The sequence below is a fragment of the Halichoerus grypus genome, chromosome 8 (assembly GCF_964656455.1).
Source record: "Halichoerus grypus chromosome 8, mHalGry1.hap1.1, whole genome shotgun sequence".
In the NCBI taxonomy this organism is placed as follows: domain Eukaryota; kingdom Metazoa; phylum Chordata; class Mammalia; order Carnivora; family Phocidae; genus Halichoerus; species Halichoerus grypus.
The window spans coordinates 91,889,439-92,466,154 of NC_135719.1; the positions used below are offsets into that span (position 1 = coordinate 91,889,439).

Genomic DNA, 576,716 nt, shown 5'->3' on the forward strand with positions numbered 1-576,716 from the left:
TAAAACTGACCATTTTAACCATTTTATTATTTATTTTAAAGATTTTATTTTAAAGAGAGAGCATGATCCTATGCTGGGGGGGAGGGGCAGAGGGAGAGGAGAGAGAGAACCTCAAGCAGATCCCCGCTGAATATGGAGGCTGGTGTGGAACTTGATTCTATGACCCTGAGAATGTGACCTGAGTCACGACCAAGAGTCTGACACTCAACCGACCGAGCCATCCAAGCACCCATTAACCATTTTAAATTGTACAATTTAGTGGTTTTTAGGAAATTCACAGTGTTGTGCAACCATCACCACTATCTAACTGCACAGCATTTTCATCACCCCAAAAAGAAATCCTGTACCCTATTCACATGGTTGCGACTTGCTTTCTTACTTAATGCATGCCACTGTGTAAGGATATGTCTCATTCTTTGTAATAGCTTTATAGTATTCCATTATAAGTACTATAGTTATTTACCAATCTCAATTAGTGGATAGTTAGGTTATTCTGGAATTAAAAAAATTTTTTTTTATTATGTTAATCACCATACATTACATCATTAGTTTTTGATGTAGTGTTCCATGATTCATTGTTTGCGTATAACACCCAGTGCTCCATTCAATACGTTCCCTCTTTAATACCCATCACCAGGCTAACCCATCCCCCACCCCACTCCCCTCTAGAACCTTCAGTTTGTTTCTCAGAGTCCATAGTCTCTCATGGTTCGTCTCCCCCTCTGATTTTCCCCCCTTCATTTTTCCCTTCCTACTATCTTCTTCTTCTTCTTCTTCTTTTTTTTTTTTAACATACAATGTATTATTTGTTTCAGAGGTACAGGTCTGTGATTCAATAGTCTTACACAATTCACAGCACTCACCATAGCACATACCCTCCCCAATGTCTATCACCCAGCCACCCCATCCCTCCCACCTCCCACCACTCCAGCAACCCTCAGTTTGTTTCCTGAGATTAAGAATTCCTCGTATCAGTGAGATCATATGCTAACATGTCTTTCTCTGATTGACTTATTTCACTCAGCATAATACCCTCCAGTTCCATCCACGTCGTTGCAAATGGCAAGATTTCATTCCTTTTGATGGCTGCATAATATTCCATTATATATATACCACATCATCTTTATCCATTCATCTGTGGATGGACATCTTGCCTCTTTCCATGGTTTGGCTATTGTGGACATTGCTGCTATAAACATCGGGGTGCACGTACCCCTTCGGATCCCTATATTTGTATCTTTGGGGTAAATACCCAGTAGTGCAATTGCTGGGTCATAGGGTAGCTCTATTTTCAACTTTTTGAGGAACCTCCATACTGTTTTCCAGAGTGGCTGCACCAGCTTGCATTCCCACCAACAGTGTAGGAGGGTTCCCCTTTCTCCGCATCCCTGCCAACATCTGTCGTTTCCTGACTTGTTAATTTTAGCCATTCTGACTGGTGTGAGGTGGTATCTCATTGAGGTTTTGATTTGGATTTCCCTGATGTCAAGCGATGTTGAACACTTTTTCATTGTCTGTTGGCCATTTGGATGTCTTCTTTGGAAAAATGTCTGTTCATGTCTTCTGCCCATTTCTTGATTGGATCATTTGTTCTTTGGGTGTTGAGTTTGATAAGTTCTTTCTAGATTTTGGATACTAGCCCTTTATCTGCTATGTCATTTGCAAATATCTTCTCCCATTCTGTCAGTTGTCTTTTCGTTTTGTTGACTGTTTCTTTTGCTGTGCAAAAGCTTTTTATCTTATGAAGTCCCAGTAGTTCATTTTTGCCCTTGCTTCCCTTGCCTTTGGCGATGTTTCTAGGAAGAAGTTGCCGCGGCTGAGGTCCAAGGGGTTGCTGCCTGTGTTCTTCTTTAGGATTTTGATGGACTCCTGTCTCACATTTAGGTCTTTCATCCATTTTGAGTCTATTTTTGTGTGTGGTGTAAGGAAATGATCCAGTTTCATTCTTCTGCATGTGGCTGTCCAATTTTCCCAACACCATTTGTTGAAGAGACTGTCTTTTTTCCATTGGACATTCTGTCCTGCTTTGTCGAAGATTAGTTGACCATAGAGTCGAGGGTCCATTTCTGGGCTCTCTATTGTGTTCCATTGATCTATGTGTCTGTTTTTGTGCCAGTACCATACTGTCTTGATGATGACAGCTTTGTAATAGAGCTTGAAGTCCAGAATTGTGATGCCACGAGCTTTGCTTTTCTTTTTCAACATTCCTCTGGCTATTCGGTGTCTTTTCTGGTTCCATACAAATTTTAGGATTATTTGTTCCATTTCTTTGAAAAAAGTTGATGGTATTTTGATAGGGATTGCATTAAATGTGTAGATTGCTCTAGGTAACATTGACATCTTCACAATATTTGTTCTTCCAATCCATGAGCATGGAATGTTTTTCTATTTCTTTGTGTCTTCCTCAATTTCTTTCATGAGTATTTTATAGTTTCTGAGTACAGATTCTTTGCCTCTTTGGTTAGATTTATTCCTAGGTATCTTATGGTTTTGGGTGCAATTGTAAATGGGATCGACTCTTTAATTTTTCTTTCTTCTGTCTTGGTGGTGGTGTATAGGAATGCCACTGATTTTTGTGCATTGATTTTATATCCTGCCACTTTACTGAATTCCTGTATGAGTTCTAGCAGTTTTGGGGTGGAGTCTTTTGGGTTTTCCACATAAAGTATCATATCATCTGCAAAGAGTGAGAGTTTGACTTCTTCTTTGCCAATTCGGATGCCTTTTATTTCTTTTTGTTGTCTGATTGCTGTGGCTAGGACTTCTAGTACTATGTTGAATAGCAGTGGTGATAGTGGACATCCCTGCCGCATTCCTGACCTTAGGGGGAAAGCTCTCAGTTTTTCCCCATTGAGAATGATATTTGCTGTGGGTTTTTCATAGGCGACTTTTATGATATTGAGGTATGTACCCTCTATCCCTATACTCTGAAGAGTTTTGATCAAGAAAGGATGCTGTACTTTGTCAAATGCTTTTTCTGCATCTATTGAGAGGATCATATGGTTCTTGTTCTTTCTTTTATTAATGTATCACATTGATTGATTTGTGGATGTTGAACCAACCTTGCAGCCCAGGAATAAATCCCACTTGGTTGTGGTGAATAATCCTTTTAATGTACTGTTGGATCCTATTGGCTAGTATTTTGGTGAGAATTTTTGCATCCATATTCATCAAGGATATTGGTCTGTAATTCTCCTTTATGATGGGGTGTTTGTCTGGTTTGGGGATCAAGGTAATGGTGACCTCATAAAATGAGTTTGGAAGTTTTCCTTCCATTTCTATTTTTTGGAACAGTTTCAGAAGAACAGGTATTAATTCTCTTTAAATGTTTGGTCGAATTCCCCTGGGAAGCCATCTGGCCCTGGGCTCTTGTTTGTTGGGAGATTTTTGATTACTGCTTCAATTTCCTTAGCGGTTCTAGGTCTGTTCAGGTTTTCTATTTCTTCCTGGTTCAGTTTTGGTAGTTTATACATCTCTAGGAATGCATCCATTTTTTCCAGATTGTCTAGTTTGTTGGCATATAGTTGCTCCTAATATGTTCTTATAATTGTTCGTATTTCTTTGGTGTTGGTTGTGATCTTTCCCCTTTCATTCATGATTTTATTTATTTAGGTCATTTCTCTTTTCTTTTTGATAAGTCTGGCCAGGGGTTTATCAATCTTATTAATTCTTTCAAAGAACCAGCTCCTAGTTTCGTTGATCTGTTCTACTGTTCTTTTGGTTTCTATTTCATTGATTTCTGCTCTGATCCTTATTATTTCTCTTCTCTTGCTGGGCTTAGGCTTTATTTGCTATTCTTTCTCCAGCTCCTTTAGGTGTAGGGTTAGGTTATGTATTTGGGACCTTTCTTGTTTCTTGAGAAAGGCTTCTGTTGCTATATACTTTCCTCTTAGAACTGCCTTTGCTGCATCCCAAAGATTTTGAACACTTGTGTTTTTATTTTCATTTGTTTCCATGAATTTTTTAAATTCTTCTTTAATTTCCTGGTTGACCCATTCATTCTTTAGTAGGATGCTCTTTAGCCTCCATGTATTTGAGTTCTTTCCGACTTTCCTCTTGTGATTGAGTTCTAGTTTCAAAGGATTGTGGTCAGAAAATAGGCAGGGAATGATCCCAATCTTTTGGTACTGGTTGAGACCTGATTTGTGACCTAGGATGTGATTGATTCTGGAGAATGTTCCATGGGCACTAGAGAAGAATGTGTATTCTGTTGCTTTGGGATGGAATGTTCTGAATGTATCTGTGAAGTCCATTTGGTCCAGTGTGTCATTTAAAGTCTTTATTTCCTTGTTGATCTTTTGCTTAGATGATCTGTCCATTTCAGTGAGGAGGGTGTTAAAATCCCCTACTATTATTGTATTGTTGTTGATGTGTTTCTTTGCTTTTGTTATTAATTGGCTTATATAATTGGCTGCTCCCATGTTAGGGGCATAGATATTTACAATTGTTAGATATTCTTGTTGGATAGACCCTTTAAGTATGATATAGTGTCCTTCCTTATCTCTTATTATAGTCTTTTGCTTAAAATCTAATTTGTCTGATATAAGGATTGCCACCAGCTTTCTTTTGGTGTCGATTAGCATGGTAGATGGAAAACTATTTTTCCACCCCCTCACTTTCAATCTGGAGGTGTCTTTGGGTCTAAAATGAGTCTCTTGCAGACAGCATATTGATGGGTCTTGTTTTTTTTTTATCCAATCTGATACCCTGTATCTTTTGATTGGGGCATTTAGCCCATTTACATTCAGGGTAACTATTGAAAGATATGAATTTAGTGCCATTGTATTGCCTGTAAGGTGACTTACTGTATATTGTCTGTGTTCCTTTCTGGTCTATGTTACGTTTAGGCTCTCTCTTTGCTTAGAGGACCCCTTTCAATATTTCTTGTAGGGCTGGTTTCGTGTTTGCAAACTCCTTTAGTTTTTGTTTGTCCTGGAAGTTTTTTTTATCTCTCCTTCTATTTTCAATGACAACCTAGCTGGATATAGTATTCTTGGCTGCATATTTTTCTCATTTAGTGCTCTGAATATATCCTGCCAGTCCTTTCTGGCCTGCCAGGTCTCTGTGGATAGGTCTGTTGCCAATCTAATGTTTCTACCATTGTAGGTTACAGATCTCTTGTTCCAAGCTGCTTTCAGGATTTTCTCTTTGTCTCTGAGACTCGTAAGTTATACTATTAGATGTTGGGGTGTTGACCTATTTTTACTGATTTTGAGGGGGGTTCTCTGTGCCTCCTGGATTTTGATGCCTGTTTCCTTCCCCAAATTAGGGAAGTTCTCTGCTATAATTTGCTCCAATATACCTTCTGCCCCTCTCTCTTTCTTCTTCTTCTGGGATCCCAATTATTCTAATATTGTTTCGTCTTATGGTATCACTTATCTCTCGAATTCTACCCTCGTGATCCAGTAGTTGTTTATCTCTCTCTTTCTCAGCTTCTTTATTTTCCATCATTTGGTCTTCTCTATCACTAATTCTCTTTTCTGCCTCATTTATCCTAGCAGTTAGAGCCTCCATTTTTTATTGCACCTCATTAATAGTCTTTTTGATTTTGACTTGATTAAATTTTATTTCTCCAGAAAGGGTTTCTCTAATATCTTCCATGCTTTTCTCAAGCCCAGCTAGTATCTTTAAAATTGTCATTCTGAACTCTAGTTCCGACATCTTACTAATATCCATATTGATTAGGTCCCTGGCAGTCGGTACTGCCTCTTGTTCTTTTTTTTGAGGTGATTTTTTTCCGTCTTGTCATTTTGTCCAGAGGAGAATAGATGAATAAGAAAACAAAATGCTGAAAGGGTAACAACGACCCCAGAAAAATATACACTAAACAAATCAGAAGAGACCTGAAACCAGGGGAAAAGAAAGGGAAAGAAAAAAGAAAAAGATTAAAAAAAAGATTATCATCAAATATGATCAGTGCATAGATCAGTGTCACACACTAGATTTTGGGCGCATTTTGGTCTGTTAGAAGAAACTGCCTCCCAAAATTTTAAAGAAAGAAAAGCTTATATATGTACAAAAATAAGGGTAAATATGATGAAGGGATGGAATATGACTAGAACGATGAAAATTATAAAAGATTTTATAAAAGGAATTGATAAGAAGTTGGTTGAAAAAAGAAAGACGAGGAATTAAAAAAAAAAAAGGGAGAGAATGTGATCAGGCAGGAGACTAGAACAAAGCCATACACTAGAGATTTAGGGTATATTTTGGTCTGTTAGAAGAAACTGTATCCCAAAATTTTAAAGAGAGAACAACTTATACATATATACCAAAAATAAGGTTAACTACTATGAAGTGATAGAATATGACTCTAAAAATAAAAAATAAAAAAGATTTTTAAAAAAGGGATTGATAAGATGCTGGTTGAAAAAAGGAAAAGGAAAAATTCAAAAAGAAAAAGAAAAAGAAAATAAAAAAAATTAACTTTGAAAGAGTAAAGAATCATGGCAAAAAAGCCATGAATTCTATGTGCTGTATTCCCCTAGTGCTGGAGTTCTGCCATTCTCATTGATCGGTAAACTTGGTCTTGGCTGGCTGTTCTTGCTGATCTTCTGGGGGAGGGGCCTGTTGCCGTGGTTCCCAAATGTCTTTGCCGGAGGTGGAATTGCCCCGCCCTCGCCGGGTCCTGGCTAAGCAATCTGCTCGTGTTTGCTCTCGGGAGCTTTTGTTCCCTGCAAGCTTTCTGTATAGCTTTGGAGGACGAGTGTGAAAATGGCAGCCTCCCAATTCCGCCCCAGAGGAGCCGAGAACTCGGGGCCCCGCTCCTCAGTGAGCCCCCAGAGAAAAACAGTCAATCAATCCTGTGTCCCCGGTCTCCGGCCGCACTCTGTGCTCACCCGGCCTGTGACCGAGCGTTTCTAGCTCTGGCACACGACCCCGTGTGGAGTCTCCAAACCCAGCAGATCCCTGCAGTGCGCTCCCGCGCCACTCCTCCCAGGGGAGGAAGGGGAGTCTCCCCGGATCTGCCGCTTGTTGGGTCCCTGCTGGAGGAGCAGTGGTCCGACTGTGCCGCGGATCACGGTTTGTGACAACCCCGAGCTGAGAGCCCGCACCTCAGCTCTCTCTTTGCAGCCGGCTTCCCCGCTCCGATCCCTGGGAGCTCTGCAGCACTCAGGTACCCCCGGTCTTTCTGTGACCCTGAGGGTCCTGAGACCACACTGTCCCCTGAGGGTTCCACCCCCCTGCTTAGCCACTGGAGCGACGTGCCTCAGCGGAGCAGACTTCTAAAAGTTCCGATTTTGTGCTCTTGGGCTCTATCACTTGCCAGTAGCGGCTGACGGAGGCCCCCTCCCCCGCCGTCTATCCTCCTGAATATTGTCTCGGATTCACTTCTCCAAACGTCCTGCCTTCCAGAAAGTGGTTGCTTTTCTGTTCAGAGAGTTGCTGCTATTCTTTTCTTCGATCTCCTGTTGAGTTTGTAGGTGTTCAGAATGGTTTGATCCCTACCCAGCTGAATTCCTGAGAGGAGACGAAATCCAGGTCTCCTACTCCTCCGCCATCTTGCTCCTCACTCTGGAATTTTAAAATACTATGAACAGTGCTATACTGAGTACCCTTGAACACTTGTACACTTCTGTGAGACACATTTTTACAAATACAAATGTTGAGGGGCACCTGGGTGGCTCAGTCGGTTAAGCATCTGCCTTCCGCTCAGGTCATGATCCCAGGGTCCTGGGATCCAGCCGTACATTAGGCTCCCTGCTCAGCGGGGAGTCTCCTTGTCCCTCTCCTTCTGCCCCTCCTGCCGGCTTGTGCTCGCTCGCTCTCTCTTTCTCTTTCTCTCTCTTCTCAAGTAAATAAATAAAATCTTTAAAAAAAAAAAAAGGCGACTGATTCTTGGTTTTGGCTTGGGTCATGATCTCACGGTCATGGGATTGAGCCCCGTGTTGCGCTCTGTGCTCAGCATGGAGTCTGCTTCAGATTCTCTCTCCCTCCCCCTCCCACTCACTCTCTCTCTCTTTCTCAAATAAATAAATAAATAATCTTTTTTAAAAAATAGAAATGTTGAGTCAAAGGAGATAACATTAAAAATGTAATCAAGGGGCGCCTGGGTGGCTCAGTCGTTAAACATCTGCCTTCTGCTCAGGTCATGATCCCGGGGTCCTGGGATGGAGCCCTGCATCGGGCTCCCTGCTCCACGGGAAGCCTGCTTCTCCCTCTCCCACTCCCCCTGCTTGTGCTCCCTCTCTCGCTGTGTCTCTCTCTGTCAAATAAATAAAAGCTTTAAAAAAATGTAATCAAAATTTCTGTATTTCCCTCCAAAAGAGTTGTACTAATTAATAATTCCAACAAGAGTATATCCCCATTACACTTTCCTACCCTCTTGCCAACACTGAATATCATCAATCTAACTATTTTCCAATCTGATAGGTAGAAATAATCACATTATTGTTTTAATTTTTGTTTGGTTAATTATAAGGGAAGTTGAGCATCTTTTAATGTTTATGAGCAGTTTTTTTGTGTGCTTGTGACTTGCCTGTTCATGATCTTTGCCCACAGTTCTATTGAGGTGTTTTTCTTACTGATTTTTAGGTAGTTAATAAGAAAGTTTTTTGAAAGAGTTTTTGCTTTCTCATTTTGAGTAAACATTTTTTCCTTCCCTGCCCAGGAAACACATTCTCTGTGTGTCTTTCATCTGTGTTAAGAACTTCCAGGCCATTTGGTTAATGTAACCTTTTCCTGCTGAAGAGAGAGGGCTTGGTCGGTGATCATCAGAAGGATGTTAATATCCTATTTCCGTTTCCTTTAGAGTCACCATCCTCTTTTTCTCTCACACTAATTGCTTTGTGTTCTCTCTGCTTGATGCATTTGACCTTCAGTTTTTCATGTAGTTCTTCTTGCTAATATCCAGCTGCACTATATCAGAGGAAAATTAATTCCTTTGGAGTTTTGAGTACATTATATAAGGAAACTCCATTGCATTAGTATTTCTTTCACGATGTGTCAAATTTTTGTCACAACCAAAAATTACCTCTTATACATTATTCTTCAGAGTCGACCTGTTCTAAATGCTTTTCAGACTCTCAGGGTGAGGTCCTTACCTCAAAGCCACTGATAGCCATTATTTCTTTGTCAAGGTGAGAATGTCTGACTAAATCCCAGGTTAGGGTCATAGGCAGTTTCACTGAGCTCCCCTATAGTGGGATGCTTTTCTGTTTTTTAATTCAAATGGCTATCCTGAGGTCCCTATGTGCTATCATGTAGGGCTTTGCCCGAAAGCAGCGGCAATGACTCCTGGGGCCAGCTTGAGAAACGAATGAAGCTTTGTGGAATCCTTTGCAAAGGAAGAGTTGGCATAAATGGGAGGTGTGTTCTATACGGTTCTCAGGGGAGTGGAAACAAACCAAGGATGAAGAAATGCTGTTGCCTGTGAGCACCGTGAGGGTGGTGTGTTGACAACACACAGACCCCCAGAGGAAACAAGGGGGTGAGATGGTCATGATACCACCAGGCTGCTTTCATGGCAGGGGCATTGATTTTCAGATGACACGTTCACTTGAAGTCCAGCCTGACCACTGTGTGATGTGGGATGGGTTGGTTGTACAAGGCGCATAGCACCTTTATTATCTCTACCACCAAGCATCAGTGTGGGAACAAATCAGGGATTCTCAGTCCTTTTTAGCTCCTAGCTCATAAATAAGCTTTATTTAGAGATGGACTGAAAAGGGCAAGCCAACAAGAATTTTCCCTCCCATGCCTTTGACAGTGAATAGAATGAGGTTTTGTTCTGTTTTGTTTCTATGTGTAAGCATGATATTATTCAGTTACCTTTCTGTACCAGCCCCTCTATTCCAGGGGAGACCCCTGTACTCACCTATGTGGTTTTTACACAGTTGCTTATGCTACTGGTAGCTTTAGAGGCATTTAGTGCCCCCCCTTTATGGCTTCCTGAATGTTACAAAGATCTTTAATCAGTATAATCTGTTTCTAAGGGTCTTACATTTATTTATTTTATAATTAATTTTTCCTTCAATTATATGTATAATATATAGACATATATATAACATACATGTTGCTGATAGAAAATCTGGCAACTGTAGCAAAATATTAAAAAATAGTTAAAATCAACCACATTCTTCTTATTAAAAATTCTTCTTATTAATATCTTGATATATATCCTTCCGTGTTGCATATGCTCATACAGTTTTCATTTTTTGAGGAAATTATGTTCTATAACGTCACTGCAGACAAGGAATTTGTGAATACCGAACAGTGAATACTGAACCAGGAGAGAGAAGTACAGGGTTAGGTTCTTATGAGCCTCTGGGCACAACATTTTCATCAGTTGATCAATACATAACCTTGTTTTTACGTGTGTTTTAGTTTGAAGACAGTTTATTTAATATGTATTGTTAATTTGTGACTATTGAACTCCTGGCCAACAGCACTAAAACTCCTGCCCAAATGCACCTTCTTTAACACATGTATTTTCTCTGTGAGGCACGTCACAGCCTTCTCTGGCCTAGGGATGTTAGACCCCACTTCAGCACTATGTGTGGGGGCATCGAAACAATGAAATTACCAACGAAAAGTACAGAAATGTGAAATACACAGCAGTAAATAGACCATGAAAAGAACCCATGTTTCTGGTACGAGAGCTGAAACAAGGAGGCAGGGTTGCCTTCCTCAGCTGCAGCTGAGGATGCACTTGTCGGGAGACTCACATTTTTTGCCACTTTGTGAAAGTCCACAAGTGACCACAAAAGCATGGAGATATTGATTTGGGGATTACAAATAAATGTTAGAGAATAGATGAATTCACAAATATAGAATCCATGAATAATAAGGATCGATCATGTCTTGTAACATGTTTTTTTTTTTTTTTTTAAGATTTTATTTATTTATTTGACAGAGAGAGATAGTGAGAGAGGGAACACAAGCAGGGGGAGTGGGAGAGGGAGAAGCAGGCTTCCCGCCGAGCAGGGAGCCCGACGTGGGACTTGATCCCAGGACCCTGGGATCATGACCTGAGCCGAAGGCAGACGCTTAATAACTGAGCCACCCAGGCGCCCATTGTAACATGTTTGATTCCCTTAAAAATATCTGGATTTCAATGGATATATAGTAGTCTAAGATATGAATGTACCATGATTTATTTGACCATTTTTCTAGTGTTGGACATTTAGTTTGTTTTCAAAATTTTGCTCTTTTATCCTCATCTTTCAATGTAGATCTTTATTCATATTTGTTATTTACTTGTATATATTTCTGTAAGAGGAATTGTGATTCTAGTCTTTAAAACAGTGATATATGGTTATGTTTTGTATAGCTAATTGAATTTATAGGCCATGTTTTTATGGGTATGTGCAGTAAAGGGTTAACTCAGCAGGCATAGGTGTCTAAATCCTGTATATTCTAATGGTCTTTAGGACTGGCCTTTGACAAGCGCTTGGGAGACAGCCTGTAAGCCCTTGGAGTATCCTGCCTGATAAGGGAATCCGTGGATGGTGAGCATAGACCATGCCAGATAGCTTACGTTAACAATGAGATTTATGGTGAGCACCTGTTTTGGGTCACCTGGGGACCTGGGCCACATGGTATCAGTTAGACCTTTGCGGGTCTAGAGCTTGACTAGCTAAGGTCAGTTATCCAGGTGCTTCATGCCTATGTGATTGAGTCCTTATAAAAACCTTGGACACCAAGGCTCAGGTGAGTTTCCCTGGGTGACCATACTTTGTACGTGTTGTCACACATTGTTGCTGGGAGAAGGAAGCACTGTCTATGTGACTTTGCCCCAAAGAGGACAATCCAGTGCTGCTCTCTGAGAATTTTCCTTTGTAGGAATTAAACCATCACAATTACAGCAGTTTTTCTGAGTTCTGTGAGTCCTAGGGAATCACTGAAACTGAGGGTGGTCTTGGGGACTCCCTCTAATGCAATCCATTATATGTTTATGCATCCATGTAGCATTCTGTCCTTGAAATCATGTACACTGTATTTCATGGGAGGTTTAAGAGGTTTTCAAGGGTAATTGGATATACTATACTTGATTTTTGCCTTACATTCTATTTTTAGAAATCAATCGTTATCAGCTGTAATTCCACTATTGAATATCTTTTCAAATACTTATTGGCCATTTGGATTTCTTCCTCTGTGAATTGTCTGTTCAGATTCTTTTTCTTGGATGAGCCATTCTTGAATTTAGAAAACACAAGCAGGGGGAGTGGGAGAGGGAGAAGCAGGCTTCTCACCAAGCAGGGAGCCCGATGCAGGGCTCGATCCCAGGACCGGGGATCATGACCTGAGCTGAAGGCAGATGCTTAATGACTGAGCCACCCAGGTGCCCTGCAAGTTTAGACTTTTAGACTCTCCTATTTGATTATTATAATAGCCTTCCCATGATTTTAGCAGCTTCTTTCAAATCCATCCTGCAGATGCCAGATTAACTTTCTCAAAGTATGACTTCATTGTACCACCCTCTTGCTCAAAATCTTCCAAGACTTTCTTTAGGTTCTCTTATCAGACCTGGAAACTTCTGGATGTGCTGAGCTCTGCCCACTCGGTTTACTCCTAAAATCAACTTCCAGTAGAAAGGTCCTGCAATAAGACAGAGGTTTGATTTCTGAGTGGTTGGTCTAGACATACTGAGCCAGGAAGATGAGTTGTGACCTAGGAGGTTGAAGTGGTGGGAGATGTCAAAGCTGTTGAGGTGGTTAAAGCACCTTATGCTAAAGCAGTTAGGCTACTTGCTGCTAGAATCAAGCTTGCAGCAGGCTGAGAAGAGTGTGATCCATGAGAACAAGATTGTGTGTAATGGATGTCAGGTCCTAACTGTAGCCTGTTTTTGTTTGCTCTTTGCTTCCAGGGGTCTCACTTCTGTTCTCTATTTTTAGTGTTCACTGTGAATTGGGGTAGACTCTGGATTTCTCCAAGTTCTTTTAAGGGAAGCCTGCCAAAGGAGTAGGAAGATGCAGAAGGCAATACCCCCAGGGATCTACCCATTCCCGTCTGTCTGTATTTCACCTGGGCACACATGTATAGACCCTGAAATGAGTGGAATGTTGTGGAATATGGAGGGTTACTAGGAGAACTAGTGGACCAAGTATGCCCCCATAACCCCAGTCCAGACTGGAGTCTGAACTGTAATGGCTGGGACATAACAATGTTGCTGCTCTAGGAGGCCTTAGTGGCCCATAGAATCATATTGCCACAGAACTGGATGGGGCCACATTCCTGTGACATCTCTGGATGAGGTGATGCAGGTGCTGGGATTCCTGATACTTTGTTTTCTAATCCACTTCTGGAGGAGGACCCATTTGCCTAGCTGACTGCTTCCTTCAGAAAAAGATTTGAGACTGCATCAGACAGGATAACCAGGAGAACAGAGCCAACGGTATCTGTTTTGACTCAGCTTGCAGGAAGCCCACAGCCAGTGGAGATGTCTCAGATGTGATGGGTCCCGGGCTCTCCCGGGTAGTATGAAAGATAGCCATCACTGTAGAAGCTCTTTCACCCGAGTGAGCTGGGCTTAGGGGTTAGACAAAGGGCTGCATGTACAGAAGTATCTTTTAGCTGTAAGAGCATTTGTCTGAAGTAGATTTCTCTTCCCTGGAAATTATAATTGTTGATCTAGGTTTGGGCCCAGGAATCTGAGATTCTTTCTTCAGGGAGCCTTGGAAAGGACTGGCCTTAGGTTCATTTGTTAAAAAATAGCCCTGGCTGAGGTTGGAAGTGTTGGCCTCTTCAAAGAATGGGCATCGTGGGGTTGAAGGAGGTTAGCACTGTAGCATGGGGGAAGTTTCTTTAATTTGCTGAATAACTTAGACTTATCCATCCAGGAACTGAATTAAGCCCTCCTTGAATAGGTTCATCAGCAGGGGAATCACACTGATGAAATGTGGAATGAACCGAAGGAACATCCCTGAGGATTTGGGGAGAGGGATGCCACATTAGGACTGTGGAGATTTTTATTGGGATCAATCATCTGAACTTCTTGGGTTAGGAGACAATAAGCCCTAAGAGCTTGATCTCAATAGGCTCCTATAATCATTTCTTTAAGCGTGCATTCCCAGAAGGAACAACGCTGGGTAGTATCAACCGAGGGTTTTGTATAAGGTCAGATCTGGAGAGTAAATATATCGTCTAGAGGGGACAGGGCATGTGTTTGTATATAAAAAACCAAAAAACCTTCACAAGTAATTTTGATGTTCTGGTTAAAAATTCTTGCTTTAGAGGAATCTGTGGCCTCAATTTAAGATTTATTCTAACCTGGCTACAGACAGCCTTCCCTGGCTGCCCCATAATAATTCTCTAGCTTTATCAGTCCAATTTCCCCAATGCTTTAGCAGTCTGACATCTGAATTGAATAGATTCTCTGACTCATGTCCCTCACCCACTATGACTTGTATGGGTTTTTTTGATATTTCATAATTTTGTCTTGGGTTGGCAGTCCTGCTATGATTTACTCTCAGAAGCAGACTTGTCTAGAGCAGCATCCTAGGTTTTCCCCCGTTCTGTTCAAGTCTCAAGAAGTCAGGTCCTAGGGGGTTAAACTGACATCCAGAGCCTTCACCAGATCCTAATTTACCTTTCTAAGTTTCTCTCCCACCAATCTCTCATGAGAACTCTTGATAGCAATCAGACTGGCTCAGTTATGGTACCCAGACTCTGTTTAGCCCATTTTGCTGTATCAGAGCTATGTCACCCCATAACTTTGCTCAACACATTCCATATACTGGAATGCCCCTTCCCTGTTTCTTAATCTATCTGAACTCCTCTGGTTTTTATAATAACCTTTTTTTCTGTTTGTAAAATTAATACATGTTTACTGCAGATAATTTGAAAAATATGGCAAAGTATTCCACAGAAAAGATAACCTATTATTGTTTCTTCCAACCTCTTTTTTTTCTTATGTGCACAAGTGCTCATGTGGGATCAACAGTTATTGATAATATAAATAGCTTTGTATTTATGTATTCTGTTTTGTACTTAATAGTTCTTTACTTCTTACCCCCTTTCTTTCTCTCTCCAGAATAATAAATCCCTCACTCAATCTAACGTGAGGCATTTTTACCTCTATCTCTAATATCATGGGGGCCTATCTTCTACTTCAAATACTTTGCAAAGAAGGTTTGTATTTTAAAACACTCTGATGCTGGGGTCGGTTGAGCCTCCAGCTCTTGATTTCAGCTTAGGTCATGATCTCAGGGTCATGGGATTGAGCCCCATGTCCTAGGGCTTCCTACTCGGTGGGGAGTCTGCTTGGGATTCTCTCTCTCTTTCTCCCTCTCCCTCTGCTCCTCCTCCCACTCTCTCTCTTTCTCTCTCAAAATAAATAAATCTTAAAAAAAATAAAATTCTGATGCTATCTCTCAAGAGAATCAAACTTTATCTTGTAGTAAGAGTAGAGATAAGAAAAGTGATGCATGTTTTAAAAAATATTTTTGATTATAAAATAATTGCATATTCATTAGGGTCAGTGGTCAATGTTTTAACGTTGGGGGAGAAGAAAAAGAAGGAAAAATCTGTAAATGATCAAAATTTTGAAACTATAGGAAAGTTTATACTATATCTAATCCAAGAATCCAGAAATGTAATGTTCCACAGTCTTTTTTTTTAACATACATTTAAAAAATAGAATTGGAATCTTATCACAATTTGTATCCTTTTTTGTTACTACTGTATCACTAACATTAAGTAATCTTTAAAAATGTAAATGTAATTTATGTATGTATTAAGTACTAAATATAATTTTAAAATTATTTTTAGATTTTTAGTCATATTCAGGTTTGTTAACATACAGTGTATTATTAGTTTCAGGGGTAGAGTTTAGTGATTCATCAGTTGCATATAACACCCAGTGCTCATCACATCATGTGCCCTCCTTAATGCCCATCACCCTGTTACCCCCCCACCCATCTCCCCTCCAGCAACCCTCAGTTTGTTCCCTAGAGTTAAGAGTCTCTTGTGGTTTGTCGAGTACTGCATATAATCAAATCATACTGATCAAAGATGGATTTTTAACAATGTAACAATATCTGAATAAGCCATTTATTCTCTATTCACCTCTCGTTTCTTAACCGTTGATCTCTCCAAGACTGTCTCTACTCCATTCTGTTTTTGATTATGTACATGCTACATTTGTCAAATGTAAGTATGGTTGTATGATATAAAATTGTGATGCTTGATAATTTTTGACTATGGCAACTTCATACACATATGCATATACACAGAGAATTGTTTAGCGTTGATCCTGCGTCTTGCAGCCCCAAAGGTTCTTCAGGGGAAGGATTCTTCATTTGTTACTCAGCCTGTGCCTCATCAGTTATTTTTTTAAGTGATGCCACTGCATGGTTGATGTACACTTTATACCACCTCTCACATGCTGCCCTTCTGGTACTCTCTCTGAGTCCTCATCATGAACTTAGCCTTCATAAGAGGTGGGGGGGGTGGGGAGAAGGAGGAGCGAATGGTGGGGGGAGTTGGATAAACTTCCTGAAGCAGGCAGCCTCTGTACTATGGTCTGCTGTCACTCTGCATTTGCTCACTTGCATTTTCTGATGATAACCCTGACTGGCTTAGAAATGTCTGAGGCAGCTGTGGTTGAATCAAACTACATAGTCAGGCCTCTCTCAATGGCCTCTGTTTCTTGCTTTCCTCTGGGGAGACACACTTTAAATGTGCCTGAATTGCATTTTTTGGCAGATTGTTACAGTAGAATATTGACTCTCTGATCTGAAGCCAGGCTTGTCCCAGGGATTGTCTGCTTTTCTAAGAGCTAATAATGAGAATTGATCAATGGTGCTGGTGGGGGGTGGGGGTGGGGAGGGATTAGAGGTGGAAGGAGGAAGAAGAACAGACCGGGATAACTGTTCAGAGAACACTGAACTCTGAAGCTGTTTGGCAATTTATCTCTATTATTTTGCATTATTTTTTTCCTGTCAGAAATGAAGCAAATTTTTAATAGACATTGTATAACTGAATTAAAGCAAAGTGAAGCAGGCAGAGCAAATCTATATGTTGTCCTTTTCTTTCTGTTAATTCCCCTATCCTTCAGTTCTCATCCCCACCATATCCATATAGGTCAAGTCTGATTACAACTAACCCCAGGGGGAATTACATCATTTTCAATGTAATGGAATTTCATTACTGCAATAGGAAGCCTGGGAAGATAGAGGATCGGTTCGGGTTCACCCCCTTGGGAAAGAAAGATAAATACCTACCCTTCTGATTAATCATTATTCCTCATTCTCAAAACAAATAGCCAAAGGAAATCCATCTGCGTGAGACGGGACAGGGTGGTGGAGATACTAGCCAATAATGATTTCTTTTTTAAGTTGAAACCTCCTTGTTTTTGGTAAGTGATCTCCTTCCTGATAGTTTGGCCAGTTTTACTTTCTTTTGAAGCACTATTTCTCTACTCCCTGTCCAACACCATTTGTTGAAGAGACTGTTGTTTCCCCATTGTATATTCTTGGCTCCTTTGGGTGCTTTCTATGTGCAGGCTCTAAGTGATTTAATCCTCAGAACCATTCTATAAGGTAGGTACTATTATTATCCCCATCTGAAGATGAAGAAACAGAGGCACTCAGAGGTGAAGTCAGTTGCCTACCGTCATACAATTAGTGTGTGAATCCACATGAATCCAGATAGTCTGAGCCTAGAGTCTATGCTTTTGACCTCTCTACTTACTAGGTTGGGTGGTCCAAGAACCAGGGAAAAATACATTGTGCTGACATCAATCATATGGATCAAATCCAGTAGCACAAATAATATTAAAACAAAAATTTCCTTCTTACCACATACTTCATGCTTCAGTTGTTGGCTAATACATTCTGAGCAATTTCAATTACATACTCCTAGTATAGGAAATAGAGTAAAATAGATGTCACTTGGAATTTCCTGTAATGGAATTGGGCTGCATGAATTGCACTGTAATAATGTTTACCAAAAAAGGAGCTTATCTGTACTCTAATAAACTTTTTAAAAGATCTGATTATAGTAAAATTACCTGTACTCTTTTTTTTTTTTTTTAAGTCCGAAGTGTTCAGCATGATGGCATTCATTCTAGGGGATTTCTAAAACCAACTTTTAAGCCTAGACACCTTAAAAATTTGAAAAATGAACAATTATTTTGGACTTAAATTTTAAGAGTTAATCAAAATTTATAGATGATAAAGTGATCCGAGTTTATTAAAATTCCTAACTCATAGTTAAGTGGTAGAAATATCACAGAGAACATTTGGATATATGGCTGAAGATTAAAAGGTACAGGTTAAAGAGCCACATGATAGAGATGGAAGTATACCTCTCAAATATGGCACCATCTGCCTGGTTCCCATCTCCCACCATAATCACTGTTGTTAGTTTCCTCCGAATCTTTCCAGAGTTTCTACATAGAGAAGTAGTTATGAATATGCACTCTTCTTTTTTACACAAAAGATAGCACTACTCTATGCTTAAAAAAAAACCCTTATGTATCCTGCAGACTTTTTCCCACATAAACATATAGAACTTTCTCATTGTTTTTATATATGTGCAAAATATTCTAATATATAGATGTACCATGATTTAGTTAGCTAATTCCCTGTTAATAGACACTTAGAGTGTTTTTCAATCTTTTGTTATTACAATGTTTGAGTGAATAACCTATGCAAGTATATCTGTAAGATAAATTCCCAGCAGTAGATTTGCTAAGTTGAAGGATATACACAGTTGTAATTTGGATAGATATTGCAAATTTCCCTCCATAGGAGTTTTATTAATTTACACTTCTACCAGCAATGTAAGAGAGAGGCTGTTTCCTCACAGCTTTGCCAACAATGTGTATTCTCAAACTTTTGGATTTTTGCCAATTTAATAGCTGAGAAATGATATCTCAGTATAGTTTTAATTTGCATTTCCCTTATAATAAGTGAGGTTAGGTATCTTTTCCCATGTTCAAAAAATGTTTTAATTTCCTTTTCTCTGAACTGTTCCTATCTTTAACTCATTTTACTGTTGAATTGGGTTGATGGTCTTTTTCTTATTTTTGTTTATAGGGACTCCTTCTAGATAAGTGAGATTTGCATTTTATCTGTGGAAAGAATTACAGAATTACAAACATTTTCCTCCAATTTATAATTTTTCTTTCGATATCACATATAGTGGTTGTTCCCTTCCTTCCTTCCTTCCTTCCTTCCTTCCGCCATGCCAAATTAAAAAATATTTTTATGTAATTAAATCCCTGTGTATTTTCTTTAATGACATCTGGCTTTCAAGTCATAGTTAGAAAGATCTTTCCCTACACCAAGGTTATAAAGAAATTCTCCTTTCTTTCCATACTTTTATGGCTGGCCCTTTCTCTCCCCCCCCCCCCCCCCCCTTCTCTCCATTTAGATCTGTGATCTACTTGGAATAATCCTAGTGTATGGTATGAGGTATTGATAATATTTTGTGATATTAATTTGTTTTTATATTGATGCATTTTATTTTTTTACTTCCCCCATTTAAAGTAAATAGCCTGCTCAGGGTCTCTACAGGGCAGAAAGCAGGGGTATTCACGAATTTTTGGCTTTTGTTTCCAAAAGCTTAAGCTCTTTGGAAAATTTAGAGTTTGTGGAGAAGGAACAAGGGAGAAGGAGATTTTCAGGTAGAGGTAGATGTCCTGGAGAAGAAGATAGAAAATGGGACTTCTCCGAAACTCTAGGCACAGGGGATTTAGTGAGTTTTGAGGAAGCTTCCAAGTCTTAAATACAACCATGAGGGAGAAGAGAACCGCTGACACCGGAGGTGCCGTTTAGACGAGACTGTGGAAGACCCGGTGGGAACCTGGGTACGGACGTAACTGATTGCTAGAGACAGTCGTAACCTAATTTGCCCCACCTCAAATGCAAAAGATCAGGATCTTGACACAACTCAGAAGAGGTAAGGGAAAGGCTTTAAAAATAACTAATCTTAATTTTCCTACTAGTCCAGGAGATCAGGGGGCTGAAGTCAGAAATGAGGTGTTTACATAAAATGAAGTGATATTTCTTGTTACCTGAATTTTTTAAATCATACCTACTATATATGCTTTAATTTAGGCATGCATTATTTGTTATCTCTTATAACTCATCACTAAACCTGCCAAAATTTAAAATAGAATTCCAACCTTCAAGAAGTCATGAATTTAGTTCCAGCCTTGTGGAACCATATGTACTAAGGTCTCCTTGAATCCTTGAATGCCACTGGGCCATAAGATTTCTTTTTGTTTTGTTTTGGTTTTGGTAGGGGTTGGTGGCAGCGAGGCTCAGGTGCACAGAATAGAATTAATCAAACTCCCCAGTTCTTGGCACACAATTATTATTCAATGCAAGGTCACTTTCCTGTTCTATTTTGTTACTTTCCTCCTTCATTCCCCATCTTACCCCCCTTTTCTTCAAAGGCACCCAATCCAGAGGCTTTTCCCATGGTCACCCATAATGGTTTGGGATAGTCCAAGTATCTCTTTAAAAAACCAATTCCTAGGGATGCCTGGGTGGCTCAGTCGGTTAAGCGTCTGCCTTCGGCTCAGGTCATGATCCCAGGGTCCTGGGATCGAGTCCCGCATCGGGCTCCCTGCTCCGCGGGGAGCCTGCTTCTCCCTCTGCCTCTGTCTCTCTCTCTCTCTGTCTCTCATGAATAAATAAATAAAATCTTTTAAAAAAATAAATAAAAAACCAATTCCTATTGACTAACCTAGTGGAACAAGCAACAACATTATAACAAGCAAGTTGCAAAAGGAGCATAACTGGATTGGATAATATTCTAGTGGCCTTTCTTCACCTGTAAAAAGGAGGTTAATCATAACCTGCTCCGTGCCTAACATAAAAGTATACAATAAAGAAAAATAAAACATGATCATGGAATGTTTATGCTTTTGAAGAGAAAAGTTATGTATTAGGGACCTTTCAAATATTGAACAAGTGAAATAAAGCAGCAGCAGAAATCTTTGAGTACTAATAGGAAATCTCAGAAGTCTTTATTTATTGGTATGTCAACTACTCTAAGATTGTGAGGGTAACTCACTGACCCGAAAGAAACACCTTTTAAACCGGTGTGAGATGTGGCTAATTGACTAATCAGAGTAAGAAAGACCCAGATGACTTTTTAGAATAATTCAGATCAGAGTGAATATTGACAGGGCAGATGGTGAATGGCACTGAAAGGCAGACTTAATTTATTTACTCTTTGTTTTCTAGTTTCTGTAATTTTAATTAAAGTGAGTAAAAACAAAATCTTGTCTAAGCATTTTTCTTCCCAATATGAAAGGTGTTGACACATCATATCATTGAGTTGGGAAGATAAAGACAAGGGCAAGGATTGGAATTTGGTGTGAATTAACATATCGCAGGGCTCTTGTGTCTGTAGAAGGTGAGGAAACAAACACATGTGTTAATGTAATTCTAACTGTAAAGGAAGGCTGTCAAGGCATGTGTGTGTGCTCGACCAAGTGCTGTTGATTCCAGAAATGTAATTTCATTTGATGGATTTTATTGTAATTAACACAGGGAGTTGCACTAACTCAGAACTCTTAACTATTATCTTGGGAGAAGAACTATGAAATGTGTGCACTTATGAAGTAGGATTCGTATTTTGCAGAGGGTTTATAATGCTAATAGGTCTTGGGAACCTTCTGGGATTATGTCTTCAAACTTGCAATTAGGGTTTCTGTTTTGCAGTCTGAAGTGTGGTTTACCTGGAGCATTTCATCTTAAATGGTATTCAATAGAACTCGGGAGCTCTTCAGGGAAGGGACTTGGATTTTGTTGTTGTTGCCTATTGCAAAGCGCTGAGTTCACTGCTAGAGAAAACTAGCAGTCACTTTTTATGTGTACACTTGATTATTTTAAAAAATCTGGTAGAGATCATTTCTAACATTTCACAAATGCAAAAAGTTTACATGAGTACATTAAATTGTGTAGGGGGGTTGCCATCTATTTTAATAATCAAACAAAAATCTTTGAGACCTGTATGAAGATAAGGTACACAGGATAAACCAAAGGAAAACTAATTCATGGATTTCTTTACATAGTAGATAGGAATAGCTCATTTTCTGAGGTGTCTGGAATAAAATCTTAGTTTTGGAAAGGAACTACCTGGAAATGGTAAAGCTCAAGCTTTAGGATGGGATCTACCTTCAGATCTGAATTCAGCTAACAACTTGGATACTGTCAAAGCAGTCTGCCCTTTCAAACCTCTCTTTGGGAAACTAATTAGCAAATAATAAAAAGGCAAGATCAGCTCTTGTCTTCCTTGTTGGGGATATAAAAAACAGTAGTTCTAATTAGCAATAATTAAAATTTAATTAAGAAGCTCTTTGCAATCCTCCTCCCCCCTCCCTCAACTGCTGCTTGCCAGCTCTTGGTTGTGGAGCTGTTTTTATCCCTGTGGTGCTGAATCACGACTTAATCACAAAGCCTTAGCTCACAGCTTACCCAGCCCTGAGAACTAATCACCACTGCCTTCCAAGAGTGACAAGTACATTTCTAGATTTTGATAACATGAACAATTACTTTCTCCAATTTTATAATTATAAATTATGATTCTTCTTTCCTCTTTATCAACTGATTATAGATGCCATTGCACATTTTTTTTTTTTTTACTTATCTCTATATTTGTTCCTCAGGTTTTACCCCTTGTCAAGACAAGAGGACAACAGGAGCCCTCCAAGAGTACTAAATATTTGACCCAAATTTCAACTTCTATGCTTTAAAGTAAAGCAGAACACTGGCTTACGAACAAAAGGCACATTGGTAAGCCACATGTTTAAAAAACAAAAACATTTGACTATTAAAAAATAAAACCACACACTGCAGGTGAGGATTGAAGAAAGCAAATGCAGTAGTTGATGCTCACCACAAGTTTTATAGAGTCTTCTAAGTATTAGTTTGAATTTAGAATATTTCAAATTATAAAAAGGATCTCCTCTGAATTGTATGCTTCAATATGATTACAATGAATTTTATCTTATGTGAATTTTATCTCAATAGAAAAAAGAACTCAAACTCTGACTTTGTCCTCGTTTTGGGAATGAGTATTAATCACGCAGCTTACAGAGAGGGGAAAAAAAACCCCGAAGATTTGATAGATCATTATGAGCAAAAGAAAAAGGAAATAAGAACAGAGGGAAATTAGTTTTTTAAAAGCCATCAGACGAAGAAATATAACCCCAGTTCTTTAATTATTAAGGGAAGGGTTCTGAATCTGCGCCATTATCTTAATTATGTTTCTGGAGCAAACATTATTTCAATGTGATAAAAGATGACATGACACTAAAGGTAAAGCCAGAGCAGATGTTACATGAGTAACAAGCCAATAGGCCCACATTCTGGTAATTTCTTCCCCACTAGACATGTTCTCATTAATCTGTGATTAATAGGATTTGAGTATAGTAAATGATGATGATCTATTGTCTGTCTTTGTCGAGCACCATGGAGAGAGTAATTTGTCAGCTCAGCTTTTGTGTGACTATTTAATAGCAAAGAGGGAGAGAGAAAAGACGCTAATCTTCTAATTGGCATCTATAGAGAAGGTCTAGGAGAATACTGCCTGTATGGAAATAGCCCAGAATAATTCCTTTGCCTGAGGAAAGCAAATGTGGACTCTATGTATCTTTTATGTAATTGTGCCTTCTATAGAAAAAAGAAGGCGGGGTGGGGATAAAGAAAAAAAAACAGTAATGAAATAATCTTAAGAGATTATAAACTAACATTTACTAACCTATTTATGAGCCCTTGTCAACTATAGTGACTTGCTAAAAAGTGAGCAAAAATTTAAAAAAAAATCACTGTTGGTTAAAAAATAGTTGCCCTCAGGGACCAAAAAAACAATATATAAAATAAAAAGCCACCATCATCATTACCACCATCACCACCACCAACACCAAATACCCTGAAGTTATGATTGTAAAAATATTAATAAATCAATCAGATATTTTGGACTAAAATGGTTTGATGATTAGTCCTATCAAATCTGTTGTGGAACCTTCTTCAAATGCCTACCTTAGTCAGAACAAGGTGTGAAATTGCTCTTTCCCTCCTTCTCTCATCTTCTTTTTTATCTTTAAACACTTTGCACATTTTCCTATATTTTAGGTTTTTCCAGGTATTGTGGTTGCTGAAAATGGATAAGACTAGGTCTCACTAGGAGAAGATATTTACAATGCATAATAGCAACAAATGATGAGTATATGCAGATCACATAAAGAACTACTGATCAACATTTAAGAGAAATTGGCAAAGAAGAAATGCAATATGAGCAATGAACATATGAATAGGTGTTCAATATAAATAGTAATCAAGGAAATTTGACTCCAAACAATAAGATCCCATCCATACCCATCAGATTGGCCAAAGTTAAAATGCATGAGTAGACCAAATGGGGACTCGAACTGTGGTGGGAGTAAAAATCAGGCAACCACTTTAGAAAGCAAATTGTCAATATCTAGTAATTCAATTTCAATTTGTCAATATTTATAGCAATTCTACTCTAGAGCTTTATCCCAAAGAGATGCTTGCACACGTGCACAAAGAGACATGTAGAAGAATATTCACTGCAGCATTGTTTAGAATAGTGAACACAGTAGTAGTTTTGGGGTGTGTGTGTCTATGTGTGTGCATGTGTGTGGCAAAACTACAAAGACTAGATTCCAGCTTTTAAGAACAGTACTAAAAACATTAGACAGGCTTCTTTTCTTTCTAACCTTATTGTTTTCATAGACTTGAGAAATTAATTTCTTTGTGCCTCAGTTTCTTTATGTGTAAAAAAAAAGGGGGGGGGAATCTTTTAAGGTCCCTTCCAGTTCCAAAGTTTAAAGATCCTATTTTTAGGGGTGCCTGGCTGGCTCAGTCAGTGGAGCATGCGAATCTTGATCTCGGGGTTGCAGTTCAAGCCACACATTGGGTGTAGAGATTGCTTAAAAATTAAATCTTTAAAAAATAAAACATAAATATTCTATTTTTACTCTGAAGCACTAATCCTGATTTATATGAAACCAAAACAGATGAACAAGATTTTCTAAGATTTTTCCCCAAGTTAGTAATAAAAGTGCATTTGTTCGTGAAATATCATGGCTGTTATCAAAAGGCAAAGGGAAGATTTCTATCATGAAATTAGAAGAAAACCATTCGTGAGGAGATCTATATATATAAGTATATGTTTTGTGTATAAATATAAATATTTACATATAAATTATATATAAATACATTCTTCAAGGAATGCTTGGAAAAGAGCGTTGGAGAGAGATGAATCAGATTTTAGACAGTAAGGTCGTCAGATATCAGTCTTTGCAATAGGGACTTTTGAGAGAAGTAGAAACATTTTGTCTTATATATTAAATTTCTGAACCTAATAGGATTCTGCATCAAGAGTGATTATTTTCAGATCAGACAATGAGTTGAACTTCTTTGGTCCCACATGCTGAGCTGCAAATACACTAGTGACTTCCTATTTCATAAGTTATTCTGCAAAGTACTCTCCTGCTTTCCTATAATTCTAACCCTGAGTACACCATGAAGGGACCAGAAAGCAAAAATGTAACTGTTTGTTATATAATTATATATATTATGCTCTGTGATAATAATCCATTTGGTAGTAAGTCCTTGATATCCCCCAATCCTGGCTTTGCAGGATGTTCATTCCTGGCTGAAAAATAAATTCTCCTGGAGGACAATGAGTTAGAAAAAGGCAGGGAAACTTCCATTTATATTCCTCTTGCAATCAGTTTCAACAAATCAGACATTAAAGTATAGCACCTCCCAAATCTCTTCAAACTGTATTTGTTTTTGTTTGTCCAGCCTAGAGAAACCTTCCCTTTTTCCTTTATTCCAAAAGCCTTTTCCATTTTGATTGGTGTAGATTATAATGTTAAGAAACATTGTAGAATATAACATTAAGGAACAGACTATGGATTATTTGGGTTTAGTTGGAAGAAGATGCTATTTACCATGCATTTCCTTCCTTTTTTTTCCTTATTGAGGTATAATTGAAATATCACATTATATTAGTTTCAGTGTACAATGTAATGCTTTCGTATTTGTATATACTACAAAAGGATCGCCACAATGAGCCTAGTTAACATCGTGTAGCATATATAGCTCTACAATTTTTTTCTTGTGATGGGAACATTTAAGAGCAACTCTCTTAGCAACTTTCAAATATGGAATATAGTATTATTAACTATAGTCACCGGGCTGTACATTACATCCCCCATGACTTACTTATTTTATAGCTGGAAATTTGTACCTCTTGACCCCCTTCACCCATTGCATTACCCTCCACTTCCCGCCTCTGGCACCTGCCAATCTGTTTGTGTCTCATGAACTTGGCATTTGTTTTAAGACTCTGCATATAAGTGGTTTTTGTCTTTCTCTGTCTGACTTATTTCACTTAGCATGATGCCCTATGGTCCATCCATGTTGTCATAAATGACTAGTTTTCATTCTCTTTTATGATTTAATAATATTCCGTTGTCTATGTATAGCATTTCCTTTTTTAATCTCTTCTTTTTTTGGCTTTCATCTTCACCACCTTACAGAAAATCTTCTAAAATTAACTGCTTCTGGATTGCAAACCATATATTCTGTAAGGGGTTCATATCCAAAATATACAAGGGACTCACACACTTAATAGCAAAAACACCAATAACCCAATTTTAAAATGGGCAAAAGACCCGAACAGACATTTTTCTGAGGTGAGTCGGGGGATGGGGTAACTGGGTGATGGGCATTAAGGAGGGCACATTATGTGATGAGCACTGGAAGTTATACGCAACTAATGAATCATTGAACACTACATCAAAAACTAATGATGTACTATATGTCGGCTAACTGAATTTAAATTTTAAAAAGATACACAAATAGTAAACAGGTGCACGAAAAGGTGCTCAACATCACTCATCATCAGGGAAATGCAAATCAAAACCACAATGAGATACCACCTCACACATGTTAGAATGACTACTATCAAAAAGACAAAAGATAACAAAAGTGAACCCTTGTGCACTGTTGGTGAGAATGTAAATTTGTGCAGCCATTACGGAAAACGGTATGGAGGTTCCTCAAGAAATTAAAAATAGAACTATCATATGAACCAGCAACCCCAGTTCTGGGTAAATATCCAAAGGAAATGAAATCACTATCCCAAAGAGATATCTGTACTCCCATGTTCATAGCAGCATTGTTCACAATAGCCGAGGTATGGAAACAACCTAAATGCCCATCAACAGATGAATTAATTAGGGCGATGTGGTACATACACACCAGAATATTATTCAGCCTAAAAAAAGAAGGAAACTGTCATTTGTAATAACACAGAGGAAACTGGTGGGCATTATGCCAAGTGAAATAAGTCAGAAGATGACAAATATCACATAATATCTATTATTTGTGGAATCTTTAAAAAGAAATTGAACTCATAGAAACAGAGCAGAAAAGTGGTTGCCAGGGATTGAGGATTGGGGGAAATAGGGATAGGGTTGGTAAAAGGGTAAAAACTTACAGTTATAAGATAAATAAGGTCTGAGGATCTAATATATAACATGGTGACTATAGTTGATACCACTGTATTAATTGAAATTTGCTAAGAGTAAAACTGAAATTTCTCACCAGAAAACAAAAAAAAGGTAACTATGTGAGGTGATGGATGTGTTAATTAACTTGATGGTGGGACCCCTTTCACAGTGTATGTATATCAAATTGTCATGTTGTCTCCTTCAAATATCTTAAAATTTAATTTAATTATACCTCAATAAAGCCAGAAATAAATTAGCTGCTCCTGGCTAAACCCCACATGCTTGTGTTCCTTGGCACAGCCTTTATCCCCCCACTCTATTTCAAAATAATTATAGATTCACAGGACTAATAGCAAAAACTAGTAGAAAGAGATCCTGTGTGCCTTTCACCCAGTTTTCCTCCAATAGTCACATCTTATATAATGAAATGTTATATAGTCTTGTATAATGAAATTGAGGTTTCCCCAGTTTTATCTGCAGTGACTTGTGTATGTGTGCATGTGTACGTGTAGGGGTATGCAATTTTATCATGTGTGTAGGTTTGTGTTACAACCACAATCAAGATACAGAACTAATCCATCATCACAAAGATTCTTTGTTATCCCTTTATAGTTATTTCTACTTCCTTCCCTTTCCATAGCCCCTCATAACCTCTAATATGTTCCCCATCTCCATAAATTTATCATTTTGAGAACATAATATAAATGGAATCATAGAAATATGTAACCTTTTGAGATTGGCTTTAGTCACCCAGGATAATTCTCGGAGGTCTCTCCAGGTCATTGCATGTATCACTAGTCATTCTTTTTTACTGCTGAGTAATATTCCATGGCATGAATGTACCATAGCTTGTTTAGCCATTCAGCAGGTGAAGGACATTTGGGTTGTGTCCAGCTCCAGGCTAGTAGGAATAAAGCTGCCATGAGCTTTCATGTACAGGTTTTTTGTGTGATAAATCGTCTTGTAAAATCTTGAATTCTTCTGCTTTTACCATACTATTCTTAAAAACAAAACCAAAAAAGACCCTCATTTGGATGCTTATGTTTGTCCATTGTTTCTCTTTAGTTCTGATGTTCCATGACCTGCACCTGCAGTTCTCCAAGACTTAGCCGTTGGTCCGCATAGGGCCACTAATTTCTTGGAAAATTCATGCGCTCTCATAGTTTCAAATGCCATTTTTTGTGTGTGTCTTATGAGTTCTACATCTGTGGACAACTAGCTGTCCATATTGTATCTCTACTTGTGTATGATACCAGCACCAAAATGTTTCTTGGTCCCAAAATGAATTTTTTTTCTATTGTTTACATCCTGAGAGCCTTCCTAGTCTCACCATTCTTCTGGCTGCCTAGAATTATAGTCCTGAAATCGTTTTTGACTCATCCTTTACCTCAGCCTCCCACATTCAATTGTGTATCAAATTCTGATTATTCTTTCTCTGTATCTCACATTTTATTCTTTTTCCTTATTTTTCAATTCTCAGGCTATCGCTCTCATCCTTTGTCTTATATCTGTGCTATTACAGTAGACTTGGTGGCTTGTCCTTTTGCTTTTTATTGCTCTCTGCTCGAACCCTTCATATACAATCATGATCAGAAGGGTCTATCTTTCCTGGAGCATCATTATGATACTCCCTGTTAAAGAACCTACATTAGCGAAGGCTGGGTGGCTCAGTTGGTTAAGTGTCTGCCTTCAGCTCAGATCATGATCCCAGGGTCCTGGGATCGAGGCCCGCATCTGGCTCTCTGCTCAGCATGGAGCCTGCTTCTCCCGTTGCCTCCTCTGCTAGTGTGCTCTCTCTCTGATAAATAAATAAAATCTTTTTAAAAATTTTATTTTATTTTATTATGTTAATCACCATAATTACATCATTAGTTTTTGATGTAGTGTTCCATGATTCATTGTTTGCGTATAACACCCAGTGCTCCATGCAGTACGTGCCCTCCTTAATACCCATCACTGGGATAACCCATCCCCCCACCCGCTCCCCTCTAGAACCCTCAGTTTGTTTCTCGGAGTCCATAGTCTCTCATGGTTCGTCTCCTCCTCCGATTTCCCCACCTTCGTTTTTCCCTTCCTTCTCCAAATGTCCTCCATGCTATTCCTTATGTTTTGTTTCACTCATTTGTAGATATTAAATAAAATCTTAAAAAAAAAAGAACCTACATTAGTTTGCTAGGTTCTATTACAGATACTTTGCAGTTGTATTGTCCTAGTTCAGTCATGCTGGTCTTTATAGATAATTTTCTTTGTTATCTCTATACTCATACTATATTTCCAGTGGAATTTGTGTGTGTGTGTGTGTGTGTTTACTAGCCAATTTTATGTGTGAAATTGTGCCCCCTAGAGATCATAAGAGCCTTAGTAACACTGAGAAGAATCATGGGGCATCTTGCCAGTCAGATGGTAGGAGCCACTTCCTGAGTCCTCGGTCAACTGCGTGTTTAGCCTTTCTCTCTTACACAGTCTTTTGACGTGGTCTGTTTTCTAAATCTCGCCACATACAATTCCAGAAGAATTCTTCTTCCTATCAGGAAGGCTATGAAGCAGGATAAAATTTCGTAAATTTTCCTCCACTGGACTGTTTTAGAAGTAAACACACAGATTACTTTTTATTTTTCAGTTTTAAAAAATTGTTTAAAACATTTTTTTTCTTTTCTTTCTTTCTTTTTTTTTGTTTCATTTTAAACTGCCAGTAACTTTGCAGAACCAAACAGGAAGCAATAAGAATGCTAACAAACTACATTCCTTTCTCCCAGTCATTTTGGGATAAGTAGAGTTACCAAAAATTTTTGAATAATAGTAACTGTACTTCTTGTTCATTGAGATACAGTTGACTATTGTCTGTTTTCCCAGAGTCAAGCAAGACTTACTTGAATCTCAGAGAAAACCCCACACTCCTCACACTGTTGTTTCTAATTTCAATGTTTTTCCTACCTAATATACAGAAAAACAATCCAAGATATCCCTTGAGAATCAATGTGCAACTCTGGTGTCAGATAGAATAGTTTTATGCATGTATGTATTTACATTTATTTTTTAAAAGTAATCTCTATACCCGGGCGCCTGGGTGGCTCAGTTGGTTAAGCGACTGCCTTCGGCTCAGGTCATGATCCTGGAGTCCCGGGATCGAGTCCCGCATCGGGCTCCCTGCTCGGCAGGGAGTCCGCTTCTCCCTCTCCCACTCCCCCCTCTTGTGCTCTCTCTCTCTCTCACTCTCTCTCTCAAAAAAAAAAAAAAAGTAATCTCTATACCCAACGAGGGGCTCAAACTCACAACACCGAGGTCAAGAGTCACATGCTCCACCAGCTGAGACAGCTGGGTGTCCTGAGCTCTGTTACTTACTAACCGGCTGTCCTTGGGCAATTGACCTGATTTCTACGAGCTTTGGCTTTTCCTCTGTAAAATGTAGATGGCAAAACTTAGCTCCTAAGGTTATTGAAATAATTAAATGAGATATCACAGGTAAAGGACCTAGCCTAGAGCCTGGCACAGAGTAGCCCTCAACAAATATGACTCTACTCTTTCCCTCTCTTTCTTCTTAGAGTACCTTGAATGTTACCCCACATATGGGGACACTTAACTGTTTACTAAGTGAATGTATGAAGATTTTCTTTATTCCCAGATAGAAATGTCCTTTCCTCCCAGTTCTTTTCTTCATTGATGACCTGAATGCAACATAATAAGCCTGATAACTTCCATTAAGACTTTATATTAAATAAACAGTAGTTTGTACATTATTGCATTCCCCTGGAAGATTGGGAAGCCATATTATGAAAAATGATAGAGTAAAAATGATGGAGTAGAATAAACCCAATGTTTATAGTATAGTGAATGAAGCAATGTAAGGGTATGAGATTGGAAGAAACATCATTAAAGTATCCCTAACAAGGGCAGAAAAGTTCGGACTGTTAGAAAATTATTTTAAGTTCAGACAGGCATAAGATTATATGAAGATGGATTTTTAGCTATAGAGAAGTGAAGAGGTTGACAAATCCTCTCCCCCCAAATCAAGTATAAAACTACAAAATTTTCAAAATCAATCATTTTAGGGCTCAGGGAATCTACAGGGCTCAGGCAAACAACAAATTGAAAACCATATATGTTCATTAAAAACTGCTGACGAATAGGAGGCTTCACTAAAAGAGTGAGTGAGTGTCCTTGCTAGGGGCCATCTCCACCTGCTACCCTAGTCTGTGGGGGCTGTTGGCTTATTAGGATGATACTGGCTCTGAAAAGCAGTAGCTGGAGGAGGCTAACCTGATTTGGAGTAGAAGGTAGAAAACCCACATTCAGCAAACAGGAAAAGCCTGCAGCTCTCTTAGCCTTAGGTCTCAGTTGAAGCAAAAGGCGGATAGGAAGACTATCCAGAAATTTAACAGAGAGATCTTAGCAATAAGATAACTCTTTTCAAATCCATTTTTACTGAGATATAATTGACATATGTCACTGTGTAAGTTTAAGGTTATTCATTATGGTGTGAATTACATACATTGTGAAATGATTACAGCAAGAAGTTTAGTTAGCATCCATCACTGATCTAATAAAAAGAAAAAATAAAACAATAAACAAAAAAATTTTCCTTTGTGATGAGAACTCTTAGGATTTACTCTTCTAACAACTTGCCTATAGATCATATAGCAGTGTTAACTAGAGTCATGTTGTCCATTACATCTCTAGTGCTTGTTTATCTTACCCCAGGATGTCTGTACTTTTTGACTTCCTTCCTCTAACTCCTCCTCCCCTGAACCTCTGCCTCTGGTAACCAGAGCTCTGATCTCTTTTTCTATGAGTTTGATTTTTCTTTTTTTATATTCTACATATAAAAGTGAAATCATACAGTACCTATCTTTCTCTGTCAGGATTATTTTACTTAGCATAATGCTCTCATGGTCCATCCATGTTGTTGCAAATGGCAGGATTTCCTCATTTTTCATGACTGAATAATATCCCATTATATATAATATAATGTGTGTGTGTGTGTGTGTGTGTGTATACACATACATGTATATGTATATACCACAACTTCTTTATCCATTCATCTATCAATGGGCACTTAGGTTGTTTCCATGTCTTGGCTATTGCACATAACGGCAATAAGATAAATCTTGATTAAGAATGCCAAACTTCTCTGGCCATCTGGGAGCCTGAAGGCATGTGCTGTGAAGACCAAGAGGGCCCTACAGCAGAAAGTGAAAGTGTGTGCATACTTGAAAACTGCCCAAATTTTAAGTGCATCCCTAAAGCAAGTGCAGACCTATCATCAAAGAATGGAAGTTTTCAGAGTTAGAGGTGTTTGACTATCTCTGACTAATCAGTGCCTCACCACCAAGCTCTACAAGCACAGGGATAATTGCTGGGAAGTCAGGCTAAAGGATGAAAGTGAGAATTAAAAATCCCTGAGTAGTGACATCTGTGGCCACATACATTGGAAGTAACAGATTCTTCAGTTTAACTGCAGGCAAGTTACTTAAAACAACAACAACAATAACAACAATACAAAGCCAGCAACAACAAATCCTAGGAGGAGAAAAGAAAGAAAATCAGAATTGAGAATTGCACAACTTATTACCTAAAATGTCCAGATTTTCTAAAAAAAAATTACAAGGCATGCAAAAAAAAAAAAAAATACAAGGAAGTATGATACATACTCAGGGGGAAAAAGACAGTCAATGGAAACTGCCTCTGAATAGTCCCAGATGTTGGATTTAGCAGACAAAGTCTTCAAAGAAGTTATAAATGTTTTAAAAGAATTATTATATATTATAAATTTGTTCAAAGAGGAAATCATATTTAACCAAATAAAGACCACAATAATGAAGTCAAATTTCTCTCTGACATGATACAATTTTCTTACATATAGCCAAAACACAGTAACCCTTTCCCCAGAAGTCCTTGAGTAATGTTTGATTTTCTCCTTGATATCCTATAACTTAAATGCTATGATGTAAAGTTAACTGTTATTAATACATCTTACGTGTTACATGATAAGGAGATAAGAGAAGGAAGAAAAACATGTTCACTGTGTATATATATATATATGAATATACATATTCGTAACAAAAGAAGGAAGAAATATTCATAACAATTTCAGTCCCCTGCAACGAGTCATGTGGTCATAGCTAGTATTTATGTTAGAAAGTAGGGAGGCGGGAGGGCCGCCTGGGTGGCTCAGTCGGTTAAGTGTCTGCCTTCAGCTCAGGTCATGATCCCAGGATCCCATGATCCCAGCCTCGCATCGGGCTCCCTGCTCTGTGGGGAGTCTGCCTCTCTCTCTCTCTATCTCTCTGTGCACCCCCCCCCACTCCTTCTCTCTCTCTCAAATAAATAAATAATTTTTTAAAAAACATAGGGAGGGGGACTTGTCCTCCATAATGAGAAGGTGCTTTGAGACTGAAAAATGAAGACAGTAACTCCATACAGTTTACACAGTGTTTTATTCAGGATAACTTACTGACAGGGAGGATCGGGTGGATGACCCTTTGAAGCTGTGCAGGTCTTCTCTGCAAAGTCTGGACCTTGGTCTACAGATTTTATAGAGTGAGGGGCTGATGTGCAAGAGGGCATTGTAGTGAGATCTGTGGGTTCACATGCACCTAATTGACAGCTGACATTTAACAGACCTCATGGAGCCATCTATGTGTCTGGAGGGGGAAAGACCATGTTATCTCTATCAAATTCATGGGAGGCTGAAGCAAGCCCCTTCCCCACCCACTCTGGCCTTGGCGGGCATTTCTAAGGTATGTTTATTAATCTCCAAGGGGCTCAGTACACGTAGCCCCAAGAGAGATCATCTAGTGGATATGAACAAGATAGAGGGCCAAAGATGGAGTCAGTATTGTCAGCACTCCCACAATTTATAACTACCTTCTTCCACTATCCGGTCCTTAATCCCTTTACCCTCAGCAAGCACCTCAGCTAGTTGTGGTTCTTTGCCTGGTGGGGTAACTAAACCTTCATTCCCAAAGGGTTGGCCATTGGCAGTCCTGCTTTAAGTGGTTATTGTAGTTTTCCATTGACTTTAATCAAAGGATATGGGAGTGCTAAGAGATGTTCTAAGGGATCTCTCGCATTCCTTATCTCCATTGTGTATTAGCAGCCCAGTTTCCCCTTGGGAATCAGGATCGGTCACCCAAGGCAGTACAGTAAGTCCCTGCTTTGCCTGTTAATTCAAAAACATGGCAAGTCCAGATTGGTCAGGTGGCAGTCTTAACTTCCAGTTCAATGGAATCATTGTAATGGTAATATTGGCTCTACTGGTAATGGTAATATTGGCTATGCTGACTTAGAACATATACAGACTCCTGGAGGACACTGCTCCAGGCTTGCAAGGTATGGCCGCCTAGCAGGCACTGTAACTGAGTTTTTAAAAGTGATTCCACTGTTCTGTCAAGCCAGCTCTTTCAGAATGATGACGTTGGTAGAACTAATGAATTCTGTGAGTATGGGCCCATTGCTGCGCTTCATTTGCTGTGAAGTGAGTTCTTTGATCAGAAACAATCCTGTGTGGAATATTGTGATAGTAAAATAAGGCATTTTATAGTCCATGGATGGTCGTTTGGGCAGCAGCTGTGCATTACAGGAGTGGTAAATCCATATCAAGAGGTCTATTCCATTAAGAATAAAGCACTGCCCCTTCCTTGCTGGAAGCAGTCCAAAGTAATCAGCCTATCACTAGGTAAATGGCTGATCACCCCAGGGAATGGTACCATACTTGAGACCCAGTGTTAGTCTTTGTTGCTGGGAAGTTGGGCACTCAATGGTGGCTATAGCCAGATTTGCTTCCATGAGTGGAAGCCCATGTTGCTCCATTCCTGCTATTATGGACACTTTGTTCATGAGCCCATTGGGTGATGACAGGAGTGGCTGGGGAAGGCGACTGACTGGAATATATAGAATGAGTCATCCTATCCGCCTGATTATGAAAATTCTCCTCAACTGAGTCACTCTTTGGTGAGCATTCACACAGAACACAAATATCTTCACGTTTTTGCCCATTTAAAAGGTCTGTCCACGTACCTCTTCTCCCAAACCTCCTTGTCACCAATTTTTCCAATCATGTTCCTTTCAAGTACCTGACCGTCCAGTCAAAACATTGGCGCTAGCCAATGAATCCATACAGACTCATACCCTTGGCCATTTCTCTTTCCAAGGAAAATGCACAACCAGATGCACTGCTCTATTTTTTTACCCTCTGGGAGGATTTCCCTTCACTACTGCCCTTCAGGGATGTCCCAGAAAGGGGCTGTATTGGGCAGTTGTTTGCTTGTGGTTGGTGTCTGCATATTATACAGCACCATCTGTAAATCAGTTTCTGTTTTCTCTTCTTCTGTCAACTGATTGAAAGGAACTCTCTATGAGGCCAGATGTGCAGGCTGGGAGAGAGAAGGTAATATAGCAGGAATGGGGGTCATGGGAGTTTGGACCACTTCCTCGTGTAACTTACTTATGCATTCACAGCCTGCTTGAGCCTAATCTTGTATATGCCTCTTCCATTTGATGATGGAGTGCTGCTGTGCACACCCAGCTTTATGGGTTGGTGGGTCAGATAACACCCAGTTAATGATGGGCCGTTCAGGTCATATGGTAACTTGATGCAGAAAACAGATGTATCTCTGGGAATGACAGTGTTTTATTAAAACCTTAACCAGGTGATGACTCAAATTGTAGCTGCTGTTTCAGGTGTAATTTCCTTGCTTGAGCAAATGAATACATCCCCTGGTACCTGATATGCAGCTAGTGATCTGGCAAATGCTTTCTTCTTGATACCTGATGGATTTCAATGATGTTTTGGGTCTCCTGGAATTAGTGTTGTTTTTTTTTTTTTCAGAGTTAGTGTCTAGTATTCCCTGAAAAATCTGATTATTTCCCTTTGGGAACAACTGGGGGAAAGATTGATAATATAAATTTTTGGTAGAGCAGCAGTGTCTTTCCTCAAGGAACCCATCTTCCCCTTAATTCAAGAGGTTCTGAGTCTATAAACTGGCTCCTCAAGTATGGGAATTGATTGAGGAATGATGACTCTCTGTTTTAATGATTCAAGTTAGAGCGCTAGAGGATGCTGAGGTTCCCCTTACAAATTTGTCTCTCATAGTCGTGGTGAAAGGCATGTCCTCTAAAGCCTCCTGGGGTGAGTGACCAGGTCTTACACAATAACTCCACTCTAACATTTTAACCTCCCTGAGCCTTTGGGTATCTTTCTCTATAGTATACCAATGCAGTTCTGGAATTTCTACTTCATTTATTGTAGACAACTTATTGGTCTATGTTTTAGCCAACCAACCAAATAAACTATTATAGCTCTTTCTAACCCTTTGAGTTAAAACACTGAATCTAGAATCTCTGTTTAGTGGATCCATATCAATACATTTGACCTGATCGAATTTTATATTCCTTCTACCATTATTAACCCTCTTGATATCCATTCCCACACATACTCTCCATATTTCTGCCTGCATAAATTAGAAGAATTATGCAGTTCTTTTGTATAGTATACCTGCTCATGGGTCATGGTTTGTATCTCACTCTTTGGGGTCTGTTGCCCTTGAATCTAGAACTAGAAACAAAGAGAGGTGGCAGGAGTAGGTCCTGAAGAGACTCAGAGGTCTTTTAAGGCAACTACTTCAAGGGAGGCCATTATAGATTCTTCAGGCAAAGCAGGGTTAGCCTCCTCAGACAGGAATGGAAGGCCTGTTTATACTGGGAAAGAAACTAAGCAGAGTTTAGAGGTTCAATGTTCCCAACTTCATCAGCATCTTCTCATATGTCCCCATTCTAGTTTTCAGGTTATTCTTTATCTACCTAAACATTCTTTAAATTTTACTTTAAAGAATGTAAATTTTATACCTATTGATTTCATTTTAATTAGACAATGTTACAATATTTTGAAACTAGATTAAAATTTATTTTATTTTTTTAAAGATTTTATTTATTTATTTGACAGAGAGAGAGAGATAGTGAGAGACGGAACACAAGCAGGGGGAGTGGGAGAGGGAGAAGCAGGCTTCCCGCGGAGCAGGGAGCCTGATGTGGGGCTTGATCCCAGGACCCCGGGATCATGACCTGAGCTGAAGGCAGACACTTAACGACAGAGCCACCCAGGTACCCCAAAACTATATTGAAATTTAATATGTAAATAATCAAATGTAAAAACATTCCTAGTCCTATGACTTGATAAAAATCTGGCTTAGAATATTAATTTAGACAAAATGGGAATGTGAAGGCTTTTGAGGCTCTTAGTCTATGTAGGCATAGCAAGCCATGATTAAGCCATTCATTCAACATTCAATGAACATTTTAATGAACACTTCCTAAATGCTTGGTTCTGTGTTTTGTACTGAGGATATAAATATAACTAAAACATAATTTCTACACTCAAGAAGTATACAGTCTAATGACATGCAAAGTCTAAGTCAATGCCTACTCTTACCAGGCTCCTTGTTGTATGGTAAGAATCATCTATCAGTAGCAATCAGGACATCACCTGATAATCATCTATGCCCTAAAACATGCTCAGCTTGCCCACTTGAACTCTCTTGAGTGTAAAATGAGGACAGTAATATCTGTATGAAATGGTGGTTGGGAGGCTTGATAAGGTGAAAAGTAGCACAGAGCTAGACACTCTACAAATAATAGCTCTTATGAGTTAATATGAAATACATCCTGACTCAAAATCAAAGAGCAAGTGGTATTTGCACCACTGAACAGTCATAAAGATTTGGGTATCTGAGACTCAAGTCCTCTATATTCTCTTAGGAGAAAAGTTGGTAGAATTAAAATGGGCTTAGTGGAATTCTTCTTTAGTTATGGCATAAAGGAGTACCTCTTCTTCCTTTATATTCCTGTGTTCTCATAGAACACATCTCATTGCTTTTCTTCCTAGCAGTTATCTCAATTTGTAATTAGATATTGATGAGTATGATGACTTGATAATGTCTGTCTTTCCCACTAGACTAAGGGCTTTGTGACTATAGGGACATGTCTGGCTTTGCTTATCATCAGATCTTTAGAGTTTAGTACAATGCCTTGCACATAGTAGACAGCTAATAAGCAGAATAAATGAATCAGTCAATCAAGGATCTGTTAAGGGTAAAACACTGAAAGGATTTCTATTAATGTTATAAATAAGTATTTAGTATTGGTTAATACTATTCTATGAGTTGGAGGTGATACAATTAAACAAGAGAACGAAATAGGAAAAATATGGGAAAGGAGGGGAAGATATCATTATTTACAGATGGTGGTTCTGTATATAATTGTAGCAGGGCACCTGGCAGGCTCAGTTGGTAGAGCATGCCACTCTTGATCTTAGGGTTGTGAGTTCAAGCCCCACGCTGGGTGTGGAACCTACTTAAAAAAAAAATGAAACAAAAGAGACTCTCTCTATATATAACTGTATCAAGTACATCATCTAAAAAATCTATAAAGGATAAGTTTTAGTAATCAGAATATATTAAAAATAAATGTATTAGAATCAAGAGCTTTCTTGTATACCAACAAAAACCAATCAGAAAATATAATGGGAAAAATGTCATTCATAAGGGCAACAAAAGAATGTAAGATACTCAAGGAGAATCTAACAATGTTTTTGGTACTTGTATAAAGAAAACTATAAAACTCTACTGTGGGACATAAAAGAAATCTTAGAATAAACAAAAAGGCAATCTTTAATATAGGAATATTTTATATCATGCAAGTAACATGAATGTCCTGGTGCAACAGATTCAAATAAGACAGAAGAACACAGCAAAAGATAAAATTCCCTCTTTATCAACCCTCAACTCAATTCTCTCCCTAGATGTAGTATGTACAACCTCTAGGCATCTTTCTATGAGTTCACTTACAAGTGTGTGTGTGTGTGTGCGGGCGTGCATGCATGTGTATGTTTTGTTTTTCACAAATAGGGTAGTACCATATGTTTTATTCTGTAACATTTTTTCTAGTGTATTTTCTCTCTCTTCTTCATATTACTTTCCATTGTTCTATCTTCCAGTTCACTGATTCTTTCCTCTGTCTCCTCTGTTCTGTTGTTGAGCCCACCTACTGAGCTTTTATTTCAGAGTTATTGCATTTTCAGTTCTAAAATTTCCATTTGGCTCTTATATTTTCTATTTCTTTGATGAGACTTTCTATATCTTTGCTGAGGCTTCTTTTTTCATTTGTTTCAAGTGAGTTCATAATTGTTCACTGAAGCATTTTTTATCATGGTTGCTTTAAAATTCTTGTGAATAATTCTAATATCTCTATCATATCAGTATTGACCTCTATTGATTATCTTTTTTTTTTCACCCATTTTGAGATCTTCTGGTTCTTGATATGATGAATGTTTTTTGATTGAAACCTGGACATTTTTGTCCTATATTATAAGACTCTAGATCTTATTTAAACCTCTGTTTAAGCTGGCTTTATCTGATACTACTTTAGCCATGGAAGGTGGAGTGGGGGCACTGCCTCATTACTGCCAGGTGAATGTACAAGTCCAAGTTCCCCATTCGGTCTCCACTGACACCTGAAGGGTTGATCCTTGTACTGCAAGTTAGGAGTGGGAGTCCTAGTTCCTTTCAGTCTCCACTGACACTGTGGTGGAGATGGCCTCTTGACTGCTAGGCAATGGTGAAAAACTTGACCCTCCACTAGGCCTCCTCTGATACCACCCTGGAGAAGATATCGTACCACCTTGTTGAACCTTACAGGGAGTGGAGGTCTAGTCTTCTTTCTAGGACTTTTTTTTTTTTTTTGGCATCAGTGGAGGTGGGGATCACAGATTTTATTGCAGTGTTTCGGAGGGGCGGAGTACAGCATTACTGTCTACACGTTTTCTATCTTACTAAGCTGCTGTGTTTCTGGTACCCCAGCTAGAGGGAAGCTTTTGTTGGGGCCTTTTTTGTTTGCACCTGTTGGAATTTCCAGGCTGCCAGCTTCTTCAGCTTCACCTCTGGGATATATGAAGCAAAAGAACATCCAGGGAGCTCGTATTATGTCAAGGTCCCAAATCAGTTTACCTCTCTGTGCCTTTTAGTGTTCTTACATTTGTTTTATATTTAATGTCCAGGGTTTTCAGTTGTACTTAGAAGGAGGGATAGGGATAAGTAGGACTCTTCCACCTTAGCAAAGCAGAGTTCCTGAGACCTGTTTTTAAAAAACTAAATCATGTCTTATCGATTCTTCCATGTAACTGTTAATGATTGTATATGCTATCCTGTAAGTATAGATGAATGCAATTTGTATAACCACTCTTACTGGTAGATATTTAAGTGTTTTCTAGGTTCAGTATTATAGAAGCTAATTCTCCCTAACAATTCAGAACTTCAATGGAATCTGTGTGAGTTGACAAGATGAATTTAATAATGGAAATTTATGTAAAAGGAAAGTGACAAGGGAGTACTTGACTGCCAAATGGTAAACATAAAACTACTATAAAAATTATAGTAGTGTGATTTTGATATAGGTATAGACAGATCAGTAATTGAGAAGAGAAAATCCAGAAATAGATACAGGCATATATGAAAATTTAGTATGTGATATAAGTGGCCTATTTAATAAATGGCCTATGGCAACATTTTCCAAGTTAGCAACTCTGCAAAAATCAATTTGGCTTCTGATTGTTAAAAAATAATAATAATAAACCAAATTCCAGATTGTTAAAGGAGCAAATATTAAAAAGAGACCATAGAGGTCCTACAGAAAAAACTTGGATGAATGTTTTTACAATCTAGGGGTGGGGAAGGCCTTTCTAAGCATGACAGAAAAGTACAGAAGAAATGACTCATAAATTTGATTACATAAAAGTAAAAAATTCTTCTGGGAAGTAAAAAACCATCTTGAACAAGGTTAAAGACACATAAAGAAGATGAAATATCTGCAACACATATAAAAGAAAACCATAAAACACTTCTATAAATTAATAAAAATGAATATACTTATGAAAAAATAGACAAAGCATATAAAGGAAAATAAAAAATGATGAAATTACATAGGCCAAAAACCTATAAAGTTTGTTTAATATCACAACTATCAAAATTCTGCAAATAAAAATAAGATTTTTTCATTTTTCAGAATGGAAAAGATAAAAGTTATTTGGCAAAACCTGACATTGAGAGTGTGGGCCAAATGTGCCCTTAATTACTGTCCATGTGAGTACAGATTGGAGTATTTCAGGAGGGCGCTATGCCTACATATGTCATAATTTTCCATCAGAATACCCTCTGATTCGGTAATACTTTCAGGAATGTATCCTAAATTTTCATCATCGTGTAGTTTATAATAGAAAAATAGAAAATGGATAGCTTAGAAATTCATCAGTAGAAGGTTAGATGAAAAAAAGGGCACATCCATACATTGTGTACTCTCAACAGTTAAAATAGTTAAGGATCTCATGTACTGACATGAAAAAATAAGATCTTGTTGAATAAAAAATGCCAGGTAGCTTTTTTTATGATGCTATTTATAGAAAGCTCTGTGTGTGTGTGTGTGTGTTTGCCCACACGTGTGCTTTGAGAGATTCTAAAAGGAGCAGAGGTTTACTCTAGGGGCTGGGATGGCAGATACATCCTTTGTTCTTTATTGTTTTCCGTACTATTAGAATGGGAGAATGTATCATTTTTAGAACCAGAAAAAAAGCTATTTTCATTTAATCTTAATTGCAGCCATCACTTAAGAACATCTCAAAATTGTTCACGGCATATACTACTCAATACCCAAATTGCGTAAATGCATAAGCAAGGCCCCAACTGATGCCATCTCTTGGTCACCTGAATAATGCACAAGCATTTTGGTGTATGCTGGGGCACTGCTTTGCATGCTACTATAATTTCATGACCAGATGACCCCGGAGTGTTGGCCCGCAGTACTCTGTTGGAGTTTTATTATCGGGAAATGACATGATACAGGAATGTCAGTTCTAGGCCTCTCTGCCTGGAGAATCACAGGCAAGTGAGTTAGCCTCTCTGAATCTCAGCTTCCTCTGTAAAAATATTATCTGCACTTTCTACTTCACAGAATCGTAAGGATCAAGAGATGATGTGTATGAAACATTTTCTAAATACTACCATGCCGGTGTAGTTACGATTCTTATCATCATGTTTATTAAAATAAGGAAAACTGTCATTAACAATGGGGAAGATAGATATTATCAAAATTAAAATGATGAATGATGTCAAGCAGTGAGCTTTGGGAAGAATAAGCCTTCCATCTAGAATTAGAATCAAACTTTAATTCTGACATCCTTCTGCTGAAATTATGGGATCACATTTTGATACTTTGAGCCATAGAAAACACAGAAGCCATTGTGACATGATGATAGGTAAAGGAAAGGACATGTAATTCAATCCACAAGGAGGATTTTTTTATCCAAAATGAAACTGTTTTCTCTCCTAGCTAGTCAGGCAGAAATCTAATTACTCATGTTTGATCTCCTATGGAGAGGCAAACCTGAGAAAATGATAGATTATAGACCATTTTATTGAATGTAATCTTCAAAAGCAACAAATGAAGTTTTTGCACTTGCACACAGCTAATGTTAAAAATAAAATCCAGTCGGGCGCCTGGGTGGCTCAGTTGGTTAAGCGACTGCCTTCGGCTCAGGTCATGATCCCGGAGTCCTGGGATCGAGTCCCACATCGGGCTCCCGGCTCAGCGGGGAGCCTGCTTCTCCCTCTGACCCTATCCCCTCTCATGCTGTTTCTCTCTGTCAAATAAATAAATAAACAAAATCTTAAAAAATAAAAAAAATAAAAGCCAGTCAATAATAATAATTCTTGCTTTACTGCGATCTGTTCTAGTTTCAATTATGGAGTTGGCTATTTCCTTGTCCCTTTCTTTGTGTGAATGCTTTAAAGGTAATCTCTCTCTAGTTGCGGGTTTAGTGCAGAACTGTTTTTCATATCACCTACTGTTTCAGACACAGAACCAGAATAAAGAAAACTTAAAGACAAGCTGTGGGAAGGCTGGAAGCATAAAGAAAGATGAGCTGCAATGAACCTCTTTGCCTTTAAGTCGTGTCCATCCTCACGGCCATTTAAGTAGTTCCAGCCAACGAGGCCTGGGAATGAGAGCAAGCAGAAGTACACAACAGGTGTAAAGCCAAGTACTCTCTCTTCCCCTCCGCTTTCCTGTGCACAGTGCGGGCAGGGGAGGGGGGCGGTGGTTGCGGGGGTGTGTGGTCAGGAGACCTGGGTTCTGGACGCAGATCTGGGCTGTCTGAGCTGAGTGACCGGATGTTGAAGGCTGGCACAGAGAAGAGCTGGGAACTACCATCCGTGATCCTTCACTCCAGGCCTGGTGCTAACCACCTGACATGCACTTTCTGTTTTATCCTCACAACAATTCTGTAAAGTAAGTGGTGCGATCCTTGTTGGACAGTTAAGGGAACTAAACTTTTGAGAGTTAAGCAGCTTGGCTCAGGTTACACAGGAGAGAAATATTTTGACCATCAGATGAAACAATATTTAAGAAAATGCTTTGAGAATGGTAAAATGCGGGGCGCCTGGGTGGCTCAGTCGATGAAGCGTCTGCCTTCGGCTCAGGTCAAGATCCCAGGGTCCTGGGATCGAGTCCTGCGTCAGCCTCCCTGCTCAGCGGGGGTGGGGGGTGAGGGGGGTCTGCTGCTCCCCCAGCTTGTGCGCGCTCGCTCTCTCTCCCTCTCTGTCAAATAAATTAAAAAATGTTTTTTAGAAAAAGAAAATTATAAAATGCTGTACAAATTTTAATTATTGTTATATTAGTCGTCAGCAAGGACGTAAAAATCTGTTCTTTCCTGGTGCTCTTTCCAGACAGGCTTCCACCCATTCTGCATTAATATAGTAACGGTTTCCAGTTCCAGAAAGGGCAGGCTTAGCATTCCAGTGGCCCTCTGTGTTCCGATGGCCCTCCTCGTGCCCCTTGCAGGGATGGTTATTTTGCAAAAATGATGCGGGGGGTGGGGTGGGGTGGGGATGGGGGAGACGCGGGGCGGGGGGGGGGGGAGGAACAAAGGGAAAATCTACTTTCCTCACTACTCTGTGAGTAGTGAATAAAATCCCACCATGGGAGTACAATGGTGAATTTTATCTATGTGTGGGAATGATGGGGCTGATAATGGCCTCGCATCCTAATTGGTCTCTTAGGCCTTTCCCGGCTCGTCTGTGCCCCCCCGCGCCGCGCGCACACAGCCTGTGGCCGGCTCCGCAAGCGCTGGGCTGCGAACAGAATCGCCCTGCGACGATCTCGCTAGCTGGTGTGTCCTGAGAGATAAGGCTGTGGCGCCCCAGCTGCCTCGCTCCTGAATGACCCGCGGCTCCTTCCGAAGAGGCTGCGGCCCTTTCTCTCCAGGGCAAAGGTTATCTAAGCGCCCACCCTCCAACTCTGTTTTCCCCTGTGGTTGTACCTACTGTGACAACAATTCAATGCCTTCGTATGGGACTATCCCACCACACTGTAGGGGAAAGGGGGCAAAACTTTATTCCCACGTTCTGACTAGGATTCGGGGGTCTGTTACATCTTTTCGCAGCCCAGTGTTAATTCGTGATATTTCTAGCCTGTTTTGCTTCTCTGGAGTCAACTCATCAAATACGGCATTTTGTTCATTCTAAGGATCCTGGCGCGTACGATCCGCATTTATTTAGTTGGGAAGACTGAGGGAATTCTCAGGAGGCCAGTTTAGGAAGCGCCAGGAAAAGCCCTGATTACAGGACACTCTCCCTTACTTTTGCATGTCACACCAACGGACCTCGCTTAGGGCCACAGGTTTCTTTCTCCATGATAGAAGAGTTTACCTTTTAGGGATTTAAAGAAGATGAATGAAATAGATCTAAGATTGTATCTGTGATCCATACTGACTCAAAATTGCCCTGCTCCATGAGCATACCAACAGATTTTCTCCTCTGACAACCCTCTTTTTAAACTCTGGGTGTTTGGAAGCAGTGTGGGCGTTGACAACTACTTCTGGGGCTGGCTGGTCTGTTTCTGGGGCCTGGATCTTGCTTACTTTTCACTTTGAAAAACTCGAGAGCGGGGCCTGATGCATTCTCCAAGTCATAGAGCAATTTGGAGGAAGCCCAGATGGGTTTTCAGGGCAGGCTTTCCAGACATGGTTAGTTAACTTTGTCCTATCCATTATAGATTGCAGAACTAATCCTAGCCAGCCCTTTCTTAAATGTGCACTGTCGGTCACATGATGTGTCCTATAAGGAGAGTGAATGAGCTGAGAAATGAGTGGCAAGACATTACTCCTTTGGTCATGTTTTTGTTTTTACCTTTTTAGAGAAACCACTTACTGAGTACAAGAAGGATGGCTTTACATATTTAATCCTCATAACAACTCGGTGAAATATGTACTATTATCCCTATTTTACATATAAGCAAACCAAGAGAGGTCAAGAATCTGTCCAAGGTCAAATAACTTCTGAGGATCAGGACTGGAAATCAGTGGTAGGGTTCTGAGACTCCGAAAGACAGGCCTTTAACTGTTATCCTATATTTTATTCTATGATATAGGCTTATTATTCAAAGTTGTAAGGAAATCATATTTTTATATACCATATAATAACTTAAATTCACCCAAAAACTTGTTTTGTACCAGAATTCTATTGTAAAATCTGTTATAAAGTGAGTATCTCCCCCCAGATTTATCTGAATCCAGATTTTCTTAGACATTAAATTTTCTTACAGTGATAACCATGAGTTTTTTTTTTTTAAAGATTTATTTATTTGAGAGAGAGAGAGAAAGAGAGCACAGGGGTGGGGTGGTGCTAAGGGAAAGGGAGAGAAAGAATCCTAAGTAGGCTCCCCGCTGAGTGTGGAGCCTGATGTGGGGCTCCATCTCATGACCCTGAGATCATGACCTGAGCCGAAACCAAGGGTCAGATGTTCAACCAATTGAGCTACCCAGACACCCTGATAGCCATGAGTTTTTAAAAATTCAGCAAATATTGAGCACCTCCTATGTGCCAGATACTGGGGATAGAATAGTGAGTAAATGTTATATAGTTTTTAACCTCTTGGAACTTGTAAGTGTTGTATGTTGTGTCTAGGATTCTCTGGGAATCCGTATCTGATCATTTCTTTGGGCTTACGTACATCTCTGTGCTTCTGTAATACCCTGCTTTTATTATAATATGCAAGAAATAATAAAAAGTATACACATATGCTAAAAATATCCATGTATCCATCAGTTTAATGAATAGAACATTAACAATGAACTGGGGGCACTTGGCCGGCTCAGTTGGTGGAGCATGTCTCTTGATCTCGGGGTTGTGGGTTTGAGCCCCATGTTGGGTTTAGAGATTACTTAAAATACAATCTTTAAAACAAACAAACAAATGAACCAGTGTAAACCTCTGCCAATTGTATCCTAGTCCCTTCTCTATAGAAAGGAAAGCACTATCCTGAATGACAGCCATTAGCTTTTTTCTTTTCTTTTCTTTTCTTTTTTTATTGTAGTAAAATGTATATAACATAAAAGTTGCTATTTTAACCATTTTTAAGTGTAAAATTCAGTGGCATTAATCACATTCACAATGTTGGGCAACTATCACCACTATCTAGCCCCAAAACTTAATCACCACAGAAACTCTGTAACCATTAAGAAAAAACTCCCCATTTCCCCTCCACCCAGTTCTTAGTAATCTCTAATCTACTTTCTGCCTCTATGAATTTGCCCGTTTTAGACTAACCCCTCACACTGGGTAAAAGTGAATTTTTAATAATAGGGCTGGGTCAAAAAAAATAATAATAGGGCTGAGTCAACTAGATATCATTTGGAAAGGATCATCTTTTTTTTTTTCAGTTTTATTGTGATATGATTGACATTTTACACTGTATTAGTTTAAGGTGTACAATATATATATTTGTTGTGAAATGATTACCACAAGTTAACATCTAACACCTCACAGTTACACATTTTTTTTCTTGTGATGAGAACTTTTAAGATCTATTCTCTTAGCAACTTCCAAGTAATACAAGGCAGTATTGCCACCTCTAGTCCCCATGCTGTACAAGACATCCCCAGAACTTAATTATCTTATAACTGGAAGTTTGTACCTTTGGAACACCTTCACCCATATCCTCTGCCTGCTAACCATCTGGCAACCACAAATCTGATCTCTGTTCCTGTGAGTTGGTTTTTTTAGATTCCATATATAAGTGAGATGATTCAGTGTTTGTCTTTCTTTGTCTGACTTATTTCACTTAGCATAATGCCCCAAGGTCCATTCTTGCTATTGCAAATGGCAGGATTCCCTTCTTTTTTACAGCTGAATAATATTCCATTGTGTATACATACCATGTTTTCTTTCCTTTTTTCCCCAGTTTTATTGAGAAATAAACATACATCACTGTGTTAGTTTAAGGCATACAGCATGATAATTTGATTTACATATATTGTGAAATGATTACCACAATAGGTTCAGCTGACATCCATCATCTCCTACTGATAAAATAAAAAGAAAGAAGAAAAGGAAAAAGGAAAAAATTTTCTCCTAGTGGTAAGAATTCTTAGGATGTACTCTCTTAACAACGTTCCTGTATATGCTACAGCCATCATGTTGTACGTTACACCCCTCGTATTTGTTTATCTTATAACTGGAGTTTGTACCTTTTGACCACCTTCCTCCAATTCCCACTTCCCCGACCCTCCACTTCTGGTAACCACAAGTCTGGTCCCTTTTTCTATGGGTCCCTTTTGTTTCTTTGTTTTCTGTTTCTTAGATTCCACATATAAGTCGGATCATACAGTATTCATCTTTTTCTGTTTGACTTATTACACTTAGCATAATGCCCTCAAAATCCATCCAGTTGTCACAAATGGTAGGATTTTCTCATTTTATCTGGCTGAATACTATTCTATTGTATATGTATACCACAACTTCTTAATCCATTCATCCATTTATGGACACTTAGGTTGTTTCTATATCTTGGCTATTGTAAATAATGCCACAATGAACATTGCGGTACAGATATCTCTTTGAGATAGTGATTTCATTTTCTTTGGATATTTCTTTGGATATTCATATTTCTTTGGATACTTCATGTGATAGTTCTGTTTTTAATTTTTTGAGGAACCTCCATATTTTTTTCCATAGTGGCTGCCCCAATTTACATTCCCACCAGCAGTGCACAAGGGTCGCTTTTTCTACATCCTAGCCAGCAATTATTATCCCTTGTCTTTTTGATGATCCCATTCTAACATGTGTGAGGTGATATCTCATTGTGGTTTTGATTGGCATTTCCCTGATGGTTAGTGATGTTGAGCACCGTTTCAAGTACCTGTTGCTATTTAAATATTTTATATAAGTGGAAGAACACTTTGTCCTTTTGTGTCTGGCTTATTTTTTTTAATTTTTTTTTTAAAGATTTTATTTATTTATTTGACAGAGACACAGCGAGAGAGGGAACACAAGCAGGGGGAGTGGGAGAGGGAGAAGCAGGCTTCCCACTGAGCAGGGAGCCCGATGTGGGGCTCGATGTGGGGCTCGATCCCAGGACCCTGGGATCATGACCTGAGCTGAAGGCAGACGCTTAACGACTGAGCCACCCAGGCGCCCCTGTGTCTGGCTTATTTTACTTAACATAATATTTTCAAGTTTCATCCATGTTGTAGCATGTTTCAGAATTTCATTCCTTAAGGCTAAAAAATATTCCATTGTATGTATTTAACACATTTTGTTTATCCATTCATCTGTTGATGGAACTTAGGTTGTTACCATCTTTTGGCTATTGCGAATAATACTGCAGTCAACATTGGTGTATAAATATCTGTTTCAATTCTTTGGGGTATCTGCCTAGAATGCAATTGCTGGGTCATTTGGTAATTGTATTTTAGCTTTCTGAAGAACTGTCAAACTGTTTTCCATAGCAGCTGCACCATTTACATTCCTACCAGCATGGTGCAAGTGTTCTGAATTTTTCATATCCTTAATAATACATATTTTCCATTAAAGATTATAGCCATCCTACTAGGTGTGAAATGGTATTTCATTGTGGTTTTGATATGCATTTCTCTAATGACTGATGATGTAGAGCATCTTTTCATGTGCTTATTGGCCATTTGTGTATCTTCTTTGGAGAAATATCTCTTCAAGTCTTTTGCCCATTTTTGAATTGTGTTTTCTTTCTGTTGTTGAGTTGTAGGAGTTCTTTATATATTCTGGATAATAAATCCTTATCAGATATATGATTTGCAAATGTTTCTACCATGCTGTGGGTTGTCTTTTCACTTCTTTGATAATGCCCTTTGATGCACAAAAGTTTAAAATTTTAATGAAGTCCTATATATTTTTAAAATTTTGTTGTTCAGGTTTTTGATGTCATTGCCAAATCCAAGATCATGAAAATTTACTCCTGTGTTTTCTTGTTAGAGTTTTATGGTTTTAGCTCTTATACTTATTTTAGGTCATTTATCCACTTTGTGTTAATTTTTGCATATGGTGTAAGATAAAAGGCTGACTTCATTCTTTTGCATGTAGGAATCCAGTTGTCTCAACACCATTTATTGAAATTCCCCCATTGAACAGGCTTGGCAGCCTTGTAATAAATCAGTTGGCCTTAAGTGTATAGGTTTATTTCTGGAGACTCAATTCTATTCCATTGGTCTATGTATCTGTCCTCATGCCAGTATCACACTGTTTTGATTACTGTAGCTTTGTAGTGACTTGAAATTAGGATGTGTGCATCTTTCAATTTTCTTCTTTTTCAAAATTGTTTTGGCTATTCAGGGTTCCTTGCAATTCCACATGAATTTGAAGAGCAGTTTTTCCATATCTGCAAAAAAGGCTGTTGAAATGTTGATAGTGATAACATTAAATCTGTAGATCACTTTGGGTAGTATTGGCATTTTAATAATAATAAGTATTTTTATCCAAGACCATAGGATGTATCTCTCTTTATTTGGATTTTCTTTAATTTTCTTCAGTGCTGTTTTATATTTCTCAGATTTTATATCATCTCATTGGTTAAACTTATTCCTAGGTATTTTATTCTAGTGGATGCTATTAGAAGTATAATTGCTTTCTTAATTTTCTTTTTTGGATTGTTCATTACAGGTGTATAGAAACATAACTGATTTTGGTGTATTGATATCATACCCTGCATATTTGTTGAGTTCTTTTATTAGCTCTAGAAGCTTTCTTGTGGATTCTTTGGAATTTTCTTTATATAGGACCACATTATCTGTAAATGGAGATAGTTTTACTTTTTCCTTTCCAATCTAGATGCCTTTTCTTTTCTTTTCTTTTCTTGTCTAACTGCTTTGGCTAGAACTTCCAGTACAATGTTAAATAACAGTGGTAAAAGTGGCCATCCTTGTCTTTTTCCTGATCTTAAGGAGAAAGCCTTCAGTCTTTTATCACTGAGTATGATGTTAGCCATAGGTTTATCATTAATGTCCTTTATCATGTTGAGGCAATGCCCTTCTATTCTTAGTTTTCTAATTTTTTTTTTATCATGAAAGAGTGTTGGATTTTATCATGAAAGAGTGTTGGATTTTATCATGAAAGGGTGTCAAATGCCTTTTCTGCATCAATTGAGATGATTATGTGTATTTTTTTCCCTTCATCCTATTAAAGTGATTTATTACATTGATTGATTTTCTTATGCAATCACTATTGCATTCCTAGGATAAATCCCACTCGGTCATAATTTATTATTTTAATATGCTGTTGGATTAGGATTCTTTTGTTGAGGATTTTTGCATCCAAATTCATAAGGAATTTTGGTCTGCAATTTCCTTTCTTGTTTATGTCTTTATCTAGCATTGATATCAGGATAATGCTGGCCTCATAGAATAAGTTTGAAAGTGTTCCCTTCTCTTCAGTCTTTTGAAAGAGTTTGAAAAGAACTCTTGGTGTTTAAATGTTTTTGTAACATGCAAAGCCATCTGGTCCTGAACTTGCCTTTGTCTTTGATATATTTGGGGAGTTTTCTGCCACTGTTTCTTCAAATAATCTTTCTGCCCCTTTCTGTCTCTCTTCTCCCCCTGGAACTTCCATAATTTATGTTAGTCCACTTGTTGGTGCCCCACATGTCCCTTAGACTCTGTTCAGTTTTCTCTTTTCCTTTCAGTTCTCAAGCTTGTTGAGTTATTCCATCTTCAAGTTCACTGACTTTTTTCTTTTGTATGCTTAGGTCTGCAATTTGAATACTTCTAGTGAATTTTTCACTTTAGTCATTGTACTTTTCAGATCCAGAATTTATCTTTGGTTCCTTTTTATAATTTCTGTCCCTTTACTGATACTGTCATTTTGTTCATACATTGTTTTCTTGATTTCCTTTAGTTCTTTGCCCATGTTTTCCTTTAGCAATTTGACGTTTAAGATAGTTGCTTAAATAAAGTCTTAGTCTAGGAATCCAGTGTCTAGGCTTCCTCAAGGATGGTTTTGGCCAAGTTATTTTGTTCCATTATATGGGCCATACTTTCCTATATTTTTGTATGACTTGTGATGTTTGTAAAAAACTGGGCATTTGAATATTATAGTGTGGTAACTCTGGAAATCAGATTCTCCCTCTTCTCTAGGGTTTGCTCATTTTATTTTTTGTTTTTGTGGTTGAAGGCTGTAGCAGTCTGTTGTTTAGTGACTCTTCCAAACTATTTTTCAAAGACTGTATATTTTACCATCTGTGGTCCTTGAAGTCTCTATTCCTTTAGAGGTTTCCTTGAAGGCCAGAAGATAAAATAAAATGAAATGAAATAAGATAATTTAAAAATGACATCACTCCCGGGCGCCTGGGTGGCTCAGTCATTAAGCGGCTGCCTTCGGCTCAGGTCATGATCTCAGAGTCCTGGGATCGAGTCCCACATCGGGCTCCCTGCTCAGCGGGAAGCCTGCTTCTCCCTCTCCCACTCCCCCTGCTTGTGTTCCTGCTCTCGCTGTCTCTGTCAAATAAATAAATAAAATTAAAAAAAAAAACTTTAAAAAAATGACATCACTCCCCAATACAAAAGAAAAAAAAAACACACACACACCGAACACCTCTCCCAACTCTGTGCTGGGGCATTCCAACACTTAAACAGGCTCACATTGAGCCCACAGATCAGCCTGAGATGAAATTTATGGTCCTCTCAAGTCTTTCCTGAGCGTATGTCTTGCCTTGTACAAAAAACCCTTGTGTGGTTTTCTAAATTCCTCTGAATATTCCTTATTCCTTGAATGTTCTAATTTCCCAAAGACTCTCCCTCTGGGGACGCCTGGGTGGCTCAGTTGTTGAGCGTCTGCCTTCGGCTCAGGTCATGATCCCAGGATCCTGGGATCGAGCCCCGCATCGGGCTCCTTACTTAGCGGGAAGCCTGCTTCTCCCTCTCCCACTCTCCCTGCTTGTGTTCCTTCTCTCGTCATGTCTCTCTCTGTCAGATAAATAAATAAAATCTTAAAAAAAAAAAAAAAGAATCTCCCTCTGTTTTTCTGCAGTTTCCTGAGCGTTAGGTAGTCTATTTTATGTCTGGACCTTAACCTCTTGTCCAGGCATCTGTGGGTTGTTAGTTTGTTTTGCAGCTTTTTTGAACAACGCATTCAGCTTTGCTGGCCTGAGTTCTGAGTTGGTCCAAACAGACACAAGCACTTGAGTCAGAACTGCAGGTAGCCCCACACAGGGTAGAACAGACATACATGATAATCTGCAAATAAGGTCTGCTCTGCCCCGCCCCGGAGCCAGGGACCAGGGTCCACACTAGGGGCGCTGGCTGTTGTTGCTGTACCACGGCCACCATGCCGGGGTGGAGGGCGCCGGCAAGAGTAAGTAAAAATGCCACAAAGCTTTCCTACCATTTTCAAGTTGCCTTTTTTTTTTTGCTTGGTTGTTTATTTGGTTGCTGTAAACCTGTGTTCTCCAGAGTTCTGACACAGTTGGTTCTGACAATAGCTGCTTGTTTTTCAGAGTTTCTGTCCGGGAACCAGAGCTTGGAACTGTCTACTCCACCATTTTACTGACATCATCTCCATTAGCATTTAACACACTAGAACTTTTATTTACAAAGCACCTCTAATTTCTGTACTGACTCAGTGTTTCTGGAGTAGTTTGAGGCCTACCTATTTGTCCCATTTATTTCTACTCTTAATGAAAGATATTGTTCCCAATTATGACTATAATTTCTACATTCAGGCTCCTCTAAATTTGCAGTTTTCTATCCTGGCTGCACATTACCCTCACCTATGAAGTTGTTTTATTTAAAAAAAAAAAAAAAGAACAAAAAATACAGAGTCCTCCTCAGACTTAGAGAAGCAGAAATTCTGAGGGTGAGTAGCAAAGTGAAAAAATGCGACTAGAGTTCTCTTTAGAGTTCTTTTGTGAAGGGTAAAAACATATATATAGACATTTCAGGATGATAGTATTTATGGAAAAAACCACATACATGTAAAAGTCAATACTAGAAATCTAATTCAGGAACATATGTGTATGAAATGAATAGGTTTTGAACTTGACTTTGAATTTTAAATAATTATAGATCAACAGGAAGTTGTAAAAAAAGATAGTATAGAAAGGTCTCATATACCTATGCTCCCGTTTCTGCCAATGATAACACACTGCATAAGTATAGTTCAGTGTCAAAACAGGAGAGTGACATTGATACAATCCACAGCCTTATTCAGATATCATCAGATATGCACTTGGGTGTGTGTGTGTGTGTATACTTCTGTGCAATTTTATCACATATGCAGATTCATGTAATCACCACCACAATCCAGATAGCGAGCTGCTCCATCATCCACAGATCTCTCATGTTACCCCTTTAAAGTCATACCCAATATGCTCCCCAGACCCCATCCTGAACACCTGGCAACCACTCATCTGTTCTCCATCTCTATAATTTTGTCATTTCTAAAATGTTATATAAATAGCATCAAATAGTATGTAACCCTTTTAAGACTTTTTTTCCACACAGCATAATTCCCTTGAGATCTATTCAAGTTCTTGTTTTGTGTATCCGTAGTTTTTTTTTTTTTAATTCAATTAACATAAAATATATTACTGGTTTCAGAGGTAGAGGTCAGTGATTCATTAGTCTTATATAACACCCAGTGCTCATTACATCACGTGCCCTCCTTAATGTTTGTCACCCAGTTACCTCATCCTCCCACATCCCTCCCCTCTAGCAACCCTCAGTTTGTTTCCTATGATTAAGAGTCTCTTATGGTTTGTCTCCCTCTCTGGTTTCATCTTGTTTTATTTTTTCCTCTCATCCCCTATGATCCTCTGTTTTGTTTCTTAAATCCCACATATGAGTGAGATCATATGATAATTGTTCCTCTGATTGACTTATTTTGCTTAGCATAGTACCCTCTAGTTCTACAGTGCTGCAAATGACAAGATTTCATTGTTTTTAATGGCTGAGTAATATTCCATTGTATATATATACCACATCTTCTTTTTTTTTTTTTTTTTTTAAAGATTTTATTTATTTATTTGACAGAGAGAGAGATAGCAAGAGCAGGAACACAAGCAGGGGGAGTGGGAGAGGGAGAAGCAGGCTTCCCACCGAGCAGGGAGCCCGATGTGGGACTCGATCCCAGGACTCTGGGATCATGACCTGAGCCGAAGGCAGACGCTTAACGACTGAGCCACCCAGGCGCCCTATACCACATCTTCTTTATCCATTCATCCCTTGAGGGACATCTAGGCTCTTTCCATAGTTTGGCTATTGTGGACATTGTTGCTATAAACATTGGGGTGCACGTGCCCCTTCGGATCACTACATTTGTATCTTTGGGGTAATACCCAGTAGTGAAATTGCTGGGTCCTAGGGTAGCTCTATTCTCAACTTTTTGAGGAACCTCCATACTGTTTTCCAGAGTGGCTGCACCAGTTTGCATTCCCACCAACAGTGTAAGAGGGTTACCCTTTCTCTGCATCCCCGTCAACACCTGTCATTTCCTGACTTGTTAATTTTAGCCATTCTGACTAGTGTAAGGTGGCATTTTGTTGTGGTTCTGATTTGTATTTCCCTGATGCTGAGTGATGTGGAGGATTTTTTCATGTGGCTGTTGGCCATTTGTGTGTCTTCTTTGCAGAAATGTTTGTTCATGTGTTCTGCCCGTTTCTTGATTGGATTATTTGTTCTTTGGGTGTTGAGTTTGATAAGTTCTTTCTAGATTTTGGATACTAGCCCTTTATCTGCTATGTCATTTGCAAATATCTTCTCCCATTCTGTAAGTTGTCTTTTGGTTTTGTCGACTGTTGCCTTTGCTGTGAAAAGCTTTTTATCTTGATGAAGTCCCAATAGTTCATTTTTGCCCTTGCTTCCCTTGCCTTTGGCAATGTTTCTAGGAAGAAGTTGCCGCAGCTGAGGTCCAAGAGGTTGCTGCCTGTGTTCTCCTTTAGGATTTTGATGGATTCCTATCTCACATTAAGGTCTTTCATCCATTTTGAGTCTATTTTTGTGTGTGGTGTAAGGAAATGGTCCAGTTTCATTCTTCTGCATGTGGCTGTCCAATTTTCCTAACAACATTTGTTGAGGAGATTGTCTTTTTTCCATTGGACATTCTTTCCTGCTTTGTCGAAGATTAGTTGACCATAGAGTTGAGGGTCCATTTCTGGGGTCTCTGTTCTGTCCACTGATCTATGTGTCTGTGTTTGTGCCAGTACCATACTGTCTTGATGATGACAGCTTTGTAACAGAGCATGAAATCTGGAATTGTGATGCCGCCAGCTTTGCTTTTCTTTTTCAACATTCCTCTGGCTATTTGGGGTCTTTTCTGGTTCCATACAAATTTTAGGATTATTTGTTCCATTTCTTTGAAAAAAGTTGGTGGTATTTTGATAGGGATTGCTTTGAAGGTATAGATTGCTCTAGGTAGCAGACATTTTAACAATATTTGTTCTTCCAATCCATGAACATGGAATGTTTTTCCATTTCTTTGTGTCTTCCTCAATTTCTTTAATGAGTATTCTATAGTTTTCTGAGTACAGATCCTTTGCCTCCTTTGTTAGGTTTATTCCTAGGTATCTTATGGGTTTTGGCACAATTGTAAATGGGATCAACTCCTTAATTTCTCTTTCCTCTGTCTCATTGTTAGTGTGTAGAAATGCAACTGATTTCTATGCATTGATTTTATGTCCTGCCACTTTGCTGAATTCCAGTGTGAGTTCTAACAATTTTGGGGTGGAGTCTTTTGGATTTTCCACAGACTATCATGTCATCTGCGAAGAGTGAGAATTTGACTTCTTCTTTGCCAATTCGGATGCCTTTTATTTCTTTTTGTTCTCTGATTGCTGAGGCTAGGACTTCTAGTACTATGTTAAACAATCAGTGGCGATAGTGGACATCCCTGCCAAGTACCTGACCTTACGGGAAAAGCTCTCTGTTTTTCTCCATTGAGAGTGATATTCACTGTGGGTTTTTCGTATATGGCTTTTATGATATTGAGGTATGTACCCTCTATCCCTATACTCTGAAGAGTTTTGATCAAGAAAGGATGCTGTACTTTGTCAAATGCTTTTTCTGCATCTATTGAGAGGATCATATGGTTCTTGTCCTTTCTTTTATTAATGTAGTGTATCACATTGGTTGATTTGTGGATATTGAACCAACCTTGCAGCCCGGGAGTAAATCCCACTTGGTCGTGGTGAATAATCCTTTTAATGTACTGTTGGATCCGATTGGCTAGTATCTTGGTGAGAATTTTTACATCTGTCCGTGTTTATCAGGGATATTGATCTGTAATTCCTCTTTTTGGAGAATTTTGGTTTTGGGGTCAAGGTAATGCTGGCTTCATAGAAAGAGTTTGGAAGTTTTCCTTCATTTCTATTTTTTGAAACAGCTTCAGAAGAATAGGTATTAATTCTTTTTTTTTTTTTAAGATTTCATTTGTTTATTTGAGAGAGAGAGAGCAAGAGAGTGCATGAACAGTGGGGAGGGGCAGAGGGAGATGGAGAAGCAGACTCCCTGTTGCGCAGAGAGACTGATCCAGGGCTCAATCCCAGGACCCTGGGATTATGACCTGAGCCAAAGGCAGACACTTAACCAACTGAGCCACCTAGGCACCCTGGTATTAAATCTTCTTTAAATGTTTGGTAGAAATCCCCTGGGAAGCTGTCTGGCCCTGGACTCTTGTTTGTTGGGAGATTTTAAATTATTGCTTTAGTTTCCTTGCTGATTTTGGGTCTGTTCAGGTTCTCTATTTCTTCCTGGTTCAGTTTTGGCAGTTTATATGTCTCTAGGAATGCATCCATTTCTTCCAGATTGTCTAATTTGTTGGCATATAGTTGCTCATAATATGTTCTTATAATTGTTTGTATTTCTTTGGTGTTGGTTGTGATCTCTCTTCTTTCATTCATGATTTTATTTATTTGGGTCCTTTCTCTTTTCTTTTTGATAAGTCTGGCCAGGGGTTTATCAATCTTATTAATTCTTTCAAAGAACCAGCTCCTAGTTTCATTGATCTGTTCTACTGTTCTTTTGGTTTCTATTTCATTGATTTCTGCTCTAATCTTTATTAATTCTCTTCTCCTGCTGGATTTAGGCTTTATTTGCTGCTCTTTCTCCAGCTCCTTTAGGTGTAAGGTTAGGTTGTGTATTTGAAACCTTTCTTGTTTCTCCCAATTATTCTAATATTGTTTTGCTTTATAGTATCCCTTATCTCTTGATTTCTTCCCACATGATCCAGTAGTTGTTTATCTCTCTTTTGCTCAGCTTCTTTATTTTCCATCATTTTGTCTTCTCTATCACTAATTTTCTCTTCTACCTCATTTATCCCAGCAGTTAGAGCCTCCATTTTTTATTGCATCTCATTAATAGCCTTTTTGATTTTGACTTGATTAGATTTTAGTTCTTTAATTTCTCCAGAAAGGGATTCTCTAGTGTCTTTTATACTTTTTTCAAGCCCAGCTAGTGTCTTTATAATCATTATTCTGAACTCTAGTTCCAACATCTTATTTTTTAAAAAAGATTTTATTTATTTATATGACAGAGACAGAGAGAGCACAAGCAGGGGGAGTGGCAGGCAGAGGGAGAGGGAGAAGCAGATTCCTTGCTGAGCAGGGAGCCAGACATGGGGCTCAATCTCAGGTCCCTGGGATCATGACCTGAGCCGAAGGCAGATGCTTTACCTACAGAGCCACCCAGGCGCCCCAACACCTTACTGTATCCATACTGATTAGGTCCCTGACAGTACTGCCTCTTGAAGTTTTCCATCCTGTCATTCTGCCCAGAGAAGAATAAATGAACAAGAGAACAAAATACTAAAATGGCAACCCAGAGAAATATACACTAAACAAATCAGAAGAGACCTAAATCTGAAAAAATAAAATAAAAATTAAAAAAAAAGAATATAATCAGACACGTGAATGGAACAGAGTAATATACTGGATCCTATGTGTGTTTTGGTCTGTTTGTTAGAAAACTTGATCCCAAAATTGTAAAGAAAGAAAACATATATATCTACAAAAATAAAATTATATATGCTGAAAGGATAGAATGTAACTGTAAAAATGAAAATTAAAAGACAAAAAAAAAAGGTTATAAACAGACAGGTGAACAGAACAGAGCAATACACTATATCCTGAGTGTATTTTGGCCTGTTTGTTAGAAGAAACTACATCCCAAAATTGTAAAGAAAGAAAAACTTACATATATACAAAAATAAAATTAAATACATTGAAAGGTTAGACTGTAACTGTGAAGATGAAAATTAAAAAAAGATTTTTTAAAAAGGGTTGATTAAGAAATTGGTTGGAAAAGAAAAGAGAAAAAAAATAAAATTGAAAAACTAAGTATCATGGGGAAAAAACCCATGAATTCTATTTCCTATTTTCCCCGAGCACTGGAGTTGTGCAGTTCTGTGTGATTGGTAAACTTGATCTTGGCTGGATGTTCTTGCTGATATTCTGGGGGAGGGGCCTGTTGCATTGATGCTCAAGTGTATTTGCTGGAGGTGGAACTGCACCGCCCTTGCTGGGGGCCAGGCTAAGTAATCTGCTCTGTTTGCTCTCTGTAGCTTTTGTTCCCTGAAGGCTTTCTGTGTAGCGTTAGAGGATGAGAATGAAAATGGTGGCCTCCCAATCTCTGGCCTCGGAGGAGCTGAGAGCTCAGTGCACCCTCAGGGAAAAGTAGTTAATCAGTCCTGTATCCCTGGTCTCTGGCGCACTCTGCTCACCTGGCCTGTGATGGAGCACTTCTGTCTCAGGCCCAGGACCCCATTTGGAGTCTGCAAACCCAGTAAACTGTGGTGCACTCCCGCGCCGCTCCTCCGGGGGAGGAAGGGGAGGGGCTCACAGAGGTTCTGACACTTGCTGGGCCTCTGCTTGGAGAGTAGCAGCCTGACCGTGGCGCGGTTGGCAGTATACCGCAACCCCGAGCTGAGGGCCCGCTCCTGGGCTGTCTGCAGCCGGCTTCCCTGCTCCGATCCCTGGGAGCTCTGCCGCACTCAGGCACCCCCGGTCTTTCTGTGACCCGAGGGTCCTGAGACCACACTGTCCCGCGAGGGTTCCACCCCACTTTGCCACCTGAGTGACTTTTAGGCCGGGCCCTCCCTCAGCAGACTTCTAAAAATTCCGATTTTGTGCTCCGCTGCTCCATCACTTGCCGGAAGCTGCTGACGGAGGCTCCCTCCTCCCACGGTCTATCTTCCCATATATCACCTCGGATTCACTTCTCTGCACCTCCTACCTTGCAGAAAGTGGTTGCTTTTCTATTTGTAGAGTTGCAGCTATTCTTTTCTTCGATCTCCTGTTGAGTTCACAGGTGTTCAGAATGATTTGATAGCTATCTAGCTGCGTTCCTGGGACCAGAAGAAACTAAGGTCTCCTACTTCTCTGCCATCTTGGACTCTCTGATTGGATATAATCTATTTTTTAACATTTAGTAAAGCACTTGAACATCATTATACTAAAGTATAATGTAGCAAAGCTAGTAAAGTAGCTCATTCAGTAATGAAATTAAAATTTACTTATGGAAATTCTAATATTTTTTTTATTATATTTTTTTAAAGATTTCACTTATTTATTTGACAGAGAGATAGAGAGAGAACACAAGTAGGCAGAGAAGCAGGCAGAGGGAGAGGGAAAAGCAGGCTCCCCGCAGAGCAGGGAGCCGGATGTGGGACTCGATCCCAGGACCCTGGGATCATGACCTGAGCCAAAGGCAGCCGCTTAACCGACTGAGCCACCCAGGCGCCCCGGAAATTCTAATACTTTTTAAATTATTTATTTACTTATTTTAGAGAGAGAGTGAGCAGGGGGAGAGGCAGAGGGAGAGAGAGAATCTTGAAGCAGTCTCCCTGCTAAGTGCAGAGCTGGACTTGGACTCGGGCTCAATCCCAGGAGATCATGACAGGAGCCAAAATCAAGAGTCAGTTGCTCAACCAACTGAGCCACCCAGGTGCCCCAAGAAATTCTAACATTTTTAATCTAAGGTATTTTGCTTCAATAAAGGCAGAGGACGCTGTTTAAAGTTAACAGATGATTAACTTTGACAACAACACACCTGAATTAGTTTTTGTAATTGTGTACTTATTATGCATATGCGTGTATATTTCTATACTATACATAATCAGGTAGTTATTCTGAAAAATAGAATCTTTAAAGTGTTTAACATAATGTTTAACTTTTCATTATTATACCTTAATAAGAAAAAAGGAACAATAAAATGTATCTTTAAATATATATTTCCACAACCAGTAGTATTGTGCAAATATTCTTTATGTACATAGACTTAATCTGTTTAGGACTTTTAGCTTCCAGAAAATATCAGTCTAAAGGAAATCATTCATTCCAGAATGATAAAGATTTTTCAGGGAAAAGACACATTAGACCCTACTGAGTCACAAGCTCTCAAACTGTCCCTCAAAACCTTCCTAATACTGCCTCTGCACTAGTATTTTTTTTATTTCTTTGTCGTCTCCCTTTCTAAAGTCAAGAGCTCTTCAGACTCTCCCTCTTTAGTTTACTCTCCAAGGGAAAGGTGTCAACTCATTTATTTAATGACTATTTAGCTTTTCTCTCTTCCACAAAATAGTCTTTTTTTTTTTTCTTAATGACGTGGGCAAAAAGGAGAAAACTTTACACTTGTTTTTCAGCACGGACACATTACTATATTCTCCCTTAAGCCAGAATTTTAAGGAGAAATGTCTCAGAGGATTTTAAGCCAATGTCATAAATGCTTCCTTTAAATAAAAGAAACCCCCTGCAATAATGCTGTCCTCTAGAGGGTCATCTAATAGTTTTGTTCCTATCCTCTTATTTCTATCTTTATATTGTCATTGTGGTGGAAATTATTGGAGAAATCGGTGCTGTACATGGAATCTCTGTAATGGGGTCAGCTTTGCTCAAGCCCACCTCTCATGCCAGGACTCAATCGTATTATTTCTGTGCATTTGTGTTTTAACTTTCTACACTCGATTTATTGTCCCTTTTTATTGGCTGGAGCTCTGATTGGCTTACTATATGACAAATAGTCACTATATTCTTAGAATCTCAAGTCGGTCTCCCTCTTTCTTCACGTTGTTTAGAAGGGCAGGGATCAAAGCACAGAACTGGGACAGTCACTGCTTATGTTTGTGCTTTATCTCCTTAAGTGCTGATCACCAGGAAAGCAAACAGCTTGTCGTGAAATTTGCCTTGCAAACAATATAACAAAGAAATCTTACGAAAAGAGGCTGAACAGAAGGTGTGTTTAATCTGTTGTCATGTAGCTCCAGTTTCAGACTAAGAGCGATGATACTTGGAAAAAAAAAAGCTGGGAGTCTGCCTGCGGGCAGCATTTACCCCGAGGCTGAGATTGCTACAGAAACTTAACCGCTGGAAGTTTGCAACATACAAATCAGGATTTATTAAAGGAATTAATATCTTTGAAGGCTCACAAAGCAATCCTGGTTTCCTGCAAGATGGATGAAAGGCAGAGATTTCAAAACATTTGCTAGAAAACATCAATAGCCAATCCTGCTGATTTAATTTTTTCAGTCCCTCAGGCATCAAAAGAAGTTGTGACTTGTCCACATTTGCTTCAGAAGCAAAGCAATATTGTAAATTAAAAATGGCTGGAGCTTAGCTGGCTGCATTTCATTTTTAATTAGTTGGAGCTTCATAATATTTATCAACATTTCTTAAGCTCAGAAGCTAAGGAACTTCCTTCTCACATTTGTTGTGGAGAGGTTACACAGAGAGTGTTGGGTGACATTCACTTACGCTCCAAGGAAAAAGTTCTTAGAATTAGCCGTCCATTGCAAATACTACCAGAACACAAATATGAAAAGAAATGATATTTAGTCTGCTCCCTCTCTCTTCTCTTTTATTTTTGAGCAAGCAGAGATTTCCTATTCCTTTTAACCAGTTGGGAACTCACAAAATAGAAACTCTTCAGAGATTGGTGCTAAAAAATCAAAACAAATTCTGACAACATGAAACATGCTCATCATAAAAGTATAACAAAAGCAACTGATTTCGCTTGAGGCATTTTGTTGAGGTGAAGTGGTGGTGAACCCATAGGGGGGCAACAGCAATATAGACCAGATTTTGGAATTAGGGTTTCCCTCTGAGAACGAAAATGAAAAATGGTCATGTACTACGTGAGACTAACCATTGATTTTTTCATTCCAAATATATTTATTACTACTCTTTTTATGTCTGGCACTATTTTAAGTACCTGGGATAAAGTGGTGAACAGAAAGACAAGATCCCCAACATCGTAAAGCTCACATTCATTTGTAGAAATATTCAGCCCTAAATACTACACTGTAAATGGGTAGGCGAATTCTGGGAGCACTCAAACTCTATTCAAGGTGATAACAGTATATTTTCAAGGAAATGTGACTGTATTAGTATATCTCAATCTGTAACCTTATCAGTTATATTCAGTCTTACCTAAAGAAGCCTAGAAAAAGGAGGAATCTTACTCTTGATTTCATTGGGCATTGGGCAGGGGACTCTGACCAGCAGCTTTCAGCACCCTTGGCAAGTCTTCCTCCATAGTCGAGACGGACGCAGCAGACTAGCTTGATGCCATTAGTAAAGGTCATCCAGCTAAGTCCACTACTCGATTCCAAGGTGATCAAGCAACTTTCTGTTATAATGTGGCTTCCCATATGGGTTTTCCTACAGGGAGAGAATGCACGCTCTACAGTTCCAAGAACTCCAGTCCGTTTAAAGTTATAGTTCTCACTATAAATAAATCAGTATTCTGGTTTATGTTTAAATATTTTGGGAATTGGGTTGTCATGAATCTGAACATCTTTTGGTGTTCTTACGAAGTTGGATTTCTTGAACTATAAAGCAGAAACACAGACCCTTAAGTAGTGTTTCTCCAAGGGTGGTTTTTAAATTTCTGGCGTGAGAATCACCTACGGGCCTTGTTAACCATACAGATTCCTGGACTCACACTGTATTCATACTGAATCAGAATCTCTGAGGGTGGGGCTTGAGATCTGCATTTACTAAGGTCTCCAAATGATTCTAATACACAATAAAGCTTTCGAGTCAGAGCCTGAGAAGCCCGGATCACAGCCAATAAGGTTCTATTATGGCATTTAGCCAGTTTCCTAGATAACATCTTCATCTTTATAATTGCTACAAAGTATTTTAGCAATTCTTGTCCAGGCTTGGTGGCTTTCACCATGCGGCCTCCTTTCTCTCCCAGTCTCATCGCTCACCTCTCCTCTGAATCATCTGAAGCTTCAACACTCCAAGTGTGCAACTCTCATGCTCTATGCTTGTATATGTCTTGAAAGTTGGGGTTTTGGGGCAGAGGACAATAAATAGCCCCCCAAATCCCTGAGTCCCAAGCCAACTGATAAAGATAAAGGAGGCAGTTTAAGAGCAAAATATCACTTTTATTACTAATGATGGCTAGATTGAAGAACGTGGCTTAGGTGTAGAAAATAAGGGGCTTCTTGATTCTGAACTCTAGAATTAACAACACACTGACCCATCTTGTCCCATGAAGAACAGGATAACTACTTGTCTCTTCTTGCGGGGGCAACCACTATCTTCTAAGCTTACTTGAGGCCAAGGGCAGACCAGGTGGATCAGAAAGAGGAGGGAAGAAGAAGGTGGCTGAGCTAAGCATACCAAGTTCTTGGTCCCTCAGTAATCATGTTAAGTCATTCCTTTTCCCCTGGTGAGGAATGAGTGAAGGAGGGGAGGAAAGGATCCAGGAATGTTACTCCAACAGATGTCCCTTGACATGAAGGGAAACATCGGGAACGGGGGTTGGGGCAGGTGCTCCCCCAACAGCATACACCATTCTTCGTGCCTGAGACACTCTGTGCTCCCCACAGTTCTTTGCACAATTAGACAAAATATGTAAACATGGAGAGAAGGAGAAAAGTAATTTTCTCATAATATACATGCAAATCATTAATTGTAATATAAATATTCTAAAATAATTGACCTTTGACATTTTAAGTTTTATCTGAAATAACTTCTCTATTAGTAGTTTCTACTTTATGGGAGCTTTTATTTAAAAAGGGGTTCTTGGGTCACCTGGATAGCTCAGTCAGTTAAGCAGCTGACTCTTGATTTCGGTTCAGATCATGATCTCAGGGTCCTGGGATAGAGTCCTGCCCCCAGCTCCACGTTCAGCAGGGAGTCTGCTTGAAGATTCTCTCTCTCCCTCTGCCCCTCCCACTGCTAGCCCTCTCTCTCTCTCAAATAAAAAAATAAATCTTAAAAAATAAAAATAAAAGGGATTCTTTATTACCCAGTAGCTTATTTTAATTGTGAGCTGATGCTATTATATTAACTGGAAGAGGATATCTTTTAGGATCAGATTATCAGTCATATGGACCATGATAATAAGATGATGCCAACAGTATTTCAAAGATGGGGTTTGAACAGACAGTATATCTTCCTCTTTTTTTAAGATTGATCAATTTATTTTAGAGGGAGAGCACGCATGAGCTGGAGGGGCAGAGAGGGAGGGGGAGAGAGAATCTCAAGCAGACTCCACGTTGAGCACAGAGCCCAATAAAGGGCTCCATCTCAGAAGCCTGAGATCATGACCTGAGCTGAAACCAAGAGTCAGTCACTTAACCGACTATGCCACCCAGGTGCCCCCAGACGCTATCTTCCTTGATCAGAAGTTAGCAAATTCTTGGAGGACAGAAGAATCCTATAAAGGAAAATAATTGATAGTCTTCATATGGATCTTGGTGCTAATATGCAGACTTAAAAATATGAATTTAAAAATACTCATTGAGAAATGTTTGAGTTTATCATCTTTTTCACAGTCATTCAGCAAAAATTCATTGAACACCTACTATGGAAATACAAAGACCTATAATCCACAGTCCCTGAACTCACAAGGGAAAGAAAACACGTAAGTACCTTACAAGACAAGAACCATAATAAAAGTTGTTCAAAGTCCTACGACAGCATAAAAATGGGAGTGTTCCCCTCGATTCCCTCAAGCTTCACAGAGGAGTTAACATCTGATCCTAGGGTCCTGGGATCGAGGCCCACATCGGGCTCCCTGCTCCGCGGGAAGCCTGCTTCTCCCTCTCCCACTCCCTCTGCTTGTGTTCCCCCTCTCACTGTCTCTCTCTCTGTCAAATAAATTTAAAAAAATCTTTAAAAAAAGAAAACCTGTAATTGTCCCTGTTCTCTTTTTTTTTTAAGATTTTATTTATTTATTTGAAGGAGAGAGAGATAGCAAGAGAGAGCACACACGAGGAGAAGAGGGAGAAGCCGACTCCCCGCTGAGCAGAGCAGGGAGCCGGACAGGACCCGGGGATCATGACCTGAGCCGAAGGCAGGCGCTTAACCGACTGAGCCACCCGGGCGCGCCATGTAATTGTCCCTGTTCTAATCTGGCTTCATCTGAAACTTAGTTTTTGTTTTAGTTATTAGTTGTGGTAAGCCTCCCAAATGATTGGTGAATAGCACTTAGTAAGTGGTAAAATGTGCCGAGCTAGGACAGCACAAGACTAAATCTCTCCCTGCTTTTTAAGAACTAACAGTGCAAAACTAACAGGAGAAAGCTACTCGCAACAGCAGTCCGTGCCGTCCTGCACCGTCCTGGCAAGAGGCATGTTTGCCATTTTCTCTTAAGAGAACAGGGGGGCATGTGGACAATCAAGCCATTTCAAAATAAGTCTCTATTGCCGTTCTATTGCTGCAATCCCAGACGTTCTTTAATTCTATTTCAAACAGGTGTCTGTTCATGTCTTTTCTTCTGTTTAGGACCTTCTGTAAACTTTCAGAATTGAACCGTTTTGTCAATCAGCATCCGCTAAACCCTGGGCCTACATAATATCAGTAAATGTGCTTCTATTTAACTCTCCATTTACAGTCATAAGAGAAATAAACATATAAAATAAATGCATCTCAATGCATAGCTGTGCAGGAGTACAGATGTTTTATTAATGAAAATGAATCCAGCTTTTTGTAAGTCATGGCAGCAATATAACATTTCATTGTTTGGTTCTGTGCTAGACAGTCCCTGCTGTTTCTACATAGAAATTCCTGTAATGCTTAATGGACATCTGGAAGAATTCAGCCAATTAATCGAATTCATGTAGGAGCTAGGCTAATGGCTGTCTGAAAAGCAGATTACATTAAATCAAACTTGCAATATGAATGAAAGCACTTAATCATACATGCAACATTCATTAGATGCGACACAGCAAGTGTTTTGATTACTTTAATAAAAGATCAGGTAAAGTGCATCAGCTGAACAGATTGAAAAGACAGCATGCTTACAAATGTTTGATTATGCTGAATATCAACAGAAACAGTGCCAGTAATTTAGAGCAAAACATATTTGTAGGCGTCTAGAGCTGGTGAACTCAGTGAAATCCGGGGCCTTTGCTCGAAACAATAATTAATATATGATAACACTTTAATCAGATGTCAGGAAAAGAGACAGATTGCTGGAAGTTTAGTAATTTATAGTCATTGGGCATCTTCATGGTTTGAGCGACTTGAAGTCTCCTTGAACCCCAATTTCATTTACTTTGAGGTACACAGTTTTCCCCTGGCTTTAGTGAGGTATAATTGACATATAACACTGTGTGAGTTTGAGGTGCACAATGTGATTGCTAGACGTATAAATTGCGAAATGAATATCACAATAAGGTTAGTAACATCCATCACCTCACAGAGTTACTTTGTGTGTGTGGTGAGAACATTGAATGTCTACTCCAAGGCACATGGTTCTTGAGTGAAGAGGTATTGCTAAACTAAAAACGTTGAATTAAAAGGTCAACTTCATATGTCGGCCTTTAAAATCTCATGCCAGGAATTAAAATGCTATTCTTAATGGTTGTTCCTGCCTTCTAGATTCATGAATACTTACCCCACCTTCTCTTCACTAATTATCTCATTGATTTTTCCCTGATAACCCTGCAAAATGAAACCTTATAAGGGACATTTCCTACATAATATTAATGTAGCAAATGCCACTTGCAGGTTTTTGGATAAAATAAACAAAGATAAAGGATTTTTGGCATATTTCTCTCTCTATATGTACACAAGTATAAAGAATCTCCTCTTGGTAAGTACTTTTAATATTAGACAGGGCAGCCTTTGGAGGTGGTAGAAACCACTTCTTCCTGGCATTTAACAGAAAGGACTAATTGTATCTCTCTAGACTGATGTGTGATCCTGAAAGCAGAAATAGACATAGGACCTTTGAAGTTCTGTATATACATTTTATTCAATTCAAGCCCTTGAATACCTAGCAAGTACTCCACTGTTTTAGATGCTGTGGGTGACATCAAGATGTGAAAGGTGTGGGTCCTCGCAGCCACAAGGAGTTTATAGTATTCAATCCATGAAAAGACACAAAAGCCCCAAAGCAATAGCAATAACAAATGAGAACAACACAATCCAGAATATATTCCAGCAGAAGGTAAAGTATAGATTTATAAATTTTGTAGAAAATCAGAGAAGAGCTAAAATAATGTGGAAGTTTGCATTAGAATTGCCTAATTCACTTGATAAGAGATATAATTTAAGAGAATTAAAATTTCATTATTCCAGAATTAAGCATTACAGAAAAATCTATGAATGCTGTTTTGCTTTTTTATAGAGACTTAAGACAGTGAGTGTATCTCCAAATACTTTTCAAATATCAAATTGCACAACATATTTTTAGGCTAAATGAGTTGATTGTTTTTACAGCAGGCTAGAAATTCTTCCTCTTCTTAATTTTCTCCTGTTGCACACACATTCACAAAAAGGGAGAGAGAACCTAGGTGGCCCAGAATATAATCAGCATTTATACTCTACCAACCAAATAATTATTTTTCTACCTATGACCTCTTGAATTTTAGCAACATACTAAGAATATAACCAGGAGGAAAGCTACATTCAATACTACTGACTTAAGACTTCCAAAAACATTTAGCTCATATCAATTACTTCAAAATGTCCCATCCACATTGCCAGCTACTTAACCTACACGTAATTTAAAGAAATGGCATTGTGTTCTGAACTATGTGCTTTGGCCATTTATTTGTCCAATCTCTTATTATAAGGGGTCGTGTAATCTTAGACTTCCAAGTTGTCAATGCTTCTGTTTGGAAAATGGAATAATTATTTGTATTAGCTCAGGGAGGTTGAAACAAACTAAAAGACTTTGTTTCTCCCCACTGGCAAATCTTCACCTATTTATTTGACTGATCAGGAACTGTCACTTCAAATATGTTTTTAATCTCTTCTGAAGCATTAAGTTTGACATCCGTCACCCTAGAGAACCTTCTATGATGGGATTTCACTAATAATTCCTATCTGTTAGTCTATTACTACCTATCTATCCAGCTATCTATCTGTCTGTATCTTTAATTGTTCTAAAATGTCTTCTGTGACTTTGTTCTTCAGGCAGTTTTGAGGGAAAAAAAGCAGCTACATGATCTACTCCTATTATGATTTGTGGTCATATTTTCCCGACATTTGTGATCATACATTTCTGAGATGCCTGAAAAACTGCATCTAAAATGTACCCTTTAATATTCCTCCAACTAATTTTTTTAAAGATTTATCTATTTATTTTAGAGAAAGAGAGAGAGAGAACAAGAGCGAGGGGAGGGGCAGAGAGAGAGAGGGAGAGAGAATCTCAAGCCTACTCCCCTCCACAGGGCTCGATCTCACGATGCTGAGATCATGACCCCAGCCGAAACCAAGAGTCGGATGCTTAACGCCTAAGCCACCCAGGCTCCCCTCCAATTAATTTTCTTAAAAAGAACGTGGGGTGGGGCACCTAGGTGGCTCAATCGGTTGAGCGACTGACTTTTAATTTCCACTCGGGTCATGATCTCAGGGTTGTGAGATCAGCCCCAAATCGGGCTCCGCACCCAGCGCCAAGCCTGCTTAAGAGTCTCTCTCTCCCTCTGCTCCTCCCCATCCACTTGCACACACACTCTCTCAAAAAAACCCAACAAACCTTGGGGGTGGAGGAGGTAGAGTCACTACGCATCCTTTGAGCTGTGTCTGGGAAATGCCCTTTTCCCCAGCATTCTGGAAGAAAATATTACTCTAATTTAGAGTCCATCCAGTACTTTGCCCTAATTCCTACAAAGAACCTACAGGAATAAGACATGGGAATTCTATAATTAGATCAATTGCTTGCCTCATTGTGTTTCTTCTTTCCTGTTTTATGAAAACTATTTAGATGATCAAAGGACTTGTGATATCTAGAGTCCCCCCTTCTCAGGCAGCAACCCTATGAGAAAATTGGAAAGCATTTTATTCAAACCCAGGGGTTTTATATTCTTGATTTGTAATTCTTCTATCAAAGATTTCATCCTGGGAATGCCTGTGTGGCTCAGTTGGTTAAGCAGTGCACTCTTGGTTTCGGTCCTGGTCATGATCTTGGGGTCATGGGATTGAGCGCCCCCCATCGTCGGGCTCCACGCTCAGTGGGGAGTCCGCTTGAGATTCTCTCTTTCCCTCTGCCTCTGCTCCCCTCACCCCCACATTTGTTCTCTAAAATAAATAAATAAATCTTTTAAAAAAATTGTTTCATCCTCTGAATCCAGCTAAGGGTGGGATGCGACAGAGAGAAAATTGTGATTTCCTGCCTAATCACTGATTTAAAAAAAGTCTTTGTTGTTCATTCTGAAGCCTTCCCTAGGGGTGATTTTCAGGAGTAAGTGTTTCACTGTTACTTTGGTTAAGGTGACTTGCTAGTTGTTCATTTTCATGATTTTCCATGGTATATTTTCTAAAAATAATGATAATGCCATTTATTGAGCCCTTACATTGGGTCAGGCATGTGTTGGTATTATTTACAGTAAAACTGTCATCACAACTCTCCAAGGAAAGTATTATTTTAAGGACGGGGAAACAGGTTCAGAGAGGTTAAGTAAGTCATTCAGTGTAGCCTAGCTAGCAAGTTGCACAGCCAGGACAGGAAATCTGGTCTCCCCAACTTCAAGGCCTCTCTAGCTAACTGATTTACTCAACATCTTCTTTTCATTGTGTACTTTATGTACTCCTTAACTCACTTCTTACTATGTTCTTTCATCATGTGCTTTGATGCATTCTAAGAGTACTTTTATGAAGAAATAGCTGTATAGTAGATAGAAAAGGGGCTCATCTCTTTAAATCCTACAATGGAGTCTTTTATCAGCAGTTCCAAAGAGAAGAGCTCAGTCAGGATTTGGCTTGCAGATACATAAAAAAAAAAACAACATAGATTAACTCCTAGAGCCTTGTCAAGCAGTTCTCTACGTGCAGATTACTTTGAGTTTGGAAATAATGGAGATTAGCACCTCTAGGCTCAGTCCAGTTTGGCTCTAAAGACTTCTGCAGGGCAATTAGCTCAAGAAATATAAAATCTAGTTTTATTTAATTACTTGAAATCACTTCTTGAATACCTACTATGAGCAAAACCCTGTGCTAGGTAATTTGTAGATAGACCCAGTCCCTTCCCTCAAGGGTGTTCACAATGTAATGCGGGAGAGAATACATTCTCTTAGCACAAACACAGGACTTGTGGCTGGAGAGCATGAATGGGAGGTCAGTCACGCCCTCATGAAGACCCAAGTTATGAGCTGGCCCTCGAGAGGGTCCTTAGTTAAGATTAGACCATATACAGGTGCTCAGGCAATAAAGCAGATCATACCTGAGTGAGTTCTGGGTGGGTTCTTGGAAGCAATCTATGATTCTTTACTAGTGAAACCAAAAGAGGTCACAAAGAAGTAGAAGTGGAAGGAAGTTGAAGGTAATCTCAGTAAGCTTCCACATTCACTGGCAAAACAGTATTTCTTCTTAACATCCAAACGGAGAGAAAAAAATAAACAAAAAAGAAAATGGCCATCTTGAAAGGAACTGGGAGAATAGATGGCAATAGAGTTTTTATTTCCATTAGCTCTCATATCTAAGGTTTCTAAAGTGCTTTACAAAATATTATGCCTCACAATACTTTTATGAGAGAGGCAAGTGTTATCTCCATATAAAGGTGGGGGAAAGAGGCACGGGGGTTTGCTTCTTTTATGCCAAGTGAGGCCAAATATTTTGTGGAGTATTTGAAATGAGACTTGAAAACAGAGAAGCAAAGAGAGAGAAGGCTGGAAGAATTTGTAATTGAGGGGCATAATTTCCTACCACATAAGTGTCTAGAGAACGTTAATATAGTGAATCTTCATTTCCAGTGAAGTGGAATGAAAGCCTTGAATTGCTTCAATGCACCACATCGTGCAAATAGCAATTTCAGTTTCAGAAAATCCTCCACTCATAGTAGAGTTGTTCAGTGAGAATGGTCATGATGAGGATTTCACACATAATTGTCCAAAACATGTTCGCAATTGTAAGCTACATATATCTCTGCAGAGTGTATCTATACAAATGTTCTCAGTTGAAAGATTACATATTTATGGGTGTAGGCTCTTAAAGTATACTAAGGGATATCTAGTATGTTTCATCTCCACTCTGTTATTTATACAAATATTGTTTTTCCTTCCCCTCCTCACCTGTATTCTCTTTCATTTTGGAACTTTCTTTAAGGGGATCTGCCCGGGGAAGACAGATGCCATAGCTCAGTAAGAATAAATATTTATTGTCCTATTTTCTTCTTTATAAAAAATATATGAAAGATAAATACATACTGATTCCCTTTGTGGAAAGACATGGAGTCTCAACATTCCCGTGAGGAAAGGGGTGCTTTTAGTTATTTGTTTTTACATTTTTCAGTGGAGTGTTTGAAGTCAAAACGGTTAGAAAGTTAGATTGTCTGTCAATAAGTTTCTGACCAAACGAGGAATAAAACCTATTGATCTTAACACCAAGTTAGGACTTTTCAAGCAGTTAGTGCAAATGAATATACTGTGTGGCTCTTTTTAAAAATTAACTAGCACCCCTATTTCTTATTCCATAAAGGATTTGAGGTAACAATGCTGCTTTCCTTGTTAAGCTAGTTTCAAAGGTTTAATCACAATGAAACTCTTTTGGGGAGCAAATCAATCTCTTTATTCATAATAGATTTGAAATTATTAAAGCTGCTGACATCTGAGTGTCAGCTTGATTTTGAAGTTACAATGTACTATTTAAGGAATTATATTTAAGTAAAGCGGTAAGTCTTTCTTAACTGGTTTAGGGGAGAATTAAGCCCTAATGCCCTAAGGCATCCATTGTATGTAACAAATGAACTTTCCTCCTGCGCATCTAGAATGGCGTTAGTTCTGTACCATCCTTGGGAGAATTGAGAAGATAGTCAAATAATTTACTGTGTACTATAGCTCAGATGAGGAATCTTAGGTGCAAATGTTAAGGTTCTGTGGGTTCAGGCTCTGCATTTCCACCCTCTCTTAACAACCTCCCCTCCCTGGCAAAACATTAACAAGTAAGCCTGCTTTATTGGAAAGCATAACACTCCTTACATATAAGCACAGTAGTTACAATGTACCACGGTAGGTAAAAGTTTTATTAATGACAGGCAACTCTGTTAGACAATAGCAGCCAAGCCAATGTTCTAATTATCTCTATGTACGCTCCCTAGAGGACTATCAAGGAAGTAAAGGAAATGTAGCCAACCTGGAGACAGTCTATCCTATTCTCTCACAATAATACCGTCTTCTTTAATAATCATTTCCAACACACACACACACACACGCACGCACGCACACACACACACGCACACACATGTGCACACAGAGTAATGTTTTCCACTGAACAAGCATGGTTGATATTTAGGCAACAGAAAATAAAAAGCCAAGAGAGATGTTATTATAAGTGATCTCACGAGCCATCATGTCGTTAAGTTAAAAAAAAATAAAATCAACTTACCAGTAAGAACAATGAAGAGTAGAGACTATAATGATATCATGTTAAAAATATTTACTCTAGGGGCGCCTGGATGGCTCAGCTGGTTAAGTGACTGCCTTCGGCTCAGGTCATGATCCTGGAGTCCCAGGATTGAGTCCCACATTGGGCTCCCTGCTCAGCAGGGAGTCTGCTTCTCCCTCTGACCCTCCCCACTCTCATGCTCTCTCTCTCTCATTCTCTCTCTCAAATAAATAAAATCTTTTAAAAAAATAAATATTTACTCTAGTCTTTACACGTTTCTCCTGGATTTTGATCAATTCATTAATAGATAGTGAAATTTTAACTATATTAGTAAAAGAGATACTTTTAGTGAGTAAACAGTGACAATTTTTCTATTTATTCTATCCATGCTGCCTTGTAGTGTCTTCTTCTGAATTACTGTTTCGTGAGCTATGGGGATTTGGTGCTATAAATGCTGAGCAAAATGGCTTCCAAGCAAAAAAAGACTATACCTACATTCTTCCAATGGGTGAATTATTCCCTGGGAGTTATGACTGAATTTTGGAATCTGGGTTTGTTTGTTTGTTTGAAACAAAAGACTGTCCATGTCAGTTCAAGCTAAACTTGGTTGAAATTCAGATGTCGGAACCCCAAAGGGAAGTGGAAGGTTGTTCTTCTCTCCTCATTCTGGAAACCTGCTTTGCAAGCCCATTAAGTATGTTAGCTAGCCCAGTACTTCTTTTGATTGCTCCCAAATTAACGTACAGTTTTAGGTAAGTGTCACTTAATGGAGATGAGCCACAGATTTCGAAGGACATCATATAAATGTGAGCAAGAGGAATAGCATGAATCAATTTATGTTTTATGCAATGGCACAGTAATGAATAGTTTGTTCCTTTATCTTGAAATATAGGATTATCATTTTTCTTAAAGCACAGTGATCCTTCTGCCTTAGTATAACACATAACAACTTTTCCAATGAAATCCTCTCCTATCCATTGTATCTGATTATTAACCTCTGATATAAAACTCAATTTCAACTAAATCTACTTATGTAGCAGGGAATCTGGTGTTATATGTACTCTAAGTACACATGAAGACATTTTTTGTTTTGCTCCATTTCCTATTGATGTAACACAAAATATTACTTATGACATCTAGTGCAATGATTTAGGTAATGTCACCAGTTAAAGCTATGACATGGATATAATACATAGTTTCAGTTAGCCTATCGGACACAAATCTTCAGGAAACTAGGCTTTATTGGTTCAGATACTTGCCTGCTTGCTTTACAGAACACTTTGTTAGGTGAGAGGAAGAATAATGTCTCCAATTGAAAAACAGAGGGAGTTTGGGGCTGGCAGAATGCAATTGCCCAAGTTAGAGTGAACCAAATTGATCTGAAATCATTTAGATAACAATGTGATGGGCAGCGGACAGCATTTGTTTATGAAGACAGATTATGCCAGGCAAATCTGATTTATTTGGCCTTATAAAATTACTCAACAAGTTTGTGGGTAAAGAAAACTCCATGGACAAACAATATATCTAAATGTTTGCAAAAGCTTTCCATGTGGGTCTGCATGAGATTAAGATGATTGAAGTGCTGGGAAGATGTTGTCTGGATAACAGTGCAATGGTGTGGTTATCAGATTTAAAACACAGCAACCATAAAAAATAGATCATAATCTCTAAGTGATATATTTGGCAGAAGACCATAAAAGAGCTAGTATCTTTACAGATCAAGATTGTAGGCAAGTATGAAATGATTTAGTCCACAAAAATTAGTTTACTCCTTCTTCAGTAGGTAACATATCATAAATAAAAATTAGCTCAAAATACTTTCCTGCTTGTCCAAAATGAACTATTACTTTATTTCAGCTTCTGCTGGTATTTACAAAATTGGAATTTGTGGTGTCTGCTAAAAACATTAAAAGGGATGACCATAAGTTTCATAGGTTTCCAGAACACAGTAAAATTCACTGGAAATCTTATGTTGCTTTGTGAATAAATTCCTTTATAGATCTTTAAGAGCTGAGAGAATTTAAAGGAAAATAGCTATTGTAATGGTAATAATTTTGAGAGAAACAGCAACTAATTATAAAGAAAAGTTATGGAAAAAGGATATGGAAGGGAAAAAGAATACAGGATGGGTGTGGTTTTTTTAATTATTATTTTTTTAAGCTTTTATTTTTAAGTAATCTTTACACTCAATGTGGGACTCGAACCTACAAACCCAAGAGACCCACGCTCTACTGAGTGAGCCAGCTGGTCATCCCCAGTATGGTGTGTTTTAAAGTTTTATTATCAAATGGGAAAAATATTTTCAATATATATGCATATGGGTTACATTAAAATATTTAACAGTATTTGTGAAATGGTACTAACCAATCAGAATGGACTTTGGCCATAGGGCTAGAGCAGGGCCCTGAAGACCTCCGGTATGTTAAATATTGACTCTTTACTTGATGAATGATGGGGAGATGGGTGGTGATTGGGAGAGGCTGGAGTGACCAGGGAAATCTAGGGGAGATCATTTGGGAAGGAAGTCGCTATTTGCTAATTGGTTGAAATGAAGATATAGGAAGTCTATAGGCTACTTGTAAGTATATACTTATATAAGTATACTTATCCTTATATAAAATACAAGTATTTTAATATTTTAACAACAGATATAACTTTTCTGAGGGGTGCCAGCTTTATGAGAGCTAAGGATCTAAGAAAAATAAACAAATTTTGAACAGGTTAAATTACAGGAGTGAAATGCAATTTCAGTAAACAGATTACAAGATGTTAAACTTCATTAGGAATTAAAGGAGTACACATTTATTTTAACAAAACCATATTTTTTGGGACACCTGGGTGGCTGTTGGTCAAGCATCTGCCTTGGGCTCAGGTCATGATCTCTGGGTCCTGGGATCGAGCCCCGCATCGGGCTCCCTGCCCAGTGGGAAGTCTGCTTCTCCCTCTCCCTCTGCTGCTCCCCCTGCTCATGCTGTCTCTCCCTCTCTCTCTCTGTCTCTCTCAAATAAATATAAATAAATAATCTTTAAAAAAGAAACCATATTTTTTACTTATCTAATTGGCAAATACCTTTTCTTACAAGTGACAGAACCTAGTCAAGGGAAAATGGAAAATGGCATTTTAAAACCTGTAGGTAGAAGTATAAATAGGCACAAACTTTCTGAAGGACAGTTTCTCAATATTTATCAAAAATATTTAAAATGCTAGTCTGACTTAATGGTTCTGGTAGTGCTAGGCTAAATTAGACAGATTGATCCTCCCAGTGAAAATAACTAAAAGATCTGGGTCTTAAAAATATTCTTAAAGCATAAAAGGATGTAAGAAGGTAGTATGGAATTACCAGACTAACAATGAAAGAAAAAGGGAGTTGAAATACGGAAGCTGTTCTGCCTTGAAGAAATTTGCCAGTTGGTAAAAGTCAGAATCTTCATCTTGATAGACATTCAGTGCAAGGGGGACAGACAGCATAGTATTTGTGAAATGGTACTAACCAATCAGAATGGACTTTGGCCATAGGGCTAGAGTACACAATAAGAAGCCCAGTGGGAGATCCTGCCCCACAAGATCCTGGGACCCCAAAGCCCTTCAGTATTTACTGATTGTATTCAAATTGCCAGGCCCAGTGAATCTCAAAACTTGAACTTAGGTTGCAATCATTCTGGATTGGTGATGCCTCCAGGTGCTTGGCAGAAGCAAAGAATACAAGTCCTCTCTTAAATAAGATACCTTCCTCATAGGTCTAAATCATTTCTATAAATAATTTTTCACATACAATGTTCACATTTTCAAAGAGAATCAGGTACACAAGGAAACTTGATTAAATGAATAAGAATCAGCATAGACAATAAACAACAAAAATCAGACTCATGAAGCCTTTAAATAGTGGAATTGTGAGGCATGGGCTATAAAACAAGACTAAAAAATAATTATGATGACTATGTTTAAAGATGTAAAGGACCAGCTTAACAATATCGGCAGAGAACAAGAAACCACGAAAAGTAACACAGCAAGTCTGAATTTCAAAAAAGAACCAACTAGAATTTTATTGTGATTCAGAATATTTTAAATATTGTGGTTTTATTTTAAATATAATTTATAAATAGAATTTTATAAATATATTTTGTAAATAAATTTGTAAATAAAATTTATAAAAATTGAAAATCCAACAAGATTTTAAGTGTAGATTAGCTATACTTTAAGACTTAGTGAACCTGAAGATATATCCAGAGAAATGTTCCAGAATGCAGCATGGAGAGGCAAAAGGAGAAAAGGTGGGGGAAGGATATATATGAGAGGGTTAAAGACACAGGACATATGGTGAAGCTGTCTAACATAGTTTTACTTATTTGAAGAGTTAACTGCTGAGGAATTTTCAAACTGACAAGAGACTTCAAGGCACTAATTTTAAGAAGTCTTATGAATTGAAAGTACGATAAATGAAAAGAAAACCCTAAGCACATTAAAATAGAACTTCTTAAAACCAAAGGCAAAGAACAAATATAAAAGAGAAAAAGCCAAATTCCTTTTAAAAGAGCAACAATATACTGACAGCTGACTTTTCACTAGTAAAAATGGGAAACAGAAGAGAGAGGAATATTATTTTGAAGGTGCTGAAAGAAAATAATTACCAACCTTGAGTTCTTTAGTAGACAAAAAAACAAAAACAAAAACAAAAACAAAACATTTCAGACACACTGGAGCTAATTTATTTGCTCCTAGCAAATCTACAGTGAAGGAAATTTCAAAGCGTATATTTTGGGAAGGAGGGAAATGATCCCACATGGAAAGTCTGAAATACAAGAAAGAATTAAGAGCAAAGAAAGTGGAAACTGTGGGCAAATCTAATGAATATCGACTGTGTAAAACAATAATAATGTCCTGTGGATTTTTTAAAACACAGAATTAAAGTACACAACAATAACGGCATATGTCAAGAAAGAGTAAATGCATTTAAAGTGCTCTAGCTTCTTGTGGCATCTGGGTGGCTCAGTCGGTTAAGCATCTGCCTTCGGCTCAGGTCATGATATCAGGGTGCTGGGATTGAGCCCCACATCGGGCTCCTTGTTCAGCGGGGAGTCTGCTTCTCCCTTTCCCTCTGCCCCTCCCCACCACTCTGCCCCTCCCCACCACTCATGCGCTCTCTCTCTCTCCCTCTCTGTTTCAAATAAATAAAATCTTTAAAAAAAATAAAGTGCTCTAACTTCCTTATATTATCAAAAGTAACTCTGATAAATTAAAAATATCTGATGTAATTTTAAATTAATAAAAGGATATAAACAAAGTGTATAATTTTAAACTGGTAAAGGGGGAAGTTGATACATAAAAATCAGAACTCTGAAAGAGAGAAAAAGAAATGTAACATCAGACAAATGGAAAACACTTTTTTCTTTTAAAGTAATGTCTACGCCCAATGTGGGGCTCAAACCCATGACCCCAAGATCAACAGTCACATGCTCTACCGACTGAGCCAGCCCAGAGCCCTAGAAAATACTTTCAAAGGTGGTTAGATTTAATTCCAAATATAGTAGCAATTACACAAATGCGAAAGGACTAAATGCTCCAGTTAAAAGTTAAAGATTGGTTAAAAAAAAAACCAAACTATTGTTAACAGGAGACACATTTAAAACAATGATATAGGTTGAAATTAAAAGGAAAATACATACCTTACAAGCGCCAACCAAAATATAGCTGATGTGTGTAGAGAAAATCATCAGACCAAACACTTTCATCAGAAAGCATTACTGTGGATAAAGAGAGATACTTTATACTGATGAGACATTCAATTAACTGAACAGATATTGCTTTTAATTCATATGCACCTATGACCCAGTCTGTAAATACAGAGAATAAAAATTGAAAGACTACAAAAAGAAATAATATAATTCACCACATCTATATTTGGGGGGGCATACTTACATATTGACATCAATATATACATAGTTAATACTTGGTATGTATAACTGCAAAATACACATTCTCTTCAAGCATATGAATGGAATTCATTTATTAAATCTAAATATATAGATACAAAGATTGATAAGGCTTTTCCTCTCCTAGCCACGTAGATGACCTTCATTATTATTCCAGAATGTTCATTTGGAACAGGCATGCACATTATTCTGTATGATGAAAAGCTGGTTGGATAGTCGTCTTTACCCTTATGAGTTTATAAAGCAACACCAAATAGACCTACTGATATTGAGCACTAGTATGAGGCAGTTCTGTAGAGGATATTAGTTTATCTCATTCAATATAATTCTCATTCTATGATGAGGGTATTGTTAAGCCTAATTAAGAGATAAAGAACTGAGACTCATGGGGATTAGGTAAATTTCCTAAGATCACTTCCACAGTAAATGACAGCACTCGAATTCAAATCTACTTTTTTTTTTTTTTTTTTTAAATGAGCAATGAACCAGTCCCAGAAAATAGCTAATGCTTGAGACTGGAAGTAAGGAGGAAAATATTCTTATAGAATCTCTAAAAATTAGGAAGATGATGTCTTGTGTGGCACTGACAAATACTTAAGTGTCTGCAGTATAAGAGAGTTCTATATTGAGCCAAAGAAGTGGCTAATATAGTTTGATGAGAGGGAGTTATCTTAGAAGATGGACAGCGCTAGTGATTAAGAATGTGCAGGAGACCGAGGGAGAAATGCCTAGCATGTGCCCAGCATAACAACAGAAATTAAAATGCGTATCCATTATAGCTTCCTAGGGCACTGAAAAGCCTTTTCCTCTGGCTCAGGTTCACTCTTCCAATTGCTTGCAGTTTCTGAAGTGAATCCCAGTCTCAAAAGGAAGTCTTTTACGACTAAGTGAAAGTCAAGTTCTAAGTTCCCTCCACTTTCAAGTTTCAGAACGTGTAAGTCATCAGTTTCACCGTTTAACATAGGGAGAAGAGCACTCACAGAGATCGCATAGTATAGCTCGTCAATTATTTAAATCTATTCAATATTGGAATAATTTAGGGCCACATCATTTCTTATCAACTATTTTAATATTCTAGCTAATTGTGTGTCCCCTCTACTTAAAAAAAGAAAAAATCCGGCTGAACTCCCTACAGCCGTGTCAGCCCAGCAGTCCTAACGTCCTCCTCCGCGACCCCACTGCAACCCCAGAGCTCGCTTCCAACACAGCCATTAGCGTTATTTTTCCAAAACAAAGACTTGATTATATAATTTAAATGCTTTAGAAAAAAAACCAATGGCTTTCTCTGAATCCTATCCATGCTCAATATCGTGTGGTGCGTAATGTTTGCAATCTGGTCCCAATTTATCTGTGCAGCCTCGGCTCCTCGACTTCCCACCATAGCCCCTTCCCACAAGAAACCACAGACTGATGGCCCATTTGTGGAGAATATTATGTCGTGGTGCCTGTGTGACAAGAAACTGGGGCCAGTGGGGTTAAATAACCCATCCTTGTCCTATAGCGAGTAAGTCGCTGAGCTGCTGTTTTTTTAGGTTGGCCAGGGAAGATCTTTCTGGTATTTTTTGAGTAAAAACCTGAATGAAGTGAAGGAACAAGTCAGGAGCATATCTGAAGAAAGAATACTCTGGCAGAATAAACAGCCTTGAGTGACAGAGTGCTCATCATATTTGAGGAAAATAAGGAGACGAATGTGTATGGAACAGAATGGATGAGGAAGAGTGTGATGGGAGATGTGGTGTAAGAACAGCCAGGGCCCAGTCAGAGCTTTGGATTTTATTCTAAATATGGTGGGAAGTCATTTGAAGACTTTGAGCAAAAGAGTTGAAATGATCAGATTTGTATTCTAATAGGATCCATCTTTAGTGTAGCTGCACCAGGATTTACTCAAGGTAGTTTCTGATTATTTATAATTAATGTTATATAATATAATTAAATAATTATTTATAATTATAAATAATAATATAATATATAATAAAATATATTAAATATATTATATATAATATATATTTATATATAATATATATTTATATATTATATAAAATATATTTATTATAAATAAAATATAATAAAATAATTATAAATTAATTATAATTTATAATCATTTATAATTATAAAGAACATGTGATAACTAGTCTTGTGCATAAATCTTTGTCCTTCTTTTGAATGATTTACTAAAAAAGCAATTGGTGAATTAAAGGGTATACATATTTTTAAAAGCTTTTGATACACATTGCTACACTGATTTCCAGAAAGGTTGTTAGCAAATTATACTTGGGGCGGGGGTATGTGGAGAGGGAGAACTACTGGAACTGTTGGATTTGTTAGAAAATACTTGACATCAATTTTTTTTTTTTTTTAAATAACGCCTTTTATTTTGAACACACAGAGGAGAAATGGCTGTGGGTCTTTATACACTAACCATTCGTTGCCATGCGTGAGAGTGATAACGTAGTACTAACTCAGTGTTATCTAAGTAACAGCCTATGTGCTGGCCAGTGTTCCAGAGTATGCAGGGGAGCAGCTACGTTTGTGCAGTGGAAGTCAGGAAATTCTCCTTTGATGGAGGTTGGATGGTGACTGGATGTTGGGAGAACAGGGGGAAGAGAGAGGAGAGGTGAGAGAAGGCATGCCCGGGAAGTGGGGGGGTAACGCTGCCTCTGGGGGAGGGGGGGCTGTAGGACCACAGCAGCACCCAGACAGTCTGCCCTTCTTTTTTTTTTTTTTTTTTTTTTTAAGATTTTTATTTATTTATTTGACAGAGAGAGACATAGCGAGAGAGGGAACACAAGCAGGGGGAGTAGGGGAGGGAGAAGCAGGCCTCCCCGCGGTGCAGGGAGCCCGATGTGGGGCTCGATCCCAGGACCCTGGGATCACGACCTGAGCCGAAGGCAGACGCTTAATGACTGAGCCACCCAGGCGCCCCAGTCTGCCCTTCTTTACACAGGAATGAGACAGAGCTGATAGGCGACAGCACAGAAGGGAGCCCTTTGGCAACTGGGGTGATGTCGATGTCCTTCAGGTCAACCAGAGATTTCAGGGTAAATTTCTGTAAAATGGTGGTCAGGAATAATAACAGCTCCAGGTGGGCCAGGCCCTCTCCTAGACAGATTTGTTTTCCTGAAAGTAACAGAGGGTAGATACTCCTTGAACACTATGTTTCTGAACTATCACAGAAAGAATACACAGCAGTTGTTTGATGGGTGATTGAATAGACGTATGTACAGTGGAAGACAGGACGGCTGGAAGGATGGATGGATGACACATTTGTTGTCCATCTGATAACTAGCACTATTTATTAAAAAAAACAGGTATTGAATATCAGATCTATGCCAATCGTTTCATTAAGTATTTTCCCATTATAACTGCTCTTTTGACTTTTTAAGTTTCCTTCATTTTGTTTTTTCTAGAAACAGACACACATTCTCGGTTGGAAGGGAAAGGGCTGAGAGATGGAGAGTCTTATATCTATGTTTCCCTTTCTCTGTCTAGCAGAAAGTTTAGCCAAAGATATTTTTCCTCATGCAATTTCAAAAGCAAATGTCATTCCCTCACTTTAAAACTTTAAATGACTCTCAAAAAAAAAAAAAAAAAAAAAGCGGGGGGGACACCTGGGTGGCTCAGTCAGTTAAGCCTTCGACTCTTGATTTCAGCTTGGGTCATGATCTCATGGTCATGGGATTGAGCCCCTCCTCGAGCTCTGTGGGGAGTCTGCTTGAGGATTCTTTCTCTCCTTTCCCTCCCCGTCTGCCCTTCTGAGTGTGCTCTTTCTCTCAAATAAATAAATCTTAAAACAAAAAACAAAAAACAACCTTTAAATGACTCTCTGTGCCTGTCCTATGTTATAAAGTCCAAATTACATGACCTGGTCCTTATATTCCTTTCATAGTCTGATATGCCATAATTTTGCCTCCTCCTTTCTGTGTATGTGTGAAAAATTTTTATTGTAAAATATATACAACAAAAATGTCCCTCTTTGCTTTTTGTTTTTTTAAGATTTTATTTATTCATTTAAGAGAGAGACAGAGCACACAAGCAGGGGGAGAGGCAGAGGGAGAGGGAGAAGCAGGCTCCCCGCTGAGCCAGCCGGAGCCTGATGTGGGGCTCGATCCCAGGGCCTGGAGATCATGACCTGAGCTGAAGGCAGACGCTTAGCCATCTGAGGCACCCAGGTGCCCCCCAAAATTCCCATTTTAACAATTTTTAAGTTTGTAACTCAGTGGCATTGACAGCATTCACAATGTTGTCCATCTATCACCCCTATTTTTTTTTTACCGCTGTTAATAAAACATTTTACCACCCCAAAGTGAAATTCTGTAACCATTTACACTATAAGTTCCCATTTCCCCAACCCCTGATAACCAATAATCTACTGCCTGTCTCTATGAATTTGCCTATTATAGATGTTTCAATATAACTGAAATCTTATATTTGTCTTTTGTGTCTGGCTCATTTCACTTAGCATAATATTTTCAAGACTTATCCATGTTGTATGGATCAGCATTTCATTCCTTTTTTATGGCTGAATAATATCCTGTCATTTGTATATACCCCATTTTGTTTATACATCTATCTGTTGTGGGACACTGGGTTGTTTCCATCTTTGGACTTTCCTGAATAATGCTACGATGGACATTGGTGTACAAGTGTATGTTTCAGTCCCTGTTTTCAATTCTTTTGTGTATTACCTAGATGCACAAATGCTGGGTCATATGGTTGCAATTCTTACAAAGTACTACATACCCCTGAGGAAAAGCCTCTCTTGGAAAGGGGCTATCTTAAAGTATTAAAATCTTACCTAAAATTTGCAACACCACACAATATGTCCAGGCCATTAGGAGAAAAAGAAAGGAAGAGTTGAGAAGAAGTTGAGGTAAAAGTCATACATAAACTGACGTGTCAGAAATGATCAAATTTTGGGAAACTAAATTTATCAACATTATTAAAGGACTCAAATATTTTATGTAGTGATTCAGAATGTTAATTTTGATTATAAAGTATCAAGTTTAATTTTGTATGATTTCATGCTTTGTAATGGGAAACACCATCATGAAGGTATTTTTCAAATTGTGGGTCCTAATCCATTAGTAAGTTATGAAATCAATTTTTTTGCTATCATCAGCATTTTAAAAAAGAAAATATAATTGCACAGAAAATACAAAAATGCATTATACCTAGTTAAACTAAATATTATTTTCTGAAATTTTTGTTTCAGTTCCATGTGTGTGCCATAAAATATACTTCTTATTGTGGGATGTGACCAGAAAAAAAAAGTTTGAAGACACTAATGTGGCGGAAAGAGTCTGAGCTTTGGAATTAGCTAGAACTCAGTTTGAATCTGAGCTCTGGGTGACTTTTGTGAGTTATTTATCTAACTTCTATGGCTCAATCCCCTCATCAAAAAAAGGAGAGTAATAGTATCTCCTTTGTTTGATGTGTATGTGTGAGAAGATTAGAGATTACTTAAGTAGAATGCCTAAAATATTGTTAATGATTAACAAATATATAATTACTTCCAGGTCTTCCCCAGAATAATGCACTCCATATAAAAACACTTCATTCACTTAGAAGGAAGGGGATGTGTATTATTGACGACTACATCTGTTAATACTAGTCTACTTTAAAAACACATTACTAAGTCTTTGTCTCCAGTTTGATCTAGTAAGGAGACTTGAGTTCTTTTCCCTTCCTATTCTCATATTGTATTTTGGACTTTTGGTACTTTATTATACATCTGTCAAATTTTCTAATTATTTCATAGTTCAGCTGGTATTACAAACTTTCAAATATCTTCTAGTGCTTAAAACAGTGCTGGGCACATTACAGAGTGCTGGATGAAAATCTATTAAATCTGGCCCATTGCACACCTTTTGCAAAGTATTCCTTGTATAAGGGGAAGCAGATGTAATCCTGATTCTGCCAGTATTTCTCAATCTACTCCATGCTAAACAGGTCAGTTAGGCACTAAGTCATGTCTCTGGGTAGTACAAGTGGAAGGTGTGAACAGAGAAACCACTTTATCTGAGGACAGTCGAAAATTAGATCCTACTTTCCCCTCCCCACTCCTTTTCCCATCGGGGAGGGGACGTTGATAAGACCTGAGGACCAGGGTCCAGAAGCCGGCTGGCGTCCTGAGCTCCAGAGGCTTGCCAGCACGCACGATCTCCCGCACTGAGAGCCCTTCTTCCCAGATGAATTCTCATAGTATCACAGACGCGCGCAGTGTCGATCGATACTGGATGGCAGACGTGCTCCCACCGTCAAGTGTAGGCACAGGGCGGTGGATTTAGCCGCCCTGCCGCTCCGTCTCAGCTTCTCATCAGCTCAATAAGGGCAGAGGACATTAACCCGTTCCCCAGCGGACACCCACCCAGTTGCCTCCTGGGGCGCGCCGCCCGCGGCCCCTTCCTCTCGCCTTCCTCCCTCTCGGCTTCCATCAGAGTCCCTCGCGTCGGGGCCGCCGCAGGGTCCCAGCCCGCAAAGAAGGCGCCCATCAGTTGCCTCTCCTCATGGCTCCCTGGACAGCCCCCCCCTGGAGGCAGCGGAGCCGGTGAGTGGCGAGCTTCCTCACACTCTGGACCTAACCTTTTTGTATCTTCGTCCGCCCGGTGGGCGGCAGGGGGAGGCGGCACGGGCAGCTCCTAAGCCAGCTGCTGGGGCCCCGCCGAGGCCGCTGCGAGGTGGGGTGGGGGCGCGGGCCGCAGCCGGCTTCTCGTACCCCTGTGAGCCCAGCCAGGCGAAAACCCCGCCCCTGGCGCCCGCTGCCACTCCTGATTGGCCGGTCTAGCCTGAAGGCGACCGGTGGTCCCTCGGCCCCGAGTCTCAGCTATAAAGGCAGCCCACGCATGACGGCTGTGGCGAAGCTCAGGTAGCTGCGGTGCTCGCCAGCTCGCAGCCCCCGCGGCGCCCCCTTTACTCTTTGCCCCTTGAGCACTCCCGACTCCACCATGCCGAGGGGCTTCCTGGTAAAGCGAACTAAACGGACAGGCGGCTCGTATCGAGTGCGCCTAGCTGAGCGGGTTTTCCCCCGGCTGGGGCCCCAGGGGGCGCCGCCCTTTCCCAAGGAGGTTTCCAGTGCCCCCCAGCCCGGTGCGGAGCAGGTGGCAACCCCCACCTTGGAGGAGGCGGCGGCGGCCCGGGAACTGTCGGGGTCGTCCTGTCGGGCGGCTAGGGTGAGCCTGGGGGAGGGCGGGCAGGAAGGTGCTGCGGAGTGGAGGGCGGATGGTAGGGAGGGTCCCGGGCCCAGCCCCAACCCCAGCCCCACGAAGCCGGCGGGCGCGGAGCTGCGCCGGGCATTCCTGGAGCGCTGCCTCAGCTCACCCGTCTCTGCAGAGTCCTTCCCCGGGGGTGCCGCCGCGGTGGCTGCTTTCTCTTGCTCGGCGGCGCCAGCAGCTGCACCGACCTCGGGGGAGCAGTTCCTGCTGCCGCTCCGGGCACCGTTCCCAGAGCCAGAGCTCCATCCAGACCCTGCGCCCCTCTCGGCCACCCTGCACGGCCTGAAGCGGGCCGCTGGCAACGAGCGCCGTGCCAAGGCCCCTCCGGGCTGCACGTCTGGACCCGCGGCCGCCGGAGTCAAGAAGCCAAAGGCCATGAGGAAGTTGAGCTTCGCCGATGAAGTGACCACATCCCCTGTCCTGGGCCTGAAGATCAAGGAGGAGGAGCCCGGAGCACCGTCCCGGGGTTTGGGGGGCAGCCGCACGCCACTGGGGGAGTTTATCTGCCAGCTATGCAAGGAGCAGTACGCAGATCCCTTCGCTCTGGCTCAGCACCGCTGCTCCCGCATCGTACGCGTCGAGTACCGCTGCCCGGAGTGCGACAAGGTCTTCAGCTGCCCTGCGAACCTCGCCTCCCATCGCCGCTGGCACAAACCGCGTCCCTCAGCGGCAAATGCCGCCACAGTCTCTTCAGCCGACGGGAAGCCGCCTCCTTCGTCTTCCTCCACCTCCCCAGACTCTGGGGCTGTTGCATCTTTCTTGGCGGAGGGGAAGGAGAACAGCCGGGAGGAGCGAGCGGCCGATCAGCACCTGCAGGCGAGGGACAGCTCCAGGGCGGAGCACCAGGACAGCGCCCCACACCAGGGTCTCCAGGTGCTGTCCCACCCCGAGCCACCGCTGCCTCAGGTCCCCTTTACGGAGGGGGTGTTGGGGCGCCGGGTGCCTGGGCCAGGTAGTGCCAGTGGTGTCGGGGGATCCGAGATCTTCATGTGCCCATATTGCCACAAAAAGTTCCGTCGCCAAGCCTATCTGCGCAAGCACCTAGGCACTCACGAGGCAGGCTCTGCTCGTGCGCTTGCCCCGGGCTTTGGCTCCGAACACGGTGCCCCACTCGCCTTCGCTTGCCCCCTGTGCGGGGCGCACTTCCCGTCCGCAGACATCAGGGACAAACACCGGCTGTGGCACGCGGTCCGCGAGGAGCTGCTCCTGCCTGCTCTGGCCGGGGCGCCCCCAGAAGCGCCGAGCCCAGGCGGAGCATCCGACGGGAGTGCTCAGCAAATTTTCTCGTGCAAGCACTGCCCGTCCACTTTTTTTAGCTCCCCGGGGCTGACCCGGCACATAAATAAGTGCCACCCCTCAGAAAGTCGGCAGGTACTGCTGCTGCAGATGCCGTTGCGGCCTGGCTGTTGAGGAAAGAGATGAGGAAGATTGTGCGGTTGGCCTTGGAGGAAACAGATCATGGGAATTTCTGTGGGGATTTCTTGAATTTGCAAGTTTACCCTCTTTCCTGCTTATATTTTCCTCTCCTAAAACTCCCAGTAGTCAATGTTCCGCCAGAGAAGCGGACAGCGAAATGTAAAATCCCTCTCTAGAGCAGGTATGTATATGGTATAAACATTCGCGGTCAAGGACTGTCACTTTAAAGCCTTCTTGCTTTCCCCACGAAAATAGGATTTCCCCCCTCACTCTGGAGACCCTAACGAATCCTATATGACTTGTAATTCCTATGGAAAGTCCTAGTGAATGCGTGCATGTCTCAATATCTACAAAGGATTCTAGCTACCGAAAGTGGTAGTCGTTTTGTTTTTCCCCTCTTGCCATCGCAGGCGCCTATGTAGTTTCTGTCTCAATAGGGTCAGATACCTTGCATTGTATATTCTGTGAATTGAAAGTTATGTGATTGGTGCCAAACTTACAAGGGGGGTGGGGAAACACTCAAGACCTATGCCTGTGGGCAGGAAATGTAAGAGGATGTTTGCGCTTTTGGGGGATGTGGGGCTCTCCCTGTAAACGTTCCTTTTCTCAAGTGTTTGTTAGTCCATTCTTCAGTGTTTGGAGGTGGGGAGGGTGCTACTTTACTTGGAGTTGAGACACCCCCAAAATTCTCACCTTTAGCTTTTTTGGTGTGTTTTCAGGAAGAGATATTTTAAAACTTTAAATAACAGCTTTTTGGAAACACAACTCATTTCCAGAAGTTTAACTGTTTTTAGTAGGGTTTCATCCAAATTGTTTAATCCTTCTGTTGTAAATCTCATGCAGTGTTATATATGAAACTATGTTCAGTTTAAGGAAGATGTTAATACCTATAATCCACTATGAAACTGAATGGGGATTCATTCCATATTCATTTTTCAGCAGCAACCTGTTTTTCAATTTTTGTAAACCATATTCAGTGTACACTCTGTACCCATGCTCTAATAGCCAGAGTTTGGGACACTGGCTGAGTATTGCTTGACAGATAGCCCATACTTGTAAGATGCTTACCACCAAATAAATGTACATAGCTGGTACTTTGTTGTGTTCTGTGTTTGTCCTGAGAATTTCATTGAACACAGCCTATTTTTCAAAGTCACATTTCTTATCTCCCCAAAGCCAGTATCCTACTTTAGAATCTTAGTGACCCATTTAGACAGAATACAGACAGGAAAAATTATATTTTGTAAATGAATGTAGTGATGGAGAAATGCAATGGGAAAATTTCCTTTGATGTATGGCTTGCACAAACTGAGCTCCAAAACGCTTTTTAAATCTAAAGATACTTTACTACCTAAAATGTCAATGGAAAATAATATATATTTTCTTAAAAAAAGTAGTTTTATCTAAACATGAAAAAAATCATGTTAACTGTGCTAAGTACAATATTTCCAAGTTGGTATTTTTACTCAATTTTGTTATAAATCATCAATCCATTGGCTGTTCATTTTTAAAAAAATGAAATCACCATAGAAATGTGTAAGCAGTTACTTTGATTTTCCTTTTTTAATTCTTCACCTTGGTTGTGGGAAACTGTCAATATTGTTTAACCTTGTTCTCAGGGACTCCATTTGCTTATCTTCTACATAAGCTTTCATGGGAATTTTATTTTCTACAGTTTCATAGCAATCTATTTTTATTTTTAACAAAAACTTAAGTGCACAGAAGTCTGGAAGGTTATTTTAGAAACTGTCTGCAAAAAGTTTTTTTCCCCCTGAATGTGTATTATAAGACATATTGAAAATTTAAAAATCAAAGAAGCATGAGGCTAAGATTAATTGATGCTTTAACCAAGTGCACTGGGTAAAGTTTCTGGCCAGCCGTTATGAAGGTGTAAGATTGCCTGCATTTTCAGTGACTGTGGTAGAGTCTCTGAGAAGTTGGGGTGTATCCTAACAAGGGAATTCAAATTCCTTTTTCATGATTTGCTAAGATAACCTAGGTTTATGCTTTATATCTCTCCATTAATCCTATAGTTCTGAAAATATATTAAAGAAAGACAAATAGACAAGAAATATAAAAGAAAGACAAATCAACGCTCCTGGACATAAGTGATAAGAATATTTTTATTGTATTATTAAATACCGTATCTTTTTCTTTCACTGTTACAAATTTGTAGATACTACATGAATGATGATACATAATTTATATTTTAGAGTTTGCCCGTATGATGTATTTACACATGCAGTTAGTACTGATGTCATGCTAAATTTCCTTAGGAGATGCCCGTTCAAAACAAAATATGAACAAAATGTGAGCAGCTTATTTACTGTAGGAAAATATTTCTGGAGGGTGGAATGAATACCAACCTGCATCAGCAAGTCCAGTATTAATAATATTAGATTTAATTTAGACTCCTGGGTCATGTTCCCTTTTCTTTTAAATTACACATAATTTAAGCAACACATTTCTATCAGAAAAGTTTTTTCTTTTTTTTTTTTCTTTCTCTCCATCCCCCCAATTACCCTCTTTTTGGTACTCAGGAAAGAACACAGATATACCAGGATCCAGCAGCCAATAATACAGGGCCACAATCTCAAAACAAAAATGGCATTTAACACTGATACCATTTAAAAAGCAAAACATTAGAAAAATATGTGGAAGCTAAACACAAATCAAAGTTCAGCACAGTGATTTTTCTGGTTATGAGCTATGTCATGGCATCCTCCGCTCAGCCGAGAAATGAGGCATTGCTTTGGGAAGAAAATGTTCATGCTCAAATTATGTCAGCTGGAATTTGAGATGCTAAAAGACCATTTATTTTAAGTGTTCTATTTTCATAACATAAATAATCCATACACATCCTGTGTATTAAGATTTGCAACTTTTGCTATAACTTTACAAATGCTTAAATTTAAAAATTTACATTTGTAAAAAAATTATACATTTACTGAGCCATAAAGTTGCAATGGGGCACAATAAATAAAATAATGAGACTATCTGTCCAATTATAGTTTGGTTCAAAGTTAATCATGAAATTAAAAGTGAAACTGCTTAGACATAATTATCCAGGAAGGTAAAGGGTATAGAATAAAACTCCACCCCCCAAAAATATGGCAGCTTAGAGTGTTGGGGGGGAAAAACAACCAACTGAATAAACAACCCAAATCTAAAATATTAACTTACAAATTATTTAAATCCAGTGTTTTCTAAAATAAATGTTCAGGAAGAAACATGCATGTTATGGCAAACACGAAGGCCTGAAAGGGTTAACACTATGTTCATGCTAAGGTGGTTACTGCTGATCACACTGCTGGGCTGCTTGTCTCCTTAGGATTTATTGGCTGAACCAGAGGATCGACGCAGCTTCATGGACATGCGGCTTTTGCTAGTTCGAGGAGACATTGGAGAGGCCAGGTCAGCCCCGTCTACCTGCGTTGCTGTGGGAGTTTCACTGGATAGAATCTCTGGGTAGGAGCCTGTGGGAAATAGCAAGATAGATAACAAGTCGTCCGGCTTCTCATCCCATAAGAAACAATCTTTCTGTTACTGATCTGTAGTATGGATCCCAACCCTTAATGAAGTCTTTTGAGGGGAAAAAGCAAGACCAAAACTTGCCTGTTAGAACAGCCTACTAACATTTTATTTAAACTCCAGTAATCTGGTGGCTCATGTAATCATATTAGGAAGAAAGTACCAATTATTATTTCCAGAGCCAGAACTAACCAGAGAGCTCCTCGGAAAAAGCAATGGGAAGCAAAATCTTTGGGCCAGACAGGACAGGGATCCAAAGCATCATTAGCATGCAGGGAAGGGCTTAAGAAGCAGGTGAGAAGGACAAATTCCTATCTCTGGGGTACAGGGTATAACCAAGAAAAGAGTCTTCATTGCTCAAACTTGAAAATAATAGTACCAAATGGTTCCAAAAAGGAATTCAATACTATGAGACCATCATACATGATGGGTATTTAAATATGCTTCTAGAAAGGAGCAAGATAAATTCCTGGGAGAAGGAATAGGACAAGAACTCTTATCTGAAATTTAATAAAAAAAGACAAATTGACCCCTCAAAATGTCTCCATTTAGAAGAGATAAGCAATGCTTTTGTTTATCCTTAACTTAAATTTTTGCAGTTACTCTATCTAGTCACAGCAAGTAGGTAACTAGAATTAAGATATGAAAATTTAGAAGCAAACACAAATTCAAATTGGAAAATTTTGTGTCATTTACAAAATAGTTCTTTACCTCTGCACTTTATTTCAATGAATTATGATTCTCTAATATACAGTAATGCTACAAAACTTGGCACACTGTAGGCTCTCAAATATGTAGTATAAAAAATTACATTAAAAATAAAAGCCCTTAAAAAAAAAAAACCTGCTAACTTACAATTTAAAAAATTCTGTGTATTTTAAGGCACTTTAATCCAGATTTTCTGGGCCTTATGTATGTGAACATTTTCTGTATGTATGTCACATACACACACATCACACAGGTTGCAGGCTTATTATACATCTCCTCACTCTGCAGGAAAACTTCTGGCATGTTTGTTAGCGAATGCAGCACCTCACAGAAATTTCCAGCATGGAAATAATCATACTAACAAACACTTCCATTTAGTGAGACATTTGTGCCTAAATTGAAGTTATGAATATTGAACAATCAAAACTGTTCAATAAGGGTTACTACAGAGATGTATTATTAAGAATCTATCTTGGTAGAACGCTTCAAAGTGTTTTTAAGGTGAAATGCTATAATCATACTTAAGAACAAACATAATCAAGGAAGAACTATTTTCTCACTACTTAGAATTCAGGTTAATTGCCTTTCTTTTCAAAGTAATTTCTCCAACATTCTTTCTTTTCTAACTGAAATGAGGTTGGCCTTCAAAATACAAGGAGAAGGAAATATATTTCTGTTCACCTTTACTCTTCCTGAAGATCTGAATTGGTTCATACTGGACCCATACTGGAAAACCTAGAGGAGAATATGAATCCATGGCCCTTTTTAGGGAAGCACTGCAGATGGATGGCAGAAGGAAGGTGAAGAGCGGTAGCTCATGCTTTTCTGGTAATGCATATTATTCCCGGCCAATCATGAGAGGCCTTCCCATGGCTGTTTACCTTAAGATGGCCAATGTTTTCTAGCGGAGGTTTTGGGAGGAAGAGAACTATCACTGCATTTCTTTCTTTGTTGTGAATGAAGAAATGGAGTAGCGAGCAGAAGTGAGAAAACAAAAGAAAAGACAGATAACAGATATGAGAGACACAGTGCAGAATTGTACAGGTGTTAACCGAGGAGCAGAGAAGAGAGTAATCAAGTTTTTATTATGAAATTGGGCATGCAATGCACTAGGGTGATGGTGTTTCACAATGGACAGTGCTTTGTAAATTCAAATGTTATACTTACCAACTAACAAGTTCAAATAGGAAAAAGAAGAAAAGAAAAAAAGTCTATGAGAGATTCTATAAACATCACTTTTAACGTGTTCATTGTACTGGAGGCAGTTTATCCTAATCACTAAGTCATAAAATCTCCAGAGCTGTACTGTCCAAGACAGTGGGCATAGCCATATTAAAATTAATTAAAAATTAACATTAAGTAAAAATAAAAATGTGGGTTCTTCGTGTACTAGCCACATTTCAAGTGTTGAGCAGCCACATGTGGTTAGTGGCAACCAAAATGGACCGTGCAGAGACAGGGCATTTCCATCGTCATAGAAAGTTTTACTGGAGAATATTGCTTTAGAGTATGCCCAAATCAAAGAATATTTTCCTCAAAAACAGCAATTTCTCCATGTCTCCCTTACTGCCTGCAGTGTGAAATCCCCCTTCAATGAACTGAGAGTCAAATCAGGCTTTTTAGTGTGTATGGTATATAGCTTATCAGTACCTCCTCACGTTTTGGCAAATGATATTTATGGAATATACTCAGCATATTCAAACTCTATAAATACTTTACAGTGGATAGATCTCAATTTTAGATGTAAAGAATACAGTGATACCTACCCTTCATTTCACACCCTATTCTGCCCAAGTATTGATTTCTATCACATGAGTCATAAAGAATGTTGCTTTATTTAATCACTTCTATTATTAATATATCCTCAGGTGGAAAGTATCTATAGGCTCCTATGTTTGTTCATACTGTATCTCTAACATTCTTACAGTACTCAGTACACACTTTATCTTGATGGTGTAATTGATTCATATATTGTGCACTGGTGTTACAATGAACTATTACAAATAACATGCTGAATATGACTTTGGGAGTCTATACACATTATAAAAGGGAACTCAATGGATTGTTATTTATTGTGGCTTTGTTTGTACTGCTTGCTGACAGGTATGACTGGTTTAAAACTGCTAGTTATTGGTTAAATAATAGCCTTTAAAAAAATATTGTGACTTTGAAAGTAGTTCCAATGAATACTGAACTAAGAGGCTCTGTGATGTGTTAGGAAGAACATGGGCATGGGTTAGACAGGCCCAGGTTAAATGCCAAATCTGGCATGTTACTAGCTGTTGGATCTTGGGCAAACTGATCTAAGAGGTTTTTTGTTTTGTTTTTGTAAAATGGAGACAACAGTAGTTATTTTCCAAAGTTGTGAGGGATGAAATGACTACATATGCAAAGATCCTGGCACACAGTAGCTACACAATAAGTTTAGCTATATAATAAAGCTACTAAACAGAGAAGAGTAAAATTTAATAGACTTTGGATCAGAACAGATGAGGATTAGAAGAGAGAGACAGAAGTTAGAAATGTTTTTGAAGAAAATGACCACTTACAAATATAACCACTGAAATGTGGAGAACAGAATATACTGTTTAGTTTTGAGGACGTTAAAGAACTTATCCACTCTTATGCTGATATTCCTACAAAATATAACCTTACTTATTAAAGTTTATAGACTACCCCAATAATCTTACTGCTTTAATATTGTTAAAGGAGTTGATTAGTGATTAAGATTAGCATGTATGCACCACCACTGGATGTCATAAAGGAAACCATATATAATTTATTTTTTTAAGTAATCTCTATGCCCAACATGGGGCTTGAACTCATGACCCTGAGATCAAGGGTCTACTACTGAACCCTACTGACTGAACCAGCCAGGCACCCCTAAAATTAAATAGTACAGGAATACAGGCAAACAAAGTGGTTTCATTTTGAAAATATTAAAAAACTGCCATTATTGCATACTTAGAACATATTAGTCTGAAGCTTGTCATATTTTATCTCCTTACAAATAGAGAAACTGGGTTTTGTGGATAATAAATAACAGAACTAGGATTTAAATCCAGATCAGTCTGATTCCAAAGCCCATACTTCTCCCATGGCAACCTTAGCTATTAAAAAAAAAAAAAAAAAAGGATTTTTTTTCAGTGGGTGGAAAAATAGAGTCTTTAAGAATCTTTAACAATTTCTAATTTATAAATATGACAGGCTGTAGGGCAATTTCTCTCAACAGCAAGAAGGGACTGAAAATATTTAGATTACATTGGTAATTACACAGGTAATATAATAGTAAATATAATAGTCTGACTCTGAAGTCAGACTCTGGCTTTACCAAGAATCAGGTGACTCTGGGTAAGCTCCCTCGCCCTCCCGCAATAGAACTGCCATGAAGATTAAATGAGAGAATGCATGTATAGTACTTAGCACAGTGCCTAGCACTCAGTAATTGTTCAATTATTCTTTTATTATTTTCATTATAAAAATTTTACATCTGAATGAATGTTCTATGTGGAAACTGAACCTAGTAATTATTGTCACAAAAGGTTAATGGGACTTTAAGACTGATATTATTTGCCTCTTGGACAACAACACATAATAAGCCAAATTTTCAAGTTCAAAATACTGAAAACAGGATACAATTTGGCTGCTTCTAATTTCAGGCTAGCCTAGTGATACATATGAGTAGGAATCTGTTTTAAAAACACAACAAACAAATATATAGCTTCTGTTATATGTTGAAGGAAACCGATTACTGGCACTAACAAATAATATTTAGGATATATATAAAATAACTATCTTCTGAAGAGCTACAACGTGTTCTTTCAGATCATTTCAAAGCCTGGGAAGGGGAGGAAAGTTTAAAATAACTTTTAAAGAGGGACACCAAGTTCAAGAGGTTACCTAAAGCAATGGTTAAATTTTGATGACTTATCCCTTTTGAAGATTCAAAGAGAGAGATCTGACCATCATAATACTATCCCATCTACATGAGGCAATACAGATTTTGTGAATTAGGAGCAAAACTGAAATTAGAAGGAAGATTAGACGCTACTGTAGGTCTTCATCATCATTTTATCTAGATTATCTCTTATTTTGATGGCATAGAAATAGTTGAATCTAACTACTAATTTTCATTATTTATTTAAATAGGAACCTATATGTAACCTAAAGGAACCTAAAGGTAATTGGTCTGTATGTAGAAATATATGTATATTTGTGTGTGTATGTATATATATGCATAATAGAGAAAAACACCAACCAACCCTCTAATATTTAGAGTGCTAAAATTTCTAACTTAATTTGTAGAAAAACAATAAATCCAAAGGGCGGTATCCACTCAATTAAAATAACAAAATATTAGAGGTAATTCTAGATACACTACACAATAAGCATTCAAAAGTATTTGTGGCTAATGACAGTAAAAAAGACATTAATACTGAAAAAATTATGGGTGTATTGTCGGTGTTGACATGGAGGAAGACAATATTTACTGTGTACTTTCAGCAAAATATGATCCTGTTTCTTGTTGCTGGCATTCTAGAATTTCTTTTATTAAAGAAAAAAAAGACTTGAATGTAATGTTAGGGAAAAATATCTAGATTTTGAACTGGTTACCAGTGTAATCTGGCGAAGAAAAGGAGTAATTTCATTTTAAAGTTTAGAGTCAGAGGAGAGATGTTCATGAATATAAAAAAAGTTTAAAAAGGAGGTCACTGTAAAACTTTTGATATTTTCCACACACATGCCTGACAAAGATAAAGGGATTTTTTTCCTGTAATTTTTTTTTAAATAAAGGACAAGAAAAATCTAATAATGGTTTAATGTAGTTATGGGAGATCAACAAAGTGTGACATCACAATATCTCCTTCAATGACCTTAGGGATAAAAATAATTTCCCTTAAGTATCAGTCTACTGTCACAGAGTCCATTTTGAGAAAATACAGTTATGAAATTTATGGATCAACTATGATACACCAAAAATGTTTTTCATACTTATTTAAATAATACTAAAAATTATCCAGAAGAATCCTCTCTTGGATTTCAATTCAAACAGTTGGTACATTAGTGTTAACCAGAAAGCAGGTTTTAGATAATCTTGAACCAAGTTATTAGTAAACTTAAAAAAAAAAAAAAGTATTTTTCCACACTATTCCGCAGAATATAATTATATAATAGGATTGGTTAGAAAGAACAGATTATATTCATTATATGATCATACTGGCATTTCTTTAAAACTTAATTTCAAATTATTGCATTTGTTATCAATTAGTGCTATCTTATATACATGGAGTATGCAAAGGAGAATCTAAAGTTGATTCTCAATTGCAATTATGAATGCATTTCTTCAATGTGACAACTAAATTTTATCATTATGCTAAAAAAGTAAAAATGAACCTAAAAAACTTCACACTATTATGTAATTTTTGCAAACCATAAGTCAGGTTCCTATTGCTATTACGTGGTTATCTCACTTCTTTCTCCCACCTTGACTTATAACTTTAAAGGGAGTTCTATTGTATGGAGTGGTTTATGATAGATAATCAAAATCTGAGATAGGAAGTAAAAGATAATCATTCTTCAGATATCTTAATGTTTTTGCTACTATAGAAGGAGCAAATATTTCACTTTCTTAGTATTGTGTTGAACTGAGAACCACCCTGATAAAAATATTTTATCTTTCCTAAGTATTAAAGTCTGCAAAACAAAACAAAACAAAACAAACCCAGAAAAACCCCAAGAATGTATTCGGTAATACTGGAATAAGTTATTTACAGATAAAAACATCCTTCTAAAACTTAGGGTGCAAGTTTTTATAATGATTCCTAAGGGCAAAGACAACTTAAAAAAATTAACTGAAAATAATCTGTAGCATAGTATTATGTTAAAATTCATATGTTCATTACTATTGAGATAATGAAATTTTAATAAAGTAGTAAAATACATGAAAAATGAAGCCAACAGAACCTTGACTTTGTTGCTGAGTCTCAGAAAGCAAGAATACTACTCCCCATATTACGTATCTGACCAAATGTGCAGGATAATATGCACAATATGAGAACATTAAGAAGAGGAATATGAAGGACTCCAGTTGGTAAACAAGTACAACATGAAAACTGATGGCTTTTATCAATTTAAGGGAGAAGTTAATCTGAATATGGTCCTATTATCAATATTTTTCACTTGTGAAACTTATGATTCGACTATGTGATATATGAAAGTGTTATTCATACCTACTTTAATAATGTCTGGTATTTTTCAGATATTCTCTCTTACTAAAAAATGAAACTTCCAGTTGTACTTAACTAGTTTTTATTTTGTTGTTCATTAATTTACTTTTAGTATTTTTTTTTTAGCATCATTCTTAATGCCAAGCGGACTTATTTTAGATTGTCGATCCACTGAAGTGAATCTAAAGACTTTTTAATCTCTTTCTCTTTCAAAAGATTCAACCTAGTCTACATAATTTTCCTCTTTGCTAGGTCTTTTATATTAATTTGGAAAGGGCTCTAAGTTTTTTGGTAAGATTATTTTTATAATGGCCAATTAAATGAAGACAGGAATGGAAACTTTAATTTTATCAACTAAATCTCAATTGAGAATTAGCCTTTTCTTTCCCCAAAATAAATGAGGCCAGAAAAGGACTATTATGCCTCTTAAACTTATTTAATACAAAGAAAACTTACATATCATAAAAGAGAATTTTAAGGTTTCTTATGATGAACTTCAAATATATTGTATTATTTTTTCTTGTTCCCTTGAACACTATTAAAATAGTCATCTCTGTATTGCAGGTGCCTAGTCTAGTACAAGGCACATCTGATGAGAAGATATGCAATAACAATGCGCAGCACATTACCAAATACAAAGACACACCATTTCAGCTCAGTAGTACTAGTTTTTTTCATGCTGAGAAACAAAAAAAGTCAATACAACAAGATCTAACTAATTTCAACCAAGGGTTGCTTCTAATTATTAGTTATTTTTATCCCAGAACCAGGGTTAGTGTTTCATGCAGACCTGGGTTAGTAAGTATAATTCTGGAAGAAATTTAGTGACAATTTCTGAAATGTTTAGTATAAATGAGGGCAATGTTAAGTTTGCTTATTGAGTTACAAGCTTAGTGCTTGCTAGTTTTTAAAAAAGGAAATGGGGGAAGAACAAAGGGTGTTTTGGTTGACACTTTGTCTTACCTTCAGATAAACAGAACTGATATTTAATGATCTAAAGAGGGAAAATAAAATAAATGAAACAATCATAAGGAGTGCAAAGTATCACAGAAAAGGAAGGCCATGAGTCATTTATTTTCTTACTGATTTTTTCAAAATTAGTTAATTGTAAAAATGCAGTACCCTCTTACAGTCTTTAAGTATCATAAAATAATTTACCATACCAACCACTTCTAAATCTAGACAGTTGTTTAACTTTATTTGTAAAATTAGAGATAAGGCAATATTCTTGGCCATAAAATTTGATCCTCTAAAGGTGAGAGAGAGTACGTGCTCAACTTGTGTTTCTTTTGCAGACACTTCAGTAATGATCCCATGAAACACAACAGTCATGGCCAGTAGCTCAGATAAAATGTGGTGCATGTACTTTTATGAGGATTGTTGACTTCTCAAGGAACTGCATTTAGGTAAAAGAAAGTATAAGTTAAATTTACAGGCCAAATTAACTCTTAAAAAATGAAAAATGTACTTCAATAACTGGAATGTCATTCAAGCAAGTTTTCTATTATTTTAAGAGTTTAGGACAAAAGGGTATTGCATTTCAAGTTCCAGTAGTGACAAGTAACTAATACTCGCTTTTAATCTTACCGGCATCAGATGGTAAATGATGGTAGGGAGCTGGAGAAAAAACCTGTGCTGCAAAATCTTCAAATGTCGTTGGTTCTAAATGGTGCTGGACAATTGTTTGCAGGTAGCGTGCTCTCTCTTCATAGCTGATTCCCTTCAGTTAAGGATGTACTTAAATGCAGCTTACAGTGGAAAAGAACAGATCTTATCAAAAAGGACCACTCAAATTGCTAAGCCATTACTTCTTAATAAATGTACTTAATAAATTCACTACTCTTACATATCATTTAAAAGTATGGCTTTTTAAGGAGCAAAAAAATAGTTTTTAACATAAGTTAAAAGGTGATTTTTCAGGTGATACCACTATACACGGCAGCTTAAGAGGGAGACATTTACTAGAAAACAGTGATACTACTACTAACCTGTTGGAAGAAAGAAAGGTAACCATTTACTTGAGAAAGGATTCAACTGCTATCAGGTCAGCCTAGGCTCATTTTATCTTGTTAAATTGGCTTCAATCTGCAGATTTACTCTGCAAAGCCACACAATAAATATTAGAATGCTGCTTAAAATACTGTCTGTAATTCTATATTTTTCATTTATAAAAAGGCTTATTGTGAGAAATTCCTGCATATCTTCTTCTTTTTCTAAAATCCTTGTATTTTCCCAACAATTGTTCTCATTTTGAATGGAAGACTACTGTTGCTGTAATCCTCGAATAACTCCATGTGGTTAAGATAAATACATAGTTGAATCTGTACGTCAGGAAGAAATATCTAGTCAATTATAACACTGAAACAAGCAGGAATATTTGCAAAGAGTCCACAGGACTCCTAAATACTGTCTAACAAAGCATCTACAGGGCACTGACACTGACAGAAAAATACTGTACTTCCCTTTCACCACGTTTTCTTCTCTGATATTATTGACAAGCAACCAGTACCTTGAAGTGTTGTTGCTTTTGAACAACCCACTCCAGGCTTCCTGTTTCAGCAGGCCTGATTGTGCTGTTAGCACAGAGAGGGCGAGAAAGGGAGAGAATACTTCTGTCGCTCACGAAAGCAGCTATGGAAATGGCTGTCAAAATGCAGAGCAGCAGGCAGCAACATACAATTATCAGGGAAACTCACATGCTGACTTCATGTCGTATCGTTCCTGAACTGAGAAATCAGTTAACCTTCCTTGTACAACTTTTAAAAGTTGCCCTGCTGTATCAGTGTGCTATGTTGACAGGCTTTGCAGAAGACATTTACATAAGTAGGAAGGCTAATAAAAATTTGCCTATGGGTTTTTCTTTCTTCACTGAATTTTTTCCAACACCCATTATAATTTATTTTCCTCAGAACTCTTTATTCTTTTTTTAAAACTGCAATTCAATTACTGTAGCTCTTCATTTCCAGAAATTGTAGACTAAGCCTACAACCAAGAGCAAGAAAAAAAATTGGTAAGGAAGATAATTTAAAGTGATAATTCAATTGGAGCTAACACAGCCATAGTTACATTTACAAAAGGTTATTGATTAAGAAGAGGAAAAAAGCTAAGAGTTAAAGGTAAGACTATATTCATTAGGTACTTAGACTGTGATGTCTTTTGCCCTCTAAATGGCTTGAGTACTCTCTTCTCGAATTACAATTTATTTTATGCATTAAATATTGAAATCTGAATTCCAATTTCTTGCAATCCATTATTTTCAATTATGTACACTGGGATTGAACTTTGAAGAATTCTACTTCTCGGGAGAAGACGCTATATTAAAATGATCAGTGGAAAGGATTTTATGGAAGAAACAGATATTTTTGAATGTTATCTTAGAAAAGTAATATAGCACACTTTAAAAAGGAGGTATATGGTTATAAGTGGAAGAGGATGAAACTGATGGTTCAATCTAAATAATACCACATATCTCACAACTTGTTGGGAAGTACTTTTTTCATTGGGGGAGATTCACAGCTGCCGAATTTTCTGCAGTTAATAGAGTCCTTTGATTCACAGCAGTGCCCCTTGTACAAAAAATACTGGCCTTTGTGTATTACCAGAAACTAATTTTCTATTTGGCTGAAAAGGGAAAAATGGGGTTATTGCTTCTCCCTCCTACAGAGCTTTTCATTATGCCTGATGCACTCAACTTCTAAGCTCTTCTGAGAAAAAAAATAACTGAAGAGGCAAGAGGTAGAAAAATGAGCTTGTTAGCACATTAGAAGTGAAGTATCTTGGTGGGCCCTAGAAATTCCCAGTGGTGTGTTAACTTATCACTCTATGCATGCTGGCACTGATAGTCTCCCAATTGATCACTCTCTTTTCGCACCAAAGGTGCTGCCAGGAAGCAAAGGCTGGAGGCCCACAGGAGAACAGTCTGCTATCAAAACAAGCTGTTTTTAAAAGTCTGCTTGAATGGGTAAAATGCTTCATGAAAAGTAGGGTGGAGACACCTACCTGCTTTTAAAATGCTCTACTTTCAGAGGGCCTATAAATGAAGTATTTTACTTTATCTTATTATATTTAGAGTTGACACAAAAAATTAGGCAGATAGAAAGCAAATGTTAATATTTCTAAAGCCAGAAGGATAGTTCCAGTGTAGTAAAATTTAATAGAGGAATGAATATCTACATAAAAGACATCTGGACTGTAATTCTATTTCACTATTACAAAACTCTGAAGAAACTCAAATATAAAGCTATATAAACTAAAATTACCCAGCTATAATGTATTCATTTTGTATAAAAACACGGGATGTATTTTTTTAATTACAAAAAAATCTTCATTAAGGAAAATGATGCTCTAAAAGATTTTTAAAAGTTCAAGTCTAGGTGGCAGAGTCAGTGAAAACAATCATTAATGGTTGAATTTAAATGAAAAACCGTAGGACTTATCAAAAATTAGGCAGGCTAATGTCTGAAAGTTTCCTTTTTGGGCGGTTGTTTATGGTAACTCACCGTCGAAAAGCTAAATATTCTTTATAAACAACATCGAAACAAACCAACCTAATCTATAGTACTTACATTCCTCCCCCCGCTTCTAGAAAAACATATATTAAAGAGATGTAAGGAACTCTAATTAAACCACAGTTCTGAGTCCATAAACAGGATATTTTGTGATTGAGATGATGATAAAATCAGTCAAAAACAGTGCTGTTAGCATCTGCAATGGTAACCATAATCCAAAGCTATTAATTCCTATATCTCCTCATAATAGATCAGACACTTATTCCTTAAAAGGCAACTCTCTAGGGAAGAGTTATTAGTACCTATAAATTGAGTGGCATACACAAACTTGATCACTAGCAACAACAGGATAGCTCAAGCTATATTCCTACTGTGAGTGCATGTTGCCATTGGCATTGAAATTAAAAAAAACTGAAACGGGTGAGATGATAGATAGGGAATGGTAAAGAAATTCAAAGCAAAATTTAAAGTACAAGTCTATGTTGAATTAAGGTTTTTGTTGTAAATTTAAAACAACCCAAGCCAAAACTAGCTAAGAAAATGCCACTTGATGAGGGAGACTTTCAGCTGGTAGGAATCTTTAATACAGAACTAGCCAATCAAAAGAAATAACACACAGGTGCTGCAATCACAGCAATATAATTATCCACTAATCCTCCTTCCTTCTACTTTGCAAAAGCAGAAAAGGGGGGAAGGAATATTACTATTCTAAAAATAATAAAGGGAACTAAATATTTTTCTAGTATAAATACTTTAAACCTAATCTGTACTTCATTAATATTAACATTATTATTCACTTTAAGTAACTACTTTTGATTTTAAACTTACATATGAAATTATTTATGGCCCTCTGTCACTGTGTCAAGACCAGCTGTCAAGAAACTGGGGTTCAATTTCAGCCTCGTCCTGGAAAGCGATGCATGAATTTTCTGTGCTGCAGTTTATCTATATGTTAAATGGGGATACCACCACCTGCTCCTATTTATGTAAGAGGGATGCTGAAGATAAAGGATATAAATATAGGGTAACCCAAAAGTCTGCCTACATCTGTGCTAAACATAGTTTTTCTGACTTTTGGTTCAAGTTTTTGTAAATAGCAGGTGCTGTCTCCCTGAGGGCAATTTTCAACGCCTGTTTAAGGAATATACCTGTATTCATGTGCAAGAACTCTGATAATATTTGTGGCATGTACAGAGGGACTTTTGACTTATTCTTATGAGAAAATGATTTCTCATGAGAAAAAGACAATATGAAGAAAAGAAGGATAATTAGTACACTTTTCAATTTTACTAACGCATAGGGAGGATATAGAAAAGGTAGATTTGGTTTTAAAGAAGCAACAACCTTTCATTCTCTACGATTTTCTTAATAATCAGAATGTAACTGTGAACTGCTTTTACTTAAAGCAAGAAAGAAAAACCTTCAGTTTTGTGATCACTAATTCCATGGCATGCCCAGTAGGTTTTATACACATTTAGCTCAGCTGTAATTTGTAACTAGTCTCAAAAAAAATTGAAGTGTGTGTGTGTATAATATTGTACATAGCAAGAATGAGTATGAAGTATTTTTCAGAAAATGCAGTTATGAAAATTACAATTTTAAGTATATGTCTGAGACCTATCACTGCTTAATTATAATTTCCTCTTAAGTTCAGATTTAATGCTTTCTTTCCTAAGCAAGAAAAAAATATTGGCTCCTTTTTAAGTAAAGGCAAAGTATGTAGTGTGTTTATATCTGTACTCAATATCATAGCCTCAGAGATTTAATGCCCATTCTGAAATCCCTAAATTAGTAAGCACTTGCCTGCACTCAGATATTTCTGTGGCTTCTTTGCTGTTTTAACACTTAGGAATTTTATCTCCCTTCTCTGTATGGAAGATTCCAAGAACAGTAATTGTAGGAAGAGGGAGGAGAGTTCTGCCTACTGACTTAAAATTTGGAGAGCACTACTTATAATATTCACCAAGTTTGTAAGATGGTTGGTGGGAGTTTTCACATCACAGAACTCAACAAATGCCACAAATGAGGGCCTCCCCCTGCTCTCAGAGCCAGTTGATAAACACCAAGTATGCCTTCTTCTTTGTGCTTATACTCCTAATAAACTAGTGGGGAGACTAATGTCATAGGGGCAGAGACCATGTCCTTTTTATTTTTACATATCCGGCACCTAACACAAGGCCCAGAAGTGCTCCATGACTGTTTATAAATTATAGAAGGAATGAATAAAGCTGGTCTGATAGTTAATAAGGAGACTGTTATGCAGACAGCCTCTTTCCTTTAATCCCAATTTGGCTCTCCAGAAGCAAAACCCTTTTGGTCCAATATAGTTGGGACTTTGCTAAGATTGGATTTAGAGACAGAGTTTGAATTCTCCTGTGAGAGTTTGGTTCCACCCCTACCCTTGATCTTGCTGACCTTCTTTGGAAGAGGAAAAAGTATGTATGTATACATACATAAAGTGTAGTATTAAGAAAAAAGAAAACTAATAACTTCAAAAAAAATCTAATTGCCTAAAAAAGAAATTCTATAAATCTTGAAAGTAATTACAACTCATTACAATTTAGCACTGAAATATTTTGCCCCACTGGTTGTGAAAATTTTTTAAAGAAATCTTTAAAATTTTCATAAATTCTACAGTGGTATGAGGCAAGAAATTTAGTTAATAAACTAATTCTATTCATTTAAGTGGCCATCTGTAAAGAAAGGAGAAAGGGAAGAAATGTCGAGAAAATCTCTAGATAAAAATCAAATGAAGGGTAATTTCAAAAAGTTTAGGCAAATTTCTAAAACTGCTCTGGTACACTATAAGAACAGATGTAACAATAGTCTTGAAAAATAATATTCAGAAATTTAAATATTCAGGTTTTTAAGAAGACTTTGAGAGGGTTTATCCGAGGGCATCATTTATTGAGAATAATTTAGGACAGTCTGAACTAGAGGAAGGATACAACAATCATCTACCAACATTACTTTCAGGAAACTTAGCAAAATCAGCAAAATGTTTATTCGGCAATAAGCCTTGCCTGGATGGAGAATACAAACAGAGATTTGCTTGGAAAAACAAACCTGCTGATCTGTAGAGTTGGCACTAGAACCTTGGTCATTTAATAGTCCAGTGCTCTTTGTATATCCAATCTCAATGATTTCAGTTTTGTGTGGAGAAAAGAAAAGGCATAGAGGCATTTTAGTTAGCTCAAGGATGGCCAACAGAATGACTGTTAGCTTAAATTTGAAGACTGCCATTTTTGAAAAATGTTTGCTTATATACTAGATATCATATATAATACAGGAAAAATCCTTGGCATGGTCTAGTAAAAATGAGAAAATAAACCACATTTGACTTTTTAGTTCTAAAGGGCCTTGAAATTATCTTCAAATATTCTGAAGCAATGTCATTACACAGGGTCTTGGAGAAATAATAAGTTTTACTGAGATATAGGATATATGTAGATATATTTTGTAAGTACATCTCAAAGATCACATGGTTGCTATTAGCAGTAGTAAAAGGTCATATTTTCTTGAAATATACAGGGCAATTAAGTACCCCATGGCCTAGGCACTGCTCATCAATAAGATGAAAGTAAACTATACTTGCTTACATTATAAAGCAAGATCTGGTAAATTAATACTCACTTCTTTCCTACAGTAGCTAATTTCTTCAAGACACATGCAGTGTAGCTCTTATACTGTAAAAATTTCCCCTAAGTAAATGGAATGAATCTTGGTATTGTTTATTTGTATTACCTTAACAGAAATTCTTCCGAAAGTCTGCAACAGGTTGTAACAAATTATTTTGTATGATTTTTATGATGCATTTTACTAATGAAATTCTTTAGTAGTTGCTACTATCTACGCAATGAAGGAAAAGCTGTGATTTGTCAGAGTAGACAAAGCTGGGCTTTAATCCATCCTTTTAACCATACTGCCAAGTCTATATTGTTTTCACTGCGTCTCAATTAGGAGACAGGCAGGACACCTGGTACTTCTTTATCTAAGTCCCATGGGCTGCCAGATGACTCAAAATCCATAACAGGTGCTAAGGCAGTGTGAGGATAGTCCTATTATTGAAAGCTGGAGTTGAATAAAATTTGGACCATATATAATTGCTCATAAATCAGTCAATTACTAAATGAAAACATTAAGTAAAAAGTTGATAAGCCCAATTCTACCAAAGTTCATGTAAATACATTTAAAAAGATTAACCTTAAATAAATAGGATTAAAAATTTAAACCTCCCTAAAGGTTCTGAAAATCCTTCCTGATTTAATAATCCAATAATCACTGGTGGTTTCTAAAAAGCACTAACATGATTATGAAATATGTATATTCCACTTTCATGAAAGTTGTATGAAGTAAAACATCTAAAAGAAAAACTGAGTTACCTAGATTTCAAATTCATTAAATTTAAAATTTTAAAGTTAAAATTTTAGATTCTCATTCTTGGTTAAGATGTACTTGAAAATATTATCATTAAGTAATAACGAGACTTTCACAGTCAATACAGAACTGCTTCAGAATCACAAGTATTAGACTAAGACTTTAAAAAACATTGGGGGATGGTTAGAAACACTTTGTTCCTTTTTGGAACAAAAATTTCAGTACATTATAGTTGAGGAAATGAATGTATGTGTTTGAACTAAACGCTAAACTTGGGATTCTTGTTAGAAGATTGCAAAAAGGAAAAAAGTTAAGTGAAATTTTACAGTGTACAATTACTTACGTGTTATCTCCACCTAAATGTGTACTAACTTAATTAAGATTTTGTTTAAATGCTATAATTATCAGGAGTACAGAAAAAGTGATTTATTATCATGGTAAGTAGTTACAAAGTACAACAAACTGTCATTTAAGACTGTGTCATAGAATCTATGATAAACAGTATATTGGCTTAAACTAATGCACTATATGCCCCTAGGGAATGATGGGCTTAGAGACTGGACTTTAACATCAAAATCTACCCATTAATCTTGACTTAAATATAATCTATTCTGCAGTAAAAGGAAGAATGGGCATTCAATGAATTACTGTTTTTGAAATACTGCACTGGTGCCCATTTACTAAAAGCATTTAAGGGGACATGAGGAGATGGACAACTAGTAAATTTTACAGACTGTTACTATTTCACAAACATGCATTTGATTTTTCACCAACTTAGCAAGAACATCCCATTTAAAAAAATTATAAATTAAAGGACATGTTGCAGAAATTATAATATTGCAATATAATTTAGTCAAGTTCAGCTGAAATCATCACCTATGGAAATATGCTGTAGGGTCAGGATCCTAGGGGCTGAAGTAAGCTGAAGTAGATCATTGTTTCTTTGCATCAGAATCACCAAATGCTTGATTAGACTGACCAGAAAAAAATGGAAAGGCCAGCAGTAGCGTTTATACAAATATCATGGCATACAATGCTTCATAAAAAGGGAAAGAACCCTCAGATTTTTAAATATACCTGAGAAACAGACTTCAAGGAGAGAGAGAGAACCAGAAATGACTGAAATAGTTATCCGCTATTCATTTAAATGATAAATCTGGTATTAACCCTAAGATTTGCTGACTAGTTTATCTACAGTGGATTATTTTAGCACTTGCAATTGTTATGCGTGAGATTAATTTACATTTCTATATTAATGTAGCTTGTAGGTATTCAGATATTTGGGAATTCTAAAAAACACAGTATAAAGGAAATTAAGCCAAATTTGTGTTTAACTTTATCTGATACATGGATTGTGGTTTTAATCCATTTTCCCTTATTTTAAATTAAAAAATTTTTGTGAAGATTAAAAAAATACATTTTCATCTAAACATAAAAAGTATCATAAAGCAAAACTGACTTTGTTATAATCTGGTGGGTTTAAAATAGATAATGGCATGTTAACAAGGAATTACTACAGGTGGTTGCTTAAATATATTTATTTGCTTTCTTTTTATAGTAGGTATGTGCTAAATAAAAGTCAACACTCCTATCAAGAGAGTAAGTAAATGTAGAAACATCAGTTCTACAACAGCTATTTTTGCTCCTTCTCTTTTCTGAACAGCAATTAGTAAAGCAACCCCTTCCCCTCCTCCCTAGTGCTGTCAAGCTGTTCAGAGCAGTTTGCAACTCGACAATGGTACCATTGTGAATGCTCTCTGGGCTTCCTTCCCACAGAGAGTTAAATGGGCAGTTCCTGCTGCCCATGATTGGTGTCCAGTGAAATAATACTCAAGAGCCAGGTTTTATCAGCTTCACGCCAAAGAAGTGAAGCCAGGGAACCCAAGCCTTCATATCATACTGGACCATATGCCAACCCTGATGGCCCCAAAGGTTTATCACTATGAATCAGGATCCATCATGTCCCTTGTGAAATTTCACTTCACATACCTTATGTGAAATGCAAAGCTTCACTAAAAACCAAACCTTCTTTACAATTGGCATGAACAGATGGACGGTAACAGTGGTTTGGCAAGCAAAAGTTAAGATTTAAATAGGCTGTATTCTAGTGTTTGAGAGGAAAAGCAGTTAGAAGAAAATGGGGAGATTTGTGACCCATAGTTTAATTTTAATTCCATTATTGAGTTATTAAAAATTCAATGGCAAAACCCCTTATGTTTAGTAAAAAGGAAAAGAATGGATTAAAAGCACTGCAATTCCTATGTCAAACAAGGTTAAAGACTAATTTCAGCTTTACATCCTTCATTCTTTGCTCTCTGAAATCCATAAATAGCATCTAAATCTGCTGTTTTTATATTTAAACAAAGACTAAAATAAAACTTGTACATTATGTAGTAGGTGTAGTGAACGATAATGTGAGCATACCAGTGCACCTTCATCACTAATATAAAAAACATAAGGGTTTAACAGAAAAAAAAAAAGTCCCTGTTCCATCACAGGTGAGAATCTAATGAAGATGGAAGTAGAGAAACTTCATTTTTTTTTTTTTTTTTTAAGTTTTTATTTATTTGACAGAGACACAGTGAGAGAGGGAACACAAGCAAGGGGAGTGGGAGAGAGAGAAGCAGGCTTCCTGAGGAGCAGGGAGCCCGATGCAGGGCTCGATCCCAGGACCCTGGGATCATGACCTGAGCTGAAGGCAGACGCTTAACGACTGAGCCACCCAGGGGCCCCTTCATTTTGTTAAAGACACCTGATAGAGTTCTCTACCTTCCTTGTATTGTATGCACTATATGATCTAACTGGTAAGATTGGCATATGTGGACCATACTACCACACTGGATTTGACAAAACAGGTAAGATGGTGTAGTGCTTTCTTTTCCTTTGCTCTTTTTGCCATGAAGCCAATGTACTATCAGAATAGGATAAAAAAATACCTCATTTATCAGTAACATAAAAAAGCATAATTGTTTGTAAAAGCACAATAAGGCATAAAAGTACTTTACAGGAAAAGTGTAAAGGCGGCTTGTTATACAAGAATGTGAGTCTATCATAAAACTTAAGATTATGAGTATCTCAAATGCTCTTTTTGAAATGGCAAATATATATAAATATTATCAAACACTTAGAGAACTTCTTAGTCTTATTACTAGCTATTACTGTTCTTAGCCTGGAAATTACTGTATGACTAAGTATAAAAAATACTTTATTTAAATCTATAAACTAATTTTAGAAAGGCTTTACTATAAAAGGAAAATACATTCAAGCTGTGCTCTGCTATTCAAGAAGTAAAAATTATATAAAAGCAAAAGGAACTGTCACCCTTAGACACTGGCTGTTATATTATTGGTAGTAACATTACGAAATCAAGTTTATGTTTTGTTTTGTTTTTCTGCTTGACTGCATTATCTGGTTTGGACCTCATCTGCTATTACTCTTCCCTTTGCTTTATACCACCCAATACTGAGGAACTCCTTGTATTTCTTAGCCACATTACACTTTTATCCCTTCATGCTTCCTTGGTAAAACCATTCCTGGTTTCCTCCTCCCCACTATCCTCTCCCACTGTAATAATCACTTTTACCATCCTACTTTGCAGATATCACTACTGCTGGACTCCTCACCAGAGGGCACTTCATTCATTCACTACTCACTCATTCACCCATCCATCCAGACTGTAAGCCCCTGTACCAGACTGTAAGCTTTGAAAGGAATGACTGTTTTTCTATCCCTAGCTTTTCTCTCACAGTGCCTCCTATATAGTAGGTAGTCAAGAAATACCTGGTGACTAAATGAAAGATCCCAAATTGCTTAGTGACCCTTTTTTGGGGTAAAGAAATATAAACTTTTTTTTTTTTTTTACATGAACAAATTTGGATGCCACTCAACTTCTACTGAGATAGTCACCTTTTTCCCCTTTTATAATGACTTATCTCATAAGATTTTATTCCTTTATTTCCGAGAGGATCTTAAACATACTTATTTTAAAGTCATTTGATGTTGTTCAGTATAGCCTTTTTTAATACTTAAATCATCTCTCACTGGTGCATTAAGTGTTCTTGGTAGAGAATAAAAATTGAAAATATCTGTAGAATTAATATAACGAAATAGAAAACGAAGTTGGTCATATACTGAAGTCATTTTTGTGAGCTCCCATTGTTTAAATACAGGAAAAGTAATTATTGGTCTTTATTAGTATAATCATCTTTGGAGAACATTAAAAGATGCCATTTTCAGACACTGGTTCAATTCTACAAAATAAACTTCACTATTATCAAAAATTTATTACATAGCAGAGAGATTTACATTTATTGCCTTTATATCTTTTTGAAAGGACAAAGGCATATTTGCTAGACCAAAACTAAACATCTTTAAAGGCATGCAATAAAATATTCCCACAATGATTGTAAGGAAACCTCTCAAAATACCAATAACATCAACAGGCATATATTGCCATTTTTTAAAAAGAACAGCTGAACAAAATAAAACTGATATAAGAATATATTAGAATCACAAGAGAAGTGTTGCACATATCCAGGGTCCCTGTTTAAATAATTACTCTGTGTGCATACATAGACTATAAGGTTTAGCAGTAAAATCCAGGACAGGGAGGAGGATGTTTAAACACAAGCTTTTAAAAAAAAACAAAAAAAACCCCTTCAATAGCGATGCCCATCTCTTTAACACAGAAGACTGAAACGCTCCCATTAGAGAGCACATTGTTAAGTAAGTAAGAATGTTTGTCTGCTCTTTGGGCCTACTGCAATGGTTAATATCCAAGGCACAAGGGCTGCAAGCATTTCAAAAGCCACAAAGCCTGGGTCACTTAGCTGGTGAGACATTTTATTTAAAGAATTCTCTTCTTTTGAAGTATGAATGACCACAATCATAAATCTTAGAGTTTGTAACAAATAACCAATTTGTCCATGAAGTTTAAGACTTTCATTTAGAAAATATGTAGAACAAAGGGCACTTAACAAGATACTGAGGGCTCCTAATGGAATCACTGATGTAGGTGGTGCAAACAGGTTCAAGAAGTGAAACTGAAGACATTAGCAGTATGTAGACTCCTATAGCTGCCCCTCCCAGCTCTCCTGTGGCTCCCACCTTCCTTGCCGTTCAGCAGGGAGTGTAAGCCTTCAGGACTATAACCACTGCTGCCTCTGTCCTTGGGGAGTGGGGGTGGGGGAACATTAAATTGTACTCTTCCTAAGACAACATCTGTCACTTCATCAAGACACAAGTGTTTTGGCTCACTTTTCTCTTTGACAGATCCTACCTGCCCCCCTGCCCTCCCGCAAGAAGTGGAGGGGGAAACCTCACTGACTACTGATCTCTGAAAATTATTTCCATTAAACTGTAATGCCCTCTTCTAATAAAAATATAATAATGAATCAGTCAAAATACAGCACCCTTGTGTGTATGCTATTCTGGCTTGTTCATGTATCAGAGGCAGTTTCTACTAGGTTTCCTTTTCTTACCTATCCAGCATGGTCTTACAGTTGTAGCCCAGACTAATACAAACCACCAAATATAACAACAATGAACAACTTTTTTTTAAAAGTACACTGGGAAATGAATAGAAATTTTCTGTTAAAAAGAAAAATTGAACAGTTCATCCATCCACCCATGAATCCATCTACCCTAACCTGTACTATTACAACAAATTGCTGGCCACTTATTGGTGTGCTAGAAGTTAGTGAAACCAGGATTAGTAAGACTTACTTACTAATATGTGCACACACAGTAAGTCCTATAACAAAATGTTATAAGGCAGTATGTTGTTTAGTGAAGGAAACTTTTTTTTTTTTTTTTTACAAAGTTTGGGTCATGCAGAACGACTATATTAGGTGGAAGATAGTAGAGAAGGGCATTCTTGGGACAAAAACATAGAAAAGAGAAGGGCATTCGGGGATGATAAATATGGTCTAGCTAGACACAGGGTGTCCTGGGTGTCAGTGTGGTGGGACATGAGAGTAAGGATGGGGGCGGAGATGGAAGGAGTACAGGTATGTTTGACAAAACTACAGTAAGAGATATGAGGTTGGGAGGGTTAAGCTAATAAGAACTGCTTGCATGTAGTCAAAGAATTCACATAAGAATTTCAATACACAGTCAAGAGCCAGCACAAGTCTTTTCGTATACTTACATTTGTGTTTTAGAGGAGTATTTCTAGTGTAGAGCATAATAGTATCATCAAGTATCAGGTAACTACCATTTTCTGAGCTCTTGCTACATGACAGGCTGCTTAGTGCTTCATGCAGATAATTTAATTTAATCCTTACAACAGTCTTGAGTTTAGTACTCTTTTTACAGATTAAAATAAAACTTAATAAGTGGTTCTGGACTTCGAAACTCAGGCTGATATGCCAATAATCAGCTTCTACATTTTAAAATATAATTTATAAATTAAGGACAGTCCATATTTATGAATATTATCTTCTGAAGAAATAATCTTCAAAAGACAGTGCACATAAAATTATGTAGTTTCTCAATAAACTCACTTTCTTCTAACACGAAATGGCAGCAATATTGATGGGCCTCCCTAAGAGGTTTTATAATGTTCTATCATAATGAATGGCCAACTACATTAGTGGAGCCAATCAATTACATTTCATTTCATTTTGGCTCTCATACTTTTGTAACAAGTTCTTTACATTTGAGTAGTAGAACTGCAAGGGATAACAAACTGTGACTAATTGAAGAATGATCATTGACTTCTGGTAATTTGTCTGATAAACAGAAACCCAATTCTGGCATTTACAAAAAGGTCAAATCTAAACAGATTAGAACAAATCAAATAATATTGGTTTGGTAGGAAAGAATATTAAACCTAGGAAGAATGTGTTTTTTAAAGATGCCATTTAATTGTATGATATCCCCCATACTGTGTATTTCAGAATATCACATATATATTATATACATACATACAAAGCCCCTAAATATAAATTACAAGAACTATAACAGACATGCTGCATTCCATCTACTAAAATCTCACCCTCTGAGGCCCAGATTTTCTTTGCATTCCTCCTTTATTTTCTTACTCCCAAAGTAATAACTTCATCCTTAGAACTCCCAGAGCATTTCATCTATAACCCTACTATGTCACATTTTATCTTCTGTCTTAATTATTAATTTACATATTACTCTCTCCCCTATTAAATTATAAGCTTATTGGAGAAAAAAATTACCATCTACAGCTGCCCCTTCAACAACATGGAGGCTGGGGTGCCAACACCCCTACAGCCCCAAAATCTTTTAACTCCCCCAAAACTTAACTAATAGCTTACTGCTGATCAGAGCCTTAGTGATAAGTTGATTAACACATATTTTGTATGTTATATGCATTTCATACTGTATTCTTAAAATAAGCTAGAAAAAAGAAAATATTAAAGTATTAAAAATATTAAAATCGTAAGGAGGAAAAAATACATTTACATTTTACATTATCAGAAAAAAGCCCACAAATAAGTGGACCTGTGCAGTTCAAACATATGTTGTTCAAGGCTCAACTGTGATTTGTCTCTACATGTTTCTCAAATCTTTACCACTATCATAAAAGTGATCAGGAAGTATTTTTGATAGAAGAATAACAGTACAGTTCTATTTCTTGAGCTGGTGGTAGTTAAACTGTAATTATTCACCATATAGTACATTTAGAATTTATGTACTTTTTTCAAATTATATTTTGCAGTACGAAAGGTTAAAAAGAAAAATTAAGAAAAATGGGACATGTGAGACAGTTAATTTTGTCAACTTGGCTAGGTTATGGTATCCAGTTTTTGGTTAAACACCAGTCTTGGCATTGCTGTGACGGTATTTTTTCAGATGTGATTACCATTTACAATCAAGAGACTTTGAGTAAAGCAGATGATACTCTATAATGCATGTGGGTGGGCCTCAACCAATCAGTTGAAGGTTAAGAGAAAAGACTGAGGTCCCCACGGAAGTAAGGAATTCTACCTCCAGATGCTTTTTGACTCAGATTACAACATCAACTCTACCTAAGAATTCCTGCAGATTTCAGACTTGCCAGTCCCCCACAACTGTGTGAGCTAATTCCTTAAAATTAATCTTTTTCTCTTTATGTATGTATATACCTACATCCTATTGATTCTGTTTCTCTGAGAACCCTAATACAACATGATTATATACCGTAACTTCTGAAAATTTCTTTGTATAATAAATATCATGTTAAAAAAAGAAACAGTACACACAGCATATTTAACATTTGTACATAGTTGAAATGTCTCTAAGATAACAAAAATTGCTTTAAAATTTTTATTTAAGGTATAGAGTAATGATAGCCAAGATCATGAAATTAATACTACGACATTATTCCCACTGCAAAAAAAAAAGCCAAAAAAAATTAAAACAACAACAAAACAACCCAACCCCAACACACACACACACACACACACTCAACAGGTAACTAACAAATGATGGCTAAGATCAACCTGAAATACCCCTCAGGTCCACTGGTTACCCAGAATCTGCCTTTTCTTCCTCCCCAGCACTGCATTTCAATTCTAATTGTATGATCAAACCAACAAACTGAGCTCGAGACAAAAAAAAAAAAAATCAGCTAGCCGACAAAGACCAAGGTTGCAAGAAAATGCTTTTCAAGTACAAGTAATGCAAGAAATGACAAGTGAAGTGAAGGAGAGGTTTCAAAGCTTGAAAGACAGTCATCAATACTGACAGATTACTGTAATTCTGGCTGCCAGCATGATCGATTTGGAGAGCATATGACAATCAATATTGTCCTCATTTAGTGAACAACATTAGATTCATAGTTACTGAAGATGTTCCCAGGATAAAATTTAAACTGTATTTAATGATCATAAATAGCACAATTTATGCTGTGGAATCTTGGTGGGTGTACTTTTATTGGGCATAAAATAACTAACACAGCAGCACAATTATCCAAATATAAGTGAGTTTATTATATATTCTTTTATCCCTTTATTTCTCTTATGAGGATTAAAGGTAGTAACTGGTGGCTTTCAAAGCCTACTTCTATTTCAATTTCTGTCATAATTTCTGTTAAGTTCCATTGATCTGTTTTAGAACACATGGTTTTTTTCCTTAATGGGAACTTATCTGGATTTGTCAAAAACATACATTTTAAAATTTAATATATTTCTGAGATATGTATTTATTATTTAAATTTCAAGACATCTATATTTCAATATCTTAAAAACACCTAGTAGTAACTTAGTATATAAGGTTGAATTTAAAAATCAAGTAATCTACCTGTATGAAATCATTTCCCCTGACATTTAGAATTAATATAGAACTTTGTGAATCCTTGTAAAAGATGACTATATATTCCTCAGATTAGCAAAGGCTAGGAGCATCTTTATTATATCCTTAAATAGTATGGGGAAATAATTTCCACATAGCTTCTAAATTCAAGCTTCCGAGTCAAGAAAAATTTCTTTGATCTGTCTGATTTTATATTTTTATTCTGAGTGTTCCAGAAATGGTTCTGCTGATGGAAATTGCTCATATTTGCTGTGTAAATAAAGTGTTCATGTTTACTCTTTCAATCTGAAATTCTCTCTCTTCATTTTAGAAATTTTCTCCAATGTGGTATCTATTAATGTCTCAGCAAGATGAACTATTTAAAAACTTCAAGAAACAGGCCTGAAAATCCAATCCAATCAATAAACCTACCAACCAACCAAACATAAAAACTCAATTAGGCAATTCCTTGGTGTTGGGTAGAGTTGTTTTAATACTGACTGTAATCTTTACAGATAACAGAATTAATCACTGCACAAAATAATGTACCCTATTTCATTTACTAAGCACATCCAAATTCATTACCTCATTTAATCTTCACAATAATTCTGAGATGGGTATTATCTTTTTTACAGACAAAGAAAGTGAGGTTTAGAAATTCTGTGACTAGACCAAGATCACAAGGCAGAGCTTGAGTTAAAATCAGTTATTTTCTAACTGCAAATCCAGCCACTATACCTCTAGTATAACATGCACATCTGAAATAGTTCTCAAGAGTATGAATTTAGGTGCAGGAAAAAGAAATTAAGCCATAGCCCCAATACTTTTAATTTTGCATTTTTAACTACTTGGTAAGGTGTGCATCTTAAATGTTTGTACCTTGGGTCAGAAATAGTTTGTGTTTGCTCAAAAAATTGAGTTCCTGTTTTATGACACAAGAGGCAAACAGAGTTTTGTATTACAGTCTAATCTCTCTCATCACTTTCCCAAAAGATTTAAGGCATTGTTTCAGTTGTGTCTTAAGTGAAATGGCAGAGGACACTAACCTTAGGATGAACATCAGGATCAGGCAAACTGTAAGGAGGCAAAGGTTAGAAAGAAGACAACCTCAGAGGAGTTGACAATGTGGATAAATTTAGTTTATGGGTAATAATCTGTTTATTCCTTGTAGGATTAGCTACCTTTCTAGAGATATTCAGGAAATAATAAACCAAATCGTTACATTTCACAACAATGACCACTTCAAATCTGAGCTTTCAACTTAAAAGTAAGTGAAGATATAACCGTCACAAATAAGAAATGCTACATAAATGTCATTAAGCTTAATCAATGTGCCATGCCATGATCCACCTATAATTCCATTTCACAGTGTCAGAATACATGAGAAATTACATAGGAATCAGATTGCTTAAGTCAATTTTCATCAAAAGAAGAGAATATATGTGGCAGACTTACAATAAATCCATATTATGTGGAATAGAACATAGGATATTTTAAAAAGCCTTCCCTGTAAAGCTTAACAACTTATTAAGTAAAAGAAAAAGAATTGAAATGTTTTTAATCATATAGAAAAGGTACATGGAAACACAAATTCATTTTAGAAAGGAATATCAGAAGACAATTTAAAATTTAAAACTGTGTACATATTATGTGCCAGGCATTGCTCTAAGGGCTTTATACATATTGAATCATTCAGTTCTCATAACACAATGAGCTAGATGTTATCATTCTCATTTTATAGATATGGAAACTGAGCCTCAGAGAGGTTAAATAATTTGCCCAAGGCTAGATAGCTAAGGAAGTGATGGCCAGCATTTGAGTCCAGAAATCTGGCTCCAGAAGCCATGTTCTTAAACACTCCATGTCCTCTCATACTTCCACATCTTTGTTTATCTTGTTCCCTCTACCTGGAATGCTCTTCTCAATCTCATCCACCCGATTAACTCTTATTCATCATCTTTCAATATTCAATCCTCACATTTCTCATAAGTGTTTCTTGATACCACTACCCCTTCCAGCTGAGAGGCTGCTTGTCATTATACATCCAGAACACTGTATATAACTCTGTTACAACACATGCACTAAAAACAGTATATTTCCTCAACTAGATTGAGTACTTTATGATGACTATTTTGGTTATTTTTATACATCTATAGTGTCAGAGTACCTAGCAGTACTCTAGAGTATTAGAGTACCCCTAATGGGTCCTAATTAATTAATCAAAAGATAAGTACTGATTAGTAGTATGTAAAAGAAAATGTATCACTCAAATATCATAACTGCTCAAACACTGGGGAGGAAGTCTATCATCTATATATCAATAAACAGAAATTCACCTAACACGTAAGAAATACTTACCTTGGAAAGTAGACATGTATTAGAGTAGAAACCGTACTGTTAAAAAGGATACAAGTTTTGATACAATGGAATCAGAGATTTCAGAGCACGGCTTGCATTTATAGCTGTTGCTCGAACCATAATGGGTAGGACCTTTCCATTCACAATAGCACCATCAAAAAGTGGACCAAAGAAGGGAACCTGATTGAGAAATTACAACATAATTTTATACTCATATTGGAGAAAGATTATAAATAAGAACAATCAAGACATTGCACACAAAAATGTTTCTACTTCCTCTTTAGTTCTTCCTTCAGTAGAAATACTATTCAAATTCAATTATTTTCCATGATTAACATCAGAACAATAAACAAAAAATGCCAAAGGTCTACAGGGTTTCCCATTCAAAAAACTGTGCTTCATTTAACTGACTAAATAATTCATATCCCTGACAGTTTTCAAATTTCTGTAGCCTTAATTGTACACAAAAACCCAACACTGGAAAAAAACACAGTGACGATAATACATCCTTATAGGCAGCAAGTTAGTTCTTCATTATTTTTGTGTGATACCAGCTTTACTACAGAACCTAAAAGACTTTTATTACATGGTTTATTAGAAAAAAAAAATCTATGTTTTGGTAATTGTCATTTTTATCAGATGACTGACAGTGTCAAAGTTATTCTGTCTGAATATGGTGGTACAAATGACAGCTGAAGGCAAGGATGTGAGCTGTGGATAATACAGTAAATATGTCAAAAAATATGGCTTTGTGGCCATATGTTGTCCCTGATGTATATTCTTGATTTTAAAAAAATTTTTTTAAAGATTATTTATTTGAGAGAGAGAGAGAGCAGAGCCATCGAGAGAGAACACGAGTGGGAGGGAGGAACAGAGGGAGAGGGAGAAGCAGGCTCCCCGCTGAGCAGGGAGCATGACCACAGGGCTCGATCTCAGGACCCTGGGATCATGACCTGAGCGGAAAGCAGACGCTCAACCGACTGAGCCACCCAGGTGTCCCTCTTCTTTTTTTTTTAAAAAAGAAAAAACCTGGGGAGGAAGGGGACACCGAAAACAAAACAAAAACAAAAAAAGAAAAACCCATTAAAAATGTAAAAACCACTAATAGCTTGCAGGCTGTACAAAAAGAGGAAGTGGGCCATAGTTTGCTGACCTCTGGTTTAGATAAACCCTAAAAAAACCTGGCTGTAAGCTTAAATTCACACCTGGGAAACAGTCCAATTCAAGAAATTCTAAAGATTCATGATCAACTGTGAAAAAATAGGTTTCCTATAAATTAAAAAGTATTCAATTAAAAAAATAAGAAAGACACCAAAACACTACCACACTTTTTAAATTATTTTGAAAGAAAATACTTCTGCAAGTGTATTTCAACCCTACGGTATAAGAGATCCAACTAGAAGTTGTTTTTTTTTGTTTTGTTTTTTGTTTTTTGACGTTGTAGACCTTTCCTTTATTAAGGAACATGACTAAAATAATCATGTAATCCTTAGTAAGATATATTAACTAAAAATACAAGAATGATTACTTCTTATTGTGTCTTTTAGGAAACTATAATCATCCTCTTAATAAAAGGTAATCCTTTTGTGAGCTTGGTAGAAAGCAACTTCCACTCTGGCACTACCTTAGCCTTTTCCCATTTGAACATAGTTTCTTGCTATTTTTCCAGTTTTAGCTCCTTCTGAATCAGACTTAGACAATTCACATAGCTACCAGAGTCTGTGTCTCACTTCCCCGTTTTCACAACCGGATATGCCTAGACTAATTCCTCTGAAAGAAGAAACTCACAAACCCACATAGAGCTCAAAATATATTATTAAAATGTAACATAAGGAGTTCTTACCTCTGGTTTTTTCATTATCTGAATACTGAACATGTGATTTTTCATTGGATATATTACAATAAGGACATCACCGAATTCTGTAGGAATAATTCCTCTCCTGTAGTCTCTAGTATGCTCTGACCAAACAATGTGTACTTCATCATTTCCCAAATGTCTCAACTGGAAAACCAAGAAAATAGTTCATAGTGTTTTAGAAAAAAGCATATAGCTCTTCGTACAGCTACTGACAATATACTATACTATAAAAAGATTAAAAGGTAAAGAAATAAAAAACTATAAATTTCATTTGATCATTTTCACAACACATGAAACACAAACACTCAAAACATTAGGAGACACTGCAAAAGACCAGAAAATTTTCAGCTGTCAACAATGGGAAGCAGAGAATTTAGATGAAAAAAATTCCCATATAGCCCAAATATTCTTCTTAACTAGCAACTATACTAGTTTTTCCACTACCAAGCCTTTTACAGGACTGTTTAAATGTTTTTAAAAAGTGAGCGACATAAGATTCTTCTCCCTTTTTTCTGACCATTCTTTCAAAGGGCTAATGAGCAGTAAAGTTGCCTAAAGAAGGCAACAGGAAGAGAAGGAAAAGAAATAGATTAATTCATAAATTGGGTAAATAATCTATTAAGTAAGAGAAGGTTGACTGTATTTGGTTCAATATTTTTCCAGGGTTTCTTTGCCTATGAAACACTGTATATGAAATTCTTCCAAACAGACTTCTTGAAATGTGTTAGACTCTCAAGATGTTGTTTAAATATTTGTGGTGCTTACAAAGGTGCTTCTGGCAATCAGAGAGTTAACATTATGATGATTAAAATTATAAAAAAGCAGGGCGCCTGGGTGGCTCAGTCGTTAAGCGTCTGCCTTCGGCTCAGGTCATGATCCCAGGGTCCTGGGATCGAGTCCCACATCGGGCTCCCTGCTCGGCAGGAAGCCTGCTTCTCCCTCTCCCACTCCCCCTGCTTGTGTTCCTGCTCTCGCTGTCTCTCTCTCTGTCAAATAAATAAATAAAATCTTTAAAAAAATAAATAAATAAATAAAATTATAAAAAAGCAAAACATCCAAAAGTTGGATTTCTAAGTTATTAGAAAAATGAACTTAATACCCATTAGTCTTGAGTTTTCTTCATAGAGATTATCGTATAATCATATATTTTAATATAAAATTTGGTTATCTTAGATTAATTGATTCTGTTACTGCAAACACCTGAGTCCATTTTTGGTGCATATCTCACATGAGGTTTTCTACTACTTTCAGATAAATGAACATACTGTATGTGTGACACACTCAAGGTTTAGAAGGTTTGGAAGAGAGAACTAGGGTAAGTGCCATCAATATTTTTTGATGAGCTAGCATACAAGCAATTTCTATTTTTGAAATATGCAATCTACTTGGCTTAAAGACCACAGAGCCGGAAAAAAGTTAAATGTGTGATTTCAACAAACAAACAAAAAAGAAGTTAAGTCTAATTAATGAAAGGCTCTCTCTTCTGTTACCCTTAACCCTGGAGTTTTTGTTTTTGTTTTTAAGTAAGCTCTACGCCCGTGGGGCTTGAACTCATTACCCAGAGATCAAGAGTTACACATTACTGAATGAGCCAGCCAGGCACCCCATAACCCTGGAGTTCTTAACCTGGGCTCAAGGAGTCTGTGAATATTTGAAAATTACGTGTAAAATTTTATTTGTGTATTTTTCTGAGGAGAGAGTCTCAAATAGGAGTATGTAACCCAAAAAAGCCAAGAACCAGTGTTCTAATGGTTTTTAAAGTCCCTAACAGCAGTCTATCTAGAAAATCCTAATTACTATGAATGTCATTAAAGTATCTGAAAATACAAGGCAAATCCCTCAACTTTAACGTTTGTATTCCTAAGCAAGAAATGCCCCCTCAGATACTTCGATTGGATTAAAAGACAGTACCCAGGCTAACTCCATAGACCGAAATCTATTATTTAAGAAACATAGTATAAAAATATTTACTTTCTTTTAAGGAGACTTTTAGGCTTAAGTATATTAAATTTTTTTTTTCTTTTTGGAAACCATCATCATACTCTAAATGTATGATGGTAGGCCTAACCATCAAAATACTGTTTAAGTTTTAATTCTCATTATTTACACCACACCACACACATGTGTGGACACACACACCCGTTAAATAATATAAATTTACTACTTGGGCTCTGTGACATTTTTAAAAACCAAACAGATTACACAACTTAGAAAAGCCATGGCTCTATAATTTCATTTTTTAATCAAAATACTTTAAAAATATCCTTCCTATACAGCCATCCCCATGTGTCAGCTTCCCTAATAGGTTTATGTTAACTGAATACAAAAGAAATGTGAAATAAATTTAACCAGGAGGGATGATCCAATCTAATTTTGATACATTAATGTCATATGCTGTACATGTTACAACAGCAGCCAGATCTAATACTAAGCTCCAGGCTATACTGAGATTTCCAAATGGCAGATTGTTCTAAGTGATATCAAGTATAATTGAAGTAATAAACGATAGTAAAAGCTGAGCACACTGTCAGGAAGAATTTAAGTATTTACTTTTTAAAATTAAATGAGTTAGGTTAGGAAAGACAAGACAACTGAAATAATGCAGGTCTCAATTTACAGAAAATTCCTTTTATTTATCTGCTACATTAACCCTTGAACTCTTGCCAAAGCTATCTATAATTTCTAGTGCCCACTTATCTAAAGAAATGAGAGAAAAGGGCAACTAAAGTTTTATCTTATAACCAAAGCTTGTCTTCAAGTATCTACCACAGAGTATTAAAAGTCTGTTATAGAAGTTTAATGGAAAAAAAACAACATATTTTTACAAAGACACTGTAATGAAGATATTTGTGGCAAAGAACCAGGCATATAACAAAGTCATTCTAAACATGTTCAAGCATTCTGAGGGGAAAGCTTCAAGAACATTCTTATCATTTTTTAAAGAGTTGTTGTCCTGATTAGGCATGTTTTTGTATCTTTAGGTCTTTAAAACCTGCAACATAATAAACACAAATTGAGAAATTGCTAACCATTGCTATGTATATCTTATGAATTTTTGGAAGATTACTGAATGAATTTTGAGTATTAACAGTTAATAGAAATTTCAGAAATATGTTTGACATATTTAACACAAATGCTTTATACAATATTTTATGTTTATTCCTTATCTCTTATGGACTTACAAGAAGATTGTGTCCTGTGTATACTCTCCAGGTTTTTCTATACTCTGAGAACTCTTAAAGAGTTCCTACCTACATGTTTACCCAGATACCAATCACTTCTGAAATACAGTACAAGACTTAAGTACATGGGATGAATCTGTTAAAATGATTGGTGACCAAATGATTCTTCCAAATTCACTTCAAATGCTGTTGAAATAATTTTATTTCAGGGTATATAATATAGGCGGCAGATTATCATTATCAATTCAGGAAGATAAAAGTACTTAATGAAATTCAACATGTGTAAAATTGATGTCCTCAATACATTATAGAATATCAGCATTGGAAGAGACCCTAAAGCTCTGATTTCTTACCCAATACAGAACTCCCACTGCAATATCTTTGACAAGTAATCCTGCCTCTGTCTGAATACTTCTAGGGTTGGGAACTTTATACCTTCATTAGTCGGCCAATTCATTTTTAAAGAGCTACAATCATTAGAACATTCTTTTTTTTTTTTTTTTTTTAAAGATTTTATTTATTTATTCATGAGAGAGAGAGAGAGAGAGAGAGAGAGAGAGAGACAGAGGCAGAGGGAGAAGCAGGCTCCCCACGGAGCAGGGAGCCCGATGTGGGACTCGATCCCAGCACCCTGGGATCACGACCTGAGCCGAAGGCAGACGCTTAACCGACTGAGCCACCCAGGCGTCCCAATCATTAGAACATTCTTTATACTGAGCTAAAATTTGCTTCCTGAAGCTAGTTCTTCTAAAATGAGCCTTACCAAATAAATCCAGTCTATATTCTATATATTATCTTTTCAGATATTTGAAGATTGGCCTAACATATATCTCAACTTTTCTTTTCCATGTTAAATGTGTCCTTAGAGTTCCTCCTCTTATAGCTTACAAATCTATTCATTATCTTGGATTATTACCTCAGTTTACTGATGTTTCTATTAAATTGTGATGTCTGGAATTGAACACATTATTAATATATGCTCTAATACAATCAGCTCATAGTGGGACCACTTCCTTTGTTCTATTAACTAAACTATTTTCTGCATTTTTACAAAATTGGCTCAAATGGAAGTTGTAGTCAATTCAAACCCTTAAGTCTTGTTCTTACAAAGTTCTAAGCAGGTAAAACTGCTAGATCTAAAGGGAGAATTTCATATTTATTCTTATCAAATTTTACCTTGCCAGGTTCAGATTATCCTTAAGCCTATCAAAGTCTTTTTTTAGCCTGATTCTGCTTTTCAATGTGTTGGCTCTTACCCAGATTTGGGTTATCCTTAAATTCAATTTCTTGTGTCTTCATTTAGATTTTAGATAAAAATGTCAAGTGGGACAAGTCTGGGTAACAGCCTTATAGCAAGTCATCATAAATGTTCCTCTGGGTTAAAATAATATCCAACATTTATTAAATTCTTACTATTCTAAGTGCTTTGGCATAATTTAGTTTTAACAACATGCTACAAAGTATAATTATTATTACCCCTATTTTTACAGGTGAGGAATTGAAACTTAAAAAGATAAATTAACATGCCTAATGTCACATGACTAGTAAGTGGCAGAGTCAGAACTGAAACCAAGGCAGTCTAATTCCAGAAACCATACTTTAACCACCTCCCTATATGCCTTTCATTAAATAATTTATGTCTCTAGATGTGATTATACAACCAGTCATGAATATACTTACTGAACTATTATTAAGACCACATTTCTTCAACTTGTTCACAACAAACAACTTAGTTAAATGCTTTATACTGTCAATGGCCTTCCCTGATCTAGTAATCCTATTAAAACAAATTAAGTTACTTTGATGTGATCTGTTATGGTGAACTCATGGTGGCTCCTAGTGATCACTACTTCATTACCTAAGTGCTCACAAACCATCTGTTTAATAATCCTGTTTTGTCAGGCATGGACATGGGAGCTCATGAATGTTAATTTTTGTAGTTAGTGGACTGTTCCATGTCCTTTTATGAAAATCAGATGTTTGCCTATCTTAAGACAACAAAATGTTTTCATTTTCCATGATTATCAGAGATTACATTCAATTCTAGATTTCCTCAATGCCATGAAATTTCATCTGGAGCTGGAGACTAGATTTCATGTAAAGTAACTATATCATCTTTCACAAAATCAGCTTACCCTCTGACTTGCCCATTTCTATTAAAAGTCCCTAACAATTATTATAATCACTCAGGGTCGAAATCTGAAAGTCTCCAATTTCTGTTTTCCTTACTGTATGTCTAACAAGCTCTTCATTTTTTTTTTTAAACATTAGATTCCTTTTTTGTACTTTCCTTCCTATTTCATCTACTGTTGTCCTAGGTCATATGTAAGTCATCCTACATACCTGAACTAGTTCATGAGTTCTTAGAGTCTTTTTTTTTTTTTTTTTTTTTTTTAATATTTTATTTATTTATCTGACAGAGAGAGACACAGCAAGAGAGGGAACACAAGCAGGGGGGTGGGAGAGGGAGAAGCAGGGTTCCTGCCGAGCAGGGAGCCTGATGCGGGGCTCGATCCCAGGACCCTGGGACCATGACCTGAGCTGAAGGCAGCCGCTTAACTGACTGAGCCACCCAGGTGCCCCATAGTTCATGAGTTCTTAAAAAGCTTCTCCCCTGCCATCCACTTTTCTTCATACATTAGCAAATACTGAGAGCTGACTAAATGCATTGTGCTGGCTAGCACAGATACAATGGTGAAAAAACAAAAAACAAAACAGACATAGTCTCTGTTTTCACAAAACTTCAAGTCCAGTGAAGGAGATAGAGTAAAAGAATAATTGAATAATTAGTGATATAGATAATCCTCTAACTATACTTCTCTGAATGCAAATAACAAAGAAAACTGATCTATAATGGTACCTGAAGAACACACAGAAGTTAATTAGGTTAGGCAGTTTGGGAGATAGTTGTATACATGTAGAAATTTAAACTGATTAATACTGCCTCAAGCCCTCATTCTTTCCCCAATCTTCCAGACACCCACACAAAGCAAAATAGACACCATCAAATACTCCTCAATCATGTTAAAAACCATACTTTCATACATTTTAGGATCATATATATTTTCATATGTTTACTTGCTGTCTGCATCATTCATTTTTAGTAATTAAGAAAAGCTTCTTGAAACAACAGGCATGGTGTCTAGTATACAATTACCTTAGCAGAGTGGGCACTCAATACATACTGCTGAGTATTAAAAAGACAGTCCTGAAAATGCTTTATTGAAATGTGTGACTTCTGTGTTGAAGATGTGTTTGAAAAGACCACAGCTTGAAAACTGGTTTTTGAAATGTCTCAATAACCAACTGAAAAAAAGGAAAATCCCTATTGGATTTGACTTCTAGTATAACCAGAACCTTGGTGTAAAATTTTCCTTTGAAACATTTTCCATCACGGGGCACCTGGGTGGTTCAGTCGTTAAGCGTCTGCCTTCGGTTCAGGTCATGATCCCAGGGTCCTGGGTTCGAGCCCCGCATCAGGCTCCCTGCTCCGTGGGAAGCCTGCTTCTCCCTCTCCCACTCCCCCTGCTTGTGTTCCCTCTCTTGCTGTGTCTTTCTCTGTCAAATAAATAAATAAAATCTTTAAAAATAAATAAATAAAAAATAAAATATTTTCCATCACAGAAACTCAAGAAAACAAAGCTATTATATTTGGAAATTGCCGGAATCTGAAGTTTCAGAGAAGGAGAAGCAACAGTTGTTAGACATGTTGGGTGACTTCTTTTTTGGTTACATTTGGACAAACACAACCTTCATAGTTCTCGGAAGGACACCAGAGGGTGTTCGAGTCTATATGCCTGTTGTGTTGAAGAAATGGAGAAACACAGATGGGAACGAAAAAGGATGACAGGAGAAAGAGGAGAGACTTGAGAAAGGGCTCAGAGAAAGAAGAACTGGAACAAGGCATGATCAGGTTAAGTCTAGTTATAGTATCACAATACTTATCTAGGTAAATTTTTTGTCATTACATAGCGCACAGCGTAAAAAACAGAATTATTTGCAATTACGGCATTTATTTAAAGATTCCACTTTGATGGTGACAGGAGGCGTAAGTGCTATAAAGAGAATAAAACAGGGTAATGCGATAGTGTTACTGGGTGAAGGGGACTTCTTTAGCTAGGATAGTTTGGAAAGGTCTCTCTGAGAAACTGTCATGTGAATCTGAGAATAGAACAATAAGAATAAGAAAGCCTGGTGATGTGGAGAAAGAGCATTTCAAATGGAAAGAACAGTAAGTGCATACCCTCTGAGATGGGAATGAGCCTGACACGTTGGCAGGTTCATGAGGCCAGATTGCGCTAAATGAAAAGGAAAGTGACAGGAGATGTGATCAGAGAGGTAGGCAGGCAGGTGGCCAGATCATGGGAAATTGAAGGCCATAGTGAAGAATTAGAACTTTATTCTACATGCAGTAAGAAGCCACTGCTATCACATCCAAATTATACCATTCGCAGTGGTGAGATAAATTTACTCTGAACCCTTTATATTTCCTGGTTTCTCTATCCTCTATTCTTTTTTTTTTTTTTTTTAAAGATTTTATTTATTTATTTGAGACAGAGAGAATGAGAGAGAGAGCACATGAGAGGGGGGAGGGTCAGAGGGAGAAGCAGGCTCCCCACTGAGCAGGGAGCCCGATGCGGGACTCGATCCAGGGACTCCAGGATCATGACCTGAGCCGAAGGCAGTCGCTTAACCAACTGAGCCACCCAGGCGCCCTCTCTATCCTCTATTCTTGTCATAAAAAGTATATTTACAGAAATTGGGGTTAAGGGTAGAGTCTAGGATAGTAAAATAGAATTATGTTATGTAAGACTGTTATTTTGGGATTAAAACCATGAGTATAATTCCATACCATTGACTAACTATTATACTAACTATACTTTAACTAAAATAATGAAAATTTTATTATTATTTCTTACATTTCTTTTTGAACTCATTTTCCAGACTATATTTAGCATAAAAGTTCTTTGGAAAGTAAAGTACATTTCAATTTTATTTCTAGACAAAACAAAGAAAAATAGATTTAAAATTACAATCAGGCCATCAGGTCAATAAAGCTGATTTATTTGGGAAACTATCGTGACCAAATTCCAAAACAGAAAATGAGGTGTTGTCCATTACACTAACAGTATTTCAGAGGAAACTGAGTTAAGCACATCTTTCCCCTCTTTTGGGGGGTGCAGGAAATGACAGACTGGAGACTCCAACTAAGTAAATTACAATGATCTCAACTTGATCTTCGTAAAACTTCTAACAGGGTGATTCAGTTACTTATGAAGCAGAATATCACCAAGTGGCCAGAATAAGGAGACCAAGGAAATGAGACAAGCTCCTGTGAACACTTTATACCAATGCTTACAGTACTTTTGATATTTAAGAGTAAACAGAATAAATTCAAATTCAGTTAAGTGATTTTTTCCATCAGTCTTCCTCAAAGATAATTTATAGAACAGATAGCTTTGTCTAGGGTTACATGAGCATTTTTGATATGATAAGATATTTCCAAGAGAGTACTTTGTTCAACTGAATATTTGATTAATCTGTTCAAAAAGTATAGTCTATGTTGTAAAAATTCTGCTGCTACTGTCTTGAGCCTTGAAAATAGAGTACTGCTTCTATTCAGAAGAAATAAAACACTACACTTAAACAGGTTCAAGGATATTTACCTCTCATTCTGAGAAAATAAAATGCTTAAAAATGTCTACAAAATAATCATATGATATTTTAAATAGAAATTGAGAACTAAAATTAGTTTCTATAAAATAGATATAAATGATTTTCTCCTTTCAAGTTTAAAACAAAGAACCAGAGTCATAAATAATTCTAGCTTGCCAGAGGCACGGCTATTTCTTTATACTGACTGTCGACTACCTAATTTAATTAGAGGTATTAAACTCCATGCTGAGGTCAACGAGCCTTACTTCCTCCAATATTACACTTCAACCAGTCCTCATTAATGTGTCTACTGAATGGATTAACACACCTAAAGATATATCTACAGAGGAAAGGGGGACAACCTAATGATATCCAATTGTTCATTTGTAATAGGACACATGTTCTAGGCCTCAACTTATTACCACTAATGTGGAATCTATTAAATTCAGGAGGAAAAAATACCAATACAGAAAGTGATTTTTTATTAAGGAGAACTGGTATAAGACAACTGGTTTCCATGATTAAGTTTAAATATTTAACCTTTTATTAAAAAGAAACTGATACTATAATAGAGCTAAAATATAAGCCTGTTAGAAAAATCTTACATACTAGGATTCTGAAAAGGAGATTAAGGGGAAAGATTCATACTGAATTGGGAAGAAGAAAACTCAGTATATAGAGAAAAATAAATGTTAAGGTGTTTTTTTATTTCTATAAAAAAGGAGGTTTAGAATAGTTATAGTGAATTATGAGACCAGGTATAATTTTCCTTTCTACTGAATTAAGTGAAATGTTGCCTCAATTTAGTCATAACCTGATACAGTTTTTATTTAAACTGATTTAAATTACCTGAGAAGATAAGAGAACTATACCCTTCCAAAATGATGTTGCTTTATTACATATTGTTTGTAATTTTGATGATATGGTAGATGCTATACATGTGAAAGCAGTGACACTGCAACATTTTCTCACTAAAACAAACACTTTAAATTGCTTTAAGTAAAAAAGCCTATCTAATTAGGGTAATTTTCTTCAATAAAGCAGGCATTAAAAAGAAAACCCACAGGTATAATTATTATAACAACTGAAATAATATACATGCTTGCATTATAAAATTGTAAAAAATTACAAACATATGCTTACATTTTAAAAAGTCCCAATACTTCTGGCATCTCAATAATTAAACAACTGAATATTATGCCATGTAACTGCCTGTGTCCTTTCTCCTTACTAAATAATTGGAAAAAATACTAGTGCTTTTCCAGTTGGTAAATCACCAAATAATCTTAAATTTAGAATGAGATAGCTTAAAAAAAAAGTCAAAACTTTTCCTAGGGTGTGATGTCACCAAAATGGTGGCCCAGGAAAGGTCCAAGCTCTTGTTCCTCCATTAAAACACTGAAAAAAACATGATCTTATATACAGAAACCTCTGATTCCACAAAAACACTTAGAGCTAATACACGGATTCAGCAGAGTTGCATGATACAAAATCAACACTTGAAAATCAGTTGCATTTCTATATACTAACAATGAACAAATCAAAAAGGAGACAAAAATAATTCCATTTATAATTGCATTAAAAAGAATAAAACACTTAATGGAGAAGTTTAACTGAGGAGGAAAAAGACTTGTGTACTGAAAACTACAAAACACTGCTGAAAGAATTTTAAAGACTACAGGAGTGAATGGAAAGATATCCCATGTTCATGGAATGGAAAAACTTAATATTGTTAAGATGATGATATTACCCAAAGTGATCCAAAAATTCAATGCAATCTCTATCAAAATCCCAACAAGGTTCTTTGCATAGAAATAGAAAAAGCCATCCTAAAATTCATCTGAAATCTCAAGAGAACTTGAATAGTAAAAATGATACTGGGAAAAAAAAAAAAAAACAGAACAAAGTTGTAGGACTCACATTACTTAATTTCAAAACTTACTACAAAGCTACAGTAATTAAAGCATTTAATTAAAGCAAAAACCCCCTTAGACATTTAGACCAAAGAAAAATAATACAGAGCCCAGAAAAACACTCTTGCATAGAAAGCCAACTAATTTTTGACAAGAGTGCCAAGATCATTCAATGAGAAAAAGTGGTCTTTTTAACAAATAGTGATTGGAAAACTAGATAATCACATGCAAAAGAATGAAGTTAGACCTTTATCTCACAATATATATAAAAATTAACTGAAAATGGATTCAAAAATTAAATGTAAAATTTAAAAATGTAAAAATCTTAGAGGAAAACATACAGGAAAATCTTTATAACATTAGAATTGGCAGTGATTTATTGAACTGACACCAAAAGCAGAGGCAACAAAATAAAAAAAACTGATAAACTGGACTCCATGAAAATTAAAACTTCTGTGCATCAAAAGACACTACTAAGAGTGAAGACAAGCCACAAAATGGGAGAAAATATTTGCAAGTCATATATCAGATAAGGGATTAACATCTAGAAGAACTTTTATAATTCAACAATCAAGATGCAAACAACTTAATTAAAAAATAAGTTAAAGACTGAATAGACATTTCTCCAAAGAAGGTATACAAATGCCAATAAGCAATGGAAAGATGCACATCACTAGTCATTAGGGAAATGCAAATCAAAACCACAATAAAATACCACTATGCATCTATTAGGATAGCTACATTTGTTTTTAATGGAAAATAACAAGTGTTGGTGAGGGTATACAAAAATTGGAACTCTTGTGTATTGCTAGTAGAAATGTAAAAATGGCACAGTCATTGGGGAAAATAGTTTGACAGTTCCTCAGAAAGCTAAACACACAATCTCCATATTACCTAGGAATTTCACTCATAGGTATTTATCTAAAAGAACTGAAAACAGGGATTCAAACAAATACTTACACAACAATGTTCATCGCAGCATTATTTGCAATAGCCAGAAAGTAGAAACAACACAGTGTCTACCAGATGAATAAACAAAATATGGTATATACATATAATGGGATATTATTCAACCACAGAAAGGAGTGAAATTTTGACACCTGATACAACATGGATGAACCCTGAAAAGATTATGTTAAGTGAAATAAGACAGACACAAAAGGACAAATACTGTTGATTCCACTTATATGACGTACCTAGTACTGGCAAATTCACGGAGACAGGAAGTATATTAGAGGTTACCAATGGCTGGTGGCGGAGAATGGAGAGTTATTATTAATGGGTAGAGTCTGTGTTTGGGAAATAAAGTTCTGGGATTTCCAGTTTCCAGTCTGGAACCTAAGAAGCTTAGAAGTTGCCACTCTGTCCTAATAAGTAAAAAGCTAAACAAATTGAAAAATCAAATACTCTTCTTGGGTCAGAGATATGAGGTCACAGGCTAAACCGCTGCCCCCCAAATTGGACAGGCAGGCAAAAATGGAGGATGACAATGAAGCAGAAACCTCTGTAGGAACTTGTAGCAAGGTAGGAAAATGTAAATTGTAATTGTAAATTCCTGGAGATGCAGTGTGGACAGGTCTGAGATGCTGAGGAGTTAGAAATGGCAGGGATGATAGAATTACAACTATGATTAACATGCTAAGGGTTCTAATGGAAAGAGTAGACAACATGCAAGTACACATGGATAACGTAAGCAGAAGATGGAAATTCTCACAAAGAATCAAAAAGAAATGCTAGAGATACAAAACAACATAACTGAAATGAAGAATGCCTTTTATGATCTCACTAGTAAACCAGACATGGCTAAGGAAAGAATCTCTGAGCCTGATGATATAACATCATAAACTTCTAAAACTTGAGATGCAATGAGAAAAAAGACTGGAAGAAAACAAAACAGAATATCCTAGAACTATGGGACAACCACAAAAACTAACATACATAAAAGGAGAAGAAAGAGAGACAGGAACAGAAGCAATATTTGAAGCAATACTGCTTCAGAATTGCCCCCAATTAATGTCAGATACCAAACCACAGATCCAAGAAGCTCAGAGAACACTAAGCAGGACATATGCCCAAAACACCACATTTAGGCAGGGGCGCCTGGGTGGCTCAGTCGTTAAGCGTCTGCCTTCGGCTCAGGTCATGATCCCAGGGTCCTGGGATCGAGCCCCGCATCGGGCTCCCTCCTCCGCGGGAAGCCTGCTTCTCCCTCTCCCACTCCCCCTGCTTGTGTTCCTGCTTTCACTATCTCTCTCTCTGTCAAATAAATAAATAAAATCTTAAAAAAAACAAAACAAAACCAAAAAAACACCACATTTAGGCAAATCATCAAACTTCATAAAATCACAGATAAAGAAAAAATCTTGAGAGAACCCAGAGGAAAAACTACATTTTATTTATAGAGAACCAAAGAAAAGAACAACATTTGACTTCTCCCCTGAAACCATGCAAGCAAGAAGAGAGCGGAATGAAATATTTAAAGTGTTGGGAGGAAAAACTACCAACACTTAGAATTCTGTATTCTGTAAAATTATCCTTCAAAAGTAAAGGATAATAAAGACTTTCTCAAACAAAAATTGAGGGAATTAGTTGCCAGTAAACCTACCTTACAAGAAATTTAAAAGAAGTTCTTCAGAGAAAAGGAAAATGATACAGGTTAGAAATTCAGATCTACATAAAGAAAATAAAAGCACCAAATAATCAAAACTGAAGGGGAAAAAATTTTTATTTTTCTTACTCTTAATTGATCACACAGGTCACAGTTTGTTCAAAGTAATAGCAGCAATAATGCATGTGATTACGTATGGTTAGGTATATATATATATGCTTATCTGTAAGTAAAATGAATGATAGCAATGATACAGGGATAGGAGGGAAAGATTAAATATACTGTGTTATTTATAAGGTACTTGCAGTATCCATGAAGCAGCCTAGTATTATTTGAAAGTGGACTTGGATTAGCTCTAAATGTGTAGTACAAACTCCAGGGCTGTGACTAAAAAAAGTTAAAAAAGAAAAGTACTGTAATTGATATGCTAAGAAAGGAGAAAAAATGGAATCATATAAAATGCTCAATTATAACCACAGAAGGCAGAACAAGTGTGGAATTCAGAAATAGGAACAAAGAACAGGGTAATAAATAGAAAAAAGTAACATATGTGGTAAATATTAATCCAGCTATATCAATGATTACTTTAAATGTCAATGGTCTAACTACACATTAAAGACAAAGATTGTCAGAGTGGATCAAAAAAATAAGACCCACCTATATGTTGCTACAAGAAACCCACTTAAAATATTAAGACACATATAAATTAAAAGTAAAGGGATGGAGAAAGATATACCATGATAACAACAATAAAAAGAAAAGTGGGAGTACCTATATTAATTTCAGACAGAGGAGACTTCAGGGCAAGGAAAGTTAAAGAGAGGCATTACCTAATGATATAGAGGTTGGTACTCCAAGAAGACATAACCAATCCCTAATGTGTATGCACCTAACAACAGAGTGTCAAAATTTGTGAAGCAAAAACTGATAGAACTGCAAGTAGAAGGATCCACTATTATAGCGGGAAACTTTAATACTCCTCTCTCAGAAATGGAGAGATCCAGCAGGCAGAAAATTGGTAAGGATATAGTTGAACTCAACAGCTCCATCAATCAACTGGATATAATTGACATTTATAGACTACTTCCTCCAACAATAGCAGATCACACATTCTTCCCAGATTCACATGGAACATTCACTAGAGACTACATTTGGGCCATAAAGCACATCTTACAAAATTTAAAAGAATAGAGATCACACAATGTCTGTTTTCAGACCACAATGGAATTAAACTAGAAATCAACAACATAAAGATAGCTGGAAAACCCCAAAATACTTGGAGATTAAACAATATACTTCTAAATAACACATGGATCAAAGAATTCTCAAGAGAAAATAAAAAAGATTTTGAACTGGGGCACCTGGGTGGCTCAGTAGTTAAGCATCTGCCTTCGGCTCAGGTCCTGGTCCCAGGGTCCTGGGATCGAGCCCCCCATCCAGCTCCCTGCTTGGCGGGAAACCTGCTTCTCCCTCTCCCACTCCTCCTGCTTATGATCCCTCTCTTGCTGTGACTCTCTCTGTCAAATAAATAAAATCTTAAAGAAAAACTATTTTGAACTAAATGAAAATGTTCTGGAAATAGATACCTGTGATAGTTGTACATTATAAATGTTTATGCCAATGCACATTTAAAAATAGTTAAGATAGGACTTCTGAGAAGATGGTAGAGTCACAGTATCCTTACCTCATCCCACAGACACACTGAGATAACAGCCACATCAGTGAAACTAACACTGAAAATGACTCATGACTTGAAGACTGGCAGAACAGACTTTCCACAGTTAATAGTGCAGAAGAAACCACATCAAAAAGGGTAGAAGGAGCGGAAATATGGCTGGAAACTCCCCCTTCCAGCATTCTCCCCACTCTACATGAGACTAATCATAAACGAGAGGGACACTATATAAGCATGAAGAAGAGCAAGAGGATCAGACCCCACCCCAGGCACAGGGAACCCCATAACACTTTGACTTTTAAAGCCAACGGGCCTTAACTTTGAGAGTTTTTACAATCAACAGGGTTTAACTCTGGGTACTTTAAAACTGAGTTCCCACCCTTAAAAAGCCAGTGTAACAAATAACCCAGGAGAGACACAGCATGGAAGCAGCAGTTTGAAAAGAAACTGGGGTATGAGAAGTGGATTTACTTGCTAATCTCAAAACGTGCATTGGAGGGGCAGGAATCTTTAGGAGAATTCTCCAAGAACAAAAGTGCTGCCTGGCAGACCATTCCTCTCCTGCTTCCCTCGCAGCCTAGAAAGCCAGATATCTGTGGGAAGCAGAGTGAACATTCTCCATCTATCTTGTTAGCATCATGATCCCTACCCCATCCAACCTCCCCTACTCCACATATATCTCTCCAAAGCAGTTCCTGTCCTAAAAACCCTGCAGAAACCTGCACCACTCCAGAGTGACTTGTGCCCTGGGGACAGGAGAAGATAACCACACACACCAGTGTGCTTACAATTCCAGCAGCTGAGTCTTATAGCTGGCACTGCAAAGAGAGTGCCCTGCTGATAAGTGTCCCTGCAGCTCCAATGGGGGCAGGGATCTGGTCTAACTGCTGGCCCCACTCACCAATGAAAACTTGTAGGGGCAGAAGAAGAAGAGAGCCCTGCAGTGCTTGGGCTGAGGGCAGTTATCTGGTCTGACTGCTGACACCACCCAACTCTAAGCCTGTGGTGGCCCCAGAGAGGCCCCTTAACAGCACAGGGACCAAACCCCTGCCCAGTGTGCTCACAATAGGCAAAGTGGGCCACTGTAGTTGACTGGACTGAATGCAAATGCAGCTCAGCCACAACAGTAGGGAACACACAGCCCACAGAGAAGATAATGCTGAAATGCCTGGTTCTAGTAAACAGGGGGCATTGTGCTACAGGGCACCACATGACCTCTTCTTCATAAAGCCACAACTTTCAAGAGCAGGAGACATAGCTGACTCTCCTAATACACAGAAACAAACACAGGGAGTCAGACAAAATGAGGAGACAAAGGAATTAGGTCCCAAATGAAAGAACAGGACAAAGCCACAGCAGAAGAGCTTCATTAAACAGAGATAAGCAATAGGCTGATAATGAATTCAAAGTAATGGTCATGAAGATACTCACTGGATTTGAGAAAAGAGTGGAGGATCTCAGTGAGACCTTCAAGAAGGAGAAAGAAAATATAAAAAAGAACCAGTCAGAGATGAAGAACTCAATAACTGACATAAAAAATACACTAGAGGGAATCAATAGCAGATTAGAGGAGGCAGAAGAATGGATCAGCAATCTGGAAGGCAGGGTAATAAAAAGCAACCAAGCTGAATAGCAAAAATTAAAAAGAATAAGAAAAAATGAGACTAGGTGAAGGGAACTCAGCGACATCATCAAGCATAGTAACATTTGCATTACAGAGATCCCAGAGGGAGGAGAGCAAGAAGTCGACAAGAAAGTTATGTGAAGAAACAAGAGATGAACACGTCCCTAATCTGGGGAAGGTAACAGAAATCCAGATCCAGGAAGCACAGAGACCCCCGACAAAATTAACCCAAGGAAGTTCACACCAAGACATAATCATTAAAATGGCAAAACATAGTGAGAAAGAGGGAATTGTAAAAGCAGCAAGAGAAAATGGTTACATACATGGAAAACCCCATAAGGCTGTCAATTGATTTTTCAGCAGAAACTCTGTAGGCCAGAAGGGAGTGGAATGATATTATTCAAAGTACTGAAAGGAAAAAACCTGCAACCAAGAAGGCTCTACCCAGCAAGATTATCATTCAGCATAGAAAGAGAGGTAAAGAGTTTCCCAGACAAACGAAATCATCACGACTGAACCAGTCTTAAAAGAAACATTAAAGGGAATTCTTTGAGTGGAAAGAAAAGGCCAAAACAGTTGTAAGAAAATTACAAAAGGAAAAAATTTCACTGGTAAATACAAACATATAATAAAAGTAGATTAATCACTTATAAAACCAGTATGAAAGTTAAAACACAAAAGCAGTAAAATCAATTATATCTATAAAAATCAGTCAGAGGATTCACAAAATAAAAGGATGTAAAGTATAACATCATATACATAAAATGTGGGATGAGGAGCGATTCAAATTTAAGTGACCATCAACCTAATATAGACTGCTATACACATAAAATATTATATATGAACCTAATGATAACCACAAATCAAAAACCTGTAATAGTTACACAAAAAATAAAGAGAAAAAAATCCAAGCATACAAGTAAGGACGCCATCAAACCACGAGGTAAGAGAGCAAGAGAAGAACGAACAGGGAAGAGCTACAAAAAGAACTGCAAAACCAGTAACAAAAATGGCAATAAGCACATACCTATCAATAATGAATTTAAATGTAAATGGACTAAATGCTTCAATCAAAATACATAGGATGACTGAATGGATAAAAAAGCAACATTTATAACTTGCCTACAAGAGATTCACTTCAGACCAAAGGACACATGCAGATCGAAAGTGAAGGGATGGAAAAATGTTTACCATGCAAATGGAAGCAAAAAGAAAGCTGGGGTTGCAACACCTATAACAAACAAAATAGACTTTAAAACAAAGACTACCAAGAGACAAAGAAGGACAATAAATAATCATAAAGGGAACAATCCAACAAGAAGTTATAACAATTGAAAATATCTATGTGCTCAAAATGGGAGCTCCCAAATACATAAAGCACCTATTAACAGACATAAAGGAAGAAACTGACAGTAATACAGTAACAGCAGGGGACTTTAACACCCCACGTACATCAGTGGATAGACTATCCATACAGAAAATCAACAAGGAAAAAGTGGTTTTGAATGACACATTAGATCAGATGGACCTAACAGATATATTCAGATGTTCCATCTAAAACACAGTGGAATACAGGGACACCTGGGCGGCTCAGTCGGTTGAATGTCTGACTCTTGATTTCAGTTTGGGTCATTATCTTGGGATGGTGGGGTCAAGCCCTGTGTTGGGCTCTGCACAGAACATGGAACCTGCTTGGGATTCTCTCTCTCCTTCTTCCTCTGCCCCTCTTTTCCCCTTGTGCATGTGTGCATGTGCATGTTCTCTCTTGCAAAACAAAAAACAAAAACAAAAACAAACCAAAAACAGTGGAATACGTATTCTTTTCAAGTGCACATGGAATACTCTCCAGAATAAATCACATTAGGCCAAAAAACAGAGACTAAAATACATGCTACTAAACTAAATGGGTCAACCAAGAAATCAAAGAGGAAATAAAAAATACACGGTGACAAATGAAAATAAAAATACAATGGTCCACAATCTTTGGGATGCTGTAAAAGCTGTTTTTTTTTTTTAGGTTTTTATTTATTTATTTATTGAGAGAGAGAGAGCAAGAAAGAGAGAAAGAGAGCACAGAGGGAGAATGAGGAGAAGCAGACTCCTCGCTGAACAGAGAGCCCGATGAGGGGCTCGATCCCAGGACCCGGGGATCCTGACCTGAGCTGAAGGCAGACACTTAAACAACTGAGCCACCCAGGCACCCCTGTAAAAGCTGTTCTAAGAGGGAAATTTATAGCAATACAGGCCTACCTCAGAAAATAAGAAAAATCTCAAATAAGCTACGTAACCTTACACCTAAAGGAGCCAGAAAAAGAAGAACCAACAAGCCCAAAGCGAGCAGAAGAAATAATAAAGATTAGAGCAGAAATAAATGAAATAGAAACTAAAAAACAATAGAAGAGATGAATAAAACCAGGAGATGGTTGTTTGAAAAGATCAACCAAATTGATAAACCTTTAGCCAGACTCTTCAAAGAAAGAGAACACAAATAAATGCCATCAGAAGTGAAAGAGGAAAAATAACCAACACCACAGATATACAAAGGATTATAAGAGAATATTATGAAAAATTATATGCCCACAAATCAGACAACCTAGAAGAAATGAATAAATTTGCAGAAACATATAAACTTCCAAAATGGAATGAGGAAAAAAATGGAAAATTTGAACAGACCAATTACTAGCAATGAAACGGAATCAGTAATCAAAAAACTCCCAACAAACAAAAGTCCCAAGGGGCGCCTGGGTGGCTCAGTTGGTTAAGCATCTGCCTTCAGCTCAGGTCATGATCCCAGCGTGGAGTCTGCTTCTCCCTCTCCCTCTGCCCCTCCCCTGTTCGTGTGCTCTCTCTCTCTAATAAATAAATAAAATCTTAAACAACAACAACAAAAGTCCAGAACCAGACGGCTTCACAGGTGAATTCTACCAAATATATAAAGAAGAGTTACGACCCATTTTTCTCAAACTACTCCAAAACATAGAAGAGGAAGGAAAGCTTCCAAATTCATTCTACAAGGCTAGCATTACCCTGATACCAAAACCAGAGAAATAAACTACAAAAAAAAAAAAAAAAAAAAAGAGAGAGAGAGAGAGAGAGAAAGAAAACTACAGGCCAGTATCCGACGAAACCAGATGCAAAAATCCACAACAAAATATTAGCAAACCAAATCCAACAATACATTAAAAAAAATCATTCGCCGCAATCAAGTAGGATTTATCCTTGGGATGCAAGGGTGGTTCGATATCCACAAATCACTCAACATAACTGCATTAACAAGAAAAAAGAATAAAAACCACATGATCATTTCAAGAGATGGAGAAAAAGCATTTGACAAAATACAACATCCATTTATGATAAAACCTCTCAAAAAAGTAGGTTTAAAGGGAACATACCTCAACATAATAAAGGCTGTATATAAAAAACCCACAGCTAACATCATATGCAATGGTGAAAAACTGAGAGCTTTTCCTCTAAGATCAGAAACATGACAAAGATGTCCACTCTCATCACTTCTATTCAACATAGTATTAGCCACAGCAATCAGACAATACAAGGCATCCAAATTCATAAGGAAGAAGTAAGCTTGTCACTATTTGCAGTTGACCTTACAGTATACACAGAAAACCCTAAAGACTCCACAAAAAAACTACTAGCACTGATAAATGAATTCAGTAAAGTTGCAAGATACAAAGTCAATATAAAATGAAATAGGCTGAATTTCTCTGTACTGATAATAAAGAAGGAGAAAGAGAAATTAACAAAACAATCCCATTTATAATTGCACTGAAAAGAATAAAATGTCTAGGAATAAACTGCACTCTGAAAACTATAAAACACTGATGAAAGAAGCTGAAGATGACGCAAACAAATTGAAAGATATTCTAGGCTCATGGATTGGAAAAACCAACACTGTTAAGATGTCCATACTGCCCAAAGCAATCTATGAATTCAATGCAATCCCTATCAAAATACCAACAGCAATTTTTACAAAACTAGAACAAATAATCCTAAAATTTGTATGGAACCATGAAAGACCCCAAACAGCCAAAGCAATCTTGAGAAAGAATAAAGCTTGGAGGTATCATAATCCCAGATTTCAAGATACATTACAAAGCTGTAGTAATCAAAACAGTATGGTACTGGCATAAAAATAGACACATAGATCAATGGAACAGTCCAAAGAACCTAGAAATACACCCATGCTTATATGGTCAATTAATCTACAACAAACGAGGGAAAAACATACACTGGGGAAAAGACAGTCTCTTCAACAAATAGTGCTAGGAAAGCTGGACAGCTACATGCAAAAAATAAAACTGGACCACCTTCCTACACCATACACAAAAATAAACTCAAAATGGATTAAAGATCTAAATGTGAGATGTGAAACCATAAAGCTCCTAGAAGAAAACACAGGTAGTAATTTCTTGGACATGAGCTGTAGGAACATTTTTGTAGCTATGCCTCCTCAGGCAAGAGAAACAAAACCAAAATTAAACTATTAGGACTAGAGCAAAATAAAGTTTTAATACAGCAAAGAAAGTCATCAACAAAAGGAAAAGGCAACCTCCTAAATTAGAGAAGACATCCGCAAATGATATATTTGATAAAGTTAATATCTAAAATACATAAAGAATTTATACAACACCAAAATAATAATCTAAAAATGGGCAGAGGACCTGAATAGACATTTTTCCAAAGAAGACATACAGATGGCCAACAGACACATGAAAAGATGTTCAACATCACTAATCATCAGGGAAAGACAAATCAAAGCCACAATGAGATATCACCTTACACCAGTGAGAATGGCTAGAATAAAAAAAACAAAACAAAACAACAAAAACAAACCACCAAGAAATAACAAGTATTGGCGAGGATGTGAAGAAACAGGAACCCTTGTGCACTATCGGTGGAAATGCAAATTGGTGCAGCCATTGTGGAAAACAGTATGGAAAATAGAATTACCATATGATCCACTAATTCCATTACTGTGTATTTACCCAAAGAAAACAAAATACTAATGAAATGACATATGCACCTCTGTGTTTACTGAAGCGTTATTTACAATAGCCAAGATATAGAAGCAACCCAAGTGTCCATCCACAGGTGAATGGATAAAGAAGATGTGATATACATATACAATAGAATATTACTCAGCCATAAAAAAGAATGAGATCTTGCCATCTGTGACATCATGGATGGACCTAGAGGGTATAATGCTAAGTGAAATGTCAGTCCGAGAAAGACAAATACCGTATGATTTCACTTCTGTGTGGAATGTAAGAAACAGAACAAATGAACAAAGAAAAAATGGGGGAAAAGAAAACCAGACTCTTAAATACAGAGGAAAAACTGGTGGTTGCCAGAGGGGAGAAGGGTTGGGGATGGGTGAAACAGATAAAGGGAATTAAGAGTACAATTATCAATAATGATGAGCACTGAGTAATGTATAGAACTGCTCAGTCATTACAATGCACACACCTAAAAGTAATATGACACTATATGTTAATTACACTTCAATGAAAAATAAATTTCCAAACTCTAAAAAAATTAAATAAAAAATTTTTTTAAAAAGTGAAAATGGTAAATTATGTATGTAATTTTTACCACAGTAAAAAAACTTTCTATATGTATAGATGAAACAAACTATTAAGTTCAGGGCGCCTGGGTGGCTCGGTTGTTAGGCGTCTGCCTTTGGCTCAGGTCATGGTCCCAGGGTCCTGGGATCGAGTCCCACATCGGGCTCCCTGCTTGGCGGGAAGCCTGCTTCTCCCTCTCCCACTCCCCCTGCTTGTGTTCCTGCTCTCGCTGTCTCTCTCTCTGTCAAATAAATAAAATCTTTAAAAAACAAAACAAAACTATTAAGTTCAATGCTTACTTCCTCAAAATTCTCTAATAACTCCAATACTTAAAAATTTTACCACTTAACAATATTATTTTAATTAGAACTCAACCATTTAACAATTCTTAAATGGTGTTATCCTCTCCAAAATTAATTTTTTTATGATAATGAATTGTTAAACATCCATTTCAGAAACTTCTTAAGTAATTAAGGACACACCCTCATGACTGTTTGGAAAATAATAAGAAATCCTACTTATCTGACATTTCTACAAAGGTCATAGGAATAAAATTTCAAGTACCATATAATTATCATGTTTAATATAGTGAAGTAAAAATATCCTGGCATAGTTTTCTTTAAAAAACAAAACAAAACAGTTTTTTTAGCAAAAAATGATGTACTTTGTTCTTCTCTTATGTTTGCAATCCAAGATACTATCAATTTTAGATTCTGCTCTGGGGTTTAAAAGTTGTATTCATGGAGCCATGAAAATGATAATGATAAATATGAGTCATGGCCAAGTTCTTAATGATTAAAATTATCTTTTAAAACAATTTTTAATTGTTATTTTATTTATTTATTTTGAGAGGGAAAGAGAGTGTGCATGCAAGTATGAGAGTGAGAACAGGGGAGGGGCAGAGACAGAATCCCAAGCAGGCTCTACCCCCAGCACAGAGCCCCACACGGGGCTCAACCTCATGACACTGAGATTGACCTGAGCCAAAATCAAGAATCGCACACTTAACAGACTGAGCCACCCAGGCGCCCCTAAAATTATCTTTTTGCACTATACTTATAATCGTCTCTAATTCAGGTATGGCTTATTTTCATAGAGGTTTAAAATGAATTGATGGAAAAAAGTGCTTAATTGAAGTTTTAATGAAGTTTTTACTCCAATCCACCTCTTCACCATCTTATCAGTATACATGGATCATTTTCTACTTCTAAAAACTACACAACAAGAAATTCTATAGCAAACCTGTTACTGAATATGCTTTCTTACATTTATCAGTTACCTCCAACTTTACCTCATTCCAATCTAATTAGCATCCATATATTAGTTTTATCAACCATTATGCATTTAATATGCAAGTTCCAACAGTATTTTAAATTGTAAACAAAAGGCATCAAGGGTATTAAATCAATCTTATCAAATATTTGAGAGGAGGTCTGAAGTTCCTTTACAAAAGAGTGTGAGAATACAGTTTTCATAGTTTGTTAATAAAGTATAAAAAGTTTTGATATCAGGCAAAAGAATATTAAGTAAAATGACCAATGATATTAAGTGGGTTATATTGATCAGTTTTGAATAAGTTGAGGAAGGAGGAGAAAGAGAAGGTGAAGAAATGTTGGACAAGGTTTTATTCTTAAAAATATTTCTCCCTAAGAAAACCAAACACGGATTGAATACATACAACTACTCTAAGGTATCTATATAGTCACTAGAACGACTTTTGAATGCCAGTGCCACCTACAGAAAAATGGTGGTGTAGATTTTAAAGGACAAGGGCCATCAAAACCATTCCACCACATCTCTCATAAATTCTAAGGTAGTAAAATTCTTTTTCATTAATTAAGGCTTATTTTATCTGCTCTATTAGTTTTAGTTAAAATTTATGATAAAGCATGTTCTACTTTAAGTGCTTCTTAATAATTAATATAAACTTTTACTCTCCCTCAGTCAATATAAGTATTATATCTATCTGTGTGTGAAAAGACTTGAAATGTAATTTCACTAATTTGAACATATGCAGAAGTTTTTCAATTTGTCATATCCCCATTTTCTTGAAGGCAAATCCTTTGTTAAGATAATAACCTTCAGTGTTATCATTAATGAAAACAGCATTTGCTCTACAACAGTTCTGTTTCTGAAGACAGTATTAGGTGAAGAGTGGAATACTCAAATAGTGCTTGACCAATTAGATTACTTACATAATTTTATGTATTTATTTTCTTAATTACTAGGATTTTAACTCAACATTTTTTCTCAGCACTTACTTTTTTGGTCAAAGAGTCATCAGTATCAGAAGGCATTCTTGTTGATACATGAAATATTACTTCTACTGTAGAGGTAGCAAAATATGGTGTGGTCAATCCAGTGCTTTTGTTTTTCTGTAGACCTCCCATGAAACCACAGTGGTTTGTAAGATTGACCTGAGAGCAATGAAACATAGTATTAATCAACTAAACAAAACTCAAAAACTTACTGGTGAAATAGACTCAAATTTCTCAATTTGCAAAAACATGGAGAAGAAAGTCTTTGGCATGTTATCAACCAATACTTGATCCAGAATTACTAGTTAGAGCTGTTCTGTTCACACTGGTACTTTTTAAGTATTTGTGGATCCCTAATTAGCAAGAGTTAATTAGGAAAGAAATCAACTGCTATACACTATGTATCTTTTGTTAGGCTACTAGGTGTTAATGCTAAATCATAAAGGCTATGGGAGGACCCCAAAGAAGAGAAAAAAAATCAAGTGGCAAAAATCAAGACTGGAAATGATCTGGGGGAAAGTTAAAACAGTAATGTCACTTTGATAAGATGATTAATTAGATGTGTTGTATTTACTCATTGAAACTGGCTTCTAAATTTTGAGTAAATTTCACATAGCTCAGAACAAAAATAAAAAAATGCAGCACTGTACTTCTAATGCATTAAAAAACTACAAATTAATCTGTGCAAAGATTTTTACACATATTTTTTCCTGATTATAAATAAAATACATGCTAATATCAGGGTCACTACATTGGGTGATAGTCCCTGAACTTGTGCAATACACAAAGCAACTTGTCTTCACTGCTGAAAATTAAAGAAAATATTAGAAAGCAAAAAGAAACACAAAAGAAAAAAGAAACTTAAACATCGCTTGCATCTCTCCACGCAGAGAAATCACCTTATACATGTTTTTAAAAAATGAAATCTGAAATATGGATGGACCTAGAGGGTATAATGCTAAGTAAAATAAGTTAGGAAGAGAAAGACAAATACCATATGATTTCACTCAAATATGGAATTTAAGAGACAGAACAAATGAACAAAGAAGAAAAGAAACAAACAAACAAGCATACTCTTAAACACAAAACTGGTGGTTGTCAAAGGGAAGGTAGGTAGGGGTGTGGGTAAAATAGATAAAGGGGATTGAGTACACTTATGATCAGCACAGTGTAGAACTGTTGAATCATACTGTATACCTGAAAGTAATATAACACTGTATGTTAATTATACTTCATTTAAAAATTAAAAAATCTGAATAACTGATAGTGAATTATAAAACCCAATTTTTGCACCATGTGAACTGAACATGTCTCAACTATCAATATCAGTTACAATGATTGAACACATGAATAACAAATTAGTTTTTATGCCATTACTACAAGATTGCCTCAGTAACTTCCAATATTTTTAAATTTGACTCAGTAATACAGTCATATAATTAAAATTTCAAAAGTATACCAAAATTCTTCCTTCCATCTCTCTCATCTTTAGTACTCAGTTCCCCTTCCAGAAAGCAATTTCTTTTTTTTCCTTTTTCTTTAAGATTTTATTTATTTATTAGACAGAGAGAGAGAACACAAGTAGGGGAAGCAGAGGAAGAAGGAGAAGCAGACTCCCCGCTGAGCAGGGAGCCAGACATGGGGCTCAATCGCAGGACCCTGAGATCATGACCTGAGACGAAGGCAGACACTTAACCGACTGAGCCACCCAAGCGCCCCTCTTTTCCTTTTTAAAAATTTATTTAATTTTTTAAAAAATATTTTATTTATTTGTCAAAGAGAGTGAGTGAGCACAAGTAGGGGGGAGCGGCAGATAAAGGGAGAAGCAGGCTCCCCGCTGAACAAGGAGCTCAACCTGGGACCCTGAACCAAAGGCAGACACTTAACTGACTGAGCCATACAGGCGTCCCAAGATTTATTTATTTTAGAGAAAAAGAGAGAATGAGTGTGCAAGCGGAAGAGGGGAAGAGGGAGAGGGAAAGAGAGAATCCTCAAGCAGACTCCCCACTGAGTGCGGAACCCAATGTGGAGCTCAGTCCCAGGAACCTGAGATCATGACCTGAGCTGAAATCAAGAGCCAGCTGCTTAAATGACTGACCCACCCAGGTGCCCTAGAAAGCAATTTCTTAAATATCCTTTCAAAAATGTTCTCTCTATATACAATTAAATTCTTTCATGTATGTGTATACACACACACACACACACACAGCCCACACAATGTTTTACATGTTGCTTTTTTGCACTTAAAATATCTTGAAGAATATTCATTAGTAAGTAAAGAGTTTCCTCATTTGTTCTGTTTTCATGGCTTCACAGAAGTTCATTTTCTTGATGTACAATAATTAACTAGTCCCCTACTTAAAGGATACTTAGGCTGTTTCCAATCTTTCGTTATTATGTCAATGATGCAGTGAAAAACACAGAATACATGCCATGTTGCATTTGTGAAAGTAGATCTATAGGACAAATAGTTAAAAGTGGAACTGTAAGTGAAAGGGCATGTGCACTTCTAATTTTGAAACTCACTAAAATGTCTCTCTATAGATGGCACCAACAGTGTATAAGAGTACATGCTTCCCTCATGACCTCTCAAATATATTATCAAACTTTATGATCTTTTCTTTTCTTTTTTTTTTTTTTAAGATTTTATTTATTTATTTGAGAGAGAGAGAATGAGAGAGAGCACATGAGAGGGGTTAGGGTCAGAGGGAGAAGCAGACTCCCCGCCGAGCAGGGAGCCCAATGCGGGACTCAATCCCGGGACTCCAGGATCATGACCTGAGCCGAAGGCAGTTGCTTAACCAATTGAGCCACCCAGGCGCCCACTTTATGATCTTTTCAAATATGATAGGTGAAAAATGGTATCTAAGTGTAGACCTTTTGTTCTGTTTTGTTTTAGAAAACAGGTTATTTTCAGATCAATTCTCTGATCATGTAATGGAGAAAAAGTCTCATTCTAGTGTTCCTTTGCTCTAAACACTTAGGCAATACTTGATGATTTCCATATTTTTTATTCAATTTTTTAACTGGAGATAACTGTAGATTAATAAGAAGTTTTAAAAAATAATAAAAGGAGATCCTTTGTACCTGTAACCAGATTATCCCAATGCAAAACTGTATTAAAACCAGGATACTGGATGGAGCATTGGGGTGGTTCAGTGGGTTGGGTATCCAAGTCTTGATTTCAGCTCAGGTCATGATCTCAGGGTCGTGAGAATGAGCCTCAGCATGGAGCCTGCTTGAGAATCTCTCCCTCTCCCTCCGCCCCTCCCTGACCCCTGCTGTACTCTTTCTCTCAAAAACAAAAACAAAACAAAACAAAACCGCAGGATACTGGCATTAATATGATTAAGAAACAGAACATTTTCAACACCATAAGGATCCCCCATGTTACCCTGTTACATGAGCATACCCACTTCCCTCTTACCCTACCCCTCAAACCCTGACAATGAGTGATCTGTTTTTCACTACTAAATGGTCATTTCAAGAATGTTGTATAAATAGACCTGATTTGTGACCCAGCATGTGATCTATTCTGAAGAATGTTCCATGTGCACTAGAGAAAAAGGTGTATTCTATTGCTTTAGGATGGAATGTTCTGAATATATCTGTGAAGTCCATCTGGTCCAGCATGTCATTCAAAGCCTTTATTTCCTTTTTTTTTTTTTCCCCCAAAGCCTTTATTTCCTTGCTGATCTTCTGCTTAGATGATCTGTCTATTGCAGTGAGGGGGGTTTTAAAGTCCCCTATTATTGCATTATTATCGATATGTTTCATTGATTTTGTTATTAATTGGCTTACATATTTGGCTGCTCCCATGTTAGGGGCATAAATATTTACAATTGTTAGATCTTCTTGTTGGACAGACCCCTTAATTATGACATAGTGTCCTTCCTCATCTCTTTATTACAGTCTTTGGTTTAAAAATCTAATTTGTCTGATATAAGGATTGCCATGCCAGCTTTCTTTTGATGTCCACTGATATGAGAAATGGTTTTCCACCCCCTCACTTTAAATCTGGAGGTGTATTTGGGTCTAAAATGAGTCTCTTGCAGACAGCATATCCATTGGTCTTGCTTTTTTTTTTTTTTTGAAGATTTTATTTATTCAACAGAGAGACAGCGAGAGAGGGAACACAAGCAGGGGGAGCGGGAGAGGGAAAAGCAGGCTTCCCGCTGAGCAAGAAGCCCGATGCGGGGCTCGATCCCAGGACCCTGGGATCAGGACCTGAGCCGAAGGCAGATGCCTAACGACTGAGCCACCCAGGCGCCCCCATTGGTCTTGCTTTTTTATCCAATCTGATACCCTTTGTCTTTTGATTGGGGCATTTAGCCCATTTACATTCAGAGTAACTACTGAAAGATATGAATTTAGTGCCATTGTATTACCTGTAAAGTGACTGCTACTTCATATTGTCTCTGTCCCTTTCTGGTCTATGTTACTTTTGGGTTCTTTCTTTGCTTAGAGGATCCCTTTTAATATTTCTTGTAGGGTTGGTTTGGTGATCACAAATTCTTTAAGTTTGTTTGTCGTGGAAGCTTTTTATCACTCCTATTTTGAATGACATCCTAGCTGAATAAAGTATTCTTGTCTGCATATTCTTCTTATTTAGCACCCTGAATATATTATGCCAGTCCTTTCTGGCCTGCCAGGTCTCTGTGGATAGGTCTGCTGCCAGTCTAATGTTTCTACCCTTGTAGGTTACAGACCTCTTGTCCCGAGCTGCTTTCAGGATTTTCTCTTTGTCTCTGAGATTTGCAAGTTCCACTATTATACGTCAGGGTGTGGATCTATTTTTATTGATTTTCAGGGGGGTTCTCTGTACCTCCTGAACTTGAATGCCTGTTTCCTTTCCCAGATTAGGGAAGTTTTCCGCTATAATCTGCTCCAATATACCTTCTGCCCCCCCAATTATTCTAATATTATTCCGCTTTATGGTATCACTTATCTCTCAAATTCTCCCCTCGTGATCCAGCAGTTGTTTATCTCTCTTTTGCTTAGCTTCTTCATTCTCCATCATTTTGTCTTCTCTATGACTAATTTTCTCTTCTGCCTCTTTTATCCTAGCAGTTAGAGCCTCCATTTTTTATTGCATCTCATAAATAGCCTTTTTGATTTTTGACTTGGTTAGATTTTAGTTCTTTTATTTATCCAGAAAATGATACTCTAGTGTCTTCTATGCTTTCTTCAAGCTTAGCTAGTATCTTTATAATCGTTATTCTGAATTCCAGTTCTGACATCTTACTTATATACATACTGATTGGGTCCCTAGCAGTCAGTACTGCCTCTTGTTCTCTTTTTTGAGATGAGTTTTTCCATCTTGTCATTCTTGCAGAAAGTGGTCCCTTTTCTATTCGTAGAGTTGCAGCTATTCTTTTCTTAGATCTCCAGTTTAGTTCGCAGGTGTTCAGAATGATTTGAAAGCTATCTAGCTGAATTCTTGGGACCAGACGAAATTAAGGTCTCCTACTCCACCACCATCTTGGACCAATCGTCCTCTCAACCAGTACCAAAATACTGGGATCATTCCCTACGTATTTTCAGACCACAATGCTTTGAAACTGGAACTTAATCAAGGAGGAAATTTGGAAAGAACTCAAATACATGGAGGCTAAAGAGCATCCTACCAAAGAATGAATGGGTCAACCAGGAAATTAAAGAAGAATTAAAAAAATTCACGGAAGCTAATGAAAATGAAAACACAACTCTGCAAAATCTTTGGAATGCATCAAAGGCGGTCCTAAGAGGGAAGTATATAGCAATACAAGCCCTTCTCAAGAAACAAGAAAGGTCTCAAATACACAACCTAACCTTACACCTAAAGGAGCTGGAGAAAGAACAGCAAATAAAGCCTAAACCAAGCAGGAGAAGAGAATTAATAAAGATTAGAGCAGAAATAAATGAAATAGTAATCAAAAGAACAGTAGAACAGATCAACAAAACTAGGAGCTGGTTCTTCGAAAGAATTAATAAGATTGATAAACCCCTGGCCAGACTTATGAAAAAGAAAAGAGAAAGGCCCAAATAAATAAAATCACAAATGAAAGAGGAGACATCACAATCAACACTGAAGAAATACAATTATAAGAACATACTATGAGCAACTATATGACAACAAATTAGGCAATCTGGAAAAAATGGATGTATCCCCAGAGACGTATAAACTACCAAAACTGAAACCGAAAGAAATAGAAAACCTGAACAGACCCATAACCAGCAAGGAAACTGAAAGAGTAATTAAAAATCTCCCAACAAACAAGAGCCCAGGGCCAGATGGCTTCCCAGGGGAATTCGACCAAACATTTAAAGAAGAATTAATGCCTATTCTTCTGAAGCTGTTTCAAAAAATAGAAATGGAAGGAAAACTTCCAAACTCTTTCTACGAAGCCAGCATTACCTTGATCCCAAAACCAGACAAAGACCCCACCAAAAAGGAGAATTACAGACCAATATCCCTGATGAACATGGTTGCAAAAATCCTCACCACGATACTAGCCAATTGGACCCAACAGTACATTAAAAGGATCATTCACCACAACCAAGTGGGATTTATTCCTGGGCTGCAAGGGTGGTTCAATATGAACAAATCAATGAATGTGATACACTACATTAATAAAAGAAAGGACAAGAACCATACGGTCCTCTCAATAGATGCAGACAAAGCACAGCATCCCTTCTTGATTAAAACTCTTCGTAGTGTAGGGGCAGAGGGAACATACCTCAATATCATAAAAGCCATATATGAAAAGCTCATAGTGAGTATCATTTTCAGTGGGGAAAAACTAAGAGCTTTTCCCCTAAGGTCAGGAACATGGCAGGGATGTCCACTATCACCACTGCTGTACATAGTACTATAAGTCCTAGCCTCAGCAATCAGACAACAAGAAATAAAAGGCATCCGAATCAGCAAAGAAGAAGTTAAAGTCTCACTCTTCGCAGATGACATGATACTCTATGTGGAAAACCCAAAAGACTCCACCCCAAAATTGCCAGACCTCATACAGGAGTTCAGCAAAGTGGCAGGATATAAACTCAATGCACAGAACTCAGTTGCATTTCTACACACTAACAACGAGACAGAAGAAAGAGAAATTAAAGAGTCAATCTCATTTACAATTGCACCCAAAACCATAAGATACCTAGGAATAAACCTAACCAAAGAGGCAAAGGATCTGTACTCAGAAAACTATAGAATTCTCATGAAAGAAATTGAGGAAGACACAAAGACATGGAAAAACGTTCCATGTTCATGGATTGGAAGAACAAATATTGTTAAAATGTCTATACCACCTAGAGCAATCTACACATTCAATGCCATCCCTATCAAAATACCATCAACTTTTTTCACAGAGCTGGAACAAATATCCTAAAATTTGTATGGAACCAGAAAAGACCCTGAATAGCCAAAGGAATGTTGAAAAAGAAAAGCAAAGCTCGTGGCATCACAATTCCGGACTTCAAGCTCTATTACAAAGCTGTAATCATCAAGACAGTATGGTGCTGGCACAAAAACAGACACATAGATCAATGGAACAGAACAAAGAACCCAGAAATGGACCCTCAACTCTATGGTCAACTAATCTTCAACAAAGCAAGAAAGAATGTTCAATGGAAAAAAGACAGTCTCTTCAACAAATGGTGTTGGGAAAATTGGGACAGCCACATGCAGAAGGATGAAACTGGACCATTTCCTTACACCATACACAAAAATAGACTCAAAATGGTTGAAAGACCTAAATGTGAGATAGGAATCCATCAAAATCCTAAAGGAGAACACAGGCAGCAACTTCTTCGACCCTGGCCACAGCAACTTCTTGCTAGACATGTCTCCAAAGGCAAGGAAAACAAAGGCAAATTTAACTATTGGGACTTTATCAAGATAAAAAGCTTTTCCACAGCAAAGGCAACAGTCAACAAAACCAAAAGACAACTGACAGAATGGGAGAAGATATTTGCAAATGATATTATCAGATAAAGGGCTAATATCCAAAATCTATAAAGAACTTACCAAACTCAACACCCAAAAAACAAATACTCCAATCAAGAAATGGGCAGAAGACATGAGCAGACATTTCTCCAAAGAAGACATCCAAATGGCCAACAGACACATGAAAAAATGCTCAACATCACTTGGCATCAGGGAAATACTAATCAAAACCACAATGAGATACCACCTCACACCAGTCAGAATGGCTAAAGTTAACAGGTCAGGAAATGACAGATGTTGGCAAGAATGTGGAGAAAGGGTAACCCTCCTACACTGTTGGTGGGAATGCAAGCTGGTGCAGCCACTCTGGAGAACAGTATGGAGGTTCCTCAAAAAGTTGAAAATAGAGCTACCCTAGGACCTAGCAATTGTTCTACTGGGTATTTACCCCACAGATACAAATGCAGTGATCCGAAGGGGCACCTGCACCCTAATGTTTATAGCATCAATGTCCACAAAAGCCAAACTATGGAAAGAGCCCAGATGTCCATCGACAGATGAATGGATAAAGATGTGGTATATATATGAAATGGAATATTATGCAGCCATCAAAAAAATGAAATCTTTCCATTTGCAATGATGTGGATGGAACTAGAGGGTATTATGCTAAGCGAAATAATTCGGTAAGAGAAAGACAATTATCATATGATCTAATATGTGGAATTTAAGAAACAAGGCACAGGATCATAGGGGAAGAGTGGAAAAAATAAAACAAGACAAAACCAGAGAGGAAAACAAACCATAAGAGATTCTTAATCATAGGAAACAAACTGTGGGTTGCTGGAGGGGAGGGGGGTGAGGGGATGGGGTAACTGGGTGACAGACATTAAGGAGGGCATGTAATTTAATGGGCACTAGGTAGTATATAAGACAGATGAATCACAGGCCTGTACCTCTGAAACCAGTAATACATTATATGTTAATTAATTTAAATTTAAAAATGTTAAAAAAAATGTTGTATAAATAGAATTATACAGTGTGTAACCCTGGCAAGAATTTGGAGATTTTCCTGTTATCTTTCTATTAACGATTTCACACTTTATCCCACTGTAGTTAGAGAACATACTGGATGGTTTCAATGTTTTTAGTTTGTTGCAGTGTTTTTTTTATGGCCTAATAGGTCTATCTTGGTATACGTTCCATGGACACTTGAAAAGAATATGTATTCCCATGATGTTGGGTACAGTGTTCTATAAATGTCAGTTAGACCCTGTTGGTTGATGGTATTGTTGAGTTCTTCTATATACTTGCTGATTTTCTGCCTGGCTCTTCTTTTAGTTGTTGTGAAAGAGGTGAAGTCTCCATCCGTAACTATGGATTTGTCTATTTCCTTTTTCAGTTCTATCAGCTTTGCTTCATATATTTTTCAGTTCTGTTGTTGGTTGAGCACACACTATGTCGTCTTGGACTGGCCATTTTATCATTATAATATCCCTGTCTCTGGTAATTCTCTTTGCTCTGAAGTATCCCTTAGCTAATACTAATGTAACCACTCTGGCTTTCCTTTGATTAATGTCTGCATGATAGAACTCTTCCATCCTTTTACTTTTTTTTTTTCCTAAGATTTGTTTATTTTAGAGAGAGAAAAGAGAGGGAAGGAGAGAGAATGTGGAGGGGAGGGGCAGGGGGAAGGGGAAAGAGAGAATCTCAAGCAAACTCCCCACTGAGCATGGAGCCTGATGTGGGGCCCGATCTCACGACCCTGAAATCATGACCCAAGCTGAAATCAAGAGTTGGTTGCTTAACCAACTGGGCTACCTAGGTGCCCCATCCATCCTTTTATTCTCTACCAGCCTATATTGTAATATTTGAAGTGAATATATTTTATATAGCATATAGGAGGGGTCATACCTTTTAATGCACTCTGACAATTTTTAATTGGTATTTTTAGACCATTTATATTTAATGTAATGACTGATACATTAGGGCTTAAGCCTGCCATTTTATTCTTTGTTTCCTGTTCATTTTCTGTTTTTCATTTCTTTATTTTATCTGCCTCCTGTGGATTACTTAAACATTTTCTAGAATTCCATTTTTACTTACCTATCGTTTTTTGAGTATATTTTTTTGTATACTTTTAGTGGTTGCTCTTGGTATAAGACTGTATGTACATAACTTATCACAGTCTACTAATGTTGTCACAGTTTGAGTGAATTATACAAACTCTGCCTCAGTTTGCCCCTTTACCTTCAATTGTTTGTAATATAATTGCCATGAGTATTTTCATCGCATTACATTTAGAAACACATCAGAAATAAATTTTGCATCAACCATCAAACATAATTAAGAAAACTCAAGAGAAGAAGTAATGCCTAATATATTTACCCATTATTTTTTCTTGTCACGCTCTTTCTTTCTAGTGTTCCAAGGTTCTATCGCTTCCTTTCTGTTAATACAACTTTCAGTTGTTCTTTTAGGGTAGATCCGCTGGCAACAAGTTCTCTAAGTTTTCCTTCATCTGAGAATGTTTTGCTTCATTCCTTCATTAGCTAATATCATTCTCGTTTACATTAATTTTTCTTTCAGCACTTGAGAAATATTGCCACTTTCTCTGGCTACTATAGTTTGTTTCTTGTTTGTTTTTGTTTTTTAGTAGGCTCGATGCTCAGCTTGGAACCCAATGTGGGGCTTGAACTCACAACCCTGAGCTGAAGACCTGAGCCGAGACCAAGAGTTGGACGCTTAACTGACTGAGCCACCCAGGCATCCCTGGTTACTATGGTTTCTGGTAAGAAATTCCCTATCATTCAGGGGTGCCTGGGTGGCTCAGTTGGTTAAGCGACTGCCTTCGGTTCAGGTCATGATCCCCAGGTCCTGGGATTGAGCCCCACGTCCAGCTCCCTGCTCAGTGGAGAGCCTGCTTCTCCCTCTCTCTCTGCCTGCTGCTCTACTTGTGCTTTCTCTCTGTGTGTCAAATACATAAAATCATTAAAAAAAAATTCCCTATCATTCTAATTGCTTTCCCCCCATAGATAAAGAACAATTTTTCTCCAGATGCCTTTAAGAATTTTTTGAGACTTCTTATTTTTCAAAAGTTTAATTATTATGTGTCTTGTATGGATTTCTTTCAATTTATCCTGTTTGGTTTCACCCAGCTTCTTTAATTTGTAGCTTTATTAACTTTATTTCTCTTGCCAATTTGGGAAATTTTCAACATTATTTCTTCAAGTAATTTTCAGACCCAACCTATTTCTTCTCTCCTTCTGGGACTCACATAACAGGAATGTTAAATCTTTTGTCATAGTCCCATAGGTCTCTGATGCTCTGTTCACTGTCCTTAAGTCTTTTTTTCCCTCTGCTATTCACATTTTTTACTGTTCTGTCTTCCAGTGTATTCATTCTTCTGTACCCCCATCTCTACCTGACTCTGTTGCTGGCATATCTACTGAGCTTTTTACTTCAGTAATTAAATTTTCAGACTTTCTATTTTTCATTATTTATTTCAACTGTGCTCCTAATTGCTAGTCAAAACATTTCTATTATGGTTACCTCAAAATCTTTGTCATTTGGTGTTATTATGTATTTTCTTCTTCTCATTCATTTGGGGACCTTGCTGGGTCTTGGTATGATTTTTGATCAAAGCTTGGACATTTTCATATTATGTTATAAGACTATGAATCTTATTTAAAACTTTTTTCAGCTGGCTGTTTTGTGACACAGCTCTGTCAAAGAAGCAACGTGGTTACTGCCTCACTATAGCCAGGTGGAGGGTGAAGTATAGGTTCCCCACTTAACCTCAGCTGACAACTGCAGAGGGGAGATCTTCATTACTGTTATGTGGAGGTAGGAGTTCTGGTTTCGTATGTGATGTCCACTGAGGAAAGGTTAGTCATTACTGGCAGGGTTAGTCTCCTTACTGCTGGGTGATGGTAAAAGGCCTACTTCTCTACTAGGCCTCCTCTGATCTACCCCAGTAGAAGAGGTAGGGGCACCTCATTATGCTGGGTGGGGAGAAAATTCCAGGTTTCTCATGTAGTCTCCACTGACATTGTGGTGTGGGGTGTGGATGGGGGACTTGACCAGCTGACAGAGATGAAAATTTTGGCTTTTTGGTTGGCCTTTTCTAACACTATCTGATACTACTCTTGTGTGGTGTTGGGGATGCCTCATTACAGTCTCATGAAGGTGGTAGGCTAGGCCTCCTAACTGACCTTTGTTGTCAGGGGTGGGGATGGGAGTCATAGTATTTTCTTTGGTGTTTGTTTGGAGTAGAGCAGTTATTGTCTAAATGTTTTCTGTCTTTCTAGGTTATTCCTTTCCTGGTCCTTTGGCTAGAAAGAGTGGGCTTCTGTTGGAGTTCTTTTGGTCAGTGCTTGTTGATGTTTCTAGGTTGCTATTTCGGATCCAATTTGGAGATACAGGAGATAAAGAGAAACCCTTGAGAACCCATCATCATGTCGTTCCTTGGTCCTGAGTTGGTCTGTCTTCCTTTTCACCTTTCAGAGTCTTTCTATGTTTGTTTTATATGTAACGTCCAGGGTTTTGTTATACTTAGTGTGAAGAATAAGGAGAGTATGTCTCTTTGATCTTCCTAGAAATGAAAGTTCCCACTGTACAACTTAATGGACTTCAGTACATTCACAGATAAGTGCAATCATCACCACAGTCAATTTTAGAACATTTCATCAAAAAGAAACCCTGTACCCTTTAGCTATCACCCTGATCATCCCTCATCCCTCCAACTAGTCCTAAGCAACCACTAACCTACTTCCTGTGTGTGTGTGGTGTGTGTGTGTGTGTGTGTGTGTGTGTACAGTGGTATTTCATATAAATGGATCATAACACATGTCTTTGTGACTGGTTTCTTTCATCTAACAATGTTTTCAAGGTACGTCCACACTGGAACATGTAAATACTTCATTCCTTTTCATGGCCAAATAATATTCCATTATGTGAATATATCACATTTTATCCATTCACCCATTGATGGACATTTGTGTTGCTTCCACCTTTTGGCTATTATGAATAATGCTCCCATAAACATCCATGTACAAGTTTTTGTCTGGATATACAATTTCATTTCTCTTGGGTATCTATCTACCTAAGAATGGAATTTCTGATCATATGGTAATTCAGTGTTTTAGTATTTCATGAGCTGCCAGATCGTTTTCCATAGCAGTTACACCATTTCACATTCCTACAAGCAATGTAAGAGGGTTCAGACTGTATCAAATCCTAGCCTACAGCTGTTATTATCTGACTTTTTGATTCTAGCCAGCCTAATGGGTATGAAGTAGTATCTCTCTGTGGTTTTGATTTGCATTTCTCTGATAATGATGTCAAGCATCTTTTCATGAGCTTATTGGTTATTTGCATATCTTATTAAGAGAAATGTTCATTCAGGTCCTAATTTTTTAATTCGTTTTCTAATTATTGATTTGTATGAGTTCTTTGTATATTTTAGATTCAAGTCCCTTATCACATGTATGATTTGCAATTATGTTTTCCAATTCTGTAGGTTGTCTTTTCACTTCATTTAGTGTCCTTTGAAGCACCAGAGCTTAAAGTTTGATGAAGTTCAATTTACTTATTTTAAAGATTTTATTTATTTGAGGGAGAGAGTGTGTGAGTGGGAAGGGTAAGAAGGGGAGGGACAGGGAGAAAGAATCTGAAGCAGATTCCACAACTGGGCAGGGAGCCCAACATGAGGCTTTATCTCAAGCCCATGAGATCATGCCCTGAGCTGAAACCAAGAGTTGGATGCTTAATCAACAGAGCCATCCAACCCAGGTGCCCTGAAATCCAATTTATTTAATTTTTCCTTTGCTGTTCATGTTTTTAGTGTCATACGTAAAAATCCCTTTTATTTATTAATTATAGCTCCATAAAGGTGAGGGGAAAAAAACCTTAGCAAAATCCAAGGTCATGAAAATTTACCTCATATTGTCTTTAAGGAGTTTTATACTTTTAGCTCTTACAATTAGGTTTTTTTAATCTATTTTGAGTTAATTTTTGTATATATATAGGGTGAGGTAAGAGTCCAACTTCATTCTTTTGCATGTGGCTATCCAGTTGTTCTGGCACCATTTATTGAAAAGACCATTCTTTCTCCACTGGATGGTCTTGGCACTTGTCAAAAATCAGTTGACCATAGATGTATGGGTTTATTTCTAGAATCTCAATTCTATTCCATTGATCAATATGTCTATCCTTGGTGCAAGTGCCATACTGTTTGATTATTGTTTTGTACTAAGTTTTGAAATACTAAGTGTGAGTACTCCTACTTTGTTCTTTTTCAAATGTCTCTTGCTTTTACTAATACTGTTCTGTTTTTTTTTTAAACGAAAATCTATTTATAATTTTTCTTTATAGTTTCCAAAGCACTTTCACATACCTAATCTCAACTAAACTTCACATATCTGTTGCGTAAAAAAGTATATTACGTTTGACAAATACGCAAATAGAAACAAAGACCCCAAGTAACTCACTTAAAGGGAAATAGCATGTAAGATAAGCCATTAAAAATATATACTGAATGCTAAAGGCTTATGTACTTAATACTGTACAAGGCACTTGGATGTCTTTTAAAATGAAATGAGATAAAAGTGAGATAAAAGTGCCTGCTCTCTAGGAGGGGCTTATAAAGTCTAGCGCAGTGGTCTTCAACAATTTTGCTCATGCACTCTCTACAAGAATTTTAAAAAACCATGTATTAAATTAACAACTATATGAAAATTTTCATCACAAGTTTAAACTGCTGCAAAAGATATAATTTCCAGTGTACTGTATGTTACATGTATATGTGCTTTAAATATATTTTCATCAAATTGTAGAGCTACAGTTTTGCCTGATACAATACATATAAAATGCCTGCTATTAACTTAATGACAAATCAATCAGCCACCATCAAATTCACTTTCTGTTAGAAAACGACACTTCATATGTCGATTTAACTGAACGTATTAACACAAATGTCTATGATAAATACCTCCCTTCTGAGTTACAATTCTTTTTTTTTTAAGATTTTATTTATTTATTCATAAGAGACAGAGAGAGAGAGAGAGGGGCAGAGGGAGAAGCTGAGCAGGGAGCCCAATGCGGGACTCGATCTCAGACCCTGGGATCATGACCTAAGCTGAAGGCAGACGCTTAACCATCTGAGCCACCCAGGCGCCCTGAGTTACAATTGTAAGATTGTATGTTCTTGAATGAACTTTTTTTGGGTGACAAACCTTCTGGGACAATGTAGGATTTGGGTGAGTGTGTGGTATGCCTTTCTTTTACAGAGTTGAAGAATACAAAAGGTGAGTCAAGAGACTGCAAAAGAGTTCTCAGGCACAGATTTAAGTAAAATCCAGGGGATCTGGAAATTAATTTCCTCAAAACTAACCAAGCCAATGTGCCCCCTAAAAACCTTGGTATAGTGAAGATATTCATATCTTAGTTTGAAGACCACTTGTCTACTGGTCACAGCTGTGAGGAAAATCCAGATCTCCTAAACCTAGGAGTTTAGTACTAACAATATACTCACTCATAAAAAAAAGTCAACAATTTTCCTTTCAAAGTCCAAACTGCTTCTGTCTTCACAGATAGGATATAAAGTAGAAACAATAACAAACCTGGCGTTAAGTTGTTGAGTCTCCTAAAGTAATTCTTCTAAAATAAGCTAGAAAGAAATAGAAAACCATTGCTTCCAAATAAAAATACAATGATATTTGGTATTATTTAAGAACAATACCTCCCAACCAAGACCAGCTACAAAATCTTCATATGCTTGACTTCCTCCTGTATTGGTGAGAATGGAATGTTTGTCTTCTTGTCCTTCAGCAACATAAAATACTGCGATCTTGTGGGTCTCTCGACTGTAAAACAAAAGATTACACTGTTCATTTAATCATTAATTTATTCATTCACCCATTAATTAAGTTCAATGTACAAAGTATGTGGCAATAAAAAGATGAAAATGAATTAAATCTTGTAATCTACTAAGAAGATATGTAATTATAAGTAAAAAATTAGAAAAGTTATAAACTTGCCAATAGAACAAAAGAGAGGTGTGATTACTTCTGACTGGAGAAACAGAGAGACACTTAAAGGAGAAAGTTACACTGAGTTGGGTGAAGGCAAGTGAGATCTGACAAATGAAGAGGAGAAAGAGTATCAGGAAAGACATGTGTGAATGCATGAAGCATCTGAGGAGTTACCTGTTGTACAATGTGGCTAAATACCAGAGTTAAATGGACGTGTTTTAGAAATATAAGTAGGAATACAGAGATGACTGAGAAATGATCCATTTCTTCAAAGTGCAGAATAAGAAAAAAGAAATTTATACACAAATATTATAGAACTGTATCGAATAAGTGACAAGCTCAGACATTTTTTTAGATCTCCTTCAAATTAAAAATGTTCATAAAAACAAATTTCTTGTATGACATTTGGCTTTCCAAGCTAACTAGGGCACACTACATTTGGTCTAGTGTGATTTAACAAAGCATGGGCTAATGAACTTTATGACCAGAGGTAATGTTTTCACTACTATAGTTTGTAGAAATTAGAAAGCAAGCAAACAAACCATAGCCAGAGAACTGAAATTATTTTAAAAAGTTAGTCAGACAACCAGATTTTCCTACATATCTTGAGGAAGTTGTAAGGTCATGACTGTGGGTTTCAACATCAGCAACTTAAAATCAGGAACAAAGATATTTTAGCTGCTTTCACTAATGGCAATATTTCACTTTATGGGGTGAACACTTAGGCAACTTTTGGTATATTCAATGTATTGTTAGGATAATCTAACCTAAGTAATAAAATATAATTGGGGGGGAACTTCAGTGGACCCTTTCTCAAGCAAAATAACAATTTAAGTGGTGAAAATGATTTTTAAAAAAATCATTTAAATTCTCTGCATATTGTCCTAAGGGCATATAGCAAATGGACAAACATTCATTCAAGAAAATCTACCAAATCTAGTAAGAACAGAATGAGTCTTTGGCATCCCTTACCCCACCCCTTTACTTCCACATTATAGCTTTATCCTGGGCATTCTATTCAGGCCAATATAAGGGTTCCCTTCTCCCCTCCAGTTCCCAGACTGGGAATATGGTTTCATCCTGGGAAAAATAGGCTTCTGGCTGTGTTTCTCATCTTCCCCAGATCCATGCTGCACAAAATCTATTCCAGGCAGCTGTGACTGAGAACCATGTCTCCCTTAACTCTTCCAGCTCCTTCTCTTACGATGGAAGCTCTAGGTGCAAAAGGCTGAGTTTTCCCAATCTTCCTCACTCTAGCTTACCAGTAGGCTAGAGGTTTCACACCAGTAGGTGAAAGCTAAGAAGATGAAGAACTGCCAATCCTTCCCTAACTGTTCACTTGTAGAGTGAGAGTGTTACTCCAGGAAAAGTTGGTTCTTGACCCCAGCTCAGGTATAGTGGCAGAGTTCTGCCACTACTTGTGTCCTGCTCAAGGTGAAACACAGGTCATAAGGACAAAGAACTCAGCAGCAGCTCTGCCTGAGGGGAATGATTTGATTTTGAAACAAAGCTTGGAGAACTCCATGCCTATGGGTTTGTCAAAAACAAGAAAGAGTGTGGTGGAAAGCCATTAAGAGAAGCTAACACTTCCAGACACAAGTAAAACAGCAGAGCAGCCAGAAGTTTTAACAGAGAGAAGCAGGAAGAGATAGCCAAGAAGGGTTCTCTTGGGAACACAGTCAAGTCTATAGGTGAAGAAACCTGTGCACATGTATTACCTTGCACCCACACAGAAGCAATCAGAGTAAGATGCAGGACAGACATGAAAGCATGCCCCAAGCCACACAGACCTATCAACACAAGGGGAAGCCTCACAAATACTCTACTTGAGCTCAGGGTCAACTCTTAGGAAGCCACAACTTTAAAACAACATCCAGTCAATCCTGGCAGTCTAGACGACTGTGCATATCCAAAGCTGTACTCTATTTGGAGCAACCAGAGAGCGAACCTCCAAGCTACTAGTCTCTAGGTGAACATGGGACAAAAAAACATGAACATTCTGAATATGATAGCAGCCTCCAAGCCACACATACATCCACACTAAACAATAAAAATCTAACTGGCTATGGGGGCCAAAATACAAACTTTGATTAGTAGTAGATTATGTCAACCCAGGGGGGAACCCATGGGTAGCCCTACCAAAAGATAAAAAACATTTTAAAATTTTTGAGCAGGGAGAGCTGAGGCTGCACATGGTGGGGAAATAGACTTTGCAGGATTAGTTCAGCCAAATCACTAGAAAATAAACAAATGATCAAACACTGCACTTTTGATTCAAAGACACAAATAATGTTGAAAGTAAAGTAAACGGAAAAAGACACCATGCAAATAGTAACCAAGAAACCTGGAGTGGCTATATTAATATCAGACTTTAAAATGAAAAATATTAGTGATAAAGAGACATTTCATAATGTTAAAAGGTCAGCCTACTAAATTTCATAATGTTAAAAGGTCAGCCCACTAGGAAGATATGAAAATTAAAAACACACATGCACTCAACAGAGAACTTCAAAACACATGAAGCAAAAACAGAACTGGAGGCAGAAATAGACATTTCTACAATCACAATGGAAGACTTCGATACCCCACTTTTATTTTATTTTTATTTTTTTTAAAGATTTTATTTATTTATTTGAGAGAGAGAGAATGAGAGAGAGCAAGTACATGAGAGAGGGGAGGGTTAGAGGGAGAAGCAGACTCCCTGCCAAGCAGGGAGCCCGATGCGGGACTCGATCCAGGGACTCCAGGATCATGACCTGAGCCGAAGGCAGTCGCTTAACGAACTGAGCCACCCAGGCGCCCGATACCCCACTTTTAATAGTGGACAAAACAATTAAGAGAGTATCAACAAGGAAACGGAAGACTTCAATAATACTGTAAACCAACTAGATCTAAAATACATTTATACAACACCCCACAAAACAGTAGTAGAGCACACATTCTTCTCAAGGATACAGGAACATCCGATAGGGTGGACCATATGGTAGGTCAGAAAACAAGCCTCAATAAATTTGAAAGGATTGAAATTATGCAAAGTGTATTTTCTAATCACAATGGAATGAAATTAGAAATCAATAAAAGATAAAAACTTCAGGAATTTCACATGTATGTAGAAATGAAACAATGTACTCCTAAATAACTGAGAGAATCAATGTCAAGGGAAATAAGAAAATACCTAGAGATGATGAAAATGAAAACATAACATACCAAAATTGATGGCATACAGGCAAAGCAGTGCTCACTCATAAATTTATAGATGTAAATGCCTATATTAAAAAAGATGAAAAGATCTTGCATCAATAACTAAACCTTCCACTTTAAGAAACTAGAAAAAGAGCAACTAAAATCAAAGCAAGAAAAAGGAAATTATAATAAAGACTCGAGTGGAAATAAAATAAAATAGAACAGAAAAACAACAGAAAAATCAATGAAACCAAAACTTGGCTTTTTGAGACGATAAACAAAATTGATAACTTTATAGTTAGACTGAACGAGGAAAAAAAGAGAAGACTCAAATTACTAAAATCAGAATCTAAGGAAGAGACATCAGTACATATGGTACAGAAATAAAAAGAATTGTAAGGGAAAACTCTGAACAACTATATGCCAACAAATTAGATAAAATAGATTAAATGGAAAAATACCTAGAGACACACAAATTACTAAATCCAACTCAAGAGGAAAGAGAACACCTGAACAGATCACTTACAAAGAGACTGAATTAGTAATGTGATTGAAAAGGAAGAAGTAAAACTACCTCCACTTGCAGATGAGATGATTTTGTATATAGAAAACCCTAAAGAATCCACTGCAAAGTTTTTAGAGCTATTAAATGAGTTCAGCAGGGTTCAAGATACAATAACCACATATAAAAATCAATTGTATTTCTATATACCAACAATGAACAATCAAAACAAAACTAAGAAAATTCCTTTTATAATACTATACCATCAAAAATAATAAATTACTTGGGTATGTAAGTACAAAAGTACTTAACAAAAAGTTAAGTATAAAACTTATACTCTGAAAATTACAAAACACTGTCAAAAGAAATTAAAGATCTTAAAAAAAAATCCCATTCATGGACTGAAAGGCTTAATATTGTTAAGATAATATCCCCGAATTGATTTACAATCTTAATGTAATCCCTACCAAAATCCCAGCTCCTGTTTTTGTAGAAATGCACAAGCTCATCCTAAAATTCACAGGAAGATACAAAAGATCCAGAATATCCATAACTATCTTGAAAAAGAAGACAAAGTTGGATTCATAATTTCCAATTTTAAAACTTGCCACAAAGCAGCAGCAATCAATGCACTGTGGTAGTGTCATAAGAAGTGACAAACAGATGTATATGGAACAAAATCTTTGATTTAGAAATAAACCCTTATATTTGTCATCAGTTGCTTTTCTGACAAGGATACCATGACAATTCAATGGGAAAAGAAAAGTCTTTTCAACAAATGGTGCTGGGGCAACTGGGTATGTACAAGCAAAAGAATGAAGGAGGATTCTTACTTTGCAACTTCCTACCTCACACCAAAAACAACAAACAAAAAGGACGTTAGATCTTAATATAAGGTTTAAAACTATAAAGTTATAAAAAAGTTTATAAAACTAGTGTCCATGGCAAAAAAATGTACATGAATGTTCACAGCAGCATTATCCATAATATCCAAAAAATGAAACCAACCCAAATGTCCATCAACTGATGAATGGATAAACAAAATGTAGTATATCCATACAATGGAATATTATTCAGCAATAAAAAGAAATGAAGTGCTGAGAACACACTGCAATACGGATGAACTTTGAAAACACTATGCTAAGAAGCCTGCCACAAAATACCATATATTGTTTGATGCCTTTTATATGAAATGTCCAGTATAGGCACATCTATAGAAATAGAAAGTAGATTAGCATTGTCTACAGCTGGGGAGTGGGAGAAGGGGGTGGTTGGCGGTAATGGGGAGTTACTGGCAATGGGTATGGAATTCCTTTTGAAGTAACTAAAATATTCTAAAATCAGGTTGTTGTGACAGTTGCACAACCCTGTGAATATACTAAAAACATGTATACTTTAAAAATGAGTAAACTGTATGGTATAAGAAGTACATCTCAAAAAAAAAAAAAAGAAGTACATCTCAAGAAAACTGTTAAGAATTTAACTTGGAAGCACAATCCACTATGTGTAAATCCTGATCCTGGGGCAGAAAGGGAACTTCTCCAGTGTTCTTACTTGGTGTTTCTGTGTCACATTTTGGTAATTCTTGCAATATTTCAATTTTTTTCAGGTAAAGGTCTATCAATTAGAACTCATAAATCACAATTTATAAAATAAATAGAAATGTTCACCTAATACTATATAAATCTAAAAGCAGGGAGAAAAATATGTGCCATGCAGGAAAAAATAGAACATAAATCTTTACAATGCAAAAGTAAAAGAGAAATCACCTTTATATTATCTATGACCTTCCTACAATTTGTAAAAACAGAGCTCAGATGCCTTTCATGTCGACTTTTAATCTTTCACCATTCCCTCTTATTTTTCTACTTACCTAACTACTGCTGCTAAAATGTTTGGTATATTGTCATTAGCTTAATATGTACAATAATGAACAACTAGGGAAAGAAACCAGAAAAAACACCCATAAAATTAACGAACTTGCAACTTACATGCAACCATATAAGAATATGTATAGAACTGGCAAAATACTGTGAGCATACTATTGGAAAATTCAAAGTGAAGTCTGCTAAGTTGTAAGCACTTCTGAATCCCTGCATATACACTGCGATAGAAATAATAATACAAATTTTGAGATTTGAAATAAAAAAATCTGGTGGTTGTTCAACCAAGAGGAACAGGAATCAGTTAATCTAGTCAAAGAAAATAAAGGATCTATAAATGGTCTAGGAAGATAAGAGTATAAACAACATCACTTTTCATTTTTCCTCTCTAGTCCATCAGAAAAGTACAAGCCTACCTCAGAGAAATTGCAGGTTTAGTTGTAGGCTACAATAAAGTGAATACAGCAATAAGGTGTATATAAAAGTTACGTTTATACTATACTATACTTTATTAGGTGTGCAACAGCATTATGCCTAAAAAAGCACATACCTTAATTTAAAAAATCACCTTTTTTGCTAAAAAATGCTAACCATCATTTGAGCTTTCAGCAAATCATAACCACTGATAATAGATCACCATAACAAATATAATGAAAAAGTTTGAAATATTGCAAGAATTAACAAAATGTGACAGAGACGCAAAGTGAGCAAATACTGTTGGAAAAATGGTGCTGATAGACTTCATCTCTTGCTCTTTGTAATAGTCTCTTTAAAGTAGTAAGGACATGAATCAAGGGGTTGGGGGCAAGAAAAGCATAGAAGAAGGGATAATAAGAACTGGCGCAATAGTTATGAAAATCTAAGGGCAAGAGAAAGGAAATGGTCAAGTTTGGGTGACTGAAATGATATTTCTAAACATAATCAAGAAAATTATGAGGAGGATCTGATTTGGGAACAAAATGGTGACCTGGGAGGAAGCAGGTAAAAATTTGTAATAGGCAGCTGCAAAATCATGACAAGAGAATTGAGAGACAAGTACATGGAAAGAATGGGGTTAAGAAGATAGGAGAGATATCCCAATGAGGGGAATAACTATATTAGGGGGTTATGAGGTAAAAGATGAGCCAGTGAAGACAAACTTGGAATAATTAGAGAATTAGGAGTTGAATGAGGTAATTGTAGTGCTACAGAAGCCGGGGAGAAGAACATTTTAGAGAATAGACTACAGTATTAAATTAGGGGATATAATACTCAAGGGGTTTTTAGGGCAGTGAAACTATTCTATAGGATACTGTAATGGTGGATACCTGTTAACTACACATTTGTCAAAATGCATACAATGTACAACACAGAGAATGAACTCTAATGTAAACTATGGACTTCAGTTAATATATCAATATTGTTTCATCAATTTTAACAGATGTTATCACACTGATACAAGAGATAGAAAAATTATGTGTAGGGGAAAAGGGTATGTGGGAACTCTCTGTACTTTGCAATCAATTATTTTGTAAATCTAAAACTGCTGTAATCTTTTAAAATGCTAACTAAATTTAGTTAATGAGATAAAATGTTGAAGATTGAGAAAACTCTAGACTTGATGGTCAAGATACTAACCTTCAGAAGGATAGTTTCAGTAGAGCAGTGAGGTCTGGAACACATGTTGAGCAAGAGAGCAAAAGAGTTATGATTCTTGCCCTCAAGGACTTGACCATTTAGTACCAAAGATAAATTATCATGGGGAAGAGTTAGGATATAAGAACTCACAGATTATTTAGAGGGTTATTATAATTGTTTTGGAAAGAAGTAATAAGAATATCTAAGAATAATAATAGTAATAATAATAATAATACACTGTGACAAATGTTATGACAGGGAAGTGTTATAGGGCTCTGTGAGAGCACATGGAAGATCCAAACATAGTCTGGGGAGGAAGGTAAAGAGAGGTAGTTCCTTTCCCTAAAGGATTTCAGAAAACATGATTTTTAAGCTGAGACTAAAAAAATGGACAGGAGTTGTACTCTGAAAAATTTTATAGCCTAAGACCATTTCATTGTTAAAAAATAAAAGTAAGACAAAAACATTCAATTCTAGAAGAAAAAGAACAATATAAAGCTTATAAATAAGAAATAATAGACAAAAATTAATGAGTTAGAAAACAGAATATAATAAACTAAAAACTGTTTCTTTGAAAAGATTAAGTAGATTATTTGCATCAAGAAAAAAAACCCACTGTAATGGTGATGCATAAGTAATTATAACTTTAGTTTAAAAGTTAGAAAATGTTTTTAAAATAATCATAAACATAACAATTTGTTATTGTAGTAACACCAATAATCTAAAATGTGAGGAAGAAGTAAAAGTATAAAGTTTCTATATGCTATCTATCAAGTTGTAATCAGCTTAAAATAAGATGTTATAAATATAACATATTTTATATAAGCCTTGTGGTAACCACAAAGGAAAAAACTTGTAGCAGATAAACAAAAGACTATGACAAAGGATTCAAACATACTAGTACAAAAAGTCTTTAAATCACAAATGAAGACACTAAGAGAGAAAGCAAAAAACAAAGGATCTACAAAACAGAAAACAATGAAGAAATGGCATTAGTAAGTTTTTACCTCTCAACAATTACTTTAAATGTAAATAGATTAAATTCTTCAATCAAAAGACACAGAATGGCTGAATGGACAAAAAAATGAGATCCAAATGATATGCTGCTTACAGGAGACTCATTTTAGCTTTAAGGGTGAACAGAGAATGAGAACTGAAGGGACAGGAAATAATATTTTAAGCAAATGATAAACAAGAGAAAGCAAAGGTAGCTATATTTATATCAGACAAAATAGACTGTGAGTTAAAAATGGTAAAAAAAAAAAAAAAAAAGTTACTATCATAAAGAAAAGGGGTCAATCCATCAAGAAGATATAACAATTATAAATATTTATGCACCCAACATTGGCACACCTAAATATATAAACCAAGTACTAAAAGAAAAGGGAAATACACAGCAATACAATAACAGTTGGGGACATTAATACCCCACTCTCAACAATGGACAGATCATCCAGATAGGAAATCAAATAAGAAAGTGAATTTGAACAATACTATAGACCAAATGGACTTAACAGACATATACGGAATATTCTGTCCAATCGCAGCAAATACACATTCTTCTCAAGTGCACATGGAACATTTTCTACGATAGATCATGTGCTAAAACACACAAGTCTCAACAAATTCAAGAAGACAGAAATTAGTATCACGTATCTTTTCCAACTACAAAGGAATTAAACTAGAAATTAATAAACAGGAGGAAAGCTGGAAAATTCACAAATACAGGGAAACTAAATGACACACTCCTGAACAACCAATGCATCAAAGAAGAAATCAACAGGGAAATTAAAAATATCTTGAGACAAAAAGAAAAGGAAATACAATAAACCATAACTTATGGAATGTAGCAAAAGCAGTTCCAAGAGGGGAGCTTATAGTGATAAATACATACATCAAGAAAGAAAGAACTATCTCAAATAAACAACCTAACTTTATACCTAAAGGAACTAGAAAAAGAAGAATAAACTAAGCCCAAAGTTAACAGAAGAAAGGAAATAATAAAAATTAGAGCATAAATAAATGAAATAAAGAATAGGAAAATAGAAAAGATGAACAAAACCAAGAGCTGGTTCTTTGAAAACATAAACAAGATTAATAAACCTTTTGCTAGACCAACCATAACAAAAAAGGACCCAAATAAATATTACAACAAATGAAAAGGAGATGTTACAACTGATACCACAGAAATGCAAATGATCATAAGAGACTATGATGAACAACTATTTACCAAACAAGTGGACAACCTAAAAGAAATGCATAAATTCCTAGAAATGTACAACCTACCAAGACTTAATTATGAAAACCAGAAAATCTAAACAGACCAATAACATGTAAGCAGATGGAAGCAGTAATCAAAAACTTCCCAACAAAGAAAAGCCCGGTACCAGATGGCTTCACTGTGAATTCTACCCAACACTTAAAGAATTAATACCTACTCTTCTCAAACTCTTCCAGAAAAGTGAAAAGGTGGGAATACTTCCAAACTCATTTTACCAGGAGAGCATTACCTTGATACCAAAGCTAGGTAAGAATACTACAAGAAAAGAAAATTAGAGGCCAACATCTCTGATGAATATAGATGTAAAAATTTTCAACAAAATACTAGCAAATAGAATTCAATAGCACATTAAAGAATCATACAACATGATAAAGTGAGATTCATCCTCTGGATGCAAAGATGGTTCAACATATGCAAACCAATAGATGTTATACATCACCTCAACGGAATAAAAGATAAAAATCATACAATCATCTCAACAGATGCAGCAAAACAATTTGACAAAATTCAATACTCATTCTTGATAAACAGTCTCAACAAACTGGGTATAGAAGGAATGTACCTCAAAATAATTAAGGCCATATCTGATAAGCCCACAACTAACATTCTCTGTGGTGAAAAGCTGAAAGACTTCTTTTTTCTAAGATCAGGAACAAAATCAGAGTGCCCAACCTCATCACTCCTATTCAACACAGTATTGGAAGTCATAGCCAGAGCAATCAAGCAATAAAAAGAAATAGAAAGCATCTGAACTGGGGAGAAAGTAGTATGATTATCTCTTTTTGCACATGACATAATCTTAAACAAAGAAAATACAAAAGATTCCACCAAAAAACTGCCAGAACTAGTAAAGAAATTCAGTAAAGTTGCAGGATATAAAATCAATACACAAAACCAGTCATTTTTCTATACACTAACAATGAATTATTTGAAAAAGAAATAAAGAAAACAATCTCATTTATAATAGCATCCCAAAAAATTGCTTAGGAATAAATTTAGCCAAGATGAAAGATCTTCACAATGAAAACTATGAGACATTGATGAAAGATAGCCTGTGGTTCATGGATTAATATTAAAATGGTCACACCATCTAAAGTAATCCATTGATTCACTGCAATCCCTATCAAAATTCCAATGGCATCTTTTTTTTTTTTTTTTTTTACAGAAATAGAAAAGCTATACTAAAATTCATATGGAACCATAAAAGACACCAAATAGCCAAAGCAATCCTAAAACAGAATAACAAAGCTGGAGGCATCACATTTACTGATTTCAAACTATATTACAAAGCTACAGTTATCAAAACCATACTGGAATAAGGACAGACACAAAGATCAATTGAACAGAACTGTGAACCCAGAAATAAACCCGTGCACGAATAGTCAACTAATATTTGAAAAGGGAGCCAAGAATATCAATGGAGGAAAGATGGTCTCTTCACTACACTAGATATTCATATGCAAAAGAATGAAACTGGACCCCTACCTTATGCCACTCACAAAAATTAACATGAAATGGATTAAAGACTTAATATTGTAAAACTCCTAGAAGAAAAATAGAGGATAAGCTCTTTGACACTGGTCCCGGCAATGCTTTTTCAGATATGAAAGCACAAGCAACAAAACCAAAACATCAAACTAAAAAGCTTCTGCATGGCAAAACAATGATAAACAAAATGAAAAGGCAACCTATGAAGTGGAAGAAAATATTCGCAAACTATATATATGTATCTGATAATGGGTTAGTATCCAAAATATTAAGGAACTCATACAACAGCAATAAAACAAATAATCCAATTAAAATGGACAAAAAGAAAAAAGAAAAGAGGACCTAAAAAAAAAAAATGGGCAAGGACCCAAAGAGACATTTTTCCAAAGAGGATATTCAAATGACCAGCACATACATGAAAAGGTGCCCAGCATCACTAATCACTGGGGAAATGAAAATCAAAACCACAATGAAATATTACCTCACACTTGCTAGAATGGCTATTATCAAAAAGACAAGAGATAACAAGTGTTGGTGAGGATATACAGAAAAGACAACCCTTGTTGTAAACTGTTGGTGGGAATGTAAATTGATGCAGCCTTTATGGGAAACAGTATAGAGGTTCCTCAAAAAATTAAAAACAGAACTACTACATGATCCAGCAATCCCACTTCTGGATATATATCCAAAAAAACCCCAAAATTACTACCTTGAAGAGATATCTGCATCCCCATGTTCACTGCAGCATTGTTTACAATAGCCAAGGTATGAAAACAACCTGTGTTCATCAACAGATGAATGGATCAAGAAAATGTGGTATACATGTACAGTTGACCCTTGAACAAGAGGGGTTTGAACTGCATGGGTCTATTTATAAACAAATTTTTTTTCAGTAAATACAGTACAGTACTGTAAATGTATTTTCTCTTATGATTTTCTCAGTAACATTTTTCTATAGCTTACTTTAAGAATACAATATATAACACATATAAAATATATGTTAATTGACTTTATATTATCAGTAAGGCCTCCAGTCAAGAGTAGGCTATTGGTAGTTAAGTTTTTAGGAAGTCAAAGTTATATGCAGATATTGAACTGCATGGGGATGGGGTGAGGTTGGTGCTCTTGATTCCTGTGTTCTTCAAGGGCCAACTATACAATGAAATTCAGCCATAACAAAAGGAGGAAATCCTGCCATTTGTGACAACTTGGATGAAACCTGAAGGCATTATGCTAAGTGAAATAAGTCAGACAGAGACAGACAAATATTGTATGTTCTTACTTATATGTGGAATCTGAAAAAAATGAACTCACAGAAGCAGAGAACAGACTGGTTTCAGGGGTGGGGGATAGGGAAATGGGCAAAATGGGTGAAGGTGGTCAAAGGGTATAAACTTCCAGCTGTGAGATGAGTAAGTTCTGGGGAAGTAAAGTACAGCATAGTAACTACAGTTAACAGTACTGTATTATGTATTTAAAGGTTGCTAAGAGAGCGGATTTTTAAGGTTCTCATCACACAAAAAATTATAACTATGTGAGGTGATGAATGTGTTAACTAACCTTATTGTAGAAATCATTTTACAATATATATATTTATAAATCATTATGCTTAAACCATAAACTATCACAATGTTGTATGGCTATTATCAAATGCTATTGTCAATGCTATCTCAATAAAGCTAGAGGGAAAAAATTTTGAAGGGATGATATGGGAACACATAAATTAATTTTTTAAAAAGAGCAAAAAAAAAAATCCCACAAAACTAAAATGAGAAAAGGAATATAGCGGAATTATGATGTGTGTGTATGTACTAATCTGTATTAGTATGCATTTTGAAAACCTCAATGAAAAGGAGTTTTGTAAAAAACCAAAAAACACTGAAGTTGACCCAAGAGCTAAAAGAAAACCCAGAGGCTAATAATGATGAAACAAACTGAAAGAATTAGAAATTTTACTAGTTATTCCAAATTTTCAAACAACAGATAATATTCGTTTCATGAAGCCGGCTATAATCTTAACTTTAAACATAGTAAGAACAGATAAAAAATTAAATAAATATAGAATATGCTTAGAAATGGGCTATACCCTAATTCAAAATTAAAGTCTAGTAAATTGAACACAACAGGAAGTCAAATGACCCAGTAGGTTATTCCAAGAATTATTTAATATTAGCAATCTAGTGATACTACATATAATATACATCAGTTAAGAAAGCAAAACTATATGAAAATTTGAATAGATGCTGAAAAAGATTCCAATAACAGGATGTCCACTCTTGCAACAGGTATTTAACCCTGTAGTGCAAGTTCTAGTCAATGCAATAAAATATGATATAAGCAAAAATAGGCATAACTTTTAGAAAAGAGATTATTTGTAAGATAATTACATACCTAAACAGATCTGAATAGACAACTATAAAATGTTTAAAATAAATAAGAGAATTCACTAAAGTATTTGGAGAGCAAAATATAATGGGAAAAAAATTCTATTTAGAATACCATAACAACAATAAAATAACCCTAAAAGTAATGTCTGGGTCTCAGAATAAATGAAAAACACACCATGATTATGAATGGGAAGAATGATGATAGCAAATGTACTTATTCTCTGCATATGAAAGTTTTATTGTAAATCAAAACCAAAATATCAATGGGATTTTTTTTCTGGAAAACAAGAGCGTAATTCTAACACGTATCCAGAAGAAAAAACAGGTGATAATATCAAAGAAAAGAAGAATATGTATGAATAGGGTGAGGAAGAAGACTGGGTCTATCAGATATTAAATTACAAAGCTATAATAATCACTAACATCTGCATAAAACTGATAGACAACTCAACAGAAATGAACAGATAGCTCTGAAATAAACCGGTTAATATTTGATAAAGGAAACATCAAATCAATGAGAAAGTTATGGATTATTCAACAAATTATGGAAATAGACTATTCTCCAATATTCAAGCTAGTTCCATTTTTTATTCCATAAACTAAAATGTATTCCAGAAGAAATAAAGAATTAAATGTAAAATAATTACCATTCCTACCAAGTAATTATGGATCTAGAAGGAAATACAGTAGAACATTTAATTGATTTCAAGACAGAATTCTCTAAGCACAATAAGCAACTGAAAAAAATCCAAAGAAAGAAGACTGAGAAATAAAATTACATAAAAATGAAAAACCTGTATGCTAAACAATATGAAGTTATTGAAAACCGAAAGCCAAACAACTAACTGGGAAAACTCCCACAATAAGTACAAAAGTTAATCCTTAGATACACACATATGTAGAAGAGCTCCTGCAATTAAGAAAAATTTCCTTTTAAATAGAAAAAGGACACTAAGAGGGAATTTGAAAAAAGATTAAAATTTCTTACAAATACATGAAAGATATTAACTTCACTAGTAGTAAAGAACAATAAATTAAAGAGATACCATGATCTGCCTCCCAAGCTAGGAAAGATTTAGAAAATATGACCAATACCTTGTGTTGGCCAGATTGAAGTTATACTAGTGTTCTACATAATGTTGGTACTAATTAGAAATTAGTACTTAGTGAAAAGTAATTCTGTAGTATGTATGGCCTGAAATAAGTTCTTATGCTTTGATGTAATAATTCCATTTCTAGGAACCTATCCTACGGCAAGATATTAAAAACAATGTCAATGTCCAATAATCATAGAACTTGGCACCATAAAAAATTATTTTTGAAAAATATCAAAATGCCTGAGGAAAATGCTCCCAACATGATAAAGTCCTTTTTAAAAGATAACTTACTGTATACATATTACTAGGATTCCAGTTTTTTAAAATAAAAAAATCATATGTATATCAAAAAAGACTGAAAATAAATGTTCAGAATAGTGTTATAAATATATGGTTTATTTTTTTATTGTATATTTTCTATAATAACTAGAGAAACTAGACATTATTTTTAAAAGATTATTCTGAAAAAAGCTAAAAACCACAAAAACCAAAGAAGTGAGTAAAGATATTTTCTCATAAAATTTGGTAGTAAAAGGCATGAAAGGGATAGACTATAGCTTGAAAGGATGGTAACTGAGGACAGTTTTGTTTTCTTTTGTTTAAAGAAATGTAACAACTGTGCTTATGGTAAAGGGGTAAGTAGAAATACAAGATAAAGATGTGGTCACTTTTTGAAGATCCTAGAGCAAGCAGAGAAGGTAGGAGGTAGAAGTATAGACAGAAAAAAAAAAAAAGGTTTTTCTGAAACTGAAGGTGAGCAAGAAAAGATGGCTCAATATAGAAATTTTAAAGAGAAGTTATAAGGCGGAGTTGTTTGATATGGGAAAGGAATGAATAATCTTGTTTATTTTGCATTCCTATAGAATACTGCTGGCATGGTAGTTTGTTTCAAATGAATTCCCCAATTGTCAGAATCACTGGATTTAATTAGAGGTGTGACTAATGTGTGTTAAATATGAATGGGTTGAGGATGAAAGGTTAGGAACTATTGTTCTACCAGACTGTCTTTCACATAGGAGGTCAAACATTTGAATTGAATCCTCAGTGAGGTTAGAGTAGAGATGATCTTTTGACTATAATGAAGGGCTTGAAGAACAAAGAAGTGGTTTATAATAATTACTCTGAGGAACAAAGTAAGAAGTGAACAAGGGATAAGAAATTTGCCAAACAGTAGAGAAGGTATTGCTGAAGTAAAGGAGCATGAATCTACAGTAACTCTCTATATCACACTGGTTTGATCATTTTCTCTAGTAATATACTGCTGCCTAGGAGTAGAGAAAGTAGATGTGAAGAATGATCTGGATCAGGGGCGCCTGCATGGCTCAGTTGGTTAAGCGACAGACTCTTGGGTTTTGGCTCAGGTCATGATCTCACGGTCCTGAGAGATCCAGCCCTGCATCAGGCTCCACGCTCAGTGGGGAGTCTGCTTGAGATTCTCTATCCCTCTGCTCCTCCCCCCCAACTCACATGTGCATGTGCTCTCAATAAAATAAAATCTAAAAAAAAAAAGAATGATTCTGATCAGAGAATTGATTATAGTCATATATATATATATATATATATATATATATATATATATATATATACTTAAGTGGAAGAATAGTTTTGAGGATGTCAGAAATGGCATTTTTATAGCTGACAATGTGCCAGTCTGCTGACAGGACCAATAAAATCAGAGGTGGGTGGCACACTGACTGTGGGAACAGAAAAAGCAAAAAACTGGAAACATAAAAGTACAAAACACCAACTGACTAAGATGTGAGAGAGTGAGAAATGGATATTAAGTAGGTTGTGGATTTGATATCTCAGAAATACAGGTATTCAAAGTATTGCTTTATTAATGTGTTTCTAGTTATACTGCCAAAAAACCCCATCCATAAATTTTATTTAGAGTCTAGACAAGAAAGTAACATATATACATGTCAACCTTACAGAAATTCCAGTTAAGTAATATTTTGCAGTTTCTAGTACTGGTTTCCCAGAAGTCTTGTTCATATACTATACATCAAGAAACTAGATACCATTAAAATAATGATGTAACAAGATTTTACACATCAAAACCCAAATGTAAACAGGTACATATCCAAGAGCTTAATGAGAAATCAGATTTATAGCAATATAATAACCTATATCCATGTTCTTTGCTCCATTAATATTTTTTGTATGTACTAGCTTGTATTTTTTTTTTTTAAGATTTTATTTATTTTTTTGACAGAGAGATAGCGAGAGCAGAAACACAAGTAGGGGGAGTGGGAGAGGGAGAAGCAGGCTTCCCGTGGAGGAGGGAGCCCGACGCGGGGCTCGATCCCAGTACCCTGGGATCATGATCTGAGCCGAAGGCAGACGTTTAACGACTGAGCCACCCAGGCGCCCCATGTACTAGCTTGTATTCACCAGTCATTTCACTTGAGACCTCCAAGACTAATCAAAAAGGGTATATTTGGAACGTCTAACTATGGGAAAACCAAAGGACATTTTATAAGTTCAGTTAGATTTCTGCCATCAAAAGAATTCTGAAATGCATTAAAAAGGTATAAACTATTCAAAGATACCAAACAGTTTAATGTAGTCCTGCATTTTTTTCAAAAAGTTAATTATTTAAAGGTATAGGTAAATCAAATGTTTCTGTTCAGAAAGTCAACAATACAGTATTATTCACACATAAATAGAAATAGCTGACAGTTGCTAGTTATAAATCTGAAGGTTCTCCAACAACTTACCACTGTCTTGAATCCAAGTTCCTAAGTTCTCTAAGTAGTTTCTCATTTTTCTTCAAGAGATGAAAGCTCCTCCTAAATAGAGAGATTTATAAACATTTTCATCACCTTTGCAGTGAATGACATGACAGTCCCAGAAATACTTTCCACTCTACTCATGCAACTTTTAAACACTTTTCTTGCCTTTTCATACTTCTAACACAAAGGAGAACAGACCCTAAAAGAAATGTAAAGAATAAATGTCATTATTTCTACCAAGGCCCTCATAGATTTCTGTCAGTGGATCATTATCTATTGATCACTTCAATTTTTCCTTGCAGATGCTGTGAGCTTCTCAAACTCATATCCAGAAAAATGGCTAAAAGTACTTGCAGGTTCCTTCTCAAGAGTTTCCTAAAAATATTTAAGAAAGTTGCTCCTAATGAGAAATAAAATATTCACAAAATCTAAATCATTATCAAGTAAGCATATGTAATCCAGATGGAATTTGCTTTCTTCCTTATGTTACCTTACAGGTATTTTTTACACTATGAAGCAATGTAGACATTTTACCAAATACATTCTTTATGTGCTAAATACGTACAAATTATATTCATGAAATCAATGCTTGCTGTGGTAAAATACAGCTTCCCACCTTTAATTTTTCTCAAGAGCCAATATATGAACCATCCTACAGCAAGAGAGAGTAGAATGCACTTACATGAGTGGCAATTACCTACATTTGGACATACCATAAGGCAAACTGTATTCCTGACATGTCTTCCCCATAAAGCAGAGAATACTGCCTTCTAATAAATGGAAGTGTTTAAATTAAGTAAGATTATAAACGCTAGTCAAGCAAGTAGAACTCCATTTCAGTGCTTCATCTGCATTTAAATTACTTTAAGATTTATTTGTCCAGTGATACCTGAGTTCCCCTCCTACTACAAATTGAACAAAAACAATACATTAAATAATGTCGTGTCTTCCACATCCCTACAGCTTTTAGTATCACAGAAATTTAAAAAATAAATGTATAATGATGCTTTATACTAGTGTACAACTTGGTATTTTATGTACATTATCTAAATTCTCACCACTATGTGAGGTGGGAGTTATTTCTTCAACTTATAGCCTGAAGCTTAATGGTTAAATGACTCTAACCTGGTTCTTCTGATTTAAATCTAATGCCTTTTCATTTAACTCTTACCCAACTTACATGAATACTTGGTGTTAACTGCAAGCTTTTTGCAACATGTGTAAGAAAACAAAATTTAAAAAAATGAAATACAGATTCTTTTCCTGATTTGATGATAAACCTTGAGTTAACTTCTCTGATACAAACAAGAAAAGATCATATTGTTATTTGTCAAAAAAAACCCGTTAGGCTTATGTGACATAATAAGAAATATGTATTTGGGCTCTGCCCCAGTTCCTGACACAGAGCTCCTAAAACTCTTGTTATTTCCTGAGCAATGAAGGTGACAGGAACATCTTACAGAGTTCCTAAATCTCTTGCAATTTCCCTGGTAATAGGAGAATCTTCTGTTCTGATGAGGTGATGCTTGGTGTGCTCCTGGATAACTTCAGGATGGGGCTTGGTCATCCGAAAGCACAAACCATGATTAGAAGCTTGGAACTTTCAGCCACCCCTATGGGGAGGGGAGACTGGCTGGAGACTGAGTTAATAGTTAATCATGCCTATGTGAAGAGGCCTCTGTAACAATCCCTAAACCATGAGGTTCAAAGAGCTTCCTGGTTAGTCAACTCAAGTCAATGTGCTGGGTCGGTGGCAGACCCCAACTCCACAGGAACAGAAGCTCCTGCACTTGGGAACCTTCCAGACTTCATCCTATGTACTTCATTTGTCTGTTCATCTGTATCCTTTAACCACCTTTTATAATAAACTGCTGAACAGAAGTAAATGTTTTGTGAGCCATTACAGCTAATTATCAAACCTGAGGAGGTAGTTATCTGATTTATAGCTAGTTGGTCAGAAATATGGACTTTCAATTGTGTCTGAAGTGGGGGGCAGTCTTGTGGGTCTGAGCCCTCAATCTGTTTGTGCTAACTCCAGTTAGTGCTGGACCTGCCTGGTGTGGAAAACCCACCTATTTGGTGTCAGAAGTGTTATAAGAAAAAAAAGTTTCTCCTATTAGCTTACGTGAAGGTTGGAAAAATAAGATTTTTTTTTCAATTATATGAGCTGTAATTTCAAAGTCAGAAAGTTCTACAAGTCATTATGAAAATGTTAATAGTTAATTTATTATCTTTTTATTCCCTTGAATCCTGATATAACTCAGTCGTCTCAAAAAAAAAAAAAAAAAAATCTGTCCAAAAGCCAAAGAACTAATTGGTAGATAAAATTTAGTGAGGAAAAGAAGAGAAACTAAAATGCCTGATCAAAAGATGAATAAGACTAATGTTAAAAAAAAAAATTCTCTTTTATTCTTACCTTTTGTCCCAGGAATTCATTCCCAATATACTAAGAAGCAATCTGCAATAATAAAATGCTGACTGAGGCTTTTGAGGTGTTGGTTCATCTTGCTCCACAGCTTTCATGTTTAAGTCATTAAAGTGTTTCTCAACAAATTCTTTTTCCTCTGTATGCTGCTTAAGGATAGCATTAATAACATCATTTTCCTGTTTTTCAGAAATGCACACAGGTTGTGGAGCAGGAATATTAAGTGAGATTCCAGTTCTCTGTAAGCATTCAGGACTAGTTATACCTAAATACTGCAAAAGCTCGTCAAGAACATCTTCTTCATCTCTTATGGTATCCCAAGTTGGTACAGTTTCTCTAAATCCTCTTTTAAACTGGAGGGAAATCCCATCATTTACTGTTATATCTTCTAAGCATTCATTAGATGTAGGAGGCTCTTCTGGCTTCTCTTGGCGAGACAATGAAAGTACGAGCGATGTAGGCTCTGACAAGCCACTCACAGGAGGTGGTCCATACAGAATGGCAGAATCCCATGAATATTTTCCGGAGAGATCACGTACTATGATTCTAACATTTGAATTGGCTGACGCAAGGCCAGCAGATAAACCTCCTCCGGGTATACTCTCTTCTGATCTGATCTGGATACAGGAGACTAAGGTTGTATTGTTCAACACAAAGAACTGGATATTTGGACTCTCAAAGAGTTCAGGAGAAAGTTCAGTACTTTCACTGTAATGATTGTCATGATTTTCACACACCTGACTTGTTAACATAGCAGGACCACCACTCATTGGATAATGGCCCAAGTGATTTACCAGATGTGTAATAACAGTGCGGGCGGCTATCGAGATTAATCCTTGCTGCATTTGAGTTTTCACTAGAAATAAGAAATATAAGTGAGTGGGAATACTGCTGCTTCCTAGGAAGTCATGTTAACAATGAAATTATTAGACAACAAATGGAGATTTCTTCACATTACCAAAATCACATTAAAATATTAGAGTAAATATGAGTATTTCCAATTCAGATTCTGTACTACAGGAATGATGGCAAAGAAGAAAACTCTCTTTGATGAAGTTTTGTTAATTTTATGAAAAAGCCCTTTTTCAAAGTTTTGCTTATGGAGTCATAATTTAAACTTAAGCCTTTATATGTAAATCATATTTAAAAGAAGGATCGCGAGTATTATAAATCACCTGAAATCGCTTAGTATACACATTAGAAAGCCAATGAAATCCAAATGATAAGTTTCTTATGAGTAAATTCAGAGAGACAGCATGCCTTAAATGTCATTTAATTATGGCTTTTATCAATGATATAAAAGTTTCAGAGAAAAGTAATCCTTCACTAAACTTTAGGAGTCAGAATCAATTTAAACAGTGAGTTGGTATAGCCAGTATATGCCACAAAAACTTTATTTTAAGGGAAAGCAAATTTTATGGGCCTGCTTATGTATTATATTTTTATAAGATACTCTTCTGGGTCATTGTGACCTAGTCTGAGCAGTTAAGTTGTATGTAAGAAGCATATTTCCTTCCTTCCTTGAATACCTTAGGGAAAACAAACAGATAAAGAGCATACCCATATGAGTAATTTTTTTAAAAAAAATCATACCAAAGAGTAAAAAAAGAAAGCTCAAAGAATATAGCACTCAGAGGCCTGAAATGTCAGGACCTCAAGGAAGAGGAAAAGGGAAAAAGAAGGCAGAAAACACAGAGAGAGAATAAAGGGCGGAAGGAAGAAGTGGAGATAGACAATAACTTGTCAAAGCCCACTAGCCAAAGACTGCCAGTGTGATCCTAAGTAGGGCTGATGTGGAAGCCAGTTCTGAAATAAGTGGTATCAGGGAGTGGAGACAGTTTGGTTACGATTATCTTGATACTTTTCATCCAGGAGGCAGGGGAAGAGCTGTCATTGGTAAGGAAGTACTCATCATTCATGTTAGGATGTTTAGTTGTGTGTTTGTATGTTTACTGTGTTCTTGTCTTATGTAATTATAGACACGATTACAGAATGACTGTGTCTCCATAATGTTCTACCATAGTCTTAGAGTGATCTTGTCTGAGTATTGTTTATATTCTGAAAGGATTTTAATCATTTGGGAATACTATGGCCTACCTGCCATAATAAGTCTACATTTGATCTAAATCTAAATCTAGATTTGATCCTGATGACCAAAGCATTATCTACATGTAATAAATGCCTTAGTTTTAAGTGTACTTTGTGATGTATTTTGGTAACTGTACAGACCTGTGTAACCACCCAACATAATCTATAGTAAAATTCCCACATAAAAAAGAATAAATTTTATTTTATGTAAATTATATCTCAGTAAACCCTACTTTAAAAGTTTATAAGGATAGGGGCGCCTGAGTGGCTCAGTCGGTTGAATGGCTGCTTTCAGCTTAGGTCATGATCCCAGGGTCCTGGGATCGAGCCCCGCATCGGGCTCCCTGCTTGGCGAGGAGCCTACTTCTCCTTCTCCCTCACTTGTGCTCTCTCGCTCTCTCTCAAATTAATAAATAAAGTCTTAAAAAAAAAGTTTATAAGGACATTAGCTTGTGCACTGCTCATATGATACTTAAAAAGAGGCAAGAGAAAAGAAAAGTGTTACATTTTCAAGGCCACAGCCCTCAAGGTTGGAACCAACACACTGGCTATAGGCAGAGATCAGCAAGAAACCAGCAGCTGTGCCATTAATAGCAAAAACATCTTCTTCCATTATTCCAACTCTAAAAAGAACAGTTTTCTCTGGCCTTTGGTTGATTTTGAAATGTTAAGAGTATCAAAATTTTAATCTTCCATTATCAATCAAGTTTGTGACTATATACATATGTATATGAATATTTTTCAGTTTACTTAAAAAGTTCCAGTTACATTGAGTTTTTCTTCAATTATAAATACGGCTAGTTCTGAAAATCAGCTATTCAACGCTAGATAACACTAAATGATTAACCTTAATTCAATCCTACATTTTTAAGACCATATGCAAGCCAAGTAATAAGATATGTCACTGGATGATGAGAAACAGAGGGGTGGCTTGAATCTAGTGTCTGCTTTCCCTTCCCTCATTATAACAGAATTTAATGAATGTTCACGCTGTTAGGGGCCTTACACACAACCTAGCCAATACCTGTCATTTTGAACATGAGGACAAGTGGGTACACGAGTTAAGGGATTTATCTGCCATAGAAGAACAAGGCTGGTCTTTTGCTTCCCAGTTCAGTGTTATTTCCATCTTTACCACAACTCTAATTTTCATATTTTTCTCTTTTGTTAAAATGTCCCTTTCTTTTGGCAAATCACTGTGACATATGGAAATAATGAATTCAAAATTTGTTTTTTCTTTGTATAGTAACTTCAAAATAGTATTATTTAGTGTAAAGTACCATATAAAAGGGCCAGATCAATTGAAAAGCTCATTTAAATAAGACTAAATCACATTTTAAATGGTAATAAAAATCATAATTAAAGACATTAAAAATTTTTTTGATGTATGAAAAAAATTTTGTTCTTTCTTTTTCCTTCTTCTTTCCTTTTGAGTGATAAACTTAAATAGGTGACTTGTTCTAAGCAGTGAATCTTTTTTGCAGAGCATTTCTGAAGTGAAAGAATGTAATTTAATAGAAGCAGATCACAAAATAGAGACAAATTCCTGACACTGTCTCTGGCCTGAGCTGTGATCATGGACAAATCACATACAACACCTTAAACCCCATTTTTCTCTAAAAATAATACAGATTTCTTATAAAGATGAATTGAAAACTCATATAAAAAATTGGATATAACAGAAGCAATATAAATCATTCAATTTTGAGAGCATTATAAGTAACACAGGTTTTATGAGTTCCTTTTTCAAACTTACTTATAAATAAAACTGCAAGAACAAGCCCCACTCTTTACCTACAACAAACCTCTAAGCCCAGGTACCTGTCCATCCTATACATCCTCTTCTCAAAGGAAGAGATAGTGGGAATGAAGTTCAAATGAGCTTGTTCACAAATCTGTCATAATTATTAACACTGAGAATACTTAAAAAATATATTTAGATTTTAAATGTAGGTAACAGCATTTTCTTTCCTAAGCTGCTTCTCTTCAGGATATATATAAATATGAAAGGATAAAAATATCTCAACTTGTTAACTGGGCAATTTTATTTAGATTTTTTTTTTGAGTTATAAACTATAGAACGTATGTATCTCTCTTCTACATATCTATTTAGATATAAAGAAAATACATGAAATTCTCTAAATATTGAAAATGAAATTCTAAATAAATAGCTTTAGGAGAAAATGCAACATGAAGATATCGATGCTTCTAAGGCTTTGTGTAACTGGCATTCATTTAAATAAGTCTATTCAGGGTTGTCTTTTCAGACTGTTAGATTAAACAAACCCTACAGCATTTGCAGCAAACCCATAATTACAGATTATTATGGCATACAAAAGCAGCAAGACATAAAAAGCTGCAGCAATTCATTGCACTGTAATAGAACATGCAGAGGAAGTTAATTTTGGCAAATGCTTTAAATATTAGCTTTGCATAATATGTATAGGTGAAACTATAATTAGGACAGAATGAATCCTTTGGAGTCTCCTTTCACTCTGACCCTGCAAATGATGACTTTTTGCTAATAAGACTACTGCCATTTGACAAAAAGCCAACTTTACTACCTTGCTTTATTATTTAGTGAATTTAATAATTACAGCCACTCCTGCCAATAGTTCTCAAATCAGACTTGTTCAATCCAATACTGAGCTTATTATGGACACTCTATGTTTAGAAATCTTTGGCCAAAAAAGTACTTGAAGATGATGAAGCATGCCTTAGACAAGGGCACAGTGATTAGTCACTTTGCCACGTTAAAAAAACACAACAACACAGCATGTAGTCACTACAGACCACAGAATCACCTGCTGTTGGCCTACAGCTGTTCCTAAAAGGTTCTGCATTTGTCTGGTCTTTTGTATCTTTAAGAAATTCCAAAGGGTACAACTTAATACATTTAGAGAATAATACTCCAAAGAGTATTTGGTATCAATATAAAGTTCATCTATTTAAATCTTTACTTTTGTATCTTCTCCAGTGACTATTAATGGTATAGATTTTGTCTGAAATACACTAAAACCTCTCTTTACATAAGTAAACTATTTATTTCACTGTTTAACAAGTGCGCTATAATACCCTGAATCAAACTTTATCATTTTACCCTAAAAAAACAACTAATCTTTTCATAAAACTTTGTTTTCACGTAAAATAAACACTCCTTTTTACTATATTAAATCTAAAGAAATAATATGTAAAGTTGCCTATATATCAATTATGGTCTAAATTATTTTCCTATACTATACTTCCCAGTATATCTCTACTATATCTGAGCTAAAATTTATATCTTACATTCTTATTTCACTTGTATATAGCTGACCCTTGAACAATATGGGGGTTAGGGTGCCAACTGCCCCCCATGCAGCTGAAAGTCCATGTTTAACTTTTGACTTCCCAAAACCTTAACTCCCAATAGCTTACTGTTGACAGGAAGCCTTACCAATGGCATAGCAGGTGACTAACACGTATTTGGATTGTTATATGTATTATATACTGTATTCTTACAATGAAGTAAGCTAGAGAAAAGAAAATAAGAGAAAATACATTTATAGTAAAAAAAACAATCAAAAAAACCCAAAACCCATGTGTAAGTGGACCTGCACAGTTCAAGCCTGTGTTGGTCAGGTCAACCGTATCTGTGTTTTGGACAAACTATTAGCAACTTGTGGTCAACCCCAAACCCTAGCCCTATTTCTTTGATGTGTAACTTCCGATCTTCACTTGCATTCTACATCACCAATCCATTATCATGGCCACATCTTAGATGTCTTAATCATTTATAACTATTCCACCTTTAAAAACCAAACTCCTCCTTAACAGCTTACTCTTTGACCACAATCAACTAATCTAGTGATTTTCCCATTCTGTTTTGTAGAGCCCTTGGAGAATGCTTTTGGAGATGGGCAGAAGAGAAGTCAGTAGGATCCCAGGCCTCCACCCTGCTGCAGCTCTACTTCTAGAAGTTTTACAAATTGGGCTTCCTTGTGAAATTTATTTTATGTAAAACTCCTTGTGAAGGGGTTCCACTGCTTAAAAACTCATTTTAAAAACTACTGTCTGTAAGACTGTTGAATCACAGACCTGTACCTCTGAAACAAATAATGCATTATATGTTAAAAAAAAAAAAGAAGATAGTAGGAAGGGAAAAATGAAGGGGGGGAGAATCGGAGGGGGAGATGAACCATGAGAGACTATAGACTCTGTGAAACAAACTGAGGGTTCTAGAGGGGAGGGGGGTGGGGGGATGGGTTAGCCTGGTGATGGGTATTAAAGAGGGCATGTACTGAATGGAGCACTGGGTGTTATACGCAAACAGTGAATCATGGAACACTACATCAAAAACTAATGATGTAATGTATGGTGATTAACATAATAAAAACAAACAAACTGCTGTCTTAACATACTGATGCTCTCCGTGATTATAAACCTCAGCTGCATATTAATCACCTGCAAAGCTTTAAAAACTCCTAGCTATCCCAAATTAAGATATCAAAATCTCTATGGATGGGAACAGAGCAGCAGTAATTTAATATGCAACTAAGGCCGAGAATCACTGTTCTCTCTCTTTTTTTTTTTTGAGTGAGAGAGAGTGTGTGAGAGATGGAGAGAGAGCACAGAGGGAGAGGGAGAAGCAGGCTCCCCACTGAGCAGGGAGCCTGTTGTGGGGCTCGATCCCAGGACCCTGAGATCATGACCTGAGCTGAAGGCAGCCACTTAACCGACTGAGCCACCCAGGTACCCCTTGAGAATCACTGTTCTAACTTCTTATTACCACCAATATCTACTTTATGATTCACTGGATCATTCCATTTTCCTCTAACTTATTAGACATTTCTAAGCATCAGTTTAATCCTCACTAAGCCTAAATTCCATGGCTAAATCATATACTAATACTCTGAAAGTCATAGTTCCCATGTTTTTCCACCACATCCACCTTACTGAATGCTGACTAGTACAACCAAAACTTTGTAGTTTCCATTTTCTGTTGGACTCTCAATAACTTCTGCCAATTCCCTTAATTTACTTCCATTTTCTTCTTCTTTCTGGGTCAGGATAAGGGCTAATATTAGCACCTATACTTTCTAGCTCACTCTTCAGGAACTTCGCCATACTAATGATCCCCTTCTCATCTTCCTTCTCAGCTTATAATTAAAAGTTCAATTCTCTTCATTCTTAGAACTCCCTTACCCCTGAATTATCCTTTAGCTCACCACTGTCTTACCACTTTTCTTTTTTACACAGTCAAGCTTCTATAAAGAGTACTTTTGATAAATGGTTCTATTTCTTTAACTACTCCTTGCTCCTCAACCGACAGCCATCCACTTCTCCCTCCTACTTCTCTGCTGAAATTAAAGCAGACATATTTTTCAGCCTTTCTATATTTGACCTATCACTTAATACCAGTGCCCAGTCTTTTAAATACCTTTTTTATGTTTTTATTTCTGAGAAATTACTCTCTCCCAGTTTTCCTTCCTTTCCAACTTTTCTCAGAACACACACAAACACAAGCATGCAGGCATGTGTGTGCACACGCACACACACACACAAATAAATATTCCTAACAATGACCTCTCTGCTATATTCGACATCTGCATATACAACAAACTGCCTGCTAGTGGTCTTCATATGTATAATCAACAGGCACCCCAAACTAAACCATTTCCAACACTCCTCATTTTCCCTCTCAAACCTCTAACTTTTCTCATATTCTTGGTCTACTTTGGGGGAAATCTAACCAATTTAAGCCTTTAGCAACTCTTGTTTGGCCTACTGCAATAGCCTCATCATTGGTCTCTCTGCTCCTGGGTTAACCTCCCTAAAACCAATCTAACATACCAAAGATCAGCAAATTCTTTCTGTAAGGGGCCAGATAGTAAAAATTTTCAGTTTTATGGACCACATGATCTCCTCCGTAACTGTACAACACTACTGTTGTTGCACAAAAGCAGCCATCATGATATGAAAATGAACAGTACGGATGTAAATAAAACTTTATTTACAGAAACAGGTGGAAGACATGGGCCATAATCTTCTAACTCCTATAAAATACTGTTTTCAAACTGCTCTTAATACTAAATTTATCATGTATATAACCTTCTTAAAAACCCTTCAATAACTACTAGGTTCCTCTGGGCTACCTCCATAATTCTTAAATGTAGTTTTACTTCTATACTCATATTTATTTATTTACATCTTTCCCTGATATCAGAAAGTAAACTCTCTGAATGTAGAAGCAATGTGGCTTAAAAAAAATGTTACTGAGTTCACTACCTATCAAGAACTATGCAAAGGGTTTTACACATCCTATCTTATTCAGTACTCAAAACAACCATGAGGGAATGAATATTATTATCCCCATTTTACAAATAAGGAAACAGAGCCACTCAGCTAGTAAATGAGAGTTAAAATTCAGTAGCACCACTTTTGTTAGGCTCCAAAGCTAAATCTGTTATTCCATTATATAAATTCTATGATGTATAAAATAAAATATCAAAAAGAACTTATCAGAATAACTTAACTAGAAGTATAAATGGAATGTCATCACATATAATCTTAGTAACTATGTTTCTGAAGTTATTTCTTAAAATAAAAATGAACTTTGGTGTAATATACATGATGAGGTAAACAACTACAAAGTAAGATATATCATCTCCATTATTTCTACCTATGCCCTCAAATCATATTTTGAGAGAACCCAAGAAATAATATGGTCCTGAAGTGAATTCATTTTACCTTCTGTCACTGGCTGAAGCTTAGAAGATCGTTCTGAATCCGGAGAGTGCAGAGGTTCAGGCTCTTTCAGACTTTCCAAATGCATAAAAGGATCATAATCTACAGATGCCAAATCAGAGAGGCTCATTGGAAAATACCTTGGATTGCTAAAACACTGAGCTCCATAAACACACCCATGTAATACCTGGAAATATGAGGGAAAAACATAGTTTTCAGTGAAGATAAATAAAAGGGAAAAAATGTCAACTGGTAATATAAGAGCTTGACAAAATTTTTAAGCATTTTAAAACTTAGTTCTTCAATCAAGGTAAATTTAATACTTCTTAAAAAGAAGAATGAATAAAATTTAACTAATGATTCTCACATTCAACAAAGATTTGACTCCTTTCACAAATCTGCAGTGAAACAACTATGTCTTGTAGGAAGAAGTTTTAATTATCTTTAGGTCAAGATAAATCTACATTCTTAGAAAATACCTAGCTCTAAAAAATAAGAATGCAATACTAAGAAATGTGATTTCTTTCAGTTTTAAAAACTGTTGGTTACCAAATAAACAATAAAGCAAACAAGTTGACCTTATAAATACAATTGAGGACAGATTTTTCTATTTTATCATTTTCTGCTCCTGCAGCATGGACTGGTTGGAGCAGTGTCTTTAGAGGTAAGGCCATGATCCAGTCCAGAAGGCACAGAAGTAAGGACACCACCAACTGTAACAACAACAAAAGATAATTATTATTGTAAACTCATAAAATAAGACCTTAATATTATTAACAGAAATTCACCAACTTATTTTTTGTCTTCCAAAATTTATTTCAGGAACTATCAATCCTAATTCTACCATGAATATTTACTTAGATCTAACTGATTCTAAAATATTGTACGAGTATTATTGTGGGTTTCTTCCTTATATTTTAGAGCCAGCACAATGAAACCTTAAACATAATAAAAACAGGACTGCCAAAATTACTTTAAAATTACTATAAAAACACTGAGTTTAGGGGCGCCTGGGTGGCTCAGTTGGTTAAGCGTCTGCCTTTGGCTCAGGTCATGATCCCAGGGTCTTGGGATCAAGCCCCGCGTCGGGCTCCCTGCTCAGCGGAGAGCCTGTTTCTCCCTCTCCTTCTGCCCCTCCCCCTGCTTGCACGCTCTCTCTCTCTCTGTCAAATAAATAAATAAAACCTTAAAAAAAAAACACTGAGCTAAAATGAGGACATCAATTAGTCATCTATTTAAAACTGTTCAAGGAATGCAACACAAATGAAAGGTTTGAGTTTATATATTACAATCACTTCTACATTCCTTTTAAAGAACAAAAAGAACCAATAAAACATCACAAAACCAATATCGTCAGTATAACCAGAAAATAGAACATCTAAACTTCAAATTATCTGTAGGTAGAAAGTACAAAGCAAATCCCAGCAAGCTTTTCCCCACTCCCCCATTACAAACTTCCATGAAGAGCAAGGGCAGTTTGGGAAAAACTGTAAAAGAGAGAAAAGAACTAGGTACAAACCTAAAAATCAAGCCAGAAAGAAAAAGTCACCCTAAGTGTGAGAATACTGAAAAAGTGTACTGGTAGATAGATACTGAGTGGTTAAAAAGGACTTAAAAGTACACACACAGGAAAGGTAATATTTTGGGGGAGAAGAATTTTAAGAGGGAATAGGGAGACATCCTGTGGAAATCATGTAGTAAAAAGAAAAAGCAAAAGAGAAATTTAAGACTTAAATTTTAAAAATTGTGGACATGCGGCACCTGGGTGGCTCAGATGGTTAAGCGTCTGCCTTCAGCTCAGGTCATGATATCTAGGTCCTGGGATCGAGCCCGCTCCCTGCTCTGTGGGAAGTCTGCTTCTCCCTCTCCCTTTGCCTCTCCCCTGCTTGTGCTCTCTCTGTCTCTGTCTCTCTCAAATGAATAAATAAAATCTTGAAAAAAAAAAAGCTTAAAAAAATTGTGGACCTACAACTTTTCCTTAAAAAGCATCATCCAATAAATTGATGGTCCTTTAATTCCTCTCCTTAAAAAGACAATAAACACACTATGCTTTGTTGAACTACCAGAAGAGGGAGCTCTTGAAGTAGGAATCTTGTAAACCATCCCAAGCCACCAATCTTGCCCACAAAAATGAAGCAGTCTTCATCTATATAAAATTATTATAAAAAGAAAACAAAAAATGAGAATCTAAGCAATTCAGCTGATGAAACCCCCACACAAAAAACACAATTATGAAGCAGAAGAAAACTACAACACAACATTCTAATCTAAATTAGAAATTATCAAACAGCATTTAGATATGGGGGACAAAGAAAACCCCATCTTAAATCAGAAATCAAAAACTAGGGACGCCTGGGTGGCTCAGCCATTAAGCGTCTGCCTTTGGCTCAGGTCATGATCCCAGGGTCCTGGGATCAAGCCCCGCATCAGGCTCCCTGCTCCGCGGGAACCCTGCTTCTCCCTCTCCCACTCCCCCTGCTTGTGTTCCCTCTCTCGCTGTGTCTCTCTCTGTCAAATAAATAAATAAAAGAAATCTTTAAAAAAAAAAAAAAAAGAAAGAAATCAAAAACTAAGAAGAAATAGACCAAGAAAGGAAGAATTGTTTCAAGTCAGGAAAAGAAGTAAAAGAACAAAATTTAGAAATGAAGCCTAAATTATAAGGTGCCTAAGGAAGAATAAATTTGGAAAAAAAAATAAAATATAAATAAATAAATATAAATAAAATAATACAGGGCACTGAAGAACAGAGGGGTAACAACTAAAAGAATAAAAATAAGATTTAGAAAAAGATAAAAAGTGTCAGAAAATGATTGAAATAAAAGATAGAAAAAGAATATCCAATTTACATACAATTGGAGTCTCTGAAATATACATGTTAAGAAAGTCCATCAGAAGCCAGGACAAACTGACCTGCAATAATCAACTCTAACACATATCCTGATAAAACTTTAAAAGTAAGACTTCAGACATAAAGAAAAAAATATCCTTAGGGCCTCCTAGAAAAAAGATGAAATAACTTATAAGGGCAAGAGAATAAAACTGGCATCAGACTTCTCAAAAATAATGCACAAAGCAAGGCAACATTAAAAAAAAAAAAAACTTAAGGTAAATGTGAATCTAAGGATTCTATATATAACCAAGATGTTTTTCAAGTATCAGGGTTACAGAAAAAGTTTTAAATATACAAGCATTCAGGGAATTTTGTATTCATGAGACTATCTTGAAGAACAAAGATGAATTTCATCTAACCAAGTAGCAAAAAGAATGGGGAGTGTCTGATATATTTAGTTACAGAGCTAAGATTAAAAAAATAAAGGTAGAGATGAGGGGGGAAGAATCATTTTTAAATGACATATGCTATATGTTATATGTAGAAATAGAGTAAAAATGGAGGCGAAAGAGAGTAAAAATAAAATAAGTTCATTTATTAACGTATAGACAATAGATAGGAGAGAAAGGATACCATTAAATATCACAAACCACATAAAAGGTGTATTAAAAAATAAGAGCTTAATTAAGAAAGCAAGGGAATAAAGACATTTTAAAAAGCTATACACAGAAAAGTAATCAAAAGAACAAAGTATAAAATTTCCTGAATACCAAAAGGAACTTAAAAAATAAAAGAACAAAGGAAATATATCATGTAGAAAAAGAAACACAGAAAATGCAATATGCAAATTACAATTAAACCAAAAAGAATTAATGTTAAAAGTTGCAATTCAAAATGTTCAAAATAAAGATAAAACATTTATGAATATCAATATATCAAATAACATAGTGACTATCTTTACAAAGCAAAAACTACAACAGATGCCAAGGAAATACAGAAACATTAAGGAGACTTTAACACACCACTATCAGCATAAGACAGATCGAGTGGATAAAATACAGGCATACTTCATTTTATTGCGCTTCACTTTACAGGTACTGCATTTTTTATAAATTGAAGGTTTCTAGCAATCCTGTGTTGAGCAACTCTATGAGCACCATTTTCTGACCACATTTGTTCACTTCATGTCTCTGTGTCACATTTTGGTAATTCTCACAATATTTCTAACTTTCCATGATTACTATATTTGTTATGGTGATCTGTGATCTTTGATATTACTGTAATTGTTTGGGGGTGCCACAAACCATGTCCTTATAAGACAGCAAACTTAATCAGCAAACGTGTTCTGACGGCTCCACTGACCAGCCGTTCCCCCATCTCTCTTCCCACTCCCTCAGGCCTCCCTATTCCTTGAGACACAACAATACTGAAATTAGGCCTCTAAGTGTTCCAGTGAAAGGAAGAGTCACATGACTCTCACTTTAATCAAAAGCTAGAAATTAAGTCTAGTGAGGAAGGCATGTCATGTCGAAAGTCAAGACAGGCTGAAAACTAGGTTTCTTGTGCCAAACAGCCAAGCTGTGAATACAGAGAAAAGCTTTGAAGGAAAGTAAAAGTGCTACTCCAATAAACATGAATGTTGAGAAAGCAAAACAGCTGTATTGCTGATACAGAGAAAGTTCTCTGGTCTGGATGGAAGATCAAAACAGCTGTAAAACTCCCTTAAGTCAAAGCCTAATCCACAGGAAGGCCCTAACTCTCTTAAATTCTATGAAGGCTGAGAGAGATGAGGAAGCTACAGAAGAGAAGTCTGAAGCTAGAAGAGATTGATTTGTGAGGTTTAAGGAAAGAAGCCATCTCCATAACATAAAAGTACCAGGTGAAGTAGCAAATGCTGATACAGATCTGGGCTGCAGCAAGTTATCCAGAAGATTAGCTACACTAAACAACAGATTTTCAATGTACACAAAATAGCCTTCCATTCAAAAATGCCATCTAAGACTTTCATAGCTAGAGAGAAGTCAATGCCTGGCTTCAAAGCTTCAACGGACAGGCTGTCTCTTTTGGTAGGAGCTAATGCAGCTAGTGACTTTAGTTGAAGCCAGTGTTCATTTACCATTCCAAAAATCCCAGGGCCCTTAAGAATTATGCTAAATCTATTCTGCCTGTGCTCTATACATGGAACAACAAAGCCTGGATGACAGCACATCTGTTTACAACATGGTTTACTGAATATTTTAAGTCCAAGAGCTTTGATGGAGATGCACAATGAGATTAACGTTGTTTTCATGCCTGCTAACACAACATCCATTCTGCAGCCCATAGATTAGGGAGAAATTTTGATTTCAAGTCTTATTGTTAAAGAAATACATTTCAGAAGGCTACAGCTGCCATAGATAGTGATTTGTCTGAAGAATCTGGTTAAAGTGAATTGAAAACCTTCTGGAAAGGATTCACCACTCTAGATGTCATAAAGAACATTCATGATTCATGGGAAAAGATCAAAAATATCAACATTAATGAGAGTTTGGAAGAAGTAAGTGATTCCAAACCTCATGGATGACTTTGAGGAGTTGAAGATTTCAGTGGAGGAAGTAACTACAGAATTGGTAGAAACAGCAAGACAACTACAACTGGAGCCTGCAGATGTGATTGAATTGCTACAATCTTCATGATCAAACTTTAATGAATAAGGAGTTGCTTCTTATGAATGAGCAAAGAAAAGTGGCTTCTTGAGATGAAATCTACTCCTGGTGAAGATGCTGTAAAGACTGTTGAAATTACAACAAAGGATTTGGAATATTACATAAACATAGTTGATAAAAGTGTTTGAAAGCACTGACTCCAACTCTGAAAGTTCTATACTATGGGTAAAATGCTATCAAACAGCATTGTATGCTACAGAGAAACTGTGGGGAAAAAAGAGAGTCAATCAATGTGGCAAACTTCATTGTCTTATGTTCAGAAATTACCACAACCACCCCAACCTGCAGCAATCACCCTGATCAGCCATCAACACTAAGGCAGGACCCTCCACACTAGCAAAAAAGATTACAATTCACTGAAACCTAAGATGATGGCTAGCATATTTTTAACAATAAAGTATTTTTAAATTAAAGTATATACACTGTTTTGGGGGGACATATTGCTATTGCACACTTAATAGACTATAGTGTAGTTTAAACTAACTTCTATATGCATATGCATTGAGAAACCAAAAAATTCATTTGGCTTGCTTTACTGAGTTATTCACTTTACTGTGGTAGTCTGAAACCAAAACCAAGTACCTCCAAGGTATGCCTATATAATCCATATGAACAGAAGTCATTTGAGATCTTCAATAATACTTAACAGTATTAAAGAGATCTTGTCACCAAGAGAGTCTGAGAACTGATAGTACAGAATCTTAAGAAACAGACCCAAGTAATTTCAGAAATTAACTATTCACTAAAGGGCAAAACAGAACTTTTTAATCTGGTTATTCATTTGGAAAAACAACAAAAATGGTATCTGCGTCTCAAAACATACAGAATAAACTTCAAATGGATGAGGGATAAAAATGTAAAAAATGAAATTATACAAGCACTAGAAGAAAACATGGGTGAATTCCTCTTTACCTAGGTACAGAGAAAGGCTTTCTATGACTGAAAATTCAGACAATGAAAAATAAATCGACTACATAAAAACTAATGTTTTCCATGATCCCCCCATAAGAAACAATAACAAAAGTCCACCATAAACAAAAGCAAAAGACAAATGGGGAGGGAAGAAAAGAAAATATTTGTAACATATATGACAGTTAAGATATCCCTAGTACATAAAATTTGAAGGGAAAACACTAAAACCTGACAGAAAATATAAGAAGATATGAATAGATGGGGCGCCTGGCTTGGCTCAATTGGTAGAGCATGTGACTCTTGATCTTGGGGTTGTGAGTTCAAGCCCCATGTTGGGTGTAGAGATTATACTAAAATAATAAATAAATCTTTAAAAAAGAAAAGGAAGAGGATATGAATAGACAATTCACAAAAATGAAATTAAAAATTAGGCATTAGTAAATAGGATATTCAACTTCACTTATTAAAAGAGAAAGGTAAATGAAAGGTACAGTGAGATGCCCTTGTTCCCCCATCACATTGGCAAAAATTTCCAAATAAGACACACTGTGTGGTTGAGACTCTGGGCAAACACTCTCACAATTTGCTTCTGGGAATGCCAATATTTAACAAAATTACCTATCTGTTTACCTTCTGACCCAGCAATTCCACTTCTAGGAATACACCCTGAAGACACATTCCAATTATGTAAAAATATACAGGCATAAAGGTAGTCACTGCAGCATTCTTTGCAATTACAAAATTCTGAAAAAACACTATACGTCCATACATAGGAGACTGAGTTGAATAAACTACAATACATTCACACAATGGAGTAATAATACTATATAGCTGTAAAAAAGAACAAGGAAGATCTTTATGGATGTATAATTTCCAGGATATCCTGTAAGTAAAAAATCTAAAGTACCAAAGAATATCTAGAATATGACATTTCTTAACAAACAAGGTGGAAAAAAACATAAATGTATCTGCTCATTTGTGCAGAAATAAACAAAGAATAGATAAAGCATAAACTAAAAAAACAAATAAAAACAACAGGGAGAAAACACTAAAATTTAGGAATACAAACTGAAAAAATAACCTGAACTGTATTTCAAATGAATTCTATAACCACACTGAAGTGAGGCTAAGGGGAGGGAGCAGTAACCTAAATAACTTTTAAACACAGCTTTTGAACTATATACTCTCTTGGTAATTATATACAGGCATAAATATATTCTGAAACTGCTTTTATTTTTCTAACACTGCACAAAGTAAATATACTGTGGATAACTGTGGATAATGGGAGCTAGGTTCTCATTATTAGGGCAGGTAGTTACAAATATGTAAAGGGGGAGGGCAGACTGAACCTTGTGGTGCTAGGCTGGAATCAGAGGTGTCAAGGTAAACTCATGGTGTTTTAATACACACAAAGAAATACAGATACGCATATATTACATATATACATAAAATACATATTATATATTTGTGTATATTATTTATTTTTTTGCTCTATCTGGTGAGAGGGCCTAAACACACACACACACACACACACACACACACACACACAACCCAATGACAATGTAAACACCTAGTTCCTAGATCTTTATTTGAGAATACTATTTCCACTCAATGGAACCAGAGTTACTTGGGGAAATGGCTAATTCCAGTACGGGGGCAGGGAAAATACAAGATGAGTCTGAAAAATTCTGTGGTGACAGAATTTAAGGATATACTGAAAGAACAATGAGGAGAACATAACAAAAAGGACAAAGAAGCCAATTTAAAGGGCATTCCCACTGGCTAAATCTGGAACATTTTGAGCTTCGAAATAATGATAGTAAAAAAAACTAAGGATTATAATCCATTGCATAAAATAAGAATCATTATCCCACACTGGTAAGATGGAGAGGGGTAAGAGAAAACTCTTCCTTATCACAGAAAACTAACTAATGAATGTAAAAGTAATGACAGAATTAGGAAATCACCATTTGGAACTATCATAACAACATTTAATTCTGATAAGAGTTATCAATGGCTAGCAAAACTACTTAGTAAAGGTTTAAGGAATAATAGGATATTTATATAGTTTCAAAGTGTCTTCCTACAAGATACTTATTAATTGGAAAAGGTAAAATAGCAGCCTGGTTCAAGCTCTTAGCTGTCCCTCAAACCTCTGTGACTATCCAAGCTGTGTCCTAAAAGGGTGGGAAACGCCAATATACCTATTCACGTTCCTGAAGTACTACTAATTGCCTACCCCTTTGGCTCCCTGATGCGGCTAACTGGAAGGTTTCAGGAACAGCAGGGAAGTTGGGATATTAGCTATGCAGTCTAGCCCCTAACAGAGAAACAGAGCTGGCTATTTTTGCTTACTCATTCTGTGCTAAGCCAGAGGAAACAGTGGCTGGGAGTGCTGGTGCAAATACAACCACCACTGTTTTGTGTGTTTCTAGAGAATTCATGAATGCCAAGTTCTGTCCGCTCCCAGAACTAGGTGATTTGGGAGCTACTCACCTAGTGTTGACAAGTTCCTTCTAGGGAAAAGCTAGAGACCTAGTTTTATTGTTGGAGCCAGATGGAGGGAGAATACAGGGGAAGTGCCCACTGGTTCTAATGGGCTTCCAGGAGGACTGCAGTCAGCACCTAGATGAAGGCTTATTAGAAGCTGGACCCTCAGGCAACAGCTGGGAAAATATGCAGTCAAATTCTTTATAGGGAGAGAATGCCTGTTCCCTCTGTGTTGAACCCGGGGGGAATAGCAATTAGCAGGTGCTCACACTCCTGTTAAACAAGTGTTCCTTTGTTTCCTGTAGTTCTGTGGGACTTGTGAATACAAGCCCTGTTGGCTTTCAGAGCCAGGTGATTTGGAAGCCCATCCCTGGCATGGAAGACTTAAAAGTTGGGGTGCTAGATGTATGGTCTAAACCCTTCTATCCTCAGAGAGACCCTGGCAGTTGGGGGTTCTCTCCTGATTGTGCCAACAGTGGGGTTTATCATGGAATGTTTCCTATGTATTTTGATGTGGGTATTTTCTCAGTTGCCTGATGTGTAGGATCATTCAACTAATTTCTGGATTTCTCTCAGAGAGAATTGCTCCATGTGTAGTTGTATCTTTGGTGCATCCATAGGAGGAAGAAAATTCAGGATCCTCCTATGTCTCTATTTTGGTGACCCGTGCTCTGTTATTTTTCAAGGTGTTCTACTTCGCTAATAACTCTTCTTACTCTGTAACTTCTCTCCTTAAGTGATCATATACATTCCCATAGTTTAATACTACTCATGTGCTGATGATATCAGTAATTTTGTTTCCAGCTTCAAATTTACTACTTTAGGTATGGAGTTGCTTTGCTGGTGGTTTTACTGGGCAATATTCCTTACATGCAACACAATGAAAACTGAAATTCATCTTTCTCCAACAACTCTGCTCTTTTGAGATTTCAACATCATACGATTAAGAGATGGTGACACTGAGATGTGGAGAACAGAATTCAAGATTGGGATGTGAAAATGGAAAGGAATAAAATAATTTTCAGAGGAAATGAACAGAATCTAGAGAAGCCTTGATTAATAGAACTTTGTGCAATGATGGGAATGGTATATATTTGTCCACGTGACTATTAGGCACTTGAAATGTGGTTAGCACAAATAAGAAATTAAGTTTTTAATATAAAGTTTTAATTTTATTTAAATTTAAAGTCACGTGTGGTTAGTAGCTACTATCCTGGGCAGCACAGATCTAGAGTCTCTGTACATAACATGTTATGTACAATGTCTCATATATAATAAAAAACTAACAGACATATGAACAAACAGGAAAATGGAATCCATAAGTCAAAAGGAAAAGATTTCAATAGAAACAGACTCAGCAATAACCCAGATGCTGAATTTAGCAGACGAGGACTTTAAAATAATTATGATAAACATGTTAAAAATCTAAAAGAAAAGATAGATATAACTGATGAAGAAATGCGGATTCAGGAAATCTATGGAAACTATGAAAAGAAACCAAATAGAAACTTTAGACTGACAAATACAATATCTGCAATAGTTAAAGGAGTCTCACAATGAATTTACTGAGGTAAATGCAATCCTGTAGAACTTTTTGTGGCCAGAGGGTATGCCTTCTTCTATGTGCCATAGCTCTATTATACATACTCTCCTTAATGGAAATTTCATTATTTTCTACCAATAACAGTTATATAAAGATGTATGGCTGCCTTCAGAAACGATGAATTCCTCAGAATTACTAATTTTCAGGCATTAACAAGACCATAATTTGGTAGGATAAAGTGAGACAATTATAAATGAACAGAATATCCTCTAAGGTTCCTCACAATCCTGAGATTCAAAGACTTTATCAAATGACTATGATTAACTTGACATTTGAACTAAAATATCATTTAGTTACACTTAAATAATGTAAAGATATATTTCATATTATAGTGATTTTTAAGCACAAGATTAATTAATGTTTACCATATAAATATATGTATCTTTGCAATTTTAAAATATATTTTACTAAACACATTAAATATCAAACAAAATTTAAATTACCCTCTTATCCATTTCATAAGATGAAGCTTCTGTACTTGGCAAAAGATGGGTAATGGTGGCTATTAGAATCTGTCAGCAAAGAAAAAAAAGTTCAAAATATGTTAAATTAATGATGCATCCTAAAACTTAAATGTTAATGGTAAAGTGATATAAAAAATCTATTGATGAAAGTTTATCCTAAGTACATTTTTAAATCCTAAATACATTAACACTGTTACTTCAAAGTAATTTTTAATAGGTAAGCTTTTCAAGTATTCTTAACTATCAATCATTTACAATCCTCATATGTATATAGGAACCAAAATCATATAAACTCTGTCAACTATAAATGGATTTCTTACAAACTCAATTCAGGAATCTATATATATCTATATATATAGAGAGAGAGGGATAGGGAGAGAGAGAGAATGAAACTGGACCTCTATTTTACACCATTGACAAAAATTAACTTGACATGGATCAAGGACCTGAAACCATAAAACCCCTAGAGGAAAGCACAGGGAAAATATTCTTGATATTGGTCTTGGCATTGATTTCTTGGATAAGACACCAAAAGCATAGACACCAAAAGCTAAAATAAACAAGTGGGACCATATCAAACTAAAGAGCATCTGCACAGGAAAGGAAGCAATACATTGAAAAAGGCAACTGATGGAATGGAGAAAATGTTTACAAACCATGTATCTGGATAGGGGTTAATACATAAAATATATGAAGAATTCATACAACTCAATAGCAAAAAAGCAAATAATCCAATTTAAAAATGGGCAAAGGACCTGAATAAACATTTTTCCAAAGAAGACATTCAAATGGCATTTTATTTTATTTTATTTTGGGGCGCCTGGGTGGCTCAGTCGTTAAGCGTCCGCCTTCGGCTCAGGTCATGATCCCAGGGTCCTGGGATCGAGCCCCGCATCGGGCTCCCTGCTCCGCGGGAAGCCTGCTTCTCCCTCACCCACTCCCCCTGCTTGTGTTCCCTCTCTCTCTGTCAAATAAATAAAATCTTTAAAATAAAATAAAAATCTTTAAAATAAAATAAAAATCTTTAAAATAAAATAAAAATCTTTAAAATAAAATAAAAATCTTTAAAATAAAATAAAAATCTTTAAAATAAAATAAAAATCTTTAAAATAAAATAAAATAAGATTTTATTTATTTATTTGACAGAGAGAGAGGGAACACAAGCAGGGGGAGTGGGTGAGGGAGAAGCAGGCTTCCCGCGGAGCAGGGAGCCCGATGCGGGGCTCGATCCCAGGACCCTGGGATCATGACCTGAGCCGAAGGCGGACGCTTAACGACTGAGCCACCCAGGCGCCCCAAAATGGCATTTTAATGGGTATATGAAAAGGTGTTCAACATCACTTATCATGAGGAAAATGCAAATAAAAACCACATCTGTTAGAATGGCTTTTTTCAAAAAGGTAAGAGATAACAGATGTTGGCAAGGAGGTGGAGAAGAGAAAACTGATATACACCGTTGGTGGGAAGGTGAACTGGTACAGCTTTTATGGAAAACAGTATGGAGGTTCCTCAAAATATTAAAATTGGAACTACTATATGATAAAAAAAAAAAAAAAAAAAGAACTACTATAATGATCCAGCAATCCTGCTCCTAGATGTATATCTGAAGGAAATGAAATCAGTATCTCGAAGAGATACCTGCACACCATGTTCACTGCAGCATTACTCACAATAGCAAAGATATGGAAACAATGTAAATGTCCTTCAATGAATAAATGAATTCAAAAAAATGTGTGTGTATATATACACACAATGTAATACTATTACTCAGCCATAAAAAAGGAAATCTTGCCATTTGTGACAACATGGATGAACCTGGAGGGCATTACTGTAAGTGAAATAAGCCAGAGAAAGGCAAATACTGTATGGTACCACTTATATGTGAAATCTTAAAAAAAAAAAAAAAAGAATGCTGATTTCATAGAAACAGAATAGAAATGTGGTGGCCAGGGGCTGGGAGGAGAAGAGGAAAACAGGGAGATGTAGGTCAAAGGGTATAAATTTTCAGTTATAAAAACAGTAAGTTCTGAGGATCTAATGTATAGCACGGTGACTATAGTTAATCATACTGAATATCTGGAAGTTGCTAAGAATAGACCTTAAGCATTCTCACCATAAACAAACAACAGTTAACTATGTGAGGTAATTGATGTGTTAATTATCTTGACCTTGGTAATCATTCCACAATTACCAAATCATGTTCTATATTTTAAATATATACAATGTTTGTCAACTATTTCTCAGTAAAGTTGGAGGGAAAAATATGGAAATCTACTCTCAGGGTGCCTGGCTGGCTCAGCTGGTAAAACATATGACTCTTGACCTCGGGGCTGTGAGTTCAAGCCCCACATTGGGTGTAGAGTTTACTTAAAAAAAAGAGGGAAATAAAAAAAAGAAATCTACTCCTATCTTTCCAGACACTTCTCTCTCTGTGTGTGTAGGTAAATATATGCTTTAAAAAAAAAAAAAGATTACATCACTAGTTTTTGATTAGAAGACAATGAATTGAGTTTTTTACAGTGCTGAAAGAAATAACCAAGAATCTGGAACCCAGGAAAAATATCCTTTAAAAAGGAAGGATTATTTTGAAGCAATTCTGGTGATACTCTTATTAATCTTGGTGTTGGTAACCTGAAAATTCATTTAATTGTACATGCATGTCATTTGCTTTTTGTATGTATGTATACAGAATAAAAGATATGGTAACATAAAAAAAAAAAAGGTATTTTATAATGTGTTTTTTTTTAATTTTATTTATTTATTTCAGAAAGAGAGAAAGCACAGAGGGAGAATAAAAGGGAGAATCAGAGTTCCTGCTGAGCGGAGAGCCCAATGTGAGCCTTGACCCCAGGACCCTGAGATCATGACCTGAGCCTAAGACAGATGCTTAACCAACTGAGCCACTCAGGCACCCCATAAGGTGGCTTTTTAAATTAACATATATTATACTCTGAATAGTATATGAATAAATTTGATACAAAAATATGAAATAATAAAAAAATTAATAAAAGAAGGCAAAATATGCACATACAGTGTTATTTACTCTGGAAATTTCTTAAGCTCATTAAATTTTTTTATGTGCCTGTTAAAAATGTATAGGGATAAATTTATTATATTTAACAGGATCATAAAACATGAGAAATACTTACTTGGATAATTTTCAAGGGAGAATCAGGCTGGTAAATCTGAAGTCTAGGTACGTAATGAACCAGCATGTGAAGCATGTTACAAGCTACATGGGCTACTGTTTTATTAGTAAACTGTAATAACAACAAAATATTCATTAATGCATTAGCTGCTGAAAAACTTGAAATTTCATACATGTTTCTTTTGGTCATTCTATATTTATGTTTATTAAAATATTAAGATGATAAATACACAGCCACAAAATAAAAATTCATAACACATTCTAAAAACACAATTAACTTCATTTTTAATTTTGAATGTTTGTCCCCATTAAAGTTTTATTCCATTTTCTCTTACCTGGATTTCTGCAACAGCCTGTAAACTGCTAATTTCCTTATCAATTATTTCCCCATTCCAATCTACTATACCAACACTTTCAAATTAATCTAAAGAACTGCTCTCATGCTGACATTCTCTATGCTTAAAGTTCTCGGATGACTCCCCACTGGCATAAACTCAAACTTGTTATGTTTAACTCTCTATGACAAATCTCCCCCATTCTTCTGTCTCCTCTTTCCAGAGTCTTCTCTATTACTTAAGTCAAAGTGATCTCGGCTTCCTCTGATCTCAATTAGCATTTCATATGCACCACTCATTTGGTTCTCTCAGCTTTCTGTTTTATAAAATTCTTATTTTAATCCTTTTCAGCCATCATATTATTAAACTCTTGCATCTAGTATTTACGATTATTTTTTATTCTGGTATCCCTCACTCTGACTAGCAAACCACCTCAAACATAGTACATACTCAGAAATATTTGTCCAATAAGTAATATTTGTACCTTTTATGTTTAGAATTCTATATAGATACTATATTACAAGGCTTAAACAAAAATAATATCATGCATACTTTCACAAGCAAAAAATTTACTCAGTTAGATTCTCCAAGTAATTAGGTTATTATTTTTTTAACAAATCTTACTCTGGTTACAAAGAGAGCATTTAACTTGAATAATAAAGCCAAAACACTGAACAGCTCAAGAATTCAGGAAGTATTAAGGATTATAGAGTAGGTTACAAAAATACTGATTAGGAAAAAAACAAACAACCCTATATATGTTGTTAAGTGACATAAAAAGTCGAGATAAAATAGGTTATCACTAGAATATCCTAAATTCAAGAGTAGGACCACTCTGAAGGAAAAAGTCAGGATCAAAGAAATAATGTAATAATAAAGTAATAAAAACATTTATTAAATGTTTATTCTATAAGGACACAATATATAATTAACATTCAGAGAAAAATAGTCCTGCATTCTATATTATATTAATATATTTCACTAAATAGGTTTTTTTACCTTTAAGGAAACACAAATTACATTCAGAGCTTCCTTGATTTGAGGATGATGAGACTCATGGACTAGTTCTTCACAAATCCAAATACCTAAACTGCACAATGCTACACATCTGCAAAAAAGGCAACCAACAATGATATAAACAGAAGTAGATGAGCCTTTAAATGAAATGAAACCACCACCACAACCAAAATACCCACAACCAACCAATCTAGAATGAACATGCACTGTTTAAGTGAATCAATCAATTTGTTACTCTGTACATTAGCTCTTCTTGAGGAAGAGAAAGTAGGAGGAAAGCACATGACCCCAAATTCAACGCCTAATTTTCAAACATTATTTACTGCCAAGCTCATAGATGGGGATAACACACAGGATTTTTTTAACAAACCCATATTAATAAATTGATATTGCCATAAAGCTTCCCAAACAAATATGTAACCTGCTTTCAAAAAAGGAGAGTGTGATTTTATTGACTGACAGCACAGAATGAACTTTAGCAAAAACATGAAGCTGATGGGGTAAGTCAAATATTACTTTCTTTCTTTTCAAAACTTCCTTCTTTTTGAGAGAAGGGGGGAAGGGCAGGGGGAGAGAGAGAGAGGGAATCTTAAGCAGGTTCCATGCCCAGTACAGAGCCTGACAAGGGGCTCAATCTCGCAACCCTGAGATCATGATCTGAGCCAAAATGAAGAGTCGGATACTTAACTGACTGAGCCACCCAGGTGCCCCTAAATATTATTTTCATAACTCTTAAATTTAACACAGCTAGCTACAAATTCTTTTTTTTTTTTTAATTTTTAATTTATTTTTTGACAGAGAGAGACACAGCAAGAGAGGGAACAAAAGCAGGGGGAGTGGGAGAGGGAGAAGCAGGCCTCCTGCGGAGCAAGGAGCCCAATGCAGGGCTCAATCCCAGGACCCTGGGATCATGACCTGAGCCGAAGGCGGACGCTTAACGACTGAGCCACCCAGGCGCCCCTAGTTACAAATTCTTTGTAAAACAAATTGGCAATACAAATAAAATTCATATACTTTATATAAAGGGTTTCCAACAGAAACAGAACTTGTAGAATTTTTTCTATTCCCTAACATCTTGTGAAACTTCATTTCCCTATTTCAACTGAAGTTTCAGATTGAAGGGAGTTATTTGATGATCAGAATCAGTAAAAATTTCATTAGTGTATTCAAGTATAAGCTTCTGATGAAGCACATACTGGTTCCCTCAACTCCTAAAAAAGTCAACTCTTTCTAGTATCCTGGTATAGTTGGCATGTCCTGACACTGACATTCTTAAATTAAATTTTGTAGAATGTTAAATTTCAGAATAATTCAATGCAGAAATATCTTTCTTTCTGAACATAGTGGATCAGAAATTCTTAAGTCTCTTCTTTCAGTTTATCATAGTGTTAATGCTAATAAATTATTTACTATTAAAACTACCAGGGGCGCCTGGGTGGCTCAGTCGGTTAAGCATCTGCCTTCGGTTAAGCATCTGCCTCCGGCTCAGGTCATGATCCCGGGGTCCTGGGTTCAAGCCCCGTGTTGGGCTCCCTGCTCAGTGGGGAGCCTGCTTCTCCCTTTCCTCCCATCTTGTGCTTTCTCTCGCTATCTCTGTCTCTCTCTCTCAAATAAATAAAATCTTAAAAAAAAAAAAAAAGAGTATCTGACCTACCGTGCAGGACCAGACGGCTCATCTCTTGCCGAGCTTAATACAGTTTTGATTATGAGTTCCTAAAATAAAGGGGAAATACCTGTAATGATTAAGATTTCATTCATTCATTCATTCAAGTATTTATTAAATGGCTACTATGGGCCCAAGCACTGTGCCAGGTGCTAGGGATACAACAGTGAAATAAAACAATCTTTGTTCTCACCTGAATACTTTATTAATAGAGTCCAATATTATTCATAAAATTAGCTAAATAAAAAAAACAATAATATGGTCTGAATATTTGTGTCTCCCCTCCAAAAATTCTTATGCTAAAATCCTATCTCCCAAAGATGATGTTAGGTCATGAGGATGGAGACCTTATGAATGAGATTAATGCTCTTATACAAGAGACCACCAAAGAACTCCTTAGTTCCTTCCACTTTGTGAAGACACAGGGAAGGGACCAGCTCTGGAGCAGCGAGAGGGCCCTCGCCAGAATGCCACTCTGCTGGAGCCTTGATCTTGGACTTCCAGCCTCCACAACTGTGACAAATAAATTTCTGCTGTTTATAAGCCTACCCAGTTGGTAGTATTTTTTTTTTTTTTGGTAGTATTTTGTTACAGCAGCACAGACTTAAAATAAATGATTTCTGAAATTTATAACCAAATACATATGTTCAAAAAAAGAATTTTTCCTGATTAAAAGATTAATAAAAAGTTCACTATAAGATAATTAAAACAGATTTACTTGCTCAAAAGTATTGGTATCTTTTCAAAACTTTGAGAAATATTTATTTAAAAGCAAGCCTCCTCTTTTTTGATAATTTGTAAAACATTATAATGTGTGAGTTTGGGGATAAGTGCTAAATAATAGTTAAAATTATGTAAATGAATAAAATATTCAAAAGGGAGAATAAAGAGAAAGTAATTATCTAAAGAGAGGATCTTATAGTAAGTTTATGTTTAGCAGGCAGAGAAAGAACACTGGTTTATTAAGGAGTCCTAGAATATTTAGAGAAACAAGAAGTAAATCAAGATGGATCTGTGCAACATAAGTCAAAGTTGAAAAGATTTAGGAAGGTCAGGAATATCAACATGGGTCAAATACTACAGTGGCTAACTAAGGAGAGGAAAACAAGAATGCCACGAGGCTTGATAATTAAGACTCTATTACTTCCTTTTTTAAAAAATCATTCATTCATTCATATATTCACAAAGCACTTACCAGCTACATAGATTTTAAGCTCCTTAGGAGGAGTACCTTCTACTTATCTTTGTAAACTTAGCATCTAGCCCACGGGCTTGCAATTAATAGATACTTCGAACAAATCTATTGTTTAAGCCCAAGAGCTTTCTATGTAATAGATCCTGTCTTAAATGCTGGAAAGAAATAGATGGTTAAGATGCAGTACCTATCCTCAAGAATTTTACATTCCAGAGAGGGAGACAGACTTGTAAACAATCACAACACAAGAGGACACATAAAAGGTTCCATGTGAACAAACAGGTAAACTCATAGAAGACTTCACAAAACGGTCTTAGGTAAACAGGATTTTGACAAATGATCAAGGTCAAAGACTAAGATTATTTGTGTTTGGGTGATTAAGAGAGACAAAAAGAGGAAAACAGGTCTATATAATGGATGTTTAGGCAGAAAGAAATGCATTTTCAAAAGCACAAAATTGAAAAACAGCATGGTATGTTCCATGTGGCTATGTGGCTGCAGTTTAGAATACACAGAGAGCTAGTTTCAGTGAAAATTAAATATGACCACTATGGCCTGTAATTTTCCCTTAATCTTCAGTTTTCTGACTAAGAATAATCATTATTTTCTTAGGCTTTTTGCTTTCTTATTAGAATTAACTTTTATTTTGGAGATACCCCTTCCCCAAAGTTTGTTTTGATTTTTTAAATCATTTCAGCCATTACTATCTATACAATGGCCAGAGACAATGAGGCCACTCTGAAATGTAGATCATATGTAGTTAGCTAGGCTAATCCCTAGCAAACTCAAAACTGCCTAAGCAAATTAAAACTATTACCTATCCCTCACCTTCAGGATCTTCTGAAAATAGAAGAAACCGAAGATATTACATTTCTGAAGACCAAAGCTCAATTTCTAGTTCTTATTAACTGCCATTGCAAATTTGCATTGACCTACATAATTTTATGTGTAAGCGAAATTCACTTTTTTAACAAATGTTTCTGGAGTACCAGATGCCAAGCAGCATGTTAAGCTCTGAGGATACAGCAGTAAATAAGACTTTATGGTGTTTATTCGTCTGAAGCATAAATCAAACACTAAATAAGTAATTACACGTTATAAATGTCGTAAAGAGAAATATGGGTGGTATGAAAAGTATATGCAGAAATCCAGAAAACTGGATTGAAAAATTTCTTTCAGAGAAGGCAAAAGTTTAAAAAAATATATCAGCATGACTTTTGTAGAGCTATGCTTCAGGTACATAGATTCCCCACCCCAATTCCACAGTTTCCTACAGCAAAACAGAATATTCCATTACATTGTTTGATATATCACATGGGGAAATTAGGAGACAGAGTGTCAAATTTGCAGATTTAGTGCCATCTCAATCTTAGAAGCCTTAGAGGTAGCATAGCATCTGCCTCACAGGATGTTTCAATAAATGTTCTGTGAGTGAATGAAAGAATCCTAAGATACTGATATATGAATGGATTCAGTAATGAGAAAATGTTTCCAAAGTCATCAATACAAAAAAGACTATGCTCCTAATGGACATTCTAGCCTTGTGTCTGAAGGGTATGAATGGTTAATGTTCTTTAACAATTATGTGGATTTCTAAAGGAAAAGAAAGAATACAAATTTTATCATACATTGTTATTATAAAATCATTTAAACACTAAAAATTAGCATCTGATTTCTTACCTTAACATCTGTAAACTGAGACACAGCAATATCAGGAATGTTGGGATGGAGAGCAGGCAGTTCACAATATAAGTTAGGAAAGCAAACCAAAGATCCCAGAAGAACTTGTGCTTCTACTCTTGGTGCCTAGGTATCAGATTTTTTAAATCTTTATGATGTATTTTATTATGTTATTAAATTACCAGAAAAGTTACTTTATGACCTAACCATATTACAAAGAGAAGTGAGAGCAAAAGACAAAATTAAAAAGGAAACTGGAAATACAAAAACATTCAGGTTTTCACCTATACTTTCCACATAAACTACTGTTATTCTCAATAAATAAAATGAACAAACAGCAGAGCTCTCCTTAAGAGCAGCAAGAAAGCAGAAATCAGCCACAGTTGACTGTAAATAATAATATAGTTTAGCTAACAGCATAAAATTACCCTAATTTTGAGAAAAAATATACTTTCATTTTAAAGGCAACTCAACACTTCATAACATATTGTACTAATGAGCAGATGACTCAATGTCACTAGATTATATTTGTTACTATCTAAGGATAGATAAAGTAACTAACGACAAAAACATTAACTGTCTCTTCAAGAAACAGGCACTAGTCTAGATGGTTTTTATGATATTATGCACATGAGAAAAGCACTGCCTATACTACTTACTAAAAACAGAATTTATGCTTGGCCTGCAGGTGAAGGTAACTTTTCATCTTTTCTCCTTAGCTGTATTAAGCCATCTCTGAAGTATCAGCACTGAGCATTTCTTTTTCTTCTTCTACCTTCTTGCATGTCCACCAAACACCAACACCCACCTACTAATATATTTCTTTATTAACTAAAATACCTACAATATTAATTTATATGTTTAATGATACCTGCTAGAAATACTAAATGCTAAAACAAATGCTAGAACATGCTAAAACAAATATGCTAGAAATATAATACTTTTATTCACATAAAACAAGAATCTGCCTCCAAAAGGATTTCCCTATGTTTCTAAATGTTATTAGAGAGGCAGTGGAGTAGTACTTCATTACGATTATCAACAAAACAACTCATTTCCATATTTAGAAAATAATCCAGATTTGCAGATAAAAAAACCCCATAAAAGGGTTAGGGTAAGCTTGTAGACACCATGCCAATTTAAAATTAGCTATAGGGGTGCCTGGCTGGCTCAGTCAGTAGAGCATGTGACTTCATCTCAGGGTTGTAAATTCAAGCTCCACGATGGGTGCTGAGATTACTTAGAAAAATAAAATCCTTAAATAAATAAAATAAAATTAGCTATAAAAGTGAAACTGATAAAAACCAATATTTTAAAAGAGATTAGCTCAGGGTTTTTCTTTAAAGTTGGATAAGGTAACTAAGAATGTTCAGGTATGTGGATATAATGGGAGCATACTGTCATGTGATTATAATTAAGAAAAGCAAAACCTAATCAATTATTTTGTAATCTGTCTGGCAGGGGAAGAAAGGAGCCGCCCATTAACAGAAAGATGATGATGTGTATGGGATCTAAAATGGAATCCAAAGAGGAAGACTGGACTGTGTATCTCCAACATCATCCAGAGGAAAAGACTAACCTTAACTTTACAGTAGAGACCAGGTGTCAGGTTTGATTCCTGCAATAACTTGTTTTCCTATGCAGTCTTTCTCATAGTCTTTCTCGCTAGTTATGGCTGTTCTTACATAACTGGAGAAACAGGGTTAATAACTAGCTATAAACACAGGTTCTTCCCTTATGTGAACATTTCCACTGGGTGACTGCATCCAGTTTCATGGCCTACAATAACATGTATAAGCTAATGTCGTCCAGCTTTCCATTTCAGTCCCAACATCTCCTTTGAGCTCCTGCCTTGTACATGCAATGGCCCTCCTAACATCTTCTCATGGATCTCGAATAGGCGGCTTCCTATACCACAAACAGAACTCCTTCTCGTTCACTGTTGGTCTTTTGTATAGCTCATGAGTGAAATAACATATATTAAACTGCTTTCTAAGTTACAAAATGATGGTCAAGTAGGACAGATTTTTCTCTCCCCAAAACTCTTAGTTTATTCTAGTAGACTTTCAATTAATTGTTATTTCTCATTTATACTTTGTGCCAGAGTGCTCCTTCTCAAGTAGAAATCTGATCATGTCACTCCTTGTGTAAAATCCCTCAATGCTTACTCATTCTTTCCTTGGGATGAACTCTAACCTCTTTAGCACTGTAAACCAGCTACTGTCTTCCTCTTTAGCTTATCTCTGCTAGTTACATATGAACATATTCCAACTATAGTGAGTTACTTGGCATGTCTCACAGCTCCATAACTGTTATCAAAATCCTCACATGCTGTCTCAGAGTTTAGAGTTTACTCCTAGAGCACACTTTTGAATTATCTCACCTCTGGTCCATCTCTTTTGCTATGGCCCACTGCCCTCTCTTTAGTTTCTTCCCTCCCTCAACTTGTTTCCTTAGATTTCCTCAATTTTAAATTTTGTTTTGCTTATCAGATTTAATCCATTTTTATAGCTCATGTGTCAATTTATCAACTAATTTTAGTACTTTCTTGTATTTCAAAATTTACTTAAAAAAAAGCAACTTCAATTAAACTGTAAATTTTCCTGAACATCAGCTTGTTAAATTTATTAACAAGGGCTCCTCCTTTGTTGCTTTGTTAGTTGAGTCCTGTTTAACTACAGTCTGTTATATTACGAAGAACAGGAAATAAAAACTTACATTGAGAAAAGCCGAAGAAGCCACTCTACCAGCTGCTACAATAAAATCCATAATAAGCATTGTGGCACCAGGCAAACCAAGTGAAAAAAACTGAGGTGAGCAGTGCTTGATGATTGTATTGACAATATCCTTAGAAGTAAGAAAAGAAAGGGAAAAGAATATCATAAATTAATCTTGGGTATCAGCTAATCAATATCCTTAAAAATAGATAACACATGAAACAGTAAAATAGGCAATTACTATACATTGCCTAATTGGAAAGACTGATTTTAAATCTTCTAAATAATCCATGCTTAATATTCTGTCAAAGGAAAGTAAACTTAAAACACATTTGTTTAACTGACATCAATATAGCATTTTTTTTCCCCACACTAGAGAGCAAACTGGAAGGCTCTTTGCTTCAGAGGGTTGAAAATATAAGGCCTACGTAGCATAAAACTGAACTGCAGAGTGGTTCCTTCTCTCATCTACTTGCTTCCATGTGAGATCTCTGATCTCTTAAGTTTCATGACCTATTATGTGGCAACCAGAGGAATTCTCCTTATTAGATAAACTGAAGTCCTTTGATGACAAATATCTAGCCTCAGAAATACAGACCAAGGCATTTTTGAGGGAGTATTTTTTTTTTTTTTAAGATTTTATTTATTTATTTGACAGAGAGAGACACAGCGAGAGAGGGAACACAAGCAGGGGGAGTGGGAGAGGGAGAAGCAGGCTTCCTGCTGAGCAGGGAGCCCAATGCGGGGCTCGATCCCAGGACCCTGGGATCATAACCTGAGCTGAAGGCAGACGCTTAACAACTGAGCCACCCAGGTGCCCCATTGAGGGAGTACTCTTAACTTGGTTATTCATTCACTTTGCCTTTGGAATTCAACATGAGGATGCAGTGTTTTATGCTGTATTTCTCAATCTGATTCATCCTAAACAAAAGGTCTCTCTGTCAAGTAATTAAAGGTGTCATTTTGTTTGAGACATGTTTATAAGGTAGTACATTGTAAGTACTATTTCAAATTAATGTGAGAAGTATTTTCATTTTTTGGGAAGAGAGATATAATTACCTTTTTTGATATTAGTTTAATGTTCTTTAAATGAACTGCAAGTGAAATTTAACCACATTATGATTAAAATATTTCATTACTATGACTTATAACCTCCCATAGATTTTTTTTTTTTAATTTTATGGCCAGGATCAAGACTCCTGAATAATGTTCTAGAGTCATATTTATGATTGGCTAATGTAATGACTGCACTGATACAAATGCCAAGTCAATAGAACTGTCACTATGCTAATACAATCTATGGAAATAAGAAAATATGATGTGCTAACTAACTCTTAGAGTGGAAAAAACCTCTGACTGTTGCATGACTAGATAAGCAAATCCATATGCCTCACGTGCCAATTATTAAGTAACAATTACAAAATGCCCAAGAATAAGTACATTAGGACATCAAAGAAACATGTCTGTCTAAGCAAAAGATGGCTTAATATCTTAAAAAAGCGAACTAGTTATTTTAACATTAGAGGAAAGATACATTTAATAAACAAGTTGATCCCCTAACTGTAACAGCTTTTCAACTATGTTTCAAGAACAAATGAGGTTACAAAACAGAAGAAACTTGTAAATAAAATGACTACATAAAGAGAGTATTTTTAATTTTAGACCTTAAAAGTTAAGAGTTAACAATCAAGAATCAAAGATAAATTTATAAAGCAATTGGTTAGAAAGTATGTATTTACCTGATCAATATGAAGTAATCCACAATGCATTATATTGTAGAAATGTGTTAGAAAATCTCTGTTTGGAGAAACATCTTGTCTTCTTTTCATTGTATTACAGATAAGTTTGTAAGCATGTAATTTACCTTGTTTATATTTATCAGTCAACATGGTTGCCTACAATTTTAAAATGTTGGTTTTAATACTCAAAAACAAATACTGTTTAATTGAATATAGCAAGCAATATATTTGTTTTCATTTATTTCTATGTTGGCCCAATTTCTTAATGAATCAATTAGGATTACTGAAACTACTATTACTATTAAAATGAAACAACACAGGTATGAAGAACCACATACTGTTTCATTTAGGAAAATGCACCAAACATATCAAATAATACTCAAAAGAATTAAATCTTTTTTTTTTTAAGATTTTATTTATTTATTTGACAGAGAGAGCAAGAGAGCACAAACAGAGGGAGCTTTAGAGGGAGAGGGAGAAGCAGGCTCTCTGCTGAGCAGGGAGCCGGATGGGGGGCTCAATCCAAGGACCCTGGGATCATGACCTGAGCCAAAGGCAGACATTTAGCCGACTGAGTCACCCAGATGCCCCAAGAATTAAATCTTTAAAAATATACAGCACATTCTGACACAAATTTGAGATTTACACTTCATTTAAATATAACAGAAACATAATTCTATATACACTTTTGTTTTATTAAATAAGTAAAAATGATGCACCTGTATAATAATTTTGCTATGCCCATTCTCCTCTCTATATAACCCCCAATGACTAGTTAAAAACTAACTGTTCTAGAAGACTATACAAAAGCTAAAGAATCTATCAAATGTTTAAAACTGATTACATCGTATTTACTAAATAAACCTTTTAAATTAATGTTTTATATATTAAGCATACCTTGAAGAGCCAAGGTGTAAGAATTCTCAGTGGAGGAATCAAAACTGGTGGTGAAGGGGAGGTCAGGTTATCAGTTGAAATGCCAAGGTTATCTCTAATCTGTAATTTTCAAATAAATGCAACAAACCAATAAAAGTGTTCTTCCAGTTTGTTTTACCTTAAACTTGAGTTCAATTCCAGTTCCTATCACTAATTATGTATTTAAACATGGATAAGTAACTTCACCTTGCTAGGAACCAGTTTATATAAGGGGGGTGGTGGGTGGCAATGAGACCTAAGGCTTCTACTTCTTAACACTTTTCTTTCTTTCCCCTCTTTTGTTTTTATTTTTATTTTTTACCTTAGCTAGATTTTGCCAAAGTTCACAGAGGTAATCAAAAACTTGAGCATGTATTTCGGGATCCATAATAGCGTTGACATCTCCCAAAATGCCTAGCATTCTTCGCCACATTACAGTAGCAACATCAGCATGCCATCCTGTGAGTGTACCCCCTGCCATCACACTACAACATTCAGATGGAAACTCACTGATTTCTGTAGAAAAAAATGCACTAGTGTTAGTAATTTTTCTAAAGAATTGGTCACAAAAATACAAAGGAGTCAAAATAACAAACTTAAATGTCTACAAAAGTGAATTTTTAAAATGTCAATATGCATTAGTGTTATTTTTCCTGATAAGATCAAAACCTCACCAGTTCACAATTCCTTATTATGGCAGTAATTACTTATTCAATACCACCTGTACTAGGATTTACCTAAGGAGGAAATGATGCACATACCAGATAGAGAAATTTATAATTGATATAAAGATCATATTTATAAGTATATACTCCCTCTTTCATCAAATGGCTACTTCAGGTTATAGCATCAATTAATAGAAAATCTCAGGCTGAAGGCAATTCCTATAGGAAGTCTTCATAAGCCTGTTTCTTTGTACTTACAACTTCCAAAGAAATTTATTTCACAATTAAGTCAGGCCTAGCATTAAAAGGGATATCACAATGACATGGGAAAATTAACATTTTTACTAAAACTTAAACATAATCTAAAATTCTATAATTATATTTTTGTTTAATAAAATTGGCAAGATTATATGTAAGAAATACAGGTAACCTTGAATCTTAGCCTCATTTCTGTCATTAATTATGTGACGCTGTACAAATTACCTAATAACCTTCCTAAGGCTACACTTCCTCACTGTAAAATAGATGGTTTAGCTAGGTATCATTATAGATCTCCTCCAGCTTAAGAAACATCCATTATTCTATTCAGTGTATATAATGGAAAGGGCAAAATAATTACTAAGTTAGTAAAGATTATTCCTACTTGATAATATCTCAATGTGCTCATAATTTACAAGTTCACTGTAACTATATGTAAGTCCTTTACTCCTCATGTTTGACTTCTTTCTCTTTCCACATAAAGTGTATAGTAACTGATTGTATTAACAAAAAGTTACCAAATTGTCTTTCACAATAATAAAAAATAAGAGTCTGGTGTAAACCAATGAAATAGAACAAAAAACACTGCAGTTTTAACCATCACTGTTAGTATCTCCCTACCCTCAGAACCTTCATTATGTAGTGATAAATCAACTGATTTGTCTCTAACTTATCCCTCTCAAAAACAAAATTTTAAATAATTTAAATAATAAGATCTCCTAAAACTGATGCTCTGAAAGGAAAAATGGCAAATAACTAATTTCCAAATATTGCCTAGGTCATCTGGAGTCTGAAGAACAGAATGGTGGAGCTTCTCATCAAGCTGCAGATCTTTCTGTTCCATGTGATCCATATTCAATGTGGAAGGAGAAGGTGTCTGTGACCTGGATCCCAGAGCTGAATGGACAGGAGAAGCACTTTCTGAACCTGTAAAGACAATTTCATAAAAATTACCATAAAGAGAATATTCAACGCCCTCTACCTAAGATGTAATGCTTAAAACTCCAATAAAACACAACTGAACAGCATCAAAGGATAAAACAGGTTATAAATTGGCCAAAGAGGTAAATAAAATCATAATACAGTACAAGATTTTCTATCTAGGGGTCTCATTTGATTTCTTCCATGGGACTCATCTGGAATCAGAACTGGACATACCAGTTCATAGAAGCCATCAGTGAGAGTGAGAATGAATGTCTACTCCCATTCCTGGTCCAGCTACAGAAACTCTAGGACCCACTGCTACTCTATTTCACTTACTTCAGACTTGGAGCAATTCAAGAGAAGAGGACCTTGCTCACTGTGGCTCTATATGCTATCATTGCTGGCCTGGTGTCCAGTGGGCCCTGGTGGTCCCCAGTCTTCAGTCTCTCCCCCACCACACACACACATTCCCTCCTTCCCAATCCATTCTTCGTAAGGCAGCAAAAAAATTAAAAATCTAATCTGATGGTACACCCTCATTTAAAATCCTTCTATGGATTTTATGGCTCTTTACTGGCCACAGCATAAGCCCAAACTTCTTAGTGTGTGGTTTTCCAGCCTTTCTGTAACTTTCTTACAGCTCCATAATTCCCCTAGTACTTTTAAGTTCTAGTCATAGAAAGTAAACTGCTGGTACTTATCAGAATATGTAGTATACCTCTGGCCTTTTCCACGTGTTTTTCCTTTGCATGGACCCCTTATCCTGTTCTTATAGGTCTGGTTAACTTTTTATTTTTCAGGTTTCACCTTAGACAGCCCTTCCTGAGAAGCCTACCCAGCACTGACGTATCCAGGGTAAATAAGTAGCCTCCACTATTTGCACTTGTACCCCCCCTTATACCACTTACCACACTGACCTGAAACTGCTCAGTTTCAAATATCGTCACTAGTGCACATACTCCGTAAGAACAGGGACTGAGTCTGTGTTACATACTGATGCACTGCCAGTGCCTGGTACAGTGTCTGGCACAGAGCAGAAGCTCCTGTTAAATTATGTACAGCATAAATTAATACTATATTGAACAATTTATGGTGGTTGTATGGGAGTGCTACTAGTACCAAGCAAGCCCCTAAAATATTAGGTCTTTCCAACAAAAAATCAATAAAGAAAGATCAGCCTTAAATGACACATTAGACCAGATGGACTTAACTGACATGTACAGAACAATCCATCCAAAGCAGCAGAATACATATTCTTCTCAAGTGCACATGGAACATTCTCCAGGATAGATCACATATTAGGTCACACAACAAGTTTCAATAAATTCTACCAGACTGAAATCATATCAAGCATCTTTTCTGACCACAACACTATGAAGCTAGAAATCGACTACCAGAAGAAAACCAGAAAAACTATAAATATATGGAGACTAAACATGTTACTAAATAACTACAGGGTGAATGAAAAATTAAAGGAAAAAAATACCGAGAAACAAATGAAAACAGAAATATGACATACCAAAATCTATGGAATGCAGCAAAAATGGTTCTAAGAGGGAATTTCATAGCAATACAGGCCTGCCTCAAGAAAAATCTCAAACAATTTAACTTCACACCTAGGGAAACTAGAAAAAAAAAGAACAAACAAAGCCCAAAGTTAGTAGGAGGAAAGAAATAATAAAGATCAGAGCAGAAATTAATGAAATAGAGACTAAAAAGACAATAAAGAAGACCAATGAAACTAAGGCTGGTTCTTTGAAAAGATAAAAATGACAATCCTTTACCTAGACCCACAAGAAGAAAAAAGATCTCAAATAAAGTCAGAAATGAAAGGGCGTTACAACCAATACCACAGAAATACAAAGGATCATAAGAAGACTACTATGAACAATTATACGCCAACAAATTGGTCAACCTAGAAGAAATGGATAAATTCCTAGAAATGTACAATCTTTCCAGATTGAATCATGAAGAAACAGAAATCTGAATAGACCAATCACTAGTAAGGAGACTGAATCAGTAATCAAAAACCTCCTAAAAAAAACAAAATTCCAGGACCACCTGGCTTCACTGGTGAATTCTATGAAACATTCAAAGGTGTCTATGTCTGCCACTCCCCCTGCTTGTGCTCTCACTCTCTCTGACGAATAAATAAAATCTTAAAAAAAAAAAAAGAAGTCTTAACACCTATCCCTCTCAAACTCTTCCAAAAAATCGAAGATAGGAAAACTTCCAAACTCATTTTATGAGGCCAGTGTTACTCTCATACCAAAACACCACAAAAGAAAATTAGAGGCCAATATCCCTAATGAACATTGATGCAAAAATCCTCAACAAAATATTAGCAAACTGAGTTCAACAACACATAAAAACAATCATATACCATGATCAAGTGGGATTTATTCCAGGGAGACAAAGATGGTTTAACATCCACAAATCAACCAATGTGCTACACCACATTAACAAAAGGAAAGATAAAAATCATATGATTATTTCACTAGATGCAGAAAGTATTTGACAAAATTCAACACCCATTTATGATAAAAAGTCTCAACAAGCTGGGTATAAAGGGAATGTACCTCAATATAATATTAAAGGCCATATATGACAAACCAGCATCTAGTATCATATTCAATGGTGAAAACAAACTTGAAAGCTTGCCCACTATCCCCACTTTTATTCAACATAGTATTGGAAGTCCTAGCTACAGCAATTAGGTTAAGAAAAAGAAACAATAGGTACACAAATCGGAAAGGAAGAATTAAAACTGTCAGTATATGCCGACCACATGATACTACATATAGAAAACCTTGACGATTCCACCAAAAAACTGTTAGGCTAAATGAATTCAGTAAAATTGCAGGATAGAATAAATGAATTCAGTAAAACTGCAGGATACAAAATTAATACGTAAAAACTCTGTGTTTCTGTACACTAATAATGAACCCTAAACAATCCCATTTATAATATCAAAAAGAATAAAATACCTAGGAATAAATTTAACCAAGGAGGTGAAAGATCTATACAGTGAAAACTACGAGACACTGATGAAAGAAACTGAAGAAGACACAAATAAATGGAAAGATATTCCATGCTCATGAGTTGGAAGAATTAATATTGTTAAAATGTCCATACCACCCAATACAATGTACAGGTTCAATGCAATTCCTATCAAAATACCAATAGCATTTTTCACAGAACTAGAACAAATAATTTTAAAATTTGTATGGAACAACAAAAGACTAAACAGCCAAAACAATTTTGAGAAAGAAAAACAAAGCTGGAGGTATCCTGCTCCCTATTTCAAATTATACTACAAAGCTGTAGTAATTAAAACAGTGTGGTATTGGTATAAAAACAGACACAGAGATCAACAGAACAGAGAGCCTAGAAAAAACCCATGCATATATGGTCAATTAATTTACAATAAAGGAGGGTAAAATACACAATGGAGAAAGGATATTCTCTTCAATAAATGGTATTGGGAAAACTGGACAGCTATATATGAAAGGATGAAACTGGACCACTATCTTATATCATACACAAAAATCAACTCAAAATGGATTAAAGACCTGAAAACATAAAACTCCTAGAAGAAAACATAGGCACTAAGCTCCTTCACATTGGTCTTAGTGATATTTTTTAGATGTCTCTTCAGGCAAGGGAAACAAAAGCAAAAACAAAAACAAGTGGGACTATATCAAACTAAAAAGCCTCTACACAGTGAAGAAAACCATCAACAAAACAAAAAGGGAACCTACTAAATTGAAGCAGTATTTCCAAATCATATATGTGGATAAGGGCCTAATATATATATGAAGAAATATATAAAGACCCACAGAACTCAATAAATATATAATACATAAATGAATATATATGAAGAAATATATAAAGAATTATATAAATATATAAAGATCCATAGAACTCAATAAATATATAATATATAAAAATATATAAAGAACTCTTATAACTCAATAACAAAAAACAATCCAATTAAAAAATGGGCAAAGGATCTGAATAGGTATTTTTCAGAAGAAGACACAGAGATGTGTCAAGAGGCACATGAAAAGATGCTCAACATCACTAAACATTAGGGAAATGTAAATCAAAACCACAATGAGATATCACCTTACACCTGTCAAAATGACTATTATCAGAAAGATAAAAAAATAACAAGTGTTGGTGAGGAAGTGGAGAGAAGGAAACCCTTGTGCACTGTTGGTGGGAATGCAAACTGGTGTAGCCAGTGTGGAACAAACAGTACAGAGGTTCCTCAAAAAATTAAAAATAGAACTACCATATGATCTAGTAATTCCACTACTGGGTATATATCTAAAGAAAACAAAAACACTAACTCAAACAGGTCTGCATCCCTGTGTTCACTGCAGCATTATTTACAATAGCCAAGGTATGGAAGCAACCTAAGTGTCCGCTGAAGGATGAATGGATAAAGAAGATGTGGTTTTTACATACAATGGAATACTATTCAGCCACAAAAAAGAATGAAATCTTGCCATTTGTGACAACATGGATGGACTTGGAGGGTATTATGCTAAGTGAAATAAGTTAGACAGAAAAAGACAAATACCATATGATTTCATTTATATGTGGAATCTAAAACACAAAACAAAACAAAACCCAGACCCACAGATACGGAGAACTGACTGGTGGTTGTCATGACAAAGGGGAGGGCGATGTGGAATGGGAGAAGAATTAAGAAGTAAAAACTTCTAGGGGCGCCAGGATGGCTCAGGTCAGGATCCTGGGGTCCTGGGACTGAGTCCTGCCTCGGGCTCCCTGCTTAAGTGGGGAGTCTGCTTCTTTCTCTCCCTCTACCTCACCCCCTGCTTGTGCTCTTTCACTCTCTCTCAAATAAAAAAGTAAAAGCTAAAAAAAAACCCAAAAAAACCGGAATGGATAACCACCCATCGAAGGGAATCAAACTACAGTGAGAACCAGAGTAAATATGGATCATACACTGGAATCCCTAATCTATGGGCTACCAGCCGCTCAGGATCCCTCTGGTCACTACCCGAATCTTGCAATAATGTGACCCTGCATTTCAGGACTGAATTTCTTAGATCCTACTCATCATATATTTGACCACATAAAAAATTTGCTGAAAAGCATAATTTACTGTATAAATATAGAATATTAGTATATTGATAAATAGGCCTTCTATTAGGCAGTATTCTCTACAGTTTCTATAATAAATATTTTGTCAAAAATCTATAAAAATCTGGGCTCACTCTGAAAGTGAAAAGAAGATAGTACTTCTCAACTATTTTTTGGTTACCTATTTAAAAATTGCTACAGGAAATGCAGTGATGGAAACATATATACAATTTTGCACACAATATTAGGAGTTCAGCTAGTCCACTGAAACTTACCATGTAGACTCCAGGTCAAGAAACTCTTATATTAATGCATTTTTTTCCTCCATTGTTACATACAGATGAATGAAAACATAACACTTAAACTCTAATAAGTAATACTTAAAACCTATCAAATAAAATCCTAAACAGATTCTTTGGTGGCTTAAAAAATGCACTTAAGGAAGACATTCCCTTGAGTAACTTTACCAGTAACCGTTGCAACTTCAGCGGAGAAAGCTTGCTGATTAAGACTGCTTGTTTCAGAATCTATCTGAAGTGTGGTTAGACTAGCCACTTCCTGTTCTTCAGCACTCTGATGATGGCCAGAACCTGAATCCACATCAGCAGAGGATGTAATCCCAGCATCAGCTCCAAAGCCAAAATCTAAAGGAAGAAGAAATGCTAGTCACCGAAGTCTCAACTACAAAACAAAAGTATTTACAAAAGAGACAAAGCAGGGTGCCTGGGTGGCTCAGTCAGTTAAGCGTCTGCCTTAGGCTCAGGTCATGATCCCTGTGTCCTGGGATCAAGCCCTGAGTCAGGCTCCCTGCTCAGCAGGAAGTCTGCTTCCCCCTCTGCCCCTGCCTCCCCCCCCAACTCGTGCTCTCTCCTCTCCCTCTCTCAAATAAATAAAATCTTTTAAAAAAAGAGAGACAAAGCTACTTCAGCAAAATGATTAAACATTAACATTCCCCTTAAATCTATTCTATTTACATACCTCTCAGACAAGTGCAAATAATGTTAACAGTTTGCAGTTTATAATTAGAAACACATTTTTAAAGGTTCTCATAGCTTATTACTAACAACAATAAGGACAAAAAACAGACACATATGATGTATCATCACAATTCTTATCCAGGTTTTCTGATAGCTGGTAATATGCTTTTCAAGAACTTTATAATCTCTAGCACAGGTATATATAATAAAAATGGCACATATGTGGTAAAAACCATTATTGTCTTAAATCACATATTCCGTTCTGAGATCATAGTAGTATATAATCCATGAAAGCAGTAAACATGTTTCTCTAATGCATCTCCCAGCTCTTCACTAACTTGGTTCCCAAGGTTTTCGTGTTCTTTTTTTAAATTTTGGTACTCTTCACTGCCAAGTGTAACCCAGAATTATAGCAGAAAAGCTATGTGGGAGTGACACACCACCAAGATAGTGGTTCTATCTAGTGACAGATAACTAGATAGTGGTTCCCAAATCACCAACTCATAGCTATGATTGTTCTTTATTCTAATGTCAAGCCCACTCTAATTTTTTTTTTCCTTTCTTTATGTTTGGTCTTAAAATATCATTTGTTTTATGAAAGGACAGTGGTTTTTGTTTTTTCAGTGGCTTTAGTTTGGTGAAATAGAGTGGTCCTGACTTGAATTCCCTAAAACTTCCTTTGGAATTTCACTGAAAAATGAAATCAAAATATGTGGGAACCCTTGTCTAGTAACATTAGAGAAGAAGATGATGGTTACATAATCCATAAGTCAGTCTCAAACAGAAAACAACAAAAAAAACCATATTGCTCAAATAGAAAAAGATACTTGCTGTCAAATTTTCGGCCATCATATTGGAAAGCGCTGAAAGAATCCGAATGACTATCTGAGCTGATAAGATCACTGCTCCCTGCACTGGCAGGAGAAGTCCATTCAGAGGGCACACCTGGGTCATCAACAGGGCGCATCTGGTTTTGCTTATTTAGAATATCAGGGAGGTCTTTGGGAATTTCAAGACTGCCTGGACTACTTCCTCTTCTTGTCATAGTCTAAAAATTCAAGAAACATCTCACTATTAAAAAAACTTATTCTCATTAAACATCTGAAATCTTGAATTTCCAAGACAATTACCCCAATAAACGTTGAGATTTAGGGTCTGAAGTAGGAGGAGGTAAAACCGAACATCTATGTAACTGTATGGAGCCATAACCTGAATTACTGTTGGTTTGTCTAAAGTAGAGATCCAGTTATGATATGGTGTTGGGCCTAAGACTCTTTAAGCCTCAAAAGGACCCATGGAGTGAAGTTAAGAGAGTAGGAAGAGCAAAGTATTCAAATGGAAAAAGCAGCAGCAAATAGTAGAGACAGTGGAGGGAGGAAGGAATGATGGCAAAGAAGTTATTCTATAATGATTATATATAATGATTCTATTATTTTTTCCCATTCAAGGAAAAAAACTAAACTAAAAATAAAAGGGAAATGTAATGGGGCTACAGACATTCACAGGTTCAAATCCAAATGGAGGGGCCCCTGAGTGGCTCAGATGGTTGAGCATCTGACTCTTGATTTTGGCTCATGTCATGATCTCAGGATCCTGGAATTGAGCCCTATGTCGGGCTCTGTGGTCAGCGGGAGGTCTGTTTGAGATTCTCTCTCTCCTCCCTTTGCCCCTCCACCCCCCTAAATAAAAACCTTTTTAAAAAAATCCAGTGGAATGTGACCATTTAAAAAAAGCAATTCCACATATATTTATCTTTCCTTAACAATTAAAAGCATTATTAGGGGTAAAATTGCTTCTATTTTCATTCTGCCATAATTCTAATAAAACAAAGGTAAATTTAAAATCTATTCTGAAGTTATCTGTAATGAATAAGCAATCAATATTTATGTTATCAAACTTATGGGAGTTGGGTCAGAAGACCTCTCTTGTTATCTTTCTTGCTAAGGGTCAGCAGTGGGCAGGAAGGTAACCTATGAGCAAAGGCGAAACACAGAGGGAAGACTCAGAAGGTAGGGGCTTATACCTAAGTGGTTAAACAAATAGGTATTCTAATTTTTTATCCTGGTCCAAATTATAAGCCTATTTGTTTTATGTCTTTAAATAAAAAATATTATAAAAGTATAATTTAAAATCTTAATTCAAAAAAGGGGTAAGTTTTAGAGGAAGATTATTCTGAATAAAAATTTACAAACACACACACACACACACACACACACACACAGGTATATATCTTTTAGCTTCTCTAGTTTCCTTGCTAAACCAAATAAATAAAATAAAACAACACTTACTGAGGCATTACCACTTCGAAGCCGTTCTGCTATAAACTCATCCATCAGATCAGGAACATTAGCATTGCTGCTGCCAATATCACTATTAAGAGGGGGCAGTTTTGGGCTCATGTCCTCTTTATTGACTAAAAATAAATAAATAACTATATATAGTGAGAAAAGACTTAACTGCATTTCCTGAATTTGAAACAAACAAAAACAACCCGAAACAAATCACCTATGCCATATCAATTATTTGCCAAACATGCATTTATGAATAATTTCTCTCCTTTTAGATTTAATTTTAGGAATTAGTAAATTGGTATTTATTTTATTTAACTAAGCAGATGTTAGTCAATCTTCAGTATAACCTTAAACAGCAAGAAAGCTTATAGATAAGCACTAGTTGGAGTTAGGTTAATATTGCCTATAAAGAAACTGGTATATTTATCTTTCTTCCTGCCTCTATGCTTCTATTCAGAGCCTTAATAACTTAGAATTCCATTCTTCCCAAGGAATATTTACAAGGAATCTATCCCTTGAATCTATGTACATCTCAGTGGGATATAAATGCATTTAAGTTTAGATAAATAAAAAATCTATAATTGTGACATAATGTCATTTCTGTTCACTACAAAGTCTTAATGTTATTGCTTCAAGAAAAAAGAGGTTTATTTTCACAAAGGTTTTTCTGTAAAAAGAAAACCCAAAAAGTTATTTTGATTTCTTCATGACTACATTAACAAGAAAGTTTTAAACTTGGGAGAAAAACTTATAGAACATAAGATATTTATTTTACTATTATGCTGTTGAAGAGTTAATTTCTCCGCAATTAAACGAAAACCAGCATTGCTTATATTCCTAATGAACTAAAAAGCATTTCAGGTTAAGAAAATACACTGGTCAAGAGTTCACTGTGAAATACCATTATCTTTATATTACTGGCCAGGCTTTGCTAAGCTGTCGAATACTGCCCTCAAGTGGCATTAATGGCTCAATGCAAGATGCATTATACAGCATTCTGTTAATCATGCTAACAAAAACCATGTTAAACAAACAAAATCAAAACCTACCTTACTGCTGAAAGTTAATTTTCTATATCTGTAAAGTTATTTTAAATTTGAATCAAGATAAGAGAAGACAGTTACCATAATCTTGCTTTCTGTAATCTGTCCATAGAGGTTCCATATTTAAATCATGATTGGCTATCATGAAACCTTTATGCACATCTAAAATCTCAGAAAAAAAGAAAAGTACTGGTAAGTGTTTTAAGGACTTGCATTCTATACAAATGAATGCAAAACTAAAAAGCCTACAACTTGTTTTGAAATGGCTTACATGAAAAGTAACTAAATCCACTTTGAGATTTAAGAAATAATTTCTCCTTCAGTGATAACTAAAAATGTTGGTGCTGGTTGTAGGACCTTGATTTCCATTATGTTACATAATATCAAAATAATTTTCTTCCAAGAAAAAAGAAAAACCAAGTAAATCAGCAATAAAAATAATGAACTCAATTAGATATAGCCAGTGCCCTTTTAAATATAAACTATAAGGAGGCAGGGGGAGAAAGTATTCCAACTACCTAGTAAACTTAATTTCATGGCTCATCGTAGTACATACTCAGAAAAATATTTGATTTCGATAGCCTCTGAAAGGTCACTAAAATTTTCCTGTATCTTCCCCTTTCCTATCTTGTTCAGCAGCAAAGAGGTTTAACTAAATGCCTTATAAGGGAAATTAGTAATTTAAATAAACATTTTATGCTGGGAAAAATACAGCTGGGAAAAGGCGCATGCATAACCAAACAGAGAGAAAGCAGTGACCATCCCAAAGCTTTTTGATTGCTTATAGCTTGCTTCAGTTGCATTAAGCCAAACTGGTGCTGTCTTTCTCCTTTTGCGCTCTGCACACTGTTAGTGCTCACCTGCAGCTTTCCTTCCAAAATAGCCCATTACATGACTGTACAGATCCCTCAGTGGAGCCTCTGGTGGCATTCTGTTCTGCCTCTGTGGGGAAACATTTGCCTTCGGCTTCGAAAGAGCATGGACAACAGTTTTATAAACGCCACCCAGGGAGCCCTGCGGTAGTCCTGCCTCCTGACTGGATGACCTAAGAGTACTACGGCTACCTAACGGATTACTTGCAATTCCTTCTTTCGGTAATAGAGTGGTGGGAACCTCTGTAGACTCCTTCACTGTTTTACTTCCTGATGCTGTACCAACGGTATCTAGAGGCCTGTACACACCAGGTTTTACTAACTCTGTAAAACTATCTGAGCTGGTATGGGGGTTGCTGGCGCCGCTAGTGCTATTACTACTACTACTAAAGCCACCAAGTCTCCGCAGTCTCATCTTCCATGGGGCCTCTTTGTTTTCCAGAGGATTATAAAACTGAACTGACTCAGTAGATGGTCTAAAAGTAACATGAACAGTATTTCGTTTTTTAGTACCAATTTTCATGATTTTGGCTCTATGAGTTACTGTTTCAGACAAGCTCCTTTTAGTTGGAGAAAGCTTGCAAGTGTTTGTAACATGAGGCAGTCTGTGGTTAACAGGTGTTTTTAGTGTAGTTTTCTTGGCATGCGTAACATGTGGGACAGTGATTTTTTCATTAATTTGCACACCCTTAACCTTTTCGACTAGTGTTGTATCTACACAGGCATCAGATTCTGTGGCTGGCTGTCTATACAGCTGCTTCCTTTTCTCCTTATCACAAGGGCTACCTGAATTAGGTTCTGAGGATTGTTTATCACTGTTTAGTTCCTTAGATTTTTCGTAAGTTTTTGTTCTCACAAAACTGTCTAACTGGTTAGGTGCAATACTACCCATGAAGACAGCTGAGTTTGGTTCTTTTTGAAACTGAATGTTTTCAGGAGTCCCAACAAAAGAGGCGGTATTTTCTGATTTACTTTCTTGGTCTACGTATTCTAATTTATCTAAAGATGATCGTTCATCCTTATTTACTGCAATAATCACTTCCTCAGAAGCTGCATCTTTACCTAACTCATTTTTACTATGATTTTCCTGGTTTTCCTTAAAATATTCTTTCAGGGAGGAAAGAAGATCGTCATCTCCTTCAAGGTCAATGTACTGGATTTGTTCAAAAGCTGAATCTGTAAGTTCTACTGGATCTATTAAGTGACAAAGATGGTCATATATGCTATCACCAACTTCCAGAGAAGACTCTCTACTATGAGTATCAGTGATGTGGCTTTCAGTGGATCTAGTTATTGAAGAAGCCTCTGTGGAACTCTGCAAGCTTGGTGCATGACGGGATGAACTGTCAATGACAGGAACTGCACCTTTGGCTCGTTCAACAGTGAATGGTTCCAAGATGTCAGAAGTGCTGCTACTTCGAGGCAATGGCTGCTCCTCATTCAAAGCACCAAAAACTTCATTTCCAGTGTCCTCACTTTGTGAAAAATGTCTGACTCTAGTTGGGCGGGGAAGTATCTGAGCATCATCAATATCTGTAAAAAAGAAAAATTATGAAGAGTAGGAACTATATGAACATGAAAAAAACAGTATTAATTTCAACCATACCCTAAGCATATGCTTAAAGTAAAACAAATTCTGAGATTTTTTGGTAAGCTCAATGAAATAAAATCTATTAAAAATAGAAATCTGTTTTTAAATAATGATGGGCACAAGCCAATATAGCATGTAGTGAATTAGAAAACTATCAGAATACATTTTAAAATGTTAACATGCATAGTAACAGTAAGGTGATGAAACATTTGGAAGTGCAGTTAAAGATAGAGCTGTGCCAATAAATAAAGCAATTTAAACTTGCTATTCAATTTTTCCTGTTTAAGTTCCAAGCAGAAAAAGTAGATCTGAACACAGAAAGCTGATTTAACTATTCTGCTGTAGAATCTGAAAGGGTCTCATAACTTCTCATTTCTTCCTTACCACACAAGAGGCATCTTTTCTTCAAATCTTGCCTATTTCTTTGATCACATATTACAAATGGAAATCTCCACCCTCTTCCAAAAGTTCTCTTTGTTAGGAAACTATTTATCTGTTCTACTGAGCTGTTTTGCTTTATTTTTTATAGCATTAATATCTATTTACCCTATCAAATAAAATACAGTGTTAAAAAATTGTGGGTTTTTTTTTTTCCCATTTCTCACAAACACCATTTAATCTACTAGGAAGAAACCTTCTCTGCCTATCATTGGCCCTTACCATTAAACAAACATCAAACTTAAAAACTGTATCTAGGTCTTTTGGGGTACCTGAGTGGCTCAGTAGGTTAAGTGTCCAACTCTCGATTTCGGCTCAGGTCATGATCTCAGGGTCCTGGGACCGAGCCTACACTGGGCTCCATGCTCAGCAGGGAGTCTGCTTGGGATTCTCTCCCTCTCCCTCCATCCTTCCCCCTGCTCGTGCATGCATGCACACTCTCTCTAAATAAAATCTTTAAAAAAAAAACAAAAACTAAACGTATCTATGTCTTCTTACATCTCTAAGAATCACAAATTTTAGAGTCAAAATGGACATCACAGATTATCTAATTTAATTCTCTTACTGAGGAAATGGAGGCCCAAAGAGGTGAAACCATAAAGTATGAGAAGCAGGCTTAGTGTTCCATGTCACTGCATTGCTTTCGCTGCTAAGTGTATGGTAAATCCTCAAAAATATTTATGAAATTGAAAATCACAAGTTGAAATACTATTAAACTATATATATGCAAATTAGAAATTTTAGAATTAAAATACAATGCCTATGAATCCATCTTGGCCTTTACATTACCAAGAAATAAGTTAAAAAAAATTTGTTTGTAAGCCAGCAAAATATAATGAAAAAAGGACAAAGAATCAAAAAGTCAGATGTTATTAATCATTAGGCTTATAATGCAATAACGGAAAATGAGAAGATTTAGATCCAGAGTAAAACGGTGACTTATCCAAGATCACAAATTAACTTATTGATGGTGCTAGGTCTAGAACTTAAGTTTTCTTACTCCAGACTCTGAGACCAGTGTTCTCATTTATAAAATGGGGACAGTAATTCAAAATATTTTGGGGATTCATGCTATGAATAAAAAGGAGGCTGGTCCTTCTGCTATTTTATCGGTATCAACTTCTTTGTACGAGGTCCACAAGGAGTCACTTTATACATAGATTCAGAACAAGGGAAGTTTGTTTTATGATAAGATTCCACTATATTCCTAAAGATATACATTTAGATTCCAAGCACAGGTCAAATACACAATACCGCCAGAAGTTAAGACAATTAAATTATTTTATCATTAAGTTGAGGGGAATATTCTAAAAATGACACTGGCTTCTTCTTCACACACTCCATTTAGAAATTCTTTTAAATGAAAAGTGAAACATTTCCTCAGAAACTAAACATTTATGCATTTATACCCATTATTTACTACTGCAGCAGATAACTAATGCTTCTTTGTCTTAACGAATGTAAGTATTTTGGTTTTATTTTATCTTCCATAATAGATCATAAGAACTTCTGCCTAGGGGCACCTGATGGCTCAGTCATTAAGCATCTGCCTTTGGCTCAGGTCCCAGGGTCCTGGGATCGAGGCCCGCATTGGGCTCCCTGCTCGGCGGGAAGCCTGCTTCTCCCTTTCCCACTCCCCCTGCTTGTGTTCCCTCTCTCACTGTCTCTCTCTCTGTCAAATAAATAAATAAAATCTTAAAAAAAAAAAAAAAGAACCTCGGCCTAGAGGACTGAGATTATTTTTAAAATGCACTCCAAGTTTCTTTCCACAAAATATCCTAATAGGACTTAGCAAAGGATAAAAACTATCTAATTTTCTATAAAAATTCTTAAAAATTATATAGTTGAGACTGCTCCAATTCAAAATCAAAATTTTAAAATCTTATTAAAAGCTAATGTTGTTGGGCGCCTGGGTGGCTCAGTCGGTTAAGCGCTGGACTTCGGCTCAGGTCATGATCTCAGGGTCCTCCCATGTCAGGCTCCTTACTCAGTGGGGAGCCTGCTTCTCTCTCTCCCTCTGCCTGCCGCTCCCCCTGCTTATACTCTCTCTCTGTCAAATAAATAAATTAAAATCTTAAAAAAAAAGGTAATGTTATGATTCTAGCAAATATGTGAACTTCAGAAAAGTAGAATATTAGTTTTTAAATTTTAAGTTCCTTTATTGACATTTCATAATTTTTCTATTCTAAACAAGCCAGTAAAGATTACTGTGAAGTTCTCTTAAGAATTTCTTCTCAACCCAGTCCTCGCCTTGCATAATTAGAAAATTTAACCACTATTTCAGTCTGTTTTTTCCCTAAACTTTTTTTTATCACATATGAATATCCAATACTTTCATGCAAGTTTAAGAGGACAAGAGCTTTAAAAATATATATGTATTTTTCTACCAATAATGCACTGCTTGAGAACTTAAGTTTAAATTTAAACAAAAAAACCAATATTTAAGCTTTAAATATAGTTCTTACATGGGCATATAAGAATAGTAACTGTATAACATCAAAGAAGAAAATAATTCCTGACAGGAAACCAATGTCAGCACTTAAGCATAACTGATTGAACAAGCCTTAAATTTAAAGAAATGCCTGTATACCTGAATTCTGTTAAGGACAAAAAGACTAAATGACAGCTAAACCATACAGTCTTTTCTACATGCTAGGCACTGTTACAAGATCTTACATATATTAACTCATTTAATCCTCACAACAACACTGTGAAGTAGGTGGTGTTATCCCCATTTTATAGATGAAGAAACTATTTAAGTGACTTCTCTGAGGTTACACAGCTATAAAGTTGAGAGGTGGGATTTGAGGGCAAAAATTAGTCCATGTTCTAAGTATCCTGAATAATATATGTCATATATTCATCAAATAATTCATTAATTTTTTTAAATTGACAAAAATTAATTGTATTAAGAAATTATAAAGCAGCATAATGATTTCTCTCTATAAAGATAAGAATCTTAGAAATCAAAGCTTTGTCAAATACAAACACAAGTAAATGATACAGAAGAAAACAACTGACAAACTTTGTATTGGATTGCTGAAAATAACAGTGGCTTTAGGTTTAAACAAAAATGGGTCTTCAAAACAATGCTGCTGCTTATATTTTACCTTGAAAAACAGTAGCCTCTAATTAAATTATTTTAATCTAAAGTATCGGTAAACATTAAATGAGCAAAACAAGAAAAAAGTTTTTTAACAAATTTTAAAAAACTTTTGACATTGATAAAATGCTTCCTATAGAGCCTACAAAGAGAAATGTCAAGTTTTATCTCTGGATTTCCTTAATGATGTTTAGTATGAAAGTGTTGGAATGGATTAGTTTTCCTTTCCTGAATATTCTGTTTCAAAGAAAAGTTTTCTTTGCTATTTTGAAATGATAAGCTGTAAATTAAAGTGTAATATTAGCTTGCAATGTGTAAAAAAATTTCTTTCCACTAGAATTATGTTTCTTCAGGATTTTGTTTGTATTAATATCACAATATCTCCATTGCTTGAAATAACTTGTCACATAGTGGAGGCTTAGTACACTAACACTGGTAGAAGGATAGCATGTCTTTTATATTAAAAATTTGTAGCTGCTAATTCATAAAATATCAAGCTAGTTCCTCAGGAAAATAAATCTCTTAAGTTATAACACTAACATACCACTAGAAAATTTTAATAATTTTAGAAAACAGGTACAGAATCAAGTGCCAAATCCCTTTTACCCAAAGTTAAATTCTATTCTCGATCAATCATAAACACTAGCTATCAGTAATACTTTTAAAGCTCCTGAATTCATAAATATCATTTATATTAGTTTACAAAGAAGTTCATGCCATTTTAAGTTTTTTTCTGGATTTACCTAAAGGAAATGACAATGTCTTTTATGTAATTAAAAAATGTTTTTGCCTATTTGGGCAACATGGCAATGTACTTTCAAGGGAAGAACCACAGAGCATCCATGTTTCTAATATTATTACTAAAAGAGTCTAGTAAAAACTCTTTTTAAGACTGGATGTTCAATTTACAGGTAATTCAAAGCAGTATCTACATCACTGAAATCATGGAAAAACCGTTTATGCTGATGTTTTGTTACAATTGTGAGTCTTATTGCTTATATTTTGGTCACTGACAGTGTAAAGAAATGCTACTGATTTTTCTAAATTATTCTTACACTGGCAACTTTGCTGAACTTTATAGATTCTAATAGATTTATCAACTTGGTTTTCCCTGTCATTAAATCAGGAAGGCTCCTTCTGATGCCCCAATCTCATAATTCTCTTGCTTAGAGAAGTTAATAAAGAAATTTTAACTCACATACAAAAAAATTAAAAGCAACAAATCAACTTCAAATAATTAATTTTAATTTTAGACCACTAAAATTTAAACCACTAAACTATTTTCTACTCTTTCATCCTTCTAATATTGTTTCCTTTACTCTTAAAATTTGGAAATAGACAAATAACCAATACATTTTTTATGTTAAGAAAATTGCACTGTTTTGTTTATGAACATGTTATATAATGCCATTTTAAGTTAGCTTCAAGTTTTGAGATGTACTTTAAAAAAAACACAAATTATTTCAGCAAAAACAAAACAAATCTGATTTGGAATTACGTTAGAACCAGCAGATTATAGGTAGAAAATCTGTAAAAGATTACTATCACATATTGATGATAAGAAAGAAATTCCTTGATTGTGTAAAGAAGGGCCTACTTGTTTGGCTGGAGGTGGAAAATTCTCCTCCTGATTAGGCAGAATTTAGGAACAGGATGGGCCATGAGAGATAACATTTTCTTTCTCCTGATACTCAGAAAATAGAAGTAGAAAGATCAAAATATTTTGCTCTACAGAGCTCAATTCAAATAATGAAGCACTGTTAAATACTATTAGCAGCCTATGTAATATGGCCTAGATAGACTAGAGTCTAACAGCAAGTATGACAAACCAGTGAGCAATTGAGAACTAGTTCAAAGAAAGTACATCTGTAAACTTAATTTCCGGGTGAGACACCTACACTACTTAATCAGAAAATAATAAGAAACAGTTGGAAAAGTATAAACAAAGTCAGGTGCCCACCCTGCTTATGTTTTTTTACACTGCTTCTTTCATTAAAGTATTATTTTTGGCAATAAAAGCTAATTTGCTAAAGAACAATTACTGAGATTTCTGGCTTCTCTGTAATCCATTTATCAGAAAAAGAAAGACTGTTTAGCCTAGCCTACCAAATGTTTAAAAGTATAATCTAGTTTAGGAATAAGGGACAGGGAGAGCATGCTTGCCTAGACACCTGTATTACTTGTAAAGCTTTAAGAAATAATGTTAAATGCTTGTGCAACCGCCAGCATATTACATCAAAACCTGGGGCAGATGCCTGGGAAAAAATATTTCAATTGTTACACATGAGTCTATTGTTAAGAACTAATGAGACATGTAGGGCAAATGCCTTTGAACTAGACCCCCAGCTTAAGGAAAACTCTTCAAGGATACTCAGCTATTCAAATAGTTTGGTCTGTATAAAGCTATAAATAGCATAAATAGCATCACACTGTAAGTAGAATGGACATCTAAACAAGAATCCTGGAGGCTAAAAAAAAAGGGCTGGACAGAAATAGGGTGCTTTAAAATCTGATGTCCAGGGGTGCCTGGGTGGCTCAGTTGGTTAAGCGTCTGCCTTCGGCTCAGGTCATGATCCCAGGGTCCTGGGATCGAGCCCCGCATCAGACTCCCCGCTCAGCGGGAAGCCTGCTTCTTCCTCTCCCACTCCCCCTGCTTGTGTTCCCTCTCTCACTGTCTCTCTCTCTGTCAAATAAATAAATAAAATCTTTAAAAAAAAAAAAAAATCTGATGGTCCATTTTTAAAAATCTTAATGTTAAAAGAAAAAAAGGAATTAAACAGTTTCCTTTTACCCTCATAAGTATTCAAGAGTATCAGGTAAGTATTTTTCCGGAGAACTCTGTTTCTAACCCAAAGCTAGAGTGACTGTATGAGTATTTTGTTTTTTGGTGAAGCAGTTACAGAAACCTCAGCTCCTGATCTTAAATGATGTGCCTAGGAAATATTTCTCTGAGTTCATTTAGCCTGCTCATATGACAGAGAGACCTAAAACTATGAAAAATTTCTTCCTTTGCAGTTCATTTTCCTTATTAATTCTCTCTGTACATTAAACTATTCTGCACTAAAATTTACTCAAACCTTGGAAGGAAACATGCAAATAGTTTGGTTGAGAATCTAAGACTGGCAATTTTCTTTTTAAAATTTAGCACTATTTAAAAAAAAACTCTATCATAAAACTTCTTTTTCCTTTCCCTATCTCTCCCCCTCACAGTCTCATCTTACCCCTCATCCCCCTCAATGCACCTAACACCTGAAGAAGCAAACACTAGGCCTTCAATTTGCCTCCAACAATAAGGGACAATGAAAAAATCCAACAATCCAGATTTCTACTGTATAAGCTTGTATAAGAATAATCCTGTCCAATTTTCACAGCTAATTTTTAGAATTATGAGGTTAGGGCACCTGGGTGGCTCAGTTGGTTAAGCAACGGCCTTCGGCTCAGGTCATGATCCTGGAGTCCCTGGATCGAGTCCCGCATCGGGCTCCCTGCTCAGCAGGGAGTCTGCTTCTCCCTCTGACCCTCCCGACCCTCCCCCCTCTCATGCTCTCTCTCTCTCAGTCTCTCTCTCTCAAATAAATAAATAAAATCTTAAAAAAAAAAAAAAGAAGAGTTTTTGCTGCTACTTTTTATGTTCCTTGCCTCTTTTAAGTATTTTTTTTACATTTTTATTTATTTATTTATTTTATTGTTCTGTTAATCACCATACATTACATCATTAGTTTTTGATGTAGTGTTCCATGATTCATTGTTTGCCTATAACACCCAGTGCTCCATGCAGAACGTGCCCTCTTTAACACCCATCACCAGGCTTACCCATCCCCCCCACCCCGCTCCCCTCTAAAACCCTCAGTTTGTTTCTCAGAGTCCATAGTCTCTCATGGTTTAAGTCTTTAAAAGAAAAATGGTTTTTACTAAAAATAACCAAGTCTAATTATGCTTTTATGTCTTATATGTAGACATGCACAAAAACTGGAAGCAACTGTATTGTAAGTTATCAATAAATAAGCACTGGTTTGGAGGAATATGTATATTTTTCATATACTTTTCTACATAATCCTATTTTCTAAAATTAACATTATTTTGATAACCAGATATAAAGTTTGTTTTGATTTACTGACTGATATCTCAACATTATCTCTTTCAATCTATCACAGAATGCATGTTACCCCAAATAAAGGAAATAAAAACAACAAACAGAACTGCCACTTAGAAAATTCCTTTCATTCTTCATAAATACCTTCCCCATTAAGTCATTAAAAGGAAATCTTTCTGAATTATGTATTTACAGTGAAGCAAGGATTCTGAAATAGGCACTTACCCTAGTTAAGGCACTACCTTACAACATTTTAAAGGGAACACCTCACCTTTATTTTAGCTTTTAAAAAATATTTCAGCACTTAACATGTGTATTTGCCAAAATATTATTTAAGTTGCAGACAAGAAATTTTGTAAAGCCCTTAAGATTCTGAGAAAAAAATAAATTTTCCTGACAGTTTTAACACAGCAGGGGAGTATTTGATCCAAACATTTAAGAATTAGTGGTCATGGGGGGGGTGGGCCTGGTGGCTCACTTGGTTAGGCTTCTGCCTTCCTTTGGCTCAGGTCATGATCCCAGGACCCTGGGATCAAGCCCTGCATTGTGTTGGGCTCCCTGCTCAGCAGGGAGTCTGCTTCTCCCGCTCCCTCTGCCCGCCCCCCCGCTTTGTGCACGCTCTCTCTCTCATAAATATTATCTTTTTAAAAAAAAGAATTAGTGGCCAAAATTCATTTCAATTTTTCTAAACATGTCAAAAAAGGTTTGCAGTAAATGCTTTAAAAATATTTTTTAAAACTAAAAAAAAAGCTTGAAGCAAAAAAGACATCTAAAAGAAGTTTACAACAAATTGGGAGTTTCTTTTAGCTATATATAATTTAGTTATAAGAACAGAAACATTGTTTTGCCCATTTACGTAACTTAAATTATAATTTGATGCAATCAACCAAAATCAGTGCTACTTACATAAGAAGGTACAGTGCTTAAATGGAGCACCGAAAAGACAAAACATCCAATTCTTTATTTGTAGCTAAGCATCCTATGTAACAAAAATACATGCTGTTTTTTTCTATATATTAAAATTTATATTATTCCATTTACATATTTTCTAATCTAGCTACTCTTTGCATCGACAGCTTAAATTATTCAGGTAACCTAATCTTACTGGTGTCAAATACATATTCATTCATCATCAAATATTTATTGAGCATCCAGGTTTGGATTTGAGGCCAAATTTTCTATTTTATTATTGTCATCCATAAAACTACGAAGTCGACTATCAATTTCATTATAAAATTCATTATTCATTATTTCTATTATACTTTGGTTCTAAAAAATAATATTGAACACTTCTCAAAAACATCATAAAGAATATGTCTAAGTATTTATCAATCAAGATATCTTGAACTAGAAAACACAAACATATCACATCCAATAACTGAATATTTTATTTTCTCATTTTTAGAAAAGTAAAATACTCAGTTTTTTTCATTTACAGTATTTTCAAAGAATACCAACCACAAGAGTGTCTATGTATCTACGTATATTCACCTCTCAATATGTACCCCTTTGGTTTGGTTGAAATATCTGATCTTAATTAGGCTACAGATGGTGGAAAGTACTTCAGTTGAAATATCATTATTAATAAAAATGCACCTTCCCTTCGGAGTGCCTGGGTGGCTCAGTCGGTTAAGTGGCTGACTTGATTTCCGTTTGGGTCGTGATCTTGGGGTCCTGGGATCAAGCCCCATGTCCAGCTCCACGCTCAGCAGGGAGTCTACTTCAGGATTCTCTCTCCCCCTCTGCTCTTCCCACCCCCTGCCCCCACTCTCTATCTCCCTCTAAAATAAATAAATCTTTAAAAAAAAAAAAAGGCACCTTCCCTCACGTAAGCCTTCAATCCACTAGGAACTGAAAGGATAAATACAGGTTGTTTAAAAGAGAAGAAAAAAAAGTCAACCTCACCAAAAGTGGCAATGTCAAGGAAACACTCATAAGAAGAGTGGTAAGAAAGTACCTAAAAATGTACAAGTCACTTTCTTCAAGCTAGCACATTTTGCATAGTAACTATTCAACATGTTTGCTTCTGTCTAAAAGACAAGACACTGCATGATCTTATTCACACAAAATTATTTTTTTTAAAAAAGCTAATCTACAGTGATACAAATCAATAGCGATTGTGTAGAGGAGGGGTACTGACTTGAAAGTGTCACGAGGGAATTTGGGAGATAATGGAAATGTTCTATATTTTGTTTGGGATGATGGTTAATAGGGGTGTGTATAATTCTCAAAAATCACTGAACTGAACCCAGGATCTATACATTTTATTACATGTAATTAAACCTTATTAAAGAGCAGACCATCTCGTCCTAGTACTGGGGATCAAGGACCTGAGGCAGAACTGAAAAGCTGACCAGGTTTTGAGGTTCCTTAAAAACTGGGGCTTCAGGGGCGCCTGGGTGGCTCAGTCGTTAAGTGTCTGCCTTCGGCTCAGGTCATGATCCCGGGTCCTGGGATCGAGCCCCACATCGGGCTCCCTGCTCACCGGGAGGCCTGCTTCTCCCTCTCCCACTCCCCCTGCTTGTGTTCCCTCTCTCGCTGTGTCTCTCTGTCAAATAAATAAATAAAATCTTTAAAAAAAAAAAATTGGGGCTTCATAGAATGGTTTCTTTATTTGGCTTAAAAATGAGTTCTTAGAATTCTATATACTATTATAATCTAATATAAATACAAAGATCTATTCCAAAGCAACTCTAAGATTATGTACTTTCCTCAACTATTGATTCCCTTTGCTTACTTCCATTACTACAGATGATGGAGCCATATGCATTATTCAAGATTTACCATATCATTAGTCAAAACAATGGGAAAGTAAAAGTCAAGGCTCTAATTGTTACCTTCCAAGTCATTTTTTGTCAGATATGTATAATGACATAAATATACATTACTACTTCTTTTAACCACCTAAGAAGAAAAAAACTCAACTGTAAACAGAAAAAAATTTACAACCAAAAATATTGGACATTGGCACAGCACTAAACTTAGCACTTCCAGAATGAACTGCCAGGATAGCATTAGAATTCAAATAACTCAAAATGTTGATTTCTCAACCACTTTCCCAATTTCCCACACCTCCCCCAAAGAAATTAACTTTGAAGAGTTTATTTGATTAAGCAAAATTTGAAAGCAGAAGGATTAAAAAGTGAAAAAGGTGGTGCAGAAATTAGCAGAGGTGGCACTACCTGAAAGCTCATCAGAAAGGGGAGTGAGAACAATATCAGGCAAGAAGGGTTTGGAAGTATGGATCAGAACAGGAGCACTTTTAGCACTGCGTATATAGGCCGATGGCAGAGCACATTCACCAATGGATCGGCTTCTCATGGCTTTAAAAAAGGAAAAGAAAGAAGTGGGGAAGGAAAAAAGAAGAGTGACTATAATGAAAGGCTTGTGTCACAGAAAAAGCAGCAACAGAGAAAACTAAAAGATACAAAGGAAGGAAATTTTAAATTAAAACATTTCAGCACGGCAAATACTGGCAAGCTGTAAGAAAAGAAATCAGAGAACACATGACATTTCGAATGTAAAGTTTTTGGTGTAAAGCAGGAAAATGCTTATTATTATTAGCAGTTACAATGGTATAGCATTAAAAATCAGCAGACACTTTAAATTAGCACTATGTTCTCAAAACCAAGGGTTGAAAAGTTCATTGAATGGAAACACTGAAAAGAACTCAACATTATTAGTTCAAAGAAATTTTTGGTACTATATTTGGGCATTTCTCTGAGCCATTACGAGGCAATCCCAAGTCATTCTTCTTAATGAAGCTGAATTCCAAAAACAAATCATTTCTACTTTCATACTCTTCCCTAACAAAGTTTCGAAGTCACTCCTAGGTCATTTTTAGAACATTTTATGTAATTCATAATCTAAAGGATTGAATCTCATGATTAGTATTCGATCTGGATAGGAGAAGAATGCTTACTTAAATCCATATCTCTTACTTATATTAAAGTGTAACAGTATATAGGACGCCTGGGTGGCTCAGCTGGTTAAGCATCAGATTTCGGCTCAGGTCATGATCCTGGGATCCTGGGATTGAGCCCCACATCGGGCTCCTTGCTCAGTGGGGAGTCTGCTTCTCCCTCTCCCTCTGCCCCTCCCCCTGCTTGTGCTCTCTCTCTCTTTCAAATAAATAAATTTAAAAAAATAGTAAGTTTAACAGTATAATTTAAAATTTTTAAGGAGAAATATTTACAAGAAATAGAATTTGCAATCTGGATGAAAAATAAAGTCACTGAGAAAAATAAACAAATTTGTGTTAATTTAAATCTTAAGCATATAATATAAAAACTTTAAAGATTAAGTTCTTAAAGATAACTTAAAAACTGGATTACTTTTCAAAAATTACATTTGTAGTTGCATTTGGTAGTCTTGTATAAGGAGTCACCAGTTCATATGATTAAAGACAAATTTTAGCACACTTAGAAATAATTTTTTTTTTTTTTTTAAAGATTTTATTTATTTATTTGAGAGAGAGAGAACGAGAGAGAGAGAACACCTGAGAGGGGATAGGGTCAGAGGACGAAGCAGACTCCCTGCCGAGCAGGAAGCCCGATGCGGGACTCGATCCAGGGACTCCAGGATCATGACCTGAGCCGAAGGCAGTCGCTTAACCAACTGAGCCACCCAGGCGCCCAGAAATAATTTTTTAATTGTCGAGTTTATACTTCCCAAACATGTTTTTAACTTAACTTCCAGTTTAGGGATTCTTGAACAAAGGTATGCATATTTTTATGTATGAATAGAGGACTTAAAAGAAACAATATTGCATAATATCCAGTATAATATGACTGGTTAAAAAAAAATTTGAGCGTTAATATCAATTCAAAATCTTGGCTGTCCGGGTTAATGTCAACTTTTGGTTCCCCCACCGATGCCTAAATTGCTTAGCCTGTCACACAAGGCCTATGGGACCCGGCTGCACAAATCACTACAACTGCATCTTTTCCTCCTGTTCTCACAAGCTGCTGCCACAGAGAATTTTTATACTCTTTTATACTCCCTGAAATTTTCATGCTCTTTCAAAACAGCATAGCTTTGTGAATTCATAATATCCCTGGTCTTCTTTTCCTCCTGACACTCCTTCTTACTCAAAATGTCATCTCATCTGTGAAGCTTTGCTGATTCTTCCACATAATTAACTTCCTGGCAATATAGCAATGAACAAAACAGTTAAGAATCCCTGCTTTTGCAAAGCTTAAAATCTATTTTTAGTGGACTGTATGTTTTTTATGTCAGCCTCCCAACTTTTCAAACACAGCAACTATATCCTCTGATCTTTATAATCCTAGTACTTGGCACATAGAGCTTAATAAAGGCTTATTGAATGAATATCTGTATTTGGGGAGTATGGCATAATTATTTGAAAAAGAAAGGTTTCAGTTGCGAACATACAGAGGAATAAATCAAAAAAGGATACTTATTTTAAAACTAAATTGACTCTTTTAAAACTAATCTGATTCAATTTTCAATTCTACAGAAGAATTACAAGTTTTCTTCTGTTTTTTTCCCTTGGGTTAGATAATTCCTTGCATATAACAATTCCTTTTATTCCTTCTTTCCTACCACCAACCTGAAGGAAGAGCTTGGGCATTTCCCTTGGAACTTTCCATAATCGCAGTGGTTTAAGTTTGTTATGATCCTAAATGAATTCTACAAAAATGCACCCCTCTATTTTTTTCACTATACTACAGGTCTTTATGCATACCTGAAAATCTGTCCAGTGCCTCACAGCCATGTATCCTACACTATAGAAAATTACTTATGGGGCGCCTGGGTGGCTCAGTTGGTTAAGCGACTGCCTTCGGCTCAGGTCATGATCCTGGAGTCCAGGGATCGAGTCCCACATCAGGCTCCCTGCTGAGCAGGGAGTCTGCTTCTCCCTCTGACCCTCCCCCCTCTCATGTGCTCTCTCTCATTCTCTCTCTCAAATAAATAAATAAAATCTTATTAAAAAAAAAAAAAAGAAAATTACTTATGATGAAATAACTACTAGGATTTTTGGGGATTTACTAATCTAAAGCTTAGGTCAGAAATCTCCAGAAAGCCACTGAAATTCCTAATGCCACATACATTCCTAAGCCACCCATATCAGTGATCTTAAATCTGTAAATGAAAGGGCAGTATAAAAAATATAACATCAAGAAATCAAGAAGTAAAAACAAATTTTCAAACATATAAGCATGCCAATTTTTAAAGGCTTTGTATCTTTACTCGTCTCAAAAAAATGAATAAAAAAGAAAAACAGGGGGCCCCTGGGTGGCTCAGTCATTAAGCGTCTACCTTCGGCTCAGGTCATGATCCCGGGTCCTGGGATCGAGCCCCACATTGGGCTCCCTGCTCCGCGGGAAGCCTGCTTCTCTCTCTCCCACTCCCTCTGCTTGTGTTCCCTCTTTCACTGTCTCTCTCTCTGTCAAATAAATAAATAAAATCTTAAAAAAAAAAAAACCAGATGCATTCCACATGAATTCATCTTGGATCATAAAGTACACACATTATGTCAAAAACTGTAACCTTCATTCAAGAGTTCCCATGCAACATAAGAAATTCATAAAAACAGCAAATGTATTAAATCACTAAAAGCTCACAAATACAAAATAAATAGAAGGAAGGCAAGTCTTGGTCTTTTCTCACTTCTAAAATTACACATAGTTCTCCATATTTATAATTAAATAAAATTCACATCATACATACACGTCTGTCCACTGGCAGAAATACCTTTATAAGTCCCCAAACTAAGGCTAAAGATTATAATAAAAATAAAGTAAAAGGAAAATCTGAAAACAGAAACAGTGATATATTTGTTCCAACAGTTGAATACCAGTTCCTGAATCATAACTGCAAACAAGTTATTACTTCTCATAAACGTATTCTAAAGTAAGTCTAAAGTAAGTCCTAAATTCACTGCATCTCCTTTAATAATGTGTTGGCATAAGCAAAACCTTAGGAGTAGTGATGAGGGACTTACTAGAATGTATACACTTTATCATAGATTGAATTTTTAACTGTGTACACTCACTATGAACATAAAAATTTAATATTTTAAGAAAATATATATTCAAACACTATCCTAAATTAATCTGCTGCCCCTTTTAGTATTTTCCAACTTATGCAGGTACTTTTCTGAACAAAATTGTTAATACTTCAACTTTTTATTTGATAGGTTTGTTTAGTGAACAAGCCAGACAAGGTTGTTTTGGCATAGGTACCAGAAAGTAATCACAGTCAGGTAGGAATTGAAGATGAGTATTTTGCTCATTATATGCTTTTTAAAGATTAGAAATATGCCAACATGCTAATGACTGTTTCTCATTAGACAGCTCACTGATGTTTCCTTAAACTTTACATTTCACACTAAGCATAAATTACTTCTATAATCAGAAAAATTATATAAGGAACTTAAAAAAGATACATTTTAAGTAAAACAAAGTAAAATTTTAAACTTAAAAGAACAATTCTGTCCTAACCAATACATAAATATTTTCATTAAATGTGACATTAATATAAAATGAAGAAAGGCATTTCAGATGTAATCAACATCTTCCTAAGAATCTCAAAAAGTGATTCTATACCAAAACTTTGATTATATTAATTTTAATTCATCCATACCCTTTATCCTTGTATCATTTATTCTTCTTTTTTTTTTTTTTTTTTTAAAGATTTTATTTATTTATTTGACAGAGAGAGATAGTGAGAGCAGGAACACAAGCATGGGGAGTGGGAGAGGGAGAAGCAGGCTCCCGCCGAGCAGGGAGCCCGATGTGGGGCTCGATCTCAGGACCCTGGGATCATGACCTGAGCCGAAGGCAGACGCTTAACGACTGAGCCACTCAGGCGCCCCTATTCTTCTTGACATAGACACTTCTATGCTTATTTTATAGGCAGAAAACTGTGAAAATATAAGTCTTTTGAAGGATTTAAAATTAACTGTGATTTTTAATTCTTTTAAATTTCTTTAAAATAGTGTTTTTCATGATTACCATTAAATATAGATATATTTCCACAAAAAAATGCTCCTTCCATAAAAATCATAGACTGTAGGGGTGCCTGGGTGGCTCATTTAAGCATCTGACTTCAGCTCAGGTCATGACCTCAGGGGTCTGGGCTAAAGCCCTGAGTTGGGCTCCCTGCTCAGCGGGGAGTCTGCTTCTCCCTCTCCCTTTGCCCCTCCCCCCTGTTGGTGCACTCGCAAACCCTCGTTCTCTCTCTCTCTCTCAAATAAATAAATAAAATCTTTTAAAAAATTATAAATTGTAAAACCTAAAGTAACTTCAAGCAATTTTGTTTCAGGCATATAAAGTATTATTATTCCCATTACACAGATGAAGTAAATAAAGCCTAGGAAGTTCAAGATTATCTAGCTTTCAGTGATGAAAGTAAGAGTAAAAAAAGAGATTAGGACAAAGCCTTCTTAATTTTCATTGCAGCACTCTTCCTACTACAATTCAGACCAAGTTATAAGTCTCTGAGAGGAAGAGGAATAAGATGGTAGCTAGGTCCAGAGTATACTGAGCGATCCTACATCCAGAAATTCTTCCCATTATTGCTCCTTTGCTGCTACTTCCAAGATCATAGAAATTTCTTCCATGTCTGTTAAAAGCTGCAAGGAATCTAGCAACAACCTCCACCTTGGTCTCAGCTATCTGCAAGCAGATTCCTAGTTGGAAGTGTGTGAAGCCAATCTAATTATATAACTGTAGCACTGAAAATTAGCTACCCTAATTTCCCGTTTGTGAGTATATTCACTTAATAGAACCTCTACCAGTTAATGCATGAGTTCTGTAAAGCGAATCAGAGTTCTATTTCTTCAATTCTGTAAAAAACAGTTTAAAATTATTGATACCTACAGTAAAATAAACTACATAAAAATGCTAATGTAAGATAAATCTTAATAGCATACACGAGTAACAGCATGTCATTAGACTCTTGAATACTACTGAAAAAAAAAAAAAAAAGGTTTTGCTATAGAAGTTTTTCCTTTAAGGATCAAAGTTAAAAGGTAACCATGTATTTACATAGATTGTTACTAAGGACTATAAACGTATTGCCCTGTACAATTCTCATTATTTTAAAGAGTACATACCGACGGTTTTTTGCCGTACTATACTCCTTGCCTTTTCGGTTCCTGGGGAACCAGTGGTTGTTGCACTTCTCTGCCTCATTGGGGCTTGGCCAGGCTGATCACGACTCCATCCTCTAGAAAATGACTTGTCAACTGAAACTTTCTGAAATTCATGTCCAACTCCTAGAAATGCAGATTTTCAATCTCAGTATACTGTCACCTGATTAATAATCTCTTCAAATTATGCGTGCTACCTTGCCTCAGATTCTCAGGTTTACTCATAATGCATTACGAAGTATCAAGTTAAATGCCTGTGTACCATAAGGCTTTTTTGAACTTCAATTTATGTAAAAATCATATTCCAAAACTGATACAGAATTCTAAAATTACACCATCAAAAATAAACTATTATTAAATCCTTTGCCATCCACTTGTTCCATTAAAAAAGAAACATTTGGATAAGCAAAAAAGTTTGAGAAATGAGCTAACCAAAAGCCATCCTGTGATGGAAGTTACTAAATCTCTACCTGCCAATAATAGCCAGTTGGGAAATAAATAGTCTAGGAAAAAGTATTTTGGTCACAGAATTAACTACCATGGACTACTTTTAAATAGGAAGTGTGACTCAGGCATAATCTCTAGCCAGCAACTACTTATTAAGAGTGAAAAATACTAACACATCAAGGACTATAAAAACATGTATTAACAATTTAATCACTATGTCATTGTCCCTCTCCCCCTTTTTAACACTCAATAGATACATAATCCACATCTAGGGAATGTTTGCTTTTAGTTAAAACTAAGAAAATGCTTTCAACAGAATTTTTCACATAATTCTTTTTAAATAGAGTAACATGAAATCACCTTCTAAATTCTAACAAAAAGTTGCATATGATAAAAAGGAAGAACATTTTATAAATTTCCATTTTGGTTAATTATTTAAAATAAAATATTTAAGATTATAAATTATTTAAATTTTAGCTAGATATATACAGAACACTTTATTTCTCATCAAAATTACTGATTTTAAGGTTCTTCAAGAAAAATTACAAGGTACCTACATGTTTTATTGTTGAAAATTTTTAATCTGCAGGGCAAATGAAGTAGGGAACAGTTAAGAGAAAACATAATTTTTTACCGTCACCTGTCTCCCTAGCTTGATTTTCCCAGACCAAATTATTTAAACAAATTTATGGGGAGCATCTCTGTGGACAACTCTTACCTTTCCCTTTGTGCTTTTTTTGCTTCTGTTCACTCAGCTTATCCAATGGTAAATCACTGAGATCCAAACTATATAAATTTCTAGCTAAAACTTTAGTTAGAGTTTCCATAGTCAGAGACCACTCAGTGGCTAACTCTTCCCAATAGGTCAATGACGATAATACTGAGAGTAAGTCATCCCATAGTTCTCGAGAGATGTACACATTAAGATTTGCTTTGATCCAGGCAACGATAAGAGTCTATAAAGACAAATAAATAACAATGAAATACGTTCAAATTCAGATATTCAATCATAAAAAAAAAACCCTAAGAACAAGCAGAATTTTAAATCACGTAGTATCCATGACCCTTTCTTGGTACATAATACTTATAAAGGAATTCATGCAATCATTAATATCTACTATAAATTTCATTTCAACAATTGCTAACACCCAACATTCTAGCAATTAGGACAAGTTATCAAAACTGAAAAGAAATATCCTTAAGTGTAACTATCCTTCATGCTGTATTACATTAATGTTAAATAAATGCTGCTTGAAAAGTCTCCACACTATTAAAAATTTGAAATTATTATGTTGAATTATTTACTAATGCTTATTGAGCTAAACTGACCAAAACCTACATTCTCAAATTGAAGATGAAACTCAGTATATAATTTGAATATTCTAAAAACAAGTTACTGCAGATACACTTAATGAAATGTTTTTGAAAAATTGTATGTAAAGAATAAAATTAAATTTCATTTTGAAGATACCAGAAGAATTAAAGGCATTTTGTAAAATATCCAATCATAGAATACAACTTATTCACTGAGGGCAGAAATTACTGATCAGCCATTACCCCTGAGATTTTAGGGATTTCTACTGAAGATATAACCTCCTATTGAAGAAGCGAATAGTAAAAAGTTTTTCAAAAGCTTAACTCTAAATTTTACTAAGGAATTCACATAAATTTATACATTAAATGCAAGATGAAATGAACAGAGTTTACAGTATAGAACAGTAAAAACTAGTGACTCTCTATTCTATCTTGAAACATTTATACTACAAAAAAGTTATTCTACATAGCAAGCTAAAATTTTGCCTTCCTATAAGTTTCAACATTGGGTTAGTTCTAACAATTGGGAAATGTTTATAAAAAGGGCTAATGAAGTTAAGAGGAGTTTACATAATAAATGTAACTGGTTTCAAAAGATTATTCACTACTAGCATAACATTTTAGGCATAAGAATATTTTTTAAAAAATGATTTGAATGACTATACTTATGGCCAAGAATTAGATCTGAGTAGCTTTTTATCTTTGATATTAAGAACCATTTTATCCATGTATTTGTATTTAATGTGTCATCTTAAGAACATATTATTTTGGTATTTCCAAAGAATCCATAATACATTTAAAGTCAATACTCTATCCTCAGGTTGGAAAACACAATACATAATTCTTATATATTCAAACTACCACTGATACTTAAAATACAGAAGTGAATGAAGTCTTACAGAACAGCATGATAAGAAAGATTCTTGATTATTAACTACTTTTCCATTACTATAGAACAACTTAAAAGAAAGTTTTGTTTTTCTAACAAGCCAGAGACTTGGAAACTCATAAAGCAAACAATCAGGCCATTACTTATGAAGCTCCCTGGCAGCTTTTTGCAATCATGTAAGTATGCCACACAAGAGAAAAAGTTAAATATCATCAGCCTGTTTCAACACTCTTGACATAGACCTGGTATTTCCTCCACTCTTATACTAGGTTGTGAGTTTCTATGCATGGCAAATAGCCTATTTAGATAAGCAACTTTAAATTTAGTTCTACAAAAGTTCCTTTAATATGAAATGATCTTTGATTTAAAGCTTTTTTCCCCCAAGTAACAAGTTCAGGGCTCAATGAATCTTATAAAAATACATATCTATCCATCTATTTATCTATCTATTTATTTTTTTTTATTGCCTGGAAAAGTGGTCCTGCAAGTCGACCTGCCAAGGTCATATGTTTTTTCCCCTGGAACTGTAGAAAAGCTTGTGATGGCATCTTCAGTACGGACTCCGTGACTCTGAGCAACACAAGCAGCATCTGTTCCCTTAAAGTAAAAAAATTAATTAATGTTTCCTTCTCACATATGTTTGTTTTTGGTTAATGAATAACTTCAAAATTAATATTTGTTATAAAATGTATTATCTTTCAATAAGTCAAATATCAAATATCTTTCCAATTTTTAGAATTCTTTAAATATTAAAATTTAAAATTCCATTTTATAAACTATACCAGCCATTTTAAAAAACATTTTTCAATCACAAAACCCTCTCATCAATTAAAAATGTATGCAAAAGCTCATTATTGGGAGGTGAGAATGTGGTGGCTGCTCCCATCCCCCGACCCCCAAAAATCAAGTAATAACCTTACGAAGCTGTTTGAAGAACATTCCTCTATCTATACAATATAGTTCTACCTTGATGCCTATACATCTATTCTTCATCTTTATAATATGGAAAATAAGCACATAACCAGAAGTGTACCAGGTGCAACTGCAAAAACTACATGATTTTTAAGATTAATAGATCACAGTGATCTTGACAGGTAATCAAGGACCATCACTCTTTTGCCTCTTTCCACCCTTTTAAGTTTGGCCATTTTTTAACCCTTTATTCTCCTTGTGTACTCCAAGTCAAGACAATCCTAATAATATTTCTACCTTGCCCCTTTCTCCTAGATGCTTATTATTAAGACCATAAAACCACCTTATTTGCACTTGATAATTTGGAAACTGATTAAACCACATATGAAAAGGGGTATTTCAGTTTGGGTGTACAGCCAGACTACCAGCCCAAGTCCCTATCACAGCCTCCTCTCTGATTTGTCTGTGGGCCCATTCCAGACACAGCAACATGTGGGACGTGGAACAATCCATGTGAGAAATGTGGCAGAAGTAGCAAGAGATCACAGACCTAGAAGTCATCATTTTTCTGGGAAGGGAGGGCAGAATCAAATAGAAAAGTATCACTCAATGAAAAATATCCTGAATTTATTAACAAATAAATACATGTATTTATTCATAAGATAAAAATCAAAGTTGCCACATTTGTAATCTCAGTCTTCTGGCTTAGCTGTATGAAATGAAGAACTTTTTGAAATCAACCACATATGCAATAAAGTATAGATTTTCCAAATAAATCTTATCTGACTTGTGGTCAAATCAAAACTCATTCATATATAACCTTTCACTTTGTAATATGATAGTAATGATTTTAATTCATAAAATCTTATAAATTCAATGTAAATATGTGAGTAATCTCTCATAATGCTATGACTTCAAGGGAACTTATAAAAAATTTTTTTTTAATTCTAAAATTGTGTTCCATATAGCAGGCCTCACTTTAACCTGGCTCAACAGCACTGATGCAAAGTACATTAAAAAAAAAAAAAAGGAAGGGGGGGCGGAGACTAACAAAAGAATGGTCCAAAGTAGTACGGTTACTGGATAATAACAACCTAGGCTCTGCAGTCTGAAGGACCAGTTCAAATCTCAGCTATGTAAACAAAGATAAATGAACTAATCTCTTTGTGCCTAAGAACAACCACGTAAAATAGAGATATTATCTACCTGAGAGGTGCTACAAGAATTAAGAAAGAAAATGCATGTATAGTGCTTAAAAACATACCTGGCATCGAAAAGTGTTCCAATTAAGTTAATAATACTTCCTGATGTAACTCTATTAATACTGCTAATAAAGAATTTTTTCAAAATAAAGCCATTTTTTCATATGCAGCAAAACATGTACTAGGCATAATCTTTCACTAAGTACTTCCACTTTTTAAGAATAAGTCAAAGGAGAAAAATTATGTATGTATAAGGATGATCACTGTCTTCTCTCCACCCCAAAATAAAATGGAAATAACTATATATCCATCAAAAGGGGACTGGTTAAGAAAATTATGGCACATACAAATGGCATAATACTATGTGACTATATAAATGGTTTGGTGAACCAGATGTTCATCAAAGGGCAAACAATGATTACCTCCAGAGAATGAGTTTTGGGGCAATTTTTATTTTCTTTTTAAAACTTTTCTTTGTTTGATTTTTACAATGAACATGTATCATTTTTACAAAAACTGAAGAACTGTTCTTTTCCCCAAAAGGCCTATTTTTCCATTCAATTAAATATTTATAGAGTACAAATAATATATAAAATACTATCCTAAGAATGTAGGAAATATAAAAACAAAGACAACAGAGACATACTTTTTAGGGTCTTTCAATTCAGAGGTAAACAGACATTTATACAAGTAATTTAAGGATTCAGACAATTTTGAAAAGAACTAAAACAGAGGTACAAATACATACTGAAAAGAAGTGGGGGGAAAATTATAAGTAAGGATATGTGGAAAAAGGAAGGTGGAATCTAAAGAGTTACTGTGACAACAGAAATAGATGGCAAGAATGAGATATTCTATAGAAAAGTTCAGAATGGGGGCGCCTGGGTGGCTCAGTTGTTAAGCGCCCGCCTTCGGCTCAGGTCATGATCCCAGAGTCCTGGGATCGAGCCCGGCATCAGGCTCCCTGCTCCGCAGGCAGCCTGCTTCTCCCTCTCCCACTCCCCCTGCTTGTGTTCCCTCCCTCACTGTGTCTCTCTCTGTCAAATAAATAAATAAAATCTTTAAAAAAAAAAAAAACAAAAAAAAAGTTCAGAACGTGCACAGGAAACAGCAATCTGGTAAAGCTCGGAGCTGGATCCCATTCTGCAGGGTAGAGTTTAGGCTTGAGAGAAGACAGAAAATTAGGCAGGGACCTCACTGTACATGGCCTTAAATGCCAGGCTGAGAAATCAGGCATTCACACACTTAATCATTTACTTATTCTTTTATTCTCACATGCATAAATTCATTTATTCACGCATGTATTCATTCCTGAGAGTGGTCGGGGGGAGGGGCATCATATGTCCACTTTAGAAAACTAATCCAGGAAGGCTGATCAAAGGTGTCTAAGATAAAGTGGAGCTACTACTGTCATCATAATTATTACAAAAAATATTTACTTGCTAATAGAAGCCTCTACAATATTGCGACAAGCCCTGTTCACAGACACTACGCCTCTAAAAATTTAACTATAATTATATATACACAATTAAAAAAAAATAAAGGATAAATATTTTTTACCAAGTCTTTTTGTCCATTGATACTTGTACAACCATGAACCGATAAATATTAAGAATGCGTTTACACATATCTGTGTGCTCATCCAGAAGGTTTTTAATTTCATTTGCAGGTTCAAGAAGAAATATGTTTGATGAGTTTATAATAAACACCTAAGACAAAAGACATCATTAGCTATTCATTATAAAATTAAAATTTATTTAAAAAAAATAAATTCAGATGCTGATCACTAGGTGATCTACAATGAACTTAAAAGCATAAGACTACAGGTTAATTCTGATCCTATTTCTACCACTAGCTTGACATGTGAAATTTAAACCCATTAAACCATTTTATTTTTATGTTTATCTAGATAAATATAAAATCACTACTAGGCACCCAAGGAAAAGAAACCAAGTGAAAAATAGCATTTTTTAAAACTGAGAGCTTTAATATAATAACTCTATTGCTGTCATAAAATGAAACAAACAATAAAAAATACAGTTTAGGATAAAAGAGGATACCTAAATTAAGAAGAATTTTCAGAATAAGATGTTCAATACCATCTATTACTCTTTTCATGTTTATAGTCTATGTGTGTTTATCTGCTTTAGTAGTAACAAACTGAATGAATAGATCACATATTATAGTACTACTAATGAGGTGCCATTAATATGCATCTTTTATTATAGAAAAGTTTTTAAAGAACTATTATAATCAAATCATTATATTTTGTTATTGAAGACAAAGTAATTATAATGGTGACAGGTGTGTACAAAGGCTCTCAAAGATACTTTGGAGGTATGGAACATTTCATCTATTGTGAAGCTAGGATATTTACATCTTCTATACCCATAATCCTAATTTAAATCCCTGGATGAATTACATAATAAAACATAGTTGTAAAATGAGAAAAAAGACTATTAAGCTAACTTTAGAATAGTGAAAAGAGGTAACTGTAAGTCTAGCAACACTGACCAAGAAAAGCAAGAGGCACAAATAAATAATAAATAATTAGAAATAAAATAAGGACATTACTATGAGCAATTTGAGAGAAAAGCATTCCAGACAAAAGAAAAAGCAAATTTAAAGGACCTGAGTTGACAGCCTCTCTAGCATGTTTAAGGAACAGCAAGGAGTACAGAATGAAGTGAAGAAGTGGGGAAGCAGTTGGGAAATGATGTTGAGAAACAGAACCAGAGCATGTGGAGAACTTCTCACACTGCCAGTGGTGAAAGAATATATTTTTCCCCGCAAACTTCGCAGACCAATCCTATTGTAAAATACAAGAAAAATGAACTAATAAGGGGTGCCTGGGTGGCTCAGTCATTAAGCGTCTGCCTTTGGCTCAGGTCATGATCCCTGCTTCGCGGGAAGCCTGCTTCTCCCTCTCCCACTCCCCCTGCTTGTGTTCCCTCTCTCACTGTCTCTCTGTCAAATAAATAAATAAAATCTTAAAAAAAAAATGAGTAAGAAAAAGGAAATGAAAACAGACATACAAAAATATAAATGCAAACCATCAAAATCAAGAGATATTAGATGACTTAGTTTCTAAACTCTTAGTCTCAATTTTTTAATTATCTTCTGGGCCAGCACCAGTCTGTGGACCATACCTTGAGGAGCAATGATGTAAAGCCTTATAGACCATTAGAAAGACTTCTGGTTTTATGCTTAGTGATAATGCAAAGCCAGTGGAGGATTTTGAGCAGAAAAATGATATGATCTGACTTACACTTTATAGAATCCCTCTGGCTACTGTGTTGAGAATATGCCAGAGTGATGAGTGGGCAAGAGCAGAGCAAGGATACTAATTAGGAGTTTACTGCAATAATCCAGATGAAAGATCACAGAGGCCTGGACATAAGAGGTAGTGTAAATGTTGAATAGTTAGATTCAGCATACATTCTGAAGATGGCCAGGATGTGTTATCAAATTAGATGTAGGATATAAAAGAAGGCAGGGGAGTACCTGGGTGGTGCAGTCAGTTGAGCGTCTTACTCTTGGTTTTGGCTCATGTCTGATCTCAGGGTCGTGAGATGGAGCCCTGTGTTGGGCTCCACACGCAGCACAGAGTCTGCTTGGGTTTCTCTCTCCCTCTCTCTCTCTGCACTTCCCCCCGATCCCTCGCTCTCTAAAATAAATCAATAAATCTTTAAAATTAATTAATTAATTAAAAGTAAAAGAAAATCAGGAAACAAGATGGCTTGAACAATTGGAAACCGGTGCTATAAATGAAACAAGGAAAATTGCAGGAAGAGCATGTTTGTTGAGCAAGAACAGAAGTTTTAGACATGTCAAGTCTGAAATGTCTATTTGATATCCAAGTGAAGATGTTAAGTTGGCATTTGAATATTTGAGTTTAAGACTCGGGGTGCCTGGGTGGCTCAGTCAGTTAAGCGTCTGACTTCAGCTCAGGTCATGATCTCAGGGTCCTCCCCACTGAGCAGGGAGTCTGCTTCTCCCTCTACCCCCCCCACCCCTGTTTGTGCCCTGTCTCTCTCTCTCTCTCAAATGAATAAATAAAATCTTAAAAAACAAAAACAAAAACAAAAAACTCTTATTCAGACAAGAGGTCTCAGACTAGAAATAAAATTGTAGATGATGCAGTATATAGATGACATTTAAAGCCAGAGGAATGGATGAGATGAACCACAGAATAAGTAGAAAAGAGATCTAAGAACTGATCTGGGGCCCTTCAACAATGAAATGGTTAGGGACATATGAAAAATTAAAAAATTCTGAGAAGTAGCCAGTGAGTTAGCAGAAAAACAGGAAGCATGCTATTCAGAAGGACAAGTGAAGAAGAGTTTCAATAAAGAGGGAATGGTCTATTCTATAAAATGCTCCTGACAAATCCAGTAAGATTAGGATTGAAAAATGTACATCTGGGGCACCTGGGTGGCTCAGTCGGTTAAGCATCCAACTCTTGATTTCGGCTCAGGTCATGATCTCACGGTCATGAGATAAGGCCCCACGTCACACCCCGTGCTGAGTGTGGAGCCTGCTTAAGATTCTCTCCCTCCCCCTTTGCCCCTCCTCCCTCTACTTGTGCACGTGCTCTCTCTCTCTTAAAAAAAAAAAAAAAGAAAAAATGTACATCTGATTTAACAATGTGGAGATCACATGTGGTCTTGACAAGAACAGTCTGATTTAAAAAATGAATGACTATAATGAACTCCTACAAATCAACAAGAAAAAGACAACCCAACAGAATATGGGAAAAAGTATATGAATAGGCAATTCATAAAAAGATGCTCAATTTCAGTACTGATGAAAAAAAGCAAATTAAAAAAAGGAAACAAAAATATGAAATAACATTTCACATATTTGGGGCAGCAAAAATTAAAACGTGACTCTATAAGTAAAGAAGGAAGATATAAGGAAATAAGAACTCACAAACACTACTAAAGGAAATGTAAATTATTATAATCATGTTGGAAGACAATTTGGCAATAACAGTAAAGTAAGGATGATAATGTACAACTCCTCCAACCCAGTAACTCCACTTCTGGGTATATATCCTAAGGAAATTCTCCCACATGTGCAAAAGAAATACATACATAAGAATGTACATTCAGCGTAGCACTCTTTGGAATAATGAGAAATTGGAAACAACTTAAAAAACATCAACAGAAAAATAAATAAAATGTGAAATAATCATAAATTGCAATACCAGAAAGTAGCTAAACTGAATGAACTACAGCTATGTATCAACAACACAACTCAAAAACATAATGGTTAATGCAAAAAGAAAGTACCAGATGACAGTACACCATGACACAATTTATATAAATTTTGCAATTGTCTAGAAAAATAATATGTAATTTTTATCAATACATATACATCAGGAAGTAAAAGTTAAGGAAAAAACAAAATTAATATTTGTTAATGAAAACTGATTAAATGTGGGTGTTGAGTTTATTAAAAAATTATACTGTACAATCAAATACTGAACCATATATTTGAAATATTTAATAATTACTTTATTGTATTTTTTTTAAATAACCAAAAAGTGAACCACCTGCAAAACTGCCTGGGTACCAGCTCGTATGTTTTGTTCTGTGACTTCTTCGGAGGCGTTATGAAGAACATCTTGGTAGGTGCCATTTTTTGCCCAAGTGGAATTTCGAACATGATCAGCAGTATCAGTCCCATCTTCCTAAAAAATGTATCAAGTTTTCATATTTCATTAAGAATGCTGCAACAAGACAGTAAGCTGAAGAAGTAAACTGGAAATTATGGGTTCTTCTGCTAAGCATCTTCTCAGAATAGAGTTTCATTTCATTAGAAAAGCAATATATGTAAAAAAGGTTCTTCTCATTAATAAAAATATAAAGAAAATAAAAAATCATCCATAAGGGTCAGACAGAAATTTTATCATTTTATATACAGAGACATTTTTCTATGTAGCTAATGTATAAACCTCCCTTCTGTAACTTACACACTTAAGAACGGTTATTACTTAAAATTCTGTAAAACATGAATTTTGTTCTAAAGTAAATGCCAGAAACCAAACAACTTAAATAAAACAATAGAAAATAGCTTCTATTTATTTTAGAGTATTAAAATTCTTATTACTCAGAGAAGAATATTAGGTACTTCAAACCCCTAAGACTCCATCTTTCTGGTTGAGTTTTAGCTGTCAAAAGTCTTGCTGACTAAGGAGTTCCCTCAGGTGAAAATCCACAAAAGCAGACATTTCACTCAGAGTTGTTCCCTTTTTTTAACTTTCTTTCTAGTTTCTTCCTGCTTGCGGTCACTCACCAATATTTTCAAATAGTTCATTGTTTTTTTTTTAATATTTTGTCTAGAGCTTATAATTGTAATATGCAGGACGTTTAGTCTAATACAAACTACTCTACTATTACCAAAGTACTGAAATCAGCTCCGTCTCCGTAGCCAATACAATATACAATAGTATATTGTACTCCTCTCTTAAGCCTCATACTCCTATGATCAGATATCTTCTGAACATTTCTTCCTGAATGACCCAAAAACAGCTCCAACTCAAAATATTTAGAAGTTAAGTTTACTAACCATGTCCTCCCATTCTTACCAACCCCTCTGGCCACCATAGTCACCACCACCAAACTTGCATTTTTAAAAATTCTATTCATGTGTGAATTCCAGCTACACCCTGCTGCGAAAGAAACAAACTTCAGACTCCTCCAATTCCTCATTTCTCTCACCCAATTAATCATCAAGACCTACTGATTTTACCACCAAAGAAACTTTTATCTGTCTTCTTCCTTATATTTCCACTGTAATTCCACTGTCCTGGTACTTCTCTCCCTTTGAACATTGCTAATATTTCCTAACTAGTATCCTTGCCTCCAGGCTGGCCTCCAACCTATCTTCCACTCTCAGCTTGATATGATCTTCTGAAATATAGAACTATCCATGCCATTCTTCTATTTATAGTTCTTCAAAGGTTTTCCAGTATCTATCTAGCATGTAATCCCAGTCGCTACAATGTAGGCATACAAGTTTCTGAACAGAGTCTAGCTCTTGCCTATCTCATATTTCTAGCACTCTCTCCCACCTGTTCTTTACTACAGCCAAATATATATATATACATATATGTAAAATTTAGGGTCTCTCACATCTTTGTAGATGTTATTCACACCATGTGGTTCCTTTCCCTTTCGTTACCTGCACTTCATATTATACTACCTCCTCCATGAAGCCTTCCCTAAGCCTAAGCAGAGTTAGGGATTCTGTCTTTCACACTCTAAGACCATAGCAATATTCTTTTGTAATACTTATTTTGCATGTTTGTCTTCTTGCTAAACTGTAAGTTATGTGAAGGTAGAAAAGAGGTCTTTTTCATGTTTCTATTTCCAACACTGGTTCTCCATATGGACATTACCATGTTTTACGGGGCACTCTCAGAGTGTTTTATTGTCACAAAAATTGAGAATACCACAGAGATTTAATGGGATGAGCCAGGGAATGCTAAACATACTACAAGATGCATGACAGTCTGTCTGCACACACAGAAACTGTCTTGTATTCCACGTCTTTCAAATGTCCCATAGACACTAAGAGAATAAAAAGCCACTATCTGAATCTATAACTTAACTCCATTTTATAATTAAAACCAAATTTGGGGGGGACCTGGGTGGCTTAGTCGTTAAGCGTCTGCCTTCGGCTCAGGTCATGGTCTCAGGGTCCTGGGATCGAGCCCCGCACTGGGCTCCCTGCTCGGCGGGACGCCTGCTTCTCTCTCTCCCACTCCCCCTGCTTGTGTTCCCTCTCTCACTGTGTCTCTCTGTGTCAAATAAATAAATAAAATCTTAAAAAAAAAAAAAAAATGGGGGGGGGGCCTGGATGGCTCAGTCGTTAAGCATCTGCCTTCCGCTCAGGTCATGATCCTGGGGTCCTGGGATCGAGCCCCGCATCGGGCTCCCTGCTCCACGGGAAGCCTGCTTCTCCTCTCCCAATCCCCCTGCTTGCGTTCCTGCCCTCGATATCTCTCCCTCTGTCGAATAAATAAAATTTTTTAAAAGAATAAAACCAAATTTTAAATCATTTTTATATATATTAAACTTATCAGAAATATAAATCAGTGAATGATTATATCTTTTTTTGTTGTTCATGCCATTAGCAAGAGTTGCTGGCATTCTGAAAAATCCACATTTCTAATAATAAAACTAGTTGCAGGATTTGAGTAATCATGTTTTATCTATAAAACACACCTACATCACCAGGCTTTTGTAGCTTCCTTCTTTCCTTTCTCCCTCCTTTCCACTGTTTATTTAATTAGGTATGTAGGTGTATTATTTTTGTATGTATCATTTTTATTTAAGGATAGTAAATGATACAGGGTAAGCTCAGTATTAAGGCATAAATTTATGACAAAAATTGGGGAAAAACAAATTATTTAAACTGATAGGTTTATTTTCTAGATTGATGCAAAAATTGGATGTTTTAACTGATGCATAAAAAACAGAACTATAATTATTTCATAATTTACATGGTAAATTTAATTTACTTCAATTATATTTCTCAGTTACATTTAGTTACATTTCTTAGTTACATTTCTCCCTTTTTAGAAATAGGGAAGGATGATCTACATATATATATATTATACATATGCATATACAAATATTGATTCACTGAATTCCTGCAGAATGTGGCCTATTCATTCCTATGTTAATATCCTGTTAATCCACTGATGAGATTAAACACCAAGGTAAAAAAAAAAAAAAATTACCAAATCACTCCTATCCAGATTTAGTAAAATATGCGTCAGTGTCACATTCCCCAACTTTTTTTTTTAAACTAACATATAATGTATTATTTGTTTCAGGGGTACAGGTCTGTGATTCATCAGTCTTACACAATACACAGCACTCACTATAGTACTTACCCTCCCCAAATGTCCATCACCCAGCCACCCCATCCCTCCCACCCCTCTCCACTCCAGCAACCCTCAGTTTGTTTTCTGAGATTAAGAGTCTCTTATAGTTTGTCTCCCTCTCTGGTTTCATCTTATTTCATTTTTCTCTCCCTTTCCCTATGATCTTCTGTCTTGTTTCTCAAATTCCTCATATCAGTGAGATCATATGATACTTGTCTTTCACTGACTGACTTATTTCGCTTAGCATAATACCCTCTAGTTCCATCCACTGGCAAGATTTCTTTTTTTTTTTTGATGGCTGCATAATATTGCACTGTATATATATACCACATCTTCTTTATCCATTCATCAGTCGATGGACATCTAGGCTCTTTCCATAGTTTGGCTATTGTGGACATTGCCGCTATAAACATTGGAGTGCAGGTGCCCCTTCAGATCACTACATTTGTATCTTTGGGGTAAATACCTAGTAGTGCAATTGCTGGATCGTATGGTAGCTCTATTTTCAACTTTTTGAGGAACCTCCATACTGTTCTCCAGAGTGGCTGCACCAACTTGCATTCCCACCAACAGTGTAGGAGGGTTCCCCTTTCTACGCATCCCCGCCAATATCTGTCGTTTCCTGACTTGTTAATTTTGGCCATTCTGACTGGTGTGAGGTGGTATCTCATTGTGGTTTTGATTTGGATTTCCCTGATGCTGAGCGATGTTGAGCACTTTTTCATGTTGTCTGTTGGCCATTTGGATGTCTTCTTTGGAAAAATGTCTGTTCATGTGTTCTGCCCATTTCTTGATTGGATCATTTGTTCTTTGGGTGTTGAGTTTGATAAGTTCTTTATAGATTTTGGATACTAGCCCTTTATCTGATATGTCATTTGCAAATATCTTCTCCCATTCTGTCGGCTGTCTTTGGTTTTGTTGACTGTTTCTTTTGCTGTGCAGAAGTTTTTTATCTTGATGAAGTCCCAATATTTCATTTTTATCCTTGCTTCCCTTGCCTTTGGCGATGTTTCTAGGAAGAAGTTGCTGTGGCTGAGGTCGAAGAGGTTGCTGCCTGTGTTCTCCTCAAGGATTTTGATGGATTCCTGTCTCACCTTTAGGTCTTTCTCCATTTTGAGTCTATTTTTGTGTATGGTGTAAGGAAATGGTCCAGTTTCATTCTTCTGCAAGTGGCTGTCCAATTTTCCCAACACCATTTGTTGAAGAGACTTTTTTTCCATTGGACATTCTTTCCTGCTTTGTCAAAGATTAGTTGACCAAAGAGTTGAGGGTCCATTTCTGGGCTCTCTATTCTGTTCCAGTGATCTATGTGTCTGTTTTTGTGCCAGTACCATACTGTTTTGATGATTACAGCTTTGTAATAGAGTTTGATGTCTGGAATTGTGATGCCGCCAGCTTTGCTTTTCTTTTTCAACATTCCTCTGGCTACTTGGGGTCTTTTCTGGTTCCATACAAATTTTAGGATTATTTGTTCCATTTCTTTGAAAAAACTTGATGGTATTTTGATAGGAACTGCATTAAATGTGTAGATTGCTCTAGGTAGCATAGACATTTTCACAATATTTGTTCTTCCAATCCATGAGCATGGAACGTTTTTGGTTAGAACCTGGCCTATGACAAGGATTAAAAAACTGAAGGACAAGAATTAATTTACACTTAAAGAATAAATGATACCAGGTACCCAAATTTCACTTCCACTCTGTCTTCCCTCATCTGTTCTCCTCTATGAGTAAACTCCAGCCTTTCTTATCACAGACCAGTTTATTCTGCAGTTAAGGATGTTTTCTACGCTGCAATGTGCAATAGTGCAAAACTTTCCAAGAAAGAATTCAGAATATTCTGGTTTGTTGTAAGTACCCAACTGCTAGAATAAGACAGGTAAGGGGAAACTGTAGTTTGATAATCATCCTTAAGAAATATGTACTACAACATTAATTTTTATCTAGTACCACAGTTTTATATATTACACCTTTTTTATTGAAGTATAATTGACATACAGTATTTGTATGAGTTTCAGGTGTACAACATAGTTATTCAACATTTATATACATTTCAAAATGATCACAATAAGTGTAATTACCATGTCACCTTGCGAAGTTATTAAAATACTATTAAATATATTCTCTATGCTACACTTTACATCTCTGTGACTTATTTTATAACTTGAAGTTTGTAGCTCTTAATCCCCCCTTCACCTATTTCGCATATCTCTCCAACTTCCACCCCACTGGCAACCACCAACAGGTTCTCTGTATTTATGAGTCTATTCCTATTTTATTTTTCATTTATTTTTTTATAAACTACATATAAGTGAAATCATATGGTATTTCTCTTTCCCAGACTTATTTCACTTAGCATAATGCCCTCTAGGTCCATCCATGTTGTCACAAATGGCAAGATTTCATTCTTTCTCAGGGCTAAGTAATATCTAAGAGTGTGTGTGTGTGTGTCTGTGTGTGTGTGTGTGTGTGTGTGTAGAGAGACAGAACATTTTCTTTATCCATTCATCTACTGATGGGACACTTAGTTATTTCCGTATCTTGGCTACTGTAAATGATGCTGCAATGAACACAGGAGTGCATATATCGTTTTGAATTAGTGTTTCCATTCAGCTAAATACTCAGAAGTGGATTTGCTGATCATATGGTATTTTTATTTGTAATTTTTTGAGTAATCTCCAACTGTTTTCCAGAGTGCAACAATTTGCATTCTCACCAACAGGACATAAGAGTTCTCTTTTCTCCAGATCCTCACAAACACTTGTTTTTGTTTTGTTTTGTTTTTTGATACGACCATTCTGATAGGTGTGAGGAGGTATCTCACTGTAGTTTTCATTTGCATTTCCCTGATGATTAGTGATGTTGAGCATCTTTTCATGTGTCTGCTGGCCCTGTATACTTCTTTGAAAAATGTCTATTCAGATTTTAATCAGACTGTTTAGCTGGTGTAGAGTTGTAGGAGTTCTTTATTTATTTTGGATATAAACCCCTTACTGGATATATCATTTGCAAATACATTCTCCCATTCAATAGGTTGCATTTTTGTTTTGCTGATGGTTTCCTTTGCTGTGCAAAAACTTTTTCAGTTTGTTGTAGTCCCGACCGTTTATTTTTGCTTTTGTTGCCCTTGCGTGAGGAGGCAGATTCAAAAATACATTACTAAGACAGCTGTCAAAGAGCTTAACACCTATGTTTTCTTTCAGGAGTCTTACAGTGTCAGGTCTTACACTTAGGTCTTTAACCCATTTTGAGTTTATTTTTGTGTACGGTGTAAGAAAGTGGTCCAGTTTCATTCTTTTGATGTAGCTGTCCAGTTTTCCCACACCACTTATTGATGAAACTGTCTTTACTCCACTGTATATTTTTGCCACCTTTGTCAATAATTAATTGACCAAATAAGGGTGAGTTTATTTCTGGACTCTCTGTCCTGCTCCACTGATCTATGTGTCTCTTTTTGTGCAATTACCATACTGTTTTGATTACTACAATTCTGTAGTATAGTTTGAAATCAGGAAGTGTACAGTATAGGTTGAATTACCTCCAGCTTTGTTCTTCTTTCTCAAGATTGCTTTGACTATTCAGAGCATTTTGTGGTTCCATACAAATTTTAGAATTACTGGCTCTGTGAAAATTGCTACTGGTATCCTGAGAAGGATTGCACTGAATCTGTAGATTGCTTTGGAAAGTATGGACATTTTAACAATGTTAATTCTTCCAATCCATGAGCATGGTATATCTTTCCATTGTGTCTTCTTCAATTTCTTCCATCAGTGTCTTACAGTTTTCAGTGTACAGGTCTTTCATTTCACTGGTGAAATTTATTCCTAGGTATTTTATTCCTTTTGGTACAATTGTAAATGGAATTGTTTTCTTAATTTCTCTTTCTGCTACTTTGTTATTAATGTATAGAAATACAACAGATTTCAGTATATTAAGTTTGTATACTGTGACATTACTGAATTTATTAGTTTTAACAGTTTTTTGTGGAATCTTTAATGTTTTCTATGTATAACCCTATGTTATTTGCAAATAGTGACAGTTTTACTTCTTCCTTAATAATCTGGATGCTTTGGGGCTCCTGGGTGGCTCAGTCATTAAGCGTCTGCCTTCGGCTCAGGTCATGATCCCAGGTCCTGGGATCGAGCCCCGCATTGGGCTCCCTGCTCAGCAGGAAGCCCACTTCTCCCTCTCCCACTCCCCTGCTTGTGTTCCTGCTCTATCAAATAAATAAAAATTTAAAAAATAATAATAATAATTTGGATGCCTTTTCTTTTTATCTGATTGCTGTGGCTAGGACTTCCAATACTATGCTGAATAAAAGTGGTAAGAGTAGACATCCTTGCCTTATTCCTGATTTTAGAGGAAATGCTCTCAGTTTTTCACCATTGAGTATGATGTCAGCCATGGGTTTTTCATATATGGTCTTCATTAAAGTATGTTCCCTCTAAACACACTTTGTTGAGAGTTTTTTATCATAAATGGATGTTGAATTTTGTCAAGTGCTTTTTCTGCATCTATTGAAATGATCATATGGTTTTTACCCTTCCTTTTGTTAATATGGTGTATCATGTTGATTGATTTGCAAATACTCAACCATCCTTGCATCCCCAGAATAAATCCCACTTGAACATAGTGAATGATTCTTTTAATGTATTTCTGAATGCAGTTTGCTAATATTTTGTTGAGGATTTTTGTATCTATATCCATCAAGGATATTGGTCTATAGTTTTCTTTTTTTGTAGCATCTGTGTCTGGTTTTGGTATCAGGGTAATGCTAGCCTCATAGAATGTATTTGGAAGGTTTCATTACACTTCAATTTTTTGGAATAAGTTTGAGAAAAACAGGTATCAACTCTTCCTTAAATGCCTGATGGAACTTAACTGTAAACCTATCTTGTCCTGGACTTTTGTTTGTTGGGAGTTTCTTGATTACCAAAATCAATTTCGTTACTAGTAATTGTTCTGTTCAGATTTTCTATTTCTTTCTGATTCAGTTTTGGAATACTGTATGTTTCTAGGAATTTATTCTTTTTCTAGGATGTCCCATTTGTTGGCATATAATTTTTTGTAGTAGTCTCTTATAAGCCTTTGTATTACTATTGTATCGGTTGTTACTACTTCTTCATTTCTCATTTTATTTGGGTCCTCTCTCTTTTTCTTTACGAGTCTGGCTAAAGTTCTGTCAATTTTGTTTATCTTTTCAAAGAACCAGCCCTTAGTTTCATCAATCTTTTCTATTGTATTTTTAGTCAGTTTCATTTATTTTTCCTCTGATCTTTATTACTTCCTTCTACTAACTTTGGGCTTTGTTCTTCTTTTTTTAGTTCTTTTAGGTATAAGGTTAGATTGTTCATTTGAGATTTTTCTTGATTATTCAGGTAGGCCTGTATTTATATAAACTTCTCTCTTAGAACTACTTTTGCTGGGTCCCAAAGATTTAGTAATGTTGTCTTTATTTTTATTTACCTTAAGGTATTTTTTTTCCTCAAGGTGTTTTTTTTTATTTCTTCATTGACCCATTGCTTATTTGGCAGCATGTTGTTTATTCTCTACGTCTTTATGTTTTTTCCAGTTTTTTCCTCCTAATTTATTTCTAGTTTTATAAATATTGTGGTTGGAAAAGACGCTTGATATGATTTTGATCTTCTTAAATTTACTGAGACTTGTTCTGTGGCCTAATATGTGACCTATCTTGCAGAATGTTCCATCTGCGTTATAAAAAATGCGTATTCTGTTTTTAGATGGAATGTTCTGTACGTATTTGCTTAAGTCCATCTGATCTAATGTCTCAAAAAAGCCACTATTTTTTTATTAATTTTCTGTCTGGACAATCTATCCATTGATGTTAAGTGGGTGTTAAAGTTCCCTACTATTATTGTATTACTGTCAATTTCTCCCTTTATGTCTGTTAATATCTGCTTTATATATTTAGATGGTTTCATGCTAGATGCATATATATTTACAAATTTTATATTCATTGGACTGCTCCCTTCATCATTACGTAATGCCCTTCTCTCTTTTACAGTCTTTGTTTTAATGTTTATCGTGTCTGATACAAGTATTGCTACCCCAGCTTTATTGATCATTCCCATTTGCATAGAGTATCTTTTTTACCCCATCACTTTCAGTCTGTATGTGTCTTGTAGGCAGCATACCGATGGGTCTCTTTTTTTTTAATCTATTCAATTACTTTATGACTTTTGATAGAACATTTAGTCCATGTACATTAATTATTGATAGGTATGTACTTACTGCCATTTTGTTCATTGTTTTCTAGCTGTTTTTATAATTCTTCTATGTTCCTTCTTTCTTGCTGTCTTCTCTTGTGATTTGATGACTATCTTCAGTTTTGTGCTTGGATTTCTTTATTTTTTGTGTACCCATTACAGGTTTTTTGTTTGTGGTTGCCATAAGGTTATGTATAACACCCTATGTGTTAGTCATCTATTTTAAGTTGATGGTCACTTAAGTTCAAACACATTCTAATGGACTACATTTTTACCTCCCCCTCGCCACATACTATGTGTCTGACACAGTTTACATGTTTTTATTTTGTGTTTCCCTTACCTAGTTACTGTAAATATAGTTGACTTTACTACTTTTTTCTTCTAACCTTCATGCTAGCTTTTTAAGTGACTGACCTACTTCCTTTATTATATGTTTGCTTTTACCAGTTGTAGAAATGCTGACAATACTGACTCCACTGTTGGCCCTCCATCTTGTTCTTATTTGCTTGATGACCTCTCTTGGGGCTGCATGTTCCAGGCCCTTGGAGATTAAGATACATATGTTAGAAATGCCTGCCAAGGCTGGGATGGGGGAAGCTTGCTTTGACTGCCCATGAATCTGTTAGAGATGATGCAGTCTTTTCCTTTCTGATGCACAGGTGGCACCACACGATCTAATTAAAAGGTCAGCTGTCAATTAAGTGCATGTGAACCCTCTGATCACACAGTAATGCCCTTCTGCATATCTCTTGCTCTATAAAATCTACGGACTAAGGTCTAGACTTTTTGGAGGATAGCTGTACAGCACATGGATCCTCATCTGCCTAATCACCTCATCAATAAGCTACCCTGAATAAAACTCTGTAAACCATATGGAGTTGCCTTCTTTGATTTCCAGTCTCAAAGTGTCTTCCCAGTTTGGGGAGTACTCTACTGTCCCCTACTTTTTAACACCAGTGAAATGTTTTCTTTCATAATTTTTTTACTTCTAGTTATGGCTTTTTCTTTTCTGCATAAGGAAGTCACTTTAACATTTCCTATAAGGCTGGTGCAGTGGTGATGAACATCTCTAACTTTTGTTTGTCTGGGAAACTCTTTATCTCCAGTTCTGAATTATAACCTTGCCGGGTATTCTTGGCTGTAGGTTTCTCCTTTGAGTACATTAAATACATCATGCCATTTCCTCTGGCTTGCAAAGTTTCTGCTGAAAACTCAGTTGAGAGTCTTGTAAATGTTCCCTTGTATGGAAGTTGCTTTTCTCTTGCTGCTTTTAAAATTCTATATAACTTTTGACATTTTAATTATTATGTGGACATCTCTGGGTTCATCTTATTTGGGGCTATCTATGCTTCCTGAACCTGGATGCCTGTTCCCTTTCTCAGTTTAGGAAAGTTCTCAGCTGTTTTTCCTTCAAATAAGCTTTCTGCCCCTTTCTCATTCCCTTCTTCTGGGACCCCTATAATGCAAATGTTAATACTTTTGATGTTGCCCCATAAGTCCCTCACCCTATCTATATAAAATTCTTTTTCCTTTTGCTGCTCAGCTTGGATATTTCCACCATTCTGTCTTCCAGATCACTGATCCATTCTTCTGTACCCTCTCCCCAGTTGTTGATTCCCTCTGGTATACTTTTCATTCAGTCAAAAAATATCCTTCATGTACATCTCAAACTCAAAGCTCTGCAAACCGCTGTCTCTGTGCTGTATCTCAGAGTTGTGAGATTGTGGGTGGGACCTTTAGGAGCACTGTCTGTTTCCTATAGCCCCTTGGTTGTCCCAGAGTTAAGCTTCAATGATTTTAAAAGCTCCTAAAGTTAAGCTCTGCTGATTTTCAAAGCCAGATGTTGTGGGGGGGGGTCTCATTTTTCCTGTGCAGATCTCCAGAGCGGGGATGTATGACAGGGTGCTTAAATCCCTTGCTCCTCAGGGAGGATCTCTGGGCCTGCGACATGAAATCACTTGTGGGTCACCAGACTGGGGGTTTGGTTCCCAACCTGACTGCATCTCTGCCACACTTTACCCTTCTCAAGGTGGCTTTTTTTTTTTCCCTTTCTTTTTCTTTTCTTTTAATTTTTTTAAGTAAGCTCTATGCCCAACATGGGACTTGAACTCACAACCCTGAGATTAAGAGTCACTCTACCAACCGAGCCAGCCAGGCACCCTGTGGCTTTTTCTTTTTATCTTTAGCTGTGCAAGAGCTGGTCTCCTAGTCTTCAGGTCTTTCTCAGTGAGAGTTCCTTTTTACGTAGTTGCAGTCTTGCTGTGTTTGTGGGAAGAGGTGAGCTCAGGATCTGCATATACTCTGCCATCCTCCTATCAGTCTCAAATATTACACCTTTTAAAATGGCATCTAATTTTGATCTACACAATGAATTAAAGAGTCAGTCTACAATCTCAATAGTAATTTTTTTAAAGTTGTGACATCAAAGAGCGTTAGGACAGGGTACTGTGGTTAACTGTTATATTACCTATGTTGCAAAATATACTAAAAGGTATCTTTAAGCCGAGATGCCCTTCAACAGATGAATGGATAAAGAAGATGTGGTCCATATATACAATGGAATATTACTCAGCCATCAGAACAGATGAAAACTCAACTTTTATATCAACACGGATGGGACTGGAGGAGATTATGCTAAGTGAAATAAGTCAAGCAGAGAAAGTCAATTACCATACAGTTTCACTTATTTGTGGAACATAAGGAACAGCATGGAGGACATTAGGAGAAGGAAGGGAAACATGGGGGCGGGGGACTGGAGGGAGAGATGAACCATGAGAGACTATGGACTCTGACAAACAAACAGGGTTTTAGAGGGGAGGGGGGAGGGGGGATTGGTTAGCCCGGTGATGGGTATTAAGGAGGGCACGTACTGCATGGAGCACTGGGTGTTATACGAAAACAATGGATCGTGGATCACCACATCAAAAACCAATGATGTATTATATGGTGACTAACATAACATAATAAAATTTTTAAAAAAAAGGTATCTTTAACTTCCCATTTATTAAGTATATGTATCTCAACGTATTATTACACTTTTGTGAAAATCTAATCTATTAAACTTATACTAAAATATGTTAAGTCTTATGAGTTTACCTCTTCTCTCTTTTCTCCTTCTTCCATTGAAATAACATGGTCTGTGACATTGTCAATACAAGGTAAGTCCGAAGAAGAGATCACAATTTCTTCAGGTTCTTGCATAAACAAAGGTTTTTCTTCTTGCTGGATCCATTCTTGATATACTTTTACCACTTTTCTCATAGCTGCTGCTTCACAAATTGGTAATAAAAATGCCTAGTGAAAAAAACAGAGAACACACATAATTATACATTTCACTTTGCTACAAACCACTAATACATACATTTTTATCTTGTTATAAAGTATGATATAAATGATTTTTAAAGAGTTACAAGTCAACCAATCCACTGTCAGAAAAAGCCTTTTGTTTCCAAAAAATTTGTAAATATGTTGACATAGAAATACTTTCAGCAGGGGTGCCTGGCTGGCTCAGTCAATACAGCATGCAACTCTTGATCTCGGGGTCATGAGTTCAAGCCCTACACTGGGTGTAGAGATTACTTAAAAATAAAATCTTTAAAAAAAAAAAGGAAGAAATGCTTTTGGTAGATAGACATGGATTTCAAGTACAAGAGCAAAGATTTGTTTCACTTGTACTATCTATCTCAGAATGAAAATATTCCGTGTTTCATGAAATAACTATACTCCTACAAAGCTCAATGTAAATACTTTTCATAATAAATCAGTTTTATGACATTGTTTTTTTTAGATTACTATTGAAATAAATTTCGATGAGTTAAATTAAAAATTAAATCTGATTCCAAGAAGTAATACAAATTACATGAAAAAGGCAACTATAAGCACATAAGAAAAAATGTTACAGCTTTATTTCATTTTACATACAATAAATAATGTTAAGTTAAACAATAAGGCAAAATACTTAAATAATTAAAAGGAATACCTTACAGTTATTCTTTCCTTTATGTACTTTCTGGGTTGCCTTAACTTTTAAAAAAAGTAAATACTCTTCATCACAAAAATACTACATTTTCACAATAAAAAAACTTTTTTATACAATTCAGACAGGCAAAAATAAACAGTAAAAGTACTCCATCTCACGACCCAAATTCCTTTCATCATGCATGCTTGTGTTCATGTGTTAACATTTTCACTGGACTTTCTCTTTACAAAAAAAAAAAAAAGGAATTAAATTGCTTTTAATTTTTCCTTTTACAATCACTATTTATTAATTTCAACTCTAAAAGTCACAAGACCTTTACCTAAAAACCTGGCACTTCCTCCTATACAGCTATCAGTAGGTGTATTTAATAATAATAATGGGCTCAAATGACTATTTTATCTGAATGAAACTAGCCAAGAAATTCAGCTTTCCAAGATAATGATGAAAAGTTAATGTGTAATATCAACACGATATTTAATGTAGTTTGGTAATCCTTTTATTTATTATTATTAATTCCCTAGCAATCTACATTACTTGCTACTTTCTTTCATCTAACAAACCCATTCCAAAATTCTCACTCTCATATTCTAGCAGCCTAATGGTCAATGGCATGATTTGGATCATCACCTTCTGCTCTAAAAATATTTGTTTTATAATTCTAGGAAAAACTCAGCCTTCCTTAAAAAGGTTCAAGGTATAAGAAAAAAATCTCAATCTCAAAGAAATTCTATTCTCAGATACTGAAAAATGAACTTTTTAAAATTGGCATGGAAACCCTCTGCAGTTTCTGCTCAATTTTGCTGTGAACCTAAAACTGATCTAAAACAAAGTTTAATCATTTAAAAAATATTAGTAATCTCTAGAGCTAAGATATTTATTAATGCATAAATTGTCACACTATATCCCAAGTGGCTTGATGAATTTACTAAAGCCCAGAGTATATATAACCTTTGTCCTTATAAGCCCCAAAGTCTGATTTTGCCAACACACTAAATATGGATCTTAAGGAAAGACTGATATCAGCCATGGCTAAAAAAACTGATACATAAAAACCAGAGTGCCAATTTATACATTTACGACGAGAAATAACTGTCACACAAACCAGAACATTAAATCCATACGTCAGCACCTTATCCCTATGAAGAAGCACCACTCAGACCCCAATATTAACTGAAAATAAGGCAAGTTATCATTCAAAAAATATTTCTGAATCTATGTACTCAGCAAATTTTCTGTCTGTAGATAGACCTGCATGAGGTCATCCCAGTTCTGATTCTATAACCATAAAACTACTACACAACCAAAAACTACATGGAGAACGAATCAAAACAAGAGGAGATAGAAAAATCCAGTATTTAATGGTATTAGCTTAAGATAATCTGATCCAGTTTTCTAACAACTGGCTCTGCCAATGGGATGTGATTTACTGGTAGCTGCAACTCTCTTCTTCAGTGAAAAACAGTAACAAAACATGGTGGTTTCTGATATTTTTAATATTCTGTTATTATTAATCAACCCAGATTGTGATGGACACATTCTTTTAAGATTTAATGAAGTACAGTGAGCATTTAGCAGACCTGGGAATTTTTTGTCTTCTTAAAGCAATGGTCTCAGAACCCCTACTCTACCAGATGTTTACAAGAATAACAGTTATTCTAAAATAAGAGTAACATTGCTTGACATTTTTGCAAACATCTTTAATGTTTAGCTTAATAAAAGATGGTTTGATTCTCTTATCTGCTTGTTTCTTCATTCAATCTAATACAGTATCACATAACAGGTATCTCTGGAAAACTTCACCATACACTTGTAAGAAAATGACAGTGGAAAAAAGTAAGTAAAATCTTAGTACTGTCATGAAAACAGTTTTGACCTCATGGACCTGAAAAGGTCCTAGAGACTTCCCAGAAGCCTAAGACCACAGTTTGTGATCCACTGCCTTAACATGACTTTGGGGAAAAAAATTATATATATAATATCTATATATAAAATTATATATATATAAAATCTGTGTTCTTAAAGGTTAGACTATTGACGTGTTAGATTTACCTCATATCAAAATACGTGAGGGCTCCTCATTGTAGTCTCCAAATAATGACAACATGAAGTACACTGGGTTGACTTATAAAATAGGGGGTTAATGCCTGCAGTGCATCTATGCCTATTCTATTGGACATGGAGAATAATTTTATCATTTCAAATGATTTGGGGATTTATGCTTTTTAGTTAAATCTTTATTTTAAATACACATAACAATATAAATACCCATCTGAGACAGAACTCAGAATCATTATACTGGCCCTAAAATAACATCATCAACTATGGTTAACAAATTATCTGAGGACTTAGCTTCTAGAAATAAATGTTAGCCCCTCAGGTAGCAATGATAAAGTACCTGGCACTCAACAGTTACAGAACTTATTCTTCTTCCCTTTTTTTTTTTTTGAGAGAGGGAGAGAGAGAGAGCGCGCATGCAAGAGCTGGGGGAGGGGCGGAGGAAGAGGGAGAGAGAGAATACCAAACAAGTTCCAGACCCAGCACAGAGCCAGACACAGTGCTCGATCTCAAGACCCTGAGATCATGACCTGAGCTGAAATCAAGAGTCGGATGCTCAACCAACTGAGCCACCCAGGTGCCCCAACAGTTATAGAACTTCTTGATTCATTCACCAAATATTTACTAGGTGCCTACTTATGCCAGGCATTAAGGATACAATGATAAATGAATAAGAGAAGCATTCATGGAGGGTAGCAGGAAAGATCAGAATCCTAAAAATAATTTTTTATAATAAATATAAAACTCAGAAGAGGTACTATGAAGAAGAGGACAATTTTCAAAAACATCATAAAGACGTACTTACTACGTGTGTGTCTGTGTGTGTGCATGTGCATGCAGGTGCATCTGTCTTTGAGCGGGTGGGTGAAGGTGGTCATGGAAGACTTTTCTGGTGTAATCATATTTAAGTTGTGATCTAAAGGATGAGATGAGTAGCAGGTAAAAAAAAGAAGGGGAAACGGGTAGAGAGGAAAGAAAGGAAGGCTGAAGAACAAAAGTTAAGATAGGGAAAATAATAATTGTGAAAGCTATGAGAATGGAATTATTTGAGAAATGTTAAGTAAACATATTTCTACTAAACTTATTTACCTATAGAAAGACTTGTGCTCTAGCTGGGCCTGCTAAGGGCAAAGTCATTATATGGCCATATACCTGATAATTAATGGGGAGTATTTTTATCTATATTATATTGTGGAACATATGAACCTTCAAAATAAGGGAAGAAATATTTCACAAATTCTCAATTTTTGAAAATTTATCAGAACTACTAAGCAGGTAAAAAAGCTTTCCTATGACAATCTAATCTTAGAAATTGATCCCTTTTCAAAACATGAATGATTCATTGGTGTCATCATCCTAAAATTTATTTTTCCTTAAGTTTTGCCTTAAAAATCACTTTTTCTTAAAAGAGTTATTCATTTATTTTAGAGAATACAAGCAGGGGCAAAGGGCAGAAGGAAAGAGAGAGAGGGAATCTCAAGCAGGCTCCAGGCCCAGCGCGGGTCTCAATCTCACAACCCCGAGATCATGACCCAAGCCAAAATCAAGAATCGGATGCTTAACTGACTGAGCCACCCAGGCACCCCTCAGGTCATGATCTCAGGGTCGCGGGATCAGGCCCCTCATTGGGCTCTGCTTGAGATCCCTCTCTCCCTTTCCCTCTACCCCTCAGCCCCCATCCCTCTCTAAACAAAATAAATAAAAATAATTATCAGAATAAAAACATCTCAGAGAACTTCAGTTCCCAGCAATATCATTTAAAGATATCCTGGAATATTCCTGCATAAAATATCTAAAAAAATACAGTATACCTTTTTAAATTAATGGCTCAGCTTGTAAGGATATTCTGAGTCCAGAACAAAAGGTGAGTATTAATCCAGACAGGCAAGTGAGCAATGAAGCTGCTGGCTGCTGCCCTGGAGAGCCTACAGAGTATTGGCTTAAATAGCCACCTGTGCAGACGGGAGAGACAGATCAGAGTCCTACATGTAAAACTGACACCAATGGAGGCTACAAACTCAAGGCACGCTAGGAGGGGAAGGCAAAAAACTCAACTTCAGAGAAGAGTCAGTGATGAAACTTGTCTACTGACTTGGGGTAGGGGAAAAGAGGGAAGAATAGCCTTTCCTGCAAGTTCATATTCTCAGGCTGGCCATCACATAACTTTGAGTACTGCAAAGCAGGAAGAATCATAAGCTGAAAATTCTAATTTCAAGTAAACCAAGACTGGGGTGCCTGGCTGGTTCATTTGGTAGAGCATGCAACTCTTCATCTCGGGGTCGTGAATTCAAGCCCCACATTGGGCATAGAGCTTACTTAAAAATTTTAAAAATAAATAAATAAATAACGTAAACCAAGGTTGACAGGACCACCAAATACCTGGAGAAGCAAGAGCAATTCCTCTCTGGAGGAACACAACTTTCAACCCAGGTTTCAAAGTAATTCCCACAAAAGTCCAACGAAATCTAAGTCCATATCACAAAAATCCAAAACAAAAAAACAAGGGTAAATAAACAGAAACAACAAAAAGCCCAAACTGTAAAAACTTAAGTTAGTGGAATTAGTGGAATAAGGACTATGAGTATTTTTAATATGTTTTAATTAAGAAAATGAAAATGAATATGAATAAAGAATGAATGAGCCACAGCAAAAAGTGGAAAAACCACCAAACGCAAATTTTAAAAATTAAAATATAAGGAGCATGATTAAAAACTCAATGACAGGAGAACTGCTTCCAAGACTATGGTGGACTAGGTAACCCAACCAACCTTTTGATTGAAAAGACAAAATGGCAGATTAAAAGATAAATTTAATCTTAAATGCACTGATGAGCCAAAAAGCAGGAAAAAAATATTCAAAAATAAAAACCTATATGAAATCCAAACTCAGGTTTTACTGGGAGCAATAAAGCTGACTTTCACTTTGAGTGGCACCAATTACTTTGGTTTCCATTGACCTATTGTGGCAAATCAGGGAGAACAACAGTAAAACTCTAAACAAAGTTGTATTTTCAAAGGAATACATTTTGTCAGTGCGATGCTGAGTTAAATAAACCCAACCCATTAAAAGTTAGTAAGGTAAACTGCCCATACCTAAATGGGGAAGAGATAACGATAACAACAAAAATCTCCTCAGAGACATTAGAACTAAAAGCTAGCCGTAACAGGGCGCCTGGGTGGCTCAGTTGGTTAAGCGACTGCCTTTGGCTCAGGTCATGATCCTGGAGTCCCGGGATCGAGTCCCACATCGGGCTCCCTGCTTAGCAGGGAGTCTGCTTCTCCCTCTGACCCTCTCATGCTCTCTCTGTCTCATTCTCTCTCTCAAATAAATAAAATGTTTAAAAAAAAAATAAAAATAAAAAAAAAAGCTAGCCGTAACAGAGGTTTATACTCTGTGTTCACATTATGTAGCTGGCTTGAACTTCAAATCAAGAATTCAGTTTAATGAGAGGTTGGTAGTGTCTCTTTGCATTTAGAAGAAGCAAATGCAACTCCTCTCTGAAGGAATTAACCTTTAACCAACCAAATCAGCAAATAAAGTCATAAGATACAAAAGCTCAGAATCAAAATTCTAAATTTCTGAAATCACAAACTACTGTGAAAAACATTTAGAGAATAGAGCACCATGAGAAAGCATATATGGCAGAATTAGATCTACAAAGACCTCAGGAATATTATAATGATCAGTCAGTATAAAATAACTATGCTTAGTATAAATAAAATATAAGTAAAGAACAAGAGACAAAAACTGAGCAGATGGGCCAACTTCCAGAAGCAGTTGTAATTAAAAAGGAAGTACCCAGAATGTAGGACAGAGAGACAAAGAGATGGAAAATATGAACTTGAGATTAACAGACATGTATAAAGTGAAAAGGTCTAACATACATCTTGTCAGAGTCCTGGAAAGACAAGAAAAAAATGGGACAGAGGCAATATTTAAAGAGATAATGGCTGAAAATTTTCCAGCATTGTCAAAATATATTAATCCATTAATGAAGTATGCCTCAAATATCCCCTAAAGAATAAATAAAAGGAAATCTAGACCTGGACATACCACAGTAAAATGTAAAATGCCAAATACTAAAAAAAGATATAAAAAAGAGCCAGAGAAGGGGTGCCTGGGTGGTTCAGTCGGTTAAGCGTCTGCCTTCAGCTCAGGTCACGATCCCGGGGCCTGGAATTGAGCCCCCTGTCAGGCTCCCTGCTCAGCAGTGCTACTCTCCCTCCTTGTGCTCTCTCTCTCATGCACTCTCTCTCTCTCAAATAAATAATCTTTAAAAAAAAAAAAGAGGTGGAGAAAAGATAATTATCTTATTAGTTCAACTGCTGGTTGACATCTCAACAGCAACAATGTAAAGCAAAAAATGGTGGGAAAGAATCTGAGCATCTAAAATGTGCTGGGTGAAAATAATTGTCAATCTAGAAGTCTATGTCCAACGGAAAAAGTCTTTCAAAAATAAAGACATTTTCGGACAGGCAAAAATTTGTAAGTATTTGATATCAATGGACATTCACTAAAAATTCTAAATGATGAACTTCATTCAAGCAGAGGAAAGTGATTCTAAATGAAAGATCTGAGACGGAAGACATCATAATCACAGAAAGTGATAAACCACATAACTAAATGTAAATCAACACTGAATGCACAAAACAATAATACTGGAGTTAAAACACAAACCTTCAAAATAGAACTGATTTGATAATAACCGGGGGCAGAAATTAGAGTAATAAGGATCAAGCTCCTTATACTGATCAGAAAAAAGGTAAAAAAAAAAAAAATAACTTTAGACCTTGGGAAGTGAAGTATATATGTTAAAATTTATATAGTAATCACTAAAGAAAAAGGAATAATATATAACTTTCGAACCAAGTGATAGGAAAAGGATACAAAATGAGAAAACATCAATTAAAAAGAAAGGAAAAAATAAGACAATAATGTAATAAAAGAAATACAGACATGGTAAAAAAAAAAAACAGAACAAAATATGACAGTATCAGTAAATCCAAAATATCAGTAATTATAATAAATATAAATATTCCAGTTAAAAGACAAAGATTTTTTCTTTTTATTCACAAGGAAGTTTAATAAAAGGCCGGCTCACCTTCCCACTCTATCTGATTGCCCTGCCCGTCTTTTTTGCCAGCTCCCCTTGCTTGTGCTCACAGGTCTTTGTCCTTGGCCTTCTTCTCTTCATGACCTTCCTGTTTTTCCAGGCCGACCTCATTCACTTTTTTTTTTTATTCCAGGAATTTATTTTTAGGAAATATTTATGCATGTACACAAAGATTTTATACCAAGATACTCACTTCAGCACTGTATCTAATAGCAAAATTTTGATAACTATCAATAGGTAATGGTTTCAATAACTGATGGATGTCTATGTATTGGGATTGTACAGCAGCCATTAAAAACAATGTTGTAGAAGAATGGTTAGTCTTATTGGAAAATGTTCAGATCACATTAATAACACAAGCAGACCCCAAACAATATAAACAAAAAAGAGTCTTTTAATAATGTATACATGTGCATGGATTTATAGAAAAAATACCTTGACACTAAATACAGTAAAATATAACTGGTTATTACTGCTTGGTTTTTTTTTTTTTTGACATCTTTTTTTTTTATTACGTTATGTTAATCACCATACATTACATCATTAGTTTTTGATGTAGTGTTCCATGATTCATTGTTTGCGTATAACACCCAGTGCTCCATTCAGTACGTGCCCTCTTTAATACCCATCACTAGGCTAACCCATCCCCCTCCCCCCCTCCCCTCTAGAACCCTCAGTTTGTTTCTCAGAGTCCGTAGTCTCTCACGGTTCGTCTCCCCGTCCGATTTCCCCCCCTTCATTCACTCTTACGGCTTCATGTACAACAGGTTTGCCGTGACTTCCAAATCTGGATTACCAATCCCAACTTCCCTCTCCCAGAACCTTACATCCATCTCCCCATCGGATACCTTCACTTGGATATGCTCCAGGTGTCAGTTGGTTTAAAACTGACCTCATTACTTTTCCCCAAACCTTTGCCCCAAACCTGTTCCTTCTCTAGGATGCCCTTTCTTTAGTGAAGGTTCACACCATGCACCCAGTTGCCCAAGACAAAAATCCCAGTCAGCCTAGGTCGTCCATCCCCTTATATTCTATAGGTCATCAGATATTCCTTCAACACTTTATAAAAGACAAAGATTTTTAAAAATCAAACCATATTTACAAGAGACATGCAAAATCTAATGATATAAAAGGGTTAAAAATTAAAAGATTATTTTAAAAATACATGAGGCTAGTACTTTTTTTTTTTTTTAATATGGGGCTTGATCTCACGAGATCAAGAGTCCCACACTCTACCCACTGAACCAGCCAGGCGCCCCAGATGCTAGTTCTTAATAAAAAGAGAGTGGTGTAAATCTACTAATAGTAAATAAAACAGACCCTAAGCAAAAATAATTTCCACAGATGAGAAGGGCCATAAATAAAATGTTTAATTCACATTGAGGTATAAAATTTTAAACTTGTATGTACTTAATTATCAATTATATAGCTTCAAAATATACAAAGAAAAATTTACGGAGGTACAAAGGAAAAAAACTGGCAAATCACTGTCAGAGTATAAGATTTTAACACACCCCTCTCGTAACTGTGAGGTCAAGCTGACCAAAAACCTTAAGTAAGGATATAGAAAAGTTCAGGCTCTAATGATCACTGAACTCAACAGAGAAGCATACATTCTTTTCAATCATACAGGACATTTATGAAAACTGACTACAAACTGAACCATAAGTTTCAATACATTTTAAACAACTAGGATTGTACAAACTATATTCTCTGTCCAAAAGAATCACATCAGAAATTTGTAAGAAAAAGGAAAATCAGGAAACTCTGTTTGGAAGATACAAATTGCTAAATAACTCATAGGTCAAAGAAGGTATTAACATGAAAATTAGAAAATACTTACAAGTGAGTAACAGCAAAAATGCTATATAACAAAATTTGTAGAATGTAGCTAAAATAGTACTGAGTGGTAAATTAATAGCCTCAAGAAAGTTCATATGAGAAAAATGTGAGACTAAAATTAATTAGCTAGTAAAAAAAAAGAAATCAAGAAAAGTAGAAAGAAGGAAATAAAAGGAGCAAAAATTAACAAAAGAGGAAAACAAGTATAAAACAGAGAAGACTAATAGCCAAAAGCTCATTCTTGAAAAGACTAATAAAAATGACAAATCTCTAGCAAGAATCATCAAGAAAAAAAAAACAAGGAACAAATAAAAACTAACAGGAATGAAAAGGGGGAACAAGAATATAAATGCTTCAGAGATTAAAAAGATTCTAAGAGAATGGAATGAACCTTTTGTCACATTTGAAAACAAATGCAGTGAACAAATTCCTAGAAAAATAAACTTACACAAAGGGACTCAAGAACTCGAAAGCCCTAATGGTTCTAAAAGTTTGCTTTAAGTTCTCCCACATGTAAAGTTCTCCAACATTATTTGCCAAATATCTTTCCTTTCCCATTTGTCAAATATTCTATCAACACAAACCTTAAACTTGGCAACTAGAACCACTGTCAAAACTGGAAAAGATGTTAAGGCAAATTTGTTTTTTTTATTGTGATATTCATTTTATTGAGCTTGTAGGAAACTGAGTCTATTTGTATATAATTGTATACATTTTGTACTCATTAACACAAAAATATAGACCACTTCATGAATTTGCCGGTGGTCCCTATGCAGGGGCCATGCTAACTTTCTTTGTCTCATTCCAATTTTTAGTATATGTGCTGCTGAAACAACCACAAGGCAAGTCTGTTTCTTTAACTTAGGTTAACAAAACTAATGCTGCGTCATGCTTTGTTTTACATATCAATAAACATGTGTACAAGGTGAAGATTTGCTTTGCCTAGACAGCTTCCTGGCATGTGAAGGCATGTGGTATAGAATAAACAGCACTGACATGGGAACCAGGATCTCGGAGTTTTAGTCCCAGATCTACCACTTACTTGCTGTGAGACTTGAATGATCCCCTTCAGCTATAAAACTCAATGATGTTTACCTGCAAGAGTTAAGTACCTTTGCTATTAAAAGCAAATGATTGGTTTTCATAAGGCTTATTTTCCACAAAATTTCTATGTAATTGAGAATGTGCACTTACGAATTTCTAGCTATCTTTATGTGAAATAGTTTTTATTCTTTTTCTTTCTCTCCATTTCTTTATTTTAGTCCCCAAATATCTGCCTTAAGCAACTTTAACTTCAGAATGCCTTAGAGGACAAAACAGCCTCTGGAAGGAGAATAAAGGCAATGAAAACATTGCTTCTTCTATTCAAAAACCACTTTTTATTGATTATAGAGAATGGAAGATAAAATAATTTTACTATAATTTACTAATGAAATGGTAAGAAGAAAAGTTTCAAACCATAAAGTGAGTAACTAAGAAAACTGTTCTAATAACAGAAGGAGTAAGAGGGGAGGTGGACAGTTATTAAACTAAAATCATCATAAACTAAAAAATATAAATAGAAAATATTAAAGGATTAGATGTAATAAATTTTAAAAATTAAATATAAACTTAAAAAAAAATTTTATTAAAAATTTTGAAAAGCTGAAAGCCAGTATATTCAACATTAAAAACCAAAGTCTGTACTACAAATTAAAATTACTGAGAGGTACTTTACCTGACGAAATATCTCTGTGACAAAGTTTACATTACTTCTTTTAGAAGAAAAAACTCTGCGAACTATTTCAATGTCTGTGAGATGTTCCTCATCAATACTGCAGAGACTGGATGAGCTAGGTTCTCGCTCCGTCAGAGTGCTTGTATTGGAATGAGACTGTTCTGGTTCTGTAGTTCTATCCGCTTTATCAGCATTATCATTTTTGTTTTCTTCTCTGGATACCAAACTAGCAGCTGCTCTCTACAATAAAAACAAAAGGGGGAGAATATCATAATCATTCAACTTGGTATTTTGCTTTCTAACAGCATTCCACAAATAACTTACACCATTGTTTAAAATCGGGCATAGATTTCATTTAGAATCCATTCTAAATAATTAAGTAGCAATGCAAATAACTCAACATCTAAGTAATATAGTGATACTCACTAATCATCTATCCACCTATAATTTGATTTTAGAATGTTTGCAGTACAAACAAGTTACCAAAAAAACACAAAGGAATGGAAGAAAAGTTATGACAGAAGTAGAAAGGAAGCCAAAAGAAAATATAAGAAAACTCAAGAATGGGGCACCTGGCTGGCTCGGTCGGTACAGAGTGTGACCCTTGATCTTGGGGTTGTAAGTTTGAGCCCCACATTGACTGTAGCCATTACTTAAAAATAAAATCTTGAAAGAAAGAAAACTCAAGAGAACACTCTATATTCTCTTAAATGAATTTTCACCATCGGGCGCCTGGGTGTCTCAGTTGGGTTAAGTGTCTGCCTTCAGCTCGGGTCATGATCCCAGGGTCCTGGGATCGAGCTCCGCATCGGGCTCCCTGATCTGCAGGAAGCCTCCTTCTCCCTCTTCTACTCCCCCTGCTTGTGTTCCCTCTCTTGCTGTGTCTCTGTCAAATAAATAAATAAAATCTTCAAAAAAAAAAAAAAAAGTGTCTGCCTTTGGCTCAGGTCATGATCCCAGGGTCCTGGGATTGAGTCCAAGTTGCACTCCCTGCTCGGCAGGGAGCCTGTTTCTCCCTTTCCTACTCCCCCTGCTTGTGTTCCCTCTCTCACTGTCTCTCTCTCTGTCAAATAAATAAATAAAATCTTAAAAAAAAAAAAAAAGAATTTTCACCATGACTGAAGATGAAGACAACCCAGGGATAAAGTAAAAGTCTTAAGGTTGGTGATGAGGAAATTATTACCATGGTATGATAGTAGTAGCTATTCCATGGTATAGCAAATTACTTTCTAGTAAGTTACTCAATTTTTGGTCTCAGTTTTGTCCTCTATAAAACAAAAGGTTTTAAGTAAATGATTTCAAATATGCCTTCCCAATCAAAAACTCTGTGGTTTTATCGCATTAAGTTCTGGGATCATGAAAAATAGTTCCGCTTGAGAGTTTCTACACTTAATAATTATTTGTAGAGACCTTAGAATGAAGTTTTAGGGAAAACATACCCATAGCTGGCTACAAATAAAAGGTTAAAGGGAATATAAAAATTTTATATTTCCTGAATACTAATTAAACACACACTTTATTCCCCCACTTAATTTGTAAAAGATCTAAGAAGTCATAACAAAAACACACACAGTTTAAGATGTTTAAAAGTAAAGAAAGTCTGAGAAAAGGAAAATAAAAATTATTTAAAAATATATAATAGAGGTAAGTTCAGAAAAAACACACATTGAGAAAAAAGAAAGTGATAAAAAAAAAGTGTGAAAAACAGGGAAACTGTTTAATAAAAAAATACCGGAAATTTAAATATTAGCCCCTCCATTGTATAGCTGGGTATAATTTTATATCACATTTCTAGACTCAGTGCCCTTGCTGAAAAAAGGGAAAATGAGATGGGGACTTTTTTTTTTTTTGAAAGATTTTATTTTTAAGTAATTTCTACACCCAGCATGGAGCTTGAACCCACAACCCACAAGATCAAGAGTTGCATGCTCCACCAACTAAGCCAGCCAGGCGCCCTGGGAGACAAGACTTTAAATCAGCATTCTGTGAATGCTCAGAAATCAAAAAAGAACTATGATTACAAATCATTTCCAACTGCAAGAACTTGTGTGTACAATTCAGAATATTTTTAGTACAGCACAGTTAACATAAAATATAGTAATAAATTAGAAGCTGAGACTCATACATGACTAGAATTATCTTCTATATCTTCCAAGTTTTTTTTTTATTAAGAAGACTACTGATTCTATAATAATTGTTAAAATTTGGATTTACAAAATACATTTATACAAAGAAAATATTACCATCATTTAAGTTTGTTCTACATCTAAGGCAACTGAAATCCGTAGGCACATCTCTTAAGCCATTTTTAAAGTTTGCCCTTTGTGGTGTATTACCTGAATATTCTTTGGCAAGACTTCACCTTCCATCCCAGGAATATGAGGTCCTGTATGGGGCTTTGGCTCAAGCCAGAAAGAAACCAGCCAACGAATGACAATAACACGAGCCTTAATGAAAGGTTCTTTTGTACAATAGATTGCTTCATTGGTTTCGGCATCCTTCTTTATCATAACATAATGTGGCTTTGGTCTCACCTGTGGGATATCTACAGAAAAATAAAAGGAAAACAAAAACCAAAATAAGAAAATTATTATGCTTAGCTAAATCTACATTTTTAAACATTTGAGATGTGATGATACCCTTGTTTTAAAAGTAGATTTAAAATGACATTTTAAAATAATTTGCTAGATATTAACATGCAATCTAGAAGAGTGAACCATATATTGCTGATATATGGAAACATGTCTTTTTGCAAAATATCACTAAAAGGCTCGGTGAATCCTGTCTAAGTACAGAAAGGCTTCCAGAGCCATTTAAAATTAATGAGAACTCACTTCAATTAACCTACGACTGAGATACAAATTTTGAATACAAAGTATGAGAATTTTTCCTTGATTTTTATAGCAAAAAGATTTTTAAAGCAAATATTGTTCTCAATGGCAAAGATCTGCTACTCTAATTTAAGCCCTTTCTACAAGCCTTAATGGTTATGCCTAAGTCTATTAGCTGCCTAAACTTGGCAAAGCTTAAAATAGGAACATCTTTCTGCAAAAAAAAAAAAAAAAAAAAAAAAATTTCTACATACACACTGCAGTGGCTTCTATATATGGAAGAGGTCTGCTTTTAAACCAAGATTTGTCAGAAAGGCTCTAGTTTCAAGGCTCAGCCATTTTGGCACAGCCACTAAATACTGGACAAGACATCATCAAAATATATGACAACGTCATTATTCATACAGAACTTGAATAAGACATACTAAATTGAATCCTTGGGGGACCTTAAAGAGAAAATTTATAATATAGTTTAAGGATCATACCAAATAGCAGAAGTTTAATGTATAATATCAAATATTTATGGTGGGTTAACTTTTCCTATCAGTGAGATCCAGAGAAGACATTTTTTTAAAAAATCTCTTTACTCTCAATGAAACTTTCCTATTAATAAAATTCTACTTTCTCTATGAATCAAGGTATAGTATCTCTAAACAACCAATGCAAATATTAAATGTTATCAGTTTTCTGCAGGTAACAAATGCCAACCTTACACTGAGGTATATTTTATTCTTATGTGTGATCTTTTAGAAAATTCCACAGACTACCTACCAAGTACAGGATGATATAAACTATTCTCCTTGCAGATGTTTGGGAAAATATAAGGCAAGTAATATTTCTTAAAATGTGAAAACAAAAATGAAAATCCCCTTTCTTGGTTTTCTTTGTTCTTCCATTCTAAACTTTTTACCTAAAAATAAAAAATACAATCAGAATCATTCCATGAGACAGAAACAATTATTAGCTATCACAAACAAGGTTGTAAAAGGTTACTTAAGCGATATACTAATCTGTTATACTCTAAAGATACAGAGCTAAATATATATAAAGGACAAATAGCAAAAACTGGTATAATGCCATGTAAATGCATTATATATGTTAAATTACAAAAATCTTAGAAGTTAAAGTGTGCTCTGAAAATTTTCAAAGTTGACCCAGACTTGGCTCTACTAATGACAAAGATACTAATGTTCTTTCCCCCTTTGCCCTGTCCTGAATAATTCAGCCTTAAAAGTCATACAAAATAGGCATATGTGAGTGGGAGTGGGGGAAAGAGTGAAAGCAGTGGCAGTCAAGTGCAGATAATTAGAGCCTAACCACAAAATGCAGGGCATCCATGAAGGGGATGTAGCAGAGGCGGAAGCCCAGTGGAGACTTAGAGCCCAAGAGGGGTGAGGACAGTGTCCATGGAGTAAGGGGGTGGAGGATAAGAGGGAAAGAGCAGTAAAATACAGGGTGTGACAATTCCAGTAGGGTGAAGAAGATAGCTAAGTAGGGGGATGGCAAAGGCCCAGAGTAGGCTTCACTGAGATACCACTATACATTATTCACTATTTTTTTCTAAGATTTTATTTATTTATTTGAGAGAGAGAGTGTGAGAACGCACACGAGCAGGGAGGAGAAGGAGAAGCAGGTTCCCTGCGAGCAGGGAGCCCAACATGGGGTGCTCAATCCTATAACCCTGAGATCATGACCTGAGCCGAACATCAGGGTGATTCATACCAAGACCTCCATGGTGTCCCTCTCACTCCGAAAACAGCCGTCCTTGGCCCCGGCAATGCCACAAGTGGTCCCCTGCCAGCTTCTGCAGCCAGCCAGGCCCACCAGGCCCCCTACCTCAGTCACCCCTGACCTCTGCAACTCACACTGACTTAGAGCTGGTGGGGAGCGGGAGGGACGTGGGGATGACCAAGTGGGGTTTTTCTAAGTTCTGTGATCTCTGGGCTTGAGCAATTGGTAAAGGAAAGACAGGGTCTGGGGTTAAGTACTTAATTGGAGATGAGTGGGTTCACCTCTCTTCTTGCCCCTTCTTGGAATATAGGGCTCCTCTCATTTCTCTGGACCCCTAATTCCTGCTTCTTTCTTTGAGGGTACTGAGTGAGATGAAGTTTTGGGGTGGGTGGCCTCCTACACACTCTTTATTCTTTTGTTTCTCTATTTGGGGGGTTGGAGGTGGGAAGTTAGTGCCCAGGAAGGACAAGGGACATTTTTACATTTTGGAGCTAGTCACTGGGAGTAAAGGAGGGGTGGTGGTGGGAGATCAGGTTTATGTATATGTACTATCTTCTTTTTTATTATTAAACAACTTGGAGGGAGTTGAGAAAAAAATGGGGGGGGTGCCTGGGTGGCTCAGTCAGTTAAGCGTCTGCCTTCAGCTCAGGTCATGATCCCGGGGTCCTGGGATCGAGCCAGGACCGACTGAGCCACCTAATAGCTGCCCCTACATTATTCACTTTAGAATAACTAAAATTACATACTGACCATACCAACTGTTGGTGAGGATGTGAAGCAACTTTTAAGCTTCAAAGATTGCTGGTGGAATGTAAAAAGGTACAACCATTTGGAAAACAGCTTGGCGGTGCCTTAAACAAGTCAATATATACCTACTCTACAACCCAGCTATTCCACTACTAGGTATTTACCCACGAGAAAAAATTTTATGTCCACATAAGGTCTAGTTTATCAATATTCACAGCCGTTATATCTGTAATAGCTAAAAACTGGAAACAACTCATATCACCATCAACAGGTGACTGAATAACAAAGCATGTTATATCCATACAATGAAAAGCTACTCAGCAATAAAAAGAACCAATCTATTGATACACAACAATATGGATGATTTTCAAAAAAATTATGATAGAAAAAGAAGCCAGACCAAAAAAAAAAAGTATGTACCATATGATTCCATTTATATGAAAATAAGGAAAATGCAAACTGTAGTGACATAAATCAGATCAACAGCTGCCTGGGAATGAGGTAGTGGTTAGGAGTGGAAAAGGATGTATTACAAAGGCATGTGAGAACTTTTAGGGGAGACAGGTCATTATCTTGATTATGGTGATGGTTACATGGCTGTATACATGAAATAAATGTCATCAAATTGTATATTTCAAATATTGCAGTTTACTATATGTCAATTATATCTCAATAAACCAGCAAAACAATTTTAAAAATCTATATGAGGTATAAAAGTTGTTTTTTAAAAAAGAAAAACTGGTAATAATAATGACAGTAACAACTACCACCCACAGAACACTTTGTGTCATGTATTTTTTTCTTCTAGTACTTTTACTAATCATTTAACCCTCAAACACCAAAATAGGATAGGTATTATTTTTATGTCTATTTTAAGCCAGGGAGGTTAATTTACCAAAGGTGACACTATCAGTAAGATGTAGTATCAGATTTAAACCTTGGCAATCTCAATCAGGGTCCAAATTAACTTTCTAATGTTAGTTTCTGAGGCATAGGGAATTTTTGTGTTTGGAATAGTTACAAGAAATGTGTATATGCTAAGATTGTTTTCATCAACCAGGGCATGCACATTTCATATGTAGGGATGAATAGGTTACCTTACAAAAAATACATTCACCTAGAAATTTACAGAGTACAAACAGGTTAAAGTGTAAATTACATTCCTCCACCCACAACCCCATTCTCAGCCTATCTCCCTACTGGCTGCCTCTTGGCAGGTTGATTCCTAAATCAAACAGTTATTACTTAAAGACCACAACCACTGATTATAAAGGAAAGGATTGGAAAGTAAACCCAACTGGCCCACAGAGGAAGGTATATACATAAAAGAGTCTACTTCAAGATTTTTTCTCTCTAGCTTCCCTTCTAAGAGACTCATAATCCCGCCAATGATTTTTATTTCACGAAAGGCATACTAACATACATTTTCAAAAGTAAAAATTTGTCCTCCTTCAAGAAAATAAGCAAATATCTACTCCAACATAATAATGGTAAGAGAGAGAAAAATTAATTACCCACAAAAAGATGGTAAGAGGGGTGATATCAAAGAGGATAACACATACCTGAATTACTATGTATTTTAAAAGTGCTTCAAGAAAATAGCTTGTGAGATCTTCTTGACCTTTGTCTCCTGATTGTGGAGGGACAAGAGGAGTGATTTCCTCTATAGTGACTTGAGCTATACAGAGACAAAAGTTTAGTATAATCACAAAACAAATTTAACAATGAAATAATGTGATCCAAATAAAATTTAACTGTAAGACATATATGCAATGAATACTGCTTGAAAACGTTCTAATGATTGAACCTTGAAATAAATCTGAGATCATCCTAACAGCCCATCACAACAGCCATAAAGTTTAATAATCAGCTGTTTCATAACCCCTTGACTGAGAGAATGTGACAGGGATGGATAGACAGATAACAAAGGGCTTAAGAGTGAATCTTACTTGAAAAAAAACTCATATTTTAAAATTTACATTAAGTGTGCCCATTACAAAAATTCCAGCCCATTACAAAAATTCCATAATATGACAAGAAGCCTCAACAATAATGACCTTATTTATCAATTAAAGGACTTATTACTCTAGTAATGACCACGCTTACTGTTTAAGGTAGCTCCTTTATTCAAAGAATAAAATGCTATTTCCCTCTCAAAAAGAAAGGATAGCATCTTAGTTCCTTGATTACAAAAGTCCATGTATAAAATAAGAAACTTTCACATTTTCGAAAATGTTCCGATATTCAAAAACATTCATTATAATAAATGCAAATTCAAAAAAACTGACCAACAACTAGCTGAACTCTCTTAAATATTTCCTAAGCAGCACCTAGTTTGATATAGGCAGGTTCCTAAACCTGTTTCTTAGTAAATATTAGCCAAGTAATTAAGCTCACAAAAATAGATTTTGTTACAGTCCTCTTGGCACAAAGTAAAATACTCTTGTACTTCAATATACATCCAAATTAACTCAAGGATACAAGACGACACATGAGAATTAGAAATAAAAGATAAATGTAAAATGGCTTCTATTAACCATGTGTTTCTGATGCTTGACACCAGAAGCCTTGCTGGCCAGGAAGAGAATGTCCCTCCCCAGCCAATTCCCAGAGATGGTAAAGATGGGCCAGAGAACATGCCTTCCATACACAAACCAACCAGTCCAGAGTCCACACCTCTACCCCTCTTCTATCCAGCTCTCACATTCAAGGCCACTATTCCCCTGACCTAATCACCCAGGTACATGGGTGACAATGAGGGACAGCCCCTATGCACCTAAGCCTGCTGGAATTATCCAAACGAGCCAATCACAGGACTGCTCACACTGCCTCACATGTTTCTACTTACAGAAATCACAATAAGGGCTCTTGCCTTTGATGCCCTACCCCTGATTGACCCTGGTACTTCCCCATGTGGCCACCCTCCCTGGTGTGGCATGCCCTCTCCCTTGGGAACTGTAACTATTTTTTTATGTCAATCATCTTCTGATCTGTTGGCCTCATCATAGGCGAAAAATAATAAAACCTACATTTTATAACATGGCCTTGAATTACCGAGTTAATAAACATACGGACATTTTAAAAATACATTAATAAACTACACAGGAAATATTAAAATACTGATGGATAAGATCTCATGAATCTTACTTTCTTGAAGGTTGAGTGGAGGATTAATGAGATTATCTAAAGTTCGAGGTCCATGTTCAGATTGTAGTGCTGAAAATCCGGGAATTAAGCATGAAAACATCCAAAGCTGTTCTTTGCTACAGTTATTCTGAAGAGCTTGCAACCATAATAAGAAAAGACGAACACCTTCCCGTCTGATCTAAAATAAATAAAATGAAAAACAGTATTTTTACTAATAAGGGAAATATTTTCTTACTTTTAAGGCCAAAATTCTCTAGAAGATGATTAGAGAGTGTTACTTTGCAAAAGAGAGGAAGGAAAGAAAGAGGTAAAGGAAAAAGAAAAGGAAGAAGGAAAAGAGGGAGGGAAGGAAAGAGGAAGGGCTACTATACCCGTGTCATTTATTGAGCCCTCATTATTTGTAAATTTAAATTCACTGATTTTGAACAAATACAGAATAAATTTGGCCTCTAACTACTTAAAGCCATAAGGTAATCTTTATTCTCTAATTTCCATTGGTAAAAGAAAAAAATCAGAAAATTATTTCCTTCTTGTTTACTTCCCTCTTTCCCAACACCACTGGTCTAATCCAAGAACCAAGAAGAAAGAGGGCAATAACTGTTCCCTGTACAGTGGCTTTGGTGGTAAAAGGTGGAATGGTTATGGGGATCTTGGTACCCTGCTAAATCAATGTTCTTGTTCTTAAAAAAGCTTACCACTCTCTGAAATTATGTCATCTACTTATTATTTGCTGCTAACCTGCAAAGCAGAAATTTTGACTGGTTACTATATTCTAAGTACCTAGAACAATACCCCATATACAGAAGACAACAAATATTTCAATCAATGCATAAAATTCTCTCCCAGGAAGAAAACAGGAAAAGACAGAAAAACATTCAATCTCTGACAAGCAAAACACAAAGTTCTTCATTAAGCTAATCTCACTGGTAGCTTTGGAAATTGCCTTACCACAGCTTGGTAAATGGCCACTGTCAAAGCTGTTCAACAGCTGCCACCCTTACAGTTTAGAGAGATAACAAGAAAACAAACAATTAGGAAGGCTTATTCCTTTGTACTGCTATACCAAGCCTTGACACCAAAACCACCCACCATATGAAACTTTCACTTAACCTACAAGATGCTTTTGCACTGGGTAGCTTCTCTTACCAGAGCACAATGAGATAATGAAAAAGAAAAGAAATAAAATCAACTTTTTAATATAGATCCATCATTCTTCCCTACATCTAAAAATAGTTATAGTAATATAAAGAATAATTTGTAAATAATTTTTGTCTTCTGGGGACCAGAGAGCAAACTATTTCTAGTGAATCACCCAATGCAGTGGCAAAAGTTTTTCAATAGCTTGGTCAACCCAGTATGTATTTTCACACATACTGAGTATGTTGCTATATTTTATTTTAAGTCAATTCCTTCAACTAAGTGAACTAAAGACAACTCAAATTCTTTAGAAAAAAAGCTGATGTAGGAAAAGTAGAAGAAGAGACAGTTTTTTTAAAAGTCATAGAAAAAAAATATAATTATACCTTCAAGGAGTTTCCTGTGTGGAGTAGTTTCTTTAAAATTAATCCTGAAAAGGAAACATGATTTAAAATACTCATATTTTCTTAGTTGTTTCCAAATGTCAGAGTTCTCGGTCAGACTTGAAAACACTTTAAAACAAGTCCTTGGCAACCTCCAAATTATTCTTGGTGACCCTGATATCCCTCTGGCCATAATCTTGGGACTAGAAGGGCATGTAGTCACCTTTTCAACACATGTTCTATTGGAATTAAACATGATTTAGTCTATTGAAACAAACCCTAATCCCAAAATTGCATTTACTACAACATTATCTCTGTATATCTCTTACTTAAGATTAAGAATATAATTAAATACTTTCTGCATCACTAAGACAAATAAAAACCACTGCAGGGAACTTCCATTTAGTTAACCACATGAACTTCTATAATTCTAATATTTCCTAACAAACATTTTCATTGTACTTTCTTTTTCAGAATATTCAAAGCCATCTTTAATATTCCTTTTTAATTTATACAATTTTTCAACTCTATAATAAAATATTGAAATTACATTAACAAACATCCAGAGACCCGCCATTTGGTCTAAACAAATCTAAACACAGTCCCATGTTTCCTATAATTTCAAAATTTCATTTATTTACCTTATCTTTGATGTTTTATCTAACAAGTATCATTGAAGCCTCCTTTGAAACCATGTCAAATCATTCTCCTTCCTTCCCCAGAAAAAAACATTATCCAGATTTGTGGTATTATTTCCAAAATATTTTTATATTAGGGTTATTATTTATAAATTAATAAAATATTTAGAATTGGTTTATATATTTAAAACCTTATGTCAGTAACAAGAATCTCTTCCATAGCTATTCTAATCCTATTTTTTTATTCTTTCTAATAATATCAAGATCACACACATACAAAACACACATACACACACACACACACACACACACACACACACACACACAGATCAAGCCTGGATTTTATTTGGTTAAGTTTCATTTGTCATACAAAAATAAGCTTTAATTTTTTTTTTTAATTTTATTTATTTGACATAGAGACAGACAGAGAGGGAACACAAGCAGGGGGAGTAGGAGAGGGAGAGGCAGGCCTCTGACTGAGCAGGGAGCCCAATGCGGGGCTCGATCCCAGGACGCTGGGATCATGACCCGAGCTGAAGGCAGACGCTTAACCGTCTGAGCCACCCAGGCGCCCCAAGCTTTAATATTTCAAATAAAACTGTGTTGATTTATCTGCAATTCTCTACCTTATATTTGCACAAATTCAATTTCTTAAAACAATACTATGTAAACCCCAGTCTTTAATCAGCTCCCCTAAAAAAATCTATGTATGCTAAACGCACTGTGGTATCGTGGACTGGATTCTGGAACAGAAAAAGAACATAAACAGAATACCAAATCTGATTAAGTCTGAAGTTTAATTGTTTTTTAAAACAAAAACCTTACATTTATATATGATATACAAAACAAGCCTTCCTGTAAGTTACTTTTCTTTCTTTTTTTTTTTTTTGAGAGAGTGCATGCACAAGAAAGCGGCGCAGGGGGCTGGGGGTGCTGCTCAATCCTAAGTAAGCTCCATGCTCAGCACAGAGCCCCACTTGGGGCTCAAGCTCATGACCCTGAGATCATGACCTGAGCCGAAATCAAGAGTCAAACGCCCAAATGACTGAGCCATCCAAGGGCCCCCCTACCTAAGTAACTTTTTACAACCAACATTAGCTTCTGAAATTTATCTATAGTGATCTATATAGCTCTAATTAATTCACTTTAACTGCTGTATACAATTTCATTCCATACTATTAATCTTATTTATGTTAGGACATTTGGTTTGTTTTCAAATTTTTGCTATTCCCAGGAATACTATAATAAAGGTTCTTGTCATAGCTATAAAAATAGCTAACACCATACATAATTGTGAAAGAGTAACTGCTTTCTCCCACACATCAGGAATGATACAAGAGTGTCTGCTCTCACCACTTTCATTCAACACTATACTAGAGAAACAATAAGAAAGAAAGAAAGAAAGAAAGAAAGAGAGAGAAAGAAAAGAAAAGAAAAGAAAGAAAAAAGAAATTAAAGGTACCAGATTGGAAATAAAAAAGTAAAACTATCGGGGCGCCTGGGTGGCTCAGTCATTAAGCATCTGCCTTCGGCTCAGGTCATGATCCCAGGGTGCTGGGATTGAGCCCCGCATTGGGCTCCCTGCTCGGCGGGAAGCCTGTTTCTCCCTCTCCCACTCCCCCTGCTTGTGTTCCTGCTCTCGCTATCTCTCTCTGTCAAATAAATAAATAAAATCTTTAAAAAAAAAAAAAGTAAAACTATCTTAAATTGCAGTTGACATGTTCCTATATTTAGAAAACTGAAAGGAATCTACAATAAAACAAATAGAGTAAGTGAGGTATAATTAACTAGAAACAATATAAATGCCCATGAATTGGTGAGTAGATAAAACATGATATAGCCATATCATAGTACTCTATACAGCAATAAAAAGGAATGATAATACATGTTATAATATGGAAAACAAACAAAAAAATTATGCTAAGTGAAAGAAGCCAAATGCAAACTACTATAAATTATATGATTTCATTTATATGAAATGTCAAAAAAAAGACATTTATTGAGCACAGAAAGCAGACTGTGGTGGTGGGAAAGGCACTAACTGTAAACGGGCTTGAAGGAATACTTCAGGGTGAGGCAATGTTCTAAAACTAGACAGTGGTGACTCTAAAGATTTGCTGAAAATCACTAAATTATTTACTTAAATAGATGAATTTTACACCTATATAAAATATAATTCAATAAAACTACTTTTAGGGGCACTTGGGTGGCTCAGTCAGTTAAGCATCTCACTCTCTCTGTCAAATAAATAAATTTAAAAAATTCTTAAAAAAAAAAGCTTTTAAAAAATCAACTAGATTCACTGATTTATATTCCTTTATATATAAGACAAAAATGAAAGAAAACAGTCTTAGGATTTTTCTGGATGACAAAGAAAAATGACCACTTACGTGTCTTCTCAAAGTTAGACATTTACTGGGATATTATTAATCATGACACATAGAGAGCCTAAAGCTCTTTTGAAGATTTAAGGCTACATTCCTTAGAAGATACAATAAACTTTTGAAGTTCAGATGTCTCAAAAAAAACTTTCTTCATAAAAACCTTCAAAGACATTTTTATGATTATGAAACACAAAATAGGATTTCACTATTTTATTGAGTACCTTATCAAGTGCTTATTACTAATTCATATCTCTTCTCTGATATAAAACTTTTTCAAATATTTTGCCAATTTAAAAATATTTGTCTTATCATCTTATTATCAAGTTGTAAGAGTTGTTTATATATAATGGGTATGTTATATTTAGTCTCAAACTTTATCCAAAAAGTTCATTCTAAAAGACTTTACTACTTAGGATTTTGTCTTTTTTAGCCCCTGCATCAATATCCTTCCTAGATGTCCAGAGTTCCTTTTGTTTCTGGAATTAATTGGGAAGGCTTATCACTAAATTATTTACTTAAATAGATGAATTTTACCTATATAAATTATAATTCAATAAAGCTACTCTTAGGGGCACCTGGGTGGCTCAGTCGGTTAAGCGTCTGCCTTCAGCTCAGGTCATGGATCCCAGGATCCTGGGATCGAGCCCCACATTGGGGACCCTGCTCCATGGGAAGCCTGCTTCTCCCTCTCCCACTCCCCCTGCTTGTGTTCCCTCTCTCGCTGTCTCTGAGAAATAAATAAAACTTATAAAAGTTTTTGAAAACTTATAGTTTCAAAGCCCCACAAGAGACTTTTCTTTTTTAAAATAAAACACATTTTATTCATCTAACCATCAGTTAACAGACATTGGGTAATTTCCATCTTTTGGCTACTATGAAAAATGGTGCTATGAACATTGGAGTATACATTTCTATGCAGACATATGTTTTCCTTTCTCTTGGGTATGGTATATCTGGGTATGGAATTGCTGGGTCATAGAGGAGCTCTATGTTTAATATTCTGAGGAACTGCCAGACTGGTTCTCAAAGCAGCTGCGGCATTTTACATTCCCACCAACAATGTTCGAGGGTTCCAATTTCTCCAGACTCACCAATGCTTGTTATTTTTTGGCTTATAGTCATCCTAGTAGATGTGAAGTGGTATCTCCTTAGAGTTGTGATCTGCATTTCCCTACTGACTAATGACGTTGCACATCTCTTCATGTACTTATTGGTCATTTGTATATCTTGGAGAAATGTCTATTCGAATCCTCTGCCCATTTATAAACTGTGTCCAAAAAGATTTCACTTGCTATAATGGATTAAAAAATGTGGGGCCTAAGTAAAATCTATGACTTTCCTTTTTAAGAGAAACGAATACACGTTTTACAAATGAATATAAGGCCTATAACATTCTAGTTCAACAATGTAGACAGGATGGCCGTCCACATATTCCCCATGAGAAGGGTCATGAGAATCATTAGCAATCAAAACTGCCATCACTGAGACACCCAAACCAAAGCCAACAATGCTTACCTGCAGACTCCTTTCTAACCACAGAGGGGGAAAATGTCTGAGAACAAGAGCTCAAGAGCCCTGTGGTGATATTGTTATTGTTATTAAGACCAGACTCCAAACCGGCAAGCACCTTGGCTTAGTTCCTGGAAACAAAGTCTGTGGTCTCCTCCCTACTTAGTCTCTGACAGTAATCCACAGCAGGGGGTTTTTTGCCCTTTTTCCTTTTTGGCTTCATTCCATGATCTGGAAAGCTCTCCTCTGGCCCTTCAAGCAAGAAAGTTAACTCTAGTTCCCCTCACTATTTTCTGTGGAGCAAACTGCCGTATGACACCGCTTGCTTTCAAATCTGGAGCCCAAGTATTCACTCTACTTGGCACTTTACATTTCTGATTCTGAGATGTTTATTGTGATGCTGAGCCTTTTATTTTTTTGGTTTTTTAGTTTTATCATTACTAAAGTAAAGGAACAGACAGATCAAAGAAATTTAATATGCCATTTTGACTGGAAATCCTTCATCTACATTTTTATCTCATACTCCCATTAAGGATAAGTCCTGTATTCTTTAATTTGTTTTTACTAAAACATAAACTAGAAATTCATTTCAAATAATGACTAACCCACTACAGAGCATTTTCATATATTATCATTTATGTCAAATGTGAAATACATATTTAAATCACTTACCAATACTATGAAACTGCCATCGCTGATGAATTCTCTCTGGAAGAAGTTGTAAAATTTTCTAAAAATCAGTATGAATAAAACAAAGAATGAAAAGCAAGTAATGAGTCCACATTCTGTGCAATGTGAAAAATTAAACAAAGAGCTTATAATAAGCCTATAACAGTTTCTTATGTAAAAGATAGCATCACAAACACAAAATAGCATTTGAGTTAATCTGACAGTACTTGCACTATTTCAGCACTGACACATTGATCAGTATTTGAAAACACCAAAAACAAAACCCAACAAGCTATACTAACGAAGACTTGGAACAAGACATTAATGAAATTTATCTTTTACAATGATGTGGAAAGTAAGTATATTCCTCTTTATGGATTAAATAACGAACTCTAGGGGTGCCTGGGTGGCTCAGTCGTTAAGCGCCTGCCTTCGGCTCAGGTCATGATCCCAGGGTCCTGGGATCGAGCCCCACATCGGGCTCCCTGCTCAGCAGGAAGCCTGCTTCTCCCTCTCCCGCTCCCCCTGCTTGTGTTCCCTCTCTCGCTGTGTCTCTCTCTGTCAAATAAATAAATAAAATCTTAAATAAATAAATAACGAACTCTAGCATATTTCAAAATGATCATTTACTATTCTTAGAATTTCCATATTGTGGGTATTACTGATAAGTTCTGAATTCTTTCAGATACTACTATTTGTGTGACATTTTGTCTCACTTTGAGTAGTTCTTCCTCCTGTTTTGATAAAAGTAGGGAAAATATTTTGATTTCACAAAAATCACATCAAATATTTGTACTGATTTGATTCATGTGAACCCAAAGGTACTTATATTTACGATGGCTATAGGTATAAGAACAATATTTAAAAATTCAGGATCCTTACAGTTAAACTAATACAGGTTTTCATTAATTGGAAGTAGACACTTTTTACATATAACACTTTCAAAATTTTACCTTTAATTCCCTTTACAAATTTCTACTGTGTGAATTAATCTAGTTCAACAGCTGCCTTACTATGGTACTGAACTAAGCTCCCAGTACTCATCCGCTTGCTGAATGAGTTTTGTGTGTGTGAGTTTGTTGTTACTGCTGCTCTTACTATACTGTTATACTTCAGAAATGCCATGAACCAAAGTGTTCATAAGGGCCAAACACTAGATATTTTTACATGTAATGGTATCTCATTAATCCTCAGAACCTTCCTAAAGAGAGAGTTTATTAATCTCATTTAAAAAATGAGAAAATGGGTTAAGTAATGTGCTTAAATTAGAAAGTGGAAGAACTGATTCCAATCTTGATATGCTTAATTCCAAAATATGTACTTTTATACTATTCTGCCCCAAAAGATAGTATGCATGTTTTACACCTATCTTCCACTTGATATGATCTTATTAGTCCATCTCATACAAGAGAATGATGAGGAAATTTTACATGAATTAAACAAACTTCTTTACCATTGCCCTCCTCAAAGTTCTCTAGCCAACAATTGTATAATTGTATTTATTTTGGTGTGGAAAGAGATAAAATTAGAAGTTGAAAAGATAAGTTTGTAAACTACTCAGAAACATTCCTAAATTATGACTATTATACTTCAGATTTAACCTCTTATAAAATGTAAATAAACATGTCTTTATTTTTATGTGGTTACTATAAAGATGAAAGAAACCATGTGTAGTCTTAACAGAAGAAAACAGATTATAAATCCTGCATCATATTATTAACACTACATAATGATGCTTTTTATTCCAAAAAGAGGAAGTCAGTTAATTTATAAATTTCTTGATTTTTAAAAATCATCATTAGTCTCTAAAGGTAGAGGTCAGGCAGATATTATTGTCCCCTTGTAAGTAAAAAAACATCAGCACAAAGGTTAAATATTTTTTCCAAAAGATGAAAGCCCTGTATCTAACACCTTTTTATTCTAAGAAAATTCAGTCATTCATTAAAGACAATCGATCAGTATATATTACATAGAGGAAAATAAACACTATTTTTTAACAGAAGGAAGATCCTGAGAGATCTTCCATTAACTAATCAATACACCTCAGTTTCCTGGACACAGGGCAAGCATGAATGCCTGAAGGAACACTTTCCAGAAATTATTATCTTGCCTTCTCTGCTGATACCTTTTTTTTAAACTTCTTTTTCAATCTTATTTCCTTCTCTTGCCTAATTTCCCTGGCTAGCTAGAACCAAGTGCAATATTCAATAGAAATGGCAAGAGTGGATACCTTGTTTTGTTCCTAATCTTAAGAAAGAGGCACTCAGTATCCAGTACTAGGTATGGTCTTGAATGTGTATTTTTATAGATGTCCTACATCAAACTGACGATGTTTCCTTTTATTCCCATTTTGTTTGGTGTTTTATCATGAAAAAGTATTGGATTTTGCCAAATGCTTTTTCTTTGTCTATTGATAATAACATGCATTTTTTTGTCTTTAATTATTATTACTAGTTGGTTAATTTTTAGATGTTAAATTTTGTATTTTGTAGATAAATCCCACTTCGTGATGTTGTATAATCCTTTTAATCCTTTTTATATGTATCTTGGTTTGGTTTACTTTTTTTTTTTTTTTAGGATTTTTTTGGTGCCAATACTCATGAAGATATTTTATTAGAATTTTCTTTCCTTGTTTTTGTCTGGTTTTGGTTGGGTAATACTGGCCTCATTGAATGAACTGTGAAATACCATCTTTTTTTAATTAAAGAATTTGTGAAGAACTGGTATTTTTCTTTAAATGTCTGGTTAAAATTCACTAGTGAAGTCATCTGGGTCTGGGCTTTTCTTGGTGGGATTTTATTTAAATACTAATTCCTTTTTTCACTAGTTCTAACTCCTTCAGGTTTTCTATTTCTTTTTAAATCTCACTGCTTTCTGTCTTTATAGAAACGTTTCCATTTTATATATCAAATTTGTTGGCATACAGTTGGTCATAGTATTCTCTTACAATTTCTATGAAGTTGGTAGTGATATTCCTTTTTAATTCCTGAATTTAGTAATTTAATTCTTCACTCTTTTTACTTAGTCAGTATGGCTAACTATTATTAGTTTTCTTGATCTTTTTCAATGAACTGATTTTTAGTTCTGTTGGTTTTCTCCATTTTTAAAATCTTTCTTCCATTTATTTCTGCTATAATCTTTATTATTTCCTTTTATCCGCTTGCTTTAGGTTTAATTTGCTCCTTTTTCTAGTTTCTTAAGGTGGAAGCTTAGGTAATTGATGGGATATAATTCTTCCTTTTATCATATCAAGTTTATAACTATAAATTTTCCTCTGAGTGCTTGGTTAGCTGCATTCCCTAAGTCTGGGTATGTCATATCTTTCTATGAGCCACTGATTATTTGGGGGTGTGTTCATTAATTTCCACACATTTATGAATTTACAAAATTTCCTTGTTACTGATTTCCTCATTTAATTCCATATTAGAGAACATAATTTGAATGATTTCTGCTGATACTTTCATTCTTTCTCAAAACATCTATGTTTTAACATTCCCCTTGTAAATAGTTCATGCAAACACCTGGAGAGATAAACATAAGCCAATTCCTCAGGGACAATGATTACTGAAAATAAACAGCACAATAGGTACCAACACCAGTTACTTCTATCTAGAACTCTTAAAAAAAACAAAAACAAAAACCATTCTTTTTTTTTTTTAACTGTGACTAAATCAACAACTAAATCAATACCTAAGAGAGATATCAGATTCTTCAAATTCTTCTAAACCATATCAAAGTACCCAAAGTATAAAAGAGGGAATTATCTTTAATTACCAACAGACAAAATAGCTCAATGTTGAGACACAGATTTCCATATTCTTTACTGTCTTTCAAGTCACAAGATCTAATCCTGGCTTTCTCCAGATCTCTGAATTCTTGCTAAAGATCAGAATACTCCTATCATTGCTCGATTTGAAAGACAGAATGAAGAAGCAAGGAGTTATTTTAAAAGTGAAGGGACCCTAATTTTTATCAGTATGCCAAAAACAAAATATAAATTTTAGTAGAGCATCAAATGTTGCTACTTCCTTCTGTTTATTTAACAATAAAGACTTGTCCCAACCCAATCCAAATACAGAAAAACAATTTATAAAACACTTAACTATTTTATAGTATTACCAATTTTGTGGTGTCAAATGTATAAAAACATAATTCTATTTCTACCTAAAAACAACACATGTATTTCAAAAAATAATTAAGAATTAAGTCAGATATATTTTTAGGTCAAAAAATGTGATTCAGTTCTTAGAAAGCACAGCAAATTCAGTCTTTTGATATATGCTATTTTATAGTTTCAATATATTCCTTTGTATGTTCCAAGAATTATTTTGGAGGGAAAAAAAGTTGATTGGCAGATACTTACCTCAAAAATAAAAAGTATAGCATCCAATTCCTCCCTCTGAGACTTGTGACCTAAAACATTTTTACAGAAAAATATTTTAATCATTATCATTTTGTCCTCACTGTTACCATTTAAAAAGCTTAAAGTATTTCAAGCACTAAAGTATTTTCTCAGTGATTCTTTAATAAAATGTTTAAAGCATATTCTGTTCAATGTATAGATAATATTGTAGCATCTCTATTCTTTTCAACAATTAAATTTAGATTCTACATATTTATATCTAAAAACAAATAATATACTGTGGAAGGGTGCCTGGGTGGCTCAGTCAGTTAAGTGTCTGCCTTGGGCTCAGGTCATGATCTCAGGGTCCTGGGATTAAGCTCCGCCTGGGGCTCCCTGGTCAGTGGGGAGTATGCTTTTCCCTCTCCCTCTGCCCCTTCCCCCACTCATGTGTGTGTGCACGTGCTCTCTCTCTCTCAAATAAATAAATAAAATCTTTTTTAAAAAAACAAACAAAAAAATATACCGGGGAGAACTTAGAATAAATTCTGAAAATGAAAATATGAGAATGACTGCTCAAACTTCACAGGCATCTAAAGGCAGAGCAAAGAAAATGAGGAAACGGGTAAATAAATCTGACCAGGTAAAAAGCAAATCTTCCAAGCCTTCTCAAAAGAATGAAGACAGTATTACTAACCCATACTTTGAAAGGGTATCTAAAAGATGTTTCACAAAAAAAAGTGAAATAACATTAAAATTCCAACGTCCAAGAGTCTATTTTTAAGTGGTTACTTATGACAATTGTTTGAAACATCAACATACGCCAGGACCAATTATAACATCTTACCTTTCTGTTTAAGACTAGCTTCAATAGTCACAAAATTCTCAAAGAACACGTAATATATATGTGAAAAATGTTGGTCAAAAAACTGTTTAAGATCAATAGACTCTGCATTCTCTGAAAAGGAAACGAAAAGTTTTTAGTGACTACATATATGTTAAATCATGTTAAGCAAATAGTCATAGTGGCGAGTTTCCCTCAAAAAAGTCAAAGAACTGCTCCTAAAATTTTATCCTATTAAATATTTGAGACATGCATTTATTTATATCCTTGTTATCACAACTTTAGTTTTTAAAAATTTTAGTTTTAATTTTAAAAACAGGTTAAAGGGCACCTGGATGGCTGAGTCAGGTAAGTGTCTGCCTTCACTGAGGTCCTGATCTCAGGGTCCTCGTCCTGGGATCCAGGCCCTGCATCCCTCTCCCTCTGCATGACCCCCCCCCCCCGACTTGTGTGCTCTCTCTCTCTCAAATAAATAAAATCTTAAAAAAAAAAAAAAAAGGTTAAATCAGGTTATCATAATCTTTGTTTCCTAAAAAAAAAACACAATGTCTCAGAGATTTATTCAAAATTTATTTTGAATATTTAACCAAACCAAGGAAAGAAGTCAAGTTTTAGTTTCAATTCACAGCTATGCTTCTCTCAACTTATCCCCAAGACAGTTTAAAATCAGTATTCCTAAGAGTAATTATATATCTTATCTAAAACACATTTATTCAGTAAATAGGTACATAACAACAGAGTTTATAAATAGGCACTTAAGTATCACAAAGCTCAAATACAGATTATATTGCTTTAAAGGAATTGTCAGTATAGTCCAGGGCACACAAAATCAAACATATAGCTGTATGCACATTAGAAAGTGTTAGGTACTGAAAGTGAAGTTACAAAGTATAATGGCAATTTAGAAACACAAAACTACTTTCAAAACTAAAAGAGGGGTGAAAGTACGGAAAGTAGGAAAGCTTAACAGAGGATTTATTATTAAAAAAGACTTTTAAGGATACAAATGTAGGGATCCGAAGGGGTACGTGCACCCCGATGTTTATAGCAGCAATGTCCACAATAGCCAAACTGTGGAAAGAGCCAAAATGTCCATAGACAGATGAATGGATAAAGAAGATGTGGTATATATATACAATGGAATATTATGCAGCCATCAAAAGGAATGAGATCTTGCCATTTGCAATGACATGGATGGAACTGGAGGGTATTATGCTGAGCGAAATAAGTCAAACAGAGAAAGACATGTATCATATGACCTCACTGATATAAGGAATTCTTAATCTCAGGAAACAAACTGAGGGTTGCTGGAGTAGGGGGTGGGGTGGGAGGGATGGGGTGACTGGATGATAGACACTGGGAAGGATATGTGCTCTGGTAAGCGCTGTGAATTGTGCAAGACTGTTGAATCTCAGATCTGTACCTCTGAAACAAATAATGCAATATATGTTAAGAAAAAAAAAAAAGAAGAAGACAGCAGGAGGGGAAGAATGAAGGGGGGGAATTGGAGGGGGAGACGAACCATGAGAGACAATGGACTCTGAAAAACAAACTGAGGGTTCTGGGGGGGGGATGGGGGGATGGGTTAGCCTGGTGATGGGTATTAAAGAGGGCACGTTCTGCATGGAGCACTGGGTGTTATGCACAAACAATGAATCATGGAACACTACAGCTAAAACTAATGATGTAATGTATGGTGATAAACATAACAATAAAAAAATTTTTTAAAAATAAAAAAAAATAAAAAGACTTTTAAGGACAGAAAGGACTTTGAACATGAAGCGGTGAAGGGCATTCTAGGCATAAGCAAAGACAAAAAGGTGAGGAAAGTATGAAGCATGATAGGATACAGAAAAAATAATTCATTTTAGTTAGAGCCTAAAACATTTTGATAAAAATAAAATTGAAAAAATAGCCTTGAAATATGTTGTAAAATGTCTTGGATGCAAAGTAAAGGAGACAAATTATTATTCAAAGCAAGATGCAGACATATACATATTATGCATTTTGTTGTTTGGTTTATCATCAGGGAGACTGAGAAGGTTGAAGAAAATGGGGAATAGAGAACTTTTACTTTTAATAAATACTTCCTATTATTCAACTTTGTTTGCAAAAAGCACCTATTTCTGGGGCGCCTGGGATGCTCAGTCGATTAAGTGTCTGCCTTCAGCTCAGGTCATGATCCCAGGGTCCTGGGATGGAGCCCTACATCAGGCTCCCTGCTCAGTGGGGAGCCTGCTTCTCCTTCTCCCTCTGCCACTCCCCCTGCTCGTGCTCTCTCTCTCACTCTCTCTCAAATAAATAAAATCTTTTAAAAAAGTTTTAAAAAGCTTGTATTTCTTTTATAATGAGAAATAAATGTATAAAAGGCATTGGAAAAAAAAGATTTTTGAAGCTGGGAGTGAGATGAAGAATAAACTACTAATTGTTATGAAACTCAAAGGTAAATATCAGTTAATTTCTTGAAATGCTCTAAGGTTCAATAGAAGATTTCAGAATAAAGTTAAATAGTGAACAACATATAGACAGCACTTTAAACTCTCTTTCATGTATTATCTTACCCTGTGAATAATCATAATGATTTTTTAGTGATACCTTGTCTATGGAATTTTCCAAGACTGTTTCCCCTTTGCTCCACCCTCCCAAAGGAAGGGATGGATGCCCTCTCCTCTCTATTCCCTTGGATTCTCTACATTTCTATCTTATGGAAATAACTGTTTTACATGTTTTTTTGTCTTCTTTCCAGGACTAGTCTATAGCTTTTTTAGAATATAAACTGTGTCTACCTTAGTATTCCCAAAACCTAACACAGTGCTCAGCCCATATGTACTCAAGTATGTTTTACTACTGATAAAACAAGTTATTTTAACTTTATTCGATTCATTTATTAACTTAGAAATTTTTATACTAGAAAAGACTGCATAACCTCCTGACAGGTAAAACATTGCTTCATCTATACTGGAATTAGGACACCCAGATTCTACTCCTATCAGTAACACTACCTGTGTGACTTTTCACAGAACTAGAAAAACATAATGGCTAACATAAACTGAATGTTTCTTATATGTTAGACACTCTTGTAAGTGATTTACAGAAATGAATTCCTATAATTCTCACAATGACACTATGAAATAAGTACTAGTATTATCCCTATTTTATTTTATTTATTTTATTTTTTTTTTTTTTTAAAGATTTTACTTATTTATTTGATAGAGAATGAGAGACAGAGAGCATGAGAGGGAGGAGGGTCAGAGGGAGAAGCAGACTCCCTGCCGAGCAGGGAGCCCGATGCGGGACTCGATCCCGGGACTCCAGGATCATGACCTGAGCTGAAGGCAGTTGCTTAACCAACTGAGCCACCCAGGCGCCCCTATCCCTATTTTATAGATGAGGAAACAGGCACAGAGAGTTTAAGTAATTCCGCTAGTAAAAAGCAGAGACAGGGATTTAAACAATACAGCCTGGATCCACTGCCCATGCTCTTAACCTTATGTTATTCAGCCTCCAGTGTAATAGGAATAGAACACTAGTAATTTATTATCTGCCATAGGAAGATATGAAGTCATCAAATACTAAACATATTTTATAGACTTTCAAAATAAAAACATATACAACTGAGAAAAACAGGAAAAGTATTCTATTTTTCCCCACATAGTAGTTTAGAGTAACAAAGACTATGAAATTAGAATAAATAGGCTACTATAATTAGCTCTACATTTCCTGAAGTTAATGTTTCAAACGCAACTAATGTTCCAGAGGAAAGAAGAAAATGAGAGAATAACAAAGCAAAACAAAAAAATCAAAACAAAGCAAAAGCAAACATGAATCAACTCAAGATTTTACGACCTAATTTAGGAGCCAAGACAGTCTCTTGATTTCCTTTTCACAAAGCATGTTAGGAAAGCCTGGTAACTACATACTTGCTAAAAAGATACTGAATCAAAATTAGACTAATTTCCTTTTGACTCCCTATCTATTTATAATGAACTAGTCAGCAAATAAAAACTCTTCTACAAATATTTTTGATCACCAGTTCACTAAATTTACATAGTGGGGGAAAGCAGGGTAGGAAATAAACAAAACAAAAAAAACAAGGGAGGAGGGAGAGGTTAAAAACACAAATGGATAAATTACAAATCATACACTATTAGGCTGGATAAATTATAAATAATACACAATTAGGCTCCCAAAAAAGGGGGAGGGGATATATGGGAAAGGGAAAATAAATTGAGAAATGGGAGGAAGAGAAAAAAGGACAAAGGGAGGAAACTGAGAAGAAGTAAGTTGGAACACAGAACTGAAGTTATTACTCAAAAGTAAGACAGAGAATAATAACAAGATGGAAAATATAAAGATAAGGAAAACAGACTACCTAAGAAGTTCCAGGAAGAAAATGTACAATATTAAAAAAAAAAATATCTATGAACTACCTAAAATCTTCAAACTAAAAATGGCATATTGAGTCTCAAGCAGGATAAATACAAATCTATTTATCTATTTATTTATGTTAGGATGGACACATCCTAACACCAAAAACAAAATGGAAATATTAAAACAACAAAAATTACCTATATAAGAATATCAAAACTAACAGCAGACTTCTCATCAGCCCAATAGAAGCAGGAAGACAATGCAACTTTATATTGAAACTAACCAAGGAAAAATAATAGTCAATCTGAAGTTCTATACTCAGCTAAAGTACTGTTCAGTAACATGAACACGAAAATGAAGAAAAGGCATTTTCTAACATCCTTAGAGTTTAAAACTTGAAAAACCTCACTCAAACTCAAAGAAATATAAGAGATTTCTGAAAGAGGAGAAATAAACTCATATAGAAGTGAAAAAAGCAAAACCGAGCAAAAAACTGGAAAATGCATGGGTAAATCTAAACGAATACTGAATGGTTAAAAACAAAAAACAAAAAACTCGTAACACAAAAGGTTACTAACCAGGAGGAAGTAAAATAATAGGCAATAATGTCAAAGATGAAACAAATGCTAGAAAGAATATTTTAAGATCTTTGTTGAAAGAATAGAAATACTGATGAATTCTGACTTTAATATTAGTATACTAGTGAAATTTTTTGAGTTACCACTAAAAGAGTAATAACAGAATGCAAAACTTTGAACCACTGGAAGAGGAAAATATAGAAAAGTTTATGCTAACAGAAATGAGTAAAGAAAAGCACCCCAATAAAGATGAATGAGGTGATAAATATAAATACATAGTATTTACCAAAAAAGTTTGAATTAAATGCTTCAATTAAGAGATAGTTGTAATCACACTGCATTTTAAGACACCCACAAATACTAAGGTATTTACTAAGAACAAAAATTTTAACCCAAAAGGATTAAAGGAATAAAATACAATATATCACTGAGATACTAACCAAAAATACCAATGTTGATTCCTTGATAAAAGTCAAAGCAAATATTAAGGCAAGAATTACTACAATTAAAGAGGGTCAATGTATTTTGATAAAAGATTGTATTTACCAGGAAGCTTTAATTCCAAATTTGCATGAAAAGTTTCAAAATGTAAAAAGCAAAGACCAACAAATTTCTAAGGAGAAACAAACTCACTAATTGTGTGGTAGATTTTATATATCTGTTTCCTATTTAATAGAGGCAAGACTAGTAAGTCCACAGAAGATTTGAACAACACACTTAGTATTAACTAATAAAACTCTACTAAATAAAACTCTAAATCCAACAGAGAATAAATCTTTTCATGCAAAAGTAGTATATTTACAAAACTAAATAAGGACACAAACAGAAAAATTACCAAGAGTCACATACCACAAACTATGCTCTCTGACGGAAAGGAAATAAATTAAGCATGAGTAACGAAAGCTAACCCCCATATTAAAGGAGGAGTGTAACAGAAAGGAATAAAGATAAAAGTCCCAGGCATTCACACAGGCCAAAAAGAGTGCCTATTCCCACAAACTAGATTAGAAAGACTCATATTTCATAGAGCAATTTACCCTAGACTGAAGAACACTACTTAAAGCCACCCAATATATCAGAAAAGCAAGATACACAAGGATTAAACTGCTTCCAATAAGTGAATCCCAGAACAGGAAAAGACCTCAAGAAAATTCATAGGTATACAAAATATCCAGGACCCAACAAGGTAAAATTCACAATGTCTTATATATAATTGATGATTACCAGGCATGCAAAGCAGGAAAACCTAATTCATAATGAAGAGAGTAATCATTAAATCAGATTTAAACTACATTTTAACACAGGTGCGAAAAGGAGCAGAAAAGGGCATTAAAATAGTTGCTCTAACTGTATTCCATATATCCAAAAAGTTGAGAATGGAAGACATAAAAAAAGAAACATCCAAATCAAACTTCTATAGGTAAAAACTACAGTGTAGATGGTGTAAAGTAAACTAGCTGGAATTAAGCCATAGCAATAGAAACTACCCAAAAGAAACACAACAGAAAAATGATAATCCAAAAAATTGAAAAGCACATTAATGAACAGCTTCAAGTGGCCTAATAATATGAGTAATTGAAAACTCCAAGGAATTCTGCTCCAAAGGAGCAGAAAAATATTTGGAGAATAATTGGCTGAAGATCTTCAAGCTTGATGCAAATCACAAATCCACATATGCATGAAGCTCAAAAAACTCCCAAAAACAAGAAAAATGAAGAAAAATTCACCAAGGCACATAATGATTAAATTGCTCAAAATGGTGAGAAAAAGAAAATCTTAAAACCAGCTGGAAAAAAGAAAACAAAAATGTTGCATAGTAACTAACATAAAGATGATATCAGATTTTTCATTAGAAACAATGCAAATAAAAACAATATGTGTCTTTAAAGCACTGAAAAAAAAAAACTGTCCAGCTGAATTCTATATCCAGTAAAAATCTTTCAAAAACAGAGGCAAAATAAAGACATTTTCAAACATACAAAAGCTGAAAGAATTCATCAGCAACAGACCCAAATACTACTAAAAATGATAAAGTCTTTCAAGCAGAAGGAAATATTATCAGACAGAAATATGGATCTGAAAATAGTAACAACAGAGTAAATGCCTGAGATTTTTTTTTTATTTTTCTAAACTTTTCCAAAGATAACTACTCAAACAAAAATAATAACAATTCATTGTGGAGTTTATAATATATGTAAACATATGTAAAAGTAAAATGCACGAAAATAAAAGTATATAGGTTGGAAAGTCAACTATTGTAACATTCTTACATGACAAGTTGTGTACTCACACTTGAAGGCAGACTTTAATATGTTCAAGATATATACTATAAACACTAAAACAACTACTAAAACAAAACAGAAAAGGTACTGGCAATGACCAAAAAAGGAGATAATATAAAATCACAAAAAATACTTAATGGATCCAAATGAAGACAGAAAAAGAGAAACAATGATCAATAGGGATAAATAACAAAGAATAGATAACAGACCTCTAATAGATAACAGACTCTAATCTAGGCATATCAATAATCACACTAAATAAAATAAAAATGATTCCCCCAAAATGTCAAAGACTGTCACATTGGATAAAAAAGCAAAACCCAATTATACACTGCCCACAAGAAATAAAAACTGTACACTTAAAATATATGCAGTTTACTATGTATCAGTTATGCCTCAATAAACCTATTTAAAAAATTAATCATACAGATTCAAGACAATTTCCATTCATTTTCATTCCATTATGTTTTCTGAAGTGAAGGGAGGGAGGGGAATGGAACTCCAAAACTGGAGTAAGTAATATTCTAGGAAATGCCATGATCCACAGAGTATTTTCTTAATACCTAAACCTATGACCATCTGTGCCCACAGAAGCCTGTTACACATGTGAATGTATTATTCACAAGAAAAAAATTTAAATCTCTGAAAGCACTCAGAATACATTTATGAAGGAATTTAAAGCAACATAAACAAAACCCCAAAATGACCATTTTTTAATGTTTTCACAAGTATAGTCTAGTGACTCAACACTAATCATAAGAAGTAATTTCAACTAGAAATACTGACTCCTAGAAAATAATCATTAAAACTGATTTTCATTTTTATATAATGAACCAATATTAAAGTAAACAAAAATGGCAAGCTCATTCTCGTATTTAACAATGTAGCAGGCAGGCAAGTTAACTTCTCTATTGATAACTGTCCTGAGTGATTTAATTCATAAAAATAAATCTAGGGACCTTTCTCCTGTTCAAATGCTTAAGATGTTTGTTTTTATCTTTCAAATATATATTATTCATTATTCCTTCACTATAAAAAGCAGATACAAATAACAAACATCCTGCTGGAAACCATACTAAAAACCTACTAAAATTTCAAAGCAAGCAAAATAGTTTTAAGATACGTAGCTTATCTCCTTATCAAACTGATGCTTCAAAATAACTGCAGAAAAGTTCCTGACATGTGATTATGGTTACAACTGATAGCAAGATAATAACTTCTGGAACTAAAAAGGAAAAGAGAAAACACTAAAGGAAGCATTAGTAAGTGACCATGATCTCAAAGTAATTATTTCTAAGTCTCATCCAACTCTATAAAATAAAATACAATAAAAATTATTCTCCTGCCTTCAAGGATTCCACAATGAGCATAGAGAAAATGAGACATAGTGAAGAGAATCTAACTTACACAAAGATACAATGTCTCATTTAAGAGCAAAATCAATTTTGTTTTATCAAACATTATACTATTAGCTAAGCGTGAGTATAAGACAAAAGCAATTATAATCACTTATGCTTACTTAGTATTTCACATTTGCATAGATAACACTTTTACAGTTACTTATACATGACCTTACTCATTCTCCACAATTATGTTTTTGAAACAAGTATATTATCTCCCTTTTATAAAGAAACTAAGCCTGAGAGAAGTTAGGTAACTTGCCCAGGTCATCCTAAACTACTAAATGGCTCCAAATCAGCTCTTCTATGTCCTCAATCAACAATATTAGAATAGCCACACTTCAGGCAGCAGGCCATAGCATAGAATAACCTCCTGACCATTTTAAATCAAACTCTTTCTGAAAGAATAGTATTTTTAAAGAATTATTTGAAAGCTACACAGAGGCTGAGGTGGATTGTTTGAAGATTCAGAACAAGTAAAGAGTGAAAGATACCAAGAATTCAGAGGATTTAGTCCACTTGTATGCATACTGCCCTAAAGTATCTCTCCTTATCTTGGCTAATCATATCCTCCTTCACTTTATCACAATACTTAAAGTTTTACTCGTTAAATTCATTTGTGAAAGCAATCCATTCCAACACATCGTGTAAGGATTTAAACACCATTCATGTGTTAGTGTAAATTGGTATAAGCTGCTTTCCTCATAACAGAGCAAAGAAAGAAAAGAATTCTGATATGGCTGTAAAGATGTGAAGGAAAGAAATATTTATTGAACATCCACTGTTTTCTAAGGAATGAGCGAAACACTTTTCTTTGTTTTCTTAGTTCTCCCAGAAACTTCAAAGGATAGGTCCCTATTAACTTCATTCTACCTCTTCATTTAAAACTAAACTGAAAAGATTCAAGGAAACCAGGACAAAACCAAGTTTGTATAAGTGTAAGGTAAAAATTCTATGTCTTACTCTATGCCACTTCCCAAGACAGGTAAATGGCTGTGATATTAAAGTTTAGGGCTAAAGAGGACAGTGAGTGCTAAAGGGAAAGTATAAGAAAAATTATTGGGAGAATATTAGCAACAGTGACCAATTAAAACTTCGATGGGATCAGAAAAGGGGGTGAGCACTCTTTTTTTTTTCCTCTACATTTTTCCATCTCCATTATGAACTTCTCTTCCTCTGTACCCTCCCCTTTAAATGTTGGGGTCTATCAGGAATATCTCCTCTTCCACCTTCATTAAATACTGCAAAATGAACTCTATCTATATACAAATACCTCTCAAATCCATAGGTGCTGTTTCATGGCCTCTCCTGAGGACTACCTATCCAATTACAAACTTCACAGGTATCTCACATTCATCTTGACCCCCAAGTAAATCCACCTCCCTTCATCTTCTCTAGCTTCTGTATTCCCTTCCTCGGTTGGTAGTATCACTTATCTCTTAAGCCTGACAATTTCAGACTCATTCCCCCTCTTTTTAACTCTCTCCTCCCATCCCACCCCTTACCCCTCAACAAATCGTTCATTTTCTTGCCAAGTTTACCTTCCTAAATACTTCTGCAGTACCATTCTTTCTCTCTATTCCCCATCCCCCTGCCATTTAGTTTTGTATTTATGGTCTCTTGCCTGAATTTTATTAGTAGTCTTCTATCTCCTATTAAAAAGTTTATCCAACTATAAACTAGAAAGAAAAATTAAGAAAACAATCCCATTTACATTGCACCAAGAATAAGATACCTAAGAATAAATGTAACCAAAGAGATGAAAGTACTCTGAAAACTATGAAACACTGAGGAAAGAAATTAAAGATGACCCAAAGAAATGGAAAGACATTCCATGCTCATAGATTAGAAGAACAAATATTGTTAAAATGTCTATACTACTTAAAGCAATCTATAGATTTAATGCATTTCCTATCAGAATACCAACAGCATTTTTCACAGAATGAGAACAAACAATCCTAAAATTTGTATGGAACCACAAAAATCAAACCAAACCAAAACAAAAAACCCTGAATGGCCAAAACAATCTTGAAAAAGAAAAATAAAACTGAAGGTATTGCAATTCCAGACTTCGACTTATATTACAAAGCTGTAATGATTAAAACAGTATGATACTAGCACAGAAATAGACACACTGATCACGGGAACAGAATACAAAGCCCAGGGGCGCCTGGGTGGCTCAGCCGTTTAGAGTCTGCCTTTGGCTCAGGTCATGATCCCAGGGTCCTGGGATCGAGCCCCACATCGGGTTCCTTGTTCGGCAGGGAAGCCTGCTTCTCCCTTTCCCACTCCCCCTGCTTGTGTTCCCTCTCTCGCTGTCTCTCTCTCTTTGTCAAAAAATAAATAAAAATCTTAAAAAAAAAAAAAAAAAAGAATAAAAAGACCCAAAATAAACCCACAATTATATGGTCAATTAATCTTCAACAAAAAGAATATGCAATAGGAGAAAGTATACATGCAAAAGAATGAAACTGGACCATCCTCTTACACCATACACAAAAATAAACTCAAAATGGATTACGGATCTAAATGTGAGACCATTTTTATGGAAAAATCCTTGAAGAGAGCATAGGCAGTAATTTCTCTGACACTGGTCATAGCAACATCTTTGTAGATGGGTCTCCTGAGGCAAAGGAAACAAAAGCAAATATAAACTATTGGGACTACATCAAAATAAAAGCTTCTGCACAGCAAAGGAAACAACCAACAAAACCAAAAGACAACCTACTGAATGGGAGAAGATACTTGCAAATGACATTTTCAGTAAATGGTTAGTGTACAAAATATATAAAGAACTTATACAACTCAACACCAAAAAGATACAAATAACCCAACTGAAAAATGGACAGAAGACACCAACAGATATTCCTCAAAAGACATACAGATGGCCCTCAGACACATGAAAAGATGCCCAACATCACTCATCATCAGGAAAATGCAAATCAAAACCATCATGGGTATCACCTCACACCTACCTGAATGACTAAAATCAAAAACTTAAACAAGTGTTGGCAAGGATGTGGAGAAAAAGGAACCCTTGTGCACTGTTGGTGGGAATGCAAACTGATGCAGCAACTGGGGAAGACCATATGGAGGTTCCTTAAAAAATTTAAAAAATGGAACTACCCTATAATCTGGGAATCACACTCCTGGGTATTTACTCAAAAAATGCAAAAACACTAATTCAAAGGGATACATGCACCTCTATGTTTATGGCAGCATTATTTACAATAGTTAAACGATGGAAGAAGCCCAAGTGTCCATCAACAGATGAATGGATAAAGAAGATGTAGTGTGTATGTGTGTGTGTATGTATACTGGAGCCATAAAAAAGAATGAAATCTTGCCATTTCCAACAACATGGATGGATCTACAGAGTATAATGCTAAGTCAAATAAGCCAGTCAGGAAAAGACAAACACAATGTGGTTTCACTCGTATGTGGAATTTAAGAAACGAAGGAAAAAAAAGAGAAACAAACTGAAAAACATCTGAATTGTCAAAATAAAAAGTCAGCAACGTCAAAGATAGGTTAGTTGATCATCTAATCTAAGGAATAAAATGAAAAAATAATGAAAAAAAAATGAACAGAGCCTAAAAGACTTGTGGCTCACAAACAAACATACCAATACATGTACGACAGGAGACCCAGAGAAGAGGGGAAAAAAAGAATTATTTCAAGAAATAACGGCTGAAAACTTCCTGAATTTGATTAAAAACATTTATGTGCACATTCAAGAAACTCAACAAATTCCAAGTGGAATAAACCCAAAGAGACCCATACCTAGATACCTCATAACAAAACTCTCAAAGTCTTGGAAAGCACCAAGAAAGAAGCAATGTTTCACTTAACAAGGAGCCTCAATAAGAAAAAGATCTGATTTCTCATTAGAAAACGTGGTGGACGGTAACGGGGCTGAGAGGCTATTCACAGAGCAAGTGAAGATGAATGCCAGAGGACTTGGATCTCAGTTAAAGGACGGTATTCCAGTTACTGAACTTTCAGCAAGTGGACATTTTGAAGGTCATGATCTTCTTCGAAAAGGCCTTCCTTGTGTGAAAAATGAACTTTTGCCCAGTCATCCTCTTGAATTATCAGAAAAAAATTTCCAGCTCAACCAAGATAAAATGAATTTTTCCACACTAAGAAACATCCAGGGTCTGTTTGCTCCACTAAAATTACAAATGGAGTTCAAGGCAGTGCAGCAGGTGCAGCGTCTTCCATTTCTTCCAAGTTCAAACCTTTCACTGGGTATCTTGAGGAGTAATGATGAGACTATTGGATTTGAAGATATTCTTAATGACCCGTCACAAAGTGAACTAATGGGAGAACCACACTTGATGGTGGAATATAAACTTGGTTTACTGTAAACTGTTGTGCTGTTCATGAAAATAGAGGGGCTGCATGTTGTTTACAGTCATCTTTTTACTATAATTTGATGTACACAACATTAAAAGTACTGACACATGAAAAAAAAAAAAAGAAAACGTGGTGGTCAGAAGGCACTGAGATGACCCTGTCAAAGAGCACAAAGAAAAAGGCTAGCAATAAAAATATCTATATCTAGCAAAACTTAATTAAGGAGAAATAAAGACATACCCAGATACACAAAAACTGAGAATTCATTGCTAGCAGACCTGTCCTATAAAAAAATACTAAAGGGAGTCCATTAGGCTGAAATGAAAGGATTCTAGACTAACTCAAATCCATGGGGAAAAAAATACCTTGAAATGTAAATGAGAACATAACATTTATGGCATTCAGCTAAAGTAGTGCTAGGAGGAAAATTTACAGCTTTAAATGCCTAAATGAAAGTAAAGATCTCAAAATCAATAATCTAATGTTCCACCTTAAGAAACTAGAAAACAAAGCATACTAACTCTAAAGCATGCAGAAAAAAAAGAAACAATAAAGAGTGAGGATATTTGAAATAGAGAAGAAAAAAACAACACAAAAACATCAATGAAAACACAATTGAGAAACCTTTAGTCATACTGTCCAAGATAAGAAGAGATAAGATTAAAATTACTAATCTGGACTGGAAAAAAGGACATTACTACCAACCTTACAGAAATAAAAAAAAAATATCATAAGGGAATACTACGAACAACCGTATGCTAGCAAATTACATAGCCTATATAAAATGGACAAATTCCTAGAAAGACATAAAATACCAAAACTGACTCAAAAAGAGAAAATATCAGTATATCTGTAAGAAGTAAAAAGACTGATTTGATAATAAGGAAAACTGATCTGAAAGAAAAGCCCAGGACCAAATGGCTTCATAGGTGAATCCTATCAACACTTCCAAAAGAGAGAGAATACTTTACAATGCACTCTATGAGGCCAATATCACCCTCATTCTGAAATCAAAGACATTACAAGAAAACTACAGACAAATATCCCTTACTGATACAGACACAGGAATCCTCAACAAAATACTATAAAACTGAATATGGCAATATATAAAAAGTACTATACACCATGACCAAGTGGGATTTATCCCATAATGCAAGATCAGTTCAACATAGAAAAATCAATCATTGCAATACACCATATTAATATAAAGGTCAAAACCCACATCATTGTCTCAATAGACACAGAAAAAGTAACAAAATACAACATCTTTTCATGATAAAAACACTCAAAAAGTTAGGAATCGAAAATTTCCTCAATCTGATAAAGGGCATCTATGAAAAAATCCAAAGCTAACTTCATACTGACTGGTAAAAGACTGAAAGCTTTACCTCTAAAAACATAAACAAAACAAGGATGTCCCTTTTTGCTACCGTTACTCAACACTGTACTGGAAGGAGTAGCTAAAGAAATTAGGTATAAAAAATAAATAAAAGTCATACAAATTGTAAAAAAGAAGCATTACATCTCTATTCACAAATGACATGATTTTATATATAAAAAATCCTAAGGAATCCACACAAAAATCTGTAAGAGCCAAAAAAACAAGTTCATCTAGGTTTCAGAATACAAAATCAACTGTATCTCTATCCTCTAGCAATGAATAATCCACAAGTGAAAATAAGAAAACAACTCCATTTACAACAGCATGAAAAGAATAAGATATTTGGGAATGAAAGAAATGAAAATTTGTATACTAAAAACTATGAAATATCGCTAAGAGAGACTAAAGACTTAAACTGAAAGATATTCCTTGTCACAGACAAGAAGCAGTAATATTAATGTAAAAATACTATCTCAAATATATCTAACTTTTCCCCTAAGGTGACTTGCCTACTTTGTGAGATGCCTGGGAGTTGCCATCTGCCTGTCACCCTTTAAAACTGAAAGAGCAGATTAGTATGAAGGTAGTGAGACTGAAGAAACACTTGTTTCCCATAAATAGTAAACTGGATTAGCCCCCAAGGGAAAAACAAAAACAAAGAAACCACAATCAGATACCATTTCTCATCCACTAGAATAGCTATACTCAGAAAGATGGATAATAACAAGCATGACAAGCATGTGGGGAAATTTCATTCTATTTTACATTGGTGGTGGAATATAAATGATGCAGCTGCTTTGGAAATGGTTTGGCAGTTTCTCAAAAAGTTAAATATAGAATTACTGTATGACCTGGCAGCTCAACTCCTGGAACAGTATATACCCAAAAACTGAAAACACAACCACACAAATGTTTGTACATCATTATTCCTAATAATCAAAAAGTGGAAACAACCCAATGTCCCCAACTGATGAATGGAAAAACAAAATGTGGTATATCCATACAACTGAATATTATTCAGCCATAAAAAGGAATGAAGTACTATTAAATGCTAAAACCTTGAAAACATTATGTTAAGTAAAAAAAACAAACACAAAAGACCACATATTTTATGATTCCATTTATATGAAACATCTAGAATAGTCAAATTCATAGAGATGGAAAGTGGATTAATGGTTGCCAGGGGCAGAGAGTAAGGGGAAATGGGGAGAGAATGCTAAAGGATGAATATTTCTGTTTATTTTGCCAATCTATTCCTTTTAGATAGTCTAATATTCAACCCCCTGACATCCAATTTGTGAGATCTGCCTAACCTTAACTGGCTAACTGAATCTGAGAGCTAGAACTTCTAGGCTAGTCTGGGAAAGAATTAATCTGAAAAAGAGAAGAGAAATCAGACTGGGGAAAAAACTTTTTTTCTAAGTCTAGAAACTACAAACTATTGTATCACCAACTACTGATGTTTACTGTGAACGAATGCATTACTTTCACTTTTACAGGGTCAAACTCCAGCTATTAGTATACCACTATTATTATAAAATAATGTCTTTTTTTTGAGTGGTCAGACAATAGAAGAATCAAAATACATTGCTACTACTATTCTGGATCCAGTTCTACACCTCTAAAATAGAAAATAATTTCTCAATTCATCCCCCTACACTCAAAGGCATTCTTCTGGATACTGAAAATAAACATATGCACATTTGGAAAATGTATTACAATGAATAAAAAAAGTAAATACTATTACAAATTCCTACAATCTTTCTCTTTTATACTATTTCATATTTAACATTTTATTGTACCATCAACTCCTTTACTCCTTTGTAGTTGCCTAAAATCTAGCAAAGCACTACATATTTATTCAAATGATTGCTCAGACCCAACATTTTCAAGAGTTTTAAAGAAATAAAGTCATCAAACAGATGTGTATTTTCCTTAAAGACATTTTACAATAAATGGCATGTTTATAAGCAGCAGTTTATTGTAACAACCAACTTGCCTCTAGAAGGCTCTAAAGACAACTGATAGAAAAAGAAAGGTGATTGGGAATCTTGAACCTACTGATTTAAAAGGATTCAGACAATGATGACAAATTTTTGGTAACACAAATGTACCTTTTACTAGCTATTTTACTTCAGTTTTGGGTGGGAAGGGAAAGAGTAATTTTGCTAGGTGACACAATTTAAGGATTTCCTTGTGTTTATTTGACATAAAATACCAACAATGAATTTTATTTCCTTTCATTCAATTCTTGTTTTCCCAAAATGTAACTTTTAAATAATTTTCTAATTTATCCCTTTTTAGTAGGTTAGAGACTGAGAATAAAGTACAGAATCTATGGGCACCTGGGTGGCTCAGTCGTTAAGCTTCTGCCTTTGGCTCAGGTCATGATCCCAGGGTCCTGGGATCAAGTCCCGTATTGGGCTCCTTGCTCAGCTGGGAGCCTGCTTCTCCCTCTGCCTGCCCTCCCGCTGCTTATGCACGAGCTCTCTCTCTCTGGCCAATAAATAAATAAAATCTTTTTAAACAACAAGATGCTTGACTTGAAAAGAAAACTATCTAGGATTAATTTCTTTTAGAGTAATTTATCCCTACTTAAAGACAGATTGCCCTACATATAACAGCTTCATACAAAAAAGTTATAAAATTCTCCTTGATATGATAAATGATAAATAAAAAACATTAAAATTCTCCAATTGAACAAGGTATGCAAGGATTTTTATGTTGTTCTTTTTTTTGTTAAATGCTGAGAACAAAATAACTTACTGGAATATAAAGAGCTGAATGAGCATGCCACTAATAGAGAAAGGAGGTATTTTCACAGAACCAGTCTATTTCCCCATTCCATCTCCATTTGATGTCAATCAAAACATACCATCGGCCATTTAGCTAAAAAAAAAAAAAAATACAGGGGCGCCTGGGTGGCTCAGTTGGTTAAGCGACTGCCTTCAGCTCATGATCCTGGAGTCCCAGGATCGAGTCCTGCATCAGGTTCCCTGCTCGGCAGGGAGTCTGCTTTTCCCTCTGACTCTCCTCCCTCTCATGCTCTCTCTCATTCTCTCTCTCTCTCTAATAAATAAATAAAAATCTTTAAAAAAAAAATACAGTATGCTTGTGCACATACACAGTTACTTTATATACAATTAAGTAATGGGGAAGGGGAAAATGAAAGAATCGAGAAAACAATACTGTAGTAGTCAAGATGTGGTGGAATCAAATTGCAGTTTTCTCATTGAGACTGTCTTGGTCTGGAGGAAGAGAGTTCTAGAGTAGAGTAGCAAGTCCTCTTTTTAGTAGACTCCTCCTGTCTGCTGCTGGAACACATCAACTGTATCTTCATCCTCCATTTCCAACTGTGCAGATGTGTCTGTTTCATTGATTGGCTGCCCATCAAATCAGAATCTGATCTGCCTCACTGACAAACGCTGCCTTTCACAATAGGCTTTCCATTAGTTTACTAAGTGGTGTATACCTCTTCATCTTAAACTGTACCACAGAACCATCCTGCCCCGTCACCTTCAAATTAATAATGACCATTATTCTCAGCCTTGTCTCCTTCCTGGGGCTTTTCATCAGCAATGGAGAGCATCGGAGTCTCCTCAGCTGCCACTTCACAAAGGAGGTACCAGGTCCTCACTGAACGAGCACACAAGCAGCACCAGGAGCAGCAGCAGCAGGAGGCCACAGCAGTGGAGGAGGGAGAGGGCAGACCGAGAGGGTCTACTTTTAATATGTCTTGACAACATATGTCACAATCTTTTCCAAGTTTCATATTTAATAGCCCATAAGTTAGGGAATTAATTCTCTTAAACTTGTTGCATATGTTTCATAGTTTGGTGTTTTTTAACTCTGCTAATGATGGGTTTTACTATTATAGCTATAAAATGTTTCATATAAGCAAATTTATCAAGCATTTCTGTGATGATTTCTCACTCTGGTGTAAGTTTTGAGAATGGTCTTCCCTATCCCGATATATAAAATATATTTCCTTATTTCTTTCCCATTTTATCCTGAAGATTTAGAACTATTTTGAATTTATTTTGTTATAAAATATCTATATATCACTTTTTATGCAGATGAACATTCTTTCTCCTTCATCTTTATCTAAACCACCATTTAATGAAGTGGTCACATGAGCTCCTCCTGTAGCAAACAGAAGTCCTCCTTTTAAAAATTAACATCCTTTTTTAATGTTAACTGTCCTTGACTATAAAAAAGACATGCAAGTCCTTCTTAAATAAAAAGAGCCTAAATAAACAAATGGAGGCTCCTTGGAATAGGAAGAACAGATACCCTACCAGTATCAACCTCCTCTAAATTAAACCTACAGATCCGAGTCCATCCAATAAAAGATCCTAACAAATATTATTTAGGGATTTAACAAGCTGATTCCCAAATTCATATGGAAGAGCAAAAGGCCAAGACATTAAGAAATCTGTATTAGTCTCCTGTGGCTGCTATGACAAATTAGGGCCACAAACTTGATGTTTTGTGCTACATTTACTCACCTTCTCTAGCTACAGATCAGTGTATTCTGTTAAATGGGGGTGGGGAAACACACCTTAAAGCTAACATATTGTTGGGCTATCAGCCATAAGTTTTCTAAAAATTAGATGTATATGAGTCATGAAGATTTCTCTCAATAATGAGGGGAGATTATCTGATAATTTCTCCATAATGCCATAAACCTTTTTCAGTTAATGTTCTGTTTTTTTGGTTTTTCTTTTTTACATAGTACAGACTTTAGGTTCTGAACCCATTTTTCTGCACAGGTACTAAAGACAACCCAAGGTCTCTTTCTGATCAGGACACTGACTTTAAATGTTTTTTTCTGCCATGGTCAATCAAAAGGAAATTGCCACAAAAAAAGCAACTTTGTTCTCCTCATACCTAACATATTCATTCTTTTTTTTTTTAGCTTAATCAGGTATTTTATTTTATTTTATTTTAAATTTTTTTTTTTTTTTAAAGATTTTATTTATTTGCGAGAGAGAGAATGAGAGACAGAGAGAATGAGAGGGAGGAGGGTCAGAGGGAGAAGCAGACTCCGTGCCGAGCAGGGAGCCCGATGTGGGACTCGATCCCGGGACTCCAGGATCATGACCTGAGCCAAAGGCAGTCGCTTAACCAACTGAGCCACCCAGGTGCCCTTATTTTATTTTATTTTAAACATATTCATTCTTGAACTACATAATATTTACTGAGCACCTATTATATGCCAGGCACTAGTTGAGTCTAGGAACATAAAGAAGAAAAGACACACCTCTGCCCTCAGGAAGATAGTTATGATACAGTCATTCAAATAAATACATTGTAACAAAATAACCAAATTACTAAAAGTAAATAGCACGGTGTAGGAAAAGCTCCTATGCCCCTCTGATAGGGAAAGCTGCACCAAAGCTATATACAGATTTTGCCCTGAGCCTTGAAGGAAGAGCAGAAGCTTCGGGTCTAAGAGTGACATGAAGACAGCATGGTACAGTGAATACCATTAGCAAAGGTACAGGCATCACAGAAAGTGACTTCTGATTCAATATTGCTAAAATGTAAAGTACCAGAAAGGGATAACAAGAAGTTAAAGAAGACAATGTGGCAGAAAAAGATACATTTATGTGGGATACCCTTACATCCATTTATCTTTGTCTGCCACATTGTCAAAGATGAAAGTTTCATGTTTTAGTTAACTTGAAGGATGATGATGCCATTGACAGAAATCCAAAAAAAGAAAAAAAGGAAAAAATCATATAGATTGTATAGATATTTGAAATTAGAAACAGATTTAACAAACATACTTATCCCTATTTCCTATTTTCCTCAAGGTCTATTTCTATCACATGGATCCTTCTAGAAGAAAAGATGTTAGCTAATATATGAACACACACACACGTATACACATAAGCCATGATTGAATTTAGAAACAAGAAAAAAATGTTTTTTTAGAAAAAGTATGCTTTTTTTAAGACACTGAAAACTTAACCCAACATAGCTCTTTTCACTTTAACTGTCAGGAAATCTAAGAACCAAATTCAATGCCTTAGAGCTTTAATCAGCTCATCCCTAGAACCTGATAATGTTTCCTTTCTTTAAGTATGGGTATTCAGTTGTCTGTTTTACCACTAATTGTTCTATTGCACATACTGCACATTTTATGCAGTCCTATAAGCTTTATATAAAGTCATTTAGATGCAATAAAATCCTTAATAAAAATGAAATGTTAATGCAGAGGTGGCTTACAGTATTTGAAACAGCTTCTTTTAGTAATTATTTAATTAATCAGTAACACGTAAATAATCTGTTCAGTATATCACTTCTTCATAAATACACAAAGGCAAAGTATTTCAATTAGGTCAAATTAATTTTTCAAATCAGTAAGACTCAAATTAAAGAATATAAAAAAGGGGCGCCTGGGTGGCTCAGTTGGTTAAGCGACTGCCTTCGGCTCAGGTCATGATCCTGGAGTCCCTGGATCGAGTCCCGCATCAGGCTCCCTGCTCAGCAGGGAGTCTGCTTCTCCCTCTGACCCTCTCCCCTCTCATGTGCTCTCTCTCATTCTCTCTCTCTCAAATAAATAAAATCTTTAAAAAAAAATAAAAATAAATAAAGAATATAAAAAAGCCTAATATCATGTATATAGAATTACTAATTTTGCATATCAAATCTTTAAAAATATATTCAAGGTATAAAATCAATTTATTTTTATAAGCAGTTTACAATTCACAATGACTCCTACACATTTTCAGATTTTCATTCATATTAGTCCAAACGTAATCTATACCATTTTTAAGTTTATTTAATGAAGATATAATATTTGTTTCTATCCTTATACATTACCATTTATACCTATTGAATATTCCTTATTTTTCTGACTTAGGATATTTTAATCTAATTTTCCTTGTGAAACATTAACACACTCAGATTAGAGAAAAACAATCACGTATTTTTCAGTGATCAAATGATAACCAATTTCTTCTCTAAATATAAAAAAGTAAAATATGGGGAGCAAGTTGCTTTGTATGAAGCCAATTTTCAGTCTCATTTGTTTCAGAGAACCTCCTACTATCAGTAGCTGGGGTACGATGTCTTGAAAACTTATGTTTTATGAACAGACATTTCTGCAAAGAAGACATCCAAATGGCCAAACACATGAAAAAGTACTCAACATCACACGGCATCAGGGAAATACTAATCAAAACCACAATGAGATACCACCTCACACCAGTCAGAATGGCTAAAATTAACAAGTCAGGAAATGACAGATGTTGGCAAGGATGCGGAGAAAGGGGAACCCTCTTACACTGTTGGTGGGAATGCAAGCTGGTGCAGCCACTCTGGAAAACAGTATGGAGATTCCTCAAAAAGTTGAAAATAGAGCTACCCTATGACCCAGCAATTGCACTACTGGGTATTTACCCCAAAGATACAAATGTAGTGATCTGAAGGGGCACCTGCACCCCAATGTTTATAGCAGCAATGTCCACAATAGCCAAACTGTGGAAAGAGCCCAGATGTCCATCGAGAGATGAATGGATAAAGAAGATGTGGTACATACACACACACACACACACACACACACACACACACACACACACACACACAGGAATATTATGCAGCCATCAAAAAATGAAATCTTGCCATTGCAACGACGTGGCTGGAACTAGAGGGTATTATGCTAAGCGAAATAAATCAATCAGGGAAAGACAATTATCATATGATCTCACTGATATGTGGAATTTGAGAAACAAGGCATCATAGAGGAAGAGAGGAAAAAATGAAACAAGACGAAACCAGAGAAGGAGACAAGCCATAAGAGACTCTTAATCTCAGGAAACAAACTGAGGGTTGCTGGAGTGGAGGGGGCTGGGAGGGATGGGGTGGAGGGGTGGCTGGGTGGTGGACACTGGGGAGGGTATATACTGTGGGGAGCGCTGTGTATTGTGTAAGACCAATGAATCACAGACCTGTACCCCCGAAACAAATAATACATTATATGTTAATAAAAAAAAGTTTATCGAAATTTTAAAAATGAGACAAAAAAAGAAAACTTATGTTTTAGGGTCTTTTGTGGTTTTTTTGTTTGTTTCAAGCAGGTACAGACATCAGGTAAGGAAAGTCATTCCTGACAGATGGCACACAAACAGGTGCTTTGGGACTGCTCCAGCTTACTGACTTAAGAGCCTTCAGGCCATGGTGAGAAGGGAATCAGACACAGCCAGCAGAATCCATAAACTGAGAATATCAGCTAATAGTCCAAGGAAACCAGGATAATTAGAATTCACACGACAAAGCACCAAAGAAGAAAGAGATGCACACAGTGAGAACTCAGGATACTGAGGAAGATCCCCTTCCAGTATGATCATAACATACTTACAAGGAAACTTCCCAAGACAGGATAAAGAACTATGTGAAAGAATTTGAGAGAACAGTACTGATCACAGAAGACTGAGAATAGCACCTGTTTCCAAGATTTGAACTACAGAAAAACTCATAATCTGCAGAGCATTCACCGGGTAGAATACTCAGGAAGATGTTGCCTCATAATAAGTAATAATTAGCCCCAGACAGATCCACTCAAGAAACCACAAAAGCGAGACCTGAAATGCTCAAACTGCTTTCAAGTAATTTAACTGCATCCCTGAATAAAGCTCAAGAATTTATAGGAATACAAAAATATCCAGAAGCTAAGATCAAATTCACAGTATCAGATATGCGAAGATTAGTTAGCATAGAAAGAAGCAAGAAAACAACTCAGGATAAAGAAAATAATCAATTGATTAAAACTGACCCAGAACTGACAAAGAAGTTAGAATAAGCACAGAAGTATATTAAGTTACTTTAACTGTATTCCAAGTGTTCAAGATGTTAAAAAGACATAGAGATGATATAATTTTACACCCAAAATGAACTAGATAAAAACTACATCTGAGATGAAAAATAAACTAGATAAAATCAATGCAGATTGCATGTAGCAGAATACTAGTGAACTTGAAGACAGCAATAGAAACTATCCAAGATAAAACCCAGAGAAAAAAGAATCCCCCTAAATGGAAAAGAATGTCAGTTATTTTCAAGCTGAGACTTTCCAATATACTAATAATACTTTCCCAATATACCAATCTAATATGAATACTTACTCATATATTAATAAATGAAATTCCAAAAAAGGGGAGAAAGATGTGGGGAAAAAAAATGACCAAACTTAATGAAAATGTAAACCGAATCTAAGAAGCTCAATGAACCCCCAAAGCCAAAAAATACTAAGAAAACTATACCATGGCACAACTGCTCAAAACCAGTGATGAAAAGAAAATCTTAAAAGCTGCCAGAAAAATTTTTTTAAATGTTATGTACAGAGTAAAAATGATAGCAGACTTATCAAAATAATGCAAGCAAGGAGCACCTGGCTGGCTCAGTCAGTGGAGCATACAACTCTTGATCTCAGGGTTGTTGGTTTGAGCCCCATATTGCATGCAGAGGTTACTTAAAAATAAAATCTTTTAAGAGAGAGAGAAAGGAAGGAAGGAAGGAAGGAAGGAAGAAAGGAAGGAAAGAAAGAAGACAGTGGAATAAAATCTTTAAAGGACAAAGGAAAAGGCTATCACAACTTAGAATTCTAAACAGAGTCAAATATTTTTCCAAAAAGAAGGCAAAATAAAAACTTTTCACACAAACAAAAGTGTAAGGAATTCATCACCTGCAGACTATTATCACAAAGGAACATTAAAGGAGTCCTTCAGGCAGAACCAAAATAATACTGGATGGATAGAAATAACTATCTCTGCAAAGAAATGAGGAGCAGTGGGAAATGATACTACATGGGTAAATGCATGTTTTCTTATTATTATTTAAAAGTCCTTAAAAAAATAACTGCTTAAACAAAATAATATGGTATGGCGTTTACAACATGTATAAGTATGTATGACCAAAAAAGTATAAAGGCTGAGGGGAGAAATGGAAGTACACTGTTATAAAGTTGTTATACAATATGAGAAGTGATACAGTGGTATATCACCTAATAGTAGACTCTGGTAAAGATGTATATTATAAATCTTAAAGCAATCACTATAATAATAAAGAGATGCTAATAAACCAACAAAGGAGATTTCCAAAAGAATCATAAATTTATTCAACTAATACAAGGAAAGCAAAAAAGAGAGAAGAGGGAACTAAAAACAGGGCAAATAGAAAACAAATAGCAAGACAACAGGTTCAAACTTAACTAAATCAATAATGGCATTAAATGTACATTATCCACATATAAATGACTACTTATTGGTCTGAATCTGAACAGAACAATTACAAGTAAGGAGACTGAGTCAGTAATCAAAAGCCTCCCAAGGAGAAAAGTCCAGGACCAGATGGCTTCACTGGTGAATTCTACCAAACATTTAAAGAAAAATAGGGTGCCTGGGTGGCTCAGTTGGTTAAGCAACTGCCTTCGGCTCAGGTCATGATCCCGGAGTCCTGGGATCGAGTCCCACATCAGGCTCCCAGCTCAGCGGGGAGCCCGCTTCTCCCTCCGACCCTCTCCCTTCTCATGCTGTTTCTCTCTCTCTCTCAAATAAATAAATAAATAAATCTTTAAAAAAAAAATAAAGAAAAATAATTACCAACTCTTCTCCAACTCTTCCATATGAGAGAAGAGGGAATACTTCTGAACTCATAAGGCCAGCGTTACCCTGACAGTTAAAAAAAAAAAAAAAAAAAAGAAAGAAAGAAAGGAGAAAAGAAGAAAGAGAAAGAAAAAGAGAGAAAGAAAGAGAGAGAGGTAGCGCCTGGGTGGCTCAGTCGTTAAGCGTCTGCCTTTGGCTCAGGTCATGATCCCACGGTCCTGGGATCAAGCCCCGCATCAGGCTCCCTGCTCCGCGGGATGCCTGCTTCTCCCTCTCCCATTCCCCCTGCTTGTGTTCCCGCTCCCGCTGTGTTTCTCTCTGTCAAATAAATAAACAAAATCTTTAAAAAAAAGAAAAAAAGACAGAGAGAGAGAAAGAAAGAAAGAAAACTATAGAATAATATCCCTGAAGAACATAGATGCAAAAATCCTCAACAAAAGAGCAGCAAACCCAAACTCAACAATGAGTTAAAAGGATCATAGCCACAATTAAGTGGGATTTATTTCAAGCATGGAAAGATGGTTCAACATCCAAAAATCAATGTGATTCACCACATTAACAAAATGAAGGATAAAAATCACATGATCATCTTAATAGATGTAGAAAAAGCATTTGACAAAATTCAACATCCACTTGTAATAAAAACTCCCTACAAACTGGATATATAGGACATGCACCTCCACATAATAAAGGCCATATATGACAAGCCCACAGCTGACACCATACTCAATGGTAAAAAGTTGAAATATTTTCCTCAAAGATCAGGAACAAGATGCCCACTCTTGCTACTTTTATTCAACATTGTATTAGAAGTCCTAGCCAGAGCAATTAGGCAAGAAGTTAAAGGCATCCACATTTGAAAGGAAGATGTAAAGCTGTCTCTATTTGCAGATGACCTATTCTTTTTTTTTTTTTTTAAAGATTTTATTTATTTGACAGAGAGAGACACAGTGAGAGAGGGAACACAAGCAGAGGCAGAGGGAGAGGGAGAAGCAGACTCCCCGCTGAGCAGGGAGCCCGATGCGGGGCTCGATCCCAGGACCCTGGGATCATGACCTGAGCCGAAGGCAGACGCTTAACGACTGAGCCACCCAGGCGCCCCCAGATGACCTATTCTTATACATAGAAAACTCTAATGACTCCACCAAAAAACTGTTAAAACTAATAAATTCATTAAAGTTGCAGGATACAAAATCAGTATACAAAATTCAGTTGCATTTCTATATACTAACAATGAGCCATGAGAATAACAATGAGCCATGAGAAAGAGAAATTAAGAAAACAAACCTAGGGGCCCCTGGCTAGCTCAATCAGTACAGCATGCAATTCTTGATCTGAGAGTTGTGAGTTCAAGCCCCATGTTGGGTGTACAGCTTACTTGAAAAAAAATTTTTTTTTTACAATTCCATCAAAAGAAAAATACCGAGGAATAAATTTAAGTAAGGAGGTAAAAGATCCATACACAAAAAACTATAGGATACTGATGAAAGAAATTGAAGAAGACACAAATAAATACATTCCATACTCACAGATTGGAAGACTTAAAAGTTAAAGTGTCCACACTACCCAAAGCAATCTAAAGATTCAATGCAATCCCTATTAAAATCCCAATGGCATTTTTCACAAAAATACAAAAAATAAACCTAAAATTTGTATGGAACCAAAAAGTACCTCAAGCAACCAAAGCAATCTGGAGAAAGAACAAAGCTGGAGGCATCACACTCCCTGATTTCAAGCTCTATTACAAAGCTAAAGTAATCAAAACAGTATGATATTTGCATAAAAACAGATACACAGATCAATGGAACAGAATTGAGGGAAATAAACCAATGCATAAATGGTCAATTAATTTACACCAAAGGAGCCAAGAATACACAACAGGAAAAAGATAATCGGTGTTGGGGAAACTGGACAGCCACATGCAAAAGAATGAAACTGGACCCCTATGTTACAACATATACAAAAATTAATTAAAAGTAAATTAAAGACTTACACTAAGACCTGAAACCACAAAACTCCTAGAAAAGCACATAATTGGTAAGCTCCTTGACACTGGTCCTGATGACTGTTTGGATTTCACAACAAAAAGGCAATAAAAGCAAAAATACACTTGATCTTAGCCAAAAGGCCGAGAAGCGATAATAAAAGCAAAAATAAACAACCAGGGTGCCTGGGTGGCTCAGTTGTATGATCCCAGGGTCCTGGGATCAAACCCTGCATTGGGCTCCCTGCTCTGCGGGAAATCTGCTTCTCCCTCTCCCACTCCCCCTGCTTGTGTTCCCTCTCTCGCTGTGTCTCTCTCTGTCAAATAAATAAAATCTTTTAAAAAAATAAAAAATAAACAACCAAATTACATCAAACTAATAGGCTTCTGCACAGCAAAGCATCAACAAAATGAAAAGGCAACCCTCAGAATGGAGAAGATATCTGCAAATCATGTATCTGATAAGGGGTTAATATCCAAAATATATAAAGAACTCATTCAATTCAATAGCAAAATAACAAAGAATCCAATTTAAAAATAGACAGAAGATCTGAATAGACATTTTTCCAAAGACATACAGATGGCCAACAGGTACATGAAAAGGTGCTCAACATCACTAATCATCAGGGAAATGCAAATCCAAAACACAGTGAGATATCATCTCACACCTGTTAGAATGTCTATTTTCAAAAAGAAGTTAAGTATTGGCAAGGATGTGGAGAAAAGGGAACCTGTGTACATTGTTCGTGGGAATGTAAATCAGTACAGCCACTGTGGAAAACAGTTGGGAGATTCTTCAAAAAATTAAAAACAGAACTACCATATGATCTAGCAATTCCACTTCTGGGTATATATCTGAAGGAAATGAAATCACTACCTCAAAGAGGTACTTGCATCCCCTCATTCACTACAGCATTATTTATAATAGCCAAGACATGGAAACAACTTCAGTTATTCCAATGGATGAATAAAGAAAATGTAATGTGTGTGCATGTATACATGCACATGCACATACATCCTACACTTATATATACAATGGAGTATTAGTCAGCCACAAAAACAGAAAAAGAAAATCCTGCCATTTGCTACATTATATTAAATGAAATGGCAGAGAAAGACAAATACTATATGATTTCCCTTATATGTGAAAATAAAAAAAAAAAAACTTCATAAAACATAACAGAATGGGGGTTGCCTGAGGCAAGAGGTGGGGGAAATGGGTGAAGGTGGTCAAAAGGTATAAACTTCCACTTATAAGACAAATAAGTTCTGGGTATATAACGAAGAGCACAGTAACAAAAAAAAGAATGTACATCATCCAAACATTTTAATTAAAAGGCCAATTTCCAAAGCAAAGAATATTACTGGGGAGAAAGAGATCATTTCATAACGATGAAAGAATCAATTTAGGGGCACCTGGGTGGCTCAGTCCATAAAGCAACTGCCTTCGGTTCAGGTCATGATCTCCAGGTCCTGGGATTGAGCCGCACTTTGGGCTCTCTGCTCAGCAGGTAGTCTGCTTCTCCCTCCCCGTTTGTGCAGGCATGCACACATGCTCTCTCTCTCCCTCTCAAATAAAATCTTAAAAAAAAAAGAAAAAAAGAATCAATTTATCAAGGGGAAAGAATAATCCTAAATGTTTTGGCACCTAATAAGAGAACTCTAAAATACATTCAGCAAAATCTGATAGAACTGCAAAAAGAAACAGACAAACCCACAATTTCAATCAGAAACTTCAGCACTCCCTCTCAATATTGATAAAAACAAGTAGACAGCAATTCAGCAAGGATACAGGAGTCTTTAACAACGCTATCAAACAACTTGTCCTAATTGACATTTTTAGAGCATTCAACCCAAGAACAGCAGAATATGTATTGTTTTCAAGTGCAAATTGAACATGTATCAAGTTAGAACATATGTGGGACTATCAAATCAATTTTAAAGAAATCAAGTCATGAAATATGTTGCCTGACTATAATGCAACTAAATTAGAAATCAGTAACAATTATCTGAGTAATCCACAAATATTTGAAGCTAAAGAACACAATCGTAAATAACCAATGGATCAAAGAAGAAACCAAAAAGGCAAGGTAGAATGTACTATGGATCTCACTGAAAATGTGAATACAAAATACCATAATTTGTGGGATACTACTTAGGAAAAATTTGTATCACCAAATGCCTACAGTGGGAAGAAAAAAGGTCTCAAATCAGTAATCTCAATTTACATTTTAAGAAACTAGAAAAAGAGCAAATTAAATCCAAGCCAAAAAAAAAAAAAAGAAATAATCAAGAGATCAAAGCAGAGATCAATGAAATAAAAATGGAAAAACAGAAAATCAGTAAAGCCACAAGCTGGTTCTTTTAGATTAATAAGAGTGATAAGCCTCCAGTCATTCCGATCAGGAAAAGACAAATTATCAATATCAAGTTTAAGAGAGGTGACATCACCACAGATTCTACAGACATCAAAAGGATAATAAGGGAGTATTATGAACCACTTTATGCCTATAAATTTGACAACTTATATGAAATAAAACTTCCTTGAAAAAAAAAAAACTACCAATGCTCACTCAAGAAGAAATGGATAACATGAACAGCCGTCTTCCTAATAAAATAGTTAAAAACATGGCTTCAAAGAAAACTGTAGATCCAGATGGCTTCACTGGTGAATTCCACCAAACATTTAAGTAAAAAATAATTCTACATGAATACTTCTCAATTAATACTATAAGGCTAGCATTACCTGATATCAAAACCAAAAACATTACAAGAAAAGAGAAGTGCAGGCCAATATCCCTCATGAACATAAATATAAAAATTATAAACAAAATTTTAGCATATCAAACCCAACAATATATAAAAATGACAATACATCATGACCAAGTGAGGTTTAATCCCAGGACTGCAGAACTGACTAACATTTGAAATCAATGACTATAATTCATCAGATTCATAAATGAAAAACAGATCTGTTCATCTCAGTAGTAGAAAAAGCATTTAACAAATCCAACATCCATTCCTGATCCAAACTCTCAGCAAAAAATGAAACTTTCTTAACATGATAAAAGGCATCATGTTGTATGATAAAAAAACTGATTGTTTTACTCTTAAGATCAGGAACAATACAAGGATGCCCACTCTCACCATTTCTATTCTACACTGTGCTAAGCGTTCTAGTCAGTTCAATAAGCCAAGAAAAAAATAAACAAAAGCATCCACGTTGGAAAGGAAGAAATAAAATGATTTTTATTCAGACGACACTGTCTATGTAAAAAACCCAATGGAATCTACAAAAAATTAATATGAACATGTGAGTTTAGCAATACTAAGTGAGTTTAGCAAGACTAAGTGAGTTAGCAAGATTTCAGGATACAAGCTCAATACACAAAAATCAGGGGCACCCAGCTAACTCAGTAGGAAGAACATGTGATTACTGATTTGGGGGTCATGAGTTCAAGCCCTACAACAGGTGTAGAGATTACTAAAAAAAGAAAAAAAAAAAGCAACACTTTAAAAAAATTGTATTTCCATACACTAGCAAAGAAATGGATATAAAAATACCATTTACAACAGCATCAAAAGTAGAAAATATTTAGGGATAAGTGACAGAAAATGTGTAAGACCTGTACATTAAAAACTACTAAACACTGCCAAGAGAAATTAAAAAAGCCCTATGTAAATGGAGAAACATATCTTGTTCATGAGTTAGAGAACTCAATATTGTTGTCTATTCCCCGCCCCCCCAAATTGACCAAGAGAGCCACCATAATCCTAATCAATATCCCTGGAGGAATTTTTTTTTTTAAGAAACTGACAATCTAATCTTAAAACTCATATGGAAATGCAAAGGACCTGATACAACCCCCACCACCCCCACCTCCAAAAAAACCTTTGAAAAGGAAGAACAAAATTGTAGGAAGGAACAACACTACCTGATTTCAAGATTTATTGTTACAGTAAAAAACAACAACAAAAACTGTGTGTGTGCGCGTGTGTGTGTGTGAACACATACAGAGAAAGAGGGAGAGAGAGAGGAGAAAGTGAATAAGAGAGAAGAGGGAAAGGGAGGGGTCTTGGCTCTAACACAAACAAACAGATCACTGGAACAAAATAGAAATTCCAGAAATAGGCCCTCACATATATAGACAAATGAGTTTTGGAAAAAGTGCAAAGGCAATTCAGTGGAGAAAGGGCTGTCTTTTTCAACAAATGGTGCTGGAGCAATTGAATATCCATTGCACAAAAAAAAAAAAAAAAAAAAAGTCAATCCATACCTTAAACCATATTTACAAAGTTAACTCAATAGATCCTAAAATTACAAAATTTCTTGAAGAAAGGATAGCAGAAGCTCTTTGTGACTTCAGCTTAGGCCAAGATTTAGATCTAACATCAAAAGAATAAACCATAAGAGACAAAATTGATATATGGACTTAATCAAAATTAAGAATTCCTACTCCTTCAAAGAAAATATTAAGAAATTTAAAAGACAATCCAAAGACTGGGAAAAAAGATCTCTGCAAATCATGTATCTAATAAAGTACTTGTATTCAAAGAATATAAAGAATTTTCAAAACTGAATGAAAAAATTTGAATAGACACTTCAAAGAAGTTATACAATGGAAAAATAAGCACATGAAAAGAAGCTCAACCTTATTAGATATCAGAGAAACAATTACAACTACTACATATTTATTACAGTGGTTGAAATTAAAAAGACCGGCCATACCAAGTGGTGTTGGTACTTCTGTGGAGGAAATGGAACTCTCATACCCTGCTAGTAAGAATGTAAAATTATAAAAAACAGTATGGCAGTTTCTTATAAATTTAAACACACAACTATGTGATCCAGCCATTCCACTCCTAGGTATTTATCCAAGAGAGAAAAAAGCATGTGTCTATAAACAAGTACACCTCACAGCAGCTTTATGTGTAATAGCCCAAAACTGCAAATGCATATGTCCATCAACAGGTGAATGGATTATCAAATTGTGGCATATCCAAACAATGGGATACTACTCAGCAACAAAGCAATATACTCCCAACACACCATAGATGAACTTCAAATAAGGCTGAATAAAAGAAACCAAACAAAAAAGAGTAAATACTGTGTAATTCCATATGTACGTACGTGTACACACACACACATAACTGTGTAATTCCATACACACACACATACAAAGTTTTGCCCAAGGGAAGGTGGGGGGGGATGGGGTGCATGCAGGGGTGGGAGAAAGGGATTACCAAGGAGCAAAAGGAAACTTTGGGAGGCTATAGATAAAATTGCTACCTGGAATGTCTGGCTATGTCCCTAATCTTAACTGCCATGATGGCTTCACAAGGTATATATGTGATGTCAAAATTATTCAATTGCATGCTTTAAATATGTGCAATTTATTGTATACCAATTCTATATCGATAAAGCTATTAGAATGATCCAACAAAAATCAGTGTATTTATTAACTGAATAAGAACTCTTATTTTTAAATCATCACGACTGAACCTACCTAGCCACAGAAGAAAATTAACATTTAGTCAATATCCACTATATGCAGGCATTGTTAGCTACCTTACATGTGCTAACTTAGTGTATTATCTCAAGGCTTGTAGTTGAAAAAACGGGGACGGGAAGAGAAGAGATAACATAAAACTTTTGAAACTAGACAAGGCTTTATTTCTGTTTTTTAAAAATTCTAACTCCCAGTTTCTACAAATAAAATATATAGCAGTATCAATAAACACAGCAGATTTAAATCTAAGTCCTTCAGAGTCAAGTTCTAAAATTCAGCTGGAATGTCTCATGTGTCCCTTAGGAACACATGGCAGGAAAAAGGTTTAGACTGGATGTTTAAATTATGTTCTCATATATTTGGATGCACTGAATTCTCTCTAAATACCCTGAATGAATGGCAATTCATTTTAAGGGTTAAAAATATAGTTCAGATGGAACCAATCAAAAATAAAAATCCTGTGTAACTGGCAATGCCCACTTTGCAAACTAGTTTCCTCACAATGTTTTTAGGTAAAACTCGCACCTACTTCCAGAAAAGATTTGAAATGGGGCACCAAGCATCTGCCTTCAGCTCAGGTCAGGATCCCAGGGTCCTGGGATCGAGCCTGACATCGGGCTCCCTGTTCTGCAGGAAGCCTGCTTCTCCCTCTCCCACTCCCCCTGCTTGTGTTCCCTCTCTCGCTGTGTATCTCTCTCTGTCAAATAAATAAATAAATAAAACATTTTAAAAAAATAAATACAGGATTTGAAATGGCTCTTCCATCTGCAAAATAAGGTACCTGATTGGTGGACCTCTAAGACACCTTATAGTTTTTGTCACTCTGCTTTTTCACAGTCATTTTCTTAGGAATTACATTAACCATATTTCAAACAAAATAACTGTAACCATTTAAAGCTACAGAATATTTTATTCAATTAATTAATATAGTAGAACCAATGTACATTTGTTTTCGTTTTGTTGTTTTTGTTTCAAGTTTTTATTTAAATTCTAGTTAGTTAGGGCACCTGGGTGGCTCAGTTGGTTAAGCAACTGCCTTCGGCTCAGGTCATGATCCTGGAGTCCCTGGATCGAGTCCCGCATCGGGCTCCCTGCTCGGCAGGGAGTCTGCTTCTCCCTCTGACCCTCCTCCCTCTCATGCTCTCTGTCTCTCATTCTCTCTCTCTCAAATAAATAAATAAAAATCTTTAAAAAAAAAAAAAAATTCTAGTTAGTTAACATATACTGTAACTATAGTTTCAGGAGAATTTAGTGATTCATCACTTACATACAATACCCAGTGCTCATCACAACACATGCCCTCCTTAATACCCATCACCCATTTAGCCCATCCCCCCAGCCACCACCCCTCCAGCCACCCTCAGTTTGTTCTCCATTGTTAAGAGTCTCTTTTATGGTTTGCCTCCCTCTTTTTTTTTTCTTTCCCCCTACGTTCATCTGTTTTGTTTCTTAAATTCCACACAAGAGTGAAATCATATGGTATTTGTCTTTCTCTGACTGACTTAATTTGCTTAGCATAATATACTTTAGCTCCATCCACATTGTTGCAAGTGGCAAGATTTCATTCTTTTTTATGGCTGAGTAATATTCCACTTTATCCATTTATCAGTCAATGGACATTTAGGTCCTTTCCATAACAAGTACAACATCTGGAGATCCATCTTTTACTCCATTATTTTGACAAGGTTTCTAAATCTCAGCACTACATTTAGAGCTAGAATATTGTTGTGATGTATTATCCTGAACAATGTAAGATATTTAGCAGCATATCTGCAACCCACTAGATGCCAGTAGCCTCTCCCCCTATTTGTGACAACCAAAAGTATCTCCAGACATTGCTAATATTGCCAGAGGGACAAAACTGTCCCTGGTTGAGAACTACTGGTCTAAAACTACTGAAGTGTAAAAAGAGACAAACCAAAAAAAAAAAAATATATATATATATATATATGAACTGGAACGCACTCATGAACTGGAAGGGAGGGGCAGAAGGACAATCTCAAGAAGGCTCCAAGCTCAGTGGAGCCCGATGTGGGGCTCAATCCCACAACCCTGAGATCATGACCTGAGCTGAAATCAAGATTCAGATGCCAACTGACTGAGCCACCCAGGCGCCCCCACCCCAAAAAAACAGACTCTTAACTATAGAGAACAAACATGTTTACTGGGGAGGTGGGTGGGGGAGATGGACGAAATAGGTGAAGGAGATTAAGAGTACACTTACCTTGATGAGAACTGAGTAGTATATGGAATTGGTGAATCACTATATTATACACCTGAAACTAGTATAACACTGTATGTTAACTACACTGGAATTAAAATAAAACATAATAATATATTAAAAATAAATAAATAAAAATAAGAGTACTGAAGTGCTGTAATCTCTGTATGGACCTCATCCACTGACAGGGCAGTATTCTCTATTTGAAGGTTCTTAAGGATATTTTAAGTGTTTATATATAGTATATGCTCCATTTTTTAAAAGCCCATAAATTAATAGAAAACAAAGAGGTTTTTTATTATTGTTTTGTTTTCAAACCAAGGAAGCTAGACCCTACAAAATATCTAACACGTCTAGCCTCTTAATTTAGACCATGTCACACAGATGGAAAAAACTTTTATACCCAAGAAGTATGTATGAACCATTCCCTAACCACTCTGTAACTAAAGAATACAGCAGTTAATTTAGGAAATGTCAATACTCTATTGGAACTCAACTTTATAGCTCTGACTTTACTCAACCTACAGTTTGTCCCAAGTAGGTGTCAAATTCCATTAAGTCTCCAATTTTAAACGACCATCATCTGTGAACAGCTACATTCACACACTTTCTCTGTTGCACTCTCTCAGCCAAACCTTTTCTTCAATGACTTAACTCTCAAGTAGAATGAAAATAAAAAGATCACAGTCTCAACTATATTTAGAAGATTTATATTTTTTTGAAAACTGGATCTCTTTTTATACCGCTAAACTGGATTTAATTGTTTTCTTACTCCACAGAAAGAAATACAACTTACTTGTGATAAAGATTTGCTGTCATAAATGTAGGAAGAGTAAAAAAACAAACTGGAGATATGAAATCTGGGCTCCAGTTCTGGCCTCCTAGTAGCTGGATGACTACTTAACATTCCCAAACCTCAGCTTTGTCACTTGTAAAATACGGAGTATAATAATATCTACCTCTATAGTTACTGTGAGGATTAATTATAATTTATGTGAAATCATTTTGTAAACCATACAAATGGTGCTGGTAGTATCCTGATGGTATGAATAAACAACAGAGAAACACACAGCTCAAATACAGGACTTACTTACATCACTAATTAAACGTCACTTTTCAGAAAAACACTCATTAAAAAGAGAGCTTAGGATAATAAACTCTGAACTAGGATTTAGGCATCTGGGTTCTAAACTTAGTCCTGCCAATAACTCTCTCTACCAACACAAGCAAAGTAACTTTCCTTTTCACCTCAAATTCCATCTAAAAAGATCAAAGTCCTGGACCGGGTGTTCCATAAATATCATTACAGCCCTTATCAGCCTATATGAAATGAGCAAGTATTCAAAAGATTCGTTTAACCCTATTGCCACAACTCGGAGCACTATTTGGTCTGCTAGCCAAAGAGATGTAGAGGGCAACAGAGGGTAAGAAAATCTTAACTAAATAAAACCAGAATTGTATGCAATTTTCGAGAAGCAAAGGAAGTTATAAACTACTTTGTTTTCTGTAATTAATAATAATCTTCCCTCTAAGTGACAGTAATGATGAACAAGGTACTTTAACAGAAGGGCGGGGCTCTTGCCCTAAGATTTTTGGAAACCAGCCACTTCCCAGAGGTGTAACTGCTTCCTCGCCCTCAGTAGCCAAGAAACTTGAAAGATTAAGGTTTATACTGTTGAGTTTAGGGTTTTTTTTTCCCCCCACTTGGATGGGGACGGCGGTAGTTACCTGACATACATATTCTATAAACACCATTATCGACAACACCAAGCCTCCGGAAAGTCTAAAAAAGATCTAAGTTTTTAGAGTAATGCTCGTTTGTAAAAATGAGCTCGGACTATTAACTCAAAATTAGGTAACCCTGTGTCGGCGGTGATTAGTATCTGTCAACTGCCAAGTTTTACCTTCCCCAAATTACCCGCCCTCCCGGGTCTCTGCGGAGGCGACGCCTCGCCCTCTATTCCCGCACAGCGCCAGGGAGGGCGGGAGAGTCCCCAGGGGCTCCCAGAGACTGGAAGGCCTTTGGGCGCCACCACCCCTCGCTCCTCACCGATGACGATGCGCAGGTGCTTGAGACGGGTCAGCGCGTCCTTCTTGGTGTCCAGCACCTTCTGGGTAGACTTCTTCACGTCCCCGTGCGGCTTCTTGGAGAACATCCTGCCGCTACCGCTGCCGCCGCCACGGCCGACTCCGGCCCCCTCCCGGTCCGGCCCCGGCCCCGGCCCCGGCGGCGGAAAGTGGAGAGAGTGGGCGGGGAGGATACTAGCGTAAGCAGCTCATTCACTCCCCAGGCTTGCGGGCCCCAGCGCAGCCGACTCCGCTCACATCCAGGCCAGAGCCGCCACCGCCACCCGCGTCGCGCTGCGGCTGCAAGGCACCTTCGGTTCCGGCTCCAATATGGCGGATCCCCTCTCCCAGTCCTGCACGGAGCGGGGGAGAGCCGGCAGGTCGGTCGCCGCCGCCTCCGCTGCCTCCTGAAGCCGCCGCTCGCAGCCACAGGCCGGGGCCCGGGACCCGGAGCCGCGGAGGTGGGGCTCTCGGCGGCAGCAGCACAACTCCTCTCCCTGAGGCCCCCTTAAGGTTAAAGCTTCTTTAGCAGCTTAGACCCTGCATAGGCCGAAAGGGAGCCGAGTGCGGTGATGAGGTTTCACGACTCTGCCGTCGGTGGCGAATGGTCCCCGTGGCAACCGCCTTCTGACGTCAAGGCTTCTTGACGTCATGCCAGCGTGAGCTCATCTGTGGCATTACCCACCTTTGGTTTCCTGTGTAAGCCGCCAAAGGAGGAGCCCAAGAAAGTCAAGGAAGGGAATTGTTCCGCGCCATTGTAAGCGAAAGGACTCCTGGCCAAACTCCCAGAGTGCTGCCGTATAGTTTTTGTTTAAAAAGGTCCTTCTTTCATTTCCTAAGTTGAATTTTGTTTAAAAGATTTTTTTTGGTTTTGCAAAGTGATAATGGACAGGTTATTGTAGTTCTTTTTAAGATTTTATTTATTTATGTGACAGACACCGCGAGAGAGGGAACACAAGCAGGGGGAGTGGGAGAAGGAGAAGCAGGCTTCCCGCGGAGCAGGGAGCCCGATGTGGGGCTCGATCCCATGACCCTGGGACCATGACCTGAGCCGAGGGCAGACGCTTAACGACTGAGCCACCCAGGCGTCCCAGTTTATTGTAGTTTAGGGATTTGTAGGGTTGTAGTACATCCTCTAGGTTAAAATTATTTTGCACATAAAAAAATAATAAAATTATCTTGCACAAATGAAGCCCAAAAGCATGCAGTAACAGAGTGCAAAATTACAAGAGAAGAACTCTGAGGGTGAATTTTCTTAATGTGTAGAGTTCACAAATCCAGGAGAAAAATGCTAAGGTCTCCACCTTAGAATGTAGAAACATTCATAAAGAACACAAAAAATCACAGAAGTGTATACTCATAACTAAAATGTGAAAATGTGGGGCACCTGGGTGGCTCAGTCAGTTGAGCAGCTGACTCTTGATTTCGGCTCAGGTCATGATCTCAGGTTCCTGGGATCAACTCCCACTCAGCTGGGAGTTGGGCTGGGGATTTTCTCCCTCTACCTCTCCCCCACTCGTTCTCTCTCTCTCTCTCTCAAATAAATCTTTTTTAAAAACGTGAAAATGTTCACACATTAATAATTTTTTAAGCCAGATTAAAACAATATTTTTAAACAATTTTTAAACAGCTTTATTGAAGAGAATTGATATACAACTAACTGCACATTTTCAAAGTGTACAATTTGGTAAGTTCCACAATTGCATATACCCATGAAAACATCACCACAATCAAAATAGTGAACATATCCATCACCCCCAAAACTTTCCTCTTGCCCCTTGATAAATCCTCCCTCTTGCTACCTGATCCCTGGTTCCCAGGTGACCACTGATCTGCTTTCTGTCACTTGGAGTTCCCATTTTCCACAGTTCTATATAAATATAAGCATTCAGAATACTTTTTTTGGGGGGGGGGGGTCTGGCTTCTTTCACCTAATATAATTTATTTTTAACCATAATGAATTAATGTCTTATTAGTCAAATTAGTAAATTTTGTTTTAAATTAGACATCTTACTCCTGGTAAATGTGACAGAGATTCTCCTATTGCTTGCTGGAAAGAAGCATTAATTACTACAAGCTTACTGGAAATTAAAATTTGGCATTATGTATCAAGACACTTAAAAACATTTACATACTTTGATTCATTAGTTCCACTTTCAGAATTCTATTCTACAAAACCATAAATGGGTAAAATATGAAAAATATTAACACATGATCTATAACATTGAAAGACTGGAAACAGGGGCGCCTGGGTGGCTCAGTCGTTAAGCATCTGCCTTCGGCTCAGGTCATGATCCCAGGGTCCTGGGATCGAGCCCCGCATCGGGCTCCCTGCTGAGCGGGAAGCCTGCTTCTCCCTCTTCCACTACCCCTGCTTGTGTTTCCCCTCTCACTGTGTCTCTCTCTGTCAGATAAATAAATAAAATCTTTAAAAAAAAAAAAAAGATTGGAAACAAATAAATGTCCATCAGAAAGGAGATGAATGTCCAATAGGTAAAATGCTATATGACCATGAAAATTACTAATATGAAGATTTTTTTAATGACATGGAAAATACTCAAGACAATGTTAAATGAAAAAGCAAATACAAAACTGCAAATATGTATGTTATCAAAACTCTGAAAAAAAATTGTGTATAAAATGTAATTAGAAAAAGATGAAAAAAATACTCCAAAATTGTTATTATATCTGCAAAGTGGAATTACAGGTGATTTTAATTTTCTTCTTTATATTTTGCTTATATTTCCTTTACAAAAAGCATATATTGCTTTTACAATTAAAAAATAAAAAAAGTTGTTTTAAATAAGGTTAAGAAAATCTAATGTACCAATTGTAAACTAACAAAACAAATTAAGATGTATATGTAGGAATAAAAACTCCTTGAAAAGAAGGGCTTTTTACAAAAAGTTATCTTTATGTTCCACAATGGCACAGAGTAAATATTTGTTGGTTTTTAAATTTTTATGTTTATATTATAAAATGTTTTCTTTTGATAGTAGAAGTTGTCTGATCCCATGATTCTATCATTTATTTGATTATTTTAGTCACCTCTGTCCCTGCCTATAACCTGTGTCTTTTCTGAGATACTAATCTCAAATTCAAATATACTCAAATTCAAACTACTCAAATTCAATACATAGAAAACTGAAACTTGTCAACTTTGTCCTCTTTTCTCCCAAACCTGATCTTCCTCCTTCATCTGATATCTTTATTGATAATACCACTATCAGCCCTGTTTTTTCAATCCAGAAACTCGTATCATCTTACGTCTTCTTTTTTTCTTCTCTTTTCTTGTTACCAAGACCTGATGATTCTACTTCCTAAATATTTCCTGACTTAGTCATGTTCTCTCCATTATCACAACCGTTGTTTGGGCTCAGATTTTCACCATTTCTAGCAATGGGTGCAGTGGTTTCCTCCCCACCCCCACTCTTAGGAGGATTTAAGCTTCCACTCAGTTTTAAATAAATTTTAACAGTTAAACACACACACACACTCAGAAGTCTTATCTCCTTGCAATTAGTTTTTGAATATCTGTCTTAAAATCAGGAAATGCATAACACTTCAGGTCAAAGAATAAAACTCACATTGAGGAACTAACTTCAGAAAAGCTAGAAAAATGTCCAGATTTTATATCTTACAGACTTAGTCTCTTTCTCTTTCTAAACTTATTAGAGATTTTTTTAAAAAGTAATTAGCTACACTGATTATAGTGGATGGAGGTTGGTTTGCCTGCCTTCTTCTGATAATCATACCCAGATTTTCCTTTGCAAAGCCACCCCTCTCTTGGTCTCTTTGGATCTCATGCCCCATGGCCCCATTTAGACTTCAGTACTCAAGCACCCTGGGCAAAGCAAGTGTGTTAGGGACAGGCACAAGACCATGTCAGTCCAGTAAAACTCACTCCAACAACCCTTGAGAAAGAAGCTCTTTTTTCAGGATGAAAGCCTGGAACTGCTAGGAACCAACATGTGAAGAGAATCTGCTGAGGATAGCACCAATACTCTGAGAACAGAGGAGATAGAGGAAGAGACTGAGTTTTGATAACATCATTTGGGCATTGGGATTGAATTTGCCTGAAGTGCCATGATCTTTTCTATTTCACAGACCAATAGTTCATGTTGGGTTTCAGTTACCTGCAACAGGAAATGTCCTGATTTATATATTTTAAAGATATTTGGTAGGCTGAATAGGGGTTTGAAATTTTAAAAGGCAAGGGAAAAAAAACTGCTTAAAAACAACATTGCAGCCCTCTTCTGAAGCCCTCGCAAAGCACGCACTTTTTTTCTCTGCCACGACACTCACCACACTCCATGCTATAATCATTCTATGCTTCTTCTCCCCTATATTAGACTGTAATCTCTTCTTTTTTTTTTTTTTTTTAGATTTTATTTATTTATTTATTAGAGAGCGAGCGAGAGAGAAACAGCATGAGAGAGGAGAGGGTCAGAGGGAGAAGCAGGCTCCCCACTGAGCCGGGAGCCCGATGTGGGACTCGATCCCAGGACCCTGGGATCATGACCTGAGCCGAAGGCAGTCGCTTAACCAACTGAGCCACCCAGGCGCCCTGTAATCTCTTCTTAAAATAGGTTTTGAGAAGACCGTGGATTGTGATTCATAACCCAAGGCTCCAAGAATTGTTTTCTCTCCCTCCCTGCTTCCCTCTTTTCCTGTCTCCTTCTTCTTCTCCTTCTCCTTCCTTCTTCTTCCTTCTTCTTCTTCTCCTTCTCCTTCTTCTTCTCCTTCTTCTCTCTCTGTCTCTGTCTCTCTCTGCCCTCTCCAATGGTACCTGGCATGTGGTAGGCACTCAATACATATTTATGGCAAGAATGAATCAACACCGGGCACTCAGTAAACATTTACTGAATTTATGTAAATAACAGAATTGCTGTTTCTGCTGTCAATTCAGAAACAGTAACCTGTTTTGGGGTTGGGGGTGGTCACCAGAGGAACAGAGAAGATGATAGGGGGACAAAAAAAGGAGAAACAATGCTTAACAGGGGCAGGCCAGAATGTAAGCAAAGCCAATCCTTTACTTTGCAGGTTTTGATTCATAGGGATGGGTTTTTCAGAGTTTAAGGCGGAATTTTTTAAATCTTTTATGTTGATTTATTTCAACTATGGATGTAAAATTGCTATTAGGGTCTTAAAATATCAGAATATTGCATATGGTTGAGATAAGAACAAAGATGCAAAGACTAAGAGAAAGGGGAAAGAAAAAGAAAAGTAGAAAAAAAGTGGAAAGAAAAATTTCCATGATTTATCCATGAAAATGAGCATAAATTGTGGTCATCAGAGACTCAAGCAGAAAGATAAACTTGGAGGCTACAGTTACAGCAATTTATTCTGTCTTCAATCTATTACTAAGGATATTTTCATATACCACTTACATGTTGTCTTTCATATATTTTTTCCTATTTGCTGTATCATATCCCAATTTTCTGCTGCAAACAGCTTGACAACAAGAAGACCTTTAGGCAGAGCTATTTATGTTTTCTACAAAATTAATCTCGCTTTCCTTTTCTATTACTTGTGTTTTTTTTTTTCTTTTTAAGCCTCTTTTCCTTACTTGTACCCCACCTAAACATGGATATGTTGTGCATGTTTTTCCTCTGCAAAGAAAAATTCAAGATGTCCTATTACATTGATGGATAGCCAAAGAATCTGCATTTGCTGAAAAAAATCAGTGAAATTCTGGGTGTTATAAATTAAAACTGTTCTTGGAAACTTCTATAAAATAATTTCAGGAAAAGTGAAGCTGCTTGTTTGTAGAACTGTTTTCCTCCTACGTTCTCACCCATAGCAATAGCCCTGTCCGAAGTACAATGAAATATTTGATTACCATAAATTCTTTTTAATTCAGCAAAGAAGAGAGCTGTAAGAAATTTTGCCAAAATTATGTTTAAAAAACAATACTTTGCTCAGTAGGAGCTTGTTTCAATGACAGTCTTACCATTTTTTTTTTTAACGTTTACAAAAATGTATTCAGTTCCTACATGCATGACTTGTATGTTTGTATCATCAAAGGGACAAAGCATGCTTGTTTTGAGGAAGCACTATAATAGAGTGGGAAAATTAGTGAATTATTTAAGGGATTTGGGTTCCAGTTCTAGTTCCTCTCAGCATCAGTTTTCTCATTTGTAAAATCATGGTAACAGTTTTGGACAATTCAGGGTTTTGTAAAATTCAGGAAATAATACACTATTTTCAATCATGATCTTTAGAATTAGATAGCTCTGAATTAGACATTCCACTTCAGGATTTACTTGCTCTGGGATCTGTGGCATATAGTTTAATCTCTCTGAGCCTCATTTTCCTCATATGTAAACCACATCCATAGTTATGATAATTAGGTGAGAAATGGTATTGAAAGTTACTTCTATAATGGCTGCCATATTGTATAACATTCTTTTTCTTTCCTTCATACATTTGTAATAGAGCAATTTGTGTAATTGTTTATAAAGATTTGCTCTCCCACTAGACTACAAACTCCCACAGGAGAGAGAACATATAGCTTGTGTTTAAAGCTGTACCCCAATCTTCTTGCAAAGTGCCCATTATAAAATGTGCTCAATAAATATTTGTTGAATGGAAGAATGGATGTTAAGTTCCCACCTCTTTCCTTGCACAGGCACTCAGTAAACGGCAAATGAATGAAATAATTTTAGAAAATATAAAATGTAACATATCATTAGTAATCGTTATATGTCTGGCATAGCACCAAAAGGAAATACCATTGTAAAACACACTGGCGTAAGTGTAATTTCAATATAACTGCCTGATTTTCTTTTCCCAATGATGTAAATACTAAAATCCTTTGAAAGCATAAGTTCTCCCTTCTGGAGACATATTTATTATGAAAAGAAAACCCCAGAAAATTCTCTTTGAAATACGGCTTGTGAAAACTAGAATTTAAAACTTGAGTTTAAAACCATGTACATCCCAAGAAATCAGTCTCCCAAATGCGAACATGTTACATTACTAGATCAGTTTCAGGTTTACAGCAAAACTGAAAGGAAGGTACAGAGATGTCCCATGTATTCCCTGCCCCCACACATGCACAGCGTCCCCCATCATCAACATCTCCCACCAGAGTGGGACATTGTTACAACTGATGAACCTACATTGACATATTATTGTCACCCAAAGACCATAGTTTCCCTTAGGTTTTACTTTGGGTGATATACTTTTTATGGGTTTGGACAAATGTATAGTGACATGTGCTATTGTTATAGTATCACACAGAATGTTTTCACTGCCCTATAAATCCTCTGTGCTCCACCTATTCACCCCTCCCCCTAACCCCTGGCAACCAGTGATCTTTTTACTCACTAGACTTTTTTTTTTTTTTTTTTTTTTTGCATTCTTTTTTTTTTTTTAATTTTTTTTTATTGTTATGTTAATCCCCATACATTACATCATTAGTTTTAGATATAGTGTTCCATGATTCATTGTTTGTGCATAACACCCAGTGCTCCATGCAGAACGTGCCCTCCTCAATACCCATCACCAGGCTAACCCATCCTCCCAACCCCCTCCCCTCTAGAACCCTCAGTTTGTTTTCAGAGTCCATCGTCTCTCATGGTTCTTCTCCCCCTCCGATTTCCCCCCCTTCATTCTTCCCCTCCTGCTACATTCTTCTTCTTCTTTTTTTCTTTCTTAACATATATTGCATTATTTGTTTCAGAGGTACAGATCTGAGATTCAACAGTCTTGCACAGTTCACAGCGCTTACCAGAGCACATACCCTCCCCAGTGTCCATCACCCAGTCACCCCATCCCTCCCACCCCACCCCCCACTCCAGCAACCCTCAGTTTGTTTCCTGAGATTAAGAATTCCTCATATCAGTGAGGTCATATGATACATGTCTTTCTCTGTTTGACTTATTTCGCTCAGCATAATACCCTCCAGTTCCATCCACGTCGTTGCAAATGGCAAGATCTTATTCCTTTTGATGGCTGCATAATATTCCATTGTATATATATACCACATCTTCTTTATCCATTCATCTGTTGATGGACATCTTGGCTCTTTCCACAGTTTGGCTATTGTGGACATTGCTGCTATAAACATCGGGGTGCACGTAGCCTTTCGGGTCCCTACTTTTGTATCTTTGGGGTAAATACCCAGTAGTGCAATTGCTGGATCATATGGTAGCTCTATTTTCAACTTTTTGAGGAACCTCCATACTGTTTTCCAGAGTGGCTGCACCAGCTTGCATTCCCACCAACAGTGGAGGAGGGTTCCCCTTTCTCCGCATCCCCGCCAACATCTGTCATTTCCTGACTTGTTAATTTTAGCCATTCTGACTGGTGTGAGGTGGTATCTCATTGAGGTTTTGATTTGGATTTCCCTGATGCCGAGCGATATTGAACACTTTTTCGTGTGTCACTAGACTTTTTTTTAATAATTTTTAATTTACAGGAAAATTGAACCAATGATATGAAGAGTTCCCATATGTCCAACTCTCACACAGTTTTCCCTACTATTAATAGTTTATGTTAGAGTATTTATTATAGTCAATAAACCAATACTTATATGTTATCAACTAAATTCCATAGTTTATTCAGATTTTCTTATTTTTTATCTATTTTCCATTCCATGATCTTATTCAGGATACCTTGTTACATTTAGCTATCCTTTCTCCTTAAGCTCCTCTTGGCTGTGATAGTTTCTCACATTTTTGTCAGTTTTGATGACCTTGAGAGTTTTGAGGAGAAATGGTCAGGTTTATTGAAGGATAATGCTCTATTGAAATTTGTCTGATGTTTTTCTCATGATTAGACCAAGGTTGTGGGTTTTAGGGAGAAAGATCACAGAGTCTAAGTGTCATTTTCATCACATCATATTAATGGTACATACTATCAGCATGAGTTATCACTATTAATGTTGACCTTGATCACCTTGCTGAAGTATTTTTTGTCAAGTTTCTCCAATGTAGAAAAAAAATTTTTTTTGGTTTGCCTTTTCCATACCACACTCTTCAGAGGGAAATCATTATGTGCAATCCTGATTTCTTAGTTGGTTGCATTTGATTATATAACCTTGTACATTTACTTCTATTATGTTAGACATTGTATCTGTTTTAGTTTCATTACTTGTGAATGAGAAGACTGAAATGCCACCTGTGTTGCAATGGTAAGAGTAAGAGAAGCATTGCTTACCAAGTGAATCCTAATGAAACACAAATGGCAAAGATCTGAAGTTAGCAGTTAGAAAATTAAGAACACAAAGAAGTGATCAAGAGATAGACCAGCAGTTCTTAGAGCTTTTGGTTTCAGGATCAGAATTATTGAGGACCACCAGGAGCTTTTGCTAACCTATTACATTATTAAAAATTAAAACCAAGGAGGGGTACCTAGGTGGCTCAGTCGGTTGCATCTGACTCTTGATTTTGGCCCAGGTCATGGTCTCAGGGTCTTGCGATCAATCCCAGAGTCAGGCTCCCTGCTCAGCTCAGAGTCTGTTTGTTGTTCTCCCCGTGTTCCTTGCTACCCCTCTCCCCTGCTCATGCTTGCTCTCTCCCTCTCTCTCTCTCTCTCTCAAAAAAAGAAGATAGTTGGATACTTACTTATGATACCATATATTCTTTTGATGGAAGTATATGAGAAAAATTTGTGGCCTCATACAGATATGTAATTGGAAAAGGGAAATATATATTATTATTATTTAATTTAAATTCAATTAATTAACATATAGTATATTATTGGTTTCAGAAGTAGAGGTCAGTGGTTCATCAGTCTTATATAATACCCAGTGCTCATTACATCACGTACCCTCCTTAATGTCCATCACCCAGTTACCCCATCCCCCTACAGCCCTCCCCCCAGCAACCCTTGGTTGGTTTCCTATAATTAAGAGTCTCCATCTCTGATTTTGTCTTCTTTTATTTTTTCCTCCCTTCCCCTATGATCCTCTGTTTTGTTTCTTAAATTCCACGTATGAGTGAGATCATATGATAATTGTCTTTCTCTGATTGACTTATTTCACTTAGCATAATACACTCTAGTTCCATCCAGGTCATCACAAACGGCAAGATTTCATTTTTTGATCGCTGAATATTCCATTGTATATATATACCACATCTTCTTTATCCATTCATCTGTCGATGGACATTTCCATAGTCTGGCTATTGTGGACATTGCTGCTATAAACACTGGGGTGCAGGTTCCCCTTCAGATCACTACATTTGTATCTTTGGGGTAAATACCTAGTAGTGCAATTGCTGGGTCATAGGGTAGCTCTATTTTCAACTTTTTTTTTTTTAAGATTTTATTTATTTATTTGACAGAGAGAGACACAGCGAGAGAGGGAACACAAGCAGGGGGAGTGGGAGAGGGAGAAGTAGGCTTCCCGCTGAGCAGGGAGCCCGGTGTGGGACTCGATCCCAGGACCCTGGGATCATGACCTGAGCCGAAGGCAGATGCCCAACGACTGAGCCACCCAGGCACTCCTATTTTCAACTTTTTGAGGAACCTCCATACTGTTTTCCAGAGTGGCTGCACCAGCTTGAATTCCCACCAATGGTGTAAGAGGGTTCCCAAAAAGGGGATTATTTTAATAGATTTTTCAGATAATTGTCAACAATACACTAAAACTAAACTAAAATCAACACGTGGTAGTTTCTTAAAGATTAGCTGCAATGTGGAACATGAAAGCATATCAGTAAACTTTTTGTATCTGTACATTAAACTCTTGCACTTTAAATGCATTTTCTACCTAGACATAATTTTGTAATATTATGCAATTACTATGTGGAAAATAGCACTGAGTTATGCAGATACTTCAAACATCAATTTGAAGTTCAACAGTTCATTAAGCAATATAAATCTTCTTAAAAAATCACATACATTGGAAAATCTTTTAAGTATTGGATTCTATGTTCACCCCGGTGGATAAAAGTTTTCTAAATTCCTAATTTCATTTGGAAGCTTGAATTTTATCCTTGGAAACCAACAGTGCCAACTGTTTTACTAAAAGGAACAGTCTCACTTTGTTTATTTGATTTTTGTGAAAATATTTGCCAGATATTCAACTCTGAATAATGTCAGCTTGTCCGTTCATTCCAGGAAAAATGCCATTCCTTGAATCACGTTGCTAGGTCAGATCACAACTCAATTGCACAGGTGTTTTTCCTTAAGACCACCACTGCACTTCAGTGTGCAGCTTTCGTGCTTGATGCTACTTCCCGTTTTGCCAAAGAAAATGTTAAAAAGATGTGTGCTCTCTACTTGGGATTTCATAAAGAATAATTTTTACTCCTTCATCAAGGACGTCTGTAAGTGAAATCAGCAGTGAAGAATGCAAAGAATATTAGTACACTTTGGTGCCACTGTCTTTATGCTCAAGTACCAAGCATTTTGACCATCACTGCTTTTAAACCATCAGTTCCAAAGTCAATGTATTTTGTACTCTCTTTCTGTTGTAATTTCATAGATTATGATTTAATTTTTAGAGAAAACAGGCAACATTCACACATAAGTCAAGAAGCATTAGAAGAAATATTATAGTGGCTCAGGTCATGATCTCAGGGTTGTGAGATCGAGCTCCATGCTGGGCTTGGAGCCTGCTTAAGATTCTCTCTCTCCTCTGCCCCTCCCCTCCCCCCCCCCAAAAAAATAAAGAGAAGGGAGATAAGTAAACTATATCCTATATCCTGTCTCTCATTTAATTCATTACTAAGTTTTGATTGTACCTCCCAGCTATTTCAAATTTGTCCACACAGCCTCTGCCCTGTCTAAGCCACTATTATCTTACCTCAGCATCTGATTGATTTATTTCCTTCCCTTATTCCTATCCAATACATTTTCCACTAAGCATCCCAGTGATCTTTTTCAGATCTGATCTTAAAATTAATGTAATCTTAACAAGAATCTAATCATCTCTTCCTACAAACTTCCCAGCTGGCAGCCCACTGCATTTTGATTTAAAAAAAACTCCCTTACCATAATCTACCCAGCCCTGTGAGGTGTGGCCTTTGCCTATTTTACCAACCTCACCTCGTGCCATTTTCAACCTTGAACACCAATGACCATCCACAGTGGTTTCTTAATTCCTCAAACATGAACACTCTAAGCACTTTCCTCCATCAAGAACTTTACATACTGTATTCCTTCAGCTTATAATATTCCTCCTTTCCCTCCTAGCTGGGCTAACTCCTACACATTTCTCAAGTCTTACCTGAAATAGAGAGGCCTCACCTGACACTCCTCATCTTAATCAGGTCTTCATGCTTTATACTCCCATAACACCAACAGAAAGCATATCTCAAATTGTATAGTGAATTCTTAATATTTATCCCTCCACTTTTCTGTAAGCTCTATGCAAGCATAGGCTGTATCTGTTTTGTTTACCAATAAATCTCTTGAAACCAGCACAGTACCTAGTGCTGGTACATTAGATAGTTAACATATAAATGAATATGAGGGGGGACTTTTAACAAGAATAGATAAGAAATTACAACGGGATATTTAAAAATATTCATGGTGGGGCGCCTGGGTGGCTCAGTCGTTAAGCGTCTGCCTTTGGCTCAGGTCATGGTCCCAGGGTCCTGGGATCGAGCCCTGCATTGGGCTCTCTGTTCAGCGGGGAGCCTGCTTCTCCCTCTCCCACTCTGCCTGCTTGTGTTCCCTCTCTCACTGTCTCTCTCTGTCAAATAAATAAATAAAATATTTAAAAAAATAATAAAAAATAAAAATATTCATGGCTTCCATCCAAAACACATGCATGTTTTAAATAAAAATTTAGTTGTTTTAGTTCACTTTTCAGCTGTATGTGCCAAACAAAACCAAGCGAAACAGCTTTAGTAAAAAGAGGAATGTATTGGTTCATGTAACTGAAACTCTAAGGATTAACACTGAACACATACAGATTCAGGCGTTTAAGTCATGTCAGCCCGAATCTTTCTATTTCAGCGTTGCTTGTCCTCTATGTTGGTTCCCATCCCTGCTGCCCTGTTCCAGTCACACGTGGAAGGAGAAATGGCCCTAGAAAACTTAAGCTCATAGGCATAATAGAACTTTTAATTCCACAGGACAAAACTCCTTCCTGATAACTCCAATAAAAGTTCTGGCAATGCCCATCATGGCCTAGGTTTGTCCACATGTCCATCCCTGAACTAGGAGAATAGAATATTCTGATTGGTCACCTGAGCCATGTGGGCTGAATGGAGCAAAGGGGGTTTTTGAAGGGAAAGTTGGGAAGCTATTCCCTCAGAAAGGGGATGGATGGTGGGGAGACCAAAACAAAAGATACCCACTTTATACAGAAAAATTATCTTTAGAGGAACAGTGTAGATTAAAAATAAAACTGCAGGGCGCCTGGGTGGCTCAGTTGGTTAAGCGACTGCCTTCGGCTCAGGTCATGATCCTGGAGTGCCTGGATTGAGTCCCACATCTGGCTCCCTGCTCAGCGGGGAGTCTTCTTCTCCCTCTGACCCTCTCTCCTCTCATGTTCTCTCTCACTCTCTATCTCTCAAATAAATAAATAAAATAAAATAAAAATAAAAATAAAACTGCATATAAACTATTTACTCTTGAGAAAAATCTTAGAGAAAAATAAAATTTCTCTACTTAAAAAAAATTGGATATTGCCCACAGAAAGGAACATGATAATTTGAGCCATGAGACAGTGGAATAATAATAATAGCATAAGTAGGCTAACAGAAATGTCATCAAATTTATACTTGAACTAATCCCAGAATTAATTTCTGCAAATAGAGAATTAATACAAGACTGGGTCCTATGCCAGTGAACAGGCTATTTCAAGCATCTTTAGGGGGTTTCATTCTTTTTTTTTTTTTTTAAAGATTTATTTATTTATTTGAGAGAGTGAGAATGAGAGAGAGCACATGAGAGGGGGGAGGGTCAGAGGGAGAAGCAGGCTCCTCGCTGAGCAGGGAGCCTGATGCGGGACTCGATCCAGGGACTCCAGGATCATGACCTGAGCCGAAGGCAGTTGCTTAACCAACTGAGCCACCCAGGCGCCCTAGGGGGTTTCATTCTTAAGCAGTTGAAATCATGGTCTCATATAATTGGTATAATCATAATTTGGTATCTGCTATTTGTCAGTGTAGGTCCCTAAAATCCCTTTAGTTTGAATGATTAAAATGTTTCCCCTGGGGGTGCCTGGGTAGCTGAGTCAGTTAAGCATCTGCCTGTGGCTCAGGTCATGATCCCAGGGTCCTGAGATTGAGCTCTGCATGGGGCTCTCTGCTTAGCGGGGAGTCTGCTTCTCCCTCTCCCTCTGCCTGCCCTTCCCCCAGCTTGTACTCTCTCTCTCCGTCAAATAAATAAATAAATAAATAAATAAATAAATAAATAAATTCTTTTAAAAAATAAATAAAAAAATAAAATGTTTACCTTGATTTGAGTACTAGCTGTTAGTTGTAGCCTCTGGTGTTCTGCCTTTGTTTTTCCAGCTACCAGTATCTGGCCAGGGTTAATCAGTAGGGACAAGGTTTGTGGATTGTACATTGATATCTCAGCTCCACCATGTGGTGACAATTGGAATTAAGTTTGCCTCCCCTTGGAGGCAGGATCTCCTGATTAAAAACAAGCACAAGGAACATGAGGGTGAAACAGAGTAAAAAAAAAAAAAAAGGACTTCTAGCTGCATCTGAACATCTACTTTATTCCAGACAAAGATGAAATTGAAAATTATACAAATGGAAGTTTTAATATTTTCTTCCTGTCCTCCAGGATATACTCCCTGATACCCACGCCCCACTGTGGAGACCAGTGACCTAGAGAAATCCTTACACATAAGGCCCAAAAGACACATACAGCAATATTCACTGAGGCAACTGTTTTTAATAACAAAAAATTTTGAAGCAACCTAAATGTCCATTAACAGGTAAATGATAAATTTTTAAATATTCATTCAATGGAATATATGTAGTCAATGGAATACCTTATAGCAGGTTAAAATAACTGGATTGGAGCTAGCCATATCACAGTGGATAAATCCCACAATATTGATGAGGAAAAAGGAAGTTGTAGGACGATGTGTAGTGTATTACTTTAAAATATGAGCACTTTAAAACATGTTAGATAATCTTATATATTATTTATGGATACATACATATACAAAAATAGTATGTACACGTGGATGGCCATCAAAAGCACCAAAGTTAGGATAATGGTTCTTTTGGAGAGGGAAGGGGAGACTTGGGATTGAGGAGGGGTCTGGAGCAAATGTGGTAATATATAAGATTTGAGAGAGCTTAGAGATGGGTACCGTGTTATACATATAATATGCTGAATAACTTACTATGTGTTTAAATTATAATGTAATATTAAAATATTCAATAAAAAGATTTTAAAGATTTTATTTATTTGAGAGAGAGAGAGAGTGACAGCGAGAGACTGCCAGCTGGGGGAAGAGAGAGGGACAAGCGCAGTCTGTGCTGAGCGCAGAGTCTGACACAGGGCTCAATCTCCGGACCCTGAGATCATGACCTGAGCCGAAATCAAGAGGTGGATGCTTAATCGACTGAACCACCCAGGTGCCCCACAATAAAAAGATTTTAAAAAGTTACCCCAAAGAAGATATGGGAGGAAGACTAGAAGGATAAAGTCAAAATTACTTTATGTCTACTGTATACCAGAGCAAACCTAATAGGAAATGAAGTGGTATAAAATTATCTATTTGAATACTAAAATGACCAAGAATTATGACAGGCATTCCATTAGAGAGAATGAGCTAAGAGCTAAAATCTTCAAAAAATGAGGGGGTGGGGTTTGACCTTGAGGGTATGCAGATGATAGCCACAAGTAGAGATACTATTTGGTATCCTGATGAAAAGCTGGGGGGTTTTAGGGAGAAGAGAGGACAGATCATCCGGAAGGAACAAGGAGGACAAAGAGCATATCTACTCCATGACAAGGCTCAGTTGGAGCAGGGGTGCAAAGGAAGCAGGGTCTTAGGGGAGAGCCCTGTTTCCTTTAGAACAAGAAGTTAAGGGTCTGTTCAGAGGAGGATGAAGAAAGTGTGGATTTTGCTGATGACAATAAATGAATAAGTATGAAAGGATTAATGAAAAGTGAGACTTAGGATGTATCTAATGATTGTGTAAAGGCCTATGTAAAAGGCAAATTGCTACCTAAATGTAAAATATCATTATTATCTCTTTAACTGCCTTGATTGAGGAAACCTCATTCTGCTTTCCTAGCTTTAATTTGTCCTTTCTAAATGGACAATATTCTTGTCCAGCCTTATTAATTTTTGTTTCTTATAGTTCCTCTTATATTCCCTACACATCTTTTCTAAAATCTCTTTGGGGAGTGGGGAGAGAAACTCTCCTTTTAAGCAAAACACCATCATGTAACTCTAATTGCATAATGTCCTATTATTCTGTCTGCCTTAAACACAAATGTAACAATGACCAGAACTTTAGAGCTGGAGGAGAACTTTAAGATAACCTAATACAACCTTCTCATTTTACAACTGACCAGAGATTATGTGGTTTGCCAAATTTAATTGGTTGGTGACTAGCAGAACCAGGGCTAGAATCCATGCCCCCTCTCCAACTTCCGTTTTTTTCTTTGAACAGCAGAAACAGAAAGCACCTGCTAGAGGGGCTCTGTATGCTGGTGGTTAAGTACAGGCTCTCGATGGCCAACTCTCCAAGCTCAAACTGTAAGTCTGCTACTTATTAGCTGTGTGACATTGGCCACATAATCTAACTGCTCTGTGCCTCAGTTCCCTCCTCTACAAGATGGAAGGCATAACTGTATCTCCTTCATAAAGTTGTTACAACGATTAAATGAATTAATGCATGGAAAGAGTGACCAGAAATCTAAGCTATTGTTTCTATTTAACACACACTCTCCTAGCTGCTGATAGAACAGAGATGAACAGAGGCCAGGGATTTTTTTTTAAGATTTTATTTTTTAAAGTTATCTCTACACCCGACATGGGGCTCGAACTCACAACCCCAAGATCAATAGTTTCCTGCTCTACTTCCTCAGCCAGTCAGGCCAGGGATTTTACCCACAGCTGTTTTTGTTTGGTCTGGGGTTTAAGAAACCAAACCAAACCAAACCAAACCAAACCAAACCATCACCACCAACAACAAAAACAAACACACCTGAGAAAATGTTTACAATTCTGGATAGTTCACATAGAGATCTAAATACCTAGTCTCTCTCAAAAATTGGAAGGTCCAGCATCTAAGCCAGAATTCTGATATAATAACAATTGGCTGGAGCTAAAACAGCTGCCCCTTTTAGTCCACACCACTTACATAATGTGCATGTATGTACTAGCACCCTTCCAGCTATCTTTTAACTTTACCTGCCTTTACTGTATGCCTTTGAAATTTCATCCCAGACTAAGACAGTGTCTGTTCTCAAGGAACTCACAATCCAATAGGTGAGATGCAGCCGCTAAAAAATTCACAATACAGTATGATAGAAAACAAATACAAAGTTGCAGAGTACAAAATACAGCAGCAGTCTGAAGGAACACCAGTGCCTACTGAATGGTGGAGGCGCTGGGTTGGTGATGCATGTTGTCAAGAAAGTGGCTTTGAAAAAGAAAAAAGTAGAAGAGGATTGCAGAGAGAACAAGGTGTGCAAAGACATTGGAATGGGAAACAGTTTTGTGTGTTTAGCAACTGAAGACTTCAGTTTTGGAGAACATAGTAAGAAGAGAAATAGGCTGACACTAGATAATAAAAGCCCCTTAATTTGGATTTAACCCTGTAGAAATGGGTAGAACTTGAAATGGTTTCTGTCATTAAATTCTAAATCTAACTTTAATGCAATTATGCCTTGATACCCTTACCATTCTCCTTGAAATGTCTTTGGACCTTGTTGGAGAAATAAATGCTGTACAATCCACAATATTCTATGAAATATTTTAATAGCAAACTGCCACTTCAAGAAGAAGCTCTGCCTTCTAAAGAGTGGCTAAAATACAGTTTTTAGATTTGTCTGCAAATTAAGTTTCCTTATCTGTAAAATGGGGATAATAATAGTACCTACCTCAGAGCTATTAAATTGAGAATTAAACTCATTATGACTCATGTAAAGAGCTTACCAAGGTATCTGATACAGGGTAGAAGTAGTCAATATGAGTTATAATGTATTATGATACTTACTGAGTCTTCTTGTCTATTTTACCTATCATTGAGAAAATCTAACATTTCATTGAGTCAAATATGTATTTTTCATCGAAAACTGAAGTTAAGGGCACCCGGGTGGCTCAGTCTATGTCTGCCTTTGGCTCAAGTCATGATCCCTGGGTTCTGGGATGGAGTCCCCTATAGGCTCCCTGCTCAGCAAGGACTCTGCTTCTCCTTCTGCCCCTCCCCCCCGCTCGTGCTCGCTCTCGCAAAAATAAATAAATAAAATCTTAAAAAGAAAGAAAGAAAGAAAGTTGAAGTTAAATTAAGCCTGGCGGCATCTTCAGTCTGTCTGTAATAAAAAATGAATGCAAAAAATACTAGATGAAAACGCCAAGATAAAACTTCCTTCCCCTCTATATTATTGGTTGCAAATGTTTCAAGAACGACTTAAAGATTTTTCTGCAACATAGAAAGTGCAAGTTATCGTCCGCAGTTATTAATTAAATATAATAGCTTATTAGTGGTATAATAAAGGTGCTTAGGTAGAAGTTTCTCCAGTTCCTCCAGGCTCATCGAGGAGGAAAACCCTCAGGCAAAAGACGTTTTCATATCTGACAGTAACATCTTGGATAGCCAGGGAGCTCGGACAATCATTTGGCGGGAAAAGAATAAATACAGACCAAATTCACACAATCTGTTTCTGTTTAGTTTATAAACTGCGATCGAGTCTGTCAGGTTTTGTGCCTTGTGGGACTTGAAGTCCACAAGCAAGAAATGAACAGGGCTGTCAAAGCCTGGAAGGCGGCAGCCCCTGCAGGTCTGAGCAGTAAGGACTACGACTCCCGATACACATTGCAAGGCCGCGCCGTAATTACGGGCAACCAACCATACCCGAGCAGGGCAAGCCCCAGCCCCCCGGCTCGTAGGACTGCCTCCACCAATGGCAGAGCTCTCAGCGCAGAGCCTGCGGGTTAGGTTGTGAGGCTCGGGCCGGGGGCGGGGAGGAGCTGAGGGGTTCAGAACGCGCTCGGCCGCTGGGTGGGTCGGGGCGTTCGGCGCGCCCTTCATTGAAGCGGCGGTGGCTGGGCTGGGCGCCGGGAGTGGGAAGCGACGGCGCGGCTGGAAAATGCCAGTCCATTCCCGAGGGGATAAGAAGGAAACGAACCATCACGATGAGATGGAGGTGGACTACGCCGAAAACGAGGGGAGCAGCTCAGAGGACGAAGACACGGAAAGCTCCTCGGTCTCCGAGGATGGAGATAGCTCAGGTGTGCAACCCACCGGGGCCGGGACCCTGAGTCCTCGCGCCGGGCGCACGCCAGGCCGCTCTCCGCACGCCGGGCAGCTGCGTCCTGCTGGGAGTGCGGGGCGGGGAAGAGAGGAAAGGGGCGGAGACTGGCTCCCGGCCCTCGGCAGCACCCGGACTCGTCGTGGGGCGCTGCCTGGCTCCAGGCGGGTCCCTGCTGGCGGGGCGGGACCCGGCGCGGGCCTGGGCTCGCCCAGCTCCGGGACGCCGCGCGGTCCTGCTCGCCGTCGGACCCGCCCTGGGGACCTCCGGGCAGTGCCCGGGGCTGGGGACCAAAGCCGGGAATGCCCCAACTTGTTTAGGAGACCTCGGAAATAACTCTTAGCCCCAGACCAATGACTTCTTTCCTTATTTTTATCTTTCCAACCCCTCTCAACATGGGTGGGTTGTCAGGGCCGAGGTTAGATTTGTGCCGGCTCTTGGCTGGTTTAGAATTTGTTAATCTCAGTTTCCAAGTCAGCCTGTCAGTCAGCACTTGAGATCAGCGCTCCTGCGGGGGCTGACTTGGAGCTGTCCCATTTACAGTATCTCTCTGAACTTTGCAAGACTGAGAAGAGCGCAACATCAGGGGTGATTTTGGATCTTCATATGCATATAAATTGGCTGATTTGGGGCAGCTCTGAAATTTTCCGAATCTTTTCTTCCCTGTGATCTTTTCTAATTTTGGGCTCTTTCAGGTTTTTGGGGTTGGAGGGCAGATTAACATCATAGGTCAATTCTGCAAACTTTTAGGATGGTTATTTAAAAAAGAAATGGAATATGTGATTGCCTGGATTCTTTTTCTTTTTTTCCATATGATGAGGATGAAACTTAAACTTCTTTGTCTTGGCCTGATTTTGGCCATGTAAAGCAAGGATTTGATGACAGTCTGTTATTGCCCTGATACACTCTTTTTCAGGTTTCTCTTTCAAAGCAAACCTTCATGGAAGTATGTAATTTCAATCAATAAATTAGCCATCCCCAAATAGGCATTTATGAGTGATTTTCTTGAGCTGCACTGGGCACCAGTCAGTGTGAGGTATAAATAAATAGTTATGATCTGATCTCAAACAGCTGTCATAAATCAGTACTTGAGTAAACTACCAAATGAATACTTAACTGTAAACAATGCTATAGGATTTCAGAGACAGAGGAAATCTTTTCAGAATAGGGTGGCCAGCAAAGGCTAGTTGAAAAAGGTGGGATTATTTTAATTATCTTGAAGAATGGCTAGAATTTGGATTGGGGTGGTATGTTGGATTGGGAGGAATATAAGAAAAGCAAAGGCTAGAGTTTAGGCTTATTCAAAAGAGTGAGAAACCAGTTTTGTTGGGAGAAGGATTTGAGCTAGAAAAGGAAAAGAAGGTATAGATGTGAAAGATTTTAAAAAAGCACAAAACAAGATTGATGTATGCAAGTTTAGGAGTGAAGGTAAGAGGAAAACCCCAGATACAAAGAGAATGGAAATAGCCTGAATAGAAATAGAAAAGTGAAAGATTTGAGATGAAGATGGAAGTTAGAATATTTCAGACATGTTGCTTTTGAGGTGATGGTGGTATATTTAAGTCAGGGTGTCAACTGACAGATGGAAATGTGGCATTGGAACCTGCCTGGGATAGGAAGCATAACTTGGAAGTCATCTGCCTAGCCATGAAAGCAGGTGAGATTTCGTAAGTGAGCAATACAGAGAAAGAACATCTAGGCTGTATGTGAATATATTTTCTAGATTTGTAAAACGCTTGCTCTTCAAGTGTTGTTTTTTTGATGGGAGCTAGGATCTCACAAAATGACATCAATTTGTTAATTTTTATGCTGACTTTTGTGATTTTTCACTGATTTTTATTCCATCCCAGAAAATAATGGACAACTTAATTTTGAAGAAGGTAATAATAATTTGAACTACAAAAGTCAAGTTTTTTAAACGCAAAGACATTATTTAAATAAATTACGCAGTTTTGCTTCTTGTGAAAGCATTTCTTTTCTGCCATATGTCTTTCATGTTAAACTTCCACAGTTTTATTCTTCTCAAACCTCGGTACTGAGCAGGTCCTAAAGCTACAAAACAAAATAAAACAAAACACTGTACTATCCAGAGATACTGGGAAGTGAGTCATCTTGAGGGACCAAGTTTTAAATAGCCAAAAACTAAGCTATTAAGAGCCAGAAATAATTTTAATCTGTTTTGGGAAAGTTAAAAAAAAAATGAACCCTATAGTTCCTTGCTGTATGAAAATAACTGAACATAATTTAACTCTTTCTCATAGTTTGACCTTTATTTGATGCAGATCAAGATGCAGATCATCTTGTGCTTCACTTAATCTGAAGTGTTGAATATATGTGATGTAAAAATAGAAGATATGGAAAATAGGAGAGAGCTGGTAATTAACAGTTGCTTTCCTTCAAAAGTTTGCTTGTTTTTCTCTTCATTTTCCTTTTTCTCACTTACTGACAGTAATTTGGGGGAGAGGGAATAATGAGAATATGAGTAGGAGACCAAGATATCTTGTGGAAAACACAATGAGATTAGTTTTCTTCTTTATGTGACTGGCAAATTAGTCATGTAAGCAGTTCTGAAATAAGAATTCCAAAAGTGTTTTTGAGCAATGTCCTTTAATGGACATAATCATTTTAGTGCTTAAGTTCTGTTGAGTTGATGAAAAATAAACCAAAAGTGGATTAATTACTTCATATAGTATAGTTTGATGTCAGCCCTTTAAGATGATTTAAAAATGAATAAAAATAAGGTCTAGAGATTGCTATAGCTTTAATTCTCATTTGTATTTTACGTTAAAATCTGCAGTGGAAGTTACTTTGGGTAAATGTTTATTTTTTCTTAAGGCTTAATATAGGTCTTGCATATCTAACTTCATATTATAGTTTGGTGTGTATTTTTTGTTTTGTTTTGTTTTTTACCATTTTAATTAACATTCAGGTAACTTGGAACATAAAATTAATTTTTTCTTTGCTCTTTGCCTTTTATTAACAGAAATGGATGATGAAGACTGTGAAAGAAGAAGAATGGAATGTTTAGATGAAATGTCCAATCTAGAAAAACAGTTTACCGATCTCAAGGATCAGTAAGTAGTAATGTCAGAAGGTCATTGTCACTGAATCTCAATCATGTCACATGTATATTAGCACAAGAGACATTATATTCATTCTGAAGTATTTTCCTTTTTGTATTTTATGGGACTGACTGATCTGAAAGAGGCTTCAACTGTGGTTTGCCTGCTGAAGACCTCATTAACTCAACTAAGGGTTTTGAGGCAGGTTTTTTGGGGGGTATAAAAACATTTCTATATGGATGTTGGTAATTAAAATGTTTTCCCTGGCTTGTTGCACCCTTGGTTCTAATCTGCTTCATTCATTTCTTTGTTAAGTAACTGGGTAAAGATAGCATTTTTTAAAATTTTAGAGTAAGAAAATATTTCCCAAAAATGGCATAGTGATTTTTGTTTATATCAACATTGGATAGTACATACATGTTTTCACATTATTTAGTTTGCTTCTTGCAGCAGCTCTGTAAGGTTGGAAGATAACCTTATCTCCATTTTACCTGTGAGAAAATTGATGCTCAGAGGAGTGAAGTGATTTGCCCATAGTTCATCTGGAAGTGATAAACTAAGCCAGGCCTTCTGCCTCCTAGTACTATGGCGTTCCTTCCACTAAGGCACATTACTTTGGAGGAAATATAGTGGAGTAGAAAAAGCATAGGCTCTGAATCCAGGCCTTCTTCACAGATTAAAAAGGTATAATAATAGCTTTTTTATTATTAACCGTAGGGATTGTATGAGCAGTATGTGAAATTCTTAGTTTTGGCTGGCACATAGTGGGTGCTTATTAGATACTCTTTTCTCCCCCTCTTCATAAAACCCGAACTCTTATGAGCAGCTGCTTACACAAGAATGGGCCCCAGTGATTTGAGAAAACAGAATAGATGCAGATGCAGATAAAAAAAAAATCTTAAAGGTGAGCTTTTACTTTGAATCTTGCTGGCAAGGTCATGGGGCATAGCTACATATTAAGAATTGTAAATGAAAGAAACTTCTGAAAGTATGGACACCCTAATTTATTCAGAAGCTGGCTCTTCATAAATTCTTCATAATTTTGCTGCTTATTCTGTTCTCCTACTTCTTCCCTAGAGAGGCCCAAGGAAGAGATGAAGACATGTTTAATATATGGAATTGCTAGACTAAAAGGGGACAGATTTGTTTACTAAATGAATCCTGTTTATGCCACTTCTGGTTTTAACTTTCATTGATATGAGAGGTGAATATATAAATGTTTCAAGCTAGTGCAACAAATTAATATAAATAATCCAAAGTTTAAAATTTTGGCTTTAAAAAACATGGTATCATTTTTTTTTTATTCTAAAGATGTACATTATTAATTTTAAATTAAAATTAGTTTGGATCCCCAAAGGATCCATTATTTGGGCAGCGTGGAGAGTTCATCCAGGATCATTCTGAAAAAGAGGAAGCAAATTTGTGCTTTTGTATTTTAGTACAGGTAAGCCATGAAGGAATAATTCTCATACAATTAATTAAGATATGCCTATTGAGCTTTTAAAGTATATTTTATGGTTTCCCAAGAAATGAAAATTACTGTATAGTTCTAGTATAAGATATTACCAAGGAACACTTTGCAGCTAGTCACTCGTTAAGCCTAATCTTGTTCATCATGGGGTTGGCAGTTGCCTTGATTTTTGCTTTTTCATGGCTCATTATGACCACAAGCCAGGTCCCCCCACCAGCCTCATTCATCTCAGGAAGTATTAAAAGTAGACCCATTACCACTATTAATAGGATTATTTCTCAAGGAATTGGTATTCAGAAATATGTTTTAGAAATAATTAATCTTTGCACCAGGTTTATAATTATCTTTTCATCTGCCCCACTTGCCTCATTGCTATTTTTATTCTGTTGTACTGTATATCTCTGTAAGCTGTCTCAAATCCTCTTTAGAAGAGGTGGGAAATATAACAATAATAATAATAATAATAAAAAACAAGAAGTTATCCTGCTTTAACAACAACAAGAAGTTATCCTGCTTCTCCTGTTCTAGCACCATAGGGCATAACAGCACTCCTTTCATAGGGTAAAAATACACCATTTGCAGTTTGTATACTAGTGGAAGTTTCTTCTACCTCCTTAAAAAGATAGAGGAACTTACACCACCTAAGTTTCCATTTATTTCAATGTCTGTAGCCAATAAACATGAATTGGGATTCTACTCTGTGAATAGTATTGTGGTTGCTGGTGAGGAACTCATGATTCTTGCCTTTGATGAGTTTGTATCTGAATTCCAAGGTTGTTGAAATGATACTGATTTTGAGGAATCTATTCTTTTAAAAGGGTAGTTAATTGAATGTTGTTAATTCACATATCCTGTTCATTCAAGCTGCTGTTCACCTATTAGGGATACCTTATCAATATTTTAAGTTTGATGTTTTTCAGGTTCGGTCATCATTTTCATAAAATTTTTAGCATATTGCCTAAAGTTGTATTTATGATTTCAAAAACTATAAGTATCATGTTGTAGTTTTCTGACTTTACACATTCGTTTATCATTGTATCTTGAGTTTTAGAAAAATTTAACCCAGGTATGATAATGTATTATTGGCAGTTAACTCAGATAATTTTTCATTTTTGTTTAAAAAAAAATTTATTGTATTAACACCCAAACTTGCTCAATTCCTTCAGAATCATCATATAAATCTTTATGCTAATTATAATTATTATAAGCACCAAGATTGATTATCTTGTTTTTTTTTAAAGTTTCTATTTTAATTCCAGTTATGTACAGTGTTATATTAATTTCAGATGTACAATATAGTGATTCAACAATTCCATTCGTCACTGGTGCTCATCACAAATGCACACCTTAATCCCCATCACCTATTTAACCCATCCCCATCCTCCTCCCTAATTGTCCTAATTGTATTGGTTTATATTTTCAAGAGGAAAGAGGAGAATTTTATATGAAAGCCAGGTACTGTAATATTTTCAAAAGCCAACTGCTAGTTATAGTAACACCTACAAGCATAATCAGTGGTTTCTTTTTTTTTTTATTAAAAAAAAATTGAGAGAGAGAGAGAGACAGATAGTGACAGAGATAGAGAGAGAGAGCACAAGCCGGGAGGAGAGGGAGAAGCAGGCTCCCCACTGAGCAGGGAGCCCGACGCGGGGCTCGATTCCAGAACCCTGGGATCATGACCTGAGCCGAAGGCAGACGCTTAACTGACTGAGCCACCCAGGCATCCCAGAATCAGTGGTTTCTTTTAGCAGTTACTACATGCCTTCCTTATGACACATTCTTCACCTATGAGAAAGTAATGAATGGCAAAAAAAGAGTTTACGAAATGATCTTAAATTGTGTTTTGTTTTGAGAGAGAGAGTGCACGCGCACAAGCAGGGGATAGGGAGAAGGAGAGAGAGAACCTTAAGCAGGCTCCATGCTCTGTACGGAGCTCAATCTCATGACCTGAGATCATGATGACCTGAGTGGAAATCAAGAGTAGGATGCTTTACTGAGTGAGCCACTCAAACGCCCCAGTGATCTTAAATTGTTAATCTGCTTTGAAAGTTTTAGGATATCTTTAAAATGCCACAAAGCCAGGATTAAAAGTGCCTTTCATAAAGAATGACAATGTAAACATCTTCCTGTTAAAAAGTGTGCTATCCTGCAGGATTATTGCCAAAAATAAACAATGCGTTGTCTCAAGTACTCAGTCATTGATAATCAAGGTAAAGTTACTGGTGTGACAGCTGGCAAATTAGAGTAGTTGTATGTACATTCATAAATACAGCAACAGGGGTCTCCTACCCCATTTTTCATTTTCCCATCCACCGAGCAACTGCTTTTGTTATAGTTTCTTCATTTGCAGTCCAGACAAACTGGTAATGCTAGATCACAAGTTCAGTAGCCATTGGTTTTTACCTCCATCACTCTATTTCCTCTTTGTAAAAACCATGTAGGCCGAATATAACACACACTCCTTTTCAGGAAAGATGGAGAGAAGCCAGGGAATTACTTATTTTGACGACCAGTAATTATTCAAAATGATTTCTTTGTTTCTTTTAAGCTCAGTGTTTAAATGACCTTTTCTCCTAGAATTGATTTATTCTGCAGTTAAAACAAAACCAAAAATCTAGGAGTGCAAAAAAAGTAGTATCTTAGTTGTATTTTTTGGAAGGCAGCTATGCTAACCACTATACCACCAACGCTCTGGCATTAGTTGTATTTTTTGTACTGTGAATTAATCATTAAAGAATGATGTATCTAAAAAAAAAAAGAAAAATATCTACTTTGTGATTACATGCATAAAGTCAAATAATGTAACTGAGTTTTTCACTTGAGATTAAGGAAAAATACATTTGGTAGGTTATTAGAATATGAATGATATTAGGAAGAGAGAATGTATAGAAATGGTAAATTGTTAGCCTTTGCTGGGCTTTTAAAATTAATATTTTAACTTTTGCTTTGTTAAGACTTTATAAAGAACGATTAAGTCAGGTGGATGCAAAACTACAAGAAGTCATAGCTGGAAAAGCACCAGAATATTTGGAACCACTGGCAACTTTACAAGAAAATATGCAAATTCGTACAAAGGTAGCAGGTAGGAAAGTGAAACATCTTTTCCATATAGTAGAATATGAACTCTTCACTAGATTTGAAAGGTATTTGTCAAGTGAGTGTTTCTTGTTAATGAAATCACAAATTTACAGTGAGCAGAGTATTTCACTCAATCAGCCCACAATTATTAATTCAATGCCTCTTGCTTTCCTCTGTTGCTGTGGGGGGATCAAAAAAAAGTCCTAAGATTGCTCACAGTGTTGTTGAGAAGATACTTCCACATGTAAAACAATTAGAAACATGATGCTTTTATTAAGAGCAACTGTTACTATTTCAGTTTAATTTCTTATTAGATAAATTGAGATTCAATTTAAGTACTCAGTCTTTGGTTTGTAATTGGGATCCAGCCTCAGAATTGTGTCCTAGCACTGATGACAAGGGATATATCTATTTGAAGATGACTTATGATTTTTCATAGTTAGACTAAAACTGAATTTTAACTAATGGAGATGCTGGTTTTTTTCTTTTTGGGGGACACTGATGTTCCTGCACCTATTATGTAATGTCTAAGGCATTGTTCATTGTAAGTTCTTTTTGTACTAAATCTACCTTAAGCCAAATTTTATTCTCGAATGCTTAATATTAAATATGTAGATGATGTGATACTTGCTGTCTTTGCATATTGGCTTATTAGCACACCCTGAAAAAGGAAACAAGTCCTTAATTTTCTTTGACATTCTAAAAGGACTAAGTGAGACTTACTGGATGTTTAGGAAATATTACTTGAGTCACTTATTCACTTTTCTACTGTGTGGCCTCATTTACTTTTTGATTGTACAAAGAATAGTGTGTATGTGTGAATGTGTTGCTAATGGCCTAGTTCTAGATATCTGTCCCATGCCTTTACTACATAAGAAAGAATTACATTTCTAGGGTCAACTATGGCGTTGAGTTTGGTATATATCTAAGGCTCTGTGTTTGCTATTTTTTGATGGTGTATTTGCACAGCCATGTTGCCTATTTTATACTTTTGTCTTGGTAGCTCTAAGTAACCTCTCTTGAGCATCCATTCTCTAGATAAAGCTCTGTCAGGAGCACTCAAACATATCAGTTTATGCATTTTGTTGTTACCGGTTTATACATTTAAACTTCTTGGAATCTTTGGACTCTGAAAATAAATAATAGTTAAAAAATAGTGGTTTTGTTGGTTATTACTTATTACTTTGAGAAGATATGATTAATGAAACCAGAGTTTATTGACTATTTCCATTATGAGTCCTAAGAGATTATTTTTCACAGGAAAGGAGTTTTATTTTCATTTTGATCATTCTCTATCAAACACTTGTAGGAGGTTCTTTAAAAGAATGCAGTAAGAACTAAAATTTGCAGTGCAGTTTCTTCCTAGTTCTTAAATTCTAGTTCTCCAGTCTGCTTTGATATATATTTTAACTGAGCCTTTTTGTTTTTAAAGATTAAGCTAAAATCATTTGTCAGTTTCTTCCTGATTCATCTTATAAAAACAGTTGGACAGAATTCCTGTGAGGAAGTGATAATGAATCTCATTACTGCTAACATAATCAGAGTGATTGTGTTTGGTTGCAGGAATCTATAGAGAGCTCTGCTTAGAATCTGTAAAGAACAAATATGAATGTGAAATTCAAGCCTCTCGCCAGCATTGTGAGGTACTGTTATTTTACTTAACTTTTTAAGCTAATTTCAACTCTTCAAGTCTTTTTCTGAGTGCAGTAGTTAAAAAGGTAAATAAAATAAATGAAACAAAATTAAATTGTACTTTAGCTTATCACTTGTGAATTTTCTTTTTTAAATACAGCTGCAGTGGAAGCTATATTGGAAATAGGACACAAAGAAGGAACGATAGAAAAGAACTAAGTGAGAGAATTTTAGTTTTGCAACGGTTACCTTAAAAAGACTTTGTAATGATCATGTCATTTGGCATTGCTGAAAATATTAGTGCAATTAGTATACTATTCAAATTAAGACTCAAAAAGTGTATATCCAGTGGTACAGTTAGAATGTTGGGTTTATTATTAATCTGGCTCTCTAGATCTATTTCCACATCTTAGGGCAGAATTCTGTATTTATGGTGAAAAAAATAGATGTATTTTTCTCTATGTTCTCTTTATTTGAATAGTGTTTAAAAAACCTAATTTTGCAGATAACTTTTCATATAACCTAGACAAGATCATAAAAACACTCGTAGAAATAAGAGAACAAGTTCTATAATGATTCTTAATTTGTTCTTATTTTACTATATCTTCGTAAATTATTCAAATACTAAGAGTAGATAGATATAAAAATGATGGAATGTGTTGTTTCATTTTCTTGATTACTACTGAGATGAAACATCTTTTTGATGTTTACTGGCTGCTTAGATTTGTTTTCCTAAGAAGTGCCTATTCAAATCTTTTGCCTTTATGCCTTACTTACGCCTATTAGTGTTTCTCTCATTGACTGTAGAGGTTCTTTATGTATACTGGATACAAATGCTTTGCTGGTTATATGCTTTGCAAATATTTTTACCCAGGCAATGGGATGCCTTTTCACTCTTTTTGATGACTTGATGAACAAAAGTTGTACATTCTAACGTAGCTGAATTTATCATCTTTCCTTTATGATACGTGCTTTTTGTGTCTTTCCCACTTTGAGGTAAAAAGATATATTTTCCTTTCAAAGGTTGAAATTTTGCTTTTTAACATTTAGATTGCTAACCTTTACCTTTAATTTTTGCATATGATACAAAGTATGGATCTTTTTTTTTTGCATATGGATAGGTAATGACAACAGCGTTTATTCTGTACTCCATTGTTTTACCATGAATCAGCAATTCCATCTTTTTTCTCCCCATCTCTTATGTCAAATGTCCACTTATATGGCAGCTTGTTTCTAGCTGTTTTAATTTGTTCCATTCATCTGTTGGACTATTTCTGCACTGGTAGCATAATACCTTCTTTACTGCTTTCAGTCTAGTAAGCCTTGATATCTCAATAAACTGATAATTTTACTTTGCTCTTCTTACACTTGCTATTGTTAAAATATTTTGTTGTTTAGTAACATCTTTTTTTTTTTTTTAAAGATTTCATTTATTTGACAGAGAGAGACAGCGAGAGAGGGAACACAAGCAGGGGGAGTGGGAGAGGGAGAAGCAGGCTCCCCGCTGAGCAGAGAGCTCAATACGGGGCTCGATCCCAGGACCCTGGGATCATGACCTGAGCTGAAGGCAGCCGCTTAACCGACTGAGCCACCCAGGCGCCCCTAGTAACATCTTTTAAAAAATTACTATTTCCTGCTGCTGTATAAAAAAGTATTTTTGTGTATTGATATTATATCCAACCATATCTACCTCTCTTCTTAATTCTAATGATTTAATTACAGATTCTTAGATTTTCCATGTAGATAATAATGTCATTTGTGAAAAATGGCAGTTTGTTTCTTCCATTCTGATCTTCCTCTTATTTGTTTTACTTGTCTTAATGACACTGGTAGAACATCATGGAATAGAAGCAATGAAAGCAGATCATGGTTGTGTTCTTGATTTTAAGGGAATGCTTCTTATGGTTTTCCAATAAGTATGATATTTACTATTGGGTTTTGATAAATACTCTTTTTACCAAGTTAAGGAAATTTTCTTTTGTTTCTAAGATTTTTTTTTTTTTTTAAACCAGGAATGGTTGTTAGGTTTTAGGTTTTATTAAATGCTTGGTCTATATCTATTGAATCAGTCATGGTTTTTTGCTCTTAATGTATTTTCTAATGTTAAGCCATCCTTGAATTCCTGAAATGATTATTTTTCTTGTGAATTACCAGATGCAGTTTGCTAATATTTTGTTTAGAAGCTTCATTTCTATGTTTGTCAGTGAGATTTAATTTTTAAGTCTCATACTGTCCTTGATTTGATTTCAAGATCCATAAAATGAGTTAGGAATATCCCATATTTTTCTCTTTCAGAGAAATATATATTTAAGATTGCAGTCATCAGTTCTGTGAGTGCTTAGTACATCTTGTCGTTATGATATGTATTTTTTTAACAGTCTTATACTTATAGAAAATTTGCAAGAAAGTACGAAAGAACTTTTCTGGTGAACATGAGAATGAGTTGGCAACATGATGCCCCATCACCCCTGAATACAACAAACGAAGGACATTCTCTTGTGTAACGATTCTACAGTCATCATAATCAGGAAATGTACATTGATGTTACTGCCATCTAATGCTCAGACCCCATTTAAGTTTGAGCAGTTGTCCCAACAGCACCCTTTATAGCAGAGATCCGTTCAGAATCACTTAGTGTCTTTGTCATTGCATTTAGTTGTCATGTTGTTAGTTTCCTTCAGTGTGGAACAATTCTTCAGTCTTTCCTTTCATGATCTTTACAGATTTGAAAACTGCAGTCCAGTTATATGTAGAATGTCAGTTTTGAATTGGTCTGCTATTTCTTCATGATTAGAAGTGGGTTTTGCCTCTCAGTAAGAGTATCACAGTAGTGATGTGTTCTCACTGAATTCTCTCAGGCAGCACACAATTTTGATATGTACCATTATGGTGATATACACTTTGATCACTCGATTTAAGTGGTGTCTTCCAGGTTTCTCTCAGTACGCTTAATTCTTTTTTTCACATTGTAAGTAATAAGTATTTTAGGGAGAAGTACTTTGAAACTATGCAAGTATCTCATTCCTCGTAACTCTTTCAGTTCATTTATTTATAGAAGTATGGACTTATTGTTTCTTATTTTTTGTCTGCCTCATCTTTCAATTACTGAGGAAGGTCTGTTGGAATTCTCTGTGTGATGGTGGATTTGTTAATACCTCCTTTATTATTATTTTTTTTGTTACTAGTTTTCTTCTTTATGTCCTAAGAAAATCCACATATTGTTCCTTTCAAAATAGTAAAGTCATTCATCATTTCAGATCTGGAGGCCAAAGGTACCGATGATGAAATGCGCCATAAGGCACGTCCACTGTCATGGATTCCTTTGATCAAAAAGGATGGTACAGTCCTGGAGACTGAATGCTCATGATTCCAGAGCTCCCAGCGAAACTTATCTCCTATGGAATTTCTTTTATCTTTTTCTTTTTTCTTACTTTCTTCTTTAAAAAATTTTTTTTTAACTGTGGTAAGAACACTTAACATTGAGGGCGCCTGGGTGGCTCAGATGGTTAAGCGTCTGCCTTCAGCTCACGTCATGATCCCAGGGTCCTGGGATCAAGTCCCGCATCAGGCTCCCTGCTCAGTGGGGAAGCCTGCTTCTCCCTCTCCCTCTCCCGCTCCCCCTGCTTGTGCTTGCTCTCTCTCTCTGTCAAATAAATAAATAAATAAAATCTTAAAAAAAAACAACAACATAACACTTAACATTGAGATCTACCCCTCTTAACAAATATTAACTGTGCAATACAATATTCTTAACTATCAGTACACTGTTGTAATACAGACCTCTAGAACTTAATCATGAGGTTTAACTGAATCTTTATACCCACCCAACAGCAACTTCCCAGTTTCCTTTCTCCCTAGCTTTTGGCTACTCTCTGTTTCTATGTGTTTGGCTAGTTTATATACCTTATATAAGTGGTATCATGCAATATCTGTCCCTATGTGACTGGCTTATTTCATTTAGCATAATGTCCTCAGGGTTCATCCATGTTGTATTGTATAGCAGGACTTCGGAATTTTTTAAAGATTGAATAATATTTCATTGTATGTGTATATCATATTTTCTTTATCCATTCATCCTTCATTGTGCATTTAGGTTGTTTTTCACATCTTGGCTATTGTGAGTAGTGCTGCAGTGAACATGGGAGTGCAAATCTCTTTGAGATCCTGATTTCAGTTCTTTTGGGAATATACTCAGAAGTCAGATTGCTTGGATCAGATAGTTCTATTTTTAATTTTTTTAAGGAAACTCCATACTATTTTTCATGGTAACCACACCATTTTACATTCCTATCACCTGTGCACAGGGTTTCAATTTCTCCATATCCTCACCCACACTTGTTATCTTTTGTTTTTTGATAATAGCCATACTAATAGGTGTGAAGTGATACCACACTGTGACTTTTTTTTTTTTTTTTTTTACAGAGAGAGGGTTAGCGAGAGCAGGAACACAGGCAGGGGGAGTGGGATAGGGAGAAGCAGGCTTCCCACCCAGCAGGGAGCCTGATGTGGGGCTCGATCCCAGGACCCTGAGATCATGACCTGAGCTGAAGGCAGACGCTTAACGACTGAGCCACCCAGGCGCCCCTTGCCTGATGAGAGGTTTTTTATTCTTTTTCTCCAACTTTTTTATGGTCTATATTTTAGGCATATTATTTGTAAATAAATAGGACATGTGTTGATTTAAAAACTTTTAAGAATCCCTGTCTTTTAATTGGTAAATTTAGTCCAATTATATTTGTAGTGATTATTTTGCTATGTAATAGTAACCTATTTTGTGTTTTCTATTTTTTCTGCTTTATCCTTTTTTATTCTTTCCTGACCTTTCCTGGGTGTGTGTGGTTTATTGAGTTTTAAAAATTTCATCATACAGGGGCACCTGGGTGGCTCAGTCAGTTAAGCGTCTGCCTTTGGCTCAGGTCATGATACTAGAGTCCCAGGATTGAACCCTGTGTCAGGCTCCCTGCTCAGCGGGGAGTCTGCTTCTCCCTCTGCTCCTCCCCCTGCTCGTGCTCTCTCTCTTGCTTACTCGCTCAAATAAATAAAATCTTTTAAAAAAAAATTGCATCATACATTGGTACTCTCTATATTTTAATGATTAGCTTAAATTTTCAGTATGCATATCTACATTAGAATCAAATATTAATAACTCTGTCCTCCTCCTGAATTATAAAGGACCCTTGAACTCTCTAACTCTAGTTCCTCCCTCCCAAAGTACAAGTTATAGTTTTCAGTCCTTTAGTTCCATTTTGCCTTTTTACCCTTCAAATGAAGCATTATTCTGATCTCATTGATTTAGTTCTTTTTAGGTTTTTGCATATTTTACTAGTTTTTTGCTCATTGTTTTTGAGTTGTAACCCTTCCTTGCAAGTTCCTTTTCTGCCTCTTGAAGAACATCCTAAGCATTTCTTCACTGAGAGTCCACTGATGGTAAACTCAGTTTTTACTTGTCTAAAATAGCTTATTTGTATAATTATTTGTATAATTCTGGAACGACAGTTTAGGGGGATAAAACATTGTAGGATGATAATTATTTCCTCTTAACATTTTTAGGATTTTACTTTCCACAATCTGCTTAGAAGTCTGTAATCATTTGTAGATAGCTTTTTTCCTTCCTTTTACTAGCTATTTTTATATTCTTTTCTTTGTTGTTCTTCAGTTTCTTTATTGTGTGTCTCCATAGAGATTATTTTTCTCTCCTTACTTGGATTTGTTGTGCTTTCTGAATCTGAGAATTTGTTTTCCATTAGTTCTGGAAATTTCTTAGATATTATTTTTTCTGGTATTGCCTTTCTTTCGTTTTCTCTGCTTCCTTCTGGAACTTGAGTTAGTCATATGTAAGTCCTCATTTTGTCTTCCGTATTTCTTAATACTTAATTCATATATTTTTTTTAAAGGTTTTTATTTATTTGAGAGAGAGAGCGAGAGGGAGAGTGAGAGGGAGAAGCAGACTTCCCGCTGAGCAGGGAGCCTGATGCAGGGCTTGATCCTGGACCCTGAGATCATGACCCGAGCTGAAGGCAGATGCTTAACCAACTGAGCCACCCAGGCGCCCCTTAATTCATATTTTTTACTCAATATATTATCTGAAGTTCTTCAGAGTCTAATTCTGCTGTTTTTTTTTTTTTTTTTTTCTTCTTCAAATTTCTGCCAAACCTCACAGCTTATTTCCTTATTTCATAATTCTGGACTGTAGCAGGCTTTATTGGTTGGAATTCTGTGCACCTTGGACAGAGGATGTAGTTCTTCAGATAGTATCTGCTTTTATTTCTGCTAGGTTGTTTCAGCTAGGCATCCTGGTATGCCAAAAGCACATGACTGCTTTAATTTTTTGGCTTGGAATTTCCTAGAAGATGCAGGTAATCTACATTTGAATCTCAAATATGTAGAGATCAGGCCTAAGATGACGTATTTTTGGGAAAAACTTCCATTTATTGCCTGAGATTCATCTGAATTTCCCTCAGGTGAATCTTTTCTAGTCTGCCTTTTCTTTGAAGATATAACCCTTCAGGGCTATGCAGGGATCCCAGTTCTTGTTCCTCACTTTGCTTAGGCCCAAGATCTTTCTCTTTTTCCCAAACAGCCACTAAAAACCATTCCTCTAGGTTACCAACACCAGCAAATACCCTCAAGGAAACCATAGCTTCAACACCAGGTTAGCATGCTGGTTTCCTGCTCCTTGTTTATTTTTGGTTCTTGGAGATCTCTCTTACTTTTTTAAGAGCTTAACTATACCTTTAAAAAGATGTTTGTGGTATTTTATTTAGAATATCTGTGTAGGTGTGTTGGGAGGTTTTGTTTTGTTTTGAGATTTTCTGGGTTTTGTTTTGAGGATATCTAGTCTACTGTATTGTCAGACATAAAAGTCAGCAGTGTATCGTCAAGTAATATATTTTACTTAGACAAATATATTGATATTCTTTCTCTTCCATCTTTTTTTTTTAAAGATTTTATTTATTTATTTATTTGACAGAGAGAGACACAGCGAGAGAGAGAACACAAGCAGGGAGAATGGGAGAGGAGAAGCAGGCTTCCCGCTGAGCAGGGAGCCTGATGCGGAGCTCAATCCCAGAACCCTGGGATCATGACTGAGCCGAAGGCAGACGCTTAACGACTGAGCCACCCAGGTGCCCCTCTTCCATCATTTTTTAAAGATTTATTTATTTTAGGGCGCCTGGCTGGCTCAGTTTGGTAAGTGTCTGCCTTCGGCTTGGGTCATAATCCCAGGGTCCTGGGATCGAGTCCCGCATCCGGCTCCCTGCACAGTGGGGAGTCTGCTTCTCTCTCTCCCTCTGCTCCTCTCCCAGCTCATGCTCTCTCTTTCTCAAATGAATAAATAAAATCTTAAAAAAAAAAGATTTTAGAGAGAGAGCAGTGCGTGTGAGAGTGTGGGGGCAGGGGCAGAGGGGGAGAGAGAGAGAGAGAATCTCAAGCAGACTCCCTGCTGAGTGTGGAGTCCAATGTGGGGCTTGATCTCAGCACCCTGAGATCATGACCTGAGCCTAAATAAGAGTTGGCCACTTAACCAACTGCGCCACCCAGGCACCCCTCTTCCATCATTTTTCAGCTTTGAAAGTCTTCCCTCCTCCATAGAGATGCTATTTACCTAAATTTCTTCTAATTTAGTTATGGCTTGGTTTTTTAATACTTAATATAGAATTAGTATTATAAATGATCTGTTTACTTATATAATTAATACTCATCAGTAGTTCAAGGGCATTTTAGACATGAAATAAAGGCTGGAAGGAAACTTACATTTAGAGTGTTATCTATTTTATATTCACTCTCATTTTAATCCTTACCACAGCCTAATGAAATAGGAATTATCTTGATTTTATGAATGGGTTAACTGAGGGGCTCAGAGAGCTTAAGTAATTTGCTCAGGGTCACATGTTTAAGGAGCAGCAGAAGCAAGACTGAAATCCTTTGATCTTTCTAGTCATTCATGCAATTTACCATTAAATCTGAAACTTTGTTATTCAGGGCTTTTTATCTGCTTATTACTTAGTTCTACATTTGGCTCATATAGAAATAACTGAGAGGCAGGGGAAGTGGGAAGAAGGGAGACACACTGCCAGTTGTCAAAGTAAGTTTGATTAGCAGCAGATAGAAAGAGGGGCCAGGACCAGAGACTAGAAGACATGTTCATAAGGGTATGCGTACAGAGAGTATGCCAGCAAACCACAGAGGCAATCGAGGCAGCAGATGGTTTGTGTCAAATTAAGGAAGGAAATCACATTTATAGAATACAGTGTGCCAGACACTGGGACAGGTGGTGATGCTTTATTTAGGTTATCTCATTTAAGCCTCCCCATGGATCTGGAGATGAGTGTTAAGATCGACAGCAGGTGGTAGCAAGGTCTCAGGCCCTGAGGGCTCAGGGTTAGGATTCCAGTTCCTGAGAAAATTGAGGCTCTTCAGGGCTCTGATCTTGGTTATCTATTCATTTATTTATTTTTTTCTAATTATAACATTAATAAGTATTGAGAAAACTTGAGAAGTAAGTCTAAAGAAGTAAATACAATGAACCATAATCTACCAAGCAGTGGACATTTGTTAATAAGTATGTGCATGTTTGTATAATTGTTTTTCACATAGCTGGTATAACTATACATACTATTTTATATCCTGTTTTACGATTACCATTTCGTGAGGATTTCCCTACAGTTCTAAATACTCTTTTAAACCTTTGCTTTTAGCAGGTAATATGTGTACATGTTTCCTAAGGCACCGGCTTATAATGAAACACAGCAGTCCCCTCTCCCATCTCTAAATTCTACATTCCAGCAGCAATGATCTAACTCTTGTAGTTACAGCTTCTGGAATTTGCCCTCATATTTCTAAATAATATCAGTTTTAGATATTATCTATTGGTTTCCTGTTATGAAAGCTGAAGATTCCGTAATAGTTTCCCTCATCCCATTCTTCCAATACTGTTATGTCTCAATTTTTGTTTTCGTTGTAGCTATAAATATTGTTTACTGAGCCAAGAGTTACACTACACTCAAACTTCCCTTTTTATACAAATCTATTTGTAGCCTCGGAATTAATAATTGCTTCATTTATTCTTAGTTTTGTCATTTCTTCTCAGAGATTCCAGCAGATTTATGAAAGCTCCCTAATGCTGTTTTCCATGTGATCAAATGCATCAGATAATCCCCGAGGAGCATCCCCTGTTTCCCTAGAATCCCCTGTCCTGCTCCATCCTGTGCCCTCCTTCAGATGCTTTCTAGGCCATCTGCATCGCTATCTTCATGGGGTGTCTTTTCACCATCACTCTAGAAGTTCCCTTTACGTCTTTTCCACTAGATCTTGTTCTCATTTTCAGTTGGGTAGAGTAGCTTCTTGGGAAAAGGTGTATAGAAATAAGCTTGTTGAGAGCTCTTGTATTGGTTGTCTGTTGCTTTGTAATAAATTACTCCAAAACTTAGTGACTTAAAACAAGAATAAAATTTATTATTTTGTAGTCTCTGTAGCCAGGAATTTGGGAGCAACTTAGCTGGTTGGTTCTGGCTCAGGGAGTCCCATAAAGTTGCAGTAAAGAGGTCAGCCAGCCGAAGCAGTTATCTGAAGGCTTGACTGGGGGCTGGAGGATCTGCTTCCAAGGTGACTCACTCACAAGGCTGGCAAGTTTTTGCTGGTTGTTGGTTGGAAGCCTTAGTTCTATGGGCCTCTCCAGATGCTGCCTGAGGGTCCCCAGGACCCAGTGACTGCATCTCTCAGAGTGAGTGATCCAAGAGAGCAGGATGGAAGTGACGATGTTTTTTATGACCTAGATTTCTGCCATATTCTATCCATTAGAAGTGAGTCAGTAACTCCTATCCACATTCAAAGGAGTAAGTACAGGTTTGGAGATCGGAGGGGTATGGGATCTTGAAGCCAAATATATAATTATAGTAAGTACTTTAAAAAAGGTGAATTACCTATTGAACAAAGAAGCCTGTAGAGGGACCTAAGCAGGGGAGTTTGGATGCCCATTTCTTTTCCAGGTGTCCTCTCGCTCCTGTGTTAATGACTTTCTTTCCTACTCAGGAAAGGTTTTTGAGGATCTTACGGGGTTGAGGATAAGAGAGAGAAGGACAAAGAAATAAGACTGTGAATAGATTCAAGGCACTTCTATCTGTACACTTTATACTTTTAATATCTTTAGAGGTGTCTTCAAAGCTTTAAATATTTCAGGCTCATTGTGTTTTGTTTTGTTTTTTTAATTATAAAGAATGATTAGTGGACTTATTTTAGAATTTTGGTTGACCTAGGGCAATTTTATCAATAGAAATGAAAGAGACTGCAGCAGTTAAATTTTCATAAGCTTAAAAACAAAAGCTTTATCACTTCCACTCTGCATTAGGAGTCATCTTTGGTTGGAGAATCTGATCTGTCTATAGCTGTCACACTACCTTGACCATGGCTGGGGTCTGCTCTCCCTTTTCCTCTGATATATAATGTTTCCCAGTGCTTGTAGCACAATGTAGATAAGGCTGGAATATTTCATAAGGCTTTACCAAAGGTAGGCAAACAAGTAAAAAGAAATAAGCATAGAGGGTAGCAAGCAAGGAGATGATTTTTCATATGAGATCGAGTTTTAGTCTTCAGCTTTACTTTCTCAAGCTCCTGGCTTGCCTCAAATTGACAAAAGCCATCTTCTCTCTACCACTCAGGAGAACCTTCAAGCATGTGTAGACTAAATTTCAAACCCGAAAGAGAGGATTTCATGATTTACACTGGGAGTGCTGCCAAATGGGTGTGGCCTGGGCCTTCCACAAGAAATCCTATTTAACTGTATTCCAGTAGTCTCTATGAGACGACAGTCATATCTAACTATATATCAGTAGCCTATCCTCACTAGAGTAAGGGTGTGGTGGATGGGTTGGGGATCTGTCATAAGCTTTTTATATAACAAATCTAAATATTATATTTATGTATATTTTATCCCTTTGAAAATAAGGGATATAATGTTTTCTAATTAAAAGAACAAGGGGCTAGAACTAGTAGACCTGGGTTCTAGTCTGATTTGCTAGTAGTAAATAGTCTCTTTTAGCAAGTCCCTCAGTCTTTCTATAGTTTTGTTGAGAGATCTAGATATAGTCTGCAGTTTTATGATTTTGACTCTCATTAGATTTAAAATGATTACAGAATTCGTACTTGAATCTTTCTCTTTGTGATACAGTAGTCTATTTTGTATCATATTGAGATGTTAGTGAGGAATAAAGGCTCAATTATTGTTGTGATGAGAAAAAATGAACCATTTTATAATGATCTACTTTATAGGACAGGTTCTCTATTATAGTGACAGGTAGGACCTGCTTATATTTAAAAGGGGCCATTGGAGCTTACTATGAATTGTATGTAAACATTTACCCTCATATCACATATAAATTTAGATGTTATTAAACAATTTAATTGCATGTATTTAAATCTATACTTAGATTCTATATTTTCTAGTTTCATTTCTTTCGTGTTTTTGGCATTTTATCTTAAAAAAATTTTAAGTTAGCAGACAAAAGCATCATGTGTTAAAGTACTTTAAGAGTAAGTTATTTAAAAAAAAAAAAAAAAGAGTAAGTTATTTAGTACTCATAGTTAAGACCGATTTTTTATTTCTACTTATGCATAACCTTTTTTTTTTCCAGAGCGAAAAGCTTTTGTTATATGATACAGTCCAGAGTGAACTGGAGGAGAAGATAAGAAGGCTTGAAGAGGATAGGCACAGCATTGATATTACGTCAGGTAACGGGAATGATGTGATGGTGATGTTTACTTTAAGTGACACTGAACCTGTGGTTTACTGTAGTGTCTCCTAATATCCGAGTCTCCTGATATAAATGTTATGTAAATGAAGTGTCCTAATGAGAGGAGAAAGGGGGAGACTTCTAAAGAATTTGATAGGCTTGTGATTGTTGCTTTGATTTGAATTCACATTTCAGAAAGACATAGAAAATGGAGTGCGTGAAAAGGGACAAAAGAGAAGTATGACAGCAACTACAGGAGTAAGAATGGTATACTATAAAATAGTAAGAATATTTTTATAATATAAGAATAGTACTGGAAGACAACTGCAGTATATGTTCTTCCCTTTAAGTCTTGAAAGATCAGGTGGAAGAAGGAATAAAAACCTTTTCTTTTTGGTATCACACAAACTGGAAATTACAGGGAGGGAGATTTTTGTCTCAGAAAAAGGAAAAACTCATTAATAATTACATCAGTCCAAGGTTGAAATTGCTTTTTCAGGGGTATTATGGAAAGGCTTTCTACATTGGGTTGAAGATGTACTGGGTTACTCTACAGGTCTTGCGTGTATATTGCTTTTCCTCTTAGAGATTTTATTTCTCTGGTGTAGAATAGGTACAGTGGGGTCAGACACGCTGAACTCGTAATGCCACTGCCCCAGTCCCTACTGCTTGGGTGACCATGAACAGTTACTTTAGCTTTTCTAAATCAGTCTCCTCATCTGTAAAATGGAAATAATAGGAATACCTACCTCAGAGATAGCTTTGAGGATGACACAATGCATGCAGTGTATATTTAACAAAGTACCTGACATATGTTCATCAGTTATTAGTCATTAAGTGCCAAGTTGATTTTTACTTTAATAAAGGCAGAGGAAATTTTATGAATATATAGCTGCTCATGAAATTATATAGTCATATGTGTATATACATAGCTTCCAATGAAATTTTGCTACCATGAAATTACAGAGCCTTTTCGCCCACTTTGATCTCCAGAAATCAGCTAATACTTAATTTTTATTTACTTGCCAGAGCTGTGGAATGATGAGCTTCAGTCAAGAAAAAAGAGGAAGGATCCTTTCAGTCCTGACAAAAAGAAGCCAGTTGTTGTTTCAGATATCCTTTTCTAAATTTTTCTTTGCCTTGGTATACATTTTTGCATTGTCCCTATCTTTGTAATTTTTATTAGTATACATTGACTTTATTTATATGATCCTGTAATAGGCAAAAGATGATTTACAAAACTGAGGCAGAAGAATATAGTTTAGATTAAGAGGGGTAGGGAAGGAGTAGAAATTTAGTCATGATCTCAACTTTGAAAATATGGCTTTGTAGTTCACAAAGGCTTTGATGTGAATATAGCATGATTAATTCACATGTATATTTTTTAACACTTTTCAATGTTTCTGAAGTTTTTATTTTACGTTTTTTGTTTGTTTTTTGAGAGAGAGAGAGGAGCAGCAGAGGGAGAGGGAGAGAGAGAATCATAAGCAGGCTCCATGCCCAGCGCGGAGCCCCATGCGGGGCTCAATCTCACGACCCTGTCATCATGACCTGAGCCAAAATCAAAAGAGTCAGACACTTAATGGACTGAGCCACCCATGAGCCTCCAAAACTGGAGTGTCTTTAACTTGAAGTAGTATGTGCTTTCAATCTTGGTGTTCCCTGTGGTACCCTCCCCCTTACCCCTGTCTTTTCCCATCCCCACCTCAAAACAGTGATAACGTTGGTGGTATATCTTATAATCAGTGATATCCTAGAATTAAGAGAATATGGTTATAGCATCTGAAGTACTGAAATATATTTATCCTGGTACTGAGTTTTTTGGAGAATAATTTGAAGTCAGAATTCAGCATGCCAAAGGATTATGTCCACAAATCATTGTTCCAATTCTCTGAAAAACAGAAGTTTGGAAATAAAATTCAAAGTGTGAAATTCTTACAGCTAAATTGACCTTGACTTTTCCACGTCCATATATAGTTTATATGCTACAAGATCTTGATATTCTTGAAGACTGGACAACAATTAGGAAGGTATGATTAAAGAGCAATGGAATACAAGTTATCTTTTTATAGTCTACTTTGTAAGATTCTGTGATTTTTCACTAATACATGAAAATATGATTATTGTTAATATGCCTTACTTTGCAACATTCTGTGGCAGTTAATGCTAATACAGATAACTGTGGATTGCAAGAATACTTTAAGAGAGACATGTCAGCAATTTGTATTTTTTCCTGTAATAATGTAATTAATAATTTATGCAAAAGTACAGAAAAGCATTTATTTAGGGTAATAATAATAATTATTATACAAAAGTAATATATAATCTTTCTGTGCCTAGTCCTTAGCCCAGTCCTGGCTTTCTGAGGGCACTCAATAAATATTTGTTGAATGAATGAAAGTGAATATTTGAACTCTTATTGTATGTCTTGCATTCTCTCATTAAACATTCAAAAATTATAGGATTTTCTGTGCTTGTTTGAAAGTGGAGACTTATTTTTTGTATTAAATTTTTCCGTTTTCAGAAACTTCTTAGTTGCAAGAGATGAATTCAGGTATTGATAACACCTCTAGGTGGAATGGTTATTCTTTATATTCCTTATGGTCTTAGACATTAAAATTTATTAGAGCAACTGAAGATTGTATTTCACTGTTAGCTACTGAGGTCATCAGTAGTGTTGTAGACATTAAATAGATCCCACAATGTACTTTCAGTCTATAAACTCAATGTCTTTCTTTTTTTAATTAAGGCAATGGCTACACTGGGTCCACACAGAGTGAAAACAGAACGTAAGTCATTTAATCTAAGTTCAGGAATCTTCTCTGTGGAGACTGGTTGAATCAGGGCTGTTAAGTCATCCACATACCAAACAGCGCCCATATCAGTGGTTTCATTGCATCAGTGAACACTACTCCTGGAATTACAATGTTTTAAAATCCTACTTAAAATTGGCCTAGTAACTGATAATGCACCTGCTTCCCCTTCTGGCACTTGTCTAGTTAACTGATGATTTATTGTACATTGTATAGCTTCATTTTGTTGTTATATTAAAAACTTACTGAATTATATAAGAAATGTAAGAAATTAAATTCTTTTTTTTTTTTTTAAAGATTTTATTTATTTATTTGAGAGAGAGTGAGAGAGAGAGCATAAGAGGGGGGCGCATCAGAGAGAGAAGCAGGCTCCCCACTGAGCAAGGAGCCCGATCCGGGGCTCGATCCTGGGACTCTGGGATCATGACCTGAGCCGAAGGCAGTCGCTTAACCGACTGAGCCACCCACGCGCCCCTCTCTTATTTCTATTAGATTTACAGTTGTTATCTAAGAAATATTTTTAGTGTTTTTTCACATATATGCATGGATTGGTGTTACTGCTTAATGTTCTGCACTTTTGTTTTTCTGACAATGTCTTATTAATATAACAGTTTTTGAACTGATCCCTTTAGCACCTGTGAAACTGGAAAAACATCTGCACAGTGCTAGATCCGAAGAAGGAAGATTATACTATGATGGTGAATGGTATATACGTGGACAAACAATATGTATTGATAAAAAAGATGAATGTCCTACAAGGTAAAAATTATCATTTCACCATTGTTCAGTATTTACAACATTATTGTCAATAAATATTTGCTCCGTCTGTAGTGCATTCATAATGCACCATTAGTTGCCTATGGATCCTTCTTTTCTCTTGGCATATGATTTGATTAGCATGTGTGTTCACCAGTGTTAATATTTATAGACCTACATCATATATTAAGTTCTTGAGCACAAGCATTAACACAAGAGGAAATGTTGGAATTATTTAGCCCAGGTAAGTGGTCCTATTTGTTAGTTCTTAAAGTAGATGAATTGTTAGGATTTTAATATTGTGATCTTTAAACCATTCTGTTACGAGTTTTGGGTAGATACATTAATCGTTAACTTTTTTGGTTGTGTTACAGTATTTTGGATACAAAGAACATGTATCAATTAGAGTAGGAAAGGAATGGAAAATTAACGAAAGCCTTAAGAGTCACAGTAATTAGAGTATAACTTGAAAACTGAAAGCTGCCTTTTAAAAGACTCAATCTGTCTAAGCTTAAACAACGTTTCTATAGTTATACAGCCTTCTAAGTTTTTCTGTTTTGTTTTTTTTTAAGATTTTATTTTTTTAAGTAATCTCTACACCCAATATGGGGCTCAAATCCACAGCCCTGAGATCAAGAGTCACATGCTCCACTGCGTGAGCCAGCCAGGCGCCCTGATAGCCTTCTAAGTTTTATCTGGTTGTAGCTTTTGGAAAATATTAATGCTAATCACTGCTTTTGTTCCTTCAGTAGTTTAGGATTTAATTCTCAGAGTGGTAACATTCTATAGTAAGAAAAGTATCTTTTTCTAGGTATGAATGGTAAATGCAGTGTTTGTATTTAGGGAAGAATACTCATTTTCCAAATACAGTGGTTTTACTTGGACTGTAATTTCATCTGTAAAGTTTTAGGATAGTAGGAGCATTGTGTATAGTAACTTTCCTCATAGAAGCGCACTGAGCTAATTACTAGGTTCTATGTGATACCCCTAGATTCTTTCATCTTACTACTTTTAAGACATTTTTACTGACTACTTAGCATAAATGTGATTTAAAAAGAGATGAAATACTATGAGTATTAAACACAAATCTGTTTTTAAAATATTTCTACCTAAAGATAAGTAGTGTCAAAAAAGAATCCATACAAGTTACCTACAGATGTTTTGACACTAGGAATTAGGGATTGATTGGTATTTTTAAGATTTCCTACACTCCTGAAACCAGTATTACACTCTATGTTAACTAACTAGAATTTAAATAAAAACTTAAGTGGATACTCTGAAAAAATAAAGCATTTGAAAAAAAATTTAAAACAATCAAAGATTTCCTACAGCCAGGGCTGATATAAATTGGAGGTGTAATACTATATAATTAGTGTTTTTAGCTCCACTGTGTGTTTTGGGGGGGTGGGTTGGGGTGGGGATGTAGTGGAACGATGTGCATTTAATAGTTCTTATAGTAAATATGTCCAATTCTATTAAGGAAAGAAAGGAGATTGTCTCTTTAAAAAGTGTTGCTGAATGTGATGTTTTTGACAGTGTGCCCTGCTGATAGTGCAGCGTTGTGGTAAATGACAATTATATATCTGAACCTACTCTTGCAGTCCAGCTATTTTGGTTTTATGGCTAGTACTCTAAAATGAGTGGTGGAGGCGTATTGCAATTCATTCATTCATTCCTTTTTCCCCCCCCTTTTTAGTGCTGTAATTACAACAATTAACCATGATGAAGTTTGGTTTAAGAGGCCTGATGGAAGCAAATCTAAGCTTTACATTTCACAGCTACAGAAAGGAAAATATTCAATTAAACATTCATAATCATGATTTAAGTGTTATCTAAAGCTACCTTATTAGTGTTATCAAGTGTGATGTGCCATGGGAGTTAAAAATGTATTCAATAACTTAATATTCTCATCAAATCATGAGACTGTATTTGTAGGTAGTACTCTAAGTAGACCTCATATTGATATGTCAATGAGACAGTAATAAAAACTTAATCATGATCATTACATTTATTTGCCTTTTAGGTCCAATGACCAATAGGTATATATGGTAGGGGTTTCTTACTAAATTTTTTTCTTTGTTTTTTAAAAACATTATGCAAATCTGTTTTATCTTTAGTGAACTGTGTTGCTAAATGGCTATATTTGTCTGCAATTTCTTTGATTTTTCCATCTTTGTCACTCATTGTGTTTGTAAATAAGCCTGATAAAATGTTTCCTATAAATGGTTTGTACTAGTACATTGCGTTAAATCAGAATTGAAATTTAAACATATATACGTGAGTATGTATATATGGCATCATCAGCTTATTTAGAACTGATGGCCTTTCTTTACAATCTTGTTTTACCCAAAATGAAGCTACTGGGTTTGAAAGCTAAAGGGAGCACTTTTGTAGACTAGGAGCTTTCCTTCTCCTCTTCCTTGATTGTATGGTGGTGACCTATTTTTACAAATTATACTTAATGTTAATTAGTAAAATTAGTGTCAAGTAATAACATGCTTCTACCTGTATTTCTTGTGAACCTGTAGAGGTCAGGTATTTATGCCTGGTATTTATGATGCAGTATATAAGTGGTGAATAGTAACTGACAGTATTGTGGTGCTTGCTGTTCATGTCTGACCTTTTGAAACAGATTTTTAGTAAGCATTTTCCAGAGGTAAAACTAGGTTCTTATATTAATTTTATTCCTAGGGCAAAGTAGACAGGGATAATGTTCTTGAATCTATTCCCAAATTAATATTTTTATCTTTGGTGGTTCTACACTTTAAGGCCACTTGGTGCAATTTAGAAAGTATTGGCCTCTCTTCCCTTAGCCACATGCAAAATTAACTTCGAAAACCTCAGGAACAGTACAAAGAATTGAAACCCTCAATATGGCAGCACAATTGGCTGTAGTATATATTAGGGTACAACCAAATCAAGTTTTCCTGGTGGTCTTGTGCACTTTAATTTCTGTTATAATGAGACTGAAGAGGATGAGGAAGAGAGCTACTTATTAACAGGGCAGGAATATCTGCATTATTCCGTTTGTTTTCTTACTATTTTACCTCTGCAAACATTTTCCTGTGCGGATCACTACTTCACAGTTGCCAAATGTTAAAATATTTGACTTCTGAAATTCGTTATCAGCAAAGTTATATACTTTGTTCTGTTTCTAATTAACTTTAACAAATGTACATAATGTCATAATCCAATAGTATTTGACAGTACTTATATATACAATGTTTCATAAGCATTTTTAATAAGATTTGTATTTTTAAATTTAGTATATAATAAAAAGATGTGTTGAGTGTCATTTGTAGTGTCTCGAATTACTCGTGTGTTAAGTTCTTTATAACCTGTCCACTTCTAAGAATGATTTCAGCCAATTTACATTAATAGGTACGGAGAGTTGGAGTGTTAAACAAATGTTTCTGCTTCCCTACATCACAGTTCAACCTCTATTGGGGTATATTTAGATATTCAAGATGGCCAAGTTATACTTAATTTTAAAATATACATATATGTTATACTTTAACAAAAATGTACCGCATATGTTCTGAAATTCTAAATAGGAAATTTGTATTTTAAAAACAACGATTAGTGCATTTACTTTGAAAACATATACAACTATAATCATCTATAAAGTACTATAAAATAAAGTACTCTAAAATGTATTTATAGATATTTTTATATTATATATTGGCAGTTTGCCATTAGACTCTGGTCAAAAGGTTTAGGAGGATTGTTAGAATCTGTGAAGTGTGATATGATCAGTTGCTCCCGCTGCTGTCATGTTTATAATCAGTCTCTGTTTTAGGATCAGTTTATAGGCCTTTCCTGCCACAGCTCCCAGTATTTCATAATCAGCCCATCCCTTCCTGCCATTTTCCATTAAAAAAACACCCCAACCATCACTAATCCAGTGCATCACTAATAATTATTAGCAAATTAAGAGCACACTCCTCATTCTGTCCCTTTCTCTCATTGGTAGCCTGAGCACTTTTCATTGCAGCCTTCCTCAGGTTGTTCTGAAATACATATTGTTACTTAGAACTCAAACACCACTCAGAGAACTGTGTACACCTCACTGATAATTAGTTGAAAAGAAAAACAGGGACACTGGCTGTTATTTCGAAGATTTTGTTTGTGGGCCCAGTAAGTTCAGTACATTAAAACTGAACTAAAATGAATTTATAGGGTAAAAAAGTAGATGCAGGATGAATATACTAGTTAGGATTTATGTAGTCCCATGCCAAATTGGCATATAAACTATTTTAATTGCTAAAGATAAGGAAATCTAAAATATTTTTAAAAAAAAACATGAAAGTTTAGAATGGGGTTAGTGAAAAATGCATGTTCCTTATATTGTCTTTATGGATGAATTACAGGAATTGTGGCTGCTAGGTCGGGCGGGATTAACTGAGACAGTTTCCCCCATTGGACCCTGTGGCCCAGTCTTGCCCTTTATTTCACAGGCCCAGAAACTTGAACTTTATCTATATATCCTGTAATGGGCTGAATTGTGCCTCCCACCCCCTTCACCAAATTCATATGCTGAAGCCATTACCCCCAGCACCTCAGAATGTGACTGTATTTGGAGATAGGGTCTTTAGAGAGGTGATTAGTTAAAATGAGATCATTTTAGGGTGGACCCTAATCCAATCTGACTGACAAAAGAAGAGGAAATTTGGACATCAGACAGGTGCATACAGAGGAGACTATGTGAGGACAGGGCAAGGTCACTACCTGCCAGCCAAGAAGAGAGACCTAAGAAGAAACCAAACATGCCAACACCTTGATCCTGGACTTCTAATATCCAGCACTGTGAGAAAACGAGTTTCTGTTGTTTAAGCCTCCCAGTCTGTGGTATTTTGTTAGAGCAGCCCTAGCAAACTAGTAACATGCCCCAAGGTGACAGCTCTGGGGAAGTTAGGCTGACCAACTCATAGGGGATTGAAGGGCAGCCAAGTGTCAGTTTAATAATTTAAATTGGGAAGTATAGTTGAGAAGGAGACCTGACTCCTCAAGTCAGTTCTCTCCTTCTAGGAAAATCTGTGTGAAAACAACCTTGTGATCAGATTTGTTTTGGTGAGAGTCATCAGTTCTCTGGTGAGGGTATCCCCTTTCTGGTATTGTGCTGGACACACTGCTATCATCTTACTTTTGACTTTCTTTTTTTTCCTGGTGCCCTGCTGACCAAGATCTCTCCCCTGTTACTGGGCTGTGCAGGCCTTTCCCACTTCCCCCTCTAAGTTCTTTCTATGCCATAGGCTTTCCCACTCTGGCCAGTTTATTGGACCAGAATGGACCCTGACTTCACGGGCAGCCTGTACCTGTAATTTTTAATGCTTGCCATGTACCAGGAACTGTATTTGATGTATAAACAGAAAGTTGTTATTTAATATTTTTCATGTTTAAAACAAAATGAACATAATGTAAGAATTCTAATATGTTTATTTATAAGTTTGTCATATATTAGGAATTTCTGGTCATGAGGTTTTTCACAAGGTACAAGAGGCAAAATACTGTGACAGAACTTATATTTGGGGTGTTGTTTTTTTTTTAAGATTTTATTTATTTATTCATGAGAGACAGAGAGAGGCAGAGGCAGAGGGAGAAGCAGGCTCCCCAAGGAGCAGGGAGCCCGATGCGGGCCTCAATCCTAGGACCCCAGGATCATGACCTGAGCCAAAGGCAGATGGTTAACCAACTGAACCACCCAGGCGCCCGTATTTGGAGTGTTCTAAAACTGAGCTTTTATCTCAAGTTGCTAATCTTTCTGAAAAATGTGTGTTTCTCTCTCTCTCCCTTCCTCCCCACCCACCCACCTATTCATCCATCCATCCATCTTTCTATCACTAGAAAGTAATGTAAGTCTAAAATTTCTTTGCTCTTAAACTTGAAGCTAATGCATTCTCTTTCAAAGACTCATTTTATTATTAAAGGTCAAGGGAAAACGTTATGTAGTAACAGTCTTTAAAGTTTACTTTTCCTTTCCTTATCCGTTTTCCTGTGTCTAATCTAGTTTTGAGGTGGGTGACCTTGCCAGCACACTGCCGCATCCTCTTGAGGACAGAAGTGTCATAATTCTAGTCCAGAAGCAGCCACATGGTAGCTTTTCATTTCTACCAGAAAGATTACAGTTTATGTTAAACTGCTTAGAAAACCAGATCCTTGAGCAGAGGCTAAACGACAGCTGCTATTAAAGGGATGGGAAAAGAAATACCATATTTCACTTATTATTGAAAGAATTAAAAAATGGCATTGTTAATGGCAAAAACAGTAAGGTGCTTTCACTTGTTTGAGGATAAATTTATGATTTCAGGATGTTTAAGTACATCTACTTAATGACTACTACAATGACTACATTGACTTCAGCTATGTATGTTCTGACAATCCCAAATCTAAATCTCTGCCCTCACCCAAGTTATATATTACAAGTTACCTGCGGGGCATTTCCATCTGGTGGTCACACTTTTTGAACTTCACACGTACAAAACCAAATTATTATCTCTTCTTCACATCCCTGCCCCAACCCCAGTTGTATTCCTCCTCTGTTCCCACCCTTGATTCATGAATCCATCCACCCAAATTCAGGCCCTGGGCAGGCTGTGGCAGCTGACTAAACTCATGGGCTTTGGAGCAAGACTAAGTGTGTGTGAACTCTGTCACTTACCAGCTGTATGACTGGATAATTTCTTTACCTTCCTGTGCCTCCAAATGTCCTCATCTGAAAATGAAAATAATAATTCTAAATGTTTCATAGTGTTGTGAGGAGGATTCCATGAATTAATATATACTATGTGCTTAGAACAGTGGCTATTACATGATAAATCCTATGTAAGGGCTATTTACATATTTTGACTCCCCATATCTAATTGTCAAGTCCTATAGATTTTAACTCTGAAACATTTTCTGAAATCACCCTCTTTTGTCCTGTGCCCCAGATGCTGCCCTAATTCAAGCGTTTAGTGTATTTTATTGGGATGATTGTGATGGCCTAACTGGTCTCCTTGCTTCTTGCCCTTTTTCTTTATAGCAAATGTTATATTTCTAACCCAGAACTGATTATTATTATCATTTTTTTGCTCCCTGCTGGACCTCAATTCTTTTGTCTGCAGGGCACTGCAGTTCCCCTTTTTCCAAGAAAGGCTTTTCCCCCAATCATGTGGCTTCAGCGGGAGCACCCATTTCTCTCATGGTCTGCCAGTCTCGGTCACAGTTGTTTAGACGAGGTGGGCATGTAACCCAGGCTGCCCCGATTAGAATCCTTTGCTGAGATCTTTTAAGCTGTGACTGTGGAAACAGAATCCGTCTCCCTCTCCTACTGAAACTGGGAAGACAACAAAGTTTAAGAACTACAGGCAATTAAGTTTCCTGCCCTGTGTAGAAAGACGACACAGGGAGCTGAAGAGACGGAGGACGGACAGGTAGCTGGCATTTAACTTTCTGCTTCCAGCTGACCCACGTTCCCTCTGTACCATGATCTTTCTCGTGTCATATGAGTCTTCTAATAAATTCCCGTTTTGCTTTTTTTTTTTTTTTTGAGCTGGGTTTCTGACCCTTGCAACATTTATCACAAACACCAGGGCTTCATACTCTGTTGATTTTCATCTTAAAAATTATAATAAACTTTGGTAATTTCACCACAAATTCAAGGAATAAAAAATAAGGATATTGGTAGAGCTGCAAATGTATATGTGAGAAAGAAAACTAGGAACTGCCTGGCACTCATTGCTAGGCCTTGGAGTTCTCCCGTTGAGCATAAACAGCCTCTTAAAGCACCAATATCAAACAAGGCCACTCTGTGATGAAGCGAGACAAAAAAACCCCAAGACCTTCTCCCCCTTACAAGCTTGTCTAAGTCTAGATAGAAACAAGGTCAGTCTGCAGACAACGAAAACACGCAGCCTCCCCCTATTGCTTCTTTATCAATTGCATCTTTGGCCTCACTTCATTCCTCCTGTCTTATAAATAAGATTAATCAAGATGCCCAATCATAGAATTGCCCCCACTTTCTGACACTTCTATGAGCCCTACCAAAAATCCCCTAATACAGTACAATCCTGTAAGTCCTTTTTAAAATACCTTCTTTCTCAGACACCCACAATCCCCTGTGGCATATGCTTCCTCACTGCAATGAGCAAGAGACCCAGCTTGTTTAATTCCAGGTAAGTTCAGGGTGGTCTTTGGCTGGAGGGCATCAATACATGGAACATTGAAAACAGTTTTGTTGTTGAAGGGTTTTTCATTAGATTTAACCTAAAGATCCTTAAGTATATTTTGGACAGTCTTCTAGGAGCTCCCAGTGTATAATTATAGTTATAATGACTGATAAAACAAACTGTAGGTTTTGATTTTCAATTACATGTTATAGAAGAATCATAAAAGATAAGACAAAATGAAAGCACATTTCATGAAAGACATTTGTACTGCAATCTAAGTTAGAAAGCACTTTGCCTTCAAAACCAGAAAATAATGTTAATATTTCTACTGCATTAACCAGGGGACTCTTTCCTAGAAATGTAAAAGCTATAGTACTAATGCATTTTGATTAAAACCTGAAGGTGGCAGTAAATTCCTAGAAAACTAAGGTACTTAGTTTAGGATTTGTATTTTTTCTTCTAATTATTCAAATTTGTATAGTGAGACTGCAGTTGCATTTAATTCTATTGCGTACTAATTAAGGGATCTTCAGGAAGAAGATGCAGTTCTAAACAAGGATTATATTGTTATTACTGTTTACGGACTGAAAAGAAGTCACCATGTAAAAGGCTTAGGAACATTGCAACGGATTATATGCTTTAGAGTTACTATAGAAACAAAGTATATAATTAAACAAAAGGAAACATTAGAACTTTTAATACAGATCAAAGTGCTCTGAATGGCATTAAATAGTTTCTATTTGTCTATTAAATTTATAACCCTGTTGGTAAGCTTTTTGCCCCACACTTTCCCAATTTTATCCTCAATATTCTTAAAATAGAATTTTTTATGGTTGTGTTTTTCCCCAAGGATCTATTTATAATCAATAGACTCCACAGACTTAGTAATCAGGAAGGGCCTAACTGGTAATTTAATAAGAAGATTTACAAATAGCAAATTAATAAATATTAATTCATACTGGAAAATGAATTAATTTATTGATCTTTTACATAAAGATCTAAAACTAGATTGTTTCATAGTTTCTTCTCTTGAGGGTAAACACTATCACTGGTACATTGAGTTATACCAAAAGTTATTGTGAGGTTTTACTGACCTCAGTACATAGGCACAAATTATTAGAGCTTTGAAAATTAGGAACCATAAAATTTCTATAATCCTTTTAGAAAAAAGTTAAGCAAGTCCTGTATATATTAGTGTGTAAATACACAAAATAGTTAATTTTGTTGAGCAAGATAAGTGATGTTGATATTTTGAATATCTTCCTATAACTATGCTAATACACGAGTAACTATCAGTTTAGAAATTAATGGATGATTTAAATTTTCAAGATGTTATTTCATTCCTCCATTTAATTTTATTTAACTTTATTTTTAAGGCTGTACTGTACTAAACTATTAACCATGGTAAATGTAAATTTAATTTTATAAATCCAAGAATTTATCTTTATTCTTCTTTATGATAATCTCTTTTAGGCAGTTAGAAATTTTACATAAAGACTGAAAGAGGATTAGTTATGAGTTTGTTTTAACCAGGGAAAAATGTAAAGTTAGATGCACAGACACACAGCATGTATTTATTCCAGAAATACTGACACCTCTTCATAATAAAAATGTCCAAAACAATTATTTTTAACATAACAATTATTCTCAACAATTATAAATGACTAGTCCATTTCATCTTCAAATAGTGTTTAGATTTGTTTGTAATACTTGAAAACTTGTAGTAAAAACAAAACAGAACAAAACTATAGATTCTGTATAATTTAGAGCTATTTTAACTTACGGTGCTTGAGTTCCATTTGGTTAGTTGGAGGACATAATAGTAAATATAAATATAACTCCCTATGTGTGATCACCATCTTAAAAATATGTACCAATCTGCATTATTTCGCTGTTGACTAGTGGTGGTGAATACTGGCTGCCAGCAGAGGGCGCTTTGAGGTTTATCTGTTAGAATTCCAACACCTTGGTGGCTGAGGAATATAGACTGTCTTCAAACTGATCTAAGAGTGAAGACATTTCTAATATTTCTTTATTCTGTCTGATTTCTTGTCTACTTTTACAAACCCCTAGACCGTCTGGCAAGGGATGAGAAGGCTATCTAAAAAACCCAGCAGCAGTTCCCAGCTGACTGCATGAGCAGATGTGTAAGAAATGGTCCCGTGGGGTGAGATTTAAGGGAGGCAGGAAACTCCCTGCATTTTTTCTCTCAGCCCCTTTCAAACTCCATCGCCACCATCAGCAGTTCTCCCCTAGAGATCTGTATGGAACCCAGTAATAAAAACATGTGGTTTTAAAACAGTCTAGTTTAGTCAATAAGAAAATGAATACCAAATGGAAAAGAGGAAGCCCAAGGGGGAATCAGTGCTGAAGTAGCCTTCTGGGCAGTGGTTGTCATGCTTTTTGACAGAGACACATATCCTAATACATTCATGTGTATGTATACATACATATACAACACATGCATCTAAAACAAAAGTATCTTGAAGCAGTATTTACCCTTACAATGTATGAAAGAGATATATATAATTTTTGTTGCCTTTTCTTTTTTTTTTCAAGTAGGCCCCATGCCCAATGTGGGGCTTGAACTCAGGACCCTATGATCAAGAGTTGCACGCTCCACCAACTGAGCCAGCCAAGTGCCCTGAGATATATATGATTTTTAAATACTTAAATGAAATACAGAAAATAAATTCTAACAGGGTTTTCAAGGAAACTGACAAACTTGTTTTGGTAATGTCTGTGGAAGAACAAAAGGCCAAGAATAGTCACAATGCTTCCAAAGAAGAAATGGAATTAAAATTCAGCAGGATAGACAGCAGAGATGAAGAAAAGGGAAGGTTCAAATTGAAGTGGGGTTTGGCAATAGAACCAAGAAAAGCTCAGAAAACAAGGCACCCTATTATTGAGCCCCATAGAAAAAGAACTAAAGAGGGAACTCTGTGATATTAGAGGTTTCATACCTTGCTTAGTGTAGATGTCCAAGAAAACCCTTTTTATATAAAAATAAAAAGTATGAAGGTCAAATCCCATGCAAAATTATTATAATAAAAAGAGAAAAAGAAGTAGAATAACTCGTTCCTATGCCAGAAAGATATGCCCACGATACAGGTCAAAACTGTGATCTACTGTGATCACCTAAGTGAGCCTAAGCATCACATATACTACAATTGGAACAATATACAGAGAAAATTAGCCTGGCTCCCACACGAGGCTGACACGCACATTCACAAAGCATTCCATATTTAAAAACAAAAAACAAAAAAACTGTGATCTCCTGTTTCAAAATAACTAAAAGATGTTAAGAAAATGTTACAAGACATGAAAAACAAAATACATTAGTCTTCCCTTATTCACGGTTTCGCTGTCTGTGGTTTCAGTTGCCTGCAGTCACCTGCGGTCGGGGAGCAGATGATCCTCCTGGCAGATCATCAGAAGGTCAGTAGTCTCCTAACACTGCGTCACAACACCTACACCATTCACTTCACTTCATCTCATCATGTAGGCATGTCACATCATCGTCATAAGAAGGGGGAGTACAGTCCAATATTTTGAAAGACAGAGAAACCACATTCACAGAACTTTCATTACAGTATATTGTTATAACTGTTTTATTTCTTTATTAGTTATTGCTGCTAATCTCTTATTATGCCTAATTTATAAATTAAACTTTATCATAGGTATGTTTGTATAGGAAACTGTATAGTATATGTAGGGTTTGGTACTACCTGTGATTGCAGATATCCACTGGGGATCTTGGAACAGATTCTGCACAGATAAGCGGTATCTGCTATATATCATAATTAGAAAAACTCAGAAATGAGGTAACAGAACTCAGCAAAGAATAAAAAGTAAAAGAAAAAAGTTATTTCAAAAGTGAAGACTAAACTAGAAGGAACACCAGAGTGAACAAATGCATTACATATTGCCTTAAAAGAAACAGAAGGTGAAAAGAGGAAAATTAAAAAACAAAAAATCAATGAAGTATGAGATTAAAGGGATTCAAGAGGAAGAGGAGGTAACAAATACTGATGGAAAAAGAAGACTGGTTATTACATGGATTATGGCGTCCTTGAAGAAGAAAGCCAAAGTAAAAGAATGGAACAATTACTAAATAATTAAGAAAACTTTCCTGAAATAAAAAAGATTTGAATTTCACACTGAAAGCATAACTGAGAATACTGAATTAGAAGGACCAGTGACAACACATATTCTAGTAAAATTACTGAATGAAAAGGAAAAGGAACAAATTGGGGGAATATCGAGGAAAAAAGAGCATATGACTTATAAGGAAAAGAAAATTATCACTGGATTTTTCAACAGAGTGCTTTATCCCAGAAGAAAATGGATAAGCACATTGAATATATTTAAGGAAATAAAGTGTGAGCCAAGAATTTTATATTCAGTAAGAATGATTTCAGAGATAAAGGGCACAAATTGTTGTCAAAAAACAAGAACTCAGGGAACATTATTCCAGTGAACGCTACCTAAGGAATCTACAAGAGCATGAGCTTCACACAATCAATATGACTACAGACATCAAAATAAGGACTGACAAGGATTAAACATATGGCTAACATAAATTTCAAATTAAAACACCTCGTTTTTCAGCCTATGTAACTTCACTGTGAGATGCTATCTCTTACAAAGTCTACTACCAATTTTTTAAAATTATCTCACCAGCAATTGTGTCACAAAAATCTTGACTTGAATAAATGCATGATTCCTATCTGATTCAGCAACGAAGTCACTCATGTCATTGATGAATTAGATTTTTTTTTTTGAAGATTTTATTTATTTATTTGAGAGAGAGAGAGAGAGAGCTCAAGCACAAGCAGGGGGAGCAACAGAGGGAGAGGGAGAAGCAGACTCCCCGCTGAGCAGGGAGCCCGATGCAGGGCTTGATCCCAGGACCCCGGGATCATGACCCAAGCCGAAGGCAGACAATGGAATGAGTCACCCAGGCACCCCTAGATTCTTTTTTTTTTTTTAATTTTATTTATTTATTTAGAGAGTGCGCATGAGTGGGGGAAGAGGTAGAGGGACAGAGAGAATCTCAAGCAGACTCCCCACAGAGTGGGGAGGCCAATGCAGGCCAATCCCACAACCCTGAGATCATGACCTGAAATCATGAAATCAAGTCTTGATCATGAAATCAAGAGCTGGACACTCCACCCACTGAGCCACCCAGGCGCCCTGAATGAGATTCCTTTTAACATGAATGTTGGTTGCTATTTTTGTTTCTGTTAATGAGTAAGACAAATGTGAAATAATGAAGACACGTAAGAGAAGTTCACTCATTTGTCAATGATGCAAGTGACCTCTTTGATGAACTAGGTAATAGTTTTAAAATATTTCCTCAGTTTTGGGGTCCTATTCAAAATGGCTACAGGCACAATACCCTTCTAAGTTTAATTTGCATTATTAACATTTTCTGCATCACTTTTTAAAGTCCAGACATCATAAAAAACAACCAATCAAGTCCTAATTTGTATCATTTACCCATTTCTGTGGTGTGAATATTCCTACTATGGTTGATTTCATGCTACCAATGTGATGTCACTGAATGCAGAGTTGAGAAACCTTGTGCGGTGCTCACCATTACATAGTAATATAGTGTTTCCACCATGCAGATGTAACAGATGTAAATAACATGAAAAGCATAGCTAGTTATAACATGTAGCAAAATAATTAGGAACTGATGAGTTTTGAGTATTTTCTACCTTTACTTTTAATATATGCAGTGGTTAAGTTTATATAATTTAATTTTGATAATGTAGGTGTTTAAAAACCAGCTTGCAGGGGCGCCTGGGTGGCTCAGTCGTTAAGCGTCTGCCTTCGGCTCAGGTCATGATCCCAGCGTCCTGGGATCGAGCCCCACATCGGGCTCTCTGCTCCGCGGGAAGCCTGCTTCTCCCTCTCCCATTCCCCCTGCTTGTGTTCCCTCTCTCACTGTCTCTCTCTCTCTGTCAAATAAATAAATAAAATCTTTAAAAAAAAAAAACCAGCTTGCAAAGTTCCTGAATATTTAACATTTGGCTGTCCTGAGCTGGTATGAGCTGTTCCAGCACACCACTGGATAGGAGGGAGAAAGTGCAGTATGTAATGGTCTGACAAAGTAAATGGAGTATAACTATCTTAAGAATAGAAGAGTGTGTGAATTCTTAAAATGTTTTCAGGAACCATATTGGTGGTCATATTAGTATTATTATTCTGAGACTGCTGTGTGTGTAGTATGAGATAAAATAAAAGAGTAATTATGGGATATATTAATTTTATCATCCCCTACATTCTTGAGAATCAGATTTCTAATATGGAAAAAAGGAGATACAATGATAATAGAAAAGAGGTTACATAAAAGATCGAGTTGGAACTGGAACTCTCAATCTGGATGCAACAGATATTTTACATAGATTTCTTAGTTTTGTGTGCCGAATAGGCCTAAAAATAGTGATCAACCCAGTAACAATAAGCATCCTTTGTGCCCAGATTATGGTACAATGTACAATTCTTATTACTATTTTCATTAAAAGAAACCAGAGCTTCTTAGAGAAATGGTCAAATCTAGGAGTTGGGCAAGAAATGAACAAAACAAGCCGAGAATATCCTATATTACCAGATAGAAAGAAAACTATTAAATCCTACTAGAGTCATGTCCATGATTCAGGGGCCAGCTTTAAAGGGCTCCTAGTAGTCAAACATGGGACAACTGGAGCTCAATGGTAACAGTTATTACAACAGACTGAAGCCCATCAAAATATTTAAACTGCAAAGTTCATAATGATTGTGTGTGTGTTTAACTTTTGGAAATGATAAAGAAACCATTTATTATCTTGAAAACTGATGGATAAAGGAAAGGAATCCCAACATCTATCCTGCCTTTCCTATATGAATTGCATATAGGATTGGTGATAAAAGAGTAGATGAGGGTATGTGTGTTACTATAAAGGTAATCCAACAAATAAAATGACAGAATTTGCATATCACCATTTGGCAATTTCTAATGAATGGCTATAAGCACAAAACATCAATGGCTGCTAAGTTCACAAAATAAAGAGATAATCAGGAATTACGTGTGCCTCTTATAAGTTCTGAACTTGAGTCTGATACAGTCTCTGGATCCAGCTCACAATTTGCAGAAAATTCAAGAGGATGGAAGAAAATCTTGGGTTGTATTAAGAATATGCAATCAGGAAAATCCAGTCTGTGGGAAACTCTACAGGGCAAATGGCCCAGGTTCCTCAACTGAAAAACTGAAAGGAAATAAAGGGATAGAAGAACTTATAGAGGAGATACTTAAGAAGATGTATAAATTTTTTTAAACCAGGTAAGACTAACTGATAGTGTGATGGGATCCATGTTTGGGTGACAAAACTATTTTTACAAAGCAAGGAAGCGATTGTCATAAAAGCCAGATGGTGGTTATTCATGTGAGCAGAAGGGTTGTGACTAGGATGGAACACCTGGAAGCAGCTTCTGGAGCTGCTAGCAACAATCTACTTCTTGACCAGGGTGATGTTTGCCTTATGATAATTTCTGGGGTTATACATTTGTCTTATATGATTTTTATGTCTTCACTTTTATGATAAAATGATTCTAAAAAATTATTTCCAGGTGGATTTTTGGCTTGCACCAACATACTCGACCATCTTACCTATGAACCAGGCCTCAAGTTTTTTCTTCCTGTCAGCTAATTGTAGGGAACATCTACTAGGCCACAGATGTGAGCTGAGGGAGAGGTGTTGGTGCAACAGAGGCAGGCAAATGGGCAACATGTTTGTGTTATTCTCTGCCCTCTGGATCTGTGCAGTCCTTTCTGTCTCCCCTGCCCCAACTTACTTATTACTGTATGCAACTCTTGCTGAATAGCTCTGGCCACATAGTCACTTCCTGTCCCGGGTCAGGTGCTCAGTCTCTACAAAGGCCCAACAGCAAGTGAGAAGCTGCTTTTCAAATGATGTCGAATTTTCTGCTGTTGTTCCAGAACACTGGAGGTCTGCAGTCCAGCTCTCCTATTTGAGACTTGTGAGAGACGGCAAAGCATCCTCGTCTACCACAGACGCGTCTAGCATACAGTATTTGCTGGATTGTAACCTATACGCCAGGGCTGCTGGTAGCACAGACTAAGTCTGCCGCAGACCCCTCTCTCACTCTTACTCGCAGCATTTGGAGTCATCTGAGCAATGGGTTGGATTCCCAAATGTGTACACGGTCTCCAAAATCTGAAGATGGCTACCACTCATTGTGCCTTTCTTAGTAGAAGATGCAAGGTTCAGTAAGGTGTTCTTTACCTTAGATGGTACACCTCAGCATGACCCCCATCCAGTCTCAGTCAGTACGGTAACTTCATTAATGGGGCAGGTCCTCCAATCACTGCAGGGTCTTTCACTTTCTAATGCCCATGTTTCTTATCAGAGCATTTAGAGTACTTGCCCCTTCCCCCCACCCCACCCCCAACCCCCTGGGTTGATTAATAAGATGCCTCCATACAACTGACCAGCATAGTATTTTGTGAAATGTCCAGGCAATCAAAATTCCTTCGGCCTATATTGTAACAGAGAGCAGGAGAATTAATTTAACCAATATAACCCTGGGACAAGACCATGAATGCAAATTGACGTCTGGTGCAAGTGACTGTGAATTGCTTCTGATCTTTTTTCCTGGTAAGGGTTTAAAAGACTACATTTGCCAGATTAATAGCCGCATACTACATGCCGCGGCTTGTCAGTCTGTTCCATTAAACACAGCACACGTCAAAATCACAACACAGCAGCGGTGACTGGGGGCTATCACTTGGTTCGGTTTACCGCAGCCGACTGTTCTGCCATGATCAGTATGAGTTTTGCTGATACTGGACCTGCAGGTTAAAGAGATACGATAAGGACCCACCGCCCTACCTCCTTTACTGCTTTTTTTAGAGATCGCGAGCCAGCGCGAAGGGGCCTGTGTGGGGGGCAGGGGGAGGAGGAGAGGGAATCTTTTTTTTTGAAGATTTGTCTGAAAGAGAGAGAGCGCGCGCACAAGCAGGGGGAGCAGCAGGCAGAGAGGGAGGGAGAAGCAGGCTCACCCAGCAGGGGGCCTAATTCGGGGCTCGATCGCGGGACCCCGGGATCATGACCGAAGCCGAAGGCAGACGCGTAAGGACTGAGCCACCCAGGCGCCCTCCCTTACGTTTTTAAGGATGTCATTACTCTGACATTTCACCCAGGCTACAGTATTACTTTTAGTTTACTTATAATTTACTGATAATGATTCTGAATCTTAATTTTCAAGTCATATGTCTGCTCTATTTGTTACTATGAACAAAATCTATAGCAGACATCTTAAAGACTGAACAGTTTCCAAATTTTCTGCAATACTGTAAGATTTTATAAAAGTAAAGGTATAGTTTAAATCTATTGGTTGATTTATATAAATAATTGAACACACAATATTCCACATTTCTAGAAGATTTTTTTTTTTTTACACTATGATTTTCTCTTTTGCACATATTTTGATATGACTGTCAAGGTTCTCCAGAGAAAGAGAACCAACAGGATTTATGTAGGAAGAGTTTTATTATATGGAATTGGCTCACTTGATTATGGAAGCTGAGAAGTCCAACCATCTGCAAACTGGAAATCCAGGAAAACTGATGGTGGAGTCCTGTCACCGGAGACGGGTTCTTGGGCCCCACAACAATAGAAACTACCAGGCTGGGCCCCAAAGTCAAAAGGACATGCAAGGCTTTATTCGGGCTCCAGCATGAGCTAAACGAAGACAGAGAATCAACATGAAGTAATTCAAGTGCCTTCCCGCAACAACCGGAAGACCCTGCCTATATATATAGAAAAATTCACTTTACGGTCCAATATGCTGCCGAGGGAAAAGCCGGGGGTGAGGTGGGGGGGAAGTGCTTCCTCCTGATTGGTTCGAAGGGCCTCATTCTAATTGGTTGGAAGCGCTTGGTCTTGATTGGTTGGAAGGACCTATCCTGATTGGTTGGTATTGGCAGGGAATTCGGGCAGCTCATTGGTGCTTTTTGGATTCCCCTTATATATAGCCTGCATCCTGCTCTTGCTCCGTGGGACCAGCGGATTAACGGGAACAGGAAACAGGACCGCCCTGGCTACATAATGTTTTTCACCTGGGGTTTGTTCCGATAGTCCCTCACTGTCTCAACCCCACGCTAAATCCAAAGGCCCTAGAAGCCGGGGAGCAGATGGCATAAAGACAGTAACAAGGGCAAGAGAAGACTATGTTCCAACTCAGCAGGCGGACAGGAAATAAGAAGGGGCGAATTCCTCTTTCCTCCTTCATTTTGTTCTATTTACACCCTCAAAGGATTGGATGATGCCCACACACAGTGGGGAGGGCAACCTACTTTTCCGAGTCCACCAGTTCGAATGCTAATCTCATCTGGAAAAACCCTCACAGACACACCCAGGAATGTTTAATCTGGACACCCTTTGGTACATAAAATGAATCATCACAGGCAGGTAACTCTATTTTTTAATTCTTTGATAATATTTGAATTGTTTCCAAATGAATTTTTGAATTTGGGAGTTTTAAAGCTTTCATTTGTACGTATATTAGAAATTGAAATGTTTATTTGGATTTTGCAGATTTGTTAAAATATTTAAAGAAAACATTTATTACTAGGTCTGGCACATAAGTTTTTCTTTATTTAAAAATAAAGTAGTTTAGGGGCGCCTGGGTGGCATAGTAGGTTAAGGGTCTGCCTTGGGCTCAGGTCATGATCCCAGTGTTCTGGGATTGAGTCCCGCATCCAGCTCCTTGCTCAGCCTCCCGGGAGCCTGCTTCTCCCTCTGCCTGCCGCTCCCCCTGCTTGTGCTTGCTCTCTCTCTCTCAAATAAATAAATAAATAATTTTTTTTTTTTTTTAAGTAGTTGATGGGGCACCTGGGTGGCTCAGTCAGTTAAAGCGTGTGCCTTCGGCTCAGGTCATGATCCCAGGGTTCTGGAATTGAGCCCCACGTTGGCCTCAAGGAGCCTGCTTCTCCCTCTCTCTCTGCTGCTCCCCCTGCTTGTGCTCTCTCTCTCTGGCTCTCTCTCTCTCAATAAATAAATAAAATCTTAAAAAAAAAAATAAACATCTTAAAAAAAAAAGTAGGTTAGGGGCACCTGGCCAGCTCAGTCGGTGGAGCATGAGGCTCTTGAGCTCCGGGTTGAGTTCAAGCCCCACATTGGGTGCAGACATTACTTAAAAAAAAAAAAAAAATGAAGTAGTTTAATAAAGTCTAAGATTACTTATTATTGCAGTGAATGCTATTCTGTTTTGTTTTTTTTTTTAAGATTTATTTATTTATTTAAGGGGCGCCTGGGTGGCTCAGTCGTTAAGCATCTGCCTTCGGCTCAGGTCATGATCCCAGGCTCCTGGGATCGAGCCCCGCATCGGGCTCCCCGCTCTGCGGGAAGCCTGCTTCTCCCTCTCCCCCTCCCCCTGCTTGTGTTCCCTCTCTGGCTGTCTCTCTGTCAAATAAAAAAAATTAAAAAAAAAAAAAAAAGTGTGTGCCTGTGAGTGAGGGGAGGGGCGGAGGGAGAGGGAGAGAGAGAATCTCAGACTCCACACTGAGCATGGAACCTGACTCAGGCCTGGATCCCAGGACCCCAGGATCATGACCTGAGCCACAATCAGGAGTCAGATGCTCAACCTACTGAGCCACCCAGGCACCCCTTAATATTATTACTATTTAAATCTCTAGATCCAGCACTTGAACTTGAACACAGCTCTATATTTTTGCTCTATAATTTTTTTACTTTATAATTGTTTTCTTCTAATAATAAAACCATCCTTTTATAGAAAAATTTGTACCAGTTCTGTTATAGTGTTACAATGATTATACTAGAAAAATGTCCCATTTCCTAATATCCCTTCTAGCAAGTACGTTGAAAGTTTGTAATGAGATATTTAAAAGTCTCGAAAATCCTAATACTTTTTTGCTAACAGCAGAAGAAAAATGCTTTCTTAGTTCTCTTCATAACCAACTGTGAATTATATTGATATAAACTTAAACTGTGGAACATTCAACATTAATTCTCACAGTGATCATATTGATCATCAGATTCCAAAAATCAAGAAAGATGCCAACAAAAAAAAGATTGAATGACTCTTTCTTAGGTAATGTGTGTATTAATCACGTGTGCTCTACTGTGTCTCTCAGACCACTGATAGTAGTTGGCTGCAGTGGTTGTTGCAATACGCACATTTCTTGCTAAGGATCCTTGTTTTGCACTCTGATATTTTCTATTCTACCATGGTAGCCAGTTTCCAAGATAGATTCCAGTGTTCTCAACTACTGGTATTCACATCCTTGCGTAGTCCTCTCTCACACTCAATATGATTGAGCTGTGCAGCCAATTGGGTATTATCTAAATGATGGTGTGTGACTTCTGAGGCTTGGTCATGAAGGACATTGTAGTTTCTGCCTTGCTGTCTCTTGGATCGATCACTCTGGGAGAAGCTGGCTCCTGTGTCACGAAGACACCCAGGCAGTCCAATGGAGGGGTCCACATGGTGAGGAACTAAGACATTCTGATAATAGGGCACCTTGTCAAACTTGTGAGTGAGCTATCATTTCAAGAATGTTATAGGGGCGTCTGTGTGGCTCAGTCTGTTGAGCGTCTGCCTCCGGTTCAGGTCATGATCTCCAGGTCCTGGGATTGAGTCCTGCATTGGGCTTCCTACTCAGCAGGGAGTCTGCTTCTCTCTCTTTCTCTCTCTCTCTCTCTGTCCCTCAGCCCCTCCTCACTGCTCATTCTCTCTCTCTCTCCCTCAAATAAATAAATAAAAATCTTAAAAAAAAAGAATGTTATATAAATGAAATCATACGGTATGTAGTTTTTTGGCTTGGCTTTTTTAACTCAGCATAAATCTCTGTCGTGGGATCACGGCTTTTTCTGTGGTATTTGGCTAGAAGTTTTCTGTCTTGCTAGACTGTCTCTTTCCTGGTACTTTGGCTGTAGAGGGCAGGTTATTGGGGGGTGCTTTTTTGGTCTGCACCCACTGACGGGGTCGATAACAGGTTGTCTTGGCTTTTTCAGCTCCCAAGTCTGAGATTATATGAGACAAATAAAACAACCCCAGGGAACTCACCATCATGTTGTTCCTCATATCCTAAGTCCTTTAGCCAGTCTGCGTGTCTTTTCCACCTTACAGAGTCTTCTTATGTTTGTTTTACATGTTTTTCAGTCTTAGTTAGTGGAAGAAATAGGGAAAATTATGCCTGCTCCATCTTCTTGGAAGTGGAAGTCCCCAGGGCTGCCCTCTTCACTACATGAAAGGAAAATGATTTTTTATGATGTAGCTTTCTGCTTTTTTGTCCTTATGGTTTGAATATTTTAGTTGCAGGAGAGAACATGTTGATCTTTATCCATTTGTCCAACAAATAGAAATAAACTAGCTCTTTGGATTGTCCATGTTACTTCTGGTTGTTTTTATACTTACTTGGATGAATTGAGAGAAGTGCATGAGAGAGTCTGGAGGGTCATGAGCAAGCAGTCTTGCTCTGGTTCCTAAGGTATTTTTAGAAACCTCATACTCAGCAAAAACCTCTTCCACCACTGAATTCTATCCCCAAAGTCTGATAAAATGTTTTCTAATTGACAAGTTTAACCTGGGCTCTATTGTCTAAGTAAACACAGCGAATGACAGACAATTCCTACATTCCTTGGCCTTGAATTGTGCTGCCCCTTATGAATGACTGGTCAGTTTGGGGGAACTCAGCCAATACAGTACAGACAGCTTTCTGTAATTTCAGGTAAAGCCTTCAGGTTCATCCTGAGTGGTGCACAGGATGGAAAGTATGTTTGAATTAGCACAGAGCCAAAATTGAACCGGGATCCATTCTTCACACAGGGTGTGGAGAAATCCTACCCCACCAGTGCAATGAATTATTATAAGATCAAAATTACCCACTTTTAATATAAAAAGACATCCAAGCTGAGGATAACGTCTTAGACCCCTAATGTCAGTATTTTTACTTGACTTCCTCTTTGCGTTCCCCAAAGGAAAACAGCGTCAACGTTAAACTGGATTGTGGGCTTTTGCCCACAGTCATTTGAACTTCCCTGTCTTTTTCCTGCTTTATGTTTGCTTTATTTTTCAGAACATGCATGATCTTTTTTCTGTGATCTCTCTATGCTTTCTATTCATTTAATCTTGTCTATAAGAATACCTCAGTATATCCAGTTTTCCTACCCTTCTCCCAGCCTTCCTAAGATCGATTATATCACAGTCACCTGATATTAGTGACAACTACTACTTTTTATACTGTCTTTGTACCCAGAGCTACCTTCTTTCAGTAGTAACTGCAAAAGAAGCCAGAGAACAAACTGTCCTTGTTCTTCCAAGGTAATTTTAAGGCTTTTGTTGCGAGTGCTAGTCTTGTTCCACCTAACCCACTTTCTTTCCTTTTTTCTATTTCACATGGGTATTTACTTGTCTTGCTTATCAAGACCTGGTTATTCCTACACCTATGCAGTGTAACTTTGATCTATTTATTTCTAGAACCTTGAGTTTTTCTTGGCAGTTGGTATCTCAGATTCCCTTGGCTAAACTGATCTGTTTCCCAGCCTGAGGCTTACTCAAGACCAAGAGTTCGTGGAATCTTTACTGTCTGATTGCTAGACTTTGGCTTATTTTTGAACATCCACCTCAGTGACTAGCTTTGGGTCACTTAACATGTTTCTGCTCTTCACCCTTCCTCACATAATCACATGTGGCAACTTTGTGAAATGTGAACTCCTTTTTCTCACAGTTGAACTTATGACCCTATCCAGCCCTCTCCAGGCCTACGTTTACACTTGGAAAATTTGACTTTCCACATACAATTGATCATGAAACCCTGTCAATTTTGTGTTCTAGAAATTTCTAAAACCTGCTCCCTCAGAATTATATAGGACTGCTTCAGCTGCAAATTAACAGAAACACAATTCAAGCTAGCTTTTCAAAAAAAGGAAATTTATTCTTTACTACTAGAAAAGTCTAGAAATTAATTAAAATTAATTAGACCCATATATTCAAACAGTATCATCAGGAATCTGCCTCTCTGGTTCCTTCTGTGCAGCTTCACTCTTTGGCAAGCAGAATTTTTTTTTCTTTTTAAAACTTTATTTCAACATAACTATGCTTACAGAAATACACTCATATTGGTTAATAGAATGCAATTTAAGTTTAACTTATCCTACACAATTTGGACCAGAGACTCGGTACATTTAAGCTTAAAAAAAAAAAAAAAAAGGATTTGCAACCTGGTTTATTTTTCATCTATTACAAATGTATATGAAAGATCCTCCCATTCAAATGCTGCTAAAGCAGGCAGCAAGAACCTTGAGATAGTAACCTTTGGTTTGTCTCGGAAAAATAACACGTATTGCACTGTAAAAGTTTATAAAATTGGTACAACAAAACATTATTGTAATGTTTCAATGCCAGTTTACAAAGATCAATTAACTAATGGATGTTGGAAAGGGTGGGAAGAGCTTATGTACATAAGTGAAAATGTAAAAGCTATCAATTTAGTTAAAATTGCATGTAGATTGCAAGTCTACACAAACCAAGATTCAGATAATTTATTGCATCGCAAGCAGAATTTTTTATGGTGGGAAAGATGGTGCTCTGCAGCTCCAGGCTCACACAGTGCTTACAGACATGCCTCTGGGTAAGGAAATTGGGGGACTGGGGTGCAGAGGTGGGAAGGAGACCGACTTTGGCAGGATTTGAACTTTTTTACCTTGTGCTGATTAAACAAGTGCACTGATAGATCATTACAAATTGTATTACAAATTGGAAATTCAATCCGTAGAGATATGAGCTAAGTAGAAAATAAAAACCCTGTTAATTAGGGAGAAGGTGAGAAGGTAAGGACAACAGTATCAGATACTGTCCAGGGTACAAGCAGGTGAAGAACTGAAAAGTGTCAGCTGGATTCAGGAACATGGAGGTCAGTGATGAGTTTGACAAGGGGAAGTTTGTTGGGACAAATAGCCAGAATGTGGTGGGTTGTGAAATGAAGGGGAGCAGAAAGGGAGAGAGCACGTAGGAGGGGAAATATTGGAAGACTGATGGGAAGGAGCCAGTGCAGTGAGGCAGTTTGAAGATACAGGTTAGAGTAAGGCACTTGAGAAGTCATAAGAGGTAGGCCACTTCTTCCTCTGAAACAGGAGGGAAGAAAAGAAGATTCATACATAGATAGATTTGTGTTATTGTTCTGGTGGCAGGAATTTGAGGGGGTCCTTTTGATGGCTTTTGTTTCTCTATGAAAACAGAAGTCTGATTGCCTCAGATTACCTGCTGAGTGATTCTGCAGGGCTGAGTGGGGAGGGATGTGTGTGTGGCAGAATTCAGAAGTTTGAGAAGAATAGAGAAGATTTTTATCTATGTTACAGAGATGTGGAGAATAGAAAAGTAAGACAACTAGAAAAACATAATTCTGTAGTTTCTTTTCAGTGCTAAGAGCCCATTTGAGGTTGATGACCATAAAACTATAGTAGCTTCCATCTACTTGACTGTGATTTTTCTCCAGCAAAGCTCATAGGACAGTTGGAGGAGGTAGGGAGTTGGTGTTACCCAGGGTCAGAAGGACAATGGAACAATGGAATTTAAAGCTGTCTTCTTAATCTATACAGTCTGTTCTGCCTTCGACAACATTTTCCATTTCTTCCATAGATATTCATCTGATCAAATAATGCTCGTCATTTTTATTTTCTTAGAAAATTCTATATTTCATATATATTTTTAAAGTTTTAGCATGAAGTTGTAGATAGTATTTTGTAAAGAAAAAAATCTTCCAGATCTATCATTATAGCCTTATTTCATTCCTTACTTTCTGTATGTATTTGTTCTTTTTTCTTGATTAGCTAGAGGTTTTTTCGTTTTTCCTCCTCAGAGAACCCATTCTTAGATTTTTTTCAATTCCACTCTTTTTTTTTTTTTAAAGATTTTATTTATTTATTTGACAGAGAGAGAGATAGCGAGAGCAGGAACACAAGCAGGGGGAATGGGAGAGGGAGAAGCAGGCTTCCCGCCGAGCGGGGAGCCCGATGCGGGACTCGATCCCAGGACCCTGGGATCATGACCTGAGCCGAAGGCAGACGCTTAACGACTGAGCCACCCAGGCGCCCATCAATTCCACTCTTTTTAAGCCACCTTTAATGTTGTTCGGCCTCTTTCTGTTTCCTGCATTAGACAGCTGCTGTGGGGGAAGAAGGACACATTTCACCCATCCTCGTACCTCTAATAACAATGGACTCTGATGTCTTCCACAACCTTGGGATTCAATTCATTTTTATGGGAATGGCTTCAATTTTAATGTGTGATTATTTTCCTTTAGACTCTGTAAAAGAAACTAGGGACTTCATTAAATTTGCCCTAGTTTTTTGGTTTAGGACTTAAACGTATGGTTTTTCCACTTCCAACAAATTAGTGGAAAATTTTAACACATTTTATAGGTTAAAGGACTGTACTTACTGTGGCAATGTGGGAAAGGGAGGAGATACCCAAAAGCTCTATTTTATGGTTTCTGAAATTGGAATTAAGAGCTGATGTTTAAATTGTTATCCACCTATCAACTTGGTGGCTTTGGGTATAACTTCAGTGCAGAGTACTAGGTGGTGTGTATACAACAGAACTGAAGAGGTTAATTTTCCTTCTGCAAAAATGTTTTGGTAGAATGTTAGTGAGTGGGTGGGATAATGGGCATTTGGGCACTCTTGTACACTGCATGGGGAGGTGAATATCATTATGGCCTGCATGAAAAGCTATTTGGCAACATCAAAAGCCTTACATATGTGCATATTTATATGTCCCAGAAATACTGCTGCCAAGAAAGTATCCTATGGCAGTAATTTAGACAAGAGGGCAAAGATATATGTATATACATAGATATTTATTGCATTACTGTTTTGAGTAGAAAATGGAAACTGAAAATTTTGAATCATAGTGCTTTGTATAGATTCTAATATAGCTATATAATAGCTGGCTTATTATCTAAAAACAAGAATGTGTGTGTATAAATATATATATTATATGTAATTATAATATATATGATTTACATTTAAAAACCTGGAAAGGGGTTTTAGTCAAGGTAGCAGCAGGATACAGATGGCACACTCAACTTGAGTAATGTGAGAGAGTTCAGTATCAGGATTATTCACAAGGTGTAGGCAGGATATAGGGAAACAACAAGGAATGGTATAGAACCTGGAGCTGGTGAGGATGTGGAGGATAGGATGTTCTTACCACCTGCAGGTCTGCCTGAAGGGGCTGGGGGAAGGGGCTGTGAGGCAGGGAGAGCTATGTGGAAACACCTCTTGACAGGATTGATGACTTTTTCTAAAGGTGTGTAGCCTTCCCACAACAACTGTACAGTGTGGGTGCTAGGGAGTGAGTTTCTTGGCCTCTCCTTCCACCCCCTACTCTCTTAACCAGTGTTCTTCATTCACTGAGCTCAAGCAGAAATCAGGCTGCAAAGGGATTCTTTGATGGCATCTGTATAGGTCAGTCTCCTAAGGCACAGAGCAGGGCGGCAGGATTGAGAGGGGATCTGGAGGGGCAAATAGAAAATAGCCAGTTCAACAGAGGTATACCAGTATGTTAATAGAGGTTGTCCTGGGCAGTGGGATTATGGGTTGATATTCTTATAATTTTTTGAAAATGAACACGTATGACTTGTGTAATTTTTTAAAAAGTTTAAAAGGTTTTTTTTCTTCCCTTAGGCATAGGTTATCTTAAATCATCTGAAAATTATGAACTTGCTTTGCCAAAATTCAGTTGTTTTATACCTACACAGCTGAATGCCCTCTCTTAACCCTTAGCCCTTACTTACTTAAAAATATCCTCAGGGTTTCTTTAGTTAGAAAACAAAAAGTTTGCCTGATTCCCCAATGTTAGCATTTGGGGGTGGGGTGGGGAATTGGATTTATTTGGGAATTCTGATTGCCTCTTGATGAAATTCTTGGGACCACTGTGACATTTAATGTCATTATATATAAAAGCAGCCTGAGTTTCTCAGAAGAAAGGAGCTTTAAAAACACAATCTAATTCTATAATCCTGATAGAATATAGAATTTAGTTGGGGGGCACCTGGGTGGCTCAGTCGTTAAGCGTCTGCCTTCGCCTCAGGTCATGATCCCAGGGTCCTGGGATCGAGCCCCGCATCGGGCTCCCTGTTCGGCCAGAAGCCTGCTTCTCCCTCTCCCACTTCCCCTGCTTGTGTTCCCTCTGTCACTATCTCTGTCTGTCAAATAAATAAATAAAATCTTAAAAAAAAAAAGAATTTAGTTGGGTTAATAGCATCATTAAAGCATTATTCTTTTTTTTTTTTTAAAGGTATGGGTCTCACCTTTATTTTTTTTTAAGATTTATTTATTTATTTATTTGATAGAGACAGAGAGAGAGAGAGAGAGCATGAGCTCTGGGGGAGGGGCAGAGGGAGAAGGAGAAGCAGACTCCCCGCTGAGCAGGGAGCCCTGTGCGGGGCTCGATCCCAGGATCCTGGGATCATGACCTGAGTGGAAGGCAGACGCTTAACCGACTGAGCCACCCAGACGCCCCGCATTATTCTTGAAATGAATTTATTAGGCCAGTTTAAGATAAAATAGCCTACATTATGTCCTTCAGTGGCATATAAGGAAACATTTATATTATTGATTTGTGAATACTGCTCCCCCATGGAGCAGCTTTAATATATACTAATTTTCTTCCTTTATTTTGAGATCTTAGGACCTTGATAATAATGTATAATCTAAAAATGTTGATATTGCCTATAGTTAACTAAAAAATGAGCAATGTCTTTGAAAGGTCTACCTTCAATAGAAAGTGTTTTGTATAATTGACCCAACTATGCATTGTTAAACTTTCTCCTCTTTTTCTCAGCTATTGCTTTTTTCTTTATTGGCACAATTTTTTAAATTACGTTTTCTATTAGTGCCTTTTCTGGGGAAAAGATGGGATGTAAAGGTGTCATCTTTCCAAAACCAGTGATTAAAAAAAAGCTTAAAGTCAGCCAGAGAAGAAAAAAGACATTGTATTAATTTCCTATAGTGGCTAACAAATTACCTGAGGAGCTTAAAGCAACCCAAATTTATTATCTTAGAGTTTTGTAGGTCAGAAGTCTGACGTGGGTCTGACTGGGCTAAAAACGAGGTATCACCAAGGGCTGCAATCCTTTCTGGAAGTTATAGGAAAGAACTGTCTTCCTTGTCTCTTTCAGTGTCTAGAGGCCACTCATGTTCCTTGGCTCATGGCCCCTTCCTCCATCTTCAAACCCAGCACTAGCATCTCTGTGATCTTTCTTCCGTAGTTACATTTCTTTTTCTCACTGTATTCTGCCTCTGTCTTCCACTTTTAAAAACGCTTGTGATTAGATTGAACTCACACAGATAATGCAGGATAATTTCCCTATTTTAAGGTCATCTGATTAACAACCTTTACTCTATCTGCAAATTTAATTACCTTTTGCATCTAACCTAACATATTCATAGGTTTCATGAATTAGAACATGAGTATTTCTGAGAACCATTTTTCTGCTGACCATAGTCCATTTTTCTGTCCCCCAAGTATATCTATATATGTCCCACATGTAAAATACATTCACCCCATCTCAAGATCTCCAATTACTGCATCAACACAAAGTAAAGAATTTCATCTAAATCTCATTAGCTCAAAAGTCATCATTTAAATCAGGTATGGCTGATTTTTTTTTTTCTTACCTCATACATATTACAAACGGAGGAAACAAGATAAAGATGACTGTAGATTTCTCATCTGACACAATACAAGTGAGAAAATAGTGGAGCAACCTACTTTTAAGTAGTGAGGGGAAAAAATTGTCAGTCTAGAATTCTATACCCAGCAAAAATATACTTATTTTATTCAATTGAAAAGAAGGTAGAAAAAGAGGAAAAATGGAGAAGAACAGATGGACCATCTAGAAAAAAACAGTAATGTGATAGACTGTAACTTAACCACATCAATGATGGCATTAAATGTAAATGGTCTGAACACCCTAATTGTAAGGCATAGATGATCATATTGAATAAAAGCAAAACTCAATAATATGCTGCTTACAAGAAACACAGTTGAAATATAAAGACACAAATAGGTAAAAAGTAACAAATAGGAAAAGATATTTCATGCTGATATTAATTATATAAAAGCTGGAATGGTTACTGATAGCAAACAAAGTAGATTTAAGAACAATGACTATTAGTAGGGATGAAGAATGTGATTTCATAATGATAAAAGACTCAGATTATCATGAAGCAAAACAATCCAAAACATTTATACAGCTAGCAGAAATTCAAAATACAAGAAACACAAACTGATGGGACATCAAGGAGTAGACAAATGCACAATTATAGTCAGAGATTTAAAAACCTTTCTCGCAATAATTGATAGAACAACTAGACAGAAAATAAACAAGGACATAAAAGACTTGAACAATACTATTAACAAATTTCAACTAATTGACATTTTTAAAAACCCCATCCAAAAACATCAGAATGCATATTCTTTTCATATGCAACAGATCATTTACCAAGATAGACCATATCTTGGGGTATAGAACATGTTTAAATGAGTTTAAAGGTTTTCATGTCATAAAAACATATCTTCTCTGGTCACTATGGAGTTAAGTTAGGCATCAATAACCAAAAGATCTCTGGAAACTAAAGAACACATTTCTAAATCCTAAATAACCCATGGAACAAAGAAGAAATCAAAAGAAAAATATAACTATTTTGAAGTGAATTAAAAGGGAACACACCAAAATGTGTAGGATACTGCTGCTGAAGTAGTACTTAGTGGGACATTTATAGTACCAAGTGCCTACATTAGAAAAGAAGAAAAGTCTCAAATAGAAGATCTCAGCTTCCACTTAGGAAACTAGAAAAAGAAGAGCAGATTATACCTAAAATAAACAGAAGAAAAGAAATAATAAAGAGTAGAAATAAATGAAATAGAAAACAAAAACAGGAGAGAAAAGTCAAGGAAACCAACAGCAGAGTGTTTGAAGAAAACAAAGTGATCAACTTCTAGTTAGAGTGATCAAGAAAAAAAAGAGACAAGACACAAACCACCCATATCAGGAATGAGAGAGGAAATCACAGTCTGTCTTATAGCTATGTAAAGGATAAAAAACTATTTCAAACAACTTTAGGCCAATAAATTTAGCAACATAGATGAAATGGAACAATTCCTTGAGAGATGCAAACTACTAAAGCTCTCTCAAGAGAAATAGATTACTTGAATTGTCTTCTATCTATTAAAGAAATTGAATAACTCAGATACCAATAAGAGAAAAAAACTATAGACACATATCTCTCATTAACATGTATGCAAAAGTTCTAAATAAAATTTTGGCAAATCAAATTCAACAATATACAAAAGCATACATTGTGACCAATGGAGTTTATCCTAGGGGTATAAGATTGGTTTAACATTTGAAAACCAATGATAAAAATCAGCATATTGGGACACCTGGGCAGCTCAGTTGGTTAAGCGTCTGCCTTCAGCGCAGTTCATGATCTCAGTGTCCTGGGATCAAGTCCCGCTCAGGCTCCCTGCTCCATGGGGAGCCTGCTTCTCCCTCTCATTCTGCCCGTCCCCCTACTCGTGCTTTCTCTCTCTCTCTCTCTCTCTCTGTCAAATAAATAAATAAAATCTTTTTAAAAATCAGCCTATTAACAAACTAAAAAAAAATCGTATGTCCATCTCATTAGATACATGAACAGTATTGGACAAATCCAACACCTATTCCTGATAAAAACTCAGCAAACTAGGAATATAAAGGCACTTCTTCAACCTGATAAAGACAATCCATGAAAAATCTAGAGCTGACATCATACTTAATGGGCAGGGAATTAATGCACTCCTTCTAAAATGAGGAACAAGGAAAGGATGTGTGTTTTCATCATTTCTATTCAATATAATGTTGAATTATGTTGAAGGTATAGCCAGTGCAACTGGCAAGAGGAAGAAAAGGCATCCAGATTAGAAAGGAAGAAGTAAAACTGTTTTTTTGGCAGATGACATGCAGAAAACCTTGTGGATTCTACAAATATGATACTAAATGTGACTTTATCAAGGTTGTAGAACATAAACTATTCAATTATGTTATAATATATTAAATAACATGTACTATATATCATAATTGTATTTCTGTACACTAGTGATAAACAATTAGAAATTGAAATAATATTTATATAGCATAAAAGTATAAAATACTTAAGGATAAATCTGACAAAAGATGTGCAACACCTATATGCTGGAAACTACAAAATATTACTGAGTGAGTTAAAGACCTAAATGAAGAGGTGTACCCTGTTATGTATAGGAAGATTCAAAATTGTTAAGATGTCAAGTGTCCCCAAATTGATATATAGATTCAGTGCAATCTCAATAAAGATCTTAGCACATCTTTTTATAGAAATTAATGAGTTGATTCTAAAGTTCATAAGGAAATGCTAAGAATAAAAAAAAGCAAAAACAAAAACAAGGTTCATGAGTTAATATGATCTTTGTTCAAGGTTTATTATGGAACTGCAGTAATCAAGATGGTGTGGTCTTAGGGTAAAGATAGAGGAATAAATCAATGTAACGGAGTAGAAAGTCCAGAAATATACCCACATTTTTAAGACAATTGATTTTTGACAAAGGTGTAAAGCCAATTCAGTGGTGAAAAATCTTTTAATCAAATGGTTCTGGAATAATGGAATATCTAAATGCAAAAAGTAAACCCTTCATCAATACTTTATACCATGTATAAAAATTAACTCAAGATAGATATAAATCTTGGGGCATCAGAGTGACTTAGCTGGTTAAGCCTCTGACTCCTGATTTTGGCTCAGGTCAAGATCTCAGGGTTGTGAGATTGAGCCCCAGGTCAGACTCCATGCTGGGCCTGGAGCCTGTTTAAGATTCTCTCTCTCCTGGATGAGAGACCTAAATATGAGATAGGAATCCATCAGAATCCTAGAGGAGAACACAGGCAGCAACCCCTTTGACCTTGGCCACAGCAACTTCTTGCTAGACACATCTCCAGAGGCAAGGGAAACAAAAGCAAAAATGAACTGTTGGGACTTCATTAGGATAAAAAGCTTTTGCATAGCAAAGGAAACAATCAACAACAATAACAACAAAAACTAAAAGGCAACCTACAGAATGGGAGAAGATATTTGCAAATGACAAATATCTCGACAGATAAAAGCTAGTATCCCAAATCTATAAAGAACTAATCAAATTCAACACCCTCAAAATAAAAAATCCAATCAAGAAATGGGCAGAAGGCATGAATACACATTTCTCCAAAGAAGACACACAAATGGAAAACAGACACATGAAAAAATGTTCAACATCACTCAGCATCAGGGAAATACAAATCAAAACCACAATGAGATACCACCTCACACCTGTCAGAATGGCTAAAATTAATAACTCAGGAAACAGCAGATGTTGGCAAGGATGTGGAGAAAGGGGAACCCTCTTACATTGTTGGTGGGAATGCAAACTGGTGCAGCCACTCTGGAAAACAGTATGGAGGTCTGCAAAAAGTTAAAAATAGAACTACCCTACGACCCAGCAATTGCACTACTAGGTCTTTATCCAAAAGATACAAAAATAGTGATTCAAGGGGGCACATGCACCCCAATGTTTATAACGGCAATGTCAACAATAGCCAAAATATGGAAAAACTTTGTAAGATGTCCATTGAGGGATGAATGGTTAAAGATCACACACACACACACACACAGGACTATTCAGCCATCAAAAAGAATGAAATCTTGCCATTTGCAACAACGTGGATGGAACTAGAGGGTATTAAGCTAAGTGAAATAAGTCAGCAAAGGCAATTATCATATGATCTCACTCATGTGGAATTTAAGAAACAAAAGAGATGAACAGAGGGGAAGAGAAGGAAAAATAAGATAAAAACAGAGAGGCAAAACATAAAAGACTCTTAACTATAGGAAACAAACAGTTGCTGGAGGGCAGGTGGGTGGGGGGATGGGGTAACTGGGTGATGGGCATTAAGGAGGGTACTTGATGTAATGAGCACTGGATGTTACATGCAACTGATGAATCACTACATTCTACCCCTGAAACTAATAATACACTATGTTAACTAACATGAATTCAAAAATAAAACAAGTATGGGTTAGCCTGGTGATGGGTATTGAGGAGGGCACGTTCTGCATGGAGCACTGGGTGTTATGCACAAACAATGAATCATGGAACACTATATCTAAAACTAATGATGTAATGTATGGGGATTAACATAACAATAAAAAATTAATTAAAAAAAAATAAAATAAGATTCTCTCCTTCTCCTTCTGCCCATACCCACCCTCTTTCTAAAAAAAAAACCCAGTAGATACAGATTGTATGTAAAACCTAAAATTATTAAATTGCTAGAAGAAAACATACAAGAAAATCTTCGTGACTGTGGCTTAGGTAAAGATTCCATGCATATGAAAACGATCTGCAAGAAAACTTGATAAATTAGACTTCATTAAAATTAAAAACTGCTTTTCAAAGACACTATAAGAGAATGAAATGAGAAACCAAAGAGTGGGAGAAAATATCTTCAAAGCCTACATCTGATAAAAGATACATAATCCAGTTTAAAAACAGGCAAAAGATTTGAACAGAGACATACCAAAAATATATTCAGATATAAAATAAACATATTAAAAGATGCTCAACATCATTATTCATCAAGGAAATGCAAATTAAAACTACAGTGAATACCACCACACACCTTTTAGAATGGTTAGAATGAAAAAGACTGACCCCATCAAGAGTTGATGAGGATGGAGAGGAACCAGAACTGATATATGTAAAATGGAATGTAGGTGAGTACAACTAGTTTGGTGACTAGTTAGGCAGTTTTAAAAATGCTAAACATACTCTTACCATATGACCTGGTCATTTTGCTCCTAGGTGTTTACCTTACCTAAGAGGAAAGAGAGCTTGTGCCTATACATAGACTTGAATATGGTTGTTCTTAGCAGTTTTATTTATAATAGCCCCAAACTAGAAACAATCCAGATATCCCTCAATAGGTGAATAAATTGTGTTATATCTACACAGTGGAATACTAAGAAATAAAAGAGAGCGATGAGTACAACAACACAGATGTATCTCAAAATAAATATGACGAGTGAAAAAAGCAAGACATAAATCGTACCACTTACGTAAAATTCTAGGAGGTGCAAAGAAATTTAATGTAATACGGTGCACTGATGAACATAGGGAAAGGGAAGGAAAAATAAGATAAAAACAGAGGGAGGCAAATAATAAGAGACTCTTAACTCCAGGGAACAAACTGAGGGCTCCTGGAGGGGAGGTGGGTGGGGAGATAGGGTAACTGGGTGATGGGCATTAAGGAGGGCACTGGATGTAATGAGGAGTGAGTGTTTTATGCAACTGATGAATCACTAAATATTACCCTTGAAATTATATACTATATGTTAACTAACTTGAATTTAAATAAAATCTAAAAAAAATAAAGTGATACAGTGCAGATCCATGGCTGCTTAGAGATGAGGGAGATAGGGCTAGTGAGGGACAGGAATAGAGAATACAAATAGGAATGAGAAAAATTGTGCATGCCTATAAATATATGTTAAAACTTGCCAAATTGTACATTTATATATAATCAGTTTATTGTATCATATGGCAATAATTGTTAAATAAGATTTTTTTTTTCCCCAGAAGATGCTATATTCATTTGTTATTTGTTCAATTGATAATGGGTTATGATTGTGATAAAAAATGCTTGGAATATGTTTTTGAGCTAATTTTTATATGTAAAATATTAGTTTGGGAGAACACAAAAGTTCACGAGACCATCTTTTTTCAATGTTTCCCTTTGAGTGAAATACTGCAGTCTTACTATGCAATTATCTTTTGGTTATTATCCATGGAGTGTTAGCCAAGCGTTCTAGACCAACCACAAATTTCAAAATCTTTTTTCTTTCAATGTTATATAAATAATAGTGATAAACACTTTCCAATGTTCACTTTGACAGAATGTGAAGACACCTGAAATTGGTTCATTATCTTCTCTGACTTGTCCCCTTTCACGTCCTCAGCAGGCGGCAGTGTGCATGTCACAGAATTCTAAAAAGCAAGCACACTGAGGTGGTATTTGGGCTCTTTGGGTTCCTGGCAATCCCATGATGTTTTTATTCACATACAAAGGGGGCTTTTAGAAAGAAACTGCAGATTTGTTTCCTATGAAATAATTGTTTCTTTTTTCTTTGATGCAAATAACGTGACATTTTTTGAAGCTCAGGGTGCAAAACGTATTTGTGAACGTTAAGTGTTGGGGAGCCCTGGAAATTCTGGGTAGTAGAGATTCATGAAATTTGTCTTTGATGGATAGTGAAAATTTGGGAGATTTTTTTCCCCCGTGGTTTCTACTTTTGGGTTAAAGATGAGTCCAGAGATTGAGTCTTCACTTAAAGATTGTGCCACAACTTTCATAACCAGTGAATTTCAGTCCTAAACGGGTGAAACTAACCTTTTCACAGTGTGTTTTGCTTCTATTCTAATCTGGTCTCCCTCAGTTGCTGGGTGCCTCTAATTTCAGCTAAACTATATGGTAGTTTATGGAATCTAAAATAATTGTATTGGTCATTTTTGTTGCATTTCAAGAATGCAGGCATTAAGGAGGTCTCTAAAGGTGTAACAGGGTAATGGATACATAGCCGTCAGTGAACATTACCTTCCTTTTTCTCTCCCTGTAATCAGTCATGTACATTTATGGCTCATAATCAGCAAATGTGACTGATACTTCTAGTTAGAGCCAATCGAGGCAGGTAGTTGGTCACTTTCTAAGACAGCTGTTAAATGTCTCTGCATTTCAGATGTTGATTGACATCTTGACATTTGTTTGGTTTTTATTTTTTTTCCAGAATTGGAGTTCAGATAAGCTAAGACCTTGTACAGTACTCATTAAATTATCTTACCCATGAAAAGTTATACAAATGTGTATAGATACATGTTTTAAAACAATTGCTTTGGTAGAAACTGATAAAAAATGCAACATAAATTTTATCAGTTATATTCTGTACCATATTTTTCAAGTCATAAAATGCTTGGTAATCTAATATTCATATATTTTTCTTTATTTTTGTTCCTGGCTAGAATGATCCAGATACTTGAAATATTTGTGCTTCTTTTCTTTTACATTTCAAAACATTTCAAAACATTTACTTTGAATATTATCAGAGTTCAGTTCTACAGATAAGAAAAAAAGGACCAAACTAATAATTAACCTAAAGTACTTTAAAGATTTTATTTATTTGTCAGAAAGAGCACAAGCAGGGGGAGCAGTAGAGGGAGAGGGAGAAGCAGGCTCCCCGAGGAGCAAGGAGCCCAATGTGGGGCTCGATCCCAGGACCCTGGGACCATGACCTGAGCCGAAGGCAGCTGCTTAACCGACTGAGCCACCCAGGTGCCCCGTAATTACCTAAAGTTTAATAAAAAGTCAAGTTATATATAAGATGTATGTGTATCTCTTAAACATTTTTGAAGCTAACTTAGTCTGGGATCTTAAAACTTTTCACCAGGACACTTGAGATATCCTTTCATTTGGTACCTTTTGTGCTCAGACTGTAAGGTGGCTCCCACTCCCTGGTGTTCATATCCTATATAATCCCTTTCCCTTGAATGTGGGCAAGACCTGTGACTTGCTTCTAGCCTGTAGAATATGGCAAAAGTGAAGGGATTTTTCAGATGTAATTAGGGTCCTGAATCAATTGATTGCAAAATCAACTGATAATCAAGATTATCCTGGGTGGGCCTGACTTATGCAGGTAAGAGCCCTTAAAAAAGAGGGTCTAGGCCCTCCTTATGGTAAGACACTCTCCCCCTTGTTGGCTTCGAATAAATAAACTTAACAAAGCAAGTGGCCATGTTGGAGAAGCCCACGGGGCGAAGAGCTGTGAGTGACTTTTTAGGAGCTGAGGGTGGCCTTCAGCAAGAAACTAAAACCTTCAGTCCTGTAGCTGCAAGGAAGCGAATTCTGCCAACAACATAAGGGAGCTTGGAAGTGGCTCTTTCCCCTGTCGAGCCTCTGGTGACTCAGCTGACACTTGGATTGCAATTTGGTGAGGCCTGGAAGCAGAGGACTCAGCTAAGCTCAGCTCCTACCCTGTTGAAACTGTGAGATAATTGTGTTGTTTGAAGCTGCTAAGTCTGGTAACTTGTTACATAGAGATGGGAAACTCCTACAGTCCCCTCATCTCTACTTTCTTCTAATTTTTCTTTCTTGTTTCAGCTAGCATGGCCTTTCTGAATGAAAATTTTGATAGTATTTCTCCTTCTGCTTAAAATCCTACAGTAGCTTCCTATGGCCTAAAAGATGAGGTCTAAACTTGCCACATGTGTTAAGAGTCTTCATGATGGGCACTCACCTGACTTTTCCTCTCCTTCCCAAGCTTCCCTTATGTACACCCTATGCTTTTATCATCGAAACCACCATTATCAAACACTCTTTCACTCCCATTCCTTTGCATATGTCCTTTGTCTTTGGTTTACTTATCCTCTCCACCCTTTGGTAAGCATTAGGGTTATTCTCTTACCCCTGGGTAGATAGTAGGATGGCACTTCCGTTCCCCATCAAAGCTAGGTGTGACCATGTGACTTGCTTTGGCAAATGAAAACAGAGCAGAGGTGACACATGTGTTAGACATCGAGACTTGGAGAGCCAGTGCAATATTTACGACATCCCCTTTTGTTGCTTAGAGCAACTGGTGATGCTCCAGATGGTGGAAGCTCTGTCAGTCTGGGTCCCAGAGTGAGAAGATATGCAGAGCCCCCAAGCTAACCTGACGGGTTTTGTGAGCAACTATAAATCTTTTTACAAATCAACAAGATTTGGGGGGTTTTGTGTCCTGTGGTCTATCTTACATTATACTGACTGATACATCCCTCCTTCTTGTGGACATATATATCCTATAGGACTCAGCTCAATTGTCTGGTCTATCTAGATAGAGTGAAAGGGCTTTCTTCTCTGTGTTCCAACAATATACCTCTTTATCTCTTTAGTATCTATCTCATAGATTGTTGTGAAGATTACTTGAGTAAATATATAAGGTGCTTATTAACAATGACTGGCACACCATAAGTGCTCAAAAAGGATTAGCTGTTATTATTTTATAGCACTTCTCTTGTTTTATTGCAATTACCTTTTAAATGTTTGTCTTCTTTCAGACTGTGCTCATTTGGAGGGCAAGGACTATGTTCTCTTTCATTGTTGTATCATAGACACCTGGTCCAGTGCCTAGAACATGATAAATGTATATTTAATATATACCAGAAATCCCTATTTCTAAGTTCCTTCATGTGGAACTGTAGTGCCAATGTGTATTTTGTTAACATAAGTCTTAGTGTGAATAAGAAAGTTATGTTTTTCATAGCTGTTGAACAATGAGGAACCGTTACTAGACTACACTGAAGATTTGAGTAAACTTGAATTCAGTCTGTGACCTTGGAGAAGTTATTTAACCCTTTATTTAACCCTTTAAGCTTCTTTTTCCTCATTTGTAAAATGGATACCTACCTACCTCATGTGGTTGTTATAAGGAATTAAGTAATTTTTGTAAAATAACACAGTGCTTGGCACATAGGGAAACATTTATTTATGATTTTTTAATGGCTTGACTTACATATATTGTGAAATAATTAACATAATAACTTTCGTTAGTATCCATCATATGGATACAATAAAAAAAGCCAAAAAAGAAAAAAAAATTTTTTTTCTTAATTATTTGTTATTTGTTGTTACTAGTTTTTGTTTTCACCTTTGGCTTTTCCCTGAACTATTTGTTTAGGTATCTGTTTACAAAAGTACGAGTCTAATTCTTTCCCCTTTATTTTTCATAGAAATGATTGGATAATTAATAACTTTTACCACACACCTTGAGTTTCACACTCTAATTGCAAGTAACATGAAATAATATGGCATATATTTGACCATTTGAATTAAAAATGACACCAGATGTTTCTACTGTCATTGTATAAGAAATTCACTAATGTACTTAGCATTCTCAATGTAATAAAATTCTATAAAGAAAACTGTGCTTGTCCAAAGAGATGTTATAAGTGAAAAGCACATCTTACATATCTTTCCTGCCAATATCACAATTACACCGTTTCTATCTCAAAAGAACCAAGTATTATCTGTATTAAATCTAGATGTACCATTTTTTACAGATCCTTGCATCTTTAAAGGTAGCTGCGAAAAATACTCTCAATGGGTAATCTTTAACTCATTCTAGAAAGCCTGTTCAATTCTTTTCAAATGAAATTGCAATCTAGTTAAAACTAAGTGTCCCTTTAGAAACAGAATAGAAGAGTGAAGAAGATTAAAAAAGAAAACGGTCCCAAAATGTGACTCATTCCTCTGGTTTGAGGTTTTAAAGAGACATGCAAGGGAGAGCAGAATATAGATTTTCATTTCGTGGTGAGTAAAAAATTACCTTAGTGGTAAAGTGGATACCGTTTTGCATGAAATACTGCAATTTCTTGAAAGAGTAATCTAAAAACTTATTTGGATTGTTGTTAGCAAAGTTCACACCAAGTTTCTTCAAAACATAGCTCCTAACCTTTTCCCAGACTTTTTGCAGTACTATAATGGTAGAATGAAGAAAATATTTTGATATTAGAAAAGATTTCCTCTGCATTGTAATGAAACCCCCAATTATCACAGTCCATTATTCTAGCAAGGTTTATATTGTGAACTCTTAGTCCTTTTCTCTTTCATATACCATGTTCCAAAATTAATTGCAATACTCTGAAATGTTAATTGTGGTGAATGAGCATTTGGAGTTGATTTGTTTCTTATAAAACATTTTAAAAGTTAGAAGTATCCTTAAATGGTTGGGCCAGTTTTTCATTCACCTAACTTTTAGAAGAAATTGAACTACTTTGTTTCACCACCTCTTACAACTTTTCTGTGACACAGATTTTCTTTTTGTAAAGTAGAAATAGTTTATTGCTACCGTAATCAAAAGTGATACGATGGATATTTGAAAAATATGATTCTTATAAATTCTTAACTAAAATGATTTAGTGAAAACTGTTTTGTTTATGGATCTGTTATTTTCATACCAGGAAATTTCCAGATTAGAAAATTCATATGTAGAATTGGTAATTATATATTTATTTGAATACATAATAGTACTTGATTATAGTGTTACTGTCACCAATATAGTCTGGTGCCATAGAGGTTAATATCAAATATTTAAGAATCTAATTGTTTTTTTTTTTTGTAAGATTTTATTTATTTATTTGACAGAGAGAGACACAGCGAGAGAGGGAACACAAGCAGGGGGAGTGGGAGAGGGAGAAGCAGGCTTCCCGCGGAGCAGGGAGCCCGATGCGGGGCTCGATCCCAGGACCCTGGGATCATGACCTGAGCCGAAGGCAGATGCTTAACGACTAAGCTACCCAGGCGCCCCTAAGAATCTAATTGTTAACAAGTAATGATGTGACAGCTTGTGTTTATAGCACTTACTGTACTCATCTAACCAAGAAAATAACAACAAAAGCAATTTCTTCTAGGGTGCAATATTTACTTACTTTTCTATAAAAGTAAATACTGCACAAGAAGAGTCATTTGGAAAAAGGCTTTTATGAACAAAACATGCCATGTTTCAGCTTTCTAATTTATAATAACATCTGCATTTTCAGAGGTATAATTGTCAGTCATGAAAAAGCACCATATTTTTAAAAAAATTTTTTATTAACATATAATGTATTATTTGTTTCAGGGGTACAGGTCTGCGATTCATCAGTCTTACACAATTCACAGTGCTCACCATAGCACACACCCTCCCCAGTGTCCATCACCCAGCCACCCCATTCCTCCCACCCCCCTCCACTCCAGCAACCCTCAGTTTGTTTCCTGAGATTAAGAGTCTCTTATGGTTTGTCTCCCTCTCTGGTTTCGTCTTGTTTCATTTTTTCCCTCCCTTCCCCTATGATCCTCTGTCTTGTTTCTCAAATTCCTCTATCAGTGAGATCATATGATACTTGTCTTTCTCTGATTGACTTATTTTGCTTAGCATAATAACCCTCTAGTTCCATCCACGTCATTGCAAATGGCAAGATTTCATTTTTTTGATGGCTGCATAATATTCCATTGTATATATATATACCACATCTTCTTTATCCATTCATCTGTTGATGGACAGCTAGGCTCTTTCCATAGTTTGGCTATTGTGGACATTGCTGCTATAAACATTGGGGTGCACGTGCCCCTTCGGATCACTACATTTGTATCTTTGTGGTAAATACCCAGTAGAAAAAGCACCGTATTTTAATATGGGAAAAAGGTCATAGCTGCTGTCACAACAATCCCTCACATAGGGTAGTGTGGGTCATGTACTTGGGTCTGGAAATCAGACAGACCTGGGCTTCTTCCTTGGTTTCTCCTTCTTGCATTGTGGAACAGGCAAGTGCCTCAGTGTCTCTCAGGTTTGTCACTTCTAAAGTGGCAATGATAGCATCTATCTCCAAAGGTTGCTGTGAGGTTTAAATAAACCCTTGTCAAACATATTGCCTGGTACAGGGTAAGCACTTAATACCTATCACTATTATTATTACAAGTGTAGTACTTTATACTTTACAAAGTACTTTCACATACAGTCTCTCATTTGAGATAATTAGTTCCTGGATGACAGTACAAATTTTATCACAGAAAGAACTACGTGCAAATATTTAATAAGCATGATTGCTACTGGATTTGTTCAGATGGAAAAGCAGCAGATTACATTCCCTTTGCTTTGATGTAAGATCACAATGTGTTAAAGGTAGTTTTTTTTTTTTTTTTTTACTTAAATTGCACCTGACTTCAGATCGTTTAAAGACACAATTTCATTCATTCACCCTTGCCAGCCTTTATCCCACAAAGCTATCTTTTATCCCCACTTTATATTTGGGGAAGAGAAATGTGAAAAAACTTCCTGAGGCCAGAGGGCAGTCAGCTCTATAACCAGCCCTCACCAGATGATGGAATACTCGGAATGCACTATCTTCTGCTCTGGCACTTGATGAATCCTGAAATTTTCAAATCTTGCTGGTAAGCATTTGAATGCACAGAAATGAAAAGCAAGACGCCAAAACAGTGGTGGTGTGAATGAAGCCTGATATCCATCTTGTCCATTTATGCCTTTCATCTTCTCAGTGATCAGCAAGTGTTAAACCCATGTTAAAAAGTACCCTGTAACCTCCGACCTTAAGAAGATGAAAAATGGTGTGGGGAGCAGTTAAAGGCCCCATTATACATGAGTAATTTTTTTTTTTTACGAGATTTCCGGAAAGTACTCACATTTCACCCAAAGGTTGAGAATTTTGTTCTCTCTTGGTTTGTATGGAGTTAGGTTCTTGCCAGAAGGAAGCAGGGAAGTATTAGTAATAGTCTCAGAATAACCTGTGAGGACGCTCTGCTGTAGGGGTATTTCTAGAAGCAGATGACAATGGCTGCCATTCTCTCACCCCGAAACATGCTGGGGATAGGAGTGGTCAGTTTGCATACTCAGCAAAGGTTACAGTTGAGCTCTTTGACAAATTTCAGTTCGTTCCTGGGGAAAAACTGTTCTAAGAGCCTTGTGGGAAAACGGGATGTATGTGGAGCCACTGTTATTCCATTCCGATTTCAGCACATTGCTATTTATGAATGGCTTCCTTTTAATTAGGTGTTTAATTTAAAACAGAACCAGTGACTATAACAACCCCCAAAGCACAAACTTGGAACATTAACCATTTGACGGTGGGGGCGGGGGTTCAAAAAGTCTTTCAATCATAAGGCTATAATTGATTGTGCAGCACATGAAAGAATTCTTTATTATTTTACAGGATAATTAAGAAAACATTATGGAAAACAGCTTCCCCTGCTAAATAAACCAAATTTGTTTCTCAGAATTACATTTTTTTTTTTTTTTGGTAAAAATTTCTACCTCAATGAGCATTTATTTTTAATTTTTGAGTGGGGGTAAATTAGAAGGGGTCTTTAATTTGGGTATTTAACAAGAAACCTTATTTTGAAAAGGAAAAAGTAAAAGTATTTTTAAATTTCTTGTTCCTTTGCAGGTAGTTTCTAAATCTAAAGCCATGATGTAGGACAAAGGCAAATGGAAAGGGACATTACATTATTAATGGCCACAGGAACAAAAGCGCACTAAACTGAGTCATCAGTAAATTACTATAACCCCAGGACTCTAACACCCTTAAGGAAAAACATGGCATGCATGGCAAATAATGCTTCAAGGGTTTATTTAACAATTTTCTCCCCAGATGAAAATTAAAAGTGTTTCATGGAGTCATTCTGAGATAATCTCAGAAGTATTAGCAAAAAGGAACTGGTCTGTTTTACACTTCATGGGGGAAAATGTTCGTATTTTAGAATAGCATTCTGTGATTATTTTTAATGGGAAAATAAAATATAGGTGACTTCTCCAGGAATCAATATCCTCTTTTCTCCATTCGTGGTGTTTTGCAGGCTGATTAATTTGCAGAGGTTGGGTTTGATTGCTGCTGAAGTAGAAAGCGTTATAGATTCTCTGTTATTCCTCACTCCACTTGGCTGAGGTCTGTGGTTCTATCTCTATGTATTTATCTCCCTTTCCACATGGTGCTTAGCACTGTAGCTCTGGGCCTCTCTTAAACATATTGTGAAAATCTATTGTACTGAACTCTCAAGTCTTGCTGTGAATAGGTAACTACTCTGCCTGCTGCCACCACCACCCCCCCCCCGCCCCCCAGAAGAGCTGTTCTGTGAGGTAAAGGTAAATGAGCCAGACAGAAACAGGCATTTAGAAAACAGCTTTGTGTATATACGAAGGATGTATCCAGTTAAGTTTTGAAAGCGAAAAGGGGAGGCACTGAAGGTCATACAATTTATATAATTCCTATAGCAATTAAAGAAATGATGACAGAGGCAACTTGCTCAACATTGAGCGTGTGGTATTCATAAATGGTTGAAAGAGGAGCTCAGTATCTCCAGTCTCGGACACCCTGGCACACTGTCCCAGTTACGGTTATCCCAGATACAGATTTTTTTTGGTTTCTGGTGAATGGCTAATTCCATGAACTATATCATCAATATTCTCTACATAACCTCTTTTCAAAAGTTTGAGAGAAACAAAGCATAAAAAAAGGGTTGGTGTTTTTTTGGCTAGTCTAGCCAGAAATGTTTCTGACAGATCACTTCTTTAATCAAATATTTCTCTATATTTGAAATATTTCAACTTTAAATAGCTGAATTACTGAAAGTCCTCTCACTTCTGTAGGTATCTTGAAGTTGTGTGAATGTGTGTGTTGAAAAAAACTGGGTAACGTTTGTATAGCTTCAAAGGTTAAGTTGATTTAAATACAGACTGAATCAAGTATAATATAAAAGCCTTTCAATATACTTGATCCATTTTTTAGTCATTTGATGATAACTTATTGTACAGCTTATTAGAGTGACCATCAAAACCGCATTAAAAATGCAAACTGTTTAAAGTCATGCCATTTAGAAGGATAACTCGATGATAAGCTAAATATATCTCTTAGGCAGAAAGAGACTGATGCCTTAATAATTATGGTGATGTATAAATAATGAAAAATTGAAAAATTCCTCAATTGGGGTTGTTGAAAATAATAATTTATAATATTTAATTCATTGCATTTTCTGAAAAATATAGCATTAAATATTTTGATATAAAGTCTACATATAAAATACTCTGAATTCTTTCCCAGAAGCAAATCCAGAATCATATTGGTGAATAAACACCATTATTGCTTCAGCAAACAGCTACTTAAGAAATCTGCTCCCAATTAACCTTATAGACAAATGAAAAGCCATCTTCTAAAAACGGACACATTTATTTCTGTAAATATGTGAATTCCTTAGCATTTCTACAATGTTGAAATAAACTGTTTTCCATCTGTATTTATAGATCAGAGTTGGGAGCAGTCTCTCCGTCCTTTACAAACAGCCTTGACTGCCTACTCTGAGTTCAAAACTGCCTTAAAATGTGTCATTTTTTGGTATACAAAAGGCATTCTAAAATTGTATTATGTAGTTATTGTGCTGAAAGAATGACCCTTGCCATGCTTTGTTTACTGAATGTCAAATTTTCATTTGTATTACAGCTGTGCACCATAGCAGTTTCGGTTTTGTATGAAGGGCAACTAATGCACAAAACAGTCAAACCACAGAGCAGTAATTAGTCTGGAAAAGATCAAAGTGTGCTCTTCTAAATCCAGCCAATTTACTCTGGGTGTGCAAAACCAATAGTCTTTCTTTTGCTAAGGTCTCTTATTAATTTTTGCTTTCGTTTGTTGCAGAGCAGCTGCTTTACTGTCAATCCAACATCCTGCTTTAAAAAAAATCCATTTTGATGCCACAAATGCAGTTTCAATGGGTTTAGGAATAATAACCAGCTTTTTTTTTCACCCCACTTCTAGGAGATAGAAACTTGAAAGTTTTCAGCATCTGTAAAGTGAAAGAAAGCGACATAAGGCAGAGCCCTGTTTGGATTCGTTGCTCTAGAAAGAGCTGAAGCAGTGTGATCTGTAAATACTTCTGCTTTTAGTGCTTTTAACCAGCTCTACCCTTATCACTATATGTCTATTGCTCTCTTCTCCTCGTAATATGAGTTTTTTTTTTTTTAAATACTTATGGTCACATTGTGGTTTCTCACAGAAAAATAGAATGATCCAAATTATTAATTAAGTGCGATCCAGCAGAAAAAAACAATCCATAAACGAATAGTTCACACATCTCAGGATAAAAACACAAAAATAAGTACTATCACTTGCTATTTTCTTGATGCAATTATTATTTTTGAATGAGTATGGAAGTGGTAGTTGAAGATGTTGAATAAACTTCATCATAGGAGGTAAGTGAATATAACTTGTCAAGGGAAAGAGTACAGTATCATCACTTACAAAATGAAATACGATCTTGGAGAACATATTTTAAGTGTAGTGTATGCATTTCTCCCCTTCTACATTTTTGTCATTTCTCCTCTCAATATTCTCTCTGGCAAAAGTAGGGAGATAAACAAACTGGTTAGTTTATTGATTCCTATTTATATGGCAGCTTTTCTGTAATGGTTACCTTGAACTCTGCTCAAATATTTTATATTTGAATGTATATTTCAATTTCTTGAATGTTAACATGTATTAGCTGAATGAATGTATTTTTATGTGTCTGGTGTTGCAGCAGTTTTCCTGGCTTCACAACAAACCATTTAAATTTGATTCTCAGTTACAGTCCACTCCAAACATGTGCCAAATATTTTGTTTTAGTGTCGATGTCATTAGCTAACTAGACACTAAAATACGGCCAAGTAAAACAAAAAGTGTAATGATAGAATTAGCCTAATGAAAAGAAGCATATATAGCAATTTACAGTAATTGATTCATAAACGAATACAGAAAAGACAACTAACAGACTCTTAAAACTAATAAAAAGAGTTCACTGAGGTTGCTGTGTAGAAGACCAACAGTAACAACAACAAAAATATCAACAGAGCTCTTCTATATTTGCACTAACTAAAAATATAATGGGAAATATGATGCCTTGCATTATAGCAACAGAACTTGAAGTGTCTATCTAGAAATTGACCTAAGAAAATGTAGAAAATACTTTTGAAAAATATTAAAATTCTATTAAGAGACACAAACTTTTGTCTAATATGATCACAGCTTTTAGAGAAGAGTTTGAAACATGGCAGCACTGAAGAAATATTCATTGAATGAATGAATGAATCTGAATAAATGGAGAGAGATGCCATTCTCATCAATGGGAAAGTTAAGTTGTAGAGCACTCAATTATTTTATTTTTTCAGGGCAGATCGAATATGGTGGGGGAAGCTATAAGGAAAAGAAAAGAGTTTGGAAATGTGGTATAAGGAAGAACAACAAAAAAGGTAAAAATAAAATAGTTGGCATGCAGCTTACTGATGATGATAGGGTGCCATAAACCAATCAATTCAGTAATAGGTGCCTGAGAGCCAGGAGGGGCAAAAAGACATGCCATGAAATTTTCAGTTAATAGACATTAGCAAGTGATGACATGAAGCTGGAACCTATGGTTGGTGTGCTTGATAGTCATCACTATCCAATGAGAACTCCATAAACCTTTTGATGTGTTGACTTGAGCAAGGCAAAATGAGGTAAGCACAAGGGGAAAGTCCTGTTCTTAGGGCCATATACTTAATGGCAAATACACAGCATAATGAGAAGTGCCTTAACAATATCACATGTGAAAAAGATTTAAAAGTTAATTTTAAACTTAGTATGAATTAGCAGGATGATATAACTGACTTTTCCTCCCCTCAAAATAAAGAAAAACAATCTATTTTTAAGCTTCATTAATAAAGTAACAAAGTATAATCACTGAAGCTGACAACTTTCAACTCTGTAAGCCCAGCCTTCTGCCATCAGTATTGATCTCCTACAGCATCTTAGATTTAGCAGGTATATTAGCTTTTTCTCCTAACCCTGATGTTCTCTCGGTAATTTTTGTCTGGGAGGGCCTGTCTTGGTGAGAACACTACTACCAATGAAGTCACTTATGCCCCAAACTAGGGAGTCAACTCGTCCTTATTTAGGTCTTTCTCTGACCCTCACCTGCAATTGGTTTTCCAAGTTCTAGTCACTTCAGCCACTGTTCATCTCTCTCAGTTGCTACTATTTTAATTTAGGACTAATTATCTCTACTTGATTGTCAGATAGTTTCCTAATTCATTTGTCTCCAAATTTGCAAGGCTATCTACACCATTTCTAGTGTATGCATTCAAAACACAAATGTGATCATGTTATTTCCCAACTCTAAACCACTTCAGTAGACTTTCATCCAGTCTTCCCATTGTCTATGTGCCATATCTATAAGAATGTTTGGAAGGGCACCTGGGTGGCTCCGTCGGTTGAGTGTCTGACTCTCGATTTCGGCTCAGGTCATGATCTCAAGGTTGTGATATGGAGTCCTGCATCGCCTCTGTGCTCAGCAAAGAGTCTGCTTGTCCTTCTCCTTCTGTTCCTCCTCTATCTGGCTTAAATAAATAAATAAATAAATAAATAAATAAATAGACTCTTCATAAAAAAAGAATGTTTGGAGGATGTATATTCAACATAAATACGTAAAAAGTATATAATATTTCACACATCATAAAACATACAAAACAAATTTAAAAAGGATGCGATACAATAGGGATTTAAATCATTCAAAATATCATTTATTAATAGAACAAATAAAAATAACCTATTTTTGCAGTGTGCTTAAGTGTGTTTCATTATTTTTTTTAAATGTGTTTCATTTTTTAAAAACTTGGCTTAACATTTTTTTGATATAGTGATTCAGAGCTCAGTTTATTTTGAGATTTGCTTTTGATTGCTGCAGTGATTAAACATAGGATACTTCAAAAACAAATAGAAGTGCATCATTGGCTATAACTATAATACAATATTTATTTTTCAGTCCCATCCATCAGTTCACATCTTTTTTTCTGAAATTTGGGTAATACATTTTTATCTTCCATAATTTCAGTCAGTTCTTGTGAGCTAACTAAAGGTGTTATATTTCGTATTTTTTAACAGAAAAGCCCCACTGAAACCTTTTATTTACAAAATTTTAGAAGAAGTTAGAAAATTTAATTTTCGTGCTTTTAAATGTGCAGACATGAGAACAATGCTTTTGCATTGCTTTTGGTAATGAAATCACACAATAATGGAAATATTGCCATTTCGAGTATGCTCTGTCATCCATACACGTTTCTTTTGAAAAACAGTTGCTTTTTCACTCATTGCTAAACTCTCACCTTTATTCTGAAAGGACAGATTGTCTATTTATTAAAGACTTAATTTTTTAGAGCAGTTTTAGGTTTACAGCAAAATTGAGAGGAAGGTACAGAGATTTCCCATATACCTACTGCTCCCACACACTTCCTCCATTAGCAATATCACTCACCAGAATATCAGATATCAAAATAACAAAATGATACAAAAAATGATATTTATCAAAGATGAATCTGCACTGACAAATTATAATCGCCCAAAGTCCATAGTTACCTTAAAGCTCACTCTTGATGTTGTATAATCTATGGGTTTGGACAAATACATATTAACATAACATCCATCATTATACCATCATGCAGAGTCTTTTCAACTGCCCTAGAAATCTGTGCTCTGCCTATTCATTTCCCCCATCCCCCACCCCTGAGAACAGCTGATCTTTTTACTGTTTCCATAGTTTTTTTGCATTTTCCAGAATGTCATATAGTTGGAGTCATACAGTATGTACCCTTTTCAGATAGGCTTTCAACTTACTCATGTGCATTTAAGTTTCCTCCATGTCTTTTCATGACCTGATAGCTCATTTCTTTTTAGTGCTGAATAATATTTTATGGTCTGGATGTACCACAGTTCATCTGTCCATTCACCTACTGAGGGACCTCTTGGCTGCTTCCAAGTTTTGGCAATTGTGAACAAAGCTGATATAAATGTCCCTGGGAAGATTTTTGTGTGGACATAAGTTTTCAACTCCTTTGGGTTACATACCAAGGAGGGTGATTACTGGATCATACGGTGAGAGTTCGTTTTGTTTAATTTTATAAGAAACTACCAAACTGTTTTCCAAAGTGGCTGTATCATTTTGCATTTCTCACCAGCAATCAACAAGAATCCTTGTTACTCCACATTCTCGCCTTGTTACTCCACATTCTCTCCACATTTGGTGTCATTAGTGTTCCAGATTTGGGCCATTCAAATCGGGGTATAGTGATATCTCATTGTTCTAATTTATATTACTCTGATGAAATATGATTGTGAGAATCTCTTCCTATGCTTATATTCTATCTACGGTGAGGTGCGTTTCAGACTTTTGTCCATTTTTCAATTGAGTTATTTGTTTCCTTGTTGAGTTTTAAGAGTTCTTTGTATATTTTGAATAACAGTACTTCATCAGATGATGTCTTTTGCAAACATATTCTCCCAGTCTGTGGTTTGTCTTCTAATTCTCTTGATACAGTCTTTTGCGGAACAGAGGTTTTAAATTTTAATGATGTCCAGCTTATCAATTATTTCTTTCATGGGTCATGTCTTTGGTGTGGTATCTAAAAAGGCATCACCATACCCAAGGTCATCTAGGTTTTCTCTTATGTCATCTTCTAGAGTTTTACAGTTTTGCATTTTACATTTAAATTTATGATCATTTTGAGTTAATTTTTGTGAAAGATGTAAGGTCTGTGTCTAGATGATTTTTTTTGCACGTAGATGTCTAGTTGTTCCAGCACCGTTGCTCCTTTCAAAGTCAGAGCAGTGACTGTATTTATGGGGGTCTGTTTCTGGGCTCTCTATCCTGTCCATTGATCTATTTGTTTATTCTTTTACCAAAACCACATTGCCTTTATTACCGTAGCTTAATTGTAAATCTTTGTTCTCCTCCTTCAATATCGTGTTGGCTATTTTGGGTCTTTTGCATCTCCAAAATACCTTAGAATCAGTTTGTTCATACTCGTGAAATAACTTGTTAACACTTTGATTGATGTTTATTTATTTAAAAAACCCCATCTGCAAGCAAGGTAGTATGAATGGCAAATTATTCTGATCATAGGAAAGGTAAGCAAATTTTGACTGCTTGTAAAAGGAAAATGTGCAACTCACCTTTATATATGAAAGTTCTTTGCTGTGAGATAAAAATCTCTGTGTAATACCTCAGATTTTCATGATAATTTTTTACCTCATTAAAAGGTGATATTGAAATATTATAAAGACATGGACATGTTAAAGGCTTTGTTTTTATAAAACTAATGCCATCAACAAAATAAAAGGTTCATCTGCTTTACCATTTTTGCACCTAAATTTGCTTATAATAACATAGTTAATGAATTTTGCTATGGTGCTAACTTTGTCACTTTACCCTAGGGCTTTTTTCTCTTTCTTTTTAGTCAACTTTCTATTTATACCCACTCTTCCCCTGACATAGTGTTTTCAAAAGATATCAATACTAATGAGAATATATATATTCTTCACTACATTTCACTTTACTGGCTCACCAAAGTTGTTCATGTATTTCATTATTGAGAGAGTAACAAATATCAAGAAGAAACATGTTAGAAACATCCATAGTTTTATTCTCAAGTGTTTAGCAAGTGTCTAATATTCATTTCTTCAAATATTTAGCTTTGTTTTCCATTTATTTATCTGATGCATTTTTTTAAAAGATTTTATTTATTTATTTGAGAGAGAGAGAGAGAGCAAGAGAGCATGAGCCGGGGGGGGGGGGGGGGGGAGGAGCAGAGGGAGAGGGAGAAGCAGATTCCTCACTGAGCAGGGAGCCCGATGCAGGGCTAGATCCCAGGACTCTGCAATCATGACCTGAGCCGAAGGCAGACACTCAACCAATCCAGCCACCCAGGCGCTCCTTATCTGATGCATTTTAATCAGTCACTGTCTTAGGTTGGGTTCCCAAAGAAGCAGATCTTGAAAGAAGGATTTGAGTGTAAGAAGTTTGTTTGGGAGAAGGAGATCCCGGAAAGCACGGATAAGGGATGGCAGAAGTGAGAAAAGGAAGAGAATGATCCAGTAAAGGAGATGTCACCAAGCAGGTTCCTGCTATGAGCAAATGGGTCTCACTCCAGCTGGAGAGCTCAGGAGCTAGCATAGAATTTTTCTGCGTTGTTCCACTTGAGACACAGTAAATATTCTCCAACTCTTATCTGTCATCAGCAGACAAGAGTTACTAAGCACTTCTGGCCTACCTATTTGCGGATCTAGAGAGCCCTCAGATGGAGGGCTACCGTGTATTAAGATGCAGTCTCCAAGGCTCAGGGACAAGGTTATGAAGAAGGTATGTGAGCAGGGTCACTGCATTGTCTGCTAAGGTCAACAGAGGGCTTCAGAATGCTTTGGACCATGTTTCTAAGGAAGAAAGAACAAGTATTTTTAACCAAAGTTATTACTGTTAAGTAAGTCCTGCAAAAGAGGGGCGCCTGGGTGGCTCAGTCGGTTAAGCGTCTGTCTTTGGCTCAGATCATGATCTCAGGGTCCTGGGATCCAGTCCCGCTTCAGGCTCCCTGCTTGGCAGGGAGTTTGCTTCTCCCTTTCCATCTGCTTCTCGTTCTGCTTATGTGCTCTCTCTCTCAAATAAATAATTTTTTTTTAATCCTGCAAAAGAAGCTATTAATCTTTATCAAATTTAGAAAAAATTTGTAAGGTCTTCATATTCTAGATGTAAATCCATACCTTAAATAGTCTTCTTTATGTATAGACATATATACACACACACGTATATGCATATATATGTCAATGATTTAACAGATCTGAATGTATCATTAGTATTTTTACCTGACAAAGAGTTTATACAAGGAGTAGAAGGATCAGCTCTGCCCTTTTCTTAGGTCTTATTTTGCTTACCTTGTTAGTGTTATCTTCAGTTTGGGGTTTCTTTGAAGAGATCTTTCTTAAGTCACTTGTCTATTTTATGAAAGTTATTTAATTAAAAGTAGATAATATAATCCATACATCTACTTGGCACCATAAAATGCAACATTTTTGATCAAAGTAAAATGAATAACGGGGTGATGGCCAACTGTTTAGCCCTCCATGTTGTAGAATTTCCATTTTTCCTTCAAGATGCTTTGCTTACTGTATATGATATGTGACAGTTTGATATTCAAACCTATTGAGGTTGCCAGTGTCAATTCCAATGAAATATTAGTAAAGCTTAACATTTTCCTAATTCTTGGGGTAAAAATCAAATAAAATAGAAGTTCTCATATTTTGCCCTGGTGGATCATTTCCTGCATCCCCTGTGGTATGTACACCCCAGTTTGGAGACCACTAGACTATAGGACAAAGTTCAGATGCCTTAGCTTGGCGCACACAGTCCTCCACCATTTGGCCCTTGCCTACCTCTCTAACCTAAGGTCTTGCTTTGTCTTGCCTTATACCCTGCATTTCAGTTATAATGAACTTTTTGGAGTTCCCTCAATTTATCATGTTGAATCATAACGTCAGAACTTTTGTTTATGCTGTTGCTTCTTCCCAGAATGTTCTTTCTCTTTGGACTACCTGGGAAAACCTCTTCTCTGAAACTTTTTCTGGCCTTTTCCCACTCCCCAGGGAGCACTGAAAACATACTCTTTTTGGAACATTACTGTATTGTCAACCTTAGCTTTTGTTGAACCTCTTTGCTAACATTCTTGGCTCCTCCTATAGATTATCATCTCCCTGAAATCAAAGATGTTGTTTAGTTTATCTTTGTATCTTCAGCATATAGCTTCAAATAGGCACACAACCATGCTTATTGAATTAACTATGGGGTCATAGTCCTATTGTACACTGTCTTGGTCAGCCAGCTCAGAGGATTGTGTTTAGGTCACGATGCCTCTTGAAGAAGTACTTGGAAACCTGATGTGTAGTCAGAGGAAAAGAATTCCAAACAATATTATGAGAGCAACTGTAGCCTGGGACCAATGTATAGAGTAATAGGGAAGAAGGATTTGGTTTTAATATAAGGAAGAATTATCTAACAACTAGAGCTGCTTGAACACAGGATGAATGGCTTTGGGGTATGGTGAGGGTTTTTTTTGGGTTTTTTTGTTTTGTTGTTTTGCCAGTGGAGATGTTGAAATAAAGCCTGGATGGATAACCTTCTTGAGCAGACTGAACAAGTACGTAAAGCATCTGGAGTGATCATGGTAAATGGAGGAGAATTTAGCTAATCTTTCGATTGTAAACAATCAAGTTGTGATTTGAAATCATTTGATATGTCGAGTGATAGGTCTAAACTTTAATAGATATTGTTTCCAAAAAAAAAAAAACAAAAACAAAAACAAAGCAGTGATGCTATTTTAAGCAAACAATTCCTCTGTAATTCAGAGTGTCTGGATCTGGGTGAGATACCACCATAATGCTGCTTTGCCTTCTTATGAGCCAGGCTAAGCAAATCTTTGAGCGTGTGCTAATACTGTTATTTTTCTTTGTGAATATATCTCACAGACATTTAACTTGCTTCCTCTTTTCTTCTGAGAGGTAGGATACTTTCACTCTGCCTGACCATAGATTTAAAATTTATAGTCTGAGAGTCCATAACAAAGTGATAATGTCTCTAGAGTATTGGAGAAGTAGGGCTGCCTGAGACAGAATTCTAAAATAACATATTGAATCAATTAAATTTAATTCAGGACATACATAATAAGCATATATCACAGGTTTAAATAACACTGTTGATAGTATACCGTAATCTAATTTTAACACCTTTAAAAGGCATGAGTCTTATAATATGGAAACTGAGGTTCAGTGAGGCGAAAGGCACTTGGCTCAGTGGCGTACAACTAACTGGTTTCTGAACCTAGGCCGCAATCCATCACATCTAATTCCCCTCCAATGGGTTTCTCCGTTTCATCACACTGCCTCCAAAGTATAGCATGTGGTCCTGACCCTGAAGAACTTTTGCAATCTCATGAAGGGATAAGACATATCCATAAAACAATTAGAGAACAACAGAAGTAAAATCAAGTGCAGTAAGTGCATTAGAGCTGAGGAGGAGTTTGGAAGGTCAACAAGGTGAGGAATCACAAGCTAAAGGATACGGAAATTTTTATTAAGAGCAACTTTGAAAATAGCTCTGAAAGATAATTAGGCTTACAAAATTTTTTCTTTGGTTCCCGAAGTGCATGTTGGCTTTGTCCACATTCACCCGTGCCTTTCCTTCTCTTTTATTTCTTTTTAGTTTTACTACTCTCTATTATACTGGCCAATGGGATGCAAGCATCTAATTGCAGCAAATTCTTATACATTCCAAGTGACCCCCACAAAAACAGGTTGCCATGGTAACCAAACAAAAAGGGACTAGAAAACACAAGCAAAGTATTTACTTAATGTCTGATGGGCTCTCTGCACGATTTTCATTAGACCTGTTGCTGGCTTTCTTTTAGGTTTGGGTGCCAGTCACTGCTTATTTTTTAAACTGTTAAAAGAACGAAAACTTTATCAGGCCCTTTCGTATAGAAAATTGTATCAAGCCGTGAAGTCACAGCAACTGATTTTTTAAATATATGAATCTTATTTAGAAATGTTGATTTATTACATAGAATTAACCCAGAAGCTTGCAACTCTTGCCAATGGAATTCGAGAGAACAGCAGGACCATTTGATGATAGTTAAGAGTCGTTTAAGAACGCTACAAAAAAGGGAGGTTAATAGTAGCTTTGAAATAATTTTTTTAAAGATCCTGCTATTTATTTTTGCCACATCAATAATAAAAGTCTACATTAATCAGTTGGCATAGATCATTGCTAATTATTTTACGTACAAAGTCTTTAATTAATAGACTATATAGTTAATACAATCTACTGTGTTCTAGCTAGTTTTAATCTTTTGGTGAAGAAAGATTTTGACAATGAGACACAAAGTCATTTAGGCTCATAAAATATGTCTGACATTTTTTGAATTGGGGAAGAGGACCCACTCCCTGCATCCCTACTATTGTTTTGGTACCTTTTTGAAGTGCTGAAATATGAGAAATCAAAGGCAGTCCAGGAAGATGGCATCTGTAGCTTACGGCAACCTCTGAAGGTGTAGACAAATGCACGGCATGTCACTAGGTGGTAGGTTTGCTTGGGATCTTGGCATAACAGACTCTTCTTTTAAGAAAAGATAATTAGAATCTGCATGCAATAAATAGCTTCAGCTGACACTTGCTTTTAAGAATCACACTCCCATATATCTTGCAAAAAAGTGATTCTACAACATCAGAGACATTTGTAGGAGTAGAAAACAAAGCTGGATGCTTGTTTGGAAGCTTAGTTGGGCAGGGGGGGAGAAGTTATTCCATAAAGGCATAGGTCTTCTATGCAATGTTGCTGCTCTGTGATATGGGTCCACCCACTTGCATATACAGAATTTGCTGTATTGTACTAAAATGACTTTTTTTGCATCTTTCTATGTTAATTCTCTTAATCTGGCAGCTGAGCGTGGGATTCTTGGAGCAAGATTCTCCTTCAGTGAAGGGATTTGTCTCTTTGGAATAGAGTCAATTCAATGCCAAGCTGATTCTACTCTTGGGTCACAAGGGAAAAAGGTAAGAAAATATAATGCAGTTTTTTTCCATATAAGGAACACTTGTTTGTAACAACAGTGACAAAATACATAGGAGAATGTTCATTATTTATGTCTGTATTAATGCCTCACATGTGATCTATCCTGTTTTTGTACTCTGGGATGTCTGTCTAATCATTCTTTTTTCTGAATTGGGCTGTTTATGTGGAAGATGTTAATGTGGGCTTCACCAGTATCATTGCTACATTGTATCCATACAGGAAGAATTAGAGCCAATTAGCCAATGGCTAATTCCTATCTGAAGTATTTCTGTGTTGCAGTCTCTAATTCAGTCATTCTTTGGAAAGGAGGTGGTAGGTTTGAGTGAATTCTTGGAGTTAGGATCCAATAAGAACACACATCACTGAGTTCCAGCCTAAAGGTTAGCTGAGACAGATTTTGCTCTGAGGGCAGGGTTGGTAGATATATTCCTATCCTAAAGTTCCTGCGTATGATACCCAGTACATGTACAGAAAAGGCCAGGCTTTAAGGGCCTGAAGTCACCATCAAAAGAATCCTGTGAAGAGTTCTTTGCTGAAGTTAGGGAGATTAGGAGTGTAACTTTGTCCTTTGTCTGTTTCCAGTGAAAAATGTAGGCTGGAGAAAAGAAAGGATTTCTTCTAAATTCTTTTTGATTTATCCCACAGCAGCACTTAAATACTTGGTTTTCTAACTTATGAAATGATTGCTATTGACTTTTTCTTGTTTAACTAGAATTTATTCATTGTTCCATTTCTGTCTAGTGAGCAAAATGCTAATGACTTTTCCTGGGTGTAGTCTTAATTAATAGTCTCAATTATCTGAAACATTTATTCAGTCTTCAGTAAGTGGCCCAAGGATAATTTAAAAAATTACTCCCCTCCCCCAAACAACAAACCACCACCATCTCCACTTCCACCACAGTGGCCTTTCCTTGAGTGCATAAAGGATCTAGAGTAAAACAACATCAGCTGCTTTCCTTTTTTTTTTTTTATTTGTTAGCCAGAGTCTGCTGAGGCTCCTCAGTAATTCCCTTAAGTATCCAAAGGAATCCCTCTCTTTCTTTTGGCTTCCTCTCTCCCACAGGGCCCATTATCTCTATTAGCCTGCCTTAGAGAAAGAAGGGACATCCGTGACATGGTCTAACTTCTCTGAAGTCAAGGATGCCTTCAAAAGCAAAGTTTGGGTGGCTGGGGGAGGGGAGCAGGGCAGGGCACAACAGGGAGGAGGGAAGGAATTGTAAACAAAGGGCCAGCTGGGGGTAGGCCCATTCTTTCTGGGCATTCTGTGGAGCCTCTTTAGAGGCAGTGAAGAACGTAAAATCTAGAGACATCTTTTAAAAACTGCTGCTTAAATTTGTGACGACTTTTTTTTTTTTAAGATTTACTTATTTATTTGAGAGAAATGGGGGTGGGGGTGGGGAGGGACAGAGGGAGAGGGAGAGAGAGAATCCCAAGCAGACTCCCCACTGAGAGCAGAGACCTGACTCGGGGCTTGAGCTCACGATCCCGAGATCATGACTGAGCCACCCAGGCGCCCCTAAGTTTCTGACTTCTTAAGCTGATCTACTTAAGGAATAAAGATGAGAGAAATAATGCAAGCCAGGTGGCTGGGTATGAACCTAATCCAGTTTTCATGTAAGTTTGTAATAGTTTTGAAGCGACCCTTGCATTCTCTGTTTGGAAATATACCAGAGGAACCAAAATGGGTAAGTTCTGACATCTCATGGGTGTAGTTCCCTGGAGCAAGATCTAAATACCCCCAAATGCTACCCTAGTTAGAGGAGTGTGAGCTTTACAGACATCAGTCCCAACAAGAAGCCATAGATTTTTTTTTTTTAATTTAAGTTTACACTTTAAATAGCGTTGGGTGAAGTATGATTAAGAAGGAGGGAAATTATGGAGAGAGAAGACAGGAAATTTTTTTCTTGATCGAGTAATTTGAATTTCATTTTTAAAAAATTAGCCAGTAGTTTCTCTTAGTAGCATGTCATGCAGATATTTAGTTTATCTTAGGGCATTGAGGGCAAAATTCCACTTCCAAGGAATAAAAGATTGAGGATCAATTAACTTTACTATTTTAAAAAATATAACTCTTTTTCTGAGTATAAAAACAATCCATGTCCATTAGAAAAAATTAGGGAAAAGAAATGAATTCCACATTACATAAAAATTATAATTGCAAAACCTTCTTTAATTGCTTACTAACATTAGAAGATGAGGGACAATGAGGGAGAAACCTCCTTTTATGTGGCTGCTAAGGAAAAAGAAAAAAGATTTTTAGGCTAGAGGCTCTGTGGGACCCCTTACCTTCTTTCTAGTGCCCACAAACCACTGTCCTTGAATCTTATTCACCATAAACCCCTTAGTATATGTGAGCAACAGGACTGTGTGGGGCTGCCGTTCTAAAGAAGTCTCCTCCAGGGACAGCTGTCCAGCACCAGCTGCTGGCTTGGCAACCAGATATAAAGCCCTGGGGAAGACCTCTCTTCAGGGACCAGATAGACAACGTAGGCCCTGGAGAGTTCCCTCCACAAAAACCATCCCTCTATAACCTGGATCAAAATGAGTTCTCAGGGCTTACTCTGTAGTTGGGAGATCCCCAAGGTTAGCACTCTAGAATAGTTAAGAATCATTTCCATGTGGGTTGAATTCCATTTTGGGTATGTGTGTGCATCGTGTGCTTTGGACTTTATCCCCCAACAAAATGACAGTTTTCCAAAGTTAGCTGAGATGGGGAGATATCCTATACTGTTTGGCGTGTTGGTATTTTTTTTTTTTAAAGATTTTATTTATTCATTTGAGACACAGAGATAGAGAGAGAGAGAGAGCATGAGCGGGGGGGAGGCAGAGGGAGAGGGAGAAGCAGGCTCCCCATTGAGCCAGGAGCCCGATGTGGGGCTCGATCCCAGGACCCTGGAATCATGACCTGAGCCGAAGGCAGACGCTTAACCATCTGAGCCACCCAGGTGCCCCGGCGTGTTGGTATTTTTGATTCAGGAGTGGAAAAATGGTTTTGAGGGAGCTGAAGAAATGAAAATTGTTTTTGTACATGTTGACTGGTAGTGAGTGGCCAAGCAAAATGTTGAGTGCCCTGGAAGGCTGAGGTTGTTATGACCGTGGCCTGGCTCTGCAGACTGTCACCAGGATTTAAGGGTTAGGAATCTGGGAGGCAGTGGTACTGGTTCATGTTGGTGGCAAGTTTGGGTGACAGTGGGACTATAATTTTGGGCTATTCTTCCAGGTTGATGTGTGGGCATACTGTATATTTGTGAATAATTCAGAAATCCAGGGGTCTTCAAGTGAATTGAAAAATAATTATGAAAATCCTGACTTGCTGGTTGCTTTTATGTTTCTTCTCACACACATTTAGAAGGAAAAATGGGAGTTGTGCCCTCCTTTTCTTTTCCCTTTTATTTGCCCCGATTAGAGGAGGAGGGGCTGCAGGATTGGTTTAGTCATCATACCTTCATAATTTCTTTGCAGTTCAAGATGTTCTCTTGTGAGAATTAGCAGCACGGGGCTGTAATGTGACATCTGTTCTGCATAATCAAAATATTCTTTTGCTGAGCGAAAATGCCTTTTTAATGCTTTGGGGGTGACCCTCGAGACAATGCTTTCTGTGCTTCTGTACGGTCTATGGGAAAATAAAAGGGCTTCTAAGAAAGCTTTTCAACAGGAGAAGTAAACCTCAGAACAATTGGAAACAAACAATGCCCATATCCTTTCCCACCCAAAATGTCTCCCGTGAGCCTGCCCCAGAACCAGAGGGAGAAGGAGGTGTAGCTGCACATTTATCTGCAGGCTGGAAGCTGGGGAGAGGATTGAAGCGCAGGCGAGCTCTGCACTGCGATTTCGTATTGCAGCGGCTGCCTCTGTGCCACCTGGTGCTGGCATGCCCGGGGCGTTAGCCCTGGCTCAGCCTCCGCACCATTGCTAACTCTGCTTAACATCACCCCGGGGGAGGCTTTATTGGAAGCCCAGTCACTTTGCCTAGGCAATGGTGTACATTGGCGCCCCATTCAGCCCTTTTTTCTGACATTAGCACATTTGAATGGGCCACCAGTGAAGCCATTCAGCGAGAACATGCAACCGGGGTTTCTGGGTGGCCTGGGGCTGAGCTGAGAATTCTCGTTAATGGACTGCCAGACTTAGCCTATTGAGGTACATGAACTCAGTGACCAAAGAAAAGTGAGACAAAGATGTCCCTCACGGGAACATGTAGGTCAGAAATGGACAAAAGCAGACATGGACCAGTCAGAGCTATTTGATTACTGAGCTGAAAAGGGAACACGGATCCCTGTGGGGGGGCAGTGCGACTGATTTGACAGAAATCTCAAAAATGCCCGCACACTCTGAGAGCAAGGCATTTACCAGAATTGCAGGTGGTGTGTGAAGTTATTTTAAAAATGTTTTTTTCCTTCCACTTGTCTTTGTGGTAATTTCCTATTTGGTAGTACTTAGAAAAGGCTCCCAATAACTAGAAAGAAAAGAAAGGGTCACCAAATTGAACTGGAAAAAGCATTCTTAAAAGGGAAAGGTGATCACGGGCAACATTCCCCATACTACTGGTGCTCGGTTTCCAGCTCTTAAGGGACGAGAAAATGTGCTTTGGGAACCAGAACTTTTACATGTGTAGGATTATAACTTTAATACATGAGCGTAATTTCAAAACCTTTTACCCTAAGACAGGATAAAAAATATAGGTTTTTGAAGTTTTGCAAAAAGATAAAGGAAAAGAACAAGTGAAAAAGGTTAAGGGATCATTTTAGATCAACGTGGTCAATAACAGCATGCTTCATTATGATTGACCCCACACTGTTGCTTCTTGCTGTGTAAGTTTCTGTAGGAGAGACATTGGTCCCTCAAACTTAAATATGTGATCCATGCAAATATCTAGAGATCTAATACTCAGCTGCTCATGAAATTTGAAAAGTGTTCTGTAAGTTTTCGAAGTGACATTTTAATAACGGTATGAAAAACTCATGACAAACCAGGCTTACTTATTAAAACTTAATTAAAAATTTTACAGCTTCTTGGGAGGGGGGTTGAGGGATGGGGTAACTGGGTGATGGACATTGGGGAGGGTATGTGATGTAATGAGCACTGGGTATTATAAAAGACTGATGAATCACAGACCTGTATCCCTGAAACAAATAATGTATTATATGTTAATTAATTGAATTTAAATAAAAAAATAAAATTAAAAAAATTTTACAACTTCTTGAGATAGCAAGATATTTTAAAATGTTCCAGATTTTGGTTTTATAAGATTTGGGGAACCTAAAAATACTTGTAATCCTGTTCATAAAAGGAACTCAGAAGAAAGTGTGTTTTTTATTGTGTCATGTATAATGCAACTATTTTTATGAGGAATGTATTCAATTTTAAATTGACTGAAGGAAAAGGAAGAGTCATATCTTAACAAGAGAGTCATATCCACTTATGTTGAAACAGAATTTTATGAGGGAGACCACTTCAGGGTCCATTTTAGTCTATTGTATCCATACTGTGATTGAGATCAACAAAGGTTTAGTGGATTGCCAAAGGCCTACCTGTCTGGACTTAAAAGTAACACTTTATCTCGTTATGTTTTATCTAGAATTGCTTCATTAGAGTAGGAATCAGTCTTTCTTTGTTAAGGGCTAGAATCTTTAAATTTAGAAGATGTTCTACCTCATGTTGAATTTACTAAAGGTAAAATTGATTTACATGTTATCTATCTATCATTGTTGTGATACTTTCATTAAATGTTTTCCCAACATTGTAAAGCTCTAGTAAAAGTTAACAAGAATTATATCAAAATTTTGACTGCCCTGAAAAAAAACCTTTGATAACCATTCAGCTTTTCTCATTTTAGCATTTTTTAAAAATATTTTACTCTTCATTTGTCAGAGAGAGAGAGCACAAGCAGGGGGAGCGGCAGGCAGAGGGAGAAACAGGCTTCCCGCAGAACAGGGAGCCCAGTGCGGGGCTCGATCCCAGGACCCTGGGATCATGACCTGAGCCGAAGGCAGATGCTTAAACGACTGAGCCACCCAGGCATCCCTCATTTTAGCATTTTAAAAATCAATTCCTGAGGTTCCTGGGTGGCTCTTGAGCATCAGACTCTTGGTTTCAGCTCAGGTCGTGATCTCATGGGTTGTGGGATCGAGCCCCATGGTAGGCTGCCTGCTTGAAGATTCTCTCCCTCTGCCTTTCCCCCCACTTGTGTGCACACTCTTTCTCTCTCTGTCTCTCTAAAATAAATAAATAAATCTTTAAAAAAATCAATTCCCTTTCTTTCTACCTTCATGATAAGAAATCTTTAGCTTTCTTTTGTTATATGCTGTCTAGTCCACTTCTAATATTTCTCCTTTTAGGGTACTTCAACTACATGGTAGAACAATTTTATCTATTTATGTTATTCAGAGCAACTTGCCTTTGGAAAACTTCAATGTGAGTCCTCAGTTGCTTTCTAGTGAAGGGGTCCAGAATACGCCACCCCCAGATATGTCCCATTGGCATAAGGGTTATTTTTGAGCAGAAGGCAATTGAGAAAGACATAGGAAAAGTCCTCCCCATTTCTGACTAAAAGCAGAGCAGAAATTTCCATTTGTAAAGGTGTTCCCACGTCCTGTACCAGGAAGACCGGAGATAGCACAAAGATGAGTCTGCCTAACAAACCTTACTGACAGCCACCTTCCCACAATTTATTGCTCCTAGGCGCCCTGGCCCCCTGTCCTGTGTCTAGCGATTTCTCCCCAGCTCATCACTCTTGGTTAAAATAATATATAAGTCTTCCCCCAAATGCAGTCTAACCACTTCTTTTGATTTTCACTTCTTTTCTGTGATGTCCCCATGCATGATGTTAATATTAACATCAATACACTTTGTGTGCCTTTTTCCCGTTAATCTGCCTTTTATCTGTTTAAATTGAAGGGCTTCATGTTCTGATTCTGAGAAAGTAGAGGAAAATTTTTTCTTCCTTACATGAAGTAATCACTAAATTATCCTTCCTTTTGCTCCACTGAGGCTTATTGCTTTTTCTCCTTCGGTTTCCAACTCTTTAGCATATTGTTCTTTGATGTTGTCTTACCCAACATGGTTTTTAAATCTCATTTGCATTATTCTTTCCAGTTAAAAATTTATTTATTTATTTATTTTTTTAAGATTTTATTTATTTATTCATGAGAGACAGAGAGAGAGACAGAGGCAGAGGGAGAAGCAGGCTCCCCGCGGAGCAGGGAGCCCGATGCGGGACTTGATCCCAGGACCCTGGGATCACGACCTGAGCCGAAGGCAGACGCTTAACTGACTGAGCCACCCAGGCGTCCCTCCAGTTAAAAATTTAAAGTCTCAACTGCCTCACTGTTAGTTAGAAATGTCTTGGCAATGAGTGGAAATGGTCCCACTATAACATCACCTTTGTTATTTATTTGGAGGGCATGTCTTAGGTTTAGTTAGAAGAAATGGCAATTTGTAAAATTTGAAGCCATCTTTTCTAGAAGCAGTTAATCTTTGGGTTCTCTTTTCTCCTTTCAAGGACAGTGGCTTTAAATACCTAAATTTTGTTTGAAGATACTGTCAAAACAAAGTTGGCATAAATCAGTTCATTACTATCTGCTGAAATTTCAAAGCTTTCTCATATACAAATTAATGGAAATAGGGGTTAATTTGGATTTCCATTAATTTATTTTATTTTTCTACCAACGAAACTGCTGGGTTTGGATTTATTACTATATTAATAATATAATAATAGTTTCCATTTAGCCAATGATACTATGTATGAGGGAACTGTGTTAAGCGTTTGACATGTTTTCTCTTACTGAATCCTCATAACAACCTATGAATTAAGCACTTTATTATCTCTGTCTGACAGACAGGAAAACTTGAACATTGAGAGGTTAAGTGACTTGCCCATGGTTACCTGGCTATTAGTGGGGGAATTGGAGAGCTTTTGGAAGTAGTCTAGTCCTGGTTCCTTTGAAGAAGCAAGAGCCTTATTAGTAATTATATCTTATTGTGAGTGTCCTTTCTTTTTATATTTTATTGATGATCCATGGTGCCTTCCCAGCAGTTCAAGGCCTCTAAGGGCACAGCCAAGGGCAGGGAAACGAAACCTAGATATGTCAGACCACCAGGATTGTAGCCAAGACTCATGACCGGAGGGGCTATCATGGTTGAAGGACTGTGGGACATGCTCAGCATCCATCCAGCACCTAGGTATATTTTTATCAGGAACTTGGTTTTCAACATTGGCAGCTGGCTGGATAGATGTGCTAAAATGCTCATGTTCTCATATTCTTATTATGTTTGCTGATTCTGATTTCCCCTCGTACACATCTCCATTTCTTTTATCATTCAAATGGTCTGCCTTCTGATTTGGTTTCTCTAGGGCACAAATGAAAATATTTTCTGAATTGCGAAAGCCCAAATGATCAATAATGCACTTTAACCGTTATGTTTGTGCTGTTCAGGTGATTATTAGCGATGTGAAATCTCACCCAAACTTCTGGTTTAGTCACCTTTATAGTTTTACCAACTGAAGAAAGAGCAGCATTAGGTGTAATTATAAATTTTGATAAATTGAAGCACCAATCGATCACATCTTATATTAACAACAGATGAGGTTCAGGACTCACTATCCCCAAACAGTACTGTGGCATATTGACTATTTTAAGCTGAAGGAATTTGAGAAACAGCATGTGAAGGAAGGACTTTCTGACCTTCTCCTGAAGCAGGTCGTGAAACCTTCATGTGAGAGGTGACTTCCCTATACCTAAAGGAAAGGAGCATCCTTATCTCTGAAGATGAGGGGACACAGAGAAGGAGCTGAATGAACAGGCCTTTGCTAAGCTTTCCCCAGTTTACTACACTTACCCCATGCCTTTTGTCCCATCATATTTTCCCACAATTTTCCACTCTTCATCAAACCTAATATAAAAATTCTCAGGTTTAATTATTTCTTTGGGTCTTCACTTCCTTATAAGGCTCCTGTGTCATGTAAAATGTATATTAAATAAATGTGTATGCTTTTCTCTTGTTAATCTGTCTCTTGTTAGAGTGGTCCCAGAAGGATAGAGGAAAAAGATATTTTTTCTCTCCTATACAACCTACACGAAGGTGTTACAAATGATTTGAGATTGCTCAAGAAATAGGAGGATGAGCACTGATCCTAGGAGAAGGCAGCCATGTTAGAATACACACCTACCTCCCTCTGGTTACTCCAGAGTAACCTCCAGGTTACTCCAAAGCGGGTAGAAAGTTGGCAGCAATAGCTGGTGCCATTTCCCTAAGGAGAAACACAGAACATAACCTTTTTACCATCACCATGAGAATTTTAAAAAATATTGAGGTCTAGGTCCCACCCCAAACCAACGAAATAAAAATACCCAAGATTTTTTTAAAAGCTCTCCAGGTGATTCCAATGTGTAGCCAAGATTGAGAAGCCCTGATCTAGCACAATATACAGGTGAAATATTACCATGAATAACCAGGTATAACTAGGTTCTTTAGGAGATACAGAAATTAGGGCTAAGCCCTGATCCCTGCCTTTAAGGAAATTTTCATTTGGTTGAAGACACTCTTGCCACAAAAATGGTCACTCACGATATAATGCAGTCACTCCTTGTTAGTAAGTGAGGTCAGAGTTTTAGTAGAGGGTGCTTACCGGAGTGTGCAGCATGTAATGGAGGCTAAGCGCCCTCCAAATCCTATCCTCATTCCACCAGGTAATCATAATAGTGCCTTCCTGTGTGCCAGACATTTTTTTTATAAACCTCATTAAATCTTCTCAACTGCATACCAGTTAGATATTATTCTCATTTTACTGCAGAAACCTAGAGCTTGGAGATGTTCCTTGCCTAAGGTCTGAAAGACAGGCATTGAACGTTGGTCTGTTGGTAACCAACATCCATCCTCTCTAACCATTAAGTTATACTATTTGGTCTTGGTAGGTGCATGGTCAGTAGTTAGGAAAAGCTGCATGCCATAAAACAGTAAACATTTTAATATCTTTAGATTTCTTATTTTTTAAACTGTATATTTTGAAAAATTCCAACCACAGTAAAGTTGGAAGAATAATACATTGAATGCTGTATACCTTTTATCTTAATTAATTATTAACATTTTACCCTGCTGTATTTTGCTCTCGATTTATTTACAGGAATACCCCATTTTATTGTGCTTCACTTTATTGTACTTTGCAGATATTGTGTTTTTTTTTTTTTTTACAAATTGAAGGTTCGTGGCAACCCTGCATTGAGCAAGTTTGTTGACACCATCTTCCCAACAGCATTTGCTCACTTTGTGTCTCTGTGTCACACTTTGGGGATTTTCACAATGTCTCAAACTCTTTTATTATTATGATTATTTAATTTTTTTAAGATTTTATTCATTTGAGACAGAGATACAGAGAGAGAGAGCATGAGCAGGGGGAGAGGCAGAGGGAGAGGGAGAAGCAGGCTCCCTGATGAGTCAGGAGCCTGATGTGGGGCTCTATCCCAGGACCCTGGGATCATGACCTGAGCCGAAGGCAGACGCTTAACCGACTGAGCTACCCAGGCATCCCTTGTTGAACCATTTAAAAGGAAGTTGCAGATATGTGATAATTCACCCATGAACACTTGAGCATGAACTGTCTGAGAATAAGGACAATCTCCCATATCACCACTATACTATTCACACCTAAGAAAATTAACACTAATTCAATTTTGTCATCAAATGTACAGCCCCATTTTATAAAGGGTGCCTCTTAGTTATGGGGCACCTGGGTGGCTCAGTCAGTTGAGCATCCGACTCTGGGTCTTGGCTCAGGTCTTGATCTCAGGGACCTGAGTTCAGGCCCCACGTTGGAGCCTACTTGAAAAAAAAAAATTTCCCCAGTTACACCAAATATGTTTATTTAGGTGCTTCTGTTGAGGCAAGATTCAAGCAAGGTTTATTAGTTTATTTGGTTGTGATGTTTAGAGGCTTTAAAACTATAAGTAGTCTCTTCTGTTTCTGACACTGACTCTATTTTGAAGATCTAGGTCAGTTGCCTTTTAAATGTCTCCCTTTCTTGGATTTATCTCATTGTTTTCTCATGACTGGATTCAGGTTGAACATTCTTGGCAAGAATACTGGGTAGGTGACGGACATGTCTTGTTGGATCCATCAAGAGGTACACATACAGTTGTCCATTATTGATGGTGGTAAGTTGGATCATTTGGTTACAGTGGTGATGGCGCTCCTAATTTCCCCATTGTAAAGTTAACCTGTGCAGACATATTTTTAAACAAATAAACCCAGTGATTTTAGCATCCATTAGTGATTCTTACATAGTGGGTTAAGAAATGGTGATTTTTTTTTTTTCAGTTCTGTCATTTTCTTGATATTTATTAACTGTTGTATTAGCTGTATGGCTCAGGCTTAAATAGCAGAAAGTATGCATATTTCTCACAGTTCAGGAGGCTAGAAGTCCAAGATCAAAGTGTCATCAGGGTTGGATTTTGGCGAGGCCTCTCTTCTTGGCTTGTAGACACCTGACTTCTCAGTGTCTTCACGTGGCCGCTTCTGTATGGTGTGTGGGAAGAGAGAACCCCTTGGTGTTTCTTCCTGTTCATATAAGGACACCAGTTCTATAGGATTCCAGCCCTACTCTTTTGACCTCATTTAACCTTAATTACCTCCCTAAAGGCCCCATCTCCAAATATAGTCACATTTGGAGTTAGGGCTTCAGCATATGAATTTTGGGTGGGACACAATTCAATCCATAACAATTGGTATTCTTCTGTAAAGTAGAGCTTTCCTCTTTTATTTTTCCCTTTCTGTCCTCTTCTTCTCTCTTCTCTCCTCCCACTTTCTTATTCTTTTGAGTTTCACTGTGGACTCCTGCATTTATTTTTCATTCAATGTATTATTTCTGTCATTCATTTTGATGCTCAAAGTGGGATGTGGCCGCAAACCAACACCAATATTCTTTTGACATGACTCTATTGGTGTTTAAGCATTGCCTTGCTTCCCTGGAAGAACAAGATGTTCAAGGCTATGAATCAGTCATTTCTCCAAGGAAACTTGGTTTCTTTTAGTGGGAGATGCCACTGTCTGTATGGTTGTTATCACTAGCTATGATTACCTTGTAACTCTGTTATTTTTTAATACAGTTCTCCATATTATAGCTATAGAAACTGTATCAATAGAGAGTTTATTAGAGACTAAGTCTTCAAGAGTACAATCAGGCATTTAGTAAGCATTTGAAAAGCTTTCAAGTGGCTTGAAACATAACATATACCTAGTAAATATTGATGAATGAATGAATGAATGAATGGCCTTGAATTATGGGGTTTGCTTGGTCTGCTGGGAGGGCCTTCTAACCCAAGTGAATTTGCCCAGGCTATAGTGAGTGGAGGAGATTGGGATTCATTCTTATATTTTATCTACATTTTCAGCCTGTAGGTCCCTCTCTTGTTATTGAGCAAAATCCAGATTCCCATGTCCTGACCCTCTATAAACTCTTATGTTTGTTTTCCCAGGAAGCGATTCTGTGGAGCCTCTCACCCCTCATCTATGGTTCTCTGTGCGTCCCTTCAGATTTCTAGGGGGATGAGATAACTTATCTTGAAAAGAATACTTGAAAAGAAATATTTTTCCTGGTTTGACAAAATAGCTAGCTAAGGAATTTTTTTTTTTCATAGATGAAGAGAACCCAGTTAAAATGAAGCTAGGAATACAGATTTCAGAGCTCTTGAGACTCTCGTATATTTAACATCTATTCTGAGGAACAAGGATTCAGCCACAACCACTCTTTGAGGATCTATTTACTGTCAAAGTGTAATTGGATTTTGATATAGCAGTTCATTTTGGTGGGGGTGAGGATGGGAAGGTGATTACAAAGTAACAAACAAAATGTAAGTGATGGTACCTTTGATTTTTTTTTTTTTTCTTTCTTTTCCTGCTCCTGGATCTTTATAGATACTGGGAATAAACCCCTTGTCCCCCACAGTGGTCTTAGAAAACAAGGCATACACTTCAACTACTTCTGCTCTGAATAATCCATTGAAGCCAAACGGTATTATGCTAGATTCATCAGTGTTCACACAAAGGTCATATCCTTACATATCTCTTTGAATTTGTGGGACGCATATGGTGTACCACTTCTATAGAAGAAATATTTTCATTTTAGAATTCAACTTTTGTAACCTTTGGCAACATGTAGTATCAATGGCTCTTTGTTGTTCAAAAAAAAAGTAAAACTGTAAGCTATCCCCAAGGATATGCAGGGCGTTGCTATAGCAACAGAATCTGCCTCCCAGCACCACATGAGAAGCTATGAATAAAAGATGGTGTTCTAAGGACAACAGAATAGAAGAGGTTGTTTCGATCCTTCTAATACCTGAAATTTGCTGTTATTTTGTTAAATGCAAAATAAAAATCTTGGGAAAAGGCCCAGTTCGCTAAAAGGATGAATTTCTATATTGTACTTCAGATGTCATGGGGAAGAATACATGCTGAATAGAGTCAGCCCATGGTAGGAGGACCAGGGAAGGGCCCAAATATTTGATTTATGTTTTTCTGTTTGTTTAGTGTTTTACTTCAGATGAAAAAACTCAAAGACAAAGATGTTACTTGGACATACAAAAAGTGGGACTATTTTAAATTCTGACCCAAAATAGTCTTCTTGCTCTATATTTGAACACAAGCACATTTTACATAAAAGATAAGGCAAAACAAAACGCTCTAATTTCAGCTTGCGTTGTCTATGCTGAATCCAGTTACTTCATGTATACCCACTTTGGTCACAGACTTCTAGTTCCTAGTACTGTGACTGCCCATCTACCTACCAGCCTAGCTAGGTTTGTGACACTGGATGTTTTAGGACCCAAATCTTAAGGTGATAGCTAAAGGTTTCTGATGACACAGAAATGAATGAACCTTGAATCTCTCTCTTTCTACACACACACACACACACACACACACACACACCTTCCCACATGTATCTTTATATCAAGTTTTTCAAAAACATTTTTTGTTGTGTGAAGTTATCGGTAAACTGTTATTCAGAGAAGAGGTAAAGAGCTCATCCCTCCGGAAGTGCTTATTTTAAATATTGAGAGCTAAATGAAATTATTGCCAGGGATATGACTATCAGAGCAAAGGGATTGCTGTGGACTGAATTGTGCCCCTAGCCCCGCCTTCATATGTTGAAGCCCTAGACCCAAATGTGACTGTATTTGGATAGGGCCTTTATGGAAGTAATTAAGGTTAAATGAGGTCATAGTAGTACGACCTTGATCTGATAGGATTAGTGTACCTATAAGAAGATAAAGAGAGACCAGAGCTTTCTCTCCGTGGGTGTGCACAGACCAAGAAAAGGCCACGTGATCACACAGCAAGAAGGCAGCCATCTATAAGCCAGGAAGAGAAGCCTCACCAGAAACCAGTCATGCTCGTACGCTGATCTCAGACTTCCTGCATTCAGAATGGTGACAAAATGAATTACTGTTTTCTAAGCCACTCAGTCTGTGGCATTTTGTTATGGCAGCCTAAACTGACTAATACAGGGATTAAACATTTGGTATGATTACTGATGTAGGAAAGACGTTAGGGTTCGAAGCCCACGGCCAAGAAAGAATTATTGAGACGTCTTTGGTGCAAAAAGGTGGTCTTATTAAAGCACGGGGACAGGACCCATGGGCAGAAAGAGCTGCACTGGAATTGTGAGGGGTGACTGATTTTATACCTTCAAGATGGGAAGGGGTTAGGGACAGCACAAGCCTCCAAGGTATTTTGGAAACCAGGTTTCCAGAATCCTGAGGGGGCTAGCTATTGTTAGGAAAAGGTCATTTATTACAGTCTGATAAAACCTTAGTCATGAGACCCTTCAGAGGTATATCAGTGGGCCATGTGCTTGGGGGATGATTGCCAACACGGATCTTGCAGGTAGGGATAAAGGAAGTTTCCAAAGGAATCTTTATATGTTAAAGTAGACTTACAGGATCCTGGGGTGGGGGGGGTGGGGGGGGTCAGGCTAAGATTGCTTGTTGCCGTGAGCAAAGTGTCAACATCAAGGCAGCTGAGTCCCTAGAGGAAGGTCACTCGGCCTGTTTCAAGGACTTGTCAGTGGGCTGTAGGGAGTAAGGAAATTTAGTAATTTCTCTTCTGCCTCTGTTTCCCACATCAGTTACTTCCTTAATTTTCTTTCAGAGTCAAAATTCAGCCTCTGTTTGTAGGGGAACAGGCATGCACACGATTCTTAAAGTTATTCTGGGACTTTTCTTTTGTTACTGTCACCTTGGCAGCTTTATACAACTGAGGATCAAAAGGTTACTAATACAGTTATTAAATGGTTATTAAAAACCACTATTTTGGCTATGATACCTAGAAAATAGGACTTTCTGTTTTAGTTGGAATGATTTTCCCACTGAATATATGGGTAAATACAGTTGTAGAAGCTAAACAAAAAAAGGTAGCATTTTGTTTCTGAGCTCTATCTTTTTAAAGATTTTGTTTATTTGCGAGAGAGCGAGAGTGAGAGAGCACAAGCAGGGGGAGCAGCAGAGAGAGAGGGAGAAGCATGCTCCCCAGGATCCTGGGATCATGACCTGAGTTGAAGGCAGATGCTTAACTGACTGAGCCACCCAGGTGCCCCTCAGCTCTATCTTAATTTAGGTGTGGGTAAACAATATTGGGGAAGGATGGACTAATAGACTGTCTATTAGTACTAATATGAATAAATTCCGGAAACCATTGTAAAAATTTCAAGAGATCTCCTTTTTTTGTTGTTAAATGTTTTCTTCTCCTTGGATTTTCCCATAATTTAAAGGCTGCAGGGATTTTTTTGATTAGCAAGGAGTCTATTCAGTTGAGCTGATTATATGACTTGGTTGTTTCTCCTACATTTAAAACTAAGCAGTACAGGGTGCCTGGCTGGCTCAGTCAGTAGAACATGCAACTCTTGATCTTGGGTTGTGAATTTATGTCCCATGTTGGGTGTAGAGATTACTTAAAAAAATAATAAAATAAAAATTTGGGTGCCTGGCTGGCTCAGTCAGTAGAGCATGTGACTCTTGATCTCAGGGTTGTGAGTTTAAGCCTCACATTGGGTGTGGAGCCTACTTAAAACAAATAAAGACACAAAAAACTAAACAGCACACTAAAATGTTAATAATGGGTGGTGAGAACATAGGTGATTTTTTTTCTCCTTTTCCACTTATTTTCTAGATTTTGTATAATAAGCGCTCATTACTTTCATAATGAAAGATAATTTTTTTTAGTGAAAAATAAGACAAGTTTTAAAATACTGGGTATTAGAAGAACCTGTAAAAATTCTCTCTCCTTTCAAGAAGAATTTTATGGGGTTTACGACAATAAAGCTAGACAAGCCAGGAATTAGAAATCTAAAAGTATACAAAGAAGGAGGAAGTAAATACTCTGACCATGAGATTTAATATAGTTGTGGTAACTGAACATTAAATTTAGCTCTGAGCTTCCTGGTAGTCAAGAGAAAGAAATAGTGGATTAGAAAATTCTCATTATCTGATCAAAAGAAAGTATACCAGCACTTTGTGAAAGAACATTTTTTCCTTGATAAACTCCTAAAAACACTTGTCATACTATGTTCTTCTTTGCATAAAACATGAAGAGAGTATTTTTATATGCTTGTAAATACAAAGAAAATACCCAGGAAACTACTGATGGTAATACAGAGTCATCAGACACTTTGGCTGCTCCTCACACTTTCCCCTTCTTTTGATGACAACATCCCTCTCCCTCAAGGGAATTACCCCTCTCCTGTTTCAGTCATGAGTTACTGGGGCTGCCAACCACAGTGCTCCCTTGACCTAAACCAAGCCCATCAGAGCATGTCCCTAACATTTTTTCTACAGGAGGAAAAAAAAAATCCCTTTTCCTGTCAGATGACAGTGATGCAAGGATAAGATCCCCCAGTCATATGAAGCCCTGTCCTCCACTACCTGAGAAAACTAAGAGACTAACTATACCATGCATGTAGAAGCAGAGACAAGAAGTTCACACCCCAGGTCCATTCCCTGGGGCCCTTGGTACTGTCCTGGTTTTCAGAGTGGTTGCTTTGATTCCTTGTCCTGACCTAGTGGCCTTCAAATTCCTCTCTTGCACTGAGCATCCTTCAAACTACAGGTCTGTCCCTTGCAATGGAAAGAATCTTGACTACTTAGATACCTCTGGATGGGACTGTGTGGACAGGAAAAGAGGGATATGGGAGCTTTTATATGGCTTGAAAAATATTTTTTTTCACAATAAACATATACTACATTTATAATAAAAATACTAATGGAAATAAAAATGAGAAATTAATCATGAAAAATTTGTCTAAGAAACATTGAGCAATAGAGACCATATCTACAGAAAATCAGATGTATTGGGGCTTTATTCATGTGTCTATTTCTTAGATTGGGCTTTGCTAAAGTCTGAAAATAACACTGAAGTGGTCCTCAGTGAAGGAACTAAGTTAATGTGGTGCTCTACATTTATACCAGAATACACTGTAGAATACTTAAAGGAGTGGACAGAGAACAAATCTCAGGCTAACAGCCTAAGGGTCCTTTGACAATTCCAGGTGAACTTTTCTGATGAGATGAGTGTATATACTGTTGAAGGCACAATGACATGCTTTGGATTGCAGATGAGGAGATGGTAGGGGTGACATTATTTTATGAAAGAAGATATACTGAATTGTGTTCTTACCTAAATGAAACATCACTTTGCTTGCAAATGGAGGTGGGTCATGAGGTCCCTGCAGGCTGGGGCCAAATTTTCTTCAAGAGGCACCTTCAGACTAAAGCCCTTGTAAGTATTTTACTGAGACCTTAGGTTAGCATAAGATGGATTCAGCACATCACAGGGGAAGGAGACTTTAACTCTACATGTTTCCGCTTTGACTCCCTGACACCCATAACCTTAGCGACCTCCCTGTGCTGGGTCCCTTTTGTGCAGCTATACATCCAGAGATCCAACTTTTTTTTGGACTAATCTGCCTGAAAGTACTTCAAAATCAGTATGTCTGAAACTGAATGAATTATATATGTCTGAAAATATCTCTTTATTCCCTATCTAGTTTTGGATACCTCTATATATCCAGTCATCCAGGCCAGTGACCTGGGAGTCATTGTAGATTTCTCCCTTTCCCTCACTCCCTATATACAATTGATGCCTCTCTTCAGTGTTTATAAATTTTGTCTTTCTCTTCTTCATCTCCACAACCTGTTTTTGGTTCTGCCCTAAGTATTTCTCACAGGATTAATTAATTAACTCAACAAGTATTGAGCATCTTTTATGTGTCAAGCACGGTGCCAGGCTCTGAGGATTAAGGGGGTTGGGCAAAACCAACAGCCCCTGGCCTCATGAAGCTTATAGTCTAGGAAATTACTGCAATACATCTCAACTGGTGTTCTTGCTGAGAGAACGCAGGCTCGGTTCATCCTTCACTGTACTGCTTGAGTGCTTTCTAAAATGCAAGTCCAGCATGCAAATCTGATTTAATTAATTGCTTTTAGGATAAAATAGAAACTCCTTAGCCTGGCATGCAAGTCATGCGTGACTTGGCTCCTGCCTCTGTCTTCAGTCTCCTTTTTTTCATTATAGCAGCACAAAGAGTGACTTAAGACTGACCCTTTCTCCGAAGCCACCACTGAACATGTGTCATTATTCATACAAGACCTCATAGTAGGGGTAAAATCATGTGGTAGTGTGTATTTATAAAAAGGAAAAGGAAAGAAAATATATATTTCTTTCCCTCTCCATTTTAAGACTTTATATTCAGTTCCTTGGCTCAGAAGATAATGGATTCAGATACTTGTTGGAAGTTCCTTTGCCCTTTGTCAAATACTCTCTTACAAATAAAAGGAGATTTACAGATTAATTATTAGAACTCACAAGAGATTTTGTCAGTGTTATCAGATACAAGTTCAATATACAAAAAAACTTAGAAAATACAAAAAGTAATGTCATTCACAATAATGAAAGAAGCTTCAAGGTACTGAGAATATATTTGACAAGGGATGTGTAAGACCTTAAAGAAGTCAATTATAAAACTTTACTAAAGTAAATAAAGTAGAATTAAATAAATGGAGATATGTAACAAGTTTATGGATGAGAAGACTCAATATCAATGTTATTTCTCCACAAATTAATCTATAAAGTCAATTTATTCTAATAGAAGTTCCAACAATTTATTTTATCTTGAAACAAGTTGAAACCAAAGTTCATATGGAATAGTAAAGTGCCTAGAAGAGCCAAAATAATTCAAAGAATTGGAGGAAGGATACCCTATTGGATAGTAAGGTTTAATGTGAAGTGATAGCAATTAAAACAGTTTAATATTGGCACAAAGGTAGGCAATTAGACCACATATACATGTGGAACATTGGTATATAACAGAGATAGCAGTGGAAGTCAATAAGGAAAGTACAGATCTTTTTATAAATGGTACTGGGACAATTGACTATATGGGAAAATAATTGGATATTTATTTTGCACCACACACAAAATTAAATACTAAAGGGATTAAAGACCTAAAAAGAAAACAGAAACTTTAAAACTTGGGGATGTCTTCAATCCCCAGGTTAAGACAGAATTTCTTACACTGAAAGCACAAGTCAAATGGGAAAATAAATATATTAACTGTATTAAAATTTGTATGCAAAAGGCATCATAAAATTAACCATTTTGAGTAGATATTTGCTATATATTACCCCACACTGAACTCATTAACTGCTACTGAAAAATGTGCCTGAATTTCTTTATTTTCCATCTGGATGAAGAGCATCATTATGTACCCAGTAATTCAAGTAATTATTATTATTAGAATAATAATTTCATTTTATATGGATTAAATTAAGGGGCAAGTCAATAAGATAAACACAACTCCATAAAAAAGGGCAAATGCTATAAAAAGCTGAATCATGGAAGAAGAAACCCTAATAATTAATAAATGAAAGATATTCAACTTCACCTGTGTTAAGGTAAATCCAGATTAAAACACTGAGGCAATTGATGCCCATCAGATTGGCAAATTTTTACCAGTCTGGTAGTCCTGAGCATTGGCAAGAATGGGGTGAAAGAGGAGCTGTCCTATGATGGAAGCAATTTGGTAAGATCTGATGAAGTGATTCCACTTTTAAATAGCACCCTAGAGAGACTGTCACACACTCGTTTTATTGTTGCCTTATTGTAATAGCAAAAATTGGTAACATCTGAAACCTCCTTGAGAGTTGGATAAGTGTGTGTCAGTCCATTCAGCTACTCTCACAAACTACCACAGACTGGGTAGCTTATAAACAACAGAAAAATCTCCCACAGTGCTGGAGGCTGAAAGTTCAAGATCAAGGTGTTAGCTTTCTGGTGAAAGCCCTCTTCTTGGTTCATAGCCAGCACCATCTTCCTGTGTCCTCACATGGTGGATGGGGCTTGGGATCTCTCTGGAGCCTCTTTTCTAAGGCACTAAATCCATTGACGAGAGCTCCAACCTCATGACCTAAGCCCCTCCGGAAGGTCCCACCTAATACCATCTCCTTGGGCATTAAGATTTCAAACTACGAATTTTGAAGGGATACAAACATTCAGGCCATAACAATGCATTATTATATATTCCACATTTAATGTAATTACTGATGTATTTGGGTTATATATACACTGTTTTATGCCGTATTTTTTATTTTTCCCATGTTCTCTGTTCTCCCTTTTCTCCTCTTTTTGGCTTTTATGAATTAAATGTTTTAAATTAATTTCCCCCCTCTATTAGCTCAATAGTTTTGTTTGCCCAAGTTATTCTTTTAATAGTTGCTCTTGATATTACAACACGTATCATTGCTTGACTAAATAGATCTACTATAAATTAGTATTTTTACCACTTCCGAATCAATAAAAGTTCTGTAGAACACTTTTTCTTATTTCACCCCTGCTTGCCTTTTGTGCTATTTGTTATTTATTTCACTCTACATATATTTTAAACCTACATTATCATTATTGTTTAATTTTTTTTTTAAGATTTCTTTATTTTGGTGCACCTGGGTGGCTTAGTCGTTAAGCGTCTGCCTTCGGCTCAGGTCATGATCCCAGGGTCCTGGGATTGAGCCCCGCATCAGGCTCCCTGCTCAGCGGGGAGCCTGCTCTTCCCTCTCCCACTCCCCTTGCTTGTGTTCCCTTTCTCGCTGTGCCCTTCTCTGTCAAATAAATAAAATCTTAAAAAAAAAAAATTCTTTATTTGAGAGGGGGAAGGGCAGAAGGAGCGGAAGAGAGAGAATCCCAAGCGGACTCCCTGCTAAGCACAGAGCTGGACATGGGGCTCAATTCCAAGACCCTGAGATGAAGACCTGAGCTGAAATCAAGAGTCAGACGCTTAACCAACTGAGCCACCCAGGCACCCAGTCATTATTGTTTTAAAAAGTTAATAATCATTTGAATTTGACCACACATTTACCTTTTCTTTTCTGTTCTCTTCCCTTACCTTCTCCATTCTATTCTGCATTCCTGTACTTCCATCTGAAGTCATGGTACTTTTGCCTGAATAACTTACTTAAATATTTATTTTAGTGTGGGTCTTTTGGCAATAAGTTCTTAGAGTTTTTATTTCCCTGGACATATCTTTATTTTTCTTTCATATTTGGAGGTTATTTTGCTAGGTATGTAATGGCAAATTGGAAGTTATCTTCTTCCTGCAATTCAATGATACCACTTAATTTTCTTTGGTTTCTTTTTTTCTGTTGACAAGTCAACTAACTTACTGTTTCTTTAACTGTAACGTGTCTTTCTTCTCTGGCTCCTTTTAAGATGTTCTCTTTGAATTTAGCTTTAAGCAGTTTTACATCATGCATTTAAGTGTGGTTTTCTGGATATTTCTCCTGCCTGTGTTTCTTTAATCCAGGGCTTGAGATGGCTTTTGTTAGTTTTTGAAAATTCTCATTGAGCATCTGCATCATTCTTTCTCACTTCTTCTCTGAAACTTTGGTTGTGCAGGTATTAGCCATTTACCATGTTCTACGTATCTCTTGTGCTCTTTTTGCACTTTTAAAAAGATTTTATTTATTTTAGAGAGAGAGCACATGTGCATGAGAGGGGAGGGATAGAGGGGGGAGCGAGAGGGAGTGAGAACCTCAGTCAGGCTCCATGCTCAGCGCCAAGCCCGATGTGGAGCTTGATCTCACAACCCCAAGATCATGACCTGAGCCGAAACCAAGAGTTGGAGGCTTAACTGACTAAGCCACCCAGGAGCCCCCTCTTTTTGCATTTTCAATTTTTTCCCGTGTTCTAGTCTGATGTTATCCTAGTCCAGATAGGAGTTAGTTTTAGTTTTTTTTGTCTTAATGGTACAAAGAGTGAAGGAAAGTTATTGATTGAATTAGGGAGAAAGATGTTTCAAGGATGGATTTAAGTCTTTGTGGGAGCTGGTCTATTTCTGTTTTTCTTTACTGCAAAGGCATAGCATTTGGGGGGTCTGAATTGAAAGCCTGGGGGTATTTATCAGATCATCTCTTCCTTACTGGGCCTCAAACTTCAATTTTTATCTCTCCAGCACCAAAAGACAGTTGACAGCTTGGCTTAGATTTAGCTGTTGCTTTCTGGTTGGCTTCCTGGCTTCTCACCTTTTGTGATTTAGGAATTAGTAAATTGCTCAAAGGGAAAAGTGGCCAAGAATTTCTAGCTAGTTTTTCTGTGATTCCCTTTTCTCCTGGATCCTGCTCCTAATTCCTGATTGTCTTAAATTCTAATTTTTATCTTTCTGTCCCTATAAGGTTGACAAAATCTCTGAGCCACTTTTTTCCACTTGACTTAGTCCTGAGCCTTTTAGGAGTTGGTAAATGCCTTGAAAGAAAAGGTGGTAGGAGGTGTCATGGTCATTCCAATGCATTTACCTTCTCACAAGGATTAGCCCTCAAATTCTGGAAGCCTTGGTTGCTCTCCAGTGCTTTAGAAAATGACTTTGGGGGGCACCTGGGTGGCTCAGTTGTTGGGCATCTGCCTTCAGCTTGGGTCATGATCCCAGGATCCTGGGATGGAGTCCCACATTGGGCTCCCTGCTCAGTGGGAAGCCTGCTTCTCCCTCTCCCACTCCCCCTGCTTGTGTTCCCCCTCTTGCTGTGTCTCTCTCTGTCAAATAAATAAATAAAATCTTAAAAAAAAAAAGTAGGTTAGGGGTGCCTGGGTGGCTTAGTAGGTTTAGGGTCTGCCTTGGGCTCAGGTCATGATCCAGGGTCCCGGGATCGAGTTCTGCATCCAGCTCCTTGCTCAGCTGGGAGCCTGCTTCTCCCTCTGCTTGCTCTCTATCTCTCTGTGTCAAATAAATGAATAAAATATTTTTTTTAAAGTAGTTTACGGGGCACTTGGATGGCTCAATCGGTTGAAGCGTGTGCCTTCGGTTCAGGTCATGATCCCAGGGTCCTGGGATCAAGCCCCGCATCTGGCTCCTTGCTCTGCAGGAAGCCTGCTTCTCCCTCTCCCACTCCCCCTGCTTGTGTTCCTGCTCTCGCTCTCTCTCTCTCTGTCAAATAAATAAATAAAATCTTAAAAAAAAAAAAAAGAAGATGACTTTGCTTTTTAGCTTATTGAGAGTTTCTTGTTATTCCTGCCATGAGGGTTGGTCATATACGTTAGTCTGCTAGCTACTCCAGCAGAAGTCCTTAATCTCCTTTTTATTTTTTTATTCTTCTTTTCTGTTGTTGATGAATTACATCTGATTAAAGATGACACTTTCATTACAATAGGTAACCTCTAATTGACCCATTACTATTAATTTATATACTAGCAGAGTAAAATATCTCAAAATGAGTAATAATGTTGAAATTTAGCATGGTCAGAGAACTATGCCAGATTCCTGTGGTTAGAGATTTAAATCACACTGGAATCATTTGTATTACTCCCTTTCTTTGAGAAAAAGATAAAACTCTCTATGGGAAACATATTCATAGATTTTATAATGTCTTTAGACTCAGCAATGAGGAAGATTAACTTGAAAACTTTCCTTCATTGATTTCATTAGCTTTTTTGGTCTGAGAATTATTTTTAAAAATGCCCTTTCATTGCTCTGCTGGCGAGTAGTATTTCTTTGTGGTCTGAATTTACTAAATCAAGAAAAATTTATCTAGAAGTCAGACTTTAATTATACTAAATACTCTCTATCCATTAACTCTGTAATTTCACTGGTGTGAATTTTATAAAAATTAAGAGGCAGGGTGCCTGGGTGGCTAAGCGGTGAATGTCTGACTTGATTTTGGCTCAGCTCATGATCTCAGGGTCATGAGATTGAGCCCCACATCAGCTCCGTGCTGGGCTTGGAGCCTGCTTGGCATTCTCTCTCTCCCTCTCCCTTCGCCCATCCCCCGCTCTCTGTCTCTCTCTTAAAAAACAAAAAAAGAGGCAATGTAAGTTAGTGGGAAAGAACATGGACTAGGAGTTCAGATACCCAGTTTCTAGTCTTGCTCTGCCATTGATTGTGTAATTTGGATCATACAGATTTCTCTGGGCCTCTGTTTCCTTACCTATAAAATTAAGTGGTCAGATTTGTCAGTGGTTGCCACAGATTTTATGTTCCAAAGATGGCTATACCAATCAGTATATCCTATCTCACATGTTCTTACCATGTCACTGACAATGTTTGCTGAGAGTGGGGTCTGTGTTGTTCTCCCCACCTTCTGCCTTAATCTGGGCAGGAACTTGTAACTACTCCAACCAATAGGGTATGGTAGAAGTGATGTTATGTTACGTTTGAGACTAAATCATTTAAAAATTACAGCTTCCACTTGGCTCTTTGTCTCTTGGGGCACTTGCTTTTAGACCTCAACAACTCTGCTGTGAGGAAGACCAAATTAGTTCTTTCAGAGAGACAAGATGGAAAGAGACCTAAATGGAGAGAAACTATTTTTCCCATTTCAGCTTCATCCAGTATCCTGCCTTTAGAGGTAACTGGTATCTCCAGTTCCTGGGTCCTTATGTAGAATTGGCTTACTTCTTGTTGGCTTTCCTTACTGTAAATACTTAGTTCCTAACTTTCTCTGGTCTGCTGGGTTATTGGCCATTCATCCTTCTGCTTTCCAGATTACAAAATTTTGTCTTTATCTCTCATTGGCTGTTGTCTATTCTCCTGTATTCTTTAGCCTTGGGGCTTCATGTCTTTTTATTTCTTTTATTTTGTTTAATAGGGTTGAGAATGAAGCAAAGATAAATGCTTATATTCTGAGCTCCTCATGTAGGTGGAAGCATCCTCTTTCCCTTTGATACAAAATTTTCCCTCTAATATGAAATTACAACTCTGTTTTCTTTGTCTTTGCATAATCTTTGAGCGTTCTGATTATAACAAATACTAAAACTTCCTGTAGGGTCAGGTATTTGCTATGATGTTTCTAATGAAATCCACTGTTGGATGCTTTGTTCTCAGTAGCCCATGGAGAAAAGAGTGAGAACTAAAAGATAATCTCCCTCACATGTATGATCAGTTGATTTCTTTTTATTTTAAAAATAACGAGTAGGGGGCGCCTGGGTGGCTCAGTCGTTAAGCGTCTGCCTTCGGCTCAGGTCACGATCCCAGGGTCCTGGGATCGAGTCCCGCATCGGGCTCCTTGCTCCGCGGGAAGCCTGCTTCTCCCTCTGCCACTCCCCCTGCTTGTGTTCCCTCTCTTGCTGTGTCTCTCTCTGTCAAATAAATAAATAAAATCTTAAAAAAAAAAATAACTAGTAGACTTTTAAAAGTAGTTTTAGGTTCTAAAAACCTTAGTGGAAAGATCGGTAGTTTTGTTTTTTTTTTACAAAAGCGCAAAGCTAATTCAGTGGGAAAAGGATATCCATTCAACAAATTGAACAAGTACTTTTGATACTTATATACAAAAAATAAACTTCCATGTCTACTTCACACAATATACAAATAGGAACTCAAATGGATCATAGACCTAACTATAAAATCTAACCCATAACATGTAAAGAAGAAAAGAGGTGAAAGCCTTTATGACTTGGGTTAGACAAAGATTTCTATTTGTATAAAGGATTGACCATTCCAAGTGTTAGTGAGGCTGTGGAGCAACTGGAACTCTCATACACTGCCGCTGGGAATGTAAAATGATACAAACATTTTGGAAAACAGTTAAATATGACCTACCCTATGATGCAGTCATTGCAGTCTAAGGTATTTACTCAAGAAAGAATGAAAGCATATGTCCATACATTGTACACAAATGTTCACAACAACTTTATTTGTAATAACCATAAGCATTGGCAGACAATCCAAATGTCCATCAACAAGTGAACAGATGAACTATTGCATATCCAAGTAATGGAACATTACTAGTAATAAACAGAAGTTAACCGTTGTTACATGAGCAGTATGAATAAACCTGAAAAGAACTGTGCTGAGTTAAAGAAGCCAGCCTGCAAAGAGGACATGTTATATGATTCCATTTGTATAAACTTCAAGAGTATGTAATCTGTAGTGATAGAAAGCTGATTAGTGGTTGCCTGAGAATGGGGTGGGGCAAGAGGAGGAAGGAGGGATTATAATGGGCAGGAGGAAACAAAAGAGATCCCCCCAAATGGGTGATGACTGTGTTCACTATCTTGATTGTAGGTGATGGTTTCATCTGTGTATACCTATATTAAAACTTACCAAATGGTACACTTCAGATATGTGCAGTTTTTTAATGTCAATTATACCTCAGTAAAACTGTCAAAAAAAGGGCAAGCTGGACATTTATGCCTTGAATGTCTTTTAGTGGTTTTAAGGGGAAAAAAAAAAACAAAACCCAAAGTTAAATGAGAAATTCTGTCTGTGAAGAGTTAAAAGTCATCATTAGAAAATGCTCCATTAACCTGAAGTGTTTCTTGCCTCTTTTCATTTGGAAATATAAAATGATGACTAAAACTACTTGGTATGCATGCCAAATTGAAGTTGATTAACCTCTGACCTTTACACATCATTTAATGAGGCAGCATGCATACTGGCACGAAGAAGCCTCTGTCAAAGTGCTGAGTTTGAGATGATTCCTTTTCTGGACCTCTTTGTTTTGCTCCCAGCCCACCTAATTTGACTCTTGTCATGCTCATGGGAGGCTGGGGGCTTTATGTGAATCCCAATCAGTCACAGTTGTTGGCAGAAACAGCCTGGTGGAGAATGATAGTGTCGTGGTTTTTCATGTATAAAAAGATGTATGTGATCAACAGAAAATAAAATTTCCTTTTGTCTCTGGTGAGTCCAATTTAGCAATTATTATGGTATTTGAGGAAATGTCAGTGTAGTCATTTTGTTTAGATTATTTTGTATCTTGATGAGCTAAGAAAGGCGAGCGAATGCCGGGATAGTTGGTGTATGACAGAGAGCCGACTGAATTTTCTGTGCTGTACACAAAGACTGAAAACAAATTGCCCACAGATTGAAATAATTTCCATGGGGTCACAGATGTCAACAACATCTTTCAGAATTGGTTTTCTTTTTAAAACTGAAAATTTCTTTCATGATGTTGTCCAGGTATGAAAACGAGCCTCGCATAAAACATGTTTAGAGCCTTCAGAGGATAACCGAGCTCTTGGCGATGTGGCATCCTTTTAGATTATTTATTTCTCTTGCCATTGTATCGTGATCATCCCTGTCGTCATTAAACACTTATTGATTGTCAGTGTGCAGGGGCAAACAAAACCCCACAGAAACTGAACATTTAAAACAATGTGAAAATTAAAGACTCCCTGTAGATAGTCTTAGTGAATCACATGACAGATCTGGGTATGATGAAACATTAATAATTCTCACATAAGCAATGAAAACTTCTTAAAAATCAGCTTTTAAAAGCAATGTAGTACCCCAGTTAGTGGATGAGGACGATTATAGAATCTTCCCATCTCTATCATATAAAGTTGCCCCAGGAACTATTAAGGCTCTTCAAATGGAAGCAGTAATTTGGGCCTTAGTTTCACAGAAACTACTTGTTATCGGGAACAGGCCCTGATGTAAGATGATTTTCTTATTCATTCATACGGTTGAGATAAGAAACAAACTCGCAGAGGAAAAGCCCCATTCTGTCATCTATGTCACTTCTTTAGCAGGTATGCGTTCATTTTTGGTGTGCGTTCATTCAGTCATACTCACTAAGCGGCTGCTATCTCAGAATACACACAGGTAATAAGCAGGTACTTTGGTAAGAATAGGCTAGCACAGAGCTATGATCTAGGCATTATGAGAGGCACAGAGGAAGTGCCTGACTTCATGCTGGGGGTGGTAGGGGGCTCAGAAAAGGCTTTCTGGAGGAAAGGATGTCTTAGCAAAGCTCTGAAGGATGAACAGGTGTTAACAAGGCAGAGGGACTAAGGAGGTAGCGGAAGGTCAAAGCAGAGGCCGGCACACGTGACCGCTCAGAGCGGGGAGAGCGCTTAGCACTTTTGTAAAACCAGAGGTCGTTCAGTCTGGCTGGGGAAAGAATGAATGGGGGAGGAGTGAGGCCTGTGTCTGGTGAGGTAAGCAAGGGCCAGAGGAGGGCCTAGCATACAAGATCAATGGGGAGTCATTGGGGAGTCACTGGCAGATTCACCTACTTAATTTCACTTTAGAAAGGACTTAATATTGTCCAATGAGAAAAAAAATAGATTTGAAAGTAGATTATTACAAAATATAATGAAAATTTGTTAAATATGTGAATGGTAATAAACATGTTCTCATTTATTTGTCCCTTTCTAGTTATTTGTTTGGGGTCGTTTTCATTTTATTTTATTGTAATATGCCTTTTAAAATAGACTCATATTCATCTCTGAATGCATCTTTCAGAATTTAGAACCACAGCTAGTAGGCTACTTCCCCTGGAGGTAGGGAAATTAAGAAAAAAGTCTCCGTGGACCAAACACATTCATAGTGTTCTCCCAAGCACAGGCTCCATGAAAACCAACTAAAATGGGCATGGAAAGGACAGCAGAATCCTGTCATACTTCCTTATCCTGTGAGTTGGGTTTGTATTTTTATGACTTTAATTAGAAAAACTCAATGCAGTTAAGAAGTGGAAATTAGAGCTAGAAGTATCTATGTTTTGAGACCAAGTTTTTCTGCATGGTTATGCAGGAAGTATGTATGAAATGGTTAATTCATGGACCCAGCAAACGTTTATGGGTGCAAACTTCGCACCAAGCACGGTGCCAGAAGTTTGAGCAAACCGGGCAGATGCAGCCCCTCACCCTCATGGACCATACAGTAGGTCTGTGAGGAAGAGACATGTTGCCCAACTAGTAAGTGGGATGTAGGATGGTAAAATGTTCTCACGGTCAGTACAAAACTTCCCGGTACCTGCGGCAGTAGTGCGTGTTCAAGTCCAAGGTAGAGGAGGCTTATTTGGATACCTCTCTTTAGCCTCTAAAGAATCCCTGTGAATCCTATATATTTTTATGTTCACTGAGCTTCTGGTCCTTACTCAGTCATCAGCACTTTATTCCTTTTTTGATCTGGCTTCTTGTAGCATTCCCAATTTTTGAATTTTTTTTTTCCCCTGCAAGCTAAGAGTTTTGCTGTAAGAACCTCTCCATTGGAGGAGTAGGAGGGCTGACTCAAAAGTCAATTGATCACTATAGGATCAAGGAAGGGGCTGGAAGTTAGAGTTTAAATGGACCTTTTGTAGAGAAGTCAAGAAGCTTGGACATGGCCTGTGCACGCTGTGATTCCGGGTGGTGGTCAAGCCCCAGACTGTGTTAGTACAGTTTCGTTCCCTAGTTAAAAATGCCTTTCAATTGTTATTATTATTTTTGCTTTACAAAAGTCTGGTGGGTTGAAGCCCATAGCCTTGTTTAACTGATGAAAAACCTTGGATCCATGGAGATTAAATGGAATGACATGTCTATGGTTCTTGTATTTTCCTTAAATCATGTCTTATTTGCCCATGCTAAGTCAGGGAATTGTTTTGATTGTAGCATAGGCTTTTTAATTAAATGCATGGGTATGAAGCTGGGCCTATTGTGGGTTTACTACGCTAAGCCATGGGTAGACCTGTATCTTAAAAGCAATTTATGCATCTTTGATGGAAAGAGAATAATCTTAGGTGGCAAAATGTCACAGAGGTGACTTTTGTTTTAATTTCTTTGAGTTTGGTGGGTAATGAGATTTGTTTGAAGGTATATATAAATGTGGGAGAGCAAAGATGTAGCACTACAGTGTTTTTCACGAATGTTTTCATTGTGTTTCCTTTTTCATTACTAGAAACAAAACAGTCTTCCATCTTAACCTCCCTCTAGCATGTTTCCGAGAAGTTTGTGCCCTTAGCTTCTGGAGCTCTGTGATTAAAAAAGTCATACCCAGCCAAAAGGCATGTGTGTTAGGTTATTTGATACATTACAAAGAAAAATATATATATATTTCACTAAAGTTGGCTTCTGTAAGCTGCATGTCTGAACAGCTAGTCTTTTTCATAGAGAGAAAACTGTATTTCATATGGTTATGGACTCTAACAATTCAAATCCATTTGCTCACTCTTGTTGGTGCATGACTCATGGAAATGGATTTTTTTCCTTTAAGGCTGCACTGTGGGTATTCACAGTGAAGACAGTCTTAAATGCTTCTCAGACTTAATTAGTGGAACATTACAGACACACGGGAAATCCCCTTGCGGTAGGGTTCTCTATTATGCTGCCGTGCCTGATGTGCTTTAAGCATGGTTTCTCCACTTTAGAGAGAAACTGATGGATGGATAAGGTGGCTCTGGGAATTAGTAGAAACCTCTTAACATTTACATAGAGATATAGCCACAGTATAACTAATGGGTCCTGTTTGATTTAACAATATTGTCACTTTTGTTTCCTAGTTTGCAAAACCCAAAAAAAGTGATTTAGCAGACAGAGCCTAGGCATAAGGATAAATCCTTCCCAGCTGACGGTATCATAGCTACAGAGCATGTGATAATCCTGTGTGACTCGTCTATGCCAAAGCTCTGGTATCATCTCAGAAATTATGATTTCAGAAATACCAGTACAGTCAGTGGCTTATTGTATTATGGCATCAGGCAGTAGCGCTGTGGAAAATAGTTCTGCATTTCTGGCTTTCTTGTTGAAAAGAGCTGAGTTTAAGGCCTGGACCTACCACCTACTGGCTACGAGATCCTGGACAATTTTTTTTTCTTTGACCTCTCTCAACTTGTGTTCCTCATCTGGAACATGGGCATGACAAGAGTAGTCATCTGAGAGGGCAGTTGTGAGGGTTCAGTGGGAGAGCATAGGCAAAGCACTTAGAGACGGTCTTGGCACAGAGGCAGTCCTAACGTTTGTGATGATGCTTTTGTCAGCCTTTTATGTGCCCAACTGGGCCCTGAGCAAAGAGGACCTTCTTTGGAAATTTGCTGTGGTGGTCTTTTTTTTTTTTTTTTAAGACTTTATTTATTCATGAGAGAGAGAAAGAGAGAGGAGGAGGAGGAGCAGAGGGAGAGGGACAAGCTGACTCCATGCTGAGTGCTGAGCCCAACACAGGGCTTGATCTCAGGACCCTGAGATCATGACCTGAACCGAAACCAAGAGTTGGATGCTTAACTGACTGAGCTACCCAGGTGTCCTGTGGTGTACTTTTCAATTAGGAATTTGTCTGCCTGAAGATAAACGCCAGGGCAGATATTAACCCATGTGTTCAGAGTAAAAGGGACCTTAGGAGCAGCGGGGATGGGATGGAGAATGCCTTGGCCAGGGGTCAGAAAATATGGCTGCTGGTCTAGGGTTTGGACTAACTGTGAGACTTTAGACTCTTGAGACTTAGTTCCTTACCTGTCCAGTGCCGGGTACACGGGGACTTAAACCTATTTGTTGTCTAGATTAAGGAATAATCTGTAAAACAAAGTGATTGGATGGAACATTCCAATCCAGATCCTCTTTCAGGGCTCCCATTCCTACTGGAGAAAGCTCCTCGATGACTGGACATTTGTCCTAACACTGCCACATGGAGCTTTTTGTGGGGGCACTTCCGTGATGCCATAGGCACCAGCTTGGGGTGGCGGTGTGCTCATGGGAATGGCAGTGGCTTAAGAAAATAACTGCAGAGGGATAAAGAGATGGTTTTGTCAGAAGATGCTAAAAAAAGAATTGCCAAAGCAGTGGCTTGTTATAGTTTCTTATTCTCTTCAGCGAGGAGTAGGTTCTTTCAAGCTCTACCTTATGTGTTGACTTTAATCTTTTGGCAATTCTTTTCTTTTTCTCTTCAGTATTGCCCTTGATATTATAACCCAGTTTCATGAAAGATTTTCAATGAGGGCAAGTGCGGAGGGAGGGGGACAGTAAAATGACTTAACCTCATCATGGACTCTTAGGCATGGTTCTGAGTCCTTAATATTTTCAGGGATGATTAGATTACTTTCTACTCTTTTGGGGTTGGGCATAAAGGCAGCTCATGAGAAGTTGCACTCGCCCTTGTGTCCAGTGTAATTTGAGATGTGTTTCTTCCATGTCCATCATACCAGGGTGTGTGAGGTTGCCAGGCTCATCCATAGAAACTGAGCTGCCTGTTCTTTCAGTCTGGGGTGAGCATCAGCAAGAATGGTTCACTCAACAAAGTAGGGCTTGAGAGAGAGGAAAAAAGGAACCAGAATGGTGAGAAATGAGCTTTAGGCTGGTTCTGTTGAGGTCAGGAAATAAAGTTGTGGAGATATACATCATATATATGTGATATATGTATGACTTCTAAAGAAAGACTTACTATGTATCAGGTACTATAGAAGCCCTTTAAATAAGTCACCTCACTTAATCTTCAAAATACCCCATGAGGTAGATGCTGTATTTATCCTCATTTTATAGATAAAGAAACTGAGAGACAGAGAGATTAAGTAATTTGCTCAAGGTCACACAGCAAGTAGTGAAACTGGGGTTTAAACTCAGAGCGTCTTGCTCCAGAGCCTACACCGGCATGTAGTGTAGCTTTAGTACCGATAAAACTTATTATATATATGTCATACTCTGGTTGCCCTCAACTCAGGCAACATGGGGCCAAGCTTTGCAGGGGTCCTGCATCTTGAACAATGCCCCAGTTACGCAGGAATATAGGGACTGTCACTGGAACCAGATTAGACCCAGCAAGGGCAAGGCACTCTTACAGCTACTTCTGAATTTGGAGTGCCCTGCATTGTCAACCTACATTTCTGTTAGGAGCATACTTGCCTTCCTAGGGTCACACTACAGTGGAAATGTAACATCACCTTCCTCTGCCATTTAACTCCAGTGTAGGCAGAAGGTCCACCGACATTCCAATCACTGTCTTGATTTTGAGGAGAATTCCGTACTCGAATATATCTGCTCTTTGTTCTCAGTCCCCCTTAGAAAAATACCATAATCAATAAAAATAATGCCTATGCCCTCACTCTTGTTTGCATCCAGGTACGGCCGTGTGATTGATGTTTGCCTGTGGAATGTGAACAGATAGGGGCCACTTCTGAATCTGGGTCTCAAGACACTGGACATGCTTCTACATGTCCTCTTTCCCTTCTTCTTCTTCCTTCTTCCTTCTTCCTTCCTCCTCCTCCTCCTCCTCCTCCTCCTTTTTTTTTTAAGTAAGCTCCACACCCGCATGAAGCCCAACGCGGGGCTTGAACTCACAACCCTGAGATCAAGACCTGAAATGAGATCAAGAGCCAGATGCTTAACTGACTGACCTACCCACCCAGGCACCCCCTTTTTAAAAAAAATTTTTAAAGTAGGCTCCATGCCCAACATGGGGCTCGAACTCATGACCCTGAGATCAAGAGTCTGCTCTTCTGACTGAGCCAGCCAGGTGCCCCTCTTACCCTTCTTAAGAACTGGAAAACAGAGATGCCCGTGACCCCAATTTCATCAAACAGGCATGAACAGTGCCCTACACTCTTCTTACTCAGAGCATGGGTCCACAGCCTGGCAGCCTGACATCATATGGGAACTTGTTAGAAATGCAGAATCTCAGGCCCTCCTCCAACCCCCAATCAGAATCTGCATTTTTAGCAAGAGCCCTAGCTGATTCACATGCACATGAAAATCTGATGAACCAACAACAGAAAAATCCTGGTTCTCTGAGTATTACATGGAGTGTGGCTTTCCTGATAACTGGTCTTCTCATCTCAGGACTGTTAGGTAAGAGAGGAATAAGCATCTATGGTAAGCCACCATAGTTTGAGGTCTCTTTTTTATAATAATTTAGCCTTCATCCTAAGGAGTACAGTATTGTTATCCTGATTTTAAGGACAAGAAAACTGAGATTTGGAAAGTGTATCATCAGAGTCCTCACAGGAACCAGAATTCAACTTGGATGGTTGGAATAAACGGATTTTCATAAAGGGAGGGGGACAGGGTTAAGGATAGAGGGTTAGTATAGGGTCCCCTTTCAAGAAGTTGAGCAGTAAAGGGAAGGAAGCCAACTGGGAGCTAGAAGTTACAGTCTGGGGGTTGAGAATCTGAATGTATTTGTGAGCAGTGGGGAAGGAGCAGTGAAATATGAGAGAATTAGGTGAAAAAGGAGATGATCAGTGGGATCTTGAAGAAGGCAAAGGGCAGGATAAAAGCATGACTTGTGGGGAAAAGAAGTCTGCTTCTCTGAGATGGGGGGAAAGAAGGAACAGATGTGTGTGGATGTGGTCAGTCTGGGATGTGCATGTGTGACTAGCCTGGAGGGAGCTCACGCCTTCTCTGCATAGGAGACCAGGTTTTGTGCTGAGAGAGAAGGGACCATCCCCTGTGCTTGTTGAGGAGATTGGGTCTGAACCAGGTGGGGGAAGGTGATGAATCGGTGTGGGGAAGGGCTGAGTCCAGTCTCACAATCTCTCCTGCTGTAGGACTTGTGCTTTGTTTCTGGGCACAAGGGGTTAAATTGGAGAGCCTATTCTGGTGTGGTAAAAAGCATGGATCTGGTGAGGAATCCCCTGTGTGAGATAAAATTTGGTAGATAATTTCTTCTGAGTAAAACTGGGCAGTGGTATCGTAACCTGAACTACCATGTATATATTTGAGGCACTAAAATTTTATTATTATTTCTTTGTCCATTGGCAAAGCTGCACCCTGGACCCAGGGCCTGGCCCATGTGCTCACCTGGTTGCTTCAAGAGAATGAGCCCGTATATGATAATAGAGCAGCCCACTTCCGCCTCCCTCATTGGAACCTCTATTCAGAGTCACATGTGGGAAATTTGTTTGGAAGTTGCCATAACCAGAGTTGGCTGCCAACAGTTCTCTGTATTCTGTGCCAGACGGCCTGCAAAGATGGGGACTTGCCCCAGGGGATTCAAGTTGCTGGCCACCTACTTTGGTTGGGGATACTCAGGCCCCCAGGAGGCTGCCATTGTATAATCATCTCCACGTTAGGCAGCTTTGCTGGCCAGATCATCGGGCCAGCTGGTGGCTTCTCTTTGGCAGCTGTTTTAAGAAAAGGATTTCTTTTACAGAGACAATGGATTTTTTCATCCATGTTTGAGTGGATTTGTGATCTCTCTTCCAGTGCGGAATTGTTTGTCCATTTAAAAAAAAAAAAAGTGAACAAGGACACTTAATTCTCAGTCTCTCTGTAACTTCTGACTCTTAAGTCTGTAGGGTAAAAGGACTCTGCTTTGTACTTGCTGGACATAACCATTTCTGAATCATTTTTTATGTTGGTACATCATGTTGTATATAGGCAGGGGATGATTTTGGAAGCATTAGTTAAGGTTTTCACAAGTCACATAAGGAAAGATTTATACCAGCATAAAATAGTATTATTAGGCATTATGCATAATAATTATGCATTGTGCAATTACTAGACATTTATTTAATCATATATTGTTTTTGACATGAATACATTAAATAATTTTATATAAATTCTTGGTCTTGGGGAGCCTGGGTGGCCCAGTTGGTTAAGTGTCTGCGTTTGGCTCAGGTCGTAATCCTGAGGTCCTGGGATTGAGCCCTGAGTCAGGCTCCTGGCTTGGCAGGGAGTCTGCTTCTCCCTCTCCCCTGCTTTTGCTCTCTCTTGCTCTCTCTCTCTCAAATAAATAAAATCTTTAAAAATAAACAAATAAGTAAATTCTTAGTCTTTTTCTTAACTCTGAGAACTAAATAATTAGGTCCTCTTGGGAGAATGACCTAGTTCTGAATGCCGTTTCTTTCTTTTTCTCTTTTTTTTTTTAAGATTTATTTATTTATTTAAGAGAGACAGTGGGTAGGTAAGGGTGGGGGCGGGAGGACAGAGGGAGAGGGAGAGAATCTCAAGCAGACTCTCTGCTGAGCGAGGAGCCTGACTAGGGGGCTCAATCCCACGACCTGAGCCAAAATCAAGAGTCAGATGCTTAACGGAGTGAGCCACCCAGGTGCCCCTGAATGCTATTTTTTTCTTTCTTTCTTTCTTTTTTTAAAGATATTATTTATTTATTTGTCAGAGAGACAGAGAGAGAGAGAGCACAAACGGGGAATGGCAGGGAGAGGGAGAAGCAGGCTCCCTGCTGAGCAAGGAGCCTGATGTGGGACTTGATCCCAGGACCCTGGGATCATGACCTGAGCTGAAGGCAGATGCCTAACCAACTGAGCCACCCAGGCATCCCATGAATGCTGTTTCTTTTTAACAGAAAAGCGAAACTCAATTATTTAATGGTTTACAAAAAACAGAAAGAAACAAATTAAAATTTGGTTAAAGAAACACATTAAAATAAATTACTAATAGAATAATCCACACAACACAGACTTTTAGAACTTTCTCTGTGACGACTTCTGCATTTGTGACAAAATCCCATTGTGCTGTCGTGTTTTCTGTTTGCCAGTGTCATGGACAAAGCGGATGCTTTTCATAAGTGACACTCGAGTAAAGGAATGATGATGTCTAAATCCACGGCTTTAGTTTTTGCATGTATTTCTGGCTAGATAGTACATTTGTTTTGTTTATGAAAACTTAAATTTATTTTTTAGTTGTAGGCAAATATATCCCAAAATAACCAAGCGTGAAAAAAGTATCCATAGATGTTGTGAAATGGAAAAAGTGATTTATAATATGTGTAGTATGATTCCCAAACTTATAAAACAAAGAAATATATTCCTATACAAATACACAGAAATATATTGTCATGTATGTAGATGTGTAAAAAAATAATTGGAAGATAGGCTGAGATTTAATTTCATATTTTGTAGACTCTTGCTTGCATTTACTGTTTTCCTGGATTGAGGTACTTCTCGTGTATGTGGGCAGATGGGAGTAGGTCCTCAGAAATAAAGGACGTGATGCTTCTCAGATGAGGGTGGGGACTGAGGTCTCACGACAAAGTTGAGGTGTTAAGAGATACCACATTATTTTTCAGAGAAGATAAAAAGGTGCAAAATTAGAAGCCTGAAATAACTAAACCCTATTTTTTCCCAAAAATAAAAAAAAATGCTGTACATTCATTTATTCCCAATTGTTATATTGTCACCACTATATATTTGAGGTTTGGATAAAATTTACTTAATCAAAAAAAATATTACAAGCAAGGGAAATTTCCAAGCAATGAATACCAACAATTTGTTAACCTGTGGAAGATGAGCTTGATTTAAGTCAAACAAATCCCATTCACCGTCTTAACAGGTATTCTAATGAGAAGGTGGTTTAAGAGAGAAAAATAGAGAAAGGCCAACAAAGAAATACAGCATAGATTGCTACTGTGTGTCTCGGGCTTATCTTACAGCCCATCACAAATGTGCATGTTTAGGGCTGTGTTAAATTGTTACAGAAGAGATGCCAAGTGCTGAGCAGATTCATAAATATAATAACAGATTATTATAGCAAAGACATTTTATTGCAGCCCAAGAGCCAATGTTGTCTGATTTATGAAGACCTAAAACACACCTACAATTTAAAGTAGGCCCCCGGGGAAGCTCTTGGTGAGTCATCAAGCCCAAGGCAATTATTGGCAGAATTAAATTCTGGCTAATTTCCTTAGTGCCGGTGTGTCCAGTGCTCTCATTAACTGCACTAGTTACCGATGGAAACGACATCGTCTTTCAGTGCAGGGCACTTGGCTGAAGTGGGGCCAGCCTCCTGCGAAGTGCCTGCAAGATTGGTTTGGAGTATTCTGAAGTGGTTTGGGGGTCCCCAGAGACTCATAGGCATGGTATAGTGACTCCTGTCGGGGCTTCCTTGGCCTCAGTGGAAAGTTCTGAAGTGAGACTGTGCTAATGCCAGGCTCGGTTGCTAAGACAGCTTGTGTGTATTATTATGTGGGAAGAGGAGATTCAGCGACACAACTCACCTCCCCTCGCGGGGAGAAGGATGTGAAAGGGAGGGCAGGGACCCAGAGGAGAGAGATGAAGTAACGGAAGGACAAAGGCTGGAGATGAGTCTGGAAAAGCCTCCAGGCACAATCACTTCCAGGGCAGAAGAAGCTGCAGTCGAGGATAATTGCAAGCCAGAGAGCATGCAGTGTATTGAGTTCAGGTTCTTAGGAGGGTGTCAAGAAGTGAAAGGAATGGGAGATGAGACAAAGATGCCAAGGTTTGCTGCAGCAAGCTGGGGGAGAGGGGATACTCGGTGGAACAGGGTGGGGGAAAATCAAAAATGCCTTTGCATTTATGGGGTGAGTGTTTACCCGCACAGCACAGCTTTTAGAAGTTTCTCTGTGACAACTTCTGCATTTGTGACAAAATCCCATTGTGCTGTCGTGTTTTCTGTTTGCCAGTGTCATGGACAAAGCAGGATGCTTTTCATAAGTGACACTTGAGTAGAGGAATGATGATGTCTAACTTCGGTCTCTAAATGGCTAAGAGCTTAATGCCATGGGACAGGGTGGAGAGCCAGGATGCAGGAAGATTGGACTTGAGCCAGACTGGAGAATGTGGCTGTCACAGAGATGTGGGCATCGCACTTGTGGTAAAAGACATGGCAGAAATACGTCAGATTGATTCCGGAGTACTTCACCTTTTCCTTGCAAGCAAGGGGAGACTAGTTTGTGTATCACTTCAGGCATAGGTGTGACGTTATCAGGGATGTGGGGAACTCTGAGATGAAGAAGATGCAGGGCGAACTGAGACCAGGGGGTCATTGGAGCCGACAAAAGAGAGTGTAATTAGAATCCTGAGAGCACCACCAGAGAGTCGCAAGCATAAAGAGGAGAAAGAAAGGAAGAGTCAAAGATTCTCCTAAGGATTGTAGTACAGCTCTAAGAAATTGAACAAGTTAAAGTAGATTTATCAGCAGATATCTGGAGGAAGCAACTAGAATAATTTGCTTCATATGCTTAAGAAAAACAGCTGCAGAAAATCAATAAAGGGACTAGCAAGGAATCAGGATGGAATAGGGAGGCATTTTTCAAAGGATCCTCCAAGCCCAGGAGGCATCAGAGAAAGCTATTACATCTATTATGACAGACTCCGTGTTTTAGGATAAGAAATTCCACCTTTAGTGATTATGGTGTATAGTGAGCTACGGGCAGCAGGTTGGTGAAATTTCAGTGACTGCCTACTGTTTACGTATTTGCCTACGTAAAATTTGCCTCTTTGCCTCTGTGGTTAAAGAGAAGGGGCTCGCTCATATTCTCACTCGCTTTATGACGCTCTCATCTCTGTAATTCTTTGTGTGTTAAAATGGCATACTTTGGGCAAAGTATTATGAGAACTCTTGCAGCAGTGTCTAATTTGAAGACTTAAAAAAGGTGATTTTCTAAGAGGAGTTAGATTATTTTATATATATTTTTTAGATATTATATTTAGTGATCATATTTTATGCATATTTTTTATTTGTGTTATGAAAGCTACTGTAAAGTTATTAATATCTCTCACTTTCTAGTTTCTACAGCTATAGGGCAATACTGACATCTTATTTTTAGAGTATACTTTTAAAGGTGACATTTGAAAATTGAGTTAATCTTTTCATTATTGGATCGACTTTCCAATACAAGAGAAAAAGCATACTGGAGTATCTGGTTTTCATTTTTGCTTCCAGTATCTGAATTCCTTTCCTATGTTAGGGTTTCTGAAAGTTGACAATCACTGATGCTTAATTTCCCCGCTTTCCACGAAGCTGTGATCTAGAAATGTGACCGAGAGTAGGCCAATCAGATGCATGTGCCCTGGACTTGGAATTGGGAATGAGTAACAGAGAAGCAGGGAAAGTTGGGAGTTCTTTTGCCACCAGGAAGAGTGACAGCAACAGCCACTTGCTGGGGGCAGTGGGGTCAGCAGTGTCAAGGGTGGTGTAAGCCGGAGCGTTGACGGCTTGGTAGGGTGTCACTGGTGGGGTCTGTGGTACGACTTTATTTAGCAGTGGTTCTGGCTGTATGGTCTTCCTTGCTCCTGCTCATTCTCTGATCTTGGTCTTCTAGTTTTCCCTGTGCCTTTGTGAGCTAACCAAATTTCCTCCAATAAATCTCACTTTTTCCTAAATCAGCCAGTCAGTATCTGACTTACTATTACATTTTATGTTTGGTAGGTTTACCACACCGAATTGAGAGGAACCCAGGTTTTTTTCTTTCAGTCTTTTGACTAGATAATAAGGTGACCAACAGTCCTGATTTGCCAAGGACTGAGGGGATTCGGGGACACAGGACTTGAGGGCAAGTCCCTGTGTTGATTGGTCAACCCTACTAAGTAGATTATGTGGCCTCAGACATGTTTCAAACCTCTGTTTCTTCATCTGGAAGATAGAGGCACACCTGTTATTATGAAGGTCAAATCAGACAGTTAAAATGAAAGCACTGCGTGACACGTGAGGGACCATACAAAAAAAGCAAGGTGGCATTATTATTGAGCGGTTCTAGATAAGCATCCCCAGTGTGACTCTTAAGCCAGCGTCAGTGTGTTTCTAGGACCATCTGCATGAGCATAACCTGTTAAAATGCATATTCAATGTTAAAATGCTTCTTAAAAGTGCAGATTTCTGGGCTCCATTCCCAAATTACTGAGCAAAAATTTCTGGGCGCGTGTCTCAAGAATTTGAGTTTTAAAAAGTTTTCAGTTGATTCTAATCCACACTAAGATTTGAAGATCCCCACCTTAAGCGGTGAAGGAAGAGGGGGTAGAATACCGTTTCCCCTTATTACTGCCCCTGAGTCTGCCCTGAGTTCTCTGTTCTGAAGACCACATTTTACATTCTTGCCGAGCAAAGTGTGGGCTGGAGACCAGCAGCATTGGCATCACCTGGATCCCCTGTTAGAGACTCTGGGGCCCTATCCTGCACCTCCTGAATCAGAATCTGCAGCTTAACAAGATCTCCAGCTGATGTACATGCATATTAGAACCTGTGAAGCACTGCTCCGTATTAAGTTAATATCAAACAGAAGGGGAAGGATTTACCTGTCAGGTGTAAGGGTTAGGCCAATAACTAACTGCCTTCTTCCCCATGCTCTCAACCAATGGGGAGTGAGACCCAGGAATCAGATCAAGGTGGATCAGAATGCCAGCCTGTTTACTGAGAAAAGCTGCGTTGGAAGACATGACTTAGGTGGAGTCAAGTATGCTTGTTAACCCTTTCCTGAATTGAGCGTAACCTCCCGAATATCAGGCCTCCCTGGCAGCTCTGCCTCACTAAACTCCCACGTGGCCAGGGCACCAGAGCGCAACATACCCTCCCTACAGACAGACAGAGAAGGGTTGACGAAGGCTGAGAAGCTGGGAAGGGCTAAGGCACGGCTGCCAGGTTTCTGCTTCCCACAGTGAGGGGAGCTGACCGGATTTACTCCTTGCGATGAGGGACATCAGGAGTCCTGTCTAGGCAAGCCACTCCACCTGCTTTTCCGTCGAACATCAGGATGCAAGAAGACAATGCAAGAGCCTTCAGAGACTTGGGAGACCACGAATCACTTTGGGCAGCCAGCCCAGGTGGCCTCAGAGTCACTTTGACACATGGTCTGCGATGACATCTTGTGGAGTCTGGGTAGGCAGCCCCTCTCTCCTACCCAGCTGCCTCCTCCTTCTGTCTTCCTAATACGTGCTGGATCCACAGCTGCCAAGGGCGGGGAACCCCACGGAAACCCAGCTGGTGGCTACATCTGTAGATGAACCTCTGGAGGCAGGAGCCATTTAGCAAGTTGTAGATTTTTGAGGCGAGAGGGCTGCATTTCACCCCTTGCTAAGATCAGGTCACCTTGAAATCTTCCTTTCGGCCCTGAGGAAGCTGCTTTTTTCCCCACGCATAGGCTTCTCACCTCCATTACATGAAAATGACTCTGAATTCAGACTGATTGCCTTATGCCTAATAGTGTGTTAGTGATATGCAAAACCAGGCATTGAACTCCAGTGTGTCTAGCATCATCTAATCGTTTAATTGGCCATAATGATTTTATTATCTGGGTTTTAAAATGGGACAATCGGCAATTTTTTCAAAGTGCTTCCAGGTTGATTACATATGTAAAAGGGGAGGAGGTATGTAATATCTATATGCCCGGGTAACTGCTTTTTCAAATTACATTCATTCCTCTTTATTTTATTTGAAAGTGTAGGGAGTTCAATATAGTTCAAGGAAAGCATTGTGGTAAACAGCCAGCTTAAATGTGAGCAGTGTAAAGAGCAGCAGCTTGCAGAAATATTGCTATAGATACTAAGACCGTATCCTGCCTCGATACAGACCACACATAATTGAATCATGTTCAATAGAAGGCCATTACAAAACCGAACTTATTTGCAATGCTAATGTGGGGAAGACAGCTGTCACGGGGAATTAAATATGATCATTCAGAGCTTGAATAAATGAGGTGTCCATTATCTTCTGGCTGTGTTGCAGGCTGCTTGAAGAACACAAATAAATGATCCTGTTGCAGTAACCAGCCCGTGGTTTTGTTTTTTAGTCATAGAAATATGAGAGCGATGGAGGTGGGGGTGGGAAGATAGGGACACAGAAAAGAAGCCTGGCAGATAAAAAAGGCAAGTGGGCAGAGTTTTATTTTCCCCTTACCCCTCAGAAACCATGGATGCAAGGACATAATCAGAATTCTATTTTTGATGCCTGAAATAGATTTTAATTCTATTAAAGATCTTTTTCAAGATTCATCCCTTCTCCCTAAGACTCAAATCATAGCCAACTCACAAAGGAGGCTGAATGTGAAAGGGTAGAGTCGGGTGTAAACAAAGCTAATCCTTTGTCCCTTCCCCAAGGCCTTCCTTCTCATCCAAATGGATAATAAAGATAACAGAGAACTTCTTTATGGATAATCAATCTGCCAATGAGCATAAAAGATACTTGGATCAGTGCTAGTTTTAAAAATGCCATTAATTATGCAATTAACAGAAAGGGAGGTTTTTCTTTGATTGGCTCTAAGCAACCTATCTGTAAATTTGTTTTCTTACATTAATAACATGGAGATATTAAGCCCTCATCTCTTAGACACAAAATAGTGAGAAACAATCTTTTAAATATCTAATACAGGTAATTCTAGAACAGGTGGTCTTAGTCTGAAATTATATGACGCTGTGGTTGAGGGAGAAAACCCAGCCTCCAGTGAAGAGTGGCTGGTAAGACTGGCTAGAGCTTCCTTATGAAAGACAGCTAACTGGTGCAAAATGACTCCTCGAAAGTAAACACGGTCTGCAAAAACATCTTGTGTTCTTCTCTAAACTATCAGCAAAGTTAGCAGTCATCAGAAAAAAAAAAAAAGGTAAATGGATTATGTTTGCATCTGTTTTTGTATATCCTAAGGAACTTAACATTGGACATTTTGTGTATTGTGGGGTATGAATTTAGGCAGCGTATAAATTCAATTCAAGAAGGTATTATATTTGTAGCTTCTAAGGACTGAGTGCCTTAGTGCTGCTGGTCTGTTAATTCTAACAGTTTGGTTTCAGGCTTTGTATAATATTTTAGAAATGGAAGATGAATACTGACTAGAATTCCAAGCACTCCCAGTGTGACAGAGCTGTAAATAAAGATTATTCCTCCAAATTCACAATATCGTTTCTTTCCTATCAAGGCTTATATATTTTTGGGGTGGTTAAAAATCTATTCCTTTTGGGGTGCCTGGGTGGCTCAGTCGGTTAAGCATCTGCCTTCTGCTCAGGTCACAATCCCGGGGTCCTGGAATCGAACCCCTGCGTCGGGCTCCCTGCTCAGCGGAGAGTCTGCTTCTCCCTCTCCCTCTGCCCCTCCCCTCCACTCATGTTCTCTCTCTCTCAAAGGAATAAATAAAATCTTTTAAAAAATCTATTCCTTTTGAGAGAAGACTGTTAGTGGGATATTTATTGTGATGGGAAGAGGAAAAGAACATTGGCCTTAAGGTTCTAAAAGAATTCTCTCTAGGGGCGCATGGGTGGCTTAGTCAGTTGAGCGTTCGACTCTTGATCTCTGCTCAGGTCTCAGGGTCCTGGGATAGAGCCCTGGGTCTGGCTCCAAGCTGGGCATGGAGCCTGCTTGGGATTCTCTCTCTCCCACTCTTTCTGCCCCTCCACCATGTGTGCACTCTCTCTCTAAATAAAAAATAAAAGAATTCTCTCTAGAACCTTGGCTTGGAAAGAACTTTAAGAAGTCATGACATCTTGGAGACCGAGGAGGAGGAGCCCAGCAGCCACAGCACGAGGCAAGTGAGGAGAGAAGATGCTGTAGCAGCCGCACCGGCTCCCAGCAGGCAAATGGTCCAGGAGTGCCGGGCGTGAGCTTCCCCTCTCGTCAAGCCTGAGACTGCGGTTGTCATTGATCAATTGAAGAAGCAGGACCCGAAATTACAGACATTAGCAATGATGTGTGAAGTGATGCCCACGATTAACGAGGACACCCCAATGAGCCAAAGGGGATCCCAAAGCAGTGGCTTGGACTCAGACTCCCATTTTGAGCAGCTGATGGTGAATATGCTAGATGAAAGGGACCGTCTTCTAGACACCCTTCGGGAGACCCAAGAAAGCCTTTCACTTGCCCAGCAAAGACTGCAGGATGTCATCTATGACCGAGATTCGCTCCAGCGACAGCTCAATTCAGCCCTGCCACAGATGATACAACCGAGGCACAGAGAGGTTAAGTAACTTGTTCAACACCACACAGTTGATCTACTAATTTTACCCAAATGTGACAGGATGTCTTCCTTGGGCCTTGAATTTGGACACATTTCTCCCAAAATGAAAATTTTAAATACTTTTTTGCCTCCCAAGAAGTGAGATCCTTGATACTGGAACTTGGGATAGGTGCTATGGGAAAAAGGTAAATATTCCTCTAGACTCTCCCTCCCAGGAGAAGTTCAAGAGATCTCAGATTGCCTGCAAAGGCTGGTGTAAGGATTGACAGTTGTTCTTACAGTATTCAACATAAGATGAAGATTTCTGCTTTGAAACATTACTCTGCTGGCAAGCCCACGTTAATCTTGATGTTAATTAGAGGAAATTGTTCAAAAATGGATGTGATTAGAATTTGGCACCACATTGTTTTATATTAAACTAATTTTCCTGGATTATTCTTACTTATGATTCTCCTTTTATGCCTAGTTTTAGGGTAATCTGCTTCAAATAAAATATGTAATATTTTGGCTCAAAAAAAAAAAAAAAAAGAAGTCTCATGACATCTTAATGCCTGTGCTAGGAGAGCTGCTCCTAAAGTACTGAATATAGAAGTTGTCCTGTATTCAGGATTTCTTACTTACTAGAAGCTTGAATAATTTAGTGTGGGACTAAGTAGGTGTTCTGGCCAGAGCCTCAAGCTTTTTTTGAAATGGATTTTTCTATCTGATTGTAAATATCATACATGTTTATGGTAAAAAATTTCAAACAATACTGAAATGTATGATGTAGTAAGTGAAAGTCCCACATGATCCTAGCCTTCCAGAGATAACTCTGGATAGCCTCATGTACATCATTTCAACATTTTTCCTGCATGTACACAAATCTTTTCCCCCCAAAGTTGTACGTATGGTATGATTCCACATGTTTTATTCACTCAGTTGTATGTCATAGACATCTTTTCATATTGGCACATATAGATCTACCTAATTTTAAAAAATGATTGGATAGTATTCTGTTGTGTATAATAATATATATTAGAGTTTAACCCAGGGATTGGCAAACTATGGCCTGGTGGCTGAATTCTGGCCCCCCTCCAGTCCGTTCATGTTTTACTGGAACACAGCCATACTCATTCCTTTATGTATTATGGTCTGTGGCTGCTTTAGTGCTATAGTATCAGAGTTAAATAGTTACAACAGAGACGCATAGCCTGGGAAGCTGAAAGTATTTACTGTATGGCCCTTTACAGAGAAAGTTTGCCAGCTTTTGATTTAACCAATCACCTATTAGTTGGATGTATACATTGTTTCTAATTTTGTATCCTAAAAATAATGCTGCAATAAGTATATTTGTAAACCCACTCACCATTTCCTTAGGATAAATTCTGAGAAGTAGGACTGCTGAGTGGTGCCTTAATTTTTATAGACCATTAGGGTTCTAGTTAATAAATTCCTATTATAAATGGTGACCTGTCACAACTGATTCTTCCTGGCTTAGATTTTAGAATCAGGAAGGAACTTACATTTTGGGCCTATAGTTATTAGCTGTGTGACTATAGGATTGAATCAATCCTACTTAATTTCACCAACATTATCAGCTGTTGTACAGTTAAAGGGTAGCTCAGCAGGCCCAGGCTGCTCAAGTCCTGCACGTGCCAAAGAAAGGCCTGTCTTCAGAAGGCTTGGCCCTTGATGGGCTCTGGCAGCTCACCCTCGAGTTCTTGCAATATCCCACCTGAGAAGAGTGTTTTTGGATTTTGGCGCTTCGGGCCACTCTGCGTCAGTTTGACCCGACCGCTTCTGCCAACAGTGTGACGTGGGGTGAACGGCTGTTTTTATCCGCCGAGGCCGCGGGGCCAGGCCGACCTCTGCAGGGCTGGAGACTGAGTAGCTTAGGTCAGTCACACAGGTGCCGCGGGCCCATGGGACTCACCCTCATACGAACCGTGGACGCCGAGGCTCCGTGGGTGAGCTTCCCTGCGTGGCGCGTCGCGCGCGTTGTTGGCACACACGGCGGCCGCGCGCCGCCCCAGCTGGACGGGCTCCTGCTTCCTCCTGGACTCCGCCCTCTGCGCCTTTTTCTCTGGCGGATCTTCGTCTGTATCCTTTGGCTGTTATGAACCACAACGGTGAGTAGAGCAGCTTTTCTGAGATGTGAGTTCTAGCAAATCTTCAAAACTGAGGCTGGTCTTGGGGACTCCGGACTCATATATATATTATATATATATATGTATGTGAGGCTTAAACTGAAGACAGAACCTGCCCAGAAAGCATGGTCCACTATACTGCCTGTCGGGCCAGGACGTTTGAAGTTACCCGGCTCTAGTTTGTCTGTCTGGGCACCCTACCTACGGGTCAACGTTCCAGAGACGGCCGGCTTCGAGCATGTGCCGTCTGCCCGGCCCTGCGGTGCCGGACGTGACGCGAGGGTCTGAACACGGAAGTCTCGAGCGCCCTTGATTGTTGTTGCGGGAAAACAGTGCACACATCTCAGTCAGCAGGCATTGATTATCGATTATTTACTGCTGTTCTAGGCACTTGTTCGAAACCAAGAAAGCATCCTTGCCCTCAGGGTGCTTACCAAGGGAATTGATGTGCTATTAGGAAGGAGTGATCGATGCCGGGTAGCCAAAAAATAGCAACTGTATACTTCAGTGTTCAGGTTGCTCAGTTGCCTCATCTGCAAAATGGGGAAAATAATGACCATCTAATCAGACTACAGCATGGATTGTATGAGATAATCTTGCATGCTCAGTCTACAGAAAACCCCCAGTAAATTACGTTTATTGTTTGTGGCTAAGAGTGAGAGCTCTAAATTCTGAAGTCAAACCAATTATTCATTAGCATTGATTTTATGTTATTTAACTTCTCTGAGTAGGAACATATTCTCTGAGGAGGAACCTATGTAGTCACACATGGCCTTGTGCCTGGTTTAATGATCTCTTGCCACTGCCTTGAAATCTCTAATGATTTTGAACAAGGGGACCCTGCATTTTCATTTTGCACTGGACCCTACAAGTTATCCTGCTGGTCCTGTCTCTGAGCTTCAGTGTCCTCCTGTAAAATGGAGATAATAATATATACCATGTTATTTTTCAACCATCTCATTTTTAAAAAAGATTTTATTTTATTTTTTACGGATTTTATTTATTTTGAGAGAGCGCATGTGTGCACAGGGTGAGGGGCAGAGGGAGAGAGAGAGAGAGAAAATCTCAAGCTGACTCCCACTGAGCGGGGAGCCTGATGTGGGGCTCGTACTCATGACCTTGAGATTATGACCTGAGCGGAACAAGAGCTGGTCTGTTTGCCCAACTGACTGACTTGCGCCCCGAGATTTTATTTTTAAGTCATCTCTCCACCCAACATGGGGCTCCAGCTCACGACCCGGAGATCAAGAGTCCCACCAACTGAGCTAGCCAGACGACCCTGAACAGTTTCATTTTTAACTCTTAGTTTAAAAGTTTTTATTCTTTTCCATTTGTCTCCTTTTTGGATATATCACACTGTGCTCATATGGGTCCATCTCATTTATTTTATAGAGAGAAAGCAAACTTCATTTCCTGTGGGAAGGTGAAATGTAATGAAATGTAGTAAGTCCATACACAGTCCCATGTTTTGCCACGAAGAATCATACACTGAATGTTTCGGCATCTTTCACAGACTACTTTTTATATGGGGAAATTGTTGCATTTAAAACTGAAGATGTAACAAAATGTGGAATAATTCATAAACTTATATAATAGGGATATAACCGGCCCTTGAAGATTGGTGCTTTGATGTGGAGTGTGGTATGAAAGCCAACTTCAGTACTGTTACATGCCCTCTAGAACTAATTCTTGCAATTTAGGTCCCCACCGTCTAGGGCAGAGAGAAATAAAGAACCATGTCCCACGATTCTGGAGAAAATAAATTTGAATGAAAGATTGAAAAGGAATAAACCATTTCTGAGTGCCTCAAGCACAATAGCATAGTTGTCTTTTTAAATAGAGTACTTGTATTTAATTTTCACCCATCAGCAGGTAGGAAGAGAAATGGGGAAAAGTGGAAATAGCTTTACAAATCAATGGAGACCTATTGAGGTAATAGGAAATCTGACGTAAGCATATATTCAAATTCTAGCAATTTAAAAATTTTTGTGTTGGATTTCTATCTTCAACACTGGAAAATTAAGTGTTGGATGTGAACTCTTATACCATTTGGAGTCCCAGCCAAATTTCCTTAGGAGCTCTGAGGTATCTAAACATGCCAGTAAGGGGTGTGTGTGTGTGTGTGTGTGTGTGTGTGTGTGTGTGTGTGTGTGTGTGTGTGTGTGTGTAGGAGCTCTGAGGTATCTAAACATGCCAGTAAGGGGTGTGTGTGTGTGTGTGTGTGTGTAGGAGCTCTGAGGTATCTAAACATGCCAGTAAGGGGTGTGTGTGTGTGTGTGTGTGTGTGTGTGTGTGTGTGTGTGTAGGAGCTCTGAGGTATCTAAACATGCCAGTAAGGGGTGTGTGTGTGTGTGTGTGTGTGTGTGTGTGTGTGTGTGTGTGTGTGTGTGTGTAGGAGCTCTGAGGTATCTAAACATGCCAGTAAGGGGTGTGTGTGTGTGTGTGTGTGTGTGTGTGTGTGTGGTGCATGCATGTGAGGTAGGAAGGACTTGAGACTGCCTCACTGTGAGGTAAAAGCACATTTCAGGTTTGCTTCCCTTGGTGGCTTTATGAAGGCCTATATGAAAATGCACAGATTTTTTAATTTGGCAAACAGGGTCTGTTTAAATTCAGAGAGAAGCTGTATTCAAAACTTAGAAAAAAATGTTTAAAAACTAATTTTAAAAATACCAGTGGAAGCATAGTTTATAAAAAGTAAAAGTATCTGAGTTGAGTTAAACAAGGAAATTACTAAAATTCATTAAATTAAAAAATGTTCCTCCTTACTTCATGACCACATGATTAGAAATGAGAGAAGAGAAGGAAGAATGTGTAGAGCCATGTAAGGTGGCTCTGCGTTATAGGGAGTGGGGGGTGGGGAGCATGAAAATGGTGGGCCCTTCTTCAATGAGGAGCTTTTAATTTTGCAATTCATAAAATATCTGCTTTATTTTGCACCAAATTTAAGCTTACAACGTTACCCCCACTTGAACTTTAACAAAGACGAGGAAAACGAGCAGTTAGCACAGGGTCCAGGGGTGGGAGTGTGAGAAGAGCATGTGGCTTTAAAATTCATTGTTCATTAGTTCATGTTTGTAGACTGAAATCTTCTCGTACAACCTCAAAGGTCAACGGTGCAATAATGCTCTTTTTTACCATGATTATTATAAATATTACCTTTTGCCACTTTGACGGAGCCACTTTGAAAAATTACTTTGGAAAATAGTTTTTCTTCGGTGCTCACCACCACCCTGCTCTGGCCAGAATGGCAAAAGGGAATTAATGGCGGTGAATCATGACAGGAAGCAGGCAGATACAGAATCGGATGGGGCACAGGCCACACACAGTACACGTGTCTGGGAAGGGGGTAAGTGCAGAGTAAGACAGTCTCAGTGGTTTCATTTCCCGCTGTGGGAAGGTGATTGGATTCCAATTTGGAAGGTTTAGGGTTGCATCTGGGATTCAGTAGAGCTGCTTATGGAACGTTGAATGACATATCCTTTTTGTGTGTTCTGTAAGGTATATACGTGTGAGATTTTTCAAAGGCCCCAGAGATAACATAACTTGAATCCATACCATGGAGTTAGTTGGAGTGTTAGGAAGAAATCCATCTGGGTTCTATGGCATACATGGGGATTTAAGCTGGGAGAATAGTCTTGATTTTAGACTTTTGTATTTATTTTTTTAAAGATTTTATTTTTTTGACAGAGAGAGACAGAGAGAGAGGGAACACAAGCAGGGGGAGTGGGAGAGGGAGAAGCAGGCTCCCCGCTGAGCAGGGAGTCCGATGCGGGTCTCGATCCCAGGACCCTGGGATCATGACCTGAGCCGAAGGCAGACTTTTAATGACTGAGCCACCCAGGAGCCCATAGACTTTTATATTTTTATTGAGGTCAAGAGAAGGATGCAGGGGGCTGATGGTCAGAGTGAGAGGCCTTGGAAAAAGAGCTTCTTGACGATGATCCTAAAGAAGAATGTGCTAAATACCTTATAAATGGCAGAATTTTTTGGAAAATCACAAACGTGAGGATGAAACCAAAAAATGGAATGCCTCCTACAGCATGGAACATGGAAATTTTTCAAGAGGGATTTTATATTTTAAAAATGAAATATTTAAATGGAATGTTCCTGATAAAAATGTAACTTTTGCTATAATGTAATTAGGCAAATGGGTAGCTGCCCTGCTAACCTGGAGGCGTATTTCACTCCAGGCATTTGTGAAGCTGTAGCTATGCTAGAATTTTTCCTACTTGGTTTTGCCATTGGACGAACAGAGATCTCTTACACTCAATGTTTCAAACTTGAAGGTGTCACACAAGTACGAACTAAGACATACTATCATAGTTGTCTGATTTATAGAGTGTTACATATGGGGACAGCCGCCCAGACATAGAGATTTAGGTGTCTGAAAGATACTCAATGACACTTATAATCAAAATGAAAACCTTTCAACCATCTTTTCCTTCTAACTGTTGCTCCCTGATTGATACTCTGTAATACCCAGCCTTTTCTTCTTATCTTGTCCCTATCCTCAATAGGCTGGGTAATATTTTGACTTTTGAAGAAGAAAGATGCAGGGCATTCCAAGCAGATCAAAAGGCACATGGACATGAAGGTGTGGGGGTTGGCAGAGTTGCCTGGTGTCTGGGGATGTGATGCGATGCTTTAGTGGGGGCTACTGGGGGGAGGTGAGGTTAGAAAGAGAACATTGTAAGATGGAACCAAAAGGTAGATTGAGGTCAGATTGTAAGGGCCATTCCAGGTCTGTGATCTGTGATTCTGAAAAGTGAGTCTGGTAGCAGTGTGGACGCTGCATTAAAGAGAATGAGGTATAGTAAGGTCAGAAAACCAATTATATTGTTGCCTGATGAGAAAAGATGAGGCAAACTCTGCCTGCGTCAGTAGGAAGGGGAAAGGGGGTGAGAAAGTTATTTCCTGGGTAGAGTTGAAAGGATTTGGTACAAGACGGGTGAGATGGTGGAGGAGAAAGGGATGGGTCAAAGGTGACCTGAACTCAGGTGGCTGGAAGATGACCCTGTGGTTCATCACTGACGTGGGGAGCTTGGGAGCAGGGCTGTGCTGGGGGCGGAGGGGCCTCAGGAGGGGTGAATTAGTTTCTCAGCGTTGCCTTAACACCACAGACTGGGTGGCTTAACCAGTAGAAACTCGTATCTCACAGTTCTGAAGGCTAGAAGTCCATGATCAGGATACCACAGGGTTGGTTCCTTCTGAAGGCCTATTCCAGGCCTCTCTCTTAGCTTTTGGAAGTTCCTTGGCACATGACAGCATAGTTCCAGTCTTCACATGGTGTTGTCCCTTTGTGAGTGTCTGTGTCCAAATTTCTCCTTTTTATAGGGACACCAGTGACATTGGATTAGGGGCTCACTCTACCCCAGTATTCTCTCATCTTAACTAATTATATTCTGCAACGACCCTATTTCCAAATAACATTGTATTCTGAGGTACTGGGGTTTAGGACTAAATCATATGAATTTTAGGGAGACACAATTCAACTCAAAACAGTGGGGTAGGTCACTCAATAATGATTAGCTTTAGATGCGCTGAATTTTAGGTCCCTGTGGGCCCCATGTCAGCAGGCTAATGATAATGGGGGTATGACCTGGATGCATAGATTTGGTCATCACCTACATATAGGGAATATTCATGTACTGAAGAATTTTGTGTGGAGTACTTTCTGTGGGGAATTTTCCGACGGAGTGGAAGCATTTGCCTAGGGAAGAAGAGAAAGAGGAAGGACATAAATTCATTGAGTACCTCTTTAAGAGTGAGGCTTTCTGCTCAGTGCTTAGATATCTGATCTCACTGAATCCTCACGCAGACCCAGTGAGGGAAATTTGAGTGGAAGTTTCTGAAGCCCATGGTCACACAGCAGAAGGATGGTAAAACTGAGATTTGAACCCAGGTTTATTTGATTTCACTAAAAGTTGCTGCCTTCTGCTGGGGAGAGAGTAGAGGACAAGTATAGGGCTGGGAAGAACACTGGAGAATTTGTATGGTTGAAGGGCTGGCACTGGGAGCCAGTGAAGGGGAAGAGGGAAATGATAACTAGTCAAGAAAGCCACTGGAAACCCAAAATAGAGTTTCAAGGAGCAGGGGGGAGAACCACAGTATTAACTATTTGAGACAGGCTAAGGACCTAGAAGTGTCTCTTTGGTTTAGTGCCCTCTCTGCTCTTCGAACATCCATTTGATTAAGAAGTGAAATTATAACAAATTTTTGTCCACAGTGATTACAGGCAACAGATTCACTGTAAAATAAAAAAGAATTACTGTCAATTTTATTCCAAGTTCACCACAGTCAACGTGCTGTTGGGGGAGAAACATCAATTCTGACAAATTGCTCTATTCACATATATACTAACTCCGTATATATGCATTACCTAGTGATGGCTTTCAAGGCAACTTTAATTCTTAAATTCTGAGCATTGGGACCTGGCACCAAGGTTGCGGGTATACACTTTTCTCGTATATGTGTTTGTGCTGCTGTTTTGGCTGCTAAGAAATGCTTTAATTTGTTTGAGCATAGTATGCAAGCTAGCAGAGAAATCTAATGAGGACGTTTTTAAAGTGTGGGTTAAGGCATTTTAGGACATGCAAGGCTATTAAGGTGATAAATAAGCACTTACTGGCTTGTTGCCCATACCTGCTTTATATTCACTTCAAAGAAGAAAATTTTCATTAAAAACAAAACAGTTAAAATGTCAAGGTGCCCATTCTCTTTTTTCAGACTCTCCTTTTTACATTACAAAATAAGTGGATTGAGCGAGGCATAAACTGCTGCTAAATAAAGGCTTTTCTTGGCATTCCTTGGAGAAATCAAATCCAAGACCAGTGGTAAAGGGTGATTTACTATATCCACTACACAGACTATTTCTTCTAATTATCAGCATGAATGTAATTACTTACAAGCATCTCAGGCTCCTGTGATCATGTCCCTTAGAGCATTTCATCTTTAATGATTTTCCTTGATAGAAAGCCAGTTGGAAGATTTGTTGCATAACATTGCTCAACCAGAAAGAAAAATACGTACTTCTCAGAAGAAAGATCTGTATGCTTTCTTCTCAATGGTACTTATATTCTGCCAGAATTTGATTAGGAGCTATCTTGGCACAAAGATCACTAATGACCGAGTCAAATAACTTATATAGATTAAACAATTTCTTGGAAAAAATACAATATAGTATGACATTCCTTTTCCAAGAATATTGAAGTTCAGAATTGTAACCACTTACAGTGAATTGTTAAATCCTCTAACTTCTGAGGACAGAGAGTATGAGAGGGAATGGGGTCCTGAGGGAGTTTGTAGATTCTTAGGTGAGATAGTTCTAAGGGAAGAAATTTCTTACCTGGAGGTGAGACAAAAATGCAAACTCATACAACAGATTAAGATTTTTAAAGCCTTAGGGGACATTAGAGCTCACGTACTCCCCCTCCTTCGAGAAAGGAACGAACTACCCAGATAAATTACAGTCACCATGCTAAGTAACTTGCCCCGTCACAGTTCGGTTGGTGTTGCAACCCGTGGCCAGGCCTCAGATTCCCTCCCTGTGTTTTTTTACCATCATCACTTCTTTCTCTAGGATTGATAAAAACTTTTATAAAAAGCCTCCATTTGTCCGGCACAGTTGAAAAACATGTTTTAAATATTAGCTTTCTAGATAACTAAAGTTTGTCCCTTAAGCATCACTTGAAAGTTTTTAGTGGAATTGGCCATCTGTCTTGAAGAGGATGCATGCCGAGCACAATTGAGCTTTTCCGTGAGGAATTAGTGTCATTAGGAGCATTACTGGTTTTACCATGACGGAGTGGAGGTCGCAGTCCCGCTCTGGAGTAGCTGAGTTGGGAGGACTGTTTTCAGCTGGCAGTGGTGTGCTGGCTTCTGCTGTCCTTCTTGTCCGTGGTCTCCCATCACCATCTTGCCACCTCTAGCCCCTTCCTGGCCGCTTGCCCACAGGCTTTCCCAGGCGGCTGGTGCTCCCTCTGGCTGAAGGTGACTGAAAGCCTCTCCTGCAGAATAAAATGCAGGATTCTGTGATCACTATGTAATCAAAGACTTTAGCTTTCTCTTTGTTTGAAAACTGAGCCCACTAAAGTAAAGTACTGTTCATAATTTCTATAACCTTGTGCTTTCCTTGAGATGTTATCTGGTGACTTAAGAAAATTAATTTGACATTTTCACCACAGACCATCTGAGAAGAAGGATTTAAAAGTTGAAAACAAGGACACAGAGTCCTTTATTTCCTTAAGTAATTCCCGATTGCTGGCTCAGTATCTCTCCTGCCTCCAGATTGTCCTTCGATCCTGGGAGAACTTTTGGGCATAGCCAGTGTTTCTTAAGCTTCAGCACACATCAGATTCACCGGGAAGTCTTTTTAAACCACAGATTGCTGCCCTCCCCGCCAGAGTTTCAGATTTAATAGGTCTAAGGTGAGCCCTGAGATGTTGCGATTGTAAGAAGTTACGGAGTTGCTGCGGGAGATGCTGTTGCTGGTGGTCTGGGGACCACACTTTGAGAGCCGCCGAGGAAATCATCATTCTCCATTATTCTCCAGAAAGAAGGGGAGAACCAAGAGGAACTGAGACTCTGTGGGCTTGCAGGCACCTGCCGCCAGAAGACATTGTCCAGAGTGTTCGTGGAGTCTGCCATTTGGGACTCTGGTCAATGGCTTCTCATATCAGAGAACAGAGTCAGCTCCTAACCTTTGATTTGGGAGTACTGAAAACCTATACTGTTGCTTGTGTCTTCGATAGCAGATGGGCTTTATTCTTGCTTTCCTATTCCAGAACACTTATTCGGGTTTTTTTTTTTTTAAAGATTTTATTTATTTATTTATTAGACAGCGAGCGAGAGAGAAACAGCATGAGAGGAGAGAGGGTCAGAGGGAGAAGCAGACTCCCTGCTGAGCCGGGAACCCAACGTGGGACTTGATCCCAGGACTCCAGAATCATGACCTGAGCCGAAGGCAGTCGCTTAACCAACTGAGCCACCCAGGCACCCCTGAACATTTATTAGTTAATTGGATTTTTTTGCATATGCATCTCTGGGATTTTTAGAGTAATTTTCAAAATCAAAGCATGATAAACTCCTACATTCACAGTCACAGAGAACTTGAGTATCTCGTAGAGCTCGTTTTAACTCCAGCTGTGTTGATTTAGATTAGTCTCTCTTCCTTACTTGCATGTGTGTGTGTGTGTTCATGTGTGCACAAACACATATACACATTCTACATAGGAACTTAGGCTGATACTGCCTAATAAACTCATCTTGAGGAACTTCAACATCCACAGTATTTTTTTTTTTAAGATTTTATTTATTTATTTGACAGAGAGAGACAGAGAGAGAGAGGAACACAAGCAGGGGGAGTGGGAGAGGGAGAAGCAGGCTTCCTGCGGAGCAGGGAGCCCGATGCGGGGCTCGATCCCAGGACCCTGGGATCATGACCCGAGCCGAAGGCAGACGCTTAACAACTGAGCCACCCAGGCACCCCCAACATCCACAGTATTGAGCCTATCAACCCCTTGACCTCAGCACATCACATGGAAGCTTTGCCCCCAACCCTCTTGTCTGTGATGAGAGTTCATGATTAAGGACAGTGGCACTTGTCTCTCAACCTCCCTACTCTCAACCTCCCAGTGCCCCTCTGCCTCCTTTGATTTTACTCATGCTGAGCATATCCTAGGAGATTGTGTGGCATAATAGAAAGGACACCGGCTTTGGAGTTAGATGCACACAGGTTTGAATCATTTCCAACTGTGTAACCTTGGGTCTTGGGTCTTTACATCTGTTGTACGGTGATAATACCTACATTACAGGGTTGTTGAGAGGGCTAAGATACTGTACAACTAACACGTAGCAGATAATTAGCTAATGAGAATTCATCACTCCGCAGACACTTCAGCCACTCACAAGGCAAGTCACACCTTGGATCTTACCTGTCATTCAGATTTCCTCTGCCACAAGGGCCTCAGATCTGGAGTTCTTCTCTAGAGCCACCTTCTGCCACAGGGAGGCAGGATGGCACAGGGATGCTGGGATCACAGGAATGGGGGGGCGGGGAGAGGAGGATGGCAGAGACCCCAGGCTCAGAGTTAGTCCCTCTAGCTCACAGCTAGTACATCTCATGCCATCGTAAGATTAAGGAATTGACTTAGACAATCTCAAAAGCCCCTCCAGCTCCAATTCTCTGGAATTTAGTGTTTCTTCTGTGACCCTCCACTCCCAGCTGAGTCTCTTCGTTGTCATCACCACGACCTCAGGTTCCTCTGTATTTTCCAGCCCTCCAGCTCTCATCCCAACAAACTTGCTTTCTATCACACTTTGGCTTCAGTCTTACCTCTGTTTGTCTCCCATAATTCCTCTGTCCTAGCCAAGCTGAACCACCCACCATTTCCTAGGGGTTTTTTTTCATAGCATGCTTTTCTTTTTAATCTAATATGTTATTTATTTATTTTGTTTTTATCTGTCTCCCGTACTAGAATATAAACTCCTTGAAAGCAGAAACTTTTGTTCGTTGCCTTCCCCGTGCGCCTAGACTAGGGCCTGGTTGTAGAAGGTACACAATAAATTTTTGCTGGGTGAAACGTCTGCCTTCCCTTCATGCTTCCACATGTATTCCTTAGCATTACCCAGTTTTTGATGGAATATGACAAAGGCAGGAAGTCAATCAGAAACTTGACAGCATAGTCCTCAGGACAAAGCTTAGATCTTCTTGATGGGGAGTCTGGCCAACGCTGTGTCCCTCCTTTGGCAGTGAGCTGCCTACCAGAGTACTCTGCAGCTGTTGGTGCTGGTCTATGTGTGTGCCTCCCAGATGGTAGGTATTGAACCGCTGGCCACCTTCCCGGGGCTCTGTCCCACCAAGACACTGTGTGTTTCTTCCCATCAGGCCTGTTGCTGAGATGCCTCAGGCCCTAGCATTCTCCCATTATAATAGCATTCAAGTGAGTTCTCTTCAGGGCAGACCAGCTAGCCCCAGTGGGGAGGTGGAAATCAGGAGGCAAGGGTCCTTTCAACTGCATGTCTGACGCTTGACTTCAGATAGTCAATTACTTCAATTTAAGAGACTACCATGCACAGACGGAGTTTACAAAGAAGTCTGAAGATCGTTTCTATTCCCTAAGAGGTTCCGGTCTAGTTGGAAAGACAAGACACCCATGAAACCTTTCGTTTTGTCTCCGAAGTATTTCTCAAACATGCTTCCTTCTTTCCGTCTCTGCACCCACACAACGCCGGTACACTGCGTCGTTACGCTCTGCACTCGAGTTCTAGGTGCTCCTCTTGCCTGGACTACCACGGCTTCCTATCTGGTTCCACATTTCTGGTCTTGCCACTTCTGATTTATTCCCTCACAGGAGACTTCTTTTTCAAAATTCATATCAGATCATAGTGTTGTCTTACTTAGACCTTCTTGCTGGGCATTGAATTCAACTGGACACCTTACCTTGACTTATGTGGGGCTGCTCGCTCTTTTCCTGCCCACCTCTCCTTTCTCATGTTGTGATGCTCTTCCCTTAGTGGCCGTGAGGCATCACAATAGACTGTCTGATCCCTCAAACCTCGGACGTCTTTCCCACTCTGGGGCCTGTATACATGCCCTCGGTCTGGAATTCTCTGCTTCCCCACTGTGCACGAGGCCCTGGTCTTCACAGGGCTGGCTCCTTTGCTTCCCTGAGGACTCCACTAAAATAGGGTTCTTTGTTGTCTCTAAGAGCCTTCTCTGAAACAACTTTCCTGGTCATTCCACTGTGGGGCATTATAGGTTTCCTTCATAGACCTTATCACAGATTGCACTGATCACTTATTTGTCTGTCTCCATCACTGGACTGTAAGCTCCCTGAAGTCAGGCACCGTGCCCTCTTCAACATTCTATTCTTGCAACCTCAGTATCTCTCCAGCAGAGTGCCTGATATATAGCAAGTCTTCAATAAATGTCTTAACGCTAAACAAATAATGGCAGGGCGCCTGGCTGGCTCGCTTGGTCAAGTGTGCGACTCTTGATCTTGGGGTTGTGAGTTTGAGCCCCAGGTCGAGGGTAGAGTTTACTTAAAATAAACAAACAAATAACATCAAACAAAACAAAACAACAAAAAATGGCTACCAGCTGGGCATGATGTTCTGTAGGATGATGCTATTTCTCTGTATAAGTTGGCAGATCACTGAGAGATTTTATTAATTGTATTTGTGATACTGTGCTCTGTGCTGATTGTTTTCAGGATACTTTTATACAGTTAAGACCATTTAAAAACAATTAGATACTTAAAATGACACAAAATCCTAAAATCAGTTTAAGTGGTATTTTCTGTCAGATATATTTGGATTTGTCAGGCAGCTGGTATTTATAAAAAACTCAGATTCATAAAGTGTGTATGCCTGCTTCATTTAAAATCGGTATTGAAATTGTAGTCTCCTTGTCCTGAGAAGCATCCTTAAGAAAGACAATTGGACTTTGAAGGAAATGGCACTTCTTTCCTAAGGGCCCTGCTCAGAGCTACTCTGTCAGACCCCTTCCAGACAACCTGGGAGCTGAGGGTGGCTCTCTGGTAAGTTCCTCTCTGGGAAGCATTGGATTGTAGCAGTCTCCCCGGGTGGTTATAAAAGACAGCTTTCTCTGTTGCATCAACGAACAAAAGATGGTTATTTTAAACACGTGCTGTGGACTGCTTACTAAAATCCCTGCCTTATATGGGTTGTAGGTCATTGTACGAACATGCTCTATGTAGGACCAAGTGCAATGTATATTTCTGAAAGAGCAGCTGCCTCATCTTTTCAGCTGACCTGATATTGATTCATCATCCTTGCTGGATTCAATGGCCAGCTTAGTGGTATCGGAACATGGGCTCGATGCCTGTTGGCAGCTCCGGCTGTCTGGGTGCATTTCAGTTTTATCCCTTTGATTGTAGAGCAGTTTTGTGTTATTGATAAATTACAGGTATGGCACTCAGAGGGAAGAAAGGGGCAGCTCAGAGTGAATGGTGGTGCCCTTGGGTATGACGCTCACTTGGACTCATCCATTAGACAATCCTATGTAGTGAAAGGTGTGTTTATAGGATTAGTTATTAATCACAAAACAGGATAGGAGTTACTTGACTGCTAATTATAACACTGGATGAGCACATAAAAATCATCATAATAAACAATATCATCCCTGTAGGACCCTTCACATGAAATCAGTCCCGCCAGACAAATAATAGTTATTTACATAACATGGAATCTTAAAAAAAAAAATAGATCCTAAAAAACTAGCAACCACCAAAATAAGCAAAATGGAAGCTAATAAAAATTAGTACCTTAAAAAAATCACTGCAAGCTATGTTTTCTGTAATTATACCAAGCCCTAGAGTTTTAACCATGTAATAGTAATTTTTCCGTGTTTTTGCCGTTATTGTCCTTTTGATTTACTTAACTATGTCTAACTTGAACAAACAATGTTAAGTGGGGAAACAGATGCGATTAAATAGCCTGTAATTATGTTTTTAGTCAACTGCTACCATCACAGACTCCTCCTGCTACTCGGACCAGAAAAAAAGTGACCTAACTGATTTCACCAACTGCTTTGCCAGGCCCTGATGCAGAATAGATGGCCTTATTAAGCAATCAAAAAATCAGCCATTACAGAGGAATGGTAATCAGCAGTGTTTATACAGCTCACACGCTAGCCCCACAATACACAATCAGGACCATGAATTCTGCTAATTGGGTACCTTCTGCGTCCAGAGGTGCCTGCAAAGGGAAACAAAAGGGACTCGAAAATTAGTGTTTGTAGCAATTAGTTTCTGTCTAAAGGCTTAGCCCAGTTCAGGGAAACCATGATTCAAACAGGGATTATTATAGCAACTTTGGTATTTAAATGTCTTCTGCCATTATTTGAGGTAGGATTTAGCTTTGCGAAACTAATGCAGAATCGTCCTCTTTTTTTATTTACTTAAAATGATTTTTGTTTTGAACTTCTCAAAAATCAAAACCATTAAGCCATTTGCCGCTTTAAATTTTCTGGCATTCAGTGTTTTGTTGTTGTTGTTGTTGTTGTTTTTAAAACCTATGATCTTGCTCAAGACCAGTTGAAAATACTGTTAAATACATGTATTGTTGAGGAGCTCCGTTCAGGGGAATAATACAGTGGAGTTTGTTGTGCCATTATTTCGCTCAGAATGCTCCATAGTTTAGTGGGGGAAATACAGGGTATAGTTCTTGGTGGAGGAAAAAAGGACAGCAAGTGTTTTATTTATAAATGTATGTACAAATTCCCATTCTAAGTAATAGCACTAAAATAGTCCAGGAGGAGAATGTAGGTTCTCTGTGTATATTTTATCTGAGTAAACTAGCAGGGTATTTCCAAATGGGCTCCACTGAAAGCCCAATGGGTTTTATAAAATTCACTACAAAAAGCCTTTTGCCCTTGTCTTCCCTTTTAGTCTTTAGCATTTCTGATGTAATAATCAGATAGACAAATCTCTGTGCTTTGCTTCTGTCATTATAGACTCCCTGCTGTAGATGCTCAAAGGGCAAATTAACAGTAGCACAATTCGAGGGACCTCTTCACCTCCCATGGAAAGCATCAGCTGCAGGTTCTTGCTTTCTTGAAGCTCTCCACATGGTTACAGAAGGATCATAACGACGATGGCAACAACAACAAAAGATTAAGGAGAGGAAAGGAAAAACCTTGTGATTCAGAAGACCAAAGAAATATTTGATGTTTCATTTTCTGTGATTTTAAAGGCTACATGAGCAAATGACAGTTTGTCTTTTTAAATTTATTAATAATTTTCTCTCTTTAATTACTTAAATGATGGTTAATCAATGTGTCAATAAGTATAGTAAAATTTTTATTATTAACACCAAATTTTACATTATTAAGACAGAAATTATAGAAAGAATATTGGTACTTTGGAGACAATCAGAATGATAAGTATGATAGTTTTAGAGACACTGTAACAACATTTTACTCCTGACTGATTACATTACATATTGATATTAGTGAGCATCAGTATGTAGTGCAATCAGTCAGGAGAAAATGAGTGAAATGTGAACTAATGAGAGCTAATTGTATCATATAATAGCAAGGACACAGAATTCTATCAATTAAATTAGTTTGAGATGAAACAAATATGAATATAATAATGTTTATAATAATGAGGCAATTAGAGCTAATGAAATAAATGTTAATAAAGACTAGGATCCCTAGCCCATTTCTGCCCTTCTCCTCCTGATTCCTTCAAACTTTGGGATTCTTTTCAGCCATTGATGCTCTGTCTGTATTAGAGACGTGGGGGGTGAAGAATATCAATCTTCACAGTCTGCATGTTTCTTGATCTCAAACTTTCAGAAGGCTCCTCAGGGTCTGGCATACCCCTTGCCAAGGTACTCCTCTCTGATGAATAAATCATATCTTATTCCATGGAACTTTTGCTTTCATATACTGTCTCTTCTTGATCTAGGATAGAAAACTGGCATTTGTCATAAGTGTGGGTCTTTTAATTTTCCGCATTTTGGAGAGTTGATGGCTCAGGTTTAGTGTTTCTCCATTGTGTAATCCAATTGGATTCTGCTTATTAGCTGCTTCCTTGGTGTCCTTAGGTCTTTGATGTTCATTCCACTTAATTCCCTGATACAAAGAGTCACAACATGATGGCAAAGCCCGTTTCTTAGATATCTGGTTAGGAATGTACTCTATAGGAGAAATTATACCCATTATCTTGCAGGAGATGATTTTGGAGACCTAACTTCAGTCTGGTAGATTATTGGCATCTGTCAATAAATTAGGACCAAAAAATTAGGACCCATATTCTATATTGCAATTTAGATTTGAGCACTTTATATATAGGGCAGTGGGGATGAGTATTGGGGAAGATGAAGCAGCAGTATATTTTGATCAGCTTGGAAACTCATCCATTTAGCTAAAAAGACTATATCTCCCAAGGAGTGATGCATTCATACCAATAATGGATTAAGAAAAAAGTATTTTTTGTGGTTCATGGCTATTATATTATGAACATTGCCTAAGTATTTAAAGGGAAAAATTGTAAATTTTACAAATTTCCACTTGATTATCTATTTGGATGTTACCCTGGTTGGTGTACTTGTACTTGTCCTCAATTTAGCCTAGGGTTAGTTAGTGTTGATGAATGATATTTGATTCAAAGTAGGTAGAACTTTGTGCTGTGGAAATTTCAACCAACTTTCCCATTTGGCTACCATGTTTTTTTTTTTTTAATCATGTATATCATGCGTGTTTTTGCTCTTGCTTTTGTATCACATTAAAAAGACATCAGAATGAGCTGTGAGTTAATGTTTCACTTGTAAAAGGTTATGGATTACGCTCAGCTGGTTTCTCAGGCTGACACAGGGTTCATGATTAGAAGAATGAAAACAAACATGAATTGAAAATGTCACTAACCTTTATTGGGCCCTGAGAATCCCAGAGCCTGCATGACAGGAGGTTTTCCTGTTTTCAACAGTATAAAGAAGATTGAAACAAAACAGCACGGATCTTGGCTATTTACATCTTCTAATGAATGCTGTTCACGTTTGGGTTCCTTTGTCCGTCTCCCAGTTTTCAAGGGTTTAGCTGTGAAAAGTGTGGATGGTATCACATACTCTTATAAACCATGGAGCAGACATCTGTCTAGGATGCTTTTTCCTCCAAATTGTGCTCAGTGTAAAGGGCATCTATACAGCTGTGCATGTATAAGGTAGGCAATTATCTATTCTCAGTGTTCCTCAGCACTAGAGTTGGAAAGTATTTTCAGATATACTATAAGTAAAGCTGTGTGTTTAAGTGGGTGTGTGCTGAAGGGATATTTAAGATGAGATCTCACATCTTCCACATGATGGGCCCATTAGGTTTGAATCTGATAGTGCTGTCTTTGAAAAACCTTTTGTGACTGATAAACAAATACATTCACACCATAGGTCCCAGACCTTCATCAGACTAGAGGGAGGTAAAACAGACTTAAATAGTCTGTTTATATGAATTGTAGAGAGTTTAGAGATTAAACTGTGATCCAGGAGATAGCACATCTGACCAATAATAACTTGTTCGAGCTCTCAGTTTCTATTAAGATTTACTGTCTTTGTTTCTTTACAGTGACTTGGGCTTGGTTGTTCTTGGCCTAAATATGAATAACCTTGCAGTAACTGAAACATTAGTCTGTTTCTTTCCCCCTTAATTTCTCTTCCTGTGACTGCCTGATCTGGCACACCTTGTGACAAGTTGTACTATACTTTTCACTGATTTTGTAGGTAATTTGATAAAATACTGCAAAAAGATCACTAGGAAAATCTCAAAACATATCCCTTCATCTGACCTGTACATACATAGAGGATGAGAAATTTTAGACTTTTACAAATGTATTTTCTTGTTCCTGAATTAAAATGAGTTCTATGGACCCATGCTTAGTCCTAAATACTACTATTTCAAGGTGTAACTCTGGTCTATATGGATTTAATGACATTCTTTGGCAGTGTATAAGTATTTGGGAAACACAAACCTGCACCTTTTTATTCTCACTTTATCTAATTATATATTGTTCTTTTAATACAGAATTTGTTTTGCATTTTCAAAGATCAAAGGATTCTTTTGGCCAGAAAGTGTTTCCACTTAAAAATATGGACCATTTTCTATTTTTATTTAAAAGTAGTCTTGGTAAAATTATATCTAATTAATAAGAATATGATAAAGCAAAACTTACACCCAAAGATTGAGCATTAAGACGAGCTTTATTTTTAAGCATAAAGTTAGGAAATTTACTTGGTGGAAAGAGAGTTACTTTTAGTAACATTATTTTTTACACAAAAGTGATAATTTTGTTATTTCTGCAATTTAAAAGATTCATGCGTATAACATTCTTTTATTTCACAACAGTGAAGTAGGCTTTTTATTTAAACTTAAAATCATATTTCCCATCTGGAAAAATGTATGTTTTTTCAGGTAAACCAAATTAATCAGGTTTCAATCTGAAGGATTGGAGGTCAGGAACTGGGCTCTAGTTTTAACCTTGTGCTTGATGACTTATGTAACTTTGAAAGTCACATAAACTCTTTTTATTCAAAATTCCTCTTTATTGGCTTGTTTCCCCCCTGTAGCAGTCAGAATAGTCTAGGTTATACTGCAGTAACAAATAAGTCCTAAATCTTAATAGCTTAATATAACAAAGGTCTAATTCTCATTCACATACTCGGTAAGGATCAGTTGTGAGCTGTGTTACATCATTGTTGATATTGTCCTAATGCTAGAACCTATGTTGATGGAGTAGCCTCCATCTGGAACATTGGCCATTTCCAAGGCAGAGGGAAAAGAGAATATGAGGAAGCACATACTAGTTGTTAAAGCTTCTGCTAACGCTATTGGCCAAAGCAGGCCAATCTAGCTTCAAGCATCAGAGAAGTACAATTCTACCACTTCACTGAAGGAGGAAAGACACTGCTACCTATTAATAGTCTTAAGACTACCATATACTCTCCCCATCCACTACTCTACTTTTATTTACTTAATAATGTTATCACATTATAAAGTAATATGCTGAAAAAATTACTAAAATTAGAAAAAGCTCCTTACAACCCTACTACCCTTACAAATCAAAACTGTTTTATTTGTTCAAGTTTATTTAAATGCCTTGTCAATGTACATAATCTTTATGTAGTTATATTGATTTCTTCCTGTTTGCGTTGGTTAGACAAAGTTACAAATGACTCTCTAATGCTAGTGAGTGTGATCGTGGGAGTTTGTTTTAAATCTTATGTTGCAGTGGGTTTCTAGCCTGTCTATGGCTATAGTATCTTAGTTATAATTTTGAATAATGAAACTAATATAAAAGAGAAGTTGGAGATAAGTGTATAAGATGATAACATATATGTGGAATATCTTGAACTACTTTACAGAAGATTCCATAGTAGTTAAAGATATTTTCATGTGTATGAGTATTATGATAGACTCAGTTTTTAAAAAGAATCTGATGTGGGCCTGTTTTCCTAAAATTTCAGTTAAATTATATCATATTTCAGCTAAATTATATTATTTTGAATATAAAACCTTATATTTAGGTTCTTTTATTTGGATGTGGAAGGGGATTACAGGGCTTGATTTATGCAGGGCTGTGCAAAGCCAGGATTCTATGAGGAGGAGAGCCAATGAATGAGAGGGTACAAATATAAGAAATCTTATTGTACAATATATCCGATTTAAAGCTTTAATTTTCAAAGTGTGGTCATGAAGTGATACATAGGCTGATTTTCTTTAGTATTAATGTTTGTTTTAAGAGTATTATTCTGCTAAAAACCTTGACTATTGTTATGAATAAAACATTTATTTGTGATAAGGTAAAATAAAGCTCATTGGGGTCTTATCAGTAGCAGTGCCATTTTTTTTCCTTTCAACTCTTTATGGAGAAGTTGTTGGGAGTAATACTAATCATGAGTGGGTTTGGGTGGTCCAAGCAACATTGTACCCCAATGAAGTGGTCTTTGGATGGAAGGGATGGAAGTTTGGTAACCATTGATTTGTACATATGTCTGCCCTTTCTTAAGAAAATCCCCAGTGCCCAGAACAGTACCTGGTACCTAGCAGACATTTAATAAGTATTTGTTGAATGGGTGAATATCTAAAGGTTAAAGCTAGAAACTTTCCTTACTTCATGTGGAAACTAAGAGATTTTTGTTTTAGAGTGATGCTTTTGTCAAATCAATGTCCAGTGTCAGCATCCTTGGGGAGTCATTGCCCTGGACAAATTGTTGCTTAGAAAGATATTAAAATGGAAAAATAGATCATACCGCAATTTTCAAGAATAAGTTTGTGCAGTGATAAACAGTCTTTAAAAATTTTTTCATTGTCCACACCCATTAGGATGGATACAGTAAACAAAAACAAAAACAAAAAAAACAGAGAAAATAACAAATGTTGGCAAGAATGTAGAGAAATTGAAACCCTTGCTCATTGTTGATAGGAATATGAAACAGCATAGCCACTGTGGAAAATGGTACAGTGATTCCTTAAAAAATTTAACACAGAATTACCATATGATTCATCAGTTCCACTGCTGGGCATATTCCCGAAAGAACTGAAAGTAGGGACTCAAACAGATATTTGTACACATATCTTCATAGGAGCATTATTCGTAACAGCCAAAGGATGGAAGCAATCCAAGTGTCCATTGATGGATGAATGGATAAGCAAATGTGGTGTGTACGCACAGTGGAATATTATTCAGTCTTAAAAAGGAAGGAAATTCTGACACACACTGCAACATGGATGAACCCTGAAGACATTACGCTAAGGGAAATAAGCCAGTCACCAAAGGACAAATCCTGTATGATTCTCTTATATGAGCTGCTGGAGTAGTCCCATTGATAGAGACAGAAAGTAGAAAGGGGAGTGCCAGGTGCTGGGAAAAGGTGGGAAGAGAATTATTGTTTAATGGGTACGGAGTTTCAGTTTGGGAAGATAAAGTGGGGGAGAGGGATGGTGGTGATGGTTGACAGCAGTATGCATGTACTTAATGCCACTGAATTGTACACTTAAAATTGTTAAAAGGATAAATGTTATGTATATATTTTTTCACAATGTTTCTTTTCATTGTTAAGGTTGCCAATGACCTTCATGTGGCTAAATCCAATGATCAGTTCTTAGTTTTCATCATCGTGGGCCCAGCAGCATCATCTGACACAGATAATGTTCCCCATTTCTTGAAATACATTCTTCATTGGGTTGCCAGTGAATCACAGTATCTTAGTTTTGTTGTTGTTGTTTCTTTTGTTCCCTGTCTCACTGGCTAGTCCTTCCCAGTTTTATTTGCTGTATCCTCATTTTCCTGATACCAAATGTTGGAGTGGGCCTCTTCTCTGTGTGTCTCAACTTGCTCTTTAGGTGGTCTCATGACTTGAAATATCATCTATGTGTAGATGACCAAATTTATATTTTCAGCCCCTGCTTTTCCCCTGACATTCAGACTCATGTAGATATTTTTAAAATGACATCTCTAGTTTAGATGTCAATAGGTATTTCAAATTTAACATATAAAAAGCTTGATTTCTTTCCCCTCCTAATCTGCTTTCCACTCATGGTTCACCATTTCTGTAAATGGCAAAACACTTTACCTAGTTTCACGTGACAAAAAAATCTTGGGATTATTCTTGGCTCTCCTCTTCATTTATATCCTGTATCTAATCCACTGACAAATCCTGTTGGCAGTTCTACTTTCAAAATAAATCCCGGATCTGACCGCTTGTAACCATTTGTACTTCTAGTACCCTGGTCCAAGCCACCACCATCTTCCTCCTGGATCATTGCAGTAGTCTCTCAACTGGTCTCCCTGCTCCTACTCTTGTCACTACTCCCTTCCCCATGTCTATTCTCTACCTAGGATCCCTAGTTCTCCTTGAAAAATCTAAATCTGATCATGGCAAGTCCTCTGATGCTTCTGATCTCACTTAGGGAAAACTTTAGGAATAAAGAATCTGATTCTCTTAGCAAAATATAGACATTTTTTTTGTCAAGTAGAGTTTGGTCGGGTTGCTGTGTGACTCTTTCAGCCCATATAGAATGATTCTCTGTGATGGAATATAATCCAGAATTCACAGAGAATGGGTATTTTGCCAATAAATAGTTTCTTACTCTACTTTGCTCGGGTCACACATTTCTCTCAAGTGGCCTACTCATGTGATGATGATAAAGCTAGTAAAAAATAAATAAATAAATCACACCCCCCTCTCTTATCTTTCATTATTTTCAACCCAGTGCCAAGATTAGAATAGGAGCAAGGAGACATTTATATTTTGGCTCACTGCTGTCAAGTTAAAGAGTAAATTAATGCACTTGTCTTGCTTTCTTTGCCAATGATTTTTATTAAGTGTTTTTTGAGTGTTCTCTTAGTAGGTCCTTTTGAGCCCTCAGTATTTTGGTTAAGACCAATTTACATCATGTTCCATCATTGACTTGCTTTTTCTCTCCAGGTTACTAAGAGTGAACCTGGGTCATCATGGTCTCTCTTACCTTCCGAGGGCCTTGTACATCTGAGAGATGGGGTAGCAACATCTGAAGTAGAGCCGTTGAAAATGAACCCTCTCAGGCAATTTCCTGGGTTGTCACCTCAGGTGCTCTCTGCAGCATACTTTCTGGTATTTGATTCCAGTTTGTTCCAGTAAGTGTCCCCTCTAATTGGACATACATGTTATGAATAAAGAAAGTAGTGGTTTTGGAGCATGCGGGGACAAGTCAGTTAACCACCCCCAGTCATGCATGGTGCCTTCATAGTGTGGGCAGGGAACTGAGACACTTTCAAATCCTTCTCCCACGAATATGCCCCCACATAGCCTAATACATTAGTTACCTGGTTATTGAACCGTATATTAAATCTGCGAGAAGCAAAGATTGTAATTTTTCTGATACCTAACAGAGTGGCTTCAAAGCAAATCCAGTGGTATTTTTTTCTGCATTCGTGGTCCTATTTCAGCTCTTTGACAGGAGAGCAATGTCTCCTGATTTGTCCAGGTTATATTCCAGAAAGAAACTCTTTTTCTTTGCAGGATGTAAACTGGATTCCCTAAAGCACAGGAAGCACTGACCTAGTTTTTCTTTGAGCTCTTTCGACCTTGGAGATGAATTTTCGTGATGTGGGAGCAAAGTGTGACAGCATTTGTAAAGGGAAAAGGCTAGCTAGCTGGCAGCTCTCGAGTTGGCTTCTAGAAGTGTCCCAGTGTCTCAGTCTGACTCACAAGCTGCCCACCGCTGTTCTGAAGCTTCCAGCACCTTTAAATGGTGCTAATTATTTGAATATTGCTTCACTCCTTCCAACCCCTTTAGGTCTTGGAAAAAAAAGAAAAGATAGATTTTATTGGTGGTGAGGGTGGCTAAGTACACACCACTAGAAAATGACGTTTTCTATTTTCTCAGCCAAGGCAAGCCATTAACGAGCAAGCTTTCCATACACTTTTCCCCAAATTTAACCTGGTGGGACCGTGCCTGGCCCCAACTAGTTTATGTTATGCCCTGATGTTCTGGGAAAAGAAGAAAATATTCCAGCAAGGAATTCAAATATGGTACATAGTTATTTAGACTAGCCCTAGGGGTGTGCTAACTATAATCCTAAATTTAGGCATATCCTGGAACGATATGGCATGTGGTTGGTGATTTTGTGATGTTTGTGCATTTTTATGCCCTTTCTGGCCTCACTGCCTTTGCAGATACACACAGGACTAAGTCTAGCTTTGTGTGCTTCCATTATTTTATCGGTGACAATTGACTTAGAGTTTTACTTTGAATATTATGAGGAATTCCCCTTGCTATTCTTGCTTGAAAAGGCCTCTATTATCTATTATTAAAACTAGAATTCTAGTTTTAATATTGTTTCCTTCCATTCATTCACAAATTTTAGTGAACAGCCTCTATGTACCAACTACTGGGCTAGTTCCTGGTTTTATAGTTGCAAATGATGTCTGCACTCATGGAGCTTACAATCCATTGGGAACATACAATAACAATTGTACATATAATTATTTGATTCCCCTTGTAAGGAGTCCTTCATGGGTTGGTTTAGATTTCACTTTTTTTAAAAAAATGTTTTTCTCTGTTGTATTTTTAATTACTTTGATAAGATACAAATTTTCTTTTGAATTATAAATAGAAATCCTGTTCTATTGAAGTAGGGTTTATACATTTAAATTTGGCTTTTGATAAAGTTCAACTAGAGACTGACTGTACTTACATGCTGTTGGAAATAAATATTAGAGATCTGATGATATAATAAAACTTGACAACTATTCAGTACTTCTTTCTATATACAGAAAATACTCTTCATTATTAATAAGTATTTATTGAGGGATTTATTTGTGCGTGTCACTGTGCTAGGGGATGCACTGTAGGGGATGCATAAATATTATCTGCAAAATGTTTCTTATATAATAAGTGATATAAAACATGTAAAAAAATAACCATAATATAAGATAATCTGTGATAAATGCCTTAAGAATGAACAAAAGAACAATTAAGAGATCAGAGGAAAGAGAGTTTTCCATTTGATTACATGAGTGATCAAGAAAGCTTTATGAAAGGGGTTATGTTTCAATTAGTTTTGAAGGATAGGTAGATTTAATTTTAAAAATCTAGTTATGATAGCTCATTTTTAAAAACTTTGAACATATATCTAAAATCATAAAGAAGAAAACAAAGAGCACAGCCGAGCCCCTCCCAGGAGGCCTGTGTGGAGGAGGGGAGCATGTGCTGCTGGAAGAGTAACAACACCCCTTTCCCTTTTCCTCCTCTGTCCCCAGGGGTGATGGTCAGGGGTCATTGCACTTGGCCCCCACCCCAATAGAACCAGCCGTTCTGGAATGGTTCCCTGCCTCGCTGAGTTGGGGAGTAGTGATCTGTTTTGTTGGAATGTTGCCAAAGCACCAGGCATAAGTGAGAAGGAAAAAGGATGACACAGCTGCAAAAAGTGCCAAGGGTTGGGTTGGGTGGGTGGGGGGGGGGTGACCTGCATTTCTCCCATGTGGTGCAACAAAAGGATCTGAGAGTATCGCTTGGATCAAGTGGACATCGCAGCCAGGACTTAAGCTGGCTTGCTGCTCCCCAACCACTCCTGAGGACTCTTAGCTGAGCAAGGGAACCCTCGAGGCCAAAGGCAATGGGTGGACTGCTGAGGCAAGGCAGGGCCTGATAAGGGATGGCCAAGTCAGGCTTCAGACAGATGTCCCACATCATGGCACTGTGCAAAGGCCTCCAGAGATCCACAAGCACGCCCCACAAGAGAGCTGACATTTGAATCCAGCCACAGAGGTAGAACTGTGATCCAGTGAGGTTCAGTAACAGTGAGAACAGTGACGACCCACACCAAAGGGAAAGGGGTTCCTTTCCTCTTTTCTCCTTGCCCAACACAGCAAGGTAAGCAACTGGAAGAACTGGCTACGAGGGCGTGGTGCACAGCTTCTCCCAGACCCGGCTTCCAGAACCAAGTCTAGCCAGCACTAGGGAAGAAGGGAGAGGGACCGAAAAAGGTGTCTGGTGGAAGGAAGGTCTTAACGTGGAGACGAGAATGGAGTTTTATGAGGAATAGGAGTCTAGAGAACTGGAACTAGAGTGTTGTAATACTCAAAAGGGAGTGAACGTTTAGGGAATTGGGCGTAACTATCTTTGGATGAGCACACCACCCAGGGCAAAAGGGTGTGGGAAGGAGCACTTCACCAAGGAATCCCTGGTGGGGGAGCTGGGGGAGGGAGGAGGAGGGGTGAGGGAGGGAAGGGGAACTGGGAAGTAGAGAGGAAATAGGTCGCCTAGAGGTTGCTGGTTGTAGGAACAGGTGGGGTCATGAGCGTTAACCTTGCGGTTTTCTGTATTCTGATGTGTGTTGGAAGAACTCTAGCAAAGAGTTTAAAAATATTGGCCTTAACTTACTTAAAAAAACTGGTTTTTAGAATACTTTATGTTTGAATATATTCAATCCATTTTTTATTTGCAATTTGCAATTTGTAAGGCATCATGATTTTATCTTCTAAAATTCTTCGGAGGCGCCTGGGTGGCTCAGTCAGTTAAGCGTCTGTCTTAAGCTCGGGTCATGATCCCAGGGTCCTGGGATTGAGCCCCACATCGGGCTCTGCACTCAGTCAGCAAGGAGTCTGCTTCTCCCTCTGCCCTTCCCCCAGCTTGTGCTCTCTCTCTCTCAAATAAATAAATAAAATCTTAAAAAAAATAAAATTCTTCATATCTATCTTCACTTTTAAAAATTTTCACCTTTCATTCTTTTTTCTCTTACATTTAGAAATATGTTACTTTTTAATATATTAATAGAGTCCTATTCTTACCTTTTTATATTTCTGAGTTTCTTATTTCCTATTCTTTTTTTTTTTTTTAAAGATTTTATTTACTTGACAGAGAGAGACAGAGAGAGCAGGAACACAAGCAGGGGGAGTGGGAGAGGGAGAAGCAGGCTTCCCGCCGAGCAGGGAGCCCGATGCGGGGCTCGATCCCAGGACCTGGGATCATGACCTGAGCCAAAGGCAGACGTTTAATGACTGAGCCACCCAGGTGCCCCTTATTTCCTATTCTTGATATTTCAAATATTGTCTAAGTTTAAACTACTCTAAGCCTTTATTCTTTTTATTCTTTCTACCCTTAACTGTCGCTTTTTGTTTTTCTTTCTCTATGGTTTACATTATTGATTTCAATCTCTATTTTGTCATTCTTTTTTTTTTTTTTTTTAAAGATTTTATTTATTTATTTGACAGAGAGAGACACAGCGAGAGAGGGAACACAAGCAGGGGGAGTGGGAGAAGGAGAAGCAGGCTTCCCGCGGAGCAGAGAGCCCGATGTGGGGCTCGATCCCAGGACGCCGGGATCATGACCTGAGCCGAAGGCAGACGCTTAACGACTGAGCCACCCAGGCGCCCCTCTATTTTGTCATTCTTAATGTTCTCCTTTACAAGGTTTTTTTACTGCACATTTTCATCATGTAAGGAATAACTATAAATAGAATTGAATGGATGTCCTTTCACCATTCTCCCCAGAATCAAAATCCTCTGTGTCTCCCCTATCCTCCCCACCTCGTGTCCCCCCCCCACCAACCCCTACTCTCTTTTCTTTTTAGTTTTCCAAAAATTATTTAGGCTAAAAGTATGTCCTGAAAACTCTGCTGATCTTATACAGATCACATGTTTGATTTGCTAAATGTTATGAATTCTTCTGTCATACAACAACTGATCTCTGCATGTTTTCTCAAATACGCAGTCCTGCCACATCACCTTTGGCAGTTTGTGTCAGTATGTAATTGTTTGGTGTGTCTTGGACTCAGATATCTGGTCTTATCCTGGCTTTTGTTGAGACCCATTTTGAATATTACTGCTATTCTGACTATAGTCCGTCCTTAATTATTTGCAATAATAGAAGTCTAGAAGTAAGTTTAAAAATTATTATTATTATTGCATTTTGATATAAGTGTTTGTGCTCATATGGTTACTTCTAATATTCTCTTCAAGTCGTTGTAAAGAGACCTGCCTCAAGAGACTCAGAAAATTCTCTCTTTTGCATTTTTTCACAGTTTCCTTCTTTCTAACACTTTGCTGTCTCTATCCCGAAGAAGTGGTTTGTGTTCTTCGAAACCTTCTTTGAAAGAAAGATAAATTTTCTGTTTTTAAAATTTCCATTACAGGTTATAGAAGACAAAACTAAACTAAAATTTCAACACAACAAACAGGTATAAAACATAGATAAAGAAAATGAGATTTACTTGGAACCTGTCTCTACACAGGGCAAACTTGGTTCTTAAAAAGTTGCTGAAGGGCGCCTGGGTGGCTCAGTCGTTAAGTGGCTGCCTTCGGCTCAGGTCATGATCCCAGGGTCCTGGGATCGAGTCCCACATTGGGCTCCCTGCTCAGCGGGAAGCCTGCTTCTCCCTCTCTCACTCTCCCTGCTTGTGTTCCTGCTCTCGCTGTTTCTGTCTCTGTCAAATAAATAAATAAAATCTTTAAAAAAAAAAAAGTTGCTGAAGACCTATCTAGCATGGTAGACCTTTCGAAAAATTTTAAATCAGTCTTCTACAAGAAACTAAATTTGCATGCACATGTGTACAGGCTGATTTATTTATAGGACTTTGTACACTAAGAGCGGTTCAGTTTTTCAGCAATAGAGTCCTATTAACCAAACTTTTGACAGTTGTATAGATACAGTATTTTATTAATCTGCAGTAAGAAAAATAAAAGGGAAGGGGAGCACTCTCCCTGTAGAGCTACTTCAAAAGGCACCCAAAGTTTCATTTTCCTATGTTCCATCCTAACCAACAAGTTCTTTCTTTAAGGATATTATACCTTCGATTAGCTTAAAGCCAGGTTTGAATTCTTCCTATTTCTGGCTTAGGAAATGTTTTGTCTCGATAATACCTATTAGGTATATCTGATTCTTATGTACTGATTTTTAGTTAATTTTCAAGAATCTTAATTATGACCCTAAAGCCTACACTGAAAAAGATATTACACTATGCTTTGCAATAATGTATAAAATAACATACATTATTTTATTTGGTCTAAGATGCTAAACGGAAAGCTATGTAAAAATTATGAATATATATGTACACACACACACACACACAACCATTTTTTTTTGCTCGTTAAGATAAATGCTTTTAAACTTCCTTGATTGGGGTGTTTTGCCATCTATTTTTGACAAGTGGAGTTGAGTAAAAGATCCCAGAAAGCACTTGTTGAGAGCATTAACAGGTAATTGTGCCCTGGACTGATGTTCAGCTAAGACTTGATGTATAAGTTCTACCACTGCACAGTATGGTAAAGGCTCCAGCATAGTTATGACATCATTTAATGACCTCCACTGATTATTTCACCACTTAAAATGTTAAGGTAATTCACAAATAATTAATGAGTGGTTGCTTTCTAATTATATAATAAGAAAAAAGTACCATTTATGTTTTAGAAGTTGATGGTAAAGAGGTTTAAGATGATCAAAATTGTATTAAATTACAACTGTGATCACAACTCTCCTAGCGCAGACTCATTTCACATGACAAAGGATACTGGTGGCCTCCCGGTAGAGTGTTGTACTCCTACCCCAGCTAGGCAAACATTATTTGCAACTGAATTGCAATCAGCTCTAATAGTATAGTATCTTAAAATTTAAAAACCCTTGAAAAAATAAAAGTAAAAAATAAAAACCCATTTATCTACAGTGATTTTTTTACAGTGATTTTAATTAATGGAAAAATTATTGCAGAGCTTCGCTCAAGGCCTATACATCTGAGATGGTCAATGAAAATTTGTCGATGGATTAGACAGATCACTGCACTTCATCTGCTCACTGTCCAATGGCCCAGGTAGTCTGAAATATGGTATTATAGGAACAACTAGTTTCATAGGAGGCAAAAAATGTTCATCTTAAGGTTCCATGTCTCTGTGGAAAGCTATTATGTAGAAAGATTAACTTTTATTTTATTTATTTATTTTTAAAGATTTTATTTATTTATTTGAGAGAGAGTGAGAGACCACAAGCAAGGGGGAGGGGCAGAAGGAGAGGGAGAAGCAGGCTCCCCTCTGAGCAAGGAGCCCAATGTGGGACTCAATCCCAGGACCCTCGGATCATGACCTGAGCCGAAGGCAGACGCTTAACTGACTGAGCCACCCAGGGGCCCCAAAAGATTAAGTTTTATATATTATCTTCCCTTGCTGAAGGCAATGCCTTGCCCAGTGCCACTTTTCTACTGCATTTCACTGAAACGTAATAAAAGTCACTGAGTGTTTGCATACTGAAATGTGTGGTCACTCACAGCACTTTTACTTTTTTTACTGTGAAAAGCATTTTTCTTCCCCAAAGGGGTACGTGCACCCCGATGTTTATAGCAGCAATGTCCACAATAGCCGAACTATGGAGAGAGCCAAGATGTCCATCGACAGATGAATGGATAAAGAAGATGTGGTATATATCTACAATGGAATATTATGCAGCCATCAAAAGGAGTGAAAAGCATTTTAAAAAGAGTTTTTTAGATGACTTTTATATTTATGAAAAATATCAGAAGGGCCAAATCACACACTCTAAAGTTTATTTATTTTTAGTAATCTCTACACCCAACGTGGGGCTTGAACTCACAACCCCAGGACCAGGAGTCACCTGCTATTCTGACTGAGCCAGCAAGTTGCCCCACAAATCACACAAATCCCCCCTTTTGGCTTTTTTACAATTAAAATTTAACATTTTCATGCTCCATCATTAATAGTCTTCCTTCACATCAGAGGAGTGGATTGGGGCTTGCTAATGGAAGACCTCAGTGGGTACTCGTTGTCTGGAAGCCTCTTTGCTTGTTTTTGTTCTCCGTGTTGACTACCACATGCTTGCCACTGCTTGTCACTAGCTCCTCCAGACTGAAAAGCAATCGGATCTGTTCTTGGTTCCCAAGCTTTGGTAGCTGCCATGGGGGTCTGATCAATGAACTCAGAATTTGAGGTCTCAGATCTCAGAATGTGGGCATTTGGGATGCCCCATAAGCTCCCCACACCAGTGTAATGTTCCTCCCAAGCAACTCCTACTGGGCCATTTCCTGTTCCTTCCAGTAAGCGAGGGGCAGTGATACCATAAACATTTTCTGTAACAACGAATAACCGACCATAAACTCGTGTAGCCTAAGCTAGGTCTTTTTTTTTTAAAGGGGAACCCAGGGGCACCTGGGTGGTTCAGTCCGTGAAGTGTCTGACTGTTGATTTCGGCTCAGGTCATGATCTCAGGGTCATGAGACTGAGCCCTGCATCAGGCTCCACGGTCAGCACAGAGTCTGCTTCAGATTCTCTCTCTCCCTCTGCTCCCCCCACTCTCATGTGTGTTCTAAAATAAAATAAAATAAAATCTTTAAAAGGGGAGCCCAGAAAGGAATTTCAAACTTGATTTACATTAAACAGAGCAGATGTCCTTAGATGTCAGCAAGTCTTGCTGAAGTCTAGTGTTTCCTCCTGTTTTCAACACTTAGAAACTCCAGGGAGCTTCTCATTCTTGCACCCTCAGTAGAACTTGCTTTCTCTCATCTTGCTCTTATCTCCTTGGTCCCTCAATAGTCTCTTGCCGCCTTCCAGCTGGAACCCTCCAACAGTGACCCCTCTCTCCCACAGCAAAATGTGTGTCCTGGGAGGATGATTCTCTTCCTGTACCACCCTCCCTCCCCCGCCATGACCTTAACTCTGATTCTAGGGTGAATTTGTCCAAGGAAACATTTGTACAAGGTACACAGATACGAGAATGTGTACAAGTTATGAGAGAGAGAGGGGAGAAAGCTGGAACTCCCTCAAATAAATAACTTTTATGGTATCACTACTCACATCTATTTAGGCTTCAAAATGGTTTTTGTTGTTGTTGTTCTTAAATGGATGCATTCTATGCCAGTGGACCATACTTTTAATGTTTTCTCCCATGGTTGGCATTTAGAATGTTTGTCCTTTTGCAGGAAGCATTACAAAGAATATATTTGTGCTTATGAGGTTTATTCTCTTGTTGAATTAAATAAGATAATATATGAAAGGTACCGAGCACAGTAAATAGTGGTTTTATTTTATTTCCTAGGATAAATTTCTAGAGTATTTATTATTAAAATGTATGTACAATTTACTGGCTCTTTATCGGTAGGGTCATGTTGCTTTCCAAAAGGGTTATACAACAGTTTTAGCCACATTTTAAAACATATGCCAATGTAAGCGGGGTCAGTGCCTCATGTTTGTTATGAATACCAGCAGGATGACCTTTGCTCCTTTGTGTGTATTTACTCTTTCTGTGAGTTGTTGTTTATAGCCTTGGCCTTGATGTTCTTCTTAAAAATAGCAATGCTACTATCACTTATGGATAGTTTTTCCTATTTGAATGTCAGCTTTACCTTTGTGACCTCTACATTTCAAGGATAGGAAAGTTCACATTCTCCGTCGATCTGACAATCATTCTATTCTCTATCTGCTAATTTTTCAAAGTATTATCTTTTCTATACTTATCTCTCTAATCTATCTGGAGTTTATTTTCTTAAATGGCATAAAGTAAAAATCATATTTTTATGGAATTTTGATTTAATCACCCAAAACCATTTGTTCCATAATTCTCACCTATTTATAACATGCTCTTTTATAATGTATTCATGTTTAAACAGCATAGTTGGTATATTTTCAGTCTCTCCATTCTGTTCTACTGAGCACAATGTGCAAATGGACACTTGTTTTAATTCTTTTTGCTTTATAAATAGCTCCTGTAGAAGTTGGTTATGTGTCTTTCTTACTACGTTGTCTCCACTCAGACAAAGGCTGGACAAATTGTTCATGGTTAGTGCCATAAGGCATGATTGTGTTGAATTGTTATAGTAATAAAGTTGTTTGGATTTTTATTCATAACCAGACCTCAAAATAAATGTCATTATTCTATATTTTATCTCCACAACCTCTTATGGCAGGTTATTTTTGGAGGGGGGAGAGTGGTGCTCTTAAATACCAAAGTATCTCCAATCTTAAAAACTTCTCTATGTCTCTAGAGCTTGTGGTTTGAACTACATAAAATTTCAGAAGCAACTGTGGCTTTCTGGTATTTGCCACCTAATGGCCCTTTTGTATTTTATAAGAATTCCAGATTGTCACTCCACCCCCTTTTGGATATTTTAGAGATAACCATGTGTGTATTTAACCAAATTTTGCTCAGAGAAAAGATTTATATATTTTGCTCCTGGTTTTAGATACTTCACTTAGTGGTACCTGTAGTAAAAGATGGAAGACTGAGCATATACTTTATCTCTGCTCTTTTCCAAGTTTCCACTGAAATTATAGAATAAAGAATAACTTCCTAATTGTACTGGAAAACAGGAACGGTGACACAGTGTCCACTGTGGTTAAATGGAGGAAAATGTTCACTTCCATACAGTTAGTAAGAGTTTAATTGCCTTAGTCATTATTTGGAAGGCAAATTTGGCTGTAAATACCAAAATTAAAATGTATCCTTTGAACTAGCAATTACACTCCTAGGAATATGTATTCTAAAAATATTTAAACATATGCCCAAAGGTGTATTTGTTAAGATATTCAACAACCTTTATGATCATCAAAAGGACAATCATTAAGTAAATGCATGAATGTGTACATCCATATATATATTATTTGTATAATTATATTTTATGAACATTGTATATACATAGTTGTGTATGTATGGCATTAAACTGTTTTGAAAACATCTGCATACTAAGTTCTGAGTAGGGCCACCATGACAGGGGAGTGGGACTTGGTTGAAGGGTTGTGAAGAAGAAAGGTGCACTTTAGCTTGTTTTTGCTGTATACTTGTAGCGCTATTTGAAAAATTTTCAAGTGAGCATCAAAAAATCAAATGATATGCACGAGGTTTTCTCTAGCTAGTTTTTTTTTCCACGAATCTGACATCTCTTGCGTTTCTCTTCGCTTATTCTGATTATAGATGAAACTATCTCGTGATTTTCATCAATCTTAAAATTAGTGCGACTCTAATTTTATGAGTAAATGGTTAGGATGACCTTTTTCTCTTGCTATGGTTTCTGAAAGAGTGTAGACCATTAAAAACATACTATGAGTTATTTGTTCTGCATTCTCTTGAGACAAAATGTTGCGCTAGAAACTAGGTTCAGTTTTTAAATAACACAGTTGTTGTTTTAATATTTAAGTGTCTGCAGTACCCTGGATACATTATCATATGTAGAATAGACATGTTGCGCATTCATTATATCTACAGTACAAACTGAAAAAACACACAGAATGGGGAACCAAAGAACGAGCAAACCTATTTTATTTATTATGATAATCCTTCTCAAGTCCTCTCTCCCGCTTTTGATCTAGGTGAAAGCAAGCTGGGAACATAATTAAACCAGTGCCGAGTGAGACAGGAGATAGGATGCACAAAACCCCCTGATCCTAGCCAACTAGATTTTGAAGTTGAAGTTAATTAAGAGCAATATACAAATAATCTCTGCAAATGGTGACATTTATAAATGCATTTTGAATATTCTGAAGCCGTTATGTAAATCACCAAGAGTAAGGCTCTAGGGGAAATGTAAAACATGCAGGCTCACCTTTTAATACCTTTTGGTAATGTTTTCATTAGACTTAATGTTTGCCGGGGGACCGTGTATCTGGAGGTAATCTGATGACAGAAATGTTGTAGCCCTGTGAGATGTGGAGCCCTAGAGGAGGGGGCTGCCAAGAATGGGACCTGTCGGTCAGGGTCAATGACAACAATAACAATAAGGAAACTGATGACATTCTCTGTGGTTCTGTGGGAGGTTCTGAGCCTGCCCTCAATGGAAGAAGCAGAACTAACAAGATGCCAAGGAAGCAGCACTTGAAGAAAGGGCAAGGCCTCAGTGCCTGTGAAGGTTCACTCCTAAGTTGGGCTTCAGGAATGGGGATGACAAAAATGATAACCGTGAAGCTGTATCATTTAAGTGACATATGGCTTTCAAGGGATTTTAGTTCATGGGATTTCAATAGGACAAGTAGAGGGCATGTGGTAATTGCCGTTAATATATAGCTGGGGAAACAAATGAAGAATATTTAATGATATTTCAACGATCATACAATTGGCCAGTGGTGGAACCGGGAACTAATTCCAGTCATTCTCATTCTTACTTTTATAAGATATCTGCAGATTTTAGGGGTAGCAACTTCTGGCACAGCTGCTCTAGAAGCAATTCTGATAGCACGTGATATAATTCAATCATGAATACTTCCTAGCTCCCCTCTCCAAACATTGGCCTCTCGGTCCTTCCACATTTTTCCTCTTTCTCCTTTGTCATTGGCAGAGGCGGACTCCTTATTAAGACCTTTTGCCATTTGCAACCACGTGGATGGAGCTAGAGTGTATTATGCTCAGTGAAATCAGTCAGAGAAAGACAAATACCATATGATTTCACTCATATGTGGAGTTTAAGAAGGAAAACAGATGGACATATGGGAAGGGGGAAAGAAAAAAAAGGAGAGAAGGAAGCAAGTCATAAGAGATTCTTAACAATAGAGAATAAACTGAGGGTTGATGGAGGGAGGTGGGTGGGGGATGGGCTAGATGGGTGATGGGTATTAAGGAGGGCACTTACTGTGATGAGCACTGGGTGTTGTAGGTAAGTGATGAATCACTGAATTCTACTCCTGAAACCAATATTGCACTGTATGTTAACCAAGTAAAATTTAAATTAAAAAAAAAAAAAGAAAAACAAAGACCATTTAATCTTGTTCTCCTCCATGATGTTTTTTTAAACATCTGTTTTTTAAAAAAGTTTGTATATATATTCGGATCACTCTAGAAATCATTAGTTCTCTTACGTGCTGTCAGCTCTATCCTTGTTGAGTACTGCTTTTTTGGGCAGGGGGAGGGGAGAATTGTGCTGAGCTATTTTATGTAGCTCAGAATTGGATTTCTAGAGTCTCAGAGACTTAGGGAACTGGAAATGTGCTCTACATTTTGCCTATCAACAAAGCCTAATCAAGAATGCATTCTTTGCCAGCAACATTCAAAACAGAGATGATTCCAAGCTGTGGCTTGGAAATAAACTCCTTTTATTGCCTTTCAATTTATAGTGTTCTTTGCCTTCATTTTGCACAAATATTCAGGGAATTTTTCCATTTAGAGAACCTGATGCACAAATTAAGATATTTCAAGTAAAGCCATTCATGATCTGTAAGGAAAGTAATACAAATTGACATGTGATACTAGTCTGAGTTCCTGACAACAATCAACTTAGAATATGTTCCTAGATATACTCATGTGTCACAGGGAGATGGTTTTTAGATTAACAATAGTAATTTAATGAGACTAATTTATGAATCAGACCTCAATTTGCAAACTTGTGTTTGTAAAAAAAATCGCATGTGTGGTTTTTTGTGTTTTGTGTGACTGTGTGTTTTTGTTGTTGTTGTTGTTGTTAGCTTTCTTTGATTTTCTCCCCACAATCTCACAGGCTATGGCTAGCAGAATTGTTTGAAATTAATTTTGAACCCTAAGACAAACCCTAGGTTACCTGGTTCATAGCAGCAGAATTCAGTAACATTTAAGAGCAATATAAACAATTTTCAGAAGGCTCATGAGGATGGAGCTCTTGCTCAATTTAAACAATTCAAAATTTTGTAAACTGGTATTTGATCTGTCGATCTGCTTGTTGGAATAATGCTTCTAACTAAACACAGAAAAAAATTAAGTGGAAGAAATGTTTCAATTCACAGAGCCAGAAAAAATAAAATAAATCTCAGATACTCACATTAAATTAACCCTGGATTTATCTTGCTAACATGGCAAGTCATTATATACTTAACACAATTGAGATACACGGTTTTGATGAGCAGACCATTTCTTGAAACAATATTTTCACAGTACATGAAATATAAGAGCTTGGGATAACACCAAATTAACCCTGAGGGAGACAGTCATTGAAATGCTCATGATTTTATATGGGAGGCTGAGCAGAGTAAAGCTGAAGATTCTAATATATAGACAGACAAGCTCCCAAGCTGTGAACAGATGTGTTCTCAAAGTCCATTTAAAAGTCAGTAGTTTCAATGAGATACCACCTCACACCAGTCAGAATGGCTAAAATTAACAAGTCAGGAAATGACAGATGTTGGCGGGGATGCGGAGAAAGGGGAACCCTCCTACACTGTTGGTGGGAATGCAAGCTGGTGCAGCCACTCTGGAAAACAGTATGGAGGTTCCTCAAAAAGTTGAAAATAGAGCTACCCTATGATCCAGCAATTGCACTACTGGGTATTTACCCCAAAGATACAAAAGTAGGGACCCGAAAGGCTACGTGCACCCCGATGTTTATAGCAGCAATGTCCACAATAGCCAAACTGTGGAAAGAGCCAAGATGTCCATCGACAGATGAATGGATAAAGAAGATGTGGTATATATATACAATGGAATATTATGCAGCCATCAAAAGGAATAAGATCTTGCCATTTGCAACGACGTGGATGGAACTGGAGGGTATTATGCTGAGCGAAATAAGTCAAACAGAGAAAGACATGTATCATATGACCTCACTGATATGAGGAATTCTTAATCTCAGGAAACAAACTGAGGGTTGCTGGAGTGGGGGGTGGGGTGGGAGGGATGGGGTGACTGGGTGATGGACACTGGGGAGGGTATGTGTTCTGGTAAGCGCTGTGAATTGTGCAAGACTGTTGAATCTCAGATCTGCACCTCTGAAACAAATAATGCAATATATGTTAAGAAAGAAAAAAAGAAGAAGAAGAATGTAGCAGGAGGGGAAGAATGAAGGGGGGGAAATCAGAGGGGGAGAAGAACCATGAGAGACAATGGACTCTGAAAAACAAACTGAGGGTTCTAGAGGGGAGGGGGTTGGGAGGATGGGTTAGCCTGGTGATGGGTATTGAGGAGGGCACGTTCTGCATGGAGCACTGGGTGTTATGCACAAACAATGAATCATGGAACACTATATCTAAAACTAATGATGTAATGTATGGGGATTAACATAACAATAAAAAAATTTTAAAAAAAGTCAGTAGTTTCTAATTCAGCATTTTCTCACAATAATAATAGTGAATTTTCAATACTGTTAGTTATGCATTAGGCAGTTTCTAAGTGCTTTATGTGAATTGTTTCATTTAATTCTTTCAAAAAGTCCTAAGACTTAGGTTATAATTAACCTAATATTATAGAAGAAGGATCTGAGACACAGAGAGATTAAATTGTCTTGAGGTCACACAGCTAGATCTCAGGCAGTTTGACTTCAGAACCTGTACTTTTAACCACTTTACATGGAGGTGATGATATTAATCACGATCAGGTTCTATTCTCATCATCTATTACTATGTAACGGTTGATACCCCCACCCCCACCCCCACCTGCCCCGAAAGACAGCTGTATTTTACTCACAATTCTGTGGGTTAAGAATTCAGGAAGGTCTCCTCTGGGCAGCTTGCGTTTGCTCCAGATGGTGTCAGCAGAGGTAGCTAGATTGGTGTTGGGGGGTTCCCTTCCAACATGGTCACTTACATGGCTGGCAATTTGGTATTGGCTGTCAGCTGGGAGCTTGACTGGGGCTATTGGTCAGGGTCCTTGGTTCCTCTCCACATGGGGTTGCTTAGGCTTCCTCACAGGACAGTGGCTGTATTTCAAGAGTTGAGTGTTCTAAGAGACAGGTAGTGGAAGCTGCCAGTTTCTTATGGTCTAGGCCTGGAAGAGTAGCATAGCATGATTTCTGCTGTATTCTATTGGTCAACATTGTGACAGAGACCACCCAGATTCAAGGAGAATGGGTCTATGTCTTAATGGACAGAGTGGCAAAGAATTCGCAGCCATCTTTTATCCACCCCAGGTACCCAGAAGAGACCATGAAAGCCCATTTATTTAACATGTGACCTAGATTAATGTTTCTCAAACTTGTCTTTACCTTTTCTTCCTCTGTCACGCTAGTTTTTAATGTTAAGTCTTACTTTTTTAAAATACAAGTTTTCTTTCGACTCTTAAGGCCTGTGATTCTTTGAGACAAGGATGCGTTATTTTTAAATGTAGAATACCTGGAATATAGTTGGGATTCTATAGATGTTTATCGTTCATCATTTTTCCTTTTATTGTAAGGCAACTGTAAGATTTAACAAATAATGACAAATGAGCTACAACTCAGAGGAACAAAATGGATTAAGCTGTTTGAAAGTACAAATATTCTATTTTATCTTTTACAACATACACACTTCATTTCCCAGCTTGTCATTTCCTTGTCTGTCATCACACTTCACACCTGTGAGCTCTTTGGGGGCAGGGGCTCTGTCTAACTCATCCTTATACTGTATCCCCAGAATAAATACCATACCCTGGGAAATAGCAGGCACTCAGTAAATATTTGGGGAAACCTAACAAAGGCAACAAAACAACTTGAATGTATCTAGAATAATATACCAATAACTCTAATTTACTAATAGATGTTTGTCTTATTGAACATCTACTGTGCTGACTCCTAATGAAGCAGAAATGCATCTGGTGGCATGACAGTTGAGCGAATGTACTTGTCATTTTAAATGTTTTAATACACTTGTAAGCCAGGGACGTGTATCATTCTATCTCTGATGAAGAAATTCAAAATGTGTACAGAAGTTAATATTAATCCACAATTGTGTATCTACCAAAAGTCCCTATTTATCTCTACCTCAAAGGGTAAGATCTCTTTGTCTTTCTAGTGAAAATGTATTTTAATCTAATTGCAAGCCATTAGGCATTATCTATTTAGCTGAAATTAATACTAATGCCAGACACTTGGCCTGAAGTATCATCTTCTCATTTTGATGTAGAGTTTCCCTCTTCATTTGGTCTTCCTTTTTTTTTTCTTCTCAAATGGTAAAGAATAAATAAGACTGAATATGCAGAGCACTACTTTGTTTGAAAATTGGCTTTCTCAGTACCGGGCATAAGTTTGCACTTTTCTACAACCCAAGGCCCGTAGAACCCCTACTGTTAAGCTGCTCCACGATACATATGAGATCTCTGAAATTCTGGTCTGAGAGTTCTGAGATGACTCAGTCTTGCTCCAAGTTCAGAATGTAGCTTATTCACATATACAAGGAAAAGGCTATAGAAACTATTTTCTTTGGGGGTAGAGTCAAATATTTGGTGGGGGAAAAAAATAGCTCCATGAAGATAAACCAAGAGGAAGATCGGTAGGCAAAACTAATACTCCATTAGGAAAGGATGTGTTTTTAATCTCTGTATTAATCAGGGTTGAACCAATAGGATATCTATATCTATCTACATACCTACCTACCTATCTATCTTGATACTATGTAGAAAGAGATTTATTATGAGAGACTGGCTCACATTATTACAGAGGCTGAGAAGTCCCATGATCTGCCATCTACAAGCTGGAGAACAGAAAAGCTGATGGTGTAGTTCTAATCCGAACCGGAAGGCCTGAGAACCAGGGGTGCCGACAGTGGTAAGTCCCAGTCTGAGTCTGAAGGCCTGAGAACTGGTGGGTGATGGTGTAAGTCTTGGTCCACATTCAAAGGCCTGAGAACCAAGAGAACTGATATTGGAGGGCGGAGAGCAAATTCACCCTTCCTCTCTTTTTGTTCTATTCAGGCTCTCAAGATTGGAAGATTAGGTGATGCCCACCTACAATGATGAGGGCAATCTTTACTCACTCAAATGATTCAAATGCTAATATCTTCCAGAAACATTCTTACAGACACACCCAGAAACAATGTTTTACCAGCTATCTGGGCATACCTTAGTCCAGTCAAGTTGACAAATCAAATTAACAGTCATAATCTTCAATTAAAGCATTCTTATCTGAATAATCTTCAGGACAGCAACTTTCATATTTCTTGATTGTGAATCATCCAAATTCATTACTCCTCTTCCTATTAAAAAATTTTCAATCTCAATTACATGCTTCAATACCTGTTTTGTCTTGAGTAGCCATTATGATCTAGCAAAGCAATGAGTAGAAAGGGAGTGCAACCCTGATGTTTATAGCAGCATTATCAACAATAGCCAAATTATGGAAAGAGCCCAAATGTCCACTGAATGATGAATGGATAAATAGACAAAGAAGATGTGTGGATTTTATAGATACATATATAAAATGGAGTATTATTCCATATATGTGTGTATATATATACATATACACAAATATATATAATACAAATGTATATAAATGGAGTATTACTCAGCCATAAAAAAGAATGAGATCTTGCCATTTGTAACAACATGGATGGAGCTAGAGAGTATTATGCTAAGTGAAATAAGTCAGTCAGAGAAAGACAAATACTATATGATTTCATTCATATGTGGAATTTAAGAAACGAAACAGATGAACATGGGGGAAAGAGGCAAACTATAGAACAGATAGACTCTTAACTATAGAGAACAAACTGAGGGATGCTGGAGGGGAGGTGGGTTGGGGGATGGGCTAAATGGGTGATGGGTTAAGGAGGACACTTGCTGTGATAAGCGCTGGGTGTTGTATGTAAGTGATGAATCACTAAATTCTACTCCTGAAACTAATATTACACTTACGTTATTAACTGGAATTTAAATAAAAACTTGAAACTACAGAAAAGAGAAAGAAAGAAAGGGAGAAAGAAAGAAAGAAAGAAGATGTATATCAAATAAACTCATTTGGCTACCCATTTTATATTCTAATAACAGCTCCATGGACTATAAAATTAGAATTATTGGGTAAAATGAAGCATAGATATTTATTGTCTGTAGATTATATTACTGCTTGTGGTCTTTTAATGACTGCCATGAGTAATAAAGAATTAACTGTTTGTAAGTATGAAGACCTATATATAAGAGGGGCTAACATTGAGAGACAAGGATGATGAGATAGAAAAATTTTAAAAATAGGAATTATTAAATCTCATAAAAATAAAAGTAGTCTGAAAATCAGTAAAGATCAGGTATTTCAATAATGATGATGATGATGACGATGATACACAAAGGTAATAATAATACAACCCCAAACTCATACTCTAGTATACATATTTGAAAATAAGAATAGAGTCAGGTGGAAAAATTCAGAGAAGTAACTAGTTTGAGTCAACTGCTCTCCTCTTTTATGTACTTCCCCTACCCCAATCAAAACACTCTAGCACTGAAATGGAAAATGATGAACTAGGGCATTAACAACAAATCTCACTACCAACTTCATTAAGACCAATTGCAAATGACTTATCTCAGAGAAATGAAGAGCACCTTCATCCCAGCAATTTCAATGGGGGGTTGCGTTTCACAAGCACACACAAAATATTATGAAAATGAGCATGTGTGGAGGTTTAATAGCTAATTTTCCAAGTTGATTATCTTGGCCAGTTCATTGGGATGCTCTTGCTTCTTAGCTAATTTAATTTGTTTCATCCTTTTTATTGTCTCGCTTAAATAGCAATTAGGGGAGATAGCACTCCATTTAGCCTCCTACTTGCCCCTTTGCTAAATCATGATTTCACCCTGTGCCAGATAGTTACGGGTATATGAAGAGATGGCACTGGTGAAAGGCAGAGTGGGTGAACATACTTGACTCAAGCCTGAGTAATCCAGGGAAAAGTTGCCAGTGATCAAAGTGTGTATGTGTGTATGTGTGTGGTGAATACCTTTGAACAACTCATTTGTTTAGATATTCAGAAATGTGAAGCATTCCTGCTTGGAAATTCAGATTCATCTCTATGATGCCAACCAATATGCTACAGCTATTTAAAAGCCAGCTTACCAGTTTTCAACCTAGGTAAAATATCAGAACCCATCCATTTTGTACTTCCTGTTTTAGAACTATATATTTGTCTATGCAACAAAAAGCTATTAGATGCTATAATACTTTTTAGTATATTGTCATTTAAAAAAAGCTTATTAATTGTTTGCTTACAGGTAGCCCCAGGTGAGTCGGAAGGGGCTTCCATGATATGGAGTGCTCCGCTAATAGACTTTGCACACTGCTCTTAAAACTGTATATTCTGATGAGAACAGTACGAGAGGTCTCAATTCAACATGTATAGATTTTATGCCTTTTTTAATAGATAAAAAGGTAGAATTGGTCTCTGTTTGCAGATAGCTTTACTTGGGGATGAAAAGACAACATAAAACAGAATGCAAAAAACATATCGTGTAGCTGACTGAAGACTCTTCAGGGCCGACTGGTTAATGAGGTTCAGCTGAAAAACTCCTTGAGGTGGTGAAGCCTTGGTGAGAGACAGTGATTGACATGGCCTGGGTGTCAACCGGGGGGCTTCTCTAGAGCCACTTGGCCCTTGCAGCTTTGTGAAATCCACAAAAAGCCACCAAAATAATGGCCCATATTTCCACCCTGTCCCTTAGTCCTCAGGTTCCTATAGTTCAAAGTGTTGAGGGAAAATTGCAAACACCAGCTTCATTGGAACTTGCATCATTAGGGAGAAAGCAGAAAGGTATGCATCTTCCAATAGTATTTGCCCTCAGGTATCTCATTATAAAGCATGATAGAACTCTATAAACCAGGGCGCCTGGGTGGCTCAGTCATTAAGCATCTGCCTTCCTCTCAGGTCACGATCCCAGAATCCTGGGATCGAGCCCCCCATCAAGGCCCCCATCGAGCCCCCCATCAAGGCCCCCATCGAGCCCCGCATTGAGCCCCGCATCGAGCCCTGCATCAGGCTCCCTGCTCTGCGGGAAGCCTGCTTCTCCCTCTCCCACTCCCCCTGCTTGTGTTCCTGCTCTCGCTGTCTGTGTGTCAAATAAATAAAAGCTTTAAAAAAAAAAAAAAGAACTCTATAAACCTTTCACATTACTAATTTCCTTTGTTTATCTTTCACTCTCTTGAATATGTGAAAGTAGAATCCACGCCCCTCCCAAATTGTAATACGATGAGGAAGTAGTAATCATCATCAGTAGTGGTAGTCTCACTCCCCTAGAAAGGCAAATGGAGCTCAGAAACCCGACTGAAAATGTGTCCTCAACTCAGCGGTTTTTGCTTTAATGTTGTAGTTGTCCAGCAACAACAAATTGTCTCTATAGCAGAAAGGAACTTGTCACATGACTCTCTAGGGATTCTTGTAACTAGAATGTAGTAACCGTAAAAGAGGTGTTTGTACGCTAGGTAAAGGGCCCCGGTGTGTCTCTGAAACATAGGGGACACTCAGTATTTACTGAGTGAATGAGAATGAATGCACAAGAATCTGGAAGGCCATTAGGAGGCTCCAAGATGCCAAGCCCTCCTTCCCTGACTGTGTGGTGTGGGAAAATGAGCAGCCTTCATTTTAATAGGGAGGAGGCAGCATCCTCAGTGGCAATTTTAGCAGGCAGGTAGAGAGAGAGTTTTGGGAAAAGACTGAGGGTTGAGGGGAGTTTATTTACTTTGGAGTTGGAATTCTAGAATGCATCGTGGACAGGATTATCTAGGAGGGCAGCCGTGAGAAAAATCACTTGCCCAGGGAGAAATACAGATCCAAATCAGGAGAGGAGGATGGGAGAGAAGCAATGACTAGAGGGGTTTATACTTTGACATTTAGGAAGACCTGGATGAAATGCAAAGTGGGATCCAATGGCCCCCAAGCTTCCACTGTGAAACTGTTTTCTATTCTGCATTGTGTCAAGGATGTGTGTGATCTCCTGATCTTCCTCTGTCCCAATAACTCCCAGAAAGGCACATCCTGCATAGAGACTAGCACATATTAGGTATTCAACACAAACTTATTGGTAGCATGAATTCATTAAGAAGTATAGAAGCAGGAAATGCAGGATACAGGCTTGAAAAAGGATCTTTATTGCTTCTAACCGCTAGGCCTGCCTTGTGCTGCCAAATCACTTCTGGCCAATTAGTTGATATACTTGCAGCACTTTCCTGTGGAAGATATTATCTGACCCGTTCTAAAGTACCTGAAAGGGCAGAACTGAGGACACACACCACAAGTCAGAGGCAAGTAGATTTCAGCCTCAAATATTCTAACAGCTGAAGTTATTCAGAATAAAAAAAAAAAATGTTGCCTTAAAAATGTAGAAAATTCCAACACAGAAAGGATGCAAGTAAAACTCAATGACTGTGTCTCAGGGATGTTTTAGTGAGGGTCCCTGCATTGGGAAAGAGCTTGGTCCCTTCCACCATTAAGAGTTTAGAATTATTTTTGTGCCTGGTATTACGATAGTCTAATACAATAAAATAAAAGCAAACTAGTTAGGAAAGGAGACATGGATCCAATTTCTGAAAAGGGCAATAGAGAAAAAGATTGCATCTATATTATCGTTATGAAAGCATTTGCCAATAGGTGTAGTGCAGAAAATTAGAAAATGCTGTAATGTTGGGCTGTAATAGGGAACTAAGATGTACTCTGCAGAATGTAGGAGCAAATCTAAATTAGGAAGGGAGAGACTAAAGGGGTTTGGGGTCATTGAGAAAGGCTTCATGAAGCGGCTAGTTGTTTAGCTGGGCATTGGGGAAAGGGTTAGAATTGGGACCTGTGCAGGGGGAGGTCCCTCCAGGGAGGGCTGAGGTTTGAGTGCCAGCCGGTGAAGGAGGCTGCTGTGAGCCTGGCCTGCAGGGGGTTTCAGGAGGAGGCTGAGTGATTGGGTTCACTCAGGCCCTCTGTGTGTGCTTTGAATGGAGATGATGGGAACAATCAATGGTCATTTGAGGGAATGAAACACACTTAACTTCCTCTTGTCTGAAATCCTGCAGTACCCTGAGTCCATCGGCCTGCTAGCGAGGAGACCTGGGAATCCCAGCTGGGTCCCTAACTAGCTGTTTGGTGACGACACATCACTTCACCTCCCTGAGCCTTATTTTCCTCAATTATAAGGCAAGGGAGTTGGTGAAATCAGTGCTTCTCAAACTTGAACGTACAAATGGGGATATTATCCAAATGCAGCTCTGATTTCGAAGGTCTAGGGTAGGGCTTGAGATTCTGTATTTCTAATAAGCTCCCAGGCAGGTAGTGCTGATACACTTTGAGTAGCATGGGGTTGGACGAACACTACACAGATTAGTTTTAATTATGCTCTCATACCACCTTTCATAGTTGTTTCATAGTTGTTTATAGTTGTATAGTTGTAAACTGTATATAGTTTATATAACTAGGTTATAAGGTTAAGAGTGTCTAGCACAGAACTTAATCCGTGGTAGTTACCCAATAAATATACACTTACTAACGTACAGTTTCTCCCTTAGACACTGTGATTACCTATGTTGATGGTTCGATCCTGACTTTCAAACATGTTGTGCAGGTTTAGGAAATCTCATAAAAGTCAAAGAAAAATCTCAGGACTTCCCTAGATCTTGTCTCTCAAGGCTCCTGCTTCTTCCAGGATAAAAGGAAATAATGGGCTGCATAAATACCTGACTGTTGCATTAGTTGCTTTAGGGAAAAACAATTAGATTGGCTTGCCATGAGCTGAGTAGATGGAATGGAGGTTTTCATTCCATTAACACTCATTCCATGAGTCATTCTAAATTCTTGAAAATATGCCAATGAACCCCAGTGAATTTACTGCAGTTGCCACTGGTAGCATTTTGCTTCTGCAGGTAATCAGCAATACTGTAATCACTTATTTCACAAAGAAAATGAGGTTGCATGGTTTATTATTTACACTACCGTTTTGTTTTAATATTGTTATTGTTCCCTTTATAAGAAAGCATATTGATCTCTATCCTAAAGGACGGAGAAAGAGGAGACTTTAGAGTTCCCAAACTAGCTGTGAGAGTATAGTAATAGTATTGAGTAGTATTTTGTAATAGTATTGAATATTATTGAAAATGGTGTTATTGCTTTTTGGATTGATGGTAGTAATTTAGAAGCATTCTAAAGAGGTTGCATTGATTGCATAACACATACCTGATTACTAGAGATTTTTACCAGACTTAAGATGGCTTCCAACAAATGGTCTATGAAAGTAGTAAGATTTCTTTCAGTCCTGTGATGCCCTGAAATCTGACCAGAAGTCATTTACATACAGGACAATTTACAGTGGGAAAATGACATTCACCAAAGGATTCCTGAAGTTTGCCGCTTGTCACCTAATACGTACGAGGCAATGTTGATCAAAGACAAGAAGAGGAAATACCAGGTTCAGAGTCTTTCCATCAAAGTGATCTATTAGCCCAGTGATAAAATCTATCACACGAACTTGGTATGAAATCTCTGCTAATTAGAGAACTCCATTACAGCATCAAGCCCATAGAATATCAGTATCAGGCTGAATTTGTTCTGTCAAAAAATAGGCTGGTTGTACCCAAGCCATATTTAAGGATTACTCCATAATATATGTGTGCCCGGAAAAATGTATTTGAGTCACTACACTTTAAACAGGTGTCTGAAATCCATATTCAAGTAGTTTAAGAAAAAGGAGGATTTATTGGAAAGATCTTGGGGGAGCTGCCATAATTGGAAGAAGAGTAGGCCGACCAAATCAGAGGAAGGGCCTCTTTTTTGGTTTCCACTTCTCTTAGTGCTGGCTTTATTTTCTCCCACTGCCAACCAGCTCTCTCTACTTGGCAGTTATAGGGTTACTGACACCTTGTTTAATAGTTGCCCATTTTACAACTTTTTTTCCACCAGGGAGACAGACTCTCTCTTTTTCCCAGATCCATTTCAAAAAAATACTGGGGAAGAACTGCAATTGGCCTTTTCAGGTGGATGCTCACCCTTGGACCAATCAGCTGTGACAAGGAGGGCTGGATCATGTAAGAGCATACCGGCTCCCGTTGTAACCACATGGCTGGAGTGGGGAGGAGAACAGAAATTTCCTAAATAAGGGAGGGATGTCTTTGCCAGAAGATGGAAGTAAATGGCTGGGTGAGGGCTCCTAATGTGTTGGTTAACAGTAGCATCTAATCCTTGATTTGTTTAATACTCCTTGCGTCTCCTACTGGTCATAAATCCAAGGTTGGGAATTCTGTTCTAGATGTTCCATAGTCCCCATCATATAAGCTGCAGGGATCTTCATTCTCCAGACCTTAGAAAACAAAGCTGCCAGAGTGTTTTCTGGGCCCCACACTTGCCTGGGTAGTGGGGCTATTTTTGCTTCTGTAATTGATTAGCTTGAGTTACAGAAAGAAGGGGAAAGAAAAGGCTGACTGATGGTGTTTGCAGTGGGCACAGAAGGAAATCTGAGGGTCTCCTAATGCAAGTCCTCTTCCCTCTCCTCCCTCCCCTCTGCTGCCACTAGCCCAGGAAACTGTGTGGGCCTCACAACGAGACTGTAAGCCACCCAGGAGCCAGGAACAATAGCATGTGTGTCTTTAAATTCTGGGAAGCTCTAACTATAGTCCTTACACAGGCAAAAGTATAAAAAATATCTGTGGATTTGATGTTAACCAAGCTTAACCTGTATAAAAGGTCAAAGAGGTACATGGATAGTGTACCTCTGTACATAGTGATTTGTAAACATCTCCAAACGTGAACAGTTTGCATCTTGTTATTGAGTCCAGATGGGACTAACAGGGCAGAGTCCTCTATTTGTAATTCTATTTGTCAACCCTGTAACGTATTTTAAGGAAGAATATTATAGTTGATGGCAATTTTAATTATTCACCAATAATGAATGAATCTGGGTCCCTATTTAAGAAATGCAAGATTTGTATGATTCAAGCATATTATCTCTTACAAGCAAACACTAATGAGTCCTATGAAGGCAACAAACTCTAGAAACAGAAGTAGAATCCAAACAAATGTGTTCATTAGTCTTATTTGTCTTCTGATGATAGATAGATCTTGAACTGGACACATGTCCAGATTTGAACTTTAAAACGCAGGTATTCTATTTTAACAGAAAACTTTACAGTAAGTTGATTATGTGACCGTTTGTTGTAGAAAAGAAGGGGTTCCTAATGCTTACCATGAAGATAATGCTTGTGAAGATAATGGGTTGTTTTTCCTAAGTGGAAATCTTTTTATCGTTTTTTCCCCAATTTTGTAAGTAACACAGTATCATTGTAGAAAATTTTAACAATTCAGAAATGAGTATTAAATGTGGACAATTCAAATCCCTCCATCATCCTAATCCCTAGAAATAATCGTTAACAATTTGATGTATATGGATTTATTTTACGTCACAAGCCCTTGTAGGGCAATTACTATACTCTAAGCACTTTATCTAAACACTTTACAGCTGTACCTCATTGAATCCTCCTAACAGCCCTACAAGGTAGATACTGTTTCCTTATTGACTGGGGAGGATATGGAGTCTCAGAGGCTTTCATAACTTGCACAAAGAAACATAGTTCTAAGTGGCAGAATTGAGATTCAAACACAGCCTGACTCAAGTCCATGCTCTTAACTCTATACACCTTTCCAGATCTCTGTTTATGCATATGACGAAAATATATGTAACATGTTTCCAAGTTCACCTCCTATGGCCAACCTTTCCTTTAACATCCACTTAAAATGGCTTAACACCCCATTCCATGCAACGTGGGAGTCCAGTGTGTCTCGTCTGTAATATTTCTGTGATTTCTTGGAGGTATTTGTGTGGAATCTAAATCCTACTGCCTGGCAGCATCATGTCTAGGCATTTGCTCTCCTCTCTCTTCATCTCTGGATACCACCTTCTTTCTTCTTTTCCTCAGAGTACCACTGATATAAATAAGGCAGTTGTGTGTAGAGAACTTTTCCTGAAGATCTGGGGGTAAAAGAGAGGATTACAAATTAGGGGGAAAAAATGAGTACAGTATTTACAATGATTGTTCTCAGAGCCCAAGGGAAAATTAAAATGTAAACATTTTCTTTTCTTTTTTTTTTTTTTTAAATGTAAACATTTTCAAAGTAGCTCCTCCTTGGGCACACTCCATCTCTCTCTCTCTCTCTTTTTTTTTTAAGATTTTATTTATTTACTTGAGAGTGAGAGCGCAAGCAAGGTGAGAGTCAGAGGAGAGTAAGAAGCAGACTCCCTGCCGAGCATGGAGACCGACGTGGGGCTCGATCTCAGGACCTGGGATCGTGACCTGAGCCGAAGGCAGACGCCCAACAGACTGAGCCACCCAGGCACCCCTCCATTTCTTGGTAGTACATACTTTCCTGTCTTGGGAACTTCTTTCTCTCAGACTCTGTCCCTCAGTTACTTTTTTCTCTGTCCAATATCCTTGCCCCCTTTACACCCAGGCTATCACTCTCAAATACCAGATCACTCTTCTCTTATTATGCAGAGTGATATTGCTCTACTTCTAAATTTTCCTTTCCATTTCATGCTAACTAAGCGTTATCTTTTGCAACAAAGACATTTTATGGTTGGAACTTGTTTTTCCAGGGGTTCTCAATAGGGATTGATTTCATCCTCCAGAAGATATTTTTGTGTGGAAACAAGGAATTATCCAGCCCCAAATGTCAATAGTGCCAAGGCTGAGAAAACCTGGTGTATAAGAAGTGTCCACCTTCCTTTGGGGAGTGTTTTCTCTGAACTGGACAATGCAGTTTTGGTGGAGCCATAAGCCATACTCTCTGACTCAAACGGCAAGGACCTCACTAGGCTGGGTCCAAGTTTGGAGCCCCACTTCCATGGCCATATGACCAAGAATGGACATTTGGATCAACCTGCACCAATCCTTGCCTGGGGATGTATCCTACAGATGCATTCCTGCATATGTGCATGGCGATTGACCAGGATATTCAAGAATTGTTTGTAACAGCAGCTACCACCCAAATTTTCATCAAAGGGTGACTGATTAAATTATGGTAAAGTCATACAAAGAAATACTATATTGTGTTTGTACAGAGCTAACTGGGTAAGCTAGAACATTTCCCAGAATACCCTTTCCTGGAGGATACCTGAGTTAGAATTGGCTAAAAGAGGAATTGGTGGAAGCCTTGGAAGATGGAAGTGATCAGCATCATGACTCTCTTAGGGTCGTAGAAGTGAGATATAGTGCCAGACAGACTCAGGTGTGCTGGTGGTTTTTAGCAAGCCCTTGCCCTTTTTTACTCCATGTCCCACCCTGCTCTATGTCCTTTCCTTTGCTCCGTGTCTTCCTGACGGGTGCTTTGCCACAGACCTGTGGAAGGAACAGCTGCCCAGAGACTTGCCCCCCATTTTCCTTTTTGGTCCTGTTTTGGCAGCAGCATGTGCCTGGCTCCTTAGATTGACTGGTTGGTGATTCCTCTGAAATGTCAACTCCCCCTTTGGGATCTCTACTTCCCCAGCTACCCCCCAACACTTATATAGAGTCTAATTCCTATAATATATCCCTAATATCATAACCCTAAATGGTTGTGCTTCCCTGATCGCACCCGGGCTGGCACAACTGTGTAACCTTTGAAGGCAATGAGGCAGCTCTATATACTGATGTGAACTGATCTCCTAGGTATATTAAGTGAAAAGAGCAAGCTGCTAAACCGAGGAAAAATATTACGGATAAAGCTAGAGTCCGTTTTGACCAATAACTCTAATCCTGGTCCCCATTTCTTTTCCCCAGAGGTAAATACTGTTATTAACTCTAAATCAATTCTTATGGTCTGGGGAAAGAGTCCTCAGCAAATTGCAACTCCTATAGGAGTTGTTTTGACAAGATTATTTTATTGACATATAAGTAATATAGAATGAAATGCACACATTTTAAGTGCTCACATTGGTGAGTTTTGATAATTGTATAAACCTGTGTAGCCATCGCCCCAAACAAGACATAGACCATCCCTCCTCATTTTTCTGTGTTTTTTTCTGGTCAATTATCCTACCCACTATTGTAACCACTACCTCATTTCTTTTCTTTTTTTTTTAGATTTTATTTATTTATTTATTTTAAAGGAGGGAGAGTGTGTGGGTGCACGCATGAGCGGGGTGGGTGGGGGGGTGGGTGGAGGGGCAGAGGGAGAAGGAACCTCAAGCAGACTGTGCACTGAGCACAGAGCCTGATGCAGGGCTCGATATCACGAACCTGAGGTTATGACCTGAGCTGAAACCAAGAGTCAGTTGCTTAACTGACTGAGTCACCCAAGTGCCCCACCACTATCTCATTTCTATCTCCATTAGTTTTACTTGGCTTTCATATAAATGGAATTATATAGTATGTACTCTTTGAGTCTGGCTTTTTTATTCAGCTTAATGTCTTTTGAGATTTGTCCATGTTGTTTTATGTATCAGTAGTTGATTCTTTTTGTGGTTGAGTAATATTCCATTATATAGATAGGCCACAGTCTGTTTATCCACTTCCTGTTGCTGGACATTTGGGTTGTTTCCAGTTTGGGGCCATTATAAACTCTTAATAGCATTTTGAATGTAACTAAAAAGAGATTGCTGGGGCCATTATTTGTAGTATTTTAAAGACTGTGCAAACCACTACCTTAATTTTCCCAGAAAACCTTTACTTCCTCTACAAAGAATCAGAAATTAGGTAAGAAATTGTAATTTGTATTTTTTCCCCCAAAGTCTTACCATAATTTTGGGTAAGAAGATGGATGAATTTATTCTTACTTTACAGATGAAAGACTCATGCCACGTCTTTAAAGAACTTCCAGAATCACAGAAGGAGTCACTTGTGAATCTAGGAGCAGAGGCCAGGCATGGTGTCTCCAGAGTGCCATCTAGTAGACCACATGTGTATCCAGACCCGTAGTCCTTGGGAAACAGCGGAATGCTGGATCCCTGTCCATAGGCCCCAAAGACAAGTCTAAAGTGCAGTTTTTAAAGGTATGACTGGAACAATTCTAAGCCCAGACCAGAACATAATTTAACAGGAAAGAATATTCAAAGGAAAAAAACCGTCTCTTCAACAAATGGCGTTAGGAATATTGGACAGCCACATGCAGAAGAATGAACCATTTCATTACACCATACACAAAAATAAACTCAAAATAGATGAAAGACCTAAAGATGAGACAGGAATCCATGAAAATCCTAGAGGAGAACACAGGCAGCAACCTCTTCAACCTCAGCCACAACAAGTTCTTCCTAGAAACATCTCCAAAGGCAAGGGAAACAAAGGCAAAAATGAACTATTGAGACTTCATCAAGATAAAAAGCTTTTGCACAGCAAAGGAAACAGTCAATAAAACCAAAAGACAACCCACATAATGGGAGAAGATACTTGCAAATGACATATCAGATAAAGGGCTAGTATCCAAAATCTATAAAGAACTTATCAAACTCAACACCCAAAGAACAAATAATTCGATCAAGGAATGGGCAGAAGACATGAACAGACATTTCTCCAAAGAAGACATCCAAATGGCCAACAGACACATGAAAAAGTGGTCACGGCATCACCTGGCATCACAGAAATACAAATCAAAACCACAATGAGAGACCACCTCACACCAGTCAGAATGGCTAAAATTAACAAGTCAGGAAATGACAGATGTTGGCAAGGATGCGGAGAAAGGGAAACCCTCCTACACTGTTGGTGGGAATGTAAACTGGTGCAGCCACTCTGGAGAACAGTATGGAGGTTCCTCAAAAAGCTGAAAATAGAGCTACCCTATGACCCAGCAATTGCACTACTAGGTATTTCTGCCAAAGATACAAATGTAGTGATCCGAAGGGGCACATGCACCCCAATGTTTATAGCAGCAATGCCCACAATAGCCAAACTATGGAAAGAGCCCAGATGTCCATCGACAGATGAATGGATAAAGAAGATGTGGTGTATACACACACACACACACACACACACACACACACACACACACTGGAATATTATGCAGCAAAAATTTGAAATCTTACCATTTGCAATGACGTGGATAGAACTAGAGGGTATTGTGCTAAGTGAGGTAAGTCAATCAGAGAAAGATAATTATCATATGATCTCACTGATATGTGGAGTTTAAGAAACAAGGCAGAAGATCATATGGGAAGAGCGGAAAAAATGAAACAAGATGAAACCAGAGAGGGAGACAAACCATAAGAGACTCTTAGTCACAGGAAACAAACTGAGGGTTGGTGGAGGGGAGGGGTGTGGGAGGATGGGGTAACTGGGTGATGGACATTGGGGAGGGTATGTATTGTAATGAGCGGGTATTACATAAGACCTATGAATGACAGAACTGTACCCCTAAAACAAATAATATATGTTAATTAATTGAATTTAATTTTTTTAAAAAAAGGGCAAAAAAGAACATAATTTAAGTTTTCTGTGACATGGTGATGAAAATCTTTACTGGAATTATGAGAGCTGAACTAACAGCTTCCAGATAATTGAAGTATGATAATAAACCCAAAGATGATTTCTTCTTTTTTCTGTGATTGGATTTAAGTGGAACTTTTATTTTTAACTCAAACTAGATCATTAAGACCATTGGAACTCTGACTTAGAGTGTTTCATATTTATTGGAAATTGAAATAAAAAGATTTTTGTTCTTCTATAAACTTTAAAGATCAATGGATTATTTTCCTTTTAACATCTAGTGTTAATTAATGGGGCTGACACAATTAATGGCATCAAGAACATTTAATTAAATTTCTTATAATGATGTAATCACGTAATTGTTTTAATAGGTTAAGTGATCAGCCTAATCTTTTGTTTTTGCAGCAACTTTTTCCTGATTTCTTCTTTGTGAGAAAGCTTTTAGTGCTTTAAAAATTTGAGATAAACTTTTGTTAAATTAATATGCTAATGAAAAATAGTATGTATTCTTCAATAACTGGAGATTTTCCTGAACATCATCAAAAGATATGATATTAAGAGATCTGTTTTTATGATAGCCGTTTTAAATCAAAGATGTTGATGAATTTTGAATTCAACTGTTAAATGTCCAGGCTGATGAGGTGCTTAGAAAACAATAAGAATATTATCTGAATCCATTTTCAAGGAAGTCTCAATTAATAGAACTGACTCTTTTAAATCTCCTCCCCTTAAAGGCATTTCTTTGAAAAAATGCTCTGGGCTCAAAGTTTAAGATCTGCAATAATTTATTATGCTCTCAGAGTCTGGTCTCAAGCAATTTAATATCATTGTGGCGAATATTTATTTACCATTGAAGTAGGAATCATTATTTGCTGACACTTTATGATTTTTCTTCAAGTAGTCCTATTAGATGCGATAAGAATGAAACAACTTAATTTCATCATAATGCTCATACTTTATTTTTCCAACAGAGGCAGCAAAGCAGTGTTGTTCTATGTTATACATCTAGCTTCTTTCCCCTTAGTGCTGTTTTTATAGTTTATGCTTTCATGGTAAAAATATGTATGGCTTCTAATTTAAAGGACATTCAATTGGGAACCCAGAATAGTCTTTAAATGTTCCTTAAATATTTTGAGTGGGTCAGTGCTCTCAAAAGGTTGCTTTCATCCAAATGCAGTGTCTATTTGCAGTTTTGTAGTGTAGAATAATGGGCAATGCATAAAAAAGAAGAAGAATAGACAACGCATTTTCAACATTGTTATTTACCTGTAAGTTCTTTACCTTTATTTTTGTTCTCTCTGCAAGTTAAGTGACCAGCCCAAGGTCAGAGGTAGATTTGGAGCTTAGAATTTGACAGTCATGAGAGTGCTTTATTCTCTGAGCCAAGCCATGCTTCTTCTTCAGTAAAGGAATTAGTGGAGGCCTCAGCTTTCCTTCCTCAAGATAACTGCTCTCTGAGACAGTAAGTCACGCCCTTGTTAAACATTAAAAAAAATTGTTCATCCTTGTTATTGTTTTATGACATCCTAACAGGGCAGACTGAAGGCTTCTTTGTGAGGGATGTCGACTGAAATCAGGCTGCTGTACAAAGCCATGGGTCTGATTTTTAGTGGACCACTCTGTATTAATCATGGAGTAATAAGGGACTGAAAGTCAGAAATGACAGTGCATGTGTGAAAAGAAAACCTACATTTTGTGATTTGCTTGAATGAGAAAGTGCTCTCTCCAATGTCTTCTCTGACCTTACCTGGATGCCAACAACACTTTATAGTCTAAATCAGCACACATTTTAGAATTTGCTGACTTACAATACCATGCGTTACTGTTTACTTACTATTTGGGTATCATTCTTGTCTCCCTCAGTAGATATTGATCCTTTTGACCACAGAGACTTTTTAAGGATTTGTGCATAATCATATGCATGCTCTTTCTTGCCCAGCAATACCTACTCTGTGATTTGTGGAGCATGGTTATTAAGAACTTGGGTTCTGGAATCAGAGTGCATTAGTTCTTCTGCTTGCTAACTTTGGGATCTGAGACAAATTCCTTAACTTCCTTGGGCCTCAGTTTCCTCATTTGTAAATGAGAATGACAATGGCTCCTACCTAATAGCTTTGTTATGAGCTTGAGATGACTTAATATACACAAAGCACAGAAAACAGTGTCTAGCACATAAGAAGGTTCACTATTGCTATTTTAAGACATATTTAATGTCATTGACACTTAGGTTGGCCATACGTTATGGGTTCAGGAAACCTAAAGATTCTATTCGCAGCTGGCCTAGGACTTCTGTGAGCAATTTTGAGTTATAATGGAGTGATACGGCTCTGGAAAGTTCCCAGTTGTTCAAATGACACGTGAGAAATGGAGCTGAGCTATGAAAATAGCCATTTGGAAGAAATTTGGCCTAAGGTCAAGGTGAAGTAAATGGATTGACTCAGAGATCATGACAATAGGTTGGCACTATATACTCAAAATTATCTTAGCAAGAAATAATTAAAGACAATTCATTGGAGGATTCCAAGGCTCGATAAAATCCTGAATTCAAAATCTCTTTCAGTAAAGTCCTTTAAAGTTGTGGTAGGTTCCTTGGTTGAAATCCAGTAACTCTGCTTTGGTTAAATAATCACGTGGTTCTGAAATACAAATGGTGGTGGAGAATGTGGCTGCTTGTATCCACAGATGGCCCTTGGGGCACCTGGGTGGCTCAGTCAGTGAAGCGTCTGCCTTTGGCTCAGGTCATGATCCCAGGGTCCTGGGATGGAGCCCCGTGTTGGGCTCCCTGACTCAGCAGGGAGACTTTTCTCCCTTTCCCTCTGCCATTCCCCCTGCTTGTGCGCACTCTCTCTCTCTCTCTCAAAGAAATAAATAAAATCTTAAAAAAAAAAACCGACAAAAATGGCCCCCAAAGAAGTCTGCTTTCCAGTATATACACTCATTCAGTCTTCTTCTCTCCATTACTCTAGGATGGCCATGAGACTTGCTTTTTGACCCACAGAATGCAGTGGATGTGACACTCTAGGACATAGGCCATAAGAAGGCTTTTAGTTTTTGCCTGTTCTGTTGGAATACTAGCTCTGGAGGAAGCCAGTCATCAGGCAAAAAGTCCAGTTATCCAGAGAGAGCCATATTGTGAAGCAGTGGTGTGCCAAGACAGAGGGAGAGGTCCACCAAGGATGCAGAGAATAAGGGGATGCATTGGATATAAAGAATTTAAAAACAGTATTAAAATCAACTAAAGGGGCACCTGGGTGGCTCAGTCATTAAGCTTCTGCCTTCGGCTCAGGTCATGATCCCAGGGTCCTGGGATGGAGCCCCACATCAGGCTCCCCGCCCAGCGGGAAGCCTGCTTCTCCCTCTCCCACTCCCCCTGCTTGTGTTCCCTCTCTCGCTGTGTCTCTCTCTCTCTGTCAAATAAATAAATAAAATCTTAAAAAAACAACAACTAAAAATCAGTCTGCTTTTTATTATTACCTTGCACAACCAATTATAAACAGTGATAAAATATTCCTTCCCACTCTCACTGCCTCTGTCACTCCCCCTACCCCCCGTAAGCCAGTGTTGTGGAGCCCAAAGTAGCCATATGGGAGGAGACATGTCTGACCAGCCTCCAGATGCACCAGCCATTGCAGGCCAGGCACCAGGCACAAAGAGAAGAAGCCATCTAGGGTATCCAGCCTGCTCTGGCTTTCGGAAGACTCCAGCCCCTGCTGCCATCTGACTGCAATTGCACAAAAGATCAAAACCATAACCATTCAGCTAAGCCTAGTTAAACCACAGAACTCTAAGAGAGAGTATAAGTAGTTGTTTTAGGCTACTAACTTTTGGAGTGGTTTGTTACGCAGCAGTTGATAAGCAGAAGAGAAAAGAAACATATAAGAAGGAAAAAGCCTCTCCCATCTCTCTTTTTTTTTTTTTTCCTCCTTCTAGGGATAAAATAGCACTCAAGTCTCCTTTGCTGTGTAGGGTATCTAGATATCAGCTTACCTTCATATTAACAAAAATACTTGATTTCACCACTAGATGGAAATTATATAGATGTTGCCAAGCAACAAGGGATTAAAAACCTCTAAGGAGTGGCCATGGAATGCAAAGAATTTGGTCGGCCTACTAAATTCCTGCTGCACTTTTCTTTTAAAACCTGGTTGTAGGAAGAAGTGATGTCCACAGGGAGAGGAAGAGGAAGGTATCTAGGGACCTGAAAAAGACAGTGCCCACTTAATGATTATTAGCCTGAAATGATGAATGCACAAGAATGTCAACTTATAACCTTGAAAATAGTCATTGTTTATGATTTAAAAGGACAATAATTTTTAGGAATAAATACTAGGAACTTTGTCTCAACCTCACTTCATTTGAAAAAGCATTTGTAAAGGTTAAAATCCTTTTCCCTGATACCTTAAAGCTTTGGATATTTATTACAACACTCAAATTCATATGCAATAATGTCTTTCTGAGCTTTACAAGCCTATTATTGGGTGATAAGCAAATTCCATGTTTTTGGGGGAAGAGAAAACCAGTAGGTGGGGGGGGGCTATGAACTTTCCCTTTGGCTGGTCAGAGAGTAGGGCGGAGACAGGGGCACTCTTGCTGAGGGCTTTGGGGATAGCTTAGTAGCAGGTACGGATGAAGACATTCATGATCAACATAAAGTGTGTGTCCCTTAACTCACCAGAGGTCCTTTTCATTATTTCCTCAGGTGACCTTTCAGCCCTCCATTTTTCCTGATAATTAAGTTTTTGTTTGTTTGTTTTAATTTAAAAGGGGGGGGAGGTAAACCCAGTAGAAGTCAAATAGGAATTGAATGCATTTTCAATATGTTTTAGCAAAACCTATGTGGAACCCCAAACATGCACATTATGGGGGCACCCCCACATATCCCAAGGCTTTCCCGAGACGTGGGTATTGAGGGAGAATAACCATGCACGGTGAGTGGCAGAAACCCGCCCTCAGCCTGCCCGCGTTGCTGTGGTGAGCACTCTGGCGAGCGAGCGTGACTAGAGCCGACCCACCAAATCCCACGTAAGTGGTCAGACCACAAATGAGGCTGTCGGTGGGTGGTCCTACCCTATTCATGAGCTCTTTCAGAACAATTTTCATTACTTTTTTTAAATACTGTTTTTGGCAAACACTTGCTACTTGAAATAAAAAATGCATGAGTCACCTACTGGGATAGGCACAGTGTGTGGTTCATTGAATTTAGCTAAATTGTGAGTCATCCATCAATAGTCCTCTTGGTGAACATACTTGTAATAATTTCACACGTTACAAACAAAAATTGGTATGATTTTCAAGATTCTTGAAGCTATTTCCCTTGGGGATTTTTTGGATTCTGTTTAGGGTTTTTTTGTTTTTTGTTTTTTGTTTTTTTTTTGTCTTGCTAGGTGGCGAGAAAACTGTCAGCCTGGTTTTCGGATGGATCCAAGGCTTGTCCTGTCATGTTGTAAAAGAGGGAGGCTTAAGGGGGGTGGGGGTAGAATGTGGAGCTGGAGACATGAGTTGAGGGAAATAAGAATTAATGATTACTACTTGTCAGATCATTGGCTTGTAAGATTAATTGTGGCATCTGAAAAATAATCGGCCCCACTCTTAGAACAGTCTGAGAGCTGCAGGAGTATCCACTGGGGCCCCTTCTCTCCTGATAGGGGAGGGCGGGGCGCGGTGGTCCCGAGTGTCTGTGCACCGCTGCCCTCTATCGGATGGCACTAGCGTCTCTCCGGACCTGCGCCCAGATAGAATGAGTGGTCCTGGTCAGGTGGCCGGTGACCCAGGCAAATAAGTAAGCACTGGACTAAGACCAAAGCTTTTTTTTGGGGGGGGGGTTATAGTTGGCCTGTCTAAACCAAAGAGACCGCTTTCTGGCTAGAGCAGTGAGTCTAGGGTTTCTGGCTCGAACGGTCCTTGCTTCCATCCCGGTGTCCGCCTGGGAAGACACTAGCATCTGTGTTGATGGCATGACAGGTGTTGTGATTAAACTGCTAAATCTCTGTTTTTTCAAGAGGTGAAAATAATCACGAGAGAGTATCCCTACCTGTTATTTTTCTCTCTGATAAGTTGCAATAAAACTTATTATAGAGGGACTTTTGCCTTTGGCTACAACCAGAGGTGACAGTTTGTATATGGATATAAGATGAGAAGTTATGGTTCTTTGCAAACAATAGTGAAGGTGCCCATATCAACAGGATGTATGCAGGAGGCGCAGGAAACTGGCCGGGCAGTTTGCTTCCTTTTGGCACATCTTTCTGCCCTCCTTTACCTTCTCCAGCTGGACTAAGTATCCAGGTGGCAGCCTGGGGGTCCTGACTTGCCACTGCTAGCTGAGTAACTTGGGAAAGTTGTGTAACTTTCAAAAGTTCATTTTTCTCATGTGTAAAATGAGGCACTCAGAATAGATGATTTCTTAGGATCATTTTATTTCTGAGATGCAGTAAATGATCTTTTCTCCCTGGATAATAGAAACACAAAAATTAGTTTATCTAAATATCATGCACACACTTTTAGACAAATCACTTTCTTTTGAAAAAGCAGTGTGTTCACTGTGGTAATTTCGCACCAGGATGTGAGGTGGTGGAAATAGCTTTGGCTACTTTGGTAGTCCTTTCACGACCCAGCTGGATGGGACAGGCATCCTTGCCCAGTGGCCCCGCCAGAGTCTCTAGGGCCAGCAGATGGCGCACTTGCACAGTCCACACGTTTTCCAGGCTCCCAAGGTAAACAGTACTGATTAGCATCCAGAAATAACAGCTACTAATGTTTGAATAAATTGCAATATTTTCTAGGCAACTAAAACCATGACTTTTTGAGCTGGAACATTTACTAATATTTGTAATTGTTTGGAAGGTTGTTAATCTATAACACTTTCCACTGCTAAACAGCACCCTTCACCTGGGCCTCAAAAAGCCCTTAATGAATTGGCTTATTTTTTTCAGGTGGAGAAATTAGGGTAGAGGATAAGTTGGTTAAGAGCCCCCAGATAATTCAGATCATACTTCCTGGTGATCTTTTAAAATTGTCATTCTTACTCTTCCTTTCTTTAATGCTCATTTCTGATTGTGGAGGGGAATGTGTGTATGTTGGGGGTGTTGACTGAGGGTGTGGGAAAAGGAATTGACACCTTCTTCACTTTGGGAGCATTGTCAGCTGCCACAGTCACTGTAACTTATCCTCCACAGCCCATATGTGGAAGACCCTGCTATAAGGTAGCTGGAGTTTATTGATTACTTGCTTTGAGCCAGGATCGTCTAAGCAGTTCTCATATATTAATCATTTAATCCTCCCAACAACCCATAGAGGAGGCAGAGTGGGTAAGTAACTTGCCTAGAGTAACAGATCTTTGTAACTTCCTGGGCTCTGAATCAAAGTGATAAGGGCAACAAATTGTTTTTTAGTGGTAACCACTCTGACCCCGGCTATTTTCCAGCTAATATAGATCATGAGCTGATTTTTATTGTAACTTTTAAATTATGGGAAATGTACGGGAACTTTGATTATATCATGTCAGCCTTGGCAGTATCAGCTCGTGAGGTTATTGTTGGTTTAGAAGAGTCCCTTCCCCAGTCTCATGCTTAGGAGAAACTGGTCACCGGAAATGCGAATAAGATGTGAATGAAATGGGGAAGTTTGGTGATTTAATTACTCCAGTAAAAATATATTCCAAGCACCCACTTTTTCCATTAGCCACCAGTGGCATCAGGGATGTGTAATAAGTCATCAACATTTATTTATTGCAGAAGCCTACAGAGTGCTACGGCCTGCGGGCCAGGTGCAAGCATTAGTTCACATAATGAATCGCAGTTGCGATGAGTCCCGTTTTACAGATGAGGAAACCAAAGTTAGGAGAGGTTAAGTGTCACAGCGAGTACGGGGCAGAGCTGGCATTCAGACCAGCCTGTAGGGCTTCTGATCCATGCTGATAACCTGTAGGCTGTGCTACCTCCAGCAGGAGGAAGCAGATGTGTTGGCAGGGGGCAGAGCAATTCAGTTAGAGTCAAAGACAGAAAGGAACACTTACGGTGTCGATTTCCTCCTACCTAACAAAAATCCTGGTATAGCAAATAATTTCTAAAAAAGTGAGAGTAAAGGGAAATAGGAACTATAAAGAACAGGAAACTGCAGGGAGACCTACAGATGTTTCTTTAAATGAGTCTTAAAATTTACTTAGAACAATGATCCGTTCTTCGTTTTCACTGAAGGCTAAACAAGAGGAAGTTGCATTTTCAGAGTTGTGTTGGAGGGCACATTTGGTATCTTTACCCCCCACTCCTACAGTGACATCAGCCCCCACTGCATCTTTCCTAGGAGAAAGAGTTTCTTTAACACCAATGTGCATGCAAATCACCTGGGGATCTTGATAAAAATCTGGATTCTGCTTAGTTAGGTCTGGAGTGGGGCTTGAGATTCTGTATTTCTAACCAGCTGCTGATACTGCTTCTCTCTGCCTGGCTGTAAGTGGCCAGACTCCTCCCCTGTGTGGTCTGGACTTGGCCAAATAAGGTTCTTAACTCTTCTCCTGTCCCCAACTCACAGACCTAGGAGAAAGCTGACTTTAGGAAGAGGCAATGAGGTCATTTCACTGAGAGACGCTGAAGGGAAGAAAAAAGAGAGGAGAGGGGAGAAACAGAATAAGAGAGAGAGAGACGTGCTAACATACCTTGAATTCTGGACACCAGCTCTGTCCTAGAACATCTCAGTCACACAAGCCAAAAAACTTCCCTTTGGATTAAGCTAATTTGAACAGTTTCTGTTGCTTGTGATTAAAAGGGCTCTAGCTCAGAAGTGATTTAGGTTTGATATGAAAGAGAATTCTTTCCTATGGCAAGAGGGTGGTTGCAACTCTTACTGCAGATTATTAAGCATAGAAAAGATAGGTGATTTGGGGGGGACTTCCAGGAGACATATTAAAATATTTAACAATTAGTGGGGCATGGACAGTGACCAGTGAAAACAAAATACCAACCACAGCGACGTTCCAGCGAGCACTAATTGAACTCCAGCCATGGTCTCCTAGATAACATTTGTAGCAGGCACGGGATCTGCAGTATTTTTGTATTGCTACTGAATTCTCTAAGCATATAATTTTTCAAAAGAGGTCTTCAGTCATGTTTATAAAGATACAATGTTCTTTAACTGCTTATACATTTAAAATTTCGATTCTCCTCCAGTGTTTTTACTCAGGGTGCAGTTTTCATGCCAGGTGATCACCATTATGCCTTCTAGAATAATCTTCAGAACTTCTTAAAAGTTAATTCCAATAGACAGAGCCTTCATTTAAAATAAAACTATATTACATTATTCTAAATGTATTAAGTGGAAATGAATATTACAAAAATGTAAGCCTTTAATCTTCAGGATTTTTAGAATGTTAGGTAAAGTTAAAAATATTACAATTTGGTTTTATTAAACATGGTAAAAACCTACCAAAAGAAGCCCAAGAAGAGTCAGTTTTTACAGAGTTATTACAACCATGGTGGACTCTATCTTTAAATGTGCTGTTAATTTCACCAGGAATAGAAGAAATTCTTTGGATTGGTGGACAAAGAACAATGGTGATGGGGAAATTTAATTTCTTTATTTGCTTTAGGCCTCATCACTTTTTTAATGTAATCTCTACACCCAAAGTGGGGCTTGAACTCACCACCCCAAGATCAAGAGTCATAGGCTCTACTGACTGAGCCAGCCAGGAGCCCTAGCCTAATCACTCTTTCAATGCTTTCTTTGCTTACTTAGTTTTTTAAAAAAGATTTTATTTATCCACTTGAGAGAAAAAAAGAGAGCATGAGAAGGGGGAGGGTCAGAAGGAGAAGCAGACTGCCTGCCAAGCAGGGAGCCCGATGTGGGACTCGATCCAGAGGCTCCAGGATCATGACCTGAGTCTAAGGCAGTCTCTCAACCAACTGAGCCACCCAGGTGCCCCTGCTGACTTAGTTAAAAGGCAAGAGCCGTGCATTAGACGTTCAGGGATCTGGGTTTTAGTCTAATGCCTTTTTGGCAATCCACCCTGAACCTCCACCTCACCTTTCTCTGACCAGTGGCCTGAGCCCCAGTCTTTTTGTCAACAGCATTTAGTACAACAAACCAAAGGGAAGAATCTCTTCCTAGGAATAAGGTGCTATTCATTGCTCTCAAAGTGAACACTAAGCAAGCTCAGGTGCAGAGAATAAGATTCTCCAGGAGGAGTAAAAAGGCCTTGATGTAAGGAAGCAACATTCTGGAGCAGGCCGGCATTGTTCTAGTCCGGAGGATGGGTGGTTTCCAAACCCGGGACCATGGAAATAGACCAGAGATCTGTGAGTCTTGAACACACCTCCCGCCTCGTGGACACACCGCACGTAGACCTCACACATCCTGGGCAGCTGTTTGCTAATACATGGAAGTGCTGCTTGAAGGATCAAATTCCAAAGTTCCTTACACAGTGATGTGGACATGAACTCAGTAGCTTTCTGTTGGACTTTTTCTTAATATAAATATAAGCTCTAAAAATAGAAGATCCTGGGTCAGGATCCTGTGGCAGTCTACTCCTTTAAAATCTTAAGCATGTTAAAAAATTAAGTCCATAGAAATTTTTTTTCAAACAAAAGAACTTAAATACAAAGTATTTATGATGAGGTTATTGGAAGGACGGGAGGATCAAAGAGAAGATTCTGCCGATGGGAGGCAAGCAGGAAATCAGAAGGGAGGGGGGGGGGCGTGTGTTCTACGTTTGGTGGGGATCTCCGTCGGCGGGGGCGGCTTCACAGACCGCACTCCAGGGTTTCTGCTCTGTCCTCACAGTTCCACACAACCGCGGAGGATTTTAGCTTTTGCTTCTCCATCCCGATCGGTGATAGCAGCTGCTTCTTCTTCATCTCTAGGTGCCTCCACCCTGAGGTGTGGGACTTGCTTTGACATTCTGTAGAGAGCAGGTTCCTCTTCACTTTCCACACAGCCAGATCACAATTCTAGCTCCTCAAACACAACCCATAGAAGAAGGAAAGATTTTTCTTTCTAAAGAAATAAGACCAGAGTTTAACTATAGAGAACAAACTGATGGTCACCAGAGAGGAGGTAGGTGGGGGATGGGTGAAATAGGGGATGGAGATTAAGGAGGGCACTTGATGTGATGAGCACCCGGTGATGCATGGAAGTGTTGAATCATTATATTGTACACCTGAAACTAATATGACACTCTGTTAACTACACTGGAATTTAAATCGAAACTTAAAAAAATAAATAACACCAGAGAGAGTCTAGAATAAGGGACACTAGGCGACATGGAGGCTGAAAACGAGAGGGTTTGGTTCCAGTCTACAGATAGAATGTGGATCCTCAGGACACCTTCCTTAGCCTGTTTCCAGATCACTGGCAAACAGACATTACCCCCCTGACCTGCCTCAGACAGAGGGTTGCATTCGTGTTCTCTTAAACCTGTGCATCTACACCCCAGATACTGACATTTGGGGTTACCTCAGTGAGAAGATCAGCTATTTAATTTCTTTAAATTATATGCATCTGTTAAATTGCAAGAATGGGGTATGAAGATGTCCAGTGTCCTCCTCGGGAGGTTTGCTACTTCCTGGGGTGCGTAGTCATCCTCACTCTGCCTCAGTTTTTCTACTGTCCTTGAACCCTTGTTTCCATGACATTTTATAGGTAACTTGGACTTAAAAAGATGAAAACTGAAATTCTTTCAGCAGCAACTGTTTTGTTTTTTTTTTTAATTCCCTGGACTGATCAGAGGGTGCTCCTTATATATCCTTAGGACTGTGAAGAATTACCTAGAGGCAAGATAAGAGCTCATTAATTAAATATTTCTGTACTGGACACTCATCATGCCTGACAGTTCTCTCATTATGTGCCCCTGAGAGGGATACTAGTTGTCAGCAGCTGATGTAAAATAATTTGCTCACTGCTGCAACTGGAGGAGAAAAGGCTTGATAGCAGTTTTTCATGTCTATTAGGTAAATTATTTGAGAAAAATGGTTTTGCACAGAAGGGAAAATCAAAACATCTCATGTGAAATCTTAAATAATTTATTTTTCATGACAAGAAAAAAATTAACTTTCTTCAAATGTAAACATCTTTTGCTGTGCCCTAGGGACCCCTCCACTTTAGCATTTGCTGCCTCTTTCCTCAGGTACATTTCTCTATTTATTATATAGAGAATATTCTACATGCCCTGATGTACTGTAACAGAAATGCCGAGGTTAAAGAATTCAGTTGTTTTTAGTGAATGTTGTGAACTGAGAAATCCAGTACTCTGTGGACTTTTTGGTGGGTGAGATCTCTGGGTACTTTTCAACATTCTTTTCCTTGACAGAGATGAATGTATTTAAAAATCCATATCTATGTCTGTGATCTACATTTATATATCTGTCTATACCCAAACCTGATGAAAAATTTTGCTTTGTGATTTCATTTTTACATTAATTGTAAAAGCAGAGCTCTGGTCATTTGGCTGATCGTGCTGGTTTCCATATATAAAACTAGTGGATCACATCCTGATTCCATAGCTGATTACAGCCACATGCAGAAGAATGAAACTGGACCATTTTCTTACACAATACACAAAAATAGACTCAAAATGGATGAAAGACCTAAAGGTGAGATAGGAATCCATCAAAATCTTAGAGGCAAACACAGGCAGCAACCTCTTTGACCTTGGCCACAGCAACTTCTTTCTAGACACATCTTCAAAGGCAAGGGAAACAAAGGCAAAAATGAACTATTGGGACTTCATCAGGATAAAAAGCTTTTGCACAGTAAAGGAAACAGTCGACAAAGCCAAAAGACAACTGACAGAATGGGAGAAGATATTTGAAAATGACATATCAGGTAAAGGATTAGTATCCAAAATCTATAAAGAACTTACCAAACTCAACACCCAAAGAACAAATAATCCGATCAAGGAATGGGCAGAAGACATCCAAATGGCCAACCGACACATGAAAAAGTGGTCACTATCACTCGGCATCACAGAAATACAAATCAAAACCACAATGAGAGACCACCTCACACCAGTCAGAATGGCTAAAATTAACAAGTCAGGAAATGACAGATGTTGGCGAGGATGCAGAGAAAGGGGAACCCTCTTACACTGTTGGTGGGAATGCAAGCTGGTGCAGCCACTCTGGAGAACAGTATGGAGGTTCCTCAAAAAGCTGAAAATAGAGCTACCCTATGACCCAGCAACTGCACTACTAGGTATTTATGCCAAAGATACAATGTAGTGATCCGAAGTGGCACCTGCACCCCAATGTTTATAGCAGCAATGCCCACAGTAGCCAAACTATGGAAAGAGCCCAGATGTCCATCGACAGATGAATGGAATACAGTGAATACAATGGAATATTATGCAGCCATCAAAAATTGAAATCTTACCATTTGCAACGACATGGATGGAACTAGAGGGTATCATGCTAAGTGAAATAAGTCAATCAGAGAGAGATAATTATCATATGATCTCAATGATATGTGGAATTTAAGAAAAAAGGCAGAGGATCATAGGGGAAGAGAGAAAAAAAATGAAACAAGATGAAATCAGAGAGGGAGACAAACCATAAGAGACTCTTAATCATAGGAAGCAAACTGAGGGTTGCTGGTGGGGAGAGGAAGTGGAGGGATCCTGTAAGTGGGTGATGGACAATGGGGAGGGTATGTGTTATAATGAGCACTGGGTATTATAGAAGACTGATGAATCACTGAGCTCTACCTCTGAAACTAATAATACACTATATGTTAATTAATTGAATTTAAATTAATAATAATAGAATGAAGCAAAGGAAGGCACATCTTGAAGGTCGTCAGAGACCTACCTCCAGGGCAGCACTGGATCCAAAGAGTCTTACAAGCAATTCCTGGAAACTTTCCTGAAAGAAACACTATTTTAAATATTTCAACCCTTCACAATTGGGTTTTACAATAACTGATGCTCAAAGAAAACCATGTATAAAGCTAGCTTGATACAAAAGTATCAGATTAGAAAAACAAAGAAGCGGGACTAAAGTTTACTCTGAAATACAGGTATTGTGGATGTCTTGATGCCCCCCCCCCCCACATCAGACTTCCACCAAAGTGAATCCTCAGCTAATTCTGCCCCCGGGACATCTCCCAGCCTAGGGGCTCGAGCTGTCTACAGGCAGGTGCAGCCCAGAGGTGTGCAGGAGTTTATGCCTCCAGAGACAACTCTCAGCCACTGGGATGAAAACTCAATGAGGATGAATTACAAGGTGCATCATACACAATTCCTCAAGGGAGCTTAAAAGAAATTGAACACTAGTTGCCCTCAGTAGTCATGAGCTTATCAGTGCATCCTTTATTTTCTTCACCTCCTTCCCTGTCTTGTTCTCCCCACTCCCTCACTCCAGTTTCCTGGTCACCTCTCAAGTAGACTACCTGTACCAACATACCTGCATCTGGCTCTGCTCTTGGGGAAACACACTAAGATGTGGAAATGATTCAATATTAGGAAATCTCTTCATGTAATTAATTTCATCAGTATATCCACAGAGAAAAGCAATATAATCCTCTTAACAGATTAAAAAAATTCACTATAATTCAACATCCATTCTGATAAGAACTACTGTTAAAATTTGAATGGAAAACATTTCCTTACTATCTCTATCAGTTAGGGTTCATTTAAAAAAAAATAGAAACCACTCTAGACTTGTAAAACAAAAGAAATTTGATATGGGAATTGATTACAAGCATAATGGAAGGATGGGAGGAAGGTCACTAAAAACAGTAACCGCAGTGAATGACCAGTATCCTCGGGCTTGAGGGACGATGTTTCCCAGCAGTTAAGGGAATGATGCCACAGAGGCTCCTGCTTTTTGGTCAGCTGCTACGCAGGACTCAGGAGCCTGCACGCCCCACCCACTGCTGGCCATTGCCACGGTCACTGTTGGTGGTGGTGTTGCCACTGCTGCAAGTTGCCACTGTCCTTGAGGCTGCTGCCACCAGATATGCCATCAGAAACTGGAGGTAGGAAGAGGGTTCCATCCTCGTCTTCTAGTCTCCCACCAGGTCTTTCCATTGGCAGAAAAGACCAAAAGTCAGCTGGTGAGAGTACCTGGGAAATGTGGTCTTTGGTATTCCGCCCCCTTACTATATATATCAAAGTACAAACTTGGTAACCCAAATCATACAAAACTGAAATAGTAACCTGGAATATTTTCCTTTATTGTTAGGGACAAGACAAAGATGCAAGGTATCACAACTCCTTTAAAAAAAAAAAAAAAAGCTTTATTGATTATATATATATACATACATATATATATATATATAATTCATCCATTTTAGGTGTACAATTCAGTGATTTTTTAGTATATTCATAGATACATGCAACCAACAGCACAGTCAATTTTTGGCAATTTTATCACCTCAGAGAGAAATCCTGTGCTCTTTGGCTATCACCCCCTTTGCCCCCTCCCCTGTCTCCACATGTTTCCTCCATCCAGCCCTAAACAACAATTAATCTATTTTCTGTCTCTTTAGATTTACCTATTCTGGATTTTCATATAAATGTAGTTGTATAATACTTGGTCTTTTGTGACTGGCTTCTTTTGCTTAGAGTATTTTCAGTGCTCACCCATGTCTAGTATGTATCAGTACTTCATCACCCTTTATGGCCGAATAATATTGCGTTGTATGAATATGCCCATATTTCACAACTCTTATTTAATATTTTCCTTAAAACTGTAATTAGGTTGGCTAATATTTTTCTTTAAGTTTCCTTTAAGTTGTAGCTCTTATTTAATATTTTCCTGTAAGTCATAAAAGTAAGCATGACTATTGGAAAATAAAAGAAAATTATCTTTATTTTCCGATTATATGATTGTCTACCTTGAAAGCCAAAAGGATTAAGGAAAAACGTTTATAACTAATTAAAAAGCTCTGCACAGTGACTTTCCTGTGTAACAGCCAGTTAGCAAATACTGTAGAAAAATATTTCATTTTAATATCAACAAATGCTTCTATACTTAGAAACAAAAGTATGGTGCAATGTACAGGATACACACACACACACACACACACACACACAAATCTCAGAGACATGAGACTTCCATAATGAAGCTGTCATGTTGCTAAAGAGAATATTGTAAATGTACTGTAATTTAATTTATAAATATGTTGCTCTCAAATGAAAATCCTAATGACACTTACATAGGAGCTTTATAAAACAGTTCTTAAGATTACCCAGAAGAATAAATGGATGGGAATATATCAGTAAAATTTTAAAGAAGAAAAATAGTGAAGAGAGAATTTCATTATTAAATATTTAATGTATTACAAATAAAATAATTTAAGCAGTTTTCTTATGTACCAAGAATAGAGTAATTGGTAAAATGTAATATATAATCCAGAGGCAGTGTTAAATATGAATAAGAAATCAGTATATGATAAAAGTATAATTAAGATTCATCATTATTATTCAATAGGACACCTGACTAGTGATTGCAACCTTGCAGTCATGAATGCTCCTAGTTGCAGACTTAAAAAAAAAAAAAAACTAAAACACTTTAATAAGCTCTCTTATGCTACATTAGCTAACGTTAGTAGGTAGCTTTCAGAATTTTCAGAGCTGAAAGAAAATAACTTCTATACCTAGCAAAAATATCCTTCAAAAAGAAGGTGAAATGAAGGTATTTTCAGGTAAAAACTGAGAGGATTATTCACAAACAGATTTGCACTAAAAAAAAAAGCTACTAAAGGAAGGTCTTTAGGCAAAAGCAAAATGATCCCAGAAGGAAACAGAGAAATACAGGAATAAATGAAGAACCACAGGAGAGGTAAATAGGTAGAAAAATATAATGGATAATGGAAAAATTCTATAAAAGAACCATAATAATGATGTTATTGGGCTTTAAATATATGCACAATTAAAAGGCATGAAAATAAGAGTTTAAAAAGGTGATGGTGAGGTAAATGGAGTTGAAATATTCTAAGGACCTAATACTGTCTGGGGGGTGACAGAAGAATTGAATATAGATACAAAAGTTCTAAAAATATTTGCAAATATAATCTATCAATTTATTTAAAAAAGGTAATATATCATAATCAAGTTACTTCTATTCTAGGTAGGCATGCAAGGTTGCTTTAATATTAAAAATGTCAATCAATGTAACTCAACACATTAACAGAATAAAGGGGAAAAATAATATGATTTTCTCAGAAGATGAACACACAGTTGGTAAAATTCAGTACTTACATTTATTATTTAAAAACTTAGGAATAAAGAAAGCTTCTTTAATCTGTAAATATGTGTCTTCAAAAAACCTACAGTAAAATCGTAGTTAATGGTGAGATATTGAAAACTTTCCCTCTGATCCCAGGAATGAGACAGATGCCTGCCATCATCACTTCTGTTCAACATTTCCTGGAAATCCTAGGCACAGAAAAAGGCGAACAAAAGAAATAAAATGCATAAAAATTTGAAACAAATGAACAAACAAATACATCTTTCATGAATTGTAAATGTCATGATTACATGTCTAGACAATCAAACAAATCTGCAGAAACACTATTAGAATTAATGAGTGAATTTCGGAAGGTCACTAGATATAAGATCAATATATAAAATTCAAGATGCAACAAACAATTAGAAAATGAAATATTAAAAATAATATTACAATATCACTGAAAACATTAAATAACTAGGAAGAAGATCTAATAAAAGATATGCAAGACTTTTATACAGGAAACTATAAAACTTTATAAAAACCACAAAACTATATAACTAAACGAGAGATGTATCATTCTCGTGGATTGTAAAGCTCAATATTGTAAAGACATAGCTCCTCCTAAATTCATCTATAGGTTCAATGCAATTCCAAATAAAATTGCAGCAGACAATATTTACAACAAAACGAGGTGACCACGGGTGGGAGACAAGGATATGTGCCCCTGAAGGAAAGACTGGCTGCCCAGCTCCGAGGAGCTCTCAGTGATTTCAGGATCTGCCTCAGCTGCAGAGAGCTGCCTTGCCTGGAATCATACCTTTTCCAGGGCAGGCCACTTCCAAGAGCTGAATGAGAGGAGGTGTAAACTTGGCGCCGTTTGCACCCACGGTGGGACAGTGGTGACAGGCAATCTTTTCTCCAGACCTCCGCTGGGTCGCTGGAGGCATCGCCAGCGTGCACTGAAGTTCTGCAAGTCCTTCTGCCCCACCATTCCTTTCATCTCTGTTGTTTCCTAATACGCATTTTGCCCTCTAAACTCCATCATAATGGATGCTTCTGGCAATCCCCAGCCTGAGACATAAGGCATTCCTGTGAACTGTAAAATACTAGCAAGCCGGAAAAACCACTATCATGATACCTGCACGGGACCTGCATCTTCACTGGGGGAAAGCAGAGGGAAGCAATGCAGTGTTTGACCTGAGAAGAGCAGATCTCTAAAGTCGCCTCTAAGTATTTCCTAAAAAGCCTGATGGGCTAGCTTGCAATCCCTGAAAATGATATATCCCCTCTGGGAGAGGTTTTGCCAAGTCTGATAATGGGTTAGTGCAAGGGGACGGTGGTAAGGTCTGAAGAAGATGAAGAGACCTAGCCCTTGTGAATTTTCAAAACTGACCATCCAGGATTCCCTTCTTAGATAGTGTCCCAGATGAGTATGACAGGGATAACAGATGAGGGGAAGAGCAGGTGTAGATAAAGGTGGGAGATGGGGACAGACCTGGGGAATATCAGAAGCTAAGCTGCTATAATTTTGAATGCCAAGAAAGCAACAGAAGAGGGAGCTCTATGAAGAAAGCTGCCCCGAATTAGGCCTCCATATAAAAGTTGTTTTTTTTTTAAGATTTTATTTATTTATTTGAGAGAGAGAGAGACAGAGCATGCTCAGGGGGCAGGAGGCAGAGGGAGAGGGAGAAGCAGGCTCCCCACTGAGCAGGGAGCCTGATGCGGGGCTCGATTCCGGGACCCCAATTCAGAGATCATGACCTGAGCTGAAGGCAGACGCCTAACCGACCGAGCCACCCAGGCGCCCCTCCATATAAAAGTTTAGGAAAACTAATTTCATGTGATAAATAAGCCACAGAAATTAGTGAGGTAAAATCCTACATAAAACTGTAAGAAAAAAAATCACTATTAGAGACAATTAAACCATTCCAGAAAGACAAGCCAATAGGACAGATGAAAACTGTAAACTCCTATTTTAATGTGAGGTAGAAGACATGAAGAAAATACAAGACATGACCCACTCCCCCACCAAAAAATCAGAATTAGAAAAACAGAGAAATGAAGTGACAGGACTCAGAAAGAATTAGAAGAAATACCATATGACCCAGCAATCCTGCTTTATCTATCCAAAGGAATTGAAATCAGGGTCTTGAATTGCTCTTCACTCTCAAATCTATTGCAGCATTATTTACAATAGCCAGGACATGGAAGCAACCTAACTGTTCATCACAACATGAATGAATAAAGAAGAGGTAATATATAAATGCAATGGAATATTATTCAGCCTTAAAAAAGAAGGAAATCCTGCCATTGGTGACAACATGAATGAACCTGGAGGACATAAGGTAAGTGAAATAAGCCAGACATGGAAGGAAAATTGCTACATGATACCACTGAAATGAGGAATCTAAAATAGTTAAACTTATAGGAGTTTAGAGAGTAAAATGGTTTAGTTTAGAGAGTAAAATGGTGGTTGCCACGGCTGGGGGCAGGGAGAAACGGGGAGGTATTAGTCAAAAGCTATGAAGTTTCATTTTTTTCAAGATGAATAAGTTGTAGAGATTTACTGTAAAACAGACTGTCTATACATAATAATACTGTATTTTATACTTAAAAATTTGTTAAGAGGTAGATCTGATGTTAAGTGTTCTTATCACAAAGTAGTAAAAATAAATAGATAAATAAGTAAATAAATAAGGCAGGAGGAAACTTTGGGAGGCAGTGGGTATATTTATGGCATAGATTGTGGTAATGGTCTCACAAATGTATACTTATCTCCATATTCAAGTTGTGTCATTTAAATATATACAAATTTTTCCATGTCAATCATACCTCAATAAAGTGGTTTTTAAAAGAGAGAAAGAACTAGAAACTAAAAGAAAACAATAACTTCAGACATAAATACTAAACTAGAAAGAACACAGGGATACACATTTTAGAAAAGCATTTAAATATTATTTTTATTTATCATGCACGTAGGTTTACATGCTTAATCATGAATCTAGACTTCCATTCTTAAGAAAGATATTCACACAGAAAAAAATCACTCAGTGAAAAATGATAGATTATGACATCATGAGTTAGAAAAAAAAAAAAAACCAAGTTCCCTGACTTCAGAGGAAGAACTTTTAAAAGTTACCCAGCCAGAAATCAGAGGGGGAGACGAACCATGAGAGACGATGGACTCTGAAAAACAAACTGAGGGTTCTAGAGGGGAGGGGGGTGGGGGGATGGGTTAGCCTGGTGATGGGTATTAAAGAGGGCACGTTCTGCATGGAGCACTGGGTGTTATGCACAAACAACGAATCATGGAACATACATCAAAAACTAATGATGTAATGTGTGGTGATTAATATAACAATAAAAAATTAAAAAAAAAATGTTACCCAGCCAATCTTCCCCTCCACCCCCTACCTTTCTTGCACACCTGGAATACTCTCTTGCCCAAGTTGCCAAGGGCTTTACTGCCACACTGACATGGGTTAGAACCTTACTGAGTGATCTCAGACAAGTTATTCAACTTCTCTAGGCTCTATCTTCTTGATCTGTAAAAGCAGATAATATATATAATCTACCAATGGTTTAATATGTGAACTAATGTCTGCAAAGGATTTGGCACATAATAGTCAGTGCTCAGTAAATGTTAGCACCCTTTCTTATCGCTCATGAATTGACCCTTCGGTTTATCATATTTGGCTAGGCCACAGTACCCAGATATTTGGTCAAACATTATTCTAGATGTTTCTGTGAAGATATTTAATTTTTTAATTTTTTTTAAAGATTTTATTTATTTATTTGATAGAGAGAGACACAGCGAGAGAGAAACAAGCAGGGGGAGTGGGAGAGGGAGAAGCAGGCTTCCCACTGGGCAGGGAGCCCGATGCGGGGCTCGATCCCAGGACTCTGGGATCATGACCTGAGCCCTGGGATCATGACCTGAGCCGAAGGCAGACGCTTAACGACTGAGCCACCCAGGCGCCCAAATAAATAAAATCTTAAAAATAAATAAATAAATAAAATCAATAGCCTGATTGAAGTAGATTCCCTCCACAACGTAGATGGGCCTCATCCAATCAGTTGAAGGTCTTAATTTTAAACAGGCTGACCTTCCCCACCAGGGAAAAGGGATTTCTGCCAGCAGATGGCGTTTGGACTCGACCTATAACTCTTGCCTGGGTCTCCCATTACCAGGCCCATCCTGTAGGATTTGGACTTGCCAGCCTCCACAATCATATGAGCCAATTCCTCAAAATAAAAGTCTCTCTATGTATACACACTCTATTGGTTCCATTTCTCTGGAGAACCCTAATACAGCATGCAGTATGTAATGTAATTATTTAGTGCTTCATTAAGAACATAAGCCTTTTAAGGTGGGAACTGTATACCTAGTGTTTCTTATAGCTTCTACCTACATCCAGCATCTACCACATGATAGGTTTTTACTAACTACTTATGAAATGAATGGACGTACAAGTGAGTGCTGTAGAGCGAATCTGAAGGGAGAAGGCTTTCATTGTATTTAGGAAGTTTTATACATATAAAGTTTATAAAAACCTCAGGAATAGTTTTCATTTAAATTTCCTTTGATTTGTTACTGAACAGATAAAGTCTGAGGCTCTATAAAAAGTATAACGATTTGAAGAGGGGGAGACTTTTTTCATGAGTTGGGAACTGGGCAGAGAATAGGTGCTTTGAAGACTTGTATTAGAGAGCACAGGTTGCAAATATGGAGGGTTCTGTGTGGTCACCAGCCATGGGCCCCTTGAAAGATGCTCTAAAACCACAACACACATAAAATGGGGATAATATTATCTATTTATCTATCATCATTTTTTAAGTGACCAGAGGCAAAAAAATGAAAAAAAAAATCAGGGGGACAAGAGAAAAAGGCCACTTCTTACACTGAATTTCCAATTTGAATAAAAAACTGAGTTTAAAGTCTGTTACGAAGGATCAAAGCGACCAGATTACAAAACTAGAAGGAATAAAAATGTGGTTTAGAAGCGGCAGACAGGAGTCTGGCTCAGAAAGCAAGCTGAAGCTGTTTGCTACTAAAGAGCTTTGGAGAAAAAGGATCAAAACACAGTGAAAACTGAAAGCTTTCAGCAATGATGAGGAAGAGATAATGCCCCAGAAAGTTGAGGCCATCCAAAAGAGACTGATTGTCTATGAAAGAATCTCTGAAATGTCCTTTTTCCCCACTCCTGGCCAAACACTATGCTCCAAAGCTACCCCTTTTCTCTTGCCTACCTCATCTTGTGCATCCTGCTTATGCCTGGGGCGCCTGGGGAGATGATGATGCTTTCAAATTGAATACGTTTGGTGCATTCTCCAAGGAGGGCCCTCTCTGGCTCTGACAAAGGCCGTTCAGATCCTAGAGGCTGGGACTTTTGTAGGGACAAACAGCTGAGGGAAAAGAGAAGCAGGCTTTGTGCGAAGCCCTGAATGAAGCACTTTCCATATAGAGGGTCTGAATGGGAGTGGTCTTATCTTTTACTTTTGTGAAAACCTGCTTTCTTTTCCTCTCTTCTCATTCCCTCTATCCCTCTCTGTCTTCCTTCCCTTCCTTCCAAAAAACAGTTAATTAGCTGGTACTATGTTCCTGACACTGTTTCTACGTGCCGGAGATGCATCAATGACCAAGACAAAGTACCTGTACTCGTGAAGCAGGAGTTCTAGTGGGGGAGAAACACATATAAAATACAGATAATAACAGACAGTGACAAGAGCTAGATAGAGAGGGACTGAGAGGTGCTGTTCATCAGGATTAGGCAGGGAAGTCCTCACACTGAGGTTGAAACCTGAATGGGTGGTGTGTTTGAGGGATGAAAAGAAGATCAAAGAATCAGGAGCATGGTGGGCGAGGGGAAAACGGCAAGAGACGAGATTGGAGAGGGATGCAGAGGTCATATCACATGGACTTTGGAGGCCAAGGTAAAGAGTTTGGATTTTATTCTAATAGTCGAGGGAAGCCACTGGCAGGTTTTAGCAGGAGAGTGATGCGATCTGATTTATGCATTCCGTATATTTTTGACCTTTTCACTTGAACCCGGGCTAGTAATTCTGAGCCCGGCAGTGCCATTAGGAAGCCTCAAATTACCAGCTCTAAATCAAATTGGTCAGAAGTGCTGTCACCCTTAGCAGAGAGTTGAAGTCAACATAGGAATCAACCCAATTTAAAAATGAGCAAAGGATTTGAATGACATTTCATAAAAGAACATATATGAATGGCCATTAAGCACATAAATAGATGTTGAACATCATTAGTCAGGAAAATGCAAATTAAAATCACAGTGATATGTCACTATACACACACTAGAAGGGCTAATATTAAAGACAGACAATATTGAGTGCTGGTAAGGATGTGAAGTAACTGGAACTCTCATACAGTGCTGATGGGGCTGCATAATGGTATAGCCACTTTGGAAAATAGTTTGGCAATTTCTTATATTTTCACTTTACTGTAAGATTCAGAAATCCCCCCCTAAATATTTACCCAAGAGAAATGAAAGTGTATGTCCACACAAAGACTTGTACACACATGTTCATAGCAGCTTTATTCATAACATCCAAAACCTGAAAACAATCCAAATATCCATCGACAGGTGAATGGATAAACAAACTGTGGTGTATTCGTACAGTGAAACTCTACTCAGCAGTACAGAGGAATGAACTACTGCTACAAAGAAGCAGGGATGAATATGAAAAAAAAATTTTTTTTTAAAGATTTTATTTATTTGACAGAGAGAGACACAGCGAGAGAGGGAACACAAGCAGGGGGAGTGGGAGAGGGAGAAGCAGGCTTCCCATGGAGCAGGGAGCCCGATGTGGGGCTCGATCCCGGGACCCTGGGATCATGACCTGAGCCGAAGGCAGACGCCCAATGACTGAGCCACCCAGGCGCCCCATGAATAATATTTGTTTAATAAACAAAACATTGTTTAGCAAAAGAAGCGAGATGAAAAGACAGTATTTAATGTGGGATTCCACTTATATGAAATACAAGAACAGACAATAATCCACATTGACAGAGAGGAGATCAGTGGTTGCCCCGGGACTCGGGGTGAGACAATAAAAGCCTTGAGGAAATTTTGGGGGATGATGAAAATGTCCTGTATCTTGACTGTGGTGATGATTACACTTGTGTAAACTCATTAAACCATATATTTAAAATGGGTGCATTTTATTTATGTGAATATAAAAACCAGCAGGAAATAGTTGCAGTATATTCCCAAGAGGGAGCCCCTGCCTTTCAGAAAAGCTTGTAATCCCGGGCTCTGTCAAGCCTTGGGGAGTCAATACAGAGACACACCTATCTTCTTCTTTCTTTCCTTCAGTTTCCCACTTCCAACTCCAAGTAACCCCAAGGCTTACTCTGTCCTCCACCCTGACCCTTGAATCTTTGGTCACAGAATTTCCTGCCTTGGTTGTACAATTTACATCACTGGGCTCCATTAGGGTGACCCAGAGATCCCACCTTCCAGGAGCTATGGATCAAGTTGGTATCATCAGCATTTCTTTTGGGAATATTGGCTAATTCACCCTCTTATACCCTATGGATAGGCCCACTTTCTATCAGGTTATTTTGAAAGACTTCCAGTATTAATCTATTCTCATTCTTAATCTAGTTGCTATGTTTTTCTGGAACTATCCAGATTATTGTAATTCCCTGTATTCATCATTTATTCCTTACATTGATAGAAATACGTGTATGTGCTTTACAGACAGATACATCCTTCATAGAGGAAACAGAACACTCATAGATGCCAACACTTAAATGTGCCACTGCAGAAAATGAAGAGAAGACTTTTTCTCTATCAGCACCCTAACTGTGGGGGGCCTAAAATTGGGTCTACCACTTGAGTAAGTGGCTGAGTTAAATATTTTGACTTGAATTTCATAACTTGTCACAGTGATCCCATTGGCAGTAGAGTGGTGGGTTGCCAAGAAGGCAATTAATTATCTCTCTGTCTCCCTGTGTATTTAAATTTCGTTCCTTCTCCCTAAAGAGAGGTGATGCTATGGCTTACAACTAATATGCTCTTGCAGAGCTCTCCACACCAATTAGAAGGGTTCTGTGTTATGACACTCTTTGATAGGATGTTATGACACTCTTTGATAGAAAGCCGCTGTCCCATAAAAGCAGAAACTTCATCAAAAGCACCGAGAAGAATCAAGGGTATACTCTAGACACCCCGAATGGGAGGGGACTGTGCTCATTGGGTCCATCAAACATAGCTCCTCCCACATAGGTCTTTCCGTGCAATCCAGCTGGTTCTCTGTATTGATCTTCTAGCCCCACCCATATTTAGTGCTCAGTTGGAGGGAGGTCTGTAATCTAGCATTTCTTAAGTCACTTCTTGGGACTCTTATGTGTTTCTTGAAAACTCTGAAAGCCTAATTCTTGATGAGAGTCATGCTTTTCACTGGGAAAAGGTGAGAGTCATTGCCATAAGCTATACTATGATACTTCTTAAAATCATGAATTTTAACATCTCCAACTCTAATTTCCCCTTAGAAAGCTTGCCTATGGTCTCACACCAAATTTCCCTGTATGGAAAATGGGAAATTTAATCTCAGAGATGTGAGATCAAGTTGATATTTACTTGGCACCTGAGATTCTTAGATACTATTGTGTTCCCATTATCAGGGCCAAGAATTGCAGAGATAACTCAGTCATCAATTGTTTCAGTCCCATTTCTTCTTTAGCTTTAACTAGAGCCAATTCAAATAACAAATGATAACAAACCAAATGACATCAGACTAGAGATTCAAAATGTACTGCTTTTTCCTACTCCTGAACCTCTTCTGATCAAGGCATTGAAAACCTTAGGTAGGTGTCAAGTTTTAGGGGAAGAAGATATACTAATTCAACTGCCTAGAGTTCTATTTGGCTGGATAATTCCTGACATTGATGTACCCATTCTCATCAGTACTTTTGAATCCAAATAGATTCTAATTAGGCCTATGGTGAAGAATTAGGTTGAATTAGGTGATAGCTTTCAAAAATGAGTAAAAATGTTTATGTTAATGGTGGTGTCCAATTGCTCACATTCATCTTGGCAAGTCTTCCAGTTTTTATGCAGAGAAGAAGGGTTCTAGGATGTTTACCCATGGTACTTCCTAATCCTTATATTCTGGCAAAGATTACCCTTTCATATTCCTATCCATCAAAACCTGGCATTCATTACTATACTGCTAGGGTCTTTGTTTTGTTTTGTTTTTGCCTGACATTTGAAATAAAGGAGAAGATACAAAAATAGGTGAGGCATATTCCTGCCTTCTGAGGGCTTGGTCCATCTATCATCAACATAAGGAATCTTTGATAAAGGGGTGCCTGGGTGGCTCAGTCCTTAAGTGTCTGCCTTTGGCTCAAGTCATGATCCCAGGGTTCTGGGATCGAGCCCCGCATCGGGCTCCCTGCTCCGCGGGAAGCCTGCTTCTCCCTCTCCTGCTCCCCCTGCTTGTGTTCCCACTCTCGCTGTGTCTCTCTCTGTCAAGTAAATAAATAAAAAATCTTTAAAAAAAAGAAAAAAGAAATCTTTGATATGGATGCATTAATTCTCTACTACATGAGCTTCTCAATTTCAATAGAAAATTGTTAATTTATTTGAAATTGGTTGAAATTTGTTTGAAATCTGTAATAGTTAAAAAATATAGTATTATAGGGTGCCTGGGTGGCTCAGATGGTTAAGCGTCTGCCTTCGGCTCAGGTCATGATCCCAGGGTCCTGGGATCGAGTCCTGCATCAGGCTCCCTGCTCAGCGGGGAGCCTGCCTCTCTCTCTCTCTCTCTCTCTCTGTCTCTTATGAATAAATAAATAAAATCTTTAAAAAATATATAGTATTATAGAACTTTCTACTTGAATTGAGAGTTAGTAGCTTAATCTGGAGTCATTTCTGTCATTTTTCCAGCTACTTCCCATTGAAATTCCCCTTAATCATTACCTGTACTCTTTTTAAAAAATATTTTATTTATTTGTCAGAGAGAGGGAGAGAGCACAAGCAGGGGGAGCAGCAGGCAGAGGGAGAGGGAGAAGCAGGCTCCCCACTGAGCAAGGAGCCTGATGTGGGGCTCTATCCCAGGACCCCGGGACCACAACCCGAGCTGAAGGCACACGCCCAACCGACTGAGCCACCCAGGCGCCCCTACCTGTACTCTTCTTATCAAGAGCTACTCAAGTTAATCTCATAGTCTATATATATGTGTGTGTGTGTGTTCTGCTTGTTTGGTTACTTTATTGGTTATGATGCAGGCTAAGTTTCTATAAAAACAGACTCAGAAATGCACTAGCTCTGTCCCATGAGGTCATTCAAAGATCTGGGCTAGTGAGTCAGCTCTGTCATACAGAACATGTGGCTTCCATGTTAAGCATCCAAGGTCACTGCCTCAAGTAGTGTCATTTTTCAGTCAGGGGAACAGAAACAGAAGAGGTCCATGGCAAGTAGCTTTATCATTAAGGAGGTGAATCAGAAGCTGCCTACATCACTTCTCACCTCTCATTGGCCTGAACTATGTTGCTACTTCTAGTTGTAAGTGAGGCTGGGAAATGTACTGTCTAGATGGGTGGCAGGAGATTCTATTATTTATTTGTTTGTTTATTAAAAATTTTTTTTTAGTAATCTCTATACCCCATGTGGGGCTAGATCACATGATCCCAAGATCAAGAGTCGCATGCTCTTCTGACTGAACCAGCCAGCCACCCATGAGATTCTATTACTTAAAGGAAGAAAGAGAGAATGCACACTGGCCAATAACTAGCAGTCTTTGCCATATTCATTTATTCCTCCATCAATTTTAATTCATATGTGACCACTGGTCTCTCTTTTATTCATGCTCTCACTGGCAATATAGGGATGTGGCTGGTTGTCCCTGCAAGCTGCAGCTGAACCAGGACAAGAATATAAGAATGTTACTGATCCTTGGAATTAGTTTCTTATATGTCAGTCTACCTATTATCTATCTATCTATCATCTATCTATCATCTGTCTATCTATCTATCTGTCTATCTCATCTTTTTTACTTGTCCTGTTTGCCTCAGATTCTGATATAAGTTTGAACCTCTTGGTTTTGGGTAGATTCAATTTTGTCAAGGAATCTATATATATTTTATTGGGAAAGTAACTGCATGCTAATGAGTAAGAGTTAAATAAGAGTAGAAATAATTATAAAGCACCTGTCAAAAGTGAAGTGCTATAGAAATGCTAAATAATGACACTAATAAAAAACTGATTGTCGTGACTTCAAAGGAAGTGTTAAGTTGGAGTGTTTTGACGTGTATGGCATTTGAATGATCTAAATAGGTGTTTAGACACTCACATGAGAGACTGTTCTAGCCACTCAAGGGAAACAAGAGTCTGTTCTACCCACTCAATGTTTTGATGCTTCCGTGAGAATTTTATCATCTTTAAATATTATTTTAAAAGTAAGGATTTTGTCTTTATTAAATTCATATAAAGGAAGGACATGGCCTAACAAAAATGTGACATTTTTCTCAGACTGCCTTGCTTTGCACCTTCAGTTCCTGGAGTTTCTGCCTCTGATATGATCCAATGCCCCAGAATCCGTATGTTGACCAGACACACAAGAGTTAGGACTGCAGATCAGTAGTGAACTCTTGTTAGAGTCAGAGCTTTGGGTTAGGGAACTTTCTTGTTTTAAAGACATATCTTTAAATATGTCAGCAAGAGCAAAAAAGCAACAAAAACCAACAAAGACAATTCTTTAAATATTTATTAAATACAGGAGGCCTCACCAAAGGCAAAAATGTGGTGATTTGAATGTTAAGGGAAAGAAAAAATGGATTTTATATCAGCAGTTTTAAAATAAGAAAAGATAGATACTTTTAATTGTAAACCTCTAAATGTTTGAGATATCCTCAAGCTCAACACTATCAGTACCCATGCATGCTTTGATTTAAAATATTAATTCTAGGAGCCCCTGGCTGGGTTGTGAGTTTGAGCCCCATATTGGGTGTAGAGATTACTTAAAAATAAAATCTTTTAAAACATATTAATTCTCAAGTATTATTTATCTTCTCACATGGGGCACAAAAAACAAACTGAAACAAAAAATAAAGTATTATTTAGCAAAATGGTGAAATCTTGGGCTCTGGACTCAGTCAGAGTTGAGTTCAGATCTATTTGGTCATCTTGGGCCACCATAGATTCTTTTTTCTCCATGCTTCAGTTTCTTCACTGGTTAAATAGATATTAGAACAATAATAGTACCTGCTTAATAGGGTTGTGAGAATTAAATGAGATAATGCATGCAAAGTGCTTGCCTTAGTACCTAAAATATGGGAAATACTCAATGTTAGGGTGGTTTTTTGCTTTTCCTATTTGCTGAGATATTCTGTGAAGGGCAGCATTCGCAATCTTTTCTGCTGGTGATTTCAAACCTCACATTCACTGGGGTGTCATAGAAATATTCTTTCATTATATGGCAGTATAACTTAGCGGTTGAGCTAAAAATTCCTAGCTCCACCAATCACTAGCTGTGTACCCTTGGGGGTGAGTTGGTTAATCTTTTTGTGCCTGGATTTTCTCATTTGTAAAATGCAGCTATGAATAGGACCCACCTCACAGGGTTCTTGGGAAGACTAAAAGGTATATAAAGTACTTAGCCCAATGTTTGGCACAGGATAAATGCTCAACAACTATTACATATTATTAATTTCAAAGCTTCAAGTGGTTAGTTTTGTTTGTTTTTAGTAAAATGAATAGGTTTTGGGTATCTAGATTAACCACTTTGAACACTGTTGATTTCCCCATTTTAAGAGCAGTTCTTCCAGTGCTTTGTGGTCTTCAAAGTGGGTTCTCAATTATACATGGTGGTACAGGGTGCACTATTATGAATAAATGAAAGAAAAAACCCCAAATAATCCAACTTTCTGACTTTCTGTTAAGTGCTTAGTAATAACACCCACCTTCAGATTTGTTACAATATATTTTTAAAGATTTATTTATTTGAGAGAGTGAGCAGGGGGAGGAGCAGAGGGAGAGGGAGAGAGAGAATCTCGAGCACAGAGCCCGACATGGGCCTCGATCCCACGACCCTGAGGTCATGACCTGAGCTGAAATCAAGGGTTGGACACTTGACTGACTGAGCCACCCAGGTGCCCCCAGATTTGTTACAATAGATTCCAATGAATAAATCTGGGTAAAAAAAAAATAAAAATAAATCTGGGTGTTTTATTTTTTTTTCTCCTATTTAACCTCGTAATGAAGTAAACAGATGGTAGACAACTAGGATCATGGGTGAGAAAACTGGCACTGTAATGATTAATTTCCTTTCCCAAAGGACATTGGGTATTTTCCTGGTGTCCCAACTGGTTACTTGTAGTTTTGACAAGGAGGCCCGAGGGCTAACGAGGGTGTAGGAGAGGGAGCAGCTGTGTGTGGCTACTCCCTCAAAATGGGTGATGAGACAAACTCCAAATGATCACTCTTAGAAGCCCCCACACAGTGGCCCACAGTGCTGGAAATCCACGTGGTCCTGTGAATGCTTCAAAGGCAGGAAGCATATCTCACTAGATTTTGTTTCTCCTGCATCCAACCCTGGCATACAGTTAGTGTGCTTCATAGCGGTTTATTAATCAAATACCTCAAAGTAAAAAATACCTCTTTATGATTTTGTGTTAAGATTTCATTTTATTTAGATGTTGCTAGTGCTGGGAGATTTTATGTTCTCTGTCTACTTTGTACTAAGTAATTTTGTAAACTGAACCAAAGTTTGTATTTACTAAGGAAACTTTTTATTTAAAGTAACCCATGAGAAATCTTTTTGTGAAAACTGATGAATCCTTGCCTACTGTATGCTTTTTAAGTTTCTCTCTTCCTAAAGTAACAAAGAAGCGTGAATCTAAGATAAAATGCTATGGAACGAGCATAACAGCCTGGGGAACTGAAGTCATCCCTTCTTCAATTTAAAACGTTAGCACTTTGTTCTTTCAGGGGATGCCTGCCACCAAATGTTAAATTAAAACATCTCTATGGGCAATTGAAAAAGCAGATATGAAAGCACTGTAGACTCTTCAGAATGGAAGTGTTATATTTCACTCTTCTATTATTATTTGAAGGTGTAATGCTTAATTCCTTGGGGAGCCTATTCTCTGAGGTAAAAATTTTATTTTATTTTTTAAAATTATTATTATTATTGGGGGGGGCAGAGGGAGAGGAAGAGAGAGAATCTTAAGTAGGCTCCACAGCCAGCGTGGAGCCCAGTGCAGGGCTCGATCTCACAACCCTGAGATCATGACCTGAGCTGAAATCAAGAGTCAGACACTTAACTGACTGAGCCATGCAGGCGCCCTTCTGAGGTAAAAAATTTAATGCTTTCTTCTTGGGGCAGAGGTGAAGGCAGTGGGGAAAAGGGCTCAAACTGGGGGTTTCTTTCAGAAGTTGTACATAGGGGGTTCTCAGAGCAACTGTCTCTGCTCTCGTTGGCTGTGAAAATCAGGGTGGTGGCTAGTCTTTCCTGCAGTTACCCCTGAGCCAGGGCGTGGACCTGGGAAAGAATCAGACACAAGCTACAGGATGTGGCTCACTTGGTGGGTTCTCCAAGACAGCACTTGGACCCATCTCTTGACCCACCTTTATCTTTCAACAAAAGGAGGAAAGTGAGTTCCTTCCGAGCTTGTTGAGATGCTCCTTGGTGCTGGGCTCAGGCAGGATACAGCCGCTGAAGTGTAGTACATTTTAAAAACTCTTTCTGGGAAATGAAAACATAATTTTGAAGTAGTCTGTAATATTGAAATGCAGCACTCTGCTTCTTTTTGAAGCAAGACTTGCTTTAGGCTCACTGGGTGCAGAAGGGTCCTCAAGGCAAAGAGGCTCAGAGACAGCAGGAATGGGATCTTAAGAAAGGTATCACTCATTCTATGAAACAAATTGCTCTAATTAAAAAAAAAAAAAAGTGTCGTGTTAGCAAGAGTAGCTCAATTGGTAATGTGACGGTGGGAACAAGTTGTAAAAAGTCTCCAGAGAAATATCTGGTCTACTGATTTGTAATTTGCTGTTTTGGGTTGTGATGAAAGGGATTGGAAATTGATAGCTAGTGGTCTCTAACACTTCTGGCCATTCCCTACTCCTTTCACTCTCCTCTCCCAAGAATAGAGACCTTGGAAAAATTTCTCCTCCATTTTCCTTTCCGTCTTCCTCTCTGAATATTTGGCTGCAATAGGGAGAGATGGTTTAAGATAATATTTTCTTTCAATTTATGTCTGTTTCAGCCATCACCCACAAATTTCTATAAAATTTTGAAGACTTGAAGATTTATCAATTTGTGCATTTGTAAGAAATTCTGTGCCCTTAATAATGAAAGAGGACTACCAAAAGGAAAAAAAAAATAACATTTGCTGAAATACACACAAAATTTGAGATCATAAACCTCTGTGCCTACCTAAAAGCCCTATCCCCCCTTTTCACCAATGTTTATATTCTTGCTTTTGTTTGATCCCATTTGCGTGAATTAAAATATTTTGCCATCTGTTTGTAGAAGTGATAAAATTTAGACAACTTTAATTGAATCAGTTTGCCTATTGGTGTAGGAAATTCTCATCTGTTTCATGATAGAGAGGAAACACCAAAGCAAAATGCTATATTGATGTAAAATATACGTGTCTGAGGACTATAAATCTGTAGGTTCTTGGAAGTATTATGCCAAATTTACAGACTTTTTTTTATACCAGTGCTTCTCCAAATTTAATGTGCATGTGGATCACCTGGGGATCTTGTTGAAATGAAATTCTAATTCAATAAGTCTTGGGCAGGACCCAAGATTATGCATTTCTGATAATCTCTCAGGGGCTGCTGATATTCTGGAACACATTCCGCACTGGCAGAGCAAGCATCTATACACATTTGCATTTTAGTTTCTTTGGTTCCAGTTGTATGATTCATTGGTTGGTGGAACTCAAAGTTGACTTTACTTAGCATGATTTAAGTTATAATAAAGTTTGCAGCTTTGGCAATGAGTTGGCAATTATCAAGCTCCCTTTTTAAAAATTTTTTTTTATATTTTTAATTTTTTTTATTCCATTAGCTAACATATAGTACATCATTAGTTTCAGATGTGGAGTTCAATAATTCATCAGCTGCATATAATCCCCAGTGCTCACTACATCACGTACCCTCCTTAATGCCCATCACCCAGTTATCCCATCCTCCCACCCACCTCTCCTCCAGCAACCCTCAGTTTGTTTCCTATAGTTAAGAGGAGCTCCCTCTTTTCAAAGGAAGAAAAGCAGAGATCTCAGTTGGTGTTCATTCCTGGGACCCTTAGGTCCCTTCTGTGGTTGTCTAATGGAGCTCTAGAGCTTCTCTTGTGTCTCTTAGTCCTGTGGAATTAAACTTTCCGTTCTGGATATCAATTAAAGATGGGTGTTTTAAAAAAATGGACTCCTTTTCAAAATATTTTCTCATCAATGAGTTTTTACCAAATTCCCTGAAGAATATTCAATCATTTGACTGGAACATGAGAGTCCCTCTCCATACTTTCAGCTGATTATAACATATAAATAAATAAATATCTAAATTAAATGACGATAAAATGACCAAAATTTCTTAAATTTAGTTGTTTAAATGTTGGCCCTCCCATTAGACTATAAAGTCTTTGAGGGCCATGTTTGAGGGCCAACATATGTTTCATCTTTGTGTAAGTGTAGTTGCCAATAGAGGTTTTAGAGAGAGTTGGCACATCATAAATAGTGGACGAATTAAATTCAAATATCCAGTGGACATGCAGATTCTAATATAATAAGGTCTCTGAAAATGATAATGACTGTTCTTGGGAAATCTTAGGGTCCTTTCTCTTCTTTGGACTTGAGGTACTTCAGACAAGCCAGTGATCCCATGTTGCTCTCTGAATCTTCATTTTCCCCACTTTTAAAATGGAGACAAAACATTTTTCATTAGCCAAAAATGGTAAGAGTAAGCTGTAAGTTTGAATGTTTAGTGATTCTAACAGTCTGTTTTGCTGGAAATAAAGGGACTCAGGGAGTATACAAAACATCCTGAGAAAGAACAAGACTCCCTTACTCACTGGCTGAGACAATGCTGTGTTCTTTACACTGTCTTTTTTCTTTTTTCCCCACCACACAAAAAGGTTAAATTTTCTAGCCTCTCTTGTAGATATCTGGGACCATGAGGCTGAATTTTGGAAAATGGAGTATCAGTCAAAATGAAGTACACTCTTTCTAGACTTCATCCTTAAAAACCTTCTGCATCAACTGCTAGTCTTCTCCTGCTAGGCTTTAGTGGCCTTAGAAATCACAAACACCAGATTGTGCAGCTGAAAGATGACAGCACCTGGGTCCCTGAGCTTGGAGGATAGTTGCCCAAGAGAGAGCCACATGACCCGTATTAGACTGCGCTGAGAATGAGAAATAAATCTTGATTGTGTTAAGCCACTGAGATTTTTGCAGTTGTTGCTGTAGCCAGCATTAATCATTCTGATTAATATACCTCCTGAAACCTGTAAGAGATTTTCTAGACCTGGGGAGGGATGAGGGATGGGTGAGGGGATAAAATGAGAGAAGGGTTAATGGGCTTGGTAGAAGAGGACTGGGCATGAAGATACCATGTGAAGAGCAGGAGAGGTGGTGTCCAGAATCATCACTGAGAGCTATGTTTACTGTTGGTCCTATTAGCATATGGAAAGGGCTTTCTTTCCTCAGTAGCTAGTAAATCCCCTATCGACTTGGCTTGAAACTCATCTGTATTTCAAGACTTTGGTTACTACAGAGCTTAAACAGGTTGACTCCTCTCTTTCTCTTCCTCTCTCCTTCCCCATATACATAAAGTTCCTGGAGTTTTGTGAACCACATCGCACGAAGAAAGTCCCTAAATATCTAATAAGGGGATGGTGAAATGGTGTAAAAGCTATACAAACTACCTCAAAGCAAGGAGAGTGAGAAAAACGTCGTTATAAAAATGACTAACATTAAATGGTATTTAATATGTGTCTGGCAGTGTGCCAAAGGCTAGACCCATGTCATCTCATTTAATCCATCCATGTGAGAAGTTACTATTTTTTTTATTTAATAAAAACTGAGGCACAGAGAGGGTAAATAAATTGTTCTGATCCCACAGCTAGTAAATGAAAGACACCACAGCAGTTTCCCATTGTTTTTAAGATAAAGATCAAATACCTTGATGTACCTTACAAAATCCTATATGAGCTGGTTCTTGTCTATAAACTTTTTCCTTTTATTTGTTTGTTTGTTTTTAAACTGGTATCATTTACTCATTCTTCAAATCTCTGCTCAAAAGTCACTCACTTGGGGAATTCTTCCCTGACCAACTCCAGTCTGAAATTCTGTCAAGTGCCCCTGCTCTCCACACTCCTAGCACCTTGTACTTTTCTATCATGGCACTGTCAGAAACATTTATTTGTATTATACTTGGAGTACTGTCTGTCTTTTCTAGAATGTAATCACTGTGAGGTGAGGACTAAGGATGGTTAGCTCATTATCTCTGCCTGGCACATATAAAGCTCACAGTAAATGTTTGTTAAGAGAATGAATAAAATGAATGACCCTTAGGTTTTAAATTGGTCTCTAGAATAAATATTGATGGAAGATGGGACGAGAGCAGGAGAGTAGGTAAAGAATATTGCTGTTTGAAAAGAACTATGAGAACCTCATCACTTACTTGTATTCTTAACAATTTCATTGTGTTGAAAAGAGAATTTTGTTTTCTTTTTTTATTCTTTTCACAGTTCTGCAATGAGTGGTACTCTTATTATTTTTTTAAGATAGTATTATTCTATAAGAAAACTTGGGGTTTTCAATCTCCTGAGTGACCCTGAATTTATTACAAAGGATTCTTGAGTTTATAAAAATATTGGGTATTGTATGGAGATTGATTAAATGACATGCCTTCACATACGTACACTATTTAAAAGATAAATGTAGATGCTATTGTAACTAATGCAATGTATTTACAAGCATTAACAAATCCACAGTAACTTTTTATAATTATGTATTTTTCTCAATTAGCAGATAACAAAAGTATTTTCACTTCTTAATATTAAAAAAATGGCCCTCATCCCTAAATAGTGAAAACTTCTAGATTAAAGAGAGCTAAATCTTCTAACCCTATTATGAACCTGTTTTTAAGATGTTATTGAAACAGAAATGATCTGTTAAGTACCAACATTCTAGTTTTACATTGTATTTTTTACATTCCTTATGAAAATTGGTTTCTTAAATCAAGGCCATCTCCAAATTGTGTTTGATTTTTCTTTTTGTGAGATATCTTTTTGGCTGGTTGGTTGTTCATTCTCTCCTTAGCTTCTTTGTGGTACAGACAGTACTCACAGACCAATTACTAAAGGCAAGAATTGGTAATTAAGGGAGAGTATAAATTAATTTGACTTCTTACAAAATCAGGAAAATATTGTCATGCTATGAAAAATTTGTATTTGTTCATGTAATTACCAATTTGACTATATTAGTAGTAATTAAGAAAAGTGAAATAGTGTCTTTCTAATGAATCAAATTTCTTACACTACCTCTTCAATCCATTCTATCTATGCATGTCTCCAAAATAATTTTCCAGATTCCTTATTTTAACATTTTAGTTTCTGCTCAAAAATTTGCAATGGCTCCAATTGCCTACAATTTGAAGCCCAAGTATTTTATCTTAGTATCCTATATTCTCCCCAATTTATTTTTCTGTTCTTTTTTTATCAGTATGTCCCAACAAAGCTGCTACAGTGGGGAGGTTAAAGATGTGGTTGAAAGCAAGAAAAACACAGGTCAAATCCTGGTTGTACCACTTGCTCCCAAGCACTGGGCTGAGTGCCTAACAATCAACCCATGTCATATTTAAACTCCAAGGCAGCCCTGTGGGGGGCATTATTAGTATGACCTTGATTTTGCAGGTGAGAAAACTGAGGTTTACAGCAGCTAGATGGCTGGTCCAACACCACACAGATCAAGTGTATGGGTTGGAAAATGAGAGAGATTTTCAATTTCTGAGAATAGTCTAAACACGTTGGTTTTTCATAAAAAGAAAATAAATGAGCCATAAATGATAATTTTGAACATACTTTAAAAAACTTAAATCTATCTCAAAAAGAGAATGTGAATAGCACTATAGAGTTAATGAAGTAGAAATTAACTTATTTCCATACTTTTGTTCTAGAATTTATTTAAAAATAAAGCTTGGCATTTATAGTAGAATAATGTTGCCTATAGAAGGGTGTGGGGAAATAACACCAAATAGGACTCAGGAACCTCTTTGGGAAGTTTGTTACTGGGCATGCCACTTAGTCTCTTAGCCTTAGATTTCATATTCTAGAAGGTGTGCCACAGTCTTTTTTCTGATCTCACAAGATCATTTTGAGGATATGTGAAAATACTAGAAAATGTCCTAAATACTGTGCAAATAAAAGATACTATTATCATCTATTCAAGATGGGACTATTTTTTAAAATATCAATAGAGAAGAAAATCTTACCATTTCCAACATGGGACTAAACCTTGATTATAAGAATACTTTTATCAGGCCATAATAGTTTTTTCCCATTTTTACCTACACAATTGTATAGATAGTTTTATTAGTTTTATTTTTCACTAGCACAAAAGCTACATTTTGATTGTTGGGTGGGTTAATAAATTGTTTCAGAAAATTGTTGGAAGCTTAGTCAGCTGATGGATATTAATAAGCAACTTGTTCATGAGTTTTAAAATATACCCAGGAAAACTTTAGCCAGTTGCAAAAATGTCATTGGATTTTTCCTTTACCCTCTTTATCGACGCCCTTCCTCACTGTTCCCAAGTTCTTGATATAAGAGAGTAATAAGCAGACAAATCAACATTCCTTCCTATACAGCAAAGCAATTGGTCAGTGTACAGGAGAGTTCACAGTTCACAGAATCTGCTTATTTTGGTTTTTCAGAATATGTGGCTTTGCCTGATTGTAGCATATAAAGTCAAAACTGTACTCATATGGGAAGAAATGAAGAACATAAGTCTCTAGTTTTTGCATAAAAACAGTAAAAGAAGAAAATATAAGATGCACCATTTCCATAACTGCTACACATTACTTTGCTTTTGCATTTGGGATAGATTTTGTGAAACCACGTCAGTCATTCACTAGCATTTAGCCCTAATATGAGGTGGCACATAATAAACAGTGCCAAAGATGTGAAATACAAGAAAAAGGATTCACAGAATACAAAGCATTTATTCCAAATACTCATTGAAATAAATGAAAATAAGTGGATAAGCCATGTATTTTATTTTATGGCTCATACTTGGAATAGTTTCATATATTTAGAAAATAAAAAAGCAAAAGATATGAATACTCTCCATGAAGCTGAACCAAAGCACTGGAGAATTTTTTTACTAAAAATCATTTTCAAGCAGATATATTTATGTGCTGGATTTCCAGATGAAGACTTAAATGTCTGTTTCAACAAATTAACTGCTTTTAATGGTGATGTAAAACTATAGGCTCAAAACTGTTTTTGAAAGTTTTTAAAACCAAATGCATTTCTTCTTTTGAAGATACACACACACACACACACACACACTAAAAGGATCTGGGCTCATTTTAGGGTTTCCTTCTATGCAGGATCCCTTTTTCCAACTCCACTATGCCTCTTGCTCTGAATTGTTGAGTTAAATGCTTTATCAGAGAATAAAGGTTTCTTTCCTTTTCCAAAGTCATATTTCAGATTAGCTGATACAACTAAGAATGTATAAACTACTATTTACTTTCTAGCATTGATATGCTGGTGGGTTCAAATCCATCTGTTGACGTTGCAGAATGTACTTAGCCAAAGTGGAAGTTAGGCAAGAGAGAGAGAAACATGGACAAGGGAGTTTCTTTGAGAGTTCAGAATCAGGCCCTAACCAAATTGAGGAAATGGAATAAGAGGGGTTTTGTTTTGTTTTGTTTGCTTTTGTTTTTAATTAACGTAGCTTCCAAAGTCCCTGGGCAAGGGTTTTGCTCATTGTAGGTACTAAGTATTTGTTGAATGAACGAAGGAAAACTCAGGGAAGAAAAATGACTTCCCTCTACCTTGCTTTCCCATAATGGTGGTGATTAATTAAGGTAGAAGTGTCCCATGTTGACCTTTTTGAGTA

General features: G+C 37.2%; 3 protein-coding genes, 2 non-coding genes and 3 pseudogenes across 13 annotated transcripts; 4 read left to right on the plus strand and 4 right to left on the minus strand.

Annotated features, from left to right (window-relative positions):
* Positions 1–82,805: 82,805 nt before the first annotated feature.
* Positions 82,806–89,224, plus strand: INSM2 (INSM transcriptional repressor 2). The gene has a single exon (XM_036101988.2). It carries the CDS (start codon positions 86,448–86,450, stop codon positions 88,122–88,124), a length of 1,677 nt encoding a protein of 558 aa, XP_035957881.1. The 5' UTR covers positions 82,806–86,447; the 3' UTR covers positions 88,125–89,224.
* Positions 89,225–90,235: 1,011 nt separating this feature from the next.
* On the minus strand, positions 90,236–338,044 carry RALGAPA1 (Ral GTPase activating protein catalytic subunit alpha 1). 8 transcript variants are annotated; one of them, XM_078053576.1, is made up of 43 exons: positions 337,414–338,042; positions 300,671–300,781; positions 299,845–299,894; positions 295,485–295,542; positions 290,285–290,328; positions 288,762–288,939; positions 287,177–287,292; positions 283,908–284,046; positions 282,642–282,850; positions 280,306–280,545; positions 268,696–268,893; positions 256,032–256,169; positions 252,035–252,183; positions 248,828–248,957; positions 246,876–247,113; positions 245,675–245,836; positions 239,775–239,915; positions 228,733–228,900; positions 226,577–226,657; positions 225,450–225,574; positions 223,993–224,209; positions 222,652–222,828; positions 216,920–217,072; positions 215,545–215,738; positions 215,205–215,303; positions 214,308–214,463; positions 212,570–212,698; positions 209,852–209,977; positions 206,968–207,026; positions 205,296–205,404; positions 203,963–204,073; positions 200,793–200,861; positions 190,388–190,522; positions 189,813–189,996; positions 180,987–181,851; positions 178,556–178,627; positions 161,106–161,229; positions 145,444–145,599; positions 137,408–137,443; positions 120,929–121,087; positions 119,138–119,265; positions 100,184–100,308; positions 90,236–91,606 (listed from the first exon to the last, which is right to left on the minus strand). In XM_078053576.1, the coding sequence occupies exons 1-43, from the start codon at positions 337,517–337,519 to the stop codon at positions 91,458–91,460; spliced, it is 6,513 nt and encodes a 2,170-aa protein (XP_077909702.1). In that variant the 5' UTR covers positions 337,520–338,042; the 3' UTR covers positions 90,236–91,457. The 8 variants fall into 8 exon arrangements, with proteins under 8 accessions (XP_077909702.1, XP_077909699.1, XP_077909704.1 ...); XM_078053573.1 differs by lacking the exons at positions 137,408–137,443; positions 226,577–226,657 and adding an exon at positions 93,251–93,315 and having other exon boundaries at positions 227,356–228,900; positions 337,414–338,044; XM_078053578.1 differs by lacking the exon at positions 226,577–226,657.
* LOC118542084 (magnesium transporter NIPA2 pseudogene) lies at positions 111,024–116,210 on the minus strand (annotated as a pseudogene).
* Positions 279,320–279,427, minus strand: LOC118542085 (U6 spliceosomal RNA). Its single transcript, XR_004920410.1, has one exon. It is a non-coding gene; the product is annotated as a U6 spliceosomal RNA (small nuclear RNA).
* LOC118542079 (proteasome maturation protein pseudogene) lies at positions 313,203–313,785 on the plus strand (annotated as a pseudogene).
* Positions 318,286–318,627, minus strand: LOC144382815 (small ubiquitin-related modifier 2 pseudogene; annotated as a pseudogene).
* An 18,429-nt stretch (positions 338,045–356,473) lies between the features above and the next one.
* On the plus strand, positions 356,474–384,622 carry BRMS1L (BRMS1 like transcriptional repressor). 2 transcript variants are annotated; one of them, XM_036101989.2, is made up of 10 exons: positions 356,474–356,769; positions 359,773–359,863; positions 364,277–364,404; positions 365,964–366,043; positions 377,660–377,756; positions 378,788–378,871; positions 379,724–379,788; positions 380,508–380,547; positions 381,183–381,330; positions 383,024–384,622. In XM_036101989.2, the coding sequence occupies exons 1-10, from the start codon at positions 356,628–356,630 to the stop codon at positions 383,139–383,141; spliced, it is 993 nt and encodes a 330-aa protein (XP_035957882.1). In that variant the 5' UTR covers positions 356,474–356,627; the 3' UTR covers positions 383,142–384,622. The 2 variants fall into 2 exon arrangements, with proteins under 2 accessions (XP_035957882.1, XP_035957884.1); XM_036101991.2 differs by having other exon boundaries at positions 356,477–356,769; positions 381,204–381,330.
* Positions 384,623–392,616: 7,994 nt separating this feature from the next.
* LOC118542086 (U6 spliceosomal RNA) lies at positions 392,617–392,723 on the plus strand. Its single transcript, XR_004920411.1, has one exon. It is a non-coding gene; the product is annotated as a U6 spliceosomal RNA (small nuclear RNA).
* Positions 392,724–576,716: the final 183,993 nt, after the last annotated feature.

Bases quoted from the DNA above. Each gene is read 5' to 3' on its own strand.
- INSM2 (XM_036101988.2), top strand. From the start codon at position 86,448: ATGCCGAGGGGCTTCCTGGTAAAGCGAACTAAACGGACAGGCGGCTCG.
- RALGAPA1 (XM_078053572.1), bottom strand. From the start codon at position 337,519: ATGTTCTCCAAGAAGCCGCACGGGGACGTGAAGAAGTCTACCCAGAAG. The intron at 280,546-282,641 runs GTAATACACCAC...TTTTTATTGTAG, and splicing joins TCTTGCCAAAGAATATTCAG to AGAGCAGCTGCTAGTTTGGT. The intron at 217,073-222,651 runs GTAAAGTTACTC...TTGTCTTTACAG, and splicing joins TGAAGTTGCAACGGTTACTG to GTTCAGAAAGTGCTTCTCCT.
- BRMS1L (XM_036101989.2), top strand. From the start codon at position 356,628: ATGCCAGTCCATTCCCGAGGGGATAAGAAGGAAACGAACCATCACGAT. The intron at 359,864-364,276 runs GTAAGTAGTAAT...TGCTTTGTTAAG, and splicing joins TTTACCGATCTCAAGGATCA to ACTTTATAAAGAACGATTAA. The intron at 366,044-377,659 runs GTACTGTTATTT...TTTTTTTTCCAG, and splicing joins CCTCTCGCCAGCATTGTGAG to AGCGAAAAGCTTTTGTTATA.